Genomic DNA, 560,249 nt, shown 5'->3' on the forward strand with positions numbered 1-560,249 from the left:
TCAGCCAGGTGTGGTGGCACATGCCTATGATTTCAGCAATCAGGAAGCCTAGTAGAAAGATCATTAGTTCAAGGCAAGTCTGGGATGTGTAGTGAGACCTTGTCTCAAAAAAACTAGGACTTCTAGAGTTTTTTTGGTTTTTGTTTTGTTTTGTTTGGCAGTACTGGGGTTTGAACGCAGGGCCTCACTCTTGCTAAGCAGGCACTCTACCACTTAAGCTATTCTGCCAGCTCCAAAACTAGGATTTCTAGAGGATTTCTGGCTCAAGTGTTAAATGCTTGCCTAGAAAGCATGAAGCCCTGAGTTCAAATCCCAGTACAGCCAAAAAAAAAAAAAAAAAACAAAGGCCAGCCAGTGCAAGAGCACTTGCCTACATATGCAAGGTCCTGAGTTTGATCCCCAGCATCACACACACACACACACACACAAAATCCTTTTTTAATGTCAAAATAATTTGAATATCCCTTTAAGATAACACTTTTTGTGTGTGTGTGTGTGTGGTACTGGGGTTTGAACTCCAGGCCTCATGCTTACTAGGCAGGCTGTCTTCTGCTTGAGCATCACCTCCAGGCATTTTTTTGTTTGTTGGGGATTTTGAGATAGGGTCTCATGAATTATTTGCCCAGGCTGGCTTCGAACCTTGATCCTCTCAATCTCTGCCTCCTAAGTAGCTAGGATTACAAGTGTGAGTCACCAGCACGATCACATTTTTAGAATCCGCAGACTGAAACTATGATAGATCCAGCAGCAATGTATTATTAATTATAATGACCTCTACATGAATTAGTCATACCATATAAATATAAATATACATATATACTTTTTGATGGAACTGGGGTTTGAACTCAGGGCTTCATACTTGCAAACCAAGTGCTCCACCACTTGAACCATACCTCTAGTCCATTTTGCTCTGGTTATTTTGGAGATGAGGTGTTGAACACTATTTGCCTGGGCTGGCCTCAAACCACGACCTCCTGATCTCAGCTTCCAAGTAGCTAGGATTACAGGCGTGAGCCACTGGCACCTTGCCCCATATTTTTGGTGCTAGATGTCATCATAATGACAGTACTTGAATCTGAATTCACAGGTCCCTGGGATGACCTGAAGTTAATATGCTGTAGGAATCAGACAGCTAGCTAAGGGTCTTCAGGCAGCACAAGCCTGGTCAGATTTGCACTAGGATGCAGCTACCTACCTGCATCTAGGATGGACACCAGGATTCTCTTCCAACATCTCTGGAATGTTAGAGCCAGCCAGGCACAGCTGCACCACAGTCACAGAGGATCCATTGAAGATCCTTGTTGACATTCAACCAAAACCTTACCCAGGTTATGTTTCCAAAGACTTGCTTTAGACAGCAACACTGAAGAGTTCAGGATCCAAATTTGGTTTCATGATAGAAAAGGTGGCACCTACTTCAGAGATGACCAGAACATATACAGGCCTTAGAACCAAACCAAGGCCATAGACAAAATCACCCTGAGAAGATTCAGGTAGAGGAATCAGATGTTATCATACTGTTATCAATGAGCTGCCTGGGGTTCTTTTGCTCTGCTCAGATGGAAACTATGAGTAGGCAACGGGTGACTTTTCTAGTGTTGGTAACCCTGGGCTTCAGTGCCAGAGGCTGGGCTGGAAGACTCAGAGGTCATCGCTCCAAACCCTGAATCTACAGACTTCGGATTCAAGGCCTTAGAAGACAAAGCCTAACAGTTCTGGTGTTCAGCTTAGAGGCTTACTGCTCTGAGTTCCAATTGCCTGCACGCTGCAGCTAGGGAAATGTTCAGCTCTAAGCAGCAGCCAGTGAAAGTTCCCTAAGCCTCAGGTGTGGGGACCCTTGGCCTTTACAGCGGCTTGTGTTGCAGCTCTCAGAAACAACCAGCACTGGGCGTCTGCAGTCTCTCACCCACCACCTCTTGTAGTCTTCAGTCTTGACTTTCCATCTTCTCTATAGAAATGCATCCTTTGTCATCTCCTCTGCCACTCTCTGGAACTCTCACCACCCTCTCACTGCTAACTGCCACTGCTGCTCTGCTGCCACTGCTCCCTCCTCTGCTGCCATTCACAGAAGCCCTTTATGGCTCTAAGGTTGCTACACCAGGGACAGGACAGGAGTGTCTCCAGGCTGGCTCCAACAGTAAGCTGAACAACATTGTATGCACATATGAATAAAAGAATAAATAAATGAATAAAAACAGTAAGCTGAACAGCCTGGTTTTATGGCCAGGGAGAGATGTGGGTGTGGCCTGCAAATAAAGGATTATATTTGCACCAATCACAGCACAGCTTCTAGTTCCACAAACCACTGGCTTCTTGCTGGGTTTCTCAGGAGGTGTTCCCCTTCCCTTCTTGAGTGAGAATACCTGGAAAGTCACCTAAAATTCACTCAGGCTTGTCTTGCTGGGGTGCTGCCTTCCAAGGCCAGCACAGGTTGGTCTGGAGCAGTTGTGACTTGAGCAAGACTTCCTGGAACAGGAGTTGTGGCATCAGTTGCAGTCCTTGCAGCTGGAGTGCTCTCAGAATGATCATAAAGTGTTCAAAAGAACCAGGATGCCAGAAGGGAAGTTCACCTGGTTACCAGAGAAGGGGCTGCTCAGCCGCCAGTGCCTGGCTCCAGGCTGCCAGGCATAAGGGAATGATCAGCCTACTGTCTCTCAAAGGACTGAAATGGCCCACTCCTGGTGCTTTCACTCATTCACAGAAAATAAATAATATATATACATACATATATGTACACACAGATATTGATAACAACACAGGCATAAAGAAAGCTCAACACAAAGCTAATTCTTCAGCAGTATTTATCAGTGCTTAACCCCACCCCACTTCCCTCTGATCTGCCTCAATAGAGGCCCTGCCTTCCCCCAATTACATAGTTTCATCAAGAGCTTTAGAACAACCCTGGTTCCAGGATTGATTCCAGAGGATGACTTGCTCAAGAAAGTGGGCTTCCAGGGCCTAAGGCACAAATTTGTTTGCACAATTAAAGATCTGAATTCCTGGCTGTGAGGGTTAATCCTTGTCAACTTGACTGGATTGAGAGACCTAGAAAATTGATAGCTCACTTCTTGGTGTGTCTCTGAGGATGTCCCAGAGTTGGCTGGCCTGTGGCTTGGTGAACCCACCCTGAACATGGATGGCACTGTCCAGTGGACTGAGGGCATCCTGACTAGAACAAAAAGTGGAAGAAGGGGGTCGTGTGTACAAGGGTGTAAACTCAGTTGTTCTAGAGTGGATTCTTTTTTTGTTTTGTTTGGTTTGGGTGTTTTTGCTGCTGTCATTGCCTGATGACATCAGATTCCAGAATCTTCAGTCTTTCAACACTGACTCACACCAGCAACTTTCCAAGGAGCTTCTAGGCCTTCAGCCTCAGCCTGGAGCTCCACCATTGGTCCCCCGTGTTTTGAGACTTCCAGTTTCTTGGACTGAGCATCTACCGGTTTTCCCAACTGGGACTATCCAGCCTCTGATTATATAAGCCAATCTCATGCTGACACATGCTACAACACAGATACACCTTGAGAACATCATGCTAAGCAAAAGATCTAGATGTAAAGGGTCATATATTGTGACTCCATTTATATGAAATATCCAAAATAGGTAAATCTCTACAGATAGAAAATAGATTGATAGTTGCCAGGGGTTGGGGGTAGGGAGAATGAGAAGTGATTTTGTAATGGGCACAGAGTTTCCTTTTGGGGAGGTGAAACTGTTTTGGAATTTGATAGTAGTAGTGGTGTAAATTTCACTTCAATTTTTTTTTTAAAGAAACTGGCATGGTAATACACAACTACAATCCCAGCTACTCAGGAGGTAGAGATAGAAAGATCAAGATTCGAGGCTGGCCCAGGCAAAAGCATGAGACCCTTTTCAAAAAACAACTACAGCATAAAGAGCTGTTAGGGGTGTGGCTCAAGTGGTAGAGTGCCTGACTAGCAAGCTCGAGGCCCTGAGTTCAAACCCCAGTACCATCAAAGCAAAAAAAGAGAGAGGAAGAAAAGTCGAGCTGGGGTTAGACTAAACTTGTGGTGAGTTCACCCCCAGGAAGAGATGGTCACCTCAGTTTCCTGAGTGGTTATGGTTGCACTTGAATATGAACTTGCGAAAATTCATCAAGCTATGTACTGGTAATGTGTGAGGTGTCATCTGTGTATTTTATACTCCAATAAAAGGACCTGGGGCTTGCTAGGCAGGGGCTCTACAACTTGAGCCATGTCCCTAACCCTTTTTGCTCTGGTTATTTTTGAGATAGGGTCTTGCTTTTGCCTGAGCTGGCCTGGACTTCAATCTTCCTGTTTATGCTTCCCACAGTGTCTGGGAGGACAGATGTGCACCACCATGCCCAGGAATTGGTTAAGATGGAGTCTTGGAAACTTTTTTGCCCAGGCTGGCCTTGAACTTCAATCCTCCCGATCTCTTCCTCCTGTGTAGCTAGGATTACAGGTGTGAGCCACTACACCTGGCTTGGTTTTGTCTTTCAAAAACAAATGTCTTAACAAAGTGTGGTGGTACATGCCTGTAATCTCAGCTGAGGCAGAAGGATTGAGAGTTCAAGGCCAGGCTGGACTACATAATGGGACCAAAAATGGGATCAAAAATAAAAAGTACTTGCTGTATTTCAGATAGTGACAATAGCTTTCATCCAGTGGCAGCCTGTGGTGCAGATGTAAGGGAGGTGAGTTGCATAAGAGCTCCTATCTTTATTTTAAATATTATATTTTTCTCTGACTTTTTTGCATTCAACTTTATTTTTTAAATATTTCCACTAAAATATTACTTAGCTCTGTTACTGAGGTTTGGGGTACCCCCTTTGCTATGCTCTGAATGTATGCGTCCCCTCAAAAATCCAATACAAAATCCATACAGAAACCTAACCGCCAAGGTGATGGGCAGCTGGGCCTTTGGGAGGTGATTAGGTCACAAGGGCTCCAACCTCATGAATGGGATGCGTGCTCTTATACAAGGGGCCTGGGAGAGCTGGCTCTCCCCTTTCTCCATGTGAGGACACAGCATGAAATCACTGTCTTCGAGGAATGAGCCCTTTCCAGACTCGGAATCTGAGCCAGACTCCAGTGGCTCACACCTGCAATCCTAGTTACTTTGGAGTCTGAGATCAAGAGGATCAAAATTCGATGCCAGCCTGGGAAAATAGTTCTCAAGACCCCATCTCCAAAATAACCAGAGCAAAATGGACAGGAGGTGTGGCTCAAGTGGTAGAGTGCCTGCTTTGCAAGGGTGAAGCCCTGAGTTAAAACCCCCAGTTCCACAAAAAAAAAAAGCTACTCTGAATCTGCTGGTGCCTTGATCTTGAACTAAGGTAGTTCAAGTGCAGCTAAGGTATTTTGTTATAGCAGCCCAAACAGACTAAGACAATGTATTTTTCTGGGTTTTTCTGGCCCACAGTTCTTCAGTTACCAGGGCAAGTGGTCACATCTTAGGCTGACCTTCCTGCTGGCAGTCCCAAGGCAGTGGGGAGCACATGTGTGTGTCTGGCCTCTCTCCCTCTTCCTATAAAGCCACCAGCATGCAATCCTGGGGCTCCATCCTAATCACTTCCTAAAGGCCCATCTCTAATTGCAGTGGACAGATTAGATCTTCACCCTCTAATACCTCACAATGGGATTAAATTTTAACATAGCAAGTGCCTTTCACTGTTGCCCTCAGACCAGTGCCTCACTCTTTCTCCTAATCCTGGCCTACATTTCCCTTGAGAAAAGCCAGGAAGTGCAGTCTTCTTAGCAATGGGAGGGGAGTGGGGTGTGCTGCCCTCATCTTCCTCTCCAACCCCAGAGAAGACTCAAATGTGAACATCAGGACGAGGGGTTTCCTGAAATGCCTACCCAACCCTTCTCCCTGATACACCACTCAGCATCCAAAACCCTGTGGCCTCCCTGCCCGAGTGGAGCTGTGTCACTCAGTGGCCAGGGGCTCAGGGTCCCACATTGCCCCCAATGACGTCAGAAAGGGGGGGTCTCAAGAGGATTCAGATGAACGGCACACTCCACTCCCATAATCTTTAGCAATGTTCATTTCCAGGCAGATCTTGTCCCCTTTCGTTTTCTGAGTGGGCAAAGATTAAGTGCAGGCTCTCGGAGCTTGCATTTGAGGACAGGGCGAAATGCAGGATGTAGAATCACTTCTGCTCTTTTGGTCCTCCAGAGGACTTGGAAAATCTTTGAGACTGTGTCACTTTCTTTTGGCTGAAATAAGAACTGTTTCGATTTTATGAAGCAGTGTATGTGTGTGTGTGTTGGTGGGAATGGAACCTGGGGCCTTGCACCTGCTAGGCAGTCTCTCTACCTCTGAGCTACATCCCCTCCCTAAGCAGTGTATTTTTTTAAGTAATGCAGGAATTTCTCCAAAGGCTGTGGTCATTGTTAATATTTAATAATTTGTCATTTCCTATTCAGTTAATAAAAGCGCATTCTGTTAAAAGAAAAACAAATTTTTTAAATCTATAGTATTACAACAGATAGAAATCCATAATTATTTATCGACACCTATATCAATCTGTATGTATAGTATGTATATACTTTATTTTTTTAATGAGACCATATTAGAGAACAATGCAGCCCCCCAATAGAAAATTCTGCAATGATGGAAATGTCTTCGAGTTTCACTGTGCAGTGTGGAAGCCAGTGGCCACAACTGCCCCACTGAGCACTTGAAATGTAGCTGGTGCATCTGAAGAACTGCATTGCTAATGTTATTTTTTGTTTATTTGAGTTAGGGTCTCACTATGTAGCCCAAGCTGGCCTCAAATTCACAATCCCCCTGCCTACACCCTCCTGAGTACTGGGATTATAAGAATGCACCACCATGCCCGACTTTTATTTCATTTTAATTGGTTGACATTTACATTTATTAAGTAACCACATGTGGTTAATGGCTACTGTATTAGACAGGGCAGATCTAAGTAGCATTATACAAACAATTAATTCACTCACCATTAATTGCCAATGTCTTCCTAGTTCAGTAATGTGCTTCTCAAACACTGGTAATTATTTCCATGATAACACTGATAGGTTGCTAGGAGCTGGTGGCTCACGCCTGTAATCCTAGCTACTTAGGAGGCAGAAGGCTGAGATGGGGAGGATCAAGGTTCAAGGCTAGCCTGGGCAATTAATTTACAAGAGCTTATCTCCAAAATAACCAGAGCAAAATGGACTGGAGGTGTGGTTCAAGCGGTATAGCACCTGCTCTGCAGGCAGGAAGCCTTGGTTCATACCCCAGTCCCACAAAAAAAAAAAAAAAAAGTAGACCCCAATCACAATAGAATCAGAAATATATTATTATAGTTGGTGCACACCTATAATCCCAGCACTTGGGAGACTTGGAAGACTGAGAAAGGAAGATCAAAACTTTGAGGCCAGCCTGCTACATAGCAAGACCCTGTCTCAAAAAAAAAAAAAACTAAATATATATACACATATATATTCATATGCATATATGTATTTATTTGTCTATATATATTTGTTTGGGTTTTATCTGTATATATTTGTTTATACATATAGCTATAAAATTATCCATACATATATATAAATATATGTACAATTTTTTTGGTGAGACTGGGATTTGAACTCAGGGCTTCACACTTGCAAAGCAGGTGCTCTGCCACTTGAGCCATGGCTCCAGCTCATTTTGCTCTGGTTATTTTGGAGATGCAGTCTGGAGAATGATTTACCTTGGCTGGCCTCAAACCATGACCCTCATGATCTCAGCCTCCCAAATAGCTAGAATTACAGTCGTGAGCCACCAGCACCCAGCCTGACTATAGATAAATTTTTAAAGACTATTAAATAAAGAAACTTAGATGCAAGGCATGACAGCTCACATCTGTAATCCTAGTACTCAACAGGCAGAGTTAGGGAGGATGGAGGTTAGAGGTCAGTCCAAGCAAAAAGTTTGAGAGCCTCCATCTCAACTAGTAAAAGCTGGGCTTGGTGGTATGAGCCTATCATCCTAGCTACTCAGGAAGCATAAACAGGAGGGTCGCACTCTAGGCCAGCCCAGGCATAAATGCGAGCGAGACTTTGTCTCAGAAATAATCAAAGCATGGGCCAGGAGTGGCTCGAGTGGTAGAGCCCCTGCCTGGCAAGTGTGAGGCCCTGAGTTCAAACCCAGTACTGCCAAGAAAAGAAAAGAAACCTAAAATATGTCACCAAGATTTTTTTGGGGGGGTGGGAGGTTGTTGGTTGGTTTTGCAGGGTTGGGAATCAAACCCAGGACCTTGTACATCCTGGGCAAGTGCTCTAACACTGAGCTACATCCCTGATTAGTTTTTTGTTTTTAATAAAGATTAGAAATGTGGCCTAAGCATTGAAGTCAGAAAACTAGAAAAAAAGAGCAAAATAACACAAAGAATGAGACTGGCAAAGTGGCTCAAGCAGTAAGAGCCCCTGCCTAGCAAGCATGAGATCCTGAGTTCAAACCCCAGTACCACAAAAAAACAGTAGGAATAATTAGAAAAACGACGCAGATATCAGATTGTTCTTGAGGCCGACTCTCCTTTAAATAATAGTTCGGGAGACATGTTTGATGAGGTTTTCCACAAACCTTGCAGTATGAAAATGAATGAGTCATACAAAGATTTAGAAAAGGAGGTTTCTAGACTAGCGTTTATCAACTACTGATCGATGTTTGAGGCCAGATAATTCTTCACTCTGAGCTGTGTTGGGCCTTGTAGGGTGTTCAGCAGTGTCTGTGACTTCTACCCAGTGATCCCATAGAACCCTCCACACCACCCCAGTCCTGACAACCAACAGTGTCTCTGGACAGACTCAAATGAGGGAGGAGAGAGGAAAAGAGAGCGAGAATACCCTGGTAAAGAACTACTGTTCTACACAGTACATTCAAGGGCCCTGAGGTGGGAAAGGCCCAAAACATCAAAGACTAAAAGAGAGACCATCAAGTGTGATGCTGGTGAGGAGACAGAGGCAAGGCAGAGAGGGACACAGTGCCTTGTGGCACTCTTGAGGGTCATTCTAAGAGAAATGACAAACCACGGAGCCAAGGAAGGGTTTCAAGAGAGGCAGGACAAGATGCACTTGGTGGTGAATGGCCCAAATCACCAGTGGCCCTGGGCTCTTCAACGCTATTTCTTGTTCCTTGAACCTCCTAGATGAACCCCTTGCTTCTTCTTGTCCCCGTGCAGGCTGTTCCTACATTACCCCAAAAAGAACAAGCTTTACTAATACTATTTTACAAATGGAATATTTCTGGAAGGACACACAATTGCTAACGTGTAGCTCTGGTTAAAGGACAGGTGTCAACATTTTTACCTTTTAATCTGTGTTCTTTCACACTATTATATTTGGAACCACATGCATGTACCACCATTTATTTTTGAGGTAGGGTCTCTCCCTATGCACACCAGGCTATCTTCAAACTTGTGACCTTCCCGCCTTACGTCTTGAGTACTGGGTTTACAGACACACATCACCATGTTTTATAAAAAATTTTTTGGTGGCACTGGGGTTTGAACTCAGGGCCTTGTGCCTGCTAGGCAGGTTCTCTACCACTTGAGCCACTCTGCTAGCACAATTTTTTAAATCCAGAAGTTCTGCATCTGTGGACTCAACTATCTTCAGAACGAAAATATACAAGTTATAATAATTTTTTTGAGATGGGGGTTTAGTGTGTTGCCAAGGCTGGTCTCAAACTCCTGGGATCAAGCAGTCGTCTTGCCTTAGCCTCCTGAGTAGCTGAACTATAGGCACATGCAATTGTGCCCAACTGCAATTTTAAAATGTATGTGATTTGGAAGAAAAAGCTACTTCGGTAGCAATGTTCAGGACAAAAGGAGAGACAAAGATACCAGCTAGCAGGCTACTGCAATAGTCCAAGCAAAAAAGATGAGAGACTGGAGTATAGCTCAGTGGTAAAGTGCTTGCCTAGCAAGGGTGAGACCCTGGGCTCCATCCCTAGCACTGCCAAAAAATGTACAATAAAAACGATGAGGAGGATGGAGAGCTGGAGCTGTACCAGTGAGGATGGAGAGACTCCAAAGACAGTTTGTGGATAGAATCCAAACGTGGATGCGTAACTGGATAGTCACATGATGAGAAGAAGGGATGACTCCCAGAATTTGGGCTGAGAATGATTTCATGCTCAGAAACACTGACAGTGGCTCCAGGTCTTCCCCGTCTTCCTATACCTCCTGGGAGGCTCAAAAGACAGATATCAGACTGGACGTGTGGCTCGAGTGGTAGAGTGCCTGCTTTGCAAGTGCAAAGCCCTGAGTTCAACTTCCCCCCAAAAAAAGACAGAGATCTTTATGCGTGAGCTTAAAGGGTGGGGTTGGAGGTACAGCTTAGTGGCAGAACACTTGCCTAGCAAGCACAACGCCCTGAACGTGATCCCCAGCACACACAAAAAAAGGCTCAGGGTGTACCTAGGTGAGCAGAGAGCTCTAACCACACACACACACACACACACACTCACTCACTCACTCACTATCTCACCATTACATGGACGTTCAGGCTGCCCCCCAAGTGGAAACTCCTATGCTGTCCTACACAGTGCACTTTCAAGAAAAAAAGAACACCCAACAACATTATCCTTTTCTTCCTGCCAAGGAGCAGCAGAAATGCTCCAACATAAAGAAAATGTTTCCAATTTTTCTCCTCTTCCCTGAGAGTCTGCAATCCCCTCTTTGGCACTGCCAGCCCAAAGTAGCTGCAGGATACTGTATTTGCATGCTGCAAGGCTACTGGCTGACAAGCTGCAAGGGCTGCTGGGTAACTGTCAGCCTCTTCCCAAGGAGTCAGGGGTATCATGAGCTCGTAAATCAAGAGGCAGCCACCTGCTTACAAAGCAGTTTTGCCACAGATGGGTCCTGTCGGTGGAAAGTTGAGGTGAAGGTGGCCTCTGACAGCTGTGGGAATTCTGCCTTATTTTTCCCCCAAGTCAAATTAAAAAAAAAAAAAAACGTAACTGTGCTTGCATTCCTGGAGGATGAGTCTAGTTTATTCCTAAGCACAGCTGATGCTGCCAAAAAAAACCTGCTAATTCATTTTCCCTGTTCTGGAGAAACTGAATCAGGCCTCGGAAAGCTATTCCCACCCTTCACAAAGCCCCCTCTGGCCCTCCCCGGCTTGGTGCAGACTGAGAACAGCTGAGCTCAGCAACAACAAAACCCTGAAGTTGAGGCCAATGGTCCAGGCAGCCCCACTGGCTTTGTCCCTGAGGATCACTGCCAGGAGCCACCACCCAGCTACAGTCCCTGACGAAGCTCTTACCAGAAAGCAGGCCCTGGCCTTCCCAGCAGACCCAACCCATCGCTCAGCACCTGTACGTGGTAGCCAGCAATCCACCTCCCCACTCCTCACTCCAACCACCCTTAAGAGGAGAAAGGGCCCCATGGACCTCTGCCAGCAGCCCCCTCCCTTTTTTTGGTGATAGTGGGGTTTGAACTCAGGATCATGCACTTGCTCGGCTGGTGCTCTACCACTGCAGCCTCTCTCCCAGCCCTCCTCTTTGTTTTACATCCTCAGTCTTGGCTTCCCAGGCACTCCCTGACCCATGGCTATATTAATCATGTCTCTTACCTCTGTGGTGACAGTCCCTTCCAGGGTTAGCCTCTTCCTACAGATAGACACAATTCCCCCCATGCAATCAATCCAGAGCCCACACCCCAACTGTCTCATGTGTTGGGATCTCACACTCTGGGTGACAGTCACCAGCCCTAATCACCCCAGAGCCCACCACCGGACACCTAGGCAAGGCTCTTATTCCCCAGAACAGAACCTGCTGCTGAAGTTGTTCAAACCAGCAATCTCAACCTGCTCACCCTGCCTGTCTCACTCCTGCCCTCAGAAGTCACAATAAAGGATCCTGCCCACAGTTTCCTCCGCCACCTGTGTCTCCTAACAGACCTGGGGACACCCAGTGTGGGCCCCATGGCATGGTGCCCCACTTCCTCTTGAGATCTGTGGGCTTAACAAGCTGTCTTTCAATGGCAGCCATCTCTGAGCTGTTGCCTTTGCCACACCTAAATCATTACATTATAATAAGAAGAACAATGATTTATTATTTATTAGATGCTATATTATTTATAATAATGTATACTAAATAATAAATGGTATAATTACAATTGTAACAAATAATTTTGAAACAATGATCTCAGGCTTCTCTTCCCACCCTCTTCTGGAACCTTCCTTAAATCACCTAATTGTCCAATCTAATGGATACCCTTGGGTCCTAACTTCACACCACCTGACACTTCCATCACTGGACAGCTCTCTGCAGTGTCACTCTCCAGGTTCCACCCCTCGGGCCACTCCTTTGCAGACTCCTGCGCTGAGGCTGTCCCATCAGTGCTTTTACTGGGGTTGTGTCCTGAGTTGTGGTTTCTTCTGGGTCCAAGCATACGCCCTGGGTGCCGACAGCCACTCAGCTCCACCTTGTTCCTCTGCTCCACTCACATGTCCCATAGGCACCTCAAGCCCAACACAGCCCGCGCTGCTTTTTTTTTTTTTTTTTTTTGAGTTTGAACTCAGGGCTTCCTTCCTGCTTGCAAAGCTGGCGCTCTCGCACTTGAATCGCACCTCCAGTCCATTTTGCTCTGCTTATTTTGGAGGTGGGGCTCTCATGAACTATTTGTCCAGGTTGGCTTTAATCCATGATCTTCCAAACCTCAGCCTCCCAAGCAGCTAGGATTACAGGCTAAGCCACTGGCACCTGGCCTGAACTCAAGAGCTTTTCCTCCAAAACTCCTCTTTTCCTCCTTCAGAGAAGCACACCAGAAACCTAAGAGCCCAGTGGTACTTACCAGCACCTCCAGGGAAGGCCCAGATGACATGTGTGCTCAGCCCATCTCCTCCACCTCCCCTGCTGACCAGAGTAGGACCCTCAACCCCTCAACTGGACTCCAGCCCTGTGTTCTGGTTGCTGGCCGTGCATCCTTCTGACTCTACCCCATTACCTCAGTTCCCATTAATCCCTGCTAAATGCTTTGTCATACTTCTCCCTGTTGTAGGGCCTTTGTGGCTCCCACTGCTTGCTAGAAAGTCTAAAACCTAGCCTGATACATCCTGTCTTGTGATCTGGCTGTTCCTTCCTCCCCAAACACTTCTCAGGCCCAGGCACACTTCATGCCTCCCTCCCTTGCTTCTGAGGCTCCCTCAATCAGGAAAACCTTGGAAATACCTTTCTTGTCCAGTCCGGAACACAATAGCTGCTCTCTCCCAAACCTTCTTTGTGCTACCTCCTTTTTGCCACAATACTTGGTTATTAGTCTTCCTTTCTGTGTTTATTCAAAATCATCCCTTGAAGCCAGGCCTGGGTGGCTCACAGCCTGTAATCCTAGCTGCTTGGGAGCTGAGATTAGAAGGATCACGGTTTCAGGGCAATAGTTCAAGAGACCCCCACACACACACACCCATCTCCAAAATAACCAGAGCAAAATGGACTGGAGACATGGTTCATGCAGTAGAAAGCCTGCTTTACAAACATGAAGCCCTGAGTTCAAACCCCAGTCCCACCCCACCCCCAAAAAAATTACTTCTTGACACTCGAGGTGTGGCTCAAGTGATAGAATACCTTCCTAGCAAGCACAAGGCACTAAGTACAAACCCCAGTACTGCCAGAAAAAAATACTTCTTAAAAGCCAGGAGTGGTGGCATCTACCTGTAATTCCAGGACTCAGGAGATGGGGGATCATGAGTTCTAGGCTACATAGTGAATTCAAGGACAGCTTGGGATGCCTATCAAGACCCTGTCTCAAAAAACAAACAAAAAAAGGACGGAGTATGGTGACACATGCCTAGAATTCTAGCTAGTTGGGAGATAGAGATCAGGAGGATCAAGGTTCAAGGCTAGCCTAGGCCAAAAGTTTGAGAGACCCTCCCATTTCCCCCAACCTCCCATGGTGCTACATGGGAGGAATAGTAAGAGGATCAAGGTCTGAGGCTGGCCTGAGCAAAAAGTGCAAAATCCTACCTGAAAAATAGCTGAAGGAAAAAGGGCTGGGGCATGGCTCAGGTGGTGGAATGCCTGCCTAGCAAACTCATGGCCCTGAGTTCAAACTGCAGTACTTCCCCTCCTCCCCAAAAATAGGTCCAGGAACAATGGGTCCATGCCTGTAGTCCTACTTGGGAGGCACAGACAGGAGGATTGCAGTTGGAGAACCTGGGCAAAACTTAGCAAGACCCTATCTGAAAAATAAGCCAGGTGTGGTGGCCCATCCCTGCTACTTGGGAGGTAGGAGGATCCCCTTTCAAGGCCAGCTGGGGCAAAAGCATGAAACACTATCTGAAAAACAAACTAAAAGAAAAAGGACTGGATGGTGTGACAATTGCCATGCCCTGCATTCAAAAAATATGGAGATAGACAGACAGATAGACAGATAGATAGGTATTTCTTGAGAATCTACCTTGTGCCGGGACCTGGAGCCCCCAAAGATAGAGTAGCAAACAACACAGACTAGGACCTTGGCCTCAAAGAACCATCCATCACACCATCCTCCTTGCCAGAAACCACCTTTTGCCTCCCTGCCTCCATTCCAAAGATTATGAGGTCAAAGAAGTTCCATGTGGCCCTTCTGTCACCCCTACCTTCCCCCTGCACTGTCTCCAGGGTGATCTTGGTAAAGAATTCACCTATCTGGCCATTTCACACTGCTCTGTAAACTTTCCATGACTCTCTGTTCAAATGCAAATAGGCAAGGTTTCTTCCCCACTTCTCCTGTGTCCCTCTCAACAGGCACTGCTACCAGCAGCTCCACTTTGCTTTGCTTTGCCTAGCCCTTTGCTCACACTGTGACCTCTGTCTTAAATCCCCTCTCCTCATCTGGTGTCCCCACAGCTGAGTGACAAACTGTGCCATCAGCAGAATGGTTAGGGATCAGTTGGCATGGTTCCTCTGTGCTCCAAGGTGGGTTTGTATTTGTGGTCAGCTGCCAGGTGGCTGACCCTGGAGGGGCTCGCTCAGTGTCTGGTAAGCAGATGGGGCTGTCAGCCAGAGCACTTCAGTCCAGGCTCCCATGTGGCCAGCTCAGGCTTCCTCACATAGCAGCAAGGCTCAAGAAGCAAATCCTACTGGGTAGACACTTATGAAGCCTCTGCTTGAATCGTGTTTGCTCTCATGGCCAAAACACATCCTAGGACCAAGTTCACAGTCAAAGTGGAGGAAGGGAGCCGTCAGTGTAGCCACCAACCACAGTCAGCCCTTCTCCAAAAACCCATAGGATGGTTCATTCATACAATCAGGCTCCAAGTCTGTGGACTCATAATGTACGGCTGGTTTGGAGGGGACTGAGTCTCTGTGGGTATATCACCAGGTGTGGCTCCCCACCTTGATTCAGAGATCATGAACTAAAAAAAAAAACAAGTTATCTGCCCTCACATGTCCTGTGTACAGTGATGAAGCAGGGGTGGGATGCACTCAGTAGAAGTGCCCGATAAAACGCAGAGAAATGGGAGGTGCACAGCAATCACCAGCTGAAAGCACTTCTGGAGTCCAGCCAGGCACCTGCAGTCAGGACCTCTACTCTACAGGCAGAGAGTATGACTACCAAGAGGCTCCCATGCTGCTTGACCCTCAGCCAGCCCCTCCAGTGTTCAGGTCATGCCCTCTGAGCAGCCCTTCTTTTCCCTGAGAAAACTCACACGTGTGCATGGACCAGTGTCCTGCCCAGCAAAAGTTGGAAGCCAAGAGGCTCCTTTTCATTTTGAACTGTTTCAGCCCCTTTAAGTCCAAACTGCTGGCGCTTCAACTTTAGGGGTCTTCTGTGAATATGATTGGGGTCCACTTTGTGCACCAAATGCTACATTCATCGTCAATTTCAAGATTTCACTTCAGCTGTGGTGCGATGTCCATAACATTCTTACAAGCCATTCTGCTTGTGTAGGTAGGTCTATCAGATACCTGGAGTCTTAAAGCCTCTCCAGCCATACCCTTGATTTAATCATTCTTTTTAGGTGAGTTCTCACTTTGACAATCCACAGCCTGTCTGCTGGATAGACTGGAAAAGGGGACTCATTTTCTTTTCCAACTCAACCAAGTAGACAGGTCCTACTCAGCTCATCCCTCTCTTACATTTCTTAATCACTCCAGTTAGAAGCATCCAAAGGACACTTTCAGCATTCCATCTGTAGATCCCTTTAGCCAAATTCACAAATTCGTCAGGCACGTTCTTCATCTATTTTGAGTTGTTATAACAAAATACCTGGAGCTAGGTAACTTGTAAAGAAAAGGGGTTTATTTAGCTCACAGTTTTGGAAGTCGAAGGTCCAAGATCGGTGGTCTTATCTCGTCAGCATCTGGTGAGGACCTCTGGCTGCACCACAGTTTGGTAGAGGGTGTCTCCTGGCAGAAGAAATCACATAATGACAGAGGAAGTAAGAGAGAGTGAACTGAAACTAACCCAGTCCCAGGACACCTGACCCACTCCCTAGAGACAGACAGTATAAATCTATTAATAAGGATGGAGCTCCCATGACCTAATTATCTTCCACAAGACCCCACCCCTTAAAGGTCCCACCACTTTTTATACTGTTACACTGGAAATCAAGCTTCCAGCCCCTGAACTCTTGGGGAACTGATTCAAACCATAGCAGGCACATTTTCTATCATCCAAGTTACCACGGTCCATGTTTTTGCCAATTGTTCCACCACTACCTACCACAGGTCACCCTCATTCCAGCTGAAATAGCTTAGAACCAGGCATGGCAGCTGCAGAATAGTCAGACTTCCCAAGAGCTGCAGTGAACAAGGCAGAAGCTATATGACTTCTACATGCAGACATGCCTTAGCCTCACTTCTGCATGTTCTGTTGATTAACAGTCCCACGCCCATGGAGATTTAAGATGAGGGAACACAGACTTCACCTCTTGACGAAGCAACCTATAAGAATTTGTGGACTGGAGAAGTGGCTCAAGTGGTAGAGTACCTGCTATCAAGCATGAGGCCCTGAGTTCAAGGCCCAGGATTGCCAGAAAAAAAAAAGAAGAAGAAGAAGAAAAGAATTTGTGTCTGGGTTTTAGAACCAACACAAGCTTATCTGGGGAGGTTCACTTCTGGCATCAGTTGTGATCTTACATAGCTTTTTGTTTTTTTTTTTTATATGTGCATACAATGTTTGGGTCATTTCTCCCCCCTTCCCCTGCCCCACCCCCTCCCCTCCCCCCCTGCCCTCTCCCTCTCCCCTCACTTATCTCTAATTTTGTTGTAGAGAGAGTATAAGCAATAATAGGAAGGAACAAGGGTTTTTGCTAGTTGAGATAAGGATAGCTATACAGGGAGTTGACTCGCATTGATTTCCTGTGCATGTGTGTTACCTTCTAAGTTAATTCTTCTCAAACTAACCTTTTCTCTAGCTCCTGGTCCCCTTCTTCTATTGGCCTCTGTCACTTTAAAGTAGATCTCACATAGTTTTGTGGTCATGTAGCAAGTTAACTGGGAGTGGGCTGATCCCAAATAGTGACAAATGTAAACCGAGACGGCCCCCGTTGTCCACGTGGTTAGCTCAGACTTCCTCAAACTGCCACTGAATCCCAAAGGAAAGATTCAACCTGGAAACACTTCCCAAACTTCTGCTTGCATGGCATTTGTTGATGGCCCATTGGCCAAAGCAAGAAACATAGCCACACCCAGAATCAGTGAGGAAAAGAATCATACAAAGGCATGGATACCAGGATACTAGCAAGCCACTAAGATAACCATCTACCACACACAGTCAACCCCATTCATATCTGAAGACTCTGCTCATGCTTCACCTCCTCCAAGAAGCCCTCTCTGACCAACTGGGCCTTCAGTTGTCCCTCCCTGGGACTCAGGCAGTACCTGCACACATCTCTACCTCTGCACTTATCCAGTTGATTTGTAATGATCTTTTGCCATTTCTGTCTCCCCCACTGGAACAAGCCTTTGAGGACACAGATTGTGTTCTATTCATCTTTGTATTTCTAGGGTCTACCCCTGTGCCTGGTGCATCACTTATGGCCAATGATATCTTTTAGTTGTTTGATTAAGTCAACATCCATGAATAAAATCATTCACTAAAATAGATAACTGCTTGCTGGTGGAATGGCCTAAGTGGTAGAATGCCTGCCTAGCAAGCATGAGTTCAAACCTCAGCACCACCAAGAAATAAGTAACTGCAGAAGATTAAGTTACTTTCCATTGGTACTTTCTCCACTGCTCAGCATCCTAACAAATAATCTTTTTTTTTTTTCTATACTAGGGTTTGAACTCAGGGCTTCACACTTGCTAGGCAGGCTCTCATCATTTAAGCCACACCCTCCGCCCTTTCTTCCTTTAGGTATTTTTATATAAAATCTCCTGCTTTTTGCTAGGGCAGGCCTCAGATCACGATCCTTTTCTCTACACTTCCCTTATAACTAGGATCACAGGCATGTACCATTATGCCCACCATGTTTGTTGAGACAGTCTCCCTAACTTTTTGACCAAACTGGCCTCAAACTGCAATCCTCCTGTCCTCTGCCTCCCAGGTAGCTTTTGTTTTTTATTTGTGATATTCGCTAAGCAAACATGCAGTTTTTCAAGGAATTGATCTCTTCTAGAATTAGCAGAGTATAGAACAGTGGTCCAAGTTGTTTTTGGGTTTTCTTGTTTGTTTGTTTATCATTACTTTTTTCTTTTTTAGAAAGGGTATTGCTATGTAGCCCAAGCTGGCCTCAAACTTTCTTATCCTGCCTCAACCTCCTGAGTGCTAGAATTATAGGTTTGCACCACCCTCCCAGCTAGATTTTTTAATTTCTCAGACTAATCCAAAGACGTCTGAGGATCAACAGGAAACAGACTTTTTTTTTTTTTAGCCAAATAAGGACATAAAAAACACACACATACCACCTACCACCACCACTGCATAAAACTGGGGAGGTATAACGTAAGAGTGAAAGTAGATGAAGGTCAGGTGTGTTTTCTCAATTAGCCGAAAGTTGGGGCTCAGTATTCTGTGCTTCCCTTGACACCTGATCAAATCAGAGGGGAACTGATCTCCTCCCTCTCTGCTGATCAGGTCCCCAGCCAAACACCTTCCTGATCATTGAGGACCACAGGCTCTCGCTTATCTCCAAGTTCTCTGCCAGCCTATAGAATTCTTTAAACTGCCAGGTACACCCTCCTGCGACATGGGGCATTACCTCCTGCAGGTCCTGGCCATTCACACTGTTTCTAAGTGCAAGTCCTGTATGGCAATTCATGGTGTACAGTGTCCTTCTCTGGATTCTGAGTATTTGTGACCAATAAACAACTGCTGATCTCATCTGTCCAGTGTTGAGTGTTATCTGTTTATCCTGATCCCTGATCCCTGGCACAGGAACTTTTCCCTCATCAACAGGTGGTCCAAATAAGATGGGAGCCTGGCAGCTATGCACAAGTTCTGCACACTGTCCTTGGCTTTCTTCTTCCACATGGGACCAGTGAGATCAGTCTAGCAGAAGACTGACGATCTGCCCTGGAAACTGTGGAGAACACTGTGCATGGAGTCAGGAGACCTAAGAGGCACAGGCTAGCTGGGCTCCAAAGCATTGTCTGACTTCTGACAAATCATTTCCCTCCTTGGGCCTCACGGTCCAGCTATAAAATGATGGGGCCAATCTGCCAACCTCTGTGATTCTACAAGGACATTCTGATGAAACCAGTGAATTAAGAAGAGCAGATGGCTGGCAAGCACCTTGGTTGTCCTAAAACGAAACATGCATTTTTAGAGGAGTTTGTATCCCCATGTGTCGCTAGCTGGGGCAACAGGAGATAGTGGGAGAAGAGAGGTCTAAGGGACCAAGAGGGAAGCCAGTCTGGCAGGAAATCTTGCCTTTGCTGGATTCCTTCCTGCTTTCAGCACTTGGACTGTCCATTAGTAAGTGGAAGTTTAAACCTCCTACCCTTCTCCATCCACTGTCTCCTCCCAGACTCTGAATTGTTGATTTTGAGCCTTTAATTCCATCCACAGGAGATCTTGCTCTAGCAGACACACAAATGCACACACTTGATAGACCATGCTTCCCTCTCCTTCCTGAAGGCAAAGTGCCTGGGGACCCAGAAAGTAGGCCAGGTCCTCTAAAGTAGCACAGCTAGGCCTTCCGCCCAGCAACACTCACAGACAGGGCTGCAGAGTGGGAGATAGAGCATCCAGGACCTGGGCCAACCAGAATCTTGATGACACCTTCTGCAGCTAAGGGGCCTCTCGGTGTCCCAGCTCCAGCCTCTAGCTCTATGTGTGAGAGAGAGGGGGAGGGGGTTGAGGGTAAGTTGGGTCCTAAGCTAAAGCAATTATGTTCTGATAAGAAAGATTCCTGGACTGAGAGCAGGAAAGAACACAGTGCAGTGGAGAGACAGAGAAGAAACCAGTGGATCTAACACGCAGCAAGATGAATGGGAAAGACAAGTGGACAGTGGAAGTCAGAAGCCCAGGGCCTTAAAATTGCTCTAGGAACAATGGGAAGCCAGGTGGGCTCATTGGTGAAGACGATGGTCTTTAGACCACCTGTGTTCCTCAGTCCCCAGATCCTGGAGGGGAGAGTGTGGAGTACATTCAGTGCTAGAGTAGGGAGGTGCTAGGCAGCCAGGGGCAGCTTCCTTTCCATAAAACACCCCAGAAGCTTTCATGGTTTATAGGAGTGAGTTCCATCTTTGGACTGGACCATCCACAAGACTCATTCCAGACAGAATTTTCCATCTCTCTGAGTGCTGGGAGACCACCTAGCCCTTCAAGGGAGAGAGAGAAGTAAAACTCCACTTGCCAGCCAGGGGATGACATCCAGCAGGGCCTTTACAATATTGGAAATTGCAGAGACAGTGTCAGGGCTGACTTCTGCAAAGAAATGGGAGAATGGGCAGGCGAATGGCTGGGAAGCAGGGTCAGCCCACAGGAGGTTCCAATCAGAATTCACGGAGACCAATCAAATAATCAAATAAACCTTTGTTAAAAAAAAAATCACTGCATCTGACAGACAAACCATCAGCACCAACTGGTATTAAAAAAAAAAAAAAAAGACTCGTGGTGACCTCAGACTGGAAGGGTAGAAGGGGAACCCTAGGGAAAGGGACAGTGAGTCTCACCCAGCTTGTTCCCTTCCGTTGGTCATCTCTGCCCCTTTCCTGGTTCCTCTCTTTCCTCTCCCACTGGTCTGCAAGCCATTCAAGCACTGAGGGCTTGGGTTCCAAGGCCAGCTCTCCACTTGCCAGCATGAAGTGGGATGGGAGTGGGATGGGATGAGGGGAATATGGAGTAATGTAACCCTGGATGTAATGTGCTCAACCCAATGCTTGATAGAAAGCTGGCATGTTCCTTCCCTTGTCTGAAGACCAAACAGTACTCTTGAAAATGAGAAGAACCTTCTAGCTGGCTGCGTCAAGAGGTGCCAGAAGACCCCCACCGGCAGGAAACATCTGGGAGTTTCCCTGCCAGGGCTAGGTGCTCTGGAATACATGGGAGGGGGGCAGCTGAGGACCAGGAAAAGACCAGGTGTGTGCAACCCCTGCCTTGATTCCAGAGGGCTGCTCCAATATGGAAAATACCCACCCGGCTTCCTTTTGAGAAAGAGCGGGATGTTCCGACGCCAAAGCCTCTCATGGAGGTTCTGGGGGAGGAGGGCTCCAGCCCAGAAAGAAGCGCGGAAGCGTGGAGGGCGGGCATCCCTCCTGCACTCTGACTCTGCTTTTCCACAGACTTCTGAAGACTTGGTGAGAAGAAAGGGGTACAGCCCTAAAAAGACAGCGGTTATTGCGGGGTCTGGAGAGGAGACAGCTTTTCTTTAGGCTGCCCCATCCTGATCTTGGGGGTCCCAAAGCCTCCAGTCCCTGGCCAGACCAACCAGGCCCTGGACTGAAGTCCCCCTTCAGTGGCAGCCTCCTCCCTGCGGTTCCCCGCGCCACCCCCTTCATCCCGTCCCCTCAGCCTCTGATTGGCTGAGCCCCAGGGCCCTCCCCGCTCCCGCTCTCCCCCACCCCTGGTGAAAACTGCGGGCTCCGCGCTGGGTGCAGCAACTGGAGGCGGCTGCACGTCGGGCTGAGCCGCAGCAGCCGAGGACCCGCGCCCAGGTGAGAGCAGGGTCCCTGCGGGACCCGGGACGCAGCGATCGCGGTACAAGGCTTCACAACCCGCGGCTCCTCGAAACCGTCCGGGGCACCCGGGGACCAAGGCGCGCAGCTGGGGGAGGGACCTGCTTCCCGCCTCCAACCCCGAGGCGGGGGTGAGACTGCAGCTCAGGGGCCGCGCCACACCCCGCCTGCCACGGAAGGCTCGCGGGCCCTCGCCCCCCGGAGGACGGTTGTCTGGGGCTGGGACGCTGGAGGAGAACGAGGAGGGAGGACGCTAAGGACGGCCTTTGGTTCTGCTCTCCACCCAGAGGGTCGGGAGGGGGCGAAAATAGGGGGAAATGAGGGAGATGCCAAACTGGAGGGGATCTCCGCCCGGTGACCTCGCGCGGACTGGGTGCAGGGCACCCGCACCCAAGTAGGGAAACCGCAGTGCCACGGGAGGGCACTGGGTGGAAGGCGGGCAGACGGGGGAGGGGATAACTGAAAAGGATGAGAGCGGGGGCAGGGGAACCTCAATTGGGAAAGGAGAGGATTGAAATACGAAAATGGAATAAGGGTGGGGCTGGCCGAGCGCGGGCTAGCGAGGGAGGCCGCTCAGAGCTTCAGCTCTGGACTGCGGGAGCTCGGGGCAGAGGAAATAAATAGCCTGGCGTCCTCCAGCGCGCACTACCTCTCCATCTCGCTCTACCTGCTTCGGCAGGCCCCACCCAACCCCTCCCTTTCGCGCTCTGGCTGCCGATCCCCCTTCCTCTCCTTGGATCCCTAGCCTGCACCCCTCCTCCATAACACAGCGTCCTCGAATCAAAGCCGGATGCCAACCCCCTTTCTCCGCCTCAACGTCTCGGGTTCCGGCTTAGAGCAGCAGCTCCATCCTCGATCCAGAGGACATTCACTGTAGTTGCACAGCCGTGAGACCCTAGCCTCCCCATCTGAAGGCTGGACACCGGGAATCGCGCACCCTGGAGCATTCCACCAAGGCCCGGCCCGCGCGCTCTCGAAATCGCGCGCCTCTCCTGCAGAGCACTGCCGAGGATGGGTTAAACTACCTCCTTGGTGGCACCAAGATGTTGGTCCAGTCTAGGCCTGGGGTGGAGGGGGAGGGCAGACAGCAGAGAGCCTAAGCAGGGCGTTATGGAAGCTAGACAGGAAAACTGCAGCTCTAGAATCCCAGAGAACTGGACATTTAGAACCATCTATGGCTTTTGTGTACTTTGAGTGCTGCCACCTTCCCTCACACACATCGGTGTCTAGTACAGGCCTAGCTGGGACCACCTTAGCCTACACCCCTGACATCATCCCTAGCCATTAACCTTTGCATCAGTCACTGTGGAGGAGTCATGGTACCAGATGGTTGTCATTTTTCTTTTTTTGTGTGTGTGTACAATGTGACATTTACAAAAGTTCTTACAATATATCATAGTTGAATTCACTCCCTCCATCATTCTCCTTTACCCCCCCCACCCCGATGTCATTTCTCTTAATCCCACCACAATCCCATTGATATCTAAGGTTCAAAAAGCCTCATTCATTCACTTATTCACTTAATAAATATCTTTTTTGTTTTTTACTAGCACTCTGGAGGCTGATGCAGGAGGATCTTGAGTTTGAGGTCATCCTGGGCTACACAGAGAGATCCTGTCTCAAACATATATTTTTTGAGACATATATATATATATATATACGTATATATATATATATATATATATATATATTCCCCTAGGCTTTGGGGATATTCTTCTGAACAATAGGAAGTTCCTGAGTGAGGAGTTTTTCTTTAATTGGTATAAAGTTTCCATTTTGAAAGATAAACCAAGTGTGGTGGCTCACACCTGTAATCCCAGCACTTGGGAGCCTGAGGCAAGAGGATCCCAAGTTTGAGAACAACCGGGGTTACATAGGGAGTTCTAGGCCAGCCAAGCTCCAGACTGAAAACAAACAGATAAAAAGAGCTCTGCAGATTGGCCATAGGACATTGGAAATGTACGTTAACACTACTGAGCTGCACACTTATAAATGATTGAGACGGTGTTAGGTGTATTTTATCTACTTAGCGATCCTGGCCCTCATAAGTCTTAAATTCCTGAGAAGGGGATAGCGTTACTTAAGTCACCAAGCTGGGAAGAACTGCATGGCCACACACACACACACCATTCCAAGTGTGTTCTCTCCTCCCTTGTTTTCCCTGAGTGGCAGAGTCACTTCAAAGAGAAGTGGGAAGGGGAGGGAAGATGGAGGGAGGGACTTAGATGTCTGTAATGTTCCCCAAGCCCTGGTGGTAAGTGTGGGTACACCTGTCCCATCTCTTGACTGGTTCCCGCCTGTTCCCACCCCAGATCCAGGACGGAGCTCTTGACACCATGAACCCAGCCATCGGCATTGCTCTCCTGCTGGCAGGTATGGGCAGGGGCAGGGCTGGCATTCTGGACACTTGGCTCCCTTCCCTTCAGGGAAACAGCCTCTTTCTCACAGCCTCAGAAGTGCAGGTGACCAAGGTCAGCTACTCAGCCTGGCTGATCTTCAGCTTTAGTCCCTGAGCCCCACCCCATGCTAATGACTTAGAAGTCCCTAATGGGAGCCAAAAACCCTCTCCATCTCCTGCCCTTAAAACCCACTCCTGGAACACAGGGCTCCAGCAGACTAGGGAGGGAGGCTGGGATCCGCAGGCAGGGAGGGACCATCCCTCTGGGACCCCTAGGCAGGAGGAGGCACTCAGAGAGCAGACCCCATTCCAGGCCCAAGTCTACTCTTCCCATGGGTGGGAGGCCCCTGCCCCGAAGGCTCTTTCCCAATTTGGAGGAGGCACTGCTGGTGCCAGTCTTGCAGGTATCCCAGGGGCAGAAGGTGACCAGCCTGACAGCCTGCCTGGTGGACCAGAGCCTTCGTCTGGACTGCCACCATGATAATACCACGAGCACACCCGTCCAGTACGAGTTCAGCCTGACCCGTGAGAAAAAGAAGCATGTACTTTATGGCACTGTCGGGGTGCCCGAGCACTCCTACCGCTCCCGGACCAACTTCACCAACAAGTACAACATCAAGGTCCTCTACTTAGCTAACTTCACCAACAAGGACGAGGGAACCTATACCTGTGAACTCCGCCTCTCTGGCCAGCCTCCCATGGTCTCCAATCAGAATGTCTCTGTGCTCAGAGGTGAGGCCAAATCCCCAACAAGGCCAAAGGGGCTGCGAGAGCTAGAGTGGGGAAGAACAGTCTGCAAGGACATCAAGCAGTTCTTAGTGGGCCAGAGAGGACGGGGAGGCCCCATACCCTCCCCCAACTGCTGCCTGGTCCCCTGGGATACTAGTGCTGTCTGTGTGAGTGGGGGAAGGGCTGCGGGCCAGACAGGCAGAGCCATGTGGTAGGCTTCCCCAATCCTTTTCCCCAGCCGGAAAACAGGGATGGCACCACCTCGAACACCCGAAATGTTTTTATGGTAATGTGTAGTAAGCTGTTCAGCAATCTGCAAATGAGAAAGATGGTCAATTCTGTCAGACCAGGTTGGTCCAGCCAGCACAGTATCGCACCAATTCCCTGAAAGGAATACACCCTTTCTTTGGGCCTAGCCCTGCCAGAGTCCTAATTCCTCCCCTTGCCTTTTTCTCTTCCCACAGACAAGCTGGTCAAGTGTGAGGGCGTAAACCTGCTGGCTCAGAATACTTCGTGGCTGCTGCTGCTCCTGCTTTCACTCTCCCTCCTTCAAGCCACGGATTTCATTTCCCTGTGACTGGCTGGGCCCATGGAGGATACAGGAAGCCTCAAGGCCCAGTGCAGAGATACTGCTCTGAGTCAGCTGACCCTCTCCCTCCAGTCCCTCACACACCTCGGGGGACAGACAGGGACCCCACCCCTTATAAGGAATCCCAGTGCTGCATGCCTTCGTCTACCCCGCTAAACCGCCACCTCGCCTTCCCGCACACCGCTGGCTGTCTTTTTGTACTCTTTCTTCCAGAGCTGCTCTGTCTGGTTTATTTACGGTTTACCCTTCCTTTCCTTTGGGAGTTTGTGACAAGTGAAGCCAGGGTTGGGGACCTGATGAAGAATGAGGAGGCATGTGACAGGTAGAGCGAGGGATACCAGTCCCTGAGGACGAATCATCCTTGCCCGCCAGACCAGAGAGAGCCCTGAAAGAGGAGGCTTGGATGAGGAGGATTGGGGTGTGTCTGGGCCTGGCACAGCACACTTGCTGTAACCATGCCCCACCAAAAAAGGAAGGCACCTCAAGACCCCAGGTGTGAGGGCACTGCCAAGCATTTGTGGCCTGTCACGTGAGGGGGAGAACTGAGTGTCCCCAAGAGAATTCTTAGCAGAATTCACAGCAGAAAAAAAAAAAAAAGTCCCTTCTTGCTACTGCAGAAGTCCCCTGGGGACCTTGAGCCAGGGCACGACTCGGTGAAGATACAGAGTGAGCCCGAGGAGAACAGTGACTGGTGGGCAGTTGGAGAAGGGAGTAGAGGTGAGAGTCCATCATCCCTCCCTTCCTCAGGAAGCTAAAAATAAGAGTCTCTCTATACTGCCACCTCCCGCAGCTAAAAAGGTGGCAGGGGAGGACAAGCCCCTTCCAGACTCTCCCAGGAGCTTCCAGAACTCTGACCACAGGCTCTACGTGGAGGGAGTCCCTGGAGCCACACGTCTGGGCCCAGGGATCTAAGAAGACTCTTGCTTCGCTTGATGGTCAATGCAGGGCCTGAGCCCCAGACAGCCCCTCCCCCACAGCCTGCCTCAGGGACCTCAGGGGGCTGACAGCAGGCCATGGAGTGAAATCCCAGGGCCTCACAGTCCTCAGGAGATGGCTTTTCCCAACACCCACCTCCCCACCCAGCGGCTCTGCCTGTCCTGTGACCACGTGTATTACCGCAGCTTACAGCATCTCATTGAGGAAAAAGAAAACCTCACAATAAAACCACACCTCTCGAGTCTGTCCGTGTGTCCATCTCTGCTTCACTCCTCCGCAGTTCCCAGGCTGCCTCCTAGGCTGGCTGGACATCTCTAAAGAGACCCTTGGGACACCAACCCTTTGTCTCCCCTTGCCTTCTCCTCTCCCACCATCTGCCACCCCTCCTCCCAGGGGCAGACCGCTGCATGCCCGGCTTTGGTACATTTGTCTAAATAAATGTCACCTCTTTGCTGACTCACCTGGCTGCTGTAACCGGCTCACCTGCCAACCTGTGAGCCGAGCCACACCGCCCTGGCTCTGGAACACTGAGCAGCTCAGGGAGCAAGCGCTGAGGTGTGTGGCTGCCTTTGTTTCTCAGCCCCGGTTGTTCTCCCAAAATCCCCATCTGCAATTGAGAGGGCAAGCCCTGGAGCACTGGCGGGGGAATCTGTGGTCACTGTCCATGTCATCAAGGTGAGAGGGCAGCCGTCCATCCTTCAACCCAGAAAGGACTGGGGACGAAGACTGTCCCACATGGGCGCCCATCCCTGCCTCCCTTCCCTGGAAGTAATGAATAAAATTAAACAAGCAGCAAGGGCCGCCCTGGGTTTGGGGCTAGATGGAGACCACAAGGTATAATGGGTTCCAACTGCTGAGAGCTGGTAAGCAGCCCCAGCCAGCCCGCCCTGCTTTGCCAAGGATGACGGGGAGGCGGCTGACTCATTTGCTATTTAGTACTGGGTAGAATGGTTTTCTCCGAGCATTTTTCTTAAAAGCTCAGATCTAAATTAATGCCACTTGCTCCCACTCTTCCTGTCACCTCTTGCCGACATCTTTGCCTTGTGTTGGCCTCTCTAGTGACCAAGCCCAAAGAAGCAGGAGAAGTCCACCACCAGGACGACAGCTCCCCATCACAAACCATGAGGCGACAGGCCAGTTGTGGCCAGTCTGGAGAACCCAGACCTGTGAGACCCAGGCTCCTTGCACTATGCTTCCTTGGAGCAGCAAGTGCCATGCCAAGGAAAGAAGTGCTGGTGAGAAGAGGCTTGGGGGGCTCCAACACCAGGGAGGGCTGAGAACCCCACCCTTAGGGCAGTAAGAGGTCAAGCTCCAAGGTCTTTCTAGAAGGACTTGGGAGGCCATGTGGGAAGCTGCAACTGAGGCCAATAGGAGACATGGCACCTGTGTGATGCCTCCTGTGTGGCCTTTGTCACACCTCGCATCGTTTCCCTGATAAGCCTAACAGCCACACTCTGAGACCCATGCCCAGGAGCTGGGGTGCCTGTGCAATCATCAGGGGAGCAGACTTTGAGGCAGGGATTGGAAGGGTCAGAAGCCACAGAGGCCAGCAGAGGACCACAGACTACAGGAAAGCAGGAAAGGAGATTGGTAACAGCCACCAGGCCTCACGACCTAAATCACCCCAGAAAGGCCATGCTTGGGCAACAGGGCTTTCAGCAGCAGGCCACAAAAGCCATGGGTCCCCCTCTGGTCCAGTTAGCAGGTCTTGTGGAGGCTGTGGGACATCTGTGGTGACTTGGGTATTTTTGTAGGGGGGTGGCAGTATTGGAGTTTGAACTCAGGGGCTCCCAGTTGCTAAGCCACACCCCAGCCCTTTTTGCTTTAGTTTATTTTTCAGGTAGGAGCTCACACTTTTGCCCAGGACCAGCCTTGGACCTCCATGCTCCTACTTCTGCCTCCTGAGTAGCTGGGATTATAGACAGGAGCCACCACACCTGACTTTTTTTTTTTTTTTGGCTGTACTAGGATTTGAACTCGGGGCTTTGTGCTTGCTAGGCAAGTGCTCTACCACTTAAACCATATCTTCAAGTCCTTTTTTCTCTGGTTATTTTGGAGGTAGGATCTCACTTTTTGCTCAGGCCAGCCTGGATCACAATCTTCCTATTTTAAGCTTCCTGCCACTGCTGGAATGACAGGTACATGCCACCATGTGCAGCTTTTTCCATTGAGGTGGGATCTCATAAACTTTTTTATCTGGACTGCTCTGGAACCTAATCCTCCTGATCTCAGCCTCTCATAGCTTAGGATGACGGACATGCACCACTGTGCTCAGCTGTTGGTTGAGATGGAGCATGTGAATTCCCTGTCTGGACTGACCTGGAACCACCATCCTTGTGATCTCAACCTTCCAAGTAGCTAGGATTACAGGCATGAGGCACTGGCACCCAGCCAGGCTTGTTCTTTGAAACGGGGGTCTAACTTTTTTTTTCTTTTTTTTGGCCTGGGCTGGCCTGAAATCACTTTATACCCATCTCCACCTCCTGAATAGCTGGAGTTACAGGCATGTGCCACCATGACTTGGGTATTTACAAAGGGCTGGGCTCAGCCCTGACTCTCATCCACACGCCCAAGACCCTCCCCTCCATCTCCCCCTCTCACGGCCCTTTACCTCTCTCCCATCTCACCCTCTACCTTAAGGCCTAGAATTCTTGCTCGAGTGCATCAGAGGGCCCTCTGTGCACCCCTGCTTCTGGGCTGGGTTATCCACTGAGACAGATGACAGCTGCACAGGACCCCGTGGTAAGGGTCTCTGACATGCAGGAACCCCGGAGCTATGGCGACCCTCATTGACCAACAGAGAAATCTTCATAGCATCAGGGACCTGGTGCATCTTCCTGCCTCCCTCCTCAGCACGACGTCCAGCCCTGCATGAACTTGCAGCTTTTGTGCAGGAAGGGCATACCTGTCTATGTGTAAAAGAGGCAAAGCAGAGCCTGGCAGTGGGCGTGGCCTTGTGGGCGTAGCCAGGAGGAGACCATGGCCAATCAGGGCTGCAGTAAAGCAATTTCCTGAATTCCGTGGGAACTTGGACTAAAAGACCCTGGTTACACTCTTCAGAGCTTCCTTTCAATGGTTCCTAAAATAAGATGGCTGGGCTGGCATCGTTTAATTGTACGACTAACGTTAAGCACGAAATCTGCCCAGTTCAGTGTTAGATAAAAAGACAGAGATCCTGGCTGAAGGAGTCCCCAGTGTGAGGAATTGATTTCAGTTCTGTGAGGCCAGAAAGCTAAGGTAAACACCACTGGATGGGTGGGGGGGGAGGTCCCCAACATGCCTTCTCCCCTTCTTTCTCAGCAGTGGGACCCACACATTAGAAGTAGAATATGTGGCCCAGAATGAAGACCAAATCCTTATAGCAGGATGTGCCTATGTGGCTAAGTTCTGTCCAATGGAACGTAAGCATACACATACACACACAAATGTGTCATTTCTATGAAATGCTCTAAAATGGAGACAATGTGCTTTTCTCCACCCCTCATGCCAGCTGGAACGTTCAGTTAATGGCTGGAACTGGAGCAACCACCTTGGACTTAAGAGATAGCAAGTTGGGTGTCACAAATACCAAAGCACAACAGGAACCTGGGTTCCTGGTGATGATGGAGTTGCCATAAAAGCTGTGGACAACTTTGCTGAAGCTAAACCTAAAGTTACCTTAAAAAGAAGCCATTACAGAACACCACCGAACTGTATATTTAAAAACTGGTATGATTGTAGATTTTAATTAAAAAAAAAAAAGCTCAAAGTCAAATTCCTAGAGACAACAAGTAGAATGATGGTTGTCAGGGGCTGGGGGAGGATGGGATGGGGAGTCATTTTTCAGCTAGAGTTTTAGTTTTGTAAGATGAAAAGAGTTCTGTGGATGAACTGTGGTGATGGTAACACAAAAATGTGAAGGTATTTAATGCCACTAAACTATACTCTTAAGAGTGTTAAGGAAGAGTATTTTATGTTAAGTGTTAAGTGTATTTTAACCACAATTAAAGAGAAGCAAAAGCCAGGTGCCGGTGGCTCACGCTTGTAAGGTACTTGGGAGGCTGATTGGGAGGATCACAGTTTGAGGCCAGCCTGGGCAAATAGTTCATGAGATCTCATCTCCAAAATAACAGGGCAAAATGGACAGAGATGTGGCTTTGCAAGCATTAAGCTCTGAGTTCAAATCCCAGTCCCAGTGAATTTCATTGAATGTAAATCATACCTTGCCCACTGCTATGAGCAAGGCTCCTTGCTCAGGCCAAAAGGCTCCCCTGGGAGGAGCCATGAGTCAGCAGGCTCTACAATTTTGCAAGTTGATTACAAAGAATGAAATTTTATTTTATTTCTTCTATGTCCTGCAAAATTTAGTCATAAGAATAGATTAGCGAATGGTACAGACAATTCCTGCCTCTATGCTGTGGTTTGGATCAGTGTCCCCCAAAGGCCCAGGTGCTGAAGGCTTGGTCCCCAGGTCCTGGTGCTATAGGAGGTGATGGAACCTTTAGGGGTGGGGCCTACTGGGAGGAAGTGCCCTTGGAGGGAACATAGGGACCCTGCCCCCTTCCTATCTCTCTCCTTGCCTCCCTGTTGCCACATGCTCCCAACATGATGCTGTCTTGCCACAGGCCCAAAGCAACAGACCCAAATGACCTTCAACCTAAATCTCTAGCACCAAGAGTCTGAATAAACCTTTCCCCCTTACAAGTCATTTATCTCAGGTAATTATTTTGTCACAGTGACAAAACGCTAACACTCCCTATAAAACTTAAATTCTAAAGCAAGTACACCAATAAACCCAGTCATTACAACTTGGGATCATTTACACATAGAAAGCAACAAAGATGAATGGGTGACGCTCTAGTTAGGACAGAGGTCACTGTAAAGTGTCAATGGTGTTCTTTCTGTGAGCAGCAGGGGAGTGCTAAAGGATTTCCTCTAACCCTGTATTTACAGGACTCCTCTGACTAGAGGAGCATTGCAGTGCTCCCAAAAGAGATGGTAGCAGCATGAATGGAAGTTGCAGTAGGAAAAATAAAAAGAAGTGGTGACTTAGAGAGACATTTGGAGCTACAACAGAGAAGACTGGCAAAATCTGAATAAAGTCTGTGAGTTTTCCCAGCTTTGCTATTGTACAACAGTTACACAGACATTTTCATTGGGGAAACTAGATGCAGGGGACATGAGGCCCCTAATCCCGTGCCTCAAGGATACAGGCAGCACCTCTTGTGCTGTTTTTGTAATTTCTTATAAATTTTTGTACACAGGTGAGGCAAGCTAAAATTAAGGAAAGTTTGGGACTCATAGAAACTTAATATTACCTTTCAGATTGACCACACTCAGGTTACCTGGTCCAGGAACCACCCGTGCCCCTTCCCACTCATTGATTATGGGATAGGATGGGAATCACCTGGCTCTGACCTTGCCATGGGTTAGCATAGGTTTTTGTTTTGTTTTGTTTTGTTTTGTTTTTTATTATTCATATGTGCATACAAGGCTTGGGTCATTTCTCCCCCCTGCCCCCACCCCCTCCCTTACAACCCACTCCGCCCCCTCCCTCTCCCCCCCACCCCCTCAATACCCAGCAGAAACTATTTTGCCCTTATCTCTAATTTTGTTGTAGAGAGAGTATAAGCAATAATAGAAAGGAACAAGGGTTTTTACTGGTTGAGATAAGGATAGCTATACAGGGCATTCACTCACATTAATTTCCTGTGCCTGTGTGTTACCTTCTAGGTTAATTCTTTTTGATCTCACCTTTTCTCTAGTTCCTGCTCCCCTTTTTCTATTGGCCTCAGTTGCTTTTAAGGTATCTGCTTTAGTTTCTCTGAGTTAAGGGCAACAAATGCTAGCTAATTTTTTAGGTGTCTTACCTATCCTCACCCCTCCCTTGTGTGCTAAAGCTTTTATCTTGTGCTCAAAGTCCAATCTCCTTGTTGTGTTTGCCCTTGATCTAATGTCCACATATGAGGGAGAACATACGATTTTTGGTCTTTTGGGCCAGGCTAACCTCACTCAGAATGATGTTCTCCAATTCCATCCATTTACCAGCGAATGATAACATTTCGTTCTTCTTCATGGCTGCATAAAATTCCATTGTGTATAAATACCACATTTTCTTAATCCATTCGTCAGTGGTGAGGCATCTTGGCTGTTTCCATAACTTGGCTATTGTGAATAGTGCCGTAATAAACATGGGTGTGCAGGTCCCTCTGGAGTAACCTGTGTCACAGTCTTTTGGGTATATCCCCAAGAGTGGTATTGCTGGATCAAATGGTAGATCAATGTCTAGCTTTTTAAGTAGCCTCCAAATTTTTTTCCAGAGTGGTTGTACTAGTTTACATTCCCACCAACAGTGTAAGAGGGTTTAGCATAGGTTTTAAAAGCACCTAGAAAACAGAAGGATGCTCTCAGCCTCCGGATTCCACCCGGACCCACCAAGCATCCCTTTGTATTTCCCTTTCCTGACTTTTAATAAACTCCATTTTCACTCATGTGTCCTGCGATGGATTCTTCCCACGGAACACAAAGAATTTAGAAGTCTTCTGATCACAGACTGCACTAGCGCCGTTAACATTTGTGGCAAGCCAGCCAGGAGAAATGGTGAGCACCCAGACTCTACACTTTAGAGGGTCGTTTTACTCTTTTTTCCTTTCTTCCTTCTGCACAACCAGGGCAGGCTAAGCTCTACCCTCAAGAAATGTAGCTGGGAGACACAGGGTCCAAGGACCCATGTTCCCCACCGCATGTGGGGACCGCCTGTGAGTGGCACAGCAAGTTGCACCCCAGCAGGCAAGAATGCAACTGGGAGACACTGGACCCAGCAGTGTTTGTCCACCCACGGCTGGAGAGCACTCATGTGGAGGTTCCTCCATCCCACAGTTTCCCTCTGGAGCAGGCTGCCTTAAAACTGCTGTGCCCTTTTCGCTTTTCTTCCTCTTTCCCATTGTCCCTTCTCTCTCCTCCCTCTCTGACCTCCAGGCCCCAGCAGCCATGTGGCCCAGGAGGCATGCTAGCCCAGGCAGGCCTCAGCCATGGTGGCAGTCTCCCCACTCAGGCTGGTTCCTCCCCACCCCACCCCCATAACCTGCCCCATGCTATGGGCTGCCAGGGAGTCCTGGAGGGCAAGTGAGGGGCACGCCCCACCCAACCAGCCCCAGGCCTTAAACTGCCTTCAGAGGTGCTACCGAAAAACGGCCTTGACGGTTCTTACCTCTGGCAGGAGGATCAGTGAAAGTGACTGTAAAATTTGTTGGGAGAATAGCTTTCAACAGACTGAAAGTGTTGTCTTGAATAATGGGATGAGGTTTTAAGGTGGGGGCAGGGGGGAGAAATGGCCCAAGCCTTGTATGCCCGTATGAATAATAAAATTAAATAAAAAAAAAAAAAGAAATATTTACTAAGAATTTCTTAACTTTGGATCTTTTTGGCCCCTGGGGTGATTTCCTGAGTTTGGACATTGAGTAATCTACTAGTTCCTGCTCTAATTGATAGAGAATTTCTTTTTGAAATTCCTAACCTTTGCTCTGTCTAGCTCCTTGATTTGGGTCTTTATTTTGTTAAGTTCACTTGTGAAAACCTCCCTGCTCCAGACATAGTTGTTTAGGATGTGGGTAGCTCTTGGATAGAGAGTGAGTTAAACTTTAGGGTACAGGCTAACTTTATAAGCCCTCTAAAATCGAGTTTTAAAAAGACACTCTACCAAGCTGGTATCTTAACTTCTTTTACAAGGTAGTGCATATGTTCCCAATAGTAAAAAGAGAGGTTTAGTAGTACAATACTATTATATTAATTGCTAAACTATTAACTATGGTTACTTTAAGTTTTGTCATTACAGTTCTAATCCTTCAGGAGCATTTACAGGCTAACCCATAAAAAATGACTCTGACAAGTGCTTATCTGTCAACCAAGACAGACATTCATAAGTATCAGGGTTGTTTTGTATTTTCCTGGTAAAACTTTATAACTGTTGCCTGTGGACACTTTACAACAATTTAAAGGTGTCAGTACATCCTCTATGGGACAGACAATTATCTCTAAACCCAGTCTAAGAGCCATTTTTTAGTAAATCTCTTTGTTGCTTAATTTGGCTAAAAAGTCCACATTGGCACTGACTTCTCCAAAATCTGACTTTCCCAGAGAAGCTACTCCTGCTCTGGGGGACAAAACTGTCAGAGAAACAGTTTGAGAAGATGAGACCCCCAAGTGGTTGGTGTCCCCCAACTTCTTAGAGGAACAAGTGGTGCTCAGCCATGCAAGACAGCTCAAAGGGACTGCACAAATGAGGGGACTTCTTTAAATCCAGATGGAGTCAATTATGCCAGGCCTCTAAAAGTAACTAAAACTGAGAGATTTTAAAAAGGTGCTCTTATGCATGTGCTCTAATATTTAAGCCTTCTAGGCTTCTGGCAAAAGACAAACTCATGTCTTTGGCCAAGGCCTTCTATTTAAGCAAAGGCAATGGTATCTAATTTCTGCTTAGGGACACTGAGAATCTTTTCTGTACAGAACTGACTCATTGATATTTACCCTCTAATTGGACTGTCACATGCCCCCTGGTACACCTGGCCTCTAACATATATATGCCCCACTCATTGATTAGTGGATGGGAATCACCTGGTTCTGTCCTTACCCCTGCATAGGGTAGGTTTTAAAAGCACCTAGAAAAGAGAAGCATACTCCTCTTGGCCTCCATATTCCACCAGGGCCCCACTATGCTCCCTTTGTATTTCCCTTCCCTAACTTTTAATAAATTCCATTTACACCCATGTGTCCTGTGATGGATTCTTCTCATTGGACACAAAGAATTTGGAAGTCTTCTGATCAGACTCCTCCAGCGCCATTAACACAAGGTCTCTCACCGTAGCCAGGCTGGCCTGGACCTAAGATCCTCCTGCCTCGGCAGGAGGCCTGTGCCACCACACTGACATATAATTATTTTTAAATTTAAAACATTTAATTCTCAGGGCTATTAAACTCAGTAATAGAGCCCTTGCCTACCATGCATGAGTTCCTGGGTGCAATCCCCAGCATGGTAAAAATAATAATAATTATTATTATTATTATTCTCAACACAACTCCCCAAAGTGAGAACTATTAACTCCAGAGGGAGAAAAAAAGAATTTACCAGTGCCTTGATTTGAACTTCCCAGTGTCCAGAACTGTGAGAAATAAATTTGTTTATAAGCCACCCTGTCTTCAGTATTGTGTTATAGCAGCCTGACAGACTAAGAAAATATGAAAAAGTGGCATAATCAAAAATGGTAACAAAGCTATATGAGAAGATGGGAAAGAATAAGCAGGTGTATTTGGTTGGGAGAGAAAACTCCATCGAGGGCTTGCTTATGGGTGTGGTTGGGCTGGGGGTGCTGAGAAGAAGAGGAGGAGTCTAGGGTGGCCCTGGCCACTCACGTAAACAGTGAGAAAATGATGCCCATGGTGGAGATAGAAAGAGCCAGGGGCCAGGTGGGGACCCGGATATATGACAACTGCCATGCCATTAGTATCAGGAAGCCAACTGAGCCCAGTCGTGATCCCAGGTGAGAGGTCAAGGTTAGAGATAAAAGTTTGGTAGAAGTAAGCATTTGAGGGTTTTGACGTTATGGGGTTTGAAATGAGGACTTTGTACGTGCTAGGCAAGCCATACCTCCAGTCCTTTTATCTCTTAATTTATTTTTTTTCAGGGTTTTGCATTTTTGTTGGGGGCCAGTCTTAGACCTCAATCCTCCTACCTACACCTCCTGTGGAGCTGGGATTACAGATAGGTACTACCACATCCAGCTTTTTGTTGAGATGGGGGTCTCACTAACTTTTTGCCCAGGCTGGCCTCCAATCTCGAGTCACCTACTCAAGATTACAGATGTGTGTCACCACACCCAACCCAGAAGTTAGCATTTGGATAGTAGACATTGGCCATGTGACAAGTAACATCATGCAGGGAGACACTACAGAGAAACAGTGAAATAATTCTAGGCTCAAGACTAGAGTCTGAAATAGTCCGATGTCTAGGGGCTTGTCAAGGAGGAAGATTAAAGTGGAAAGCCAGGGTCTTTTAAAGTGGAAAGTCAGAGGAGGGGGAGATTTGAAAAGAGAGTGATCAAATAGGTCAGCTGCGCCCAAGAAATCAAGATGAAGACCGAGTTGTTGGTGGCTATGTAGCAAATCTCCAAAGATAGCCCCTAAATCAACTCTGTGCCTGCGAATTTCCCTGCGCTTGAACCTGACATGGCCTGTATCTTGCATTTCTTTCTTTTTTCTTTTTCTTTTTCTTTTTTTTTTGACAGTACTAGGATTTGAATTCAGGGCCTCATGCTTGCTAGGCAGGCACTCCCTACCACGTGAGCCACTCCACCAGCCCCAAAGTTTTTTTATTTTTTTATTAGCATACATTAATAATATGAAAGGATTTCATTGTAATAATCCCATGCAGTATACCTTGAACAAGTCCATCCCCTCCATTTTATTTCCATTCCCTGCCTTCTCTCTCATTTTTCTTTTTTTGGTGGTACTGGGGTTTGAACTCAGGGCCTTGTGCTTGCTAGGCAGGCGCTCTACCATCGGTGTCTCGGTGTCTCGCCTTTGGCACTCCAGTCTTGCTAATGCCCAACCATCTGGAGTAGAAGTCGTGCTGCTTGCCTTCCAACAGTAGCTCGCAAGCCTGGCCGCCTCCACTGCCCCTCCTGGGATGCTCACTCCTGGCTCCCTCTGACCACTCAGCAGTGCCGTTGTGCACTCAGTGGACATCTGATGACCGCAGTGTCAGGTGCCTACTGCGGCCTCATAAGAGTGACTCTGAATGATGCGTCCCAGGGCAGCTCTGCCAACCACAGAGGGCAGAGACAAGAGGCAGGTGCTGTTCGCGACCACTAAATGCACGCAGCAGATCAGCAGATGACTTAGACCAGAGCAAGCCAGTGGAGTGCGTGCGTGAGCGCGGATGAGAGGTGCAGGCTCATTCTCGGGACACTGGCTAGGACTGGTGTGGGCAGTGGAGTCCACGAGGCCTTGCTTCTGTTTAAGATGGCACACCAGAGAACGGTGGTATGTTGATGATTCTTGGAGACAGGAGAAGCCTGAAGATGAAGGAGGAGAAGATGGTGAGGAACTGGAGTCTTTGGAGACAAAGAAGCTTGGTGTGGAGCTGGGAGGACTGTAAACTCAGAGGTCCAGGGTGTGCTATGGTTTCAAGGAGTCCTCTGAAAGTTCATGTGTTGGAAACTTAATCGCCCAATTCATAGAATAATGGTATCATGAGTTAATTTAAATTAGATGACGTCGGGAGGGCAGGGCATACATGATGGCATGTATGGCTTTATCGGAAGAGAAGAGCGTCTTACTGGGGTGTGGCTCAATGGTAGAACTCCTGGCCAGCAGTATGCACACGCTGACAGCCTCAATTGCCAGGACCAGAAAAAGGAAAAAAAAAAAAAGCCAGCAGAAGAAAATCCCTCCTGCCTATCACCACTGGGTACACTAAGTGGCTTTGAACTGTGAGCCAGCCTGTTACGATGAAGGCCTTCACCAGACACTGACGCCAGGAGCTCAGCCAGAGCAAGCTGAGAACCTTGAGCTAAAGAGCTAAATAAATTTTCTTTGTAAATTACCCAGTCTCAGGAATTCAGTTGCTGAGAGCAACTAAGACAGGACTTTTCATACAAGAGGCCTCTATTTTCTCAAGGAAGTAGAAAGCTGAGTTATCAACTGAAAAAAGTGTGGGGAAATGAAAGGGAGGGGAGGGAGGGAGGTTTGAAAAATGGAAGTAGTATTATAAACAGAAGCATGACAGAAAACTTAAACTCTTATTCCCAGGAGTCAGAGAAACCTAGCTCCAAATCCTGGCCTGGCCAAATTATCTAAACCTCTTGAGGCTCAATGTGGGGTTTTTTGTTTGTTTGTATTTTGTATTTTTTAAAGAGGCCAGGTGTGGCGGTACATGTCTGTAATCCCAGCTACACAGAAGGCATAAATAGAAGGATCTTCATCTCTCCATACAGACTAGCCCCAGGCAAAAACATGAGACCTGGGCTGGCAGACAGGCTCGAGTGGTAGAGTGCCTGCTTAGCATACATGAGGCCCTGAGTTCAAGCCCCAGTCCCACCAAATATATAAATATATATATAAATAAATAAATATATAAATAAATAATAAGAAATATTATATTTTTAAAAAATGAGACCCTATCTGAAAAATAACTAAAGCAAAAAGAGCTGGAGGCATGGATCAAGTGGTAGAGCACCTGCCTAGCAAGCACAAGGCCCTGAGTCTAAACTCCAGTGCCACCAAAAAATAAATAATTTTTAAAAGGAAACCCAGTACCGAAAAAAAAAGAAAGGAAATAATCAAAAGTGACTATGACCATATCAGGAAATGAAAGTGGTAGCAGAGAAGTAGCCTCCCAAAAATCACACACTCCTCCCCCCTACCTCTGGAATCTGAATGAGATAAGATCTCACTCCCATGCCTGGGTTGTGTTACATGGCAATATTGACCTTCAAAGAGGAAGATTATCGAGGTAAGCCTAGATGAGCCCTTAAAAGCAGAGACCTTTCTCTAGACAGTGGTCATAGAGGAAGCCAGAGAGCTCAAAGCACGAAGAGAGATCCATGTGCCACAGCTGGCCGCAGGGAGCTGGGGATGGGCATCCTCCAGAAGGAGAGGGCAGAGCCAGCTGGCAGCCAGCAAGAGAACAGAGCGTGATTCTGCCAATAACCTGGACGAGGACAGGAGTGGACTCTTGCCATGAGCCTCAAGTCAGAAGCCCAGCTCAGCCTAGCCCAGGCCACCTGAGTCTTGGCCTTGTGAGAGTCCAGCCTAGCCCACCAGAATTTCTGACTACAGACTGTGAGACAATGAATGGTACTGTTTTAAGCCACCATGTTTCTGGGCACATGTTATGGAGCAAAAGAAAACGAATTTGATGGGAAAACACAATAGAGATGTGGATGGTGCTGAGTGTGTCCATCTGAGGTCTGTGGCCTTGGACGTGGCGTGGACATGACCTTCACCTGTACCATTCGCCTGTGTGGTGCAGACATGGGGAGGTGGACAGTCTCAGTGGGGGTGAGTGTTTCTAGGCAGCACCAGCAGAGGGAAGGAGGGCAAAGGAGTTGAGGAAGTTGGTGAAGGAGAGAGTGTAGCAAGACGTCACAGTCTAAACTGGGCTGTGGGATGTGAAGGAGACTGTGGGAGGGCAAATGATGTACAGTGAGAAAGTGGGGGTCGAGAACCCTACAGGCCACAAAGGAGACTGAAATCAGCAAGAATGGCAGAGGAGGGTGCAGTGGAAGACCAGAGCTAGCTGTGCACAAGTGGTACCGAGTACCCTGGAGCCAGCAGCTTACAGCCACAGGAAGGATGTCCACAGCATGTCCAGATGCTAGGAGCTTCGGAGAGCAGGAGGGTTATAGAAGGGAGAGCAGCAAGGACTGACCCACCTATGGTGGGTCAAATTGTGTCCCCAACAAGATGTATTCAAGTTCCAGTCCCCACTACCAGTCAATGTCCTTACTTGGAAACAGGCTCTTTGCAATGTCATCAAGTTAGATGAGATCACTCTGGATTAAGGTGGGCCCTGGTCCAAAGACTAGTGTCCTTATAAAGCCAGGAAATGGTAACATAAGGAAATGGGGGACAACAGAGCAAAATCAGCCATGGGAAGACAGACACAGAGACTAGAGTGATATGGGCACCAGCCAAGGAGAACCAGGGACCACCAGAGCCGAAAGGGACAAAGTAAGGCCCCCCTCAAGAATTTTGGAGGGATCATGGCCCTGCTTGCACCCTGATTAGGACTGCTGGACTCCAGAGCCGTGAGAACATACACTTCTGCTGTTTTAAACCCCCAGTCATGGTCACATGCATGTCAGCCCCAGCAAAACCCCACCTCCCATGAAGACAAGAGGAATAGCCAGCTCTACAGAAGAGAGCTTCAGGGGAAATGGTGCCCTTAGGGACATGTAAGACAGGGAGAGCACGAGAGGCTTTGGAGAAAGGGTTGGGGACAAAGTGTAGCATGCTCTGCCCACAGCACTGGGCCATGAGAGGGCTTAGAGGTGCGGTTCAGATGAGAAGAAGTGTACCCATAGAAGTCACCTGACTGTTGGGATTTGCAACAGATGGACAGGAAGGACAGGCACAAAAGAGTCAACTGAGAGAAGTGAATCAGTTTATAGGGCAGGCCTGATACTGATCCCACTATCTGGGGAGCACTGTGCCCAGCCATGATGTGATCAGCTGCAGAAAGCTGCTCACCCTTGGGCAGCAGCGCCCTCAAGGTCAGGAAACTGTGACCTCCTGCTGTGAGGCCTTCTGGGGCAGCTCCATGGTTGACCCAGTTGTGACTCACCCTCTCAGAGCCACTGTGTCCTCATTGATGACAGCCATGCTAAGCTCTGGCTCAGCTCTGGGGCTTTGCCCCTTGGTTGTGTCCTGCTATGAGCTGTGCGATGTGGGGACCATTAACCACAGGCAGCTATCTAATGAAGTTTTTTTTGTTGTTGGGTGTTTTTTGGTTTTGGTTTTATTTTGTGGCGGTTCTGAATTTGAACTTAGGGCCTCACACTTGCTAGGCAGATGCTCTACCACTTGAGTTAGTCCTCCAGCCCTCATTTAATGATGTTTACAGAAATTAAGGCATGTAGCCGTCCACCATTTGTTTATTCTCTTAATGGCATCCTAATAAATGTTTTCTCTTAAAAAAAAAAAAAGGTAGAAAGAAAAGAAAAAAGAAAGAAAATTTTTAGTCATATTTCCAGAGCCCAATAACTACCGTGACCAGTATCTGACATACTGGGGACAGCATAAGTGACTACCATCCTCACAGAAAGTTCCATGGCACAGAACTGGACTAGACCAAAGATATGGATTGTCTGAACCATGGCCCTTATAAGCAATGGCTGAACTCAGGAAGGGAAAGCAGAACAAGGTGGACCTTCCAGAAACCTCTCAGCTCAGCTGCCTGAGGAGTGGGCAATGCTGTGAGCCCAGGATACTGTGCCCGAGGCCCAGTTGGGGAGAGGCTTTTCCTTACAGCCAGTCCAAGGCCCACCACCTCCATTCTTTGTTTCCTGCCCAGCACAACTGACAGCAGACTAAACTTCCTGCAGAGAAATAGACACACCACCCAAGGCTGGGTGACACCTCTAACCCTAACCAGTCCCCTGAGAATGCCCAGAACAACACAGATCAGCCCATCCAAAGACAGCTATCTGCTGCCGAAACAGGCTGGAGGAGGTGTGCCATCTACCCACTGTCCCTCACTTTCTGTCCTTGGATGAGACAAAGCTCTCCCCTGCTGTCCTGCCTAGGCTTTTTGTCTCCTCCTCGTCTTCCTTGGCTCCTGTGAACATCAACACACTGAGCCACAACTCCTTCCTACAGGGCGCAGAGAGCACTGGGAACTCAGAGCAAACGAATGCCTTTCTCCCCATCACCTTCTGTAAGAGGGGCTCAAACTGCTCTAGCTGAAAAGCACTGACTCCCTTTTAGGCCCACGAATTTACTAATAGCAGGAGAAAAGCATGTGCCCTCCATTTTGTATCTGTCTTTGCTCTAAACCATTCTCTCTGCAGTCACCTTGCCATCACTTTGGATTCCAAGAAAGATGATAACAAAGGGACAAAATTACCCCCAACAGTAGACCTTCCTCAGGATGGACCACATGCCAATTAACAATAAATCCAGGCGATAACTCCAGAACCTCTCCCAGAATAAGGTCTGAGATAATGGTCAACCAGAACACACCTGTGACTGGGACTGTTTATACATACCTTTGTCCCCTGCCCCCAGTTCTTTTGTCTACTTAAACCTATAACTCATGTCTGTACCCTGAAGATGGCTAAAAATAAGCTGTGTGCTTACTCTGCCTCTTCCACGGCATGCCCCAAGACATGTAATAAACCTCCTTTCTCTGCCTTCACCAGGCCTCTTTATTTGGCATTTAGGGGTGGGTGGCCAGACTTGGCACATGGAATCTCAGGAGTTTGGGCCTTGGGTCCAAAACTCCGGTTTTACTTCTACAAAACAAGAAGCCACAAAACGATTCCCACTGGAGCTCAGTGAACATTCCTCTCGAATCAGAGGTGGGTACTTGCTTTACACTTAGGAAATAAAAAACCCTTAGTGATCTTCCAAAGCATAGAATCAGCACCCCGGATAAACAAGAGTCTCCTGAGACACTGAAAGCAACCTGCGAGTTCTAAGTGGTAGTTTTTCCTGCTTCTCCTTAACAAGATCCACAAGATCTAATCTGAAGCCAAGTTCTCCAGAGGTGGTTTAGAGGTCATGATGGGGAATCAAGTGGAAATCCTGAAATCAGGAAGGCATCAGATGTCTAGACAAGGACCAACAGGTTATCTAGCCATCATCTGAATCAAAACAACCTGGATTTGCTTTGCTCCTGTTGACAATGAATGAAATCCTAAAAACATTGTTACAAAGTGGCAGATACAAATAACACCAGACACACTGCTATTGTTAGCTCCTTGGTTTTTTTTTATTTTCTTTCTCACTGAAGACATTTGCTTATTTAGCGTGCTCTTTATTTTTATTTTTTGGTTGGACTGAGGTTTGAACTCAGGGCCTTGCACTTGCAAAGCAGGGCTCTACCACTTGAGCCACACTTCCAGTCCGTTTTGCTTTGGTTATTTTAAAGATGGGGATCTCTTAAACTATTTGCTTGGGCTAGCCTCAAACCATGATCCTCCCTATCTCAGACTGCCACACAGCTAGGATTACAGGCATGAGGCACTGGCACCTGGCCCTATTTGGGGGGAGGGGGACAGTACTGGGCTTTGCACTCAGGGCCTTGCACTTGGTAGGTAGGCGCTCTACCACTTGAGCTACACCCCATCCCTTTTTTGCTTTAGTTATTTTCAGGTAGGGTCTCCTGTTTTAGCCCAGAGCCAGTCTCAGAACAAAATCCTCCTACACATAGGTATGCCTCCTGCATAGCTTGAATTAGAGATGCACACCACTACACCCAGTTTATTGATTGAGATGGGGTTTTTGTTGGCCTCAAACTTCAATCTTCCCAATCTCTGCCTCCCAAACAGCTAGATTACAGGTGTGAAAAAGGGGCTGCCTCAAAATGGAAGTGTAATTGGATTACAGAATCTTAATATGCGACTTTAGTGAAAATAAAATATTTATCAGTCATCTCATAAGTTTCCTAATCTTACTGTTTATCAAGAGTCTTCACCTAGCCAGGCGCTGATAGCTCACACCTATAATCCTAGCTATTCGGGAGGCAGAGATCAGGAGGGTAGGGTTTCGAAGCCAGCCCTGAGCAAATAGTTTGCAAGACCCATCACAAAATAGGGCTGCCTCAAGTGGTAAAGCACCTACCTAACAAGTGTAAGACCCTGAATTCAAATTCCAGTACCACCCCAAAAAAAAAAAAAAAAAAAAGAGAGAGAGAATCTTCACCTAAAAAACTTCCAACTGTTTTGGCAACCTGACCTTCATGGTTGGGAAGGGAATATTGCCAAATCAGGAGACACATAAGCCTAAAACCCCAAACCAAGGCAGAAGCAATGGAGACAGGGGAAGATGTGATTTTAGGGCAGCTAAACAGAATCAAAAGAACACAGTCCCCTGAATGTAGAGTATATGGCACAATGATGTTTCTATCATGATCTGTGGCCCCACTGTGAACAGTTAAGCCCTTGTGCTTTAGACCTCAATGAAAGGAGGTGACAGCCAAAACAAGGGGGAAATAGGAAGCCACTTATGGCTTTCTTTTTTTCCTCAACTCAGGGCTTCATGCGTGCTAAGCAGGTGCTCTACCACTTTAACCACTCCACCAGCCCCATTTTTGTTTTGGGTATTTTCGAGATAGGGTCTCTCAAACTATTTGCCCAGGCTGGCCTCGAACTGCATTCCTCCTGATTTCTGCCTAGGATTACAGGCGTGAGCCACTGGTGCCCATTCACTTGCAGCTTTTGAATTTCAATAACCTGGCCCCTTCAGAACATGAAGGATTCTACCTGAATGAAAGATGTGGGGAAAATATATTTAGCAAGTCAAGGCCTCAAGCTGGCTTTACCATCACACCTCCCGCAGGCAGGAGCCAGCAGGAAAGCCAGGACAGCGAAGGGCTCTGTGGTTAGGCACCTGAGCATGGAGAGACAGCAGACCCCCAAATAGATCTGGAGGAATCCAAGAGAATAGGGTCCTGGCCCTGCCTCCCAGGTCGGGTCTCAGGAAGAAGGGTAAGACCCCAGAAAGAGGAATAGCTGAGGGTAGCCAATTTTGGTGGCAACTTGAGCCACAGACAATGAGGAACATGCTACTCCAAGGCAAAATAGCAGCAGAATGACTCCCGTGTGTCCAAGAATGACTGAGAAGTGGCAGAGAGACATGAGACCCAAAGAGACCATGTAAGCAGGAGCCAGGCAGTGGCCACCTCAGTGAGTCCTGGGTACCCATTTAGTCACAAATACCGCCTACTCCTGTGTTTTGGCAAAAGAAACCCATCCTCCCCAAGTTTAGGAAACCCTGGAAAGAGGAGGACAGACTTAGCATCCACTCCTCCAGGAGAAAAGGGGCTGGCTCAAAACAGAAATGTAGTTGTATTACAGAAAACTAGTGATATGTTTCCTGCATAGCTGAGTTACTCTAAGATCTCTAAGAATTAGGGGAGTGTGGCTAGACATGGTGGCTCATACCTGGCGTCCCAGCCACTTGGAAGTGGAGACTGGAGAGACCATGGTTTGAGGCCAAATGAGGGAAAAGTCAATAAGACATCATCTCAACAAATAAGTCAGGCATGGTTGTGTTGTATGCCTATATTCCCAGCTACCTGGGAGCACAGGTAGGCAGATCTCGGTACGAGCCAAGCCCTGGGCAAAAAGCCTGAGATTCTATCCAAGAAATAACAGCAAAAAAGGGCTGGGAGCATGGCTCAAGTATTACAGTAGAGCACCTGCCTAGCAAGTATGGAGTCCCAAGTTCAAACCCCAATACCTCCAGAAAAAAAGGCGGAGGCAGAGGGGGAGGAAGAGGAAGAGGAGGAGGAGGAGAAAGATGAAAAAAGAAGAAAAAGACTATCATTATTGACAGTGGTGCCATTCATAGATGTTGGAGACAAAGGAAGAGGGGAAACAGGATAGAAAAGGAGAAGAGGTCACCCCTCAGTCATTCCTGCACACACGGGAGTCATTCTGCTGCTACTTTGCCCTGGAGTAGCATGAGGACATTGTCTGTAGTTCAAAATTGGCTCCCCCCACTTGTTCCTCTTCCTGGGACCTCGTCTCCTTAAGGTTTGAGTGTGTTGAGGCTAGGATGCTGAGGGGACCCAATCTCAACAGAAAAAGCTAGGTATGTCAGGAGGCAGCAGTTTAATCATGCCAGGCACTGAGGAGTGAAGGTCTACTGAGGTACAGAGCTGGCATCACCAGTCCACACAAGTACAAGCTGATGGATGGGTAGAGCTAGGTGGTGAACTAACATACTCCCTACGTGCCTGGCATTGCTGTAAGCTTCTTAAGCACATTATTTACTGACTCCTCAAATCAACCCTAGAAGGTAGGTAAAAATGATAATATACTAACCCCATTTCTTAACACAGAAAGCAACAGATATAAACGTTGCACAGGTAGGAACCAGAGAAATTAGAAGTTATCCCAGTACATCTACAACCTGTATATCTAACAGCCCTGGTGCTGTAAGTTGCCCTAGACAGGGGCTGGAAATTGTTGGAGGTATGAACTTTGCAGGTGGTCAAGACATTGATTATAACTAAAATGTGCCCGTTGGGTTTAGGATCTAGGAGAACAGCCAGGCTGTGTAAGAGAGGTCTGAGTGACACAGACACATTGTTGGGAGGAAGGAAAACACAGTGTGCACAACTCTGCCAGGTTCTCCTGTAAAGAGGAGAGACCTGGACCTATCTTAAAGATTGTCATGCCAGGCATGGTGCTGCATGTCTGTAGTCTAAAGCAAGAGGTTTGAGAATTCGAAGCCAGCCTGGACTACATAGCAAGACCCTGTCTCAAAAAAGAAGTGTTTTTTTGTGTGTGTGTGTGGTACTGGAGTTTGAACTCAGGGCCCACACCTTGAGCCACTCCACCAGCCCTTTTTTTGTGTGAGATGGGGTCTTACAAACTATTTTCCCAGGCTGGATTCAAACCATGAACCTCCTGAGTAGCTAGGATTGCAGGCATAGGCCACCAGCACCTGGCTAAGATTATCTTTTTTTAAGGGGAAGAATGTGGAACATAGCCAGGTGCAGTGGCTCACACTTGTAATCCTAGCTATTCAGGAGGCTGAGATCCAGAGACTTGTGGTTCCAGGCCAGCTCAGGGAAAGAGTTAGCAAGACCCCATCTCAACAGAAAAAGCTGGGAGTGACAGCATGTGCCTGTCATCTCAGCTATAAGAAGCATAAATAGGAAGATCGCTGTCCAGGCCGGCCCAGGCAAAAAGCAAGGTCCTATCTCAAAAATAACCAGAGCAAAAAGGGCTGGGGGTGTGGCTCAAGTGGTAAGGGTACCTGCCTAGCAAACACTAGGCTGTGAATTCAAACCTCAGTACTGCTACACACAAAAAATAAAGGAGACAGAGAGAAGATGGAACCTATTATGTGTCCAAGGACCATAATAGAAGTACAGTGAGACCAAAGAAAGAGTGGCAGACTGATGGAGGATTGTGTAGTGTACGATTTACTGGAGAATTCACTGACAGAAGTATGGGTCTGCGCAGCAGCATGAGCAGATGGATCACTGCGATTTGCATCAGAAAGAGGGGAATGTGTATGGATTAGAACAAGAGTGAGTTCATCCTGGCTGGAATGTTCCTAGTTTATCTTAAGATAGTATCGAAGAATGAGTTGCCTCCCTGGAGCCAGTCTGATTGTAAAGCCACATACATGACACTAATGGCTTTATCTACTCATGATTTGCTGGAAAAATTAGCTAGGGTTACTCATGCCAGTTTCAACTCAAGATGGCTGCAGTCATGTCAAGCTGTATCCATAACCACTTCTGCCACACCAACCTTGTTCTTCCTCCAAAGTAGCATATAGCTCCCACATCAGGACCTTTGCGACTACCTTCCATTCTGCCTAGAATATTCTAGATATGTACAGCTTGCTCCTCACCTGCTTCTTTGGGCATCTCTGGCCATACTCCACACACTCCAAATTCTTCTCCCTGTTTGATTGGTCTCTGTAGATCTTAGAGCCATCTAACACGACATATTTCTACTTTTTCTTTATTGTCCATCTGCTTCTACTAGAAGGTAAGCTTCTTGAGGGCAGGGATTGGGCCTGCTTTGTGCAACTACTGAATCCCCAGTTCCCAGAAGCGTGCCTGGCACATTCAGTGATGGAGAAATGGAGTGACTGAGTGGTGGCCCCATGGAAACATAAGGGGTTGAGATCCAGAAGGCTCTGGTCCTGAACAAGAAGAGAGACACCTCTGTCACTGCTGCTTGGATAGAAGTAAGTATGATCCTGAGGTGTTCATAGGTAGAAATTTAAGTATTTCCTTCTCGGTTGCCTCTAATTTCCTTGGGAAACACAAGAGGAGGGACTTGAAAGTGGTGACCCATGGAGATGTCTGTGTGGAGAATGGGAAGGGAAGCTAAGGGCACACGGAAGGATTGATGGTCCAGGTGAAGCTGAAAACCTGGATTTGCCTTGGCACCACCCTACATGGTCGGGTGGCGGTTCCACCAACATGGAAGGAGGGCGGGTGAAAGGTCTAACCTAACAAGCAGAGCGGCAAAAATTTTTGCCTCTGCTTTTTCTTCAAAGTCCAACGAGCATTCCTCCCTCTGACTCAGTGCCTCTGTTTGCCCAGTCAGGTCGTCATCACTAACCACTAGTCCCATGGAAGTAAAATGAGCAGTGTCTTTAAAGAGTAGAGAGAAAGAGAAGAGGCTGAGGAACAGGACCTTCCCCAGTCAGGTGGGAACTGGGCTGGGAACATGAAGCCTCCCCTAGAATCTGAAAGTCCATAGGCCACGGGGCTCAAGTTCTGGGCCTTCCTTCTCCCATGCGCCCTCCTCTTTCCCAATACCTTGCAGTGCCCTGTCGTCGTGTCACATTCCAGTCGACTTCCATCTGCGCTCCACTCCCCTCCACACAGGCGTGCTTTTCCTCCACGTGGTTTTCTGTATATATCGGTTGCCTGGGAGACCTTCGCCGGGCGGGGCTCTGATGACGCCACAATCGGAACAAGCCAATAGCCGTGACGTATGCTAGTGACGCCAACGCGGGGTGTGGCTTTGCGGGTCCCGGCGCAATGAGGCCGCTGCCCGCTGGGTGGCGCCGATTTCCCGGGGAGGTCCTTTCTGGGCCCCCGGCGAAGGTGGGGGAGAGGCGGGCAGGAGCCGAGCGAGGCCGGGGAGCCCTCGGCGTCAGCTGCTGCTCGCTGCGCCGCGCCAGTACCAGCCAAGACTCACCCGAGGCTCCATGCTTGTGCCCGGTTCGTCTCGTCCATCCTCCGAGAAGAGGCAGGTACGTACCACCTGTCGGTGACCGGGGACCGGGGCGGGGGAAGGCAAGGAGGTCAGGGCCGGCTGGAAGCTCCGAAACTTAAGTGGCAACGACAGCCCGGGCAGAATGGGCACTAGAAATGTAGGACGAAGGCCAGCTGCGCGGGGGAGCTCCAGCTGTGGGTACCAGTGTGTGAGGGGGTCTGCCAGCTGCCAGCCCTGGGTGCCAGGAAGAGCCATCTGTGTGCGATCAGCGTGTTCTAAGGAAAAGCTGCTCCTTCGGCGGGTCCGGGTTGCTGTGCTCTATGTGGTATGTAGCCTGAGAATGTCAGGGTTCAGGCATGAACCCTGACAACCCCCTCTCCACGAATGCGTGCAGCTCACTTTCTCGCTGTTCTTAAAGCTCGGGGGGCTGTCTCTGGTCAGTTTGCCAAGAGGGAGGGAGCTTAGAGGAAAGACAGCAGTTGAGAGGAGAGATTTTCCACCAATCCCAAATCAGAAAGAGGCAACTTTGAAATTCTCACCAATCCCAAAGCAAAAGCAGGCATGTGGTGCTCCAAAGCAAGCAAATTGCCAAGGGAAGCCCTGGCCAACCCGTTCTAGCTCTTCTCTGAGGAGTGAGCATTCAGCTCCTGACCTAGGTGCTTTTACCATGGAGCTGAATTGAAGATGGGATAGGGGCAGCTCCTCCATAAGCATGCATTAGAACACTATCATCCCCCAAAAAAATTGCCCATAAAGCAGAGGAAAGGAGAGCTTACTGGGTGGGCTCGGGTTGGGGCGTCCTCCACTCTTTTGGAGATGTAGATGTATGCCAGACTGGAATGAGGACTGGAATGAGGGCGTCCTCTGAAGTGCATCACCAGGACCCAGGTTGAGTCAGTAGCCTGTGCTGAGACAGGGTGGAGACACCAGCCTGGGTCCTCCCAGTCCTCAGGGAGAGCCATCAAGAAACAGAAGGATTATCTTGGGAGCAGACAGGTGCACCAAGGCCAGAGAGGCCAAGAACCCTGCTCCTTCCTTTAGCGACCCTGCCCAGCCCAGCTCTGCAGGCCCTGGAATCCTGAGCCTTCCAACAGGTAGAGTGGAACCACCCTAGAGGGACCAGGCATTCTCCTGGCAGTCTGGGGAAACTGCACTTGTGCCATGTTTTTCTAGGCAAAGGGGGAAGGAGCCCAAATGGGCTTGGCCTCTCTTGCCTTGGTAGATGGGATATCTAGGAAGATGACAAGTAACATCTGCCCTTCTCACTTTGGGGACATGAAACCAGTTCAGAAAACAACAGAGCTGTTCCATGGCACCAGAACAGAGCACTCCCAGAGGGGTAGCCTGAGGCCCTTTCCTTCTAGGAAGGGTTGTCTGTCTGCTTCTAGTACTACTGCCAATTAGAACAAGAAGTGGAAGTGTTCAGTGGATCATTTATTGAACTCTTTCTATGTGCCAGGAGACCTACAAATATCATTTTATTTTGTTTTTTATTTTCATTTATTTCAGGTTTTTGGGGTTTTTTTTTAATTCACGTTTTACAGGTTAAATAACTAAGGTTCAGTTGACTTGTTCATTCTTTCCCAGTAGGGGAAAGAACTAGAATTCAGGCTTAGACCTAGAAGTCCATTATAAAAAGAAGTGGGCTGAAACTCGAGTGCTAGCCATCAGCCTGTCTCTCCCTGTGCGCTCTGGAGCTACGTCTACTCCATCTCAAAACTCCAGGGGCTGCACCAGTGGGTAGGCTGCCTCATGTTCTCTAAGTCTGACTGGCAGCTCCAGAAAATCCACCTTCTCCATATTCTGGTCTCAGGTTCCACCCCAGCCCTCTGTTTCCCCTTGAATTCCACGCTGTTCCACTTCAAAATGCTCCCTCTCAAAAGTCCTAGTAGATCTCCTTGGCTGGCACCTCCCCAGCCAGGCAGCCCATGGAGGGTGGGCATGCTACTGCCCCTTTAATTCTCGCGGGACTTGGAATGCAAGTGAGTGGCCATGTCTGTGAGGTCAGATAAGATACTATATATATCGAAGCAGTAACCTGAGCTCCGGATTAACCAGACCGAGTCAGACTCCAGCTTCTAGGCTCTCCACTGCTGTCCCTGTCCCTCTGGGGAAGAAGCCCCCAGGTCCCCTCCGGTGCCCCCGGATACAGGTCAGTAGCTGCCTCTTTGGTATTTGAAGTTCACAGGGCGGTTGTCTGGTGGACAGACATGAGTGAGTTTAGGGGCTTAGGCTAGAGGCCACCCACTGGGCCTAGGGGGTGCTGTGGGCAAACCCCGACTCTCAACTCCTCCGGAGGACAGCTGAAGCCCTAGAGGAGAAGGGAGACAGGACTCCCCCTTGAAGGTGCCTGGGCAGAGGTGGTTGGAAGACAATTGAAGGACACCAATACCGCCTGGAGGCCTATTTCTAAGTCCTTTTCTTGGACTTGTAGAGATTCCCACCCTCTCCCAACCCTAAATCAAGAAACACCCTATGGAGGAGCTGCTCTGGGCCCACCCACTTCTTTTCCACCAGTCAGGATGGTTGCCTTATCTCCAACCTCTTTATCTTACCTTCTCACCCCAACACACACACACCTGTGTACTTTAGGGGCCTACTAGGAGCAAGGAAGACAGAGATGGGCATAAATTCCCTTGGATGACCCCCTACCAAAGCAGGCAAGCCAATTCTGTACTAAGCTGGCAGGTTACTGGATGCTAGTTCCTGAGAGAGCTGGTAGTAACAGGTTACAGGGGAAGGAGGCTTAAAGGAGCAGACCATGTTGCCCCACCCCACCTTTAACCAGTATCCTCACACCTGCCAAGGTTGGGTGCTTGTGCCCAGACAGTGTAGAAGGGGACCAGAGCAGCTAGGAGAAGGGGTCAGAGAGTGTAGGTGGAGAGAGACAGGGTGGCACATTCTGATGCAGTTAGCAAGCAGCTTTGGGAAGCTCTGAGGTCACCACTGTGGAGGTTCCCAAGCACCTGGTGAGACTGACTGGGACTCCCCACTCACCTGTGCTGAGCACCTGAGTAGGAGGAAAGGGACTTCACCCTATTTGGCTGTGGCTCTGAAGCTCAGCTCTGGGGACCTCTGTCCAGGTAATGGCAAGGCCACAGAAGCCATGTGCCTTCACTGCAGAAAGCTGAGTAGATCTGGGCAGAGAGAGACTGGAAGGTTGCTGAGATGCGGGGCATCACCTGGCCTAGGCCCTCAGGGCCAGGAGTGCCTGGGATTCTTGTGGAGCAAGTCCCTCCCCTGGCTTGGCAGGTTAGGGAGCCCTCACGTGAGCTACAGGATATGACAGTGACTGATGACAGTGGCTGATGCAAGGGGGTTGGCTGCCCCAAGGGGACAGGGTTCATTTTAATCCCTGACTCACTTAGTCTGGGTACCTTGGGGAGTGGGCTGAGCTGCATCCAGGGGAGAAGGCTGTTCACAACCAGGCTGGGGCAGAAGGCTCTGAGTAGGGGTAGATGCCAATGCCAGGGAACATGCAGTAGGTTGGCACAGTGGGTGAAACAGAGGCCTCCTGGACATCTGACAGCCGATCAGTATTATTCTGGGGCTCAGGTTGCACCTGGCTTCACTTTCATTCTCCTGCAGTGGAAAATCCAGAGGGCTGCTCCTGTGGGAGCCTGTACTCCCCACACTTGCTGGACAGTGGACACCTGGCTTCTCTAGGAGTCCTCCCCACACTCACCCCACAGCCCCCAACCCTGGGAGGGTCCAGGAAAGTGTGGAGTGTGGGGGCTTGGCTTCAGGGTGACTGTAGTGGACAGAGCACAGCTGTGTCACTACTCCCACGGTGACTTTGGGAGATCCCATCCTTTCCGAGAACCCTTGTTTCCTTATCTGCTAGTTGTCATCACAATCCACGTACTGCCTAGAGTTGCTGGGAGACGTAAGTGAATTAATACATGTGTCACCAGTCTTTGTGCAGTTTTAAGCTTTAATTCCCTCAGAAATATAAACACTAAAAACTTCATTTGGAAGTTTTGTTATTAGCTGGGAATTGGTTATGCATGCCTGTAATTCCAGTCCTCAGAGGCTGAGGCAGAAAGATCACAAAATTTGAGGCCAGCCTGGGCTATGTAGTAAGACTCTGTCTCAAACCCAAAACAGAAAGAAAGAAATCCACCATTTAAATTTCTTGTATATTTATTTTTTGAATTGTGAATACAGTTTTTAAAATTTAATGTAAACAATTTAACCCTTCCAATGATGATCTTAACTTTGAGGCAATTTTTTTTCAGTACTGGGCTTGAACTCAGGGCCTACACCTCGAGCCACACCATCAGCCCTTTTTTTTTTTTTTTTTTCCCCCGTGAAGCTCTTTTTTGAGATAGGGTCTCGAGAACTATTTGCCTGGGCTTACTTCAAACCACTACCCTCCTGATCTCTGTCTCCTGAGTAGCTAGGATTACAAGTGTGTGCTACCAATGCCTGGCTCGAGGCACTTATTATCAGAAAAACTTCCAGCTCACACCTGCCCTGACTTCCAGGACACTGTGTGGCATATGAACGTGCTGGGCACATGGTGAAGGCGTGTGGCTCCCAAAAAAATGAAATCAGAAACTGCACCAAAGTCTAAAGCACATTTAAGGTCTAGTCCATATGTGTGGGGTGACTGCTGGGCAGGTGATGGCTGCTTGGCTCAGGTGTCCTGACAGGAAGCTGAGTGTCTCTGTGCAGAGGAATGCTGGCAGGCCTCCCAAGAAGGGGAAACTGAGCAAGCTGATGGGGACTCTAGAAAGATGGCATGAAGGAGGAGTGTGGGCAGGGACTGCCCCCCATGGTCCAAGGTGGCAGGCACCTGGTGAGGCACGGCCTGGAACCACATGCCTGAACTTGCCAGCTCTGGTAAACAGTGAAAGGAGCTGGGCAGCAAGGGCCCCACACTGGGCAGGGAGGGGGACGGGGGATCCCAGCCAATCGGCTGGCCTCCCACTGCCCCATGAAAGAGCCATTCAGTCCAGGCTGTTCCTGTGGCAACAGGGAGACTCGCAGCCATGTGAGTGCCTATCCTGTCCCTGTCTTGCGCAGCAAGGCCACAGCCAGAGCCCCAGCCGGAGCTCCTGCCTGTGGTGCATTCTGCAGCCTCCAGGGACAGCAGTACCAGGTAACACCAAGGGGCACCAACTCAAGATGTCTTCTCACCTGGGAGGTGCTGGGAGAGTGAGACTAGGGTTTGGTAGAAGGGAGAGGTACGTGCAAGGCCTCAGCCCCAACAGGGACCCTCTCCCTAAACTCGGGAACTGTAAGACAGGTGTCAGAGCTGAACTGTAGCTTCCAGGGTGTTAAGTGATGGAGGAACTTCCAGGTCTGCTGGGAGGAGGGAGGAGGCCTGGCAATTGCCTGCCAGATTGGAACAGAAAGGAGAGTCCGGATTAGGGAACCCTCCTGGGATTCTGTGAGCCAGAAGATGGGGCTCCACCTCCAGCTCCAGCCCTCCCAGGTCTGTCTGTCCTTGTCTGCTGTACCTTGTTTGGCGCTGGCCCTCCTGCGTCATCTGCAGGGCCAGGAGAGGTCACGGGCTTGGATTGCTGCATACAGAATACCAATTCCCTGGGAGTCTCAGTGTGGGGGAAGGAAGGGAGAGCCATGGGGAGGAGCCATGAGCTCATACCCTAGGGGTGGGGGTGTATCTGATTGGCTGTCAGTTGTCCCAGAGCCCAGCTCCGGAGACCTGAAGTCTCTTGGACTTTGCATTATTGATGGGAGTTCTCCAAAGTGAAATAGAGCAGGACTAGTCCCCTGCCCCCACCCCTGAGCCTCTGTCATTCCCCAGGTATCTTTTCCTAGAGCAGAGTGAAAGTTGTGCTGGAGGTGGGAACACAGTTGACAAGGGAAGGTAGAAGAAGCGTAGGGGGTCCTCTGGGCCAGGCAAGAAAAGGGCAGACCGTAAGATGGACAAGTCTTTCTGGCACCAGCCTGGACTGAACACTGCCAGCAATCTCTGGCAGTCAAGATGTGCTGCTCTGGAACCCACGTGGAAGTTGACACCTGCTCATGTCCCACCCCTGCACCTATCCCAAGCCTTCTGTGGCTTGGGTTTCTATGGTTTTCTGCCAAGCTCTCAGCACTGGGGCGTGGCACCAGCTCCTCTCTGCCCTAATGGGCTGGGTGGCTAGCCTAGGACAGGCTGTGGGCTGCCTGAGCCAATGTCTACTGAATGGCTAGATGTCTGCCCACTGCCCTCTTCTCTCACTGGGGGGACCAGGGAGAGTAGCCTGGCGCCCGGGCTGAGGTCAGGGACCAGCCAGGCCAGGAGGTGGCCAACCCTGACATTATTATAGACTACAAAGGGAGGAGCCAGGCTGCCTGGCAGGGACTGGGGAGGAGATAATAACCAGTCATTGTTAAGTGCTTTCACGTGTTATTATCTCATTTATTCCCCACAAAGCCCTTCGAGATAGAAATCATGATGATAATTATTAGACTATTTACAGGTAAAAAAAAATTGATTAAATGACTAGTGCAGTGCAGGGGGAGTCAAAAACAGCTCTGTACACACTACTCCAAGAGTCCTGAGTGGGTCTGTCTCCCACACACGTACCAAAGGGAGCCCCCCAAGAGCCCTCAAGGGCCCCTGACTTGCTCCTCTCTCCGAACCACTTCTACAAGATGCTCCATTGCGGATAAAGCCTGCATGTTGGGGTGATGGTGGGGTTTTGGAGGTCCCCAGCTAAGCCTCACTTTGAGGCCTATCAATGTTAGTGGAAAGAGAACTGGATCAGATTCTAAAACACCTGAAGTCCAGTCCTGACTCTGCTAGCATGTGACCTTGGGCAAACCAGCATCACTTTTCTTATCTGTACAACAAAGAAGTTTAAATGCACAATCCTTTAGGGCACTCTAGCTCCACACTCAGGGATTTCTGTGTTCCTCCCCCACCAGGCCCACCTTCCACCCATCCCCTTCCAACTGGGACTAGCTGAAGTGGAGGGCAGAGCGTGCCAACTGCAGTTCAGGATTTTGGCCTCTAGGGGCTCCCCTTTGCATGAATCAAGTATTATGGGACATAGTGTTGGGAAGGGACACCCTGGGAAGCCACAGGGCCCTAACTCCACTTAGATAGAAGGCTAAGCTCAGTGAAGAAGGTGAGTTCTACCATACCAGTAACCCTCTACAGTGGGACCAAGCATCAGATGCCTGTGTCCAGAGACAAGCTCAGGAAAGGAGCCTGGAGACAGGTCCAGTCCCTCTGCCAGACACTCCCTCATCACCTCCCAGGCTCACTGATCCCCATCACTTCCTCTCATAGCCTCCTTTACCTTAGGAGGGATCTGACTCCATGATCTTCAGGACATTCCAGGGAACAGTCTATGATACCACAAGGACTCCTGCTGATCACATAATTCAGAAAAAGGAAAGCCTCATAACTCCTGAAATGCCCAGTGCTCTCAGGCGGGGAGGTAGGGGAGGGGTTGAAGGTAGTGGGACCCCAGCTCAGGAGTTTCCACAGACGCTCAGGAGAGGAACCAAACACTTGGACTGGAAGAGTGTGTGTGGCTTAGAGGGCTGTGGAAATGGGACAACCCCTGCTTGCATGTCTGGATCTTTGAGAGGAAGACCCAAAGTGGCCAGGACATGCTGGTGATTTCTCCCGTGGACAAATGGGTGCGTGGAAGGCTGTGTGCATACCTGCAGCTGGCCAGCTTCTTGTGGACATGGACTGGGCAGCCCCCATTGAGCCCTAAGTTTCTGCCCCATCTGGGATGGAAAGCAGGCACAGTGGGGCCTGTCACCAGGAAGGACACTTTGACAACTGCTTTCCTTGTCTTTCAGCCCATGAGGCTCCCAGTCCCCACTGAGTGCAGCCCTGAAGGATGTCCCAGCTCTCCTCCACCCTGAAGCGCTACACAGAATCGACCCGCTACACAGATGCCCCTTTCGCCAAATCAGGCTATGGTACCTACTCCCCCTCCTCCTATGGGGCCAACCTGGCCACCTCCTTCCTGGAGAAGGAGAAGCTTGGTTTCAAGCCTGGCCCCTCCACGAGCTTTCTCCCCCGGCCCCGCACCTATGGCCCTTCCGCCATCCTGGACTATGACCGGAGTCGCCCTCCGCTGAGACCCGACATCACCGGGGGTAGTAAGCGAGCTGAGAGCCAGACCCGGGGCACTGAGAGGCCTTCAGGCAGTGGACTCAGCGGGGGCAGTGGATTCCCTTATGGAGTGACCAGCAACTCCCTCAGCTACCTACCAATGAATGCCCACGACCAGGGAATGACCCTGAGCCAGAAGAAATCGAACAGCCAATCAGACCTGGCCCGAGATTTCTCCAGTCTCCGGACCTCAGATAGCTACTGGACCTCAGACAGCTACCGGATAGACCCTGCAAACCTGGGCCGCAGTCCCATGCTGGCTCGCACCCGCAAGGAGCTCTGTGCCCTGCAGGGGCTCTACCAGGCAGCCAGCCGCTCTGAGTACCTGGTGGACTACCTGGAGAACTACAGTCGCAAGGGCAGCGCACCTCAGGTGCTCATACAGGCCCCTCCCTCAAGAGTCCCTGAAGTTCTCAGCCCCACCTATCGTCCCAGTGGCCGCTACACACTGTGGGAGAAGGGCAAGGGCCAGGCGCCTGGGCCCAGCCGCTCCAGCTCCCCAGGGCGAGACACCATGGTGAGTTTACCCTTGGAAACCCAGTGATGGGCTGGGGAGACGGTCACCTGTGTAGAAGAGCCAGGTTAGGGGCAGGACTCCCAACCCGACTGATGATGGATGGCAGCCCTGGTGAAGACAAGTGAGGAAGGTCATCCATGCATGTCTGGTACCCTCATGGCTCTGTGCCAAAAGGAAAGGGTTCCCTCACTCCCAAGGACCTGTACACTTGGGGGGTGGTCCAGCAGTGCCCCAGGAATGCTTGGCTAGCCCAAACATAATATCACTGTTATTCTCACCCTGTCCTTTTCTATCCCATATACCAGGGTCCTCTAAGGGCCCTGCCCCATCCTGGGCTGGCTGCTAGGGCCCACAGATCACCACTGCTCCCTATGGAAAGAGAGGCCTCCCTCCTCTGGCTTCACCTCCTCCTGTTCAGGTTTCCCACCTGAGCGTAAGGTATCAGGGGAAGAGGAAGAGGGACTCTCCTCTGATGGACACTGGCAGGCTCAGATCTTACGTGAATGTCAGGTCTTAAGTGTCTTGGGAGAAAATAGTGGAGAACTTTTTGTCTAGGGCTTGAATCAATCTAACACCTCTATATTCCAGCCCTGCCTGGGCTGGAATGAGGGAAGAGGCTCTGCTGGAGACTGACCAAGGGCTGGTATGATCTTCCTGGTATCTAATCCCTGCACATGTCCCTCCTGGGGCACCGACTACATTCTGCCTTTTCTGTAGTTATCAGTGTGTCCATTAGGTGGCAAGCTCTCCGAGGGTGGCAAGCTCTACGAGGGGGAGGGGAGCTGTTGAAAAAGATCCTATCTCCAAATCCCTCACCATGTGCCTCTGGCAGCGTGGAGCTCAGCTGACCTGCTGATTGCATGGATGGGTGGACAGGCTGATGGTTGGTTGCATGAATGGATGGATAGATGGGTGGATGAGTTGATGGAAAGGTGAATGGACGGATGGACATGTGGACAGGGGTTTGAGAGCTGTGTGTTCTCCAGTCCCTTATGTGCCCCACCTCATAGTACATATGCCCTCTGTAAACAAGAGTGATGCCAGCAAGAAACACTGCTCTAGAGGACTTGCCCAGACAAGTGGAGAAAGGGTTCAGGACTAGAGGCAGGGCACTGGGTCATAGACTGTAAAGTGTGTCATAACCAAAGGTCTTGAGAGGACAACTTTGATAAAATTACTTCAAGAGTCTTGGCTTTGCTGGGCCATATGGGAAGTGCTATGGGAGATACAAAAGCTATGTCTACTAGGACCCTGACAAGTTCGCACAGAAGGGAGTGAGAGAATGTGTCACTGGCCTAGGAAAGAAACACTGCTGTTGAGAACTATGTTCTGTGGGGATGGAGCAGGATTCACTTGGCCATGTCAGGTGTTATTCATGGGAAGGGGCAATCAAAAAGTGGCTTGCAGAGGAGGGGCTTGTGTCCTAGAGGTTTCTGAGGAGCTCCCTTCCTTTGCTCAGAAGAGAAAGGGTTCTTTGTGGTAAACAGTGCTTCTCCAAGTGGGGTGTGTGGAGTGTCTACATCAGGATCACCTGAAGGATTAACAGTTCACCCAGACCCGCTGAATCAAACTGGCTCAGGTGGTGCCTCAAAAATCTGCCTTTGTCACATGCTCTTCAGGTGACCTCTAAGTACACTGAGGTTGGAAACCTCCCCACCATAGCCTGAACTACAGACCTCCTTCATCCCCTATCATGAGGGAGCAGAGGCTCTCTTGACTGGCAGATTCCTGGGGGAATCTGACTCCTTCCTCACAGCTATACCCCTTCGAACCCTCCACCTCTTCCGAAGGGGACATCTGTCCAATCCCCACCCAAGGCCAAGGAGAGGGGAGTTGAGAGGGAGGACCTCAGAGGAATGACACAAAGCCACCCTAACACCCCTCCTTCCCACCTAGAGGCAAGCCACAATACTGTTAAGTGGCCAGGAATGCCTTATAGCAGAGCCAGCGTTTTACCTGAGCTCCCACTCCGTAAGATACTGTCAGCCAGGGCAATGACCTAAAGATCTTCACTTAACCTCACCCATCTTGTGCTTACTTCCGGGAGCTGCCTATATCCTGTGGAGGTGAGAGTAACGTACTCAAGAACTTGAAGCACTTCTTTCTAAAAGCAAGGCCAGTTTCTTTTCGGGTCCACTTGGGGTCTTATCTCCTCATTCAGTCATTTATAATGCTCAACTCACTAGCCCTGAGAACTCAGCACCTAGCTTTCTTGAGTTGTCCTTTAACTTCTGAACCCATTCCCGCTTATGTAAAATGAACATACTCATAGTTCCCTACATAGATTATTATAAAAGAGTATAGCACATAGTAGGTACTCGGTAAATGTTAGTCCTTCTTGTACCGTTCCACATGCTAGGGAGATGTGTGAGCCATGGTCACCGCCCTTGGTGCATTCACAACTCACTTGGGGAAATAATGTTCTTAGCTAATTACAATAGGAGGTGTTTATAGTGTCATCAGTGGTAGGAAAGGAAGAGGTCATCTGAGGCTATGGCAGGCTGCCCGAGACCTCTGGAAGGTACAGTTTGCTTCTTTAACCTTGGACACCTGTCAGCTGACTGGATTTCCTCATCTATAAAAGGGAATGCCACACCTGCCCTGCCCACCTCACGGGATGTCATTAGACTCAAAGCAACTAATGAATGTGAAAGAATCCAAGACCAGTAAAACACCACAGAAGAGTTTAAACTTCTAACTCAATGATAGAGTATACACCCAGTATGTGTGAGGCCCTGGGTTCAACACCCAGCACTGCAAAAACAAAATTAAAAGGAGAGAGAGGATATGATAAGAAGGGGCACTCCCATGGGAGGGACAGGAGGACGTTCATCGTGTGGCCTCCTTGAACTTGCAGATAGCTTACATAAAGAAAGAGGTCAGATGTGAGCATCCACTAGGAATAGGACACTCCAACCAGACTCCCCCTCATTAAATAGTAACAGCTAACATGAACTTGGAATAGCTCAGACTTTGCTGAGCATGAGTAAAGAATTGGTGGGCGGGGGAGGACATGAATTCTGAATAACCCCCTTCCCATGTTTGTGTAGGCACTAACAAAATGCTAGTCCATGGGGGTACAGCTCAGCACCACAGTATGGAGGGTCTTCCCTGGGGCTCCACTTTCCACTGAAAATGCAAACAGATGAGCAAGGAGGAGCAGAGATGTTGGGGGGGAAGCTTTTAGTACCCCCAGTGGGCATTCCAAGTCAGCCCAGGTGGCTTGGCTCTTTAGAGAGCCAGGAGCCAGAGTACCAAGTCTGTCGTCTCCCCTTCCGCCCCACCTCTCCTGTTCCCAGAGCCTATGGAAGGACAAGCTGTTCCCACTGAGCCCTGCCAGGGTTGTGCCTTAACCCCTACAATCCTTCCTAATCCTCCTCCGCTCCACCCCTCCAGCTGCTCCCTGGCCAGCCCTGGCATTCTGCCCACTGGCCAGCCCTACACTAACCCCGCCCAGGCCTCCCCCTCCTCTCCCCAAGAAGAGCCAGGGCAAGCTTGGCTCAGGGCCCTCCTGAGCAGTCAGCAGGCTGGGCACCTGCTCCTCCACACACAGCCAGGGACTGAGCCTCGGAGTCTGGCTCAGCCTATTCTCCTGCAAGCCGCCTCTCTCACACCCTTGCCCTCTGCTCAGGGACCTGTTTCTAGGAGCAATGGAACCTGAGTACCTGGGTCCTGTTTGCCACTGGAGCTGCTGACTCATCTTTCAAAGCCTTGGTTCCAGCTGTTCAGTGACAGGGAGATTATATAAGCTAAGGTCATGTGATTTTTGCTCTCGGTTGGGACTTTGGACTTGAATGCTGCCCTGAAGTGAGCAGAGGTTCTTCGGAAAGAGCAAGTGGGGGATGGCAGGGGCTGCCTGAGAGCTCTTGGGTGGCAAGATGACCTTCCTGTCCCATCCCTTGCCTTTTCACTTCTGACTCAGCTGCACCAGACTGCATCCCTGCCTGCTGTCTTGTCAATCCAGATTGGCAGCTTGAGACCCTGGGGCCCATCCTCCCTCACTCCCACTCCAGGTCAAACTTCCTGAGGGCTTTAATCTGTGCTGCCAGCCTGAGAAGGTCATTTAGAGGAGATATCAAGGGAGAAAGTTCCCATGGCTAGGACCAATACTAGCCACTGAGAAAGGAAGGGCAGCTGGTTTGTGGTTTGTGATTAGAATCAGCAAGATGCTGATGTCTGTATCCCGTGAAGGCACGCTGTGGGCTGTGACCTGGCTGGTGGCCTTGGCACTGCCTTACCCAGCTTCCCTTGCTCAGTTGGTGCCCAGCATCATCCATCTTGCCTTCCCCTCCTCCACCCCCGCTCCAGGATGTTTCCATGACTTAATGTAGTGCTAGGGTGGAGCTCAGCAACGCAGAAGTTAATCTAAGCCTGGCAAAATGTTCCCCGCCCCTGGGGGAACTGCTCCATTGACCACCAGCTTCAGAAACGAACATGGTGTTCAGAGCCCAGAACTGCACACGTGGGCCCCCAGTCTCCTCTTACCTCATTGAATATGTAAAACTGGCACCCTGACAGAGAAATAAGCAAGAGGAAGAAGTGTGTGGGCTTCTGGAATCTGACTGGTCCTGGCCAGATTGCCTCGGGCATGGAGGAGTACAGAATATTTGGCCTCTGGGAGTCCAAGTCATATAGGGAAGCAGAGATTCCTACAGCAGGTGGGAAGGATAAACTGACCCTCCTCCCCACAGTACACTGTGGAGGAGCCCCAACCCTTTCACCTGCCAATCAAGCCACCAGTCTGTTCATCTGCCATGAGGATGGCAGGCACATACTGGGAGCCAGGCCACTGGCCTTAAGACATCTGCCTGAGCCCAAGTGGTGACACCAAACCCTCCATGAAGCTGTCCACTCAGATCTGAGAGAAGCAGGATTCTCAGTCCTGTCCTCACTGAGCTAACCCTGACTTTAATTAACATATATTCCTTGTCATGCCCGAAAGGATTTGAGGTGAAGAAAATGACATCCTACAGAGTTAGGCTGAGAAATGACTGTTGGGCTGTAGGAATGAGCCCAGCTCAGATTAGCTCTGCGTAGTTGAGGCACAGAAAGTCATGGAGCCTGAGGCAGATTCAGATCCCAAATGCGACTACCTCCTTTGTACCCAGCCTACTTAAAGGATGACTCTGGGGAGCCAGGCTCTCGTGGCTCATGTCTGTAATCCTAGCTACTTGGGAGGCCAAGATCAGGAAAATTGAGGTCCAAGGTCAGCCCAGGAAAATATTTGAGAGACCCCCATCTCCAAAATAATCACAGCAAAAGACTGGAGGTGTGGCTCAAGTGGTAGAGTGCCTGCTTTGCAAGCATTCATGCCCTGAATTCCCACCAAAAGAAAAAAAAAAAAAGCAGTAACTCTGGGGAGAAAGGGTCTCACAGGGACCTGGCTAGCCATAGTTCTTTGTTGACTGTGTCCTGCAGCAAACAGACCTGCTGGACAAGACTGGACCCTGAGTGAATTTCTTCCCCTCACCAGACTTCTCAAAGGGCTCACATGCTAGAGCTTTCTCAATCCAACCCTCCCCATTCCCAGAACATTCCCCCACCAACCTCCTACATCTCAGGAAAGAGAGAGAGTGCGCTGGTAGAATGCCAAGATGTCCTCGGGTGGGAGTGCTTATGTTCACTGGCTCTAAGTCATGGGGACATAGGGCAAATGCCACAGTGAGCATCCCTTGGACACTGCCCCCACCCACAGTGAACTTGCTCAGCATTCAAAACCAGACTCACAGCCTACCCTTTGAGGATCAGTAAGACTTGGGACTTTCAGAATTCCAGGCAGAGCTTGGCCTGACCGTCTTCACTTAAGTAAAAGAACCCGAAACCCTACCCTGGAGGGGCCTTCAGTGATTGCCACAATCAAGACAAGTCACATACCATCTAAGGCCATTTACAAAAGTTTTCACACACTTAGAGAACAAAGATAACCACACATAAACTGAATACTAGTAATGTATGGATATGCTGTAACAGGGTATTTAAAACTGGGAAGAGGTCACAAGGGAAGCTTTGTAGAGGACCTGAGGTTGGTTGATTGGTTGATTGGGCTATTGTGGTGCTGGGGATCAAATTCAGGGCCTCATATATACTAGGCAAGTGTTCTGATACTGAGCTACACCACCAGCCGAAGATCCAAGTTTTGAGTAGAATTTACAAGTAGAATAGTCCAAAGCTCCATGTTATCATTTATTAGCTTTGTGGCTCTGGCAGATCAGTTGGCCTCTCTGGGCATAAGATCCTTCATCTATAAAACAGAGGTAATAGTTACTACTTCATGATGTAATTATGGAAATTAACTGGGATAATATATATATAACCTTTAGACCCGTGCCTAACTAATAAGGACTTATTAAGTGGCAGTTTTGTTTTATTTGAAACAAGGTTTCAATATGTAGCCCAAGCTGGCCTTGAACCATGTGTCCTCCTGCCAGCTGCAAGGTTTTTGTTGTTGTTTTTGTACTCTGTTTTTGTTTGGTTTGGTTTGGTGAAACTGAGGATTGAACTCAGGGCTTTGCCCTTGCAAAGCAGGTGCTCTACCACTTAAGCCACACCTCCTGCAGTTTTGTTTTTAAGTAGAAGATAACAGTAGGTTGGGGTGGATGGATCACACCTATAATACCAGCTACTCAGGAGGCAGAGATCAGGAGGATTGAGGTTTGAAGCCAGCCCTGGGCAAATAGTTAGACCCTATGTCAAAATAAAAACCATCACAAAAAGGACTGGCAGAGTGATTCAAGTGGTAGAGCACTTGCCTAACAAACCTGAGTTCAAACCCCAAAAAAAGCAGGGGGTTGGGGGGTGGGGTTGTCAGAGAAATGTGAGGGTGAGACAGTAGAAGGAGGCTATGGACAGCCTTCCAGACAGACTACCTGAGGCTCCCAGACTAGATGCAAGATGATGAAGTTGTTTCAGATCCAGAGTGATGTGGTCAGTGGGGTGTAGTGGAGCACATCTGTAATTCCTGCACTTGGAAAATTGAGGCAGGCTGAGTTCAAGGCCAAGGCCAGCCTGACCTACATAGTGAGACCTGTCAAAAAAAAAAAAAAAAAAGCTGGGCATCGGTGACTCATACCTGTAATTCTAGCTACTGAGGAAGTCAAGATAAGGAGGATTGAGGTTCAAAGCCAGCCTGGGCAAATAGTTTGCCAGACTCTATCTCAAAAAAAAGAAAACCATCACAAAAAAAGAAGGGGGCACTCAATGTGCAGGCCCTGAATTCAAACACCAGTACTAAAAAAAAAGTGACGCCATCAAATGCAAGCATTGCCACAGACCGTACAAGACCCACTGGAAAGGGTGTGGCTGCTTAGAGAAAAAGAAGGAAGCTGTTGCAGTGTGTAACAGGATCCAGGTTGGATCAGAGTCTGAAGATCATGCTTCCTAACATACCTGCTCTCAGTGATCACCCACCTGAATGCCCTGTGGCTCCTGCTTCCTCCCACCACCACTGCTGGCAAGACTGCCCCACTCCCCTCCCATTAGCACAAAACTGTTTCATGGGTGGTGGCCTAGAGTACAGCACACACATGTGTTCGGGACACAATCTCCATGTGGCTGTGGTCGTGTGTGCAGTGCTCGTGTACATGTGGGGATGAGCATGCCAGGAGGAACAGAAGGAGCCCACACTGCTGCCTGCCTCTCTGAGTATTTTTAAATGCTAAAAATACTGGCTAAAAATAGCCCGCAAGCTCCAAACAAGATACTTTCTCTAGGCAGATTCGTGTGCTTTCCTGTTAGGTGAGCAGGCAGAGCATCAGAAATAAGACCTCTAGTCTTCAAGCAGTGCTGCGCTTGGGGTCTCCTTAGACGCTCACCCCACCAGGAGCTGAGCGCCTTCCTCCCTACGTCCCTCCCACAAACAAGTCAAATTTGAGATTCTGGGAGAGATGGAGTTGGGTATTTGGATAGAAGGATCTCAGTAAATGTTCTTTCCTGGGGCCAAGAGGGCCGATGACCTATTGTACCTTCTAAAATGAGCCCTCCCTTGCTTGATAATGGGCCAAACTAGGCCTGGAGGAGGAAGGGAGCTCAGTCGTCTGGACCGTGGAAATTCATCTTAATCTGAGTTCCTCGGCCCCCGTAGACTGTGAAAATACCGGGCGTCATAGGGTCTGGGTCCCCTTGAATGTTGAACAAAAGTTTGTGCATCTGTGCATTTTGCCCTGAAAACGACCTGCACCCCCCCCCAAAAAAAAAAGTTCGGAATTCCATGCTGCCTAGGCAGATGCTCTCCGGGCTGACATTGGGTCCTCTGCGGACCCCAAAGATAATTTATTCTGAGTTCAGCCTTGAGGCCGTCCCGGGACTGAGCGCCCCGGCTTTGCCCCTTCAGGGCACCTGCAGCTCAACGCGGCGCGCCGGGCCAGGTGTGAGAAGGCTGCGCGGGCGCGGGCCGCCGGGTAGGACGCGATGGGCGGGCCCTGCGGCCTTGCTCGAATCCGCGTGCTGGCCCCCGGGGGCGGGGCAGAGGCGGGAAGGGGCGGGGCTCCGCCCCTCGTTGACGTTGCGCGGCTGGAGGCGCCAGCGGGGTCGCTAGTCGGCGGGAGCGCGAGAGTCGGGCCCCAGCGGTTGGCAGCGCGCGGTGGGGAGGTTGAGACGGAGGAAGCTACGATCGCCCTGCAGTGACGGTTACCACTGGGCGCCGCGGACGGTGTCCTGTGGCCGCCTCGTCGGCCTTGGTGTCCGGGCTGTGGCACCTCGCGGGGACTCCCCGCGCCCGGTTGGCCAACGTTAGGCGTGGGGTCGAGCCCGCCGCCAGCCCCCCAGCATGCGCACCTCGTACACCGTGACCCTGCCCGAGGAGCCCCCCGCCGCCCCATTTCCCACCCTCGCCAAGGAGCTCCGGCCGCGCTCCCCTCTCTCCCCGTCCCTGCTGCTCTCCACCTTCGTGGGGCTTCTGCTCAACAAAGCCAAGGTACGCAAGCCCTTTACCTGGACCCACACACACAAGCCCGCCGAGGGGTTTGGGATCCCGCCTCCTCCCCGGGACTCCCCCACATCGCCACACGCCCCTCGGTGGGGAGACTGGTTCCTCCATCCCTCACCCCAGGGTCTCCGGGCAAGGAATGCCCCCTCCCCAGGTGATCACTCCTGGCTTACTCCCAGCCCCCCCTTACTCCTCTCTCCCTGACCCGGGCACCAGGTGACTCCTGGCCTCTTAATTCCAGGCACCTATCAGGACAGGTGCAGGAAATCATAACCTTGACTAGGGCTGATGTTTGAGGGAACTGGCCGCATGCTGGACTGGGGACTCTGCAGGGTGACTCCTCCGAGGCTGAACCCCAGCAAGGAAGGCTTGACCAAGGGGTGCCTTTCGCTCTTGGTTCCCAAGGGGCCCTCTCCCAGGGTTTGATGCCAGGGTCCTTTGACCCTGTGAAGGACAGAGGAGTTGTAGACAGGTGAAAGAGGGCAGCCTCCCTTCTCTTCCCCGGCCTCTCCAGCTGTGCTAAGCGGGCAGTGGGTCTCTCCTGAAGCAGCTCTCACCATAATGCTGGGGCTGGGTGCTGTCCCCTTGAAAAAGAGAGAAGGGGCCTAAGCTTGACAGGTCTTACGTAACAGGCAACAGCTCCCGTGTTGGCAGTGTGTCCTGCCCCACTCCAGGGCCACACCGGGTTCCTTTGATTGCAGCCAGGATGCATGGCTAACCCTCATGGTGCAGGTGAAGCAAACATGAAAGCCCTCAACTGGGGTCTCCAGTGTGAAGTCACATCCTCTGTTGACCTTTCTTAGGGCCTTGTTCCCAGATGCCACCTTCTCATTTACTCAGGGAGGGCTCATTGAGCTCCTGTCCTGTAAGAAGAGTACTGTTTACTGACTATAGAGGTGGCATCCGCTCTCTCTAGCAGGTGCTTGCTACTGAGTCAAAATTAGGTTTCCTGATGGCTGAGTATAAGGAAGTGCTAGGGCCAAACTTTCTCAACTCTTTGCACCTGAGTCCTAGAAGAACAGCTGGGGTCATTTCCTTCTGCTTTCCCATGAGAGACTAGCTGTGCAGGGTCTCTGTCCCACCTCTTCCAGTTCTAGCCTCTCCTTCCCTGCCAGCCCTGAGGTAGGATTGTTTGCCCTGTAAGAAAGGTCACTCCTGGGACGTTTTGTTCCTCTCTGGAATGGAAAGTGCTGACTTTCCCTCGAGCTCCTGATTTCCTATGCATGGCAGAAGACTATCTGGCTGGGCCTAGAGCAGTCCTGCTTTTCCCTCCACTCCCACCCCTGGCTCCTGAAATCCCCCCACCTTCTACACTGAGTGCTCAGAAATTGACATGTGGTTTTGAACTCAGGAAATTTTACACAAAAGCATGACTCCACCCTAAAAAATATTAACATTAAGAGGGTCCTAATCATTAGGACCTGTAGGGAAGACTCTCCCTTCTCCCCATCCCCATGTCAATAGGAGGTTTAGAGCCTCAGGAATAATAACCAGGGGGGGATGAGTTGGTCTCCTTGACCCTCACTCTGCTGGGTAAGGGGTGCCTCTGTAGTTAGATGAGTCCAGTCTCCCATTTCCCCATCCCCACTAGTGCTGAGAGGTACTGCCTCAACTGAGGGCCCGCTTTGGTGGACAGGGTCACCAGTGGTAGAATGCTTTGTGTCTACAGTCTATTCAGACAGATGTCTTCTGAGGCACAGGGGGTGAGAATAAAGCACTGCCGAAAATAGGTGCAAGTGGGCATTTTGTGTGGGCACACTCTGATGGTTGGTTCCAAGTGGGCAGCAGGGAGATTTCTGCAGCATTTTTCGATGGCGAAGGCTTTCTGTTCACCAAAAAGACTGATAAGATCTTTGCCCCTGGGAATGACCCCCTTTCTAGAACATCAGGGTTTACATTGTCAGTAGGTAAGATTCAAATTTTGTTTGAGGCCACATAGTGCTAGCTGGCTTGTGAAGGATGCGCACACCTAACCTGCTACCAGTAGGCTTTCCAGCGGCAGGTTTAAACCAGGTCTCGTATATTTTCTTTCCCTACCTGTTAGTGTTGGCCCTGACATCTGGCCAGGGCAGGAATCCTCTTACTTGTGGGACGGGCAAGGCAGTTGCTGAGAAAAGCCCTCCATCAGCCTGCTCCTCCCCATCCCCCTCAAGCTGACAATCTCATGGGCCTTGAGCTGCTGACAGCCTCATAGGCTGTCAGCACACGGCATGAGTAATTTTAGCTGAGTTATTTCAGGCTCCTGTTCTGATCAGGGTTGAGCTGGCCCCACACATGCCCCAGCCAGTGTTGCTCCAGAGTTGCCTGCTCCCAGGTCCCCTCCCTGAAAAGAGGGGGTGGCAAACTCATCCACAAAATGTTTCCTTAACCCTTTGGACCTGAAGGTTTTCTGACTCCTAGGAGGTATGCCCAGGATTAGCTAAGAGACCTTGACAAACAATGCCGGAGATTTAGCACCTGCTCTCTCTCCAACCCCCTCACCAGCCTCCACAATAGACAAGAGCAAGAGTAGCACCTTCAGCCAGGTGCTTCTCTCACTTGCTGCAATCTGCCCTCATAAGGATTCCAGCCAGTGGCCAGTTAGTATGTTGAAACCTGAGCCAGGCAAGGAGGTTCTCCCAGCCTTTAATCAGCCCTTAGGAGCTGAGTTCAGCTGGAAGGAATTCCACCTGTCTCTGGCAATTTAGAATAGCAGGCCAGCTTGAATTTTTCTCAGCAGAAGATCGAAACTCAGGGTGCTTTGTCATTTAACTTTTCATAACTTCCTTAAAGTGCCCATTGTGATAGTTGGTTTATATGTTCAGTGTCTAGTACAAATATAGGTAATTTGACATAGTGCCTGGATTTGGGACTTGAAATTTCTTGTAGCTTGGAACCAAATATGTACCCAGATAATGATTCCTAGTTTCTAGTTCTAATCTTCAGTCTCCACTGTAGTGGAGAAGGAAGAATTACATTTATTTTGGGGGGGGTGGTGAGGAGGAGGTGGCACAAACAACATATATACATGTAAGTAAATGTAAAAACAATAAAATAAAAGGAAAAAAAATTACATAAAGACGGGACAGGGAAATACATGGTCACTATGAGAAAGCAAAACCCTGAAGAATATTTTTGGTTGTGTGTATTTTCAACACACAACCAAAAATATTCTTTCTCCAAGGTACATAAACATAGACAGGGTTGAAGAGAGAATAATATGCTGGTCTGCTGGAGCCATGGCTCCAACTGGCAGAAAGTTGCGTGTGAGAGTATATAGCACAGGTTCACCCTCTTTTCCTCATCCTCTTATGCCATGTGTTCTTTGCTTACAGAATTCTAAGAGTGCCCAGGGTCTGGCTGGTCTTCGAAACCTTGGGAACACGGTGAGTTCTTCCCAGCCCACTTCTTTCCTGCCCCCGCCCCCAGACATTGGGATGACCTAACCAAAGTCCCCCTCCTGGCTCCAGCTGACTTCCTACCCACTGGAAGGGATACCTGCCCTTCCTGGCTGATGTTCCACAGAATTGCTGTGCTCTGCCTCACCCGCCCACAGCAGGAAGCACTGCTGAAAGGAAGTTGCCCAGCTTACTACTTTCCTGGATCCTTCTCCTCAAAGACTCCCATCACTTCCTACCCACTTCTGTCCAGCATGTCCACACCCTTTTGCACACCTCCATAGTAAATAACCAGTTACACCACCTGTACTGAAGTGGGGATTTGCCTCACGTGACCCCTTTCACTTAGGAAAAGAGGAGTTTGAGGCTCTGAGAGGGTTCTTTTCTGTTTAGATGAACCAGACAGCCTTTGGTACTATAGAGATGCCAGGTGGGAGGTCTCATCTCGCCCACTGTGTTGCCAGCTTTCTGTCCCTATTGCAAATAGGGATAAATGAACAGTCCGTTTATTTTGGCTTGGTTTTGGAGGTTCCAGGCCATGACTGGTTGACCTGTTGCTTTTGGGCTGTGGTGAGGCAGCACATTGTGGCAGAAGTGCGTGTTGTGGGTTGAGAAAGAGGAACAGACTGGGTCCCACAGTCCCCTTCAAGGGCGTGACCCCATACCTGAAGACCTCCCATTGGGCCCCACCTCAAAATTGATACCACATTCCAATATCACTGTGGCCTGGGACCAAGCCTCCAACATACAAGCCTATAGGAGACATTTAAGATCAAAACTGTGGTACCCACTGATTGTCCGGATCATCTCTTGCAGTGTTTCATGAACTCAATTCTGCAGTGCCTGAGCAACACACGGGAGTTGAGAGATTATTGCCTCCAGAGGCTCTACATGCGGGACCTCAGCCACACCAGCAACGCACACACCGCCCTCATGGAAGGTGAGGGCCTGCGTGGACATGGCCCTGCTTCCTCTCCTAATGCTTTTCTGGTCCACTGGGCTCTGCTAATAGTTGTGGGGTTTGAGAGGGGAGTTTTTGTTGTCATTTTGCAGTACTGGGGATCAAATCCAGGGCCTTGTGTGCCAGGTTCTCGCCTATACTGAGTTATATAACCCAGCCCTTGGTTGTGTTCTACATGTACCTCTCCTCTATTTTTCTTTCCCTTCCTACTTTTTGTTGGGATTCTAATTTGAGTGTTTTGTTTTGTTTGTTTGTTTGAGACAGGATCTGGCTTTGCAGCCCCAGCTGGCCTCAAACTCAAAATCCTCCTGCCTCAGCCTCCTGAGCACTAAGATTTCAGTTGTATGCCACCACACCCGGCTCTAGTTTTTGAGGGTTTTTTGTTTGTTTTTGGTGGCACTGGGGTTTGAACTCAGGGCCTCACACTTGCTAGGCAAGTGCCCTACCACTTGAGCCACTCCACCAGCCCTTCTTTGTATTGGGTACTCTCAAGATAGGGTCTGGCGAACTATTTGCCCAAGTTGGCTTTGAACCACAGTCTTCCTGGTTTCTGCCTCCTAAATAGAATTACAGGTGTGAGCCACCAGCACCGAGCTTGCTAGAATTTGTTATAGAAAATGTCAGCTGTCTTCCACACCCTCTTTCTGATCTCCTTTCAACAGAGTTTGCGAAACTAATCCAGACCATATGGACTTCATCGCCCAATGATGTGGTGAGCCCGTCTGAGTTCAAAACCCAGATCCAGAGATACGCACCACGCTTTGTCGGCTATAAGTAAGGGTCTTGCACGTGTTGTCCACCCGAGGGTGGGAGGCAGCAAGAACCAGGTCTTAGTGCAGCGGATTTGCTCACTCTTTTCTTTGGGTTCAGCCAACAGGATGCTCAAGAGTTCCTTCGCTTTCTTCTGGATGGTCTCCACAATGAGGTGAATCGAGTAACAGTGAGGCCTAAGTCCAACCCTGAGAACCTCGATCATCTCCCGTAAGTAAGAGCAGCATGTTGTGTTGAAGGGAAACTTTTTGTGAACTTGAGTTTTTACCACTTTATCAAGAGTAATCATTTAGGGAGAGTCAGATTTGCTTTTGAAGATTAAAGATCTAGATCAATAGACTCTTGATTTCATCTCTTAACCCAATTGGCTTCCTAGCTCTGATTTATTCCCATATGTTTCAGTGATGATGAAAAAGGGCGACAGATGTGGAGAAAATATCTAGAGCGGGAAGACAGTCGGATTGGAGGTAAGTGCATGGACAGAAAGAATGCCTGCTTTCACTGTTCCCTGATTTTGCTTGAGCAGAGCATGAAAAGCCCTGAGAATCATTCTCCCAGGGAACCTTGTTTCTGCTTATGTCCCACAAACTGAGGCAGGAGCAGTGAGAAGGAAGACCAAGTGCCCACGTCCTATGTCAGCATCTCCTGGCCTTCTCTTCCTCAGATCTCTTTGTTGGGCAGCTAAAGAGCTCCCTGACGTGCACAGACTGTGGCTACTGTTCTACGGTCTTTGATCCCTTCTGGGACCTCTCACTGCCCATTGCTAAGGTATGCACCGCTGCTGTTGTCCCACCTTTGGAGTTTCCTCTCCTGTGCTTACATGCCATGGACCTCAGACCCTTTTTCTCTGCAGCGAGGTTATCCTGAGGTGACGTTAATGGACTGCATGAGGCTCTTCACCAAAGAGGATGTGCTTGATGGCGATGAAAAGCCGGTAAGTCACCCTTTAGTGAAAGGAATAACAGATTTCCATAGGACCTGTTTGGGGAAGGTCCAGCTGAGGAGTTACTGGCTTGGTCCATTGACTTCCTCCACAAGTTCTTTCTAGCTCCACTTGTTTTGTCTTTCAGACATGTTGTCGCTGCCGAGCCAGAAAGCGATGTATAAAGAAGTTCTCCATCCAGAGGTTCCCAAAAATCTTGGTGCTCCGTATCCTTAAGGTCCATCAAGGCAGAGACCTGACTTTTTTTTGTTTATTCATTGTTGTTTATTTATTTTTTTTTACTAGAGCTTGAACTCGGGGCCTGCACCTTGCGCCACTCCACCAGCCTTTTTTTGTGATGGTTTTTTTTCAAGATAGGGTCTCACAAACTGTTTGCCCAGGCTGGCCTCGAACTGCAGTCCTCCTGATCTCTGCCTCCTGAGTAGCTAGAATTACAGGTGTGACCTACCCGCTCCCTGCGAGTCCTGACTTTTGAGAGTGACTGATATCCAGGGACCAAAAGATAAAAGGAGCACAGTAGGGAAAAATGAAATTGTAGACTTCCTTGTCTTTTATGCTTTTCTGCTTCTGAGAAATGTGCAGTTGCCCACATAACATGGTCTCCTCTAGTTTGCCTCTGTTCTTGCTGCATTGTGTGTCCTTGACTCAGCAATCCCAGACCTGAAGCGATTCTCAGAATCCAGGATACGAACCAGCAAGCTTACAACATTTGTAAATTTCCCACTAAGAGACCTGGACTTGAGAGAATTTGCCTCAGAAAACACCAGTGAGTATCTTTCAGCAGGAAGGGAAGAATCAAAGCAAAGTTTCTCAGATGTAGGTAGATAGCAAACAGATGGCAGGAAGCAAGCCCGAGTTAGGCTAAGACTGGGAATAAGAGACAGGAGGGAAGGGACAAGGAATTCCTTCTGGGCTTGACACCTGTGTTTCCTCCTCAGACCATGCTGTTTACAACCTATATGCTGTGTCCAATCACTCCGGAACCACCATGGGTGGCCATTATACAGCCTACTGCCGAAGTCCAGTGACGGGCGAATGGCACACTTTCAATGACTCCAGGTGAGTAAGGTCTTGGATGGGCTTCTGGCCATCAAACCACCCTGTACCTCACTTATCAGCTTAGCTTCTATCTTGAATGGGCAGAAAAAGTCAGCACCAGGACGCTGATAATACGCTCAAGTCTGCTGCCCACCAAAGGCACTTGACAGAGGCTGGCTTTGGGTGTACAGCAGAGAAGTTAGGGGTGGGCCTCACACTTCTCAGACATTCAGTTCTGTGTCCTTGATGGCCTTCCTCACCAGGGTCTGACTATCCCCTGATCTCTCCACAGTGTCACACCTATGTCCTCCAGCCAAGTGCGCACCAGCGACGCCTATTTGCTCTTCTATGAACTGGCCAGTCCACCCTCCCGTATGTAGCAGTGAGGGCTACATCCCTTTCCCCTCCCTGTGGTGGCCCCACACCCTAGGTTTTTTAAAAAGACAAAAAAAAAAAAAAAACACACACACAAAACAACAACAACAACAAAAAAAAAAACAACCTGACAAATAAGAGAAAATAAACTAAAATAAAGCTGTCGAGCAGGAGTTGATGCAACCTGGTCAGGATCTGGAGGAAAGGAGCCAGGTGCCCCTGACCCACGGCCTGGTGGGGAAGATGGACTGGACACAGAGACCGGAGTCAGCACAGTGCTCCCTCGGCTTCTCTTGTTTGCATTTTTAAGCTTGTGGGTTTTTTTCCTGTGTGTAATAAACAACAGCCGTCTGTGGGGAGAAGATCCTCAGTCCACCTGCTGCCCTCTCCAGCCCCCGCGCCTTCTGGGAAGACAGCGCCCTCTGGAGCCTTCTGGGAGCATCACTACCAGGAACACCAAGGTGGAGGAAACGGGCACCCAGTCTCCACGTGGACCTGCTTACCTGTCCAGAGCAGGAAACACTAATGAGCCAAGAGCCCTCTTTACGCTGCTAAGTCCAGGGGCATCTACGAGGGGACATCTTTGGAAAAAACTGGTTTGGGTTTTTAGAAGCCCAACTTTTTTAAATTGCTGAACGAAAGTGTTCAGACTGGAGATGGCTCTCCTCCACACCTCTTCACAGCTGGGACTGGTCTTTTTTTTTTTTTTTTAAATCAAGTAGGACTTTCCTAATGCTAGCCCCCTATGGTGGCTAGTTGGGTGTCGGCCAGGCCCAAGTACAGCCACAGAAGACTTAGGATCTAAACAAGTTTTTGTTTGGAGGTGGTTGGGGATTTTTTGTTGTTCTTTTGGTTATTTTTGTTTTTTTAATGTTTTGGATGGAATCTTGTTGCCTCCAAGAATTGTGCCTTATAGCATTTGGGGACCAGGGGGTAACTGCCCCTCCCTGAGATATCCCTCAACCTCTTCCCTTTCCCCAGTGCCATGCTCAAACCACTGGGGAAGTGGGGTCCTGCCCTTATCCTCTGGCATGTTATGCATCACAACGAGGTAAAGAGGGAAGTAGATATAAGGAGATTTAAGACAGTCTTATCAAGTTCTTCCCACCTAACTCTTCACCCACCCCTGGTTACTTCCCAGCTGTTTGAAGGATAGCACAAGCCCCTCATCCCTAAAGCTTTTCACCTTTAATTTATTCTCTTGACATTGCTTTCCCCCAGACTTCCTGCCACCTGTCCCTTCTCAGAGCCTCCTAGACACAGGCCCTCTGGACCGAGTTTCTCAGGGATGTCCATGCCACCCCTCAGCTCCTCAGTGTTGGTCTTTAGTCCTTGCCTGGGAGCTGAAGCCTGAGTGTCTGGGGACATTTTGCCTCCGTATGACTCCCCCCCCCCATGGGCTTGATTTTGCCCTAAGGCATTAGACAAAACTCTGTGCTATCCCAGAGCTCAAAGCTCTCTAAGGTACGCTAAGGTACGGAACACTGCACTCTGCACACCCCCACAGCCGAGTCTGGCCTGTGCCCTCAGAGCCTGGAATGTGCATGTGTTCAAGGGATGAGGCATCACAGAAAGATACCTGAGTTTACCTAGCCTGACACCTCCTCCAGGGAAGACCTGTGAACCTGAGCCCAAGGGCTGGTGTACACTTGTTTACTGTGTAAGCAAGAGTCAAGATTGTCTAATGTACAGTAGAACCTTGTACAGAATAAATAGTAGCTTTGAGAAAGAAGCTGGCAACTGACAGAATCTTGATTTGGGTTTCAACCCAGGAAGGGCTCTGAGCATAGTGAGGGCCAGCTATTACTCCACCCAGTCTGTAAATGCTGAGTTTTGGAAAAAGTTACCCATTATTTTGAAGTTTTCAATTCTATAAAAATAGTATACATGTTGGACACTGTATTCTTACTGATTCACACATTGTTGACTTCCACATTCATTTATATGTGCTTTATTTTGGCCAAACCATTTAGGGATGAGGTGTCATATACTTGTAAAGACCTCAGCATAAGTCTTCCGAGAATGAGGACGTTCTCCCACATGACACTTCTTGCACCTGAGAAAACTGGCCTATCTGATCACACATTTCTCTTTGTTTTGCTTTTTGGAGGGTGGTTTTTGTGTGTGGGATATGCATTTCTTTAACTGAACTGCTCGTCTGGGTATTCTTTGTTCTTTTCTGTGACACCTGGGTCCCTGTGCAGACCTATGATGAGCTAAAGTTGCCCTCAGCAGGTGCTGAAGGTGCCGCTTGCTCTTCAAATAGAGTGGCTTGGTCCAGATAAGCATGATCAGGCCTGGTCCTGATAAAGGTCTTAGCTTACCCACTAAGACTTAGACACATCTACGAAGTTTTTGTGGGGTTGGTTTGGTTTTTGTTGGGGAGGAGGTTGTGTTGCTAGAGATCAAACCCTGAACCTATACATTCTAGGCAAGTGGTCAAACACTAAAGACACCTCCCCCCCCCCAAAGAACTTTCTTCAGGACTTCAGATTTAGCCATTTGAGGAGATAAGCTCATTGGGGCACTCAGAGACATTGTCTCGATTTTTTACTCTTATTTTTCTTGATTCTTACAACTGTTCAGCTTTTCCATTTCTCCTTCTGGTCTTAGAACTAGGGAATCTGAAGTCTCCAACTAAGCTTCAAGTATTGCATTGGGATTCTTCTTAGCTGCCTTCACTTGAAAAATCCAGGTCTGTCTGTCCTGTCCTTGCTGAGCCAGAAGTACCAGCTGACATTTGAGGCCTACCTCTACTCTCTTGGCACCCATGGAAAAGGACAGTAGTGGGGGCATTTTTCTGGGAATTTCCCAAGAGTATAAAAGGATTAAAGCAGTAACACAAATCCTGTGACTTCTTCCTGTGAGGGACTCAGACTTCCCTGCCCACCCTGGGAGGAACCTGACCCTGGATAAGATTTGAAAAGCTGATGACTTCCCCCCATGCCAGAGTTGAACAAGATCTCTTCAAAATGGAAATAGGCTTATAGTCAAGTGGATGGTAAGCCCAAATAAATGTTAAGTTTTTAATGCCTCTTCTTTGAGTAGGTCTTCCCAAAGGTAGAAACCACCCTGTACGTTTTTATTGTCTTTCATGAGGAATAGATGGGAATGAGGTAGAGACTCTCAGGCCCTCTACCCTTGCTCCCAGCTCTCCCTTCAGTGCTTTCTCATCCCAAGGCAGCAGGCCCTAGTGTTCCTCAGACCACAAACAGATCTGTCCCCACGTTTCTTTGTCATCAAGGTCTGCCTCCTAGCAACTTGGATTTCTTCCCACCTTCTTTGCTGGCATTCCTGCAAGCCTCAGCCAGGGACAGGTGCTCCCCCTGCAGTTTTTCTTATGTAGCCTTGAGCCACAGCCTTCCCCTTTCTGGGCCTTAGTGCTTTATCTGTGAGTTAAGACTGGGTTAGTGAGGGGTTTTGTGTGTGTGTGTTTTGCTGTACTGGCGCTTGAACTCAGGGCCTTCACCTTGAGCCACTCCACCATCCCTTTTTTTTTTTTTTTTTTTTTGAAGGGTTTTTCAAGATAGGGTCTGCAAAGTATTTGCCCTGACTTGCTTGGATCCACAATCCTCCTGATCTCTGAGTAGCTAGGATTACAGGCGTGAGCCAACTGGACTAGTGAGTTTTGAAGGTCTTGGCTCTGGTGTTCTCGTTCTATGTCCCTTTTCCTCCAAATACGTGTTCAAGTTAGAACTTACATAACTATGGTTCCCTAGTTCCAGTTAACAGAACTTTTAAGTGACCAGTGCTCAGAAAAATTCCTGTTTCTGTCTATGAAGCTTTAGAGCTGGGATCGTAGGTGGTGCAGTGAGGGTGCCAAGCACTAGAGGCCTGCTCAAGGCTACATCACCTGGCAGTGGCAGTGAAGAGGCAGAATGGAGCCCACTCAGTTCTCTTTCCACCTGAATATTCGGCCATTTGAATTATCAACAGCATATTATGGGACTTCCTGCAGATTTTTTTCATTCCACACCTATTTAGGAACTGAGCCAAACAGCAATGTAACATTCACATACTCAGCAACAAACACAGCACAATGTCCCTGAGCCCTAGGTCTATCTGAACTGGACACCTCTGATGGACAGGGGGCCCAAACAAGCACCTGTGCAGAATGCAAGAGCAGATAGGGACCAGCAATTATAGCCCAAGAAGATTACTTCTCTGAGCCTCAATTTCCTCATCTTAACCTGAGCATAACAATACCAATGTAGTTAAATCCAGTTAAAGACAGTATGGAACAAGCCGGGCACCGGTAGCTCATGCCTATAATCCTAGCTACTCAGGAGGCAGAGATCAGGAGGATCACAGTTCAGAGCTAGCCTGAGCAAATAGTTCGTGAGACCCTAACTCAAAAAAACCCATCACAAAAGAGGGCTGGAGGAGTGGCCCAAGGTGTAGGCCCTGGGTTCAAACCCCAATACCACATGGAAAAAAAAAAAAACAATATAGAACAAATGTCTGTTCCTCCCTGCCATTGAGTTGTTTTTTTGTTGTCATTTTGTGCTGGGGATAGAAGCTAGGGCCTCCTGCATGCTAAGCATGCAGTCTACCACTGAGCTATACCCCAGCCCCATGGCTCTTCTCCTAGTGGATGATTCTTAGGAATGTTTAGGTCCTCTAGCTTCTCTGAATGCTTCTGCCACCCCTATGCAAAACCATCTACTAGATAAAGGCTTAGGAGTACCGAATAAGATAGCATTGCCCAAATGAGACAGAACTAGTAAGGTAGAAACCACTGACTGGGCCTTCCACAGCCAAGGCGTGAGCTTTCCTGAGCTGATCTTTGGGGTGATCTGTGTTTGGCAATGGTGGTGATCTGGCTGTGGTTGCACTGCTGTCTTCCAGGCTCCTGGAGACTGGAGAAGATCCAGGAACCAGGGAGTGGAGGCGAAGTCCAGAGCAGCAGTGAGCAAGGAGAGGAAAAGGGAGTACATTTGAGATATGGTGGGAAGGTGAGGAGCTTAATGCTGGACTTGGGAACAAGGAGAAGGAAAGGCATTCCCTGGAGAGAGAGGCAGAACACAGCACGTTCCAAAGACAGTGAAGAGGCCAGTCTGACTAAAGTGGAAGCGGTGGGCTGGAGATCGGCCAGAGGAAGCACTAGAGAGCTGGAGTCCCAGATAGAACAGTGTCTGTCATGGCCTCAAGCTGGCCTGGCCCTCCATGGTGGCAAGAGGGACACTTAGAGTTGAGAACAAATGGTGGGTTGGGTGAGAATGAGAGCTACAGGGATTCATGCTGTCAGGATAGCTCTCAGGAGAAAAGTACAAGCCCATCAAGCTTGTGAGGAGTCTCAAGCAGGAACTAAGCATGGGACTTCCCTTGGCTTTAATTGTCTCCATAAAGTGATGGGGCAGACAAGCCCCAGCAGCCAGGGAAAGAAGGGCTGGTGGGAGGAGACCCCATGAGAAGGAAGAAAAGGAAGCCCAAAAAAGCAATAAAGGCAGAAGAAAGAAACCTGTGGCTCAACTGTCACAGATGTAGGCCCTCCTGCCCCCAGGCCTTACAGGCCCATTCTCACACTGGGACTCCAGTAAAGCCTCTGACTTATGCAGCAAGGGTCACTATGAGCAACAGCACAGCTGGAGAGAAGTTTCCTGGCCTCCCGGCCTCCCCTTTGGCTCCCTCTGATGTCTCCCCTAAAACAGGAACTATTATAAGGACCAGTTCTGACCAAGCCATGCCCAGCTTAACACAATCCAGGCTCCTTAGGCCTCGGTGCTAAGCCTTAAATTCCTGGTATTCCATACCCAACCCCCCAAGTTCAGCCTATTAAAATTCTTTCCAACCTTCAAACTTCAGTCTTAAAGCCACCTCTTCCAGGAAGTTCCCCTGCATGTCCCATCAGAAGTGACCATTGCTTCTTCAACTTATACCACATTTCTTTTCTTTTTCAGAACTGGGGTTTGAATCCAGGGCCTTATTCTTCCTAGGCAGGTGCTTTATCACTTGAGCCAATGCCAGCAAGGTAGCAGGACATGTTCACGTAATTATCAAAGGACTGGGGATGGGGCTCAATGGTAGAGTGCTGGCCTAGCATGTGCAAGACAGTGGGTTCAATCCCCAGCACCACAGGCGCTCGAGCACATACACACACATACAATCACACACACACACACACACACACACACACACACACACACACAGAGTCATGGTGGGCACCTACAATCCCAGCTACTTGGGAGGATGGCTCAAACCCAAGAGTTCAAGGCCAGCCTTTACAACACACCAAGACCCCATCTCAAAAAAAAACAAAAACAAATCCAAAACCTCAAAGAACTTTTGTTAATGTGAATTATATCTATCATTTTATCAAGTTAAAGAAATGTAAACATTTTTATTTTCAATTAACACTAAATTTAAAAATAATAAACTCTTCATATACTAACAATGATTTTTAAACTATTTTACAAAACAAAAATAGTAAGGACAGCATCATTTTATATTTTGTCAGTCCTCTTACACCTAGCTTAACAGAAGACAGCTGACTCTCGACCTTTTGCATGCAATGTGTCATCATGTCACACCCCACAGAGCATCTAGCAAACTGCACTGGACGGACCCTCATGAATGAGTGTGAGACAAATAATCTCTTCATGCCAATATGAGAATAATTCTGACCTCTGACCCTCTCTCAAGAAGTCCTAGGGGGTTGGGGACACAGCTCAAGTGGCAGAGCGCTTGTCTAGCAGGTACAAGGCCCTGGGTTCAATTCCCCTGTCGGGAGGAAGGGGGTCCCAGGAGCTGGGTATGGTGGCATACTTAGGAAGCTAAGAACAATCAAGCGTTCCAAGGCTAGCCTGAGCAACACAGTAGTGAGACCCTGTCTCAAGGATGCCCAGATAAGGGCTGGCTCAGTGGCTCAGAGGCTCAGTGGCTCAGTGGCTCAGTGGCTCAGTGGTAGAGTGTCTGCATAGCAAACAAGAAGCTGACTTTAAACCCCAGCACCACCAAAAAAAAAAAAAAAGGACAAATTCAGATGATGCTGAGATGAAGGTGACTTTGGCCCAGCCAGACCTGGCACTGGCAGCCTCTCCATGAATGACAGCGAACAGACCCCAGGGGCGTGGCCTTTCACCTGTCCTCCTCAAAGCTCAGGGGCCACTCTGCTGGCTCTGACCCAGGCTTTTTCTGGGGCAAGGGATCCTGATCTGTCAGGTCCAACCAGAATGAGAGTGCCTTGTACCAGGGACTACCTTACCCTCTTTCAAGGGCACTTGTCCCTGATGCTACCAAACTGAGTGTTCCATAAAGACCAAACACTGCTGGACTTTACAATCAAGGTCCAGGAAAAGCAGTCCCTGCCCTTAAGAGGAGGAGAGGGGGCTGGAGGCGGGTGGAATCGCTCCTGTACAAGGAGAGCTGCCTTAGATCAGAAATCCACCTCCTCTGGTTCTTCTGTCCCTCCTGGGGACAAAAAGGGATTCCTTCCTTTGCTCCTCTCTAGCACCCTGCTCAACATGCCTCGGTCTCCTTGTGTGGTGAAAGTGGTATGCCATAGAAAATATGCATTTAGGATTTACTATCGCCTCTGTCTTTTCTCAGCTGTGTGACCTTGGGGAAGTTACCTAACCTCTCAGAGACTTAGTACCACCTTTTGTAAAATAGTTATAGAGTTATGAAAGGACAGAAACTGTATGAAAGACCTCTTGCTTAGGGCCTCAAACATCATAGATGTTTACAAATGATAGCCAGGGATACTGCACTGCCTCTGCACTGCCTCCACACTCTCGCCCTACCCAACTCTCAGCCTGAGCACAACTAACACAGAACAGATTAGCAATCCCTGAGGACAGCTGGGCCAGGATGGGATTTTCCCAGAGAACCTCACTCAGGGAGAAAAGGGCATGAAGTGATCTTTGCTGTGGAGGTTTCCTACCCTGTGACAACAGGCAGCCCCAACAGCCAGACTCCATACCCACCCTTTCACGCCCACACTGCTACCACCTCAGGCACTGTCTCCCTCTCTGCTGCAGGCTGAGGGCGCAGGGATAAGCAGAAACCCTTTCAGCTTGCCCTCCCTGTTGTGGCTTCTCTCCACGTGTCCTAGCCACACGGGTGATAAAACGGGTCTTCCAAAGACCTGGGCGTGGTTAATGCCCTCATCACCGAGATGGGGAGGACTGGTGGACAGCTGTCCTTAGGATGCATAGGCCTTGAAGCTGCCAGCCCCTTTCCCCAGCTTCTCTCTCAGAAGGCCTGTGCCTGCAAAGTGGCCACACTCTCCTCCATCCCTGCACCCCAGGCACTAAGTCAATACCTTGGGTGAGGAGGGGTGGTCTCGCGTCCCCACTGAGCACTTACTTGACTTCCTCTGCTGGTGTCCACAGCCACCGCCTGTGCCTTTAAGAGTTGCCACCCTGTGTAGGGGCTTGACCTCAGCATCCTCAGCTGAGTTGGATTAAGGGACCATTTCATGCCTTTCTGAATTCTTCTCACTTCTGTCCCCTCCCCCACATGGAAACAGAGTAGCCCAAACCAGTCTGCCAAGGGCAGCCAGAGAACTGGTCTAGCCTGGCAGCCCTCTGCCTCTGGGAGTAGAGGCTGCCCCTTTGATAGGGAACTTGGAGCCAGGGAGTGGACCCTCAAGGATCCCAGGGAGAGGGGCTGTCACAGGAACTCCAGAAGGCCATGCAAAGCCTTGGGCCATGAAGGACTCAGATGTCATCCTCTGTGAGGAAGCAACAGAACTGAGCAAGGTAAGGGCCACATGGAACCACTCTCCCAAGACCCTATGTCCCCAGTGGGCACACCTGCCCTCAGCCCTCAAGCCTCTGCCTTCCAGACCGAGTTCTGCAATCCTGCTTTCGAACCTGAAGCAGGGCCATCTTGCCCTCCACCAGCCTTCCAGCAGGATGCCAGCCGCAGAGTCCAAGCTCCCTGGCATGGTAACTGTCTCAGGGGTGGCCTGGGGGTAGGACAGAGCCCAGGAGTTGGGGACAACATGAGGGATGCAGAAGAGAAGTAGCTCCCAAAATCCTGCCTGCCCACAGGCCGGCATCCCCGAGGGCTGCAGCCAGACTGCCACTTCTCCTGGCTTTGTATCCTCCTGCTTGCCAGTCTGCTGCTCCTACTGCTCGGGCTGCTGGTGGCTATCATTCTGGCCCGTAAGTACCCGGGCCTACTTGGAGAAAGAATTTGCGAGCCACTCTGTTGGCCCCCAGGGATTCAGCAATGCCATCTCTGCTCCAGAGTTTCAGGTTGCAGCCCTATCCAGGGCCACTGAGAGCCCACTGCCCACTCAAGGCCACTCCACCACCACCACTACCCCTACTACCATCACCACCACTACATCCCTGGCAACTACAGGGCAGCAGGAATCAGGCTTGAGCCCTACACACCAGGCCAGTAAGTACTGAGGGCAGTTCTGGAAAAGGCCCAAAATGGCAGTGGGGAGGAGAAGCCAGAAAGAGGCACCTTGGAGGACAAAAGGACTTCTCTCCTTTTAATCTCTGAACTCTAACCTCCATCCTGCAGCCTGCGGAGGCCTCCTTTCTGGCCTAAGCGGCTTCTTCAGCACTCCCAACTACCCAGACCCTTACCCACCCAACATCCACTGCGTGTGGCATATCCAGGTGGCCACAGACCACACAATACAGCTCAAGATCGAAGCCCTCAGCATGGAGGGGGTGGCCTCCTGTCTTTTTGATCGCTTGGAAATCTCCCCAGAACCTGAAGGCCCCCTCCTCAGGTGGGTCATCTTCCCCCAGGGGTCCCACCCTGTCTGAAGGATAGAAGCAGGAAGCTACAACAGAAAGTCTAGATGAGGAAGGAATTGAAAGGCTTGACCATTGGAACCCAACTCTGCCACCACCCTGCTGTGAGGCCTTAGGAAAGGTCACTACCCTCTCTGACCCAGTTTCCTAATCTGTATAATGGAGCCTTAATGTGTAGGGATGAATGTGCAGGGGCCAAGAAGATCCGAGCTCCCTGGGAAATTAAAAGAGTTTTCTTGACCACATCACCACCAGTCCAGGGGTTGAGGAAACAGGGCCGCAGGGCCCAGGCAAGCTCTACGCTGGCCATCCCTGAGTTCAGAGCATCCATCGCCCCCAACCTGGCTTCTTTCAGGGTATGTGGAAGGGTGCCTCCCCCCACACTCAACACCAACACCAGCCACCTCCGTGTGGCCTTCGTCTCTGACAGCAGTGTGGAAGGCTCTGGTTTCCAGGCCTGGTACCAGGCTGTGACCCCTGGGCAAGGTGAGTGACTTCCCAGCTGCCTGTGTACTTCCCTCCCCTCCAGCCACTCCCAGCACAGCCAAAAGGAGAAGAGACTCTGGGGGTTTCTGACTCCAGGTGGCCGTCCCCAGGGGGCTGTGCCCACAATGAGTTCCGCTGTGACCAGCTCCTCTGCCTGCTACCTGACTCAGTGTGCGATGGCTTTGCCAACTGTGCTGACGGCAGTGATGAGAGCAACTGCAGTGCCAAGCTCTCAGGTATGGGACCCAGCGTGCGCTGTCTTAGGTGCTGACCCTGGTTCAGGCGGGGCTCCCTAGCTGTGAGCCAGCCCAAACCTCAGTGTTCCCAGTTGCATTCCCCTCCTGGTCATTCTTCTAGTTGGGACTTGTTTGCCCATGGGCGTGCCCAAAATCTTTCCTCTGCAGTCACTTCTCCCTGTTGGGGGAAGAGCAGATTCTTGCCCCTCATCAGCCCTTCTGCCTCTCCACAGGGTGTGGGGGGAATCTGACTGGGCTCCAGGGCACTTTCTCTACTCCCAACTATCCACAGCAGTACCCTCACCAACAGGTAAGTGCAGTGCCTGGTGGGAAGTGATCTAGCACACACGGAGACATCAGAGCCACCAGGGTTAGTGTGACTGGGAACAGCACGGTACACAGTCTTGTAGTTGGAAATGTGACAGATCAAGCAGCCTGGACGGGAACATTATTAAGCACCTATGGCATACCCACATATATCCATGCTGGGTAAACTCATCCATCTCTGAAACCAAGCAAGTTAAAAAGCCCTTCCTATCTTAAGAGCTGCTGGTACCCAGGCGCCAGTGGCTCAAGCCTACAATTCTAGCTATTTAGGAGGCAGAGATCAGGAGGATCATGGTTCAAAGTCAGCTCAGGCAAATAGTTCGTGAGACCCTACCTTGAAAAAAAACCCATCACAACAAAAGGGCTGGTAGAGTGGCTTAAGGTGAAGGCCCACCTTGAGTTCAAACCCCAGTAACCACACACACACACACACAAAAGCTGCTGGTGATGAAAGTGAGGCTGGCAAGCAGCTGCCACTCCCTTCCCAGCCTGCCCCAGGGGAAAGGAGCCTCTTCTGGAGCTCAGCCTCAGTGCCCAGATGGGGGTGAGAGAAGGCCCCTGTGAATTTCTCCATCTGTGCCCTTCTCCAGCTTTGCACCTGGCATATCTCAGTGCCCATGGGACACGGCATAGAACTGCAGTTCCACAACTTCAGCCTGGAAGGGCAGGACGAGTGCAAATTTGACTATGTGGAGGTGTATGAGGCCCACAGCTCAGGAGCCCCCAGCCTCCTGGGCAGGTACAGAGTGGGGGAGGATTCCTGGCCAGCCTGTCCTCCAATCTGACACACCAGGCTCCCTGTACACGGCCCCAACTGACTTCCCAGCGTCACTGTCTTGTGTTACTCCAAGCCCGAGGTCTCTTCAAGTTCAACCCAAAATGGCCTGTGCTTTCTCACCTCAAAGCCTTCACTCCTGTAGAATCCCCTTCCCAGGAGGCCCTTTGACAAACCTCTCCCCACCCCCATCCTTCCCACCCTGAGGGGCCCCTCCCATGAACCCTCCCTGACTCTTCCCATTCAAGTGGCTCAAGCTTGAGCCCTTTAATATTCCGTCTACTGAATATGTGTCCTCCTCACCAGACCCTAAGTTCTGCGGGTCAGCCACTGCCTCCCTTCAGCCCCAGCCTGGCCCAAAGTCCTGCTCAGAGCCCATGTCCAGGACTGCTCTCTACTCTATGAGCAGGTTCTGTGGAGCAGAGCCACCGCCCCACCTGGTCTCCTTGCACCACCAACTGGCTGTGCTCTTTAGGACAGACCATGGCATCAGCAGCCGGGGCTTCTCAGCCACCTACCAGGCCTTCAATACTACACAGAGTAGGTGCCCTGGACGAGCGGCTGTGGGCACTTGAGGGGACGCCAGAGAACTGAGACTAGCTCTGCACCTGGTCAGGGCTCCTGGAGCACAGTGGGTATAGATGTGTCCTGGGATACTGCCACACCCCTGTGTCTACAGACCCCTGTGGACACAGAGAATTCTGTGAGGATGGAGGCTGTAGAGATCTGCAGTGGGTGTGTGACTTATGGAGAGACTGCTCACGTGACGGTGATGACAATTGCAACACCCCTTTGTTCCCACATCCAGGTGAGGAGCCTGCCCCTGGCACCCTAAGCAGGGTGCACTTCCCAACACACGTTCTGACTGGAGGGTGTAGATGGGCTGGGTCTGACTCAGGCCACTTCACAAAGTCTGTCCTGGGGGACACTCCACTGGTGGGGGCTTGGTACTTAATGCCACCCCAAAGGGACATGGGGCTTCAATTAGCCACCTTGTCACACACACAGTCCCTCTCCACAGCCTACCTCAAAATGAAGGTGAGATTTTTGCACAGAGCAGGGGGTTTCTCCCAGATGCCCAAGTGGCCCCTGCCATGCAGCTGCCCCACATTCCCTGGGAGCAAAGCGGTACCTACCTGATGCCCAGAGCTGGCAAGTTCTTGGAGCAGGCTCTGAGGGGGAGCAGGGCTCCTGGGTGTGTAAAGCACTCTCACACCTCACGACAAGCCCATCTGACCTACATAGACAGGACCCAGAGTGATGACATGACTTGTCTCCTGCAGAGCTGGCCTGTGAACCTGTCCAGGTGGAGATGTGCCTTGGGCTGAGCTACAACACTACTGCCTTCCCTAACATCTGGGTGGCCATGTCCACCCAGGAGGAGGTCATTGATGTCCTTAGAGGTTACAAGGTGCTGATACGGGCAAGGAGGGAGCCCACAGAAGGAGAGGGACCTGGGAACAGATACCTGAGACTGAATCTCTTCTTCCCACAGAGTCTGACAAGTCTTCCTTGCTACCAGAATTTCCGGAGACTCCTTTGTGGGCTGCTTGTGCCCCGCTGTACCCCACTAGGCAGCATCCTTCCACTCTGCCGCTCTGTCTGCCGGGAGGCTGAGCGCCAGTGCCAGTCTGACTTGGCACTACTGGGCACCCCCTGGCCCTTCAACTGCAACAGGCTGCCTGAGGCAGCTGGCCTGGAAGCTTGTGCCCAGCCCTGACCCTGAAGACCCCACTCCCCGACCCTCCACCCATTCTCCTTTGCCTACATGGCTGCGCAGGCAGAAAACAGAGGAAGAGGGGACTTTGGCATAGGACCCCGCCCATCCTCTGTGGGGCCTCCCAGGACTCAATCCAGAGCTAGTGGGACCCCACCACCACCACGACCATCACACCCACACACCCACACACCCACACAGCATCTTCCCTGATCCCTCCTGGCCCTGTATTTGATTTCAGGCAGCTGCCCTGGCTGCATGCTGTGCCACTGGACAATTTAGACTGCTTGCCATCCAAGTCTCTGACCCGGATTTCCTGTCTTCTGCCTTCCCCTTCCCATCTGCCTTTTTGAAATTCTCTCTCACCTGCCCTTCGGGTCACTTAGTCAACAAAACTATACTGAGTGCCTTCTGATGTGGCAGGCCCTGCTCCGCCTGGGCTCCAGCTGGCACTCTGCCTCTGAAACACTTCCCTCTGGGTCTCTGCAGGTCCAGGCTCTCTAAGTCTTGTCCTTGGTCTCTGTCATGCACCATCTCTCCCTCCCTCTCCCGGGAGCAGGAGGAGCCCTGATCCTGATCGCCTGTCTACACTGTTTGGCCTAAGTCTCTCCCCCTCCCTTCTCCCCCAAACTTTGGCCTGCGGCCGGCGACACCACGAGTCATTTCCCCGGCCCCGGAGCTTTTGGCCCTGAACAACTGGTTTCCTCTCGGAGTCTGGGAGCAGCAGAGCGGAGCTGGAGGGGAGAGAACCAGGATCTGGGGGATGGCAGCGAGGACAGGGGGCGCCTGGCCGGGGAGAAACTCAGGGATGCGAACGGGGCCAGATGAAGGGTTCGGAGTAGCAGGCCCCCCCAAAGGAGGCCACCAAGAGAGCGAGCAGCGGGAGGGAGCCGGGAGGGCGTGAGTCTGGCAGAAGAGGGGGATGGGATGGGGAGGGGACTGTGGGAAAGCTTGGGCGCCCGCTGGGGAGAGAAGACGGGAGGGCCTGCCTCTCCTTTCCCTCGGGATTTGGAAATTTCCCTTTCTTCATCCGTTCGCTTGGCCGCTCAACCTCAGGGGCATGGCAGCGGGGTGGGGACCGGCTGGGCTGCGCTGGGGTGGGGAACAAAGTGAGTCCTGGGATTCGGGGTCCCGACTCCAGTCCTGCCCGGCCCACAGACTACGAGAGGACTCCAGCATTCGGGCTCCCGGTGCCAGCACCATGAAGTCGCTCCTCGCCCTGCTGCTCTTGGGCTTGGCGTCCGGCTCGCCCCCGCTGGATGACAACAAGATCCCCAGCCTGTGTCCGGGACACCCGGGCCTTCCAGGCACGCCGGGCCACCATGGCAGCCAGGGCCTTCCTGGCCGCGATGGCCGCGATGGCCGAGATGGCGCGCCCGGGGCTCCGGGCGAGAAAGGCGAGGGCGGGAGGCCGGGTAAGAAGGCACCTCCGTTGCCGTCCATGGGGACATCCTAAGGGGTCGGGTCACTGCTGCGGCTCTCCGGTGGCCTCCGGTTCTGCAGGATGCTGGGCTCCCGCCAGGGGGCACTGCTCCCCGCCCTTCCAGTCCGTGCTGGCCGGGTGGGGTGGAGGGTGGAGAGGGTGATTCAGCCGGTGGCAGCCAGAACTCCCGGGACCCTCTTTGCCCACCCCTTCAGATCTGCCCCAAGCCCCAAAGAAAACGGAAAGGAGAAACCGGCGGAGGGAGGCACTAGCCGAAAAAGTGACAGCAGGGGAAGCTTAGAGAGGACGGGAGCAGAGGTCCTTGTTTGCAGTCACCCTTCTGTACCCCAGTGTGGGCTGACCCGGCCTGTACATTCACCCTAACCTCTCCCCTTCCCCTGCAGGACTGCCAGGGCCGCGTGGGGAGCCCGGGCCGCGAGGAGAGGCAGGACCTGTGGGGGCGACCGGGCCTGCTGGGGAGTGCTCGGTGCCCCCGCGCTCCGCCTTCAGCGCCAAGCGCTCGGAGAGCCGAGTGCCTCCGCCGGCTGATGCGCCCCTACCGTTTGACCGAGTGCTGTTGAACGAGCAGGGACATTACGACGCCACCACCGGCAAGTTCACCTGCCAGGTGCCAGGAGTCTACTACTTTGCCGTCCATGCCACCGTCTACCGAGCCAGCCTGCAGTTCGATCTGGTCAAAAATGGCGAGTCCATCGCCTCTTTCTTTCAGTTTTTTGGGGGGTGGCCCAAGCCAGCCTCGCTATCAGGAGGCGCCATGGTGAGACTGGAGCCCGAGGACCAGGTGTGGGTGCAGGTGGGTGTGGGTGATTACATCGGCATCTATGCCAGCATCAAGACAGACAGCACCTTCTCCGGATTCCTAGTCTATTCCGACTGGCACAGTTCCCCAGTTTTCGCTTAGTGCTCACTGGAAAGTGAATTCCAGCTCACTCCTAGAGGGTGTGACACTGACAGCCACACATCCAGGAGGGCGGGCCCCCCTGGAATATTGTGGATGACTAGGGAAGTGGAGTGGATTCCCACGCCCTGCTGCCAGCAAAGAATGGAGACAGAGGCTGTCCAGAGATCAGGGCAGGCAGCATGAAGCAGTAACTGGATTTCTGCCCAGGACCAAAAGAGTGTGCTGTGCTGGCAAATGTAGGTCTCCAGGGTGCTCTGGCCCAGAACTCCAAAATGGGGTGCTCTCTTCCTGGCCCCTCTGCCTCTGGGTCCTCCTCCATCCCTCCTGCTCCCAGAGTTAGCCCTTTTCCCTTTTCTCAGAGGTCACTCAATAAACCTAAAAACAAAATAAGAAAAGAAAAACCTCCTCCTCCTGGCTTCAGCTTTTCTTTAGTGGTGGGGTTGCTTCTGAGGATCACAGCAGGGAGAAACAGGCAGAAGGGGGGTTCTTGGGTGGGATGGAGCCATGGGGCAGGAGATACAGGAAGCAGGCCCACCCATGGGAATGCAACACTGCTCCACAGACCTGCCACCTAGTTGTATAGGTTATGAACAACAGTGTCTGATTTGGGGGTGGGGGCTTCCTGCTGTAAGGGTACCAGAGAAAGGGGTGCCTTTTTCTAAAAAAGATCCAAACCACACATACCACTGTCCTGATCCAACAAAAAAGAACCTGGGATTTTCATTATGGCTTGTCTGGCTGCTTGCCTGGTCCCTAGATGACAGGAAAGCTAGTGCTCTATCACCTGTGCCTGGTAAATGAAGGGTCCCTGGTTGGCCTAAGTAGTTTCTGAGATGAACACAAGGGGGCGCACGAGCTCCAGAATGCAGCTGTAATTTACATAGTTGAAGCATTTATCTTCTGGGGTGATCAGGGGGAGGAACCCTATTACAGTCTGCCAAAAGCATTCCAGATAGGGGTGGATGAAAAGGGGGTCCTTTGCTCCCAGCTCAGAAAGTTTATCTTCCTTCATAAAATGTTTATCCTCACATTAAACAGAGACTGGAAGGAGCCAAGCCTCCTTTGCCTCAGCTGCTTCTCCAGGGCAGGGGGAAGGGAAGAGAAAGAGCCCAGCCCTGCCTCAGGCCTCCCAACTCTGAGGTGGAGGTGGGGAAACTTCTCCACTGTGCTAGGCACACCCTGGGTGGGCCAAACTGCTAAGTCTCAGGCGGGCCACAAAGCCCCTCGGGGGCTCACCCCCTGTGACCTTCAGACTCCAACCCAGGCTCCATGCCCCAACCTAAAGATTACCATACGAGGGCTTGCCAGTCCCAGTCTGCTCTGCCTCTCAACCAAGAATCTAGGGGCCTCTCTTTGGTTTCTTCCGGGCCCTCCCATATCCTCCCCTTTCCAGAACAGCAGGCATTAAGTTCCTAGATGTAACATACAATTATGGGGGAGTGCCTCCCCTCTCCTGCTGGTCATGTGAAGGCAGTTATGATCAATGGGGACTGGTGCCATGTGCACTAGAGACAGGCCTTGCGGGCTCCAACTCCCTGCTCTCCGCAGCCACACTCCAGCCAATCACAGTGCCAGGCTCTATGCCAAGAGACACAAAGACAAGCACCAACTCCTTCAGGAGTCAAAGACAGACTCCAGGCAGCAGGCCCCCAAGTCCACTCCTGAGAAGAATGACACCAGAAGTAAAGCTAGGAAGGCTGACTCAAGGGGTAAGAAGTTCACATCGGCTCCAAGAGGACTTAATTCTGGCAATGAGACACAGGGGAGGCTTTTCCAAAGCCATGTGTGTGACAGCACAAATCAGAAAGGGTGAGCAATAAGCCAGAATGGGTTTTCCCTTTGGCACAACCCTGCCACCCTATAGCCTCTCTTCCCAACCCCCAGTTCAAAGCCCAGTCCCCCAGAGACCACACTTCTGACTCCAGCAGGTCTGAAAGACCCTGCTACAGTATCTGTCACCTTTACCAACTGTTTACCTTTGCAGGGATGCACACAGGTACTGTCAGAGCTGTCAACAGAACTTTTATTCATCGGTAACCAGGCAGATAGACCTCTCAGAGAGCTGCAGGCCCCAGGCCGTGACCCCTTCTGTTTGGACCCTAGTGAAATGTGCAGTCTGCCCTCCCCAATGCCAGGGACAAAGAGGAACACCATTTTTTATGTCATGTGGGGAGTGAGAGGGAACGAGTAGAAATCTGGTTACCCTCCTAAGGCTCCTCGTGGAGCTGGGATGCCTGAGGGTATATGGTCCCAAAGCCAGGTATACACCACACACACACACACACACACACACACACACACACACACACACACACACACACCCATAGTATAGGAGTACACTCCTGATCCCAGCTTTTGGATGGGGTTGGAAGGGAGTCTCATAAGATCATGACAGGCAGAAGTGGCTCTAAGAGCACCTGAGAGATTCTACTCCCAAACCTACCAGGGCACAGTGGCTCTGGCTGAACACAAAGGTTCAGTACCATCCCAAGGCCCTCGAGTTGTCAAAACACCCGAATGACAATGATGTGTTGTGGCTGCAGAAGCTAGGGAGAAAGTGAGAAGGAGGCAGGAAAAGGGCCTACAAAACCCCAACAAACTGGAAGCAGACAGGGAGAGCCCCAGCGGCTGGCATATGGGTGGGCCCTGGGCAGGCTGGAAGACAGCACTGCGAACAGTCTTAGGGCCCTTGCATAGTGACATACTCACCACCCTCAGCATCAAAGGACCCACCAGATTCAGAGAAGCTATGTTACCCTGCCCCAACCAGATTGAAGTCTTGCAGGGTATCCCATCTCTGTGGACGTATGGCTTGACACTTTGGCAGGGCAGCCAAGGGGGCAGAGGGAATTGAGGCCAGAACCCAGAGGTTAGCTGTTAATGCCATCCTAGCGCAGTCTGCGTGGAGCGTGGAGGGTGGGCAGGCAGGCAGGGAGTCTTTAGAGGTAGACATTGAGGGTTTGCAGGATACCGCGGCGGCAGAGTGGACAGTTGCGGTGGTAGACAGGGTGGCGCATGAGGATTTCAGTGCAGGCCTGGCACAGGCACAGGTGCCGACAGGGCAGGAGCAGCACGGTCTTGCTCTGGTCTTGGCAGATGACGCACTTCTTCCGCTCCTCTTGCTCCTTCAGCAACTTCCATGGGTCTTGCCCAGCCGTCGGGTCCTCCTCATTGAGTCTCTCCCGGCCCCGGGCAGGTGTTGTTCTGATGGTCCCGATCTCCTCTTCTTCTGCCCCTGCTCTGGGCACTGTTTCCAGAAGTGTGTCCTGCCCCTGGGTCCTGACTGAAAACACTCTTCTAGGAATGCCCTGGGGGGCCCCAGGTGCCCCTCCCCGGTTCGGCCAGGTTGCCAACTGTAGGCTACGGCTCCAGATTCGGTGCCAGGCCTCCAAACCCAGTGCTAAGCGAGAGAGCCGCACAACATCCTCTCGGAGTCGATGGTAGGATGGCCGGGCATGAAGCTGACTGAAGGCTTGAGTGGCCAGCCTCAAGATGAGGTCCGGATGCAACACAGTCACAGTCACTGCCAGCACACAAGCTAATAACACCAAGCCAGTGAGATTGACAAGCATAAAGCTAGTCAGGAGCCGAACAGCTGAAGCCAGCAATTCCAGTGCTAGTTGGCAGGGGGTCCAAAGGAGGATGGTCATAGCCACAGCACTGCTGGAAATGTGGGCTAGGAAAGCGGCCACCACATCTGTCATCCTCCACAGAGGCCCCATCACTGCATCCCACAAGGCCAGCACCAGGGAGAAGAGGTTCTGTGTGCCAATGAGGCAGATGTTGACTAGGCTGTTGATCACATAGGCCACCAGGCTCATGGCAATGGCACAGATGTCACAGGCCTGGCGCAGCAAAGCATGGCTATTGGAGACCACATTGAGGACACCTCGGTGCAGTAGCTCCCGACTCCGCAGCGCCCCATGAGAGGCCAGGTGCCCCAGGAGCTTTAGGCTCTCCAGGCCAGAACAGCAGCTATAGAGCAGGGTACACAAGGCCTGCAAGCCTCCATAGGTGAACCGGACCAAGGCTTCAATCACGGCCAGCAGTGAAAGCAGGACGACTCGGCCCAAGTGCAAAAGACTAGTCAGTACCGTGTGTGGCAGGTTGTAGATGAAGGCCAGGAGCCAGGCCAGGGAAGCCAGGAGGGAGGACACCAGCAGGAAGTTGAGATCCAACACCAAGGTCAGCACGTCCAGCACCAGGCCCACCCCATTCACTACCAGGTACACAGCCTCCATGATAGGGCTATGGAGCTCAGTCCGAAAGCAAGGCTGTCTCTTCAGAGAGGGTGCTGTCAAGGATGTGAGAGTTTGGGGGATTAATTTGGAAGGGAAGTGTGCAATCTTGGTTCTCCAAAAGAAGAAGCTACGGGCTAGAGGAAAGGGAAATCTTAGAGGGAGAGAGGGCGAGGTGCCACTCCAAGAGTCCCGGTTTTGAAGGCGGGCTGCTTGAGAGAGAAGATGCCAAACATCTCTAAAGTGAAGGCGATCCCGGGCTGGAGGAGAGACCTCAGCTTTGGAAGTCTGGTGCGGCGTACCACGGCCGGGCAATGGGTCGGACCAGGAGGAAACCGGGAACAGAGAGGATAGGATCAGGCCGGGCCGGGGCCGGGGCCGGGGCCGGGGCCGGGGCCGGGGCCGGGTGGGGGCGGCGCACGCTGGGCGCGGGGTCGCGGTCCAGCTACGCAGGTGCCCCTGTCCCCGCCCGGCCCCCGTCCTCCCGTTCGCGGCGCTTGGCGCCCAAAAGGTAACTGGGAGAGGGAGTTAGCCTCAGCAAACCCTAAGCGCGGGCCTCTACTCCGCTGGGCGCCGCCATCTTGTGCGCGAAGGGGTGGGGCAACAGGAGACGAAGTGAGAGGGACCATAACGTCCAGCCAATCGGTAAGAGCCAACCGCTGGAACGTCGAGCGCTCATTGGCTCCTTTGAAAGGCGCCCAACTAGATTACTTTCCAAAGAAAGGGGTGGGCACTACGGAAATTCCCGCCCCTTTGAGGTGGTGATTGGTCCGTGGGCATACAGTGCCAGACTACGCCCTCCTAGTCCCGCCCCCTAAAAGTGTTGGACGTCGATATGGCTAAAATTTGCTCTAAGCAGTTCCCAAGGGGAACTTTGCTACGTGTCTTTCTCAAACTGCTATTCCAGACTTTCCTCAGCAGATTTTTCCGGCATCCTGGGGAGATCACCTCTTCGTCATTGAGAAAAGGAGCCTCAGACTTTTCAGCTCAGCTTCCTACCTTGGTTATTTGCTTGAACTCTGCATTTGAGTATCTGTCCTGGTGGGCAGCTCCAGGTTTTTCGAGAAGTGGCCCTTTTCTTTAATGCTCAAATACATGCTCTTTGCAGCACTGAGGTTTCACTCTTGCTAGGCAGGCACTCTTATTTGAGCCACTCCGCCAGCCCTTTTTTGTGTTGGGTATTTTTGACATGGGAATCTCGTGAACTATTTGCCCCCGCTGGCTTCAAGATTCTCCTGATCTCTGCCTCCTGAGTAGCTAGGATTACAGGCGTGAGCCACCAGCGCCCGGCTCATATTCAAGATATATTTGAGACCCTACCTCAATATATTGAGAGTCCTGGTATTTTCTACTAACTCCAAGGTGACTTATCCTTCTCCTGGCCACCTTTGCTTTAATTTCCTATTTGTATTGAACTCACCATCTCCACTCTGGCCTGCACTCCTGAAACAGTCTGTCCTCCCTCACCCCATCCTGAACACTGCCTGAGTCCTTCATTCCCCAAAAGCATGACTGACGCCAAGCTAAGATACCGGCCTGGGGGCGTGGCTCAAGTGGTAGAGTGGTAGAGCACTTTTCAAGTGTGAAGCCCTGAGTTCAAACCCAGAACTGAGACAGGATAGGTTAGGATAGTCTGAGACTGCTCCCCTTCTTGGCTCAAGGGATCCTCCTCTAGCCTACAGGTGAGAGGAGCCAGGTGTCTCCCCACCTTCAAGTTCAAGGTGGTATAATAAGGACCTACCCAGAGACCCCAGCCCTTCTTCCCTTCCCTCAAGAAAGCTATTCTATCTCACCCATCCATGTGTTCTGCTTGGATTCTTCCATTTGGAGCACAAGGACCAAGATCTTCTGAGAACGATTGCCCATAACAAAACCACCAAAAAAAAAAAAAAAAAGCTGAGGTATGCAGTAAATCTTTACTGAAACATTGGGGACAATAGGGGTCACACTTCAGTACAGAGTAAGGACTGCAGTCTCTAAAACCCCACTGGCTTCTCTCCACCCTCCTTCTCACTGCTACTAGGCACCAATTCTGGCCCTTTCTCTTGAGATGTCCCCTTTCTTTCTCTAGCCATCAGTCTCCAAGGTCCCAGTTTTTGATACTTGATTTTACAAAAGAGTGGGGTTTTTTGGTGGGATTGGAGTTTGAACTCTGGGTTTTACACTTGCAAAGCAGGCACTCTACCACTTGAGCCACACCTCCAGCCCATCTCGTTCTGGTTATTTTGGAGATGAGGATTTAGAGAACTATTGGCCCAGCTGGCCTTGAACCTTGATCCTCTAAATCTCAGCTCCCAAATAGCTAGGATTACAGGTGTGAGCCAACAATGCCCAGCTAAAATAGTGTATTTCTACTCCCCAGTCAATACAAGCTCTCAGCACAAAATGTTACTCTCTCTAAAAAAGGAGAATAATGCAGATCCGTTTGACTCCCTGCACCACTGTGGTTTCTGTTGCTCATGTAGCTTTTGTTGATGCACTGTGCATTGCTCTCCAATGTCAGATCTTGGGGAGCATGCCTACCCAGCACCTCTACCCTCTCTTCTTGAGGGATCTTACTTGCCCAGGGAACATGCTCTTTTTTTTTTTTTTTTTTTTTTGGTTTTTACTAAGGTTTGAACTCAGGGCCTCATGCTTGCTAAGACAGGTGCTCTTACCATTTGAGCCACTCCACAAGCCAGGAAACATGTTCTTCATCAACCTACCTGCAGGGTTCCCCGGCCACCTGGCAGCAAACCTTGGTTCTGCACAGGATGGTTTCTGGCTCTGTATCTTCAGCTTGGATCTCTTTTGCAACATTCAGGATCTAGCTGCTTCCTGGACACCCAGCTCCTAGATATCTCACCGTGAGGTGGGATAGGTAGATGAGGGACAGGGAAATTATATTATTTTAATCAATATTTAAAGGGGCAGACTCTGACATTGGAACAAGAAAGTAAAGCCTGGAGAGCCAGAGCAGCTGGCCACCTCCTTTTAGACGCTAAGTTACAGAAACTGGGAGACAAAGAGGAGCTACCTGCTTCTGCTTGATGTTAACAAGCTATAAGGATCCTTGGATGGGTAGAGAATAATGAAAGGGAAGTTCTACCTATTGTCTCTTTGATTTGGGTGGGCCATCTCAGCTACCCAGACCCATTATCTTTGACCATGTGTGTTCCCTCAGCTCTCCAGTATAAGAGCAGGAGATGAGATGGGGGCTGCCATTTTGAGTCTTTGTTCCCATCTCCTGCATGAGGACAGGAAATATTTCTCTCTCCACCTCCCTCCCTTGTCTATACTTTATCCTGTTATACTAAAATAAATCCTTACTAAAACTTTCTCCTTGTGAGACTCCTTGTCAGGAGACACCTTGAAATGCTTTTCAATGTTTGTGAATCTCAAGGACCTGTGATTTTGCATGGAAACTGGGAAGTTGTGTGAGCCCCCTCATCCGTCCTTGGGTGACAACTGGTGTTTCACACTTCATGTGTCCAAAATCAAACTGAGGAAACGAGTCTTGCCAGCTCTGTGTGCAATTAAGCAGCCAGTTTCCACACCAGGAGGCATGTAAAGGCCACCTTGGACTTGGCAGGAATTTCCATTACCTTGGGGAAAGGACTTATGCTTTGAGTGCTTTGAGACTTACCCAACAGTACCTGTAATGAGCTCAGCCTTTGATCCAGGAAGCCAGCTGTGGGCAATGACCAATGATTCTGAGGAGGAAGGTCACGCTCACCAGTGGGAGACCCAGGGATTGATAACTGATTTCTGAGAAAACTGGATGTCTAGTGGTGCCATCCTTGCAAATCATGTACACAGTCCCCAAGTCAAAACTACATAAAAAGGCACATGGGCTGGTGGAGTATCTCAAGTGGTAGAACACCAGTCTGTAGCAAGCATGAGGCCCTGGGTTCAAACCCCAGTACCGCCAAAAAAAAAGGCACATTCACCAAAGGTTTGCTTTCATCTTTGTCACTTCCACCCTCATCCCTTCCAGTAGTTCTCAACAAATCACAAGCATACCAAAAAATTCTTCCTCTATAAATCAGAACCCAGTGCTAGGCACTAGTTTGGTACAGCCTGTGACTCTAAATGTCAGCTGTGGAAATAACACGATTAGGCTCAGAGAAGCACTCTGACCTCTCAAAATCCATGTCCTAGAAACATGAGGTCATTGTGTCCAAATGCCACAGGGTCTATGGGTTGTATAGGGGGTATTTGAGGGGAGTAGAGATGCACTTAGATAAGAAAAGCGAGAAATTGGATTGGGGCATGGCTCAAGTGGTAAAGCACCTCCCTAACAAGTTCAAACCCCAGTACCAGAAGAAGAAGAGATAAATTAATAAACTGGCCAAATCCTTGCTGTTCCAATGGTGGGTCCAGGAGTAGCTGGAAATTAATACAGTTTTGCAATAGTAGCTAAGGAACACCTTGTAATAATAATTCATACTTCTGTCAAAATTTGTGTATATGGCCAAGCCTGGTGGCACATACCCTGCAATCCCAGCACTTGGGAGGCTGAGGTAGGAGGATCACAAATTCTAAACCAACCTGGACTACATAGCAAGAGGAGATGAAGGAAACGGGTAGGGGAGAAAGGGAAACTAGAACGGGAAAAGTTAAGCCAAAGGATAGTACAAATCATGGTCTCAAATGGGAAAAGAATTTTTTTTTTTTTGGCAGTACTGGGGTTTAAATTTAAGCTCAGAGCTTCGTACTTGCTGGGCAGGGGCTCTACCATTTATGTCACTCCACCAGACCCCACAAAATACTCTTAAATGTGCACCACCTACCAATATTCAAGGTGGTTGTTGCTTATTGTTAAGAATATTAACAAAAGTGTAACAAACTGGGGTAGTATGTGCCTACAGTCCAGCTACTCCAGAGGCTGAGATGGGAGGAGTGCTTGAACTCAGAACTTCAAGATCAGCCTGGGAAAAAAGCATAGACCTGTCTCCCAAAAAAAAAAAAAAAAAAAGTGTAAAAGCAGCAAACTAACTTTGTTTCGTTTTTTACTTCTTTTTTTTTTTTTTTGGCAGCACAGGAATTTGAACTCAGGGCCTCATGCTTGCTAGACAGATGCTCTTACCACTTGAGCCACTCCACCAGCCCTTTTTTATGATGGGTTTTTTTCAAGATAGGGTCTCTGGAACTATTCTCCTGGGGTTGGCTTCCAACCTCAATCTTCCTGATCTCTGCCTCTTGTGTATGTATATAGGTGTGACCTACTAGCACCCAGCTCATTTTTTAACTTTTTTTGCGGGGGAGGAGAGGGCAAGCTATGAGTCAATGTTGATACAAACTGACATCGTAATTTACATTTCCATAATTTGTACATCTCTTGGTGTTGTACACTTCATAGGTTTTGATGATTTCAGAATGACATGTGCCACTGTTACAGTATCATATCCTAAAAATCCTCCATGCTTTGGAGGATCCCACCCTTCTCCCAATCTCCTGGCCACCATGGATCTATCTTTTTGTTCCCACACTTTTGCATTCTCTGGAATGCTACATAATTGGAGTCATACAGGACACAGCCTTTTCAGATTGGCTTGCTTTTTTCACTTGGCAATTTGAATTATAGTTTCCTCCACATCTATTTGTGGTTTAATAGCTCTTTTTTTTCTGCTGGATAATATTTCACTGTATGAATGTACTGATTTATTTTGAAACAATAATGAAAGTCATCTTGGTTGCTTCCAAATTTGAGCAATTAGGAATGAAGCCATTATGCATGTTTTTAACTCATAAAAGCATGATTGCTGGATTATAAGTGTGGTCTGTGTTGCATTTTGTAAGAAATCACAAACTGTCCTCCAAAGTGGCTCTATGGCCAGCCTTCAGAGTTCTTGGTTCCCCATTTCCTCCCCAGCATTTAGTTTTGTCAGTGTTCTGAATTCTGGACATTCTGATAGGTGCACAGTGTATTATTGTTTCAGTTTGTATTTCCCCATGGCCTGTGTGAGGCAGAACATCTTTCTTTTCTTCCTTTTCCTTTCTGTCTCCCTTTTTTCCTTCTCTCCCTCTGTCCCTTCCTTTCCTTTTTTTTTTGTGTCTCCTTATGTTGCTCCAGGCTGGCCTTGAACCCTGGATTTAAGAGCTCCTCCGCTGATTGTAGTTCAAAGCCAGCCCTGGCAAATTGTTGGTGAGATCCTATCTCAAAAAAACCCTCACAAAAATTGGCTTCAAGGTGTAGGCTCTGAGTTCAAGCCCAGTACTGCAAAAAAACAAACAAACAAACAAACAAACAAGCAAACAAAAAGAGCCCCTCCTCTTCAGCAGGTACTACAGGTGGAAACACTGTATCTGGATGGAGTGTCTTTTCTTTCTTTTTTGGGGGCCGGTACTGGGGCTTGAACTCAGGGCCTACACCTTGAACCACAACACCAGCCCTTTTTTTGTGATGGGTTTTTTTGAGATAGGGTCTTAAAAACTATTTGCCCTGACTGGCTTCGAATCTTGATCCTCCTGATCTCTGCCTCCTGAGTAGCTAGGATAACAGGCATGAGCCCTGGGTGCACAGCCTGGAGTATCTTTTCATATGCTTATTTATCATCTTTATATCCTATGTATCTTCTTTGGTAAAATGTCTGATAAAGTCTTTGACCTGGTTTTACTTTTTTTTTTTTTCCTTAAGAGACGGGGTCAAGGCTGGGGGTACAGCTCAATGGTAGCACACTTACCTTATGCTCCAAGCCCTGGGTTCTGACTTCAGCATCACCGCCACCACCCTCCAACCCCCGAAAAAAGATATCAATAAATAAAATGAAGGATGAGGGCTCTTATTTACAGCTGGATCAGAACTTGACTAGCTAGAGGAATTTTCTTGAGAGTTCATCAATTACTTCTCAGGTAAAAGGCTCTTCATTATAATTGACCCTACCTGATATATATGAAGTTACTTCTGGAGGCGAAACTCACTCTTTACAGTCATGTTATTCAGCTTTGTGTTACTGTGATAAAATGCCAGAGGCAACTAACATGTTTTGTTTGGCAGTTTTAGGGTTTGAACTCAGGGCCTCACACTTGCTAGGCAGGTGCTCTTACTGCTTGAGCCACTACTCCAGCCCTTTTTTGTGATGGGTATTTTTTTTGAGATAGGGTCTGGAGAACTATTTGCCCAGGCTGGCTTCGAACTTCTGCCTCCTGAGTAGCAGGGGGATTACAGACATGAGCAACCAGTGCCTGGTGGTAATCAACTTTTAATAAAAATTCAGGGCTGGTGGTGTGGCTCAAGTAGTGCAAAGCCCTGACTTCAAACCCCCCAGTTACACACACACACAAAAGATCTAAGAAAGGTTAATTAATTTGGCATTACTAGTAAAAGAATATGTATTATGAGATCTTTTCTTTTATGAAACAGTTTCTCACTATGTAGCCTTAGCTGGTCTCAAACTTGTGAATTGCCAGTCCTCCTGTCTCAGCTTCTGGAGTGCTGGGATTACAGATGTATACTACTATATCTCACTGGAGAAATTTTTTATTATAGCAACATAATTAGGGATTTTGTTGGCCAAGCACCAGTGGCTCACGCCTGTAATCCTACCTACTCAGGAGGCAGAGATCAGAAGACTGAGGTTCAAAGCCAGCCTAGACAAATAGTTCACAAGACCCTATGTCGAAAAAAAAAATCACCAAAAAGGGCTGGTGGAGTGGCTCAAGGTGTAGGCCCTGAGTTTAAGCCCCAGTACTGCCAAAAGAAAAAAAAGATTTTGTTGAAGTGAAGGCAAGAAAAATTAATTTGAATATAGAATACATATATATATATATTTGTTGATGAATTGTGTTCTAGTTTTTTACACATTCAAACATTGCTGGCACATCATGAGAACACTCAGGCAATAATACATGTAATAACAACTAAGTTAATTCATTGTGGCTATTTTGCTGACTTTGAGTCACATAAAAACCAATAGCTTTATATATTTTTTGGTTTTTGGTAGGACTAGGATTTGAACCCAGTGCGTCATGATCTCCAAACAAGTCTTCTACCACCTGAGCCACACCTCCAGTCCCATATTTTTTTTATTTTGTCATTAGAGCTTTCAAATATTTCTAATATTTCGATATATAATATGTGAATTTTCATTTATACCCTGGCCCCAAAACTGAGGGTTAGGTCTGTTCCTTTCATCCACTTTTTTTTTTTTTTTTGGCAGCACTGGGGTTTGAATTCAGGGCATCATGGCCTCACTGTTGCTAGGCAGGTGCTCTTACTGCTTGTGCTACCCTGCCCATCCTGCTTCCATCCTTCTTTAGGTAGATACTTTTATTTGGTTTTGATCCTTTCACTGTTTATATTTGAAATATAATGATAGATACATAATATATAAGACACCCGTCTTATCTTACACAAAAGGTACATAATGGCTTCCGTAATTGAAAAATACATCTTGACTGTCAGTCTAGTATACACAAACTGTCCTTAGTCTTTTAACAGCTGCTTTGTACTCCCCTCTTCCAAGCTGCTGAAAGCATCATGTTTAGGAGCCTTATGAAGGTTTGTGTCCACCTGGAGTTAGATGTGGGAAGAAAGAGACTGCCAAGGGGAGCTCGGCACGTGCGGTAGACATAAGGTAAAATATGGCCATGCCCTATGTGTAGACGGCAGCCTCCCCAGGAAGAGGTGGACATGTCCAATCGCCATCATCCAAGAGACAGAAAGGACCTAGAAGGGAAATGGAAACTTGGAAAGTAGGGCCTTTGGTTCTGTCCCTCTGGGGCCAGAAAGCTAATGAATTGAAAGTGGCTTGCGATTTCTCCCTCACTTAAAACCTTTCACGCACACCCTGTTGCTATTAATAATTCATCATGGTTTACAAATCGTCTGTAATCTGGTCTCATTTCTCGCTAACCTTCTTCCCTTGCAGGATACTCACCACCAGCTAATATTCCCCGCACATAGCATGCTCCTCTAAGCTGCACCATTTACTTGTTACCTAGCATTTGTCCCTTAAAATGAGGTTGGGTGTCACTCTTCCAGGAAGTCTTCTCCGGGTAGTATGGCAGGGTTGTAACTGTTTCATGTGCATCTTTGCATCCTGGTACTTGGCACATTCTATTAGAACTGTTCACAGCACTTGCCTGTCCCCACAACCAGCGTATGTTCCTCAACCACGGGCACCTTGTCTTCATTATCATCCAATCTCCAGCCCCTGCTTAGTTACTCTGTGACTTCTGTGCAGTATTCAAAAGCACAGTGCCCATATGTACAGGTATAGGTTAGAAAGGAGCTACTGTCATGCCCTTGACCTTCTCTTCCAACCTTCTCTGCAATCACCTCATTTTGCTGTAGTGCTGAATCACTCAGGATGAAGTGTGGTAAGACCCAAGAGTCTGGGTTTCTGTAACTACTCAACCCAGCTTTTCCACTGCTGATCCTCCCATCCACTCAAGGTGAGGGAACAATTCAAACTATGGGCACCAGGGGGCACTCCCAGGCCAAGAAGAAATTGAGAAACCACTGTAACCCCAAATTCCAGTTTCATCACGTTATTTTCCCATTGCTTGAGAACCTGCAGTAGCTCTCCATTGCATAACCTATAACCTAGCTTCAGTTCCAAGCTCTTTCCCCATAACTAACCCCATCTCATCTGCACCCTCTGCCCTGGTCAATTTCTTGTTAGCCAGGTCACATTTTTCTACTAACTTTGCATGGAGGGTCTCACGGTGTGGTGGTGGAGCCCAACTCTCCCTAGGCCTCCAAGTAAACTTACAATGGAAGAGAAAGTGGAGGGCTTCCCGTGCAAATATAATGTCAAGACAACGCACCTCGCCTCCCCCGCAACCCCGCCTCCCAGCCAGATGGCAGACACTCTTCCGCTGTAGAGCTTTTTCATTCTCACTGTGGTCCTCTCTGTTCCTTCCCCTCTGTCTTTGCGTGTGCCGTTTCCCCTCCCTGGAATGGCCATTCCTCACGCCTCCTTGTCTAAACCTGACTTTTACTGAAGTCTGCACAATTCCAGAAACTTTCCTGGCTAGTGGAAGCCTGAAGTGGAGGTCGACGACATTGACACCCCCTGTTTGAACCCCTGTTGCACTTCCTGTTTATGCCACAAGACTCAGCTCTTACATCAGTTATAATAATTACAGCTACCGTGAGTTAGCTACATCTTCCTTCAAGTTTTAGTTTCTTGGGATGATTTAAAAAGTTCAAGAACTGGAGAGTGGAGATGGTTGCACAACAGTAGGATGTACTTTATATTACTGAGTTGTTCACTTTAAGTTGGTAAGAATAATGCATTTTACATTATGTGCTTTTTTTTTTTTTTTTGAGTCAGCTCAGGCTGGCCTCAAATTGGTGATCTCCTGCCCCAGTCTCCTGATGGGATTACAGATGTGTACCACCATGCCAGGCTCATTGTGTGCATTTTAACACTTTTTTTTTTTTTTTGCAATGCTGCAGTTTAACACAATTAAAAAAAAAAAAATGTAGTTCCTAGCTGGGCACCGGTGGTTCACATCTGTAATGCTGGCTACTCAGGAGGCAGAGATCAGGAGGATTTTGGTTCAAAGCCACCCCAGGCAAAATAGTTGTTGAGACCCTATCTTGAAAATACTCAAGGTGGAGGCCTTGAGTTCAAGCCCCAGTACTGAAAGAAAGAAAGAAAAAAAAAAAAAAACCTGTCGTTCCAATACTGGGAAGGGAGCTGCAGCCCAGCCCAGTCACCTTTAAGGAACTTAAGAACAAGATTTTGGTCAAGGTAACCATGCAGAGATGTGGTTCTAGATTCTCCCAGGCCTCTGTCTTATGGGGATGTGTGCAGTCATCCCGGGAGTGTTCACTGCCTATATCCACAAGTTCACCAATGGGGCAAAGCAAAAATTGTCCATATCGGTGGAGTTTACTAGGAAGAGACAGGTGCATTTCTGGAGTCATCTGTTAACTGTGTCCAAGGGCTTGGACACCATTGATTAAGGAAGCAGTTTTTTCTTTTATTTTTACTAAGCATTACATAACTCATGCATGCTGTATGATATATTGCATAACCTCCTAACAGGGGTAGATGATGATAAGTTATTATTTCATCAAAGAAAAAATGTAATTCCAAATAAATAAATGAAAATAAAAAATGATCACTCACAAGCTATGTAACTTCAGGTCATGTAACACGGCTGCTGTTTTGAGAGAGAGGATTGCTATGTTGCTCAGACTGAATTCAGATTTCTGGGCTCAAGGGATCTATTTGCCTCAGCCTCCCAAGCCACCCTGCCTAGCTTGGTGCCACAAGACTCAGCTCTTAATTCAGTTATAATAATTATAGCTACAGTGCTATAAAAAGTGAATTTCCTCATTTTTTTTGAGTGGGGGTGCAGTATTGGAGTTTGAACTCAGGACCTCTGCTTCAGTGACAGGCACTCTACTGCTTGAGCCACCCTATCAGTCATTCTTTCTTTTGGGTATTTTTGAGATAGGGTCTTAAAATTTTGTTTGTTCTGGGCTGACTTTGAACCAAGATCTTGCTCTCTGCCTCCTAAGTAGCTTGGATTACAAGGTGTGATGCCCAGGTAAATTTCCTCATTCCTTGTTGTAAAACTTACGATAAACATTGGTCATGGACATGACCCTTAAGTGAAAGGTCAAATATGAGCTATGCACAGTTCTTCCCTTGGTCCAAGCACTGCCATGTTCTCTCTGAGCAGTCAATCAGGTCACTTGCCTGAGATCAGCTCATTATGTAGCAAGACTGTCTCAAGGCCACCAGTTTCTTCACAGTTTTGATATCAAAGATGGAGGGCAGTTGCCACTGGGACAGGCATAGGAAGGGAAGGTGGCACCTTCTGTCCTGCTTTGGATCCAAAGCCTGTGTCCAATTCACCTTTCAAGTTCTCTTGATGCCCCAGCCACAAGGTATAGGGAGACCACAGGCCCCAGTCTTGCCTTTCCTCTTCTTCCTCTCTCCTCTTCCAGTTCCATGATCAACTTCCTGCCCCCACACCCTCCCCCACTCTACACACACACAACTGCAGTGGGATCCCAGGCCCCTTCCTCCTGGGCTCCTCCTGGCTGGCTCAAAGCTAAGGGCAAAAGAAATGTATATTACCATAGTTATGTAACAAAAGCCCTCACTGAGTCCCAACAGACTAGGCTCAGCCACCTGACCACCTGTCACCTGTCTGGTCTCTAATTAGAGACCAGAAGGGAGAAGGCCATGTTGGGAAGAATAATGAAGGGGAACTTTGAGAGTTTATAGAAAAAGGAAACAAGCTGAGGGTCAGTGGCTCATACCTGTAATCCTAGCTACTCAGGAGGCAGAGATCAGAAGGATTACAGTTCAAAGCCAGCCTGGGCAAATAGTTCCTGGAGACCCTATCTCAAAAAAACCCATCACAAAACAGGGCTGGTGGGAGTCTTTGCTCCCATTTCCTGCATGAGGACAGGAAATGTTTCTCTTTTTCTCTCCCCCTCCCCTTGTCTATACTTTATCCTGTTATACTAAAATCAATCCTGGCTAAAACTTTCTAAAAAAGGACTGGTGGAGTAGCTCAAGGTGTGGGCCCTGAGTTTAAACCCCAGAACTGCAAAAAAGAAAAAAAAAAAAAAAAGGAAAAGGAAACAAAGGCGGGGCTGGGATATGGGAGCTGACAGAGCAGGTGACCTTGATCAGGCCAGTGGTCTATGTACCATTAGCTTAGTTCTGGTTCTTGCAGGTGTTTTAGAGAAATTGTTATTGCTGTCATCACTTCAGGGGAGCAATCTCGCACTCTGGGGTGAAGCTTCGCCATCATAGGTAATCACCCTAGGAAACCACCCTCGTTTGGGGGGTGATCTGTCCTGCCAGGCTGGCTATTGTTTGGGGGTAGTTTTGGCCCCTTGTCATAAAGTATTTTGTTCATTTTTTGCAGTACTGGGGCTTGAATTCAGGGCCTATATCTTGAACCACTCCACCAGCCCTTTTTTTGTGAAGGATTTTTTCAAGATAGGGGCTCAAGAACTGTTTGCCCAGGCTGGCTTTGAACTGTGATTCCCCCTGATCTCTGCCTCCTGAGTAGCTAGGATTACAGGTGTGAGCCACTGGCGCCCAGCTAAAGATGCTTATTGATCAGTCCTGTTGTTCCTGAAATCCAGAGAGCTGCAAGAGAGAGTGACTCAGGAGGAAAAAAGTTAGTGAAGCAGAAATAGAACCAGAACGGGACCAAATAGAGCTAGTTAGGCCAGTGACTAGTGCCCTCCATGCACAAGTGTCCTTCAGGGACAAAAGGCTCAGGAGACCCAGAATGTGGCAGTCCAAGGTTTCCCACAAGCTCCCCAATTGCAGATCAGCTGGCTTTCCCCCAGGGACAACACCAAGTCAAACAAGCAACTCTCTAGGGACATTCCTTTCTCTGGGTGGTGGTATTTTGGGGAGCGGATGTGAAGTTTCCTGAGGGGGAGAGGTGTAAACTCCCAACATCCTGTCCTACCCCCACCATCCTTCATTCCTGGAGGTTACACTGGGGGCAGAGAAGTAGGAAGGAATTTAGGGACCAGAAACCAAAGAGCTGAGTGCGTTCAGCAGAGCTTGAGGAGGCAGGGGAAACTGAGGCCTTGACTCCTGTGCCCAGGCTGACATCCTGCCTGGAGGGTCTAGCCTTCACTGACCAGAGGTCACAGCTGCAAGGTCCGCCCCGCAGGCAGCCTCGGTTCTCATCCCCAGCCCTGTCTCCCGCCCTCTACAGAGTGGGTGACTGAATACAGAATCACAGCCTCTGGCCGTTATGGAAAAGGCTTGGAGACCGGATTCGGATTTGGGGCTTCCGGTGAGCCCCAGGGTCCCCCGCCCAAGCCGGCCCAGCCCGCAGCAACAGCCTGAGCATTTATGGTAATGTTTGGGTTGGTGCTCTCAGCCGGATGCCCCGCCTCCCCCGGGCCTCCGCGGGCAAGACCTGGGGGACCTGGGCAGCTGGGGCGCCTGGAGGGGTTAGTGCTGGAGCCTTCGCGCCTCGGATAGATAGATCCCCGGGAGCAGACTCTGGGTGCAGGGGGTTTGAGGTAGGGCAGGTGATCTGCCCCACGAGGAGAAGCCACTAGGCTCGGAGGGGACAAGAGGACTTGGGTGGAAGGGTCACGGTCTCCCTCAACATACCCCTCACCAGACACACTGCAGCTCCTTCCTTTGGTTTAAGGGTCCCGAGTCCCCAGCCACAGTCCTGGTTCATCCACCTCCTCTTCCTCCTCTCCCGCCCCCACCCCAGTCCTCTGCAGGGAAGGGGCCAGCAGCTCCCAAGGGAGTCCCCGGAATGCTGGGAGCCTGGGAACAGATCCTGCAGTCCCTGGGAAAGCCAGGCAGTGGGAATTCCACCATCAGACCCCTCCCCAGGATGAGCCACCGGATGCCAGAGACCCCAGCTCCCCAGTGGGGGTGGGAGGGGCTTTGTGAGGGTGGAAGTTCCCGGCCTTAGCCCCAGCCTGGCCCAACCTCAGAGTTCAGTAGGCCAGCTGTGACGACGATGCCCCTCCCCACTACGTCCCCCACGACACTTGGGCCAATATAATCCTCCCCTTTGTATCACTCACCCCCTCCCCTGCTCCTCCTCTCTGGACCCCTGCACAATGGGGCCTTTGCCGCCTTGCCTCCAGGGTGGAGATGAACTCACTATTTTTCCAACAGTAAAAATAGCCCCTCCCATTCCCCCAGAAAGCCACCATCCCCCTCTCCCATGTGTGACTGGACGGCACCTCAATGCATCCTACACCTCCTTCTTCCTTCCCTGGGTCAGGTGCGTGCGAAGGACATGGGTGAGACTGTGTGAAGGACATGGGTGAGACTGTGTCCGGCTGGGAGGGAGCGGGGCTGCTTCCCCCTATTCAATCTCTTCCCCCACATCTTCCACCCAGCCCCCCAGTATCCGGTTTCCTGGACGATGATGTCCTCAGCAGCAGCAATTGCCCCCCCTCCCCGTTTTCCACTCCTTAGCACAATCTTCTCCGATCAACTCCCCCCCCCCAAACTCTGGAAAGAGTTTCCTGCCTCTTCTCCAAAGACCCAGGCTGGGTCATGTTTTCTGGCCCAGCCAGGGGGTTCCCCAGCCTCCACAGATGCCAAGATTGCTGCCCCCCCATCTCCATCTCCTCATCACAGCTGCAAACATGTCTTTATCAGCTTCCTTCCTCTGCCCAGCCTGCCCTTCCCAGTGGAGGAGGCCAGCCTTGTCTTTCTACCTCCAACTCCACTCTTCCCACATCTCCTTACAAGAAATGGAAAGCCCCACCTACCAGGGAACCACCCTGCCCAACCTCAGTTTCTCTGCCTGCAGTCAGACCTATATCAGAGATCTATGCAGCGCAGTGGGCGCTGGGCAAAGGAGGGTGTTCTCATTTCTGACGCAACTGGGTCAACCAAGGGGCTTTATCTCTCATTACCCTCCAGGGAAGTGAGGCAGAATTAGGACTGTGCCCCCAGGGGCATTTTCTTCTGGCCTTGGCTGCTTCCAGCCCAAGCCAGGCTCGAGTCTCCGCTAAGTGGAAGGCCCTTCTCTGCCCATCATCTCCTCCACCTCCCTGTCTGTGGGTCTCACTCCTGGCTTGTTGGAAGTCTTGCTGTTGCTGGTGCTCTATCCTCTCGTGTCTCAGAGAAGCAGAGGGCACCTTCTGCCCTACTCTCCTGCCTCCTCTGCTGTCCTTCCTGTTCCTTTTCCCTCTGAATCCTCTCCAAGGTCCTGACCCTTCTTTGGTTTGGAATCCCAAAGCCGCCTTTATGAAACCATCCCTAAGCTGTGTGACCCCTGACATCTCCCACCCACTCCCTGGTTTCTAGGCAGCCTGAGGCTACTGGCTTCTTTAAAGGACAATCTATGTGTTGGAGCCTTGCAGGGGAGGGACTGTCATCTGGGTTGTAATCTTATTTCCCTTTCACTGCAGATTCTTCCAACCCCCACCTGGCTTCACTCTCCTAAGGGCGGAAGAAGAATTCAGAACTGACTGTCCTTGGTGGTTAGCTGGCTTTGTTTTCAGGGCAAGGAAGAAGGGAATGATTAGTTAATGGTGTTAAGTGAAGGGGAGGGGGGGCAGGGAAGCTACTCCATGCCCAGCTCCTGGCCTGCCAGGGCACACGCTCTGCATCCTTCAGCCATCTCCACTCCTGCCCTGCCGACGATCAGGCTCATCATTCCATTCTGCTCTGGGCCTGGGGCCAGAGTCCATCCTTTCACTCTGGCGGGGTTGGGAACCTGGGTCTTCCTTTTGCTCTCTTACCCTCAGGCCCCAGACCCCTAGCCTGCTTGTCATAGCCTCTGGCAGGAGACAAATGGACAGGGAGGAGGGCTCAGCAAGGCTCTGAAAGATGAGGCTGATGTGGTTTGCCAGTCATTTCTGCGTCATCAAAACTCTACTCAGAGCAGTCTTTCAAGTCACCTAGCCATCTCTATTTGCTGCCTCACTCTGCTCCTCCCTCAGCCAGTTGAAAGGCTGCCCACAGGAGGACAGACCTCCACTCCAAGCCAGACCCCTGCTGTGAAGGCGTTCCAGCAGATGTGAGGTGTTTGCAGAGGGCCAGGGTACTGAGGTCTTTGTGAAACAAGAGGCACCCTCCTCCCTGGAGACGAGTTCAAGAGACCAGAAGACCTGAGGAGAAGCTGGGGTTTAGGGAGGAAGGTAGCAGTAGGATTTCTTATATCTGTGCTGTGTGGCAGACCTGGCTTAGGCAGGGCTGCCAGGAACCAGATCTGACTCCTCTTCTGTTTGCCCCTTCTCCAGCTGCTGAACTATGATCTATGGGGTTGGGGGAGTCAGTGGGAGGGGCTTTCATCCATCCAGAAGAGCGACTGGTTTCTATGGCTCAAGCTGGGGACCCTACACCCATCAACTCAACTCCTGCCTCTCTTTTCTTCAATCAGGTGAGGGGAAACTGAGTCCCAGGCCAGGTTCAATGAGTGCAGAGGGCAGGAACAGAGTTCCCTAGGCCTGGGCGTGGACAAAGCTTGAACACCTTGGACCTGTGAATTCAGCCCCCTCCCTTTCTTGTCCAGTCAAAGAGGAACTTGCAGGAGCTTGGATGTGAGGAGACAACCCAGACGGCACTATTTCCACCCCCACACCGCAGGCAGGCACCTCTGGGTCTGTGAGACCTGGCACACAGTTCTTCCCCTAAGGCTGCCAAGATAGCGAGACACCGGACAGTGCCAGGCCGGCAGCAGCCGCAGCGGATCAATCGTTCTAGGAGGCGACCAAGGCCAGTCCAATTTCTCTATAGCAGGGAAGAGGAGCCTGAATGGGAGGCCCCCATGGGGGACTCCACGGACCTGATCTGCTGCTGCTGCTCTGCTAGGAGGTCCCCCAGGGCCACACTGGAGCTGAGCGGGGGGGGGGGGGGTGTTGAGCGCTGCTGTTGCGCCCTGGAGCGGCTCTGGGCATCGCGGCCCGCTTCTCGCAGCCGCCTTGGCCAGTCAGTCCGGCCCCAAGACACCTGTCACTGGCCTCTCAACCTTCCCATGCCGGGGGTCTGGAAGGTAGGCGCCGGCCTACGTCTGTCCGGCTCCGGAGCGCAGCAACCCGGCCAGCGCGCCGGGGCCCGCCCCCTAAGGCTGCAGCGCGCGGGGCGGGGGTGAGGGGGGCTGCGCGGGGCGGGGCGGGGCGGCAGGCGCTCGGGGCCCCCTCCCCCGCCCCCCTGACGTCAGCCCCCGGCAGCCGCTAGCTCCTCACTTGGCTCTCTCCCTCCGGCCGGGAAGCATGGGGCTGCCCAGGCTCGTCGGTGCCTTCTTGCTGGCCGCCTGCTGCTGCTGTCGCTGCGCCTTGGGTGAGTGAGTTCTCTGGGGGACCCGCGCCCCGCAAGGCCGGGGGCGCTCGGGGAAAGTGTCGGGGAGCAGAGCTGGCAGCGGGGCGGGGCCGGGGATCTGTGCTCCAAACGCGCGCTCGTGGTCCGGGTCCTCGGCTCCCAGGAGCTCTGCGCGCGTGCAACTCTTCTTCGCCGCTAGTTTGCAGCCTGGATCTGAGAGTATCCCGGGAGCAGGACTAGGGAAGCGGGGAGGAGACTGCTGGAAGGGTGGGACCGAGCCTTTGGGGGCGCTGATGTTGGGGGTCTTCCCGCAGGTGCTCTCTCTGGGGATCCATGGCTGGAGGCGCAGCTAGAGCGCATCCCCAGTCCCTGAATTCCGCTCCCGCCTGTTGCTGGAAAAGGCAGTTTCCCTAGCTGGAGGGGGTGCGCCGACCCCTCCCCCTCCCGCCTGGGCCTCGTGCCAGGCTGGAGGTGAGCGAGAGGAGGAGGGACAGCGGCTCCCGCCCAGGCTGGGCGTTGGCAGGGGCTGAGGACCGAGTGGGTCGCCTCGCGCCTCCCCAGCCGAAGGGATCACAGGTGGCAAAGACTTTCCAGAGTGGAAGGTGCCTGTCAAATTATGTTAGGGGTCACATTAAGGTGGAACAAGCGCCTTGGCACCTCGGAGCTTTTTTTCTGGAACCGTCTAGTAGCTGGGTGCTCCAGGGTCCATGTTGCCCTTGCATGGCCCACATCAGCGTTGCGTGTTACTTTTGGCTCCTGATCCCGGTCCCAGCTACTGTCCAACTGGGCAAGGGGAGGGCTGGGCATGACCCACTTTGCTGGCCTCGTGCCCAGTGCCAACCACGTCCCTGGGGTGCTCCAGTCTACTGCCGCCAGGGCTGACCTTATTTCTGGGGAAAGGGCTAAGCCTGGCTACACAGCTGCAAGTCTAGCCCCACCCTGCCCTGCTCTTCTAGCTCTGGAGAAACAGAAATCCAAGGCTTCTGCTCAGGTTGAAAGACCACTCCACTTGCCCACCCTGCCTGGGAGCCAACCAAAGGCAAAAGCCCAGGCATCCCATGGTCCAGCCAGATGGTGTGGAGTGACATCACCTCCTCACAGGCTGGCAGCATGCTGGCACCACTGACATCACTACTGCCCACTGCCTGGCCCTTGCCCTGACCCCTGGGGAGACCTGACCTCTGAATATTATCCAGACTCCCAGGATGGGGTCTTCTGATTGTGCGTGGAATGGTCAGTTGACATGCTGCTATAGGAGCTCCTGACCAGAGTTGGCCCACTGTGTCTTCCGGGGGGATTTAGGGAGAGGATTTGGGGAGATAGAGAGTAGAATAGTGACGTCTTCCCCTGGGGGTGGACACAAAGGGGCCTGTGTGCCCCAGCCTGGCACATGCCTGGCATTCCCACACTCTGAGCTCACTCAGGGAGGGGAGGGGGCCTTCCTCTTGGCCCTGAGCCCATATTGCCCCTCTCTCTGCCCCTTGCCAGCCTTGCCTGGGAGGTGCCCAGTGTTCATTTTCTGCCCTGAGGACCAGGGATCCCCCTGCACTAGGAGAGGCTGGCCTCAGGGTGGGGGGGGCAGCAGGATGAAGTTGAGGGTTAGGAGAGGACAGGGCTTTTCCAGAACCTCTGAGTGACAGAAGAACAGCTGCAGCGAGCCATGTGAGGGAGGGGACAGAGGGCAGCTGGAACTGACACAGCTGCTGGGGTAAAATGCTCCCTTTCCCCAGGTGTGCCAGGAGCGGCAGAGCAGCCCGCGCCAGAGCCGGAGCTGGTAGAAGCAGAGGTGGGCAGCACGGTCCTTCTGAGGTGTGGCCCTGTACACTCCCCCGGCAACCTCAGCCACGTGGACTGGTTTTCTGTGAGTGCTCAGACTTGGGAGGGCAGAGGTGGGTGGGAAGTTCTGCCCCCAGGCAGCCCAGGGCCCTCTTCTCTCTGTCCCTTCCCCTCAGGTCCACAAGGAGAAGGAGACACTCATCTTCCGCTTGCACCAGGGCCAGGGCCAGAACGAACCTGGGGAGTACCAGCACCGCCTTAGCCTCCAGGGTCCAGGGGCTACTCTGGCCCTGAGTCAGGTGGCTCCTCATGACGAGCGCATCTTCCTGTGTCGGAGCAAGCGCCCTCGGCTCCAGGACCACCGTATCCAGCTCCATGTCTACAGTGAGTGTCCCGTTTCCGCCTTCAGGGAATTGTGTGTCATGGCAGGAGGTGCTCCCGTTCATTTCCCTTCCTTTGTAGAAGCTCCAGAGGAGCCAACCATCCATGCCAATGTCGTGGGCATCCCTGTGGACAGCAAGGAGCTTGGGGAGGTGAGATATACCAGAGTGGCCAGATGGTAGACAGGGGCTAAGGCAGGGCTTGGGGGGGTGTCAGAGGCAGGGAGACTCACACCCTGTCCTCCTTAGGTTGCTACCTGTGTAGGGAGAAATGGGTACCCCATTCCTCAAGTCATCTGGTACAAGAACGGTCGGCCCCTGCAGGAGGAGAAGAACCGTGAGTAGTCCTTGGCTGTGTACCACATAGGAACCACCTAACGTGCTCTTTTAACTTTTACTGAAGAAAAAAAAAAGAAAAAAGTTGTCTGAGTGATGTTTGGAAATACTTTCCTAAGAATTTAAACAGTACAGAAAAGCTAGTAATTCCTTTCCTTTTTGGACCAGATTCTCTCAGAAGTAACCTCTGCTGTTGGTCAGTATCTTCTTTCAGGCCTATTTCTGTGTATTTCCTCATTCATGCAACTATCTCTAGAAGCCTATAGGCTCATGTTTATTATTTAAATTATTGTTATTATTTTTATTTTTGCGGTACTGAGGTTTGAACTCAGAGCCTACACTTTGAGCCACTCCACCAGTCCTTTTTTGTGATAGGTTTTTTTCAAGATAGGGTCTTGTGAACTATTTACCTGGGCTGGCTTTGAACTGCGATCTTCCTAATCTCTGCCTCCTGAGTAGCTAGGATTACAGGAGTAAGCCGCCTGTGCCTGACTCTAAATCAGTTCTTAACCAGGGGTGATTCTGTACACATTCCCTCGCCCTCTCCCCTCCCCTCGGGATATTTGACAGTGTCTGGAGGTGTTATCGATTGTCACAAGTACGGGGACCTCTGGCATCTAATAGAGGTCAGGGATATTGTTAAACATCCTACAGTGCACAGGAGGGCCCCGCCACAAAGAATTAATTCTGGTCCAAACATCAGTAGTGCTGAGGGTGAGAAACCCTGATCTAAGTGGTAATGTGCAGCATACATGCTTACACGACTTCTTTTGTGCAGTCCTTCCAGGTCAATCTATTTAGATGTACCTGCTTGTTTTGCCTACCATCAAATTTTCCAAACTGTGAATATGATGTAGTTTAAATTAGGCATTCCTACTAGTCTGACATCTCAATTTTTAACATTTTTTAAATTTTTTGGTGCTAGGGATTGAACCCAGAGCCTTGCACATGCTATGCCACTGAGCTACACCTCTAATCCTTTCATTTTTCCTCACAACTAAAGCATTATGGGCACATATTCTTGTATGTGTTCTCCTGTGTAGTTTTTCTAAGTGTTGGGTTGCATTTGACCCTGACCCTGTACAGGGGCAGAGGTCTTTAATGCCCCATCCCCCAATCAGCCCCCTTGGAGACCCCAGAGTGGGCTTAGAGGTGAGGCTGAACCTTGCTCCCCTGCTCCTTGTCCAGGTGTCCACATTCAGTCATCACAGATTGTGGAGTCAAGCGGCTTATATACCTTGCAGAGTGTTCTGAAGGCACAATTGGTTAAGGAAGACAAAGATGCCCACTTTTACTGTGAGCTCAGTTACCGGCTCCCCAGCGGGAATCACATGAAGGAATCTAAGGAAGTCACCGTCCCTGTTTTCTGTGAGTGCTGACCTGTTCTTCTGCTCTTTGGGGTGGGCTGGTGAAAACTCCTGCTGGCCCCTTCCCATCCAGCCCAGGGCCACCTCTTGGGCTGACAACCACACCCTTTACCCACACAGACCCTGCAGAAAAAGTATGGTTGGAAGTAGAGCCCATGGGTATGCTGAAGGAAGGGGACCATGTGGAAATCAGGTGTTTGGCTGATGGCAACCCCCCGCCCCACTTCAGCATCAACAAGCAGGTATGGGTGCACCCATGCTGCGTGCAGACAGGGTACAGGCAGAGATGCAGGCGGAGTGGCAGGAGGGGTTCTCTGCTCACCCTTTCATGCTCTCCTAGAACCCCAGCACCAGGGAGATGGAGGAAGAGAGAACCTCAGACAATGGCATCCTGGTCTTGGAGCCTGCCCAGAAGCAACACAGCGGGCTCTATGAGTGTCAGGGCCTGGACTTAGAAGCTATGATACCACTGTTGAGTGACCCCCAGGAGCTGCTGGTGAACTGTGAGGAGCTGCGGGCCCAGGACCAGGGGGCCAGGCTGGGAAAAGAGGGAATGGGCTCTGCTCTGCCCAAGCTGACACCATTTTTGTGCCCCTAGATGTGTCTGATGTCCAAGTAAGTCCTGCAGCACCTGAGGGCCAGGAAGGCAGCAGCCTTGTGCTAACCTGTAAGGCAGAGAGTAACCAGGACCTCGAGTTCCAGTGGCTGAGAGAAAAGGTATGCAGGTGGATCTGGGGCTATGGGTGACATCAGCTTGTTCCTTCTCAGACCTCTGATCCTCCTGTCATCCCAGACAGGCCAGGTGCTGGAAAAGGGTTCTGTGCTCCAGTTACACAACCTTAAACGGGAGGCAGGGGGAGGCTACCTGTGCATGGCATCTGTCCCCATTGTTCCTGGCCTGAACCGCACACAGCTGGTCAACGTGGCAGTTTTTGGTGAGGTCCTCTGGGCAGGTCACCCTGAGTCAAGTGGTTTTGAACTCTTTGAAGCAAAGCTGCTTTGCTGTGGAAACTCTGGTGGGGAGGCAGGGGCAGGCTGGCCAAGTTTTCTCACTCTTCCTTGCCCCCTAAGGGCCCCCGTGGATGGCCTTAAAGGAAAGGAAGGTACGGGTGAAAGAGAATGCAGCGCTGAATCTGTCTTGTGAGGCCTCAGGACATCCTCGGCCCACCATCTCCTGGAATGTCAATGGCACAGTGAGTGGGCCTGGCCTACTTTCCCATGCTTTTAGTAATCCCTGCTCAGGCTTTGCAGCCATAACCGGAGATTCTCCCCGCCCCGTCTTCTTCCTCGTAGGCAAGTGAACAAAACCAAGATCCCCAGACGGTTCTGAGCACCCTGAGTGTCCTTGTGACCCCAGAGCTGTTGGCAACAGGCGCAGAATGCACAGCCTCCAACTCCCTGGGCAAAAACACCACTGTCATCGTCTTAGAGCTCGGTGAGGGCCATCTCCCTGCAGAGGATGGCAGGGGCTTGCGCAGGCTCGGGCATTAACTTGTGCTTCTCCTAACCCTTCCCTCTGCTGCTAGTCAGTTTAACGACCCTCACACCTGACTTCAACAAAACCACTGGCCTCAGCACCTCCACGATCAGTCCTCATGCCAGAGCCAACAGTACTTCCACAGGTAAGCCAGGCCTGGCAAGACAGCAGGGCTGTGCCAGGGCTCCCTTTCTGCCCTGTTCCCACAGGGAGTCCTGGTGAGAAAGGTGAGTAGTGGCCCATCTCTGTCAGCCCTGGGCTGGGCGGGGCAGTGTGGCAGCCTGGGGGAGGAAGTGACTAGAAGTGTCTTTGTGCAACAGAGAAAAAGCTGCCAGAGCTGGAGAGCAAGGGCGTGGTCATCGTAGCTGTGATTGTGTGCATCCTAGTCCTGGCCGTGCTGGGCGCTGTCCTTTACTACTTCTACAAGAAGGGCAAGCTGCCCTGCGGGCGGTCGGGCAAACAGGAGATGTAAGCCTGGCGCCGAGGCCCTCATCCCCTCCCCATCTCTTGCTGTGCAGCTCACTGCCTCTTCAGGCACTTTCCCCTGCCTGCCGGGTGCCCACTTGCCCATTAGGAGCAGGAATGGGACGCTGGGTTGGGGCGATCCCTGCTTTACTGCCCACTACCCAGCGTCCATCAACCACACCTTCTTTCCTTACCTGCCTCCCTTGCTGAGCTGTCCCCAGAGAACCAAAGAGCTCATCACCCATACAGCATCAGTCCCAATGGGCCTTCCCCCTCCTTTACCCAGAGTTGCCAACCTCTTACCTCCCTCCTCCCAGCACGCTGCCCGAGTCTCGTAAGAGCGAATTTGTAGTTGAAGTTAAGTCAGATAAGCTCCCAGAAGAGATGGGCCTCCTACAGGGCAGCAGCGGTGACAAGAGGGCTCCAGGAGACCAGGTAGGAGGCAGTTCCTGTGGCCAGTGCCTGACACATCTTCAGGGACTGGGGGCAATGGGCTAATGGTGCTCACTTCGAACACTAACTCTTTCTGTCCTTCGTCCTTGGCTGGAGACGGGGAGCAGGCCCATTTGCCTTCTTAACAGTACTCACAGATGGCGGGGTGAGGCAAGTGGCGGAGGGACCCCTGAGAAAGACTGGGAGCAAAGTCTCTACCCTATCACATCACTTTCTCCTGAACAAAGCCTGTGGCTCTGGATGGCCTCCATTTCCCTAATGCAGAGGCAGAGTTGGGGACCGTGTCCTTCCCTGGCCTCCCATACCCATTCCTGCTTCTCCCCTCGGGGCTGCTGCACCCAGTTCATCAGCTTCTGCTTCAACCTCTCCTTCCTTTTTGTGCTCACACCTCCATCCTTGCTTGCCGTCCATGTTCACCCCCGATTATTCTCTCTATCCATTTTTAGGGAGAGAAATACATCGATCTGAGGCATTAGTCACTGAATCACACAGCTCCCTCCCCGCCTGGACTGTTTCTGGCTTCCTGCTCACTTTTTTCCCAGCCAAAGCCTTCAAAGGGACAACAAAGAAGACCCAGCTCACCAATCCAGAGGGTCAGGACCACAGCTGTCCTGAGAAGGACCACACTTGGCCCGGCAGGCCCCCTTTCAGGGACCAGTCCATTTCCATGTCCATTTAGTTGATGCACATCCTAACAATGGGCCTTGGCCTCCCAGGAAGGGGAGGAGTTTCTTGCAGGACATGTTTCCTCCTTACACGTACTATGGCTATAAATCCGTCTTCTACCAGCAGTTTACTGGGGTGTCTTACCCCAGGCTACTTCAGTAACTCAGCTGTACCACTGATGTGAGGATACACAGGGGCAGGGCACCTGTTCCTGGTACAGTGTGCTGTTCACCCGACTCTGGAGAGGACCCCACAATATCCCGAGGCAGCTGCAGAATTCCTGCTGTGCCTCCCTGCTTTCCCCCACCACACCACCACCCTTCAGTCTCTTGTGACATTTTTCTTTGGGCAGAAGCCAGGAACTGATGTCATTTCTTCACGTACATCCCTACAGTGGGGAAGCTGGGCACTACTTTCAAGGGAAGGTGGTTGAGCTTGAGCTCCCCTGTATTCTTGGTGCCCTCAGAATCATGAAACCGAGAGGGGGCAGACTAGAAGACAAAGATGAAGTCAACTGTCCTTGATGGGGATTAAGACTACAGTTATGTTGGCACCAAATTTCCACAAAGTGAGCTAATGGGAGATGGTACTTAAGAGATGAAATATGGGCCTGGCTAGAGCTTCAGGGGTATCGCTCTCTTCGCGCTGTGTGTGTTTGTGTGCGTATGTATATGATTTTGTTAGGTTGTAAATTTACAAATTGTTTCCTTTTTATATAAATGTGTGTGTGTGTGTGTGTGTGTGAATAAGAAAAATAAAGCTTAATTGTCCCAGAAGCCTAATGTTGCTGTCTTAATTGTGGGCATCATGGACGTGGGGGCTTCTGGAACTTAACTGCATCCAAAGAAACTGCTGTCCCTTTGCAGTGGACAGTAGGGATGGGCTTCCTGTTTCTGAGCAAATGGCTTCAGCTCTACTCTAGAGAAGACAGTTCTACCTCTCAGCACACCAAAGGACAGGTCCCCTGCCTCAGCAGAGCAGCTTACAGGGCCAGGCAGGCTGTTGGCCAGGGGCTGTGCCCCATTCCTATGCAATCCTGTCACTTGGCACTGCCCTGGAGGCCTCAGTACCCACCAAGGCCTTCCACTCTAGCTGCTCTGTGTATTACCCTCCAGCCCCATATGAACCACAATTCAAGTCGGCTACAACAAAAGAAACTTTATTTAAAAATATTTTTTTTACAGACATTGGTGCTTGAAAAAAGCTCTTTAGTTAACTGTATGGGAATGAAAAAATTAATAAATAACATTAGTATAACAGACCTCTAAATATTAATACATTGGCAAAACAAAATGGACTTAAAATGAAAATGAATCTTAAAGCTCTGCTACTCTCTGTAAGAATATTTACCTTCTGTTTCTTATTCTTTACAGGTGAGAATGATTAAATACTGCTAATATAAACTTTTTTATATTAACGACATTTTTAAAATAGTTCCCAAAAAATCTCATCTAAGTGTCTGTTTTGTTTTCTTAACACTGTTATACAAATTGGGACTCTTCATTGTGGAGAAAACATCAAGTATCAAGTTCTCTCCAGCCCCGCCCAAGCCAAGAATTCCAAAATCTTCAATAAGGAGGATCTTGAAAAGAATTGTATCTACCTACCAATCTTCATTAGTTAAAAAAGGCAGGGAAAAAACTAAGGAAAGAGTAAGGGATAAGTACAATGACACCCTATGGAAAACGTTTTTTGTGTCCCTTACTGCCCATCCTTTGGGGGGAAAACCGGACCCTGTACAGGGCAGGTACTATTTAATGCTTTATGAAGTCTGAAGCCTTTAAATGAAAGGAACCCAAGTCTGAGGAAAGGCAGGAAGTTGAGGCTGGCTCGGGGTCCAGCAAAAAAGAAAAGATAAATGAACTACCTCTCCTCCCAGGAGTCCACCCCACATTTCTCCACATGGCAGGGCTGTTAATAGGTGGCTGGGGCACTTGGAATGATCTCTAGTGTACCTGGACATTTTGGAACATTCTTTCTCTTGCAGGAGACAAGCATCCAGTTTGATAACTAAGCCGCTGATAGGAACCAACCTATCCCAGGATGCAATGCTGTTCTTTTCCAATGAAGACTAATGACGGAAAGGAGACCATAGACATGCTGCACCTGTGTGCCACTGCTGCAGCCACAGAGACTCTTTACTGTCTCTATAATTCTAGGGCTAAGGATACTCAAGGTAGAGGAGCTCAGACTCTGGTATTTCCATATTAAGTCCTAAAATGCAGCCTGGGATACAGTGCTGCCTTAGAAAGGCACAAAACATTTGGCTTTTTTTTTTTTTCTTCACTGTGCTAAAAATTGTTTTGTTTTGAATAAAAGGAAAAAAGGAAAAAGATATATAAGGTTAAAAGTCTCCACAGCCAGAAAACAGATGTAGGAGGTACCTCACAGCTGCCCTGCCCTGCCACACTCAGCATTCAGTCAGCTTTAAACAAGGCCAAGACACCAAGAGTGCTGAGGGAGGTCAGGAGACAGCTCCTGTCGCAGGCTCACTGGCCCAGTCAGGAAAGAGCATGGAGTTGGTACTCCTCAGTAGTTCTCTACCTCTCCAGTTTCAAGACAGCCACTGCAGAGCCACCCTCACCACCACGGGGCCAGAGGTAAGGAAGTGACACACAGGAACCCAACACACCCCACCCAACTCCAGGGCCTGCACAGGGAGGTGCTGCCAGGCCTGAGGAGCTGCACAGCATGTACTGAGCAACCCTCTTCTCTGGCTTCTCATCAGGTTCAAGAAAGTAAACTGTGAGAAGACAATATGGAAGCTTGCCTCAAGTTCAGCTGTGGGGATGAATCAGGAATACAGGGCTGGATGATCAGAACTTTGTTAATTTGTTTGACTGCCAGATCAGTAGGGGATCTGAGGCTTTCAGCCATGGCTCTGTACAAACACAGGGAGTGGTCAGCCACATTTTTCTTAAGCACTGTACTAAGGCAGAGGCTGTAACATCTCCAAACAGCTGCTGGTCAGCAGCTGGCCTTCCACACAGTACTCTCCATCTGGTGCTGAATGAATGTGCAGGGCTCGCTCTGGCTGTCCCTATTTCCCCATCTCTTAGTCTTGTGCTACTTTCTGGAACCAAGAAATACTGATACTTCCTCTTGGAACCAACTGAGATTTGCTGGGACACTGTGAAGGCACATAGCACAACTGTCCTTCTGCTCCTTCACTGAGGAGCCTAGATTAGACTATCAAATACCAGGTCTGCCGGCCACCCTTCCTATGTGGCTTGATGTAGATCTTTGGATTATAAGGTTACTCCTGTGTACACCAAATGCCTCTATCAGTTTAAAAGAGCTGTAAGTAATCCCTTACAACTCAGACAGGTTCTAGATGGGATAAGTAAGATCCAAAGATCCAGACAAGCAGAAGCATAGTTTAAAAAACCATAAACACTTTAACATAGGATTAAAAAAGAAAGCAACCAGACAGGGAAGATACAGGTATTCTGTCTGAAGTTTTTACAGTAAAAGCTATTCTACACTGCAATCTCTAACTTATATCCTGGTAAGTGTCTCCTGATCTATTCTCACCTTGCTCCAGCAAAGCAGTTTCTAAGTGGTGCCTAGGAAAGCATGCCTATGAACATCACTGCAGAGCTCCCTCCCACAGGAGGACAAAGGAGAAGGGGGGTAGAGGGGGCGGGGGTTTGCAGGAGACAGATCAGGAGCCCACAGGATGGACATGTATTCTGTACTAAAACCTGAACACAACCCAGAAGCCCAGGGGTGGCCACAGTGGAAGCTGTGATCTGCTCTCTAAATAATACAAAAAAGGCTAAAGACCTGAGGTTGAATGGAGGCTGAGAAACGCTACCCAGGAACAGGCTAAGCCTCAAGAGGGAGGAAAGTCTTGGACGCCAAGACTCCTAAAGAGAAGGAAAATTAAAAATAAAGAGGGGACAACGATGACAGTGTCCAGAATTATGTTAAATCTAAGAATTTTCTTAATGACCATTCTCACACCTGTCTTTCCACTCTCAAAAAGTCAGGAAAATAGCAGCTTTGCTACTAGTATTGAGGCCTTTCAACGTTATCTACTGAATCTACATCCTCTTCTCTGAGAAGCCCCAGCTCTCACCAAGGACTCTGCCACACCTCTCACTTTTCCCTGAAAGGCTGACTGGTGGTGGATGGACACCTGATATGAAACAAGAGAAACTGGGAATCTGTTCACATGCCTATTTGGGGGCCATATATACAAACAGGCTGTGAAGTAGGAGTAAGGACTGAGTGTGAAGGTTTCCAGTCTAGCACCATTTAAGAACCAACTAAACTTCCTATCTGGGTTCTGTGAAATCAAAGACCATGCACCTCTTGTAATAACTTCCTCTTTTCTTTAGCTTACATTATTTATTTTATCCAAAGGATCTCTAACCAAGAGAGCTTCTGCAATCCCTGTCCTCTTATGTATTAAGAAAGAAAGCTCATGTGCAGACTGAGATCAAAGCTTTATGCAGAGTTAGAATACTTTAGGTTGAATTTTGAAGTTTTAAGGTCTAGGAGAATGGTGATGTGTTTACACTGAGCTCTGGAATCTCTAAGCTCCCCACTCTGAAAGGGAGGAAGACTGACAGAGAGAGCACTCATAGAATCCAGTCTGATCCCTGACTGGCTCTTAGAAGACCAACCCTCTTCAGCCATTCAGTCTTTCTAACACAAAATGAGTTACAAAGGTTGAAGGACAGAAAAACAAACTCCAAATAGTAAATGGGAGATAGTGGCAGGCCCCAAAACGGTAAAAAGGAAACCTTCCCAAAGAGAGGGATTAGGGACACAAGGAATTTGGTAAAAAGATCAAGGAAGGCACTAGATTGAAAGGGGGACTGTAGGTAAATGCTTTCTTAAATATTTAATGCCCTGTCGTGCAATTTTGAGCCAACATACCTTTCAACCCAGCAAACAAATTCCACTGAAGTATGTTAACAAAAGTGAGTATTCATGAGACATGTACCACAGAATCTCCAGGCGTTATGAAAGCTGTAAAAGAAAACAGGGCAATGGGAAAGTCTTACACTCATTTTAACCAGGACAGCTCTGTAAGTAAAGGTATAGAGCTGTGAATAAAAAATGTACGATTGTATTGGGAAGACCTACTTTTTTGGGGAAGGGGGAAAATAGTATGGGGGCTTGAACTCAGGACCTTACACTTGCTACTACCTGAGCCACTCTACCAGCCCAGGGAAGAGCTATTTTAGCATCAAATATATAAGTGCTAGACAGCCCAAGCACAATCTCCCAACACCAATGAACTATCACATGGTGGCAGGGAAGAACATATAGCTGACATTTCTGGCACACAGTAAGCACTCAACACATCTGCTAATGAACAACCAAACTTGCTATAGCCAGGCCAATGGTCAGAATGCTGTTATTCAGTGGACAGTGGTCATTCCAGAAGTCAAGAAGGCAAATAGCAAGAAGGAAATTTTGGGAAGGCCAGTAACTTTTGATTTTCATGATGTGAGGTAGGAGAGCATTCCACATTAATTCCACTGCCGATCATCAAAAAAGACTAGAAGGTATTAATGGTACCTTAAAGGGAATATACACCTGGCCCCTAGTTTGTAAGCAAGTTGTTACAAAATTAATTTCTAAGTTTACTGCTTGGACTATAAAACAAATTTTACTTTCCTATAGAGGAAACATATTTTAAGTTTGAAGAACAGCAATCTCACCCCTCATTTAAAAAAACAATCTACAAAACAGCTGAATGATACTAACAGTACTATTACACTGTGGGCCCTGTGTTAAGAGGAGAAAGGGATTGGAACAATGGCAGAATATGCAGGATGGGTTGGGGACATAGGGATAGTGGAGGAGAATGGCCAGTCACAGGTAGAGATCACCGTTTAAATAAATACTAAAAGATAAAGGCTGAGATGACAAGCTGCCTAGTCTATTATTTAACTAAAAAAGGAGGTAGATTATAGAGCCCACAGGTTTTTTTTTTTACCACGTTAAGAACCTTTCATTTTAGGAGAGTGGGAAGGACAGCTGGGAAAGTCCAGTCCTGGAAACTGCAAGACTGTCAATGAGGCAGGCAATATAAAGCTCTCCAAAAAGACACAAGAAAAGTAGAAAACTGAGTTGAATAAACCAATCTAATGAATTTGAGAAAAAGGAAACCATTAAAGTGGTTTTTATATCAACCATTTGTATTTAGGAGGGGGAAAAGGCATTGGTTTAGCAAAAAGAAAAATAAAGTGAGGGGGGGGAACCTCAAAATAAAGCCTGCTTATAAAAGGGCAATTTAGTTAAATTTAGAAGAAGAACCAAAGAACTAAAAATTGTCATGAAAATGGAGGATGAAGACTTGGTGATTGGTGCCTCAGTCAAAGGAAAATGCTAACAAATTCAAATTTTGAGCTTATCCTCAAAATAAGAACTGCATGAAATCTTCCTAAGGCTTCCTGGCAATCTCTGGCATGGGTGTAGGCACACCCTCAGTGCATCCTCAAGCAATGGTCCCAAACCTTAAATGCCCTCAGACACCAGACAAGTTAACACCCAAGTCAATCAATGATTTACAATCAACACAGGGACTCAGACCCCCAGGTTCAGGGCTGACTCAAAGAGTCACGCAGGTGCTCAGGAAAGGAAAAGATGAAACTGCCTTTAGCTTAGATACAATGGGCAATAATAATCTCGATGGAAGATTTGGATACAGTGAAAAATCAAATGATATATAGCCAGTGCTTTGTTTTCTAATAGATGGGTAGTATCTTCCAAGAAAGAAAAATTACAACACAGATAGGCCTGGAAACTGCCATTTTTTCCTAGTTCTTTGTCTAGGTCTTCAATATTTAAACAACATGCAAAACTGAGTGTTACCAGTTTTGAAGTAGATGGTAGGATACTGTTTCTATACACTAACACTCTCCCCTGCCTTCCTATACCCCAAACACAGGACCTTTTGCACCTGCTGTGGGCTATGCTGTTTCCTGCCATGCAGAGGAGACACTGGGTAACCATGGTACATCAACACAAGTTTCTCTACTGTCTGCTTTGGAAATATAAATAGCTCTAAGGCAAGAGGATAAACCCCAAAGATCTTGGAGTAGCTAGATGCCAAGAGAAGAGTAAGAGAAGGTTTTAATTCCAAAGATGCCAAGACTGGACAGAAAGCTGATTTAAGGAGGATCATTTCTATCTGGACCTAAAGACAAAAGCATGACTTAGATCCTGAGAAAGGCAGATTTATGGGTGAGCCAGCTTGCTTCTGAAAAGGAGAAAGGTACATGCTGCTAGTGAAGTCAGCAGGAGACTCTAGCCAGATAACTGACTGAACCCAAGGGATAACTTAGCAAAAGCTATAGAAACTGACAAGCAGGTATCCAAACTGGACACTGAATCTTCTTTATGAACTTCCAATTATACAAATTGCTGGCCTTTTCCCATACTGTTTTTTACTAGAGTAATCCATTTCAATAATTACTGTGCAGAGCACAGTAATCATATATGGGACCTAAGAAAAGGGAAGGAAGGGAGGAAAGAGATATTCCATTTGCAAAGCTTGAGGCACAAAAGAAAATGAAGTCACTGAGTGGCACCAACGTAGGAAAGGTGTTAATTATCAGCAAAATATTTTACTACCATGGTGGCATTCCCATTTCCTTAAAGGACAAAGAAAAACCACTTCTGAAAAATCTAACCTGGCTCACTTCCAAAAAGGGATACCATATAAACTAAAATTAATTCACAAGAAGAAAAACCAACAGATCTTTACTGTCTATTTTGTGAATTTAGATAGAATATCAATGAAGTGTCCTAAAAACTTCATGGTATTGAAGCCAGAAAGTCATCCTGGAAACTATGTTCTTCCCTTCCTGTTAAGTAGAAAGACTCATGACCTAAACCAGAACACACACCTGGTATCAAGGCAACAGACTTCCACAGGCTATTTCCTGTGGAGGACACGGAATGTATTTGAAGGCCTCTATCTTAAATCAATCATTATGTAATTAGGACAGTTCAAATATCTTAAATGTAATGTTCTTATAGAAATAGCGCTTTGGAGTGACCAGTGTTAGCTGCTAGTATCAAACATGACTGTAGCGATAGAGCAACAGTACTTTCCCTCTCACTTATCTCTACCAACAAACCAACGCCATCACACATTATAAAGAACATCCTATAGGCTGCTGGGTTTCAGTAAGGCTGGTCACAACAAGCCCACCGCCAATGACAGATACCAAGGAAGAAGGAGTTGATGGGGAAAGGACAGAGGGAGAGTTTCTAAAAATAAGATTTTTGCTATGCACATTATAATCTAAGCCAAAGGGGAGTGTAGAAGTTGTAATGTACACAAGGGTTAGGTGCAATACCACAGTAGATGGAAGTCTTTAAATATTCCTTCCTGATCTTCTTGTGCTAATTCCCTGCCTGGGATTAACACACACAGCAGGATAATCTTATAATCATAGGACACACACAACCACAAACAGAGACAGACAGACAGACACACATACACATGGATCACATCCCTAACCCAGGAAAGTCTCCAGTCCTCAATGAGGGTTTACAGCACAATACTGGTTTTGCTGCTTGTGGGACTGCTCCCCAGGTAGGCTGCTATGTAATAAAAGCCCACTCTCTCCAAGTGGGGACTGGAGGACACTGCAAATGCACTCTCAAGATCATACAATAATAAAATACTAGCTGCTCCATTCTCATTCCACTGCTTTGAAATCTTGGAACCATGGGTCTGATACCCATAGGGACAGCAGGACCTCACTGTGAAGTCCCCTAAGAAGCCTCTGCTCTCCAAGTGCTCCTTGAGTAAGAGCCTAGCTCATGGGTCCTCTGAAGCCATAGCAGGGAGAGATGTGCTAGGTGGCTACGTGGGCAGGAGAAGAAATAGAAACAAATTCCCGGAGAATGTTTTTGGCCATTTCAATGTTGTTGTGGGCAATGACCAAAGCTTTCTGAATGTCCTGGTAGGAGTAGCCCTGACTCATGAGGCTCTCAATCTCACTGGAGAGCTGTGGCGAGGGGGCAGTGGCAGGGGTAGCAGTGGCACCACCACCTTGCTGACAGCTACTCGCTTTTCGTTCAGAGTTGATTCTCCGAGGGAATGGTTTGGGGGGCCGCTCAGGAACCTGGGAACCCTCAGTGAAGTCTAGAAAAAAGTAGGAAAGAATATATTTGCAAATCTGGGGAAATTCTCATTTAATGACAATAACAACAGTACTAATAACAATGTGTTAAAATCAAGATATTATTGAATTCCTGCCAATTGGGGGCATGTGCTCTTCTATCACATGGCTGGCTTTTCTTTTTTTAATCTTTTTTTTTTTTTTCCTTGATGGTACTGGGCGAACTCAGGGCCTATGTTGCTAGGCAGGTGCTCTACTACTTGAGCCACTCCCCCAGCCTACAAAGCTGGATTCTTTTCTTTTCCTTTCCTTTCCCCTTTCTTTTCCTTCCCTTCCCTTCTCTCCTTTCTCCTTCCTTCTCCCTTTCCCTGCCTTCCCTTCTCTTTCCCCTTTCCTCTCCTTTCTTCTTTCTCCCCCTGCCCCACCCCCTCTCACCCCCGCCAGTGCTGAAATTGAACCCAGGACTCCATATATGTCAGGAAAGCACATCACTAGCCAGAAATCTGGGTTTCAGAGGTTTAAGGGTTTAGGGGTCTAGCCTCCTCCTCCTCCTCCTCACAAGAGGATCCACTTTCTAAATATACCGTGCACCTATTCTATTAACAGTAATTGTTGCTATGATAAGCATGTAACATCTGTATCAAGGGTTACATTTAGCAAAAGTTTTCACAAAATCATCTGGATTTTTGTTTGTTTTGTTTAAAAATCTGAGGGGACCAGAATTTAAACTCCTCCTTCTACAAATAAGAAGACAAAAATAAGCCTAAATTGAACGAAGAAGCATTAACCCAGGTCGGGTGGTGAGCACTGCCCATTTGGGCAACTGGATGCTGTAGATTTTTTTCTACCAGCTGTCCCGAAGGTTGTCTTCAATCTCCAAAGCAATAGCAACTCTGGTTGCTGCTCTTCAAGGTGGCTAGATACAAGAAGAGCAGCCCTCAATAGTCAAGGCCCCATGTAAGCTGGCCTTAGGCCCAGCCCGTGTTTGTTTCAGGGCAGCACATCTCCTTTTCAGGGAGCCAAGGCCCAGTTTGAACATAAGCTTAATTCCCAGTCATAAGGCATACATACTCAAAAGAGCTAGAAACCCTACCTTATTACCCCCAACACGGGAGGATCCATGGTTTAAGGACTACTTTATTTTACTAAGACTGGGGGGAAAAACCTCAAGAGTTTGACAATAGTTTGTTTCATCATTTGGGACTTAGGACCAGCTTTCCTCCCATTTAGATATATCATATAGTCCGCTACTGACTGACTGTCGCAAGAGGTCATGTGTTTCAGTATAAATTAGAAGCCAGGCATAATATAGGAAAAACCCAAAGCATCATGGAGACTCACTTGTGGGATCACCATCCAGAGATAACCAGCCAAAGGAGGAGCTGGCATTAGAGATGTCTGACAGAGTTCGGCGGGCCAGCACAGCTGGCACAGGTGGCTTAGGAACATCATACCCATCATCCTCGTTTTCTGATTCCTCAGGGCCAGTGTTGGTGTGGGCTGCAGCCAAATTCCCTTCACCTGAAGAAAAGCTGGGAAAGTCATCTTTGCCTGTGACATACCTCATCTTGTAACACATTTCATCGTAGGGGCACCCACCCATTCATGAATGCATACAATCATTCATTTTACTCAACAGTTATTCAATGTCTACTGTGGGCCAAACACCATGTGAGGCCCTGTGGATGGAGACAAAACAAATAGAAAATAAAATCTGTACCAATCCTGCAGCTCTATTGTTGAACATGTCAAAAGTTACTCTGGTCAAAGTTAATAGCCACTGATTCAGTTTCAGGATTTCTAACTACATTGCACTTCAGAAAATCAGCCAAAAGGCCCTGTGCATGCAGGCTTCTTGAACTTTCAACTTGATGAGCTAGTTAACATGGGAAGTTGAATATTTACCACCCACACAAAAAAGAATTTCATCAACGCAATGGGAATAAAAGAGCAACCAGCACTGCAGGTCCAGGCCATATAACACAAATGACTCTAGGCTCCGGGAGAATGAAAAAGCACAAAAGAACTAGCTGTGTGAAGAGGAAATGAAAGAGACGAGGAAACTGTCTTGTCTATGAATCAAAGATATTTTGCCAAAGAGTACTGAAAATAATTTTGTACTTAGGTCAAGCCATCTAAGCCAAATATAGGCTCATTCCTATGGCACATCAATGATTTTCTCTCCATTTATTTATTTACTTACTTATTTAAAAAAAGGGATAGGGGTCTCACTGTATTGCTCAAGCTGGAGTATAGTGGCTATTCACACGTTTGATTCTACACTGATCAGCATGAGAGTTTTGAACTGCTCAGTTTCTAACCTGGGCAGGTTCCCCCCTCCATCCTCAACCTGGTGGACTCCTGCTCCCCAGGAGGTCACTACTATATTGATGCAGAACTTAGTGCAGACACCCATATGGCATAGAGCACTACAGCCCAGAACTCCTGGACTCAAACAATCCTCCTGCCTTAGCCTCCCAAGTAGCTAGGACTAGCAGGCTCGTGCTAATGTGCCAGACAATTTTCTCTCTTTCTAAACAGAGTCTTACTATGTTGCCCAGACTGGCCTCAAACTCACTATACTACTGCCTCAGCTTCCCTTGTACTGGGATTATAAGCATACACTATCATCACTGACACATCAATTGTTAAGAAGCAGTGAAGCTACTCACCAAAGGTGCTGTTCTCGGTCGCAGGTGGTGCCTGGGACTGAATATTATACATTGCTTCATATGTACAGCTATCAATCTGCTGGTCACAATCACATGCTCTGAACCAGAAGGAAAGAGGTACAATGATTTTTGGAACAGAACTGTTGTCTGCAAACTTAAGAAGACTTACCTGTTCACAACTACCTTAGACCCTGATTCTCTCAATACAACATATTCTCTTTGTGCTAGTATCACTAATAAATATTATAAGATTGACAAAATTTTTTTGTTTTGTTTTTGCAGTACTGGGGTTTGAACTCAGGGCTTCAACCTTGCTAGGCAGGTGCTCTACAATTTGAGCCCCTCTGCCAGCCCTCCTGTGGCAAGTTAAATGTGTGTGTTCTGAAGGTCACTATCACACTGAGAAAGCATAAGTGCAACTGCTTGCAGCTACATTAGGGAATAGATTTATCTTTGTTTTAAATCTGATTGGCTAACAGTACATCCAAGCAGATGAGGGATGTCAATTGAATCATCCATACAAAGACACTTGGTCCCAAACAGGATTCTTGTGAACTCACCGTGAACTCTGTGTTATCTCCAAAGGCCGTTTCAACTCTGACTGAAGCCCTACAGGTCTAGAGGAGGGAGTCATATACTCTGTATCCTCTTCGCTCTCACCTTGCTCCCCTGGTAGCGGTTTTGGCACAGGAAGAGGTCTGGAAAATGAAGAATAAATGACAGAAGAATTAACAAGCTAGAAAACTTGTATGAAATAGTCAGCTGTAAGAAAGACATAATTCAAATATGACAAAGTAAAACACATGCCATCTAGGGATTTCTACGGACCATGGCAAGTAATTAGGAAGCAGCACACCAACTACAAATTCCACTTTCAGTTGACCAAAGGTGTGGCTACTATACAGGGATGGGTACCTGGTTCTAATTAATCCCAACTTCCAAATAAGTTCATTATAGCATCCCAGTTGAGAGCTAGTACTCTTTTTTTTCCCACCAGGTATGAAACAAGAAACAGCAGGTAGCTTTCTGACAGTATGTTAGAAATGCACAGCAAATTCCAATTCTGAAACTTATGATGTCAAATAATACATAGTTTGTCAAAAGATTTCTCAGAGCCGGGTGCCAGTGGCTCACGGCTGTAATTCCAGCTACTCAGGTGGCAGAGATCAGGAGAACTGAGATTTGAGGCCAGCCCAGGCAAATGGTTCAAGAGACCCTATCTCAGAATAACCCTTCACAAAAGAGCTGGTGGAGTGGGTCAAGGTGAAGGCCCTCAGTTCAAACCCCAAGTACTTCAAAAACAAACAAACAAACAAAAAACAGCTTTCTCAGATATTACCTTTGGGTATAGACACTTTTTCTTTCTGGGCATGACTGGGATTTGAACTCAGGGATTCATGCTTGCAAAGCAGATACTCTCTCATTTGAGCTACACCTCCAGTCCTTTTTGCTCTGGTTATTTTAGAGATACGGTCTCTAACTATTCGCCTAGGCTGGCCTCGAACCTAAATCCTCCCGATCTCAACCTCCCAAGAAGTTAAGGTTTATAGCTTGAGCCACCAGTGCCTGGGTATAAACGTTTTTTCTCAGTATTTTCCACAAGAAAAAGCTAAAATAACAAGATAAAAAGTAACTAGGTAGTACTATCAATTCTGTCCCACTGTTTTGACTCTGACTTTGAGGATTTTTGTATGGGGGAGGGTAATGTTGGGGGTCAAACACAGGATCTCATACATGCTAGGCAAGTTGTCTTTTACTGAGCTACCCCTCTTCCCCACTGGCTCCTGCTTCAGGGATCTTGCCATCATACTTATATATGTAACTCTCACCCAGAAGCTTTAGAAACAAAATACCCGCTACACCACCTTATAAGAGTAGACAAAAACAAAATAACCAGCCCTATAAGAAACACAGACATCCAAAACTGCTACATGGAGTATGAACTTATGGATGTTTCTCCTCCCATCCTCTTTACACTATATGTGTGTGTATTTCTTTTTCTTTTTTTTTTTTTTTTTTGCGGTACTGGAGTCTGAGCTCAGGGCTTACACCTTGAGCAACTCTGTCAGACCTTTTTGGTGATGTGTTTTTCTGACAGGGTCTCCAGAACTGTTTGCCCAGGCTGGCTTTGAATTATGATCCTCCTGATCTCTGCTTCCTAAGTAGCCAGATTTACAGGCATGAGCCACCAATGCCCAGCTACTTTTGTATATTCTGAATGTTCTACAAGTAGTATTGGCATTTATCTGTCTCTATGTATTTAATGATTAGTTTTTCTGCTCATAAAAGCAATGCATGTTTATTATAAAACAAGTGTGACAGAAACTGAACGAAGAACATGACAGTCCCCTATAATATCACTTGAGATTTTTTTCCTTATGTTTACATATTACTTTTTTGTCTTTTGTTTTCTTAAGACAGGGTTTTACTATATAGCTCAGGCTGGCCTCAAATTCTAGATCCTCCTGCCTTAGTCTTCAGAGTGCTGGGATTACGGGTATACTACCATGCCCAGCTCTACATATTACTTTTATTATTGAAAAATCACAGCTGGGAGCTGGTGCCTCACACCATAATCCTATCTACCTGGGAGGCTAAAATCGGGAGGATCACAGGGCAAGGCCAGCCTGGGCAAACTGTTTCAGACCTCAATCTCCAAAATAACTAGAGTAAAACTGGAGGTGTGGTTCATGTGATACAGTGCCTGCTGGAAATTTTTTCTCCAAAAAATTTTAAGGCTGGAAATATAGTTCAGTGGTAGAGCACTTGCCTAGCATGCTTGAGGCTTTGGGTTTGATCTCAAAAGGGCAAAGGAGGCACAAACTTGTGATACTGGAGAGGCTGAGGTAGGAAGGTACCAAGTTTGAGGCTGGCAAGGATTACAAAAAAAAAGACCTTAAAAACACTCAATTATAAGCCAGGCACTGGTGGCTCATGCCTGTAACCCTAGCTACTCAGGAGACAGAGACCAGGAGGATCATGGTTCGAAGTCAGCCCGGGGAAATAGTCCATGAGACCTTACCTCGAAAAAACCCATCACAAAGAAAGGGTTGGTGGAGTTGCTCAAGGTGTAGACCCAGAGTTCAAACCCTAGTACTGAAAACACACACACACACATCTCTTAATCACAAAGCATTTTGGCAATATATGCTATTTAAGGAAGGAAGGCACTAGAAAGCAACCAGACACCCAGGACTTAAAGAGGCCAGTATCCAAGAAACAATGTAGGTAAGTCTCATCTTAGGGGTTTTGAAAACTCTTTAGAAGACTGAAAATCAGGCAACACATAAATAACTCACAAGTCAACGCAATTACACATGGAAACACCAAGTATTTTAAACTGAATGATAATATAAATATGATATATTAAAATCTGTGGCATACAGTTAAATATCTGGAGTCTTTTTTAGTGGTACTGAGGGTTTAACTCAGGGCCTTACACTTACAAGGCAGGTACTCTACCACTTGAGACACTCTGCCAGCCCCACCTAAACATTTGCTACCAACTGAATGCTTGTGCCCCCTGACCCCAAATCCATGCTGAAGCCTTCACCCCCAATTTGATTACAGTAGAGATGGAACCACTAAGGAGATATTAAGTTAAGGTTGGATGAGGTCATAAGGATGGGACCCTGATCTGATAGGATTAGTATCCTTATAAAAAGAGACTCTGCACTGAGGAAGGACAGAGAAGGCAGCCATCCACACACAAGGGAGGGCCCTCGCCAGAAACTAACATTGCTGGTACCCGGATCCCAGACTTCCAGCCAATAGAACTGTGAGAAACTAAATTTCCACTGTTTAAACCACCTAGTCTGTGTGCAGATCAACATAACATCTGTCTCATGATGCTATAAAAACACCAAATTAAGCCTAAAGAAAACTGGAAGAAAAAGAGCAGGAAGCAATGAAATGGAAAGCAGATACCAAGGTGTGGCTCACTCTTCTAAATCTAGCTACTTAGGAGGCAGAGGACCATGGTTCAAAGCCAGCCCTGGTAGAGTTAGTGAGACCACCATCTCAACAAAGAAGCCTGTTGTGACAGTGCAAGCCTGTGGTCCCGCTAAGGGACCTAAGGGACTATGGGAGGGTCAGAAGAGGCCAGCCCAGGCAAAAACTGAAGAGCCTATCTAAAAACTAAAGCAAAAAAAGGCTGGGAGCATGGCTCAAGAGGTACAGCACCTGACAAACTAGTCCAAATGTCCGAGTTCAACTCCCCATACTGTTGGACATGGCATCTCAAATCTGTAATCCTTGCTACTCAGGAGGGAGATTAGGAGGATCAAGGTTCGAGGCTGTCCCAGGCAAAAAATTTTTGAGACTCCATCTCAACGAATACCAGAACATAGTGGTGCTTGTGTATCATCCCAGCTACAAGGGAAGCATAAATAGGGGGATAGCCAGCCTGGATATAGACAAGACCCAGGCCCTGAGTATAAACTCCAGCACCACAAAAACAAAACAAAAATAGGACTGCCATATTTGTTTAAATCAACAAGTCAAAATTGCTTCTTTAAAAAGATTAATAAAACTGACAAGCCTCAGTAAGACTGATTTATATAGATACACACAGAAAAAGAATGGAAGGAAATATTCCAAGACATGAAATAATTATTTCTACATGGTACAAATATAGATTTTTGTTTTCTTCGTTTCTTTTTTTTTTTTTTTGGTGATACTAGGGTTCAAACTCAGGGCTTCGTATCTGCTAAGCAGGTGAGCTACCACTTAAGCTGCCAACCCTATTTTTGTGTTGGGTTTTTCTGATAGGGTCTTGTGAACTATTTGCCTGGGCTGCCTTCAAACCATGATCCTCCTGATTTCTGCCTCCTAAATAATTAGGATTACAGGTGTAAGCCGCTAGCACCATTTTTTTGTTTTCTTCTTTATTCTTTTCTCTGTTTTCCAAATTTTCTATAAATCAACTGTTTTATACAAACCAATTGGATGTGATGACTATATGCTGTTATCCCAGACTCAGGAAAGGCTGAAGCAGGAGGATCATGAGTTTGAAGCCAGCCCAGTCTACGTAATAAATAAGACTTGTCTTAGCAAAAAAGGGCCAACTCCACGGAATGAAATATAACTTTAGTATACTTACCTGGCAGCCAGAGAATAAATGGCATTGGCAGATGAGGAAGGTTTGATTTTGGAGTGCTCACATTCTGGACCTGTTAATGGACTGCTATTCATGTTCTGGAAAGTAAAGTGTTGAAAAGAACTTTCGTCTTACAGAACTCATCCAAAATCACAATACTAACATAGACACAGACCTCACTGTCATTACCATCATATTCCTCAACTGTACCCTTCCTGTTCCATCTCCTCATTAAAGTTCTACTCATCAATTCTTCCATCAAAGGCTCATCTCAAATTCAACATGTCCCTAGTTAGCCAAGTTTACAACCCCAATTTTCGTGTGTGCATTTAAGAGATGTTTCCTCACCCACTGAGAGCTTCCGAGCCTTTACAATTCTGTTTCATGCTCTCTAAAGGCTTCACCTAACCTGGCTGCCTCGTTCTGCTCAGAGACAGTGACTCTCCCACTTGCTCACTTGACAACAGCTACTCCACATCCCTTTGTTATTTGTCAAACAGACCCTCTCTCCCAAATTTCTTTTCCCTTTATCCTGGAATGCTCTTCCCCTAGGATCCACACAACTCACTGAACCTACTGTTTCAGAGTCTTGGTTGACTTATACTCCATCCCTTTTAGTAATGCTCACTCCAACTCCAGCTCTCCCCATACCCTTCCTTGATTTTTTTTTTTGAGGGGGGACTGGGGGGAGAAAAGAGACTGGGATTTGACTTCTGGGGTTTAAACTCAGGGCTCTGAGCTTGCAAAGCAGACACTCTACTGCTTGAGCTACTTCTCCAGTCCATTTTGCTATGGTAATTTTAGAGATGGGGGTCTCACACTATTTGCCCAGGCTGGCCTTGAACCTTGATTTCCACCCTCCCCCTCCAATTTCAGCCTCCCAAGTAGCTAGGTGTGAGCCACTGACACCTGGCTCCCATACACTTCTTTGAGTTGTTTTTCTCCACTGTACTACCAATGTGAACATTCTATTTATTTTCTATCTTCCTCCATTAGAATATAAACTTTATAAAGACAAGCTTATTTGTTGAGTGCACAAATAAGCCTGCAAAAAAATAAATATTCTTCCCCCACCACCTAGTTCTGAACCCCTCATTACATGCTTTGACAAAGGACCATAACTTTTTTTTAATCTATACTCTTCCAAATCTATCCTGCATTATTACTACTAGATTAATCTCTATAAGCCATTATTCTGGTCATATTACTTTACTAGTTTTTAAAATGTTGCTCCTCATTTCTTATCAAATTAATGCAAATTCTTTTGGTGGGGGGATTTACGGTTCTGTAATCTAATGTCAATGTTCCTTTCTCTTGCTCTGTTACACAAAATTTCTGCTCTGCCCATCATCCCATAATATACCTTAAGCATTCTGTCATTGTGGCTCTAATCTATCTTAAAACTGCACCAGACTCTAACACTCCTGTGTCTTAGGTATGTAACAAATCTTGTGTATTCTTATAACATCTTATGTATTTATCTGTAAAACAAAATGAACCAAAAAAACCTCACTCTTATCTACTTTCCAAAGAACACTTCAGATTCAGATATGCCTTTTTCCACAAAGCCCTTATGATTGCTCTACCTAGAAAGGGCCTCTCCTTTCTCAAAAACTTGAGAGTTTTCTAGTCATATTGCACATGGCGTCTGTAAAGGACGTTCAGTGTTATAGCTATAAACTGCCTTATTTACCCTCATAAACAAATGTACTTCTTGAGGGTTAAGGCATTATATTATTTATGAATTCTGTAGAAAACCTATCAAAACTTTGACCCATAGCTAGGCACAGTGGCACACACTTGTAATTCTAGCTATTCAGGAGGCTGTGGAGGAAGATAGGGGGTTTGAGGCAAGCCTGGGCTATAGAAGACCCTGTCTCAAGACCAAAACAAACCTTTAATCCATAAAATGCCACCCACAAACATTAGTTAATAGGCTAAATAATTTCGAAATTAGGACTCACCATGGAAGTATCCAGACTAAATGTGCTTCCAAGCCTAGACACATCTGCTCTAGGTTCTACTTGTGAGGGCAATGAAAATGGAAGTGAGTGCCGGTTGGTTAATTCTCTTCCAGTCCAGGGGTCACTAGGACTTGGAGTAGCTACTGGTACTTTGGGGATTGGTCGGGACAGCCATGAGTCCCCAAGACGGCTAGAGGGGACAGGGGGCAGTTTGTCCCTGGATGGACAATCTCCTGGTGTACAAGGCAGGGGGCGTCTCTGAGGCCGGGTTTCTGCTCCAACAGAATATGGACGGTCTGGAGGGGGCGGTGGTGGGAGATCGCGAAGTGTAGGAGGTATTGGCAATGGTTTGTCCTTATGAAGGGAGCCAGAAGCAGCCTGAAGAAGCAAGATGAAAGCAAATCAATCAAAACTCACTAATGCCAACAACAACAAAAAAATGCAGAAATGGATAATGCTTTACCTTGGAAGCAGTTCCCAGACCAGAAGCACTTGAAGGAACAGATACTCGTTGTTGTAGAAGGTCAAGTCGTGGTGGCACTGGAGGAAGGGAAGCTTGTGGGGCCATGGAGAATGGAGAAGGAGGCCTTTCCACCTATGATCAATGAAGTTTAACAGGTTACTGTTGTTTACAGAACAGTTATTTTTCAACTCCTCCTAAAGCTGTAGATAGCAAATAATTTGAATATAACTGACACGTCAAACTTAGGTTCAGGGTCATGCAAACCTCTTTTGAAATCTCAGAAACTTCCAGAGTCCTGAACTACTTCTGTGTTACCATAGTGTTACCATAAGAGGGCACTCTCAATCACATATGGGTAAGCTTTTGGCAAAGCATCTAGAAAGGCAGTGCTATAAAAAACATCCTGGCTTACTACTCTAAAAATTATAACTTTGATTAAGTACAGGAAACCATATAAAACAAAAGGAGCAGACATAAACCTTCCAACAACTTACCTAGTGAATAACATTTAAGGGGCACCATAAGGAAAGATATCTAAGAAGATAAATTCTCTTTGGATTATTGAGCATGATCAACAATATCACTAAAAAGCATATTGAGTCCTTCCAAAGGGTAAGTTATCTTTCTTATTTTGTCAATTTGTATTATAAGTAAATGGGGCAGCAGGATGCTGGTGGCTCACTCCTTTAATCTTAACTATTTAAGAGACTGAGATCAGGAGGATGGCAGTTTGAGGTCAGCCCAGGCAAAATTTGCATGATCTTATCTCCAAAACAACCAAAGCAAAATGAGCTGGAGGTGAGGCTCAAGCAGTTAAGTGCCTGCTTTGCAAGTGTGAAGGCCTGAATTCAAACCCTAGTTCCACCCAAAAAAGCAGGAGGGGGGAACAAATACGTGTATAACCTTTTCTATTTGCCAGTCTATAGCAGGTGAGGAGTAGGTGAGATAAGGTTGTTGAAGTAAGCTGTCAAGAGATACACAGTAATTCTTACAAAATGCTACTTTGCATTGGCATCTCAACAGGAAGCAACACTGACTGAATACAGACAAATATATATTGTAAGCATCTATGCAAAACGACAGCACTGTCATTGCTGCTTAGTGGTGAATGAGGAAAAACAAAGCCCTCATGGTTAACTACTTGCTTTTACTCCTAATTAAGAAAACAAGCTCCACTTCAGCTGAAAATGCAGCTCAACATCAAGGACTAAGACAGTCAAAATTTATTTATTAAGCTTTCACTTCATCAGTATCTAGTTAGAATTATGTCCTACAGATTTTTACCCTAAAAGAACCTCAGATCCGTTAACTGCCTTTTCATTCTACTCACCAACATGAGACTTGATTTATTAAACAAGCTTCTAGCAACCTCCCTGATTTGTGTTTATCTCACTAAATTATTTTGCTTATGACCACTGGGCTCACAAACTTAAAAGACATCAGTAGTAACTCCCAATTTCCCATGTCATATAACATCCTTTTCCTGCCTGGTTTTCCCAGTTCGCTCAAGCCTGATCTTCCCCCAACAACATCATCTCCCACTACTCCCTAGCAAGTGTCACTGCTGCTTTAAAAGCATTGCTTTCTCAGTGCTTCCTACAACTTTGGGTTGTTTCCTGGATTTAGAAGGTCCTCTCTGCCCATCGTCCACTTGACCCTCCCTCATTTCTAAGTGCAGAGGGTTGAACTAACTGTACTCTTCAATTCATGGCTCAACATGGTAAATCATCCCTGCAATGTTCTTTTATCCCAACACATACTAACGTTCCAGAAAAGGAAAAAAAATAAAATGTAAAAGCTAATAGTAAGAGAACAATATGAGGACATTTTCAAGACCCGAGGGACAGAAATATCTATAAAGAAAGGTTTCATTGCATACTCAGTTCAAAGAAGGAAAAGAAACACATAAGGAAATAACCAACCATGGGGCTGTTGACATCGTTAGTGGCAGTGTGCATACTCAGCATGTGCTAGGCTAAGTTCAACCCTCAACACTCACCCTCCCCGCAAAACCAAAAAATAACCAACCAAAAACACCCTTAAAATCTTCTCTGGGAAGACAGGGTAAGGAGAAAGGGGACACCAAAGAGCAAAAAATACACTAGAAACTACAAGTCAGTGAAGCCTTAACAATTCAGAGTATTTTTCAACCTAGAATTCTACAGCAAGTGAATTAAAGTTTAAGGGTTGAAAAAGGCACTTTAAGATATTAAAGACCTTTTCACAGAAGACTATTTTAAGGACATACTCTATTCCTACAAGGAAGCAACACGAGAAAGAGAAAAACATGAAAGCCAATAAATAGGTCCTTGCAACAGAGGAGAAGCAATGAAATACTGTGAGGATGAAAGGGGAGGCCACAGGGTGACTGGAAATGCAACATATATAGAGAACAACCTGTCTAGACTGGAGAAGAAACATGGATGATGCCTATATATCACTTTACTATATTGTACCATCCACTATCTACTGCATTAAGTGTTTACTTCATAGACAAGCCTACTGAGAGGATGCTTGAGAACATGGTATTACTTCATAGTGACAGGTACAAACTAAAAACTAGGGAAATAAAAGTATTCCAGGAAAAGTAGGTTGTATTAAGAAAGCAAAAGTAATTACAGTATAGCATATTACTTGGCACAGTAGGGAGCAAAATTATTTAAACACCAAATACTGATTCAGCAAAGCAAAACAAAAAAACAAAAAAACATTCAAATAACTACAGTGGGAGGCTATGGAGTAGAAAGGAGATAAGAGACATAAGTCTACTCTTCTATAGTATCTGAGGTGAGCTAGTAAACAATCAAGAGAAAGCAGTATAGGCATACAGTTTAGAAACATGGAAGCAGGAAGTCATTTTAAGAATTAAAAAATCTCAGCTGGGCACATGGTTTGAAGCCAGCCCGGGGAAATAGTTTGAGAGACCGATCTCAAAAATACCCACCAAAAAAAAGGCAGGTGGAGTGGCTCAATGTGGAGGTTCTGAGTACAAACCTCAGTACCACAAAAAAATAAAATAAAAAATCTGAATGGAGGTATAAAGGGAAGTTGGAGAGGGTGAAGGCAGGAAACCAGTTTTTGTAAGCCTTCCAGCAATTCCTCTAAACTTAAAAAAAAAATTCATGTGCATTTATCCTTTGGCTTTTTTTAAAAAGTAGATTTAAGGTTAACTATATAAAACTATATTAAAAACAAATCAGAGGCCAGGCACAGTGATTCATGCCTGTATAATCCCAACTACTTGCATGGATCTCAGTTGAAGGCCAGCCAAGGCAGTTAGCTAGAGAGACCCCATATCTAAAGTAACCAGAGCAAAATGGACTAAAGGCATGGCTCAAGTAGTAGAGTGCCTGCTTTACAAGCAGGAAGCCCTGAGTTCAAGCCCAGCTCCCACCGAAAACAAAACAAAACAAAACAAAAAAACCAAACTGGGCATTGGGGTGGCAAGCCGTAATCCCAGCTACACAGGAGGTATAGGTAGGAGGATCTTAGTCTGAGGTAGGCCCTCGCTAAAAACACAAGCATCTATACAAAAAATGAAACAAAAATGGGCTGGAGGTGTGGCTCATGTGGAAGAGTGCCTGCCTAGCAAGCTTGAGGCCTTAGATTCAAATCCCAGAATTACAAACAGTACAATAAACAAAAAGCATTAAAATAACAAGTAATAGTTACAAGGATGTGGTAAAACAGGAACTCTTATATTTTCACACACCTTCAGGGGTGATTTTAGGACATAAAAAGTAACAAAGTTTTACTATTTACCCAAAGTTAATTTTTACTCAAATTTTATTCACACAGAGAATACAGTGAAGTATAAATTACAAAGAGTAACATAAAAACACCTCATATATACCATTCAGATAGGAAATGACCACTAAGGTCTTTATGAAATAAATTCCCATGTGCTACTCTCCTAATTATACCTCTCTCCTCTATCAAGAGTTTTGTTTTTGGTTTTTTTCTGATTTTTGTTTGTTTGTTTGAGACAGGATCTTTTTATATAGTCCAGGCTGGCCTCAAACTCATGATCTTCCTGCCTAAGCCTCCACAGTGCTGGGTTTTTAGATGGGTGCACTGTGCCCAGATATCATAGTCTAAACACACACATTCTTTTATCCAGTAGTTCTACTACTAGAAATTCACCCTATAGACTGACATGCAAAATAAGCCAATATGGCAGAGCGCAATGGTTCACATCTATAATCCCAGCTACTCAGGAGGTAGAGATCAAGAAGACTGTTGGATCAATGAGAGCCCAGGCAAAAAGTTAGCAAGACCCCCTGTCAATGAATAAAAGCTTGGCATGGTAGCATGTGCCTATTACCCCAGCTAGAAGGGAAGTGTAAACATGAGGTTCACAGTTCAGGCCAGCCCAGACATAAATGCTAGAGCCAATTTGAAAAATACCTAAAGCAACGGGGGCTGGGATATGGCTCAAGTGCTACACAGTGCCTGCCAAGGAAGCACAAGGCCCTGAGTTAAAACCCCACACTGAAAAAAACAAAACAAAACAAAAAAAGGCAGCCTGGAAATCAAGACTGAATAAATTATTGTAACACATAAAGGAAATTGTCATTTATCTTTGAATTTCTACATATCTAAGGGGACAGTGTTCATTTCCTTCTTTCTTCTAAATGCCTATACCAATTAAAAGAGTATATACCCAACAATTTCACTGCTTCCCTATGCTGAATAATGCTTCACCTCCATCTATATTCTCTTCTCATTAAGAGCTCTTTCATAGCCTTGTCTGTGAATTCTGGTCCTTTATAACACTCCACATTGAGCAGCTTACTCAGGCAAGAAACACCTAGCAAACATAACATATTTTAATTATAGAAAAATCATACAGCGTATTGCATAGATTTAAAATCCTCTAAACCTCTATTCTTGAGCATAATAGTAAGTAACTGGGTGTGTGCTCATACAAGTTTTTTCCCTATGGATATTTTAGCTTTATTTCATTGGTATTTTTTTGTGGTGCTGAGAATCAAACTTAGGGTATCACACATGCTAAGTAGGCATTCTATCACCCAGCTATGTCACAACCCCTAAAAAAAACTGCAGTCTTACCTTGGCACCTGCTAATTCCTTCATCATGAAGAGAGAATCATCAGCTCGTTCATCTTCATCATCATCATAATTTGGGGAGGGAGCTCCTTCTGCTCCTTGCCTCAATAGGCTGCCACTTCCTCTAGGATCAAATGGGTCTACCACGATGGGTTCAGTACCTTTGATTTCACATCGGCAGAAAGGACAGCCTTGACCTTCTGATTCCTGCAGAGGAAGTAGATGATAGTAATGGATGTAAATAAAAGTACTTAAAATATTAATTTACTAGTAAATATATTTCTTAGAGATAAAAATGAAATTACAGTGCATGCTTAGCATACTGAAGCCCTGGGTTCCAGCCTTAGTGAAAGAAAAAAAAGAGGAGAGGAAATAGGAGAGGAGTGAAGGAATGAAGAGGAGAGAAAGGGAGAAAAAAAAGAAATCAAAAATTTAAACTTACTCCACAAGCCAGGCCACTCTTTATAAAGGATATATAATACCCAATTCTTCGCAGTAATTATGTAGAAAAGAAAATGTAAGGTTTGGATCCATACCTGCCAGGATGTAAGACAGGATGTGCACATGAGGTGTCCACAGGGCTCAATCTTTACATCTTTATCATTTTCAGCACATATTTTACACAGTTGGAATGTTGAGCCCATCTCACAGTATAATTCATATTGTTCCTTTGATTAAAAAAAATTAATAGGTTATTTGTTGAATGAATGACAGTAACTATAAACACTAACAAGAAAATTGAAGTCAACTTTCTATACAAATTTTACTCAAATAAAAATGTCAAAACAGTGATCATGTTCCCTCATTAAACCAGAAAGCAGCTAGTCTTGACCCTATTTTAAGTTGCATGGTTTTAAGAGAAATCACATACACACAAATTCACTAATCTAGCCAAGTGTTTAAAATTCAAGTGTACCAATCACTAAGTTATAGAGTCAGTTCTATAAAATACATACAAAAACTTGGCTCCCATGATAAGGTTTATGTAAAACAAAACTTACCTGGGTCACTTTGATGTGATCTTGGGGAGTTGGTTCACATAATCCTGTCAGGTCAGGATTCTGATTTCGTCCATCAGGAAATAAATAGCTGGAAAAAGGAGTAAAACCAATCTTGGGGTTTTATTGAAGCCAATTTATCATGCTTGTTAATTATAGACAAATGATATCTAACATACTTAAAAAGAAGTAACTACCTTGGCTTAAAGGCTACACTAAAACAGACAGCCCATGTACCATAGTTTGCCAATGTCTATTTTAATTAACAGATGACCACAAGCTATAAATTCTTAAACTGCATTTGTTTTTTGTTTTTTCTTTAAAAAAGACTGAGTCTTCCTATACAGCCCAGACTGTTGCTGAACTTGAGATTCTCCAGCCTCAGCCTCCAGAATTCTGGGATTGCAGGTGTGCCTTATACTGAATTTAACCAAAGACCTAAAATACTTTTGCTTACACAGGTTTAACAAACTCAAGAGATAGCACTTTAAAAGTCAAGAAGCAAACTAAACCACTGAAATCATTTACAAGGGAACTTTTAGCATCAAACTGCTCTGACATTTGAGGCAACATCTCTTTCAGCTCCAATGCTACTGAAGATGATTCATAATGGAAAATTGATTTTCCTAATTCCTTTATAACACAAGCTAGTTTTCTGAACCTGGACAACAGTACTTTCAGTGCTTAGTGACTGATAATTTGAATTCCCAAAAGAATAGCAATTCTGGAATAGATAAGAACTTAGTCAAACATTAGCATACCTTACAAAAGCCAAAGGCCTGAAGAAAAGCTGCTGAACCAAAATGAAATTAGGATGAAGGTAGAGGAAGACCACTGAGACCTGCTGTCTTTAACACTTAATTGCCCTCATACTGACAAGTTAAATAACTGGTAAAATGTCCTGACAATTGTACATTTTCAAATCTGACACAGACTTGAAAATAAGTTAATATCTGGAAAAGGAGAAAGATGAGATTTACTCTTGGCAATAACTGAAGCAATAGAGAAAACAACTTGACTTATGGAATCCCTACTAAACAAAAACAATAGTACTACAAAACTTGAAGTCCAAGTCAATATAACCTGTTAATGTTTCCTGAATCTTAATCTACATAGAAGAAACACAGAATAAAGTCATTAACGATGAAGTGTTACAGTCCCTAAATGCCTAGACTCAAGCAGAAAATGTAAGTAGTGGTACTCACAAGCCTTCCCTGAAGCCATCAATCAGCGCTTGGAAGAGAGGTTTATTGTGAGGAATTGTCTGGAGAATGTTCCCATCAGCAGTAACATACCCAATAGCCCACTGACCCAGACGAGTACAGCTCAGCCGGAAGATGTAACTGAAAACAGAGATTAACACAAGTTTTAGTATATATGCTGGTCTTAGGATAAAAATTAAAGATAGATGCAAAAGGGCTGATTCAAGGGGTAAGAGCACCTGCCTAGCAAGCGTGAGGTCGTGAGTTTAAAATCCAGTGCTGCAAAAAAAAAAAAAAAAAAAAAGACAAAAATCAAAGGAATCAGTGTGTACTGAACATGCCCATGGTCCTGGGTTCAACCCCGAAATTCCCTTTTCTTGACAAAAAAAAAAAAAAAAAGATTACCTTCTCCAATGACTTCAGAACAGAAACAAAGGACATCTAAACATCAATCTTAGGGTTAGAGGGCCTCAGTGGGGGAGTGCCTGCTTTGCAAGCATGAAGACCAGAGTTCAAACCCCAGTATCACCAAAAAGGAAAAAATTTTTAAAAAGCCTAATGTGATTGTCCTCTCATTGTTGCTACTGTCACCTTCGCCACTCCTGCCATTCAATCTTGTCTACTAACTACTTTAAAAGAAAAAAAAAAAATCAATCTTTTTTGAAGTCAGGTTGTCACTAGTTGCCTGACTAGTCTCAAAAGATCCTGGCAGTTGGTGGCTCACCTCCTGTAATCCTAGCTATTCAGGAGGATTGAGGTTCAAAGCCAGTCTGGGCGAATACTTCACGAGACCCTATCTTGAAAAAAACACATCACAAAAAAGGGCTGGTGGAGTGGCTCAAGGTGTAGGCTCTGAGTACAAATCCCAGTGCCAAAAACAAACAAACAACCCTCCTGCCTCAACCTCTAACTACTGTGACTACAGGCGTGTGACAAGGCACCCAGCATTAATCCCATTCTTAAGTGACCTGAAAACATTTGTCAAATCACAGGTTTAAAAAAAAAAAAAAAAAAAAAAATCACACGTTTTGAATGAGTCACAATTCCTCTGATAAACAGACATGAGCCCTACTGTAAAATTGTGACCACTGAGGAACTGATAAAAAGATGTTTCTTCTACTCTAGCAGGAGTCACAACAGAATAAAATTCAGGAGAATAAACCTCTTTGCTTCATGGCACTGACCTGCCAGGTTTGTGAATGAATTTCTGGAGCCGAGCTTTCACTTCATCATAAGTCAGGAAAGCCATGTAACCAGGGTGAGTTACAGCGAGGCTGTTCCAATTTCTGAGCAAAGAGGACCATGGCTAAAGAAACAAGAGAGTAAGCACAGACCATTTTGCTCAAGATCGATAACCAACCTCAGAGCAATGAAGAACAAAAAACTAATTCTCAATTATAAATTCTCAATTGTAATATGGTTAAAGAGATAAAACTTCGAACATCTAAGAAGAAAAGAACATATGCTTTTAGGGAGAAAATTTATACAAACTGAAATGTAAGAAACTGTACAGTAGCCCTCACCAACAGTACTGAGGTTTAAACAAGATAAACAAAAATCAGAAAACCAGAATAGAGTCTACATAGGCAATTAATAAGTTTCAAATAAATGTTTATACAAGTTAGTATACACATACTGGCAGGACATTATTTTTAGAGGAGAAAAGAAATGAGTACTTTCTGAAGTCTCAATACGTCTCAGCATTAACAATCAAGAATTTCAATACAATAGGAAAAAAAGTTGGAAACATATATCAATGTCTAATAACAGACAATAAATTAAAAAATTATATCCATTTTATGGTAGTTCTATAACCATTAAAATGATGCAAAAGAATATTAAGGGTATTCAAAATCAAAGAAAGGTATGAGAAGAAAGATTAGGTACATATATAGAGAACTTTTAACATTTTTTTGATTATAATTTCTAAAATGAATTAAAATACTTTTACCATAGACAAACCCCTATATGTTTTTTATTTTTAAAAGAGTTCTCTTCAGAAAACTAGCAGTAGACAGATTAGTCCACACTTTTAGTAACATACCTGAAAGAGTCGTGTAAAGATATCAAATTCAAAAACTGAAATATAATCATTGCAGGTCAGATCAATAGTGGATTTCAGAGCCATGGCCTCCAGCCCAGAACTGATGGGATGCACTTCATGCAGGGCTTGTCGAAAGCTTTTCCAAGGGACTATTGTCCTGGGGTGGGGTGAAAGAGAAGGCACAAAATGAGAGAGCAGATAATTTCAGGCACTGCTATAATCAAGGAAAAGAAAGCAAGTCTTACACTCATTATCAATTTCAATTCTCTTACAGAAAGTGAGCATCTGGATTGAAAATAGAAAGAAGGCAGGAAAGGATGTATTTCTTAACTGTCTAATGAGTAAGTTAATAACAGAAGTAATTTTCCACTATTTGGCAGAATGCAATAAATTAATCTTGCTTTCTCATCTTGCTTCATACATTTGTTCTATTAGAGAAGCATAGAAAGAAAGATGAAGTTATCTTTTTTGCATAATAAATGTATCTGTGTGGGGGTGAGGGTAGGGGAGGTGGCCCAAACAATGTATACATATGTGAACAAATGTAAAAATGATTAAATAAATAAACAGAAAAAAGTTTGGTACTCACATTAAAAAAAAGAGTGGGGGGGAAATGTATCTGGGGCCAGGCCTTTACTACCTAAAAGCTTGTACTTTTTTAAAAACGTTTTTATTAGTACTTAATAGTTGTACAGGGGGTTTCATTGTGACATTTCTATATAGATGTACAATGTATCTGGGTTTGCTTCAACCCCTCCATTATTCTCCCTCTTCCCTCTCCCCCTAAAAAGCTTGTATTTAAAGTAACATTTTAAAAGCATGTAAAACATTCTGTATTCTTTGAGGAACCCACACTAGAGCAAGATAGGCAGGAGGAAATAGGCTCACCATCCTGAAAGAACAGGATTCTCATAGAGATGAGGAAGAAACTATTCAACCAAAGTGATTAAACCCTAGATAAGGCCAGTTAAGCATCATTAGGAATTCATGTTTCTCACTATCTTTAAAACAAATACAATCTCACTGCCTTTGGAAGGTTTATGTATTTACCTGCTGGAAAATAAGAGATCATGAGAAAAAATACATTTACAATGTAGAAATCAGGTGCATAATTTTATTTATTTTTTTTTTTTGGTGGTACTGGTGGTTTGAACTCAGGGCCTACACCTTGAGACACCCCCACCAGTCTTTTGTGGTGTTTTGTTTTGTTTTTGAGATAGTGTCTCAAGAACTATTTGCCCAGGCTGGCTTCAAACCTCCATCTTTCTGATCTCTGCCTCCTGAGTAGCTAGGATTACAGTTGCTAGCCGCTGGTGCCCGGTTTTCTTGATGTCTGTTCTAATGTAGTTATTGAGGTAAAGGAATAAAGCTGAACCTATCTTCTTCAACTAGGCTTTTTTGTTAGGGGGGAGGGATGGTGCTGAAGCTTGAAGCCAGAGCACAGAACGCAGGGAGCTATACCCTCAACTCCCTCAGCTAAGCTGTTCAAATTGCAAATAAGTCTATATTTTATTTATAAAACACAATTTTTAATTTTACTTTCTGTGGTACTGGTAACTGAACCTAGGACCTTGTAAATGTCAGGCAAGTACTATATCACCGAGTTACCAATCCTCATATTTCCAATCTAAACATTAGTTTATTTTTATTTTCTGCAGTGCTGGGCCCATGCTAGCAAAGCAGCATACTGCTGAGCTACACCTCTAGCCCTGGAACTCTTACATATTACTTATGGGAATATACACTTCTATAACCTGGTTGGAAAGCAAATAAGCAACAGTTAGCAAAGCAAAAGATGTGAAACTTCACAACCCAGTAATACCACTCTTAGGTATATAATGAAGGAGAAATTCATGCTTATGGAAAAAACTAAGTGTTCAACACAGCACTGTTTGCAATAGCAAATAATCTGAAATGGAAATGTCTGCTAACGGCAAAATGGATGGGAGAGAAGAGTATTTAATCAAAGAGCATGAGCGTCATTCAACTGAATCTGCAAAGCTTTATTTCTTTAAAAAATAATTAGGGCAAAAAAATGTAAATATTTACCAAAGGTGGGAAGTACCCATACACTTATTTTTCTCAAGTATTTTTCATATTTTAAGTATCTCATACATTAAAAACTCTTCAAACGATAGCATGCCTGTCCGGCAAGCGCAAGGCTCTGAGTTCAAACCCAGTAGTGGGGTAGGGAGGGGGACTCGTAACATAAGCTTTAGTTTTTTATAGTTCAAATCATCATTTACAGACATACTTTTCCCCAAAAGCCTTTCTCCAAAATTCTGCAGCATCTGCTTTAGTAATCCGAAATGTGTCTCCTTGAAAGAGTCCACTTGGAAAGATGCCTTTCAGTTCTGCCAGCATGTGACTGAAGATCAGGGACAGTTTGGTTAGGTTTCGCCTACAAATGAAGAGAAGTATAATAATTAAGTAAACAGTTTTATTTTATATTTACTACACAAAATATCAAATTAATATTGTTAATATTAACAATAAATTTGGTAAGAACCTCTTCAAATACACTTTCTGGCCAATATTGTACAAGGATATACAGAATTATAGAAAAAGAAAGGATGGAATGTGCTATTCAGATAAGGTCTTTGGAAATTGTTTTGCTCTAACATCAGATGAAAGATATAGCTGGGGTGTGGCTCAAGTAGTAGAGTGCTTGCAAGTGTGATGCCCTGAGTTCAAATCCCGTATCGAAAAAACAAACAAACAAAAAGGACTAGCCAGGGCAGGTAGATCACTTCTGTAATCCTAGCTACTGAGGAGGCAGAGATCAGGAAGATCAAAGTTCGAAGCCAGCCTGGGCAAATAGTTCTCAGATCCTATCTCAAAAATACCCAACACAAAAGAGCTGGCCCTGAGTTTACCCAGTACCACACACACAAAAAAAGGACTATCACATTCAATAGACTCCCTTCTGTCCCCTCCCTCAAACAGATGTTATATAGAAAGTTAGAAAAAAAACAAACAAAAAAAAACCCCTCACAGTCACATATTAATGAGGTCTAATAACTGAACACAAAGTAATATTAACAAATTTATTTTAGTATCACAGATGAAAGAACTTAACAAATAAGCTGAAGAACATGTGCACTGCTATAACCATTCAACTGCAGAAAAGGGTTGGGGATGAAGCTGGGCTTGGTGGATCATATTTATAATCCCAACACTCCAGTAGGAAGATTCCATGTTCCAGGTCAGCCTGAACTACATAGTGAGACCTTGTCTCAAAGAACAGCAGCAGCAACAACAAAAACAGTACCATCACCACCCCAAAAAAAGCAAAACACCCTCCCCAGCAAAAGGAAAACATTATTTCTTGCTATGCATAAGTTATTTTGGAAGGGAGGAGAAATGACCCAAACGTTGTATGCACATATGAATAAAAGAAATACAAAAATATTCTTAAACAAGAACTATTTAACTATCCAGATCTAATAAAAATTTTCATTAATCAGACCTCAAAAACGATACTAAAATTTCCCAAATTCTACTAAAATACCTCTCCCTTTATCAAATGAAATGCTAACATTCAAACCACGTAACACTATCTGTGCAAGTGCTAATTGTGCCATTGCTCTTAACAATTAGTTAACTTTGTCCTAATAACCCCTATGTAATGGACATGATTTAAAGATGCTGCACAGTACCAATTTTATAAGATGATGTCTCTACTTTTAAGTATGCACTTTGATCAGATTATCATTGCTATCTTGAACGTTATTGTCACATAACAGGATACAAATGCTTTAGAAACTATTGTACACCAAACCAGCTACTAACTATGATAGGTTTTGTTTTGTTTTGAGGCTATCATGAATGCAGTAATTTTCTTGATTTCCTTCTCAGCCTGTTCATTAAGTATAACAACTATTTACATTGCATTAACACTGTATGGGGTACTATAAGTAATCTAGAAATGATCTTTATAAAGTATACAGGGAAGATACATAAATACTTTGCAATTTTCAATAAGGGACTTGGGGATCTGTGTTATTGTTATCAGCTGGGGTCTAGAACCAAATCCTTCACAATATCAACCAAAGGACAAATACATGTAACAAAACAGGTTTGTGAATTTTACTTCTTCCTGAAAAATCTTAATTGGTTTTCCCTAGGATGTCCTCTGTTAGTTTGTTTTCTTTTTTCTTTGGCTTGTCTTTCCAGTCTCTTCAAAGATACTTCCCAAGAACTTGCTCTGTGCCATATTCCATTCTTTCTCTATATACACTCTTCTCTTTGCAATCTTATGACTTCAAAAACTACTTTGCAAATAATTCCCAAATCTTGGGCTTTGGTAGCTTTACAACTTTTCTACTTCTCTACACAATGCCAGCAACTCAAAACATGTTCAGAATTAAACTAATCTTCGTTCTCAAATATGTTCTTTCTTCATGTCACCTGTGAGTTTTTTTTTTTTTTTTTCTGCAGTACTGGGGCCTGAATTCAGAGCCCACACCTTGAGCCACTCCACTGGCCCTATTTTTGTAAAGGGTCTTTCAAGGTAGGGTCTCATGAGCTATTTGCCTGGGCTGGCTTTGAACCGTAATCCTGATCTCTGCCTCCTGAGAAGCTAGGATTACAGATGTGAGACAACAGTATGTCTTAATTACCACAAACTCAAAACCTTAAGAGTCATCATGGCTTCTTCATTTCCCTTGTTCTGCATATCTGACTTATTAGTCAAGTTCACTGATAACTATCAATCCTGCTTTGAATTATATTCTTTTTTGGGGGGACTGGGATTTGAACTTAGGGGTTTGTGCTTGCAAAACAGGTACTCTACTGCTTGTTTACTGGCATAAGCCACCAACTATCTAATATAATATTAGAATATGTTATTATTCTAATACAAATTCCCTGCTACCTTCAACTGCCTACTTGAAATTTTAAATTTCAGTTTTTGGTCTCTTCCTATGCATATCCAATCTTACCATATTTAACTGCATCTAAGGAAGGGAAAAACAATTTCCACAGCACCAATTTCCTTAGCATGGGTTTTAAGACTTTCCACTAACCTAGTCCAAACCTACCCTGCTAACTAATTTCTTAATTCTTCAATAGTATGTTCCAGTCAACTGAATACTTCACCTTTTCTTATACCTACCACCCTTCTTTGCTCTTCAAATAATTTTCCACTGAAAATCTACCAAGTATCTAGTACTATGCTGGATCACAGACAAAATATAATAACAAAATAAAAATGGACAGGATGCTTTTATAAATCTGTGAAGTAAGCCACAAAAGGAGGATAGTTATTGACCACAAGGATATAATGGCACCAGGAACCTAAGAGCAGTTCAAAGTGCTGACTGAAATAGTACTGAAGATCAATTTAAGACATTTTCCTACTCAAGGATGCATCTCCTCCAAAAGCCAGCATGTATTTCTTAAAACCTCCAGAGATGTGTGCTATAAGCATCATACTTAAGAGGAAATAATGAGTCTATAAAAGTCCATGGGTGAGAGCATTTCCAACAGATATAGTTGAAATTCCATTTGATGACTCTTTTTTTTCATTGAGGTATCAGGCTTTGAACTCAGAGCCTCATGCTTGCGAGGCAGGCACATTATCACTTTAGCCACTCTGCTAGCCCCCATTCAGTAACATTTTAAAATCCAAGGCTTATGGCTCAGTCTCCGAAATGCATAGGGCAAAATTTAATTAGCAGAACCTGTCTTAACACGTAAGTAATCAATACTTTTCAAAATTCTGTCAGCAGTTACTTCAATTCATACAATGTATTCTAACAGTTCTTCAAAGGTCCACAAAAGAACACAACTGTTCCAAGTTTTTGTAAAGGCCCTGAAGACAGGACTTTTCATTCCTAAATCCCAATAGTAGCAAGTCACACAGGTTTTTCTTGAACACAGTGTTTGAAGAAGGAGATCATTTTGGATTTCTTTAACTCTAACCATGCACATCTAAGTAACTGCAAATTTGTTGTTTCCACCTTCCTCTTCTCCTCTTAAACTTCCCCATAATCAACTACTGATTCTATACGTATTATCAATTTTTGTAGTCAAGACTGGTTGACAGTCATTGTCACCATACTTCAAGTCCTTCTCTCAAGTCAATACCTTCACACCTCAGGCCTCCTAAAGTAATGTTACACATTTGTCTGTGTGTAATTCCATCTAATAAGGAACTAATAAGATTTGTATGTTGCCAATACACAAGTATATTAAATAGACAATTGTAGCTCCTGTTTTAGCTTCAAAAATAAAAATATAAACACATCTTGACAGGAATCACGATCACCATTTCAAGCAAGACAGAGTTGGGGGGGTGGTATGGGGACAGGAGGGGGAAAGGAGTAGGAGGATGCATATGGTGCAAATAATTAATGTATACGCATGTATGTAAACACAAAAATGTTACCTATTAAAACTGTTCCAGGAAGGGGGGGTGAGAGAGAGCATTGGAGGGGGTGAATTCAAGTATGATATATTCGATACATTATTAAGAACCTTTGTAAATACTCCAATGTACTCCCACCAAGCACAACAATAATAAAGAAATAAAGACAGAAGTTGCAAAGTAGCCTTCATATGAGTGAGATAAATACAAAATGCCTCAAATGATCCTGGTTAGTATACTTACTACTTTATAAAAACTGAAAAAGTTGTAATTCTTGGCCACAAAGTGCTTTGCACAGAAAGAGGAAATGGAAAAAAGAACATAGCATGAGGCGATACATAACCCCTTCTACTAAAAAATGCACTTCTTTATGCATTATTAATGTTTAAGACTAAGAGCACTCTCACTCTTTTTGTTCATTCCCTACCAGAACTGGATGTTTCAAGAAGAAAAAGATGACTGAGAAACGAGTATTTAAGAGATTGAAAAGAAGTATGATGACTTTTAAAGCAATGAATACAATATATTCATAGAGATTTTCTCTTTCAGGGCTACAAGTGTTTGAAACTCATTTTGCTAGTGATAAAATTTGCAATCGGCAAGCATGGTCTGTTTACTCTTTCTACAAGAGTGCCTAAACATAGTCATGATAACAGTCAAGAAGACTAGATTGCTGCTGGGGATGTGGCTGAGTGGGCACAGTGCTTGCCTAGCATGCTTGACTCCCTGGGCTCAATTTCTAGCACCACCAAGGTCGATTAGATTTCTAAAATATATTCTGTATTTATTACCTAATTGAGACCCTGGGAAATTACTTAACATCTCTGGGCCTCAACTATATCAGATGTAATATGAGGAAGCTGAAGCCAATTACTCTCCAAGATTTTATCCTATCTATGAAAATGTATGGAGTATGTATATGCACACCCCCCCACACTGATTTGAAACGGGGAAAGAAACCTGAATTTCAGCAGTTCAATTTCACAAGCAGATAAAAGAGGAGAGACATAGAGAAAGGAAGTTAATGCTTATCCTTACATAACTGACGACTAGAAGCTATGTCCAGAAATTATAATTTTAAAAAGTGTATCTTTTTCCTGTTAAGAATTTAAATGTGCTTATATGTTATCTGAACATATCATTGTCTGAACCCATCTGAGGCTGGAAAAATGAATTTAATCTGTTAAACTAAAATTTTGTTATCTATACCAGGGATGTGCTAAATCTTAGAATGTGTGAAGTAGTTTACTCAAAATAACTTTACAATTTCTGAATAAGACAGAAACATCAAAAAGGTGATCTCAGTCATTTTAGATGAGACTCATAAAACTGGTTCAAAGATTCAAAGAGGTTTCTTTGATTTTTACAAAGAGAAGAAAAAAATAACTTTCTTTTTAAAAGCAGTAATTTAGTATTTAGTTAACTGTAGCTTGGTATACAGTGGTTATAAAATTGTTTCAAGATCTGTATAACTGGCTGGCTGTGGCAGTGCATGTTTATAATCACAGTACTTAGGAGGCAGAGGCAGGAGTATCATGAGTTTGAGGACAGCTTGGGCTACATAGCAAAAACCAACTAGGTGTAGTTCAAGCACTTACTTTGCAAGGGTGAAGCTCTGAGTTCTGGCCCCAAATCCACCAAAAATAGGAAAAATAAAGACCAAAAAAAAGAATCTGTGTAACTGAACATTTTCATAATAAAACATTAGAGAAAACCCCAATAATCTATACTGTTACAGTATTTGTAGACCTGTGATTCTATCTTTCTGATGAGAAAATTTTAAAATGATTTTAACAGTTTTAACACAATGGCCAACAAACAAGCCACAAAAAAAATATTATACCACTTTAGGGTTATACTCCATGCTTTGCCACTCAGCCAAAGTGTGGGCTGAAAACTCACTTAAGTGGTGGTACTTAAAAGGTGAAGTGACCAAGGCCTTTAAGTATTTCATTTCCTGGTACGATTTCAGTGGTAACTGCTGCTCTTCCTATCTGCTAATCTCGAAAACCTTTACATACAAACTCTAGTGTCATCCAAAGAATGCTGAGTGAGAACATACTGAGAAGACATTTATAACTCCGTTGCAGTATCCTCTGCTCATAGTAACCAGCTTTAAAAATAGATACAAGAGAACTACTTTCAAGAATGCTTCACAGGAAGTCATTGAAGTATGGTTTATTCTTATCTACTGAAGCTGTTTAAAAAAGAGAGAGAAAAAAAAAAAAGAAAAGAGCAGGCGGGTGTGGTGTTACACACCTGCAATCCCAGCACTGAAAGCTGAGGTAGGAGGATCTCCAGTTCAAGAGCAGCCTGAACTACACAGAAAGTTTGAGGCTAGCCTGGGTGGCACAGCAAGCCCCTGTGAAAGAAAGAAAATAGAAAAGAGAAAAAGAGACGAGAGAAAAGGGAAGGAAAGGAATTAAAGGAAGAAAAGCATTAGCTACTCAGAATTAAAATACAAAAAATATCAATGACCTTATACTAAGTACATGTTAGTACTCATGGTCTTGCTTTTGAGCCCCTACTCCTACCCAAAGCACATGGTAACAGTTACCATTACTCAGAAGTCTATAGTTTAAGGGGACACTAATCTAATTCACCAAGGAAATGGGAAGGCAGCAGCTCATGTTGAGTCTCTAATCGAACTTTCTTTTTTTTTGTTGATGGGCACTACTGGAGCTTGAACTTAGGGCCTTAAGCTAGCAAAGCAGGCACTCTCTCTACCACTTGAGCCCCAGCCCAGCCCAGCACAGCTCAGCCCGTATCAATCTTTTTTTTTTTTTTTTTTTGCAGTACTGGGCTTGAACTCAGGGCCTACACCTTGAGCCACTCCACCAGCCATTTTTTGTGATGGGTTTTTTGAGATAGGGTCTTATAATACAGATTCAATCTCCTTAATTCCTCCTTCATCTGCCAACCAACAAAAAAAGTTCAAGTTGTTCATCTCATACATCAAAGCACTTATAACATGAACCTAGTTCCTTTTCTAAACAATAATAGTAAATGTTCCCCCCAAACATTCTATGCTTCCTAGACTGATGACTTTGGTGATGGTACTACATCAACAGTATATCCATCTCTCCATCTCTCATAGCTAACTTCAAGAGCTTACTATGTATCAATCAGAACTTTACTAAGCTAAATTCTCATAATGCTTTGAAAAAGGAATCACTAATCCAATCTTACTAAATAAGATACAAAGACTTAAGTGGCATTAAATAATTTGCCCACAGTCACAGAGCTAGTAAGGGGCAGAGCTAGTCTGTATGATTCAAGGGTCAGGGCTCTTTGGTTGACATATATTTCCTTTCCAGTGACTATAAGTTACTAAACTCTGTCCATTCTTCAAAGGTCTTCTCAATGCTATCTTCTTGGAGAGGAGTGGAGACAACTCACTCGTCTACATCTAATGTCTACTCTCAGCTTTTAACCCCAGAGCATCTTGCTCACACTTCCACAGGCTCTAGATTGTTCTGTTTTGTATTAGCTGTCTTACTCTACTCAATTGTCTTGCACAATTTATTCCTTGTAGCTGTGAGCCCACTTCCTTGCACATAACAGACATTCAACAAATTTGTGGGACTGAAATTGGAAAATATTACTTTTTTAAAAATAAGTATAAAATTTTGAAATAATTTTAGATCTTCAAAAAAGCTATCAAGATAGCAGTTTTCATATACCCCTCCATCTGGTTTGTTTCCTCTAACACTGCTGTCTTATATGACTGTGGTACATTTGCCAAAACTAAGAAATGGGGGTTAGGTGTGAAGCTCAGTAGTACGTAACATGCTTAGCATGTGCAAAGATCTGAGGTCAATCCCCAGCATTAACACTCCCCTAAAACAAAACAAAGAAAACAACATTACTATTAATGAAATTCCATACTTTATATTTAGGTTTCACTTTCCCTAAATGTCCTTATCTGTTCCAGGATTCAATCCTGGACACCTTACACTTTATTTTATTTTTATTCATTCATTCATTTATTTATTGGTACTGGGGCTTGAACTCAGGGCCTCAAGCTTGCTAGGCAGATGCTCTACCACTTGAGCCACTCCACCAGCCTTTTTTTATGCTGGGTTTTTTCCGAGATAGGGTCTTGCAAACTATTTGCCCTGGCTGGCTTTGAACCTCAATTCTCCTCATCTCAGCCTCTTGAGTATAGAATTACAGGCATGAGCACCAATGACTGGCCCCACATTACATTTATCTTAGGTCCACAGTATCTTTCCTTGTTTTTCATGGCATTAATAGTTCTATAGAGCATTGGTCAGGTGTTTTGTGGGAATGTTCCTCCATGTGTCTGCCTATGTTTTTCTCATGTTTTCACTGGGGTTACAAGTTTATGGAAAAAAAGATAAAAAAGTGTCATCATATATCGTGAAGACATTAACCTTGATCACTTGATTAAAGTAGTATTTTTCCACTGTGAAGTTATTACTGGAAAAGATTTACTTTTTCACTAATATATTCTTTCCTAACTCATTTAAAACACAGCATTTGGGCTGAGTGTGGTGGCTCATGCCTCCAGCTTCTCAGGAGGCTGGAATCAAGAAGACCAAGATTAGAGGCCAGCAGGGCAAAAAAGTTAGTGAGACCCCCATCTCAGCCAACAAGCTAGGTATGGTGATGCATGCCTGTGATTCCAGCTATGCAGGCCATAAATAGTATTTCAGTCTGAGGCCCAGGCAAAAATGAGAATCCCTACCTGAAAAGTAACTAAAGCAAACCACCACAAAACAAACAAACAAACAAAAGCACAGCACTTACACTTAAATTTTTAAAAGCTTAATGTGACACATTCTGATTAAAACACATGCTTTAAGCCAGGCAAGGTGGTAAACCTCTGTAATCCCAGCACTCTGGAGGCCGAGGCAGGGGGATTGAGAATTCAAAGCCAGTCTGGGCTACATAGTAAAAGCCTATCTCACTGTTGAGGCATATTATAAGTAGGTGTTTTTGGTTTATTAGTGCAGCTGGTAAAAAAAAAAGTCTTAAGCATTTATCAACTGCTAATTAGCGACATTAACCCATGCTACTACTGTTACTTCCATAACAGTTCAAGAATATAATCAAGCTTCTCTATATTTCAATTGAATTAACCTAAATTCTGAACAACAACTATAATAAGCAATGTCACACACACTGGAGGATTTGTCCACAACTAAAAGTATACCAACCCAGAGTACTGCTTACTACTTCTCTATACCAGTTCCTTACAGACATACATATATAAGTGTATCAGCAACGTATACACAGAAACCTTCAAAAATCTTATACCCTTCCCCTGAACAAATGACAAACACCACTAAGCACCTTTTTAAAGGCTACTGATAAGAACTTTATAGAGTGGAAAGGAGGGAGGAGAGAAAGAGAAAACAAATTATACTGACCAGCAGACAGCTCTAACAGAATTTAATTAAATATGTAGACAGTCTATCTATACATGTCAGACATCAATTTCCATTTAAATATACAGTTTCCCTGAACAATTACTAAGTACAACTGAGCTATCCTCAAAGCTTGAAGAGAATAAGAAATTTTTTGTATCTGTCTGACCTGTTTGGAGGGAGGGATAAAAACCAGAGAAATCGTCATCACTACCATTTCTTTACACCGGTAAAGAAATAATACACCAATGGAACACATACAATTTATAATTAGGAGGTTTCTTGGACTTGAAAGAATAGATGGGATGTCAAATGGATGGGAAAGGGATTCTAGGCAAAGCAAATGCTCAGCTGTAGAAGTCCAGGGATCAACAAACTGACTGGTTTGGGCAGTGTAATAATAAGATTAAAACAATCCTATGCAACTATTTTTAATTTTTTTTTCAGGTGGTACTGGGTTTGAACTAGGGCCTCATGGTAGGTAGGGAGACACTCTACCACTTGGGCCACTCCGCCAGCTCTTTTCTGTGTTGAGTATTTTCAAGATAGGGTCCCATGAACTATATATGCCCAGGCTGGCCTCAAACCCAGTAGTAGCTAGGATTACAGGCATGAGCCACTGGCACCCAACTTAAATTTTATTTTTAATTGACAATAACTGTACATATTTATGAGGTACCATGAGGAACGATATGATTTTTACATGCTTATGTTGCTGGATGATTAAACTGAAAAGACTTTAAAATGAGAAATCTGGCTGGATGTCTGTGGCTCGCTCTTAATCCTAACTACTCAGAAGGCAAAGATCAGGAGGATCTCGGTTTGAAGCCAGCCCTGGGTAAATATTCTGACACTATCACAAAAACACACAACACGGGGCAGAGTGGCTCAAGTAATAAGAGCACCTGCCTAACAAGCGTGAGACCCTGAGTTCAAACCCCAGTGCTGCCCAAAACTAAAAAATAAATAAATAAGAATCTGAACCAAGTGCAGGTGGCTTACTTTTGTAATCCTAGCTACTCAGGAAGCAGAGATCAGTAGTGTCCCAGTTCAAAGCCAGCCCAGGCAAATAATTCATGAGATCCTATCTCAAAAATACTCAACACAAAAAAAGGGCTGGTGGAGGGGCTCAAGTGGCACAGCACCTGCCGAGCAAGCATGAGGCCCCGAGTTCAAACTCTAGTACCAACAAAATAAATAAATAAGTAAATGAGAAATCTGAGTTTTAAAAAAAGTGCCTTGTTTAAGGTCATATAGATAGTACATAGAAGAGACAAATTGAAGCAATTTAGCCCTTGACCTTATTCTACACTGGTTTTCACCTCACTATGAAGCAGGACCTTAATCAGTTAGGGTCTACAAGGAAAACAATCTGTTAAAACTTTGATCTAGTGATTAAAAAATAAAATAAACACTAGAGTCTCTACTCTCATTTTCTGCATGAGGAGCAGGAAATATTCTCCCCCTCCTTTTTTTTTTTCATTTTTCCCCATTCATATTATGATATACTAACTCCTGTCCTAATAAACTTTACTATTACTTTTACTAAAAAAAAAAAAATAGATAATAGTCATATTTAAGCTAAAGTTCATATCAAGAGAAATTAGGCCACTATTAACACAAAAAAATAGAAGGTTTTCTTTCCTAAGTAACTGTTTAATCACGCTCACTGAAGGTAGAGTTGGAGAACAGAACAAAAGGAATCACTATTATCTGGTCCAACTTTTCAAAGAAAATATTTAATTATTTAAATGTAAATAATCAGAAAAAAGTACCATTAAATAAAAGTGACAGAAGAAACTTTAAATAAATCCAAATACTTAACTTGAACTTCAACCACGTAAATATATTTTATTAGACACTAAGCTGAATGAGTGTTTTGCATGTAAAAGGAGTAGGGGAGGGTCAAGGAAAAGAGGAAAGAAGAATGTTAATGAAAGCTCTTTACTCCATTTCTTTAACAAATTTAATACACTGAACTTAAGCTTTCTGAAGAAATTTCAAGTTAATACACAGCAAATTAAAGTAAAAAAGTAAGTTACCAGAATTGGAGTTCACAGTGCTGCTAACATTTTCATACCACTATGCATTTCTAGTAGGCATTTGCTGGACTGTATAGTACAGGCTGGCAAGAAAAACATTCTTGTAGCCCGCTTTTGAGCTTGTTCTTTAAGATGTTCTCATTTAAATGCAGTTGTAGACCTCACAAGCATTGTGGTTTTAGACAACTCTCGGTTGGCACTGTTAGAGCAAAGAGATTAGAAAAAGCTTTTGCGTATTGTACTGACATGCACTGCCTACTTCTCTACAGTGCTCGTGTTTTATAAAAGCTATTTCAGGGGCTGGTGTAGGACAGTGTCTTCATATATTCTTTCTACCTGCATAATCAAACCTGTGTCCTAACTTAGAAATATTTTGAGTAGAATTCTTATGCGGATATCATCTTGTTACGTGGTAAATCATATTGCTTGAATACTTTAATGTTCAAAAGACACATCTATTAAAACAGGTTTTTAACTTCATCAGTTTATGTAGTTTGACATTTGATATTAAATATTTGATATCATGCTTTAAGTGTGGCCTCCAAAGGTTCATTTCTGTAAAAGGGCATGATTATATAGTCATCATTCCTTGACAAACAAACCAAGAAAACAGAATTGGTAATAAATATTTTGGAGACAAGGTTTTGTTTTCTTTAAAAAAAAAAAAAAAAGGCTCCGGCACTTACTAGCTATATAGATATGGGTAACTTACTGTAACTCTCAGTATCAGCAGCCGTATCTATAAAGTGAAAAATACTGTCCTATATAAAAAAGCACAGGCCACATTATTTTGCTCAATAGTGAATACAAAATAAAGAAACCATTCCAGTTAGGTAGAGAGTAAAGACTAAATTTGAGTTTTGAACATATGTACACAGCAAACACAAGCTGCACATTAATCAGATCTGAATTTGGAAATGCCCTCAATTTTAAGTTTTGAACTGAACTGCTTTCACTCAACATGGAACTGCAGGAACTGGGTTTATCCTCCCACCTGACCTGAAAGAATTAAAACATTGGGACAAAATATAAAACAATGTTTTTAGACATTGGAAAGCAGGCAGCAGAGGAAATGACTGAAAGTTGGCCAACAAGTGAGCCCTAGATTTCCCTAACTTACTAGTCAGAGCACTCCCAGGTCTCAGCCCTGGGAGGGGAGAAACGCTCTCTGGATAAAGGAGATTGAACTGCAAGTCTGGAAATCCAATGCAGGTAGCATTCACAGTGCAGAATACCAGAGGAAAGAGCTGTATAGAAAAAAAACAACAATGGAGGGCTACACAAGGCACCTTCTAAGTTTTCAGCTCGGCACTGATCAGCACATTAAAATACCAGAGGCTAGGAAAGGAACCAACTGAAAAGAATATAGTAATTCTCAGTTCTCACACAGGGACAGGAGAGGAGTAAATCTTGTAATTCAGTGGACACTGGGGAAAGGCTAACTTAGATTAAAGGCTATACTAGTCTTACTTAATAAGGTTTAAAGGATTAAAGTGTTCTAAGTAACACAGCTCTGTCCCAGAACACAACTGATGAATATTTGTAAGAATACAAAAGTAGGGCCAGTCTCCAGTGGCTTATGACTGTAATCCTAGCTACTTGGGAAGCTGAGATCGAAAAGATAAGAGGTTTGAGGCCAGCCCAGGCAAACAGTCTGTGAGAGCCCACCTCTAAAACCAGAGCAAAATGGACTGCAGGCATCGTTCAAGCAATAAAGCACCTGCTTTGCAAGTGCAAGTCCTGACTTCAAACCCCAATCTCCCCTACTAAAAAACAAAGAAAAAAAATTAGGGCTGGAAGCATGGTATACCTGAGCGTCTGCCTAACAAGTGCAGAGTTCTGAGTTCAAACACCAGTACCACCAAAAAAAAAAAAAAAACCAGAACACACAAAGGTAAAATTAACATTGCCTGGCATCCAATCAAAACTTACCAAGCACACAATGAAGGAAGAAAATATGGCTCTTTCTAGAATAAAAATAACAAATAGATTGTCTACCATGTACAAGACCCTGAGTTCAATCCCAGCACTACACACACACACACACACACACACACACACACACACACACACACACACAAATTGATAAATTAAAAGCAAGCATTCTTGCCAGGACCCAGAATAGCCAAAACAATCTTGAAAAAGAACAAAGGTGAAGGACTTACACCTCTTAGTTTTTAAGGCTTTACTACAAAGCTGCAGTAAATCAAGATGATGTGGTACTGGCATCAGGATAGTATGTAGATTAATGAAATAGACTTGAGAGTCCAGAAATAAACCCTTACTTTATGGTCAATTTACTTTTGATAAGGGCAGCAAGTCCATTCAATAAAAAAAGAACAGTCTTTTTAACAAATAGTGCTGAGACAAAGGAATATGCACATGTAAAAGAATGAAGTTGGACGAAAAGGAAAAAAAAAAAAAAAGGAATGAAACTGGACCTCTACCTAATATTGTACACAAAAATTAACTCAAAATGAAGCAAAAACCTAAATGCAAGAGCTAAAACCTAGAGAAAAAAGCAAGAATAATTTTGGGGACTTTGAAATAGGCAATGGCTTCTTAAAAGTATGAAAAGCCAAAGAAAAAAATGTTAGACCATCAAAATTAAAATCTTTTGTGCCTCAAAGAGTAATATTGATAAAGTGAAAAGATGACCCACAGAATGGGAGTAAAGTCTTATAAATCACGTATCTGTTACATATGATATGATACTTACTTTAGTATCCAGAATATGAAAAAAATGCTTAAAATTCAACAATAAAAAGACAACAATTTAAAAATGGGCAAAAATTTTGAACAGACATTTCTCCAAAAGAAGATAAACATGCGTCCAACAGGCACATGAAAAGATGCTCACATCATTATTTAATAGGGAAATGCATTTCAAAACCTCCAGATACCACTTCTCATGGTGAAGCATTGTTATAATCAAAAAGACGGTAACAGCCAGTGTGGTAGTACATGCCTGTAATTCAAGCATGGGAGGTGGAGGCACAAGCATTTCAAGTTTGAAGCATTTCAAGTTGTCTCAAAAAAAAAAAAAAAAAAAAAAAAAAGATAGTAACAAGTGTTGGCAAGAAATTAGAACCTTCATACATTGCTAGAAGAGTATAAACTACTGCAGCCACTGTGGAAACAGTTTGGGGGGAGGGGGATCCTCAAAAAGTTAAACATAGAATTGCCATGTGACTCAGCAATACATTCTTGGATATAACCAAAGGGAAGTGAAAACATATTGCCATGCAAAAATATGTGTACAAATGATCACAGCAAGATTTTCATAATAACCAAAAAGTGGAAATAGCTCAAATGTCCATAAACAAAATGTAGTATAGCCATAGACTGAAAAATTATTTAACTATAAAAAGGAATAAAGTAATGACACATACTATCAATATGGATGAACTTTGAAGCAGGCTACATTAAAGAAGCCACACATAAAAGACCATGTTATATAGTTCTACTTGTATGAAATGTTCAGAACATGTAAATCCAGAGATGAAGTATATTAGTCACTGAGCTGAAGGAGAGCTAAAAAGGGAGTAAAAGTGACTTTTTAAGGTGATGAAAATGTTCTGGAATGAAACTGTGGTGATGGTTGTAAATCTTTGTGAATAAAATAAAAATAACTGGATTATATATGTTAAAGGGGTAAATTTTACAGTATGTGAGTTATATGTGGATCAAAAGAAATTTGAAAAAAGCCTGTAAGCAACCAAAATATAAATCATGAAGATCATATATTAAAGCTTGAATATTTTCCCTTATCAAAAAAATCCCAACTCTCATGTGAAACCTGTTTATTTATTCTCACTTTACATGTAAAGAGCCTGGTTGTACGGATTCAAAGTACTCAGAGGATCAAGTCTGATATTAGGGAAAGTGATATTAATAGAAACAGGAATACTGACAGTGAATTTAAAACAGAGGCAAAAGAACTTGTAAACATAGTCTAAAGTCATCTTAGTAAGGACAAATTATAGCCTTCGCATGTTCCTTATATTTACATTTAGTATATTGTATAGTACATACTTACATTTCACAAATGCAAATGTATATAAAGACATCTATTAAAACTGTATTTCATTATGTCCTAGCAATATCACTGAAATACATGACTCCATGTTTGCAGTAATAAAAAGTAAACCAGTTATCACTTTCATTGTGTCAATCACTGTTCCATATACTCTTCAATATTTAAGAACTCCCAACAATCCTACAATGAAAGCACTATTATTTTATTCCCTAGATGAAAGAACAGGAATCACATAGCTGAGAAAGTAGCCGAGTTAAGATTCAAACTTGGCAGCTGGCTTCAGAGTCCATCTACTAACCAGAACACTATACTGCCTCTTGATGAACTCTCATTTAAAATATACATATATACATATAAAACAATGTTTGGCATGCTCTAAGAAGCAGGAAAACCTACAATTTTATTTCACTAAAAATGTTCTTAGCCGGGCACACTGGGCAAGAGAATTATTGACACCAGGAGTTTGAGGCTAGTCTGGGCAACATAGTGAGATCCCCTTCTCAAAAAATAAATACTTTTTTTTGCAGTACTGAGGTATGAACACAGGGCCTCATGCTTGCTAGAAAGCACCCCCTCCTTGCCACTTGAGCCACTCCGCCAGCCCCAAATACACTTATTAAAATAATTTTTGTTTTGGTGTTTTTGATGGTACTGGGGTTTGAACTCAAGTCTCACACTTGGTAGATAATCACTCTACCACTCCACCAACCAGCTCTTTTCTGTGTTCGGTATTTTCAAGAAAGGGTTTTATGTACTATTTGCCCAGGCTTGCCTCGAACCTCAATCCTCCTGATTTATGCCTTCTGAGTAGCTAGGATTATAGGTGTGAGGCACCAACACCTGGCTGCCCTTTATTTATTTATTTATTTGTTTATTTTGGCAGAACTCGGGTTTGAACTCAGGGCCTCAAGCTTGCTAAGCAGACAGTCTACTACTTACGCCTTAAAATGCTCTTTAAAAAAAAACCCAAAAACTGAGCACTAAGAGAAAAAAAAAGTTCCAAAAAAAAAAAAAAAATCCCAGGAGGATTAAAACAGACATTTCCTGGGGGGAGTCCAAAGGTCACTGTTCCCATCCCAAGTCTTAAACACCAATAAAAACACACACACACACACACACACACACACACACACACACACACTCTCTCTCTCTCTCTCTCTCTCTCTCTCTCTCTCTCTCTCTCTCTCTCACAAAAACTGTCCTATCATCTATAGAATAGTCTGGAGGTCAAAGACCGTTCCTTTTTTTTTTTTTTTTTTAATTGTTGTGCTGGGGGTACACTGAGGCATTTACAAAAGTTCTTACAATATATCAAATATATCATACTTGAATTCACCCTCCAACATTATCCTTTACCCTCCTCTCTCCAAGACCAGCTCTTTATAATCTGACAATCACTTGTACTTCCACTTACTGTCTCATAATTGCAGCCAAACCAGATTTCTCAGGTACCTTAAACATAGTCTACACTTTCATGACATTATGTTAAAGGCCTTTTCCTGACTTCTTTGCCTAAAAAAATTCCTAGTTATCCTTCAAAATCTAGTTCAAGGAACACATCCTCTGTGCCACCTCTGATGCCGCTACGCAAAAATGTGTTATCATAGCATTCTGTACATGTTTCTATTGCATGAATTGTCACGTTACATCTCATTTGATGCTTACCTCTTCTTTCAATTCCTAGAATTAAACAGAACCTAGTTCACAGGAGTTGGTAAATTAGTACCTAATGAATTAAAATTAATTTTAAAAAACTCCAATACTTCAATCCCCAGCACTAGAAAAAACAAAATAAAAGAACCATAACTTCTACAATACAAAATGACTAGTTAGCCATGAAGCACTTATCATCAAGATTTCTTTCTTTACTCTCTCCCTCTTTTTGTGTATGTATATATGAATGTGTGTGAGTATGTTACTAAGGATTAAACCCAGGGTCTTGTGCATGCAAGCATTCTACCACCTAAGATTTCTTTTAACAAATGACATAAAATTTAAGTAGGTAACAGGAATAAAATTCATCTGCAGGCAAACCAGAGGTTTCAAAGATTCCTAAAGATTGACTTTAGTCTCTGAAAAATCTTTTCAAGAAGAAAAGACTGATATTTTGGAGTAAATATGAGTAGTTTGTTACAGTAAAGGTTAACACAAGGGGCTAGGGATGTAGCTCAGTGGCTGAGTGTTTGCCCACCATGCATGAGGCCATGGATTCTATCTCCAGTACCAGGAAAAAAAAAAAAAAAGGTAACATAAGATATGGAGAAAATTTTAAATGAGACTAGGGTTGACAAAATCTAAGCCAACAGAGCCAAAGGACTAGTTAACTACAAGGATACCATTTACGTTACTACTGGAGCCATGCACAGAAACCTAAGGCCTTCAAAAATTACTGTCCTCTATAGCCAGGTACCAGTGGCTCATGCTTGTAATCCTAGTTACTCAGGAGGCAGAGATCTGGAGGATAGCATTTTGAAGCCAGCCCAGGCAAACAGTTCATAAGACCCTATCTCAAAAAACCCTATCACAAAAAACTGGGCTGGTGGAGTGGCTCAAGGTGAAGGCTCTGAGTTCAAGCCCCAGTACCACAAAAAAAAAAAAAAATTGCTGTCCTCTTAATTCAAGTCACTCCTCAAGAATACCCACTGAAAAATCCTAGTAGATGGTCAGCTACCAAAAAAGTCCATCAACAAATATGTGAAGAGTCTGGCTTGGAAAGTGGGGAAAAGCAAGAACAGTCAGAGACAGAAGAAGGGCCCCCAAGGAGCAGTGATGCCCGATGTGAGCATCAGTTCCCCTCAGAGGAAGCCGCTGGCCGCTTATCAAACCCACCCGCAGAAGAGAAACCCCCAGAGAGTGCTATTCACTCTGTGGCTCTGCTAGGCACCCCAGCACACTGACTGCTACCCTGGGGACACATAACTACTTCCCTAACCCTGGGATGAGGACACCCTAGAGCCCCCGGACTTAGCAGTCAGCCAGGTCCAGTGAAATTCAGCTTGCTGCCTAGGGCACCAGAGGGGAACCTAGTATTGAATCAGATGGGGCTGACGATGCTTAGCTGACTCCCCTGGAGAGCCAGACCATCACCTACAAACCCCATCCCTCACCCCAGGAAATGAAGTAAAGTTAACTCCAGCAGGTTATGCAGCAACGTATCTGGGGAGCAGCTTCTGGCCAAGAAAGCAAAGGCCTTTCCAGCCTGGGCAGCCCTAGTCCAACCCACACCAGCCCTGCAGCCCATCTACATCCAGCAGCTAGTCACAGATTCTGCCACCTCCATCACAAGTGTTCAGCATGCCAACCTACAGTATCACCCTAACCTCATCCCCAGCCACTTGCATGATCTGACCCCTATTTCCTTGTCCCCCCCCCTCACTCATTCAATCATCCTTAGCCACCATGCCACATTTCTCAATAGGAATCCCATCCACTTAATTTCTACTTCAGCCATCCATTCTGGGCCTTCTGCCTTGTCTCACATGCTGCCCTTTTACCCTATACTACTTGCCCCATGGCCTGCTGCAGCAGCTACCACTGCCCTCCACCTTCACCCCATCTTCTCAGGTCAAGACTTGCAGCACCTCCCTAGCCAAGGCACACGAGTTGGGGGATGGTAGCCTAAGTAGGGCCAGAGAAGGTGACCCTTAATTCTTCCCTTGGAGGTGATGAGCCATTAATACCAGCAACTAATAGCTAGGATGGGCAATGTCTGACAGCCAAATAATCAAGTTTTTACTTACAGAAATGGGTTGATCTGAGGTTTGATTTGTGTTTACTATCAGGAATTTTCCCCCTCCTTTTATTCCTCTGTTTGTCCCTCTACCTTCTGGGTTTAAATTAGGGAATACCAGTAAATGCTCCCCACATCTCTGTAGCAACATCTCCAAACTGTCAAGTTTAGATATTCCTCTCCTCCCTCTACTCTTTAGCCTCAGCTCTTCTATGAAGAGCCTCCTGAGTAGCTAGGATTACAAGCACAAGCCACAGCACCAGGTAACTTACAGGATTTTTAAATGTAAAAACACCACTCTATAAGTGTAAATGTTACTTTTTATAGCTGATATTAAAAAGGTTTCATATTTGTTCTGGTGGTTTTATGTAAATATGTTTTCCCTAGTTGAATCAAGAAATTTTATAGAGGGCTGGCAGAGTGGCTCAAGCAGTAAGAGCACCTGCCTACCAAGTGTGAGGTCCTGTGTTCAAACCCTAGAGCTGTTAAAAAAAACACAAAAAATTTTATAGGTTATAAAATGAAGAAAAAACCCAAGTATTTATTTTCTGCTAGATGCAAATAAACAAAAGTTGAATTTATATTTTATTATTTATTCTAGATGAGTTAATATTTATTTCCAACTGGATAAAACCAAATACAATTACATCCATGCACACAGTTAACTTCTTTCCCAATATGTAATTTATAACAACATGTAGGACAGCCAAGGTTTTAGAATTTAATTAGTACAAAAGAATGCACAGCAATCCCTCAAATGGTTATTAGGTAAACTGCATTTGGGTTGGTAGTATTGCTCAGTGGTAGAGCACCTGCCTAGTACGTGCCATGGGTTCCATCCCTGGGGGTGGGGGGGAGGTGCTGTTATGAATTAATTGCATTTGCCTCTACTTACTCTAGTTTAAAAATTACTCTTACCTGCCAGGCACTGGTGGCTCATGCCTGTAAGCTAGTCTGGAGGAAGATATCAGGAGGACTGAGGTTCAAAGCCAGCCTGGGCAAATAGTTTGAGAAACCCGATTTTGAAAATACCCAACACAAAAAAGGGTTGGTTGGTAGAGTGGCTCAAATGGTAAGAGCGCCTGCCTAGCAAGCATGAGGTATTGAGTTCAAACCCCAGTACTGCCAAAAAAAAAAAAAATTACTCTTACCCATAAAGGAAATGTCACTTCACTTTGCTTTATTCAAAAAACAAAAAAGTTATCTGAACTATTAGCTTATTTTATCTCTATAATCACACACTTACAATTTACCTAATATGCTACAGTTGCTGGTAAGAGCTCCCAAACTCAGCTTAATCTCAACTTTCTTTCTTTCAAACTCTCATCTACATACAAACTTTCATGGTCTTGAGAGTCTCAAAAGGATTTACTGCTTGAAACCTTTTCATGAGTATAAATCACTGGTTTTTACTTAATACATTGTTAAGAACTCGTGTAAATGCCACAATGTACACCCACCCAGCACAACAATAAAGGGGAAAAATGAAAAATGAAATACATTTTTAAAACTCACTGTTTTTTCAGAGGTAAACAATCCAGCAGGTAGCTCATGCCTACAATCCTAGCTACTCACGAGGCAGAGATCAGGAGGATCTCAGATCTGAAGCCAGCCCTGGCAATAGTTCTTGAGATCCTACCTCAAAAAAAACTCATTACAATGTAGGCCCTGAGTTCAAGCCCTAGTACCGAAAAAAGCAAAACAAAACAACAAAAAAAGCCAATCTACCAGACCTAAGGATGGTCCAAAGTCCTCCAAGACAACCTTTTATATTAAAAACACCTTTACATCAAATGTCAACTTTTCACTCCTATTAACATAAAATTCAAACCAATTCAACTACTTTTAGCATTACCCATCCAGGCAGTCACAGACCTTAATTCATATTTGTGTAGTATCCATTACCTAGGTTGAGAATTTTCCTCATACATTCTTTCTTTCCCCTCCTTGAAAAGGCTTATGGTCTGCTTAGTTTTCTTCATCAAATTCTCCATGAATACCCTAAAATATTCATTTTCTCCAAGTGTCTCCATCTTCCCCTCATATCTTGACAAGACAGTACGGAGATGCTGGTAGGTATCTGGCAGCAGGTCTAAGATATAAGGTGGACTATTCTTTAGTGCCAGTTTTGGGTTCTGACACAACCGCACCACCTGAAACAAATGAAAAAGAAAGGCTATTACTTGAAGGATTTTAAGGCCAATTTCCCTTTTTAAGTTAAAAGAAATTATAAAATATGCTCTTTTGCAGAAATAAAAAAAAAAAAAAACATGAGACTATAAAAAATGATCCACAACGGGCCAGTGGTTCATGACGGTAATCCTAGCTACTTGGGAGAGTGAGATGGGGAGGGATCATGGTTCAAGACCCATTCAGGAATATAAGCTCATAAGACTCCATCTCCAAAATAACCACAGCAAAATGGACTGGAGGTGTGGGTCAAGTGGTAGAACACCTGCTTTCCAAGAGCAAAGCACTGAGTTCAAACCCCAATCTCACACACAAAAAAAAAAAATCCATAACCCACTGCCCATAGGCAATCATTGTACATTTCTAGTAGTCCCTCTACAATGGGGGGTTCGGTTTTATTTTTATTGATTGATTGATTTTTTTAGTAAAAAGGATAGCAAAGTTTATTAGGAAAGGCATACACTTTCAATAGACCAAAAGTGGGTGGTTCTACAGTGAGAACAGGAAAAATGTAAGCAGGTTATTACAACTACGAACAAGGGCTGGGGTTGTAGCTCAGTGGTAGAGCACATGTCTACTATACAGAAGGCCCTGGGTTCAATCCCCAATACCCAAGGGTGGAGGGAAATCTATGAAACACTAACAGTGTAGATGATACATAGCAGTAAAAACTTGGGAAAAAAAAAATCCCCCAAAATGCCTAAAACGTGATAAGGAAATAAACTATAGCAAATTACTTTTAAATACATGGGTATCCCCATAATAAAGAAAATTCTCAGGGGCAGACATATTAGACATGGCAGCACAGAGACATAAATCTGTATTCTAGAGACCTGAGTTTTAAAAATACATAGGGGATAGAAACAGGGAGGCCCTGAACCCAGCAAAGCACAGAGTTGAACAGAAATGCAGAAACCCCACTTGCAGAACTCTCAGAATATGCTCGGTAGTTTGTTTTGCAGTACTGGGGTTTAGTGTCAGGGCGTCATGCTTGCTAGAGTGCTCTCATTTGCTAGGCAGGCGCATGGCTTGAGCAACTCCACCAGCCCTTTTTTGTGTTACATATTTTCAGGATAAGGTCTCGCTTTTTTTTTTTTTTTTTTTTTTTTTGCTCAGGTTAAACCTTGATCTTGTTTTTGCTCAGGTTAAACCTTGATCTTGTTTCCACCTCTTGAGTAGACTGCATTGATGTTTATAAAATGAATGAAAAATAAAAGATTAGTTTTTGTCAAGCTAATTTGTTTATGTTTGTGGTTTTGTGTATGTGGCTTATTTTTTGGCAGTATTAGGGTTTGAACTCAGGGCTTTGTGCTTGCTAACTAGGCCCTCTACCACCTGAGCCATACCATCTCTTTTTTGATTTACTTTTTTGGGTACGGTACTGATTTTGTTTTTGTTTTTTTTGGCTCGAGTTGGTCTCAAGCCAAAATTCTCCTCATCAACACTTTGTGAGTAGCTGGGATTACAGGTGAGTCACCATAAGCAGCAGCTTTTTATGTTTAAAAACAATTCATAGCTAGGTGCTAGTGGCTCACGCCTGTAATCCTAGCTACTTGAGAGACTGGGATTGCAGTTGGAGGTCAGCCTGGGCAAAAAAAAGTTTGTGAGATTTTATCTTAACCAATAACTGTCATCCCACACTATGGGGGAGGCTAGGATCAAGAGGGTTCCTTTTCCAAGCCAGCCTGGGTAGAAAACTTTCTAAGACCCTATCTCAGTGGAAGAAGGCTGGGTGTGAGTGTGTGCTTGTCATACAGCTATGGCAGGAAGCTTAAAAAAAAAAAAATCAGAAGATCTCAGTCTTGCCTGGACAAAAAGCAAGACTCTAGCTCTAAAATAACCAGAGCAAAACAGGTTGGAGATGTGGCTCAAGAAGTGGCCTGCCTAGAAAATGCAAGGTCCTGAGTTCAAATCCCAGTAAGTCCTCCTTCCCCCCCACCGCCCCGCAAAAATAAATAAATAAGTAAAACTGGGCATGCACCTGTAATCCTAGATACTAGGGAGGCAAAGGTAGGAAGATCCAGGTTCCCAGGCCAGTCCAGGAAAAACTTAAGACCCTATCCAAAAAAACACTAAAAGCAAAAGGATTGGAGGTGTAGTTTCAAGTGGTAGAGCACTTGGCAGGAGGCCATGATAATAAATGCAATCAATAGTATTTTATGCACTTGAACACCCTTTGTTCTTTTTTTTTTTTTGTGGGACTGGGGTTTGAATTCAAGGCTATCCACTCACAAAGCAATTCTGTACACGTGAGCCACAGCTCAAGTCCATTTTGCTCTGGTTATTTTAGAGATGGAGGTCTCATGTACTATTTGCCTGGGCTGGCTTCAAACCTGGATCCTCATGATCTCAGTCTCCCAAGTAAGTGGGATTACAGCTATGAGTAACCAGAATCCAGCTTTTATTCCCCTTCTTGATAAACTGAATCCTTCATCAACGAAATACTTCTCTTTATCTCCAGTTAACACTTCCCTTAAAAAGTCCATTTGATCTTATATAGCTACAAAAACTGTCTCAGGTTGGTGTTTTCATGATAGTATCTTTTTTTCATTTTCTACTTTCAACTTTTCTGTATTCTTAACAACTTTCCTGTATTCTTATATTTAATGTGGGAGACATTAAACATAGAATATAGTTATGTACCTTTTAAATCATTTTGACAATCTTTGGTTCTAATTTCATCTGTTTACACTTAATGTATTATGAAATTACTGTATTTTGTAGGTTAAATATTGACAGTTTCACGGTTCACTTAGTAAGCACTGACCCTCAGGATAAATAATAAAATAACTTACTATTTGTTTTCCTTGTGTCTTACCTGTTCCATGTTTCTGTAGCCCCCCTTTCTTGCCCTCTTTTGGCTTCAACATTTTTTATTTTCCCCCTCCATTAGCTTGTCCATAATACATACTTTTACTATTCTTTTAGTGGCTACCTTAATAGTAACACGTATCTCTGAATCTTACATCAATTAGTACTTTTTCCACTTCCCAAACAATGCGAGGACCGTGGAACACTAACTCCATTTATTTTCTTTTCAAATTAAAGTGTCATTGCTACCATATACTTTCTTTTTAAGATCTACAAGTCATTGTCATTACTGTTATTATTTACACAAAAATTGCTCATATTTACTGGTGTAATTGCCCTTCCCAGCACTCATGCATCTACACTCATTCTCCTTGAGGCTAAAGAACAATCTTTCTTTAAGGACAGTCTGCTGGTTGCACAGCATTATCTCAGTCTTTATTTTGTATCAACTTTCAGGAGATATTTTCACTGGTAGTTATTTTCTATGTTTTCCAGATGTTATGGTATTGGGATCTGAACTCAGGGCCTTGTGCTTGCTAGGCAGGTGCTCACCACTTGAGCCATTCTGCCAGTCCTTATACTGTCAGTATTATTGTTGCTTCTTTGAAACTAAAATATCATATTCTCTTGTTGCTTTTTTTTTTTTTTTTTTTTTGGCAGTACTGGGGTTTGAACTTAGGGTCTCCTACACCTTGAGCCACTCTATCAGTCCTTTTTTGTGATGGGTTTTTTTCAAGATAAGAATCTCTTGAACTATTTGCAGAACCACGATCCCCCTGACCTCTGCCTCCTGAATAGCTATGATTACAAGGGTGAGCCAGCACCTGGCATCTCCTGTTGCTTTTAAGATTTCTCTTAAACAATAAAAAAAAAAAAAAAAAAAAAAAAAAAAGGAAAAAGATTTCTCTTAGCTGGCCAGGTGCAGTAGCTTATGCCTGCAATCCTAGCTATTTGGGAGCCAGAGGGACAATCAAGGTTCTAGGCCAGTCTTGGCAAACAGTTCAAGAGACCCCCATCTCCAAAATAACCAAAGCAAAATGGACTAGAGGTGAGGCTCAAGCAGCAGAGTGCCTGCTCTGTAAGCATGAAGCCCTGAGTTCAAACTCTGGTCCCACCAAAAAATAAATTAAAAAATATATATATATATATTTAGTTTTATATATATGTATATATATGTATATGTATATATATATATATATATATATATATATAATTTAGTTTGGCACCATCGCACAAGTCTGTAAGTGTGGCACTGTGCAAGCTGAAGGAAGAGTATCTGCAGTTCCTGGCCACCTAGCTGAAAAGTAAGTTTGAGGCTAGGCTGGGCTACATAATGAGACCTGGTCTCAACAACAGAAAGATTTCTCTTTGACCTAAGTTTTCAATAGTGATGTGCCTAGATGTGGTTTTCTTTGAATTTTTCCTGCTTCTTTAATTTGTACTTTGATGATGTTCATCAGTTTTGAAAAATTATTATTTCTGCCCCATTCTCTTTCTTCTCTTCTGGAAACTTAACTACATATACTTAAGACTTTTTAACCATTTTCTATGTCTCTTATACTCTATAAATATTTTCCATCCTTTTGTCTCTAAAAGTCTCAGTATGGATTTTTTTTCCTGACTTATCTTCTACTTCACTAATTCTCTTTAGCTGAATTTCAGTTCTAGAATGTCTACTTTATTCTTTTTCACCATTTCAAGTCTGTCAAAATCATCAATGTGAGTTTTCAATTCTAACACATTAATCAGATATATTTTAAGTACACGACTGCTAAATAAGTACTTGTATTCTGTGTGTTTCTCTTGTAATTTTTCCTCATGGTTTTCAGCTGTGTTTTATCATATGCCTACAGTTATTTTTTATTGGACATTGCACATAAAAATTATAGCTAACCTGAAGACTACGGATGTTATTATTAAGAATGGATTTATTTTTGCTTCTAACAGCCAGCTAGATTAGGAATTCCAAATCATTTTAATCTAATCCAATATTAGAGATTAAAGACTGGGCTTCCTTCCCTTTATCAACTAATCTACTTCTGTTTCTTCCTTCCTCTAGATTTCAGACCCTCTAGAAGTCAATTCAAAATCCTACCATGTTTTCCAGGACCATCCATCTTTTTTGTCTCCCCTCCCCCAACACACACACACCTTTAGCCTTGAGATTGCTAGGCAAAGCGTCAACCACTTGGTGCCACACCCCCCAGTCCTGTTTTATCCTTGGCATGAGTATTCTGAAAAGTCTACTGAACCTCTCAGATGTGACTTCCAGAATCACTAATAACCTAAAAGGACAAGACAGCCTCAAACATCAGACTCAACTCTCATAGCTTTATTCACCTTCCAGAATCTGCCCTCAAAAATTTTCAATACCTTCGGCTGGTGAAGTGGCTCAAGTGGTAAAGCACCTGCCTACCAACCATGAGGCCCTAAATTCAAACCCCAGTACCTCCAAAAAATAAATAAGTCAGATATAATTCAGAACATACTTTACAATAAAAATAATTAAATGGTAGGGCCCTCGTTTAGTTCATGGTAGAAAAAGGGGAGACTAACACTGAAACTGAGATTAGCACCTACATAACCCCCACAGTTATGCTATTTTTTATGTGTGAATAGGAAAAAGACTCAGCAAAGACTAAAAAGGGTACATAATTTTTATTTTCAAAGAAAACTGAACATGTTTTATATTAACAACAAACCAGAAGAGAAAAAGAGACAAACAGCAAACCGAGGTTCTGGTAAGAAAATGGGAAATCAGACCTAGAACACAGGAGTGACCACACTAAACACCAGTCTGAGTTCAAACCCCAGTACCAAAAAAAAAGGGGGGGAAGCCTCCTAAAACAGGAAAAAAGGAAGGAAAAGTTTAAAAAGAAACAGATTTATAATAGATATGGAGGCAGTTAGGCTAAGAGTTGTACCTGATGGTTTTGATTTTTCTCAAGTATCCATTCAACAAGTTATGTCATGAAATCCACAAGAAAAACACTAGGTTCACTGCAGAGAATTAGGTAGGGTACTCATAACAAGAAAGTACTGGGTTACTGGATGACTATTGTAAAATAGTAGATAGGGAAAATATCTCTGGGGTGACATTTAGGTTCAGTCAAAATTACAGGAAATAGCCAGCTGTATGGGATTAGGAGAAAAGTAACTCCAAAAGAAGAAACAACTACTTCAACGGTCCTAAAGTGGGACAGGTATGGATTTGTCTGAGGAATAGGTTAGTGAAGCCAAAGTGTAGTGAGCAAGGTGGAGGGTGATTAACAGATTTGTGCCACAGGCAGGGAATTACTAAGGAGATGTTATGAAGCCCAAATTTAAGTTTTTAATTAAAACTTAAATGGACTAAATCATGTTTTACTATTTTGACAAGACTGCATCAAACAGCCATATCAAAAATGTCCTGTTTCAGGGCTGGCAGTTCAAGTGGTAGAGCACCTGCCTAGCAAGTGAGAGGCCAAATTCAAATCCCAGTGCCACCAAATAAATGTCCTATTTCAATCATCCGCATTGTGTAAAGGTCTCAACCTCTGGCCTCAGTTCTTTGTTCTATTAAAAAAAAAAAAAGATAATACCTACCTAATAAAATGTCTATGAAAGGCTTGCGCAGTTTCCAATAAAGGAGGCATCCAATACATGTTAGGTCCCTCCCCATTTCCATACAACTTGACCAGGCTTATCTGCAGGGCAGGCAGGAAAACAGAATGGTGATCAGGAGCAGTGGTGTGTATCTGTAGTTTCTGCTACTCAGAAGACTGAGGCAGGAGGATCCTTTGAACCCAGGAGTTCTGGGGCTGTAGTGTGCTATGTAGATGGTGTGTTCAGCATCACTATGGCAACCTCCCAGGAGCAGGAGACCAATGTGTTGCCTGAGCGTGGGAGAACTAGTCCAGGTTGGAAGCACAACAAGTCAAAACTCCTGTGCTCAGCTGGGGTGTGATGGTGCATGCCTGTAATCCCAGCACTCAGGAGGCTGAGGCAGGAGGATCACTAGTTCAAGGCCAGCCTGGACTGAATTCAAACCCTAGGACCAGCAGATAAGGGGGAAAGGGGAGAGACAGGGACACAACACTCCTGTGCTAATCAATAATGAGACTATGGCCTGTGAATAACCACTGCATTCTAATCTGAGTAATGAAACAACACCTAGTCTCTTTTGCCCCAACTTGATATAGGGTATCTTGCCAGCGAGTAACACTTCCAAAGTTACCCAAAGTTTGTCTTCTGGGATTATATGTATTCAGGAGTTTACTAACTGTGCATTAAAAAAGATAAAAGAAGAGTGTAAGGAAGAAATGCTAGACCTGCCAGGTGCTGGTGGTTCACATCTATAATCCTAGCTACTTGGGAGGCAGAGATCAAGAGGATCAAGTTTAAGGCCAGTGTGGGTAAACACTTCAAGAGACCCAAAGCAAGAGTCCAAACCCAAAAAAAAAAAGTTAAATAAAAATGCCCAAAACAAGAAAGGGCTGGCAGAGTGGCTCAAGTGGTAGAGCACCTGTCTAGCAAGGGTAAAACCCTGAGTTCAAATCCTACCCCAGTACCACACAAAAAGATCTCACATCCCGTTGACTCCCAAAAACCAGTAACATTATTCCCAACATCCTGAACCATGCTGCAACTACCTTCCCAGTCCTACGTGGTCTCCAATAACCAAGTAATAGGCAAGAAGCAGCCACCAACACAAGAATAGGGTGATCAACAATTTGCAAAAGCTAAAGTATCCATCTCTTCAAAGATCCAAATCAAGTATAGTTCCTAATAAAAATATTTACATTATATCCAGGGCTACACATCTGAACCCGTATGTTCACCCTACTTTAAGGTAAGCGCATTAACATCACAGGGTTGACGTTAAAATTCAGTAGGTGCCTGATGGCAAAACAATGTATTTCCCTTCAATAACAAAAAACCTAAAATCGCTCTGGCATTACATACAATGCCTAGACTACAATATGTAATTAGTAAGTATTTAATGACAATGAACTGAAAATATGTATCACACCTTATGATATACCACAAAATGTCTCCAAAACACTTAATTTGCATTTTCAAACTAAGACCATGCACCTTCCACAAATATTATTTGTGCTTCCTTAGAATATGACCTTGTAAAAATCTCTGAAGATTAAGTATCTGCTTTTCTCAAGATCTTTTTGAGATGTATCAGTGTCTCACCAGGGAAATCAGCACTCCACTAACAGCTCCAAGTCTTCAACTATTTAACACAAACCAGACCATAAAGAAAACACACTAGCAGACCTACTCTTCTGATATTGATAAAATGCCCCAAATATTTATAACCTCTAGCCAGCAGCAGTGATTCACAACTTTAATCCTAGCTACTATGGAGGCAGGGATCAGGAGGATGGTGATTCCAGGCCAAAAAAAAGTTATCAAGACCCTATCTCAACCAATAAAAACTGGGCGTGATAGTATGTGTACCACTCCTGTCATCCCAACTATGCAGGAAACATAAACAGGAGAATCCAGGTCTTGACCAACCCAGGGAATAAACACAAGACCATATTTGAAAAATACCATAATCAGTAAGATCTGGAAGCCTGGCTCAAGTGATAAGAGTACCTACCTACCAAGAGGCCTTATATATACAAATGTATTATATATATATTTAAAAATACACAAATGTGTGTATATATATAGCATAACCCCTAAAAAAAATTCCAAACAGTCCCTGTGTGAATAATTCAAGTATATAAGACATTTAAAACCAAAACAACCTGCCTTTATGACTTAATGAATTTTAAACTGACAACAGTTAATCTCCAAAGCACAAATGTGTAGTTTAAGCTTAAAATACATTCACCAAAAAATTTCTAAAGGATAAAATAATTTCCTACTTAGCCCATCCTCCATTTGGCCAATTTTATTTTGCTTTCCAAGTCCCACAGTTGCGAAAAATGCCTGCCTTTTGTTTACTTCTGCCTGTACATTTACAGCATCTCTTAGAACAATGTCAAAAAGAAACCTGCTTAGCTCTGGGAAACCAACAGTACCCTTGTACAGCTGCCATACACTCCATTCATAACAGCTTCTCACTGGCCTCACTCCTCCCTTTGCTTCTGCCAAGGCTCAAAGGTCGACAGAAAATTTTGGAAAGTGTTATGATCACAATAAAGAGCAGTAAAACGATGCTTGAAAATTGATGTATTTTTAAAAAGTGAAGAACTACAGAGAACATGCCTAAGTCTAATTCTGTTCTGAATACAGAATCTTTTCTAACACTAAGGAATTTGCATTTCTAATTAGCCATAAAACTGTTAAGTATATACAACTCTCAGTTTGTTCATTTTTCAAGAAGGGCAGGAACTTTTATCTGTTGCCTTAATAACTACAGCTCCAGCTCCTACAACAGTGAGGCACATAGTGGGCACTCAAGAAATATTCTGAGACTAGGATAGAGACGTAACTCAGTGGTAGAGTGCTTGCCTAGTATATTTGAGGCCCTGGATTCAATCTCCAGCACAGAAAAAAAAATTTTTAATTAAATATTTTGAGAACAAGTATTCACTTAGAATTCTTGAATAGGTTTTTGTTTTGGTTTGGTTTGTGGAACTGGGATTTGCACTCAGGACGTAACACTTACAGAGCAAGTGCTCTATCACTTGAGCCACACCTCCAGCCTATTTTGCTCTGGTTATTGTGGAGATGAGGGTCTCGGGAACTATTTGCCCAGGTTGGTCTCAAATTATGATCTTCTAATCTCAGCTTCCCACCAGTGCCCAGCTGGCAAGGTATTATTTTTTAATGTTTTTTTGTCTCTGTAGACCCTGACTTATCCATGGAAGTTTCACATCAAAGCTTTCCACTGTTTAAAAATGAATAAAATGCTTATGCTACAAAAACAAGTATGTGGAGCTATTAAAAAAAAAAAAAAGCAAAATTTTATTACCGCCAGCCAGGCTCACGCCTATAATCCTAGCTATTCAGAAGGCAGAGCTCAGGAGGATTGAAGTTTGAAGCCAGCCAGGCAAATAGTTCATGAGATTGTATTTTAAAAATACCCAACACAAGAAAGGGCTGGCAGAGTGGGTCAAGTGGAAGAGGTCCTGCCTACCAATTGTGAGGCCCTGAGTTCAAGCCCCAGTACCATAAAAAAAAAAAAAAAAACCTAATTAGTATTTTAAAGGAATCTCTCTTGTTTAAGAGCCCTGGAGGCACAGTGGAAAGGACAACAGAAGTCCAGAGATCTGAGATCTAGTCTGGTAACTGACATTGCCTGACTGTATGACCTCAGGACAGTTACCTGCTTTCTTGAAGCCTCAGTATTTATTTGCCTCTGTAAATGAAGAGGTAGCTCAATTTATTTCTAAGTCTCTCAAATCTTCAAACTTTAGAAACACTATCACATCAGGGACTTGAAGAAGTTTACCAGTTTTACAAGTACATAAATGTACAATGAAGCTTTTTTTTTTTTTTTTTTTTTTTTTTGGCTGTACTGAGGTTTGAACACCTTGAGTCACAAAACCAGCCCTTTTTCATGATGGGTACTTTTCGAGATAGGGTCTCACAAACTATTTGCCCTGGGCTGGCTTCAAACCTCCATCCTCCTTATCTCTGCCTCCTGAGTAGCCAGGATTGTAGATGTGAGCCACCACACCCAGCTTTTTATTTTTATTTTTTTAAAGACAGATTCTTACAATGTAGCTCAAGCTGGCTTGAGTATGTGATCCTCCTGCCTCAGCCTCCTGAGCACTAGAATTCCAGGCATTTACCAAACACACCCACCCTACAGTGAAGCTTTTAAATGAAAAGAACTGACTGATTTTCAAAGACAAGTCAGAAACCTATACTTTCTTACAAAGACATATTACCACAGGTCCCAAGAAAAAAGCCTGTCTAATTACTATTCTCTATTAATGATTTATCAAAACTCCACTCAGGCTCCTGAACTGTAATTACTATATAACACTTCTTAAATATCACCCATCGGCATTTATTAAAACACCATGCTACATACACTCATTATCACTCTCATTACTTTCATTTATCACATCAATTGGACAATACATTCAATACAATATGAAATTAAATGACGTGTTCTGACAACTTAACAATTAGGTTTTTATACATGGGCTCTATTTTTAAAAGGAAAAAAATAATCTATCCAGAATTATCAGTTCAACTTAAAACCAACTACTTAGCATGAATTAAAGACTAAATGACTTTAGTATCAGAAGTATCTTTTTAGCCTAAAGATGTCCCCCATTCCCGATTCCCTTTCTTGTCTTCTCAGAAATTCAGTAATGGTTTGGTTCATGATCCGCATGGAAGGTCCACGGAGCCCTTTACATACTTCAGTTGCATCAGTGTGTCATCTTTATGTAGTTTATATTCAATATGGCACTGGGAAAAGGTTTCAATATTAATTTTCACCTCAAGTAACTAAGAATTAACTATTATATTTAAATCAACAATTATATTTAGATAACAGTTATTGGTGAAAGCAGATTTTTTTTGGAGGGCAATGTGGCAATATTTTTTTTTATATTTATTATACCTTTTTCCCAGCAATTTCATTTCTAGGAGTTTTCCTAAAGAAATACTTAGAAACTGTATGCTAGGTGGTGTATTACAGCATTGTTTCTAATATTAAAACTCAGGTAACCTATAGTAACCTAGAAGATTATTAATATGAATTTATTAAACAAATATATCTTTACCATAAAATTTTAGACACTTCTTTTAAAAAATTCAAAGAAACCAATATACACTATTAATATGGTATATTATAATGTATAATATAGATTTTTTTTTTTAAGAAAAAAATTCCAGAACCAGTTTTATTAAAAAGTCCCACTCTGGGCTGGGCATTGGTGGCTCACACCTGTAATCCTAGTTGCTTGGGATGCTAAGATTAGAAGGATCAAGGTTTGAGGCCAACTTGGGCAAATAATTTATAACACCCCTTCTCCCAAATAACCAGAGCAAAAATAGACTGGAGATATGGCTCAATTGGTAAAATCCCTACATTGCAAGCATGAAGCCCTGAGTTCAAACCCCAGTCCCACCAAAAAAAAAAAAAATACATATATGTATTTTATTATTATACATATTATACATATATAATGTATATATATGTGCTAGGAACATGGTTCAAATGGTACAGCACTTGCTTAGGGAAGCATGAAGCATTGGGTTCAATCCCTAGTTCAGAAATAAAAAAAAAAAATCCCACCTCTGCTTTTAAAAATATCAATAGTATAATAGATGAAAACTTAATATATAAATAAGATACCCTACCATCACTTCCTTAAAAAAAAAATCTGGGATGGTGGAGTGGCTCAAAGTGGTAGAGCGCCTACCTATCAAGCATGAAGCCCTCAGTTCAAGCCCCAGTACCACCAAAAAAGAAAAAGAAAAATCTGACATGCTCTTTTTTTCCTTTTTTTTTTTTTGGTAGTACTGAGGTTTGAACTGTGCGCTTCCACGCTTGCTAGGCAGACATTCTACCACTTGAGCCACTCTACCAGACCCCAAGCTTTCTGAAGTAAAAGCAACTATGGTATGGAGCCTTTCTACGTAAATGTGATTCCCAGACCAGCTGCAATGATGTCTCCTGGGAGCTGGTAAGGAATGCAGAGTCTCAGGCCCCACCCCAGTCTGACTCAGATTCTTCTCTTTAATATGATCCTAAATGATGTGAACTCATGTTAAAATCTGAGAATCACTAGTTTAGAAGAAATCACTTGACAAAGTCTGAACACCAGTTTGAGATCTACATTTTTTAAAAAGTTATGAGTGGGTGACTTGGAAAGGTTGCCTAAGCTATACAAATCTCATAAAACACATTATTTTGAGATTTTTAATGTATCAGCAGATATGAAACTGTAAACTGCTCTACAATATAAGGAATTATTAGTACTTGATTGTCAGACTTAGGGAATAAATGTTAAAAAAAAAAAAAAAAACTACTTGCTGAAGTCAGTAAATCACTTTCAAGGGTGATGCTGACCATCCAATTTTCTCAGAACTACTTAGGAAAAGGGATAAGGACTTGAGGAATGGACCCTAAATTACAGATAGTGGATATCTCTAGAGAGAGTAGTCAATTGGGGACTTTTACATTTTGTTCTATATATTTTGTGATTCATAAATTGTGTTTTTGTTTTTGTCAAAAAGTGCTATAGCTATGTATTGCTGTTCAAAATAGGTCTAAAAAAGGAAGAAGTCAGGAATTAGAATGCCAGCCCACTCAATGAAGCAACAATGAATTGGCCTCATTTTAAGCCTTCCTTCATGGCAGGTCCAAACCAGCAAGCAGTCAGTAGTGATTGTGAAAAGGTACTCAGCAGCAGCCTCACTGCCATTCCAAAAGCTGCAGAAAGGAGATGCAGAGTCACTGCTGATTTCTGATGGCTCTGTCATAGTAGCAGCACCCTACTGTCCCGGAATCTGCATCCCCAGTGGGTATGTACCACCAATGTCACCATAAGCACCCCCTTCCTCTCCTTTTGGAATCTGCTGCAGGAAGGAACATTGTGGGGACAAGTGAGGGTGGCTTCCAGTGCTCCTGGTTGACTACTCCCACCTATTTCCTTCCAGCACAAAATGTACTAATCGTGAAAACATTTCACAATGACTTGCTTGTTACAATCCCCTTCTTCTAACAAACCTAATGTAGATCAAAATTAACAACTTCATTGGAAAATGTGATTGAAACTCAGACTTGGTTTGCAAACTAATACTTAGTCCATTTTCTTTTAATCATTTTTGGAAATGGTTTTCCACAGTATGTTGAAGTATGTTTGAACAGAACACAAACTGCTGAAGGGGAAGACTCAGGAACCAATGTGATCATGATTTATCAACTCTTTATATGTATACTGCTGACTAACAACATATTAAAACCATGTTTTCCTACAGTAAGAGCCCCCAAAAACTTCAACCAAAGTCACTAATAAACAGAGCATGTTATCTTCTTTCCTTGCTTAACCTTACTTTTTATTCTATGGAACTTTCAAAATTTGTCACTAGTGACATCAATTGCCTCATGCTTCTCACATAAGGAATTATGAAGAATTTTGTATTCTTTGGGAAGCTAACAGGTATAAAAACAATATACTCATGATTTTTTATTTTGGGGTTTGTACTGGAATTTGCACTCAGGGCTTTGTGCTTGCTGACACTCATGTTTTACAATGACTGCATAGTACTTTCAATAAAATAAAACCAGCAGCGGGGTGCTGGTGGCTCACACCTGTAATCCTTACACTACTTGGGAAAGTAATAGCAGGAGGATTCCCATCCCAGCCCAGGCCAATAGTTTTCAAGACTCAATCTCCAAAATAACCAGAGCAAAATGGGCTGGAGAAGTGACTCAAGATGTAGAGTGCCTGCTTTGCAAGCACGAGGCTCTGAGTTCAAACCCCAATCTCAAAAAAAAAAAAAAAAAAAAAAAAGAAAGAAAATGAGAGATTATGTTAAGATAACGCCTTGGTTCTAATGTACTCTAGTGGGAGACAGACATGTTGATAAACTGAAATCAAAAACTGGTAAATGCTACCACAGACAGTATGAAGCAATATGAAGTTATTATAATGGGAAATGATGTGCACACACTTTTTTTTGGCAGTCCTGGGATTTTAACTCAGGGCCTCACACCTGCTAGGCAGGCACTCTACCACTTGAGGCACTCCACCAGAACTGTTTTATGTTGGGTTTTTTTCAAGATAGGGTCTGTAGAACTGTTTCCCAGGGGCTGGCTTCAAATCTCGATCCTCCTGATCTCTGCCTCCTAAGTAGATAGAATTACAGGCATGAGCCACTGGTGCCCATCTAAACATTATCTTAGTGTCATTGAAGACAATATATATTTCCCTAGAATGAATGGAGGTGGGCTGAAGACCACTGTTGTAGATCTGCATACACACAATCATGCATTTCTTAATGGTATAGCTTCTAAAAAATGCTTCTTTATCTTCCTAAGAACATCAGAGTGTATTTACGCAGACCTAGATGTTGTGGTAAACGGTCCTTGAACCTCAATCCTCCCTATCTCAGCGCCCGAAGTAGCTAGGATTACAGGCATGAGTCACTGGTGCTAGTTCTGGTTTATTCTTTAGAATGGGGTCTCACTTTTTAATCTGGTCTAGCCTCAAACCACAGTCCTCTTATCTCCACCTCCCAAGTGGCTGGGATTACAGGCATGAACCACCACACCAGACGTGAGTACTCACTCTTGACTGACTCAAGAGTTACTATAGATCATCTAATACACCCCCCATAAAATTCAAAGTAGAGAGAAAGATGCTGTAAGGGTTGGAAGATGCTGACTCAGTGGTAGAGTGTGGGCATAGCATGTTCAAGGCTCTGGGTTTAATCCCCAGCACCAAAAATAAAAACAAGCCAGATGCTGGTGGTTCGAAGCCAGCCAAGGCAAACAGCTCTTAAAATTCTATCCCCAAAATAACCAGAGCAAAATGGACTGGAGGTGTGGCTCAAGAGGTAGAGTGCCTGCTTTGCAAGCACGAGACCCTGAGCTCAAATCCCAGTCCTATCAAAAATAAAATAAAAATAAAGAGATGTGATAAACACCAGATTGTAAGACTACTGCTGGTATAACATGGCAGACCGTTTTACAGTTAACTTCTTTTAAAGGAACACAGTCAGCTAGGTGTCAGTGGCTCATGCCTGTAATCCTAGCTACTCAGGAGGCAGAGATCAGGAGTATCTCGGTTCGAAGCCAGCCTGGGCAAATAGTTCAACAGACCCTATCTCGAAAAAACCCTTCACAAAAATAGGGCTGGTGGAATGGCTCAAGGTGTGGGGCCTGAGTTCAAGTCCCAGTACCCACCCCCAAAAAGGAACACACTCTAATAATAAAAGTATACTCTACTAAATACATAAGCCAGTAACACAATAGTACAGTGTATAACACTGTACATAATTGTGTGCTATACTTTATATGACCAGTAATGCAGTATGTTTGACATATATGTTGTATGACTACCTGTATCTCCACAAACATGGGGGTAATGTATTGCCCTATGATGGCACTAGGTGACAGGAATTTTTTAGCTCCATTTATAATATTATGGGGCCAGGATCATATATACAGTTCATGGTTAACTAGAATATCCGTTATGTAGCACATGACTGTAAATGGCTTTTGCGACTAAGACTGTTGCTGAGAAGGAAGTGTACAGAAGAACTTACTACACCTTAGGAGGTAGTAATCCTGGATTCCAAATGAGATTCCACTATTAAATTACTTAATCTCTCTGAGCCTAAGTATCTTTATCTATAAAACATGGATGATACCAATAAAGGGCTACTGTAACAAATAAATTTTATGTGATTAAATAAATTCTCACCACTGTATCTTTTCCAATCAGTTAAATTGGGACACACAAAGTAATTTAACAAATACTTATAAAGTACCTACTGTTGTATAAGAACCTATAGGAGATAAGGAGGTTACAGTTGCTGGCTTCAAGGATTTTACAAGCTTCAGAGGTTAAGATAAACCCAAAATAAACAAATCTAGTGTTTAAGCTTAAGAGATCACATACCACTTCGGACATACTTCTCCTATACTCATTTATCCTTTCTATATCACTTATTATGCAATCCCCTGGAATGTAAGAATTTACCCATAGTACCTTGCTTGGGACTCAGTGAACATGCAAAAGTAGGGAGGAAGATATGTAAGAAAGAAGGGAAGTAGAGAGGGAAAAAAGAACAAGTCTCTATGAAATACACTGATTTATAAATTCAACTAGCTGGTGGAGTAGCTCAACCAGTACAGCACCTGCCTAGCAACCATGAAGTCCTGAGTTCAAACTCCAGTGTCGCAAAAAAAAAATAAAATAAAAATTCAAATAAATATACCTTACTTCCAAAATATAGGCATTTATCCAAGGTTCTTTTGAGGGCAGGGTACAGACAGAACAAGCAGAAGAGGAAGCAGGACAAGGAAATAATCTTTTTTTGTTTTTGCTCTACCGAGGTATGAACTCAGGGCCTCAGTCTTGCTCTATCAGTTGAGCCATGCCCCTAGTTCATTTTGCTTTACTTTTTAGGTAGGGTCTTCCTTTTGCCCAAGCTGGCCTTGGACTTCCATCCTCCTACCTCTGCCTCACAAGGAGCTGGGATCACAGACTTGTGCCACCATATCTGACTTGAGACAGGGTCATGCTAACATTTTTCTGGGGCTGGCCTTGACCCACAACCCTCCTATCTCCCCATCTCCAAGGTAGCTGGGACTACAGGCATGAGCCACTTTGCCCAGCCCAATGATCTTTCAAAAATAATTTTTTAAACTCAAAAAATGAAAATGCTTTTTAAAGCTCATGCTTTAAAAGGAAGAATATAGCCAGGCGCTGGTAGCTTACACCTGTAATCCTAGCTACTTGGGAGGCAGAGATCAGGAGGATCACAGTTTGAAGCCAATCCAGGCAAATAGTTCCAAAGACCCTATCTTGAAAATACCCAACACAAAACAGAGCTGGCGGAGACCTCAAGTGGTACAGCACATGCCTAGTAAGTGTGAGGCCTGAGTTCAAACACCAGTACCACCAAAAAAATTAAAATAAGAATAAAGTGACATCTGGGTGTGGTGGTGCACACCTATAATTTCAGCATTTGGGATGCAGAGCATTGAGAAGCTCACCAGTACTACATAACAAGACCCTGTCACCAAAAAAAGGAAAAAAAAAAAAAGATTTAATGATGCAAGCTAATTTATATTTTAAACATAGGGCTGAGAGTCTAGGCTTGCCTAGCATGTTTGAGCCCTGGATTCGACCTCCAGTATTGCAAAAAAAAAAAAAAAAAAAAAAAAAAGGGCTGATGGTGTGGCTCAAGTGGTGGAGGCCTTGAGTTCAAATCCCAGTACTGTCAAAAAAAATTTACAGATCTAAAATACAAACAACATTAACACTACACTCCACTTTAAGGGTGGGCAAATTATGACTTGCAATCTTTTTTCCCCAGTACATCTGTTAAGGATGGCTTTTATGCTTTTTTTTGGTGGTACTGGGGTTTGAACTCAGGGCCTAGACCTTGAGTCACTCCACCAGCCCTTTTTTGTAATGGGTTTTTTTTTCAAGATAGGGTCTGAAGCCCAGGCTGGCTTCAGGCTAGCTTTGGACTTCAATCTTCCTGATCTCTGCCTCCTGAGTAGCTAGGATTACAAGCATGAGCCAATGGTGCCTGGCTTGATTGTTATTTTTGAGTACATTCTTTCTCCTTGGGCAAAACAGTTTACTGTAATGTACTGTGTTTGTTATATGAGTACTTGCATAGAAAGCACTAGGCCCTGAGTCAAACGCCAGTACGATCCCCCCAGAAAAAATTATATATGATACTAAACATGTAGCCACCAAGCCTAAAATATTTATTATTCTTCACTTTACAGAAAAAACCTTCCAATTTCATAATGGAATTTTACATCTCTCACTAAACTTAAGCATAGTAACATTTTTAAATTTACATTTAAGGCAATTATATGATTTTCCTTTCCACCCTTCACTCCTCTCTTCCCTGCCTAGTTTGTCTCTTAACTTACTAGCTATTTTTTTTTCCATAGAAGTATTTTTGTAAATATTTATTGCAATATCCTGCGGGGAGGGACTAAAAAACTTAGAGACTGACAAAGCCGAACTTCAACTTAATGACAAGAATTCTGTCATAAGCATTTTCCAACAATGAGCTAAGTTCCATAATGAATTAGTAAATTAGTAAACTGGGACTATGTTGACCAGAACCCATGACTTATACCAACTTCTCCATCTGCAGACATCTGATATTGAGGGAAGGGAGAAAGCTAACACTTCCCAGTGCTAACTAACTAAACTGATTAAAAGCAGCTGGAATACTACACACCTAGCTTCAAGAAGAACAAAACAGGTATGAAAGAGTGACTTAGGACTAAATTTAATAAATGTCTGAGACATCTGTGGATATAACAAAGTTCTTCACTACTTAAATAATGCCAAATGCCATCAAGAAGGTGTAAGTGACCCCCAGGAAACACTGTCAACAATAAAGTGAGGAAAAAAAAAAAAAAAAGAACCCCATGTTCAAAACATCAGGGTAAAAGAGACCAGACAATCTAGCAACATTACAGAAGTATTTTTTCAAAAACTCTGGTAATTTTTTTGTTTTTTGGCAGTACAGGGATTTGAACTCAGGGTCTCATGTGTGCCAGGCAGGGGCTCTACCACTTGAGCCACTCCACCAGCCCTTAAAAACAACCTGGAAAGCAGTATTAACCTACAGGACTAACACCAGAAAGCACTAAATGTTCATTTCAGCACAATTAGTAACATGATATGGGACACTATACTAAAGTCATCTTCCAAGACAAGCAATACAAGAATAAAGGCATCCCTCTTCCTAGACTAGAATGGAAAAGCTAGAAGCCTTCTGTCCTTGAAACCACCAAAACCTACAAGAATCGTGACTCAAAACTTTGAGTCCTCTTGACTCCTTCCAATAATTACATTTTACAGAAGAACTCAAAATTCAATTTCATTCTTTAAAGAGATGAAAAAACATAAAGAGAATGTATTTGGACTACCATGCAAACGAGGACTATCCATAACGTAGCCTTCATTTACAGCAACACAAAATCCTAGTGACTTGGGAGCCAGAGATCAGGAGGATCGGGTTTTGAAGAGGTGGGGCAGGGAAATTCATCTCGAAAAAACCCATCACAAAAAAGGGCTGGTGGAATGGCTCAAAATTCAAATCCCAGTACTACAAAAAAAAAAAAGTTTCATGTTCATTATTTATGAAGACAGCTTCATTACTTGTGAGGCTGGGGATGTGGCTCAAGAGGTAGGGCACCTGCTTTGCAAGCATGAAGCCCTGAGTTCAAAACCCCAGTCCCACCAAAAACATAAGAAACCAATTAGGGCGGGGTAACAGTGGCTCTCGACTGTAATCCTAGCTACTCAAGAGGATGGAAGTTCAAAAGCCAGCCTCAGGCAAATAGTTCCAGAGACCCTATCATGGGGGGGAGGGGGGGAAGAAGGGCTGGCAGACAGTGCCTACCTAGCAAACCTGAGGCTGAGTTCAAACTCCAGTCCCACAAAAGGAAAAAAAAAAAAGACACTAATCACTCTAATTTTGATACACTACACCCTTATGTTCTACCTAAGAATCCAAATAAGGCCAGGTGCCGGTGGCTCACTTCTGTAAATCCCAGCTACAGAGAAGGCAGATATCAAGAGGATGGAGGTTCAAAGCCAGCCCCAGATGAACAGTTCCAGAGACCCTATGGGGGGGGGGGGAAGGGCTGGCGGAGTGGTGCCTGCCTAGCAAGACTGAGGCCCTGGGTCCAAACCCCAGGGCCACCAAAAAAAAAAAAAAAAAAGAAAGAAAGAAACCAATCAGGAATGCATACAATTTTGTATGCCAGAAAATCTTTTTAATCCTTAACAATAAACTCCTAAAATGCAAGCCTACAAAACTTCAGATTTTGAACACATACAATATTTTTAAGCGGTCAACACATTTAAAGTTTCCTTTACACACTGTCTACAATGATTTATGATTTATAACTTACAATAAAGTAGTACTACACCACCAATAGAATTGATATAACCGTGTCATTAATAACTACCAAAATTGTGTGTGTGTGTGTGTGTGTGTGTGTGTGTGATGCTAGTTACTACCTGAAAAAGTGGCCCTAAAACCACTGGCATATATAACAGTGTTAACTCTCACATAAGACTTATTAAGCATTTAAAAAACACATTTACATTTGCCAAGGGCCTCATAATCATATTAGTTGTTTCTAATCCAAAACAACCCATGAAGGACTTTAGAGAAGAGGAACCTAAGCCCAAGGAGGAACCAAAGGAAACCAATTTCACCCTGGAGGAAATAACACACACCGTTTTCTTATATGCAGATCCTCTTAATCACTTCTCATCTACAGTATGAATTTTGCCAAAATTCCGTTACTAATTAATATGATAAACATCAGGGAAATAAGTGTATTGAATTCTAACAGAACATTAAGCACACTTTTAAGTACTTGGGACTATTTTATGCTACAGACAGAACTAGAAGGCAGTAAAATTTTCCCAAATGACAAACTTAAAAGTGCTAAATATAAACCGGTTGTTTCCGTACCTGATTCTAAAAAGGTACTCTAAGAGGCTCATGAAACAAGCTTAAAGTCAGGTCCTGAAATAATAGGCAGCTAGGCCCGTGATCAAAAAAACCCAAACAGAGTCCAGCTAAAAGCAGTGAGTGTAGGGAGGAAGTTATGAAGTCAAAATCTGCTGTTTGGCATGCTGTCAATCCACCTTTCAAAAAGATAATGATTCGAACCAGAACTTGTGGTTTAATCAGCACCAGCAATGGATCCCATCCAATGTTTCGCAGGATAACCAAAAAAAAAAAAAAAAAAAAACCAAAACCAAAACAAAAACACTCGAGCCAACGCTGGATGTGGAGGGTGAAGGAAAGTGCCCATTTAAACCTACCTCTTCCTTTTTTATCTCGACGTTACATCTTAATGAGGAAAAAAACCTACACGCTCACCCAGACCACAGTTAGCCTGCGGACTTGTCCCCCACCCCCACGTCGCTCAACCCAAGTCCAGAATCCTAATTTCCAAGTCATTTCGCGGCTCCTCACCCAGGCAGGAGCCCTGGCAGGTTAATCAAGCACTTCCTCACCCCCCCCCCCCCCGCCAATCTGCCGCAGCTCAATTCCGTGACCCACATCCCCCGCCGGCAGAGCCCCTAACTCCGCACCCCCATCGCACTTCCGCCCCGGTGGCTTCCCAGTCTACCCTCGCCCCAGCCCCCACCCAGCTTTGTCTCTCCCCACACCTCGACGTTCCCGACGCCCAGCGGCAGCCCTTCCCCCCAGCCCCCGACCCCTACGGTCCCCAGCCCCCTCGGACGGGTCACCCAGCTCCCAAGGCCCGGCGGCTAACCCCTCCCCCAGCTTCCTCCGCGCGTCGCTCCCCTGGCCGCGGCCCTCCGCCCACGCCCACCCGGCTCCCGCCGGTCTCCGGCAGGCCCTTCACCTTGTCCATAAGCTTCCAGCACTTCTCCACCATCTTCTTGTCCACGGTGCCCGGCGGGTGCGGGCTGAGGTGGTGGTGGTGGTGGTGGTGCGGCTGGAAGGCGTCCTTCATAAGCCCGATCAGGCCGCCCGCGCCCGAACCCCCGGAGCCGCCGCCGCCGCCCCCGGCGCCAGAGCTCTTTTTCACGTTGCCGGCCATGGCCCGGGTAAGGTCGGGGGCACAGCGGGTTGGCCGGCTCCGCTCGACTGCGAGCGAGGGAAAGAAGCAGGGCGTGAAGGAGGGGCCTCTCCCGGCAGCCGCCGCCGCCGCCGCCGCCGGCACTCCGGGCGGAGGGAGGAGCGGCGGCAGGGAGAGGAGTGGGCGGTGCCGGGAGAGCGGGGCGCACCCCTTCAGCGAGCGCGAGCCCGGCGGGCGGAGCGCGGGGGTGTGCGCCGGGGACGGGCTGCTAGCGGGCGAGCTTGGGAAAGAGGGCTGCCGTGTCCCGACGAGGCAGCGACCACCCCCCACACACACTCCCGCACCGTCCTCGCGAGCTCACGTGTGCCCACAGCTCCCGGAAAGCTGCTGCCAAGTTTCCGCGCCCGCCTCCATTCCCCCTCCCCATCCTAGGGGGCGGGCGAAGGCGGGTAGGGGCGGGGCCAGAGAACTTGGTGCCTGCACCCTCTGGTGGAGAAGAGGGGAAGTGAAGTGGGCGGGGCCCAGCATGGAGTCTGCGCACTAGACACAGAAGCCGAGCCCTCCATGTTCCTTGTGGGCTGGAGCTCGGTGTTCCAGGAGTGGGGTCGTTACAATGTTTGGACGAAGACAGGTAGGGTTGGAGAGAATCTTAGTCATGTCTTTCCCCCACGCCTGACAAATATAGAAATTGAGCTTAGAGTTATTTGCTTCATGTCGTGGGAAAGTTTTTTCTCCACCTTCTACAATTTTAAACTCTTTATTAACAAGTAACCAAAGAAAGGAATCGTAAATGCTGCGGATTGTTCAAGCTTGATGATGCCCCAGAAAGGCTTGGAAGTTTGGAACACTCAGGCCACGAGCTCTTCTTCCAGGCCTTTAACTTCTTGAAAAGAAACCACTTTTTTTTCCTCTCTCTCTCTGTCTCTTCTGAAGAATGGTTCCTTTTCTGGGCATTGGCTATGTACTTAAGATTCTCTGCTCAGCGCGATGCACCACAGGTCTGTCTGCACCGCCAGCACGACGCCCCGCCCACGCTGCACGCTCGGGCCAGAGCGGTTCTCCACTCGGGGGTCAGCGATGCAGTTCCCAGTCGCTTCCACTTCTCTAATCTAAAAGTTCAGTTGGAAGACTTTCAAAAATAGGAACTTCTTTTCCAAAGAAGGAAGCGCCCTGCTTTAGTTTGCTAATTCTGAGCCTCAGTTTTGTATGTAAGTTTGCAGGCCCAGATGTGTCAACAAGCACTCAGTTCCGCCCTAGATCTCCCTCCTGGCTCTTCCACCAAGCCCTTGACTGATAAGGCAGTTGAATTTATCAAGTGCTTCTGCAAGAGGGGAAAGTATCTCTGAACTCAAGGACCACGCTGCCACACATCTTGGGTTTGCAAATCAATTTCTTCATCTAAGGCTGACTTTGGAGTCTACATTATCATTTTCTATCAGTAGAATGTCCTCTTATCACTTCCTATCTAGAAAAAGAAGAATCTACCACAGAAAAATCTAGGCAAACCTCTTAATCCTCAAAACTTTCCAGGCCTAGTCCCACCCCCCCCACCCCCCATTTGCAGGCTCTCCTTTTTCTCCCCCCTGAATTTTTGTTTTGTTTTGTTTTCTTGAAGTAAGTTCTCCCGATGTAACCCAGTCTGTCCTGGAACTCACTATACAGCCCTGGCTGGCCTCAAACTCACAATTCTCCTTCCTCAGCCTCCTAATTACTAGAATTATACGTGTACACCACCACACCCAGCTCCCCTGGAATACTGAAACCTCTTCCTCACTGATTTCCCTGCCATCTTCAATCTATCCTGTCATCATATTCTTCCTAAAGTGTAATTCTGACAGCAACACACACACACCCCTTTAAATACTCCCCCAATGCCTCTGGAATAAAATGATCATATTCTCACTCCAAACTAAACTACGTTGAAGTTATTCTACTCCTGGATACATAAAGCTTACACTGGACGACTCACTAAATCACAAAATAATATTCCTTTTTGTTTTTTCAATCACTATTACTTAGAACAGTCCCTCTGCCTAAAGTGTGCTTTAAAAATTCAATTCAATTCTGGAAGCTACCAGGCAGGCACTGTGCCACCAGACAGGAAGTTGGGCTCTGCAGGCTCTCTGATTTCTTATTTACAACACTCATCACAGAACCTTAGGAACTACAGGGTACCATGTTAGGGTTTGGATCTTAAATGTTCCCAAAATCTCATGTGTTCAAGCTTTGTTCCCTAGCTGATGGTGCTATTGAAGGGTGGTAAAAACTTTTTTTTTAGTACTGGGGTTTGAACTCAAGGCCTATACCTTGAGCCTCTCCACCAGCCCTTCTTTGTGAAGTGTTTTTTACAAGATAGGGTCTTGCCTGGGCTGGCTTGAACCTCGATCCGCTTGATCTCTGCCTCCCAAGTAACTAGGATTACAAGTGTGAACTAAGACTGAGGTGATAATAAGAGGCCTAGATTCCACATTTGAGCAAAAACATTCATTATTCTGAACTTGGCACTTATCTCACTCAACTCTGACCTCCACCATTCATTTTCCTGCAAACGACATAATTTCATTTTGTGTGTGTGTGTGATACTGAGGTTTGAACTGAGGGTCTCATGCTTGCTAGGCAGGCCCTCTGTCACTTAAGCCACTCTACCAACCCCAATTTCATTCTTCCTTATAGCTAAACGACACTCCTATGTGCGTATATATCACATTTTCTTTATTCATTTGTTGGTTGTTTGGCATATAGGTTGGTTCCATAGCCAAGCATAAATTTCTTTGGAGATTTTTTTCCAGAATATCACACATAAAATGCATAAAGCTTCATGTATATTCCAACAATTTTTTACACATGTAAAAAAATTGGGGCTGTAAAAAAACAAATTGAGGCTGGTGGTGAGGCTCAAGTGGTAGAGCTCCTGTTTTGCAAGCTCAAAACCCTGAGCTCAAACCACAGTCCCACAAAAAAAAAAAACTTCAATTCAGTCTTCAAACTCAGCTCAGCCGCTCACTGGTGACTCACACCTATAATCCTAGCTACTCAAGAGGCAGAAATCAGGAGGATCAAGGTTCGAAGTCATCCTAGGCAAGAGACCCTATCTCAAAATGTCCCATCACAAAAAAGGGCTGGTGGAGTGGCTCAAGGTGTACGCCCTGAGTTCAAACCAAGTACCAAAAAAAAAAAAAATTTAAAAAAACCCTCAGCTCAGCTGGGCATGGTGGCAACACACCTGTAATTCTAACACTCAAGAGACTTAGGAGGATTGTGAGTTCAAGGCTAGTCTGAACTACCTATCAAGGCTCTATATCAAAAACAAAAGGGATTGAGAGCATGACTTAAGTGGTAGAGCTAGAGCCCTGGGTTCAGTCTCCTGTACTACCAAAAAAAAAAAAAAAAAAAGACTGGGGACTTGACTCAAGTGATAGAGTGCCTAGCAAGCACAAGACCCTGTACCGAAAATAATAATAATAATAATCAGTTCAAATATTGGCCTCTAGATAGTAATCCTTCCCTATTCTAAATTTCTATAACTCTTCTTTCCTCACAAGGACTCTACCACTTGAGCCACATCCCCAGTCTCCATTTATTTCTTAATTCACGCATCAAGTTTGGGTCTTCCACAAAACCTAGATCAATGTAGGTGCAGGAGAGTATTTTTCGAAGTCAAATCCTAGATTTAATGGAGTACGAGTAAGACATTAACCTGTGGATTTGTATATGTGCTTGTGCAGATATACAGTACATATCTCTAGCTTGCTTTAAGGTTTCCAATTTGTATTATTTTCAGTAAGATCTGTGTAACATGGAATCAGATAATGCCCCCTTGGTTTTTGCAACAGCAGGCCATATTTCTTTTAATATACAAATGACTTATCTCTCACATTTGAATATTGAGGAGTGCATCAAAACTCCTGGATGGATCTTTCCTATGGTCACTTTATTTATTTATTTATTTATTTATTTATTTATTTATTGGCAGTACTGGAGTTTGAATTTGGGCCTCAAGGTTACTAGGCAAGCACTCTATCAATTGAGCAATGTCTCTAGCCCCTCGGAGGATTGTCATTTCTAAACTGAAGTAAATGAAAAGAGAAAGACAGATTGACCTTTTCCTCACAGTTTTTATTTGACTTTTAAAGATGTACAAGAGAGAGGATTGGATAGTTAATCACAATATCATTCCCATTCTGAGTTATGCTAGAGCATCTTGTATCACAACACATGACATGTGGCATTCTTCTTACTCCACTTCACCTTCACCCCAAACCACATCCTCATTCTGCACCTGAAAGTCGGTTGACTGAACATATTTGTAAAGCAAATGCCCTTCTGGGGGAAGGGGGTAAGAAAGAGTAATAGAAGGGGTGATTTTGATCAAAGTGCATTATATGCATGCATAGAAATATCACAATAAAACCCCTTTGTACAATTAATATAGTGCTAATTTAAAAACAGGAAGAAAATAAAGTAAGTGCTCTTTTGAAGCATGATGCATTGCTGTGTTCTGTAATCTCAGTCCTCAGTATGTCATTCCACACAACAGCGTAACAGGCACTAATCCTTCTGTAGAAAAGTCCCCAAACATGCTCCTAGATGAGAAGGATAGGGACAGGAGCCCCCACTATATTCCAAGACAGGGGGAGAGGATGCTAGAGGGAGAATAAATGAAAACATACTGCAAAATTAGAAGAAAAGTATCCTGAAGATCTGGGAGCTGTGCCCAAGTTTAGCCAACCATGAGTTACAGGAGCTGTAAGAATTGGGAAGACAATCCTCGTTCTTCCCTTTACTCTATAAAATGTCCAAAGTATCACAGAGGTACCCTGCAGCTGCCATGGAGTCAAGTAAACATGCACTGACCTATGCCTGAGTCTATCTTCTCCTCCCCAGAGGCATGACTTTTCATTCCCAGATCTTGTGTCTTTCTGCAGATCTGTTTCTAACAAGCAATTGACCAAAAATATTGAAGGGGACAGAGATGGAGAGAAGAACCTAAAGAGAGAGTCTGCAGGTCCCTTAATCCCAAGGAAAAAAGCCCTGGTGTTCCTGTTGTTTTCATTCTTGATAGTATGATGTCCAGAGATTCAGGTGGCAGGCAGATGGCAAGGCCCCAGGATAGGCCCTGGCTGGAGGAAGGGTGGGGGCTATCTGCCAAAAGCAGGCTATCCAGCATACTTAATGCCCCCAGTTTATTTTTCCAACCACGTCTGACCCTAGCAAGATGGTGGGAAGCATCCCCAAAAGGAGGTTGCCCCAACATTGCTTAATACCTCATTGAGAAGTAAAATTTAGGAGACTGTGGAGGTTAAGCTTTGTCCACTAGAGGGAGCCCCAACCTACTCTATGCTGCAAGGAGGCCTCAACCACATAGCTTCTTGACACCTGTCTGCATCTCAACCACATAAGGGAGTAGGGGGAGTGAGGCAATAAATTGAGTCACTGTGGGAGAAAAATCATTCTGTAAATACCCAGATAAAACCTTTGACGAAAGAGTGACAAATCAAAGACCTATACAACAAGAAACCAAGACGGAGCAAAGTTGAAACTTTTACCCATGTTTACATAGTCCCTTCCAGAGAAGGTACTAGAATTCACAGCTCTTTCTCTAACTCGTCAACATTTGCATCCCACTGAGTCAACGTGTTCACCTTTCCTCTGTTCTCACTTCTCTGAAGTGGAAAACTTCCACTACCTGTTCCTGTGTTATAGAATGCCTTTCTGAAGAGGGTCTTGGGTTTTGAGCCTAATGTCATTTTGCCTATGAGACCTCAGGATGTAGACTGCCCACAGTGACTACTGTCATTCCTTTTCTTCTGCATCAGCACAGTGCTGTCAGCTCAGATGTGTACCTCAGAAATTTCTAAATCTTCAAATTGCAGACAGTGCCTATCTGGAAGTGAACCATAGCTCATAGGCTTCATATCCTTTCTCTTCAAACTATACTTAGGATTTGAGGACAAGAGGAGAATCCAGGACTTTCCGGTTTGAAGCTTGTGAGCTGATTGAGCCCATTCTATCTTTCTCTGAGCTCCATGTTTTCCAGTTGCCTGGACAACATGCAGCCTCCAGAAATCCAACACTCCAGTCTCAGTCCTGCCCTCCTCCCTGGGTGGGGAAAAGTGGGGGAGTGCCACCCTGGATTGGCTGCCAGGACCCAGGCTCCTCCTTATCTTTTATCTCTCTGCCCTTCCCCATAGGTGGGTTACTCCACAGGGAGACCCAACACAGGCAAGAAAAGATCTTACAGGTAGGAAGAGGTGAGGTGAGGATGATGGGAAGAGGGAAGGGACCAGGTACAGAGATTTATTTTCTCTAAATGAGGGTTGGGAGAGTTGACTTCTGAACACAGCTGATCTTCTCTACTGATCCAAGCCCTGCCTAAGATTCTCAAGGAGACCAAGAACTGGGCTGGCGGAGTGGCTCAAGTGGTGGAAAGTGTCTGCCTAGCAAGTGTGAGGCCTTGAGTTCAAACCCCAATACCACAAAAAAAAAAAAAAATCAAGGAGACCAAGATCTTAGGTTTCTGGAGCGTGTCAGACAGACTTGAAGACTTTAATTTTGACTCTCCTGAGATTCCTGCATCAGTCTAGGGGTCGGAAAACATTCTTATATCCAGACCTACTCACAAGGTTCTCCCTCTCCTAGGACAGCAAGGACATGCCACCTAAGACCAAAGACAAAGGGAGGAAAGCTGGAGCACAGAAGAAGAAAAAGAACCCGGGTGCTGGTGAGTTATGGTGAAGGAGGGAGGTGCCCTGCTTCCCTATGTTCTGGCATGGAAACCAAGCAAACAACCTCAGGCATAATTCAGCCCTCCACAGCACAAAATGGAGCTTTTTGTCCTCCTCTTCCTAGCCTAGAACCTAGATTCCTGGAGCTGAGCCCTGTCTAGTTCTGTGCCTTCCTAATATGCTTGCCATATTTTGAGTACCTACTGTATGCAAGGCAATGAGGACATAGTGGTGAATTTGGCAGATTCAGCCACCAGGGATCCCTCATTTAGTGGTCCTCTGATCTGACACAGGAGGAAATTCAGGGGGTGGGGTAGTTCTCTGTTATCAGCACAATGCTATTAGCTCGTATGTGTACCTCGGAAATATCTGAGTCTCCAAATTGTAGACAGTGCCTGTCTGGAAGTGAACCATAGCTAATAGGCTTCATATTCTTTCTCTTCAAACTATATTTAAGATTTGAGGATCAAGGGTAGAATTGACCCTCTAGGACCTTTGTATTTGAAGCTTTGTGAGCTGATTGAGCCCATTTCATCTTCCTCTGAGCTCCATGTTTCCCAGTTGCCAGGAAACATGCACCCTCCAGAAATCCAACATACCAGTCTGAGTCCCGTCACCAGAGGAAACAAGACCACTAGAGGGAGCGCAAACCAACTCTATGCTGCAGGGAGCTGAGATCATGATAAACTAAGGCTCTGTCAACTTGCCAGGACAGATGTGGAGGCTGAAGGCAAGCACAGGCTGGTGCTGCTGGAGAAGGAGCTGCTCCGAGACCAGTTGGGTGAGAAGGATGAAGGCTCTGGGGTAACAGAGGCTGCGCCTGGGGTATTACTGTGTCATTGGAGGACTGAAAGGTTAGCACTACAGTGCGAGGCTAAGCCAAACTCTGACCATCCCTGAGTGGAAAAAGACTGTGAGGTAGTGAAAAAAGACTGATGGCAGTGAAAATAAAAAAAGCTATTTTTCCTCCCCAGTGCTGAGGATCAAACCCAGGACCTCATAATGGTGGGAAAATACTCTAAATCAGGCACCTGTGGCTCACCTGGTGGGCAGCTCATGCCTATAATCTTAGCTACCTGGGAGTCTGAGATCGGAAGGACTGTGGTTTGAGGTCAGCCCAAGCAAAGAGTTCACCAGACCCCATCTCCAAAATAATCAGAGCAAAATGGACTGGAGGTATAGCTCAAGCAGTAAAGTACCTGCTTTGCAAACACGAAACCCTGAGTTCAAATCCCAGTCCCACCAAAACACTCTACCACTGAGCTACACCTGCAGCCCAGGGAAGTTATTTTATTTTATTTCTTTAATAACCAGAACATGAATGGGTATTTACATACTAGGAATGAAGAGTCTGAGGAATTCTACCGGGAAAAATAAACAACAGAGTAAGAGGAGGTTGGACAACCTGCCGCCAGGTTTCCAGAGGTGGGCAGAGTTCATCACTGACTGTGGAATCCCCAGCCAGTCCTGAGCGTGACTCTGCGACTGTTCACAGCTCTACGGAGAGATGAGGCCCGCCGAGCCAAGGCTTCCGAAGACCTGCTGAAGCAGAGATTGCAAGGGTTGGAGGCTGAACTGGGAAGAGCTCGAAGCGAAGGGAAGGCTATATATGCAGGTATGTGGTTGATTGAACAGGTAGGCAGAAATAGAGGCCTGGAAGAGGACAACCAAGAGTACCAGAGGATATGGGGAAGGTAAAAGAGGGGTACTTCCAGCTGCCTGGAGTAGTCTCAGCCTTCTCTGCACAGATCTCTGGCATCCCAGGCAGGGTCCTTTCAGATTGCTTTGTGGAGTAAAAAATGCAGTCAGAGCCCTTTTCTCACGCATCCCATAGAGTGAGTGTGGAGAAGGGCCAGAATGCCCATCCTAAGCTGGTATAGGAAAGGGGGTCTGGTTTCCTGTCCCTCCTCCAGATTTTCAGGGTCACTCAGCTTCTTAGCATCACCACAAGAAGACACTTACAGCTGGGGTATGGCTCAAGTGGTAGAACACCTCTAGCACAAAGGCCGTGAGTTCAAACCCCAATACCAAAAGAAAAAGTCCTTATGCTCCTGTCTCTCTAAACTAAGCAGTCTTCCTCACATGTAACTTCATTTCCCTTCCCTGTGCCTCCCCACCTGGATTCCTGACGGCCTACCATCTCCACCTCAGAGATGAGCCGCCAACAATGGGCCCTGCAGGAGAAGATGGAGACTCAAAGCAAGCAGCTGGAGGAAGAAACGAAGATCCTCCGGGAGCAGCTAGGTAGCCACTTCCCCTTTCCCTTTCTCTCCAAGAGTCACTGACAGGGTCCAGCATGAAGGGGAGGACTTAGAAGGACCTTCTCTAGAAGGCTAAAATCTGTTAGTTGAATTCGAATTTGAATCACCTTCCCCCATGATTCTCCTCTGAGCAGAGGGTTCAAGATGACAAGAACTTCTAAGATACAGGTAAAGAAAAGGTAGGTCTCTCACTCCGTTTCTTTCTTCGCTTGGTCTCTCCAACACTTACTCCCCTCCACTGCCTTATCTCTTCTGAGCAAAATGTATTCCCTCTTAGTTTTGTTGATTTTTACAATAAAACTAAGGGAAAAATGTTAGACTTATTTATTTCTCTATCTTCAAAGCCTAGCACCTAGTAGGTCCTAAACAAGTACATGCTAACTAATTGAATAAAAAACTCTCTCAAAACACAAAAAATTAAAAAAAAAAAAAAAAAGTGGGCTGGCAGAGTAGCTTAAGTGGTAGAGCACCTGCCTAACAAATATGAGGTCCTGAGTTCAAAAAAGGAGGAAGCCCTTGCTTGACTCTCTTGCTTACAGGAAAAAGTTGAAATATCTTAGCATTGCACACAATATGTTTCACAGTTGGCCTCAATTTTTTTTTCCAGTGCTGGGAACCAAACTCAGGGCCTTGTACTTGCCAGACAAACACTTCCACTGAGCTAAATCCCCAACCCCTCAAAATTTCTTATTCTAAAATATCTTCAGTTTAGCTGTTACCTATTTAAGAGCTGTTTATCTGGCATGCAGACCCTAGGCTCCTTCCCTAATCTTTGCCTAATTTCAAATTCAAATTCAACTAACATTTTTTGAGCCCCACCTGTATAACAGGTGCTTTGCCATCCATTTTCACATTTAAGGGTCACACAGCAAGTAATTGGGTTATAATTGTTCTCCCTTTAAAGATGAAGAACTGAAACTCAGAGACACATCCCAATTACTTGAGTAGTAACAGACAACCAGACTTTGGATCCATCTTCTGTCCTCTCCTGTTTCTGTTGTACCTCAGTGGGTCTCCATGTCTTTACAGGAACTATGGAAAGTTGATGACCATGGTGAATCTGTAATGGTCCCACTCAAGATGCCCTTTTTTAGGTACCTTTGGAGACTGTTCAGGATATAGTGTCACCATCCTGACCTCTTTTATCCTTCTGTCTTGTTCCCCAGAAACATGCCAGAAGGAGGCTGAGGCTGCAAGGGAAGAGGCAGAGCAAGCACTTAAAGAACAGGACCAGGTCCTAGCTCAGCTTCGGGCCCATGTGGAAGACATGGAGGCCAAGTATGAAGAAATCATACATGTAAGCACCACCCCAAGAAGCCAACTGCCCAGAACCCAGCACTCATCCGTCCCCACACCCTCAGCTAGTATGATGATTGACAACCCAAGGGAAAGGAAAAGTATTGCCACAGGAGCCCTGCTCTTTCCTGAGGACAACTAGAGAGGATACAATTGTACTTTAAGAAACTACTGGCAGAACTTGACATGATGATGCATGCCTGTAATCCCAGCACTCAGCAAACACAGACAGGAGGATCAAGAGTTCGATGCTAGCCTGAGATACATAGCAAGTACAAGTCTAGCCTAAATTATACAGTGAGACTCTGTCTCCAAAAAAACCAAGAGCTGAGGATGCTAGTCAGCGCTTAGCATGTGCAAGACCCTGGGTTTGATCCCCAGCACGGCAAAAAGAAGGGAGTGGGATGGGAGAGAGAGGGAGAGAGAGAGAGAGAGAGAGAGAGAGAGAGAGAGAGAGAGAGAGAAAGAGAAAGAGAACTCTGTCAAGAAAAGCCAACTAACCAACCTGGGGCAGTCTTAACCCCTGTCCTCTCCCTCTTCCTGGGACCTAAAAGCTTACTGTCTGCAGGGAAACCTGGACCAGCTCTTGGCCAAGCTGAGAGCTGTCAAGCCTCAGTGGGATGAGACTGTGCTCAGACTCCACGCCAAGCACAAGGAGCAGCTGCGCCAATTTGGTCTCAACCCTCTGGATCTTTGAGGCTGCCAGCCTCTAGTCTCTGAGTCGTAGCAATAAAGCATCTTGATGTAGAATTCAATGGAGCTGTGGGCTAGGACCTTTGGCAGAGAGGAGTGGTCCTTATGGAGCCATATTAGTTCTGGGTTGCCCCATTATGCCAAAGACAGAGAGATAGGAAAGAAATCTGACGTGGTCTCAACCTCTCTCCTGTAGAAAGTGGGTCACACTCCTTGTGGTCTCCTCAAAACACCTCCACTAATCCCCACCAACAAAAGCAGACAGCCAAATTTATAGGGAAACTCTACTTCTTTTCTTTTTTTTTTTTTGCTCATTTTTTTGTTTGTTTTATAGTGCTGGGGATGGAACCCAGGGCCTTGCTCATGCTTGGCAATCCCTCTACCAGGGAACTACATCTTCAGTCCCAGGACAGGTTATTTCTCTAACAAAACACAACAGCGACCAGGCACCAACTCCCACAATCTAAGGTGTCCACAGAGGAAGGGTAAAGTTGGCCTCCAAATTCTTGTTCTATATTACACTGGGCAAGTTCCCAATGATTTCAATCCTAGCCAGCCCCACAGCGTCCCCTTCTCAGGTATAACTTCATCCTCGGGTGTGCAGTTCTCCAAAACTCCCATCAGATAGCCTCTGGAGACTCAGGCCCCTCATGGGCCGGGCGCCTGAGGTCTCTGACCACACCCTCTGCTGGGAGGTAGACTCAAGGAAAGTGAGGGAGCCCCCAGGCAGTCCTGTGATTGGTGGTGTCCCAGTGAGTTCTCCAGCTCCTGCATTGGGCTTAGAGAGACCACCTCTGCTCCCATCACCTTAGGCTGCTAAACAAAGACAGGAAAGCTACTCCATAGCTGTGTACCAAGCAGGGGTGTTCTATAGTAGCTCTGAGGTTGGAATCCAGTCCTACATAGAGAGAGGAGGGAGAAGGTCATTCCAGAACCAGAAGGTTTCTTTTCTCAGCCCTCATCTGCCCTATAATGTCCACAACTGGACATTGTTCCATGTTCCTTCTGTCTTCATCTCTCATGACCTGAAGTCCCCACCTGCATACTGTTTTAGCCTGCAGCCCTCCCACTCCATTCTCTCCACCCTTCTCTGGCTGCTCACAGTCCCATCTGTCTCTTCTTCCTCACCTCTCCGGACCCTGGGGAAATCCAGGCTTCCACACCCTGCTGAGACCTGGCTGCCAACTTCAGGCAGAGGGGTGGTTCAGCCTCTGGCAGCTGCTGAAGCCTTTCCAGGTCATTGTCTCCATTCACAGGATACCCGTTTACTTCCAGAATCACATCTCCCATTTGCAGCCCTGCTCTGGCAGCTGAGCCTCCTGGGGTCACCTGATGTTGTTGGGGGGATGCATACAGAACATAGAATATCAGAGAAACATTTTCTGGGTGTTCTAAGACTCTGAAAGAGAGGCAGAGTAAGGCTGATTAGGTGGTAAATTATGGAAAGATTCCAGAGGTTCATGGGGCATTGGTACCTGGGAGATAAAGAGACAAAGCCCACTGGCTACACAGCTGAGTCGGAAGCCATAGCCACCACCAGGCCCGGGATATAAGAAACACTGGCGGGAACCAACAGGGCCAGGACACAAGGCCGTGTCTTCAACTGGTAGGACCTCAGTCTCAACCAGAGAGGCCGCGCAAGTGTCCTGGGGGGTTGCAGGAGTCTCTATGCTCTCCAGGAAGAGCAGTGGGGACAGGCGGACCTGAAGGGGCAGATGAAGCAAGCCTGTGACACCTGAGCCCTGCTCCGCTCCTACCCCCTCCCCAACCCTGTCCCCATACACACCATGCTGAAGAAGCGGTCAGCTTCAGGGTCGATAACAATAAGGGAAACACAAGTTCCCTGTGCCCGGATCCTAGACACTGTTTCCTCATGACGAAGTCCCTCCACACTCTCCCCAGCCACAGCCACCAGGCGGTCCCCATCCTTCATTCCAGCCTTCTCAGCGGGCAGTCCTGGGTCGACCTCCCACAAGAACTGCCCTAGGACAGACGTACTCATTGCTCCTCCCCAATTTACTCCCAGTGCTCCTCCTCCCAGATTCCCATGTGTACACCAGGAAAGTAGCCCCAGTGTACATAGGAGGAGGAGACCCGGGACTGGGGCATAGACAGGGGCACTGAGAGGTGTGCACTTGCACTTGACTGCCCATCATAAGGCCACTCTCCCTATCTGCCCCCATGGCTGCTACTTACCGAGGCGACCATCAGGGCCCTTCTCCTCCCGCAGCAGGAACCCGAAGCCCCGGGGCCCTTTCTCTAGGTGCAGACAGCGGGGCTTGGCAGGCAGTGCCCAGCCCTCTGCCAGGGGTGCAGCTAGGGGCATTCCCAGCCGGCGACACTGTTCCTCCACCTCTGGCCCTGCCACCAGCAGGGTCACCTTCTCTCCACTCTGCCAAAGCTGTGAGGACCCAGCAGGGGTGTGAGCATCAACCATCTGGGTATGGAGGAAGAGGTGGGCACTCCTCATAGCCCCGCTTCCCAGCCGCAGGAATGAGGCAACCAAGGGGAGGGCCTAGCACAAATGGCAGAGGGAAGGACAGTGACAAATGTAGGCCATCAGGTCGGGATGGGTGTGGGAGGAGTTGGCTTCCTGTGGTGAGTGCAGAACAGAGAGGTGGTGGGTGGGAAAGGGGACTGGACAGCCATACCTTCCTGCTGAGCTGGCTATGTGTGAACTTCTCCACACTGACCCCATTCACTTCTAGCAACCGGGCCCCAGGGGGCACCCCTGCCCGCTCTGCTGCTCCTCCTGCACTTAGCACAAGCCAGAAAGGACCCTTAGCTCCTTGAAGAAAAAAAAAAAAAGAAAACCACAAAAACCAAAAGCAAGTTCCAGTCTGCTGCCTGCCCAAGCAGGAGATCCCCTCCTGAGTGCCCCATCCCAGCCTCTAAGCTCACCATGTGTAATACTGAAGCCAAAGCCACCCTCATCTTTCACTACATGGCACAACCGGGGCCGGACCCCTGAGCCTAGGGTAGGACAGAGATGGGTATCGTTGTCCTGCTGAGCTCGGACCACATCATGCACTTGCTGCGCCAAGACTGTCAGCAACACCCGGGGACCGCTGGCCCGGATGTGATGTATTACCTACAAAGAGGGCATGTGGGACTGAGGGAGGCTGGCCCCACTTGTTAACTCCCAGGACTCCCCTAGAATCTGCATGTTTCACCATGGGAACCACCTTTCCAACCTGGGCACCCCTAATTCCTGGGGTATGAGGGACAGTGAGTTGGGCTGTTCACCACAGCATGGGGGGGGTGGCAGATGGATAGGGTCCCCTCCCTAAGGGCTAGGAATGCTCTCACCTACCACAAGGAGTGCCAGCCCAGCCTTACCACCATGTAGTCCTCACGTTCCACGACATTGTTGTTCACTGCCAGGATCCAGTCTCCTTCTCGGAGACCCTGGCGCTGGGCAGAGGTGCCTGGCTCCACCCTGCACACCACATGCCCAGCCCTGCCCAGCTGCTGCTGCAGGTGAAAACCAAAACTCTTGCCCTCCTCTTTGCTCAGCAGACAGAAGCGAGGCCTCTTCAGGTTCCAGGGATCTGGAGGAGGAGGTGGGCAGGAGAAAATGGGGAGGGGAGAAGTATGGCCCATGAACAGGTCCATCTTGTGACTGGCAGCTCCCGCCGCCAGCCAGGGCACTAGGCAGGCTTTTACCCAGTGAGAGGTTGGGCATTGCAGCTAAATACTGCATAGGCAGTGACTGGGACAGAGGGAGGGCTGGGCCTCTCTGGCCTCCACATAGATACTGGTATTGGAGGGAGGCAGTGAGTGGTTACCAAGGAGATGGGAGGCTGTGTGGAGCTGTGGTGTCCAGGGAAAGGCAAGGGTTGCCAGGGGGTGAGGAGGTTACCAGAGCTGTCTTGGTCTTCAGCCAGGGAGAGGACAGGATTGTCAATGCCCAGCTTTGGGTTAAACTTAAACTTCCTGCAAGGAGGCAGGAGAAGCTGATAGGACAAGTTGGCAGCTGGACTTGGGTCCCGAGTTCTACTAAGGTGCTGAACAGGCACCTTTGCAGCTTCCTTAAGCAGGCACTTCACCTAAGCAGGCATTTAGGCAGCTAGGAGCTTCCCCACCTTCCATTCCTTCCTTCTCTTGCCCCAACCCTCAAGCCACTTACAGAGATAACGAGGTCGAGTCCCGGAGATCTACTGGACAAAGAAGTTTGTGAGAGGAGAGGCACATTCCTCCCCCAGATGCCTCATCCATGGTCATCCACTGAAAGGATTTAAGGGAGCTCCAAAACTCAGGCCTCCTCCGTTCCAAAAAGATCCTCCTTTTTTACTACCTTCATACACAGAGGAATGTTACCTGTTTCCCTCCTTTTCCCTCCCCCCAGGTCTGTGACACATAAATCTCAGCATATCAGTAGAGGGTGTGGACCAGGAAGACAGACATATCAGCTCACCTCATCCCTCCTAACTTCTATTTGCCTCAGTCCCAACCTCAAGTATGCTCTAGTCCCAAAGCCTCCGAACCTGTCCCACTCCCCTGACTGTCCCAAGGTTTTCTCTGGAGCCATCTCCCGGCCTCCTACCTGCAGCTGCCTCCATAGTTGGCCCAGCCACCCAGTGCTCAGAGTAGGGACAAGGTCCATTGTAACCAGCTGACCCTCCTCCCCTCCCCCCTCCCAAGTCCCGCCTCCTTGAAGACGCTGAGAGGAAACAATGGGTAATGGTTAACAGTGATGAGTCTTATCCTCTAGGAAGTGTGTGTGTTCTTCCTGTCCCCATTCCTGCCCCTCAACTTTCTCCAGAGTTCTTGGAGCTAACCAATTGCCCCTCTGCACAGAGAAAGGCAGATCACTGTATTTCCAAGTCTGGAGGGGGTTTAAGTGTGAGAAGGGTGGGAGGAAGGCTGTGGCCCAGCAGAACCAATTCCATCCCAATATCACAAGCATGGGCCTCTGAGTCCAGTGCCCAGGAACCACTTCCATAGTTCAACCAGAACAACCCTTTCTCAGAAGCACCAGGCAAGGACGATGAGGCCACAGTAGGTGGAAGAGACATAGCTTTTTAATAGCAGCAGGTTGGGTGTACCTGCTCCTAGGAACATCAGTACCAGTACAGACAGGGAAAATGAGGGCAAGGGAAAGCACCAAGTGAGGGCATCCTCAGTGTCCATGGGTGCGTTTAAGGCAGAAGGGGAAGCCCTCCAGGGACCTCCAGGGATGGTGACATCCCTGGCATCGCAAATGTGAGAAGTGTGCCCCTTGGTAGCACAATTGGAGGTTCTAAGCAGAGGGAGGCAAGGTTGGTGGTGCTACAAGACAATTTGGCCATTCAAGTGCTATATCCTTAGTCCTAGTAATAAAGGGAGAGGAATCACAATCTGTTTTGGGTTGTTGTGGGTTTGCTTTTTCTGTTTTTTTTTTTTTGGAGACAGGGTCTCACTATATAGCCCAGGCTGGCCTTGAACTCACAATTCTCCTGCCTCAGCCTCCCAAGTGCTGAGGTTACAGGTGTGCACCACCAGGCCTGGCAATTCACCAGGCATGACCCTGGAAATTCCAGGCTTAGGAGTCCTGGTTGGACTTGCCACAGGGGGATAACTGACACAGTCGTGCCCACTTCTTTGCCTCCAGCCCTGAAGGGATCTTTCTGAGAGAAGTAGTGTAAGCTAGGAGGGCACAAAGAGAACGGGTTTGGGGCCAATGGTCCCACAATGATGTTTCAGCTGCCACTGTCTCAGCTTCCAGAGCCTCCCAGATGCTCTAGGAGGGCCTTGACCTCACTCTCTACTCGTAGCAGCTGGGCTTTGCGCCAAGGGTTAAGGGTGGCACAGCGGCTATCTTCCAGATCCCGCAGCAGCAGCTCGAGGTGGCGCCGGACCCGAGCCCAATCCCAGCTGTTGAGGTTCCGCTGGACTTCATTGAGGATCATCGACCAGTACTCGGACACCGCAGCCCCCTCTGTCAGCGACGCCACAACCCTCACACCACCTTCAGCAGTGCCTGCCAAGTCCCGCAGTACCTGGCGGCCCTCTGAGCTCAGCTCATTGAAGTAGAGGCTAGCAGGAAGAAGGGAGGACAGCACTCCTTAGGTCCCTGAGAGGGAGGGCCTCCAGGTGGATGGACAGAGTCAGGTGGCCTCATCTCTGGCTGCTTAGTGTCATGGGGTAAATATGCAATAAGCCAGACATGGGAAGTGGCCAAGGGGGAGAGGCAGGGATTGACAGAAGCACTGAGTGTGACCAGTGACAGTAGAACCCTGGGAGAAATGGTGGTAGGGAATTAGGGCAGGGTAAGGGCCAGTCACAGAGGAGGTGGTTGGTTCAGTAGTCAGTTGACAACCATCAGTAAGAATCTAGGAAAAGAGGACAAACACCAGGCCTACACCCAGAACACAGTGGAGAGAGGGAAGGAAGGCTGAGGGCCTGGGGGAATGGGGGATGGCACGGGGCAGACTCACTGCAGCAGCTCCAGGGAAGGGTGTTCCCAGGCAGCCTTAGCCAAGGCCAGGGCTGCTGTGTCCCCAGCACCATTGTAGGCCACGTTCAACTCCTTCAGCTGCTTGTTTCGGTCCAGCTGGGCAGCCAGCAGCTCCAGCCCCTTGTCCCCAAGGCCCGTGTGTAGCAGGGACAGGTGTGTCAGCGAGGTGTTTCCTGCTAGCCCCTCCACCAGCAGGGCAACCCCCTCCTCTGTCAATGGGTTGTTGGATAGCCTAAGACCACAGGCAAGTCCAGGTTAAGAGGGCCCATTGCAGATGTCCTGTGTTGGGCATTAGGACTTGGGTCAAAGAGGGCATAGCCTGAGCAGAAGAGAACCTGGACAGAGAAATACAGGTCCAAAAATGGACAGGGAGATGGGGTGTGGCCCTTTCAGAGGCAGGAGAGTAGGGGAAATTTGGCTTCTCTTCTTTTCTCCTTCCTTTCCATCTCCTTTGCTCCCTGACTCCCTCTTTCCCTCTCCCTGTTACTATTTCCCTTCTTCCTTCTTCTACTTCTTTACCCCCTCCCCAGCCTTGCTCCTCCTTCCCTTCTGGCTCCCCCATCCTTCTGCTGGTCTTTCTCCATCCTCATTCACCTCCCCCTGATCTCCTCCCCATGCATATGGGCTCCTGCCAACATCTTGGAAGCATCTAGTGAGTGTCCTGCATTGGGGTTGTCCTTGTGAGGCTGCAGGAAAAATCCTAGGAGGGGATTATGAGGCTAGAGGAGTGGCTCAGGTGGTGGAGCACCTGCCTAGGAAGGTTACCAGGCAACCAGCCCAGGTATTACTGCAGTATCCCTACCCCCCAGGTTGACATTCACCAAGAGAGAGGCTTTCATTTTTTGGTGATACTGGGGTTTGAACTCAGGGCCTCTTACTTGCTAGACAGGCGCTCTACCACTTGAGCCACTCTGCCAGCCCAAGGGAGGCTTTCTTAACACCTATTCTGATGGCATCCTTGCCCCCGCCCTTCCTTTCTTCCTTCCTTCCTTCCATCCTTCCTTCCTTTCTCTCTCTTTTTCTTTTTCCTTCCTTCCCTCCCTCCTTCTCTCCCTCCCTCCCTCCTTCCTTCCTTCTTTCCTCAGTACTGGGGCTTGAACTCAGGGCCTACACCTCAAGCCACTCCACCAGCCCTTTTCTGTGAGGTTTTTTGAGATAGGGTCTCTTGGACTATTTGCCCAGGCTGACTTCGAACCACAATCCTCCTGATGTCTGCCTCCTGAGTAGCTAGGATTACAGGTGTGAGCCACCAGCGCCTGGCTTGCCCTGCTGCTTCTAATGGACATGGGTGAACACCAGGCTGGGACCCAGACTCCCACCCCTTTACTGCAGCCTGGGCAGGCCTGTATCAGGGACAGACCCTGGGCAGGTTCTGAGCTAGCCCCTGAACAGCCATGGCCTCCCCCAAGCCTCTCCCGGGTACTCACCGCAGGGTGGTGATTTGGCACTGATCATGCAGCAGTAGGTCTCGGAGGTTCCCACAGGCCTCAGGGCCCAGGTTGTTGAGTTGCAAGCTGGAGCAGAGGTAGCCAGAGGGGAGAAAGAGAGCAAGGAAGCAGTTCAGTATGGGGCCTTCCACCTGTCATGTTCGTTCCTCACCAGCCTGCCTCTTGCCATCCACACCTGTCCTCCATATTCTGCTGCTTCTGTCATCTCCACCCACACTAGACTTCTCCATTCCATCCTGCTATGAGTCTGCACATGTTCCCCAAGAACGTGAGTTAGAGGCTTGGTCCCAGAGTGGTGATATGGGAGAGTAGAACCTTCAAGAGATGGGGCCTGCCAGGCACTGGTGGCTCACACCTGTAATTCTAGCTACTCAGGAGACAGAGATCAGGAGGATTGTGGTTCAAAGTCAGCCCAGGCAAATAGTTTGGGAGATCCTACAATCCATCACAAAAAAAGGGCTGGTGGCATGGCTTAAGGTGTAGGCCCTGAGTTCAAACCCCAGTACCATAAAGAAAAAAAAAAGAGATGGGGCCTGGTGCAAGGTGATTAGGTTATTGGAGCTCTGCCCTTGGAGAGATTAATGCTGTGCTCACTATGTCAGTTAGTTCTCATGAGAATGGGTTGTTATAAAGCAAGCCCAGTCCATGTTCTTGGCCTCCTCTGAATGCAACTATTTCCATTTCTGCTTTTTGCCATGTTGCAATGCATCGAAGGAGACCCTCACCAGAGGCTGAATCGCACCATGCAGCTGCCCACTCTGGACTTCAGCCTCCAAAACTGTGAGCTACATAAGCCTCTGCTCTTCATAAAATATCGTAAAGGTATTTTGTTATGGCAACAGAAAGTACACTAATACACGCCCCTGGTCCTTCCTCATTTCTTTGGTTTCCCCAGCACCTTCTTTTCCCTTCTTCACCTCCAACTCTCTCCTCTCTTCATGCCTTTGCACCAAGACAGGTCCTCACCCCAGTTTCCGGGCACGCAGCAACACAGGCTTAAGTGTGCACAGCCCAGCAGGATCCAGCTGGCAGGAAGCCAAGTTCACCTCATCCAGGGCATGCCTACCACTGTCCAGTACAGATGCGACCACTGTGCACTTGAGGGGTGTCATGCGCACGCCGGCCAAGTTGAGCTGGCGCAGAGAGCTGAGCACCTCAGCAGAGAAGCGCTGGTTCTGGAACTCGTAGTGGAAGAAGAGGTGGTCAAACAGCTCTGAGGGGGGCAGCACCCGCCGGCCCAGCTTGCCCAGCTTCTTCTTAATGGCCTGGGCATTCTCCAAGGCATCCAGGTTCTTAATGGGGCAACCGAGCTGAGCCAGCACAGCCCGGTTGTGGGCAGAAAGAAGTCCCCCCATGAACATAGGAAAGAGTTCGAAGACTTCATCGTCGGGGGGTTCATCTGGGTGGCGCCGGGGGCCCTCCACACCCAGGATGCTGGCACCCATTTGGTCCAGAACATCATCATTGTAGTAGTCCTCCTCTCGGAACATCTCCAGCACCATAGCCTGGGCGACTGCTTTCCGGCTCTTACCCACCATGCGCCCAAACACTTGTGGGACCACCTGGGAAAGAAGCACGGAGGGTTGTTGTGGCCTCTCATAGACCTGTTCAGACTTCACAGCTCAGCTTCAGGTGCAGCTGCCTGCCTGCTCCAGCCTTGTGAGCTCCTCTTGAACTCACAGCACGATTTGTCTGCTCCCATTGTTCCCCTGCATCAACAACTTCCATGGCTCTCCCATGCTCCCCCCACACCTCCACCACCCCCAGCACCTCACGTAACTTTTTTTCAAAACAAAAAAAAAAAGTCTTTTTAGTGGTGCTGGGGATTGAACCCAAGGCCTCATGCATGCTAAATGCATGCTTTACCAGGTGCTGGTGGCTCACACCTGTCATCCTAGCTACTCAGGAGCAGAGATCAAGAGGATAACAGTTTGAAACCAGCCCTGGCAAACAGTTCAAGAGACTCGATCTCAAAAACACCCAACAAAAAACAGGGTTGATGGAGTGACTCAAGTGGTAGAGCACCTGCCTAGCAAGTGTGAGGCCCTGAGTTCAAACTCTAGTACCACCTATATGCTCTATCATTGAACTATACCCCCCAGTCCCATATTTTCTTTTTAGAACTTTTTTTTTTTTTTGGTGGGATTGTGGTTTTAGATATGCAAATTGCCTGCATGCATAGTGGACACAGAGGGCTGACCATATTATACACTTAGTTTGAGACTGGGGTGGGTGTTACAAACATATCATTATCTTCTACATCCTGGTCACTGCAGCAACTCTGACTGACGTCACTCCTACTACTTAGAGGCCCTGTGTAATGTGGCCCTACCATCCACAGTGCCCCCATCATAAGCGTTCACCCCACTCACTGTGCTCCTGTCCTTTCAGCTTTTCTCATCTTCCTAACAGTGCCAAGGTTTCCCCTCCTTCAGAGCCTCCAGAATGCTGCCCCCTTCTGGAATGTTCCCCCCAATTCATGGCTAATCCTACAGGGATCAGTTTAAATCCCCTTCCATGGAGAAGCTTTCCTGACTGCCCCCCTCCCCAACCAGATTCCCACATCACACTTTCACAGTACCTGGGACTTTATAGGCATTTATCATCATTTTTTCATTATATAGTTATGTTGACTATTTTTATGTTCAGAGTGTAAGATCAGAAAGGACAGAAGCTTTCCGTTTGATTAACTGGTTTTTTTCTTAGAATCCAACACATTGCCTGGCATACAGCAGGCACTCAAACATTCAACAAAGACATGAACGTCTGGGGAGGCTAGCAATATCATCTCCCACCTCCCACCCTGCGATAAGCCATGAGAAAATTTTGCAACACCTCCTCTAATGCCTGGGGTTTTTCACTTTTTTTTTGTACTGAAGGTGATAGTACTCCTCCTTTAACACTTAATCTGGGGGCAAAACCAGAAAGTGTCACCCTGTTAAGCTAACTCAATAGGATTGTGAAGAGAGATGAAGATGTAGGTCAGTGGTATAGCACTTGCCTAGCAAGTATGAGGGCCTGGGTTCAATCCCCAGCAACACACACACACACACACACCCCACGAAAGCTCAGCATGGTAGCACACACCTGTAATCCCGGCATTTGGGAGGCTGAGCTAGGATGATTGAAATTTGAGGGCAGCCAGGTGCCGTGGCTCGTGCCTGTAATCCTAGGTACTTGGGAGGCAGAGATCAGGAGGATAGCAGTTCGAAGCCAGCCCAAGCAAATAGCTTGAGAGACCCTATGTCTAAAATATCCAACATAAGGGTTGATAGAGTGGCTCAAGTGGTAGAGTTCCTGCCTAGCAAGAAAATTGGAGGCCAGCTTGGATTACATAAGAGAATTCCAGTCCATCCCAAGTTATATAGTGAGACCCTGTCTCAAAAACAAACATAAAAATATAGGATCATGAAGAAACAGATAGGATCATCTTCTTCTAGACAAATCCTCCCTCTGAGAAGGCCTGGGGCATGGTGGGCTTTCATGTCATGATAATGGCGCAGTTCTCAAACCCATAGGAAGCCATGGTCCCTTGCTGCAATCCAGATGCAGCAAGCACATCTCCAAAGTATGGGCAGCCTCAGCAGTAGCTGTGACCCCTGTCTGAGGTGATGCTGTGAGAAGAGGTAGGCTGCATGAGCCAGTTTTTAGGTTTAACAAACAAATAACAGTGTACCCCAGGCCCTGAGGACTAATTCACTTGGTCCTCATAGTAGGCCAATGATATAAATTCTATAATTATTCCTACTTAACAGATAAAGAGTCCGAGGCACAGAGAGGTTAAATAGCTTATGCCAGGTCACAGAGCTAGCAAGTGGCCTAGCCAGGCTAGCAAATAGCCTGGGCTTTTAGCCCACATCTTTTTGTTACTGGATCCCTGTTTTTAACCTTCATGCTTTATTTACTAAAAAAAAAAAAAAAAAAGTAAAACTTGGAAACCCAAGTACAATGGTTCATGCCTATAATCCCAGGAGGTGGAGATTAGGAGGATCAAGGTTCAAGGCCAAGTACAGTGATGCATGCCTGTCATCCCATTTATGTGGGAGGTAAAAATAGGAGGATTGAGGTCCAGGCTGGTGTGGGCAAAAATGCAAGACCCTATTACAAAAATAACTAAAGCAAAAATGCTAGGGGTATAGTTTGAGTAGCAGAGTATCTGCCTAGCAAACTTCAATAGCACTAATCTAGTTAGTTAGTTAGTTAGTTTTGGTTTGGACTGGGGTTTTACTCAGGGCTTCACATTTGCAAAGCAAATGCTCTACCATTGAGCCACCTCTCTAGTCCATCTTGCTCTGATTTTTTTGGAGATAGGTATTGCAAATTAATTGCCCTGGCTGGCCTTGATCCACAATCCTCCCAAGCTCAGCCTCCCTAGTATCTAGGATTACAGGTATGCACCACCATAGCCCAGCAGTAGCACCAATTAAAAAAAAAGTTGCCAGGTACAGTAGCTCAAATCTGTAATCCTAGCTACTCAGAGGTGAAGATCAGGAGACTCACTGTTCAAGCTCAGGACAGGGGAAAATTTCATGAGACTCCATTTCAATCAATTGCTGGGAGCAGTGTCACCTGTCATCCCAGCTACTCGGGAAGCACAAATAGGAAGATCTTGGTTCAGGTCAGCTTAGGCATAAAGAGAGACCCTATCTCAAAAATAACCAACATAGTAGGGAGCGGGGAGAAATGACCCAAACATTGTATGCACATATGAATAAAAATAAAAAATAAAAAATAAAAAAAAATAACCAACATAAAAAGGGCTAGAGGAGGGCTGAGGGCATGGCTTAAGTGTAAAGCACCTGCCTAGCAAGTGCAAAGCCCTGAGTTCAAACCTCAGTACTGCCAAAAAAAAATTTTTTTTTAAAGTAAGGCAAAAAGGGCTGGCAGATGGCTCAAGTGATAGCATGCCTGCCTAGCAGCATGAGGCCCTACATTCAACCCCAACACTGCCACCAAAAAAAAAAAAAATAGTAAAACATGGAAATTCTGCCAGCACTAACCAGGGCCGCCTTCTCAAGATCGGTTGCAGACACGCTCCTAGAGAAAAGCAGGGTGGCCTAGCAAGGCACCACAGCTTGACAGAAATACCCTCACGCAACAGGACAGCTGGCAAGAAGAGTGCAGGCCTCAGAATCACAAAACCCTGGGTTTATATCCCACCTATTCTACTTACTATGGAAGCGACCTTGGGCAAGTTATTTTGCCTCAGCTTCCTCACTTAGAAAAGGCATCGTAACAGTAGTTCCTCTCCAGGGTTGATGTGGAAAACAGAAGGAAGAACCATGATGAAGAGCCTGGCAGACATCAACAGAGAGTGCCTCCCTCCGTCCCTCAAAAACTTCACACATCCGCCCTGCTAACAGTGTAGCCCTCAGGCCTGTCGTGGTTTCTGGAGCAGACCTGTGCCAGGATGGACTGTACTAAGCCAATTACCGATGCCATTCATCCTCCCAACGTAAATGAATAAAACAGCATCTGCTTTATAAACCTGTCTCTGGTGATTGAGTTAGAATGAGTCATTGCTCCCAGAGCCTAATCACCTCTGGGGGAACAGATACAGTTGAATTTCTGGGCCTGTAAAGCTGCGGATGGATGATGGACTGAGTGGCCCCTGCCTCCCAGCAACAAAGATTAGGAGGAGAGATGCAAAAAGGAAACCATTGTTAGGAATCCATGTGGGATCATTATTAAACTTTCTGTGCCTTCAAATTCCCCCCCAGTTTCCTAGTATGTCTCCCCATTCCTTAGGCCCCAATCCCACGGAAAGCCAAACTGCGAGAGCTGGAAACAGAGCCCAGAAGAAAAGTCCTATGTAAAAGGCGGCACCTTCCTACTGGCAGAGGGACAGGGGGCATAAGGGGTCCTGGGGAGGAAGGAGCAGGGTAAGGTAAGGGGTGGTCACCTTGAGCAAGTTGAAGAGCAGAGGCAGAATCCGCAGAGGCAACAGCTTGGCCACAATGCCCAGTACTAGGGTGACATCCTCTCCTACGCGGCCTACGAGCTCAGCCACTTCCTTCCCCACCCGCTGCAGGGTGGTCTTGCGCAAGCCCAGCACAATGTAGAGGGCAGCCAGGTACTCTTGCATGGCAGGCACAGTAAACACAAAGGTACCCAGGTGTCCTGGCTCCACACATGGAGCCAGGAAAAACCTCAGGGCATCCCGGCGGAAGATGTGCAGCAGCTGAAACTCCTCCTCTGTCTTAATGCCAGCCTCTAGGCAGCCACGGACATCCTCTTCAGAGAAGTAGGTCTTGCGGGAGGACACCCCATCATAGGCCAACTTGCCCATGGTTCGGGCTGCATATGCCATCAGGGATAAATTGGAGGGGTCGGTGCTGTCCAGGGTTTCCCCACTGAAGTTGAGGCGCAGGAAGCTGGTATAGATGCTTGTGAGGGTCTGGCCAGCAGGCGTGGGGGCAAGCAGGAAGTGCAAAGTGGCACAGACCAGCCAGCAATAGGAGGGCAGGAAGCAGGCGGCAGCAATCTGGTGGTGTCCCTCTAGGTTTCGGGAGAGCATCTGCACCAGGTTGTCCTGATGAGCTGGTGTGGCTGAGACACCGGCACCCCCTGCGCTGTACCCACAGTCGGGCTGGTTGAGACGGATCTGGAAGTAGAGCTTCTGCAGGTTGGTATCAGAGAAGCCACAGATCTCACCATAGCGACCCACATACTTGCTGGGGATGCGGCTGATGGCAGAGGGCCGGGTGGTCACCAGAATGCTGGCCTGGGAAGGTAGAAGGTTAAGAAAGACCTTAGTGCCCTATTGCCTCAAGCCCCTGAAGATGGAGTGTCCAAGGATGAAAAAAAGGATGATGACTACAATAATTGTAACTCACAATTAATGAGCCTCAATTATGGTCCACAGCATTGAGCTAAGCACTTTATAGGCATTATCTCATTTAATCAGTGCAACGCAAGGATAGGACACAGAAGCTTGGGGAAGTTACTGACTTGCTCAAGGTCATACAACTGGGAAGAAGAGAGGCCACAATTTCAACTAACCCAGGGCCTATGCTACCCAACAAGCATGTGGGTTCAGGACACAAAACTCCTTCTGGGACAAGCCAAGGGGCAGAGGTTAGCAGAGTGTGATAAAGGGTCACCTACCTCAGGCAGCATGTATTTGCGCAGCAGGTTGACAATGATGGCAGCTGGTGCCCCCGGCTCATTAGGGTCACTACAAAGCCCTGTACCTGACAGCCGGAAGTCAAGGTTGAGACGCTCCAAGCCATGGAGCACAAAGAGCAGGCGGGACCCGGTAATGGCCATCAAGGGCAGAACCTCCTTCAGGGGTGTGTAGCGCTGGACCACAAGTTGGGACAAGGAGGCTGGGGCAGGGCCCAGGGATGACAAGTCCTCGCAGGAGAAGGGGATGAGCAGCTCAAAGGCAGGCAGCCGTCCATAACACCAGTCCAGGACCATCTTGCGCACCAACGTGCTCTTGCCTGTGCCAACTGTCCCATATAGCACCACAGTCTGCACCCGGCGCCCACAGGCATCTGGGTCAAAGAGCTGAGACAGAGCCAGTGGGGGAAGCCTGGCCCGGGGCCGTTCATGCTCCAGGGCCAGCTCTGCAGATGGGCGAAGCAGCTCATCAAGGGTGCTCTCGCGAATCACGGGGTCAACGTGGACCGTGTCTAGAGCAAATGTTGGGCCAAACTGGCGCTCCTCTCTGGGCAGCCGAGTGAACCACTCAGCTAGGTTCCGGCGGTGCTGCTGGATAGCTTCTAGATGAGAAAGCAAGGGACGTGGGTCAAGCAAAGAGATGGAGATGCTGGGGCTTAGGACCAACCAGGGTGGTGGTAAGTCAGGCTAGGAAGTCAAGACACAGCATCCAGAGTTGCATGGAGGCCCAGAAAATACAGATTGTTCAGAAAAATTAGAAGCACTGTGGCAGAAAGTGCTTCCAATGCTGAGTCTAGACAGACTAGCCTCATGGCTACCTGTGGATAGTCTTAATCTAGCTGCTGGCCCCCAAGATTGGCTGGAAGTAGAGAAAGTATGTCTCTCTAAGTGCTTTGTATATATTAAATGTGACCTGCATGAATATTGCAGGAAAGGATACACAGATGGATGGGAATGAGGGAAGGCTAGAGGGACCACTGATGGATTACAGCATTCTATCCTCCATGCTTCCGTCATCTTGCCTCTCCTTCCACACCATTCTCCCCTGTACATCCCTCCCTTCCCCAACAACATCCCAGCCAGTCCTTTACCAGCTGCAGAGATGCTCCCGAACAGCTGTCCATGCTTTCCTGGTGGGGGAGCACAGTCCATTGAGCTTCCATGTTGGCGTATTAGGGCCCTGGGAGCAAGCACAGGGGGATGAGCTGGGGCTTGAATCCTGGGCTCAGCCCCTGCACTGGCTGAGTCCAGGCAGCTCTGCTCTTCTGCTTCTTGCAATCCAGGCCTGACATAGGATATCCAACTCAAACCTTTGTCTAACTCTCATGTCCTTCCCAGGGACTGAGGCTTGGCCCTGGCCCTTCAGCCCCAACTGCTATCTGCCTGTCTGGAACTCAGACTAGCCACTTCCAGATCCACTCATTTCCCACAGGTCCTGCTCCCTTGTCACTATGACTGGTACCAACACGCCAACTTTGTCCAGAACCTGGGAGCTGCCCTGGTACCCTCCCTGTCCCCAGAAGTACCATGTTCTGACTCTTCCCAGTCTCCTGGCCTGGGCCCACATGTATTCTAAGGCATGACACTAAGGCCTTACCTAGAGGGCCCAAGGGGATTCTGCCCTTTAAGGAACCAACTCCAGTGGACCAGGAAGGGGATCCGCTTAGCTACAGAGAGAAGGAAGAAACAGTATCTACACATCTATCTACATTTTCCAACACACAAACCACACATGTATACATCAAATCCCCCTTATTTGCTGTCACAGCAGCAAACATCCCTTGTAGCAGTTATTATGTAATCATATCTCATTACATGTTCATTTGATTAACATTCATTCTACTCCTCCATGAGAACAGGGATCATATCTGGGTTTGTTCACTATTGTACACCTAGACCTTAACTCAGGGCCTGGCAAATGGTTAGTACTCAGTAAATACAGGTTGAATGATTATTTTTTATTTATTTTGGCAGCACTTGGATTTGAACTCAGGGGGCCTCATACTTGCTAGGCAGGCACTCTACTGCTTGAGCCACTCTGCCAGCCCAATACCAGTTGAATGAAAAATGAAATCTGGGGAAGGGGTTAAGGGGAAGAGACGATGGGGCCAATGTAAATAATGTGCAAGACTGATTGGACCTGTCACTGTGAATTCCCCCTTCCCATAATGAATATAGCCTAATAAAAAATTTATGATAAAAAAAGAAAAATGAATTCAAACTTATGTAACTAGAAGGGGCCCTGGAACATCATCTAGTTCAGCTCCTTAATTTTAGGGTGGGATGAAGGAGGCTGAGGGACATGGTGACTAGTCCAAGGTCAACAGCTAAAGAGCCAAAGAACTGAGACTAGTGTACCTGGGGTCTGAATCCCTACTTTCTTGGAGGCACCTTCTGGACCCTGAGGACAAAGGGAGAGGTAGAAACAGAAACTGCAGCTTTCTGCTCACCTGGTATCTGCAGTGTTCTTCCCAGAGCAGAGCTCCAAGAGGCCCTGGGCAAATGGTGGCCCCACTTCATCCTGAAGAAGGTCAGAGCCTGGGGACTTAGCACCACTTCTCTCCTGTCCTACAAGAAGAATGGTATGGGACTGGTGATGTAGCTCCGGGTCGAGTGTTTGCCTAGCATGCATGAGGTGCTGGATTGGATTCCCACTACCAAAAAAAGAAGAAGAATGATGTAAAGGAGAGGCCTCCTCCCAGGAGAGCAGGTAAAGTTCAGCCCTTCCTCAGATTTGTTGAAGCTCTGGCCTGGCTCCCAGCTCTCCTCCAACAAGGATAATCCCAACCTAAATGATCCCATATTATTTTCTACCACCTCTTGCAAGACTTCACAAAAGCCTTTGTCCTGAGTTCCAGCCCAATAATCTGCTTTTAGGTAGTTTGTTTTTTTTTTTTTTTTCTTTTGGCTTGGCTGTCAGCAAGCTCAGATAGGAGTCCTGTGTTCATTCCCAGTGGCTTTTCTGAGCCTAGATTTTCCAGTAATAATTATCCTCTCCCTGCTGCCTTTGTTCTCCAGCCATCAGGTCCTCTTAGCTGAGTTTTAATGGTTTTATCACTTTATCTTCTCTGTGACTTTTATGTAAGCTGCCTTTGAGACTGGCATAAATAATAAATGAATGAGTGAATGAACTCCCTACTTGACATCTCCATAAGGATATGCTGCCACTGCTTCAAACTTCACCCATGCCAAGCTGCTCTCATCACACCCCCTTCCCCTTTTAGTAGTGAGTGACTTTGCTTCAGAGCTTCCCGAACACTGGATCTACACTGGTAACCTAGCCTTTTGTTCAAGTCCTTCCCCCCTTGGCCCTTTAGGCAGGGGTCAGTCTCACCAACCTCCCCCTCTCCCACGGCTTTGCCTACCAGCCCCCTATTGCATTATCCTGTGCTAACTCAGACCCTCCCAGGACTTACATGACCCCCCACCCCCGCCAATCTCCTCATGGCCTCTCTGCCTCAGTCTCATTCCAATCCCTCATCTCCCTCACTGCAGGCACTAATTACCTCCCTAAAGGCCTAGGTACTTACAGCTATAAATGCCTGGCCCACACAGTTATCTTTCTGTGTTTGCTCCAGTGCACGTCTTTCTCTGGGCTCCCAGATTCTTGCTCTCACTTTTCTAACTTTGTTCACACACTTTCCTCAGCTTGGAATTAATTCTCTTTCTTCTCTATCAGAATCCTACCTGTTTTGTTTTTTTGTTTTTTTTTTTTATTTACTGGGGTTTAAACTCAGTGCCTCACTAGGCAGGCTCCATACCACTATAGCCACACCCGCAACCCTTTCTGCTTTAGTTATTTTTCAGGTAGCGTCTCAAAGCTTTTGACCTGGCAGGCCTGGAACAGGATCCCCTCCTATTTAGCTTTTTGTTGGGATGGGTCTCATTAAATTTTCACCTGGGATGACCTGTAACTGTGATTCTCACCATCTTCCTCTCCTGAGTGGGTGGGATTAGAGAAATGAGGCTGCACCCAATCTTTAAGATCCTACTCAGTTGGTGGCGTGGCTCAAGTGGTAGAGTGACTGCCTACCAAGCGTGAATCCCTTGAGTTCAAGCCCTAGTACTGTAAAAAAATAAAAGAAAATTTAAAAATTGAGCTAAGGATCCTGGGCAAAGTCCTTGCTCCTGGGAAGTCTTTCCTGAGCCCTTTACCCTGTTGTGAGCTCACGTTTGGGCCTGGCCTCCTTCGCTGAGAACAGGAATTAAGAGAAGGGCACATTTGGGGTGAAGTGGCTGCGTGACCCAATCGGCTTAGCAGAGCCAGCCAGAGCAGGACAGCAGTAAGCAAAGGAAGGGAACACAGCAGGAAAAGTTCAGGGACGGTGTTCCCACGGGTCCAAGGCTCCCCCACCGGACTGGATCCCACCACACAGCTCTCCTACTTCCAGATGGCTTCGGGGACCAGAGTGGAGGGGAGGCGTGCTCCCATCCGGCGCGCCAGCTCTCTCCTCGTTCCGGACGCGAACTCCCAGCCGCACTTGCCCAGCCCCCAACCCCACCCTCGCCCAGGCCCAGCGCAGCCGGGGCCCGAGGGCGATCGAGCCAGCGAGGCCTTTACCCTGGCTGCCCAGGCCCGGCGGGGCGGCGGAACGGAAGCCGGCGTCTCCCGCGGGCTCCCAGCGTCCCCGGCTCGCTCTGCGCGGCGCTTCCTGCCCGCCTCCGCCCGCCTGCGCCCAGCCCGGCCGACCTGGCACGTGGCCCTGGCACGGGCACCGGAGCCGAGCTGAGGTGCGCGGGTCGCCGGGTCCTGGCACAGGGGGTCAAGCGAGAGCAGGCGCCGGGTAGGGACGCCTGCCCCACCCCGTGTCCTTGGTGGTGCCCTGTCACCGGCACTGCCCCCTGCAGGTTCCCAAGCGCCACCCCACCGAATGACCTTGCTAATCACTTCCCTGGCTGGGCTCGTTGATATGCCCATTTTACAGGTGAAGACACCGAGGCTAAGACGGATGAAATGACTCCCGCGGGTTGAACCAGTTAAGAAGTGGACGAGCGAATTAGCCGAGGTCGCCCACAGCGGTGGCTGTGGCTCCGAGGATGGGGGGACGGTGGGGGTGAGGGACTCGCGCCCCTCCCCAACCCCGTCGTGAGCCAGCGGGCGGCAGGACCCGCCCCCCGCGGGAATCCTGGGGACGTAGGTGACGGTCACCCCATCAGCCTCTCCAGGCTCTCCAAGGCCCATGTGGTTCCCTGAACCGGAGGCCAGGAGCGCGGACCCCTAGGGTGCGGAGGGCCACACGCCCTAGGGGCCACGGTGGCCGCGGGCTCGGCCACCCAGTGGGGGAGGAAAAGCAGGGTTCGCAGCCACGATGGGTGCTTGGGGACACAGCCGGGTGGGGAGCGCTTGCGGGGCGTGGGAGCCCTGGTGCGGTTGGGGGGAGGAAAGGAAAGTCCTGTGCGGGACGCAGTCACTGCCGGGGCTCCCTTTGGGCTCTGGGAATGTGTGCAAGACTTGGGTGGGCTGGCACCAACTCTGCTTTGGGGGACCGAACTTGAAGGATTAGAATATTGGGGAGGGGGGTGTGGAGCGAGCGAGCGAGCCAGAAAGAGCGAGTAAGACCGAGTGAGATTGAGAGATTCCAGGAAAGAAGGCTGAGAGCACAGCCTGTGCAAAGGTGCGGGGCAGCAAGACGTTTAAACCTGGCTGCAGGGTGATGATGTGGTAGAGAATTTACCTGGGTTCCATCCCCAGTACCACAAAAATAAACATAATAAAATATAAATAAATAAATATTGGGGCTGGGATAGGGCTCAAGTGGGAGAGGACCTATCTGGCAAGATCTAGGCCCCAAGTTTAAACCCCAGTCTGGCAAAAAAAAAAAAAAAGAAAGAAAAATAAATTAATTTAAAAAAAAAGAAGTGGACGAGCAAACTTGGGCCCCAGGGCACCTGTACCTCTCTCCCTGGCCACCTCCTCAGCCTTCCTCCATGCACAAAATTGAGCCCTTCTTGGGTTTCTTTCTTCCTCTTCTTCTTCTCCTTCTCCTCCTCCTCCTCCTCCTCCCTCTTCCCTCCTTCCTCCTTCCTTCTTCTTCTTCCTCTTCTTTTCTTCTTTTGTTTCTTTTTTCTTTCTTCTTTGCAGTACTGGAGCTTGAACTCTGGGCCTTTACATTGAGCCACTCTACCAGCCCTAATTTTGTGAAGGGTTTTTCAAGATAGGATCTTGTGGGCAGGGAACTATTTGCCTGGGCTGGCTTCAAACTATGATCCTCCTGATCTCTGCCTCCTGAGTACCTAGGATTACAGGAGTGAGCCACCGGTGCCCGGAGGGTCCTTCCTTCTGTATCCAGCCCTCTTCAGACTCCAGATCTCTATGTCCTTTGGTCACTTTAGTCAGGAAGGATGAAGAAGGGGACCTGATAGACAGTTCCCACCCCATCCTGCTCTTCCTGTCTGACATCCAGTCAGGGTTTTTAGCTCTAGCACTTCCGGGTCCTCAAAGATCTCACCCTTATCCCTGAGCTGCCAGGCAAGGAACACTCAGTGCTCTCCTAGCTCAAATGGCGGAGCCACCCATTAGTGCCAGACAGGGCACACCTCCACATGCAAACATAGGCAAGCAATGTGTCAGGAACAGAGGTGTTGCAGAGGAACTCAGAGATGCTCCCCAGGGCAGGGCAGGAAGAGGGCTTTGTGGTCTACCCTCCTTCCAAACAGAAGACAATGTGGATATTTCACTTAGAGGACTGTCCTTTCAATGAATGTGTGATATTGAGCTAATACTGAGAACCCTATCCCTGTGCCCGGGTACCCTGTACCCGGCCCTGGGCTGCCAACCACAGCAAGGCATGCAGGAACCCACCACCACGTTTACAACTGATGTACTTAAGAGGCAGAGGCAAAGGTTTAGGAAAGACTGGAAGAGGAGGCTACTACCTGCTCCTGGAAGAGGTGACATTAAACTGGATGTTAAAAATAAGTCAAAGCCAGGCATGGTGGCACACCTGTAATCACAACACTTGGGAGGCTCAGGAGTGACATTTTGGGCCTGAGGGACTCTGGTTTCACTGCACTTATCTACCATGCAAAGCAGTCACCTGGCTGCAGTTACTGATCATAGCTCAGATCAACCCAGTCCCCTCCCCCATGGGTATGACAGCATGTGGTTTTATTAATAACATATAATTTGACTGGTCTCTTGTAGACAGAAATCCTGTGAGTCATGCTGTGGGCATGTCCTCTGTTGTCTGAGCTCAGGATGGAGCACCAGGTGCTCTAAAAGCCATACCATGGAGAACTATCTTGTTCAACTGTGCCCTCCAGCACTTGCACAGCCTTGGTGCAGAGACGGTGATTGTGTTAAAGTACATGGCCTGAGTTCCAGCAGCTGGGACTCAGGGCGAGAGGACCCATTTCCAGACATGCCTAAATGGGCAGAGTGCATTTATGCCCAGGCAGAGTGGGTTACTGGGACTAATGGGAGGCAAAGCAGTGGGTTACAGTAGCAAGAACACAGTGCCTTGAGAGTTTGCTTAAGTCATCTTTCCTAGTTTTGGTTTCTCTTTTCTGTAAAAGGAGATGTGCTCATCCTAGCCCCCTCATGTAGTTGTTGCAAAGTGCCCTTTGCAAACTTGTGAACCACTTTCCAAATGTTCTCTGTGCCTGAATGACCCTTGCTGGATTCAGAATGGATATTTGCTTATCTCCCTGTGGCACTTATAAATGTGTGAATTTATAAACACTTAACTCTTCAGAAGTATTTGCATTAAAAAAAAAAATGCAGTGGCTCAAGTGGTAGAGCACCTGTCTTGCAAGCATGAGGCCCTGAGTTCAAACTCCAGTACCACAAAAAAAAAATTTGAGAAAAAAAAAGAGGGCGGGGATGTAGCTCAGTGTTAAGTGTTTACCTAGCATACACAGGGCCTTGTGTATCCCCAGTATGGAAAGAAAAAAAAAAAGATGAAGAATCTTAAGAAAGAACCTGATGGTGAAGGTTCATGCCCTTTGACTTATATGGCGTGATCTACTGGTACCACTCCAGACAGAAGGGGATTCCAGAATGCCTCCCATAGCAACTAGGATTTAGACTTCTTCCCATGTCCTACTCTTATCCAAACCCTCTGAGAAGCAAAGTTAGCCCATCTCCACTCAGAGATTGGCTCCTAGGCCAGCCCAAGGTACTTACTCTACAGGTAACACTACTAGGCATCTGGCAGGGCTGGTGTCAGTCTCTTGCTTCAATCCCCAAACTTCAGACCCATGGTGGAAGAGGGTAAGACAACATCTCACAGTGGGTCCTCTTGCCAGAAGCCCTCAATACCCTTGCAACCCTTACCTACTCCAAATCTCTGGCCTATAGTCCTGGTTCAGCCCTGGTAAGTGTGGCCCAATGAGAAAGGAGAGGGGGAAAAAGGAGAAATCTGGAGTAAGCCAGTGGTGTCTGCCACTCCCACTCTAGGGCGGAGGATCTAGGGGATCTCTTGCTTCTCACTCCTCTTCATGACTCCTGATAACACTCACTCCTGTCAGCACAACCAGGGCAAGAACTCACCCATGCAATACACATGGGAACCCACATGCAGCATGCACACCCAACCACAAACAAGGGTCACACCAATGCCAAGAACCAGGAGTCTGGCCAGGTGCCAGTCATTCACACCTGTAATCCTAGCTACTTGGGAGGCTGAGATCAGGAGGAGCCTGGTTCAAGGTCAGCCCAGGCAAATAAGTCTGTAAGACCCCAATCTCCAAAATAACCAGAACAAAATAGACTGGAGGAGTAGTTCAAGCAGTAGAGTGCTTGCTTTGCAAGTGTGAAGCTGTGTTCAAACCGAAGTCGTCGTCCCCCAAACCCCCTGCCAAAAAAAACCAAAAAACAAAACACAAGTTTGGAGGCAGACCTGGTCTCTAGCCTGAGTCTGCCCCCACTGCCTGACGGTCCTTGGCAATTTACTAACCCAATACTCTATACAATGATTGTCACAAGGAACAGTGTAGAGTTGGCCTAGGTCTTCCTTGAGATAATGAATGTGAAGCATTGATAAGATGGAAAGCACGATACAAATATTTCATATGATACACACTCAGTAATCTGACATGTAGCCCCACTAATGTGACTTAGCACCCCTGCCACCCACACCCTAAAACTGACAGACATCCTGCCAAATGCTTTGAAGCCCCCCTCATAGTTCAGTAGACCCCCATACATTTGTGCATGGCATACTGTATAAATATAGGTTTTATTAATAACAGGTGAAATCCCACAAATTCAACTGGCATCTCTGTGTCATGAGAACCTGTGTGGCAGGGTGAGGGAAGGTAGAGAGGTATGAGTACAGAAAGAAGGTGCTGGGCACAGGCCCTGGGGAAGGGGAAATGAAAGAAGAATGAGTTTGAGTAAGTCTGAGCCCATCAGGAAAGCCAGACATGCTCTAGGTGTGTCTGCCACCTTGGTGCCCAGGACATGCTGTCTGACGCTGATGGGAAGGGGGTGGACAGATGTGGACAGAAGTTTGAATGAGCAGCAAGCAGCTAGGGAAAGGGGCACGAGAGTGAGAATATCAGCTTAGAACACAAAAGGAGAGCCATGGGGCGGAGGTGGCCAAGGCCAAGCTTCTGCCTGTGTTTGTGCTTGTTGGGTCCTAATCTCCAGTGCCACCCCTGGCTTGGGAGGGAAGGAAGACTAGGGGTAGACACCTGCAGATCCTGGAGTCACCCTGGGCAGCACCACCCTCCTCCCTAGAGTCTCCAAAGTGATATTCCTGGGAGGAGGTTGGCAGTGCCTTTCCAAAGCACCCTCCACAACCATCTCCGTGCCACCATCACTCTTCCTCTGAACCCTGTGCCAAGTGGATGGCGCATGTGTAGAGCTGAGATTGCCTGCTTGCATGTATGTGCCTGGAATTCTGGAGAGCGGAAAGAGCACGTGGAACCACGTCAGGAGCAGCAAGAAAGGAGGGTTGGGTCTTACCCCTGCTCACCCCCCCAGAATAAAGTGCATTCTCCAGTTCCAGTGGCAGGGGGGAGAGAAACAGACATTATTGCAGAGGTGCCACCTGGCCCTACCCTGATCAAAGGTATAGGGAGGGGGTACAGGACATCCCAAAGCCTCTCCAATCCCCAGGACTGGGAGTGGTGACCCAGACAGAAAACCCAGCTTCTGTCCTAGCAGATTGTCCAAATCAGCCAGGGTCTTTAGGGAGGGAGGAAGGACGAGAGAAGATGGAAGAGACTTCCAGAGTCCCTCCCTGCTTCATTCCAATGTCCGTGATGGGGCTCCCAGGGGGCCCCCCAGGGCCCAGCCCTGGAACTCTAACCTTCAGCAGCCTGGTTTACAAACACTGGTGTGGTGGGGACCCCCAGAGGGGGCCACTTTGATCACTGGGGGCCCAGAGAACTGGGGGCTCCCAGGCAGACAACAGAGGAGGATGCCGAGGGTGGGAAGGAGCTGGCAGCCTCCCAGTGGTCTTTGCATGCAGGTGTTGGAGAGAGTAGGGAGGAAGCTACAAACAGCATCAACTTGGGAAGACTCCTGGGCATGGTGGGGAGGACGGGAGCCCCAACCCCAGGGCCAAGGCTGGGAGTGCAGTCCCACAGCCAGTCGATGGAGCAGCCAAGGGAGAGAAGGGTGGCTGCACCAGCAACCAGGTCTACAAGGTTAAAACAGTCCCAAAGGGCTGGGGCTTGGGGCTTCCTGCTGTGGGGGCCGGGCACAGGCCAAGGGCAAGGCTCTATCTCTCAGACTTGACCCGGTACCGGAGCACAAGGTAAGCCAGCAACCGCAGGGCCAGGAAGAAGATGCCCAAGACCAGGAAGTCCACGTAGAGCTTGGCATCCTCAACGTCAAGGGCTCGCAGGATGCTCTGCGGCTCCCGGAATGGGCAGCGCTCCTCCAAGCATGTCAGGTCTCCTCGCTCCATGCCATAGATGGTCAGGATTGTACCCTCAAAGCCATACCTAGACAAGCAAGCAGGACACAGAGTGCAGAACCCCTGCTCCTTCAGCAGACTGCCAGAGCCCAGTTATAATACTCTCATCCCCCAGGGCCAGGCCAGGGTGCCCCTGCCCAAAGGGTGGTGGGGCAGGTGCTAGACTTGGCATAGCCCAGGAAGAGCTGGGAGGGCCTCCTGCAGGTCGGGGCAAGGGCAAGTGGAGAGGGAAGAGGCACCAACCTGACATAGGAGAGGTAGGAGCTCCACTGCAGGTAAGTGGGGATGGTCTTGAAAGTGACAAAGAAGCCAGAGAATAAGAGGACAGGGATGGCAGTAACTGGACCCACAAAGGTGGCAACCTGGAGGGAAAGAAAGGAAAGAGAAGGGGAGGGAGGAGGGCAAGGCTGTCACAGTGATGACCAGGACTAGGGTACCCCCAAAGTTTCTCTCAAGTCCATCCCAGCCCTTATTCCAGTCCTCGATCTCTCCATGAGAGCCCATCCTTGCTTGGGAATCCTCACCTGTAAGGAGTTGGAGGCAGCTCCAATCAACAGTCCCAAAGATTGGGCCACTAAGGCGGTGGCTGTGGCCAAGGCTGAGAAGAGCAGGAAGCGGCTAGTCTCCGCTGGCTGGCCTGTCATCCAGTACACAATGCTGCAGTATACCAACGGGCACATCACCTGGGGAGCAGGCACACAGCTGGGCAGGGACTTAAAGCCAGGGACATGTGGCCTAGACCCTCCACTCCACCCAGAAATGAGCTCCCTACTCTTGTTCATGCTGCTCCCTGAACTGACACACATCTCCTTCCCTGTCATATGAACCTTGTTCATCTTCCACTAGGCCTGTTCTAATCTGTTTGGGCACCCACTGTGACTTCTCCCTTCTCTAAGCGTCTGATGTCCTTTCCATCTTCTTTATGCTGTTAATGGAATTAGCTCTCCCTGGGAGAGTATTTGGTTCCCCCTCGAGGCTATCAACTTTGTGGATACAAAGAGGCAGATATGTAGGTTCAGCAGTCTAGAGAGCTAAGGTGCAACATAGAGACTACAGTTAATAAAATTACATTGTATCAAGAAGTTTTGCTAAATAAATATACTTAGTTGCTCTTATCACAAAAAGTAACTATATGAGATAATGGATGTGTTAATTTCCTTCACTTTACTCTGTGTACCTATCCCATAACATCATCTTGTAAACCTCAAATAGAAATGATAATTTTTTTTCTTGGCAGTACTGGGAATGGAATTCAGGACCTCATGTACTCTACCACTGAGCAACACCTCCAAATCAAAATTTATCTTATTTTTTTTTGGTGGTACTGGGATTTGAACTCAAGGCCTCATACTTATAGGCAAGTGCTGTACTACTTTGAGCCATGCCTCTAGCCTTTTCCATTCATCTGTTGATGGGCACTTAGGCTGATTCCATATCTTAGCCTCCTTTTGCCTGGGGCCAGCCTTGGAGGGACAGTCTCCCCAATGTTTGCTTCTCAAGTAGCTGGGACTACAGGCATGAGCCACCGTGCCTGGTCTTTATTTATTTGTGTTTACAGAGAGAGTATGGCTTATAAATCATTTAGGGCTAGAAGGGTGGCCCAAGCAGTAGAGTGCCTGCCTAGCAAGCATGAGGCCCTGAGTTCAAACCCCAGTACTGCCAATAAATAAATATATAATAGAGAGTATGAACTTCTTGGGCTGGTAGAGTGGCTAAAGTTGTACAGAGCCTGCCTTGTAAGTGCAACCCCAGTACTGAAAAAAAAAAATTTAAGAGTAAGAACTCCAGGGAGAGAGGAACTAAACCCACAATTATGCAAGTTGTTCCCTGTGCAAAGGTGCCTGAAGAGAGGCAACCAGAGGCCCAGATCCAGACTGGGCTCCTCTCCCTGAGCCCTGTGTACTAGACAGTGCAGCAACCACCCTGAGGAAAGGGCACCTTTTTGTAATTTGTACAAAGGTACCTTATAGAATATTGGTGGCCCTGATACCTAGAACAAGGTGGTAATGGCAATAACAAAAACTAGATACCATTTCTTAGAATGTGCCAAGCACTATTTTAAGAACTTTATAGCTGGGCATGGTAGTACACACTTGTAATCCCAGCACTCAGGAGTGGAGGCAAGAGGATCTCAGTTCTAGGCTAACCTGGGCTATACATATAGTAAGTTGCATAGTGAGACTTTGTCTTAAAAAAAAAAAAGAAAAGAAAAAAGAACTTTGCACATATTAATTCATTTAGTTCTCACATACAACCTCGAGATAGATACTGTAGTTATTCCATTTTATAGACGGGAACATATAAGCAAAGAGGTATTAGGTGACTTGCCCAATGTCATAGCTTACAAGTGGCAGTAAGGCTCCAGAACCTACGCTACTTTCTAGTGCCTCTAATAATGATAAGAGCCTCTCTAGTCATTTAAGGGCTGGGGATGTAGATCGGTGGTAGAAAGCTTGCATAGCATGCTCAGAGCCCTGGGTTCAATCCCTAGCACTGCAAAAAAGAAGAAAAAAAAGTCCTTTAGACCAAGAGTGTGGCCCAAGTGGCATAGCACAAGCAAGAGGCCCTGAGTTCAGTTCCCTGTACCACATGTGGAGGAGATGCTTCTTCTTCTCTTTCCTATTTCTCCCTCTTTTTTCCTGTTTTACTAAAATTAATCCTTGCTAAACTTCTAAAAAAAAAAGGGTTAATCATTTATATAGGGTTGTTATGTTTATTGTTTTGGTTTGTTGTCAGTGCTCCCTCTAAACCATAGGTTCCACAAGGTCAAATCTATCTCATTCTAGTCCACTGCTGTATTTCTGGTGCCTGGAGTAGAGCCTGGTACAGAGCAGGTACTCACCACTTTTTGCTGAGTGAGTAGGTGGAAAGGATGAAAGACCGCAAGGCTGAAGGAGGCCAGCAAGCAAGGACGGAAGGGGTGAGCCAGCAGGGGTAGTGCATGGGTGGGAGGAAGAGGCTCACCTGAAAGGGCACATCAGCCATGGTCTTGGCCAGGTAATACGCTTTGAGGCTGTACCAGTAGTTGAGGTGCTCCCTCATGAAGACTGCCATCTCTAGGGGGACTGAGGACACAAGTGGATCAAGCTTCCCTGGCTGACCCTTGGCTCCTAACTTGTGCCCCAGCACCCAGGCCCCACCCCTCAGGCAGCTCAGCTCACAGGTGAGCACTGTTGGCATGAGCGCAGCAAACATAAGGAACAGCATGGAGAAGAAGAGGCAGCCAGTGTTGTTGAAGACCTTGCTGGCATCGTCACCAATGTGCAGGTAGAGCAGACCAATGAGCACGCCGATCACCACATGGGATATGAACCGCAAGTGAGTCAGGACCTGTGGAAGGGGTCATCCCAGAGAAGGATGTGTCCTGTGGCCTGCCCAGACCACACTGGGATAGGACCCACAGGTGCGTTGGATGGTGTGGGACAGCCATCCCAGCTGCTAGAATCCTACAGCCCAAAAGGCCAGGCCTGTGCCTCTGTCCCCCAACATGATGCCTCACCGTGTCCCTGAGGATGGACAAGAAGCTCCTTCTGAAGAGGATGCAGAACTGGGTGAGGGTGCTGGTGGCAAAGGTGTGGCTCTCAATGGGATCCACATCCTGAGGGGAGGAAATGAGACCAGGGGAGTCTACCCCACCCACCCACTGCCCACCAGTTTAGTGAATGGCACCTGCCTCCCCCCAGCCCTTCTGTAGAGGTCTACAGAAGAAGCCTCCACCCCTGAGTTGTGCTCCTGGAAGCTGGGTTTACGGATGTGAATCCCAGGGAGACTGAGAGACACAAGGAGAGGGTAAAAACATGGGATGGAGGAGATGGGAAGGAGTCAAGGACCCCTAAGTGACACCCAAGTGAATTAAAGTCACTTCTTTTATTTATTCACATTAATCATAAGGGCATAATTCCGTTAGGCCACCAGTTTCACAATAATATTATTAAATAATGAAAACAATGATGATAACAATAACCAAGCCTCTGGTTTTTAAGGGTGACAGTATCTCATCTAGGGAAGAGAGCTGGCATGGGACAGATGCCTGTTGCCCCAGTGGGTGCCAAAAACTCCCCATGTGATTATCTAATTAGCTCCTCCCAGCAATCCTGGGAGGTGTCATGACCTCTGGGTTAGAGATGACAGAAGGCCACACTGGCCACGAAGCCAGCAACTACGTGGGCCATGCTTACCAGATAGGCCATGTGGGGGCACTGACGGCAGTGGCCTTTAGATGCTCACAGAGCTTGCTGGATGAGTGAGTGGATGAGGAAACCAAAATTCAACCAGTTAATGCGCTGAGGTCTCACAGCTGTTAATAAGTAGGTCTGTTCCACGACCTGGTCTTCTGAGTACCCAATGCTGGCAATGTCTCAGGGTAATAGCCTCTTGGGCAGGACCACTGTCCACGGCCCCTCTCCCCTCCACCACTCTGCTCTCTCTGCCCTCTCCACCCCACTCACCGATGGGCAAGTGGGGCAGTGGGCAGGGACCTCGTTCTTCTCAGAGCTGCTCTTCTTCTCGGCCATGGCACAAAGCCCATTCTGCACAGCCCTGAACAGCATAGGGTTTAGGTCTCCATACTCGCCAGATGCCACCTCAATGACTAGGGGACACAGCAGAGTGCTCAGCTAGGCTTTACCCTTGCCTCCCCAGGGCAACTCAGCCCCTCCTCGGGTGTGCAGGGAAGACAGTTGACAGTGAGATTCCTACCCACACTGAGGGTGTGAGATCCCTGAACACATGACCCAAGCCCCCAGGTCTGTCCCACCAATGTGTCCCCCCACACACACACACACAAAGACCGTTACTCACTGAAGTCAGCTGGGTTGTGATAGGTGGGGCAGTGCAAGCCAAGCCCCTTCAGATAGGGGATCAGGTTGGTAACCACGCCCTTGAAGATGCACTGACCCTGGCTCAGGATGTAAAGCTGAGACAGAAAGCAAGAGCAAGGAAAACACAACCAGTGGGCCAAGGACCCCGCTGCTACCTCTCCTGACCCTCCATCCCTCCATCTTAGGCCCACCTTCTTTGACACCCAGAGATACTCACCTTGTCAAACATCTCAAAGAGCTTGGCACTGGGTTGGTGGATGGTGCAGATGATGGTGCGGCCTCCCTGGGCTAGGGACTTCATAAGGGACACCACTTGGAAACAAGAAGCACTGTCCAGACCGCTGTCCAAAGAAAGGCCACCGGGGGGCGGGGGCAGATGAGGTGGGCAGTGCCAAGAGGGCAGCAGAGAATGGGGCGGGGCAGCTGCTGTAAAGAGGATGGAACTGGCAGGAAGGGGACTCTCTAGCCACCTCTATATCCTGTGCACCCATTTGGAGTTACTCCAGAAACCAAGAGCACTGTTCGGTTTAACAAGCATATTTTTTGTTGTTGTTGGCTTTTCTCTCTCTCTCTCTCTCTCTCTCTCTCTCTCTCTCTCTCTCTCTCTCTCTCTCTCTTGCAGCACTGGGGCTTGAACTCAGGGCCTACACCTTGAGCCACTCCACCAGCCCTTTTTTGTGGTGGGTTTTTTCGAGATAGGGTCTCTCGAACTATTTGCCTGGGCTGGCTTCAAACTGCAATCCTCCTGATCTCTTGCTTCTGGGGAGCTAGAATTACAGGCGTGAGCCATGGGTGCCCAGCAAAAAGCACATATTGAGCACTTGTTCTATGCCAGGTACTGGAATTACAATGATGCATAAATAAGACTCTGGTCTGGAGGGAGAGATAGAAGAACTCACAGTTGATTTTAGGGAATGAGGAAAGTGCTATAGCAACAGAGGGTGATAGAGAGGCGGGGAATCAGCCATGCTGTAGCTGGATGTTGGAAGGCAGCCAGAGAAGATTCCTGAATGAGTCTAAAGAAATAAGCGCTAAGCTGGTGAAGGAAGAAGGGGAGGTCAGGCGACGAAGGGCATTCCAGGCAGAAGACACAGCACAGGCAAAGCTTAAAGGCATGAAACACATGGTTTAACCAGCAAATTACAAGCAACTCAGTGTTATTAAAGCGTAAGATACAAGACACGAGGTTGGAGAAACAGGCTCAGACCAGGACCTTGTAAGCCATCTGACTTTATTCTGAGGGCAAATGGGACTAACTGCATGATCTGAAGCAGGGGAGGGGGTCTTGTCTTTTAGAAAGTCCACTCTGGTTGCAGGTTGGAAGGATTAGGTGGGAGACACTGGAGATGGAGATGAGAGTCTGTTGACGAAGTCCTGAACGCAAGCATTGGCACTAGGGATGGGGCAGGGCCAATCTGAGAGCTACCCAAAGGAGGTAGAATCAACAGGACTTGGTGACTAATAGCTGTGGGGGAAGGAGAAGGAGGCATCAATCAAGGGAGGGGGTAGAGGGTGCTGGCTGCAACAGGACTGGCAAGGATGGAGATCAGGAGTCAGCCCTTATCTTGGCCCCAGGAGGCTGCAAACAGGGGCTAGGTCTCAGGCCATGGAGAAGAAGCAGCCGCCTCCAGCCCTGGCACAGGGCTGAGGGAGGAGACTCCTGCAAGGGGTTGGAGAACTACCTGGTGGGCTCATCAAAAAACATGACAGGTGGGTTGTTGACCAGCTCCAGGGCGATGGCCAGGCGCTTTCTCTGCCCACCAGAGAGCAGAGCTGTCCTCGTGTGAGAGCAGGACATCAGGCCCAGTGCTGTCAGGATCTCCGTCACCTGGAGCCACCCCCACGCAGCCCAGATCAGCTTCAGAATGACCACTTCCCACAGGTACCACCCCAATTTCCCAAAGCATTTCCCTTAAGCCCTGTCTCCACCTGGCTGGCACTCTCCTACCTCCACCCCCACTCACTTATTAGCCCCACAGAGGGCACTGTCCCCTCGCCTGCCCTTCCCCACTCACCAGTTCCTTCTTCACCTCTTGCTTCTCACTCAGCTTCAGGTTGGCAGAGACCTGGGGCCCAGAGAGCAGGCAAGAAAGGTATGTGTGGGAGGGCACTGCTTGGAGCCCTCAGGCGATGAGGATAATTGGGGACAACGGACAGTAGGGGGGCTTGGAGGAGGGAATGACCACAACTGCGCTCACCATCATGGCTTCCAGCACCGTGAGGTGTGGCAGCAGCATGTCGTCCTGCATGATGTAGCAGGACATCTTGCGGAAGGTCCTCAGCTCTCTCGGCCTCCCATTGACCAAGATCTGCCCTTTCATTCCAGACTCCCTGTGGAGACATTGGTTGGGGACAAAGGTCAAAGCCACTTCAGAACATCTTCCATGCTCCCCAAGGGATCCTGACTCCTGAGTCCTGCCTCCACTCTTCTCCCTCCATGTCCTCACCTGTACCCTGCCAAGATGTTCATGAATGTGGACTTGCCAGCCCCTGAGGGGCCCATGATGCCAATTAGTTCCCGGCGGCAGAATTTACCAGATAGGCACTTGAGGAGGGTCTTATAACCTGTCGTGGGGAAGGGAAGAGTTTGTGGTCAGGGCTGCAGTGAACAGAGGCACCCCCAAAACTCCTAAGAGCGATTGTGGCTATCGGTGATAAATGCAGGTCTTGGTCAGTGTGATTGGGCCAGGATAGAGAAGCAGCCCAAATGACTTATAACTTCTCAGCCACTAATGTCAAAATACCAGAGATGCCAGGCTCCGCACTGGTGGCTCACGCCTTTAATCCTAGCTACTGGAGTCAGAGATCAGGAGGACAGTGGTTCAAAGCCAGCCCAAGCAAATAGTTTGTGAGACCCTATCTTGAAAATACTCAACACAAAACTGGGCTGCTAGAGAGGCTCAACTGGTAGAGTGCCTGCCTAGCAAGTGTGAGGCCCTGAGTTCAAACTCCAGGACTGCCAAAAACAAACAGAGGTGACAATCTTCTGAAGGCTGTGGGAAAGTCTATACCTCTTGTAGGTGGCTGTGGGAAAAAGGTCAAGGTCCTGGAAGACCCTGGTTCTCTTTCAGAATCACAGTGGTCAGGGTCTCCCACCCTCCAGGGAGACGTCCCCACTGAACCAGCCCAAGCTGGTTGACTATTTCCTGTGTTCTCATAGCACTTCTCATTGCCAGCATATTTGTCACTTGATGTGCCTGTCACTCACTCCCCTCCCCCAACCTCTTAGTCAGTGAGCTCCTTGGGAGCAGGGTGTGTGTCTTGAATTCCCTTCCCACCTTGGGATGTGTGTCTTGCTTATCTCTGTAACCTTGGCATCTCTTTAGCATGTAATAAATAGATGCTCAGTAAGTGTGTGTTCTCAGAGCTTTTGCTTCCTTCTGACAAAAGAAAACCTACCTTTTTTTCTGTGCTCTATCCTCCAAGCTTAGCTTTCCAGCCCCTAATATGGCCCTCATAAAACCTCACCTTTCATTGTCTCATTAGGAGGCAGCATATGCAAAAGAGCACCAGGTCTGAAATCAAGTGGATCTGCATTCAAATTCTAGCTCCACACTTACCAGCTGTGTGACCTCAAGCAAGTTGCTTAACCTTTCTGAGCTCCAGGTCCCTCATCTGTAAAATGAGGATGATAGCACCCATCTGATGGGGTTGTTGGAAATATTCAATGGCATAGTATATCTAAAGCATATAATACAGGGATTGGCAAATGAATGCATTAAAAAAGTGACATTGTGTTCTTATTAATTCTTATAGATATCTATAAGAATATATCAAGCTCTATTCCAGACACTGGACAAAATATTTTTAAAAAGGACAGTTTCTGCATTCAAGAAGGTCACAATCTAGATAAGACAGATGGACTGAAAACATCAATGCTCTGAAGACAAGTAAAATAAAGACTGTAACAGAAATACGAATAATGTACCCTAAGAAGCAGAAAATGGAACTGATGAGGGTGGAGGGGTTTGTGAGGACTCGAGTGGCTCAAAGGGTTGGCATTTGAGCTAAGGAAAAACAGCAGAGACTCATCAGACTTTAGGAGGAAAAGTTCTGCTACATAAAATAATCCAGGGAACAGAGGGCAGCGACTACATGGAGTCACTTGGTGAGATGGGGTGGAGAGGAAGGGTGAAGCCAACAAAGATGGCCTTGCCTACCAGACTTGCAGACCTGTCTCGATGAAGGAGATACCCTTATCCCTCACCTAGCACTTTCCTCATACCCCCCTCCACCAACCCCACAGAACCCACCCCACCTCCTTAGCAGACAGTGACAGGATACCTTGTTTAACCCACAACCCACTCCACTTAGGTATGTGCACTGGGCCTAGATGTCCCTCTGGGCACGTCCCATTAGAAGGGGATCAACCCTGTCAACTGCCTGGATGGTGCTCATTACTTCACTCACTCCTCTGACAACATGGATGAGCCAAACTGGGGCTTGGATCAGCCATTGACTCACCCAAGGTCACACAGCAAGTTCTTTACTGAGAAAAGGAAGTCATGGGTTCCAACCCTCCACCTCAGTCATCCTCACCTTCGATCGGAAAGACATTGGGTGGTATTCTCCAACCTGTGCTTTTTAGAGCCACTTCTGGGAAGTGATTTCTTGTGCAGGGGAGGAAATTGTAGTATTCAACCTTCCCCTCATTTAATCACAGCCAGGCGCTGGTGGAACACTGAGGCCTAGCACAAATCTCATCTGACACTAAACCTGCCTTTCACAGAACACTTTCACAGACACACTCAGCTGAGCCCCCCAGAAAGCCATGCAGTGGGTATTGTTGTATCTCTGTTTACGGATGGAAAGTGAGGCCAAGGAAGGGTAAGCAGCCTGTCCAAGGTCACATAGCATCCGAGGGGACTAAGAACCCATGTCTCTAAACTCCCACTGTACCATAATTTCTCAGCACGTGAGGGGCCTTCCAGACCTCTGAGCTGGAGAGGCATCAATGTTCTAGTCCTGTTTTGATCAATAACTTTCTGCAAGTTTGTCAAGTCACTAAATTTTTTTTGAGGTGGAGGGGCCTTGAACTCACAATCCTCCTGCCTCAGACTCCTGAGTGCCACCACACCTGATCTTTAGGTCCTCTGATTTCTCATTTATAAAAGAAGGATCGTGGTTATCTCCTTCCAAGGACTTAATAGGGTTATTATGAATATTAAGTGAGATCATTAATAATAATTAATAGGAAAGTGTTTTGAAAAATAAGAAATGCCATATGCAGTTAGGGGAGACTGATGACAAATCCTAACCTGGGAGGGGCAGAAATCCTTTCTCCACATCCCCTGTACTCTTCCTCTCTACTATCCTTCAATTGCTTTCTGTCCTCTCAAGAAGAGGAGAGGAGTCAAGGGAAAAGAGAAGTCAGAGAGAGGAGAGAAAAGGGAGCAAGGGATGAAGAGATGGAGCAGAGTGAGAATGGCAAAGTCAAAGGAGGGAAGACCCTGGCTAGCAGCAACCAGTGAATAGAGCAACCAGAAAGCAGGCCACATTTCTTTTCTATCTTCATTTCTCCACAAAGTTGTGAGGAAGTAAGAAGGTTAAGCAAGTAACAAGAAACTCATCATTTTGCCAGTAGCAGGTCTCAGGACCTAAAGAGGCTGCTTAGGGATAGGGCACTGGGCAGAGAGAGAGCCCAGGTGCCTCAGTTTCCATTGGCTCATGCCCTGTGGCCTTTTGGTCACCAATGGGAGTGGAGCATGCAGAGGCAGCACATACTTGGTCCTGCTCTGAAGCACCCCAAAACTATTTCTTAAGTCTCAGACAACAGTGGTTCCACTCCACCCCTGGCCCACACCCAACTCTGGAAACAAACCTAGCCTCTTCATCCCAGCTTAAGCTACCCAGGGTAGGAGTGTAGGGAGAGGTCAGGGTTCAGGGAACCTGTTCTGATGGGAAGGAAAGAGGAGGAGATGGAGCTACCGTACTGGACTTCTGGTAAGGCTCTGTCACTTCCTAGCAATGGGATATTGGTCAAGTCACTCAACTTCCCTGAGCCTCAGTTTCCTTATTAGTAACATGAGGATGACATCTATCCTGCCAAACCTCCACCCTTCCTGCTTTGAAGGATTGGCAAGAATGGAGTAAGATGAGAGGAATGAGAACATCTCTTAAAAATAGGTACAAGGGAATTGTTAGACATTGAGGGGAGTCCCTATAGACACAGCTTGCTCCCTTTCCCAAATAGCTCACAGGCATGGATCCTGGAAAGAGGGAGGGAGGGAGGGAGGGAGGAAGGAAGGAAGGAAGGAAGGAAGGAAACTCACTGAAGGACCAGAGATCATAGGGTCTATTTAGAACAGAAAGCTTCAATAGTCAGTTAGACCTAGGGTCCCACAGATAGGGTGAGCAAGTATCCTTGCACCTCAACCTTGTGCACAGGGTGTGAGGGGCTGCTCAAGTTTCAGTGTTCCTACAGGGCAGGATGGGGGACATCCAGGCCTCATGCTCCCAGATAGGCAACTTGGTGAGAGCCCACAGCTCCCTACCAGGCTGCTCCCTACCCCGTTTGCGCCAGCAGGGCCCCTCCCGCACGGAATAGGACAGCTCCACGAACTCAATGTCCACGGCTGAGCGCTTGGGTAGGTGGGAGAAACGCTGGGCTTCTGTGATGTGGTTCTCCACCTTCTTCAAGTGCGTGGTCAGCACAGGGGGCTCCGCCCCATCCTCCAGCGCCACGGCCATGGCCACGGCCCCCGGCCCTAGTCCACAGCCCGCGGCTTCCATCGCCTTCTCCGCCATCATGCAGCCGGCCTGCAGGAAAAGGGCCTGCTCAGTTCAGGGCAGACCACCCCAGCTCCTGCTCAAAGCTCTCTTGCTTTCTAACGCTGCCCCACCCCCATATCTCCCCCGCCCCTTCCTTCTCAGGCCAGATCCCCAGCTGTTAGCACCCCACTCCCCTCCGGGTCCCCCAGCTCTATACTCCCAGCTCAGCGATGCCCAGTCCCAACCTCTCCAGCCCTTACCCGCCCCTCCCTCCCCGCCGTGGCTCTAATCTCCTTACCCCGCAGGCCAGCAGCCCCTGGAGACTGGGTGGGGGGCGGGGGAGGGGCAGCCGGGGGAGGCCGCCCAGTAGGAGGTCAGGGCAGCAGGGTGAGCGCAGGGTGGGCGCAGGGTGGGCGGGGGGAGGGTGAGGGTGGAGGGCGCACAAGAGATGGCTCTGGTCTCCCGGCGCGTCCCCTCTCCATGCCTGGGCGCTACTCCCCGGCGGGCCCCTCCCTCCGGCGCCCATGGCCCGGCGCATCCCCGGATCTCCCCAAAGACGAACGCACCACCCGGCCTCCAAACCCCCACAGCCAGCTCTGCGCCCGGGTGGCGGGCGCGACTCCCGCATCTCCCGCACGCCTAGTCACCTTGACGCGCCTCGGGGCCGGTGCGCGGCCGAGATGCTCAGCGCCGCCGCGGGCCGGAGATGGAGACTCCCGGGCTCTCCTTACCTTGCCTTCGGCTGCGGTACCGGCGCCCCGGCTCCCGGTCCCGGTGGCCCGGGCCGGGGCGGGGCCGGGGTGGGGCGGGCAGTCGGGGAGGGCAGGGCCCCAGGAGAGGTGATGACAAGGTTGGGGAGCGGCGGCTGGGGTCGCGCTCCCAGTCCGCTTGGCTGCGCACACCCGGTTCCCCGAGCCGGGTTTCCAGCGCTTACGTCCTCCCGAGCCCGCGGGGCGACTGCGTTCTCCTCCGAGCTACTGCTCGCCGGTCCCGCTGCTCTTAAAGGGCCCGTGACGCCCCACGACCGGCGGGGGGCGAGGATGGCGAAGACAAGAGCAGCGCCCCTGGAGCGAGGATTGACGGGGTGCGTTTGTGGACTCAGGACTGAGGGTTGGCAGCGATGGGTCAACTGGGGCGACAACATGAGGAGTCACCCAGTGGGGAAAGGTCCCTGAAAGATTGACTAGTGCAATGTCCATCTCTTAGGAAATTATCTGACACACAACATTCTATCCGCATCACTCTCCTCGGTTCTAGCCCTTCAGCCGAGGTTACTCTCCCCGCCCCAAACTAAGTACCTCAAAAAGTAGGAATCTAGGGACACTGGCACATACTCCATGCACCCCCATTCACTTTCTCTAAGGACTAGAACACTAGTTAAGAAGGGGCACAGGGTAGGAAGCTATGAGAGAGCTTGCAGGCAGCTCCAAGGTTAAACTTGTACCCAGAGTCCACCTGCTCCCACCGCAGAAATCTTTACTCTGAGAGCCAGATTCAGGCCTCCAAGATAGGCACATGGCTTGACCTGAGGGTACCCTTGTGCCTGGACATGCACAGGGCTCATAGACACTGCCTCGCACATCTCATACACAAGTGTATTCTTTCCCTCACCTCACAAGCTTGTATCCATCAGTCCCCAATGTGTTTAGGGTCTCCCCAGTCCTGGCCCAGTTTAGCCCCTTTCTCAGGCAATTCCTTGCTTGCCCTGACCTCTTTGTCTTCAAGGGATAAGTAGGTTAGCCAGTCAAGACAGTGACCTGAGCTTTTAAGTTCCCACCTGTCACACAGCAGAGAGGGCTGGGAGGGAGGCTGGTGAGACTGCTGGCACTGGTGGCACCACTGAGGCTTCTCCTGACTGTAGCAGTGGAGAGGTTACTAGCAGCCTCTCAGAAGTCCTGGAGGTTGGCAGCCCCTTCAGGGCATCTCAGATCTCAGGCTCCACCCTGAACTGTGAGGTTTCTATGGGTTTGGGATCCAGGCTTTCTTATCTTCCCTCCATCCCTGCCCCCCATCACCACTCCTCAGGACCAACCTTCCTGTTCTCCAGATGGATTCTGCATTCTCCAGATTAACCTCCAACGTTCCACCACTATAGACTCCCCATCCCCCAATGCTCAATAAGCGCATCCTCTAAGTAGCAGGCATTTTTCTCATTTAATCCTCATAAAATCTCGATGAGGCAGGTGTTTCAACCCTCCTTTAGAGATAAAGAAACTGAGGCATAGGAAGGTTAAGCAATATCTCCAAGGAGACTTGTCTAGTCAGTAGCAGATCTGGACTTGAATTGGTTCTCTTAGAACATTATAACCAAATGGATGGCCTTCTTTCACTTCCCAGACTGACTCTTCATCCTCCCCATCCATTAATTCTACCCTTCTCCATTCCCTGTCACACAACTTTCTAATTCCCAGGAAAGTTTCCTCCCCTTTCTGAGGAACACACCATCTCCCATTCCCTATCTTTGGAAACTGACATTTTCAAGTTTTCTATCAGCTTTCCTGTGGTGGGATTCATACCCCGTGCCCAGAGCAATAAATAGTCCTCAGCCTTGGTTGAGAGTTGGTATCTCTTGGCAGGGCTTTCGAAACTTGCCCTGATACCACTCCAGACCAAGTCATTCTCACTCTAGGAGTGAGACACAGGCATTAGTACTTTTAGAAGATCCCTGGTGATCCCACTGGGCAGGCCAAGCTGAGAGCCACTGTCTTAGATGAACCTTCCATTCCTTGGGTTAGAGCCCCTGGATATACCCAAGCCCCATCAAAGGCCACTTTCTTCCCTGGAATAGGCTTCCCCATTTTCTAGGACACCTCTCTTCATTCAGGAGCAGACCATCCATGTCCTGAGCTGGGGGTCAGAAGATCTGAAATCTTACCTTGGCACTATCTCTTATTAGTTCTACATTCTTTCTTCTTCATGTTCAAACATGAAAAAAAGAATTTTTTTGGCAGTACTGGAGTTTGAACTTCGGTCCTCATGCTTTTTAGGCATGAGCTTTACCTATTCAGCCACACCCCCAGTCCCATCCTTTAAAAAAAAAACCTGATGTCATATTTATGGGTTCCGGGTGATATTCCAATACATGTATATAATGTATAGTGATCTTATCAGGGTAACTTCACCTCACACATTTATCATTTGTGTTGGAACATTCAAAATTCTACTAACAGTTGTGAAATATACAATTAGTTGTTGTCAACCACAGTTACTCTACTGTGCTGTAGAATACTAGAATTTATTCCTCCTGGGCTGGGGATGTAGCTCAGTGGTAGAGTGTTTGCCTAGCATGCATGAGACCCTGGGCTCAATCTGTAACACATACCCACCCCCTGCAAAAGTTATTCTTCCTATCCAGTTGCACCCTGTACTGATTAACCATCCTCTCTAGCCTCTTGGCCCTCTGGTTTTGCAAAGTTTTCATGTTTAAAAATTTTTTTAATTTTTTGGGAGTACTGGAGTTTGAACTTGGGGCCTCATGCTTGTTAGGCAGGAACTTTATTACTTCAGCCACACCCCCAGCCCCAACCTTAAAAACAATTGATGTCATATTTACGGCATCAATTTCTTCACCTCTCCAGTCTCATCAGAGTAATGAGGATGATAAAATTACTATGTATCTGGCTAGGTGTGGTAGTACATGCCTGTAATCCTGACACTCTGAGGCGGAGGCAGGAGGATCTCAAGTTAGAGCACAGCCTGGGCACAGTTAGTGAGATCCTATTTAAGAAATAAAAGGGCTGGGACCATGGCTCCAGTGGTAAGATGTAGTATGGTTAGGGCCCAGATTCAATCCCCAGTACTATAAAAAAAAAAAAAAGACTCTCCAGGTCACACTTACCATGATTCAGGATCACTTCCTTTCCGCAGAAGAAATATCCCACTTCCTTGACGAAAAAGGGGGAAACTCCATTTATTGCATACCCTTTCCGTACTAGACACCCAGCACTGGGACATGATCATTGAGAAGGGACAGGTCTTTTGCCCCTGTATCCTAGAATTTGTATGCGGAAAATGCATTCATATGCACCCATTGTCTGAAGGTATACCCACTAAAACTTTTTGAGGTATTATTTTCCATGTTTTAGATGAGGAAACCGAGACTCAGAAAAGTTAATTAAAATGTGAGGTCACACATCTAGTGTGATGGGTGCCAGGTTTAAAACCCATCTTAGTGGTTTGAAACCATGGCCTTATCTACTATGTCAAACTTCCTTATTCCCTAATTAATACAATCTTTCCATTTTATTTTTTGATGGGACTGGGGTTCAAACTCAGGACTTCCTACTTGCAAAGCAGGTGCTCACAGAGCAGGTGCTCTACTGCTTGAGCCACACCTCCAGTCCATTTGCTCTGGCTATTTGGAAGATGGGGTCTTGCTATTTGCCTGGGCTGGCCTTAAGATCCTCCTGGTCTCAGCCTCCCAAGTAGCTAGGATTACAGGCATGAGCCCATTTTCTTTTTCTTTTCCCCCTTTGGCTGCACTGGGTTTGAACTCAGGGTCTCCCACTTGCTAGGCAAGCACTCTGCCAGTTGAGCCACTCCACCAGCCCCTTATTTATGTGTGCGGTACTGGGGTTTGAACTCAGGGCCTCACACTTGCTAGGCAAGTGTTGTTACCACTTGAGCCACTGCCAGCACCCTCTTTTATTTTTTTAAAAGGCCTTTTCTCTATACTGGAATAAAAACCAGAGTCTGGTGCATGTTAAGCAAGTGCTTTATCATTGAGCTACACCCTTGAACCCTCCTATTTTAAATAATGTAGATCTGTCTCCATTCCTCTGAATAGACCTCATTCATTCTAGAATACAGAACCTTTCCAACATGTCAGAGGTCCTCTACAACAGACTGTCTCTGTTTGGGAGCTCCTCCCTGCTCCCATAATATATCCTCTTTAATTCCTGAGAACACACACTTTTAAGTCCTGGGATAGACCTTGTAACTTATGAGCAGTAGTGTCAGACATTAGTGCACTGTAGAATCTTCTGGAGGGTTTGCTAAAACTCAGTGCTGGGCTCTACTGCCAGGATTAGTTCAGGATCTGGGATACAGCCAGAGACTCTACACCTTTAAGAGTTCCCAGGTGCTGCTGATGCTGCTAGTCTAGTGACATTTTGAGAAACATTGCCCAGTTAATCCTCAGAATATACCCTCTTTCCCAGATTTCCCCTAATGCCCAGATGGATCCTCCCCCATTTCCCCAAAAGACCCTCTACCATTCTCTAAGATTGATCCTCCTACCTCAGCACCCCCTCGCCCCATCACCAGGCAGAGCCTCCTTCCAAGGTAGGTTTTTAGACCCAGACACACAAGGGTTGGTGATAACTGGCTTAAGAGGAAAATTTTTATCTCAGCTTAGTGCTCAGAGCTAGTCTAACAGAGGGAGGCAGGGGTGTTGTGGGAGAAGTAGTTGGTAAGGAGCTGGAAAGTACTTCAACCAGACACTTTGGAACTGACTGTTCTGCTTCCACCACCTCTGCTCCTTCATCCACTGTGCCTGCCTCCCTTGCCTATAGTGACATCTCTACACAAGAATTGTAGTGTTTGTCAACAGAAGGACCCTCTGCTGGTCACTTGGGGAGGTGCAGCTCAGGATGAATGGATAAGAGCCCTCTCACCTTCCACCAGCCTGCAGATCTAGGTCAGTGTATAGAAGGATCACCAGCCTGGGGAACATAGTGAGATCCCTTTTCAAAAAAAAAAAAAAGAACTTTTAAAAAATATAACATGTTATAGTTTGAATATGGTGTTCTCCAAAAAGGCTCATGTTGAAGGCTTGGTCACCAGCTGGTGGTGGTACTGAGGCAATTCATCCATTGATCAGTTGGTACTGAGTGAGCTATTAGGAGGTGGGGGTCTTTTTCCTGGCCACCAGGTGAGCAGTTTTCATCCATCACACCCTTTCATTATGCTGCACTGCCTCTCCACAGGTCCAGACACAATGAAGTCAGCAGGCATGGACTGAAATCTCAGAAACCCTTCATTCCTTGTTTATCTCAGCAACAAAGACTAATATACATCATAAAGCAATTATCGTGTACTTAAAAGCTAATTCCTCTATTTTTCCCGTTATGTAGTTTCATGTCTTTTAGTGAGATGAAAAGGACTCTACAGAGCCCCAAGTTCTCTGCCAAGTCTCTTTCTTTTACATCTCCTTTTAGAACTTGAACTTGTCACACATTTGCTGTATATATGTATTTGTGAACCAGCTCAGAATAGATGTCTCCCCAGCTTTACTCTGAGGTCTGTTCCCCTTCCCTTAACATAGGGCAAATGGGGTACAGATACCACTAGCAGGTGTTCAAAATGACTCATTTCTCTTCTACTCCAAAGAACTCTTACTCAGCACCCTACTTCCCTGTGGACATACTCTGGACCCTGAATAGCTCCAATAAAAAATGTCCCATTTCTAGCCACGTTTAGAAGAGTACACCTATAATCCCAGCACTTGGGAAGCTGAGACAAGAAGATTACAAGTTCAAAGGCCAGTATGGCCTACAAAATAAGAACTAGTTTCAAAAAACCCTGAGAACATGTCCTTAACCTCTCCAGACTGACAGAGAAATAGGGTGCTGAGAAGTGGCTGAATAGGTCTAAAGAATGGTTCTCATTTTGAGGAATTACCACCTCTTTGAGAATCTAATGGAAAACAGATCCTTTCTCCAGGAAAATGTACATTCAGACACTATTGTCTTTCTTTTTTGCGGTCCTGGAGTTTGAACTCAGGGCCTACACCTTAAGCCACTCTGCCAGCCCTTTTTTGTGAAGGGTTTTATTGAGATAGGGTCTCTCAAACTATTTGCCTGGGCTGCTTTGAACCATGACCTTCCTGATCTCTTGCCTCCTGAGTAGCTAAGATTACAGGTGTGAGCCACTGGTTCCCAGCCAGACACAAGTTTTTAACTTGGCTCCTGGATCCCTCGAGTGCCTGGCATTCCCTGGGAGACCTCCAGTCTACCGTCCACCCTCATTTTCCTTTCCAGTCCCACAGCTCCACTCATAAAGAACGTTACCCTAGAGGCCAGGGTTCTAATCAGGACTGAGGTCAGCTGCTCTGCCTTCCTGGATGAGCCCCATTCTCCATTCATGGCTAAATGCCTGGGGCCTCCAGGCAGCTGGCAGATCTTCTAGAAGAAATGGACAAGTTCCACTAACAGAGAACACCATGACCGGCATTAAAAGGGTAAGAAGTCTTAGATTATTCAGCTCCTCCTCTGGGCAGCTTTATCTCCTTGTTTTCTAAGTAACTGCCACCATACATAAACAGGAAGAAATGAGTGATACCCCGTTTCTTTATTACCAAACACAATTCACACACACACACACACGCACACGCAGTGCCTCCAACCCTGTCCCTGAGGATAACCACAATTGTTCATAGGGTGTAAGAAAAACCCTTAAGAGAGAAATAGTCACTTAATTCTCAATGCCTTAGCTGGTGTGTGGAAAGGGCCCTTGTAGAGACCAGTCACTCATCATCCCTGGACCTACAGACCCCTGAAGGATGGGAATGAATGTGAGTTGACTAGGGATTTAATCACTGTCTAGCACGTCAAGAGGGTTATGTTTAAGCTTGGTAACAGCACCCTGTAACAAAAATACACATTCAGGATCCCCATAAAATCCAATGTGGCAAAAAGGGAAGCTCTCAGAGTGTGTAGAATGATGCAAGCTTGGGTTAGAGGGGACCACACTGCTCTCAGCACCACTCCTGAAGGCATCAAATGGCAAGGGCTGCCTGCCCACTAGGGGCACTGCCACCTGCCTGGCTCAAGCCCCGAGGCCTGGGGTAGGAACGGTCAGGTTCTGCAGCCTTCACACAGTCTGAACCTCCGGCTCCTCAGTGGCTGGGGGAGGCTCTCCTGGGGCTTCAGACAACACATAGTAGACAATCTCTCGCTGGCCTTGGGCATTGGTCTGATTCACCATGTGGATGACAGGGCTGGGGTTCTCCTGAGAGGCTGAGAGGGCTGGTCCCTCAGCACCCTCATCCTCCTCTTCTGCCTCTTCCTCAGGTCCTTGTTCCCCCAGCACTGTTTCTAGAATGATGCCCTGCAGGCTGCTCTCATTCAGTGTCACTCCCAGCTCTGATCCCTCCTGTGGCTGCCGCAGCAGCTGCTGTGTCAGCTCCACACTCTCATAGCGAACCAGTTGCAGTCGCATGTAGCCATCTTCATGCTCCTTGTACCTGGTGGAAGAGAAATATAAGGGGAACAAACAGTGGTAGGAGGATACTGAAATGCCTGGGGATGAGTGGGTGAAGAGACAAATATGAGGGATGAAAGAAATCCTGGGATTCGAAGTGAGGGGACTGAAGACTAAAAGGTCTTTATTGAAATATATCGAAGAAAGGCAAAAGGGAAGGGTTATTACTCAAAATGGTAAAGTTATCTGGGCACCGGTGGCTCACGCTTGTAATCCTAGCTACTCAGGAGGCAGAGAGCAGGAGGATCTTGATTTGAGATCAGACAAAGGCAAACAGTTCGTGAGACCCTATCTTGAAAAAAAACAACACAAAATAGGGCTAGGAGTGGCTCAGATAGAACCCCTGCCTAGCAAGTGTGAGGCCCTGAGTTCAAGATCCAGTGCTGTCAAAACAAAAAAAAATGTAAAAATTTATATAGAAACTCAACCCCAAAGAGGGACTGTCTGTGAAAGGGTGGGGGTGTTAAAGGTTTCTGGGGAGGCCAAGGAACTGAGGGTCAGGATCCTCAGGCTCTAATTCTAGTTCTGGTTGCAGGATATTGGCACCACTTACTGGGTCTGGTACTGTTAGCCTGGATTTAAAAAAAAAAAAAAAATCACAAAAGCATAATCTCTGTCTAAACACTAAGCACTATTCTCAGGGTTGAGCCTCAGTGGACATGGTGAACATCAATGTATCATAAAATTCAAGGTTTTTACATCTGTTGAAAAGGTATGGGAAAAATGTGTGGATCTGGGAAGGAAGAGTTGAGACATACCGAAAACGGGGGTGTCCTGAGGGCCACTTGAACTGGTGCTTCTTGCGAAGGTGCACAGTGAGGTTGTTGCCACGTGTGAAGCATTTGTCACACACATGACATTTGTACCTTGGCTCTGAGTCTCCCTGATGGGAAGGAGAGGGAGAAATAAGGCCGACTCTTCACCTTGGGCTCCCCAACTCTCCTGCTAGTCCTTCCCTACCACCAGTCCCAACTCACTTCATGCACTTTGCGGTAATGGGACTTGATGGAGCTCATCGACCGAGCACTGAAGCTGCAGTTTTCAAAATCACACCTGTAGGCTGACTCCTTGCTGTGGGTGTCCAGGTGCTTCCGGAGGTCAATCAGATTCTTGCAGCTGTCAGGAGAGGTCAGGAAGGGTTGGAGGGAATGGGGGACCGTGCAACACAAACTCTGTTTTCAAGCCCTTGCATCCCCTTACCTGTAGTCACAACAGTCACATTTAAAGGGCCGGTCCTCGCTGTGGCGAAAACGCATGTGGTTGCGTAGGGAGGAAGGCAGCGGGCAAGTCATGTCACACAGAGGGCATTTATAGTGATTCACTAGGGGCAGAGAGGAGGCTGTAACCAGAGGACTCATGGAACACTGTGGAGCAGGCAGGGAGGCTGGGGACGGCCACTCACCATGATTGCGCATGTGGTCTCGCAGTAGCCGCTCCGTGGCAAATCTCTTGGAACAGTGAGAACACTGGAAACGCTGCTCTGAGGTGGAGTGGGCAGAAGAAAGGGGGAGTATGGCGGACAGTGGAAAGGCACAGAGAGGAAAGGGGACCATCCCAGGCAGAAGGGAACCACCCAAGGAGCAAAGGGGAGCTTAGGGAGCTATGGATGGGATGTGGAGTCAAGAACCTGAGTTAGAAGCCCGGCTTTACCACTTACTAGCTGTGTGATCTCAGGTAAGTGATTTAACCTCTCTGAGCCTCAGTTTCCTCATCTGCAAAAAGGGGGATAAGAAGCCTACCTCATGGGGTTGTTGTGAGGATTCCCTGAGTAACTGATAGGGCACCTAGCAGGTACTGAATAACAATAGACTGGTAAGTGCCTGAGCCCACAAGGGGAGAGGGAGCCAAGTTGCAGATCTTCAGCGGCCACCTTCCCTGGGAACATGCCCCAACCTCACTCTAAGCAGACAGCCCGTACCCACCCCCTTTTCTCTGACTGCTTACGATCCAATGAGGTCTGGCGCCGGATGTGATCAAAGAACTTGGTGTTGTTGGCAAACATGCCCCCGCAGGTGGGACAGGCCACCACCTTCTCCTGGGTGTGGCTGCGGAGGTGCTCTCGAAGCTTGTAGCGGTCCTTGAAGGTGCAGGTACAGCCTGGGAAGAAACGCCTGGTCAGACCTCACCTCAACCCCCCGAGTAGGCTCTGGGACCAGAGTCTCCCCAGCTAGCAGCCAACCTTTTCTTGCAGCCCATCCCTGGCTCCCTAGCCCTTTATTGCCCCTTGACTTTCAACCAGAGGCCAGAGTGAAGGAGTGGCCCTACCTTTCCAGTCACACAGCACCACATGGTTGTCCTTGCCGACCGTTTGGTATTCACAGCACAGACTGTGTGCTTCCACGTGCCGATAGAACCACTCGGGATTGTCGAAGGAGCTCTGTGCCAGGGCAACTTGGGGTAAGGACTGAGAGTGGGTGAAAGGACTCTTACCCCTAATATGTCCAAGGGTGGGGGGCTTCTTGGCTCTCTCCCAAATGAACTTGGCAGGGATGGGAAAGTTTGAGGAAAGAAGTTACCCAGAAATAGAGAGATTCTAGCAGGAGTCTCAGAAATATAAAGCACCCCAGAAAGGTTCAAGGTATCTTAAGATCCCCAGCTTCCTTCCACCCCTATTTCTGGCACTGTGTGCTGACCTCACAGTGTTCCCACAGACACAGGAAGTGGTCAGGGATGTCAGGGATGACATTCCGGCTCTGGAAGTCCAGGATGCAGGGGCTTAGGTCAGCTTGACTTTGCAAGGCCTGTAGTCCCCACTGCTTCAGCTTGGTGTGGTAGCAGTGGAAGTAGACATGGCGGATGAGGTCAGCAGAGCTGTCCAGAGAGCAAAAGCCACATTCTTGCCATGAGCAGGAGAATTCTTCCTCTGCAGAAAGGGTTTAGAAGGAAGAGTCTGATGTTTTCCAGGGCTCAGCTTACCTTCCACCTGAGGCATTTAGCAGGACCCTGACCAAGTTACCAGGAATTCATTCATCAAATTCATTAAATACCAATATTTAATGACCATCAATTGTGTGTCAGGCACTGGGAACGTAAGAATGAGAACCCTAGTCCTTGCCTTCACATCACTTTCAGTAGGGGGTAAAAAAAAAATCACATCTATAAATATGGAGGTGGTGGGTATGTGGTACTGTGAAAGTATTAAACACAAGTAGTTTGATGTAGACAGAGGTGTCTTGGGAAGTACCCCCATGTTGAGAGCTGAAGGATGAGTACCTATAAACAGCCTCAGCAGACGTGTGAGGTACAAGTATGTGCAAAGCCTGTGTTAGAGACTCAGAGACAGCAGGTGTTACTGGCATGCACAATCCCTGCTCAATTTCTGCTGGTCCCTGAGAAAGATGTAGCCTCCCAGCTCCAGAAAACCCGAGTCTTACTTTCCCTCCTGTTCTGCTGGAGATCTGCTTTCTCAAGGAAGGACCCATCAACTATTCCAATCCACTTCCTAAGTGTTTTCAATATTTAATAGGAAATTGCTTGTTTTGAAAAGTAGATACTTATGAAAATATAATCATCCCCTAATTTCATTTTTGGTCGTACTGGGGTTTGAACTCAGGGCCTCATGCTTGCTAGGCAGGTACTCTCAATTTTGTATAAATACTGACTTTCAAACTATCAGAGTTCATAGTCTAACCCTAACCCTAACCCTCCCTTAACCCTAAAAATTTGGGGTGGGGAAAGACAGCTGCTTCCATACTTTCTGTAAAACAGTTTCTCAAACTGTTGTGACCCATTCATTAGTGGGTGGTAAAGTTAATATGGTAGACTACAAATTATATTTTTTTTAATAAAGAGAATAAGAACATTACAGAGAGCACCTAATAAATGTAATTTGTTTACTTTTTTTTTTTTTTTTGGGTGGGACTGGGGTTTGAACTCAGGGCTATGCATGTACAAAGCAGGCCACATCTCCAGTCCATTTTGCTCTGGTTATTTTGGAGATGGGATCTCTTGAACTATATGTACACGGTGGCCTTGAACTGGGATCCTCTTGATCTCAGCCTCCCAAGAAAGTAGGATTACAGGTGTGAACCACTGGTAGCCGGCTCTTTAACCTTGGTCTATAGGGTTATGATATAAAAAGCACTCTTATTTTTAAAAAATGTGGGGAGGGGCTGGTCATGGTGGTACATGCCCATAATCCCAGCACTTGGAAGGCCAAGGCAGGAAGACATAAAGTTTGGCTGGGCATCACTGGCTCATGTCTGTAATTCTAGCTACTCAGGAGGCAGCGATCAGGAGGATCACAGTCAGAAGCCAGCCTGGGCAAATAGTTCAAGAGACCCTATCTTGAAAAATCCATTCACAAAAAAAGGCTCTGTTGGATTGACTCAAAATGTAGGCCCTGAGTTCAAACCCCAGTACTGAAAAAAAAAGAAAAAGAAAAAAACACTACACACAAATGCACACGGATTGCTAATAGCAGTTGTTTTTTTTTTTTTAAATCTAACCACAATTATCTATATTTAATATACATACACAGGCACAGGCACAGGGAAGCCAAAAAGAATGTTTCCTAGGGTACCGTCAGTAATTGCCTTTTGGGATTGGATACTTGTCTACATTTGTGAGGAACTGGGTTCAATCCCTAGCACCGCAAAAAAAAAAAAAAAAAAGTAATTGCCTCTTGATGGCAGAATGGCAGTTGTTCTTATATCCTTGCTGATTGAATTCTCTACAAATGAATCTACAACATTTTTATGAACAAGCACAATTAGGAAAATAAACTACTCTCCCAGACTGCCTTTTCTCTTTGGGGAAAAGAAAGTCAGATTTGTTACCTGCCCTTGAATTCTTTCCCCTTTCTGTGTCCTGCTCCCTTACCAAGTGGGTCATCGTCCTCCTCCTTTTCCTCCTCCTCCCTAGGCCCACGCATATGCTGTAGGTGCTGAGTGACGTGCTCACAGAACTCTTCCATGGCTGAGCACACAAAGGAACAGGACCCCCACTCACACTGGAGCCCCAGGTTTTCCTTCCGGGGTCCTTTCCCAGGAGGTGACATGGCCTTCACCCTAGAAGAACGGGAAGAAATCCACAGATGCAAGGGTTCCACCCCAGGACCACTGGGTACAATAGTGGGCAGGCAGCCTGCAGAGGATTAGCTGGTTTTTTTGTCAGTGACCCTGTTTTTTTTCAGTAAGGATGGAGCAGCTGTTCCTCACAGCCCTGGAAGCTGTCTGGTGTTCTGGGAAGAGAAAACAAAAACAAAAACTAACACTACTGAGCATGTGCCAGGCGCTGAGCAGATCACTTTAACAGACGTTTTCTCATCAAGCTTCAGCATGGTCTGCCAAGTAATTACTCCTATGGGAGGCAGAACAACGGTCAGGTTCAAAGAGATGACTTTGGAGGGGCCAGAGTTAAAAGCCAGACCGCACTATCTACTACCTACCTAGCTCCGTGACTGTGACCAAAAGGGGGATAACAAAACTTTTTCTTCTGAACTTTACACTTACTATATGTCAGATGCCATATTAAGCATTTTATTTATGTTGTGTCATTTAATTTGCAACACTACCCTATGAGATAGGCACCATTTTTAACCTCTTTTATAGATAAAAGACATGAGGCTGAAAAAGGTATGGTCAGATCAGGTTGACTCCAAAGTTTGTATTCATAGTCTTTCTACCTGATATAGCCTACATATGGCTGGGACCCAGAAGCTCCGTATTTCTTACTGGATTATGTCATCAAGTTCCCTGCTGTGCAATCTATATTTGCCTAGCCTATCCCATAGTGGACTCCATCACTCCCTTAACATGTTTGGTTAAAATGTACATTCCACTTGAACATAAGAAGCCCATATGTCTCATTTATACCACACCTTGCATGTCTCTGCAGTGCTAGGTATATTTAAGCAGGTAATAAATACTTATGAAGAAAAACGAAAACAAAAGTAAAGTTTTTCTTGTTTTTTGTGGTACTGGGGCTTGAACTCAGGGCCTTCACCTTGAGCCACTTCACATGCCCTATTTTTGTGATGGGTTTTTCGAGATAGGGTCTCTTCAACTATTTGCCCGGGCTGGCTTCAAACCGTGATCCTGCTGATCTCTGCCTCCTGAGTAGCTAGGATTTACAGACATGAGCCACCAGTACCCGGTTTAAAAGTAAAGATTTTTTTAAATGTTCTTGCAAGGTGCTGGAGTTGTGACTCAATTGTTATAGCACCTGTCTAGCAAGTGTGAAATCCTAAATTCAAACTCCAGTACCAAAAAAAAGTATAAAAGTTCTTGGAAGGACAGAGGAGGCTAAAAGGCCTTCCTGACTCTGACTCCTGGAATTCACCTTCTCATTGGGGATTCTCACTGATTCTTGGTAACCTCACCATGGTGGACCAGGGTATTGCTCCATCTGGTCTGCCCAAGATAGGTGGGAACTCCTGACAAAGACTTTCACTAAATATTCAGAGGGGGAAAAAAAAACAGAGAAAATACAAAACCCATAAAATCACAGCTTCAAATGAGTACATGCTTCTGAACCTACTAAACTTACATAGCCTCTTCTCTGAGAAAAATCTGGTCACTCTTTTTTTTTTCTTTTTTCTTTTTTGGTGGCACTGGAGTTTGAACTCAGGGGCTCACACTTGCTAAGCAGGTGCTCTTTATCGCTTGAGTCACCCTGCCAGTCCTTTTTTGTGATGGCTATTCTTCGAGATAGGGTCTCCCAACTACTTCCCCTGGGTTGGCTTCGAACCTTGATCTTCCTGATTTCTGCCTCCTTTGTAGCTAGGATTACAGGTGAGCCACCAGTGCCCAACAAAGAATCTGGTCACTCTTGACACTCATGGGTGAACATGGGTTTGCTGGACTGTTCTGAGACTCCTCTCAAACTGGCCTCCACTTACCTATTCCGGGCCTGGGTAAGGAAACTAATAAACACTGAGGGCTCCAAATTGTGTTGGCCCTGTGGTAAACCCTCTCCAAGCTTCACTTTATTTGGTATAAAGACCGTGCTATATTCCCCCATACCCTGCTACTACTTCTCTGGCTTCCTCACCCATATGTTCATTCTCTTTTCTTCACCGATTCAATCTTTTATTTATTTGTTTATTTTTGGTGGTACTGGGGTTTGAACAACCTCACACTTGGGAGGTAGGCACTCTACCACTTGATCAGCACGGGAGTTTTGACCTGCTCCATTTCCGACCTGGGCCAGTTCACCCCTCCTTAGGCAACCTGGTGGTCCCCCGCTCCCGGGAGGTCACCATATTGATGCCGAACTTAGTGCGGACACCCAATCGGCATAGCACACTGCAGCCCAGAACTCCTGGACTCAAGCGATCCTCCTGCCTCAGCCTCCCGAGTAGCTAGGACTACAGGCGCGCGCCACCGCACCCGGCACTACCACTTGAAACATTCTGTCAAGTCCTGTTTTGTGCTGGGTATCTTCAAGATAGAGTCTCAAGAACTATTTGCCTGGGGCTGGCTTTGAACCACTATCTTCCTGGTCTCTGCCTCCCAAGTAGCTAGGATTACAGGCATGAGCCACCAGTGCCCATCTTTATCTCTGGATGCACTACATTCTCCTAAAACTCTCTGCCTAAGCAACTTCTACTCAACCCTTAAACCCAAATGCCCCTTCCTTAGTGACACTTTTCCCAACTCATCCAGGAACAGGTGAAATAGCCCATCCCCTGGTCACCGCAGTCCGTATCCACCTTTGTTATAACACTTGTTCTAATGCAATAGAATGCTGGTCTCCCCTAGATTAACAGTTTCTCAGGATGGCAACCATCCAGCGTGAGTTCTGAGCTTTGAACCCCCAATATGCTCAATAAATACAGGAATATAATCACATTTCAGGAAGCCTTCCTCAGTGACCTCTTGCCTCTTGGTAATAAAGCTGGCACAGTTGACACCATAAAACCTCAACCCTGTATTTATGCTGCCTATGTCACTCTTGGTCCTTTTAAGTGTCTACTTTTGTTTAGCTAACTGGGCTATCAGTTGCTTCTGAGCAGAAACCATACAATGACTGTTTATGTCTGTAAATTATGCTGCACATAGTGCCCAGCAAATATTCTGGTATACACTGGTAGGTAAGATCCAGAAGGCAGGCTAACCAGCAATCCTGAGTGATCTGAAACTCAAGTGAAACTCTTCAACTCCATAATTCACTGTCCCCAGCCTTATTTAATTTTTCTCGGTGTCCCATTTCTACCGTGGGAGATATGTGACAGAGTAACTACATAGTCATTACTCCACTCTCTGAAGGAAAATACAAATGAAGTAACTAGTATACTGGAGAGGACACTGGAGCAGCTGTCAGAGACATGGCAGTGCACACTTGTAAGCCCAACTACTAGGCACTTGGAGGCAGGAGGATCACAAGTTTGATGACAGTCCAGGCAATGTTATTGAGACCCTATCTCAAAAACACAATACATACAAAAGGGAGCTTGGCTAGGACTTGCCTAGCAAGTGTGAAGCCCTGGGTTCAATTTCTAGTACCTCAAAAAAAACAACAAAAAAGTTTCTTGTGTCAATGAATTTGCTCTGCCTAGTAAGAATCTATTACAGTAAGCACTCTTTGTTAGCTGATTTATTACACATGGTTTTGACCAAAGATGGGTCAATACATAAATAAAACAAAAATCAAAAGAAATTTTAAGCCTGGTGCTGGTGGCTCACACCTGTAATCCTAGCTATGGAGGAGGCAAAAAGAAGGAAGATTGAAGTTTGAAGCCAGTACAGGCAAATAGTTTGAGAGATTCTGTCTTGAAAAAAACCCATCACACACACAAAAAAGACTGGTGGAGTGGCTCAAGGTGTAGTCCCTGAATTCAAACCCCAATAATGCAAAAAAAAAAAAAAAGAAAGAAAGAAAGAAAATTTAAAAACAAAAACTTTTAAATTCCCATGAGCATTACGCAGTTCAGTTGATGTGGAGAAGCTCTCAGTGAGTCCTCCATTATCATCAGTTGTGTTTAAATTGTGTGATCTGCTATTTCCCTGCCTTTAATTTTGTGAAAATCTGCCTCCCAAAAAGCAAATGGTAACCAAAAGCAAGGTAAAAATGAATATGTTTAAGTGACAAAGTGAAAATTTGAGATTGGTAGAAAGGTGGCATGTCTGTAGCAGAAGTTGGGTAGTGGTGTGGGAAAAATTAATCAACATCCACAGTACAGTACAGAGCATGCGTGGTTCTTCCTCCATGGCGGTCTCCTTGTTACCATCTACCCAAGGATACCAAAGGTCTACTGTATATGCCAAGCACTGTTCTAGGTACTTTATAAGTTTAAGAGCTCATTATACAATCCTATTTGAGGTAGATACTATTATCATAGAATTTTACAGGTGAGGAAATGAGCCCAGATACATTAAGTAATTTACAGGTCACAAAAGCTAGAATGTGATGAAGACACAAAGCCAGGGAGATTGGCTCCATTTTCCTCTTACACCTGTCTGTCTTACCCCTCCTGTCTTGACTCCCTCTCCACACAGACATCATATCTATACACACAATACCTGTTACACATTTTATTAAGCAGTTATTTTGTCAGTTTTCCCCAATTAAGCTTAGGCTCTAGAATGTCTGGCCTGTGCCCTATTCAGTTTTATCTGCAAGGCTATCATACACCTACTAGAAGTAGTATTTGTAGTTTTTGCTTTTAATTTTTTTTAATTTCTTTTTTATTTTTGATGGTACTGGGGTTTAAATTCATGGCCCTGCACTTGCCAGGCAAGGGCTCTGCCACTTGAGTCACACCTCCACCTGTTTTGAGACTTGAGTCACACCTCCACCTGTTTGGAGACAGGGTCTTGCTACGTAGCTCAGGCTGAACTTTAACTTGCAATTCTCCTGTCTCAGCCTCCCAGGTGCTGGGACTACAGGAGCACACTACCATGCCCAGATCTCTTGCAATGTTCTGTTGGCTTGATTTTTCAGTGCTGGGAACCAAACCCAGAGCTTCGCACAGGCTAAGAAAGTGCTACATGTGGGGAAGAGCTACATCCCCAGTCCTCTCACCATGTTTAAGGAAGCTTGTAAATCACTTCTTTACTTTGGACACATCATAGCTAGTCCTGAAAATGCTTTCGTTAAATATAAAATGGGGACAGGCGCTGGTGGCTCACGCCTGTAATCCTAGCTCTCAGGAGGCAAAGATTAGGGGGATCGAAGTTGGAAGCCAGCCTGGGCAAATAGTTCGTGAGATCCTATCTCGAAAAATAACATCAGAAAAACAAGGCTGGTAGAGTGACTCAAGGTGTAGGCCCTGAGTTCAAACCCCAGCACTGAAAAAGAAAAATGGAAAATGGGACACTAGTATTAGCCCCCACAGATGCTGTCAGACTCAATGGATCTAGTTTTACAAAGCTCCAACATTTATTAATACATGATCTTAGGTAAGTTACTTGAGCCTCAGTTTCCTATGCAGCTCAGGAATACTTACACACATTTCATTAAGAACTAGACAATGCTTAGCTTAATACAACAGTAGAACTCAACACGTGTTAACTCTAAGCATCATTACTGCTGGAGGGCGAGATGATCTACAAAAAGGCCAACAAAAAGACAACCTGCGGGATCCTAACATTTCTTTTCATCGGGAGTCATAGTAAGAGCCAACAAACTCTTAAAATAGTATACATTGTATCTCAAGGCACTGAGTGAACCCTGAATGCTATACAAGAAAAGAAGGCGCTGAAGTCCTAAACTTCTAAGGACTCACAGTTTGACCAAACAGGTGAAGACTCTGATGCCTGAAAATCACGACCAAAACAAAGCCCCAGACGAGATCAGGACAAACAAAAATCCTGGTGGGCAGCGAAAGAGGGAAGGCTCGCTCGGCGGTAAGGCCTAGGTCAAGCCTCGATGGACCGGGAGATTTCGGAGAGACACAAGGCGACCGTCCCAGCAGGCAAAACCTCCCCGGCAACCCTGCGGGGCTTCCCGGAATCCTTTCCCTTAAGGCGTGGCTATGAACGAGCCTCGGAGCAGATGAGAAAGCAGGGAGGTACCAGTCGGTGAGAGGGCACCAGTGTGGCCGAGCTGCAAGACGAAGAGCCTGGCCTTCTGCATCCCCGGCAGAAAGCACCCCCTCGCAGCACAGACCCCTAACTTACCAAGCTTCAGCTCCGGGGCTCTCCAGCTCTCCACCCACCTCAGACCTTCTACCCGGAGGGCGCTTGAGTGACGGCCAGCAGCAGCCAATCGTCGCTCTCCGATCAATCGACTGGCGGCCAATGGCCGCTGCGTCTGACGGAATCCGTGCGTACCAAAACACGGAAGGGGCGGGAACGGTGGTTGGGGCTCGGCGTCCACGGCGGGAGTGAGGGGCGCCGGGATGAGTGGGAAGGTAGCTCCAGCCGGCGCCACGGAGCTTCTCTCTGTACGGGGGCGGGAAACCTAGAGGCCTCCACTGCGCAGACTCGGCGCGCGGGACCCAGTGGGCATGCGCAGGGGTAGGGTGGGCGTCCCGTAGGGGTCTCCTAGTTGACCGGCTGCAGTGTCTGGCCACGTGAGCAGCGCCTAAGAGAGTGCGTGGGAGGCTCGCTGACCAGCTTTGTCACCTGCCCCACGCAAACTGAGGGACCCTGCCGCCATGTTTCCTTTTCTGCCTTGGCCTTCTCTCTTAAATACTGTTATTCCCGTGTCTGCTGCTCTTCCCTTCCCCCACTCTGCAATCTCAGCCTCGCCTGATTTGAAGCTTAATGAAGGACCAGCCATCCGTTAAGGAGGGAGAGGGGTGGGGGTTCCACAGCTTCCCAGTTTCCACGCAAAAATCCCAGGTCCTTGAGAAAGGACCACGTCAAAGCATTTCAAGGTGTCTCTCAAGGAGGAGTTTAATAAGGTGTTAAGTTTTAGGGAGGACTTACTTTAGTATAGCAGGATAAAATATTGGGGGGGGGAAATAGTTCCTGCTCCCCACTCAGGAAATGGGAGTAAAAGAGTCAAAATAGTGTTCAGTATCTGAGGTCTTGGACTTTGTTGGGATGGGGAAATACACATCATCAAAGTTTTAACAACCCTAACCATTAGATCATGGCTGTGAGTGCCCGAAATGAGTGCTGTTTATTATTGTAAAATATCCAGGCCAACCCCAAACATGGGAAAATGGGAGTAAAAGAGTCAAAATAGTGGTTCAGTATCTGAGGTCTTGGACTTTGTTGGGATGGGGAAATACACATCATCAAAGTTTTAACAACCCTAACCATTAGATCATGGCTGTGAGTGCCCAAAATGAGTGCTGTTTATTATTGTAAAATATCCAGGCCAACCCCAAACATGGGAACTATAGATGGGTTTTAGGACTTCCCTTTGCCAAAGGAGCCTTTCCATCTACCCATTTAAGAGATCTTGCAGCTTGTTAACATCTCAAAGATGAAGGCAGATGCTGGTAGTGTCTCCCTGCTTTTTTGTTTGTGGGTGTTTTGTTTTTGTGGTACTGGGGTTTGAACTCAGGCCCTCACAGTTGCTAGGCAGACACTTACCACTTGAGCCACTCTGCAAGTCCTACTTTGTCTTGGGTATTTTGGAGATAGGGTCTCGTGGACTACTTGCCAGGTCCTGTGTTTGGACCTCATCCTTCTGATGGCTGTCTCCTGAGTAGCTCGGATTACTACAGGCATGCTCCCTGTTCTTCTAGTTTAACATCTAAGAGGAGATGGGAGGGGCCTAGCTGCTCTGGCTTTTTCGTTTTTGCTTCCTTGTTTCAATGCCTGAATCTGGCCCTTTTAATGTTTATTAAAATAATATAATTCCTCTGTCTCCTCATCTACCTATCATGCCTCACATCCACTCTTTCATGTCACAAGCCTAGCAGTCACCCCTGATTTCCTTCTTCATGTGTCACATCCAATCCATTGCCAAAGTCTGTGGATTCCCTGTTTCATCTTTGCCATCCCCATGCTAGTCCATAAACAACCCTCCCGTCCATAGTTCTACAACTTGATCTAACTGGTCTCACTTCCTTCGCTCTTGCTTCCCTCCAAAGCATCATCCACAAGGCATGCAAAATGATCTTTAAGAAAAACAGATCTGTTGGTTGTCAGAAGCTCACACCTGTAATCCTAGCTACTTGGAAGGATGAAACAAGGAGGATCGAGGTTCGAGGCCAGCCCAGGCAAATAGTTCTCAAGACTCCATCTTCAAAATAACCAGAGCAAAATGGACTGGAGGTGTGGCTCAAGCAGTAGAATGCCTGTTTTGCAAGTGTGAAGCCTGAGTTCAAACCCCAGTCCCACCCCCACCCACCCCTAAAAAAAAAAAAAGAAAAGAAAAACAGATCTAGCTGGGTATAAGGCAGATCAATACAGGTGAGGCAGGAGGATTAAGTTCAAGGTTAGACTGCGCTACATGGCAAGACTCTGTCTCAAAAAAAGAAAAAAAAGTAGACAAAGAAAAATGGATTTGATCAAGTCACCACCCTGCTTTAAACAACTCAAAAGTAGCCCAGCGCCTATCGCTCACAGCTGTAGTGCCAGCTACACAGGAGCTCAGTTTGAAGCCAGCAAATATTTGTCGAGACCCTATCTTGAAAAAACCCTTCACAAAAAAGGACTAGTGGAGTAGCCCAAGGTGTAGACTCTGAATTCAAACCCCAGTACTGCAAAACAAAACAGACAAACAAAAAAACAACTCAATGGCATTCTGTTGCCTATCCGGAAAAACCCCAAATCAAACCTAATTTCTCCAGATGCTTCAGCATCTAAGTCCTGCCTACTTCAAATTGGTAGAGCACCTGCTTTGCAAACACAGAGCCCTGAATTCAAACCAAAGTACTGTCCCCCAAAAATAAGTAAAGCAAAAATAGTAAATTTATATTTGTGCATGAATATTGTTAACAGTAAATTATAGATGGCTCTCTATTTTAAAATGGTATTTAAAAACTGTAATTCAAGCCTGGCATGGTGGCACATAGCCTGTAATCTCAGCACTGAGTCTAAGCAGGAAGATCTCAAGTTCAAGGCCAGCCTGAACTACATAAGGAGACCCTGTTTCAAAAAAAAAAAAAACAAAAAAACTTATATACAGAACCAAAAAAAATAAGAAATTTATACATATAGAATTCAAATGTAAAAAATACATTTAAATTCAGATTTACACCAGTGAAAAGGGCTCTTAGTTTTATTTGAGCAATTTCATGAAGAGTTCAGTCACAGAGCTATGTGAACTCCAGCATAGGTTTCAGAGCAAAAATGTCAGTATTGCTGTGAGATCCATCTATGTTTCTAAAATTTAAGGCAGTGTCTTGGTGTCTAGCTGAGTTTACTTACATCTCAATCTGTTTCTATTGAAAACAAACTACAATTTTGGCTGGGTAATCCAGACATATTCTGAGATTTGTTCTTTAAAAACTGTCACACACAGACACAAAGCGTAATTCATTCTCATTAAAAGCTGTGCTCTCCCTGTCTTTTGGAGGATAAAAAAGCTGTGGTTCTCTTCTGAAAGTATGAAATGGATGAAGTTGATGAAATTGTTTTGTATCCCTTGGCCTCTGTGTGTGTGTTTGTGTGTGTGGCATTGGGGTCAAATCCAGGACCTCTAGCCAGGCATGGGTGGTGCATGCCTGTAATCCTACCAGTTTGGGAGATGGACAAATTGTTCATAAGACCCTATCTCGAAAACACCCAACACAAAACAGGGCTGATGGAGTGGCTCAAGCAGTAGAGCGTCTGCCTAGCAAGCGTGAATTCCTGAGTTCAACCCCAGTACCACCAAAAAAAAAAAAAAGAAAAGAAAAAAAAATTTAGTCTCTTGCCTGTAGGAAACCTTTCTACCATTTAACTCACACACACCCCCCTTCCTTTTTTTTTTTTGCTTTATTTTTCAGATAAGATCCCATGTTCTTGACTGGGGACAGCATGGGACCACAGCCTCCAGCATAGCTGGGATTATGGAAGTATACAATCACACTCAGCTTATTTGTTAAGATGGGGGTGTTGCTAATGTTTTTGCCTGGGCTGGCTCCAAACAGATCCTCCTAATCTCTGCTTCCTGAGTAGCTGGGATTAAAGCCATGAGCCACTGTGCCCAGTTCCTGGATTTATTTTGGAAATCCCTAATTTTAAAATGTGATCATGCTCATCTTCACTACAATGATATGTAATTCCATTGACTTCTGGACAGTTCAATACCAGAGGCTGTGTACAACTTCCAGTTATCATCTTCTCAATCCCAAAATCTAGTAGCAAATTTTGAGACAGGGTCTTGTAGGGTGGGGGACATGGCTCAAGTGTACAGCACCTGCCTAGCAAGTTCAAGACCCTGAGTTCAAACTCAAGTACTGCAAAAAAAAAAAAAATTGCAAGTTCATGTTTGCCTGTCTTGTCATTCTGGTTTAAAAACAAAAACAAAGAAAACAAAAACAAAAACAAAAAACCCTGCTATTAAGAATCACATCAGGTGCCAGTAGCTCACACCTGTAATCTCAGCTACTCAGAAGAGAGATAGGAGGACTGGAGTTCAAGGCCAGTCTGGGAAAATAATTCAGATCCTATCTCAAAAATATCCAATGCAAAAAGGGCTGGTGGAGTGGCTCAAGTGGTAGAGCACCTGCCTAGCAAGCACAAGGCTCTGAGTTCCAACACCAGTACCACACACACACACACACACACAAAGTCACATTCCTTAAACTAGGGAAAATACTTTAAAAATCTGAGTTTTCCAGATCTAAAGTTGAGCATTTCAACATATAAAACTTGTCCCATACTGGTGAAGTGGTTCAAGTAGTAGAGTGCCTACCTAACAAGCAATGAGACCCTGAGTTCAAGCCCCAGTACCATAAAAAAAAAAATTTGACCCATTATCCCATTTTGTGACTGATGTTGCTAGCAGCTCAGGGAATACTAGCAATTCCATGCACTCTACCCAAGGAACAGGTCCTGGACCCCCTACAATGCAGGCAGTCATAGGACACCAAGACTGGAAGTGACCTGAATGATTATTTGGGCCACTCTTATTTTAGAGATGAGGAAGCTGAGGTCCAGAAGGAGAAGTGGCTTGCCTCAGGTCACAAGGGGTGTTTGTGGTCCACTTGGTTTTGCTGCCTGTTGGTACTGTACTGTCCAACAACCCAAGCAGCTTACCTGGCTCAAGTCCTGTGTGAGATCTCAGGACAGAATCCAGGGACATAAAGTTTGCTAGTATCTATAGCTCCTAAAACATGTCCCTATTTAGGAATAAAGGATTTTTTATTGTGATGAAACACTTATAACACCTCCCCCTTCCTATCCGTCTCTTCTGAGGCAATAGTAACACAGACTGACTACATGCAGCAGAGTTCTAATCACTTTACACGTTCACTTCTCACCCACAAAAGAATGATAGCTGTTATTATCACAGCCCGCCCCCCTCCTTTTTTTTCTTTTGCACTGCTAGGGATAGATCCCAGGGCCTTGTGCATGCTAGGCAAGTGCTCTAGCACTGAGCTTTGCCCCTAGTCCCTGATTTACAGATGAGAAAACGGAGCACCCAGAGCTTATGTAACTTGCCTAGGGCCACACAGGTAATTAATGACCTGGGACTCGAACCTAGGCAGTCTATTTCCAGAGTCCATGCTCTGAACTGTTATGTCCTGGAAGGAGCAGCTTGTTTGAAAAAGCGGGCTGGTGGTGGTAGTAAAGATGCCTGGACTAGCTGATTAGCTTTTTTGCTGCAACTTCACCTTTCAGAGATGCTTGTTCCTTACATCATTTCTCTACATGTCCCTTCTTCCTGCAAGAACATCTGTCCCCACATCACTCCCTAGGTCCCTTTCATCCTCCCACTCTTAACAGCACAGCCTTGCTGCCTATCTGCCTTTCAAAGGATAACCAGTTGTCCAGTTTATAAATTCCAATTTAACTTTAATTTAATAAATTAAATTCCAAGCCATCACACAGCAATGGACATCATTATCCCCCAATGTACAGAGGTGCAGCCTTGCTCTTGCTCCATCATCATCCAGTTTTTAAATAAAGTCCCCAAAGCCATCTCTTTGGGGAAGACTTCCCACAATGCCCCTGGTTCCCCCCTACCAACTGAGCCACTGCTCATGGAGAAGGCATCAAGTACAAAACAGTAAGAAAGGGGGAGAGGAGGGAGGGATGAGGAGCATAGGGGAGGCAGGAGGTGGGGAGAGCCTGCCCCCCATCCCGGGCATTGGCCCAGTTTCCTATGAGTCACCAAGGTCCTCAGAGGCAGACATTGGTGCTGGTCTGAGTGGGGACCTGAGGGAGGTATGGAAACCCCTCCTGGGACAGAAAATAAGGGTCACCTGGGAGAGATGCCCTCTGCCATCTGTTCACTGAGGGTCCTAGACCACACATATAAATAGAAAAAGAGAATAAATAAGGGAGGAAAGATCTGCTGAGGAGCCAAGCACCCTGGGACTCCTCAGAGGGCTGGTGTCAGCAGAGGGCAAATGCTTCTGAGGAATGTCCACATGTGCCAAGACAGAGCCCACCTCTCACCCCAGCCACCAACTCTCTTCTATGTCCACAGCAACAGGTGCCCACCTCTCAGTGCTTCCCACTGCAGATACCCTTCCAGCTGGCCCCACACCCCAGGGTGGATGGGGCTTCCTAGAACCCAAGGGCTTTCCTAGCCCTAGCATTGGGAATCCAGGGAGAGGTACAGAAAGGGATGTGGGGAATGGGCTGAGAGAACTCTTGCCCTCTCCTAGCTCAGGAGGTGAGGAGAACCCTCAAAGCTGGGGGCTGGGGCTGCCATTGGCCTTGGGTTTGGATTTGAAGGAAAAACGTTTGATAAGGCGGCGAGAAAAGCTGCCAGCCTTTTTGCGGACACTGGGTGTGGCTGTCGTGTTGGAGAGGTCATCGTGTGATTGGCTCAGACCAGCTTCCTTCTGGCGAGGCCTCCGGCGGAAGATCAGCTTAGTGCCACTGCGCAGGAAACTCACTGTGAAGAAGAGGGGAAGCTGAGGCAGAGAGGGGCACAGGAGTAGGGTGAGGTGGGGCACAGGAAAAGGACCAAGGACAGAAGATGAAGAACAAAACCAGTCCCTGGGCCCAAAGATAGGCTTTCTCAGGAAAGAAAACAGAGCCAATGTGGGCTTCATGGACCCGGAGGAGGAAACAGCTCCTCTGTGGGGTCTGTGTGCACCAATGACTGCTCCAAGGAAGAATGTCATGGTCAGGACCTGTTGCTCTGTGAGGACATACCAGGACTGGGCCTCTTTCCTTCAGAAAGACAAAGTCTACACAGGGTGTTTCCCAAAGTCTATAAATCATGAAAGAAAAGGTGGGTTGACACAATTCTATTTACTACATTCCAGGGTGTGAGCAGGAAGTGGTGAGTCTGGAAACTTCAAAGAGGTAAATTTGGGGCCACAAGAATGGGAAGGTGCTCACATAGCAGGCTTGGGATGTAGGAATCTCATCATCCCAAGAAGTGATGAAGGGACTGGAGGTGTGGCTCAAGTGGTAGAGTGCCTGCTTTGCCAAGTGCCAAGCCCTGAGTTCAAACCCCAGTCTCACCCCCCCACACAAAATAAATAAAAGAAGTGAAGCAGACTTGTGCTTGACAGGCTCATTGGACAATGAAGATGTATTGGTGCCAGCTCTTTGTCTTTTGAAGTTAGAAGAACTACCCCAACTGGTCACTGCCAGAGAGACAATCCTGAGGTTGGCCTATGGTTGTGTTATTTTTTCTTTTTGTGCTATTGGGGTTTGAACTCATAGTCTCCCCCTTGCTAGGCAGGTGCTCTATCACTTGAGTCACTCCACCAGCCCTTTTTTGTGTTACCTTTTTTTGAGGTAGGGTCTTGGTAAACTATTTGCCCAGACTGGCTAGGATTACAGATGTGAGCAACCAGTGTCTGGCTTAAGCTAGTATTTTTATATGCATGGGAGTGGAGGTAAAAAGTGAAAGGGAACAAATTAAAAAAAAAAAAAAGAAGAAGGAAGTCTGAGGGCATTAGGTTCAGAAAGAAAGAAAATGGCCGGGCACCAGTGGCTCATGCTTGCCATCCTAGCTACTCAGGAGGCAGAGAACAGGAGGATCATGGTTTGAAACCAGCCCTGGGCAAATAGTTCACTGAGACCCCTATCTCAAAAGACCCTTCACAAAAACAGGACCGGTGGAGTGGCTCAAGGTGAAGGCCCTGAGTTCAACCTCCAGTACCACACCAAAAAAAAAAAAAAAAAAAAAAAGAAAGAAAAAAAAATGGAGGCAAAGGCAACTAACATGGTATCCCTTCCTGTCACCCAAGCCTGTCACATCCAGACAAGGAAGTAAGGCACCAAGTTCCCCTCTCTACACTACCTTGGCTGATCTTTAGGGGAGGAAGGCAAAGGCAAATGGACTGTTTAGCAGAACCCGGGTCACAATATGGGGTCTAAAAAAAGCAGAGGAGTTCCTGCCAGTATCTCCCCACCTTTGTGATCCTTGAGGCTGCGAGTCTCCAGGGCTCCAGTAGACCCTGTTTCTGACTCGACATCATCCACAGACGGCCTTTCAGAAATGTCTGAACGTGTTGTCTCATCTGCCTCCTGGACACTCGGACTGGAGAGGGCATCTAGGGGTCCTGGGGACGTGGCTGAAGGGTCTGAGGGGGGTGAAGATGGACCTCCGCTGGTCCCCGCATCATCCTGCATTGAGGCTCCCAAGGATGCTGCATAGCCCAGGGACAGGGCCATCTCGTCCTGAGCAATGGGCACCTGGCGGGGGATGAGTGTTAATGGGCAGGAGTGACCCGTTGGGGCTTTCTCCCCATCCCAGCTCCTCTCTCGAGCCCTGTTACCTTGGAAACACCAGAGATGATGAGGGTGCTGCGCTTGCTGGGTGTCTTTTTCGCTGCCCGCCCACTGGGCTCAGTCAGCTGGCGAATCGCTGTCTCTGCTACTGGGTCCAAGCCGTTCGAAAGGTGGCTCTCCCCTGCTGGGGGTACACAGGATGCCAATCTGACTTCTCTCTGGTTTCTAACCCACCAAAGTGGATTTTGACTGTAGGGCGCCAGTGTCCACCAACACCCACACATCCCCATTCCCTACTCACGGCTGCTGCTGTGGGAGGCATTGCTGGGGCCGCTACTCTCACTCAGCACAGTTGTCATCTTCTCAGTCACCTCCACCTTGGACGGGGAGCGGGAGGGGGAGTCTGGTGGGTGGGGGAGGGTCAGTGAGCTGGGAGATGCTTTAGAGTAGCCCCCACCTCTATTATCTTTGTTGAAATGCAGATTTTGGTTGACTCAGAGGGCAACCAAATGATTAAAGGGGGATTAATCACAAGAGTGATTAAGAAGATGCTGTTGGGGATAAAAAGACACCCACAGGGCCAATGGGAGTGTGGCAAAATGCCACAGGGCCCATTTGAGGGTTTGGGGAGATGCCATAAAAAATATAGAGTGTGCAGAGGGGGCACAGGGCCCCCTGGAGGTAGAGGGACTGCCATAAGACTTCTGGAGAGAGGAGATGTGTGATGGAAGGTCACTGGAGAAAGGCCACAGAGGCTGCTGGATTTGTGGAAGACCCCACAGGGTACTAGAGGGTTGAGGGTAGAGAAAGGGCCAATTAGCCAGTTGGGACTGGATACAAGGAAGGAAACAGTCACGCGAAAAGATAGATAGGAGCTTGAGCAAGTGTCCTGCACGAAGGGCTGACAGATTAAAAAAAACTAAAGGGCGAGAGGTACAGCATGAAATGGAGGGATGTAAGGGAAAGTTTGGAGAGACAAAGTTCACAATGAAGAAGTGACAGGGTCAGAGTAGAACATCAGGAAACAGAAAGCATTGGAATTAGGGTTTTCCTTCCCCTTTCCCTGTTCTGCCACAGGTCTGCAGCCTAAGGTCCCTAGCTAGAGCTGGGCACCCAGGCTCCTCCTCTTTACCTAATTTGCCATCTACACGGGGCCGGGACTGGACGGTGGTGACAGTGGTGACAATGGTGCCATCAGGCATGATGGTCCGATCCAACTCAATCTTCTTGGTAGGTGTGATGCTGGGGCGTGGGGTGGAGGGAGTGGGTGTGCCCAGGTTCCGGGGGGAGCCCTCCTCGTACTGCAGCTGCCAAGGGGTGGGAAGGTAAGGGATCAGGGCATCAGAGACTGCCTATCCTGTGTCCACCCATCTCCCCCCAAGGGATCAGCTTCTCACCTCTACTGCTATGGTGGCTGCTGGACCCAGGGCTTTCCCTGGCCCTGGAGTGAGTGGGCACACCTGTCTTCGAGACAGTGGTCTGGAGGGGGAACCCACGGGCAGTATGGCTTGGCCAAGGAGCTCAGCTGGGGACAGGGATGGCACTGTGAGCTAGGCTCATGATCAGATCCAGCACAGCACCCACCCAGAGATGCCCTTCTACCCAACACTCACTGTCTCCACAGCTGCTGCTCCTGAGCACTTTGATGGCCAGCTCTCGGCTCTGGGGTCCCAGATCCCTGTTGGACAAGAAAAGATAGATGGGACAAGAAAGGGGAAGTACAGCAAACTGAACCCGCCCTTGGGTCAAACATAGGCCAGAGGCAGAAAGATGTATGTAAATAAGATGGCATCAATGCTCCAATCACATTATCCTGCTCTCCAGATCCTCCCTCTTTTTGAGAGAATGGGGCAGGGCTTGAGTGGAAACCACTTTCCTTGGCCAGGTATTCAAGGCCCTACTCCACTCTGTCTAATGAGTCCCCTTTGCAGACACAAGCTCATTTGCTAAAGAAAATCTCAGCTATTTTCTCTGATGAGAATACTTTCACACTCTGGTGAAATCCCACTCTTGAGTTAAGTGTCATCTCTTCCATAAAGCCTACTCAGATCCTTATTCTGCTATGGGAATTAATTCCCTCTACCTAAGCATTCCTATGGCATTTTATATAAGTCTCGATGGGCACACTTGTACCACCTTCTCTATGTATATCTGTCTCTGCTTCAAGCCTAGAATCAGCCCAGAGGTAGGGATGGTATCTTGGTCTTGTCTGTATCCCCAGGCCCTACACCAGGGACTGCCATACAATAGAGGCTCACAAGAAAGTCTACCGAAAGCATGACAGATGATTCATGCCAGGACTAGGCTGGGAGAATTTCTCTATCCTATTTGCCCTTGGGAACAGGGGGTGGGTCAGAGTCACGCCTTACAGTGCCAGATCCTCTGTCCATTCCACCTCAGAACCAGCCCTCATGGGCTTGGTCCACTTCTGTTGCATGGGGTTGTCAAGCTCAGCTACACAGCACAGTTCCTCAGTGCCTGTAAGGAACCAGAAGGTAGAAGATGCTCAAAGACAGGAAGCCACTGAGAAATAGAGGGGGCTGTACCTTTGGCAGAGGGGCAGGAAGTGCCTGTAGCTACAGTGTTGGAAGTCCCTCAGCTGTGTCTAGCTCTCACCTCTCAGCTCATTTCCTAGGTGAGATGCTCGTAGCTGCCGGAGGAATAACCGAGTAGGTCTAGGGATGGCTGGCTGGGCCTGGGGCATCATGGGTGGTTTCTCACTGGATACCTAAGAACAGAAAGAGGTAAAAAGAACAATAATTCTGATATAGTATTCTGAGGTCGGGGTGCATGCAAACCTTTTGCTTTGAATGCCTACTCACCACGCCTCCTGGGGCAGAGCAGGCCCTGAGGTTGACCATCATGGCTGGCTGAGTGCTGACTATGGCATCCTTGATCAGTTCCTCAATTGTCGAGAGCTCTACTTGTTCCTCGCTTCTCTGCAGAGAGGAGAAAAGTTGGAACCCTACTCTGCCCCCCTCTGTTTGGCCTCTTTTCTGCCAGCCCCACTTCCTTACCTCCCTGGCCTGCAACTTGGGAAGCACCGTTAGGCTGAGATCTGGGCGATCAGTGAAGGCCCAGGACACTAGCAGCCCCTCGTCGGGGATTTCCTCCAGGCTGACTTCCAACTAGGGACAGAGACAAAAACATTGGATTGTTGCCTCCTTCCTCCAATGACTACCAACTCCTTTCCATCTCAGAGAGAAACCAAACAAAAAATGCTGGGCCAACTGAACTGCCCCCCTGCCCAACTCAGTTTCCCACGTTGCCTTCCACCTGTGTTGGTGGCAGTGTCAGAGTGACGTGGTAGGTCTCCATGGAGACTGCAGCGGGAGACTGCTGGGTCACAGAGACTGGGAAATGCATCTCCTCAGCAGAGAGCTGGCAGTGCAGCACCTAAGAAGGCAAAGCAGGATCAGGCGTGGAGGAAGGTGCTCACCAGCTTTGTCCTGCCTTAGGATGGTTTCACAAACCCCTCCCCACCTCTGATTCCCACAAAACTTCACCATTTTAGGATCAGAAGCCTCTCAAAAATTAGATAAAACCCAAAGACTACTGCTCTCCTCATAAAAATGCGACACACACACACACACACACACACATCATTTTGCTTATAACTTCAATAGAATCCTCAGACCTCCTGAAGCCCTCATTCTTAGGTCCCTAAGGCACCCACAGACTCCAAATTAAGAACCCTCATACTAAACAGCATCTTTGAGGTCAGCATCCCAACCCCAGGCTCCAAAGAGGGCAGTACCCGTTAGACCCTTACCATGGTGCACTCTGATTGGTCTATGCAGGTCACATGACTAATGCTGGCTCTGGGTGGGAGTTGGGGCACCTCCTCAAAGGCAATCTGGATGGAGCTCTGAGGGAGTAATGTGGGCACAGGATCAGGTCTCTGGAGCTGCCCCCCACAGGGCTGGCCTGTGCAGTTGTTGGCTGAGACCTGGCACTGCGGAACCCTCAGCTGCAAGCTGGCTTCTTCCCCTCTTTGGCTGAGGGCTTTAGGACAGAAAGTACTTCCTTTAAGTCCCACCTCTCCAGGGGCCTGCAGCTGTTGGGACCAGTGAGAACTGGGGGAGCTAGACCACCTCAGCCTGGAACTGAAGACCCTGGATCCCTCCCAGAACACCAGGAACTTTCCTCTTCTCCCCGCCTTCCTTTTCAGTCCCCTGTTCTACCCCGTACCCTAATCTCAAAGAAAGATGTACATTAACAAAAAAAATTTAAACTGTTGGTTGCCATCTATATATAGTAGCTGGGCACAGAGGGACAGGGCCCAGGTAAAGGTGAAAACAGTAGGATAGCTTATTGTGAGATAAGAGCAGGAGAAATGAGGTTAAGCCTTCTTCCAGATAAATAGGATGTGAAGGGTCAAAAGTACGACTCCATTTAAATTCTTGGAAATGAAGATAACCTGGCATGGTCTTGGGGAACTTCACTATTGGTACTGAGAAAGAGATGCAAGCTCGAGGGCTCAGGGGTCCAGGGCCTGGCTAATTCCTCAAGGCAGACAGCAGGCTGGTATTAGGGAGCAGAAAGCTGCTTAGCTTAGGTCTCAAAAGAGCTGCTCCCTAATTCTTCCACAGCAGTGCAGAGCAGGATGGGAAGAATTGAGGAGTGGGTACAGACTGGGCTGGCAGCTCTTCCTCAAGTCTTGAGACCGAGGAGACAAATCCACAGGGCTCCCTCATTTGTCTGGCCAACTTCTCTGCTCTGGTAGCTATCTTCTTCAAAGGCCAGGCCAAGGGAGACAGAGAGATGGATGCTTAGAACCTCAATTTCCCCACCCCTGCAAAGGAGGCCAATATCCAGCTGAGTCAGCTGTCCCAGGAAGTTGCTTCTGACCCAGGGACAAGGTGCAGGTGAAAGGGTGGGTCAAAGGTATAAAGTGACAGATGTCATCTGGCTATCAGATGGCCAGCCAGGAAGAGGAAATAGCAACTTCTTGTAGCCACTTGTGTTTCCAGAACTAGTAGGATAAAGCCAGCAGCTCACAGTAGCTAGAAATGGAGAAGCCTCTGAGCAAGGAGCTGCTAGACTGTGAAGGCAAGGAGTGATCGCTGGGCCAATATGGGAGGGGGCCTAAAAGAGGGAGACCTCTGCTTTCCACCCAACCTCAGTCTCGTGAGCATGCTTCCTGCCCCACTTCCTGGGAGGCCAGTTGCCCATAGTGCAATGGGAGGAAGTAGGTTGAGCTGGTTGGTGACTGACCCTCAAGGGTCAGCTCCAAGTTCATTTGCTGGAAAGGACAGGGATTGTCAACATGCACTTTAACTGAACCCCCGCCCCCTCAACAAATACACTGCAGGCCAGCATGAAGGAGAAAGATGCCTTTGCCAGTAGCAGTGAAATTACAGATGGGTAGACGAGCAATTCAGGTGCCCTAGGGATCTGCCTGGCCACACCAAGGATCTGGATGAAGCATGAAATGTTAACTGGGTGTGGTGGCACGAGGACCAGGCAAATTCCTTCTGCAGGTGCACCAGTCTCCCCTGGCCCAACCAGCACCCAGACTAGGCGGAAGTGCCCTGAGGCACAGGGATTAGCGTTGCTATGAGAACAGTAACTTGTGCACCGGTTGGAGCTAGAGAGTACCTAGTCCACAAAAATAGATTTGGGACATAACTACAACCCCCAGCCTCACCTGCACCTTTTTCTCTGATCCAGGAAAGGAAGAAAAGCCATGGGGGGCTGGGGGGTTCGACAATTGATTCCTCCCCCCTACCCCACCCCCGCTCTCCCTCCTCCATCTCGCTCTCCTAGCTCGAGCCGTCCCTCCCCTGGAAGGAAAAGCTGAAGGGATCACCTAGGAGCTCCGTACAACTCACCCCGTCCCTGCAGGCCTGCTCGTTCAGGGCTCGAACCCAAGCCCGTTGCCAGTTCTCCCGGAACGACTTGAAGGCAAAGAGCGACGCCAGGAGGCCCCGGACGCCTGGCTCCTCGGGGACGCCAGCCCGACTCGCCCGCAGCCGCAGCAGCGAGCGCCACACGCCCAGCTCCCGGAGGGAACCCCCGGACTCCGCGGCTAAGGCGGGTCCCGGGCCCCGGCCTCCGCGGGCCCGCGCCAGCCACAAACCCCGGGCATACTGCAGCAGCCAGCCCAATACCGTGAGCAGCGAGGCGGCGAAGAGGACCAGCAGGGCCGCCCAGCCCACGTCCCGCTGCCCCCAGCCGGGATCCATGCTCCGTGCGGGCTCCGGTCCCGGTCGGAGCTCGGGCTCAGCCGCTGCCCCGGGGGAGCATGGCCCGGGCGGGCCGCGGGGCGGGGGCGGGCTCCCCCGGGGCTAGGAGCGCGGGCTCGGGGGTTCTCCGGGGCCGACTGCCTGCGACTAGTAGGTGCCACCGATCTAGAAGAGGTCCTCCGGGGTCGCGTCGCTGGGGCTCTGTCTCGGTAGCCGGGGGTCCTGGTCGCTAGGTTCAGCAGTCCGACCTCAGCTAGTCGCCAGCCAGCGGTCGACTCCTCCCACGGCGCCGCACGGGCCCCGCCGGACCCGGGCGGGGACTGATCTGCAGAGACGCCGGGGCTCGCGGGCCGGTACCGGCTCCGGGAGGGAGAGCTGCGTGCGCAAAGCTGACACTGACAACACTGCTGGCGCCCCGCCCCCACCCTCCCTTAAAGGAGCCGCACCCGCGCCGGGCGGGGCCAGGCCAGCCTGGCGTTCGGAGCTAGAGTTGGGCGGGAGGACCAGCGGCAAGCCAAGAGGGTTCCACCGTTGAAAATAGGCGGGATTTTTGATCGCCCCGCCCCATCTTGCAGTCGGGGTGCACTCCACCCCCACAACCACCGAGCTCCAGGCTAGAGTAACTTCACTTATCTGAGATGCCGCCTCGGTTTTCCCCTATGCTTGCTAGAGTTTTACAGGTTGACCCCTGTGGAACTCAGCAGCTCCTTCTCCCAACACCCCCAGTCTCAGCAGTTTCTAGGTTCCCATTCCTTGCTGAAGCTAGGCCCTGGGTATGGAGATGCAAGGCATGTCGTCCAGATCCGAGGATCTGGCAAAAGTCCAGCTGATATTAACAGAAAGCAGAACCCTGAACCAGGTAGAGGTTGAGAACAGAAAATGACACTGAACTTCCTTCGCCACCATCATTCCCCTAACCCCTTGGAACCCCCATTAACCTCCTTGCCCATGTGGATTTAATCTTGAAATATTTCCCAAGCCCAGGGCTGCATCTGTTTTTAAAAATAATACATTTCCATAGTAACAGCTCCTGCATGTGGAGCACGTGTAGAGAGGGCGGTAATGAGGGAAGCTGGCAATGCAGCACTGGACTATCAATAGATTGGGCCAGGCTGGGGGTGTGGCTCAAGTGGTAGAGACAAGCATAAGGCTCTGAGTTCAAATCCCAGTACCACTACCACTAACACCACCAACCCCCCCCCCAACACACACAAAATTTGGCCAGAAGGCCCTGCCATCCCAACCAGGTATGGTAGCACCTGACTATAGTCATAGCTACTCAGGAAGCTGAGGCAGGAGAACACTTGAGCACAGGAGTTCCAGACTAACCTGGGCAACATTGTAGGGCCTCATCTCAAACAAACAACCCTCCCTAAACAACCCCAAATACATAATATCCCAGCAAGCTCTCAAGAAATGGTGTTTTTGCCAAGCACCAGTGGCTCACGCCTGTAATCCTAGCTACTCAGGAGGCAGAGATCAGGAGAATCCCAGTTAGAAGCTAGCCTTGGGAAAATAGTTCTCGGGAACCTTTCTTGAAAAAACATATCACAAAAAAAGGGCTGGCAGAGTGGCCCAAGTGGTAGAGTGCCTGGCTAGCAAGCATGAGGCCCTGAGTTCAAACCTCAGTGCCACAAACAAAAAAATGGTGTCCTAGACGGGAGGTGTGGCTCAAGTGGTAGAGCACCTGCCTTGAAAGTGCAAAGCCTTGAATTCAAACTCCAGTACCATTTAAAAAAAAAAAAAAAAACGTGAAGAAAAGGTGTCCTATGTGTACTGCGCAACCTCTGGCCTGAGGATGTATCCTTTTTTTCTAGATTCAGGAAGTGGACTCAAACCTTAGAAGACTGGGGCTCTTCTTTGCTTCTTTTATAGGAATAACCTATAAAAGCATTCAAAAAGATCCCCATTCTCCAAGATTCCATTCTTCATATAAATGGAAGGTCTTTGGCACAGAGAAATAGAAATGGGAAGGCAATAAATATCTTCCAAATCCATTTGGTTTTCTAAGGAATGAGCCCATGAGAGTAACCACTGCCTTCTAAGGCGTGGGTTTGCAGGGCTCAGCAGAAACTGGGAGGATAGCTACAGTTTTGTCTGTGCCAGTGGAAGTGGTGGCATAGTTTGAGGTACTCTTGGATTTAACTGTCAGGAATGATGAGGTAGGTTGAGGCTGTGGCTTTCCCCATACATTGTCACTGGACTCCAAAACCAATGGAGATTTCCAGAATCTCAGTTTCTAATCTCAAGGGTGAGCAAAAGACATGAAACCAAGGGAGGAGAAAACTGAGGGCCAGAACCCAGGTATGAAAAAGGAAGCAGGCACTAAAGAGAGCAGTTAGGGCCAGGGAAGCAGTTTAGGCAGGAAGTTGTCTAGGTAGAAGACCCCCTTCCACCAAGAACCCTCCCTCAGGAACCCCCAAGAATTCAGTTCTCTTGAGTTCTTAGATTTGTTCCCTCAACTCCTCCACTGGGCACTTGGTCCTATGCTGGCAGATACTGCTTCACAATTCAATCTTACATGAATATCCTAAGTTAGTCCTTCTAATCTTCAACTTGTTAGACCTCCAGCACCTATTTCATGCTGTCTTATAATATAGCTGGTTGTTTATATGGCTGCTTTTCCCACTCATCAGGAAATTGCCTAAGGGTGGGGACCATGTCTTAGTCATCTCTCTTCCCATATTCACCCAAGTTACTTAAAATATGCTGAAGTACTCCTTAGGAGAAGCAACATTTTTTTTCACTTTGTGTTTCCCACAGACTTCAGGATTTCCTGAGCACATCACAAGGATTTGCAATTCCTTGTCATTTTAAGAAGTCTAACAAAATATTCCAATATACATGTAAACACTAATAATTTCTGCATTATTTTTCCATCTTTCAAAAACTATGTCAGTGCCTGGTGCTGGTAGCTCACATCTGTAAATCCTAGTTACTCAAGAGGCAGAGATCAGGAGGATCCAGGTTCAAAGCCAGCCTGGGCAAATAGCTCCTTGAGACCCTATCTCGAAAAACCCTTCACAAAAATAGGGCTGGTGAAGTGGCTCAAGGTGAAAGCCTTGAGTTCAAACCCCAGTACTGCAAAAAAAAAAAAAAAACCAAAACCAAAACAAAACAAATAGAATGGAAGATGTTAGGGTATACTTTCTGCTAATGACTTTTTTTTTTTAATGGCAGTACTGGGCTTTGAACTCAGGGCCTGACACTTGCTAGGCAGATGCTCTACCACATGGACAACTCCACCAGCCCAAATCATGGCAGAGTGACTCAAATGGTCTTGCTTACTGAGACACACTCAGGGTTGCCTAGTAGATGTACTACATCTCAGATATTGTCTGCTTAGCACAGGGATAGTCACAACTCAGCTGATCCATGAGACCCGTGACTGCTCTTCAGCATTCAGGCAAATGCTTTGAACTTTTACCAGGCTAGGCACAAAATTTCAAGTGAGCCATGTGTTTGGTTCTCTTTCTGATTAGTCTGATAGTCAACTGAGAATTTACCATCATGAAAGCAAATTTATTTAGATTATATGACAAGTATCCAAGTAACTATTTTCTGATGGTAACATGTATATGTGGATGATGAGTCCTTAGTGTCTTGTCTTTGAACAAATCCTCCCACCTTCCTGGGTGGAGATGAGTGGGATAATGATCTCTGGAGAAGAAAGAGACAGAGATCTTAGGGCTTAAAACAGATTGAGAAGGAAGGTTTATTAGGCTTGGCCACCTAATAAAAAAAAGAAAAGAACAAATACAGACTGTCCCTCAGGCCTCCAGGGAGTCTCAGCCTGATCAACAAGATAACTGAATGAGATCCCTTTGGGTATCGCACTAGCTTCTCCTTCCCACCTGCTCCTTGCATTTCACTCTCCGGATCTGAAAGGCCCTTAACTCTATTTCTGAAAGCTTTGGAGATAATACTCTTCCTTAAGGCCCTCTCACTTCCTTAGCGACAACTTCCTCCATGTGTACCTGTTGCCCTCTGTACCTCTTCCAGGTTCAAACTCAATACACATGATCCTTGTACACAGATATCTTTGTGTCCTTAGCCCCATGGGAACACCCTGTGGAAAGAAAAACAATTGAATCCAGGGAGTTTGCATGTGTGTATGCATGTACAGGGGGCACACATGCAAAAGAAAAAAAAATTAGTGGAATACTATCAAGTTTCTGGGATTATGTGTGAATGTCTCTATGTAGTTTATACATATATAGGAGTTTTGTTGTTCATTAGAGCCACTTTCATGTAGAAGGCACTTAGCATACCTGATTTTTAAGAAAAAGAGACTACCTTTGACCTCAAAAGAGTCAACCCCACCCCACTTGCTGAAGCATGCCATATTTGAAAAGACAGACAAAGTGTCAGGCTAGTGGGTCATCTTTTTCCCTAACTCCCTGGTGGTGATTTTCTCTGAGGAATGAAACATTTGCCACCTTAAGAGCCCAGGGGAATGAAGAGTCGGGTGAGCTGTTACTTGCAGGGAACAGGTGTCAAGCAAAAAGCACAGAGACTTGGAGGAAGAAATCTGACCGAGAGACCTGTCTGACTCTTCTGTCTTCCGAGCTCTTTACAGCACCTCAGACGTCTTGGCACAACACAGTGATCCAAGACCAAATTTAAGTCCTGGGTAAAATTCAAGACCTGATGGCTCTTCCAGTTCTTCAGTGGCGAAGTACCGCTCGGAGTTGCCTGGCAACTAACTGCTACAGTAGGGGCAGAAGGTGGGTGGCATGTTGAGGGAAAAGTACCTGAATCGAAAAGAGAACAGAGTGGGAGGGGCTTTTCAACTGTCTATGCTTTAGAATTTACATCATCCTTCCAAATTGTAGCTGCCTTTCTGGGAACAGAATTGTGTTTACCTTGGCTTCCGACTACGTTGGCAACAGGTTTCCTACAAAGGGCAGGTGCGGCTTCACACCCCAGTCCCTCCTGCCTACCCCTGGCTTCCAGTAATCATACTCGCGGCTCCAGGGCATCCCAGATTTAGCGCGGGGTACTGGCCCTTTAAATCTGACCTGCGGGGGCCGACGGAGCTAAAACTGACGTGGAACCCGAGTGAGCAGTGTCAGACACGTGGTACAAGCAGGCGTTCATCTTGGAACTGGGCAAAGGGGTATTTCTGCTCTAGGCTCTACATCTTTCATATGTTAGGAGAATATCTGCACATGCTCGTCATTCTTTAATTGCTTTTTCAAAACTGTAGTGATGACTCTAATATCTAATAAAAATGTAGCTTAAAATAACACTACCGTTCCGGCTGTAGTGCCCGTTTCAAAAATGGCGCCTCCGCCTTCCACCGCGACTGTACCTGTACAATCAAGATCCGGGCGGAAACAGTGGATAGGAAGGTGCAGCAGGGCAGAGGCTGGGTTGCTTTATAGAGCCTCTTGGGGGTCAGGAGGGTGGGTCAAGTCAGAGTTACTGGGTTTTGCGCTGCGTGGTGTGGGAATATTCTACTTGTATTTAGCGGCCACTCCACACTGTTGAAGGCCTCAGGGCTGCTGCCCAGCTTGCTAACTGGCAAGTCGGTGGCGGAGCCCGGCCCCTGGCCGATCACCATGTGGGCCTTCCCGGAGTTGCCGCCGCTGCTGGTGAATTTGATCGGCTCGCTGCTGGGATTTGTAGCCACAGTCACCCTCATCCCTGCCTTCCGCGGGCACTTTATCGATGCAAACCTCTGTGGCAGGGACCTCAACAAACCCAGCACGCAGAAGATGTGAGTAGAGGCACCCGGGTTCCTGGATCAAGAGTCAGAGTGGGCAGGGCAGGGGCGAGGACTGAGGTGCTCGACCCTGCGCGGGACCCAGCGCTAACCCAGGCAGCCCGGAATTCTGGGAGGTGATAGGCAGAACTGGTTAGCTTTGGAGGAGGATAGATGCGGACCCTTGGGTGTATCAGGAACTCTGGCAGTGGTGCCCTCCTCCCTCTGCCCCCAGCCCTCTCGTTAAAAAAAAAAAAAAAAGGAAAAAACCATTTTGGATTACTTGTAACCCTGGCAGTAGTGAGTGACCACGCCTCTTTCCTCTTCCTCCTCCACCCACTTGCTGCTGGGCCACAGCCCAGAGTCCCAGGGAGTGATCAGCGGTGCTGTTTTCCTTATCATCCTCTTCTGCTTCATCCCTTTCCCCTTCCTGAACTGCTTTGCGGAGGAGCAGTGTAAGAAGGCATTCCCCCACCATGAAGTAAGTGAGTTAGTGGGGGCTCTTGGCCGGGGCTTGGGAGTTGGGGTTATTTTGGATTTGGGAGGAAGGCTGACGGCTATATTGAAAAGACAGGAATTCTTGGAAGGTAGACTGGGTAGGCTTGAGTGGTGACCTGCCTGAGCCTCCCCCAGTTTGTGGCCCTTATAGGTGCTCTCCTTGCCATCTGCTGCATGATTTTCCTGGGCTTTGCTGATGATGTACTGAACCTGCGCTGGCGCCATAAGCTGCTGCTGCCCACAGCTGCCTCATTACCTCTCCTCATGGTCTATTTCACCAACTTTGGCAACACTACCATTGTGGTGCCCAAGCCTTTGCGACTGGTTCTTGGCCTGCATCTGGACTTGGGTGAGTAGCCCTACCACTACTGGCCCTGGGACACCTACTTCATGGCTATCCAACAGAACACCCTTCCTGATGCTCCACATTCTCCAAGTTTCTGTCTTGTCCCTATGTCTGCTCAGGTCCCTTCTGGTGGGCCTTCATCCTGTGCTTGGTCTCAGAATAGTCTTAAGTTCTCCTTCATTAGGTACTTTTCACACCATGTCTCCTCCCAGGGATCCTATACTATGTCTACATGGGACTGCTTGCAGTGTTCTGTACCAATGCCATCAATATCCTAGCAGGAATTAATGGCCTAGAAGCTGGCCAGTCACTAGTCATCTCTGCTTCTATCATTGTCTTCAACCTGGTGGAGCTAGAAGGTAGGTGGGATTGGGGAGAGGGAGAGAGAGAAGTCTGAGTGTTAAGCAAGATGCCTGATATATATGACTTTGGGGAAATTCAGGGGGAAAGAAACAATATGAGTAAGTGTAGGAGGTAAGGGAAACTATTTACTTTGCAAATGACAGTGACAATTTACTAACCATGAGAGAAAGACAGCAGCCCCATCACTTACAGCTGAATTAGCATTAATAGCTAGATTATGATCTTCTCCTTTCCGACATAAAGTTCCTGGAACTTCAGCATGTATTAGGACAAGGCAAAAACCCAGGCCCTTCCTAATCACGTTTGAACACAGACAAACCACAAGAACACTTGAGCAGCCCACAAAAATGGCCAAGATTCCCTCTCTGCTAACTTTTAGAATGCAACTTCTGCTTAGTAACAACTCAGTTCCTCCTCCTTCTTAGAGAAAAATGAATATGCTCAGACATAGAATTACTCCTTCGTTCAGAAAACCCCCAGCCCATAGCACAAGTCTACTTTCTTGCACCCTCCCTGAAATAAACTCAACAAGCCCTTCCTAACACACCTTGACTGAAGCATTCTGTGGTCTCCCATGGTATATGATTTCCAAAGTCTCCCGTATACCTTGTATGTCAGAAAACCCAATTTGGACTGTTAGTGTGTTTTTGGTGATCTTTGGTTGATGGACATCAACAAGTACTTATTAAAACTAAGCTTTTTTTCTTTTTCTTTTAAATTTTGGTACTGGGGATTGAACTCAAGGACTCTTTCTTGCTAGGCAAGTGCTCTACTACTCAAGCCTTGCCCCCAGTCCTAAACTAAGCACTTTTAAAACACTCATTTGTTTTCTAAAGGGCTCTGTGTAACAAGTGTTATCATCAGCCCTATTTTACAGGAAATAGGTTAAATATGTCATAGTCAAGGTCACACAGCTAGGAAGAAAAGCTAGTATTTAGATGTATGTCACAATGTTTACACCAAATATAAGACATTCATTAATTAGTTTTTGAAGGTTCCATGAAAGTGGTAAAATATTCAGAAATGCCTAAGTGAAATAAAAGGGCTAGTGGGTTATTATTATTTTTTTAAATTTTTTTTGTGGCACTGGTGTTTAAACTCAGGGCCTCATGCTTTCCAGGCAGGTGCTCTGTGCCGGGTGAGCCACTCCACAAGCTGGAGATAGTTGGTTCTTGAGAGTGACTTGGAGAACTGGAGGTGTGGCTCAAAAAAAAAAAAGAAAGTGATTTGGGTTGAAGTGGATGATACAACTGGGAATAAAACTTAGAGATGAACAAAAATAGAACCATGGTATGTGGAGATATGGGTGTTAACTTTTCCTTCTTCTTCCTCCGTTTCCAAAGGTGATTACCGGGATGATCATATCTTTTCCCTCTACTTCATGATACCTTTTTTTTTCACTACTTTGGGATTGCTCTACCATAACTGGTGAGTAGGCCTAGAATAAGGAATACAACTACCTGAACAGGTGGCAAAGATGGTCTTCTTTTTTTTTTTTTTTTTTTGCATTACTTGGGTTTGAACTCAGGGCCTAGCGTTTGCTACACAGTTGCTCTATTACTTGAACCATGCCTCCAGTCCTTTTTGATTGCTATTTTGAATATGGTCTCGAGTTAATGCCCAGGCCAGCCCGGATGGGGAATCTTCCTATTTACGCTGACAGACGTGCATCACCATGCCCAGCTTTTATTGGTTGAGATGGAGTTTTGCTAATTTTTTTGACCTGGCTAGCCTTGAACTGCAATCATCCCTATCTCCTCCTCCCAAGTAACTGGGATTTCAGGCTTGAATCATCCTGCCCAGCCAAAAAATGGTTTGATCCTAACCCAGTTTCTGATGGAGAGGCTAAACCTGTGCATACTATTCTGTCATTCTTCCCCCCACCCCCACCAAGGTGCTTGGGGTCAAACGCATGGCCTCATACATGTAACCACATGCTTTACCACTGAGCTACAATCCCAGCTTTGTAGTATTTTGAAATTGCTCTCTATCTAGCAGTAGTTGGGGACGTATGCTCTGGAACCCCCCAGGGATAGATGAATCTGAGGCTTTGGGTCTTGCAGAGTTACTAGGACAGCTGGTGCCTCTGTTCAGTTGGAACTACGGTCAGGGCTAGACCAGTGCCCAGAGTGTGTAGTGTGAAAGAGAAAGGATTAGTAATGCCTCTTGCCACAGGCTCAGATCCTCTCTCCCACACAGGTACCCATCACGGGTGTTTGTGGGAGATACCTTCTGTTACTTTGCTGGCATGACCTTTGCCGTGGTAGGCATCTTGGGACACTTCAGCAAGACCATGCTACTCTTCTTCATGCCACAGGTGTTCAACTTCCTCTATTCACTGCCTCAGCTCCTACACATCATTCCTTGCCCTCGACACCGTGTACCCAGGTAGCCACTTTGGGGCTTGTGAGGGACATCATATCTTTTCACTTGGGATATTTAAAGCCAGTCTATTCATTTCCTATGCAAGGGAAGTGAGCCCAAAGAAGGACTAACTTTCCATGTGGGTCGACCTTTATAATTTACAAGGCACACTTATTTACATAGTCTCCTTTAATGCTCACAGCAGCTTTGATCACACAGGAGTAAGCAGCAGAGACAGAAATAATTCTCAGGTTGTTTTACTTCCTCTTCATTGTTCTTCCTAGTAAATAACCAGAGGGAGGAGAGTTCTTTGAGTAGTGGTTTAGTCATATGAAGCTGTCTTTCCTCCACAGACTCAATACCAAGACAGGCAAGCTGGAGATGAGCTATTCCAAGTTCAAGACCAAGAACCTATCTTTCTTGGGCACCTTTATATTAAAGGTAACAAGGTAACAAGGAGGTAAGGCCCCAGGCCACCATCCTGAACTCGGGGAATGGGGAACCTAGGACTGTATCTGGTCCAAGGGGAGCTTGGAAGCATCAAGCAGCTCTCCATTCCTGAAACATGGATATTAGCACAAGTTCTCTCCATTTCTGGTCCCTCCAGGTAGCAGAGAACCTCCGGTTAGTGACAGTGCACCATGGTGAGAATGAGGATGGTGCCTTCACTGAATGTAACAACATGACTCTCATCAACTTGCTAATTAAAATCTTTGGGCCCATACATGAGAAAAACCTCACATTGCTCCTGTTGCTGCTTCAGGTGAAGTTGAGGGTGGGGTTTATGTTTCCTTGTGTCCCTTCTTGTTTTTTTTTTGAGGTTTGAACTCAGGGCCTTGTGCTTGTCAGGCAGGCATTTTACTTTCTTGAGCCACACTTCCAGTCCTTTTTTTTTTTTTTTTTTTTAAAGGAGTGACTTTTTTTTTTTCTTGTGGTACTGGAGTTTGAGCTCAGGGCTTTACACTTGCTTGATAGGTACTCACCAGCCCTCCCTTTTGATTCCTTTTTTTTTGGTGGTGGTGGTGGTGGGTCTAGGGTTTTAACTCAGGGTTTTACACTTGCAAAGCAGGTGCTCTACTGCTTGAGCCATACCCCCAGTCCATTTTTCTCTGGTTATTTTGGTGATGGGGTCTCTGGAACTATTTGCCTGGGCTGGCTTTGAACCATGATCCTTCTAATTTCAGTGAGCATGGCTCTTTTTGATTCTTATTCCAATCCATTTTTCTTTGCAGATCCTGGGCAGTGCTGTCACATTCTCCATTCGGTACCAGCTTGTCCGACTCTTCTATGATGTCTGAGTTCCTGAAGACTGCCCTTTACCTTACAAGTTTCCAAGGGTCCTGACCAGGGCCAACCTCTGTCTGGTCCAAGACTGCCTTCTGGCCCAGTCCTCTCCCACTCTTCACTCTCCTCCTGATTTTGTTGTGAGCGTTTCCCCTGAGCTGTGCTTAGTGACATCTGGGCTCTTCAGTACTATCGATTTGGATTTTGCCTATGGCTTTCTTCAACTTGCCACTCCCTCTTTCTATCCCATCTTTGCACCATCCTATGATGGGATGGCCACAGCTTTTACGCAGATATCCACAACTCAACCTTCAGAGTCCTGACTCCAGGAAGATGCTGGGGTTCCGGATGGAACTCGTTAGGGCTGGCTAGGGCCACAGACTTGAAGGTGACTTCTCATTTGACTATAAATGAAGTATTCTAATTAGTAAGAGCAGGCATGGGGCCAAGTGCTCCCAATAGTGACAATAAAGTATTGCTTTTTTCTTGTTGTTCCTGTAGGTATATTTCCTTTTTTTTTTCTTGTGCTGGGGAATGAACCCAGGGCCGTCACATGCTGGGCAAGTGCTCTGCCACTGAGCTGTATCCCCAGTGTATTTCCTTTAGGGGCACTTTAGAATAGATTGGGAGGATTGGTGGGGGTACTTCTTCCAAGAAGATGCTTATCTTTCCACGCCATCAGATCCTTTCTAGGAAGAAGTGACAGAACTGAGACTAGGCAGACCATGTTGAATGGGTATTAATATGCTAGTGCTTCATGTCACGTGGAAGGCCATACTGTCTGTCTTCTGGCATAAGATTATTCTCGTAGGAGGTCTGATTTCTTCTTTACACTCCTTTTGCCCGGATAAAAGGAGTGATCACACCTGGAAAGGGAAGCAGAGGTAGCTGTAATGCTCACCGCTTTCCTTTAAAAGTCCTACACCACAGATTTCCCAGAGGCTGTCTAGGTAACTTCAGACTCCACCCTTTTTGGCTTTTGGTTCTAGTCGCCAGCTGAGGCGTTTAAATCTCGCGCGCTTTGCCCGGATTGGCCATGTCAGGAGGTGGTTAGCAGTCTGCGTGCTGCAACTCCTCCTCGCCTTTTCCCCGGGCAGGAGGTTTTCAAATTGGACCAATCCTCGGGCGCGTTCCCTCAGCCATGGCACGTTACGGAAGGGTTAACCGCAACCAACCAGAGGCGGGTATTACAGAGACCAGCCAATCAGAAGGCCTCGGGGGGTGTGCCCTGGGAGCTTATAAAGGCGGCCTCGTGACGCGCTCGGCGACAGTTGGACTGCGGCGGGTGGTAGTTGTGAGGTGTATTTGAGGCGGTTTTTTTTTTTTTTTTGGTGGGGGTTTCTTTCTTTTTTTTCTTTTTTTAAACTGCCCTACCTCGCGCACTATGTCCGGCCGCGGCAAGACCGGCGGCAAGGCCCGTGCTAAGGCCAAGTCGCGCTCTTCGCGTGCCGGCCTGCAGTTCCCGGTGGGCCGCGTACACCGGCTGCTGCGGAAGGGCCATTACGCCGAGCGGGTGGGCGCCGGCGCGCCGGTGTACCTGGCGGCCGTGCTCGAGTACCTGACCGCCGAGATCCTGGAGCTGGCGGGCAACGCGGCCCGCGACAACAAGAAGACGCGGATCATCCCCCGCCACCTCCAGCTGGCCATCCGCAACGACGAGGAGCTCAATAAGCTGCTGGGCGGCGTGACGATCGCCCAGGGAGGGGTTCTGCCCAACATCCAGGCCGTGCTGCTGCCCAAGAAGACCAGCGCCACCGTGGGGCCGAAGGCTCCGGCGGGCAAGAAGGCTGCCCAGGCCTCCCAGGAGTACTGAGCGAGCCCGCGCGCCGGCCCGCCCCATGCCATCACAAAGGCCCTTTTAAGGGCCACCTTCGTCCTCACGAAAGGAGCTGAGCCGCCTCGGGCCCCGGGACGGGCGGACGCAGCGCCCGCCTCCCCGGCCCCGCTCCCCACGCGCGTCCCCGCCGCCGTCGGCCGCCCCTCCCCCCGCGCCCGCGTGGCCTGCGGCGGCGCCGGAGGACCGCGTTCCCGAGCCCGCCTGCCTGGGGGTGGGGGTGGGGGGACAGGCTGGGGCCGCGGCCCCTGCCCGCAGCCGCGTGCGTGACTCAGCCACCCCGTCCTCCGCCCCCTGAAGGTGAATCCGCCCCTCCCGCGGCCGCCGGGACGTCCCAGCTGGGTGCTCGGCGGGAAGACAACCCGGGCTGTCACCTCTAAGCGTAGGCACGCCTGGCTAGGACCAAACTGTCGCAGGAACGGCGTTCCCGGGCCCGCAGACAGCCGGAGTCGAGCTGCCGGGAGAGAGCGGGGACGGCCCGGGGGACCCGCGATCCAAGCACCGAAAGCAGCACCTGGCGGGCGGCACCGGCCCGCCGGGCTTCTGGACTGGCATTTGCAGCTCACCCCCCAACACTGAAAAGAACCCTGGGGTTAGAGGGCTTTCGAATGGGCTGATTTTGTTTATTAAAGGATTTTGTTTATTAAAGGATTGTTTTGTTTTTTAAGTGAGACGTCTGTTTTCATTTTGCCGCAGCTGTAGGATGGGGCTGGGGGCGTGGCTCAAGGGGTCCAGAGGCTCTGGAAAGTGCCCTAAGCTCAAACAAGCTGCGGGACTGACGGCTTTGTGTACTTTCAGGTGGTGGTGGGGGCAGAGAGGCTAACACGGCAGGCTCGCCAAGTACTCCAGCCTGTTGGGAGTACTTCGTGTCCAAGTGCTGGGATTACAGACATGAACTGTCAAGCCATAGGGTATGAAGGCCATTTTTCTCTTGCTTTCTTGGTGTTCCTTGGGAGACAACAGTTTGAAATGAAAATTACTGAGGTAGACACAGAAGGGATGTTTTGGAACTTTGGACAAAGGTCCCAGACTCAGCTGTGCACTGGTGGTTCATGCCTGTAATCCTATCATTTGGCAGGCTGTGCTAGAGAGGCAAATAGATACCATCTCCAAAACCAACCAGAGCAAAATGGACTGGAGGTGTGGCTCAACAGGTAGAGTTCAATTCCCAGTCGGGCCTGATGGCTCATGCCTGTAATCTTAACTATTCAGGAGGCAGAGATGAGGAGGATGGCAGTTCCAAGCCAGTCCCAGACAAGTGGTTGTTTGAGATCCTATCTACACAAAAAATAGCTGCTGGAGTGGCTCAAGTGGCAGAGCAACAGCCTAGCAAGTGCGAGGCTCTGAGTTCGAACTGCAGTACCGCCCCTGCTGCCCCCCCCTCCCGCAAAAAAGGTCCAAGACTCAGAAGTAAGGATTAAAAGGGTTTTGGGTTTATTCCTATCTTCCCAACCCCACCAAAAGAACAACCACCTTCAGAGCTGGTTTATTAGTAGGGTCAGTTACATTCGAAGACTGTGGCTTGAACTTTTTCTCTAAAGAGATGAAGCCCCCACCTACTGAGGAGGCAAGGCAGTCAGTCATCAAGGCCCCAAGGTGAAGCAGGTCGCTGGAAGCCTCAGCCCCTGCAGTTCAATCTACTGAAGTAATCACTCTCCCAGTTAGTGAACACAGGGCACTGAAGGCCAGATGAGGCACTGGAAAGTGGCAACCCAGGCATCTGTGTTCCTCACACCAGTTACTGGACATCATTAAGCTGCCGAGCAACATCCAGGATGTTCTTGGCTCCTTTGTTCAGCAACAAGGTGGCCAGGCTGGTGCCCAGACTCTCGGCAGCCAGCTGGGCTCCTCGTGGAACGTTCCGGGCAGTGATGCCTACCAGCTGTGGATCATCTTCTGGGCCATCTTCATGCTGGATGAGGGAAGGAGGTGAGATTTGGTGAGGATGAAAGGGAAGATTATATGCAGTCTTGTTCACTACTACTCCCCACACACCCTCCAGCCCTTGTTACCTGGGCAGGGACATGGATGGTAGTCTGCATGGTCTCTTGCATGCTATCTGAGCCATCTAGACTCCAGACTCCCCCAGTCAGGTACAGCTGGGAAAGAAAATGGATGCCTCAGCATATTTTGAGAGGGAACTGTTTAGAAACCTGGGATGCTCAGGGAGGAATGTCACAGTCCCTCCTTCCCTGTCCTCCCACCCATTTTGCCCTGCTTACTTGCCCGTCCTTCATTACTGTATGCACTGCTACTGGTACACTGCAGCCTCCTTCCTGCAATGAGAAGTTCCCGTGAGCTCCAACAACCCTTACTCTGCCCTGTGACCACAGCACTCAGAGAGGACAATGGAAAAGTCTGCTTGGTCCAGACATGGGTGATGTCCATATACAACATTCAACAAGAATGAGTTACTACTGAATAAACAGCACTCACTGAAGAAATCTCCCCACTGCCCTTCCTGACTCCCCAAGTCCCCACTCCTCCACAGGGCGAGCCAGGGCCCTACCAGGTGCCTCAGGAAGGCCCTTTCAGCAATGCAGCGCAGCAGAGTCTCAGGGTCATGCAACACACACACTAGATCCAAGATGTCCTGGTCCTTGGCTCGGACTTCCACGCCCAGGGCCCCCTGATGAAAAACACAGCTTAACACATCAGGCCTGATCTTTCTTTCCCCATTCAATAGAGCTAAAGCTGGGAACCACCCCTCTTCCACCTGCTCCAGGGCCTTTTGCAGCCCCTCCCTATGAATTTCATTCTAGGGGAAGGAGATGCCAAAGACAAGACCAGCTTCTTTGTTTAAGAACAAAGAGAAGAGTACATAAACAGTGGGTTCCCCAGACAAGCTTACCTGGCCCACAGCATACATGCATTCCTCTGGGTGTAAAATCTGTGGAGGCAGAATAGTCAGAAAGGTGGGATGAGGGTGCCCCAAAACTCCCAGCAGTGAGATGGGGCCTGTCTATCATCTAGAGGAAGCACAAATGTGGAGTCTGCCCTCTGATCCCAACCTCCCTAGCCTGGGTGGTCAAGAAGAAAGTACAGACAGGAGGGAGATGCAGATTTAACTGAGGTGGGGAAAGGGGCAGCCCCTACCTGCCCCACCCGATTCTGCCAGCCCATGCGCTGCAGGCCTGCTACAGCCAGGATGATGGCACTGAACTTCTGCTGCTCGTCCAGCTTCTGAAGCCGGGTGTTGAGATTTCCCCGCTGTGGACAGATGCTAAGGACAAGCAGGAGCGACATGGTGTGCCCTCTTTGACTGACTTCTGCTCAGCTTCCAGTTCTCAGCTTCATTGACAATAGCTACTACTTAAGTCACGCTGTTCTAAAGTGCTTTCCTTGTGTCACAACAGCCCTATGGCGTAGGTCTTATGACTATCCCTTCTATATAGATGAGGGCAATGATACAGAGGTTAAATAACTTGCCCAACGTTACAAAACCTGAGAATCCTTCTCTCTATCCCCCGCAACTCTGTGCATAGATGTTCTATCTAGATGCTTCCAAAAAATTCCTTATTCTACCCTTTGGAGCACTTGGCACTTTTTTTTTTTTTTGCTGTATTGAGATTTGAACTCAGGGCTTTCCACTTGCTAGGTAGGTGCTATACTGCTTAAGCAACACCTTGCCCCCCTCCCATCCTCTTTTTTTCTCTTCATTAATGGGGTTTGGACTCAGGGCCTTGTGCTTGCTAAGTAGACACTCTACCGCTTGAACACTCCAACCACCAACCCTAAAATTAGTTTTCTGGTTTTTTTTGATGGTACTGGGGTTTGAACTCAGGCAGTCTACCACATGAGTCAATCCACCAGCTCTGTTTTGTGCTGGATTTTTTTCAAGATAGGGTCTCAGGGCAATAGCTACTTGGGAGGCAGAGATAAGGAGGATGGCAATTTGAAACCAGCCTGGACAAATAGCTTGAAAATACCCTTCACAAAAATAGGGTTGGTGGAGTGGCTCAAGGTGAAGGCCCTGAGTTCAAGCCCCAGTACCGAAAATTCACTGTAAAAATCAAAACAAAACAGTGGCATGTGAAATAAAAATGGAAGCACCCTATTTCCTCACTGCCCCCAACTAATCACTGCTCAGTTTCGCTGTACTGTCAACACCTGTCTGTCTCCCTACCTAACATGTAAACTCTATATAAGCAGGGACAATGTTTATCTTACTTGTCTGGGGCTAAGAAAATATTACAAGACTGTGGATGGATGGATGGATGGATGGATGGATGGGAGGACAGAATGACAACCCAATTCCACACCCCTCCCCCACAGGCCACTTTATCTGGAAACTCCTTCCATTCTCAAGGCTCCGAGGGTCCTCCAGACTTTCTCTTGGTCCTTGGCTGCTGCCCACTTCCCTCTTCTATAAGGATACAATACTCTTGAACTCCAGATGTGGGAACTTTCTCTGCAGCTGGGCTGCTCTCCGCAGGGAGCTGGTTCCTACTACACTGTTCAGAGAGGGTTTAAAATGAAATTTAATACTAGGCAGCCACTGTTTCTCTCCTCCTCCTCCCATCCCTCCATCTTCTGTGCATATCCCAACAAGGTGCCTATCCAGGCCCCACTCACCTCCTCTCTGGCAAGGTTTCTAGGGTCTTCCCAACAAATTTTGGGTGAAAGACAACAGCATCACAGGGGTTCTCCCGCCTGGGGAAGGAGGGAAATTCATGGAATGACTTCAGGTCATCTCCCATTCTCTCAGTAGCCAACCAGGTGGCCATTTCCTGAGTTTTCTGCCATGCTTAAGGACAGACAGCTTTTTAGGAAAAGGGCCAAGTCCCACAGGGGAAAGCCAAGGTCTGCTTCCTGCCTGGATCTCGTACTTGGTGAGACTCTTACTTGCAGATGGCTCCAATTGTGAAGTCAGGAGGTAGCATGGTAGGCAGGTCCTTCAGGGAATGAACAACCAGGTCCACTCTAGAGAGAAGGGGGCAAGGAGAAGGGGTTTTGAGACCCTTTCTCCACATAGGCCTGCCACTACTTCAGTACTGGAAATTCAGGAAGTGGGCCTTCCTAAGACTTTGAGACCTGCTGTCCTCCCACCTACCTTTCTACCTATTCCCCCAGCCAATCTTATATTCCAGAAACTCTCCTCTCTGAAGCAGGACACTCTCCTTTCTGAAAGTCTGAACCCCACCTATGAGCGTCCAAGTCAGCTGCCTTGCTGATATCTAGAACTGTAGCACACTGGAGTCCCAGCAAGACATTTTTTTTGGGGGGGTGGGGGGGCGGGTGTTGTACTCGCCTGTGTTCACTTACTCATTTTTTCCCAGGGCATATTCCAGCTCCTTGGTAAACAGGCTCTTCTCTCCAATCTGCCAGGTAAGAAACAACATCAGAGTGGATCTCTTAGGGGAAGAAAGGGGGACAGGGACTGGAGAAAAGATGTTGTTACCTTGGAGAGTGCAGTATCAAGAATTTTGTCCCCTGTTGTGGACATGGCAACTGAGGAGAGAATCAATCATTTAGGTCTTTTTAATCAGCATTTATAGAGACCCTACTGTGCTTAGTACTATGCTAATACTCAAGGTGGGGACAAAGACACAATAAGCCCTAGCCCCTGCCTTCTGGGAACATATGATCTAGCAGGAAAAGCAGACACACTGTTAAATGTCTGGTTAGCCCTGGCATCAGATCTAAAGTGTTCAGAGAAGGAGAGCCCTCCAAGTGGGAGCAGCCAAGAGGGATTCTTGGAGTAATGGGCCCAGGCTTTGATCACAGCCAAACCTAGAGACACTGTTCTTCCTCCCAGAATCACTTAACTTCCCATTAACTTCCATTCCTTTCCAGAAAACTTACTGATTTCAAACTGCACGCCTGGATAGAAGGCTTTCAGCATTGCCACCACACTGTCTGTTTGTATACGAGCCAGCTGGGGACAGAGATTCAAATTAGTCCTGCCCTTCCCTGGCTATTGCCCCAAGCTCATATCCTCACAGGGCCAGGGAGACCATGAAGGGACAGGAATTCTCACATGGGGGTTAGAGGGGCCTGGCCTGGGAATCCTCTGTACCCCAACAACTTCCCTAGCCCACAGACTATCTTTCCACAGGAAGCAATCTCATTACCCCGACGTGTAACCTCCAACCACTCCATTTCCTTTCTGCTGGGCACTAAACCTTCTGAGCCCCTCAACTCGTGACCATCGGAGTACAACTCTTCTGACAAACTCCATGCACCCCACCCCTGCACTCACCTGGCTCTTACGGGTGCCCACTCGAATCACTCTCATCTTTGAGTTGTTTTCTTCCTGTAGAAAAAGTCCCCAGGTCACAGTGCCCTCTGTTCTCAACACCTTGTCCAAGAACCAAAACCACTGGCTTAAAAGAAAGGAAACTTTCCCCTGGTTTGTGTGTGGCCAGCTGAGCCTCAGAGTCAGGAACACTCCAGTACAGGTCCCTTACCCGTCCTCAGTACCTACTGCCCTCCTCTGGGATCCAGAGAAGCAGAGACCAGAGGAAATCCACACTGCTGCTTCTGTGGCAGTAACCAAGACACTGAGCCCCAAGGCCCACCCTGGCCTCAGTGGGAGGGCTGCACATAGCCAGGTGGGTAAAGAGATAAGGCCCGTCAGCCTGGCCACAGGGAGGGTGGGGCCTGCAGCAGGCTGAGGCAGGATAGCTGGAGCCACACACCACTGGAGAACAGGTTCACCATCCACAACAGAGCAGTCACTAGAGAAAGCTTCAATGCCATGAAGATGCTGAGAACTACCCCACAGCTGCCACACTAAGTCCCTTAATCTGGCTGGAATGCACACCTGTAAGTCAGGGGTCAACTGATCTGATGTGTAGTCCTCTCAGCCTCTTGGCTGGGAGACTTTGAGCACATCACCCCATCAGGGTCTGTTTGATCATCTATGAAATGAAGAGCTTTCTTCTACCTCCGACGTCCTGTAAGACTGTGAGGCTGAACTGCCTGACATTCTTTATTCGCCTAGAGCGCTGCCTCTAGTTTCACCAACATACAGATATACCCCAGGTATATTTGGGGTATCAGAGCCCAAGCCAAGAAGTCAAAGGGACACACCTGTTCCTCTTGCCAGGGCACCTTGGACAAAGGCATTCAGTCTTTAGTCTAAGGGTTCTTTAGTCTAAGACAGAGGTCTTAATTCTTTCTCCATCAGACAGGAACCAACTGCCAACTTTCCTGCTCTGAGATCTTCATCCCATGGACTCTTTTGCAGTCAAACATCTGGGGCTTCTGTTGCTGGAAGTGAGTGCTTGCTGCTCTTAGACTCCAGTCTATTCTATTGTGATTATTCCTCCAATAAATCTGGGAGACCCTTTGCAAATTTAGCTAGGCCTGTTAATGCTAAACACTGCCACTAAATTTCTAGGTCACAGAGAACCCTACAGAAAGTAATCTAAATCCCAATATTTTTAGGTTCAAACAATCCTTTAAATTAATTGAATTTGCACATATTCAAGTCAAATTGTTCCATTAAAAATAAAAATATTTGAGCTGGGTACTGGTGGTTCATGCCTGTAATCCCACCTATTCAGATCAGGAGGATCACAATTTGAAGCCAACCTGAAGGCAAAAAGTTTGAGAGACCTTATTTTGAAAAAAACCCATCACAGAAAGGGCTGGCAGAGTGGCTCAAGCAGTAAGAGCACCTGCCAAGGAAGTGTGAGGCTGAGTTCAAACTGTAGTACCACCAAAAAAAAAGTATTTGCCAGCCACAGTAGCATGCTTGTGTAATCCCAGCACTCAGGAAGCTAGAGTGGGAGGATCCACCTGAGTTCAGGATTTTGACACCAGCCTGGGAACATAGGGAGACTTAGTCAGGCACGGGTGGCTATCACACCTGTAATTCTAGCTACTCGGGAGGCAGACATTGGGAGGCTTGAGATTAAGGCCAGCACAGGCAAAATGTTGGCAAGACCCCATCTCAACCATAAAAGCGGATGTGGTGGTGTGCATCTGTCATTCCAGCTACAAGGAAAAAATAATAGAAGGAACATGGTCCAAGCCCAACCCAGGTATAAATGGGAGACCCTGTTTGAAAAATAACTAACAGCTGTCAAGCATTAGTGGCTCACACCTGTAATTCTAACTACTCAGGAGGCGGAGATCAGGAGGATGGCGGTTCGAAGCCAGCCCAGGCAAAAAGTTTGTGAGACTCTATCTAGAAAATACCCAATATAAAAAAGGGTTAGTGGAGAGTTTCAAGTGGTAGAGCACCTGCCTAGCAAGCATGAGGCCCTGAGTTCAAACCCCAGTGCCACCACAAAATAACCAAACAAAAAACCCCCCAAAAAAGGAAAAGCAAAAAGGACTGGGGGTGTGGTTCAAGTGGAAGAGCACCTGCCTAGCAAACTCCCTTACAGTCAAGAAAAAAAAAAATTATCATTTATATGCTAGCACTATTACTTTGGCAATATTATCTTCACAACAAACAATACTATCAGGCAGACAGGGCGGGCGCCTCTCCCACAACGTGAAATGATTTGCTCAGCGCCACGCAGTTAATAGTGAGCAGACAGCTAGTGCTGGGACCCAAACCTTCTTGCTCCGAGCTCAGTGCTCTGGGATGTCTACACTAGCAAAGAAATCCCGCTGCTCACGGGCGGGCTGGGCAGGAGTCGATAAGCAGGTGCCCGCATGTCTGTCTTATCGCAGTCAGGCAGTGACCTCCACACGCAGGGTGCGGGTGCCGAAGCCCAGAGCTCGAGGGCTAAGGAATGGGAAAGCCTGGGGTGGTCCCTGTCCACGGCAGTAAGTCATTCAGAGGCGTGTCAGCTGGGGACTTTGGAAGTAGGCTGGAGCCGGGCGACTGCCATAACGGAGAAAGGGAGAAAGCACACTTCCAAAAGGTTTGTGTACAGTCGGAGCTTGGGGTGCGCTCTCCTGTGAATCACGAGTGGCATGTCTTGCAAGGCGTTCGCATCCATCCGGGACCATGCTGTGTGAATGGATCCTGTCAGTGCAGCGCAGACGAACTTCACAGGCTGGGTCAAAACCCTAGAGCCCTCACCCCAGGCATGGGCGGGAAAAGTCTGCAGGGATGAAAGTTTCACAGGAAACCATCTTTCCTCTCTTTGCCCTGCCCCCACTGGTCACTGCCCTCCCCTTTCCTTCCTAAGGGCAACCTAGCTACTGGCCCTTTAAAAACTATACGGAGAAGGCAAACATGACGGATAGCCACTCCAGCCAATAGACGACGGAGGATGGTAACCTGGGGCCAATCGTTGTGCGGCTCGATCGGAAGCCCCGTGTGCGGGTCGCGGGCTCGGGACTCACCGTCGTTGCAGCCGGGTCTCGGCTACCGGACATGGCTGGGCTCAGGAAGTGGGCCCGCGGTGCTGCGAAGGTGCCCTGGGGTCGGTGGAAGCAGCGGGCTCAGACTGACGGAACCTGAGGGCACATGGAGCCTGAGCCCGTCGTGCAGCCTGACTGCGGGACCTGCGAGGGGCCCCGCGTCACGTCCGGCGCTGTCTCTGGAAGGGGCGGGGCGGCGCCTTCCTGTGGGCGGAGCTGAGGACAATTGCCACCGAGCCGTCCTGACTCACCTGCAGGGTCAGTGTTCAGAACAGGCTTGAGGCCTGGTTCTGAACCAGGAACGCCTGTGGTCAGTGGCTGAAGATGTCTCCCAATTTTACCGGTAAACTCTTTGCCAGCCCTCTCCTACGGCCACCCTAAGGATAGCTAATTAAGCAGAAATTAGCCCTGCCCAAGAGAGAAGGAGGCTCTATTAACCCTGAAAGGTAGCTGAGTAAGTCAGCATGCCCGCTGGGCTGCATTCATTATCGACTTAAAAGGGCCACCCCAGAAGGCGCCTCCAGAACCCTGTAGTGCCAAGCAGTGGCACCAGCAATTAGGGCAATTTGTGTGACACTTCTTTTGTTCTGTTCAAATTGAACCCTGAACTAGGCATTGGGGCTTGGGTGTGGCTCAAGTGGTACGGTCCTGAGTTCAAACCCCAGTACTACACAAAAAAAACGAAGTAAAATAAAAATTTAAAAATAAAAATGAAGCTGGTTCTGAGAGATTAAAGGTTATGCCTAAGACTTAACTGAAGTGGATGTGCCAGCACTGTGTGTGCGTTCTGAGGATGGACTCAGTGCCTCGCACGTGCTAGGCAAGGACATCCCCTGCCCTTCACACATTAATGCTGGTGGGAAAGGGGCAGGTGGGGCTCAAGTGGTAGTCTGCTTTGCAAGCAACAAGCCCTGTGTCCAAACCTCAATCACACACACACATACATACACAATAGTTGCCTTATCTCAGGTCATCTAATTCAAAATCTGTCACAGCTGTGCTACAATATGCCTCTTCCAAAGACTACTTAAATCACAATGTCCATGTTACTTCCTTTAACAACCCCATAGGAGCAATTTTCTGATAGGAAATGTTAATCCAAATTACATAGGGACACTCAGTAACACCAACTAGCTGACAACTTCAAAGGGAAAATATTTCACTACGTTGTCTTTTATCTTAACATCTGATACTGAGTAAAGCAAGAAACTGACCTATCTGTTAAGGCAGGCTAGGAGCTGGGAATGTGGCTCAAGTGGTAGAGTGCTTTCTGGCAAGGCCAAAGCCCTGAGTCAAACCCTAGTGCCACCAAAGGAAGGGGGAAAAAAAAAAGGGCAGGCTAGGCCCAAGGCTCCCTCCCAGAATCTGCCTCCAGCTTGAATAGTTCTCCTGAACACAAGCTATGGATTCCAGAAAGAATAAAGAGCAGGGGCTGTTTTGGGTGCCTCAGACCAGGTTGCTCTTGGGTTCAGTCACTAGGTCTTTTGAAGAGGGTCTTCAACAAGCTGAATTTCACCTTACTAGATGCCACAGGCCCTACCCAGTACTAAGATGAGTCAACATGATCAAGAAAGGGAACTAGCACTCTAGAATAAAAGGAAATATGTTATACATAGTTAAAAATCCCCAGAAAAATATTCCTCAACCCTCAAGTCATTATATTCTTTTATTTATAGACACTGAGAGCAAGGACCCAAGCACAGCCTGGTGCCCTTGAATTGAGAATAAAGCAGCTATTGTCCATACAGAGCTTGCTGAGGTGCCCTCCCCTGCTGGTCTGGAGTAATCTATACTACTAGTCAATAGGAGGGACAGCAGGCTGGCAAAAGAAGGGGGCAGGAAAAGCAAGTCCCCTTGTAACCTGAAAGCAGTGGCATCCCATTAGAGCTGTGGGCATGTCTGCTTGTTTTCTGTGTGACAACAGCTCGCCTCAGGTCCCCGTCTAGCCCCAGGGTCACACACTTTCCCAAAGGCTGCTTAAGTGCCCCTTCTGGAGTGCATGAGCAGGTCCCGCTGCAGCCCAGCCTCCAGGCTGGGGGTGAGTCTGGCTGTGGGAGGGTCAGTCAGCAGAGTCAACTTGTTGAAAACCCCTCGGCCAAAGTAGTCAGCAATCACGGAGAAGCTATCGTTGGAGCACTTGAGCTATAGGATAAGAGAGGGAAGAAGAATCACAACTATAGGGCTCATTTTCTAACTGAGCAAATAAAACAAGCCCTCTAGTGTGCCACAGAGGCTTTGACACAGGTGGGCATCCCCTCCCCCATCTAGCCCACTCATCCCCACCTGGTGCTGGAACTGATCATGGAGATCTCGTTTCTGTTCCTGGGCCCGGATCATATCCATGACCTTCCGGTTTTCAGGGAGGCAGGTGGGGCAGTCAGCATCACTCTCTGAGTAACTCTCAAAGCAGTGCTGGTGGAAGGAGTGGCCACATAGGAAGTGGACAGAGGGCAATTCCAAGGCACTGTTACAGATGCTGCACTTGGTCTTCTGGAAGATCTTTGGACTACAGGCAAATGACACCAGAAGGGAGTAGCAAAGAGTAAAGACAGGAACAAGAGCAAAGTAGAGAGTGAAGACAGTGGATAGGGAAAGGTCCCCGTGAAAGAACAAGAGACTGCCTATACTGCATATCACCTAAAGGCAGTCAAATGAGGGTACCAGTCCTGGATCTGGAGTGAGTCTTACCAAGTACAAGTAAACCAGGGAAACAGTTTCCCTCTTTCAACTTTCATAATTGCCCCTAAATCCACTGTCAGGTGTGTATTCAGAGTGACACTCAGTGAGGTCTTCCTGTGTACCTTACTTAAAATTGTGACATATGTTCTTAAAAAAAGGAGTTGGGGGAAATGGAGGCACAGTTCAGTGGTGAGCACTTGCTTGGCAAGGATAAGGCCCTGGATTCCATCCCCAGCACTGTAAAACCAAAAACTAAATCCTTGCCCTTCTGCCTTTCTCAGCTAATTGTGTCCTAAGAGTGGACCACCAAGTAACAGAGTACAATAGTTTACCTATTTAAGACGTTTACTGTCTCTCCCTCTGATGTGAACGCGATGAAGGCATGGCTTCTTATCTGCGTTGTTCACAACAGGGTTTGGGACGTAATAGGGGTTGAGTATTTATAGAATGAAAAAAACGTTGTCTAGCAACTATTTCACAACGTTAAAGGCAGATAAGACTTAAGACCTGAGGAATAATTTCTACTAAAAGTAATTCTAAATTATTCACTCTGCATTTTCTAAAGTCAAGTTTTTACTTCCAAAAGGCTTCAAATCACAACTTAAGACTTCTGCTTGGAAAAGGTAAATAATGGCACACACAGATAGAAAAGCACAAGATTTTATCCTCCAAAGCCCAACAACTGATGCTTTACATAATTAACCATTCTTTGGAATTCCTCCTTTAAAACATCTTCAAGGGGCTTAGAATGTAGCTTAGTGCTTAGTGATGAACTGTGTGCCTAGTATGTGTGTGGTCCTAGGTTCAATCCCAGCACCACAAAAAAAAAAAGAAAAAAAGAAGAAAACGCTCATATTCAATACAATCCTCTGAGAAAAGTATGTAATAAAATCCTGGGAAGATAAAGGTTATCCCCCGCACCCCTCCACGTATCCAGGTGCCAGCTACCTCGCCTTGAGCTCTTGGATCTCCTGGCGGATGCGGGTGGTCTCCTCTCGGTACCGCCGCACCCTAAGCTCATCTTGGGCAATCTGCTGGCTCTGTTTCTGCAGTTTCTGGACTAGGTAGTCTCTGATAACTGATAAGGTGGCTGTAGAGTTGTGGGCCAGGGTCTGTACAACTGAGATTGGGGTACAAAAGGAAACAAGACAATGAACCAAGCAGGATCCTCAGAGCAGAGTTACAGAGCTTGACTGTCCCAGCCTGTCACCCACCCATCCTGTTCTCTAAAGTACCTAGAAGGGGTGGCATGAGGTTCTTGTTCTCAATATGTTTGAGCACAGCTGCCATATACTCCTTACAGTCCTCCTCCTTTCGGGCGAAGTAGCTGAGGGCCTGTTCCCACAGGGAGGGGTCCTGCTCCCCATGGCGCTCACACACTGCAATCACCTGCCGGTACTGCTCGTGCTGCATGTGGTAATGCATAATCTGCTGGAACCTGGAACCAGGACAAAAGCATACCTCGGTGGCTATCCCTGGAAAAGTCCCTGGGTCTTCCCTTTCCCCTGAAAGGCCCCAAACTCTTACAGCTTCCCCTGCTCATAGAGGTAAAGGACCCCATCCTGGAAGTCATGCATCTGGCACAGGACCAGTGCCTTGTCAAAGACGTCACAGAAGCGGCCACTCTTCAGGAGGGAGATGGCCTCTGCATGAAGCTTCTCTTTGACCTAGGGAAAAGGGAAGGTAGGGCTGCTAAACATAGGGTGAAAATCACAAGGTGTCTTGGGACAAGGCCTGTCAACCATCTCTGTCAGTTTAGTTTCCTTGTCACTGAAGACCATTTTGCCCTAGAGATAAGATGTTACTGGTCTAAGAAAAGCAGCAAATGGCAGCTGCAAAGCTGGAAGAATGGAGACAGCAAGAACTATCTTTTTTTCTTTTTTCTTTTTGCTGTACTGGGGATGGAATCCAGAGCCTCACACATGCTAAGCAAGTACTCTACCAATGAGCTATCCCCCTAGTCCAAGAACTGTCTTCTCTGCAGCACCTCCTGCAGCTCTAGTCAGGTGCTGGCTTACCTGTGGATCTTTCTCATGGGCCCAGTTCTGCAGCCGCAGCTCAAGGAGTGTGTCATAAATGCCCTGGGGTGAGTCTGGCTGCACTTCACTCATGTGCTCCAGGAAGGCTTTCAGCTCTCGGGGGTTGTTTGCAAAGATGGGGATAAACTCCTCAGAGTTGGCCTAGGATGAAAAGAGGAGCAAGAAAGCTGAGTGAGTCGGTTTGGTACCCAGAGGCCCCCAAAGTGATCCTGTTGCCCAAAACTATTTTCCATAGGCCTCACCCGGTAGCCTGGAGTCTCCTTATCCCCTCGGCCATCCAAGCTGGGCCGATAATCAGTACAAAGTCCTTTTAGCAACTGAGTCGTCTGCTCTGGTATGTGGTGCATGAGGGTCTTGCCATAGCGCTTCATGTTGCTCTCTGCCTGCTCAAAAGGCAACTTGCCAATGTACCGAAGGGCTTCCTGATAATTCTGTGGAGAGGTAAAGGGCAGACTTGTACCTGCTATGGGAAGCACTTCTGTCACTGCGGGGATGGTCTCAAAAAGAACAGAGCTGTGCCTACCAGAAGAATCTTACCCACCTTAATATCCTCCAGCTGGATCTTTAAGTACCACTCATGATGTGCATGGTTCTCAGCCAGATAGAGGGCATGGGAGTAGTAGCCAGCCTGCCGGAGGACCTTGATGGCTGTCTCCACATCAAAGTGGACTTCACTCTCACTCTTTGTCTGCCAGGGAGACATTAGACAAAATCACTTGTATAGATGTGGCTGGAGAAAGGAAGGGAAATAGGCATCTGATGTTAAGACTCATTACTAACATGATAATAATGTTCATGCCTTGAAAACATGCTAACCTGCTTCTCAGATTTTCTGATTAAAAGCCCAATGCCTTCCTCAGCCCTTACCATTAAAGGGACACTACTGGGGACACAGGGCTTCCCTAATGCCACTTCCCTAGGTATAAATATCATGGACGCTTCTGGCATCATAAAACAAGAGAGGAGTTGAGAGAGAATTAGCATAAACAGCTACTCTTCTCCATTTACGGAGGGCACAAGTTCCCAAATAAAGTCAGCTCCTCCCTGTGTACTGTTGAAGAAGGGCAAGCCCTGGTACAGCCACTTTACTCTCAAGAAGAGCAAGCCCTAGCTGGGTGCCGCTGGTTCTCACCTGTAATCCTAGCTACTCAGGAGACAGAGATCAGGAGGATCACAGTTCAAAGCTAGCCCAGGGAAATATTTTGCAAGATCCTATCTCAAATAAACCCATCACCAAAAAACCCAGTACCACCCAAAAAAAAGGGCAAGCCCTAGTAGAGCCACTTTTATACTCAGTGGGGCCCTCCAGGAATCATCTCCCAGAAATACCACGCTGCACCTTGATGAACTCCTCCAACTTTGAGCTGTCCTTGAGCTTCGTATAGCAGTTCAGGAGCAGGGTGGTATGGTCTGCATTAGCCAAGGATTGTCGGTGCAGGGTCTGCAGGTAGGCAGTCAGGTTGTGGATGCGCTGGGCATCCAGAAACTTGCGGATCACATAGGATGGCTCCAACTTTCCAATGGTTCTAGGGAGACATGTGCATCAATATCATCTGGATCAGGTACTTCCCAAATTCATCTGCATAGGAATCAGTTGTAGATCTTGTAAAAATGCAAATTCTGTTTCAGTAAGTCAATGGGTGGGTCCTAAGACTGCATGTCTAACAAAGTCCTAGATTACATCAGTGCTACTAGGCTGTGGACTATGCTGTGTGCAAGACTCCAGAGCACTGGTTCTTCAACTTAGCTAAAAAACAGGAATTCTAGAGAGATTGAGAAAGAGGTTAGAGGGGAGAAATTCCAAGAACTACTATCAAAGGAAGCAAGAGATATCTTTTTCTCTTTAAATAACTAGGTTGTTTAAAGTGCCAGTGCCAGAGGCTTGCTATTTGTGAGGATCACAGTCAAGGCCAGCCCAGGCAAATAATTCAAGAGATCCCATCTCCAAAATAACCAGAGCAAAATGTACTGGAGATGTAGCTCAAGTGGTAGAACATCTGTCTTCCAAATTCAAATCCCAGTCCCACCAAAAAAATAAATAAAAACAATAAAAAAATAAAAAAACTAGTTAGACTGGAGTAGGGCTTTACAAGCACAAAGCCCTGAGTTCAAACCTCAGTCCCACCAAAAAAACCTAAGTCAAAATGAATATAAACACAGGCCAACCTAAGGTAGTCTATTTTATAATAGCTCCATTTTATAACAGTCATGTAATATTTAACCCTATACATTCTCTAACAAGATGTCCCATCTTCTTATTTGAGGTGTCACAGGAAAACCAGCTACCAGTAAAGTTAAAGCCCCTCCCCTGAGCATGGGTTTCAGCTATCTGGCTGCCTGTCTCTGCATTCAAAGCTATATACACAGCACCTCCAGACTGACCGGATATACTGCTGGACAGCCCCATCATGGTTTCCCTTGCTGTAGAGATGGTCTCCATACTGCATGAAGATCTGGGCCAGCCCATCACTGTCCAGATGTTGGCTCTTAGCCAGGTTAATTGCCATCTCAAATAGGTTCTTCTTAAACAGCATCTAGAGGAGAAGATAGATTAGGAAATAGGTAGAAGTGGTCCTGAGAAGACACCCTCTCAAAATATTCCTATAACACACTAGCTGAATAGTCCTAGAGTTCCAATTTGCCTAGATCCTAGACAAAAGACCCTGAGATAACCCCAAGACCAACATCACCAACCTCAAAAGGGCCTCTACAAATAAAGTAAACCCTGAGACTAGGTTCAGGTTCCCAGCCATTACTTCCATCCAAAGCTGAATACCAGGCCATTTACTTCATAATCTCAACCCTAAGGAAACCTAGTAAGGTCGTGAGTCTAAAGAAAGAAGGACCCTGGGCCCCAATGATTAGGTAACCCATTCCTGCAGCTGCTTCTAGGAGCCTGTGCCAGTTCTGGCTTTACCTCCAGTTTGGTCTGTGTGTCCTTCTCCTGCAGTGCATGGACACGTCCATCGCGTGTCAGCACATACAGGGAGCCCCACTCAGCAAGCACATCCACTACATCCTCAAAGACAGCACTATAGGCTATGAACTTGTTGCACAGGTCATAGATGTTGAGGATCTGCTTGTCGGAGCTCTGTGAGTCCCTGCTGGTAAACTCTGACCTGTTTAGGAAAGAAAAAGCACCAGCTATTTGCACCACCTCCGGTCTCAGCTCCCCTTTTGTTTCCTTCCTATGACAACCTTGGTGTTGCCACTCCACCTGGAACAAATCACCTGTTAGGTGCCTCTAGCAACTCATCTCATAACATGCAGCATTTTGGTTGACTGTAGAAAGAGAACATGCAATCCTAATCTTATCTTCTAATATTCTATAATGAATACAGACCAAGAGAGTAAAAACTTAATTATATTCAGACATCTATTTGATTAACAAATAATCACCTGATGCCTAGTCTATGTTAGACATTGTGCTTGGTACTGAATGAAAACAAACCAACATCTGACAGGGAGTACTTCTACTATGCAGAAGACCCTCCTCCCCCTGTTAGTAGCTCTGGAAAACAACAACAACAAACCCTTTGTTCTCCATTTCCCAGCGCTTTCCAATTTCTCTACCACTCAATCTCTTGTTCCTCTGTCCAACTTACTTTGACCAAAGAGTAAAAATTCCAACTACATCCAAATTCCCTGGAACGTTCTAGTATACAAAGGCTAAGAAGCAAATGTATGCAGCAAAAACAAGTTTTTCAGTATAAATGTATAACTGAGTCTAGGTGGAAGTGCAAATCACATAAAACTCAAGAAAGAGATGGGCAGGAACCAGGCATTAGCATTTTAAAACCAGATGACTTCTGGGGAACTCCCTTTCCCTTCTCCCTGGTGTCCTTACTTGGGAGAAACCTTCCGGTCACGGGAGACAATGACAAGGTAGCCTCTAAACCAGTGGGCAATGAGCTTATGGCCCTCGAAGGCAAAGCAGGGTCCACGTTCATCAGGCTGGTAAAGGTAGACACACTCATCCCCAGCCACAATGAACTGCAGGTCCTGAGAAGGATCACTCAGAGCTGAGCAGCGCAGACCACAACCATGGGTGTCCAACTCCACACGAGGGTAGTCTTTTCCAGAAACTATATAGGACTGATAAAAGTAAGAAAAAGTTAGCAAGCTCCCTTTGAAGAGGCAGCATATAAACCTTCATAAAGGTATTCCCATTTCTACACTGGCTTTGTCTCCCTACTCAGCATTCTCAGAATTTCCCTTGACTGCTTACCTTTTCCATTAACCACCACCTATCTGTTAAAGAAACATATATATACATGTATATGCTTTCTTCTTATATATTTATCATTACCTAGTATAAAAATACTACAAGAGAAATGCAGTAATCTTTTACCATTTTAGCAAAAGACTATTCTCAAGCTGAAGTTATATAGCTCAGTAGTAGAGTACATAAATATCAGGGGGGCCCTAGGTTCAAACCCCAGTACCACCAAAACAAAAACCTATTGCTGAGAGTAGGCTATGATAAATTAGGAATACAAGGAACAAGAGAGGTAAAGCAACTTGTCTAATGTCATTTGGGGAAAAAAACATTTTTTTTTTCTTTAAGCCCAGAGTCCTTTCTGAAGTCTAGCTCTTCCCAGTCTCCTAAGTGGGGGAATAATATATTAACTTGAGCAAATAATTCAAGGCTACATGATGAAAATTTTAAGATTCTCACCTCTCCTTTGTCAGTACCTTACACTAATCCCCTGAGCAATTAAGAGATACTAGTTGTCTGACCAAAAGAGTAGTGGTCTTGGTCATACCTGGACATTTTCAGTTGTCACAACAAATAAGTGAGTGGTCTTTCCTGCTTGGCGAAAGGCCAGTCCAGTAACAGGATAGTTGCCCTTGTGTAAAATCTGGGTCTTGCTATGCCGGTCCCTGGTGATGTCTCCTTTGTTCAATGTAACGCTGCCATCTGTGAAACCTATAGGAGAGCAGGAAACAGCACTTCTGTGAGGCTGAGAACATCGGTAAGGGAAATGACAAAAAAGAGGCACTCATTAGAAATGACAAGCTTTCTTCTCATACCCAACTTCCCTAATCGTTACCTGCATATTGGTACTCACTGACTTTTTTTTTTCCGTTTCTTGTCCTGGGTGGCTGACTCTGGCTATTGAAAACTATTTGAGTCATACAGAGAAACACTGAGGGAAAAAGCAGACAGTGAGGGAAAACAGGACAGAAAAGAATGGGGGGCTGTCTGGGGAGAATTTCACTTTGCCAATAAGCCTCACTGCTGTTATCACATCTTTCTTCCACCATCTCCTCAAGGCAATTATAAAACACTAAGCAAGCTGGAAATAGCAATAAATAAACAACCAAACAAATAACATCCCTGAGGAAAGATTATGGACTCCTAACTGGGGTGGAGGCAAAGTAGAAGAGTCTCCTATCAGAATGTGTGAGCTGATACTTTGTAGATATTCTCTGCTAGAGTCACAAGGAAGTTTACAGGTTATTAATTTGTCCCTTGTGTTTGCTGCTATAAATAAAGGCTATTATTTTTTAAGTTCGCCCCTCCCTTTCAGAACAAGCTGGGAGCTTAAAACACAAGCAACTTAATTGTCCATCAATCTCAGGGTCCTGCATCCTGAAGTAGTTTCATTTCTGAATCGACTCTTTTATTAAGTTCCTCAGATTTCAGGAAGTGACAGCTTCCAAGGGAACTAACAGCATCCTTGACTATCTTCATGAAAAGTACAGGTTAGAGTCCTCTGGGTACAGGGTTGTTAATCCTGGATGGGCAACTGAGTCTCAATGATTCATTTTCAAAGAACAAAATTAAACGCCTTCCCATTCCAAAGTTAAATAACTCAAAGGTCTCAGTACAGTACGAAGTGATCTCATAAGAATAATAAAGATAAGCAACAGAAACAACTAAAGAAAATCTGAGAGTGTTCGTTTTTGCCTTATTTATGTTTACCTATGGCCATAAAGTTGAGATTTTCATGGACAGTCAAACAAGACACAACAGTTGGCTCTGTTCCTGGGATGGCAGGGAAGATTCGAGTGCAGAGTGGATTGCCACCATCTCTCTTCTCCAGGTTCCAGATCTTTACCTGTGGACAGAACTCAAGACATATAAATGCCAGTCCTCTCCAACAGATAAACATCCCAGGCATCTGGATCTTTCTTTTCTGGGACTCACCAAGGGGTTAATACCCTCTTCATCTTCACCAACGGATGCTAGAATATTGTGCTGCTTCAGTTGGTACAGGTGTGTCACTCGTAGTTTGTAGGCCTGGAAGCCTGTAAGCTGTAGGGAACGTGGCAAGAACCAGATTTGGCCTTCCATATGTGCAGGGTAGTCAAGGAGCTTCCTTTACAAGGAGAAATACAGCACTTCCCCCTTTTCTGTAGCTTTACTTTCTTTGCTTCCAGTTACCCACGGAGAGCCACAGGCCAAAAATACTACAGTACAATGAGGAATTAAAAATTGAAGCTGGGCACCAGTAGCTCATGCCTGTAATCCTAGCTACTCAGGAGAAGGCAGAGATCAGGAGCATTGAGGAAGCCTGGCAAATAGTTCTCAAGACCCTATCTTGAAAAAGCCCTTTACAAAAAGGGCTGGTGGACTGGCTCAAGGTATAGACCCTAAGGTCAAACCCCAGTAACACACACACACACACAAAAAATGTTGGGAGACAGACTACATTCACAGAACTTTAATTACAGTATACTGTCATTAATTTTTTATTATCATTACTAACCTTACTATACTTAGTTTACAAATTAAACTTTATTGTAAGTACCTCATGTGCAAACATTCCCCAGCAACAACTTTTCATTTACAACAGTGCAAAAGTGATATGCATTCAGTAGAAGTACTACTTTGAATCTTGAGCCTTTCCTGGCTAGTGAGATGGGTAAGATACTTGCTTGTGATACTGGACAGGTGCAGCAAGCTGAAGCTCCCAGTCAGCCAAGAGCTCACAAAGGTAAACGAAAATACTACAGTGTACTGCGTTCACAAGCTGTGAGCAGTAGTAGTTTAGGTGTGTTAAGTGCATTTTCGATTTAGAAAACGTTTAACTTTGAGTTTATCCCAACATAACCCCATCACAAGTTGAGGAACATCTCTCTAGGAAAAAATATAGCACCAGTGGGGTTCAGTACTATCTTTGCTTCAGGCGTCCACTGGGAAGTCTTATATTTAGACCAAAACCCAGACAACAACTAACATGCACACAGCCCTTTAAAATTGTAAGGACTTCCCAGCGTAGCCCAAAAACAAAGAAACAAATTCCTGGTCTCATTTAGCTCCTCGTCTACAATATTTGGCAGCGCTTCCATATTCATCTTTTAAAGATAATTTTCATCCACTCTGGGGGACTGACGTTAAATAACTTTGTCAAATTGGCATTTAAACCCCTTTACATTTACATAAGGTAATCAAAGTCCAGAGAGGTGAAATGACTTGCCCAGGACTGCTCACTTGACAAGTTAAGAGATTGAACTTCCTTCTTTTTTCCCTCAGACCCCAGAATAGGTCTGGGTTCCCAGCTAAAGAAAAGTGGCCGAAGCACGAACCAACACTGACGGACAAACTGCATCCCAACTGGATCTCTTTGGGTATGGGGGAGGGAAGGGACAGCTCCAGAGGAAGGATATCGCCAAAGACCAGGCTCCCCCGGCCTGAGTCGCAGACAGTGATGCCAGGAGGGAGGCAAAAGAACTTGGAGGCAGTGGATCCGGAGGCAGGCGCGGCCCCGGGAGCAGCCCCATCACTGCCCAGTGGCTCCTTCACTAGCTCCTTGTCGAAGAAAACGAAGCGCCGCCACTGCAGGTAGGCCGCCATCTTGGCCGACGGCCCCCGCCTCCGGAAACGACGTCACGTGAGCGGAGCCTGATGATCATGTGACGCACAGCTTCCGGGAGCATGCGCACAGGTGCTTCCCGCTGCCGGCACAGTGGGCGGAGCCCCCGGCGCCACTCCCCTCGCTGGTCGTTTGCTGTGTAGATTGCGACCTTCTTGCTGTGGCCGCGTGGGCTAAAACGCTTAAGAGCTGGACACTTAACCTCTAAGCTTCAGTTTCCTCCTCTACAAAGTGCGCGGGTGGAGCCAGGCTTGGTTGCTCAATCTGTAGTCCTAGTATTCAGGAAGGTGAGGAAGGAGGATTGTGCGTTTTAGAACAGTTTGGGCTACATAGCGAGAACCTGTCTCTCCAGAGTAAAATAAAATTGCACTTAGGGCTCACGATGCGTTTTGTGACTTGTAACCCGTTGTGTCTAAGTGAATTATAGTTTGTCCTCACAGGATTATTTTTAGGGTACAAATAAAGCAATGTATATGAAACCGGCTTTTCAGCTGTTGGAAAGGAAAAACAAGTCTGCGTCTGCCACCAGACATATTGCAAACTATACTCTTATATTCGTTTTTGTGTATCCGTTAGGGTGTGTGGCACCTTAGGCACGCAACACATGTTTCTTAAGGAGGCTGGGAAACACTGATGGGACAGAATTCCCAATACCCTGTGCTTTCTCTCCCTTTCCATAGAGGCACAGTATGGGAAAGAAAAGGAACAGGGCAAAAGACTGGAAGTGGTAGTGAGGAAAGTTGAGTGATGTAACACGTTGCAAGTATTCAGGATACTCCATGGCTACTCTCCACTCCCAAATCTGGCTAGCCTTGCTCTGTATGGATATGGGCCTATCTTCATGGACATCTGTAGGTTCATTGTTTGTGTGCCCCAAGAACTATGCACAGGAGTACTAAGGGCATTTTAAGACCGTATGAACATGAAAAAGTGGCCACGTGCTAAGTATTTGTGACGTTTATTTGTGCACCCCTTCCCCACACAACTTTTTATTTCAGAATATTTTACTTGAGCACCCAGAGACCAGGGGCTGTGTCTTGTTTACCATGAATTAGGCCTAACAGCCTGGTAGATGATCCATGTTTGGATGAAAGAATGAACACAGATGACTCTCTTAGGCCTTCCTTTCCTTATCTGGTTGAAGAGCAGATAACATCCATTTGTCTGAAGAGAGAAATGACAGAAATCGACTAGCCTCTAACAAACACAAAGATTTCCTAACATTGAGCTTAGTTTTCTTTTCTCCTTGCCACACAGGTACTGACTGGATCATGGGCAGAACCACAACTGGAGAACAAATTGAACCCACTTAACCTACTGAACTGATTTCATACTACTTTAGAACATTTTTTAGACAGTATGTGAACATGTCAGTTAAGACTGAAGAATGTGTTAAAACAAGTATCATGGACTTGGATGTAGCTCAAGTGGTAGAGCACTTGCCTAGCAAGCAGGAGGCCCTGTGGTCCCATCATTTAAAAAAAAAAAGTATTCACAGAAGCAAAGAGATGTGTGGTGACATCTTTATTGTTGACTTGTGTGCTCCCCCTGCTGTCCTGTGGCAGAGGTCTTCTGATGTCAGAATGTGGCTCCACCTGTGCCTGTTGAGTCTCATTTATTTTTGGTGGTACTGGAATTTGAACTCAAGGCATCACACTTGCTAAGCAGGCACTCTACCACTTGAACCACAAAACCAGCCCTTTTTTGTGTTGGGTCTCTAGAACTATTTGCCTGGTTGACTTGGAATGTGATCTTCCTGACCTCTACCTCCAGAGTAGCTAGGATTACAGTGGGTGACACTTAGTATCAAAATCCTATGGGTCTCATTGATGAGCAATACCTCCTTTCCTCCTTTTGGTAAACATGTTTTGAACACTCCCTATGCCTGGAATTGTATCAAATGTCCAAAAGATAAATGAACATGTCTTTGACCACTATCCTAGGGGACACACATAAAAACAAACAAACAAAAACCTGATTGTGTTGGGTGCTGGTGGTTCATGGCTGTAATCCTAGCTACCCGGGAGGCAGAGATCAGGAAGATTGAGGTTTGAAGCCAGCCTGGGCAAATAGTTCGAAAGTTCCTATATTGAAAATACCCATCACAAAAAGGATTGGTACTGAGTGGCTTGAAGTGAAGGCCCTGAGTTCATGCCTCAGTACTGGAAAAAAAAAAAAAACAACCAACCTGATTATAACCAGCTCCTAATTTCATGTAGCAAATTATACCTAACAAAGTGCTTTTGCTTTTCATGGAATATCTATCTACAGAAAAGGTATCATTATCCCTGATGACAGACAGTCTCAAGAAGCTTAAAGTGACTCTCTCTGACCAAAAACATCAAAGTTCTTTGGAAATAAAATGAGAGTTTTTCCATCCCCTAACCTCTAATTAGATAGTTTTCTGGGGTGTGAAGCTAGGTTACACTTGTCAGAACATACACTAGGGTTTGTCTTTTTAGATATACCTGTTTGAATTCGGGAACTTCAGTATAGTCAGTAAAATAAATGGAAAATGACTATGTACACAAATTCACTTACAGCTCTGCACACTGAGAACTTCAGTTCTGAAGGGATTAAAGACAAGCAATACAACAGACCTTTAGTTTGAAATTAAAGTGGCCATCGGGCGCCGGTGGCACATGTCTGTAATCCTAACTACTCAGGAAGCAGAGATCAGGAGGATCACCGTTCAAAGTCAAGCCAGACAAAAAGTTCGTGAGATCCTATCTTGAAAAAACCCTTCACACATACAAAAAAGAATCTGGTGGAGTGGCTCAAGGTGTAAGCCCTGAGTTCAAGTCCAGTACTGCAAAAAAAAGAATAAAGGGCGGGGGGGACAGCACAACTTAGCATCAAACACCAAAGGTGCCTGTGGTAAAACACCATTCAGGGCCTCCAACTTGATAAGCTAATGCTCTACCACTTGAGGCACACTCCCCAGCCCAGGTGTCTACTGATGTCTTTACCAATAGTCTTTGTGCAGACTTACTCCTTATCATCTACCAAGGAGAAATTCCTATAGACAGAAATATTAATGTAAATTTTTATTCTTATGCCTTTGATTCTTTTTTTTAAGAGAGGAAAGGTTTATTTTTGGCTTACAGTTTTTTCTTTTTTTGGGGGGGGGGAGTTGGGAAGGGGGAAAAACAGGGTCTGGCTATATAGCCCAGGCTGGCCTTGAACACACAATCTGGCTTTTTTTTTTTTTTTTTTTGTAGTACTGGGGTTTGAACTCAGGACCTCACACCTGCTAGGAAGGCTCTCTACCACTTGAGCCACTTTGCCAGTCCTTTTTTATGTTGGGTATTTTCAAGATACAGTCTCATAAACTATTTGTCCAGGTCCACCACCATACCCATCTTCTTTGCTGAGATGGGGATCTAACTTTTCACTTGAGCTGACCCCAAATCACCATCCTCCCAATCTCCTCTGCCTGAGTAGTTGGTTTTTAAAAAAATTTTTTAAACAAGTTCCCACTATCTAGTCCACACTGGCCTCAAACTCTTGAGCCTCCTGCCTCAGCCTCCCAAGTGCTAGGATTACAGGCATGCACCACCATGCCCAGCTCATTTTAATCTTCTGTCAGTTTAGCCCATGTCCTGCAAGGCAGCAACTTCTTTTCCTGGGATTCTGCATAGTGTTGGAGAAGTGATGCATTCACAAGTTATTATGGATAAGAACAGTGAATTTCTCAGCCAACATCAATATTAATCAGGTGTTTCACATGAAAAATTTCTCATTGTTCCTCAACTCATTCTTGTGAAATACTATTCTCCTCTCTGGTGAGAGAACAAAACAGGTGACTCCCCAGAGGAGTTGCACCTGCTGCACCTCCCGGGGGAATGATATCCAGCATGAACTGTAACAGCAGCAAAACTCCCGTCAAAGGCATTGTAGGGGTGGGAACTCTACTAGGAGAGGAGAGACTGATTTAGTATCCTAATCTGCATTCATCCAATAGGGTTTGTTTTTATTTTTCTGTGGGACTGGGGTTTGAACTCAGGGCCTTGCTGGACAGGTGCTCTACTACTTGACCCACTCCATTAATCCCTGTCTCTGGACAGGGTCTCTCCAACAATTTGCCCCAGTTGGCCTCGAACTTCAATCCTCCCAATCTCACCCTCCCAACTGGCTAGGATTACAGATACGAGTCACTAGTGCCCGGCTCTCCAACAGGAAATGATCAGCATATTTGTTTCCCAAGATTGTGACTTCTCTGAAGACAATGACAAGCTCATACCCATCGCTGGATTCCCAGCACTTTGCTCAGTGGTTGCATTTTACAAAGACCTAGTAAGTGTTAAACTTTAACTGTGTTTGAAATGGACAGAAAGAATCTACTGAAGGTTGGCCAAAAATAGAGTCAACTATTGAGACAGAAAATCTCTTTGTAAAACTGAACTGACAACTTTTATGTCCATCATTATAGCTAAACAACCATGTTATGGAATGTTCTGCCACAAAAACAGTAAGGTGAATCATCCTGACATGGAAAATACTCCATAACTTACTAATTAAAAAAAAAAAAACTGCAAACAACACAATGGTGTAACATTTTTATTTCAAAAAGATAAACTGAGCACTGATGGTCCACCCCAGTAATCCTACCTGGGAGGCTGAGATTGGGAGGACTGCAGTTCAAGGCCAGCCCAGGCAAATAGTTCACAAGACCCCATCTCCAAAACAACCAGAAAAAAATGGGTTGGAAGTGTGGCTCAAATGGTAAAGTGCCTGCATTGCAAATGCCAAGCTGTTAGTTCAAACCCTAGTTCCCCCCCCAAAAAAAAAAAAACTATGTGTGTGTGTATATGTGTGTAAATTCAGAAGAAAGGGCCTGGAAGATTACACACCATCTTGTCAACATCAGGTACCTCCAGAGGTGAGAATGGGAAGTTGTGGTTAGTGTCGGGATTTAGCTTTAGAATTTTTTCCGAGACTACATTTGTGTGTTGTTTATATTATACTTTTTTTTTTTTGGTGGTACTGGGCTTGGAACTCAGGGCCTCACGTTTGCTAGACAGGCGCTCTACTACTTGAACCACGCTCCCAGCCACCAGTTCCTTTTTTGGTAGGCAAGCTTCTCTTCTATAGAGCCACACCCCCAGCCCTGAGCTGTTCCAGAAAGGAAGCACAGTAGACCTCTCCGTGGTCCTGCCGGTAGGTTTCACTTCCACTACTCTATTAAATTAAGAGTTATTAAAAAAAGAAAAAGTGTAGCGAAAGGAACAGATGACAGTTCCTACAAGCTCAGGCTTGACAAAGTCCTGACCTTGACGGCAGGGCCTTCTAGAGCTCCTTCTGTGAGTGGATGTCAGGTGTAGATTTCGGGGGAGAGAAACAGGCCACTGATTTCCATCGTCACGTAGAAGTGCGCTCTCCAGGGGCAGGAGTGAGGAGTGACCAACAGGCAGAGAGGGGGGAGGTGTCTTAATTCTACCATGGAAGCACTTCATGAGAAAGGAAAGGGTGCAAGATCTAATGGAACAGAAATACACAGAAGGGGTCTGACACCCGCTCAACCAATGAAAGCCTCGTGTCTTTGGTGTGTGGCTCTTTCCAGTTTGGAATAGTCTTTTCTCATGCAGATGGGGTTCAGTGTCCAGGCCAATTTCTGCCAAATAACACATTGCTTATCTCCGATCCATCAGCAAACATCACTTTTGTGGCTTAAAATGAGCCAGAGGCATGTTGGGTTGACTAAGCCCCAAAGAGCAGCCAATTCTCTGATGTCTAGCCAAAGCCTAGGGCAGTTCGGTACCAACCGGCCCGCAAGAGCTTCTTCCGCGTGCCTGCGGAGGGGATACCGGCCATTCCCATTCCTCGGCTGGGGGGTGTCCCAGGTGACCGGATGAAGGGGCCTGAGTGGTGGACTGACCGTGCGCCCGTCTTGTCCCAGGTGTGGGTCTCTCCAGGCCCTCCGCTGCGATGCGTCCAGCGCTGAGCCTGGAAGAAGTCCCGCGGATGCGCCGCGGGAGGAGGGAGCAGAATGCACCGGCCGGTGACGTGGCCCAATACCCGGCCCGCGCCAGCGGTTTTGCCCCAGCTGGTGGACTGGTCCTGCGGACTCCTTGGGGGCAGGACCGGGGTCGGGGCGGGCCTAGGACGTGGCCCAATGGGAGCGCGCGCCGGACGGCGGGGGCGGAGCCGGGCGCTCGGCGCAGGGCCGGGCGGTGGAGGCGCCAATGAGCGCGCGCCGCGTCCGGGGCCGGCTGGTGCGCGAGACGCCGCAGAGAGGTTGGTGGCTAATGTAACAGTTTGCAAACGGAGGGGAGTTGTGAAGGGCGCGGGCCGGGGAGCGCTGACGGCGGCGTGGGTACGTCCGCTCCGCGTTTGTCCCAAAACGGAGGCCACAGCAGCAGAGGCCAGAGGTGGCGGGGGTAGGGACGGAGAGACCACCGGGTCGCGGGTCCTAGGGGAAGCAGCGTGTTCGCTCTGGGGGCGGGTCGGTAGCGGGAGTGAGGGCCGCACGGACGCCGGTGCGTTGGGCCCCGCAGCGCCGACCCTGGGCCTCCCGTACGCGCTAGGGATTGGCCGGCATCCGTTTCCGGGAGCGGGAGCTGCAGCCTGGGTCAGGTGAGACTTAGGTGAATACCAGGTATTTGATACCCGCCCGGCGAGTAACGTTACTGCTTCCGGCACAGCGTCTGCGTGGGCAGTGGGGCCCGAGAGTGGGATGAAGAAGGGGAGTGGAAGGGACAACCTGCAGGGATGCGGAGGAGACGGGCTCTTCTTCCATCCCAGCTCTCCGAACGTCATCACCTCGCAGGTCCTGTCCAGGCCCATCCTGGCTTTCCTGGTCACCAGGGGAACTCCAGGTGTGAGGAAGTAGTTGAGGCTGTTTCGAGGGTTCCTGGTCCTCTTCCAGGTGCCTGACAGTGATACAGTACTGCGGTGTGTCAGATACGAGCCTGTGCAGTGGGTGGAAGGCTCTGGTCTCCTTCCTTTTGTCCTGTTACTTTCTGTTTAGAGATGCGGTGGGGCTAATGAGCCACGCTCTTTTGTTTGGGCCTTCTGTGGACACTTAAGGGGATGTTTAGGGTGGTTGGAACTCATCAGGAGGGAGTGGACAGGCCAGGATGGGATGTAGGCTGCTCTGGACTGAGCAAGAACGCAGTGGATATGAATCTTACAGTTTTCTCAGTTTTGGGATGTGGTTCTGTGTCCGTCACTCTAGGCATCCAGTTACAAGTGTATTTTCCTTTTCCTCCAGGGGCACAATGGCAGCTACAGGGAGAAGGCAGAGGCCAAGGAGACTACCGTGTTGGGCCTTGGTGGCAGTCCTCTTGGCAGATCTGCTGGCACTGAGTGGTATGTACCCGGCGGAAGGATCAAAAGAAAAATAAATGAGTGGTGGGTAGGACACAAGAGGTTCCTGGGCAGAAGTCTGTAGGGTTGTTGGACCTACGTTTCTTTCTTTGTTTTTTGACATCTTTCTCCACGTTAAAAAAAAAAAATATATATATATATATATATATATGTATGTGTATATATATATATATGTGTGTATATATATATATATATATATATATATATACACATACATTTATATAAGCATGTATATATTACGCTTTAATTAGAAGCCTGCAAGAAGTTAGGAAAAGGGGGGGGTCTAATTAACAAAGCTATTTTCCTTGTAGACACACTGGCTGTGATGTCTGTGGACCTGGGCAGTGAATCTATGAAGGTGGCCATCGTCAAACCTGGAGTGCCCATGGAGATTGTCTTGAACAAGTGAGGGTGGTCCTTGCATCACGGGTTGGCAGCAAGGGAGTGTGTACTTGGTAGTGCCCACAGTAGACTTTGGCATCTGAATGATTGTGGAGTATCAAAGCTCTTCGGTTTACACCCTGCTGCAGGCACCTGAGTAAATTTCTCTTGTCCTCAGGGAATCTCGGAGGAAAACCCCAGTGACTGTGACCCTGAAAGAAAATGAAAGGTTCTTTGGAGACAGTGCAGCAGGCATGGTGAGTTAGCAGCCCTCTTTGCCAGACCCAGAGTCTGCTCCCTTATCCATCTCTGGGCTTGGGCCTAACACCTTGCTTGTTCTTCACTTTCCTTAGGCCATCAAGAGCCCAAAGGCTACAATGCGTTACTTCCAGTACCTCCTAGGAAAGCAGGCAGATAACCCTCATGTGGCCCTTTACCGGGCCCGTTTCCCAGAGCATGAGCTAAATGTTGACCCACAGAGGCAGACTGTGCGCTTCCATATAAGCCCGTGAGTGTTGTGTTGGGGAAGGCAGGCTCAGCTTCCTTGGGCTCCTCGTTGGCATGTGTTCATGCCTTTCCTGCCTTAATGCTTGGCTTTCCTTATGTCAACTTCTCCCCCTCCCCTCAGGCAGCTGCAGTTCTCACCTGAGGAGGTGCTGGGTATGGTTCTCAACTACTCCCGTTCCCTGGCTGAAGATTTTGCAGGTGACTGTCAAGGTGGAGTGAGTGGTACACAGGCTCCCTGGGATCTAAAGCAGTGATTCTCATATGGGGGAAGTTTTGCCTCTCAGGCAATGTTTGAAGACATATTTGGTTGCACATCTGGGGATATGCTTCTGGCATCTCCTACTGTACCCAGGACAGCTCCCAGCAACAATTTTCTGGGTCAGAGTGTCAGTGTTCAGGGTAGAAATGCTGATCGAAGGCTTGGAGCTGAAGGCACCCTGTTCTGTCATCCTCTGTTAGAGCAACCCATCAAAGATGCAGTGATCACTGTACCAGCCTTCTTCAACCAGGCTGAGCGCCGAGCTGTGCTGCAGGCTGCTCGAATGGCTGGCCTCAAAGTGCTGCAGCTCATCAATGACAACACTGCCACTGCTCTCAGCTATGGTGTCTTCCGCCGGAAAGATATCAACAGCACTGCACAGGTGAGTCAGGAAAGCCTTCTGACTGGATCTGCATTCTGAGTCTGAGGATGGAGGCCACCTGGTCCATTTTGCATCTTGTTTGCATGGCTGACCCTTGGCAAAGTTGGGCAGCAACCTTCTTGTGGCCCCTGTTGAAGCTACTCGGCTTCATGTTGAGAGTCGTTGGCCCCTTGAATGCAGGCAGGTAGACAAGCAGACACCCTAGGATTTGGTAAGGCTCCTATGACAATGCTCTTGGTGTCTCCACAGAATGTCATGTTCTATGACATGGGCTCAGGCAGCACAGTGTGCACCATCGTGACCTACCAGACGGTGAAGACTAAGGAGGCCGGGATGCAACCACAGCTGCAGATCCGGGGGGTGGGGTAAGTGGGGGCCAGGAGGAGGGCTTCTTATTAAGACCTTCAGGTTAGGGGCTTCTTCCCTGGAGGGGCAGCTACCTCTTCCCTGCTCTCATCAAGAATGGTCTCCTGGGTAAAGCATCAGTCACCATGGGGGTCACTTCCAAAGAGGAAGAGGAAGCAGGAGAGAAAGGGAGGAAAGTTTGGGGAGACTTAAAGGCAGGGAACTTCCTGAACATATTCTTAGGAAACCCTTGAAACTACAGGCCAGATAGAATATCAAATTCAAGTACCTTTTTTTTTTTTTGTGGTACTGGGGTTTGAACTCAGGGCTTACACCTTGAGCCACTCCACCAGTCCTTTTTTTGTGAGGGGTTTTTTGGAAATAGGGTCTCACAAACTGTTTGCCCATGGCTGGCTTTCAACCACAGTCCTCCTGATCCCTGTCTCCTGATTACAGGAATGAGCCACAGCACACAGCTCAAGTATTTTTTTTTTTTTTTTTTTTTTTTTTGAAGCACTGGGGCTTGAACTGAGGGCCTTCACCTTGAGTGACTCCACCAGCCCTATTTTTGTGAAGGGTTTTTCAAGATAGGGTCTCGCAGACTGTTTGCCCAGGCTGGCTTCTGGGCAATCCTCCTGATCTCTGTTTCCTGAGTAGCTAGGATTATAGGCAGGAGCCACCAGCACCTGGCTCAGGCACTTTCTTGCTTTCCTGTCACATCCAGCTTATTTATCATTGTCCTTACTTTTTTAACCTTTTGGTGGGACTTGAGTTTGAACTCGGCTTCATGCTTGCAAAGCAGGCACTTTACCACTTGAGCCACACCTCCAGCCCATTTAGCCCTGGTTATTTAGAAGTAGAAGATAGAGGTCTCATGAGCTGTTTGGACTGGCCTCAAACTGCGATCCAGTCTCAACCTCCCAAGTAGCTAGGATAATAGTCTTGAGCCACCTTTTTGTTGTTGTTGGAACTGGGGTTTGAGTTTAGGAATTCACACTTACAAAGCAGGAGTTCTGCCTGCTTGCGCCACACCTCTAGTCCGTTTTGCTTTGGTTATTTTGGAGAACGGTCTTGTGAACTATTTGCCCGGATTGGTCTCAAACCTTAATCCTCCCGATCTCAGCCTCCCAAGTAGCTGGCTTTCCTGAATCTATCTTTTTCTGTTTATCTTTACTACTACCACCCTAGACCAAACTACCGTGTCTTAATCTGCTTTTCTCCAGTGATTTCCTTTTCCGTTCTTTCTCCATATTGCAGCCAAGGGGGGAGGTTCTCTTAAAATGTCAATCTAACCAGGTGCTGGTGGCTCACACCTGTAATCCTTGTTTTTTGAGGTTTTTTTTTTTTTTTTTTTTTTTTTTGTGGCATTGGAATTTAAAATCGGGATACATTCTAGGCAGGTGCTTTTACCACTTAAGCCATTCCATCAGCCTTCCTAGCTACTTGGTATGCTTAGATCGGGAGGATCTCAGTTTGAGGCCAGCCCAGGCAAACAGTTTGCAAGATCCCATCTCCAAAATAACCAGAGAAAAATGGACTGGAGGTGTGGCTCAAGTGGTAGAGCATTTGCTTTGCAAATACAAAGCCCTGAGTTCAATCCCCAGTGTCACCAAATAAAATAAAATGGTCATGTAGGGGCTGGAGCTGGAGCTGGGTAGTAGAACACTTGCCTAGAGTACTTGAGGTCCTGGGTTCCATCCCTGGAACTGCATAAATAAATGAATGAATGAATGAATAAAATACTAGTCTAGTCTGACTATACCTCATTTGTAGGGAGGCGCTCTACCACTTAAGCCACACTTCAGCCCTGTAATCTGTTTCCTTAAAACTTTCCCTGTGTTTGTCAGAGTGACACCTTCTATAGTTATCTCTGAGACGTCTTGCTCTTTGAGCCCTAGCATACTTACCATCCATTGGAGCTTGCCATGCTCTCCTACCTTTACAGATACTGTTCTCTCTGTCTAGAATGTTCTTTTTTTCTCTTTACCTAGTCAACTCCAGGTCTTCCTTGAGGTTTCAATTCTAGAGTCACTCTTCAGGGACACTTTTCCAGACATCCCTGAGTAGCACAGCCCTCCCAGTTTGTGTCTCACTAACCTTGTCTGGGGTGGTTATGATTTCACATTTACGAGGTTATTCATCTGGTTTATGAAATCCTGACAACAGGGATGCTGTCTCTCCCCCAAATACTCCTGCCAACTGCCTCTGCATTCTCAAGAGACAGTTGGTGCTTAGTAAATACTGAATGGGTGGGTAAGTGAACTGCCACTGAGGTGTCAGGTGTGCTGTGGAGAGTTGGGGCACTGGAGGTGAATAGGGCCCCTGAAACAAGGGCAGGGTGCCATGTGGGGATGAGAGTCAGCCTTCTTTGTCCTCACACTTTGCCCATTCCAATTCCTGACAGGTTTGATCGCACCCTCGGGGGCCTAGAGATGGAGCTTCGGCTTCGGGAGCATCTGGCCAGACTCTTCAATGAGCAACGAAAGGGCCAGAAAGCCAAAGATGTACGGGAAAACCCTCGTGCCATGGCCAAGCTGCTACGGGAGGCCAACCGACTCAAAACCGTCTTGAGTGCCAATGCTGACCACATGGCCCAGGTGACCACATGGGTCTGGTGGAGAGCAAGCTTGCCCTCCCCAGAGGGTTGGAGGGCCCTGCCCTCCTGTTCCCTTGGATTCTGTCCTGTCCACCCAGATAGCATGACCTGGGCAAGAACCCTCTGACCATCCTCCTCCTCTCCCAGATTGAGGGCCTGATGGATGATGTGGACTTTAAGGCAAAAGTGACTCGGGTGGAGTTTGAGGAGCTGTGTGCAGATTTGTTTGAGCGGGTGCCTGGGCCTGTCCAGCAGGCCCTCCAGAGTGCTGAGATGAGTTTGGTAAGTGAATTGGGGAGGCATGGGTGCTGGGAGGGAATGGGGCAGGACACTAGTTGCAGAGAGAAGGGGAAAAGGTCATTGTTGAGGAAAGCCATGAACTGCTTGAACCTCCCCTCACCTTTTTCTCCTCCTGCAGGATGAGATTGAGCAGGTGATCCTGGTGGGTGGAGCTACTCGGGTCCCCAAAGTTCAGGAGGTACTGCTGAAAGCTGTGAACAAGTGAGTGTGGGGAATGGCCTTGACACCTAGTCTGTCTTGGGTAGTGGGCAACTGGGGGGCTGAGAGGAAGGAGTCTAGGCTGGATGCTCCCAGGTGGATGGTTCTGAAGCTTGGGACTCTCATAGGGAGGAGCTAGGGAAGAACATCAATGCAGATGAAGCAGCCGCCATGGGGGCTGTGTACCAGGCAGCTGCACTCAGCAAAGCCTTCAAGGTGAAACCATTTGTCGTCCGAGATGCGGTGGTCTACCCCATCCTGGTGAGTAAGCTTCTCTGACCATACAACAGACTCTTTACTTCTCCAAGGGGGAGAAGTTTCTGCCCTGTCCCTTTGTCTTGTGCCATCCCTACATCAGAACCATGCTGGCAAAGTGGCTCACATGGTAGCGCCTGCCTAGCAAGTGTGGGATCCTGAGTTCAAACCCCAGTGCCACCAAAAAAAAAAAAAAAAAAGCCAAAAACAGAAATAACAAAATCCACACTTACACCAGAATCTGCTGCAGTTTTCCAGTGTGCCTTTTCTCTGCCTACTGTGTAGGTGGAGTTCACAAGGGAGGTGGAGGAGGAGCCTGGGATACGCAGCCTGAAGCACAATAAACGTGTGCTCTTCTCCCGCATGGGGCCTTATCCTCAACGCAAAGTTATCACCTTTAACCGCTACAGCCATGATTTCAACTTCCACATCAACTACGGTGACCTGGGCTTCCTGGGGCCTGAGGATCTTCGGTGAGGGGCGGGGGGACAAGATGGGAGCTCCAGGGAGGGGGAGGTGTGGTTACCAGATGACCTGATGATTTGGGGGAGGAGATGTGGGAAGTAGACCATAGGGTTAGCTTTAGGTTGTAATTAGCCTATTTGGGGAATTCTTTATCTTCTGAGTGTGTCCTTAGGTAGGACCCAGCCCCTGACATCTCATACTGGGAGGCTGTGTGTGTAATTTGGAGTTGTAGGTGGGCTGGGTGTCTCCTCAACCTCCTCTTTTTCTCCTATCCAGGGTATTTGGCACCCAGAATCTGACCACAGTGAAGCTAAAAGGTGTGGGTGAGAGCTTTAAGAAGTATCCTGACTACGAGTCCAAGGGCATCAAGGCACACTTCAACCTGGATGAGAGTGGCGTGCTCAGTCTAGATAGGGTGAGAGTAAAAGGAGACCCTGTGTACAGGGCAGGGGTTTGGGCCCTGTCACTCTTTCCCAAAGCAGGTTCCACAGGATAAGCTCAAAGGGTTTTAGAATAGGATCAGTCTAGGCTCTAAACAGAGTTAACCAGGGATCTGGTGTGGGTGGTCTTATGGCATTGTAACTTCTTAGAGGGAGCTATAGCATAGTAGAATGGTTGACCTTACTCCTCCTCCCTTTTTTTTTGAGGCAGTCTTTCTGTGAAGTCAGGTTGGCCTCATACTTTATTGTGAGTGCTGGACATGCATCACCATGTTCAGCTGAGGAAACCCCCTCCCCTTTCTTTTTTTCCTGTGGAACTGGGGTTTGGAACTCAGGACTTCATGCTTGTAAAGCAGGAACTCTACTGCTTAAGCCACAGCTCCAGTCCATTTTGCTCTGGTTATTTTGGAAATAGGGTCTTGTGAGCTATTTGCCTGGGCTGGCCTCGAACCTTAATCCTCCTGTTCTCAGCCTCCCAAGTAGATAGGGTTACAGGTGTGAGCCATTGATGCTTGGCCGAAAAACCCGTTTTTAAAGAATAGTTCTGGGTTAATGTCTTGCACACATTTGGGAAATGGTGAACCATTATATTACTGAATGGAGACATGGAAGAATCTGAGAGGAGAAGAGAATATGATTCTGTTCTCAGAGGGTTGGCTCCTAGTCAAAGAGGGTAGGTGACCAACCAAGCAGTCCTTAGAAAAGGCAGGCGAGAGAGTAGGCCAGCACAGCTGCAGGTCATGTAACGTGCATGAGCAAGGTATTTGTAGAAATTGTGGTTTAGTGTATGTAGTTTTTAATTTTGAACCTATTTTCAGGTCGAGTCTGTATTTGAGACCCTGGTGGAGGATAGCCCAGAGGAGGAATCTACTCTGACCAGTAAGATGAACATGTGCACCTGTGTGTGTGCATGTGTGTGTGATGGGAGAGAATATACATGTGCAGAATTTGAGGAGGCAGAAAGGGCATTCATTGCCCTTGGGTCAGGAGGTGGAGTCACTGCTTGGTCCCTCTTTGAGTGTCTGGGCTTTCTTCCCCTTAGAACTTGGCAACACCATTTCCAGCCTGTTTGGAGGTGGTACCACACCAGATGCCAAAGAGAATGGTACTGATGTCATCCAGGTACGCTTGGGAGCATGGAGGGAAGGTAGCTGCAGCTACCCAGACTGCCTGGGATTCGATAGCCCCATGCTCCCTTTCAGCCCTCACCAGGTTAACCACTCCTTCCTCATGCTCCTCTGTACCAGAGCCCTCAGCCCATTTCCCTTTTCTCCAGATGCTCTCGTCTGTCCACCTAGACCTACCCTGACCATTTCCCTACAACTGTCATCTGTGTGCCCCATGAATGGTGATCCCCTCTAATTATAGCAGCTGGTGTGACCAGGCCAACCTGGTTGATACACATTTTTGGTGGCATTGTCTGGAAGTGCCTGAAATTGTCTTCTAGGAGGAAGAGGAGAGCCCTGCTGAGGGAAGCAAGGATGAACCTGGGGAGCAGGCAGAGCTTAAGGAGGAAGCTGAGTCCCCAGTGGAAGATACCTCTCAGCCTCCACCCTTTGAGCCTAAGGGGGATACAGCCCCTGAGGGAGAAAAGCCCACTGAAAAAGAAAGTAGGGACAAGCCCGAGGACCAGGTGAGCTGTGGGCAGAGCATGGACACTGAAGGCAGGGGCTAAGAGAGTGGAGGGAGCCTGCTTTGTTCTTGCCCTATGGAGAAAGAGAAAGCAAAGGCTTTTCCCGACATCCTCAACTCTTCACACCCAGAAGCCTAATGAGAAGGGGGAAGCAGGGCTTGAGGGTGCTCCTCCAACCCCCGAAGAAGAAAAGAAGCAGAAGCCTGCCCGGAAGCAGAGAATGGTAGAGGAGATCGGGGTAGAACTAGTTGTTCTGGACCTACCTGACTTGCCAGAGGATGAGCTGGCTCGTTCAGTGCAGAAGTAAGTAGTTATGTGTACTGTGAAAAACAGGCAGGGTGTGGAGTAGTGCGCCTGGGAGGGTCTAAGTTCCAACCCACCCTCTGTCTCATCCCTGCTTTTCCTTACTACAGACTTGAGGACTTAACTTTCCGAGACCTAGAGAAGCAGGAACGGGAGAAAGCTGCTAACAGCTTAGAAGCTTTCATCTTTGAGACCCAGGTTGTCAGCTGGGGGCAGTACTCCCTGTCCTCTGGACTTGATTTATGGCTGTCTTGCTCTGAGCCTTGCCTTTGGGCTTACTGCATGTATGCATTTGTGTCCCTTCCTAGGACAAACTGTACCAGCTTGAGTACCAGGAAGTGTCCACTGAGGAACAACGTGAGGAGATCTCTCAGAAACTCAGCACTGTGGCCACCTGGCTGGAGGATGAGGGTTTTGAGGCCACCACTGTGGTAAGAGACCTCCCAGGATATAATGGGGTGATAGGATCTTTTACCTTCCTCTCCCAGGATCAAAGAAGAGCTAGGGTGTGAGACCATAAGGAGGGATGCTGGAGGGCTGGGTGTAGCTAATGTGGTAGAGCGCCTGCCTAGCAAGCACACTGCTCTGAGTTCAAACCCCAGTACCACTAAAAAAAAGGATGCTGAAGCTGGACTGACTCCAAACTCCAGGGCTCTCTTGTCATCCCTTCAACCCCTCTGCCCACCCCCATGTCCATCAGATGTTGAAGGAGAAGTTGGCTGAGCTGAGGAAGCTGTGCCAAGGGCTGTTTTTTCGGGTGGAAGAACGCAAGAAATGGCCTGAACGGCTGTCTGCCCTAGACAATCTCCTCAACCACTCAAGCATATTCCTTAAGTGAGTGGCCTCTGTGCCTTTTCTCTATCCAGGCCTGCCAAGGTCACGACTCTCATGCTTGTTAACTTCCCATTCCCTACAATCAGGGCCCCTGTGTCACTGGGCTGATTGTCTCTTTCTCTTCCAGGGGTGCCCGGCTCATCCCAGAGATGGACCAGATCTTCACTGAGGTGGAGATGACAACGTTAGAGAAAGTTATCAATGAGACCTGGGTAATACTGTGTGAATGTAACTGGGCATGTTACTGTCTAAATGAAGGCAGTGCCAAGGGTGGCAGGATGGTTTGCAATCCGTAGGAGTAGCCTGAGGCTGATTAGGGGTGCGGTTTCCCCTTAGGCAGACATTTCTTCTCTATATGGTTGTCTCTGAGCCTGACCCGGTGTCACCCACAGGCCTGGAAGAATGCAACTGTGGCTGAGCAGGCCAAGCTTCCTGCCACAGAGAAGCCTGTGTTGCTCTCAAAAGACATTGAGGCCAAGATGATGTCCCTGGACCGGGAGGTGCAGTATCTGCTCAATAAGGCCAAGTTTGCCAAACCCCGGGCCCGTCCCAAGGATAAGAATGGCACCCGGACAGAGCCTCCCCTCAATGCCAGTGCCACTGACCAGGGGGAGAAGATCATCCCACCAGCAGGTGAGGGTAGGTGCTGGGCTTCAGATTCCAAGGAACAGGGAGAAGGCCTCCATTTCCTCCTGAGGCTGCATCTATCTTCTGCTTTCCCTCCAGGCCAGACTGAAGAGGCACAGCCCATTTCAGAACCTGAGAAAGTAGAGACTGGTGAGTTAGGGAAACCATGGTTGGGAACAGGACATTTCATTAGCCTGGGGTAGGCAAATTGGCAGGCGTAGGCATGTTTCTGAATGGCTCATGAACGGTGGATGGCCTTTACTTGTTTGTTTTGTGTGTGTGGGGGGGTATATTTAATTCAGGACATTGCATATGTTAGCCAAGCATTCTACCATTGAGCTACTTCCCCAGCCCTTTATTTTATTTTTTTTAAGGGGGGTAGGAAGGGAGGGGAAGGTTTGGCAGTAGTGGGGTTTGAACTTAGGACCTTGTGCTTGCTTAGACAGGCACTCTGCTACTTAAACTACTAGCCCTTTTGCTGTAGTTATTTTTTATATAGGGTCTCACTTTTATGCCTTGCTGGCCTGAACCACAATCTTCCTATTTAAGTCTCCTGTGTAGCTGGGATGACAGACGTATACCAACATGCCCAGATGTTAGTTGGTTGAGATAGGGTCCTTTTTTTGGGGGGTGGGAGGTGGGTTTACTGGGGTGTGAACTCAGGGCCTACACCATGAGCTACTCACTCTTACCAGCCCTTTTTGGTGACGGGTTTGTTTCGAGATAGGATCTTGAGAATATATGCCCGCGCTGGCTTTGAACTGTGATCCTCCTGATCTCTGCCTCCTGAGTAGCTAGGATTACAGGCGTGAGCCACTGACTCCCTGCCTATCCTTTACTTTCTTAAAGTGTCATTTAAAAAAAAAAAGCAAAGAGACCAAATGTGGCCCACACATCCTAAAATATTTACTAGCTAGCTCTTTATAGAAATAGTTTGCAAGTCCTCTATTAGCTTTTCCTTCCTTTCTTCAGAGACTAACTTACTTATTCCTTCTAAAACACAGGCTCTGAGCCAATAGACACTGAACCTCTGGAGTTAGGAGGTCCTGAAGCAGGTGAGGGTGGATCCAGGTGTGCTGGTAGGATTGAGGGAAAATATCTGAAAAGAATTGGGGCTGCTTACTTCTGTTTCACCACTGTCCTCACTTTGCTTTCCCCTCCTCCCAACAGAATCGGAACAGAAGGAACAGCCAGCAGGACAGAAGCAGCCTTTGAAGAATGATGAGCTATAACCCTCACCTCCCATCTCCCTACTCGTCCCCACTCACCTCCAGCCCCTTCTCCTACCACCTCTATTTATTACACATCGGGGTGGGGGCAGGGGTTGGTCCTGCCTGCAGGGTCTCAAATTCCTTCTCTCACCTGGAGCAGGAGGGGGGCTGTTCACCAGTTCTTTCTGGAGTAGTACTGTGGTTAAAACCTGAACTTGTTCTGTTCCCCAGCCCCACCTCTTGCTCCCTGCCCATCTAACCCTGCATTTGGGAAAAATCACTATTCTGTCTTAATCCTTTTCTGTGGGTAGGTGAGAGAATGACTGCCAGTGGTTGAGGGAGACTGGTACTGGGGAAGGATGTCCCTGGGACACTGGAGAGTGTCCCATCTTCTCTGGGCATCCTCCTTTCCTCTTCTACCACAAAATCAATATCCCATTCTGGCCAGTGTCTACAGAGCCTCGGTCACCAGCTTTGGTCTCTGAGTGCCTCTCTCTGCTCTCTTTTCCTTCCAAGGCCTTCTGTTTCCTAACACCTGCCTCTTCTTTTCACTGGGTTCTTTGGCTTCCTGGTGCTGGTGGGCAATTCTCTGCCTCATACCCAAAGCTTTCTATCTGCATTGGCTCTAGTAAATCTAGTGTTCCCACTGGCCCATGCGACCCCTAGTGGCCAGAACAAACAGGGAGAAAATAAGAAGGGAATTCACATTGCCCTCTGCAGAGTGAGGTGTGTAAAAGTCCTGGAGCACCCACATGTGGGCTGTTGGGGCCAGGAAAGCCATGTAATGCAGTTAGTAAGGATGCCAGTATCCTGCAGGCACTCAAAACCCTTATCTTCCCAGTAGCTGGGTACCCCAGGTTCCTGAGACTATCTGCTCCCTGACCTGCTGTTCTTCCCTTCCCAAATAAAGCCTTTCCCTTATCCCCTCCCCGCCCTGGACTGACCAAAATGTGCTTTCTACTGTGAGCCCCTATCCCAAGACCCTGGGGGATGAGAGACCATGGTGTGAATGTAAAAATGCCGCCACCTCTGAGGCAGGCTTTGTGAGTAAGGGAAGAGGGTCAGGGATGGCCTTCCTTGTGTACATTGCTCTGCTAGGATAGGGAGCCCCTCACTGACTCTGCTGATGCCTAGGGACCTGTCCTCCAGTATTGTGTCTGTGGCAGGAGCTAGGGCTGCTGTCCCCTCTCCAGGACAAAGGAAAACCTGGTTGTGTCAGTCATTTTGTCTTTTTTTTCTTTCTCATTTCCCCCTCCTTTTTGTTTTGCCACATTGGCAGAGAGGGACCTAAAGGTCCCAGCCCCTTCTGTATGTTTGAGTTCTTTCATCAGCAGCTGAGGCTGGTTGGACAGGTTTGAATCAAATTATACTTTGCTCCATGTTAATTGAGAAACTGTTTCAATAAAATATTCTTTTCTACAGTTTTGTGCTTCAGTTTTTTTAAAAATGTATTTCTTGGGGCTTAAGTGATACATGTTTAGTATTTGAAAGAAATTTATAGAATAAAATTGCCTTTAATACTACCACCAAAAGATTAACATTTTGAACTTAGTTGAAATTTGTAGATGTAATTTTTTTATGGACACAAAATAATTGGTTTTATTTGTACTTTTTTTTTTTTTTTTTTTTTTTGAGGTGGGGTCTGTATTGCCCAGTCTGGTTTCCAACTCCTGGGCTCAAAGCAGCCTTCTACCTCAGCCTTCTGAGTAGCTGGGACTGGGACTACAGGCCACCTCCAGTTTTAAAGGTAACACCAGTTTACAAAAAAGAAATTAACAGTTCATAGAGGTTCAGTAATTGGTCCAAGGAATCTGTTGAATACTTCAGCTTGGATCTGAAATTCATTCTGACCCCTTATCCTTGCTTTTCTCCTCTAGGGGGAGAGAGGCACTATTTTAGCACAGTTGATTTGGGTTATTCATCAATTGAAGTTGAGCTGTATTTTACCAAAGGAGGGTACCTCTTGCCACTAAGCATTCACATGTCTAAACAGCTGAATATATTCTTAATGACCATAAAGATTTGTTTTCTCTCTGAAGACTGGACAAATGACACAAGTTTTGAAAGTGGAAGTTTTTTGGGTTTTTTTTCTTCTTTCCACCCCCCCCCCATGCCCGCCCAGAACTGGGGTTGAACTCAGGGTTTTGTGCTTGCTAGGTGGCTGCTCTACCACTTGGGCCTCAGGCTCTTTTTGTTCTGGTTATTTTTGAATTGGGATCTCACTTTTTGCCCAGCTGGCCTGCACCATGATCTTCCCATTTATGTTTCCTATAATGGAAGGATATGCCATTGTGCCCAGCTTTTATTTTTTATTTTTATCATTTTTACATTTACTCACATGTATACATTGTTTGGGCCACCCTCCACTTTGCTCCCAGCTTTTATTGATTTAAGTGGCGTCTTACGAACTTTTCGACCAAGCCAGCCTAGAACCCACAATCCTGATCTTAGCTTCCCACGTAGTTTAGGATTATAGGTATAAACCACTAGCACCTGGCCTTTTTGTCTTTGGTACTGGAGTTTGAACTCAGGGCCTATACCTTTAGGCCACTTCAGCCCTTTTTGGGTTTTTTTCTGAGACAGGGTCTCCTGAACTGCCTGGGTCAGCTTCAAACTGTGACTCTCCTGATCTATGCCTCCTGAGTAGCTAGGATTACAGGTGTGACCCACCAGTGCCAGGCAAGAATTGTGGAGATCTTTGTACTTTTTTTTTTTTTTTCCCATTTTTGGTACTAGGATTTGAACTTGGCCTCATGATTGCTAGGCAGGCGCTCTTATCACTTGAGCCACTTCACTAGTCCTTTTCTGTGTTGGGTATTTTCGAGATAGAATCCATTGGCTGGCTCCTAACTGAGATCCTCCTGGTCTCTAATCAATTTTGCTGTGAACCTAAAAATGCAATTTTTTTTTTTTTTTTTTTTGCTGGACACAGTGGTGCACACACCTGTAGATCAATAGACCCAAGCTTCTGGGGAGGCTGAGGCAGGAGGATTGATTGAACCCAGGAGTATATAGACATGTATATAATTTATAAGTATCAATATAAATTACTTAAAATTATATATATTTTTAATCATACACACATGCGCTCCATGACAAAACTTACAGAATTCAGTGAAAACTGTCCAGAGGAAAACAGCAAATACTTCTTTTTTAAATGTAAGCATCTTGCTGGCAGAGCGGCTCAAGTGGTAGAGTGCGTGCCTAGCAAGCATGAGGCCCTGAGTTCAAGCCCCAGTGCTGCCAAAAAAAAAAAAAAAGTATCTCAATGACATAAATCCACACCTTAAAGAACTAGGAAAAAAAAAAAAAAACTAGTAAAAGCAAAGTACAAATTAATAGGAGGGAAATTAAGATTACAGATAAATGAAACCAAAAAAAAGTTCCTTGAAAAGATAATTAAAATTGGCTTGATTTAAAGAGAGCAAAAGAGGATGCAGAATGCCAGGTGCCAGTGGTTCATGCCTGTAATCCTAGCTACTCAGGAGGCAGAGATCAGGAGGATTTTGGTTTGAAGCCAGCCTGGGCAAATAGTTCCTGAGACCCTATCTCCAAAAACCCTCACAAGAAGGGGCTGGTGGAGTGGCTCAGGGCATGGGCCCTGAGTTGAAACACCAGCACTGCAAAAAAAAAAAAAAAAAGGTGTGACTGATTGCTTTATAGTTTATAGGGTGTTCTGTACCACACCACTGGGTAGAGTGGAAAAGAGACAGTCTTTTCTTGGTGGGGAGGCTGACAAGTTTTACATGGACAATTTCAACCTAATTGGAAAAGTTTCTATGTATATTTTAACATAGACACATTTATCTGTCTACATGTACACACACAAATGTATACAGAAAAAAGTAAAAACACAATATTAAAAAGCAATCTCCACTTGTTATTTAAAACTTCTCAGTCTTTGTTTTTTGTTTTTTTTTTTTTTTTTTTTTTTTGGTGGGACTGGAGTTTGAACTCAGGGCCTCCTCACACTTGCAAAGCAGGCACTCTTCTGCTTGGACCACACCTCCAGTCTATTTTGCTCTGGTGGTTTTTTGCAGATGGAGTCTTGAGAACTATTTGCCCCGACTGGCCTCCAACTGATCTCTGCCTCTCAAGTAGCTAGGATTACAGGTGTGAGCCACCACCTGCACCTGGTCCGTTCCAAATGTAATGGTAGTGTAGAACTTTAACAATGAAAAACGCTAGAGAGGTCAACATAACTGGCACTCCTAGTGGGCAAACATGGGACAGTTTGAGCACTAACAGATAATGATAGGCGCAATACATTTAAGTAAAACTCCAGGAACCCACAGATACTAACCTTTTTCAAAAGAGAAGGGAAGAAGGACAAGCTCTTTTTTTGTTTGTTTTGTTGTTGTTACTAGAGGGACAAGCTCTTTGCAGAAGAATACCAATTAATACAGGTGCTCTACTGCTTGAGCCACACCTCCAGTCCATTTTGCTCTGAAAGATGGGGAACTTTTTGCCTGGGCTGTCCCTGAACCACAATTCTCCCGATCTCTACCTCCCGAGTAGCCAAGATTACAGGTTTGAGCTAGTGGTGCCTGGCTACACTGATGGTTTTAACATCTATCATTTCTTCTCAAGTGGTAGAGCATCTTCCTAGCAATTGTGAGGAACCCTAGTACCTAAGTTCAAACCCTGGTACTGCCAAAAAAAAAAAATCATTGAAAGAGCATTGGAACAGGATACTTATGCAATATCATAGCCCCAGCCAGGTGCCAGTGCCTCACACCTATAATCCTACCTGCTCAGGAGGCAGAGATCAGGAGGATCGAGGTTCCAAGCCAGCCTGGGCAAACAGTTCCATGAGACCTTATCTCAAAAAACCCTTCACAAAAATAGGGCTGGTGGAGTGGCTCAAGGTGAAGGTCCTGAGTTCAAGCCCCAGTACTATCAAAAAGTATAGTCCCATAGGTTTCTTATTAATTACAAAGAGGAAAAAGTAGCTTTACAATGTAGAAATCAGGTGCATATCATTTTAACCAAAGGGACCAAACTTGCCACATGCCTCCTAGTTCACTAAAAATATCATCATCTGTACAGTATTTCTGCCAAATTGTCTGTCCTGATCCTAGTTGGAAAAAAAAAAATCAGACAAATACGGACTGGAGGTGTGGCTCACGTGGTAGAGCACCTGCTTTGCAAGCATGAAGCTCTGAGTTCGAACCCCAGTCCACCAAAAAAAAAATCAGACAAATCTATATTGAGGGACATTCTGCAAAACAACTGACTTGGAGTCTTGGAAAATACTAAAGTCACTTATGCATGGTGGTGCATGTATATAATCCCAGCACTTGGGAGGCTCAGGCAGGAGGACTGCAAAGTTTGAGGCTAGCCTTGGTTACACAGGGTCACATTGTCTCAACAAACAAGGAGGAGGGAAGCAGAGAGGGAGAGAGAGGAGAGAAAGCCAGGCACCAGTGGCTTGTGCCTGTTACAATAGTTACTCAGGAGGCAGAGATCAGTAGGATCCAATTCAAAGCCAGCCAGGGCAAATAGTTCTCGAGACCCTATCTCCAAAATACCCAACATGAAAGAGGTCTAGCAGAGTGGCTCAAGTGGTAGAGTACCTGCTTAGCAAGGGTGAGGCCCTGAGTTCAAACTCCAGTACTATCAAAAAAAGGGGGGTTATTCAAGGACAGACTGCACTTCTCCCCAGGAACCGCCCATCTGCATCTGAAAGGCATCTCCGCCCTCAGGCAATACACACAAAAAAAGGCTATAAAGCCCAATCCCCACCATGCAGTCTTTCTCTTCTCTTCTCTACAAATAAAATCTTTTGGAGTGGAGTCTGCCTGAGCTTTCATTCTCAGAGCGGGCTCAAGAACCCTGAACACCTGAAACTCCTTTGCGTGTCATCTGTGCATCTGTATGGGGGGAGAGAAAATTAGTCATGAAAGGGGGTAGGAGGAAGGATAGGGAAAAAGAGTAATGGGCGAATTTGAACAAGGTACATTACATACAGCAAGTGTAAGGCACTGAGTTCAGACCCCAGTGCCACAAAAAACAAAACAAAACCAAATAGTTTAAAAGAAAAAAGGAAAACAAAACAAAACCCTTTGTACATTTAATTTATGCTAATAAAAAATAAAGTCACAAAAGACTGTAAAGCTGGATTATAAAAAAGAAAAGGTAACAGGTAATGGTTTCCCACATTTCTTAGGTAAAGTGGGAATTCTTTGCTACAGTTTACTTACTCCCTTCTCCCCCATGCTGGGGAATCTAGTTTGCTTTTGGAGAAACTGTTCTGGTCCTCCCATCTACCTAGCTGAGAGCACAATGCGAGCTACATACTAGGCCTCTGCTCCTAGGCACCAGTTGAATTAGTGTTCAGCCACCCTCTGGTCCCTTTTTAGCTCATCTCCCCTTCCTGCCTTCCCAAGTTCCAATTTTGGAACACTTGTAATTCTTTAGCCATTCTTCTGTGGGATTGATGTGATAAAATTTCTGAGATGTCCTAAATTTAACTACAAAGGCAGGAGGATGGAGGAGAGGAGAGATAAAAGAAGTTAATCAGCTGAAACAACAACAAATAGCTCCACATTCTTGAAAAGAAGTTGAAACCTTGACTCAAAACTTCCAGACAGAGCAGGGGATGCAGCTCAGTGGTAGAGTTTGCCTACCATATGTGAGGCCCTGGGTTCCATCCCTAGCAGGGCACAATCTGATGTCTGCTACAACCAATCTAGAAGGTAAACTAGTACTTCTTTGTAGATCGTCCTATTTCAAAATTTTGAGTTCTCATATATATATATATATATATATATATATATATTTTTTTTTTTTTTTTCAGTACTGGGGCTTGAACTCAGGGCTTACACCTTGAGCCACTCCACCAGCCCTGTTTTGTGATGTTTTTTTTTTCCAAGATAGGGTCTCAGGAACTATTTGCCCAGGCTGGCTTTTAAAGGCTGATCTCTGCCTCCTAAGTAGCAAGGATTACAGGCATGAGCCTCTTATCTGTAGTTTTTTTTCTGCAAACGATTTTCTTTACTCCAACTTTTCACTATAAAATATTCTGACTTTTTGAGCTGGCAGAATGGCTCAAAGTGGTAGAGCACCTGCCTAGCAAGTGTATAGGCCCTGAGTTCAAACCCCAGTACCACACACACAAAAAAAGTTCTGGCCAGCACGTGTAATGAACGCTCTTATATCAGGGATCTCTTTTTCTCCAGGGCTTTTTTTTTTTTTCAGTACTGGGGCTTGAACTCAGGGCCTTCACCTTGAGCCACTCCCACCAGCCCTTTTTTGTGATGGGTTTTTTCGAGATAGGGGCTCGAGAACTATTTGTCAGGGCTGGCTTCAAACCTCCATCCTCCCGATCTCTGCCCCCTGAGTAGCTCAGATGACAGGCGTGAGCCACCCGCGCCCTACTCTCCAGGGTTTCACTGAGGTTGGTAAAAAACTGCGGATTGCCCATAATTATAAAGTAAGACCTAGAGAGGAGAGGGGGAGGGGAGGCGAGGGGACGGGGGGGGGGGAGGCCCTGTCCTTTAAATACTGTTATTAGTTTTTTTAAATCTGTGCTTCTGAAAGTCTGACTACAAGTTGAAATTTCAAGTTGTGCTAAAAATTACATTAATTTCTTACAGAAAAACATTGTTCTCCTACACGACCCCGATTGTAACTCCGGTAACAATCATTTTTGCCTTCCCTATTCAGCGTGTTAGGTAGTGGGAGGCGCTCATTAGAAACTGGCTCGTCTAATTCAGTCGGTTAGGTACGTACGGTACCCGGCCCCTAAAGGACGCTGTCCTCCAAAGAGCAGCGCGACCTTCAAGATTAAGCCTACGACCCTGGGAGCCCGCTCCGCGCGCGCACACGCGAAGGTACAGACGGAGGCCCCGCCCACCTCGGCGCATGCGCAGCACCCGCCGACCTGGCCCCTCCCGGTCCTAGTCCGGCTCACGCCTCCGTCCAGGTAGGGAGGTCTGTGGGGGAGGGGCATCACCTGAGGGCGGGGCTGTCGCAGGTCTCGCGGCTCCATTTTTGGCAGACTAACTTGCGAGAGAATCCCTGCAGCTGCTCTTCCGGGTTGAGGGGCAATACCTGGGTCTGGGGGTCGTGGAAGCGCCAGCGCCCTCCCTTTATATGGCCAGGCTGTGTTCCCTGCACCTCTCTCCTGCACCCGGGCCCCGTGGTTCCCGGGCCTAGAGTCAGGTGTCTTGGGTAGCTTGAGGACACCGGGGCTGGGCGGGTGCCGAGCGCGCCATCTCTGCCCTCTCCGCCCGGCTGCGGCTGCCTTGCCAGGCCGAGCCCCGGCTGGTGGAGCGAAGGGCCGGAAGACTACGTGCGATCGCCGGCTCGGCTCGCTCGCGCCCACGCCTTCTGCTCCAGTTGCTGCCCAGCTGGGCGGAAAAGCCGCATATCTGGGCCCTGGGAAGCAGGGCGCCTCGACACTCCCGCCCCGAACGCGCTGTGCACCTTCCCGCCCACAGGCGACCCTGACCCCGTGCAAACCCCAGCCCGACGGAAGCCCGCACTGACGTCACAGGGTAATGGGGACCCAGAGGCAGTTCTGAGGGGCCCCCATCAAGCCCTTAGTGGGGCTTTTTGCGTGACACAGTGGGGAGAACTGGGAGATTCTCCCGGCTGAAATTCTGCAACTACTGGAGTCCCCTCCTGTCCATGGTTTGCTTTCTGTATTTGTTACCATGGCCAAGAGATAAGCACAGTGGGAAAATATTAAACGGAAAAATTACAGAAATAATTCATAGGTTCGAAATAGCTTTATTTTTTTCCTTTTTGACAGCACTGGTGTTTGAACTCAGGGTCTCACGCTTGCTAGGCAGCCTCTCTTAATGCTTGAGCCACTCCACCAGTCCTTGAAATAACTTTTACTATAGAGTATTGTTATAATTGTTTTATTGTCAGTCTCTTACTGTGCCTAACTTAAAAGGTAGACTTTTTCATAGGTATGTATAGGGGTCTTGAAATATATCCCCCACCAGGATAAAAGGGGGGGGGTCTACTGTATCAGGAAGGTTACACTCCATTGTGTGCTAAGCACTGAAAGGCTTTTGACATAGGGTTGTTGGGGTTTGTGTTTGGTTGAAAGGAAGAGACTGAGTGAAGAAACGAATCTAGCTTATTGCAGTCTTGCCTTTTGCAGCCTATTGTGTCAGGCAACGAGTAAGCCTTCCACAAACCTTCCCCAAGTGAATGAAAGGTTCCTGGACGAAAGAGCAAGGCTAGATAAAGGGCAGCTCTGCTCTTCCTACCCCTGCCTCCCCTGGGCTCATGCAGACAAAAGTAATTAGGTTGAGCCTTTAATCACAGCTCATTTCACAGGCAGAAGGACATGGAAAAAAAGGGGAAGGCAGAAATCCTGGGGACACATGGTGCTGGCCTGGCTCACAGACATACCTCCCTCTGGGCCCCCCAGCTCCCCCACAGTTTAGCTCTCAGTAATCTGTTTTCTTGTCTCCCTCAGGACACTGGGTTCCCTAGGAGCTGCCTGGGGCTTAATGATTGTCCAGAAGGCGGCTATAAAGGGAGCCTGGGTGGAGGAGGGAGCAGAAAAAACTCAACTCAGCAAATCTGGGCACTGACAGCGCTACAAACAGGAGCAGAGTCGTTGTGGTCAGAGCTCTGTGTCTTGGCTGGCAGGGCTGGCTCTGTTCTACCATGGCGGCCCAAGGCTATGGCTATTATCGCACTGTGATCTTCACAGCCATGTTTGGGGGCTACAGCCTGTACTACTACAACCGCAAGACTTTCTCCTTTGTCATGCCATCATTGGTGGAAGAGATCCCTCTGGACAAGGATGATCTGGGTGAGCCCTGGAAGGGCAGGGTGGTGGCTGGGGATACAGAGCTAGCAGAACAGATTGAGTGTTTGTAGCAGGGTGGTGTGTACAGGAGTGTAGCATGCATGGAGGGTCTGCACAGCAGGATTGTGGCTAGTCAGCAGGTGTCAAATGACAAGGCTTTGCAGTCCATGTGCATGGGTGTGGGTGAAGGACTGAGGAGGGCTGCCTATCTGGTTTGTGGTGTGTTTATGCCTGTGACCCAGATGACTTCGGAGACACTGTTTATACTCAAGTGTGTTTGTTGGGTTATGAGCAAGGTTTTCACACCTGGGTGGGTGCAGGTGAGTGCTGACTCATGACATTGAGCACTGGGAAGTTGGCACAATGATTTCATGTGACCTGGCATGCTCTTTCCAAGAGCAACAAAGTCTCTGCCCAATCCTGAGCCCTTCATCCCATCCAGTGATGGGACAACAACTGCTAGAGGACTTGGGTTGGCATCCAGGGAGAGGTGGGAAACCAGACATATGCAAACCCCAGGGAGAGGAGCTGCTCCCTTCTTGTTCCGAGGGCTGAACTCTTCAAGAGGCTAAAAAGTCACAGATCAGCCTGGAGCTAGTACAGATGATGGGTAGGCAGGAGAGGTAGGGGGCAGCAGGTCCCATGGGTATAAAGACTATAGCACAGGTCCTCCTGTCTCACTCAACCTGCCAGGCACCTCTACACACCTGACCCCTTGCCTTCCTTCACCCATCCTGTGCCTCTGCCCTGCCCTAACCCCTCAGGTGTCCTGCTCCCTGCTCCTCTCTGCTGCAGGGCTCATCACCAGCAGCCAGTCAGCAGCCTATGCCATCAGCAAGTTTGTGAGTGGGGTGCTGTCCGACCAAATGAGTGCTCGCTGGCTCTTCTCTTCTGGGCTGCTCCTGGTTGGCCTGGTCAATGTAATCTTTTCCTGGAGCTCCACTGTATCGGTCTTTGCCGCTCTCTGGTTCCTTAATGGTCTGGCACAGGGGCTGGGCTGGCCCCCCTGTGGGAAGATCCTGCGGAAGGTGAGTGCGTCCAACAACCTTGTTGTGGATTGGCATAGAGGGTACCTGACAAGCATGTAGGAATACCCCTTGTCCACCCCATCTACCCTGACCCACAGCAAATTCCTCAGGAGTTCCCAGCCAGCTCCTGTTGCTTGTCAAGATATTTTAGGAGCCTGAGAGTGGTGGGGTCAGGTGGCAGATGAGGGAATTGGTCCTGCCAAGTAGAAGCACCCTCTGCCTCACCTGAGCCCCTCCCTATAGGGCTATAGGCCAGGCACCTACTCTGTCCCCCTCTGCCTCACAGTGGTTTGAGCCATCCCAGTTTGGCACTTGGTGGGCCATCCTGTCAACCAGCATGAACCTGGCTGGAGGGCTGGGCCCTATCCTGGCAACCATCCTCGCCCAGAACTATAGCTGGCGCAGCACACTGGCCATATCTGGAGCAATCTGTGTGGTTGTCTCCTTCCTCTGTCTGCTGCTTATTCACAACGAACCTGGTGATGTTGGACTCCGAAACCTGGACCCTGTCCCCTCCAAGGGCAAGAAGGGTAAGCCTTCACCCAAGCCAACCACTGGAGCACCTTCACTTGGCAGAATTTTGCTGAGTACTATTAGCCTTAGGCTTTGTCTTGTGCTACTCAGTGGATGTAGGGGAAGGGGTGGGTGGTAATGCAGGTCAGCTGGGGAATAAGTAAAATTGCATCCTGAGAGTTAGAGCCAACAGGTGCTGCAGATGCTGTGACTCATGTTATATCCTGGTCCTTCTCACGGCAGCACAGACTTACCCATGTTGGATAGCATCTTAAGTTTAAGTGGTTTGGGCTTGGTTCCTCCATCTGCCCTTAAACTGCCTCAGTTTCTCTTTCATTGATTGAGGCTTGCTGCAGAGCAGGGGAGAGGAGAACAGGGGCTTAAGGGGACACCCTTCACACAGGCCCTGGGCTGTGCCATGGACTTTGTCCCTGGCAGTGGTTAATGAATGGTGGGGGTGCAGTGGGAGTAGGGCAGCAAGAGCAAAGCCTGGAGACAGGTGTGTTGGTACACTTCAGTCCCAGTACGTGGGTGGCAGAGGCAGGAGGATGGCAAGTTTAAGGCCAGCCTGGGCTACACAGCAAGACCCTGTGTCAAAAAAAAAAAAAAAAACAAAATTTAAAAAAACCCAAGAAGCCTGAGGCCCACTTGGCCTCTTCCCACCTCCAGGCTCCTCAAAAGAGGAGAGTACCCTACAGGAGCTGCTGCTATCTCCCTACCTGTGGGTCCTCTCCACCGGCTACCTTGTGGTTTTTGGAGTAAAGACCTGCTGTACAGACTGGGGCCAGTTCTTCCTTATCCAGGAGAAAGGACAGTCTGCCCTCGTGGGTAAGATGAGTGTTGGGATAGGGGTGGGCATAAGGAGCAGAATCCAATACAGGGAGTGGGAAATCCAGGCTCTGTAGTCTTTCCCTGAAGCTGGGTACTCTTGGGATTGCCTTTCCATAGTTCTGGATTTAAGGTATCATGAGACAACTCCAACATGTAACGCCCTTTCATCCTTCTCCTCCCTTCTTTCCACCACAACTCCCCACTGCAGGTAGCTCCTACATGAGTGCCCTGGAGATTGGGGGCCTTGTAGGTAGCATTGCAGCTGGCTACCTGTCAGACCGAGCCATGGCCAAGGTGAGTGGGCAGAATGGACCTGAAAGAAGGCACTTTGAGTCTTCCCTGAATAGCTGGGATAAGCACTGGAGAGATGGGAGTCCTGGCCCACAGGCTGGTTGGGATAGCTGGTTTAGGTTGATGAGGTGGGAGTGGTTCCAAGTTCTTTTTACCTTCCATGAGGATGCAGAGATAAGTCTATTAGGGAAAGGGTTTAACTGATGTCAGGGAGAACCACAATCTCTCTGAGCCAATGTCACAGGAAAACTGGGGGTGGGGATGGACTGGGTACAGCCTCCCAGCACGTGTTCCACGCCTGCCCCATGGTGGAGGAAGGGATGTTGTGGAATTTGGCCTCAGACATGAGCATGTCCCAGGGCCTCCCAGAACCACCTGGGGCCAAGAACTGTAATGGGATTGCCAAAGACCTGTCAACAGTGGCCCTACTGTGTCAGAGTCCAGGGGTGGGGGTGCTCTGAGAGCTTGATGTTGCTGGGACTGTGTCCATAGGTGGGGCTGTCTGTCTACGGGAACCCTCGCCATGGCCTGTTGCTGTTCATGATGGCTGGCATGACGGCATCCATGTATCTCTTCCGGGTAACAGTGAACAGTGACTCCCCAAAGGTAAATATGGAGAGCCTGGCCAAGGGCAGGGCGGAAGGAGACAAAACAAGGGCCATTGTGACTGTTTCCCTCTTCCAGCCTGGGCTGGCCCTCCTCTGCCTTTCAGGTTTCTGTTTTCAGTTTTGTTTGCTTCTTACTTCCTCTCCTCTGTACTTTGGTTTCCCCCATCCACTCTGGGCCTGTTTTCTTCTGTTCCTTCTGCTCCTCTAGGATGTTGCTTTCTGGACTCCGGCTCTTCATCCTCTCGCTGAACTCACAGGCTTTACAGAACATGAGGTGCCTTAAAGTTATCTCTGGTTTTTCTTCTGGTCTCTCCTCTTTGTCCTATCCCTCTGCCTTGCCCCAGCCAACCTAGCTTGCACAAATTGTGAAAGAGCTAATATCCAACACAGATGATTTCTGTACCTCCTTTTCTTGCCCACCTAGGCCCTTGGATTGTGGCATCTGCTACTTTGGCTCTGTATTGTCAGTTGTACTGGGGAGTGGAGTGAGGAGGGTCACTTACTGTCCCTTTATTACTGTTTGTTTCTGGGCCTAGCACCTTCTCTCCTCTGGCAGTGGTGGGTAGCTAGGTAGCTGACTCTGAATGCCACCCTGTACTCTGCCCTTGCAGATCTGGATCCTGGTGTTGGGAGCTGTGTTTGGTTTCTCCTCGTATGGTCCCATTGCCTTGTTTGGAGTCATAGCCAATGAGAGTGCCCCTCCCAACTTGTGCGGCACCTCTCATGCCATTGTGGGACTCATGGCCAATGGTAAGTACTACCACCTAGAATAGCTGTCTTGCCCCTACTGTGTCTTGTACAAAGGCCTGCTAGAGGCAGGAGTGAGCCCACCAGCTTTACCCTCACAAATGGCTCAGGCTTTTCTTTTCCTCCCTGACAGTGGGCGGCTTTCTGGCCGGGCTGCCCTTCAGCACCATTGCCAAGCACTACAGTTGGAGCACAGCATTCTGGGTGGCTGAGGTGATCTGTGCAGCCAGCACAGCTGCCTTCTTCCTGCTCCGAAACATCCGAACTAAGATGGGTCGAGTACCCAAGAAAGCTGAATGAAGAGTATCAGCCAGCTCTGGAGCACTCCTACCTGTGGCCTTTACCTGCAGATGGTGCAGTGCAGAAAGGTTGGAGGCTGCTCCTGCTAGCACAGAACCTTCAACTGGAACCTTGGCCTTTCTGTATCTGCACTGTTCCTTCACCCAGGTGATATCATAACTAAGATGAGGTTCTAGCCACTGGTAACTTCATCATAACTAGGATGAGGTTCCAGCTCCTTACCCTACATTCTATTTAAACAATCGCTTTTGTTCTTGGACTCCATTAGCTCCTATTTCCTGCCTTCAAATGAACAGAAACTCCTGCAGTCAGGTGGCCTCCTGTACCCTTCTTTTTCTCTTGTCCCCATCCTACCGACTCCCACCTGAGATAATGCTGTTCCTGCTGCTGTGGGGCACTAATGGCCTGTAACTTCTGCTCTGCCTTAAGGCCTCTTCACAGTGAGCAAAGCTAATACAAATACCTCAGTCTCTTAGGGGAGAGGAGGCCACCACTCTCACCAATACTCTGGACAGTAGGGAACTGGAGGGATGGCTAAGATGAGTTGTTATAGAAGATTAAAACTAGATTTGATACTAAACATTCAGTGACTCATTCTTTCAAAAGGGTAACATAAGCTAGAGACAGCTTTCCTTAGGAAATTACTCTTGTCAATACCTAATACTTCCACCTCAACCAGAAAAGACTTCATTTCCTTGGAGTGGGAAAGGTGAAGTGTAGATGGAGCATTTAAGTGTATGCCTCCTTTGCCTTCAGTTGAACACTATACTTCAGTGGTAATTTTAGAGACAAAGCTCCTGGATTGTAAGTAGGTTAAATAACTCAATGGAGGAGACAGTATGACAATGGCTCAATGATAAATACATGATCAGAAAGCATGGGTCCAAACTCAGGCTGTCAGTAACCAGCTTGAACACGAGGCACAAAGATTTTTGTAAATATTTTGTAAATATTGTAATAGAATGTACCCCTAGGTTAGGGAGCAGATTAAGTGAGCTAAGTAATAAAGCCTGGCTCTAAGTGCCTGGTAAATGTTCCATCACCATCACTACCACAATCTCAGGCCCCCAGCAAGTCAAATAGCAATTCGGGCACTAGATCCAAGGCTCATGGTTCAAAACAGAATGCCATTTATTTAATGAACGCATACTTAAATTCTACCAGAATGTAGTCTCTCATCTTGCCATTGCTTTTCTTTTCTTTTTTTTAGTTAATTTTTTTTGGACAGGGTCTTGCCTTGCATTTTTGCTTGGGGCTAGTAGCTTTGAACTATGATCCATTACTGATGCCTCCCAAGTAGTTGTGATTACAGTATGTCCCACCACACCTGGCTCCCTTACCATTTCTATCTCCCCTTCCATGCCTTTTGCCCCAAACCATTGGTTAGGACAGCAAACACTGGAACAAAGGAATGTTTAATTACAGCATTCACAGGCCTACCTCCTTCATAAATAAATCTGTACAGAGTGGGAAGCAGCACCATGATATATACTGAGGGGAAGAGAGCATAGCATTCCAGCTTAGGGATCACTATTGTCATCAGGCTCAGTGTTCTGTCATTTTCAAGTGCATGTCAAGGCTGCTGCAACAGATCCCTCCTGGAGTGGAAACAGCAGAACCCCTGCTACAGGAGCTCTCATTTGGGAGTCCATGGCAGGTTCAGTTTATGACCCAGGTCCAAAAGTTCCAGCCTTTTCTGCCACCTCCAGAGCTAACTTCAGGTTTTGATCAAACAGCTCACATCTAGGCCAGGAGACAAAAATGTGTGAGGCTCTCTTCCTACTTTGGGTGTAAAGCCACAGTGAGTGCAAACACTACTTGAAGGATGTGAATCCCAAGGAAAGTCTTTGGATTCTCAAAATGAAGGGCCAGTCACTTGTCTTCCTTAAAAGTAACACTCTGTTACACTTCAAATGACTTTGGGGAGAGCCCAAGGCTTTGACCAGGATCTGGGAAATGAACCACCTACCTGATAGGCATTTCCAAGGAATAGAATGGATTCTTGAGGGCAAAGTCCGAGTAAATCTCATAAATTTTTCGGAGAAGAGAATCTATTCCAGCTTGCCTAGGATCTGCCAGCACCACAAACTTGATCCCTGGAGAGAAGCCAGGAATGGTTACCAAGGGTAGAGAACACAAGTAATGTCACTTTGTATTTTTACAGCTCTTTCAATTTTGTAGAGTACGATCATAAGCCCAGTTTTTATTTTATCCTTACTGCTGCATAAAGCAAAATCTATAGAAAGGGGCCAAAGAAATGGAAGTGACTATTATGTCACCCAGGCTGAGACAAGGCTTTCAGTTCTAGCTCTGCCACTTACTTCAAGACTTGGAATCCCTCAGCAGAAACAGTGCCAAGCAGAGGACAAACTCAGGCAGTTTTCAATTATCTGCATTAAGGGAGTGAAGTATTGACACAATCCAAAGGCCATTTTCATTTGGCTTTCAAATTTCATTTTGGAACAACACTTATACCTTCCAAATATGAGTAACAAAACATGTAGGTGAATGTTAGGGCTGGTAGAATGGCTCAACCAGTACAGCACCTGCCCAGCCTGCCCAGCAAGCATGAAACCATGAGTTCAAACCCCAGTACAACCCCCCCCCCCAAAAAAAAAATGACTTATCCAACCCAGGATAACCAGGGCTGAGCATGAACAAAATCAGCTTCAGATTAAATATTGGCTTTGGATTCACAAAATAAATAGAGGTATCTGTTTAATTGTCCCAGGATAACCTGGCACCCCTCCCCTCCTTCCTTATCAAAGCTGTCTTTGGTCCAGCATGCCCCATCTATCCCTTTGGCCTATCTGGAAACATACCTGTCAGTGTCTGGAAGCAGTGCAGTTTGAATGTGTCTGTCTCCAGCATTTCAATGCCTGAGCTTCCTTGTTCAGGAGACAGCTGGGAGCCAATGGCAAAGAGCCTGCATGCAAAGGAGGAAAGTTGGGAATGCACTCCAGTGGTCACCCAGGTGACTCTACCTGCTTTTCAGCCTGAGGCAGTTAAGAGAGGTAGTATGAACTGCTGGGCAGCAATGTCACAATTTCTTTTAAGGTCATTTGGCTTCAGCATATATTTTACCACACAATGTACTTTACTTCCTATTTTGCTACAAAACATGTCACTATGAAAACTTCTGAGTAATATGTACACTTTGGGGAATATGTGCATGCTTACGTAGTTCATGGTAGGCCTTTACCAGCACCTCTCATATCACAGTTGAGGGCAAGAAAGGATTTTTAAAGGTAATTTTAGTTCAAGTGTCTTAAAGATGAAAAAACTAAGGCTCAGAAGAAGAGAAGCTGCTCAGGGAAAATCACACCACTTTTGGTATTACCTAAAACTTAAGACATACTGGCTCAGTTGTTTTTCTATTCATAATACAAGAACCGGTCACTTTATAGAAAGATTAGCACTGCTCCCAGGAAAGTGCCCACAGAACCGCCAACCCACCCATCCTAGAGCAGGTGCAGGCCAACTGCACTAAGAAGCACTGGGGGTACTTACGAGTGGAACATGGAGGCCAGCATGAGTTTCTCATTGGAGGTGAGACGGGGACGGCCGAATCTAATAGACACCGGGTAATTAGCAGGGTTACCCAGATACTCCAGCACCTCTTTCCCGTCGGCCGTGTACTTGCCGTTCACGTCTATGCCGTTGATGGCCAGCACTGCGTGGCCCACTGCAGAGGCGAGGCCAAGAGTCAGCTCAGCTCCAGTGCCTAGATCCCGCCCAGGAGATGAGGGACCCTACTCACACCCAACTCCCCCCACCCCACACCTTCACACCAGCCCACTTCCCCGCCCCTGGCCCGCGCCCAGCCCACCCCGGATGCCGTCGCGCTGGCCGAAGGCGACCAGCACACGCTCGTCGTGCAGCTTGAGCAGCAGGTCCAGAGGGTAACTGAAAGTTTTCTCAGCCTCAGCTCGTGGCGCGTAGCTATCAAACTGGTAAATCAGGCCGCCAGCTTTGTTCACCACGTACACACTAAAAATCGCCATTGCTACCGTGGTGACACTTAGGTCCGTGCACTTTCCGACGTCCCGCCCCGGAACCGCCTTCACGGGCCCCGGCCCTGCCCACTACTCCAGCTTTCTCCTCCCAGTCCCCCGCCTGCCCCCTACGGCGCTTGCGCACTCGGAGATGCACTTTTGGCACTCGGTAATGCCGGGAGGCTAGTTGCCGGGACCTGGAAAGTTATTTTCCGTTTCTAAGTGCCAGAAAAGAGCACTGTACGGCTATTTCACACTTAGCAGTCGGCTTGGGAGCTGGAAACCATTTTCCTCGCCCCGCCACTAGAGGGACGGCGACTGCCTCACCCCCCCCACTTCCTCTGCGTGGCTCCGCCCCTTGCCCCGGAAGTACTCTCGGCGGGCGGGGGTTTCTGGGCTTCTTGGGGAACTACGCTTCCTTTTTGTCCGACATCTTAGCGAGGCTGCAGTGGTCGCCGCTACTCTCCCAGCTTCGCGATGGTGAGCTTCGGGATTTGAAGCGGCGGGGTTCTGAGAGCCGGGCGATGCTAGCGGAGGTCACACCGGACGGGAGAATCCTCGGACTGCAGGGCTGGGTCTCGGCGGGCGCGGGGATCGCTCCTCCATGTGCTCGGGTGGTGGCGTTCGGGCGCCGTCAACGGGTGAGGTGCGGTCACTGGGGAGCTTGGGGCGGCTTTAGGACCTGTCTTGTGCTTTCCTCGTACAGCCGCCCAAGGACGACAAGAAGAAGAAAGACGCCGGAAAGTCAGCCAAGAAGGACAAAGACCCAGTAAACAAATCTGGGGGCAAGGCCAAAAAGAAGGTAGGAGTGTGCCTGTCTTTAAAGAGGGGGAGACTGGGGGCGCTGTATTGATAAGTGACCTGTGTTGGTGGTGGCTTGTCAGATTGCGGATTTTAGACTTTGTGCTTCTTTCGCCACTCATCTGTGACTTAATTTACTTGACGGACAGGCGGTACATACTAAAGTCAGGGAAGTAAGTCCATATAAAGCGTTTGCTCCAATGGTTCACACGTTGCTTTGGGACTTGATCCATTTTCAAAGCGCTCTCTCGCTTTGCAGTCTAATTTCGGGTAACATCAGAAGAGAGTTGTCAGACACATGTTGATTTAGAGGGAAAGTGCTTCTGCCAGGATTACTCACTAGTTTTTCTTTTTTCTTTGTGAGCAGAAGTGGTCCAAAGGCAAAGTTCGGGACAAGCTCAACAACCTAGTTCTGTTTGACAAAGCCACTTATGACAAACTGTGTAAAGAAGTTCCCAACTATAAGCTTATAACTCCAGCTGTGGTCTCTGAGAGGCTGAAGATTCGGGGTTCTCTGGCCAGGGCAGCCCTTCAGGAGCTCCTTAGTAAAGGTGAGGAGCATGTTAGATGCTTTTTAGGGGTTACGTTGTCTTGACTGTGGTAGAGCTGTGCTTTTACTGGGAAAGCAGAGTTTTAAAAGAGAAAAGCCAGGCTCATGGCTTAAGTGGAAGAGCTGGCCGGGAAGAGCGTGTTTTGCAGTGTGAAGCCCTGAAGAAACCTTGGATGAGCCATTAGGTTCCGTCCCTAGTACAGAGAAGATACCACTTACCTCAGACAGATGTGAAAGCAGGATTTTTAGCTGCTTTTGTACCATAAAACTGAGGCAGTTCAGTGAAACCCAACGATCCTTTGTTTCAAGTAAAACACATTAAGAATTAGAGGAGGCATGATAGTGGTTCCCATCCTCCCCCATGGTGTTGGTTGAGCTCAGGGTTCTGTGCTTGGTTGGCAAATCAACCACTTGAGCCAGCGATTTTTTTTTCTTTTTTTTGCAGTACTGGAATTTGAACTCGGGGCCTATACCTTGAGCCTCTCCATCAGTCTTCTTTTGTGATGGGTTTTTTGAGATAGGGTCTGACAAACTATTTTGCCCAGTTGGCTTCAAATGTTGATTGTGGACCTCTGCTTCGAGTGGTGGGTCTGAGGGCCATAATTTTAGTTTAGTCATGAGTATGAATTAAGCTAGCCACATTGATTGGAATAATGTGGAAAATAATTAAGTTTACAGTAAGTCCCAAGAGCAGATAATGGCCCCTGAACATAAAGGATCATTCATAGATGATTTAAGAGCTGTAGATATGCCTGCTTTTGTTAGGTGTGCCTGGGGTATGGTAGGTATAAGTGTCTCAGTTAAGCAGTTCAGTTTCAGGAAGAAGTAGAAAATTTCTATTAAATAGCACTACTATGTTAAAAGTCTTATTCTTTCTCCTTAGGACTTATCAAATTGGTTTCAAAGCACAGAGCTCAAGTAATTTACACAAGAAATACTAAGGGTGGAGATGCTCCAGCTGCTGGTGAAGATGCATGAACAGGTAAGTGAGCAAGAACTCAGGAACTGAGGCTATAGAAAGTAAAGTAAAATACATCCCCTTTACAAAGGCTCTTTTTTTTTTTTTTTACAGGTCCAGCCAACTGTACATTTGGAGAAATAAAACTTTATTAAATCAAATGAATGGGTATGTCTGTTTTCTAAGGAAAACAATTGGAAAGGATTTGGTGGAAGGAATAAATGGTTGACTTTTTTGAGCCTTATGGTGATTAGAAGATTGGGAACAATTAGCTTTTTGCTTTATGTGACTGCTGTTTGTTCCTTGCTGCAGTTTCAGTTTTGAATTGATGTCTGAAAGGAAATGATGGATTAGCAGGGTGAAGGTTGAGATCTTCAAGAGTAGTAGGGCTGGAGTTCTAAAACTGGGAGCATACCTGGACTGCCAGCGGCGTCCATTATTCCACACTCTGCCAAAAGAGGGTAGCCAGCCTGCACTGGTGCTGGAGCTGTGATCGAAGTTGGCCCCAACTCGGTCTGGGGGAAGTTTCTTGAGTTTCTGTCTTTCCTCTGCAATAATAAAGAAACATGCTGGTTTGTTTCTGAATGGGGTCTTGCTACATTGCCAGGGTTTGCCCCAAGCTCCTTGGCTCAAGCATTTCTGCTGCTGGTATAGCTGGGATTACAGGCATGTTCCCCTATAAGCAGATAGTCTGTCTCTCGAGCCTTGCAACTACTCCACCGTGCTCTGGTTATATCGGAGATGGGGTTCTCACAAAATAATTTGCTTGGTCTGTCCTCAAATGGTGATCCTCTCAAGTATCTGGAGCTGCAGGCATAGTCACCAGCACCTGGCTAGGAAACCGCTTTGAATGTGAAGAAACGTCTATCCTCAGGCTGGTGGTGGAGTGGCTCAAGTGGTAGAGCGCCTACCTAGCAAGCATGAAGCCCTGAGTTCAAACCCCAGTACTGCCAAGAAAGGAAAAAAAAGAAACTTCTATCCTCAAGTTAACTTACTTTCCTTAAGAAATTCTTCATAAGAAGGTCCTATTTGTTGGTTTCCATAGCTGTATTCCTCATCTTGGATCATCCAGGGAGGGGTGGCACCTGGAGGAAAACCCATTCAACAGAAATTAAAGCATTTTTTTTTTCCTAAACCTCCAAGTTACTGTGGAACATGCTCCAGCCATTACCTCAACCAACTGAGAAATGTTTGGAACTAAAACCCAGGATTCCTGGTGATTGGGAAGTTGAAGGCCTTACGCTATTAAAGCAATACACCTTCTGGGTGATGCACTTTTGGGGGGTGGGCAGGGTTTGAACTTAGGGCCTTATACTTACTAGGCAAGTACTTGAGCCACTCCACTAGCCCCCTTTTGCTTGTGTGTGTGTTTTTTTTTTTTTTTTTTTTTTCTGTTTTTCAAGCTTGATGTTTGGGTATTTAAGATAGGATCTTGCTTTTTTTTGCCCAGGCTTGCTTTGAACCATGATTTCTCCTCTGATCTCTGCCCCCTGAGTAGCTAGGATATAAAGGAGTGAGCCATCAGTGCCTGGCTGTGATGCACTGTTTAAAAAGGCTTGGAGGGTTGTGTCAGTGGCTCAGGCCTATAATCCTAACTGCTCAGGAGGCAGAGGTGAGGAGGATCAAGGTTTGAAGCCTGCCGGGGCAAATAGTTTGTAAGGGCCTGTCTAGAAAAAACATACACATCCAAAAGGCTGGTGGAGTGGTTGAAGGTATAGACTCTATAGAGTTCAAACCCCATCACCACAAAAAACAAAAACAAAAAACAAACTTGGAGGCATACTAACTAGGTTTGAGACATAAAAGCAACACACTTAAATTAGTGCCTTTTAGGTTAAAGCATCATAGTTAGACCTTGCATATCACCCCAAACTATCCTGGTAATCCATTAAAATCCTTTCTGTATAGGGTAACCACTGATGTAGGATGTTTATGTTTTTGTAGGGTTTTTCTGTTACCAGAACAGTATGTACTTTGGGGAGGAGGTCTGGTCTGTGTCATAATTAGGCTGAGATTCATATTTCTGACATATCACTTGTTTGTTGAATACGACAGCCCATTAATCTGTTGGTGAATATTGGGATTCCAATTTGGGGGTGCTATGAAGATTTATGTACAAGTCTGTAAACAGGCCCTTTTGAGTAAATTGAGGGATGGAAAGGCTGGTCACACAGGTGTATGGCAACCTTTTTCCCCAAAGTGATTGTATGTTCCTATCCTTTTATGTTCCTTTCAGGTGTATGGGAAGGGGTCTAGGTTCTCCACTTAATTGCCAAACAGTACAGTCAGTCTTTAATTTTAGATATTCTAATGTGTATGTTATGTTGTGATTTCTTTATTTGCATTTGACTAATGAGGATCTTCATATGCTTTTATGGATTTCTTGCTGAGTTTCTCATTCTGGATACAAAACCTTCAGTAGCCGTAATACATACTTATCTTAGTAAACTCAGGTTCCTTACCTGAGTGGATGTTACCAACTCCAGGCATATCCTGTAGTAGAAATGGGGAGAAAAAAGATCCTAGGTAAGAAAGCCAAGAGAATGCACCACTAGAGATAAAGCATCCTTAACAGGAAATAAATGAAACTGCTGTCCCCAATACTACTAATTCTGTTCTTGGCTGAGGCTAGAGAGCACAGAAAGCAACTGAAGTAGTCCTGGCCTCAAGAGGCTCATGGTCTTGATAGTGGATATATCTGAACGTACCTGTCATGAGGCAAGTGAATAAGCCCTGCCCTCAGCATATACAGAAATGGGGGAGAACTGTGTACAAAATAGATTGAGGATTTGCATGGGTGATGGAACTGTTTATAATAGAAACGACTGTTCTAATGAGCTTAAGGTGAAAAAGTGACCCATGAGCTAGGTGCTGAAGGAAGACGCCTTAGTGACATGTAGAAGGGAGAAAAGGCAATGGCACGAGTGTGGAAGCTGCTGCAGTGTAGTCAGAATGCTGGGGCACAAGAGGTAAGAGATGGCAGGGGGAGTAAAAACAGGCAGAGAGGAGGTAAAATTGTTGGACAAACTTGCTGGGTTGGGAGGAGAGGAGGGGATAAGAATGCACATCTAGCACAACAGGAGAGGTAGGGGTTTTAGATGCCTGTGGCACACTGAAGTATAGATGTTCTGTATTGAGCTGGACCAGGTTTAGGGGTTAGAATTCTGGGTGGCAATGGTGACAAGTGTGGAAGATGAGAAAAGAGGTCTAAGAACATAATACCAATAATGAAAAGCCTGCAGAAGAGATGGAAATGGCCAAGAGTATAGGGTAGGAAAGCCAGAAGGGAGAGCTATCCTAAGACATTGGTCCTCTTCTAACTTGCTAGTCCATTGTACCTGATGACCAATGAACGTTAGAGGTTGTCCCATCTCCATCCAGTCAAGCTCTGGAGCTGGTTGCGTGTCCAACTGTGAGAGCTGCTGTGAGCTGGAAGCTACTTGGCTGAAAGACAAATAGGAGTGAGGCTGGCAGATGAGGTCCTTGTGCCATAAGCATGGCAAAGATGAGATCTGTTCTCATTCCCCAGCCAAAAGTTTACAGGTTGTTCTGAGAGGTTCCTTGATAATCCTACCTGTTCATTCCTTTCCAGCTTCCAGGTACTGAAGAACCCTCTTCTGGGTCTGGCTCTGCCTGAGGCTGAGTTTGATTCAGGAAAAATAAATGTGTCTAAGGTGCTTAAGAGCCTACCTAGGCCATGTCCCCACACTCCAGATCCCAGTATCATGGAGGGTACTGCCCATCTTGCAAACTGCCAGCCCTGCCCTCATCTCCACTTGACTAGGCCTAAGGTGCCCCAGGTGGACAGGTAAGGGAACTCAAGTCAAGCAGATGAGGATGATGTCCAGGACTTCTCTGAGAGGAGCTGGTTGTTGAAATGCCAGACCTGGGGAAGCCAGGGATCAGTGGATTTGGATACTGCTCTGGATCCTCCGAGGGAAACCAACCTCTAAGACAGATCGGACCACCTCTTGCCGGGTCTGCTCTACCTCCCGGATCTGAGCTGCCATCTGTGGAAAAAAGAATGCTTAGATGGATTCAGGATCATGGGAAAGGGTCCTTCAGAGGCCTTCTTTACTTACCTCTTTGATCACCTCATCCTCTTTTTCTTCAAAGGAATCCAAGCCTTTCACCATGGATTTCTTAAATCTAAGAATAGACCAAAAAAGAAAAAATTGAAAATGGGTAAATCAGCCCAGAACACCAGCCAGTTATGAAAAGCTCCTCAGTAGATAAATTATTTAATTTTGAGAATGTTCCAATTCACAATCAACTAGATGTAATAGCATTTTGCTATACTGGCCACATCTCGCTTACACATGCACATACACACCCTTGTTTGCTAAAACAAAAATAGGTTTATATACACCATAAGTCGTGTTGTGTGTGCTTTTTTGTGTGTGAACAGTCTTCAAAAGAGAGGGTCTTGTGAACTATTTGACTATTCTCCTGGGCTGGCTTCCAACCACAATCCTCCTGATCTCTGCCTCCTGAGTAGCTAAGATTACTGCATGAGCCACTGGTACCTGGCTGGTTTTTTATTTTTTTGAGGCAAGTCCTCACTTTGTAGCTATGACTGGCCTTGAACTTGAGATCCTTCTGCCTCAACCTCCCAAGTGCTAGGACTACAGGCATATGCCCCAGGACAGCTAGGGTTTAGATACTATGAGTCTTAACCCAAAGTATTTTGCCATGCATCTTCCAAGAACATTCTATGTGACCATGACATCATTACCACACAGAGGAAAATCAATCACTCTGATGTTCAGTATTTGGCTAATGAGTACAGAAAGACAGTCTATATTCAAGTTTTCCCCATTGACGCCTTCTCTAACCCCAGAATCCCAATGTCCAATGAAAGGTCACACATGGAATTTGGCTGCTAGGTCTCTAGTCTTCCTTCTCTCTGGCTTTAACTTCAAATCCTTTAATGAATTCAGGTCAGATCTTGTGCACCATCCCAAATCCTGAATTTCTCAGTTTCCTTTTAATGAAATTCAAGTTAAATAATTTGTGGCAGGGATATCACACAGAAGATGACTGCCATTGCTTCACATCAGGAGCATATAACTGTATTTGGCTAGACTTGCCCTGTTACCGATGCCACACATAACCACCTAAGCTTTACGCTTCAAAAATTCATATATGAGCCGAGCACAGGTGGCTCATGCCTATAATCCTAGCTGCTTAGGAGGCAGAGATCAGGAGGATCAAGGTTCAAAGCCAGCCTGGGCAACTAGTTTTCAAGACCCTATCTCAAAAAAGTCCATCACAAAAAAGGGGCTGGTGGAGTGGCTCAAAGTGTAGGTCCTGAGTTCAAACTCTAGTAATGCAAAAAAAAAAAAAAAATCACACGTGAAGGGGTGAATCTAACAAAAATACATTGTAAGCACATAAATTTTACAACAGACCCTCCTGTATAACTAATACATGCTAGTAAAAAAAATTCATTAATATTTTCCTACTCAAATCCCTCCATTCCTTACTCGTATCTTCCTTTTGCCATAGGTAGAAGCTTGGTTATTAACATAAATGTATCTGCAGTTTTATTCTACAATACTCAAAAAAGCTTTCAAAATATGGATACTACTATTAACAGTGCCCTCACAACCTTGCACTTATGTAGGAATCACTTGAACTGAAGCTTATCAGTCTTGACTCAGTACCTTGTGTGACTCTCCCAACACATGAGAAGATGGGAAGCCTGTAAGAAACTTCTACAAGGCCATCTCCCCAATGACTTCCCTGTCTCTCCTGGGAGGCTGGCAAGAGACAGTTTCTCATCAACTCCTGGGCTCTGAGACATGGAGCCTTTTTTTTGTTTTGGTGGTGGCACTGGGGTTTGAACTCAGGACTTCACGCTTGCTAGGCGGGCACACTATCACTTGAGCCACTCTGCCAGTCCGAGATAGGGTCTCTTGGACTATCTGCTGGCTTCTAATTGTGATCCTCCTGATCTCTGTCTCCTGAGTAGGTAGTATTACAGGCATGAGCTACTGGCATTTGGTGACATGGGGCCTTTCTGAAGCATTCTTTTCAGAGCTGAATATAAAACCACTTAGTTTTGGTAGAACAAATGCTTAGCACGCAGAAGGCCCTGGGTTCAATCCCCAGGACTAATAAATGCATCCATTTAGCTTTTTAAAAAATTGTTATCTGCCATATGATCCAGCAATACCACTCTTGGAGATATACCCAAAGGAATGCAACACAGGTTACTCCAAAGGCACTTGCACACCCATGTTTATTGCAGCACTATTCACAATAGCCAAGTTATGGAAACAGCCAAAATGCCCCACTATTGATGAATGGATTAAGAAAATTTATTTATATACAATGGAATACTACTCAGCCATGAAAAAGAATGAAATCTTATCATTTGCAGGTAAATGGATGGAACTGGAGAACATCATCCTGAGCAAGGTTAGCCAGACCCAGAAGACCAAAAATCATATGTTCTCCCTCATATGTATACATTAGATCAAGGGCAAACACAACAAGGAGATTGGACTTTGATCATATGGTGAGGTGAGAGCACACAAGGGAGGTATGAGGATAGGCAAGAAACCCCAAAAAAACAAGATAGCATTTGATGTCCTCAATGCAAAGGAACTAATGCAGAAACTTTAAGGTGACAGAGGCCAATAGGAGAAGGGGAACAGGAACTAGAGAAAAGGTTAGTTTGAGAAGAAGTAATTTAGAATGTAACACATATGTACAGGAAAGCAATGCGAGTAAACTCCCTGTATAGCTATCCTTATCTTAACTAGCAAAAACACTTGTTCCTTCCTATTATTGCTTATACTCTCTCTTCAACAGAATTAGAGATAAGGGCAAAATAGTTTCTGCCTGGTAACGAGGAGATGGGGGAAAGAGGGTAGGGGCGGGGGGAAAAGGGGGAGAAATGATCCAAACATTGTATGCACATATGAATAAAATAAATAAAAATTGTCAATGAAAAATGAACTTTTAGCCAGGCATGGTGGTGAGCTCCTGTAATCCTAGCACCCCAGAAGCTAAGGCAGGGGAATCAAGAGTTTGAGGTCAGTTGGGCACCACATAGCCTGTAATCCTAGCTACCTGGGAGGCACAGATCAGGAGAATAGTGGTTCCAGGCCAGCCTGGGCAAACAGTTCATGAGGCCTCATCTCCAAAATAAAGCAAAATGGACTGGAGGTGTGGTTCAAGTGGTAGTGTGCCTGCTTTGCAAGTGTAAAAGCCCTGAGTTCAAACACCAGTCCAACCAAAAATAAATAGGTAACAATAAACTTTTAAAACAGAGCAGGTCACCAGTGGCTCACACCTGTAATCCTAGTTACTCAGGAGGCAGACATCAGGAGGATCAAGGTTCGAAGTCAGCTAGGGCAAATAGTTCATGAGACCCTATCTTGAAAAAACCCTTCACAAAAAAAGGGCTGGTGGAGTGGTTCAAGGTGTAGACCCTGAGTTCAAACACAAAAAAAAAGAAAAAAGAAAACCCACTTGCCTGACTTCTAGATTAGGTTCCCCAGTATATCTCACAACTGACATTGCACATGTCCAACCCTTTTTGTCCCAATGTGGTCCTTTTTTAGTGTGGGGAACAAGGACCTAGAAGCTGACACTTCTAGCTTACTCTTGTTTTCACTCTGTGTATACAATAAATTGCCTAAATCTTTTTTTGGTGTACTGTGGTGTAAACTCAGGGCTTCACACTTGGGAGGCAGGTGCTTTACTGCTTGAGCCACACCTGCAGTCTACTTCCTAAATCTTAAAGTGGCTCCTTGTATCTTTACCAGTGAGATTAGCCAAGTCTTCATCTTGCCTTGTGTGTTCAAGCTTGATAATTTACAAAGGTCCCAAGTCAGAACTGTAGTATACTCAGAAATCATGTTCTATTCCTGTCACCTCTACATTGTATCCTGACCCAGTAGTAGTAATCAGTTTCATTAGTGTTTTTGTTATCCTATACATGTTTTTGAAAAACTAAATATGTATGCAGTCAGACATCACTTAATGTGAGAGATATGTCCTGAGAACTGTGCCATGAAGTCATTGTACAGGTATCAGAGGGTCTGCTTACACAAAGATCTACAAAATCACTAAGCAATATAAAATTATGGGACCACCTTTGTATGTGCACAGCATCCTTGATGGAAGAAGTGTCAGTATATGGTACATGACTAGTGTTCCTTTTTTGTGAGACTGAGTTTTGAACTCAGAGCTTCATACTTGCATAGCAGGCGCTCTACTACTTAAGTGAACTATTTGTCAGGGCTGGCCTCAACCTACAGTCCTACCAATCTCACCCTCCCAAGTAGCTAGGATTATAGGCATGAGCCACAGGCTCCCAGTTACTACATATATTTTTATTTTCTTTCTTATACAAGGAGTATAATACATACGATCTTTTTTTTTTTTTCCCCTGTACCAGGGGGGAGTTGAACTCAATGCCTCATACTTACTAGGTAGGTGCTCTACCACTTGAGCTACTCTGCCATGCTTGTATGTTCTTTTATACCTTCACTTAACATATACTGAAATCACTCCACAGAAGTTTAAAGAATAGGCTAAGCACTGGTGGCTTAGGTCTGTAATCCTAGCTACTTGGGAGGCTAAAATCAGGAGGATCATGGTTTTAGGCCAGCCCAGGCACAGAGTTCATGAGACGCCCCCCCTGCCATCTCCAAAATAACCAGAGCAAAATGGGCTGTAAATGTTGGCACAATTGCTAGAGAGCCTGCTTTGCAAGTGAAAAACCATGTGTTTAAACACCAGTGCCACAAAAAAAAAAAAAAAAAGTGTAAAGAGTGGGGATGAGGATATAACTCAATGGTAGAATGCTTTCCTAACACGCACAGGCCCTAGGTTCAATCTCCAGCACTGAAAAAAAAGTTTAGTTCATCCTCATAATTCCGGATCATAACCTGTTTGTGTGCTACTGGGGTTTGAACTCAAGACTAGGCAGGCACTTTAACATTTGAGCTATACTTGAGCTATGCCCCCAGCCTTTTTTTTTTTTTTTTTGAGCCAGGGTCATCTGACTGTAGCAGAGGCTGGTCTGGAACTCAAGATCCTCTTGCCTCTGTCTCCTGAACAGTTGACTTTACAGATGTGCACCACCATGCCTGTTTTTTTTTAAGAGACAGGGTCTTTCGGGGTGTGGTGGCTTACTCCTGTAATCTCAGCACTCAGGAGGATGAGGCTAGCTTGGGCTACACAGTGAGACCCTGTCTCAGAGAGAGAGAATGAGCAAGTTTGAGTGTGTGTCTGGCTATGTTGGCCAAGCTGACATCAAACTCTTGGGATCAAGTGATCCTTCTGCCTCGGCCTTCCAAATAGCTGGAATTACAGCACAAGTCACTGTGCCCAGCTGTCACATTTTTCGTGTGTTCAATATAGTCCTTTGAGCTTGCTATAGCACTTGATTAGCAAGCTTGAGGCCCTGAGTTCAACACCCACTACCACAAAAAAAAAAAATGGATGTATATATACATATATGTATAAGTGCTATCAAAATAATAGAAGTAATAACTAGAACTAATGAAGTCCCTGCTGAACTTGCCTATTTATTTACTTATTTGCTGTTTTTTGTTTTATTTTTTTGGTGATACTGGGGTTTGAACTCAGGGCCTACATCTTGAGCCACTCCACCAGTCCTTTTTTGTGAAGGGTTTTTCAAAATAGGATTTTGTGAACTATTTGCCCAGGGTATCTTCGAACCTCGATTCTCCTAATCTCTGCCTCCTGAGTAGCTAGGATTATAGGCGTGAGCCACTAGTGCCTGGATTATTTGGTGTTTTGAGACAGAGTCTCACCATTTAGCACAGACTGGTCTCAAATTTACTAAGTAGCTCAGGACAGCCTCAAACTCACCATCCTCCTTAGTGCTGGGGTTACAGGCCTGCACTACCTCACTGGGTTTTTAACTTTCCAATTTAAAGAAGTTAGCCTGGCATGGTGGCTCATTCCTATAATCCCAGCTATTGGAGAGGTAGAGGCAGGAGGATAAGAGTTTGAGGCCAGCCCAGGCAAAATTAGGGAGACCTTCTCTCAAAACAAAATAAAGACTGGAGGTGTGACTAAAGTGGTAGAGTGCCTGCACTGCAAGCACAAAACCCTGAATTCAAACCCCAGTCCCACCGAAAATCAACCAAACAAAAAAATAAATGAAAGCAAAATACTGGGAGTATAGCTTAATAGGAAAAGTGCTTCAGCACAAGGTGCTGGGTTTAATCCCCACTACCTGGAAAAATAAACAAAAAACAAAAAAACCCAAACTCTCAAGACTGATAATGATCTCAAGAATTCAGGCTGCCAGTTTGTCTTTCCTAACTAGTGACTTACCGGGCATAATCCTGGGGGGAGATCAGAAATTTTTCTTTCATCTGGACCTCAGCCTTGTTTTCCCACCAGAATTTGTTGGTTGCTTTCTTGTGCTCTGGGCTGAGAATGAAGAGGAAGATATTCTCAGCTATAGATTATAAAGCAGTGCTTGGGATCTGAGTAAGCCTTCAGGCAAGGCAGAGAGAGAATACTATTGCCAATCTCTTCAAGATCTCCAGTCTCCCTTCTTCCAATAAAGTTGTCAGGTGGCGGGCGGAAAGCAAGCTAGCTTTCCTAACTACTCCACCCACACCACTGGGTTCTTGGCAGGCATAGACCCCCCTACTTCCGGGATTGACAATGCTTATAAGGTGACGCAATCCATCTACCCCGATCGAATCACAAGACCGTCCTTCCTCCCCACCATCCCGCTGTCACCTGGCCAAGTGCTCCAACAGCCCCCCGTGCAGCACCGTCAGGTTTCCGTGGCTCAGGTGTTTCCGCACCTCGCAGCCGCAGCACAGGCACCAACAGCATCGCTCGTGCTCTGGCACGTAACGCTCCACCTGCGCGGCGCGGATGGCCTTGCGGGCGGCCTCCACCTAGGAGGAAGAAGCCAGGTAGGATCCGGAGAGGGACCGTCAACTCACAGCTCCCCCCACCCCGCCCCGAGCCCTCGCCGCACTATCCGGTATCACCAGCCCCCCTCCAGCCCTGCGTCCGCACCTGGGGCAGGAGTCGCTCCAGAGCCGCCTTCAGCTGCCGCTGGTGCTTGCGGCTGTAGACGTGTCCGCGACCACAGAAGAAGGTCTGGCGACACAGAGGACAGCGCTGCGGCGGCGCCATAGGCGCACGATCCCGGATTCCCGCCTCTAGCTTCCAGTTCTTAGCTATCTACTGACCCCTGACCCCTCGGGGCGGGGCTTACCCAGGAGCTCCAGCGGCCCCTAGCGGCCGGCGGGCGCCTCTGCAAGCCGTTCTGCAGCTGCGCGGACTGTGCAGTTTTCCACCACCCCCCCCCGCCCCCACTCACCTTCCCATGCTCTTCAGAAAAATCCAGCGGAGTCATCAGCATCCTCAGATGCGTGGGATACTGAGAGCTCAGCAATACTGTGCAGGTGCACGAGACGGCGCGCAGTTAGCACCACGGACCCCACACATCTCTGCACCTGTATCAGGCAACATAGCAAATCGCAACTGATATTTACACGGTGTGCACTACGTGGTCGAAGCTTTGCATTAATGATTCACTGAATCCTTGCACTAACTCTGTGTTGTAGCAGTATCATCGGCATTTTACAAGCGGGAAAGCTGAGGTTTGCAGAAGTTAGGGGCTCTGTACAAGGCTGCAGAGGTGTCAAAGTGGCCGAATTAGCACCTCCAGCTTCTGTGCTCTTACCAGTACCAGTAGGGGAACACCTACTGCAGGTGACCATAATCTAATACCTAATCACAGTCACTCCACAGGAGTGTGTTCTGAGTGCTACTCCTGTAAAAGGAAGCTATAACGTGTGCTGGATCATTGGAATTTTATTCTTTGCCATTCCCTCCAGAATCTACAGGTGCCCAACTAACACATGCCTTTTCATGACATCTCTGATTCATCTCTCCAATGAATGAAACTGTTACAGGAATCTCAAGTTGAGATGGGGGACACTGAGACAGTTTAGCAGGAAGCAATGTTTTATTGTGCTGGCACAGACTCAGTGGACTCATGTCCAAAGGCTGAGCCCCGAGAACAAAGGGGTCCCACCTTCTATACCCTTGCAAGTAGATTACAGAAACAAAAAGCAAAGCTCATCCCACATATGGCTGCATGTGACTTCATTGGCTATTTCATTCCCCCAGTGCACTGTGACCTTCTTCATGTTTCAATTATTTAAGTTTTCTTTCTCCACTTTGCCATCCCTTTCCCCTGCCTCATTATCAGAACACAGCCTGTTTTTCTTCTGATCCTCCTCCCTGCTACAGTATTCCCCCCTTGGATGCTCAGACCCACGTGGGGTCAAAGAGCATCATCTTGATCTAGGGGTTTGTATTTTCATAGCATCTTTACATATATGGCTATTTTTTAATTTTTATTTTTCCTATAATGACCTCCGTAATAGTCCTGATAGACCACAATACCAGGGGAACCAGGCAGGAGAGTGTTAAGCATGCTCCCAGGACAAGGCCCATTGCCCCATCAGGGTTTTGAATCCACCCAAGGCAGAGAACCATCCTCCAAACAGGTCATTGGGATCCCATCCTCTCCAGGTCTGGATGGGGACATGGGCAAGCTTTCTTATTTTGTCTGTGATTTCTTCTATTACCTTCCCTTTATCATCAATCTGTAAGCAGCAGTTGCTTAGGTTAAATTTTTCACTGGGGGATTGAAATAGCCAAGTGTCTAGTTGATCCAGCTCCCTTTACCCGCCACACTGTGGTCCTTAGAAGATCTCTGAAATGACTTTCCTGATTAGTTTAATACCTTTAAATTTCCTTCAGGGCAAACCTAAGCTTCTTCAGCTTGGCATTCCAAGCTTTTTACCAGAGGATTTCCAACTTGTGGGGCTCTCCTCCTTCCCCTCCGCAGACCAGGCAATATTCCAATATCCCTATCATTCCCGTGCATTGTAGCGTCTCCAGCCTCAATTCCCTCTGCCTGAAACTGACTTCCTTCAAGTTCTGTGATACATTCTGTCTGTTCTATAAGGTTCTGAAATACAAACTGGAATGTAATTTCCATGAAACTAATGGCTTTCTCTGACACGTGTATGCTCTCAATATTTACTGGAAGAGTGAAATGCTACTTTTGTCAAGCCTTCTGGAGTTGTCCTGTGGAATTATGTTTATGTATTTTTTTGTGATGTTGGAGATGAAGCCCAGGGCCTCCCACATTCTATGTAAGTGCTCTATCACTGAGCTCCATCCCCAGCCCTAGAATTCAAATTATTTTTTTTTCTTTTTGCCATACCAGGGTTTGAACTCAGGGCCTACACCTTGAGCCACTCCACCAGCCCTTTTTATGAAAGTTTTTTTTGAGATAGGGTCTCACAAACTATTTGCACTGGCTGGTTTTGAATGCCAGTCCTCTGCCCTCTGCCTCCTGAGTAGCTAGGATTACAGGTGTGAGCCACCAATACCCAGCAATACTGTCTTAAATAAAGGAAACCAAAGCTGGGCACAGGTGGCTCACACTTGTAATTCTAGCTACTTGGGAGGCTGAGATCTGGAGGATCAAGGTTTGAGAACAGCCTGGGCAAATAGTTCATGGGACTCCATCTCCAGAACAAAATGGGCTGGAAGTGTGGCTCAAGTAGTAAAAGCCCCTGCTTTGAAAGTGCAAAGCCCTGAGTTCAAACTCCAGTCCCACCAAAACAAAAACCAACAACAAAAAAAGTAAACCAAACCAAAGCAACAACAAAAAATAAAACTCTCAACCAATACAGTAGTCCCCTGTTATTATTGGGGGAGAGGTTCCAAGACCCCCAGTGGATTCCTGAGACTGTGGATAGTACTGAACTATGGATAAATTTGTTTTTCCTATGTGTACATCTCTGTGATAAAGTGTAATTTACAATCACGTTCATTGTTTTTAGCAATAAATTATTAACAATAATAACATGAACGATGATAATATACTCTATTAAAAGTTGTTGGAATGTGACTTTTTTTTTTTTTTTTTGGTGTGACTGGGGTTTGAGCTCAGGCATTCACACTTTCGAAGCAGGCACTCTACCTCTTGAGCCATGTCTCCAGTTCATTTTGCTCTGGTTATTTTGGAGATGAAGTCTTGAGGATTATTTTGCTGGGGCTGGCCTCAAACCTGTGATCCTCCCAATCTTAGCCTCCCAAGTAGCTCAGATCACAGGCATGAGCAACCAGCGCCCAGCTTGTGGCTCTTTTTGTTTTTGCTTTCCACTTTTTCTTGTGTGTGGACTGGGGTTTTAACTCAGGACCTACACCTTAAGCCACTCCACCAGCCCTATTTTTGTGATGGGTTTTTTCAAGATAGGAGCTCAAGAACTACTTTCACAGGCTGGCTTTGAACCTCGATCTTTCTGATCTCTGCCTCCTGAGTAGCTAGGATTACAGGCTTGAGCCACCAGCACCCGGATGTTTTCCACACTTTTTATTAGCACGTGAAAATTGTACAACATGGGGAGTTTCACTGTGATATTTCCATACAGGCAAACAATATACTTTGATCCTGTTCATCCCCTATACTACATCCCTTCTCCCCAAAGTGAGATAGGGTCTCACTTTGGCTGGCCGAGTGGCTCAGGTGTTAAGAGTGCCTACTTAGCAAGCATGAGGCCCTGAGTTCAAACCCCAGTGCCACACACACAAAAAAAAAAGGAGATAGGGTCTCACTGTGTAACCCAGTCTGGCCTTGAACTCATGATCCTCCTGCCTCAGCCACTCAAGTGCTGTAATTACATATGTGTACCACCACACCCAGCTTCTTTCTCTCCATGAGCCACCGTTACCAAACTGGCCCCAGATCACAGGGAAACAACTGATACTCTACAGTGTACTGTGTTGCTAAGCTAAGGCGCTCCCTAGTTTGTGTGTATTCGATGAATTTTTGATTTGTATCCATTCAGTTTACAATAGGTTTACTGGGATACAACCCCATGACAAGTTGACGAGTATCTGTAGTTTCCTTTCTTCCCATCCTCCCTAGCCTTGACCACTGCATCCTTGGAGCATCAGCAGACCTCCATATAGCTGGGCTGGCTTATGGCACTTCTGGAGACAAACTAGCTGTCTTGCAAACCTGGAAAACACTCTGTGCCATGTCTCCTCCTGTGAGAAGTCTTCCCCAGATCCTTCAGCCAGAGCTAATTGCTCTTTTCTCTGGGTTTCCAGGGAATGCAGAATCTGTCTATTACAGAAGTGACTACGTCTAGTCAACAGTGCAGCCTTATTACATAACAGGCTCCATGCTAGGCCCTGGCAGTTTGGACACAAGCATCACTTATTCCTTAATGTTGTCCTCCCTGGCTGCTGCTAGCACTGAAAGGGAACCCTGTGGGGTGGGAGTTGTATTTTATATGATGCTTGGCTCAGTGGCTCTCTAGCCCATCAGCCTTACCCCAAGAACATAGCACTTTACTTCCCTGAAATGACTCTTCCTGAGAAAATAACCTTCCTTGAACGTAACTTTTATTTTTGGTGGTGGTGCTAGGAGTGAAACCCAAGGCCTTGTGTATGCTAGGCAAGCGCTCTGCCACTAAGCTCCACCCTGAGTCCCACACATGCAACTTTTAAAAGCTCACTATAATACTCTAACTGCATTAATTCGGAAAAATAAAGGAGAAAAATCTATGCTCAATTACGCTGCAACATATAAACAGTACTCCACAGATGACAGACGGAAATTTGTACATACCCACAGTAAGCCTAATGCAGATACTGAAGTGAACCTGAAACTACTTTTCTTATATTAGCTACCTTGGAATAAATACGTTTGTTCATATACACAGGGTCCCTCTGAGCACAACAGATGCACAAACAGACTGACACAGGCCTGTGGTACTGGTATGGTACTGGTTGGTAGTGATTTTCCAAAATGACAAACAACTCTTGATAAACTTTCAAACCCTGTGATAAGAACTGTCCCTTCTGCAGCCTAAGCTGCAGCTGGTTTCACTCCTTGCAGAACAAAGCCCCCTGTTCCTTATCTCCCACTACCTTCCTTTGCCCACCTCTAGACCTCGCTTCAGCAGCTGGTCTCATCCCTTGCAGAACAAGACCTCACTGTCCCTTATCTCCTGCCACCTCTCTTTGTCCGTCCCTAGCGCCCTTGCTTTCTCCCAAATGCTACTTAAGTCCAGACCCACCGAGAAAAGCTGCTGAGCCTTTTTCTCTCGGCCAGCCAGCCTGCTTATTAAAGTTTTGGACATGAGATAACTCTCGTGAGCCTCTTTTGTGTGAGGTATGCAGCATTTTCCTAACACCCTGCCCCCCAAAAAAAAGACAATCTTCATTTTATGTAATAGTTGCATTCCTGAAAAATCTAGTATATTCATCACTACAGGCCAGGTGTGATAGACCATACGTGGAACTCAAGCACCTGGGAGGTTGAGGTAGGATTGTGAGTGTGAGGCCAGCCTGAGCTATTTAGCAAACTGTCTCAAAAAAAAGGGGGGGTGAAGGACAATAGTACTTTCTCTAGCTAGCTATGGTAGCTCATGCCTGTAATCCCAGCCACTTGGGAAGCAGAGACGGGAGGATCTCCATTGGAAGCCAGCCAGAGCAAAAAAGTAGTGAGACCCTATTTCAAAGAACGAGAGGGAGGACTTGGGGATGTGGCTCCTGGCTAACAAGTATGAGGCCCTGAGTTCAAACACAAGTACTGAAGGAAAAAAGAAGAAAAATCCAGGTATGGTGGCTGATGCCTATAGTCCCAGCTATGCAGGAGACATGGGTGGATAGTTGTCTGAGAGCAGCCCTGGAGGCAAAGAAAAAAGAGAGCCTATCTGAAAAATAACTAAAACAAAAAGGGTTGGGGGTATGACCCAAGTGGTATAGCACTTGCTTAGCAAGCACAAGGCCTTGAGTTCAAACCAGTGCCTCCCTCCCCCACAAAAAAAGCCTATTCTGTGAATCCCTATCTTCATACATATGCACATACCTGTGCCCCCCCATCCCCCACAAAACCAAACAAACAAGAGTTTTCCAAAGCTAAAAGTAGATCCAGGCCATTATTAGCCCCCAACTTCCTGGAACAGGGAGGAGCCTCTGAGGTAGGCATTCACAATGAACAGAATTGTAGCATTTGTTTAGCTCCTTCTGTGGAGCCAGGGTCAAAGTCAGGAATCTACTTCATCCCATCCCTTTCCCACTTTGCTACCAAGAGGTCTTACTAGCTCATTTTCCTGCTCAGAACACTGAGGCTCAAAGAGAACATGCCTTGCCTGAGGTAGATTCTTCTGGAATGTCACAGTGGATAACTGTAGAGAACCTAAAGCCTCACTTAACAAACTGCAAAGTTTGTCTGTGCTTTGGGTGTACTGCAGTTTAGAATCAGTGAGCTACCAGACCTCTGGACTATAGAGAAACAGCTGTCACCAACACCAGGACACCATCTATATGGACAGGACTGATAAGGCATGTAGTCCAATATGACATCCAATATGTCTACACTCATGCTAAGATGTGATGACGTTTAGAGCAGCCTGCCAAGGACCCCCACCTTTGGGTGTAACCAATCAGCAGAGGAGTAAACGACTAAGAGGGGAACACCCTGGAGGAGAAAAACATAACAAGGGCATCTGCTGAGACCCAGCATCAAGGGACTCTCTCCTGCATGCACCTCTCCTTTCCAGACCTCTCCCTCCCTCCCTCTCTCACTGTTTCTCTCTCTCCCTCCCTCTCTTCCTCCCCCTTTCTCTCTTTTCCTCTCTCTCAAGAGAGGTCCTGTTGTGTATTAGCTCTCCCTCCCAAGCTGTTCAAGACAACAACCAAAAAAAAAAATAAAATAAAAGGGCAGATGAGCTGGGCACACCTGTAATCCTAGCTACTTGGGAGGCTGAGATCAGGAGAATCAAGGTTTGAGGCCAGCTGGAGCAAATAGTTTGAGAGACCCCCATCTCCAAAATAACCAGAGCAAAAATGGACTGGAGGAGTGGCTCAAGTGGTAGAGTGCCTGCTTTGTAAGTGTTAAGCCTCAAGTTCAAAACCTAGTCCCACCAAAAAAAGGGCAGAGGAAAGATTTAAAAAATCCTGGGCCAGCTGCATGGTTCCAGGAGCCCTCTGGACATAGAAGACATCCTCAAGAAGCAAGTGTACCCACTCTGGAGAGCAGTGATGCTCACTGCCCAGGCTGTGGGCATCTGAGGATGTAGACTTGTATCTGGGCAGATCTGAGGGGTGGGAAAGGGCAGGAGAGGGAGCGAGAACAGTCACCCCAGTCAAGGGGGAGATGAGCACTGAGTGTCTGGGATTCTGAAAAGACTTGAACCCCCTCATTCCTTTCTTACTTGTCCCTAGGAGTCTCCCTATTCCCCTCAGACCTGAGGTGGCCAGCTGTCCCTGCACTGGAGGCCACCATGAGCAACCAGAAGGCCACAGTCTCTACTGAGTCTTGGGGTATCCAGGACTCTTATTCCACAAGTGTTCTGGCTTCTGCTGAGGGGCCACAGATGCCACAAGGAAGAATTAGGAGCCTCCCCCTCCCCCAATGGCTCATCGCCTTTCTTCATCTATTAATGCTGACAAGAATTGAACAAAATTCAACTTGGCGCTACCTACTCAGAGGTAGGACCAAATATCCACAATAGGTAGGACTCCAGCCTGACTCAACAGATTCTTTCCTCACCTCTCTTGCTGCTCTTTCTTAACCTTTAAGGAACTTTCCTTCAACTGCCCAGTCAGTACCAGGCTTCTCTTCTCTTCACCTCAAGAGCAGCTCCATCTACCACTCACCCCAAATCTACCCCGCTAGTCTGGATCCCTTCCCTGTACTTTGGACTCCCCTCCAACTGCTTATTGTGCCAACTGCCTCCAAGATGGTGTACAGGATCCTCAAATTCAACATGCCCCAAAGTGACACTGTACTGTAGCTCTTCCTTTTCCATCTCTTACTACCAAGCCACAATCAGCTTCATGCCTCGCTCCCTTCTAGTAAGTTCTACTTACAACTTTCCAATCCCTTTGTCCTCTCATCACTCAATTCAGTAGCTCCCCAACCATATCTAATTGGTCTCCTGTCCAGCCTCACCTCTCTCCTGTAAATCATTCACACATTTTTCTGAAGGACTGGAGTTTGAACTCAGAGCCTGACACTTGCTAGGCAGGTGAGGCGCTCTACCACTTGAACCACTCTGCCAGCCCTCTCAGGTGCTCTTTAACCTTAGACACAAACACCACAGAGATGCTCACCTGTCTAGGAGCTCTGGGTCCCCATCCTCATGACTGCTAGGAGGTATAGCCCTGCTCTCTTGACCAGCCTGCTCCTGCCCTTGCCACCTCCCATCTGTAGGTACCCTACTCCCCCCCACCTTTTTGTGGAACTGGGGTTTGAACTCAGTTTCGTGCTTGCAAAGCAGCACTACTACTGCTTGAGTCACATCTCCAATCCATTTTGCTCTGGTTATTTTGGAGATGAGGTCTCAAGAACTATTTGCCCAGGCTGGCCTGGAACCAATGATTCTCCACATCTCAGCCTTCCAAGTAGCTAGGATTACAGGCGTGAGCCACTGTTGCCCAGTGGTACTCTATTTCCTATTCATTTACTTCCTTCCTATCCATCCCTTAACACTCAACTCAAGCTGGACCCGGAATTCCAGCACTCATGAGTTTGAGGCAGGAGGATGGGGAGTTCTAGGCCAGCCTGGACTACGTAGTAAGATCCTGTCTCAAAACAAACTCAAGGCCTAGTAGGCTGGAGCCGGGCCTGAGTGGTGAAGCTGTGCACTGGCCTTCTGCTCTCACCTTCCAGGTCAGGTAATTACCTGAGTGTCCCTTCCACCTATCTGTGGGTGTGCTCACCTCCTCCTGGACAGCAAACACAGGGTACTGGGGTGTGGAGGGTTTGCAGCCTTGCTGCTCCCTTCCCTGGTGTCTCAGGGCGCTGGGGAATTCAGAGCAGTCCTTGGGTCACTTAAGAATGCTGGAGCTCCCAGAAATGCCAGTTGGGAGAGGCCCTGCTTAAAAGCCTGAAGGCTGTCCCTAAGGGCAAAGTACAGGCCTCCACTAGAGTCATGGTTCTCAAACCCTAGCGTATGTTGGAATCACCTGGAGGACTTGATAAAACAAAGCCTTCATCCCCATCCCTGGAGTTCCTGCTTTAGTAGGTCATGGGTAGGACCTGGCAATTTGAATTATCAGCAAGTCCTGGGTGATACTGATGCTGCTGGTCTGGGATCACACTGAGGGAACCACCAAACCTTGGCGTATGCCGAGAATTGTCTCTGCCAAGACCTAGCAGCCACCCCTCCCTCCATCAGTCGCATCTTGGCCTGTGCTTCCCCAGCACTGGACAGTTAAGCATTGTCGTGATTCCCCTGCAATCCTGCCTTCCTCGATGTTCTCCTTATCCTCTCAAGACACCAATTAATGCTCAAGAAATGTTAGGAAAGATCAGAGAGCCAGGCACCTGTGTCTCATGCCATCCTAGCTACTCAGGAGGATCTCAGTTCAAAGCTAGCCCAAGCAAACAGTTCGGAGACCCTATCTCAAAAAAATATCCATCACAAAAAAGGGCTGGTACAGTGGCCCCGAGTTCAAACCCCAGTGCTGAAAAAAAAAAAAAAAAGAGTAGGCAAAGTCCAACTTTCCGCTGATGACTCTGACCTTAACGTTTTCCCAGAGTCTACGACAGACACAAGGACTTAACACGTGCAGGACCTTGGGGAGAGGTGAAACAGTGCCCACCAAAGCAAGGTAAATACAGAAAGCAAAACCAGACCTCCTAAACAAGCTTGGGCTACCACTGGGTATAAAATAGATTTTTTTTTTTGAGACATGGTCTTGCTATGTAGCCCAGGCTGGCCTCAGCCCCCCTGAGTGCAATATAGAAAGTTTAAAGTGAAGATTTTAAGAATCACTGCAGAACTGGGCACTGGTGCCTCACGCTTGTAATCCTAGCTACTTGGGAGGCTGAGATGTTGGTTCCAGGCCAGCCTGGGCAAATAGTTCTTGAGACCTCATCTCCAAAAATAACCAGAGCAAAATGAACTGGAGATGATGTGACTCAAGAGGTGCAATACCTGCAAAGCCCTGAGTTCACACTACAATTCTACTAAGAAAAAAAAAGAAAAAATCAACCCTCACCACTAGGGAGTTAACTGCTTGTATTTAAAACTACTAAAGGGAGAGCCAGGTGTGGTGGTGCACATCTGTAATATCAACTACTCAGGAGGCTGAGGAGGGGGGATCTGGAATTTGGGGATAGCCTGGGCTACATAGCCAGATTCCACTTCAAAAAAGGGTCACATCTCCCATCTCTCTATTTCTTTAAACCCTTTCCTTCCTTCCTCTGTTCCCTGAGCACATCCTCTTACCACCATTACAACTAAAGCAGGGTCTGTCTTCTGTCCTGAGCTTGGAACACAGCTGCTACTTAACAAGTGTCAGTTGAATGAGTGGGTGGCACTTCCAGGACTAGCTGCTACAAATTAGCACCTCCCAAGATAATATTCATACCCCAGAAAATGGAAACTACTCAAGATCTTGAAGACGGTTTGCTAGTTTCCTCCTTTGAGGAAGAAAGGCATAAACTTCACTCCCTTTGTAGCACCCAACAACTGCCCCAGTGCCAGCTCCTGCGGGCACCCCATTGTCATCCTTGGAGCTGAACTCCGCTCTCCCCTTGACCCCAGCTTCAGAGAACACACACACAGGTTGCTGAGGGAAACTTTAATAAGGCTCGTGTCTTCTTACAGGTCAAAGAGGAAGGGCATCACATCTGGAAGAGAAAGGAAAGAGTTCAAAGGAAACTGCACTTTGTACAACTGCTGTTCCCCAAGTCTGGAATGCTCTGAGAATACCTACTTCTCTTTGCTCAAGGTTTAAATGGCACCTCTTCTGAGGCTTTCCTGAGCCGCTCCAGGAAAAAGAGTCCCCTCTATCAGCCTATCACTGTGTGGACATCATTTCCCCAGGATGCTGGGCTGAGAGGGGGACCAGATGAACCTCAGTTGCTACCCCACTAGTTCCTTGTACACGGAGTCCCACTCTCATGGGGAAGGTCTCACCTCAGGTTGGCACCACCAGAGGGTGTCAGACCACTCACTGCCATTCTCCCTGTTTCCTACAGAAGATGCCCCGAGGGTGGGATTCAGGCTGGCACACTCAGCCTTGGCTCAGGGTCCTCAGGTCCCCCCGCTCGGGCCCACGCATGACAAGCCTTCACACCTGGCTGGCTCATGCACTGCTGGATACTTTCCAGCCGAGTGGAAGCCAATGCGCGGGCCTCCTCCGCAAAGCGGCGGTGTCCCTCCTCGGTCAACTTCCAGAGGCAGGATCGAGGCCGTGTGCTGGCCTCACCCTGCATGCTGACCGGCACTTTTTCAAAGCTGTCTCGGAAACAGAGATTGTGACGGACAGTATTCTTCCAGCCTTCTGGAGCCGTCCGGAAAAAGGGGAAGTGTTGTCTGTGGACAGGAAATGCATGGTTTCTCTGGGGGTGGGGAGGGGGGCTACTCTTGAGCCTGTTATCCCCAGGGGCCAGCAGCCTCAAACCTTCTTCTCAGGGTGAATGGCAAACTGGCCTGGGACTGACCGAGCAGGTGACAAAACCTCCACTTGATGCTTTGCTTATCAGAACCTTCTTCTGGGGTTCACCATCCCCAACCCAAGGCTCCTTTTTCTCCCCAACCCTGAGAACCCAGGACTTTGGCCACAGCAGGGACAAAGCAGAGTCAGGCCCCTGGCCAAGGATGATTAATATTCTGAGACATTAGGTTCTTTTCCTAAACGGGGCCAGAGCTGAGAAATTCCCTCGAACTCGTGTACGTGACTAGCAAAGGTAAATGCAGGGCTTGGGGTGGAGCTCAACCTGTGCCCATCCTGTTTGAGGCCCTGAGTTCCATTCCAGAAGGTGCACACACATTCAAATTAAATTCAAATCCCTTCTCAGCCGGGCTCCGTGGGCCACTGGGGTACAGGGAGCTGTGCCAGGCTGGAGAAGCAGGTGGAACACTGTTGGGGTAACCAGATTTTATACTGACTAATCCCGAGAAAATGTTACCTGACCCAGGTGAATTTGTGTTTTAAAGGGCAGCCAAGACATAGAAGGCTGGCATGTTTTAGACGTGAAAGGCGGTACAAATGATTATGTTTCTTGTACATGGGTTGGCACGCATCCAACTAGTAAAAGAGACTAGGGAAGGCGCATGTCCTCAGACCCAGAGAGGGAAACTGAGTCAGCAGTCCAGGGCCTTGACCCTCCCCTTCCCCCTTGTCATAGGGCCCCCGGCACATACCGAGTGAAACTGTAGATCTGCTGCACGTTGAGGCCACAGGGGGGACTGTTTCTTAGTGCCAGGGCAATTAGGTGGAAGTAATTGAGAGGGGGCCGGGACCAGAGCCTCCCCTCTGGGCTGATGGCTTGCCGAAGCCTCCGATTCTGGAGGGGGGCCCTTGTGTGAGGGGATGGGAGAGCCACAGAGGAGCTGTCATCCTGGTCCTCAGCCTCCTCCTCTTCTGTGAGCTAGAGGGACACAGAGTAGGAACTGGTCCTGACTCCAGGGTGCAGTGCAGGAAGGGGGTAGCTGTCAGGGATCACCACCTGGGTTTCTCCCCAACACAAGGTACAGGTCACGCTGAACCCATTCACCTGCTGTCCCTAAGATACCCAATGCTGACACTTTAGCCCTGTGCCCACCCTGCCTGCTGCCCAAGGCTGGCTCACAGCCTAGCAATCCATACCTCCCAGGTGCAGGGGGAAGCAGCAAATCGCTTCCGTTTCCGCTTCTGAGTGGGTGACTGCTCGCAGGAGGAAGACAGCAGCAACTGCTCCCCTGTGGCCTCTGGGAAGCTGGTTTCTTCCTCCTTTAGGGGTGGCTGAGGGGAGGGGAGCATGCTTGGCAGATCCTCCTCCTTCTTGAGTTCTCCAATCTCCAGCTTGCCAGGGGGATACACGATGTTGGGGTTCACCCACATCCATAGGTTGGGTTCAGTATCAGGGTCTGTGCAGAGCGAGAGAAAACTGTGGCATAACTCAGTGGCTTTGGGAGTGCCTGGGATCCAGCCCAGGACACAAGCTGTGACAGGGCGCTCACTCACTACTCACCGTCTTCATCAGTAGTGCATTTTTTTTCCAAAGGCAATTCCGGCGGCTCAACTATTCTGAGTCTGTATTTGGCAACTGGCAAAAAGACAGAAGGGAGGGAGTCACGACATTCTAGCATTACCACTGCGACCAAGGATCCTGGGCCTTGAAGTTCTCCTGAGAACAGGTGCAGGTCTGATCTGGGGAGTGAGACTCTGACTTTCCCTTCACCTCTGCATGGTGCAGTGCTGGGGGCTTGATCCCAGGGCCTCTTGTATCCTAGGCAAGTGCTCTACCACTGAGCCACAACCCCGCTCCTGCATTTTTTTTCTTCTCATTCCAAACTATCTCATGCACGCACGCCTGTGACTTTAGTAAAGTAATCATCTATAAATCCAGGGCATGATCTTCACCTCTAGACCAGACTTCCCTGCTAGTCCTTAAGTAGAACTGCCTATGAGATGTTGTTACGTGGGTGCTCTTTGGATACTTCAAACTTAACATTTTTGTGTTTGAGATATAGTCTCACTATATAGCCTAGACTGGCCTGGAACTTGCAATTCTCCTGCTTCAGCCTCCCAAGTGTTGGGATTACAGGTTTCCAGCACTGTGCCTGGCTTCAAATTCAACATGCCTAAAGCTGAATTCCATTTTCTTGCTCTTCCTCCTATAGTCCTGGTCTCAGAAAAATCGCACCACCATCCAACCAGTTGTTTAGGACAGAAAGTATTTTTGCTCCCCTCCCCATCACTGTGCCTATGAGTGTTGTCATATTACAGATGAATCTAGGCTTTTGTTTGAGAAATAATGATAGTTATTAGAGAGCTCAGTAATTAAGAGTTTTTCAGAGGTACTGGGGTTTGAACTTGGAGCCTCACACTTGCTAGGCAAGGGTTGTACTTCTTGAGCCACTCACCAGCCCCTAGAGCTCAGTAATTGAAAAAGCTGTCCATTACACTGATGTTCAACACAATGCTATTAGAAAGTGGAAAAAATAGGAATAAATACCAATTGGCAAGGAAAATGCAAAACTATCATTATTTGCAGAAAACCATATGGTACCAACATACTGTAACCACCTAAGGCCACTAAGAAAGCTGAGTGTGATGGTGTATACCTATAATCCCAGAACTCACAAGGCTGAGGAAGGAGGATCATCCTGGGTTACACAGAGTAACTCTGTCACAAATGAACAAATGCCCTTCCCCCTCCAAAAAGAATCACTAAATGTATATACCAACTTTGGGCCTGGTATGGTGGCACAAGCTTATAATCCCAGCACTAGAGAGGCTGAGGCAGGAGGATCTCGAGTTTGGGGCCAATCTGGGCTACAAAGAAAGACCTGGTCTCAAAAACAAAACAAAACAACAAAATTATATAGAAATTTTGCTGGACATAAGGACATACTGCCAGGCACTGGTGGCTCAAACCTGTAATCCTAGCTATTCAGGAGCAGAGATCAGGAGGATTGCGGTTCAAAGCCAGCCTGGGCAAATAGTTTGCAAGACCCTATCTTGAAAATCCCAGTACAAAAAAAAGCTGGTACAGTGACTCAAGGTGGAGGCCCTGAGTTTAAACCCCAGCACTACAAAAACAAACAAACAAAAAGCATAGTAATTGGGGGAACGGGGGCATGAGGGAGAAAGACAGAGGGGGTGAAAATAATTAAGACATATTGTAAGCACATATGTAAATGTCATAAATGCGAACCCCCTGTACAACTATTATATGCTAATAAAAAAACAGACAAAAAGAGCACACAAACATGAATGCTGGTGTTTCCTGTACACCAGCATTAAGACTGGAAAATATAATCTCAAAAAGGGTTCTGTTGGGCTGGCAGAGTGGCTCAAGTGGTAGAGCGCCCGCCTAGCAACATGAGGTCCTGAGTTCAAATCTTAGTACCATTAAAAAAAAAAATCCTTCTCCTGTCTTTCCTGTGCCATTCACTGTTCTGTCTCTACTGGATCATTCTCTCCCTGATTAAAAAAAAAAAAAAAGGGTTCTGTTTATAACAACAACTAAAATGATAAAACATCTACGAGTTAACTTATGGACTAGATCAAGAATTGACTAGACCTTATGGAGAAAAAAATTTAGGACAAAAAACACTAGAATAGGGCTGGGGGTGTAGCTCAGGAGTAGAGCACTTGCCTAGCATGCTCCTGATCCCCAGCCCAGGCCTAGAGTTTACTGCACTGTACAGCCTGCTGCTGAACTCAAGGTTCTTGTTATCACCATCTGCTAAACTCCATTACTTCCTCCTATTCTCTTATTCTCTCTTGCTCCAGCACTACTTCTGTCTTAAAATCTTGGCTATCTACTGGGTCTGGCTTGACAGTTCTTCTCAGTCATAACTGCTGGGGGCATGGTTCAAGTGGCAGAATGCCCACTTAGCAAGCTTGAGGCTATGAGTTCAACTCCAGTACTGCCAAAAAGAAAAAAGCAAAAAAAAAAAAAAAAAAAAAAAAGACCGTATCAGTCATAACTGTACCGAAACTGCAATCTCTTCCCAGCCTCATTCAGGCACTATGTAAAAATGGCTTCAGAGCATCTGGTTGGCAGAGCTGTATTTAATCAGGTTGTGGTTTGGCCGAGCATGTGCTCCAAAACCGTAGAGGGGCCAGGGACTTGACAGTGTAGACAAGGTGGCCAGCAACACCTTTGAGCAAGGATTTCAAGTCAGCTGAAGAAAGAAGACATCAGGTGGGTGGGAGCAGTGAAAAGATGACAAGATCAATGAATTAGTCTCAGCTGCACCTTTGTATGTCTGTCTCTGGCACAGAGTCCGAGCACCTTCTTAAGACAATGTTCCAAAAATCCCTTCCTCTCAGCCAGGTGCTGCTGGCTCACACCTGTAATCCTAGCTACTCGGGAAATGGAGATCAGAAGGATCAAAGTTCCAAGCCAGCCTGGGGAAATATTTTGCAAGACCCTATCTTGAAAAACCCATTGCAGAAAAGGGCTGGTAGAGTGGCTTAAGGTGTAGGCCCTGAGTTCAAACCCCAGTACCGCAAAAAAAAAAAAAAGGAAAGAAAGAAAAAAAAACCTCCTCTCTTTCCTGTGCCATTCACTTTTCTGTCTACTGGATAATTCTCTCCCTGATTTTTTTTTGGGAGGGGCAGGACTGGGATTTGAACTCAGGACCTTCCACCTGGTATGCAGGCATTTTACCACTGAGCTGTGACCCTAGCCCTCTACAGGTCATGGTCATCAACACCCCATCTTATGAAAGACAAGAACTTATCTGCCTGCTTTCTGTGTCAGGCCACTACTCCATATTTTTGGTGCCCTTTGAGACAAAACTTCTGGAAAGAATTGCCTATAATTTCAGTGACGACCACTTTTTTTTCCCTCTTTTTAAGTGGGATCTCACTATGTGACCCAGGCTGACCTGAAACTTCTATGCTCAAGCAATCGTCCTGTCTCAGCCTCCCCAGCATGCATACAACTGTGCCCAGCTTTCCTTTTTTTTTTAATTGTTTTAAAAAATTTTTGAGATAGGGTCTCAATATGTAACCCACACTGGTCCCAAATTCTTGATACTCCTGTCTTAGTCTCCTCAGTGCTGGGATTACAGACACCCACCACCATTCCTGGCCTTCCTTTCATTCTTCCTTTTTTGAATTTTTATTAGCATACATTAATTGTACAAATTAGTGGGCTTCATTATAACATCTTATACACTTATAATGCTTTTTTTTTTTGTGGGACTGAGGTTTGAACTCAGGGTTTCAAGCTTGCAAAGCAGGCGCTCTAACACTTGAGCCACACCTCCAGTCCACTTTGTTCTGATTATTTTGGAGATGGGGTCTCATGAACTATTTGCCCTGGCTGGCTTCAAATCTCGAGCCTTCTAATCTCAACTTCCCAAGTATCTATGATTACAAGTATGAGCCACCAGTACCCAGCTACTTTTCTTTCTTTCTTTCTTTCTTTTTTCCAGTACTGGGGTTTGAATCTGGGCTTTGTGCTTGCAAGGTAGGTGTTCTACTGCTTGAGCCACTCCTCCAGTCTCTAAAATGCTCTTTGATTATTTTCACCCCTTCATTAACCTCACTTGCACCCCCATTCCATTCTCTTTTTTGATAGGACTCAAGTTTGAACTCAGGGCTTTGTGCTTGTGAAACAGGAACTCTACAGCTTGAGCCAAACCTCCAGTCCATTTTGTTCAGGTTATTTTGCAAATGGGTCTTGTGAACTATTTGCTCCAGCTGGCCTCCAACTGTGAGCCTCCCAATCTCAGCCTCCTAAGTATCTAGGATTACAGACATAAGCTACCGGAGCCTCCCCATTCCATTCTTAAATCTCTCCAGTCAGCTCTCCAATTCCACCACTCCACCCAAGCCACTGTCATCAATGACACCAATGACATCCACTTTGCTAAATCCAATAGTCACATTCTCCATCTCTCCCTCCTTGAAACACCTCCTTCACTGGGTTTACAGACACCGTATTTCCATGGATTGGAGTCTCAATGGTCTTTTTGGAATAGTTATCTCTTTTATTTGCAATGGAGTACCTCTAGGGCTCATCCTTATTCCCTTATTCTCACTCCTTTGATTCCACCCATATACTAAAGATTCTCCAAATTTACATCTGCAATCCACACCTTTCCAAAACTCCAGGATCACATATCCAAACTGCCTACTCATCACTGCTACTTGGATGGCGAATAAATCAACAAGTCAGAGCCAAATTCCTGATCTTCCCTAAACCTGTCCTCAAGGAAGCCTTCCTTATCTCAGCACAAGACAACTCTGTCCTTCCAATCAGCTAACACCTTCACACCAATCAGGTGTCAATTTCTTTCTTTTTTCTTCTTCCCTTCCCAGAGATGCTGGACTGGCCTCGGAATTCTGGGCTCAATCAATCCTCCTCCAGAGTATTTCTGACCCCCAACTCTTAAAAGTTGTGGGTTTATTTATTTAATGAACCAGATTGCATTTAGCAACAAAAACAGAAACAGACAATGAATGGATTAGGGTTTGTACCAGGAAGCAGAGGAGCTGATGAACTTTCGTGGAGCTATAAGGGTGGAAGTTAGTGGTGTTCACCCAAGGACCTTGTTGGATGATGGCAAAAATGTTCCACAAATGCAGTGACCTCAAGTCACTGTACTTGAGGTCTACAGGGGGGAAAAAGTTGTTTATAAAGAGCACGATGGTCAACCACCCATTCAGCAAGTCTTGAGCACATTCAGGTGTCATGAAGAGGTGAGGACAGCGCCATGAACAAAACTGAGGATTAAGAAGGTTTGGGTTTGTTTGGGTTTTTTTAAGACTAAAAGACAAAATAAAGAATACAGCAGACAAATGGCGCCGAACGAGCGCCAAGGCGAATGGCTCAGAAGAGGCCTAGAACATTCCGAGTGGGAGCTGGCGGCCAGGTAGGGCAGAAAGCCACTGTCGTCCAGGAACCTGGGCTGCCCTCGGGGGACGTCCAGTCCAGGTGGGCGCCATCCCCAGTCCCGCGTGGGGCCCGCCAAGTGGGCGGTGGAGGAGGGACCCGGGGGTCTCGGGACCCCGAAAATGTGTGCCTGGCCCTGGGGACCCCCCGGAGCGAGGCTGGGTGGGGACTGGGGAGCAGCCTGCCACGGCCCCCCCCTTCCCGGGGACCCCACGCCCATCCCCCACCGCGCCCACTCGAGCTCACGTTTCTGCTCGGCTGGGGGCAGGTGCGCCGTGGTGAAGTCCAGAAAAACGTCGTTCCCCATGTCCCAGTCCAGCAACCCCGGGACCTGGCCATGGAGGCTGTCCCAGAAGTCGTGGTCTTGGAGTTGGAGGTCCACTTTGGGGCAGGAGCGGGGCAGAGCGGGACAGAGCGGTGCGGCGTGGGCGCGGTGGGGAGCGCGGCGCTCGCTCGGCCGCGTCCTCAAATACGCGCTCTGCGAGGGAACTGGGCGCAAGCGGCCCAGGTGCGCGCAGCCCGCCCGCCGCCCACCCGCCGCGCCCTGGCACTTGGGGGCGCAGAGCCGCGACCCCAGAACGTCGATCTCCCTCTTGCGCAGCGGCACAGAGCTCCTACTTAATTCAAAAGGCGCAGTGATCCCCCCCCTAGGACGAAGGGCTACTTTCTGGAAGTTCTGATGAGCTTTTGTAATAAGGCGTATCTAAGATCAACATCTGCAGAAGGTGGTGGAGATAAGATTAGATTGAATAGTAGATTGGATAATGATTTGCTTTTTTTTGGGGGGGGGCATCTTTTCTTTTCTGGTGCTTTTTTTTTTTTTGATGAACCCAGGGCCTCGCGCATGCTAGGCAAGCACTCTATCACTAAGCCACATCCCAGTCCTGTTTTTTTTTTTTTTTTAATTTTTGGTGGTGCTGGGGTCAACTCAGAGCCTTGGTCATGCTGAGCAGGGGCTCTACCACTGAGCTATATGCCTGGCCCCAAATTTTGCTTTTAATCATTTCAAAGTTACAGAAAAATCTCAAGAAGGGTGCTATAAAAATTCTTGCATCTTTTCATCCAGATTTATCAATTATTAACATTTTGTCTAAGTTTTCTCTCCATATATTAGATATACATGTATCTGTCTGTCTATCTAACATCTATCTATCTTTCTAATGCTGAGGTCGGAACCCAAGACCTCATGCATGCTAGGCAAGTGCTCTGCAACTGAGCTACATCCATATAGGTATATAATTTTTTATGATTATTTGAGAGTAATTTGCAATCATTCCACCCCTTCACCCAGACACTTCAGGGTATATTTCCTAAAAACAGGGATATTAGCTTTCATAACTAGAAAACCGGAAAATTATCAAAATCAGAAGATTTAACTGTAACTCAATACTATATTTAATGAAAAGATCTTGCTCAATGAGCTGGGGATGTGACTCGTGACAGAGAGCTTGCCTGGCAAGCACAAGGTCCTGAGTTCAATCCCCAGTAAGGAAAAAAAAATCTTACAAAATTTCAACAACGTTTTGTTTTAAGATCCCTTTTGGGATCAAATGCTGCGTTTAAATATCCATGTCTCCCCAGCACTACAAAAAGAAAAGAGAGGACTGGCAAAGTGGCTCAAGCAGTAGAGTGCCTGCCCTAACAAGCATGCTCGCGCGGGCGCGCGCACACACACACACACACACACACACACACACACACACACACACACAGAGCAAATTAAAAATAAATAAATAATTAAAAGTTATAAATTAAAAAAAAAGAAAAAGAAGGACTCAGGAGGCAGAGATCAGGAGGATCGCAGTTCAAAGTAAGCCCAGGCAAATAGTTCAAGAGCCCCTATCTTGAAAGAGAGAGAGAGAGAGAGGAAGAAAATATCCATACCTATGTCTCTCTTGTTTCATTTTCTTCTTTTTGTCCTTTTCTATAGTCACCTTTAATCTGGAGCTGTTTCTCTGCCTTTGTAATCTTTCATGACATTGACTTTCTGGTGTTTTAGTTTTTCAAGTAAAGCAAGAGAGTTTATTGAGATAGAAAAGTGTAAAGTGGGAGAGTAGAGCTCCCTGAGTTTGGGGGGTGGGCAAGAGAGGGTGCCCCACTTTTTTTTTTTTTTTTGACTGCTGGGGCTTGATCCAGTGCCTCAGACATGCTAAGAACACATTCTAGGACTGGCAGAGGGGCTCAATCAGTAAGAGTGCCTGCCTAGCAGGCATGAGATCCTAACGTGGGTTCAAGCCCCAGTGCCACCAAAACAACAACAAAAAAACCCCACATCTACCACTGAGCTACACCTCCAGCCCAAATTGACATTTTTGCAGGTTTTGTGTGTGTGTGTGTGTGTGACAGATATATATAGAGAAAGACCTACTTTATTTCCCAGGTTGGTCTGTATAACTGGGCCCAAGTAACATTGACAATATGTTTTTGGTGGCACTGGGGTTTGAACTTGAACTCAGGACCTTATGCTTGCTAGGCAGGTGCTCTTACCACTTGAATCACTTTGCCAGACCTTTTTTGTGTGGATATTTTTGAGACTGGGTTCTGTGAACTATTTGAGATAGGGCTTGGCGCCACAGTCCTGATCTCTGCCTCCTAAGTAGCGAGGATTACAGGCATGAATGACCAGGGCACAGCAACATTGGCATTTTTGAAGTCTGTTATTTTATAGAATGACCCCCAGTTTGGGTTTTGTTGGTTTTCATCATAACTAGAGTTAGATTATTCAGTTTTGACAAGAATAACATAGAAGTAATACTTCTTTCTTAATATATTGCTTCAAAAGACACATGCCATCAGTTTTCTCATTAGTGATATTAACTTCAATCTCTTGGTTTAGTAGAATTCACCAGGTTTCTTTACTGTAAAGTTACCTCCCCCTAATTTTTGTAATTAGTAAGTAGTTTGTAGGGAGATACTTTGAAATTACCTAAAATCAGGCGTGGGGACGTGGCTCACGTGGTAGAGTGCCTGCCTAACAAGCATGAAGCCCTGAGTTCTAAACCCTAATATCACAAAAAAAAGGTTAAAAAATTACATAATTTTTTTTTCAAGGGCTGGGGGTATGGCTCAAGTCGTAGAGCACCTGCCTAGTAAACACAAGGCCCTGAGTTCTAACTCCAGAATCACTGAAAAAATAAAACCCAGACCAAAAAAACCCTAAAATCCTGTTCATCAAACTTGAGCCAATTAGCATGAATTTATGATTTTTTTGCCCTTTTTTTTTTCCTTTCGGCAATACTGGGGCTTGAACTCAGGGCCTCACACTTGCTAGGTAGGCACTCGACAACTTGAGCCACTCCACCAACCTTTTCTTTGTGTTGGGTATTTTTGAGATAGGGTCTCATGAACTATTTGCCTGGGGCTTATCTCTGCCTCCTTGAGTAACTAGGATTACAGGTGTGAGCCACTGGCACCCGCCATCATTTATGGTTCTTGATTGAGTCAATCATTACTATGATGGTTGTAAAATGATGCTTTTTCGGGGGGGTGGGGTAATGGGGCTTAGACTTGGCTTTGTGCTAGGTAGGTACTCTACTACTTGAGTCATATCCCCCAGCCCCTGCTTTTTCTAGGCAGTTGCTCTTACCACTTGAGCCACTCCTCCAGCCCCCCTGTTCAATGCCGATTTTTCTTAATCTATCATTCCCTCTGTTTATTTAGTTGGCATTCTATTGGGTTAGTTAAAATATTGTTAAGAGACCATTGGCTAGGCTCCTGCACTGGACCCAACAGCTCAAACTAATGGAGTTTAATCATAGTAGCTGAACTTTAGCTAATTGGAGGAGGCTATGCAACCCTGCAAACAATTAAGTTGTTGCCTCACTTCTTTCTATAAATGCTGTCAGATTGTAGTTCTCTGAACATGTTTTGGTGTGGGAGCTGCCACATTCTCAAATCATTTTTTGCTTTTTCTTTGTTCAAGTAAATCTATTATTTACTTGTTTATTTATTTATTTGGGTGGGACTGGATTTGAACTCAGGGCTTTGCACTTGCAAAGCAGGTGCTCTACTACTTTAGCCACACCTCCAGTCCATATTGCTGTGGTTTGTGAGATGGGGGGAGTCTCACGAACTATTTTCCTGGGCTGGCCTCAAACCAAAAGTCCTCCTGATTGAAGTCTCCTAAGTACCTAGGATTATAGGCATGAACACCAGAGCACAGCTCAAATCTACTATATTTAATTGGTTTAAGGAATTTTCCTTCTAACAAGTATAAGGAAGAGCTTTCCTTTCTTTCATTTTTGCTTGTTTATGATCAATATGGGTTTAATAGATTTTTTGAGGGTAGTACTGGGGATTGAATTCAGGGTCTCACATTTGCTAGGCAGGAGCACTAGCAAATTATTTTTTGGATAGGGTCTCCTTTTTTTTTTTTGGTGGTGGTGGTTACTGAGGTTTGAACTCAGGGCCTCACATGTGCTGGGCAGGAGCTCTGGCACTTGAGCCTCTCTTCCAGCTCTTCTTTATGATAGGTTTTTTCAAGATAGGGTCTTTTGAACTATTCACCCAATCTGGCTTTGAGCCAAAATCCTCCTGCTCTCTACCCCTGAAGTAGTAGGATTACAGGCGTGAGCCACCAGTGCCCAGCCAGGGTCTTGAATTTTTGACTGGGTAGGCCAGGACTGAGATCCTCCTATTTATGCTTTCCCTGTAGCCACAATGACAGGTGTGTGCCACTGTGCCTAGTTATTGGTTGAGATGGGATCCCCCTTTTTGCTGGGTTGGCCTCAAACCATGATCCTCCTTGTCTTTGCCTCCTTATGTAGCTGTGATCACAGATGTGAGCCACTGTGCCTGGCCTCTAGAGTCTTATTTTTTATTTTTTCTTTTATTTATTTTTTTCTTTTATTATTCATATGTGCATACAAGGCTTGGTTCATTTCTCCCCCCTAGAGTCTTATTTTTTAGAGTGAATTATAATTCATTGCTGTCTTGTGTGTGTGTGTGTGTGTGTGTGTGTGTGTGTGTGTGTGGTGTGTGTGCAGTACTGAGGACTGAACCCTGGGCCTTGCACACGCCTGGCAAAATGCTTTCCACTGAGCTATATCCCTAGTTCTTTTAAAAATTTTTATTGATGGATTGATGGATTGCAGTACTGAGGTTTGAACTCAGGGCCTTGAGTCACCCCACCAGCCCTTTTTCGTGAAGGGTTTTTTTGAGATAGGGTCTTGAACTATTTGGCCAGGCTGGTTTTGAACCTTGATCCTTCTGAGCTCTACTTCCTGAGTAGCTAGGATTACAGATGTGACTATCAGTGCCCATCACAAAAATGGGCTGGTGGAGTGGCTCAAAGTGGAGGCCCTGAGTTCAAACCCCAATACTGCAAAAAAAAAAATTATTTTGAGAGAGTCTTGCTAAATTTTTTAAGCTGGCCTCAAACTCATGACCCTCTGCTTCAGCCTCTCATGTAGCTGGGATTACAGGTGTGTACTACTGTACTTGGCCCATATTTGTTTTTTTTTAATTTTTAATTTCTATTTTATTGATATGTGCATACAAGGTTTGGGTCATTTCTCCCCCCTTCCTCCTGCCCCCTCCCTTACCCCTGATATTTGCTTAAATCCTGAAATTGTCCCACATTTGGTCAGTAGTTGAGGAAGCACCTCTGCTTCCTTGCTGTGGAATCCTGGGTTCTCCTAGCAGAGCTCTTCCAGTCTATATCGTGTTACCTGTTGATTCTATTAGATCAGAACCATTTTTGTTAAATATTTGATCTGAATATGGTGATACATGCATACAGTCTTGACTACTCAGGAAGTTGATTTGGGAGGATCTCTTGCACCCAAGGTGTTCAAGACCAAGTTGAGTGTGGTGGCACACACCTGTCATCCTAGCGCTTAGGAGGCTTAGAAGGAGGATAGTGAGATCGAGGCCAGCATAGGGCTACTTAGGGAATTCAAGGCCAATTGGGGCTACAAAATGAAACCAAACAAATGACAAAAACAAAACAAAAGGCAAAGGACTTGAATAGATATTTCTCCAAAGAAGATATACAAACAGCCAAGAAGCTGTTTGTATGATGGCCTCAGCAATCATTGGAGAAATGCAAATAAAGCCCAGCTTCAGTGGCTCATGCCTATAATCCTAGCTACTCTAGAGGCAGAGATCAGGAGGATCGAGGTTCAAAGCCAACCTAGAGCAAATAGTTTCTGAGATCTTATCTTGAAAATACCTAGCACAAAAGAGGGCTGACAGAGTAGCTCAATTGTAGAGTGCCTGCCTAGCAAGTGTAAAGCCCTGAGTTCAAACCCCAGTACTACAAAAAAAAAAAAGAGAGAGAGAGAGAGAGAGAGAGAAATGGAAATTAAAAGCCACAATGAGATACACTTCATACTCACTGACATGTCCATTATAAAGCAGGCAAACAAACAAGTGTCAGTGAGGATGTGGTGAAACTGGAGCCCTTGGTGGGCATGGAAGATGGCTCAACAGCTTGGAAAACAGCAGGGCTCTTCAAAAATGAAACTGGATTGTCATATGATCAAGCAATTCCAATTCTTTGGTTATATAACTAAAAGAATTGAAGCAGAGACTTACACAGATATTTGTATGTCACTGCAACATTATTCACTGTGGCCACAAGGTGGAAACAGCCCCAGGGATGAATATGGTAAATACAGATGATGGTATATTATTCACCCTTGAAAAAGAATAGAATTCTGACATGTGCTACAACATGAAGACAACCATGCCAGACACAGGCTGGGGGCGTGACTCAAATGGTAGAGTCCAACCCAGTACTGCAAAAAGCCAGACTCACAAGGTTACAATTATATGAGGTACCTAGAATAACCAAATCACAGAGACAGAGTAGAGTGGTGGTTGCCAGGGACTGGGGAAGGAGGAGGTGACAGAGAGCTATTATTTAATGGGTTCAGAGTTTCCATTCAGGGTGATGAAAGACTCTGAGGATGGATAGCTGTCACGTTTGCACACAACGTAAATTACTTAATACCACGAAGAGGGTGTGGTTCAGTGGTAGATTTGACATCTGGGTTCATCCCCAGCATCACTAAGAACAAAGCACACAGAAAAAGTGCTTAGTACCGCTAAATGCACACGCAAAGGTGATTAAAATAGGCCAGGTGTGATGCGCGCCCTTGTCATCCCGGCACTTGCAATGCTGAGGGGAGTTTAAGGACAGCCTGGGCTACTCAGACCCTTTCTCAAAACTAAATAAATAACGTTACAATAGTAAATATACACACACACACACATATATGTATATATATATAAAACAGTAATGCCCAAACTTTGCTGCACAGTGGAGTCTCCTGGTGGAGGGGGGAGGTCTTCAAAAAATACTAATGCCTGGCTTTCATTCCTAGTCATTCAGATTCTGGTATGGGGTGTGACATGGTCATCAGGACTGTTTTTTTTTTTTTTTTTGGTGAGTCTGGAGTTTGAACTCAGGGCTTTGTGCTTGCAAAAGTCTACTGCTTGAGCCACACCTCCAGTTATTTTGCTCTGGTTATTTTGGAGATGGAGTCTCCAAACTATGTGCCTGGGCTGGCCTTGAACCCTGATCTTCTTTTTGTTTTTTTTTTTTTTTTTTTTTAGTGGTACTGGGGTTTGAACTCAGGGCCTCACTCTTGCTTGGCAGGTGCTCTACCACTGGAGCCACTCTGCTCCTCATCAGGATTTTTTTTTTTTTTTGGTATTGGAGTTTGAACTCAGGGCCTCACAGGATTTTTTTTTTTATTCATATGTGCATACAATGCTTGGGTCATTTCTCCCCCCTGCCCCCACCCCCTCCCTTACCACCTACTCCGCCCCCTCCCTCTCTCCCCCACCCCCTCAATACCCAGCAGAAACTATTTTGCCCTTATCTCTAATTTTGTTGTAGAGAGAGTATAAGCAATAATAGGAAGGAACAAGGGTTTTTGCTGGTTGAGATAAGGATAGCTATACAGGGAGTTGACTCACATTAATTTCCCTCACAGGATTTTTAAAAGCTGCTTAGATGACGCTTATATGCACCACAGTTTGGTTCCCACTGTAATGCTCCTCCTACAGCACAAGCATGCTGGGCTCCCAGACACACCTGTAATCTCACCTACTCAGGAGGCAGATATTAGAAGGATAGAGGTTCGAGGCCAGCCCAGGCAAAAAGTTTAGTAAGACCCCATCACCCCAATAAACAGGACATGGTGCTGTGTCCCTGTGGTCCCAGGTGCATGGGAAGCATAGGTAGGAGAATCTCCATCTGAAATTGGAAAAATAAGTAAAAACAAAAAAGGGCTGGGGGTGTTGCTCAAGTGGTAAAGCACCTGCCAGGCAAATTCGAGGCCCTATCAGCCAAAAAGAGAGCAGGACTCTCAGTTCTGCCTGGACCAACACAGTGAGGGTGGGGAAGCAAGCCCACCTTTCCTCTCTGCATGGCCAATGGACCCGGATCCTCTGGACCTCAGGCCCCAGCTCAGTTAGGCCCACCCAAACTAAGGACTCCAGGGTCCACTCCTTTCTTGTTCTCAGCCCTTTCCATAGTGTATATTTAATTGCTTGCCTTTGGGGGCTCTGTCTCTTTCACGTGAATCCCACGGGACCATGTCTTTCCATAGATTATGCCTAGCTCCTTCGGTAGCACCAAGTGCACAACAGACACTCAGCCAGTATTTGTGGAGCAAAAGATGTTGGATTGTTCTTCTGTTCGTTGCCTCCCTCTCCAGGTCTCTGGGTTACTCTAGAAGGGGGTTGTGAAGATAACTAATTTCTGGACTGGGGCTGGAGCTCAAGTGGTAGAGCACCTGCCTAGCAGGCATGAGGCCCTGAGTTCAAACCCCAGTACCACCAAAAAAATAAAAAGAAGACTATGGTGCCAGCATCTTCCAACCCCCATGTGAATCCTTTCTGATGGCCTTCTCAGAGCTTTTGGCACTCTCCTAGCACCTTCCTCCTCTTTAGGGTCTTGTTCATTCATTAATTCCCTTGCTCATTCACTTATTCAGCAAGTAGTTAGGTATCTGCTGTGTTCCAGGAGCTGGGGAACGAAGGTACTGCAGGTCCCTAGGAGCAAAACAGTGGCTCTTAGGAAACTCACAGTCTGATGGGGGAGATAGTCAAATAATCACAAGATACACAGTTATAAACCATGGTAACACTGACTCAGGATAGGGGAAGCCTGCCCAGTGGCAGGGGTGGGGGGAGATAGAGGTCAGAGGCTTTTCTGGAGATGGGACAGTGAACTAACTATGCAAACAGGAGTAGAGATGAGGTTGAGAGCAGTCACCGGAGCAGTTCGGGCATTTGACGTCCGTGCAAAAGCCCTGAGGCAAGAGGGAACACTGGATACTGAAGGCATGGTGGTAAGAGCTGAGGGGACGTTATGGCATACATCAGACCTGGCCTTAAAGGTCACCTTGAACATTTTGGTCTTTACCCTGAGAGCAACATAAAGATGACTGATCCTTGTAAGGAACACAGTGAACTGAAGAGACAAAAGTGAATGAGGATGACGCTCCTATCCTTTTCCCTCACTTCTTGCACTGTGCCACTCTTGGGCCTCCAGCTAGGGTCCTTTCAGATCTGCTGTCACCTTCTGGAGCCCCTTTGCCCTGTCCTTGGGCCTCAACCTGGCTGGCCCCTTTTCTCAGACAAAGCCTTTCTCAGTACTTCTTCTTTTTTTTTTTTTTTGAAGAGACTGGGGTATGAACTCAAGACTTCACACTTGAGCTACACCAGTGAATTTTGCTCTGGTTAATTTGGAAATGGAGTCTTGCAACTATTTGCCTGGGCTGGCCTCAAACTGAGATCCTCCTGATCTCAGCCTCCCAAGTAGCTAGGATTGCAGGTGCGAACCACCACACCTGGCTCCCCAGTACTTCCCTCTTCTCTGTAGCGTCCACTCCAGGCACTCAGGCCTCTAGGCTCTCACCTGGTGCCTTAGCCTCAGCTTCCACCCCCAGCCCTGCCCCTGTCCCCGTTGGGTGATCTACTTAGTACTATGCAGGATGCAAAACCTACAGCCCAGGTGTGGGACTGAGAGCTCTGCCCCTGCCTGCCTCCCTTGTGGAAGGAGCCACTCTGAGGTTTGGGGCGGGGGGTGGGGTGGGGTGGACATGAATTCTATAGTTTCACACCCATGGGAGCCCATTAAAGGGATATACACACTCAGAAGTGGATCAGCCTTTATTGTCGAGACTGAGCTCATGGAAGGAGGAGGTGGGTATTATGGGTGTTAGAGTGAGACAGGAGGAAAATCAGCTCTGACAGGAGTGGGGTGAGGGGAATAATAGGGGGTGCTAGAAGGTGAGACATGAGGAGGTGCAGAGAGAGGAACAGAGGGAGGAAAGGGCTCTGGGAGGGGAGGCAGAGAGAGGGAGGTAAACGCACTGAAGGAGCTGAAGGCAAGTGACTGAGGCCTGGGAGGAGGCAGGCTGGGGACAGGGACAGTGCCTGGTCTTCCTGGAGGACCCACTGTACAAGGCCCCTCCTCACTTGCGGACGCCCAGTGCCAGGGTGATGATGAGGCCTACAATCAGCAGAAACATGGCAACAGACAGCAGCACTGTGATGACCACCATGCCCCCAGTCCGGGCCATTCCCAACTCAATAGACTCCATGCTCCTTCCTGTCAGCAGAGAGAATGGGGAGGCCTTTGTAAGTAGGAGGAGTCCCTAGTGTCCCCAAGGCTCACAGCTTAGCCACTCATCCAGCCATCCAATCAGCCACCAACCAATGCCCCCGGCCCCCAATACACACACCAACATTTAGAAAGCCTCTCCCACGTGAGTTACTGGGATTCAGAAGTTAAAGGATACCATCCTACCCACAAAGAGCCTTTAGTTCAGTAACCCACACTGTCCTGTCCACAGGAGGTTGGCAGGCCCAGCATTCAGCAGTAGGGGAAGTAAGTAAAGGTGCTGAGGAGGACGGGGTGCGGCTCACCAGGACTTGGGGGTGGGGGGAGGCTCGGGGAGGCCGGTGGGCCCTGAAGGGTGAGGAAGGCAGAGTGGTACTTACGAGGAAGGGTGGACATTGGGGTCTCTCTACTGGACTCAGTGGATGTCCCCTTCTGTACTCGGTAGGAAAGGCTTTGGGGGTGGGATTTGGGAGAGAGAGAGAGAGCAAAGAACTCTCAATGTGTATCTGTTTTGGTTTTTGGTGGGACTAGGGTTTGAACTCAGGGCTCTGCTGCTTGAGCTACAACTCCAGTTCATTTTGCTTTGGTCGCTTTGGGGATAGGGTCTCTCAAACTATTTGCCCAGACTGGCTTCAAACCTTGATCCTCCTGATCCTCAGTCTCCCAAGTAACTAGGATTATAAGCGTGAGTCACTGGTGCCTGGCCTCAGTGTGTGTGTCTCTGGACTTGGGGGAAGGGCTCCAGCCTGGTCCCCCCACCTTCATAGCCATGTCTTCCCATGTACTCTGCAGAAGGAGAGACCTACTTCTCATGCCCTCGGGCTGTGCCCTCTGTTTCTCCAGCTGACCAGATCCCCATCCCAGCTTTCCTTCCTGCACACCCATCCTGCAGGTGCCCCAGGCCTGGCTAAGTTACCTACTAGTATTTGGTTCCTGGGACGAGGTTTGTCACCTGGTATGCACTGAGCCGAGTGACAGTGAAGCCAGACCCGCTGTCCACCACACTCACCAGCTCCCTGCGCCCCCGGCATGGAGGCACCACAAAGCTGGACTTCACCACTGGGCAGGAAATTGGGAGTGAAAGTCAGGGTCAAGTTTCTGGAGGTTCCAAGAGAATGGGCAGCTTTTAGAGTGTGGGTACCCTGGGAGATGGGTTGATAGGGAAGTGTGAATGAGGGAGGGGATGCTGGGGTTGTCCTGGGGAGGGGGTGACAGACCTGTGCTGTCATTGGCTCTTCGGACCATCAGTGTAGCATTGCCTCCTGTGAGGTGACAGGGAGGCAAAGCAACTAGCAGGCTTTCTGTTAGTGCTGGGGACAGCAGATCAGACAGGCTTGAGATGTTGAAGTCTGCTGGGAGGCCAGAAGAGGGCTCAGATGGGGATCAACCCTCTTCCCCAGCCATCAGATCTAGCTGCACCCCCCCCCCCCCGGGGCCATTGCTAAGGGTTCAGTCCATTTTCCCTTCTCCTCTGCACTCCTGGTAGAACAGCCTTGTCTCTGTGAATATGACCACCAGGTGGCAGACTTGGGCTACAGAAGCTGGGTGCTTCTCTGAGTTGCCTGGGAGCCAGACCCTAAGGTGCCAGGAGCCAGGCAGCGCCCAAACTCACCCCCACCCGAAGCCTTCCCTATGCTTCTCAACTCCTGAGACTGGAACAGACCCTGTATCTGATGCCTGATCACTGCCATCACCAGCCCCCACCCCCAACCAGCCAGATCACCCTCCCTTTGAGAGCCCAGAAGGCACTGTGCCTTCTTCTAGACCTCTGAACTACTCCCCACTCCCAGAGATGGAGAGACCTGCAGCCCCTGGAGCGAGGATAGCCAGCAGAATCAGGATGGAAGACAAGGTCTGGACAGGCAGGGGGGATGCCATGCTGGGCTGGGAGCAGGAACCTGGAACAGGTGCTGGCAGGCTGGGGCTTCCTGAAGCCAGTGAGGCCCAGCCCCTGGGGTGGCTGATTTTGTTTTGGGGTGGGAGGGGCGGAGGGGAATCCAGTCCAACTTGCCCCTTGGGCCTTATAGTCTTGGGGAGGGCCCCCAGACAGGTTTTTCAGGATGGGGAGCTGGCCCTCATGGCAGAAGTGCAGGGTTGCTTAGCCAGGTGCAGAGGCTCACTGCTGGAACTCCTATGCCTAAGGCAGTGTACCTGTGGTGTGTGGGGGAGCGTGTGTATGTAGCCTGGCCTGTAGGGGCTGCTACATCCAGGTTGTGGTGGTCTTCCCAGGAGAGCCATGAGTTCTGCAGTTGTCCTGGTGTGTAGAAAGAGAGTGACCTGAGGGCTCCTGAAAGGGCCTGGCTGGGTGAGAATGAGACTGGTAGTAGGGAGGGGGCCAGTAAGGACAAGGGTTCCAATTCTTGGTGTTGTCAGAGACTCCTGTTATGGCTGTTCAGGAAAGGTTGGGGACTGATAATATAGGCCTTCAGATTCCTCTGGAGGGAGGGGACAAGGGAGGTGAGGGAGATACTAGAGAGGTAGACACTGGCCCTGTCCAGCAAGGACATGGAGTAGGCACAGTCACTTTGGGCAGTAAAGGTTTGTTGAACTTATTGAGAATAAACAAGAGAAGGCTGAAAGGCAGGGGCAGGAGGACTGAGAGTTGGAGGCCAGCTTGGGCTACAGAATGAGATCCTGTCACAATACAAAACAAAACAAAAAAATCCAACAAGAGATAGAGGTGGGGGGTGGGGCGGAGGCTAGGGGAGTAGCTCAGTGGTACTAGCATATGTAAGGCCCTGGGCTCCATGCCCAGCCCACAAAATAAAAGGGAAAGAGACCTGCTAAAAGAAAATGAAAAAGATAGCTTCTCTGGCCATCCCCGCCCTCTGGCCTCCATTAGGGAGAAGCAAAGGAGGAGAATGAGGAGAGTTAGACACCCCTACCCTGGGCACTGGACAGGGACTCTGCATTTTCCCACGTACTTGACCTACAGCCCTCCTGGATGGTGGATGTCCCTGACTGCCTTTGTAGGTGTGGAAACAGACTCAGCTGGGCCATCACTTGTGGAGAGTGGCGTGCTTTGCACAGGTGGTAGAGTTTCTACAGAGGCCTAAGATGGTCTCCTGGCTTCTTGAACCGTCGTACCTTCCCCCGAGGCCCAGAAAAGGATCCTAGTAGGAACATGAGGGCTAAGAGTTGGTGCAATTGTGTCCTTGCTAGAATGGTGGGAAGGACATGTTCAAAGCCTGGGGTATGTGTATGGGGTGACAGTAAAGAGAAAACTCAGGGGCCCCAGGCAGAGGGTAGGAGGGCCTTAGAGCTTCTCCAAATTGAAAGTGCATATGAATCACAGGGATCTGATTAAAATGAAGTTTCTAATTCAGTGGGTCTGAGTGAAGCCTGAAACTCGGCATTTCTAAGGCTCTTCCAGGTAACATGGTAGCGCTCCTCTGAGAGGCCCATAGGTGGACCTGGGTGCTCAATATTGCTACCTCTTCTGTGCTCTTCTATGTTTCCTCTCTTTCTCTCTCTCTCTCTCTCTCTTACACACACACACACACACACACACACACACTCTTACATACACTCTGACCCACACCATACACACACACACACATACACACACACGAACACAAACAGTCTTCTCTGATGGAGATCAGGCAAGGTCTGCCAGGACATGCTGCCTTTGGGTGGAGAATCAAATTCTGTTTTTCCTGTTCCCTTGGCCTTTGTCCCCTTTAGATCAGATCTTCCCCCCACTCTACAAACTGAAAGATGATCCTTCGCACATGAAGGAGAACTTAGGGGAGAGAGAGAGCAGACTTAACGGTGGAATGTCAGGCTGGGGAATCTTCCTGGCACTTCTCAAGCCCCATCACCCACTCGGCAGGATGTTTACATTTGAGCTTGGGAGGTATCTCTTCCCATTCGGTCATAATCAGGAAGCAGAGAGGAGAGCTTGGGTTTATTGCAGGGTAGGTTGTATTGGGTCCACTCTTAAGCTCCTGCCCCCATCTGAAATTAGGATGAGACAGAGTGGGGTAGAGAGGGCAGATCTTGGACCAGATTTTAAAGAAATATGAGGGCCCTGTGCCTTTAAGCCCTCCCCTCTCCCTCCAATCCCCCCACCTTACCCACCCCAGCCCTCCCCAGGTTTCTGGAGGAGCAGAGAGTTGCGTCTTCTCCCTGCCCTGCCGAGCTGCTCACTGGCTGCTCTGGAGGCTGTGCTTTGCGGTCTCCATGGAAACCATTAGTTGCTAGGCAACTGGAGCATCATCTGTGCTGAGCTCTCGCATCTAATTATCCCATCACCATCACAGCGGCCGAGAAGGGTTTGGGGAGCTGAGAGGAGGGGGAGGCCAAGTGCAGGAGCAGAGGATAACTCTTTTAGCAGAGCAGATTCATTGACAATGCTGAAGTCATTTAAAGCCACAGGTCCTGTTCCTCTGGAGGGTTCCCCAAGGGCTTGGAGAAGGGACCAAGGGCCACATGTTAGGAGTCTCTCCCCTGGACTCTCTCTTTCTAGACTGTCTCCTGATTCTTGATTCTCACCTCTCTCAAGCGCCTTCCCTCCTTTCTTCCAAATCTATTCAAATCAAAAGGCATTTATTGAGTACAATGCATGTCCTTGGAACTGTCTAGGTGCCAGGATGCAAAGGTAGGATAAGTTTCTGCCCTGAAGATGCTCCTAATTTCTCTATTCTGTCCAGACTAGAAGACTATCTCCTAAAACAGACCTTCTTTTTCTGGACTATGCTAATTTTTTCTCCCTCTTGAGCTACAGTAGTTCTGTGACTAGAAGGGTTCAGAACCCAGGTCTATCTGGCATGTCTGTGGTTTGTCCACAGGGCTACTCCTTTGCCTCCCAGTCAATTAGCAGAATATGTCCACTTGGCTACATGGGCAGGCCAGCCTCTGATGGCAGCTATTGTGATAGTATATGACTTTAGGTGAGTCGCTCAATTTTTCTTTTATCTTGAAAATGGGAAGACTGGGGCTGTGGGCATGGATTAAGTGGTAGAGCAGAGTGCTTCCCTAGTGAACTCAAGGCCCTGAGTTCAATCCCTAGTACCATAAAAAAAAAAGTGTGGGGGGGGGACGGGAAGACTCATCCCTTCCTTATTCAGATCTAGCAAGATAAGATGATGTAAAAATGCTTTAAAATAGAGATGCAGAATGAATGCTAGAGATCATTGTCACAGGTGGTAGGAGTACACAGGGGACCCTGAGGGCTTGGAGCTGGAGGTCACATACAGTGCGCACCAAATGTGGGTCACTGAGAAGGGCTTGAACCTTTACCCTTGATACCTAAGGCTGGAGAAGGCTGTGACAATAAGGTAATCCTCATTGTGCAGGGTTGGAAGAGACCTGTGTGTTTCATTTTTTCCTAATGTGGCCTATGATAGAGCCACTTACCCAAAATCTTCCAAAACCACTTACCCAAAAGTTCCCTGCCTAGTTGCTCTGTGCTGCAGTATTCTCGTCTGTAGAAAGGGTATAAAATCTGTCTCCTGGAGATATTTACTGTCACTCAAGCTAATTCATTTCACAGTGCTTAGCACAGTATCTAGTTCAATAGATATAATTTAAGTAATTCATCTTATCCTCCCGTTTTTTATTAACCCCTATTGCACACGAAGGCTGGAGGTGCAGTGGCAATAAATGACATTCCCAAAGTCACAGAGCAAATAAGGAATGAGGTGGGACAGAATTTGGAATTTGCTTTATCAGTTGCGTTATTGATGTGAAGGGAGATGTCTGTGTGAGAAGAGCTAGTCCAAGGGGGAATGGCTGAGACACGGTCCAGCCAAGCATGCCAGAGACTACCCAGTGTCCAGGAACTGCTTGTCTAATCTATTCATTCATTAAACTTTGTAATCCTAGCTACTCAGGAGGCAGAGATCAGGAGGATCATGGTTCAAAGCCAGCCCGGGCAAATAGTTCGAGAAAACTTATCTCAAAAAAGCCCATCACAAACAAAGGCTAGTGGGGTGGCTCAAGGTGTAGGCCCTGAGTTCAAGCCCCAGTACCACAAAAACAAAACAAAACAAAACAAACATTTGTTTTTGAGCCAGGCACCAGTCTCTCATGCCTGTAATCCTAGCTACTTGGGAGGCTGAGATCAGGAGGACTGAGGTTCAAGTCCAGCCTGGGCAAATAGTGCACGAGACCCCTATCTCCAAAATAACCAGAGCAAAATGGACTGGAGGGGTGGCTCAGCCTGTAGAGTACATGCTTTCAAGCATGAAGCCCTGAGTTCAAACCCCAGTGCCACCAAAACAACAACATCAACCACAAAACTATTGTGCCCACTCACACTGTGCCATGAACATTTCTTGAATGGCTCCTCCACGGTGGGCACCATGCAAGGTGGTGAGACTTGAGATGATAAGACTCAATTACTGCTCTCTACTTGCTGAGTTTTGAAAAATGAACCAGAGTTAGTCTGACTGAAGTGGAAGAAGATATTCCAAAAAGAAAGAGTAGCATAAGAAAAGGCTCAAGCCTGGGCGATATGAATTAGCTTCACACCTTCTGGGAACTGCAAATGATACAAATTGGCTAGAAAGAAGTATTCAAAGATGGATCTGGTGAGAACTACAGCCACAGCCGGGTCATCAGTGGCTTTGTATCCTACACCAGGGAGCTTGGTTTTTACCCTAAGGAAAACAGAAAGCCTTTAAAAGATTTTAATTGTGAAAGGATTATTCTGGCAACACTGTGGAAGATGGATTGGCAGCAGGTAAGATGTGAGGCAGGGAGACTGGGTGAGAAGCAAAATGATCCAAATGATAAAAGGAAAAAAATGTGGCCAGGCAAAAAGCATGGGAATAGAAAGAAGCAGAGTGCAAAGACATGAAAGAGAGGTTGACTGAAATTAGTGAGACTGTGGAATATGTTGAAAAAGGAAGAATCAAGAATGATTTCAGCTGGTTTGCCGGTGGCTCGCGCCTGTAATCCTAGCTACACAGGAGGCAGAGATCCGGAGGATCGTGGTTCAAAGCCAGCCTAGGCAAATAGTTTGAGAGACCCTATCTCAAAAAAAAAAAAAAATCACAAAAATAGGGCTAGTGGAGTAGCTCAAGTGAAGGCCCTGAGCTCAAACCCCAGTACTACTAAAACGAAAAAAAAAAATGACTTCCAGATTTATGACTTGGAAGATATTTGAATAGAGGGTGGCTCTAATGATTCCTGCTTTCTCATATATATACACATATATATTTAGTGGTACTGGGGTTTGAACTCAGGGCTTCACTTGCTAGGCAGGTACCCTACCACTTGAGCCACGTCTCCAGCCCTTTTCACTTTGGTTATTTTGGAGATGGGGTCTTGTTGTGTTTATAGCTAGGTTAGCCTGGACCATGGTCCTCGTATTTATGCTTCCCAAGTAGCTGGGATGAAGGCACACGACCATGACCATGACTCACTTTTATTGGTTCAGATAGGGTCTCGTGAACTTTTTGCCCGGGGTGGTCTTGAATCTTGATCCTTCTGATCGCTGCCTCTCAAGTAGCTAGGATTACAGGTTTGAGCCGCCGCACCTAGCCAGCGTGTATTCCAGACTGGTCTTGAACTCATGATCTTCCTGCCTCATCCTCTTCACCTTGTTGATTTCTGGCGTGCACCAGCACGACCAGCTCATATTTGTGCCAAAGTTGTTCTGTCTTGCCAATAGAAACAGCAGAAGTAGCTGGCACAGTGGCACAGGCCTGTAGTCCTAGCTACTTGGGAGGCTGAGGCAGGGTTACTTGAGCCCAGCTTGAGCAGCATACTGAAATGCCATTTAAAAGAAGAGAGAGAGAGAGAGAGAGAGAGAGAGAGAGAGAGAGGAGAAGTACATGAGAATTTTGAAAAGAAGGTGGCAGTGGTATGAAGACCTGGATTGAAGAGAGGATGAACAGAAGTGGTGAAGAAACTTTACTTGTGAGGCCAGGCAAGGCACTTTCCTCCTTACTCACTCTGGAGGACATGAAGCAACTCCATGGTGAGGGGAGGGCCAGCAGCAAGGGACCGAGGCCCCAGGCAGTCACATGTGGCTGGGCAGCTTGGAAGCTGGCCTAGCCCCAGGGGAAGCCTGCAGATGAGTGGGCCCCAGCTGACATCTTCACTACAGCGTCTCAAGACGTTCTGAGCTGAACCACCCAGCTGGGCCTCTCCGGATGCCTGATTCTGACTCAGAATAAGCATTTACTTCTCTAAGTCACTATGTCTGGGGGTAGTACACATGGATAACTAGTACAGACACCTTGGGAAGTGTCCAGGAGGACAAGTCCATGGTGCAGAGGAGTGGATGAGGTATAGTAGGGAGTGGGCTACCATGCCAATCAGGACTGTGGAGGAAATATATATATATATATATTTTTTTTTTTTGGTTTGGGCTTTCACAATTCTCTTTCCTTCACCACCACCCCCAGCTGAGATTACAGGTATGTACCAGCACACTTGTTTTTGACATAGAGTCTTGCTAGCTTTTGCCTGAACTGGCCTCCAACTACTGAAATCATCCCATCTCTGCCTTAAAAGTAGCTGGAATTACAGGTGTGCATTATCATGTCTGGCTGGAAAAGAGTCCTTGAAAAGAGTAGTAGGTAGAGCCCGTGCCTAGAGTTCAAGCCCCAGTGCCACTGAAAAAGAAAAAAAATATAAAAAATAAATAATTAAGCTGGAATGGGTGGGTCACATCTGTAATCCTTTCTACTTGGGAGGCTGAGATCAGGAGGATCAAGGTTCAAGGCCAACCTGGGCAAGTTCAGGAAACCCCATCTCCAAAAATAACCAGATCAAAATGGACTGGAGGCGTGGCGAAAGCAGTAGAGCGCCTGTTTTGCAAGTGCAAAGCTTTGACTTCAAACCTCAGTCCCATCAAAAAGAAAGAGTAGTAGCAAGAAGTCTGGGTGTGGTGTTTTACATCTGTAGTCCCAGCACTCTGGAGGTGAAAACAGGAAGACTCAACACAATGAGACCCTGTTCTCACCGCCCCCCCAAACACACACAAACAAACAAGAGTAGTAGGAGAGAAGGAGAAGGCAGCCAAGGACAGACTTCTGGAGGGCGGGGATTAAAGGATAGAGCAGAGGGACTGGTGAAAAGCAATGAATAGTAGGAAATCCAGGTGAGAGTTTCAGAAAGAGGTGGCAGTGGTATGAAGACGGAGGTTGAAGGGAGTCATGAACAGTGTCCACTGGGTCTGGCGTCTGGTTGACTCTGCGTCACCTCGGAGGAGAGCAGCTTCTTACAGCATGGAAGGCAGAAGCGATACTGTAAGCCCGGAGCTAACTGGCTAACAGAAGCTTGGCTAGGAAAGGAAGGAGACAGATAATGGGGGGTCCAGAAAGTTCGTGTCTGCTTTTTGTGTTGTGTTTGGATTATTTTTGGTGGTATTTTTTTGTTTTGGTGGTGGTGGGATTGGGATTTGAACTCATGTTCTCACCCTTGCTAGGCAGGTGCTCTATCACTTGAGCCACTCCACCAGTCCTGTTTTGTGTTGGATGTTTTGAGATAGGGTCTCAAGAACTATTTGCCTGGGCTGGCTTCAAAACTCGATCCTCCTGATGGCTGCCTCCCTAGTAACTAGGATTACAGGCCACTGGGTCCCTGCTTAGTACAGGGGTTTGAACTCAAGGCTATGAGCTTGCTGGGCAAACAATCTACCACTTGATCCACACCCCCAGCCCTTTTCTCTTTAGTTATTTTTTGGACAGGTTCTTAGGTTTTTGCTTGGGCAGGGCTGGACTGAGATCCTCCTTCCTACCTTTGCCTCCGGAATAGCTGCAATTGCAGGCATTGTGCGATCATGCCCAGGTTTTTATTGGTTGAGATGGGGTCTCGATAACTTTTTTTGCCTGGGCTGGCCTTGAACCATGATCTTCCTGATCCCTTCCTCCAGGGATTCCAGGTGTGAGCCACCACAATTGGCAGTCTGAATTGTTTTTAAAGTTTAAGATGCAGGAAAGAGATGGGTAAAACCTCTAGAGGAGGAAGAAAGTGAGGTGGTAATCAGGGTACTGGCCTTTGGCCTAGGAATGACATTTCTCTACTGCAGAGAGAACTGAAGCAATACTGCTGAGAAGTGCTACACTTTGGGAGTCTGGGGGGAAAGTCAGGATGGAAGGCCTCCTGAAGACCTCTGGGTTTTCTGCAAAGTGAGAAACTCAGTGTGGAGAAGAGTTTGGGGTCCAAAGAGGGGTGAAAGTTAGAAATAGCTCCAAAACGCCTTCAGGAAGGCTACGTTTGCGGGTGACAGCCCAGCAGAGCTGGGGACCACTGGTTTTTAGGGACACCAACTGTTAGTTGTTTCTCCAGAGAAACTGAACCAACAGGATGTGCCGGATATATAGAGAGATTTATTTTAGGGAATTGGCTCACACGATTGTGAGCCTTGGCAAATCCAAAATCTGATGGGGGAGGCTGGCAGGCTAGAGACTTGGGAAGGAGCTTCAGTTCAAGGCCAAAGGCCGTGTACTGGTAGAATTCCTTCTTTCTTGGGGAGGTCAGTCTTCATTCTATTAGGAACTTCAACTGATTGGATAAGGCCCACCCACATTATGGAAGGTAATCTTTACTCACAGTCCATCTATTGAAATGTTAATCTCATCCAAAGGACATGCTCATAGAAACATGCAGAATGATGTTTGACTCCCTGTCAAGGCACCAGGGCAGAGCTAGGTTGCCACATAAAGTTAACCATCACATCAAAACCTTGACATTTTGAGAGGTTTTCAAAATACTCAATATCTTGAGTGAGATATATATAATTTGAATTTTTGGAAACTTTAGCTGTGCTGTCAACTTTGGAAAAAAGTATCCCAGTTTACTGTGTTGAGTTTGCATTGTACAGAAACAATAGCCATATTGGTCTAGAAACATTACACTTATTTTTTTGTACAGGGTAACGCACTGTATTAAATATGCAATAGTTAATACATATTTAAATATTTGATTATAGAAACTAATAAAATATTCTCTAAATAATGAACAAAAAGTCGTTTGAAAGAGTGATAAACTGGAAGGTGGCAAAAAAAAAACAACTGGAAGGTGGTATTGACTTAGGGGCTTTTGTTTGGTTGTAAAAACATGTTTATTAGTATATGATCGTTATACAGGGTTTTTTGGTGACATTTCCATTTGCACATGTATTATACCCTGGTTTGGTTCATTCCCTCCATTATTCTCCCACATTGTCCCATTCCCTTTCCTGAAATAACTTCAATAGTTGTTTTGTTTCGTTTTGATTTTGAAACAGGGTCTTCTGAACTCTGGATCTTCATGCTTAAGTCTTCTACCTTCCAAATGCTGGGATTACAAGCATGAGCTAAGAATTTTTTTTTTTATCTTTTGGTACTGGGGTTTGAACTCAGGGCCTACATCTTGAGCCACTCCACCAACCCTTTTCTGTGTTGGGTATTTTTGAGATAGGGTCTCTCAAACTATTTGCCTGGACTGGCTTCAAACTGTGATTCTCCTGCTCTCTGCCTCCTGAGTAGCTAGGACTACAGGTGTGAGCCACCGGTGACTGGCAAGTTGGGGTTTTCAAAGCAAGGAGAGTGGGAGCATTGGTGATGGAAGGGATGGAGAATGGTGGCAGGGGAGTGATGGATAGGAGAGGTAGATGCAGGGGAAGGAGCACCGAGCCATGGGGTTTGCAGTGAGGGCAGCCTAGCAAAGGCTGACAGAGGAGTGGAAGAGCAGGACAGTGTAGACTGGGACAGGACAAAGGGTGGGGATCAACTAGTAGCTGCTGAGGAGAGGAAGCCCAGGTCCTCACTACATTTGGCTGTACCAAAGTGAATCCAAAAACACAAAATGTGGGGGGGTGGGGGTAGGGGCTGCAGACACAGCCGCCTCCAGGGGCCAGGCACATCACAGAAACAGAAGAAAGGGGCCAACTGGAGTGAGCGGGGCCACAGGAGCTTTGTCTACAGTAGCTGCCCCTGGCACAGGGGAACAATAGCCTTGTAGCCAAGGAGGGATGAGTGTGGCCATCCCTTCTTTCTTCAAGATGTTCCCGAAATCAGGTTGTGGGAATGGCTCAACTGGTAGAGGGCCTGAACCCAATAACACACACACACACAAAAAAAAACCAAGCCAGGCAGCGGTAGCTCATGCCTATAACCTTGCTACTCAGGAGGCAGAGATCAGGAGGCTCGAGGTTCAAAGCCAGCCCCAGGCAAATAGTTTGAGAGACCCTATCTTGAAAAAAACCATCACAAAAACAGGGCTGGTGGAGTGGCTCAAGAGGTAGAGCACCTGCCTAGCAAGCATGAGGCCCTGAGTTCAAACCCCAGTAAGTTTCAAAGAAAAAGAAGTTTATTTAGCTCACAGCACCTGGATCAGGAAATTCCAAGGTCATGACCCTGGCACCTGCCTCTGTGAGGGCTGAATGCTACATGGCCTAGGAGAGAAGGGGGAAAGAAAGAAGTGGAAGAGGTGGCAGCAGCAGTGTGCCAAGGGGCCAAGCCACCTCCCTTTAAAACAGCCCACCCTAGCCAGGTGCTGGTGGCTCACACTCAGGAGGCAGAGATCAGGAGGGATCTCAGTTCAAAGCCAGTTGGGGCAAATAGTTTGAGACACCCGATCTCAAAACCCATCACAAACTAGGGTCACAAACTAGGGCTGGTGAAATGGCTCAAGTGATAGAGGGCCTGCCTAGCAAGTGTGAGGCCCTGAGTCCCTCCCTGGGTTTGATCACTAGCGCTAAAAAAAAAAAAAAAAAAAAAAGCCTGGTGTGGTAGTGTCCACTGTGATTCAGCTATTCAGGAGGTAGAGATCTGGAGGATTGTGGTTTGAGGCCAGCCCAGGAAAAAAATTAATCAGTGAGAACCCATCTCAATCAGTAAGCAAGGTGTGGTGGTTCACTCCTGTGATCCTGGGAATGTGGGAGTGTAAATAGGTGGACTTCAGTCTGAGACCAGCCCTAGACAAAAACTCAAATCCCTATGGGAAAAATAACTAAAAGCAAAAAGCACTGTGAGCGTGGCTCAAGCGGTAGAGTGTCTGCTCCGAGTTTAAACCAAAGTATCACCAAAAAATAAAAATTAAAAACTAATAGTTCCAATTAACATGAATTTTAACAATGACTTTAACGATTTTGTGTCACTGAAAGTAAGGTCTGCCAGGCATTGGTGGCTCACGCCTGTAATCCTAGCTACTCAGGAGGCAGAAAGCAGGAGAATCATGGTTCAAAGCCAGCCTGGGCAAGTAGTTCAAGAGCCTCTGATCTTGAAAACACCCATCACAGAAAAAAAAAAAAGAAAAAACCCGTCACAAAAAAGGACTGATGGAGTGGCTCAAGCAGTAAGAGTGCCTACCTAGCAACCATGAGGCCCTGAGTTCCAGTGCTGCCAAAAAAAAAAGAAAGAAAGGAAGGAAGGAAGGAAGGAAAGAAAGACAGAAAGTGACGCCTGGTGGGACATGTAGTACCCAGAAGTCTCAGGATCTTAGAAGCGATTTATTGAGTGCTTGCCATGGGCAGGGTACTGTGCTAAGCCCCTTACATGGATTCTCTTGCTTAATCTTCAGACAACCACTATGAGGTAGGAGTTATTCTCATTTTATTAACAAGGAAACTAAGGCATGGAGAAGTTAAATAACTCACGAAAGAGGCTCCTTACCAAAGGGGCAACTTATATGGGCTTGGGGGCTGTAGTCTGGAAGGGCTTCCTGGAGGAAGTGGTAAGAGGAGAGATAAAAGCTGAGTAGGAGTTAGCAGGGAGAGAGTGGATGGAGGGGCAAAGAGGGGAGGTTGTTCTAGGCTGAAAGAGTTGGCAAGGTTCAACGTCAAAGAATGGGCCTATTGGAGGTTTGATGTGGAATCAGAGAACTCTCTGGAGAAGTAGGTGGGACCAGATGAAGATCTTTTACAGTGCTGGGAATTGAACTCAGGGCCTCACGCATGTTGGGCATGAGCCACGTGCTCAGCCCCAGGGATTGAAATTTTTATCGTTCCTCAAGGGTTTTAAAATGGATAGGGTGGTGATCAGATCTGTATTTTATAAAGACGACTCTTGCTGTCGTGCAGCGATTGCTGGATGAACAGCTGGGAGACATTTTAGAGGCTGTTGAGATCAGATTCCAGGCGAGAAGATGACAGAAGAAGAGATGAGGGGGGTGTGGATTGGCCGAGCCTGGAGATGGTTAGGCTGAGGGGACTATGGCGTGGTGGAGAGGGCAGTGTTAAGGATGCCTCCTGGTCCAAGACTCCGGATCCTGGCTGGGGCAGCCAGGTGCAGGATAGCACCGTCACTAGCTGGGGGCTGGGGTGGATTTGTCTGTTTTGAGCTTGCTGGTCCAGGTACCTGAAGGACACTGAGGTCGAGGTAGGTGGAAGGTGGTTGCATGCATGATCTGGTGCAGGAGACACGGTCAGCCAGCTGAAGCCTAGGCGAGGAGTGCGTGCCAGTGAGAAGACAAGGTCAAGGACAGAGCCTGAGGAACCCCAGCATTTTCGTGCAGAGGAGGCTAAGAAACTTCCCTAAGGGAAAAGAGCAAGAGGGAGCGGTCTTCCAGGTGTCCCAAAGAAGAAAACTTGCAGGAGTCACGTGCAGCATGGATGTCGGGGAAGTGAGAAGTGACCTATGCTCTTGAGTCTGATGTACTCTTTGGATCTGGCAGCAGGGCAAGTGAATGAGAGGGACTGCGCTGGGCAAGGGGACATTGAAGGGCCGAATGGGCTGCGTAGAGTTGGGTCCAGGACTCTGTGACAGGCTGAGGCCAGAAAGCCTGGGGAGGGCAGGAGGACAAGGAAGGGTCTTCCTTCCCAACATCCTCAGGCAGTCCCTTAGACACTTTTAGCTCCTGCAGGACCCCTTACAAATTGTCTGTAAGCACCTCTGATGGGCACAGGAAGGGAGGGAGGGCCAGGGGCTTCCTGGGATGTGGGTGGAATATGGAGCAGCCGCGAATGCCACCACAGAAGTGAGTGCACCCTGGAGTTTGTTCCCAGAAGGGGTGTGGGACAGACGCCTGAGATCTCCAGCTGAGTGGCTAAGGGACCCGAGCAGAACAGCAACCTTTTTTTTTTTTTCCAGGCTGGTATATATGTATGTATATACGTATTTATCTATCTATATCTATTTATTTGGCAGTACTGGCGTTTGAACTCAGGGCCTCATGCTTGCCAGCAGGTGCTGTACCACTTGAGTCACACCACCAGTCCTGTTTTATTTTGGGTTTTTTCGAGATAGGGTCTTCAAACCCTGATCCTCCTGCTCTCTGCCTCCCAAGTAGCTAGGGTTACAGGAGTGAGCCACCAGCAGTGCACAGAACTGTGACTCGACTCCTCTTGGGGTTGAGCCATTTTTGATCCCCTACCACCAACAGGGACTTTTGGGTGAGGGTGTGTTCTATTCCAATCCTGGAATAGAACAGGAGAGAGAACACACAGAGATGTTTCATGGTAGCCACCAGGAAGAAGAGCAAGGTAGGACGGGAAGGGTCCAGGAATGCTTTTGAATCCCAACCCAACCCGTCCTCCTCAGGGGATGGATGGTTTGGGCACAGGTGCCCAGGCCACAGCCCTGGAACTTGGCCTTCTCCACCTCCCCAGGCCCTGTTTGATATGCACATCAGATACCAGTGCCCTTTGCAAAACTGTTATTTGTACAGAAGCCCAAGGGAGAGGGGTGGGGGAAGGCCCTCCCTCTTTCTTCCTCCCTCACCATTTCCACTTGCAGGGACCTGCAGTCAAATACCAACCCCTAGTCACTCTCACTGCTAGTTGGACTGGCCAACGTGAGTGCCGAGCCTCCCCAGGTCCCTACACGGCCCAAGTTCAGTTTCTCTTCAGCCTTGCCTCTGAGCTTCCCACTATCCCCTACAGGGCCTCTCAACCCCAGGCCTTCCTCTGCCTCCCATGAGCCTGGAGTCTTGCTGGCTGTTAGGTGTTTGGCTCTAGTCTCCCCAGTTCTCTTTAGCTCCAAGAATGGAGGCAGAAGCTCCAAGGAGCTCATTCTTTAAACAGCTGCCAGGATGCTGTTGTGCCCCAGGGTGCAGGGAAGCTGGGGAACGGGTAGCAAGTTCCCCAGGTAGGCAGAAGGCTGAAAGGAAAACAAATGCGCTTTGCAGTAGCTGGGCCAGGGCTGTAGACCACTGACCTTGATCTTAGGGGTGGTGAGGCAGATGAAAGGTGGCATGAAGACACCAACCCAATTTCTGGCACATAGTAGGTGCTTAAAATAAATTTCTCCCCTTTCTCCTTTTTTTGGGCTCTAAAGAAGTGGGATAAGAGAAGCCAGGATCCATGGAGAGAGCTCTCCAAGAGGCCAGGGGTAAGGGTACAGGTTGCAGTCTATTCTTTTTTTCTGGGGGGAGCATGTCAAAACCCTGGGCACCCCCTGTGCTGCTCACTGTGTTCCTTGCCTGGCTTTAACACCTGGCAAAGCTATTCCTCATGAGCGGAAGGAGGTCTGGTGGGGAGGGCCTGGTGTGGTGGTACTGCTTCCGGGCCTTCATCTCCTCCCTCTTCCACCCTACACAGCACACACAGACTCCCCAGTCTCCCCCAACTCATAATCCGATTTATATTCCTACTCCCTCCTCTGGACCCATCACCATGGCAACAGTTTTCTCAGTTGCACTTCATCAGCTTCTCAGCAAGTCTTTTTTTCTGCTCCCTCCTTCAATCTCTCGTTTCTGTTCATCTATTGGTCTGCTTTTCTATAGACACAGGGAGCTCACCTGTCTCTTCATCTCTTGGCTTGTCCAATTCTCTCTTGTTCTCCACTAAGGCCTTCCTGCCTCCTCTGTCCAAATTTCCTTCTCCAGACTCCCTCCTCTCTTTCCTTTCTCAAGTCCATGGTTGTAGCAACCAGCTGGGGTCTACAATTAGATAAGAACTTGTGTCCTTTCTAGTATCAGGACAGAAAAGGGACAGTCCTAGAAGGTCATGATTTGAGTCCCAGTGGACTCTGGACAGAGGTCTATGTGCAGTGATGTGGTGGATGGGTGGGTGTCAGCCCAGGTTGATCTGTTCACCTGTGGCCAGGGAGCAAGGAATGGTGGGGAAGGACACCATGCTGCGCAGTCTCTTTTCCAGTCCTAGGTCAGAATCAGTGTGGTTCTGAGGATGTTCTGCAGGGCACTACTTCCCAACTCACTCTTGGAGACTTCAGCCAGTGCCCACAGCTTCCCCCAAACCTAAATTTGGTTCTGACCTCTCTCTCCAAAGTTCTAATCAAACCTCTCCACCTCCTCCTTGGTCATATCTACGGCAGTGTTGTGCCATCATGTCCTAACACAATGACCTGAACTTGAAGTATCATCCCCAGACCATCATATCATCCCTCTGTACCTCCCACTGTAAAGACCATCACCCGCCGCATGTCGGTGGCTCATGCCTGTAATTCTAGCTACTCAGGAGGCAGACATCAGGAGGATCTCAGTTTGAAGCCAGCCCCAACATACAGTTCTGCGAGACCCTTCACAAAAATAGGCCTGGCAGAGTGGCTCAAGGTGAAGGCCATAAGTTCAAGCCCCAGTACCGCAGGAAAAAAAAAAAAAAAGACTGTCATCCTCCGTATCAATTCTCCTTGTGAAATGTCACTCATATCTTCTTGTTTTGCCATTCCATGTACATCACTCTAGGTCAAGCGTCCAGTGTCATTCCAGGCCCTCACTACAGCCCTGGGGGCGGACTTCTCACTTGGAGTCCCTCTATTCAGGAACCAGACCTGTCTTAAACATAATTTCCTTCCCCATCTCCTCTCCTTTCTCTCTCTCTCTCTCTCTCTCTCTCTCTCTCTGTCTCTTTCCTCTCACAGTACTGGGGTTTGAACTCAGGGCCTACACCTTGAGCCACTCGAACAGCCCTTTTTTGTGATTTTTTTTTTTTTTCAAGATAGGGTCTCGGGAACTTTTTGCCAGGCTGGCTTCAAACCTTGATCCTCCTGATCTCTGTCTCCTGAGTAGCTAGGATTACAGGTGTGAGCCACCGGTGCCCAGCCTGGTACCTGTCTTAATCTTCACAATGTAATAAAGTAGATATTTATCTTAGAACCCTTCCTATTTCCCTATTCTTCCATTAGACTTTTTTTTTCTTTGGTGGTACTGGGGTTTGAACTCGGGGCCTTGATATTTGCTAGGCAGGCAGTCTACCACTTGAACCACTTCACCAGCCCTTCATTAGACTTTTCGAGGGTTATTCTGATCTGACTCCATCCCACCCACAAACATGTCTCCTACTTGCATGTACCTTGCTACTACTCCTCATTGTGAAATGAATTGACATCAGCCAGAAGAACATTTGTGTGCTTTAGGGCTTGGTGTTTATCTCTGTCCCACTAAATATTTTTATGAACAGCTTATATGAAGAAATAGTATCACAAAAAATTTTTTAAAAAATTAAAAAAAAAAGTTACAGTATCACATTTTACAGATACAGGTCTGGAGGAATAGTGAACATTGAAAGACAGGATAAGGATCCAAAAATCACCTCCAGGTATAGAATGGTAGGTAAAAACCTAACAAAAGATCCTGGGACCCTAGCAGCACACAACAGCCCAAGCATAGCGTAGAAGCAGTTCTGGTGAAATAGAGTGAGGGGCATTTTAGTAAGTTTGACCTGAGTCATCAGCCTAATGGTGTTGCCAAAAGCAAACTCCATTTTAAGTTGGTATTACCACAGACGTGTGATTTTGGAATAAAGGAAAGAGGAGATGCTCCTGCTTTGCTCTACACTGGCCAGATGTCATGGGAGTGGCTACATAGTGAGCTGGAAATGTTCAGGCGAAAGAAGAGTCAGCCATCACTACAGCTCAAACATGTGAGGGCTATCACAGGAAGATTAGATTTACATTGTGTGACTTGTGAGGTAGCACATAGACCGAGGGAGAGAGTTCAGTCAAAGCAAAGTTCAGTTCAGTGGAGACCACTGGCAGATAGAGCTCAGCTCAGAAGGAAGCACAGAGATGTTCATAAGTGGAGTGAGCCAAGCCGAGCATGGCAGTTCACACCTGTAATTCCAGCGCTTGGGAGGCTGACCTAGAAGGAGTGAGAGTTCAAGGCTAGCTTGCACTACATAGCAAGACACCGTTTCAAAAAAACAAAACAAAAGCAAACAAACAAAAAGGAGTGGGCTGCTTTGGGAGTCAGTAAGCTTGCCATTAATGGAGGTATTGGAGGATACTGCTTGCCAGAGATGCTGGCAGGGGATTCAGCATCAGAAAGAATTCAAACTAGGTAGTTGGTCTTTGAGGTCCACTCCCACCAAGATCTGTGACTGTCTGCTGAGGACTGCTCCTGCCTTTGCTCTTCCTATGTCCCTCACCCAATCCTCTGTACTCCACCCCCATACCTAATTAGCTGTTATTTTGTTGTTCTTTGGTGGTACTTGGGGGTTGAACCCAGGGGCCTCATGCTTGCTAGGCAGGCACGATACACTTTAACTACTCCACCATCCCTGGATAAAAGTTGACTAATCAGCCAGGTGTGGTGGTGCATAGCTGTAATTCCGGCACTTGACAGGCTGACGCAGGACGGCTATGAGATGAAGGCCAGCAAGGGCTGCATAGCAAGTTTGAGGCAGCCTAGGTTACAAAGTGACACTGTCTCAAAAACAAAAATAAATAAACAAAAAACCCCAAAACAATAACAACAAAAAACTTAGTAGGTTTGGGAGTGTAGCTCAAGAGGTAGAGTGCCTTCCCAGCAAGCACAAGGGCCTGAGTTCAAACCCCAGTACTGCAAAACAAAAACACCCAATAACTTAATAATCATTGACAGCTCCCAGCCTGTTTCTGCCCCCTCCCCCCAAGATAATTTTATCCCTCACCTGTTGTCGGAACCTCTTGTCTTGGTCTGCTCCTTCCAGGACTTTGGTAATACAGAACTGGAAGGAAGCACTGTGGAGGCAGGAAAAGGTAACTTTCTCAAGGGCTACAGAGAATGTCCATAGTTGGGGAAGAGCAGAGGGAAATAATGAAACCTGAGCAAAAAATAAAGGAAAGAAACAAAAATTAAAAAATCTAAGCAGCTATACCAATCCGCACAGGAAGGAGATGGCAGTGGACAAAGGGCGACAGGAAAAGCTTTGCTGTCTGTAGAAGACAGGGGCTGACTTGGGGTGTGTAGTGTAACTATGACTGCTGGGAGGTGGAGCAGCAGAGAAGAGGGAGCTGTAGGCTGTCAAGCGGACCCCCTTCCAGAGATGCAGGTAAAAATTGGCATTTCTTTTTGAAGTTATTATTGGTATTTGCGTTGTAGGGTCCAGAATATATTCAGCTTACGTGTCCTGTGACTTTCATAGGAGTAAGCACGGTACCACGCTGTGGGTGCCCCAGTAAGCAGCACCCCAGTCCCTTCGGATAGCGCGCCCATGGCCCATGTAGCTGGGTTCCTGCAGAAAGAGGTTAGGCCTAATCCCGAATCCCTTGCTTCAGGGCTATAGCTCTTTTTTTTTTTTGTGGTACTGGGGTTGAACTCAGGGCCTCACAATTGCTAGGCAGGTGCTCTACTACTTGAGTCACTCCACCTGCCCTTTTTTGTGTTGGATATTTTTCAAGATAGGGTCTCCTGAACTGTTTCCACAGGCTGGCTTCAAATTGAGATCTTCCTGATCTCTGCCTCCCCGGTAGCTAGGAGTACAGGTGTGAGCCACCAGCACCTAGCTTGGCAGTACTGGGATTTGAACTAAGGGCTTCTCACTTGCTAGGCAGGTGCTCTACTGCTTGAGTACATCCCTAGCCCTTTTTGCTTTATTTATTTTTTTGGCTAGGGTCTCATATTTTCATCCAGACTGGCCTGGAACATAACTCTCCTATTTTTCCATGCAGCTGGGATGCCAGGCTCCTGCCACCATACCCAGGTTTTTGTTGGTTGAGATGGGGTCTCACTTTTTGCCAAGACTGGCCTGGAAACTTGATCCTTCTGAGCTCTACCCCTGGAGTAGTTGAGATTACAGGGGTGAGCCACCCTGCCTGGACTTTTTTTTTTCCTTTTAAAGATAGGGTTATATAGTTTAGACTGGCCTGTAACTCACTGTGTAACCCAGACTAGTCTCAAATTTGTAGTCCCCTTGCCTCCACCTCCTAAACTGGAATTACACCACACCTAGTAGTAGTTATTCCTTTTAAAAAATACTTCCTAACCTGGGATTTCAAGTTACAAATGCCCTAGGAGTTAGAATGGGTCTGACATGAAGATCCTGGGGTGTGAGAGGAGGATTGATCAGTTTGCTCGAAGTCACAGAGCAGGTTTGAGGTCTGGGCCTTTGCCTCTGCCTGGCCCAAGGCTTTGTCCACAATCCAAGGATGTCTTAGAATGAGCCAGAGAACTGCCTACATATAAATAGGGCCATGATGAGAGAGAAAGGGAGGGGGGCAGGGAGACTGAACACCCCTCCAGGCCCTGGGGGATATCCAGATAAGGAGGCCAAGCCTGCTTTCCCAGATCTGATGGCCTCACAGGGAAACAAGCCAGACACAGGAAGAAGTCCAATGGAAAGTTGGAAGCAAGTGCTGCCGTGGTATCGTGGAAAGAGTCTGGGCCGGGAACTAGAAGGCCTGGGTCCCCTTCCAGCTAGCACTTGCCAGCCACGTGATTTTAGGCTAGTCCTTTCCCTACCCTGTGAATCTTCCTTTCTCTTAAAAATAAAATTCCAGGTAGGTGCTGGTGGCTCATGCCTGTAATCCTAACTACTCAGGAGGCAGAGATCAGGAGGATTGTGGTTTGAAGCCAGCCAGGGCAAATAGTTCGAAAGACCCTATCTCAAAAAAGCCCTTCATAAAAATAGGGCTGGTGGAGTGGCTCAAGGTGAAGGCCCTGAGTTCAAACCCTAGTAATGGAAAAAAAAAATGTTCATAGTGCTATACACGAGAACAAATGAATGCAGTAACTAAATATATTCTGAGAATTGTTCCCCACTGCTCCCTGCTCCCAGCACAAACTCAGAATGGCTCCTGAGTTCAATATAAGGTTAAATGGCAAGAATTTTGTGTTTCCAGGACTGAGAATGGCCAGACCAACTGGGCAGCATACACGGAGCAGGAAGAGACTGTAGCTTTTTCTGGGACCCTGCTTCTGATAGCTTCTCCTAGGTTTATTTTATTTACTTATATTTTTCTTCTTTTATTTTATTGTTTTTACATTTACTTACATGTGTATACATTGTTTGTGCCTCCTCTCCCCCAACCCCCTTCTCCTAGGTTTATGTTTACTTATTTATTTAGAGGTGTTGGGGATTGAACCCAGGGTCCCCCACATGGTAGGCAGACACTGAGCTACACTGCCAACCCTTCCCCTGAGTTTAAGAACTCTGACCTCACTGGGTAGAGTGGCATGCACCTGAGGTCCCAGCTCAGTGGGAGGCTGAGGCAGGAGGATCAATGGACTCTAGGAGTTAGAGACCAGCCTGGGCAATATAGTGAGACCCCATCTCAAAACAGAACTTTGTGCTCTCTATGCTGACGACAGCCTGTTGGTAGGGCACGCTATAATCCTAGTATTCTGGAGGCTGAGGTAGGGGGATCACCAGTTTGGGGCCACCTGAGCTATATAGCAAAACTCTGTTTCAAAACAAGCAGAGCTCCCTCTCTTGGGAGCCCCCCTCCCAGCTCTGGGAGCTGTACTCTGCTTACTTTTCTATCTCAATAAACTCTCCCGCTTTACTCAAAAACAAAACCAAACAAAAAAACCTAGCAAACAAAAAACCTCCCAAACCTATTATTTAATTGACATTTTCAGGATAAAGAAGAACTTGGAGCTAAACTCACTCAATCCTTTCTTTTTCTGGGGATGGGGGTGGGGATTGGAGTTTGAACTCAGGGCTTTGCTCTTGCAAAGCAGGTATTCTATCACTTGAGCCACACCTCCAGTCCATTTCGCTCTTATTATTTTGAAGATGGGGGATGCTTTTCAATTATTTGCCCTGGCTGGCCTCTACCCTCTATCCTCCAAGTCTCAGCTTCCCAAGTAGCTAGAATTACAGGTGTGAGCCACCAAACCAATTCTTCTTTTTAACATGTGAAAAAACTAAGACCCAGAAAGTGAGAGTAATTAAGCCAAGGTCACTGGACGGCGAGGCCAGTCTTCTTTCTTTGGGGGTTTAGAAAATTTATTAGAAAGGGTTTGTTTGAGAATGCAGAGTCCGAGATCTCTTACAACATCTGGTGGTGATCTTTTGCTGGGATCTGTTCTATCTTTAGACCACCAGTGAGATGTGTACTATGTGCCTGGACAGCACCACACCTGAGGCTCACAGACATCTCAGTTCAAGTGTTGCTCCCATTCCATACCCGAAGGTCAAGTGTAGGGTCTCCCCTAAGTGCATGTGCCCTCATCACACTGAATTAAAATCCTCTGCTTACTTATTGACTGTCCCTAACTAGGTTGTTGGTTATGTGAGGGCAAGAACCAGTATCTCTCTTTGTCACCAACATATACTCAGTGTCTAGTTCGGTGCTGGCACATACTAGGTCTTCAACAAATATTCATTTGAATAGAATGAGTAGGTAGGCAGAGTTGATCAGAGAAAGATACCTGAAGGAAAAGGCAAAGGTTGAGTCAAGTATTGCAAGGCACAAGGAGGACAGACTTGTCCCCCACTTGGTGAACTGCTCACACAAAAAGACTTGGAAGGTAATGGGAAATGAAGAGAGGAAGGGAAATAAGGCAATTTACCTTTTTTTTTGGAGGGGGAGGGCAGAACTGGTATTTGAACTCAGGGCCTTGTACTTGCTTAGCAGGTGCTCTACCATTTGAGCCACTCCATCAGCTTCATAAGACAATTTAAAGGGTGGAAAGGGAGCCCTTCTAAACCATTGGCTTTGCCAACTGAGAGGACCTCTGAGTAGACGGGAGAAAAGGTCTCAGTCATACTGGGGATGAAGAAGTGTTGTGAACTAGAAACTTTCACATGGGGTCTTTTTTTTGGTTTTGGTGGTACTGGGGTTTTGAACTCAGGCCTTCACACTTGCAAGACAGGTGCTCTACTGCTTGAGCCACACCTCCAGTCTAAGTGGGGTCTTTTTTATAAGGGAAAACCCAGAAGACAGACAGCTTGGCTAGAAGGGAGGACAGCAGAGGGACATAGTTGTTAGTAAAAGCTTTGAACCTGGCTACAGGTTTGTATTTGATCCTGGAGTTTGGAGAGGGATTGAGAGCTCTGAGGACTGGGGTTCAAAAGAAAAGAAGATGAGGGCAAGTTTCCCTCTTCTGGTCCTTCCATTACATGGACACCCCAGGAGGAGGGGCCCTATGTCTTCTTATATTCTGCCCTCCTTTGGGCGGCTGGGTACTTGGGACCCACAAGTAGAGCCCTAGGGCGAGGATCTGGAAGCGACTTAGGCAGCCTGCTGGGCGTCCCCCAGAGGGACCTTTCTCCCTCGGGATAGGAGTACTCTAGTTGTTCCCAAAGTCCTTCTTCCGTGAACCCCCACGCGAGCATGCTTTTGCCAGCGGTTGCTAAGCCAGATCTAGCCACCAGGGGGCAAAAAAAAAAAAAAAAAGCAGCCCTTAAGGTCAGCGTCCCTCTTCCCCACCTACTACACCTGAGGCCAAGATGGGCGGTGCCTCACCTGGCTTTCATGTAGCCCTGGCAGCTCCGTTAACCCCTTGTTTCCTTGTCTGAAACTCCTCCCTCAGGCAGAGTCATTCATAGCGGAACTTGGGGGGCAAATCTGACAGGAAGGGGGTGTCGCCTAGAGGAGGGGCTAGGGTAGAGGCGAAGTCTGGGTTTCCAGGAACTCAGGCCCTTGTCAAAACTGGAGCTGGAGGAGGCTAGTATTCCTTGCCTCAGTTGGGGAGCTAGCCCCTCAGATGGGTGAAAGCCCCTCTGGCACTAGAGAGGCCAGGACTGTCTGTAGTCATCTGTCCTAGGATCTCAGAGGCGGGATTTAGAGGAAAATGTTCAGGCAGCTCAGAACCCAGACTTCCCGGCTTCTCGCAGCCTTCTGTCAGCAGGGGTAGCCAAAGAGTGGAGGGGAGGCAGTTAAGCTTAGGCAAGACAGCGCGCAGGACTCGCGGCTCCCAGGTGCCCACTCCGTGGGTTGCCTCTCCAGTTCCAGACAGCCTTTCAGGGATCCGATCTACTCAAGTTCCGAGATTGCAATCCCGGCCATAAGGTGTTAAACTGGCAGTGGGGTCCGGAGTCCCTCCCTTCTTCGCTCGCCGTGTCGCCACCTCCGGTCCACCAGGCTGGCACACAAGGAGTTAAGTCTGCCCGCAATCAGCAAGACTGGAGCCGGAGAGGGGGAGGAGGGGGAGTGGAGGAGGGGGGAGCGTAGGAGAAGGGGGAAGCAGACTGCGGGGAGACAGCGCCAGGAACCCCCTCCCCAGGGACCTGGCCCCTGGGCCCCCAGCCCCAAAAGAGGCCCTGCCCTCCCCGGGGTCGTGCTCTCTTCCCCGCCCTGCCTCTCCCCCCCCCCCCCGCCCTCCAGCTTTGTGTCCCCTGGAGGGTGGGCTGCAGGATTTCCAGCCAAGCCTTGGCTGCCTGCTCAGTTTTTCCAAACCCTCCAGTCGGGGAAGGAGGGAGCCCTGTCAGGATAAGAGTCCCTCCCCCCTGCCCCGGCCGGCCCCCTCTCCCAGCCTCCCGCTTCCTGCCCCCGCACCTTTTCCAAACTCCTTTGCCTTTCCGACCCTGGCCCCAGCGCCCCCTAGCCCCACCGCCCCCTAGCCCCACCTCTATTGGCTCCCAAGTTCCAAGTTCAGGTTGAAGGGGGCCAGGTAGATTCCATACGTTTAGAGGGCGCTGGAAAAACCACACTCCGCAGGTCAACCCTGAGACCTGCAGGGCGCCAGCGCGACTCCCAGCCTGGGGCCCACCCCATCTCAGGACACGGCGTCAGTCCACCAAGGAAGGTGGCTCTGCGGTCCCCCGCCCCGGAATGGAGGCGGTGCTGGGGGCGTCGGCAGAGCTGGACAGCAGGCTCCGTGATGCAGGTGCCAGGCCTTAGGGCGCGCTTCGAGGAGGGGGCAAAGTGTTCCCGAGCGCTGGCAAGGTTCTGTCCAGCAAGTCTATTATATAATAATCACCATCTATCAGGAAGCCAGGCAGCTGGAGTAAGTGGGGAAGCCAGGATGCCCAGGTCTGTTCCTTCTCCAGGGCCCAGGAAGATGTCTCCACCAAGATGGGGTGTGGTCGCAGCCCAGAAGTGAAATGATGTGGGGGGTCGAGGGGCAAGAGAGGGGCGCTGGGCAATCCAACTGCGGCCTCGCAAACCCCGCCCTCAGAACTCTGACTGACAGTGCCCTGAGCCAATGATTGAAGTCACCGTGGGGCTCAAGGTTAACCCTTTCTTGGGTCCCTAGTTGTTTCGGGAGGGGACTGAGTCACTTCTTGGGAACTGTTCTCCTGACCGGAACCGCTCCCATCTTCTCTGGATAGTACACGAGCGGGAGAGAAGTACCAGCTGGTAGATCTGTTCCTTCTAGTCACCTCAGGAACAGGAGGATGCGTAATCTCAGATAATTAGCAGCCCTGGGGCCACTCCAATACTCCCCCCCTCAAAGTAAATTGTATTACAAGATGCGGTTGTGAGTACACCGTTTCTAAAAGCAGCCCCGCGTGGCGCTGGCACGCAGACAATGCGTCACGAACAGGCACCCTCATGCACCCACACCCAATGAGCGCTTCCACCGACAAACGCCAACACTCGCTGACACACCTGTGACATCCCTCGTGACACGGTGACACACAGATACACGGAAACACACAGTGGCTCCCAGAGTTCGCCAGTAGAGGGAGCCGCTCTATTCCAGCAATGGGCCTCCCTCCTCTCCTTTTCCTACTCTTTCCCTCCAGTGTTCCACCCAGAGCTGCCCAGAGCTGCGCTCCGCATCCCGACCTGGAACCTACGCTGGGGGAATGAGTCACAGCCCCACCCAGGGGAGCGCTCCACATGGCTGTTCCACAGGACATACCGAACACTCTTGAATATTACTGTGTAACACATTTGAGACCCCTGGCAAACCAGCCATCACTCACCCCTACAAACATTGTATTCTGGATGTGCTGTGAACAGGGCTTGTGCCAAAGGGATCCTAACAAGCCCATGTGGTCTGTCATACATGTGATGGGGAAATGATCCACAGAAATAGGGGGCCTTTCTAACAAGAATCCTGTTCCAGAGCTGGCCCTCTGCCTGGTAGCCCATAGGGATGGTGGAGCGAGAAGAAATTAAAACCTATGTTTACTAGTCAGATACTATCCCAACAGATCTCAGCCTCTCTGGGCTTCAGTTTCTTTTCCTACAAATGAGGATAAGACCTACTTCACAGCCAGCTGGGCGCCCTGGCTCACTTCTGTAATCTTAGCTACTCAGGAGGCAGAGATCAGGAGGGATCATGGTTCTAAGCCCGCCTCAGGAAAATAGTTTGAGAGACCCTATCTCAAAAACACCCAATACTTGGGTGCTGGTAGAGTGGCTCAAGTAGAAGAGCATCTGTCTAGCAATTGTGAGGCCATGAGTTCAAACCCCAGTACTACCAAAAAAGAAAGAAAGAAAATACACAACACAAAAAAGGGCTGGTGGACTGGCTTAAGTGGTAGAGCACCTGCCTAGCAAACATGAGGCCCTGGGTTAAAAATAAATAAAAAGACCTACTTCGCAGAACTCTGATAATTCAATCCCTTACTCAGCACAGTGCAGGACACAACAGTTGGTAGGCACTTGGGCAAATTTCCCTTCATTAATTGAATTAAAGCATGGTCATGTATGAAATGACTTTGGGAACTGTGACACATTTTGCACACACAGGTTATGGTGTTATCTTCTTTCAGGGTTTACCCCCCTGCCCTCCATCTGTACCATCTGACCAGTGCCCAGCTTCTGCTACCACAACCCATCAAGTCAATATCCACTGAAGTTCTACTCCGAACCCAGCCAGCACTTGAGTCAACCTTGTGGGGGACAGGAGGCTGGGAGCCATAGTCTGGGCTACCCAGACATCCATATAGAAGAAACAAGACCAAACATGTCAGTAAATATACTGGTGAGTGGTGTAGATGGGACAGGTGGTCAGAAGAGTAGTCACTGAGGCCAGAGCTGTCTGGAGATCATCTGTGAGGAGAAACCAGAGGAAACCACCTAATATCCTTTTCTGAAGCAGTAGATGCTTGTCACTTGTTATTAATTCTAGGCAGTGGGGAGAGTGGGATGGAGGGAAAGTGCCCTGGGATAAGGAGACTCCAACTCCAGTCCTGGGCTCACCACTTTCTAGTTGTGTTACCCTGAGTAAGTCCTTAGGTACTGCAAGCCTCAGCTTCCCACCCTGTGTAATGGGGCCACAACATCTTTCTCGCAGGGGAACATTGAAATAACATGTGAGATGCTTTTTTTCTTTTTAATTCATTTTTTTTTGTGGTACTGGGGTTTGAACTCAGGGCCTCATGCTTCCTAGGCAAGTGCTTTACCACTTGAGTCACTCTCCCCAGACTGTAAAATGCTTTTAAAAAGTGCTTTACAATTTCTTTTTCAATGCATCTACTATTTCACAGGATGGTGTGTATGTGAGTGTGTGAGTATGAAGCTTTTTGAGGTTAGGAGAGAGTTCTTTGGAGAAGACAAAGGTTTCACTTCTATGTTTTCTTTGCATCTGCTTTGTTACTGGTAAGGACTGAGATGAGAAAATTCGTGTATGTCCTTCAGGACCTTATGGTCTACTAGGATAGACCATAATGGATATGGTGGATACAATGAAGAGGGGACGCAGTGCTGTGTGTGTGTACGTGTGCGTGTGTGTGCAGGCAATTCCCACTCTTTCCAATCCGTGCGGATAGGAAGATAGGCTTGTCAGACCTCTCTCTAGCCTGAAATGCTGTTAGCGCGTCTCTCCCCAGTGCTCAGAAACCCGGAGAGAGAAGCAGAGAGAAGCCCCTCTCCCCGCCCCCGGGCCAACCTGCCTCCCGCTAGCCGGCCGGGCGCCTTACCAAGTCAGACCACTGGGAGGCTGGGGGAGCCGGGTTGGGCGAGGAGTCGAGCGAGATGGGGGAGCTCTTATTTTGACAGGGGCCTCTCCGGGCTCTGGTATGAAGGCAGAAGGAGGCAGCCAGAGAGCCCCGATGCTTATTCAGGCTGGGGAGAGGAGCCGAGTGGAGGGGCGCGCGAGGCTCCGGCTGCGCAGGGGAGCCCGGAGAGGCGGCGGCGCGCGGCGGAGCCAGTGGCCGGACATGCCCCGGACCCGGGGCCACTGCACCACCGCCGCCGCCCGGAGCCAGCCGGCCGGACGCCCGCACGCCTGGGTCCCCTGGCGCCGCGTTGCCCAGGGGTTGCGACCTGGACCCTCAGCGTCCGATCAACAATAAGCGCCCAGACAGCCCCCTCCCGCCCCGCGCCCGCCGTCCCCGCGGGCCTCGGGGAAAGTGAAAGGAGGAGGCGAAGGAAGGAAGGAAGGAAGGAAGGGAGGAGGAGGAGCAGGAGCTGGAGCCCGAGCCGTGAGGTTCGGAGCCGAGACCCCAGCCCCGAGCCCCGGCCCGGGCTGCTGTAATAGCTCTCCCGCCGCTGCCCGGCGCCCACGACCATGCTCCGCGGTTGGGAGGCAGGAACCCAGGCGCCCAGAGATTGCCGGATACCCTCTCCCGGGCCGGGCTGGTATTGAGATCAAGGCGTCCAGGATCAAAAGATCACCGCTTGCCCGCCCGCCCTCTCCGCACCTCCAACTGTCCAGCAGGAGGACCCCAATCCACCCACCGACCCTGACCTGGTCATGGCGTCCAGCTCCGGCCTGGCGTGAGGACCCCCGGCCCGCGCGAGGTGAGGGGTGGGTTGGGGGAGAGGGCGAAAGTCATGCCAGGCCAGCAGGAGCGCGAGGAGGAAGATCCAGTTTGAATTGGGGAAGGGAAATACAGTCTGTCTCTTGCCCACTGGCAAGAGACCCCCAGGCTGTTTAGGGGGCGGTAGACGCCCCCAGGGTCAGTGGAGGCTACTCTTCGGCCCCCAATCAGGTTGGCAGCCCCAGAGCACAGGGAAAAGGACTTAGGGGCAGACGGGGGACCCTGCCACCCTAGCACAGAGAACAAGGCCGGCCTTGGGCCAGCTGGAGCAGCGAACCCTGCCCTGGGGGCTTCTGGGAGATGTAGTCCCCCTTCCAAGCTCATCAACCCCGTGGGTCCCAGCACCCCAGCACTCCTACTCTGACTGTTGGGAGCCTCCAGAAGGAGGTGGGTCGGGACTGGAGAGAGCTGGGGTCACCCTCTGCCCCTAGGCACTGCCTTTGAGCAGCAAGAGCCTTCCCTGCCAAGACTGGAGGAGCCTCCCCTGCCAAGGATTCTGAGTGGTGTGGGCTTGACTGGGGGTGGGGCAGTCACACAGTTCCTTGGTGGTGTCCCTGCACTGCCAAGGGGAGATGGCCCCTCCTTGGTCCAAAGGAGCCCTTAGGGGAAGAATGTGAGGAAGAGAAGTGAGTCTTAGGCCTTTTGCCTGGCTGGGGTATGTTCTACCCTAGGGCCTTGGGAATTTGGATTCAGGAGAGACAGAGGTCCAGGCTCCTCTTCTCCCTCTTGGGGGTGAGAAGGAGAGTAGCCCTCCAAGTCTGGGAGCCAGGATGGTGTCTCTCTGGAGCAATGAGGCCAGGATCAGCTTCTGTCTGTCTGTCCAGCTTCCTTCCTTCCGGGTTTTTCTAACACCCCCTCTCTCCCTCCTCCTTCTGTCTGTCTGCTGCTTGGGGTGTGTGTCTGTGTCCCTGTCTAGGGAGCCTCTGCTGCAGGAGGAAAAGTATTCTGAGCAAGGGGAGCTGGGTGTATGTCTGAGCCCTGGAAAGGGGTTTTGCAGCCCCGTTGGTCTTTTGCCCTCCCTGTTTCACCAGGAAGGCTGTCTGCATTGTATCTGCTATAACCCCATCAATACCCAATGAGACTTTTGGCGGGGGCTCCCACTCCCCATTTTCTCTCCCTCTCCTCAGTTTCTCTAGGAGCAGCCACTTCCTTTGGGGCAGTGGTTCCCCTGCTGCTCCCCAGCATGGACTTGGCTGCCTTCTCTGGGTTAAGACCATGATTTCATGCCCCCAGGGGAAGAGCATGCTCAGGCCCTGTCCTCCTGGTGTTGGCTCTGAGGCCCCACTGATGAATCCTCAGGACAGAGTGAGAGTGGAGGAGAAGCTGAGGAGCAGGGATGGAGGCAGGAGTCTGGCTGGGAAGGAAGGCGCTGCCTCCTTCAGGTGATCTGTTTCCTTGGCCTTGGAAGACCAGGCCTGGAAGGCCATCTTCTGGCTACCCTACCTCTGTAGGGTTCTGTGCTAACCCATGTTGTTCTTGCCTGGGGTGGGGTGGGGATTGATGTTGGGAGAGGTGCTGGTAAGGGGTAGAACACCTATAATCTTGGGTCAAGAGTGACACTTGTGTCCTTGGATAGCAGGGGCCCTGTGGCTGCAGATGGGCTCTGGAGGCCCACATGGAGGCTCAGAATGAGTCTCTGATTACTAGCATGGAGAGTCCAGGAAAGGGACAGATATTATAAGGACCTAGAGAAAGGTTGGTGATCCATAGAGATCTGGGGCTAGTGTATCAGAGCTAAGTTGGGATCTAGTGATCTTGAGAGTGCAGTGGGCACCCATGACTCTGCTTTGCTAACTCCTGCCTCCTGGTACTTGGGTTAAGCAGGAGCCCTAGGCTGTGGGCTCAACTTCTACAGCAAGGCAAGGCGGTAGTCTTCTGGGCAGAGGCCTAGCGGGTGGCAGTGTCGACTCAGCAAGGGCTGGAATGCCTGGCACCTGCTTTAGATTAAAGGAGATGCTGTGCAAAGGGAGGGGTGGGGGCTGCCTGCCTTTGGGGGAAGTGGCTGGAATGGAGCTCCAGGGAGCCCACCAGAGGGGTGGAGAAAAGCACCAGCATTGCAGGTGGTAGCAGCTCTGGCACAAGTGGAAGGAGCCAACAGTCACCCAGTGGAGGAGACCAGGGAGTCTAAGAGGAGAAGCTAGGGGCACCCTCACCCTGCCTCTGGCGCCACCGCAGGGGGAGGTTGTGTCCCAGTGCCCTGAGGCAGATCCTGGGAGCCAGGGTGTCTGTGTCCAGTCTTCCTGGGATCAAAAGAGGCCCGCAAGGAGGTGGGGGGAGCACCCTGGGGCTCCTGTTGCCTTGATGCCATGTTTACTCTTCCCGAGCTTCTTGGTTGCTGATAGTGAGGTTCCTCAAGAGCCCGGGCACCCAAGTATGATAGAGAACTGGCATCCCTTGCTTCCTTGTACCAGAGCCCTGGGCATTGCTCAGCTGCTGACCTGGGGGGGAAAGGTTGGAGGGGGGATGGCACCGTGGGAAAGTGGGCAGCCGTGGGAGCGAAGCGGTACAGGTTGGGTGCCGCGGGCAGGGAGCCTCTGCCAGGCCCGCTCTCCCTGGGGTGGGGCTGGCTGCTCCAGGGACTGGCTCAACCTGTTGAGCACCTGGCTGCTGTAGCTTGGCTTCTGTGCCCCTGCCTGCCAGCCCCAACAGCTGCCCACCCATAGCAGCACTGGGTACTGCCCCCAGGATCTGAGGGAAAAAGGTTCAGATTGCCTACAGGACCAGGTGGGGCTTCTGCCAGGGCTGAGGATCTTTCTGTGGATTTCTGAGTTTCTCCAAGTCTGCTGCTCTAAGTCCCAGGTCTGGAGCTGGAGGGCTGGGTGGTCCAGGCCAGGAGTTGAGGGGCTAGGTGAAGAAGGCCACGGCCCTGGAGCTCATTTGGATGGGCGGCCCTGAAGGCAGCTTGGAGTTACAGCCTGGAATTTCCTCTGTTGGGTGCCAGGGCCAGGCCTCTAGAGCCCCACCCCCAGTCTAGCCTGACCTCCCTCCCTCCCTGGTGAGCTCTGCCGACTTTCCCTGGAGGTAGGGGGAGGGGCAGTAAGGGCCTCTTGGCTGCCATGGGAGGGGTGACTTCCTGGGTGTGGGGTGTCTTGCCTCAGTCTTCCATAGGACCCTCTCCCCAAGGAGGGAGGGAAGCCCTGTGTCCCCAGGGGCTTGTTGCCCCTGAGTGTGGGGAGTCTTGGAAGACTCCTAGATCTTCTAGCCTTTGCTATCTTCCACCTTCTCTGACCCCTTAGCTATTTGCCCACCATGAGGCTCTGCCAGCTGGTGGGGAATTAGAGCCAGGGTGCCATCTTCCCTGGAGTAAGAAAGGGGTACAGGGTTTGCCTTACTCTCAGTCCTGAGAGTAAATCCTTCTCTTCCTGTCAGTGTCAAAAGCCAGCTGAGGCCTTTCCTTCTTTCCCTCCTGTCCAGTAGCTCAGGGCTTCCTTGCTTGGCCTTGGGCTGGCTGCCCCTCCTACCTTGATGTCTCTGGGCCCCTTTCCCCAGGGGCTGGAACTCCCTCTGTCCAACTCTCCTCCTCTCCAGGGCTGGTAGCCCTGAGCTGGCCTGTATTCCCCTCCTCCCTCTCCCCCACCCCAGCCTCAACTAGGAATGGCCCTGAATCCAGCATTTCCAGCATTTCGAAACCAGGATTGTTTTGAAATCCCAGAGTACTTCTCCATCCCCCTCTGACACCCCTCCCCACTAGCAGCAGGGAACATTGTCCTCTAATCTGACTTCACACTGTGCATGGAGGTGGTTTGTTTGAGTTTGTAGGCTAGCACATGGCCACGTACTACTTTGTGTGCTGTGTGCGGGTGGCTATGTGTCTGTCCCAGAGTGGTTGTATCTCTGTGGGCAGTTCTGTGTGACTGGCTGATGTCTGGATGTTTCCTGAGTTCTCAGGCTGTCTCAGAATATGCAAGTCTCTCTGGGTCTTGAAAGCTTGAATGTAAGTCTGTTTGCCTTTGGGTTGCACGTGTCTGGGGGTATCTCTTTGGAATGTGTGCTGGATGTGTGTGTCTTTGATATGTGCACACATGCGTGTGCTTTGCATCTCTTCCCACCTCCTCCTCCTCCCTGGGAACATGTCTGGGGTATGTAGTCACAGGTCTCCAGCAGTTCCCTGGGACATGGAGTCCTCTGCCCTTTGATAGGGAGGTTTCCTGGAGTGGGGCCAAGGCTTCTGGCAGCTCTGGTCCTTGGAGAGAGAGTTGGCGAACTGGGGAGACTTTGGGATAAACTGTCACCAGAGGACTGGGCTCGCTCCCTCCGCCCCTCATGAATACTCAGCACTGTGAGGGGTCCCACATAGCCAGCTCACCCTCAACTGAGAGGATACAGTAGTGGCTGTTAAAGGAGAGCTAGTGCTCTAAAGGAAAGTGATTTCTCCCTCCCGCCTTCTCTCCCCACCCCGGGGTCACTTGCTTCACTGGGGACAAGTAACAACCAATCACATTGGATCTAGGAACTTGGTGACAATTTCAGGTTGAGAAAAGTGGACTTCTATAGTTAGGGGTGAATAACAAAACAAGGGCATATTTTCAGCCTGAGCAGAAGACAGAGGGGCCTGGAATCCAGGCATTTGGGGTAGGGCTAGCTGCAGTGTAGCCTTGGTCCAGGGAAGTCCTTCTTGATGTTTACTCTCCTTCCCCTCCTACTGCAGTTAGACTGTGTTCTGCAGGAGGGGAGGTTCCCAGGGTTTTGCTTTTTGTTTCTATTTTACTAGTACTAGAGCTTGAACTCAGGGCCTACACCTTGGGCCACTCCACCAGCCTTTTTTTTTTTTGGAAGGGTTTTTTTTTGAGAGAAGGTCTCTCAAACTATTTGCCTATTTTCCCAGGCTGGCTTCAAACCATGATCCTCCTGATCTCTGCCTCCTGAATAGCTAGGATTACAGGAATGAACCACTGGCGCCCAGATTGGTTTTTTTGGTCAAAGCATGGGTGGTAAGAGTGGACTTAGGTTGGTGTGGGACACAGGCACCAGAGGCTCTGGATCAAGTCTTACTGGATTCAGTTTCCCATCCTAGGATCTCAGGCCATAATTGAATGCTGTCCTCTAGAAGTGCATGTGGAGGTCAGAGAGGAAGAAGGCTGGGCAGCAGCTGTGAGTCAAGGGCCTGTGGAGACAGCAGCAGGAGATGGGCATAAGGATAGGCTGTCCCTTTATACCCTTCCCCCAGGCCTCTGGTCCTGGGCACAGTGGGAGGAAGGGAGGGGTAGAGGCACAGGTTGGTACAGTGCTCAGTGACCCAGCAGGGGGAGGGGCTTGGCAAGGAATTTTCGATTTGTTTCTCAGTCTCTGTCTCTGAGACACGCACACACACGTCACTGCAGACACCTTCAGGAGATGAGTCCAGAAAAGTCACCGAGGTGGTGGCAGGGTAGGGTCACCAGATGGGACCATGTGGAGGCAGCCTCATTCTGGTGGGCACCTTGCCCTGCTTGGCCCCTATCACTGGAAGCTGAGCCCAGACCTAGGTCCCTTCTCAATAACCCTGTCCTGAGCCTTGGGATCAACACAGGCTGCAGAGGGTTAAGTCTAGTTGGCAGAGCCACCCCCCACCCCAGTGCAGTGAGAGAGAGGGAGGGGTGGTTAGCAGCTTGCTCTAGTTGGCGTCTCTCCCAGAATTCTTCGGAAAAGAACTCCCCTTTGACCCCCAGTACAAACTGAGCCCAGCCACCAGCCTCCCTCCCGCCTGCTGTGCAGCTTCACCCAGTCCCTGCTACTGAACTGCTAAACCTTCCTCACCCCAGGCCCTCCCACCCAGACCAAGTCCCCAGGACTTTGTGTCTTCAAGGGACCAGGGCTGTAGTCAAGGAGACCACACAGGGACATAGGAACCACAGCCATTCTTTTCCCTGACATAAGATAACCTGGGAGTGGCTGGCGGTGGAGGCTGGGGTCCTTAGGCCTCCCATCCACCCCTTCCCCTCCAGATCCTCAGGCCAGGGCATGGGGGTCTTTCACCTTTCTTCTCTTTCTGTGGGGCCAAGCTTTCAGGGAGCTTCGAGGTCTTCCAGTACCTTCTCCTTTCCTGCTTTCAGGACAGAGAGGGGGAGTGGCATGGTAGGTCAGGTCTGGCTTCCTGCCAGTCCACAGAAGTCCTGGGGTGGGGGGGGGTGCCTGAGCAGCTTGGAAACTTCCTGGAGCTTCAGATTTGTGTGTGTGTGACCACTGGGTATGGGGGGTGGTGTGCTGGGGCTGGGATTCTGGGAGGATCAGGGGCATAGATTACTGGCGAGGGGCTTCTAGCTGTGACCCTCTCTCCACAGGGAGCCCCCATCTCAGACCACACCCTTGAGCTTGATCCTGAGCCTGACACACATTACTCCGGAGGTGAGCGGTCTGTGTGCTTGTGTGTGTCCTCTTGGCCTCCCTGATCTCTGTCCGCAGCGGCCGCATCATCCTGGCTTAGCCTCCTGCTCTGCTTTTTGTCTTTTGGCCTCCCTCCTTCTGGCTTTCTGCCCCCACTTCGCCTTGCATTCCCCTCCCCCCAGAGGAGGGAGGCCTCCTCTGGCTCCTGGTGAGCAAATAGCCTTCCGCTTCCAACCCGGGAGTGGGGGAGGGGCTGGGACGGGAAGGGTTAAAGCTTGGCTTTAGTGAAAGTTCAAGCCCTATTCTAAGATGCATCTTTTCCCTGGTAGGAGGTGGGGAGACTCTGTCCAGTTGCCCTGGAGGGCAAGGTAGATTTCCTGCTCATCCTAACTACTTCTTTCCCCTCAAGATGGCTTTGACCTCTATCTACTGGCTTAGTTAAAGCCAGGGTGGCTACAAGCCACTCTGGTTTCTGCTGCCCTAGCTCCATAGGCACAGCTCAGTCTCTCTCTCTTTTCTCTGCCTCCCTCCCCTCCTTCCTTACTTAGCAACAACTGTGTGAATTCACAACAAACACTCCTGTGGGCTCCTATCTGACCAGGGAAAGTTGGAGGAAGTTGGGGCAGGGAGGAGGGGCTTCTCCTGAACTGTCCTCAGGAGGGGGCCTTCTAGTCCCTACAACACCCCCACCCTTCTCCATGGAGGCTGATACCCCTCAGGAACAGGGAAGAGGTGGTCCTGCTTCCAACTCAGGCAGTGAAAAAAGCTGGGAGAAGTGAGCAGGTGTGGCTGAGCAGGTGGGAGGGAAGTAGGGCTTGGACTCCAGCCCTCCCAGGCGAGTTCCACTTGACCTTTGACCCCCAGCTGGGGCGTGAGAGCGACTGCCGACTTCTTTCTAACCTAGAGCATCTCTCAGCAGGGGCCCAGTGCTGTTGTTCTGGACCCTTGCCTTGTGACCTTGCTGACTGTTAGGGACCTGGATGGGTGAGGAGGTAACAGATTGGGGGTAGGTGAGAGTAGGGGAGGCCCAAGAACTTTGTCCTCTGGGAGCTCTGGCCAGGCAGGGCACTTGTGTAGAGGGGGCAGGGAGTGGAGCTCTCTTTGATCTCCCTTTGCAGGAACTGTGGACTCTATTACAGGACCTGGTACCTGTCAGGCTTGGAGGGAGGGTGTGTGGGATGAGGGCAAGGCCCAGACACTCACAGCAGTACTGAAATCATGCTACATCTGTATGTGCCATGGCTAAGAATCCATTCATTGGAGTGCTTGGCTTCCAATCTTCCCTCTTCTGATTGTGAACTGGGTGTCTTGGGCAAGCTACTTAATTTCCCTGTGCCTCCCTTTTCTTGCTTGTAAAAGTACTTTCAAGAGCTTGACCTGGCGGTGCGCTGTAGTTATAACTACTCCAGAGAGTGAGGTAGGAGGGACTACCTGACTCTAAGGGTTCAAGGTCAGCCTGGGTAACACAGCCAGCAGACCTCATCTCAAAGATAATAATAAAGAGTACTTTTTAGTAGAGATGTTTTGAGAATTAAATTAGATAATGTTCAATAAATGTTAGAAATTCTTTTCCTTGTTGTCAGTCAGAGCTCCTCACTGGAACTTCACCGCCCCAGTGACTTTAGGAGAGAAAGGGTTGATAGATGAGAGGGAGTGAGAGGGAGTGTGGGCATGGGGAAGAGACAGCCCTTCCAGCACATTGGACTCCTAGAACTCTTGTACCCTTCAATACCCACCTTCTTTGTGCCTCAGTTTCCCTACTGTTGGTCCCAGCTGACACCTTGATTGCAAGTTTCCTAGGTGGCCATGGGCCTGTGGAAGGACCTGGGGAGCTGAGGACTTTCCCCCTCCCAATCTCCCTGAACTTGCTCTTCTCAGGGCCAACCCCCCTCTGGTAGGCTGTTTGCTTGGTTCAGCTTCAGCGCCCCTCCCCATCGCCCATCCCCTGCTGCTCTGTTCTTTCACCAGTCTGAACAAGATATTCCACCCTTAAATGGCTTCAATGGTCACCTTCTCTCTTTCCTGGCCTAAAGGTCAGGGATCTTCCTTCAGGAGAAAAGGGCAGTGTGGAGCTGTGCCGTGGATGGCAGCTGTTAGGCCTGCTTCAGGTCTCAGGATCCCCAGGATTCCCTGCCCTGGGCATTTTCCCTGACTGTGGAAGGGCAGTGCCCAGGCCTATGATGTGTAGGCATGCTTGGCACCTGCTGGCCACAGATGGAAGGCATTCTCAAGCCCAGAAGGGGAGCAGGGTCATTTCAGCATCCCTGGTGTCTAGAGGATACTCCTCCCCAGAGTCCTTCCTAGGCTGCATGGGTGAGTGTGAGCAGTCTGCTTAGCCCTGTGTATCCTGGGGCAGAGACGAATGCTGAGTGCCTGGGTACCCAGGACTCCCAAAGGCCTCTGGGATGGGAGTGGGATACAGAGGGGCTGAGGCTTAGGAACTTCTGAGTGCGGGCCTCTGGAGTAGATGGGAGGACCACGGTGCCCCCAGAAGACAGAAGTTATGCAGACAGGTGGTTGGGATGTTCTGGGAATTAAGATGTGGCAGAAGTGCCTGGGATACCAGGCACTGGTCTGAGGCCTGGGCTTTGCTAGCAGGTGACTTTTTGACTTGGTACTAGGAGAGATGGCCAGAACACCTGACCTTCCTCCCTAACTCTTTCTGGGACAGAGGGGACCTCCCTCATTGTGGGGTGAAGGCTCATTTGTCTGGGCCATGCCTCACTGTTGAGCTGGCCATGCCTCCTGTGCCTAGCCTCTGGGCCTGTTCCTTGGGCAGGCTGGGGCTATTTTTGGGACCAGGCTGGGGCTCTGGGGCTGGTTTCAGATGTTCCAATGTGAACAGGAGAAAATGAGAACAGATGGCTGGAGGGTTCTGATCAGTGGGTCCTGCTGGGAGCAGGTTATTTTTAGGGCCTGGTTAACCCTTTAGGGGTTCATGGGCCACCCTAAGAGGCCTAGCCCTCTTGAGAAGAGAACATGTCTTCTCCCTGGGCCTCCTTTTCAAAAGTGTTTGGTCAATGGCCCTCCTCCACACTTAACTTCCTAACACTGTTAGTGTTTCCACCTAACACTGTAGGGTAGCTGCCAGAAGGGTCAGGCAGGAAGAAGGGCACTTGGTGGAGGGAATGCAGGCCCCTGTGGAAGGAAAATCCCCTTTCACTTGCCTCCTGGGGTTTTGAGACACAGACCTGAGGCTAAGAGAATGCACAGGTGCTCTCTGGGTTCATGCTGTGGGTTGGTGAGGCCAGGGATGCCCCAGAAGCATGGCAGTAGAGGGAGCTGGCTTCTTCAAGGAGGGCAGAGGAAAAGCCAAGTCTCTGTACTTGGTAATACTGATATGATGCCCATCCCCACTTATTTGAGTACTCAAAGGGCAAATAGCTGGATGACGTCTGCCTTCACCAAATGCACCTTCATGACATGTGCACATATTTGGGTGCCATGGCAGGAGATCAAGAAGGGGACATCAGGGCCAGAAGGAGTTTGTTGCCAGCTAGTAAGTGTTGGCATTCTGTTAGATAGCTTGCTGCAATTAGTTTACTTTGTAAAATTATTCTCATTTTGCAGGTGAACAAACTGAGGCTTAGAGGGACAAAGGCATGGGCAAGATCTCTTAGCTCAGAGGACATAGGTGTGATTGACACCCTGTCTGCCCAACTTCAAAGTTCTCACTCTGCTGCATCATGATACCTGCAGGGGTCCCATCCCCAGTCTTAAGGCTGTGGTGGGCACCAGACCTTTTCAGAAAGCAGGTTTATGGAATGGGTGTGGGGAAGGAGGCATGGGGGCAGGGACCCTGCCTGTCACTGCTCTCACAATCCCCTAAGCCCTTCTTGCCTGAGGGTGCCAGGACTGACACTAGAAACCCCATTTGGCCTTCCTGTCTCCCCTGCAGGAGGATCACAGGCACACATCCTGTCTCATCACCCCCACCCCACCCCCACCCGGGCCTGGTCCACATGGCACTGCTTCCTGGAGGGTCGTGGCAGACTGGATGTCAATGTGGGTTGTGCCCGATGGCCCTCTAGGTATTGCTGGTGCCAAGAGTTTGGGCCAGGCAGCCAAGGCGAGGGGGCTTGGAGGGGTGTGTCTGCCTCTGGCAGTACCTGAGGGAGAGAGCAGAGTGCAGCAGGCAGGCTTTGGGTGAGGTCCCGCCCCACGGGCGGCGCACTGGCTGTGCCAGCAGCCTGCCCGCACGCCACTCCTCCCACAATGGCCCCATTGTTCCCAGCAGCCAGGCAGTTTGGAGGAGGTTCCTAGGCCACCCCTACCCCCCTAAATAGGGGCCAGATTAACCCCTTGGAGGGCTGAGGCCAGGTGATGGCCTACCAGGAGCTGTACTGCTCATCTCTTCCTGTTCTTGGGAAGTCACTTGCTACCCACATGCACCCAGCAACGGGCCACCTCCTGAGATTGGGGTCTCCCACCAGGTAGAAGTATCACCTAGACCCTCTCACACCCCCTCTCCGGTACAGGTGCCAGGGGGCAGGAAGTGCCAGTGGAGTGGCTGGAGGAGACCAGATATATTTGGGCTGGTGGGGCTAATTCCAGCCACCACCGCCTGCCCTACTGGCTCCTGAGCTCCTTTCCTTCCTGTGAAACCAGAGCTGGGTTGGGCCTAGCTCAGGATTTCGGTGGATTTAAAGAGGCAGCACCATCCCTGCCAGTACTGCTTCCTCTCCCCCTCCCCAGGTAGGGTCCAGGGCAGGGAGACGGCTAGGGAGCTTTGAGCTCCTCCCTTGGCCTGGGCTAACCCCTGGCCCTGGCCTCTGTTGGGGTACCAGGCTTTTGGCACTCCTCTCTCCCAGAGCCTTGGGCGGGTGGGGTGGGCGGGGGTGGGCTGTGGTTTCCTGTGTTGGCTGTTTGTGCCTGGCCCAGAGTGCCCGCCGCCTGCCTGGGCTTCCTGCCCTGTCTTGTTTCCTTGTGCCCCCCGCCCCTCCCCACTCCTGGGGGAGAGAACAGCCAGGGATTGGGCAGCAGTCTTTGGGGGCACCCCACTGGTTACTTCCTAAGCCTGGCCACCTGGTAATGGCTGAAGGAGCCAAGAGTAGTGAGGTGACCTCAGGTCTGTCCAGGCAGTGCCACTTGAACCTGAAGCTCCAGAAGAGGTAGTGGTCTAGAATGGGCAGAACTGTCCTCCCCCAGGCACTCTATTCAAAGATCCCAAAGAGTCTTATGATCAGAAGACTTCATGGTCCAGCAGGGTTGGGGTTGCCTGACCTTACCCTGGGGATACAGGTGGGGTGGGGCTGGAAACTCCCAGGCAAAACCTCCCAAGCAAAAATCGCTGATTTGCATGGACTCCTTCAGCAGGGGGCGGAGAGAGGGGGATGTGGGGAGAGTTGCTAGGAACCAGGGCCAGGGGAAGGTCCCCCGAGACTGGAAGTTCCCATGTAGAGGGTCCCAGAGTAGCACCTTGGTCCTAGAGCAGATTTCCTGTGAGGCTGTGAATCCTTGACCTCCCCACCCGGCTGAGTCACCACCTCAGGAAGAGGAAGTGACCTGAGTGGTGGAGGAGAGCTTCTAAGGACCAGAGAGAGTCCTGACACCAAGGAGAAAGGGCCCTTGGGACCTGATTATCTTGGGGCTGAATCTCCCTGAGCCAGAGGTCGATATCACCCCTCTGCCTCCAGCAGGGACCTGTCTTTCTACCCATCACAGGGTTTCCTAGTGCTCATTTTCCTTTCTAGAGGTGCCTGACCACTGCATCTGGGAACATGGGTCCCCCCAAAGGATTTACTCACTGCCTGTTTTTTCTTTTACTTTGGCAGTGTTGGGATTGAACCCAGGACCTCACACATGCTGGGGAGGTGCTCTGTCATAGAGATACATCCTCACTCTGGGGTGTTTTTTGTTTTTTGGGTTTTTTTTGTGGTGTAGTGTTTGAACTCAGGGCTTGCTAGCAGGCACTCTACAACTTCAGTTACTTCACCAGCCCTTTTTGTTGTTGTTGTTGGGTATTTTAGAATTAGGGTCCAGAGAACTATTTCCCCCGCTGGCTTCAAACCGAAAGCCCCCTGATCTCTGCCTCCCAAGTAGTCTAGAATTACAAGCATGGGCCACCAATGCCCGGTGGGACTGGGGTTTGAACTCAGGGCTTCTTGCTTGCAAAGCAGGCACTCTACTGCTTGACCCACACCTCCAGTCCATTCTGCTTTTGTTACTTCAGGAGATGGAGTCTCCCAAAGTATGTTCCCAGGTTGATTCTGAACTTCAGTCCTTCTGATCTCAGCCTCCCAAGTAACTAGGATTACAGGAATGATGAGCCACCTGGGCCCAGCATCCCTGGGGTGCTTTTGAGCCCAGCAATGAGACTGGTGGGCTATGCTGGTCAACTAAGCATAGGCTTCCACTGTGGGAACAGGCAGGTTGCGGCTGGGTGTTTGAATGCCTACCCTACCTGGGGCAGCTGTGTTGAGCAGAGCTGATATGTAACTCCTGTAGGCTCTGGGCACAGAACCTTTCCTGTTTGTCTCTTCCAGCTGGGTCAGGCTTACTTTAACCTTTATGCTGCTATAAGCTGCTGGCTCCTCACCCCTATGTAATTAATGTAGTGGGTGCCAATGATTTTAGGAACTTTCTTTTCTCTCTCTCTCTCTCTCTTTTTGTGGTTCTGGGGCTTGAACTTAGGGCCTATGCCTTGAGCCACTCTACCAGCAGTTGTTTTGTGAAGGGTTTTTTCAGGATAGGGTCTCGTGGAACTGTTTGCCTGGGCTGGCTTCAAACCACAACCCTCCTGACTTCTGCCTCCTGAGTAGCTAGGATTACAGGCATGAGCCACTGGCGCCCTGCCTCTCTCTTTTTGAGACCTGTCTCACTATGTAGCCCAGGCTGGCCTCGAATTCTCTCAATCCCCCTTCCTTATCTCCCAGTGCTGGGGCCACCATACCCCAGCTTCAGGTTCTTTGTTTCAGCCACCTTGCCCCAGGCACATTCTCTTGGGTATGCTCACGGCATTTCACTCAGGTGACTCGCACCTGCTCCCTGTTTGTGAGCACATGTCACGTCTCCCCACCCTACCCTGTGAGCGCCATGTTCCCAGAGTTCCATCTCTTTCCTTTCATACATCTCAGGAGCTCCTGGCCTGGTGCTAGGAAGTTTTCTTCACTCTGTGCTTAAAACTGCCCGGCCAGGAGTTAGCCCGCCTGCCTCCCATGGCCTGGCCTTCCAGGTGTCTTCTGTGGCTGAGTGTGTAGAGGAGGAGGGGTCTTTGGGAGCTGGGGCCCACTCCTGAGGGACAGAAGGGAGAGGTGTGAGATGGGAAAGTCCTGACTCATCCATGCTTGACTCAGCTTGCCCTGCGGCTGGGTGGGAGCAGGGGGTGGAGTCCTGGTGGGGGGGGCAGCGGCTCTAAGATTCTTTTGGGGAGGAGCCTTGGCCTCACTGGGGCCACTGCAGAGCACTACTTTCCAAACAGCCCCTTCCCAAATTATTATGGGGGGGGAGTGGGAAGGGGACACAGGGGCTGGGCAGCAGCTGGAATGTGAGAAGCCCACATATCTGCGGTGGGAACACATGAGCAGCCATGGCTCCAAGGTGACACTGCAGTACCTGGAATGAGGGTCTTGGCCCCGCACATGCTGTCAGGTGACCCAAGGGCACACAGCTTCCTTTTCCCAGACCTGTTTCCTCATTGTGAAATAGGTTAGCTAGCTTGAAAATCAGCCAGGGATGAAGGTGAGAGCCTTAGATGCATGATAGCCATGGGCTCCGCCCCTCTGTCCAGGTGTCCCAAGTGACTCCTGCCTCTGCTCCTGATCCTGGTTGTGATGCAGGAGATGGAGGTGGCAGGCCAGGCCCCACTGGACTTTGGAACCTTTTCTTGAGAAGCCTTCCTCCCTAGAGACCGATCTGGAGTGGGGAAGGTCAATGTGTCCTGGGGTTAAGTTAGGGTTAGACTTCCACAGGATGTCACCTCGGGCTCTGTCACCCTGTGGTCTCTGCCCAGCAGCTCTTCAGGGAGCAGCGGGATTGTGCACGGGTGTGTCTGGCTTGGACCTGTCATGGGGAGGAAGCTCCTGGGCCCAAGTCTCCTCCCCTTCCCTCCCCCACCCTTTACCGGGATCTGCAGCTGGGTGGGAGGGGACAGAGCAGGGGGCAGCTGGGTGAGGCGTCTGTTTGTGTAAGTCTGTCTGTTGGTGTATCTATGGCCTCGTGTACGTGTTTCTTTGTGACTGTCGAGCTCAACTTTCTATGGCTCTCTTGTGGCCGGGACTCAGTCTTCTCATCTGCTCAATGAGTCGGCCAGCTCCTGCTCAGCCTGCTGGCCACCCGGCGTCTGCGCGCCCCAGGCTGGTCGGCAGCGCTTGCTGGGGCCCGCGCTGCCCTGGAGGTCCCGCACACTACCACGCGCCTCTAGTTTCCTGGGCTCCGTGCGTGTCTTTGTCTCCCTGTCCACGTGTGAGCTGTGAGTGTGTGAGTCAGAGTTCGGGTGCTTGTGAGTCTCCGAGCCCCAGTCCGCCAGGCCCTGCCGCTGTGCCTCTGCCCGGCCGGCGTGCGCCCACCCTCTCGCGGGACTCGTCCGTGTGTCTGTCTGCGTGCGCGGGATCGAAGAACCACGCTACAGCCCTGTCCCGCCTCCCGCTCGCTCACTCGCTCGTTCGCTGCCTCGCTGGCTCTGTCGCTCGCTCACTCGCTCTGCCTCTTCGCTCGGGCTCTGCCGAAGGGGGCGGGGTGGGGGTGCAGGGCGGGGGGAGGGGAGGCTCCTGCATTCTTGCGGTCGGGGAGGAATCTGAGCCAGCGTTACTGGTCTCCAGAAGAGCCCAGCTGCAGCCCCGGGGCCCCGCCAGGCCTCTTGCTGCCCGCCCGGGCCTGCCGGGATGGGCACGGGCTAGGCCTGGAGCTGGGGGCGGGGCGGGGCATTGCTCCTACCCCGGCCTCTAGGTGGCTGCAGCGCCCCGGGGCAGGGCACAGCGCTGGGGTGGGGCCTGAGGGATTCCCAAACCCTGGGTAAGGGGCGTGTCAGACAGTGGGGAGTCCCCAAGGGGGCCAGAGCAGACCTCGCTGCTACCCCTCCCCACCGAGCACCTTTGCAACCTAACCTATTACTGGATTCTACATCTGAAGCCCTCCATGGGTAGAGGGCTTGCTAGAGACTGCAAGCTCTCTAAGGACACGATGCGGGAGGGATGGGGACAGGACTGGCTTTTAGGATCGAGACCCCATCTCACAGGCTTCCCTTTCTTATCCTACCCTACCCTATTAGTCCTAGGGCTGTTGGGTCCTCCCCTTTCCCTTGCCCCTTAAGCCCCCCTCCCCAAGTCACAAGTTTTCTCTTTGGGGCTTGTTGCTGCAGTCCGTGCTCCAGTACCGAGTACCTGGCTGGGCCCTGGGCACGCACAGGGGCCGTAGCCCCACTGTGTGTGGGAGCCATGAGGATCCTGGCTAACAAGACAAGGTGTGTGGGTGTCCTGGAGGGTGGGATGTGTGTGTGGAGATGGGGTAGGGAAGGGCCCATGGTGACAGGATCCTGCTGTGCTGCTTGGAGAAAGAACAGTGCCCCTGGACACCTGGCTCCCAGGCCATCCGGGGCTAAAAGGCGGGTAGAGTGGGAAGTCTTGGTCCAGGCAGGAACAGCTGCCAGCCTTAGCACCTGGGCCCAGGGGGCAGAGGGGACTGGTAGTTAGTTATGCCATCTGTTTCTGGTCCCTTCTAGCTCTTCCCTCCTAAAACCGTTAGAAAAGACCCCCACCATCCTAAAGTGGGGTCTCATGACGCCCTCTGGCCTCGGTGCCAGTGTTGGGGTGGGAGCTGCTTTCCTCCTCCCCCAGGAGAAGCGGGCAGACAGGGCCAGGCGGCAGCAGCAGGACAGCAGAGCTGAAATAAATCTGAGCTGGTGTGGAATGAGGGGGGATAAATATCCTCTCCCGTGATGTGATCTTTCCAGCGGCTATTAATAGGTCCCCGGGGAGGGGGAGGCGGTGGGGGGAGCGGGCTGGAGCTTAAAGGGCCCGCAGCCTAGGTTGCAGAAATCCTTGGCTTCAAGCTGCTTGATGTACCGCTCCCCTCCCCCCTGCTCCTGCCTGTCTGCAGGGCCTGGTGGTCCACCCTCTTCAGGCCTTTCCCTCAGGGTCTGGGGAGCCGTCTGGACTAGAGGGTACCACTCTTGAGTGTGCTTACCCGCCCCCCCCTTCCCCTGGGAAATAGGGCTGCATGAGCAGTGACTCACAGGTCCTGTGGCCCATCTCTGCTGGTGTTGGGACATATGGGAGTTGAGGTTTAGGACCATGGAAGAAGTCTGAAGAAGCACACCCCTAAGTGAGGGTGCTAAGTCCTAGTCAGGTGCTAGAGGGGAGGGGTTACCAGGGAATCTTGCAGTTTTATGGATATTAGGGCTGGGGTGGGCAGATCTGTCAATGCAAGACCCTGGTTTCTGTTTGAATTGGAGGGTTTAGGGAATGGGGGGGGAGTTGCCCCATCTCTACTCCCAAATATGGACTGAAGCATCAGCACCTGTCTGAGAAGACATGCAGTGAGGTAGAGGATAGCAGGTAGTTTCTGCAGATGCTATTCAGTCACCCTCCCCTCCACCATTAGGTGAGGCAGGATGGGGCAGTTAAAGTCCCGGCAGGTTTATCCTCTAGCAATGTTAACCCTTCATGTCTTTCCTACCTTCTCCCAGGTTACCCCACCCCAGGAGGAGAGAAGCTCCAGGGAGCCCGCCGCTGTCCCCCCGCGGCCACTGCCCCCCTGCCCCAGCCAAGCCAATGCACCCCGAAAATAAATTGACCAATCATGGCAAGACAGGGAATGGCGGGGCCCAATCCCAGCACCAGAATGTGAACCAAGGACCCACCTGCAACCTGGGCTCCAAGGGCGTGGGGGCGGGGAGCCATGGGGCCAAGGCCAACCAGATCTCACCTAGCAACTCAAGTCTGAAGAACCCCCAGGCAGGGGTGCCCCCTTTCAGCTCGCTCAAGGGCAAGGTGAAGCGAGAGCGGAGTGTGTCGGTGGACTCTGGAGAGCAGCGTGAGGCTGGGACCCCATCCTTGGACTCAGAGGCCAAAGGTACCCCATTTCCTTATCCCCCCAAGACTTTAGCATCAGCCACAGCCCAAGATCCAAATTTGCCTGGAGACCGTTTTTTCTGTCTGCCTTGCTCAATCCTTATCCCCTGGTCCTCTCCTGCATTTATGCATGGACACCTCCCTCTTATCCCCATCCCATTGGCAGTCAGGTCACAGGATTGGGCTTGGCTAGGGTGCCACCCATGGAAGGACCACACAGAGTGATGGGTCTTCTGCTCTTATTGCCCCCTCCCTTCCCACGGGAGAGAGGGAGGTACCCTGGGGTGAGGAGTGGACTCACACACCTCCCCTGAGCCTCTTGGTATCCTGGCTGGTGGGAGCCTTTTGGGAACAGGCACTGGAGCCTGGAAGAGTCACAGCAGCTTCCCCCTCCCCCCCCCCAGCCCTAATTAGAACCAGTTGTGGTTGGGGATTATGCTATGCTTGGTATTGGGGTGGGGGGGAGGGGAGACAGGCAGCCTGGGCTGGAGAGAGAAATCAGAAACAAATGGTGGTGTGGTGGGGGCCAAGGATTGGCTAAGTGCCTACCATGGCCTGGGCAGTGCCCTCTGGGGTGGGGCATCTTGGAGAATGGGCCTGGGAGGGACTCTGGGTATGTGAGGACAGGGCCTGTGGGCACTCATTCCTGCCTGCCTGCGTCCTGCCTGGGCAGAGGTGGCACCTCGAAGTAAGAGGCGGTGTGTGCTGGAGCGGAAGCAGCCATATAGCGGGGACGAGTGGTGCTCTGGACCTGACAGCGAGGAGGACGACAAGCCCATTGCGGCCACCCACAGTGAGTGCCCATTGATGCCAGGGTGCTGTGGCCCATGGTGCCTGCTGGGGATGGCTGCCCTGAGGGAGCTCCCTCACCTAGGGCCTGAAGGGGACCAAGAGTACAAGAAGTAACAAAGACCAGGAGCTCAGGCTCTTTATCTCCTGTCCCATCTCTCAGACTCTGTCCTTCCTTGTATGGTGACAGGCTAGCCCTTATCTTCTGGGTGTTCAGTGACCCCTTTTCTCTAAGGACCAGGGTGAGATGGGGTTCTCTCAGGTGGCCTCTTGCCTAGCCACACCACCTACACCTCTTCCACGAATGCCTGGCCTATGCTGCCACCTACTGGTCATCAGAGGAAGGGTGGGAAAGTCCAGCCTCCCTTGGAGACGAACAGTTGGCTCCACTGCTCAAAGCTATGCTAAGTCTGGGTGTGAACTGACACTTGGTTGCCACTCTGGTGCCCTTCTCTGACCTCCAGTTGACTCTTGGCAAGTGCCCAGTGTGTCTCACAGGGATAATGCGCACTCTTACTTAATTGATCAGTGGACCCTCTGTGAGTGATAGGGCAGAACCCCCTCCCCTTGGGAAGCCTGTGCACATTTCTTTAGGGTTTCCCTTCAGAGCTTCCATCTGTGACAACTTAATGCGTAAGAAACTGGCTAGAGGATGTTTGTTTGTGAAGTTCTTGAAGTCCACATAGAACTTCCATAGAAGGAAGAAAGAAAAAAAGTATTTACTCCTTACTCTGTTTAATCCTTTCACTAGCCCTGTAAGGTGGGTGTTATGATGCCTTTTGCAGAGGAGGAAGCAGTCAGTGGAATGAGTGGACTATGCTGGGGAGGGTCCCATATGGAAACCTCTATAGCTGACGGGGGCGTCAAAGGCCATCCAGTTCTAGGTCCCCTCCCTGCCTCCATAGGACTGAGTGGTGGCCCACAGTCTTTGGCTGAGTGCTTCAGAGATAGAACCCATCACTACTTCCTGGACAGGAGCCCCTACTATCCCTAATTTACTTCTGAAACATTAGTGTACACCATTGTAGAAACTTTGGAAGATGCAGGGAGATAAAAGAAGAAATTGCTAAGATCCTATGACCAACCACTTTGACTATGTTAGATGTATTGCCGTTCAGTTCTTGCATTTGCTAGGCAGGCAGGTGCTCTGCCACGTGTAACACACTTGCTTAGTGTCAGCTTTTATTGTTATCATTGTATTGGAAAGATCCTTTTTAAAATAAATCTTGCTTCCCTCCCCATGACTTGTATTCAACAGCGTGTTGCATGCTTTTAGTTTGTACCTTTTCCAGGGCAGTCCTCACACACTGAGGCCAGCTCTCAAGTCGCTCCAAACTTCTGGCTTTGCTCTTCTATGTAAAATTCAGGAGACAGAGTCCAGAGCAGGGCTATTTTGGGGGTGAATCAGTCAGAGGTTTATCCAAAGAGGGGAGCCTGACGTTGCACCTGGGAAAGCAACTGCCCTTGTGTTTCCTGAGAATGCTGTCACTTACTGTCTGCAGGCAGGTGCTGTGATTTGTGTTTCTTGGCATTGGGAATGGCTCCACCCCCTCACCTAGACCCACTGATGACCAGTTGGGGATCTTTCTAGGCTAGAACTTAGAGACAAGTTTGTGACCATGGAGCAAAATGTTTGGTGCTTCTATGGCTGGTATTTTCTGGGAGTGTTCCCAGTATGTCAATCAGCCTCCGATACTGTGAAATAGATATTTTGGTCTTGCTCTGTTTCCTGGCACACAACTCCTAAAATCCTGGGCATCTCTGAAGTGATGTGTCCTCTTGTATGGTACAAGCTGGCAGCTTCTGGATGGGGACTGGTCACTGGAAAGACCTAAGCAGGATCCACCCCCACTGGGGAGGGGAGAGGGGCTAAAGGTTGGGTTGAGTGATTTAAGCAGGCATGCCTAATGAAGGTTCCATATAAATCTGGACTTTGTTTTTTTTTTTTTTTTTTTTTGGGTAAAAATATATTTCCCCTGCTTTATGTCTTGGCACTAGTGATATATGCATAGATTACCTGTTCACCACTCTCTACCATAACAGACACCAAATTACCCAGCAGGCTGCTGAGTGAGTACTTCCATACTTGAAGAAATGATATGCTTCACATCAATACAATTATCTTAGTTCATAAAAAAGACAACTGTCTAACATGCAGTTTACATTTATGACAATTCTGCATTAACACTGAAAGTAGATTACACAACAGTTTTAGAAAACACATCGGTTATTTTCAAACAGCAAAATGACAAGGTTCTACAACTACAGTTTAAGGCATATCAGCATATTTTAAAATCAAGAAATAGACAAAGTTCTAATGCTGTTCACAGCTTAAATTTCAGTTTATTTTTTAAAAATTCCCTTCATACCTACATACAAACTAAACTTTGTAGGTCATAATTCCCACTAAGAAGTCATCACATATGTGTCCTGCCAATAAATCTGGACTTTGGGGAGTTCCAGATAGCCGAACATGTAGAGGTCCCCAGGGGGTGGCATGCCAGCAGAGGGCCCAGATGCTCCCCAACTCTTCCCTTGTGCCTTGTCCTGTGCATGTCCTTATCCTTATCCTTTGTTGTATCCTCTGTCGTAGACTAGTAAATGACAGTGGAGTGTTTCCCAGGGTTCTGTGGGCTGTTCTAGCATATTAGTACAATCTGAGGAGTGGGTCCTGGGAACCCTGATGCATAGGCCATTTATACCTAGAACAACCTGGGGCCTGAAAGTGGGGGTGACAGGAGTATTGTGGGCTTGAGTCCTCAACCGGTGGTATCCCACGCTGTCTCCAGGCAGATAAAGTCAGAGTTGAATTGAATTAGAGGACACCAGGTGGAATTGATTGATTGATTGTTGGTGGGGGGAAGTCCTCATATGCTTCCTGCACAGAAGTCTGTTGATTGTTGTGTGAGAGGAGAGCAAAAATTGTTTGTTTGTTTTTTTTTCTACATAGCCTTTCAAAAGCTGTTATTCAAATTAATTTTTTTTTTTCCTTTGGTGGTACTAGGGTTTGAACTCATAGCCTCGTGCTTGCTAGGCAGGCACTCTACCATTTGAGCCAATCTGCCAGCACTTTTTTTGGGTTGGGTATTTTTGAGCTAGGGTCTTGCCAACTATTTGTCCATGCTGGCTTCAAACAGCAATCCTCCTTCTGAGTAGGATTACAGGTCTGTTTTTCCTTTGTGACATAGTAAATGTATTTCTTTGACCTGCCCCCTGTGGGGTTGGGCAGGAGGGTAGCAGCTCTGTTTGGTAGATGAACAAATTGAAGCTTAGACAGATGAAGTGTCTTATTAATAAAAATCACCAGGTCAGTTAGTGGTGGGGTTGAAAGTGGTGGGGGTGAAAAGCCGTTCATGGCTTGAATCATCAATTGTGCAGCCTCTGCCTTCTCCCTGCTGGGGTCACTAGTCAATAGATGCATATACAGACCACAGCAAGGGGTCAGCGCAGAGCTAAGCTGGGATTTGGGTTCCAATCCCGGCTTTGCATTAGCTGCATGTGTAGCCTTACGTGAGTTACTGCATCCCTGCCAGGTTTATTTCCTCCTCTGTAAACTATAGTATGATGCCTTCCTCCCAGGGATGTGCTTATGACATGAAAACCACCTTTACCAGTCTCCGGTGGAACTCCAGGCATGTGGGAGTCTGTTGGCCAGGGCCACATTTCCCCTCCCTCCTCTCCTCATGGTCACCACTTTTGCCATCCTGGGCAAAGACTGGTCCAGAGCAGGTCAGGGTGGGAGCCAGACTGGTGAAGACACCAGATTGCAGTATAAAATGACCCTGCTGGCACGGGCTGTGAGGCAGTGCGCATCCCTGGGCTGAGGAGGGGTGGCACCAGCTGGTTCTCCTTCCAGCATCTGGGCTACTTACGCACTTTCACTGTCCTCTCTTTTACAGATTGTAATGTAGCAGACCCAGCCATGACGGCCCCACAGCTGGGTCCCAGCCAAACTGCCCAACTGCCTCTCAGTGAGAGCAGTGCACCAGGCCCCCCACATGGCCCCCCACCAGGCCTTCGACCAGATGCCCCTGGGGGTGGGGGCGGGGGCGTCTCTGGAAAGTCTTCCTCACAGTTTGTGTATGTCTTCACCACCCACCTGGCGAACACGTAAGTGCCTTGGAGTACTGTCTGCCTGCACCCTCGCTGGGGGGCCCAGTAGTGTGTGCAGGGGTAAGGGAATGGGTGATGATGGGCTCCCTCCTTCCTGCCTCTGAGCTGCCTGTAACTAACCCCTTGTTCAGGGCTGCCGAGGCAGTGCTGCAGGGCCGGGCAGACTCCATCCTTGCCTACCACCAGCAGAACGTACCCCGGGCCAAGCTGGACCAGGTGAGTGTGGTACCCTTGCCTGGCTCCGAGTGGGTTGGGATATCCCCTTGTCTGTCCCACATTCTGCCTTTGTCCTTCTGCAGGCCCCCAAAGTGCCACCCACCCCAGAAGATGGGTTGGGATATCCCCTTCCCTGTCTCTTACTTTCACTCTGCCTTTGTCTTCCTGCAGGCCCCCAAAGTGCCACCCACCCCAGAACCACTACCCTTAAGCACGCCGTCAGCAGGCACCCCACAGTCTCAGCCACCTCCACTGCCACCACCGCCACCCCCAGCACCTGGCAGTGCACCCCCTGCTCTGCCACTGGAGGGACCTCCTGAGGATACCAGTCAGGACCTGGCTCCCAGTTCGGTGGGAGCTGCCAGCACAGGTGGTGGAGCTGGGAGCACCCACCCTAACACCCCAACGGCTGCCACCACTAACAACCCTGTGCCTCCTGGAGGAGACCCCAGCAGTGCCCCAGGCCCTGCCCTGCTCGGGGAGGCCACCCCTACAGGAAATGGGCAGCGCAGTCTGGTGGGCTCCGAGGGGCTGTCCAAAGAGCAGCTGGAGCATCGGGAGCGCTCCCTCCAGACCCTGCGAGACATTGAGCGGCTTCTGCTCCGCAGTGGGGAAACCGAGCCCTTCCTCAAGGGACCTCCAGGAGGAGCCGGCGAGGGGGGCCCACCAGCACAAGCACCTCCTGCCCCCCAGCAGCCACCCTCGGGCCCTCCCACCGGCCTGAAGAAGTATGAGGAACCTTTGCAGTCCATGATTTCACAGACACAGAGCTTAGGGGGTCCCCCACTGGAGCATGAAGTGCCTGGGCATCCCCCAGGCGGGGACATGGGGCAACAGATGAACATGATGATGCAGAGGCTGGGCCAGGACAGCCTGACACCCGAGCAGGTGGCCTGGCGCAAGCTGCAGGAGGAGTACTATGAGGAGAAGCGGCGGAAGGAGGAGCAGATTGGACTGCACGGGGGCCGGCCTCTGCAGGACATGATGGGCATAGGAGGCATGATGGTGAGGGGGCCCCCGCCTCCCTACCACAGCAAGCCTGGGGATCAGTGGCCACCTGGAATGGGCGCACAGCTGCGGGGCCCCATGGATGTCCAAGATCCCATGCAGCTCCGAGGCGGACCTCCTTTCCCAGGCCCCCGATTCCCAGGCAACCAGATGCAACGGGTGCCTGGGTTTGGGGGCATGCAGAGCATGCCCATGGAGGTGCCCATGAATGCCATGCAGAGGCCTGTGAGGCCAGGCATGGGCTGGACTGAAGACTTGCCTCCGATGGGGGGACCCAGCAATTTTTCCCAGAGTGCTGTGCCCTACCCAGGTGGGCAGGGTGAGGCAGAAAGATTCATGACTCCTCGGGTCCGGGAGGAGCTGCTGCGGCACCAGTTGCTGGAGAAGCGGTCGATGGGCATGCAGCGTCCCTTGGGCATGGCGGGCAGTGGCATGGGGCAGAGCCTAGAGATGGAGCGGATGATGCAGGCCCACCGGCAGATGGATCCCGCCATGTTCCCAGGACAGATGGCTGGTGGCGAGGGCCTGGCGGGCACTCCCATGGGCATGGAGTTTGGTGGAGGCCGGAGTCTCCTGAGTCCGCCCATGGGCCAGTCTGGCCTGAGGGAGGTGGACCCGCCCATGGGGCCAGGCAACCTCAACATGAACATGAATGTGAACATGAATATGAACATGAACCTGAACGTGCAGATGACCCCGCAGCAGCAGATGCTGATGTCGCAGAAGATACGCAGCCCTGGAGACATCCTGGGACCGCAGGGTCTCAGTCCTGAGGAGATGGCCCGGGTTCGGGCCCAGAACAGCAGTGGCATGATAGGGGGTCCACAGAAGATACTCATGCCCTCACAGTTTCCCAGCCAGGGCCAGCAGGGATTCTCTGGGGGTCAGGGACCCTACCAAGCCATGCCCCAGGACGTGGGTAACACTCAAGACCTGTTCAGCCCTGACCAGAGCTCAATCCCCATGGGCACTGTGGGCACCACCCGGCTCAGCCACATGCCTCTTCCCCCTGCATCCAATCCTCCTCCTGGCTCTGTGCATGCAGCCCCCAACCGGGGACTGGGCAGACGGCCTTCAGACCTCACCATCAGTATTAATCAGATGGGCTCGCCAGGCATGGGGCACCTGAAGTCACCCACCCTTAGTCAGGTGCACTCACCCCTGGTCACCTCGCCCTCTGCCAACCTCAAGTCACCCCAGACACCCTCGCAGATGGTACCCTTGCCTTCTGCCAACCCGCCAGGACCTCTCAAGTCACCCCAGGTCCTCAGCTCCTCCCTCAGTGTCCGTTCGCCTACTGGCTCACCCAGCAGGCTCAAGTCTCCTTCCATGGCAGTGCCTTCTCCGGGCTGGGTTGCCTCGCCCAAGACGGCCATGCCCAGCCCTGGAGTCACCCAGAATAAGCAGCCGCCTCTGAACATGAACTCTTCCTCCACCCTGGGCAACATGGAACAGGGTAAGTCAACTGGGCAGGCCAGTGGCCAGTGGGTCCTGCACTTGTGTTGTTGGCCCTGTGGTGGGTTGGCACATGCTGGAGCCAGTGGTGGTAGCTGTGTTGGGCTTTCTCAGGGGCCACGATGTGCACTGCCCAGGCCTTTTGAGGGGTCACACTGGGAACTTGGGATCTCCCCCAGGGCAGGAATTATTTGGATATGGTGGGCCGTGGGGGTCATGGGGAGCCTCTGTTTAGTGGGACGTGGGTGTGCCTAAGTTGTCAAGTGGAGATTTTTGGAGCTGTCCTCTTCCTAAATTCCCCAATATGAGCAGCCCAATTCATCTTCCCCCCTCCCCAGTCACCCCCACTCTCTTTCTGTCTCCCTGCTTCTGTAGGTGCCCTCCCACCCAGTGGCCCCCGGAGCAGCTCCTCAGCGCCTCCTGCCAACCCTCCTAGCGGCCTCATGAACCCCAGCCTTCCATTCACTTCCTCCCCAGACCCCACGCCTTCCCAGAACCCCCTGTCACTGATGATGTCCCAGATGTCCAAGTACGCCATGCCCAGCTCCACCCCGCTCTACCACAATGCCATCAAGACCATCGCCACCTCAGACGACGAGCTGCTGCCTGACCGGCCCCTGCTCCCCCCACCACCACCACCACCACCACAGGGATCCGGGCCAGGTGCGAGGATAGGCAGGGGGCCATGGGAACTGGAAGAGTGGCTTGTACCAGGAACTACCCTTGTGGTCATGCCGGCTTTTCTGAGCTTCCACGGGGCTCTGGACATGGGGGTGTGAGGTCTGGGGCCCTGATTCCACTCTCTGCTGTCATTTAATGAAACCCAGCCCAGGCTTGACTGGTCTTTTCAGCACCCTGTGACATGTCTGTTGCACACAGAGCCAGAACTTGAGCTTTCGGTTTCTCTGCAAGGTCCCTTCCCTTGCAGCTGGGGGCACCAATGGTGAAAACTCGTGCCCTGGCACCACTTAGCTGGGGAGTAGGCCAGGATCTGCCCCAGCTGGGGCCATGAAGTTCCTGACACACTTGTCTTGTCCTCCTTCCCCACAGGCATCAGCAACAACCAGCCCAACCAGATGCACCTGAACTCCGCTGCTGCCCAGAGCCCCATGGGCACGAACCTGCCAGGCCAGCAGTCCCTGTCCCATGAGCCCCCACCTACTATGTTGCCTTCCCCCACTCCTCTTAGCTCCAACATTCCACTGCACCCCAATGCACAGGGGACAGGTGGGCCCCCCCAAAACTCAATGATGTTGGCCCCAGGAGGCCCAGACTCCCTGAATGCCCCCTGTGGCCCTGTGCCCAGCTCTTCCCAGATGATGCCCTTCCCCCCTCGGCTGCAGCAGCCCCATGGTGCCATGGCCCCCGCTGGGGGTGGGAGTGGGGGGCCTGGCCTGCAGCAGCCCTACCCTTCAGGCATGCCCCTGCCCCCAGAGGACCTTCCCAACCAGCCACCAGGCCCCATTCCCTCCCAGCAGCACCTGATGGGCAAAGGCATGGCTGGGCGCATGGGCGACACATACCCACCGGGGGTGCTCCCCGGGGTGGCATCAGTGCTGAACGACCCTGAGCTGAGCGAGGTGATCCGGCCCACCCCGACGGGGATCCCTGAGTTCGACTTATCGAGGATCATCCCCTCTGAGAAGCCAAGCAGCACCCTCCAGTACTTCCCCAAGAGCGAGAACCAGCCCCCCAAGGCCCAGCCCCCCAATCTGCATCTCATGAACCTGCAGAACATGATGGCGGAGCAGACCCCCTCTCGGCCCCCCAACCTTCCGGGCCAGCAGGGAGTACAGCGGGGGCTCAACATGTCCATGTGCCACCCTGGACAAATGTCCTTGCTGGGCAGGACAGGTGTGCCCCCACAGCAGGGCATGGTGCCCCACGGCCTGCACCAAGGGGTCATGTCCCCACCACAAGGCCTCATGACCCAGCAGAATTTCATGCTAATGAAGCAACGAGGTGTGGGGGGTGAGGTCTACAGCCAGCCCCCCCACATGCTTTCCCCACAGGGCTCCCTCATGGGCCCCCCACCCCAGCAGAACCTCATGGTGTCCCACCCCCTGCGGCAGCGCAGTGTCTCTCTGGACAGCCAGATGGGCTACCTCCCGGCGCCAGGCAGCATGGCCAACCTGCCCTTCTAGCAGTCTCTATGGGAACTGGAGCCGGGCAATACTGCAAAGATGCTAACCTTCCAAGTTTCTTCCCTCTGGTGTGGGGATGGCCTGGGTCCAGGGGTGGGGTGAGGGGTGGGAGGGGGCTTGTGTGGGGAGTGGCATTTGTGGAAACCAGATGTGCTGGCAGCTTAGGGGAAGTGGCAGAGTGGGGGGTGGGGGGTTTGGGATTGGGGTTTGTCCCCTTTTGGCCATCAGGACTGCTCCTCCCCCACCCTCCCAATTCCTACAGAGCCTCTTTTTTCCCTCTTTCTCTGCGCCCTCCTGCCTTTCAGCTATGCTTTGGGTCCTTGGGGGAGAATAGGAGGAGAGGAAGGGCCTCCTTCTCTGTCCCTCAGCTGTCTCGTTGCTCGAGCTCCACTTCTCTTGGTTCCTCTGCTCTTACCCGTTTTTTCCTTCTGTCTTTTCCTGACTCATCTCCTCTCCCCCACCTCCCTGCAGGCGGCTGGCCAGGTGGGCAGGTGCCAGCCGGAGCTGTAAATAGAGCGCTGCGCTTTTGTGCCGGTTTGTGCGTGTGCTGTATTTCTGTGTTTTGATAGAAGTCACACAAAGGATAAACAAAACCCTTCCCCCTTCTTCAAATAATTGCCCCTCCATTTCCTTGGATCCAGGGACTTGTGGTCCTACACACCCACCCACTCAAAGGATCCCATTTCTGTCCTCTCTAAATGGTAAGATGACATAGATGCCCCACACCTAAACTGAGGTCAGACACCAAGGCTTCCACCTGGTGAGCCCCAGCGGGGCTGAGACCCCCCCCCCAGGGCGGCAGCCTGTCTGCTGCTGAGAGATTTCTGGGAGAACGCATGCACCATGCATTCGTGTTTGCCCACACCCGTGACATGGGGCCCCGACCTCCTGCTGTGGATGTCTGGGTGCCCCTGCTGCTACACCTTAGTCAGAACTTGAAGCCCTTTGTCCTCAGTCTGGGATGAAGGACAGGAAGAAGAGGCGGTGTCAGCATGGCTCCCTTGAATGGAGCCGTGGGAGCCCCATGACAGCATGACACTGCCAGAGCCTGTGGCTACAGTAGCCCTGGGCCAGGTCACCCCTGGGGCCCTGACTCTTCCAGAGGCCACCACTTACTTCTCACCAAAGAAGGAAGGAACAGGGTTTGGCTGAGTCAGTCTGCCTTCCCTCCAGCCTCGCTCCAGCTTCCCCTGAGGATTGAATGGGGGGAAATGTTGGGGGGGCTGGAGAGTATTTTGCTGCCTCTTCCCTGCCCATTCTTGGCAAGGTCCTTCTGCCCAGGGCCCATCCAGGCACAGCCACTGCCTCCCCTTCAGTCCCCTGCTCCTTCCCAGAAGAGCTCCCTACCCGCCACTGGTAAGAGCTGAAGCCATACACGACTAGGTGTTTTACCCCCCTTTGGCCCCAGAAGTAAAAAAAAACCTCCTTTTCTCACTTCCTTTCCTGCCTTGTGAGGTGGCGGGGCAGTTCCCTGGCAGAGGCCTTTCCTGCCAAGGGCCAAGGGCCATTCTAGACAGGGTGTCTTCTACCAGGGCCCCCCTGTCCCCAGCCTTCCTGACCACCTGCAGGGCCTGGTCTTGCGTTGGCAGCTGTAATACAAAGGGAATTCGTGCCCACTTCTCCCAGTTGGTGCTGTCCTCTTGGTCCACCGTCAGCCAGGTCAAGCGCCACTTCCTCCACCGGCTGGCTGCAGGCTCCTGACTCCCCGGCACTTCCTAGGACCCATAGCTGGGCCCTGTGTTGGGGGCGGGGGAATATTTGTCCTCCATCCTGCCAGGTGCTCTGCCTGCCTTGCCTCCACCTGGGCCCCCACCCTTGTCCTCAAACTGTCCAAACTCTACTCTGTTTCCTGCCCTAAGGAGAGGGCTCAGACTGCAAAGAGCCCAATGCCCTCCAGTCCCCTCTTGTCCCACCTCCGCCACTAGCTTCCCAAGGTGAACTCCACAGGCCAGCCTTCTTCCCTCCATCCATGGCCATACCCCCAGCCATTTTGTACCATTATATAAATATATATATATAAATATAAATATATAAATACAATATGTGAAGACATCTTGGTTTTTATTTTGAAACAATTTTTAGGCTTGTTCCGGGGGTCTCTGTGCTGCCTGTACTGTATTGACCTGTTTTATAGGTGCCTTTTTATTAAAAAGAGAAAATTCAAAATCCAAACTCTTTGCCTTTCTGTTTCTGTATCTGGCTTCTTCAACTGCCCAGCTTGCTATTGGATGCTGGGAGAAAAAGCGGGACCCTAGGGCTTCCCTGTCATTCTGCAATGAGGGCACAGCCCCCTGGGCCACAGTGCTAATTTCCCCAGTGGAGGCCTTGCAGGGAGCTTGGCTGATTGACTTGAGTGGGGCCAGGCAGTTCAGATGGGCCCTTAGTAAGTGCAGGGGTCCCTGCCACCCCCACCCCAAGAACAGAGGCTGGGAGGAGCAAGGAGAGCCCAGAAGTGCCTGACAGGCCCCAGAGCGCGGAGCAGCTTCCTCTGGTTTCATCTGAGCAGTATCCTCTTAGGAGGATACTGGGGCCTGGGGACTTCCCTACCCAGGTCTTCTCACGCTGCCCTGCCTAAGGTGAACCCCTGGGTGAGAAGCTGGATGACAGACTTCCAAAGCATTGTATTGAAACTAGAGTTTTGGACTCAAGGCCCAAACTCCTGAGATTCCATATGTCAGGTCTGGCCACCACCCCTAAATGCCAAAAAAAGAGACGTGGTGAAGGCAGAGAAAGGAAATTTATCACATGGCTTGGGACAGGCGGTGGGAAGAGACAGAGTAAGCACTCAGTTCATCTTCAGCCATCTTTGGGATGCAGACATGAGCTATAGGTTTAAGTAGACAAAAGAACTGGAGGTAGGGAGAAAAGTATGCATAGTTAAACAGTCCCAGTCAAAGGCGTGTTCTGGTTGACCCGTTATCTCAGTCCAAGGGTTCTGGGAGAGGTTCCCGAGTTGTTATCTGGAGCCAGGCAGGTGGTCCATCCAAGGGAGAATCTACTGTTGCAGGTAGTTTTGGTTCCTTCTCAAAAAGTTGTTACTGATCATTCCTTTCCTTCCTTGATTCCGAGGAGGTTGCAAGGTGACTGCAGAGAATGGCTTAGAGCAAAGACAGATATAAAATGGATGACATGCCATGCTTTTCTCCTGCTTTTAGTTAATTCTTGGGCCCAAGAAGGAGTCAGTGCTTTTCAGCTAAAGCAGTTTGAGCTCTTCTTACAATTGCCCCCTTATGTTTGAACATTCCTCAATCTTGAGGGAATTTGGGTTTCTTGGCCAGTGATAAATTAGTACAGGAGAAGGGGACAAGTAGCTGACAGTAAAGTCAAAAGTACTTGTTGCTTAAATCTAATAAAACTAGAAACATTATTATGAAGCAGTCATTTTTGTCTCTACTTAAACAGAAGGCCTTGGCCAAAAATATGAGTTTACCTTCTGTCGGAGGTGCCTGTAAGGGCTCGAATGTCTGGTAGCCATGTATAAGATCACTTTTTCAAAACCTCTTAGATTTAGTAAATTTTTGAAGGTCTGCCACAGGTGATTCCATCTGGATTGTGAACTCTTTCCCTTCTTGTCTGAAGAGTTTTTTTTTTTGAAGATTCTGCTAATTAACCATTCTGGTTAATGGAAGTCCCTTATTGCCAGGACTAACTCTTTTCCAGATGATCTGATCCCATGTTGAAGGGGAAGCAACAGGAAGTTTAGGGGGGAGTCAGTGTCAGTAAGACCTTTTTGGCCAAATTATAAGCAACCGAGAGGTTTTAGAAGAAGTGACCCTTAGGCTGGCACCCATTTTTAATTTTTTTCTGTCCTATACATGATGTCTTGACATCTTAAAAATGCCAACAGACAGCTAGGTACCAGTGGCTACAGCTAGTGTAATCCTAGCTACTCAGGTGGCAGAGATCAGGAGGTTTGTGGTTCAAAGCCAGCCTGAGACAATTAGTTCTTGAGACCCTACTCGGAAAAAAAAAAAAGCCAAGAGACTGTAGTTAAAAGTTTCACAAGAAAAATACAAAAAAGCTAACAAAAGCAAATATTTAAAAGACTGACAGACAAGTACTTGTTACTTGTTTGAGTTCCATGGGTTTGATTGCAAATGCTCCAGAGAAGGACCCAGACCGCTAATGACAAGACATAGAATAGGCATGGTTAAAATACTGAAAAGCAATTTAGCAGTTGTCAGAACATCTAGTTATTTCCATTGAAGACAGCATTTTAGGAAAATAATTATGACTGACAGCATTACCACAGCAACACTAAGTGCTCCTTGTTACAATTAGGAACACGCGGACACAAGCCTGCAAAATCTAGCATCACTAAAAATTTTAATTTGGAGAACATCTACATGGCAAAGTTTCTTCCTAAGCTTTGCATTTCTGGAGGCTTATATATTCGGGGAGTATAAATATATTACAACAATTAGCATCACTACACAGATGTCAGATATTTATGTTAATTTAGCTTTTTTTTTTTTCCTTTAGAGTAAAATTTAGGATTTTTGGCTAGGTAAGTTAACATGTGTACAGCCCTGACAAAAAGTCAAAAATTTAGATCTTTTACAAGTTAGGGAGACTGTACTAGAGATCTCAAATAGCCTTATTTTTTAATGTACAAATGTGTCTCGTATACACAATAATACTTACTTGGTTAAGATAGATAATTGTAGGCCAGATTTTAAATAGCAGAATTGCCCAAATGGCAGGTTTTTCCTGAATATTACTAATTACAAACAGCAGTAATGCTAACAGTTTCATTGACCATTCTTGTATGCCAGAGGTTTAGATGCAATGCATTTGGATAAAAAGAGAGTCTGAGTTGGTTATTTTACATGTACTTAAACTCACACTTTTTTAACTCTGCATGTTTGCACAATATTTTGAATCTAGCACAGCTCTACATACTTTTAGTCACAGATCTATGGTGCACTAATTGTGTTAGAATTACTTAAAATAAGTTGTTTTATCACATAGATATAAGGTGGTCATTTAAGAGATTTTACAAGATTTAAGATTTTACTTAAGTGAACCCTGATGTAGTTAAGGTTAATTTCCTAAGCAGTCAAAAATCTGACAAGAGCAGCAGAAGACACTAGCAATTATTTTTAGGAAAATGTTCTCTTTAAGACAGTCTTTTATAAACGTTACTAAGAGTACAACAATATTAAGATAGCCATGTTATTTTAGACATAAAGACAATTAGGTTCTAGTTTTACTCAGTACATTAAACTTTGACCTTAGAAAAGTTTTTAGGCAACTTTTAAATTATAGCTGACTTAATTACATACATAAACATAAGACTCTTCTAATTTTGCACTTTGAAATAACTTTTACAAAATTTTAAATTTAGACAAAGGTGTTTCTTTTCCCAATATAATAAAATAAAATGCTCTCTTAGACTTATATTTTAATATAGACCTAGGAAGAAACGCAATCTTAAACTGTTTCTCTATACAATAAGCAATTTACTAAAACACATTTGTTAATAGATCCAATTAAAAAAGAAAGTTGAATATAAACTACCCTTAGGACAAAATGAAATAGACTAAGATTACTGTCCACACAGTCCTTTTCTTCATTCCTAAGTCAGAAGATAAATTCTCGAATGCCTGTGTTTTAGTTAGACTTGATTGAAAAAAGAATTTGAAGAAAAAAAAAAACAAAACTGTTTTTCTTAAAATGGCAGTGAAAGGTGGGGGAGAGAGGAGAACAGAAGTTCCTTTACATTAAGTCCACAATAAGAATCATCCTAATGATGGTCACATACACATACATGAATATGCAAAAATGTTCTAAATTAGGCATGCCACAAATGTCAATTTAAGTGCGCATAGTTTTAAGAGCTCAGGAAGATGCAAAAATTAATCTGGTGGCCACAAATGTGTTGGCCAGTTATTTCCTGAGATTCCAGCAGCAGATTGAGATGTGCCCCATGCTGTTCTTTTAGGAACAAACCTCATTTTTAGGAGGCTTAATAGCTGAAGGAAGAGTAAACACCAGACACGAGTCAGCCTCAGTTTCTAATAAAACGGTTGCCACAACTGTCAGAATTTTAGCCTCTAATAAACCAATCATCCTAGACATGCAATAATAGACACACACACAAAATACACACACACACACACATACACACACACAAAATTTTGCGTCAAAATACACAATGATGCAAAAAACAATTGCATTAATTCAGACTGCACTCTTAGAAATTGTCTTTTTTTCCTTAGTAGAATAGTCAGAATTCTCCCTGGAGGGCAAGATGGACTTAGTGCTTTTCATTCTTAAGCTGGTATAGACTTAGTATTTCCCATGGTTACACAAATTGCAAAAGAGATCTCCCACACACCCTGGTCCTCATTCCTTGTGTTGCTCCTTTACTACTTGGTTCTGCAAAATGTTTGTAAACAGTTTCTCTGTCTACAAACACAAGTGACCTAAGCCTCGAATAGCCAAAAAGAGCTCAAATGACAGAGGAACAAGACAAAGACCACAAAATTACCAATTTCTTGTCAAAATACAAGGCCTGTACAAATGAAAAGAAACTATTGGAGAGGCTGTCAAAGGTCCCACGAAAAAGGCCTGAAACTCAAGGTCCACTCGTTTCTCTGCTTCACTGAGCAGTGGTGAAAAAGCAGTCGATGCTGGCTGAAGTGGAAGGTTGAGAAAAGGTCCTTGAAATAAAAGTAATTCCAGCAGATGCGAAACCGACTCCATCTTTCCTCTCAAGGTCGACTAACTGCGGGTGGCTAGCACCTAGAAGAGGAATTTTCTCCTGGCACGGCTCACCAAAGCCGAAACCAGAGTTTTGGACCCAAGGCCCAAACACCTGAGATTTCATATGCCAGGTCTGGCTACCATCCTTACATGCCAAATAAAGAGGCCCGGTGAAAGAGAGGGCTCAGGACATGCCGTGGGAAGAGGCAGAGTAAGCACTCAGCCCAAAAACGGAGGAGAGAGTAAAAGAAGGAGATTATGAAGGTGAATACAGTTGATGTACTCTTCCTACAAGAATGAATATAGAATGTTAAAACCTGTTGAAATCATCCTAAGAAGGGGACTAAAGTAAAAAGAAGAAGAAGAAGAAAAAAAAGACGAACCAATTCAGGTTATAATACATTATATATGGAAATGTCACAGGGAAACTCCCTGTGTAGTTATCTTAAACAAACAAAACATTATTTTTTCCTTTTACAAAATCAGAGAACAGGAAGGCTGAGCAGGTCCTGTCTGGGTGATTGGTACCAGTGGGAGGGGGGGAGGAGGTAGGGAAAGAGTGTGGGAAGGTGAATATGGTGCAAATACTATGTGCATACGTATGCAAATGGAAAAATGATGCCTGTTGAAACTGTTCCAGGAGTGGGGGAGGAGGGATAAAGCAGAATGGTGGAGAGGGTGAATTCAGGTATGATATATTTGATATATTGTAAGAACTTTTGTAAATGTCACAATGTATACCCACCACCCACCCAGCACAGTAATAATTTTTCTAAAAATCCATTATGTGAAAAAAAAAAATCCATTGTGACATGGGGTTTTTATTTTATTTTTGAATTTGCAGACATTAATAATACGAGGGGAAAAAATGGAGGAGAGATGCCATGCTTTTCCTCTCCTATGACTTAATTTCTGTGCCCAAGAAGGAGTCAGTGTTTTTTCAACTAATGCAGTTTGAGTGCCTCTTACACTTCCAGACAGTCTTTTCTCCCAGTGGTCTCCTCTCCATCCAGACTCAACTTAGTGCTCCCTCTACTGCTGCAGTTTCCACAGGCTCTGAGGCTGGTGAGGAAGTGGGGTAGGGAGAGACAAGTCTGCCTCCTTCCCCATCAGTGCCCAGAACCCACATGGCCCCGGATCCTGCCTCTCCTCGCCCACCTTGGGAACTTCCTACCCACTTCCGTCTGGTTCCTGGGCAGAGAAGACAGCTTGGGCGATGGGGAGCCTTCCATTCCTTTAACAGGTTCCTCTCCAGCTGGTTTGCCCCTAGCTCTTCCTCCAAGGGCACCTGGAATCTGTCCTCAGTGTACAGTCCAGGACCTGGTAACATGCAACTGACCCAGCAGCTGCCCGGAACCGATTCCATCTCTCCCCTCCATCCAGGGTCGACTAGCTGGACCCTGTCCATGGGGCTGACCCTGGTTTGGATGGAGCCAGGGGCAGTTACCTAAAATGAATTGGTCCTGGTTAGTCAAGGCAGCTGCAAGGTTGGGGGGGCCTGGCAGAATGTCTGTGTTTAAGGAACTGAGGCCACATTGTCAAGGTCACACTCTGCTTCCAGCTGGCCACCTCTCAGCCTTAACCGCCACTCATCTCCTGGTGCCTGGCTTCTCCTGGCTTCACTTGACAAGTGTGTAGAAGGAGAGGTGGGGAGCTGTGGCTTTAAGATGATGGAGTGTATTCTGGGAGGTCACTGACTTTCCCCATGGCCAGAGCTTTGGCTGGGTAGGGTGAGAGAAGGTGTGTGGAGGAGTCCTTTTAGCCCAAAAGTGACGCAGGTGGGTACAGATATCCTTTGCTTTGTCTTTGGGCTACTTTCCCCTCCGTGAGCTCCAGCCTTGCCCAAGGACTGGCAGAAGAGCAGCAAGACATCCTAGAGAGAGGACTGGTTCACCTGGCTGTCCCACACAAGGGTGCTGGGCAAAGAACTGTTAAACTCCTGCTTGGAAAGGCTTCCAGCATCACTGAATGCTTCAAGGAAAGCGGAAAGAAAATGGGGACACTGGGACTTAAAAGGTGGTGAGGGAGGTGGCATTCTCTGACTCAGAGAGACTGCTCTTGCGCCAGCTAGGGAAGAGCTGGCACAGGGAGGCGGGACCGGCACAGCCCAGCTTGGTCAGAAGCCGAGACAGGTCACTCCGGAACTTTACACCAGCGAAGGTGTAGAGCATGGGGTTGAGGCAGCAGTGGGCCAGGCCCACAAACTCACACATGGTGATGACCACGGGGAGATACCCATTCAGCTCACAGCTGTTGGCCACAGCCTTCAGCCTTGCCAGGGTGTCCAGGAAGATGACGATGTGGTAGGGTGACCAGCAAAGAAAGAAGACGCTCGTCACCAGGATGGCCACTCTGACTGCCTTCTGCCGCTGAGGGCGCCGCTGGGCCTGGCACAGCCTATGCACGACCCCTACATAGCACCAGCCCATTACCAGCATTGGCAGCAGGAAGCCTCCAACATGGTAGAGGAAGCGTGAGGTAAACCAGGCTCTGGTTTCGGCTTGATTCTCTTGGGAGAAGGTGCAGCGTGGCAGGGAGTCGTTGCTGTGGGGTTGGCTGACCTTGGCAAAGAGAACCTCTGGGAGGGCAAAGAGGAAGCCCGCCACCCAGATGGTCGAGCAGGTGATGTGGATGGAGAGGAGGCGGCGATGGCGGTAGGCATGGACAGCGTGGACAATGGCCAGATAGCGGTCCACAGCGATGCAGGCCAGCAGCAGGCTGCTGCAGTAGAAGTTGATCTTGTGCAAAGCAATCACAATTTTGCAGAGTGAGGTCCCCAGGACCCAGCCCACAGAGCCCTCGGCCACAGCAAAGGGCAGGATGAAGACTAGTAGGAGATCGGCCACTGCCAGGTGGAACAGGAAGGTCTCGGTGGAGCTTCGTGTCTGCCGGTGCCTCACCAGGATCACCAGCACTAGGACATTGCCCATTAATCCCAGGAGGAAGATGAGGCTGTAGGCCACAGGCATGAACACAGCCTTGAAGGAGGTCAGTAGCGGCCCCTCCACTGTGGAGCAGAAGTGACTTTCCAGTAGGGAGTTCTCAGTATTGTCACTGTAGTTGGCCAAGTCTCTGTACTGCTAGGACAAGAAGACAGGAGGATGAAGAAATGAGGACCCCCTCTCTGAGAGGAAACCTAACCCCCTGTAGGTTTTTCCTATCCCTCCAGTGTAACTGCTTTTGTCCTTGAACTCCTGTATGGAGACACTGACCAAACTCCCATTTCTTTTGGTGTGTCCTTGAACAAATCACTCTGTCTTTTCCAACTCCACCTCCCCCCCTCCACCACCCCATTTGAGGGATGGATCCAGAGCCCTTGCACATTAGGCAAGTGCTCTACCACTGAGCCACCTCCCCAGCCCACAACTTCAGTTTTTTGTCCATAAATGGAGCCAGTGGCTCATAGGGTAGTGATGAGGATAAAAGGAACTGTATGGTGTGGACGTGCTTTGTGAGCTCTGAAGGGCTGTGAACATGTGAGTGACTTTGCATCTCTGTGTCCTGAGGTATGGAAAGCTGCAAGCTTGGGAACTAGAGTCAGGATTGCCTTTGGGGAACTGGATCTGGCTAGGCAGGGAGCCATCTGCTCTCATTCTGAACAGAATAGCAGGTACTAAAACCAAGGATCCCACTTTGGAGAGGGAACAGGAGGCTGCTGATATAGCCTGCTGACTTTTTTTGATTCGTCCCCAACTATCTTCACTGTCATTGAAGCTGTGGAAAGCTCAGTGCATGTAATATTACTTTTATTTTACAATGCGTATTGCTAAGGCCAGGCTCCTTTAAACCCACATTTACCTGCCTCAGGGCCAAGGGTCCCCCCCACTGAGCAGCACTGCCTGGGCTTCCCCCTAAAGGCTGGAGGGAGAGGGACAGGTACAGTGCTCCCTACTACTTCTCATCCCTAGCAAACTCCCTAGGCAAGGGGAGCCCAGTAGTACAAAGCCCAGAAGCCAAAAAGAAGCAGAAGGAAATGAGGTACATACAGGAGAGCAGGCACAGGGGAGGGAGGGAGCCTGATCAGAGTGAAGGGGGTGTGCCTGCTGTGTCTCTGGAAGTTCCCTCCTCCTCATCCCCCTCTACTCTCCATCACCCTCCCCCTCACCACCCCAGGGCTCAGGTTGTTTACCCAGCTAACCGCAGAGGAAGACATGGTGCCTGTTTTCATACCTTTCACTCACAGCTGCCCTGCACCTGCTCCTCCTCACCTCTCTGCTCTGTACTTCCCTTCCTCCCTTGAGCAACCCCCTCCCCGTGCAATGCAAAACTGATTATACCCGACTTTCATGGGCTCAAAGGGGAACTCTAGAAATGATGAACCTCAGGAAGGCAGAGGACAGAAGAGGGTACTGTGTCCTGGGGCTCTGGGTGGTTTCATGCTGCCCTCCTTTCAGGACAGAGAGGGTCTCTTGCAAGCAGTGGGTGTGTTCACTGGCTATCACAGAGCTTTCTTGCCACCAAGGGACCCCAGTTGTGAGTCACACACTCACTCCCAGTGGTAGGCAAACCCATTTTCTACCTGGTCTCTCCTTTGGTCCCTTCAATGAGCAGGGATCTGGGGGATGCACTGATGCAATGGCAAAGCTATCTATCAGCCCCTCCAGTAACCAACCCCTCTTCCATCACCTCTGTCCAGCCCTTCTTCACCCTATACTCAGGACTCCTGTCTCTCCATGGGTCCCTTTCCTACCAACTTTTGCACTCCTGTCTACTTCCTGCATGGAGGACAGGGTAAGCTTTCTCATATCCAAATCCCAGCTGGGTTCTGTGGCACATGCCAGTAGTCCAGCTGACAGACAGCTTGAGTCCAAAAGTTTGAGACCAACTAGCAACACAGGGAGACTCCATCTAAAACAACAACAAAAACAGTGACGCAACACACCCCATTACATCACTGCCCTGCTTACAGACCTTTACTGGTTCCCCATCACCTGTAAGAAGTAGTTTTCTTTTCTCTTTGTCTCCTCCCCAACCAAATTCACACTTAATAGCAAAGTCCTTATAAGAAAAAAAAAATCATTTTCAGGATAAAGTTCATGAGTAGAATAGAGTAAACCAAACTCTGCTTCACACAGTAGGATATAGTGGGTGCTTAGAAGAAAATGAGGTTTATGGCATGTCCTATTAGGGAAGACTTTAACATACATTGCTCAATTTTAGAACCAATTGCAGGGCATCACATGCAGCATGAGTGCCCAGGATTGTGTGTGTGTCACAGGGTTCCTTGGGGGTGGGGCTCCAGACTCTCCTTCAATCTTTTAAACCAGAGCTCTTCACTGTTGACTGTGTGGTCAAAAACACATAGGTCTTTGCTTAAGAAGATGGTTCTATTTTCATTTGAAAGCTATGGCCTGTGTGGTGGTGGTGTCTACATTCCTGAGAGGGCCTTTAAATTTCTCCAATATGCATCCTCCTTTGACCTGCCAAGCCTTATCTTCTACTTCACTGATTTAGGCACCCTGTGCCCCAGGAATACCATTCTACCAGCTGCCCACCCCCAACACCCCACATCTTCGTGTCGCCAAACCTTTGCTCAAACTCTTCCTTTGGCTTGGCAGGCCTATCTTCTCAGGTTTGCCTATCTAATTCTTGTCATTTCGTCAAGGTCCAAGTCAATCTCACCTTTCTACATCATTCTTAGCTCCTTCCACTTGAAATTAGACTTGAACCTGCCTGGAGCTCAGCAGAGGGACTCACCTTCTTCATATCTTCTGTAATTCCCACTCTTGCCCCTTACCTTGGGTTCTCTCCCTATGGGGGGCTATTTCCAATAGAGTATTGAATACCATTGACTCTTGTGGCAATTCAGCAGGTGGCCAAGAGGAAACAGTGGGGTGAGCAGTCCCCAGGTCCAGCCCAGGCTTTAGGCAGAGGGAGGAGCAAATGCAGTATCTGGGGCTGGTTTGTGGGGCTGGACTCCACCCACCTTGGCAGCAGCTGGAGTCTGGCTGCTCCATTGCCCAGAGGAGCCAGCTTGTCTGGCTCAAAGGCCCTTCATGAGACCTGCTCAAATTCTCACCCTCCAAAGCATCTAGCTGATCGGCCTGTTGCCCATTTAAAGTCAACCCTGCAGGCCATCTCCCTGGGGACTCTATTTCTTAGAACTCAGGTTTAAAGGGAGGGGAGTCTCTTCCTCCTTGCCAATTGGTTTAGCAAAGTGCTGAGAGAGGGGGGAAGATGAGAAGAAGCTGGTTTGGAACACATCAGCAGGAGGTGTCAAACAGATGTTTTGGAGGCTCAGGAGTGGCATGTGTTAAAGCCACTTCCCACACACAGGAGTTTGGGCACCCCCACCCCCCCAGCACACACGTAAAACCATGGAGAGGGTCAATTAAGCAAGGTTGGCCCTGGCCGGGAGGGAAGGTGAGAACTCAGAAATCCTGAGTGCTGTGGAACAGGAGGTGCTGATGGCTGCCTGTCTAGGCTCCTGTCAGAGGGAGCACAGTACCAGTGGCTGGATGAGCAGCTCACTTGTTCTTGCCATAGAAAGCAGCAGAAACCCGAGGTCCTCATGTGCACCCTGTATAGACGCAGACGTGCGCCCAGATGGGAATACACCAGCACATGGTATAGGCAGGCACCCAGCAGAGCACAGAAGGCAGGGACTCAGGCCCCAAAGCAGGTGAGAAAACGTGACGTCAATCTAGTTAGAAAATTGCAGTGAGCACTCGGGCAGGAGTAAGGCTCGCACAGCAGCTTGCTGTTAGGGGTGGGGAGAAGAGGATGCCACGAAAGGATGCAATGTGCTCTGCCCATGGTGGGATCCACAGATGTTCTTCTTCTCTTTCCTTCCATGTAAGACCAGGGCCCTTCCCCGGATAACTGAGTCACAGACCCCACGTGACTTCTCCAAACAATCAGGCTTCCTGACTGCACTGCATCGGCCAGCATGAATTTCTATTTGCTTTGCTTATGGTATGTATGTGTGTGTGGGGGGGGGGTCAGGGTATTCCTTAGGGATCTACTCTGACTTCTGTCCTCTTTATTATTTATTTATTTATTTATTTATTTTTTATTATTCATATGTGCATACAATGCTTGGGTCATTTCTCCCCCTTTCTGTCCTCTTTAGCACTCTCAGTCCTGCCTTAGATAGGAACACAGCTGTGGGGCACTTTAGACAACAGAGTTCCCATGAGCTGGAACCATGGACCCCAAATCACCAGATGGAATTGGGGTTGAGGGGAGGAATAGAGATCTGGACTGAGGTTTAAGACGTTAACAGACTGGGTGTGGTGGTGCACGTCTGTAGCCCCAGTTACTCAGGAGATGGAAGCAAGAGGATCAATTTGAGCCCATAAATTTGAGACCAGCCTGGGCAACACACCAAGACTCTATCTCAAAAACAAGTACATATGCAGGGTGCTGGTGGCTCATGCCTGTAATCCTTGCTACTTGGGAGGCTGAGATGGAGAGGATCAATGTTTCAGGCTAGTCAGGTCAAAGAAAGTTTTCAAGACCCCCATCTCAAAGAAAAAAAGCTGATGTGTGCCTGTCATCCCAGTTACAGCAGGAAGCATAAAATAGGAGGATCATCGTCTAGGCTGGCCTGGCAAACAGGAAGAACCTATCTCCAAAATAAGCAGAGCAAAAAGGGCTGGAGGCATGACTCAAGTAATCTTGCAAGCATGAAGCCCTGAGTTCAAACCCTAAGGTAGCCCAAAATACAACACAAAATAAAATAAAATAAACCAAATATAATCACATACAAATATCAACTGTCTGGGCTGGGGACAAGTCAGGGATGACAGTAGGTTGTGAGAAAAAAGACTGGGGAGTTTGTTGACTGAAAGCTTACAAGAAGTCACCAGAAAGAAGTGTGCCTTTAGTTAACCTTCCTCTGGGTGAACAGAGGCTTGCAGTGGGCAGTTAGAAACCAGCCCAGTTTGGTTAGTCTAGGCAAGGGTAGCCACTCTGCCCTGGAAGGAATTTCCTGGTCTAGGGAGTGAGTCTAAGCAAGAGAAGACTGGGGTCTGTGAGTGCTGTCTTCACACATTGGAGAAAGCCACTAGGGCAAGAGGACAGAAATGGACCCTGACTGAGTCTCCACAGGAAAGACCAGGAGGAAAGGAAGAAGTGAAGGGGGTGGAATTGCAGCCAACAGAGGGACAACTTTCTAACAGGAACAACTATCCAACAATGGGCATAGGCCATTGGGAGGGGGAGGAATGTTTGAGCCCAAGTGTGTGGAAGAGATTCTCACTCTGGGGAGGAGGCTGGACCCTGCCTTTAAATGCCTTCTGCTCAGGAGTCCCACTGCTCTGACTCTCTGTCAGCCCTGCGGAGGCTGAGCTGCCTCTCAGCAGGATCTTTGTCTAGCCCGGCATCCAGGAGCCTTTGCTTCTCTAGCTTGTCCTGCAGCCAGTGACGCCCCAGTCTGACTTTGCTTCCTAGCCCCAAGGAGGGGGAAGGGCTGTCTGCTCAGTGCATGATGGCTCACCCAGGCCCAACCCCAGGACTCCCAGGCCTGAGTCATGCTGGCTTCGAAAGCACCTACCCATAGAAGCCGATCTTCGCCCAGGCCACAGGGACCACACAGGCTCCATCTCCTTTTATGTCCCTGTGTGGATATTCCCAGGCACGAGTCAGGAGCCGAGAATCCAGGCCGGTTAGTACATCTCTCATTGTAGCCTTCAGAGGCTTGAGCAGCGCGGGGTCTGTACCAATGGGATTGGGCTATGGGTGTGGGTGAAGGTGTGTACCTCTCACCTCACTCTTACTTCTGAAGGCCTACACTTCTGAAAAACCATCTGAGACTCTAGTTTGTCCAATCTCCTCCCTCTCCTCCCCTTCTTTCAGGATCAAGTCTGCCAACCCCTCTTTCATCTCTTCCAAAAGGTTTAGGCCATCAAGAGCATTGCATCACTACAGATGTGGTTCTGAGGAGACTTTAAACTATTTCTGCCTCTGCCCTAAATCTTTAGGTTTAAAGGGATCCCACCTTCCATGCCAACATCTATTTGCACTTTGGAGATAGAGTCACACATGCAGCTGTGTCTCCTAGCAACTTTATTCTTTTCTTTTTCTTTTTTCTTTTGGTGGTGGTACTTAGTTTGAACCCAGGACTTTGTCTCCTGCCTTTTTTGCTCTGGTTATTTTGGAGATAGGGTTTTGCTGGGTTTTTTGTTTGTTTGTTTGTTTGTTGTTTTGTTTTTGCTGAGGCCATCCTGGACCATGATTCTCTTATTTTATGCTTCCTGCTGGAGTTGGGATGACAGGCAGGTGCTACCATGCCTAGTTTTTTTTCTATTGAGATGGGAACTCATGAACTTTGAACTTTTTCTTTTTGCCTGGGGTCGGCCTTGAACTGCAATCCTTCCCATCTCAGCCTTCTGCATAGCTTGGGATGATGATGACAGACGCACATCACTGCACCCAGCTATTGGTTGAGATGGAGCCCCTTCCTTCTCTGGCTCTGAACTGTAGTCCTCCCAATCTCAGTCCCTTGAGTAGCTACGATTACAGGGATGAGCTACCAGCACTCCCCACTTAGCAACTTCTTAAAACCATCTCCTGTGATAGTATTGATTTGAAATATTTTGCCCTATCATTTCTGAAAGAATACTCATTCTTAATTCTGATTCTGCATTCCAAATACATGGTCACTCTTGTATGCTAATTCTGCCATAGGAGTGGAATCAGACAGTCTGTGTCCCCAGGGAAAGCAAGAGTTCCTAATGGAGTCTGCGGTTTACGTGCCAGAACCTAGATTCTTCCCAGTGCTGACCCATGCCCAGGCTAGTCTCAGGACTCCCCTCATTCCTGACCTTCCAGCCATGCCCCAATTGGGGCCTCCTTTACTGGGGCTCCTCTGGGACTTTTGACCTGGTTGAAGTGAGGGATTCTTCTCTCCCCCTAGGTAAAGCACAGAAGCAGCCTTAGCTGGTTTTGGTTCCTCTTCTTCACATTTACTTGGTGAAATGAGACAGTCCATGTGACCAGGCCTTGTAGCCTATGATGTTCTGGTCACACTGAGGTCATGGTGGTGGTGATCATCAGTGGGGAGGGGTTGGAGAAGCCCAACTCTGCTCTGCTCTGTGGTAGCTTTCTTTCCTGACTGGTGAGCAGGGTAGGGATGGGGGTGGAGTTCATGACCAGCCTGTGTATCTCCCCCAGCCCAAGCCCAGATTCTGTCCACAGGAAGTTTTCTCTCTGGTCAAGGTTCTTCTCTAGGTCTGCCTAGACCTGCCTTCCCAGCAGGGTGACTCCCTAGCATGTCAACCCTGGGGATCTGACTCTTTCTTCTTCCTGGTTCTTAGGCACCTAAACTTTTTCTGTTTAGATCCTACACTCAAGAGAACTAGCTCTCTTAGGAGAGCAGGTGTTTTAAGTGGCCAACATTGATCTTAGAGTTCACGAGAATGAAGGGAACACAAGATGGCCAACACTTGTCTTATGACCAAAAAAACCCATTTCTGTTCACTGAAGTGTAGAACCTAGTGATCTGGGAAAGTGGACCAGTACTCAGTGTGGAGAAGGGCAGGGAGGAAAATAGGAAGCGGAAGGAATAGAAGAAGCTGGGCAGACTCCAGTGAGAAACGACCTCAGCCACACCAAAGTTAGGAAATACTCACTGGGGGCCTGGGAATGGAGCAGTGGTAGAGCGCTTGCCTACACATGCATGGCCTTGAGTTTCAACCCCGTTATTGCACGTCAAGCTACTTCTTGAGAAGCCCCTATACGCAGGACTCTCTTACAAGCTCTGCCGTCCCAGGGTCTCTGTGTTATAACACCATGGGGTGGTTTGCCAGTGCCCCTCATGGACCTGAAGGGAGAGGTTGAGGTGCAAGGAGACAGACTCCAGGCAATAGTTCTGAAGACAGAGAGTGTGTGGGAGGTAGGTGAAGGCAGGACCTGGAGAAGGTCTCCAGAATCCTAACTGATGACCACTGGTTTGAAGTGTGATAAAAAGCAAGTTGCTAGGTCTTTTTCATAGCATGTAGGCTTTCTTCATGACATGGAACATGTCCTGCTGTCCCTCTGCCCCCTGCTACCACCTGTCTCTAGTAGGTCACACAGTGACATGAGGTGTGCAGTTAGGGGAAACGCTTGAGGTTTCTCAGAAACCAGGGACGGCCAGGTCTGCAGGTGGTTACTAAGGCATCCAACTGGGTCAGGGCTCGTGGTCATCTTGAAGCTGCAGGGAGAAGATACCCACTAACCTAATCAGGTGTAGCCAGTGATGGAGACAAGGGACCAGGGTGGGAGCATGTTGCTTTGTAGGGCACTGAGGTTTTAGTCTGATTTGGGGTCCAGCTCAGATACTGCAATTAGACTCAGGACTGGTGCCATGAGGGTGCAACCTGGGCAGTCACGTGGCCTGCACTTAGAAGGACCTTACCTTGGTTTCATGCTCTGCTGTTGCCATTTTTAAATTCTTTTTGCAATTGTTGTTGTTTAAGATAGGGTCTCAGGGTGTAGCCCAGGCTGGCCTGGAACTTTTGATCCTCCTGCCGCAGTTTCTTGAGTATTGGGATTACAGGTATGCACCACTTCACCCAGCTTTGAAATTCTTTTTTTTTTTTTAATGGGACTGGGGTTTGAACTCAGGGCTTGGCACTTGCAAAACAGGTACTCTACGGGTTGAGTTCATGTTTGCTCTGGTTATTTTGGAGATGGAGCCTCATGAACTATTTGCCAGGGATGGCCTTAAATTGTGATCCTCTTGATCTCAGCCTCCCAAGTAGGTAGGGATACAGGTATGAGCCACTGGCACCCAGCTGAGATTCTTAATACTGTTTTAGCAAAGGGTCCTGCATTTTCATTTTGTTTTGTATCCTCAAGCCATGCAGCAGGCCCTGGTTAGATGGATGGATTACATAGATGGTTTGACTTTAACTGGGATGGGATCAGAGAAGTCAGACTTTGTATAGTAAAACCTCACTCACTTCTACTCATATCCCACTGACACTCCCCTGTCTGGGACTGGGCATAAGAAAGGCAGCTTCTCCCAGAAAGTCTGAAACACAGTGGGTAGAGCTATAAAATAGATTCCTGCCACTAGGGTGCTGAGGGAGCTGGGCAATACCTCAGAGTGAATTTGGGTCAGTAGAGCTGTAGAGGCAGTGCCTGGATCTTTCATGTCCTATTCCAGAATGCAGCTCAGAGAGAAGTCCTTTCCCCAGAGAAGGACCACAAGGAAGTTTCCAACAAACCTTAACTAGTCCTCTGCTGCCTGCATCCTGGAGCCCTGGGTCCTCCGGCTGAGCTGTTCCCCACCCCCACAGATCCTTTGGGAGTCCAGTGATAACCAAATTAACCGAACCACTATGCTTCACTTGTGGGTGGCAGGGAGTGGTATTAAGAACCATTTTTTTAGCCCACCCAAGAAACCTTTTAAGAGTATATCATTTCTAGAGACTCCAGTCCTTGGCGGGAGGCTATGACAAGCTCTATGACATACTCATGACTGACACAAGGCTCCCTCACCAATTTAGCATCCCCTGCTCCCTGACTCTGGCCTACCTGGATCATCTTCCTTGAGATCATCTGGCCTCAGGCTTCCTCTGTCTAGCACATAGTCATAATACATTCCAGTGAGTGATTAGTTTCTTCTTGGCTGAACCATAAGCTATTTGAGGGCAAAGAGCAGGTTTTCAACTTCTCTATCCAACACAGAATGCCATGCCCTGACTATATAAGCACACGGCAAGAGATGAACACCTAGGTTGATTGATTGGCAAGTGATTCCAGCCTCCTGACGTTAAGAAAATCTCCAAAGTACTGTTCTGTCTAGTCCTTTATTTCAACACTAAGAGATACAGAAAGGCTCCCATGCTGAAGAACAGAGTGGCAAAGTACTGTGTTCTCAGTCACACACATACATCAAGTCATGGGAGGATGCAGAGTTTGAACCCATGTCTTCTATCTCCCTCTGACAGATGTCTTTTAAGGGCAACAGCTTTACTTATCGGCTAGGATGGGAAATAAAACCCTAAAAGGCAGCGGCCAGTGTGCCTGTCTAGATTCTACCCATCCACAGCAGGAGGGGACTTCCAAGCTGTCCTTTCTCCCTTGATGTAGAATATTTAGAAGTCCAAGCAGGGCCTGGGCAAAGGGGAGCCACCTGTTCCTACTCACCAGGTCCTCCAGGTTTATGAGCTGCTCCATGTCCAAGGTGAGGGGGTAGTTCATGGCTGTAGCTGTAAGTCACCAGACTGGTCACCATCTGATGCTGAGAGGTTCTGCGTCTGCTGCCTATAGAGAGGTGGCAAGCGTCAGCTGCGAATTTAAACAAATGAGCAGCGCACTGTCTCCTGGGTCTGCGTAGGACCTGCTGCCTGCCTTACAACTCATCATTTTTTTTCCACTGGGTCTTTTCTGTTTTTTTTTTTTGAAGAAAAAGGGAAAATCCCCCACAGCATCAGTGCTAGTCAAGCATTTCAGTGTCTTTCCTGGCAACTGTTGTCTCATCTAGGGCTTGGAGTGATATGAAGACAGCCCCTCACTTCTGCCCCCTGACCTCCATAAGGGATGCCGGTCTTATAAGGAAAACGGGTGAGGGAAATTTCCCATAGAAAGCAGACAGAGGAGCAGTCTTCCAGCCCCAGCTCCTCCGCTACCTCTAGATCTTCACCTTCCTCACTACTAGGGTGACCAACCATCTCAGTTTGACCAGAACTGAAAAAAAAAAAAAAAGTCCATTGTCCTGAAATACCCCTCAGTTCTGGGCAAACTAGGGCACTCGGTCAACCTATTACCACTCTCCTTTGGCCCAGGCAGGGCAAAACCCTTCCCTTTTTAGTTCAAGTTTGGAAGACATAGGTTAGAATTTTTTCAAAGGGAACAACCCTAAGATAGTATTGGAAGACAAAAGTGAAATTACCAAAGGAAAGCAGAACATAAACAGAGTCATGGAGTCATTTTCTGACTCAAAAATACAATGTTCCACTTACAAATGAACTTGGTTGGTACATAAATTGTCAACCAATCATAGACTATCCGGTGGCCAGAGAGGACGTGTTAGACAATACAGGCCAATTCCCAAATTTTACACAGGAGGACCCTGTAGCCCAGAGACGGAAGATAACTTACCCAGGATCCCACAGCTGATCGGTGGCAGCTAACTTGCATCCAGGTGTCCTAATTGCACTCAGTGGTATTTCCCCTCGGCTCTGCCCTATCTGAGGACCACTTTTTTCATAATGCCCCCTTTTTGGTCTTTCTCTTCCAAGTCTTATCTTTGTGGTTTTTCTCCCATGAAGCACATTTCTTGTCTCCGTCCACAGTGATGTGACAATAATGACTACATTCACAAAGGCATCTACATATGGCATACTATTTCTTTGCCCAAAATTTGTTATCCTCCCTTTCCAATCAAGTCGCCATTCTCTGGGATCCTATCCTGTACTGTCCTACTCGACTCCTCCATATCCCTCTTTCCTCTTTCACGCCTGCACATCTTGCTTATAGTCCCTGCCTCGCCTCCAACACATGCGTTTTTCCCAGGATTCAAAGTGTGAGGGGTTTTCTACCTCTGTCTATGCTATAGCAGCCTTTCCTCCGCCCTTCTACATTCACGACCTTCAGAAACTGCTCTCAGGGAGGAAGGGCCGTGGGTTTGGGGTTCCACTCCAACACTTCCATTCTTGACTCCTTCTAGGACACTGCCTCAATGCTCCCTGTGTCCCAAACTTGCTGAGCACTGCTCATCCTTCCACCCCCCCACCCCAACATGCCTTGCCTCTCCAACCCATCAGACATTCAACTTGGCTTTTGCTATTCTGAGCACACTGATCAGGAAGGATCAAGTATAGAGAATCTCCTAGAACTTGAAAGGGACTTTGGAGAACAAATCATCCACCCTTCACCCCTAGCAAATACATGAGTCTTGTCACTGCAACTTCATCAAATGATCACTCAGTACCGGACAGTTATCACGGGGGTGAGAAATTTGTTCCCTTCGAGAGATCATGCTTCAGTGTGGGATGATTTAGTGATTAGAAACTTACTCTTCATGCTGAGTCAAAATACGTCTTCCTGTAGCTCATCCCCTGCTGGTCTTCAGTCCAGACCACGTAGCACCTCTTCTCATCTGATAGCACGTGCCTGTGAGTCTCCTCTACCCAAGCCACATCCTCAGAGTCTTCAACCATTCTGCAAAGACCTGGTTTCTGGATCCCTTCCCTTATCAGCCTGTTCTTTGACCTCTGTGTGATTTCTGGTTAATGGCCCCGATACTCTCTGACTAGGAAGATAGAGGTTTCCTTGTTTAAGACTCCATACTTACACAGCTGCATTTCAGGAGATCGCTCCTATGGGCTCCCACTCCCCAAACAAATGCCTAATGGCTCTCATGTCGGTGCTTTTAGCCCATTGTTTCAGGCTAGACAGGGAAACTTTTGTGCTCCTGATTCAATCATTTGGTGATATGAGAGTATAAGTCCTGATAGAATATATTGACAGAACAAAGCCCTGCATGCCATTAAAGACCTACTTGTCTCAAAGGTCAGGAGAGACTTCATGGGAGCAGTAGGATATAAGATGGACATTGAAGGGTAGGAGACAGCAAAGGCAGGACAGTCCTGGAGGGGTGGCATTTTGGTGGGGGTTTGGGAGATGGGCGTGTGGGGGATAGTGAGGACTGCATGAAAACAACACAACACATGGCAAGAACTGTGCTGTGTGTGGGTGTGGATGTGGTGATGATGACAAAGAATGATGATGCGAGGGGGCAGGAGGAGATTGGAGTGTGCTCTGGACAAGGTAGGATTGGGACCTTCTCCTTTCCTATTCTTCTCACCACTGTCCATTTGCCCTGACAGGTTGCAGGCCCAGAAGGGCTGCGGGGAAGCTCTGCACTATCTCTTGGTAGCAGCAGCAGCAGCAGGCCCCAGGCCAGTATTTTCAGCTATGGTAGAGTGGGCAGCAGCAAGGCTGTCAGTCTTGCCTTCTCTGCGGCTGAACCAAGCCTTATGGAGCCGATGTCTGTGTCTGTCACCACACCTCCTCTCCAGTCCCTCAACTTTCTGGTGCTTCTTACACTCTGGACCCACTCAGATATCTTTTCCTGTCTGTTTAGATGCAAACTACAGGCTCCCAGGGCCCACTTATCCCAGCTACTGGCCTTTCATGGTCAACTCAGTTTGCCCTCAATGGTTATATACCTCTTGACCCTACATTCTGATGTTGCATTAGAAGGCTCAGAGAGTATCTGGTAGAAAAGATGACCTGTTGTAGTTTGGATCTTAAATGCCTCCCACAGGCCCACGTGTTAAAAGGCTTGGTCCCCAGTCCATGGTACTAACAAGAGGTGGTGAAACCTTTAAGAGGTGAGGTCTAGACTGGGATGTGATGGTACATGCCCGTAATCCCAGCACTCAGGAGATGGAGGCAGGAGGATCAGGGCGTTTGAGGCTAGCCCGGACTACATAGCCAGTTCAAGACCAGTCTGAGCTACAGAATGAGACCTTGACTCATCAAACCAAGGGGCGAGATGTAACTCATTGGTAGAATGCTTTCCTAGCAGATACAAATCCCTGAGTGCAATCCTCAGTACTCCCTCATAAGAGAGGTGGGGCTTCATGGGAGGTTTTAGGTCATTGGAGGCACACCCTTGAAGGGGATAGTGGAGCACCCTCCCCCTTGTCCACCCGTGCTATGAGGTGAACAGGTCTCCTTGTCAATATGGTCCTGCTGTGAACTATGCTGCCTCAGGCCCAAAGCAGTGGAGTCAACTGTTGTGGTGACACCTCCAAACTGTGAGCCAAAATAAACCTTTCCTTTTTGTTTTTGGTGGGACTAGGGTTTGAACTCAGGGCTTCATGCTTGCAAATCAGGTGCCCTACTGCTTGAGTCAGACCTCCAGTCCATTTTGCTGTGGTTATTTTGGAGATGGGGGTCTCTCAAACTATTTGCCCGGGCTGGTCTCGGATCTTGATTCTCCTGATCTCAGCCTCCCAAGTAGCTAAGATTATAGGCATGAGCCACTGGTGCTTGGCGAACCTTTTCTCTTTATAAACTGATGCTCTTAGGTATTTGATATAGTAATGGAAAGCTGACTTTAAAATATCACATGCGCTCACTTATTATGGAGAGATGTATTTGATTCCATGCTAGGTCATGTGGTTCTTTGATTTTCTCTTACACTTCCCTCCCAACTGCTAATTTATGCCCATGTCATTACTTATTTGCAATCTATACATTTATTATAGACTTAGTACAAACCTGAAGCTATTTCACCCAATTCTAAGGCTGTCTAAGGCTCTAGAAGAAAAAAACTCTGTGAACTAGCTTCCTCAGGACAGACAGAACAATGCCCAAACTGATCCTTTGACTTTAAAGTTGTGATGACAGGGGTTCTACCTGTGTGTGACAATCGGATGGAGTGGGACTTTTCCAGGAAAGGCAGCCCAGATTTTATTTCAGTTTGCATCTTATATTCCATTTGTGTAGCATCCCAATCTTTGCCCTGTGGGCATCCTTATGGGGGCTGAATTGTGTCCCAGGCTACAATTGGAAATGGCCACAGGTGGCTTAGGCGAGACTGGGTTTATGTCTGGGTAAGGTGTGAGTGGTGCCTCACCATCAGCTTGGGTTGATTTTGCGAAGTAATTATACCTGGCTGCTAATGGATTATATCAAATTTCTATTTGTTCCAGATATTTGATATAATTACTCATGTCCACAGGAAAATTAAATTGTTCCACAGAGGCTTGGCGCACTGCTCAGGGAATAGATTGGGTGCCCCCTTCCCACTCTTATAGACCTGGGACACTTCCTTCTCTGACCTGAATGAACACCTTGTTCTCTTTTCTGGGTCTCTTTCAACAGTGCACAGTAGAGTTCAGTGGTTCTCCACTCATCAGCCTCAGGAAGAGTGGGGTGTCCCTGTAGCACCCAAAGAGAATCACAGTAACATTCACACAACATTTACCAAACTACCCAGCCTTATAATTTGTAAACTTGGCTTCACTTAATCTTTACATTCAACTATATGTAATTCTCAAAACACGGTGGCCAGGAGGTAGTGGCATCATTTGCCATATTTGGGGGGGGGGTCAGTGAGAAACAGTCGCACTTGTTTGCTTATGAATACAATGAGAGTGGTTTGAAGAGTTGGGGTCTGAAGCCAGCTCTGCAGACACCAACCCTGCCGACACACAAGGCCATACACCCCTCTGGGAGATTCTGCTTTACCTGACTATCTAAAGGGAAAAGTACTCCGAAACCCTTTGTGGGCTGTTTATCAGTACTTACTATGTTCCATGAACTGAGCTAAGTTCTTCACACCATCATTTCCTTCATCCTCTGAGCAGCCTTTAAGTGTAATGTTTTTATGACCACATTACAGATGTGGAAACAGCTTCAGACAGTAGTGGAGTACTATGCATGTTAACAGCTCACTCAGGCACCAGATCCAACAGTGTCTAACAAGTCAACACAGGAAGTGGGTGGTAAAGGTTGTCATTGCTGGGAGCCTGCGCCCACGCTCCTCTGTACTAGGTAACAGGTAGGAGTCCTGCTGGGAGGAAATGGGCCCACAGGTGCTGGGAGGTACATCACAGTTACCGCAAGGTTACAGGGGCCATAAGTACGTTCGGGCACCTGCGCCTGGGATAAACCTTGTGGCTGGGGTTAGAGTGTGAGTCAGGTGCTTGGATCAGGGGACTACTGAGTACTGAGCTGGGCACCAGCTAGAGGGGTGACCAACTGGGAGCACTGAGCAGGCAGAACAATGTGCAAAGTTGCACACTCATTTCCACATACACGCCTGAGGGCATTTTCAAAGCACCGTTTGAAACTGTGCTGTGTCCGTGAAAGCAGCACAGGCTGAGTCAAGCAGGGCTGAAGGTACTGGAGCAAAGGTTACACTTAGCCTCCGTCCATAGACAGCTGTGTGTGAATGTGCCCGCTAAACTCTGAGGCAGAGTGAGTGATAGAAAGGATGTGGACAGACATGTTAGCAAAAAGCTCAGGATGGGGGTCCAGCATCTCCACTTCCCAGCAAGGCTGTGTTTAGACCAAGCCTGGCCTGACAGTCTAAGACACCCTAAACATAGAATGCCAAACAAACACCTCCAATATAGTGACTCTCACACATTATGTCTCAGAATGGATCATGTGAAGGAATGATGAGCACAGACGGCTGGGGCCCACCCTCAACGTCTCACTTCTAACAAGTGTCCGAGTAATGCTGATCTGCTGGCCCCAGAACCATGTCCTGAGAACCACTATTCTAGGCCACATGGGATTCATTTGCGCAGATGTACCAGTTGGTACCCTTGCACTGACACCACTGGTATGCCAAACTAGAGCTCCTGACACATCCTCATGGGGCTCTCAGTCCCTCCACACAAAAAGGGTAAGAGCTGAGCCTCCTTCAGAATCTGTCACGACCAGCACAACACACAGCCGTTTTCCACAGAACACCAGTTCCCTGGGGCCCACTCTGGCACAGGTGAGATTTATATTGTGCCTCCCAGACTCCTGCTGTCTCCAACCTCTGGTCCATCTCAACCTCTAATTGGGGGAGAGTAAGCTCGGCTAGGTAACCTTCAGCGTGTCATATAATCCTGTCACTTTGATTACAGCCCATAGTAAGAAGTGTATTTTATGTCATAACCTAGTTAGCATGCATTTGCACACACAAACACACATGTAATAAATATTATGAACAATACTTAGTATGTGTAATATGCTCACATTTCCTATCTGCCTCCCTCCTGCCCTTCCTTCCTTCTTTCTTCCTCTCACTTTATTTTTTTATTTTTTTTATTTTTAAATTTTTATTACTATAATATTGCTGACATGTTTTTTCCCAACAGAAAAATCCATATCTTTGACTTTCTATGACACAGTACTACAAATCAGGTGTTATTTGCATATTGGAAAACTGAACTCTGTATCAATTAAAAATGAGTGCCCCATTCCCCTCCACCCAGCTCCTGGTAACCACCATTCTATATCTATAAATTTTACTAATCTTGTGTACCTTCTGTGACTGGAATCATACAGTGTTTGTTATGGCTTATTTCACTTCGTGTAACATCTTCAGAGTTCATTCTTGTATCTTGTCTCACTTTATTTTTTTAAATGGACGTCACTTAACCAAATTGTTTTCATGGACCCACATGTAAGGCACAGTCCCTGGCTGAAAAGTACAAGTGTAACTTACATAACTACACAATACTATCGCTTCTCAGCCTTTCGACTAAGATCAAGTGCAGTATCTTCTTATCAGCAACGCCAGCATTCGAGGAAAGTTATTCATCCCACTTCCAAAAACGATTTCTGAATTGCCTACTATATGCCAGGCTTGAGCAATGAGCAAGACAGAGGGGCCTAATAAAAGTTTCTAGTGAGAATGGTGGTGGGTCTTCAAATAACTTAGCAGTTCATTAGCCCCTGGGCCTCCATGACATTCCAGGCACTGAACCAGGTGCAGGGAGAGTAACGAGGAATAAAACCAAACATGGCTCCGGCTCCACTGCAGCTCTGCCTGCTGAGGATAAGGGATTAGGCACACGACTACATGCTCACGGAAAGCGGTGACTTACAATATAGTTGTAAAAATCCGTAAGTGCTGTGAGGATACAGTAGGTTGCTAAGAGAGCCAGTAACAAGGTGAACTCAATCTTCGTAAACTAATAACTAGACCATAATACTCCCAGATTAATTTACAGTTTAGGGAGCCCTCTCACATTCTTTGTCTCGTGAGGCCTCTCTCAGCCTGTGGAGAAAGCCAGCCAGGAGTTCTTAGCCTGTTTTATTCATGAGGAAACTAAGACTCCACACGCAGGTGTCCTGAGTCTGTCCATGTAGAAGGGAATCCCAGCTGGTTCTGATGCCATCTCAGTGTTAGGCTCTCCAAGCCGAAGAGATGAATTTACCAGCTCCCTTACTGCTTCTATTCCTCCCCTCCCTTTCGTTCTTTCCTTCCTTCCTTCTTTCCTTCCTCCCCTCCCTTTCCTTCTTTCCTCCCTCCCCCTTCTTTCCTTCCTTCCTTCCTTTCTCCCTCCCCCTTCTTTCCTTCCTTTCTTCCTTCCTCCCTCCCCCCTCTTTCCTTCCTTCTTCCCTTCCTCCCTCCTTCCCTCCTTCTTTCCTTCCTTCCTTCCTTCTTCCCTCCCTCCCTTTTGATGGAGTCTTGATATGTAACGCAGGCTGGCCTTGAACTCCTGATCCTTCTGCCTCAGCCTCCCAGATACTAGGATTATAGGCATGCACCACCCCTGTCTTTTGCTGTTTCTAGAGAAACTCAAGAAGTCAAACGGTACAAAGTTGTTTTCCCCATTTTCAGTCCTCACAGCCCTCAAGTGAGGAGCTGTGGTCAGCCACCCGGTGGTTAGAGGCTTGGCCTTAGGTAGCCCAGAGTAGGGCAGGTAGGAGAGGGCAACCTGGAAGCAAAGGCAGGAAACGGCTCAAGCAGGATGGTGATGTGGTGTCCTCAGAGGCAACCACACGGTCGCCTGCAGTGAAAGTGAACCAGGCCCCAGGCAGTGGTGATAGGCCAACGAAACTCCCTACCGCATTCACCTCTGAGATTGGTGACCTGGTGAGGCGACCCACCTGCCTTATCAGCACCTTGATCACCCAGTTCATCAGAGAATGGTTTCCAAATGACTTGGCCCTGCTGCCCCAGGAAGGAAGCTCTCTGGGCTTGCAAGTGGGGACTGCGGGGTGTGGGCCAGGCACTTGACAGCAAGTAAGTGATGACACAGCAGTGGGGGACAGGGCTGCTGACATTATAAGACCAGCTGTGGAGAGGGCAGAAATGGAGCAGCCACCTGGCCTTCCGTAACAAGGACGACAATGAGAAATCACTCCAACAGCTCCCGCTAATTCTTAGTTTTGTAGTGTGCCATTTTAGGTCATCGGTTATGTGCCCTAAGTTACTGTTTTCATTTTTCGGGTAATAGATCTTTTATTTTACTTTTTTGGGCCATACTGGGGTTTGAACACAGAGCCTCATGATGCCACTTGAGCCACTCTACCAGCCCTTTTTGTGACGGATTTTTTCGAGATAGGGTCTTGTGACCTATTTACTTTGGGCTGGCTTCGAACCACTATCCTCCTGATCTCTGTCTCCTGAGTAGCTAGGATTACAAGCTTGAGCCACCAGGGCCTGATCAGATAATAGATCTTTACAAAATGTCTACTGTGTGTTTTCAAACATTCATCCTGTCACTCCTCTCCAAGGACACGGACTCTGAGAGCCTCCACTGCATCTGTGTCTGCCCCTGTCTCTCTCCTTCCCACATTTGCTTAAGGACTTTCCTGTGGAATCTGGGCAGTCCTTCTCCTACATCCCTGTACAACCAAACTTAAATATCCTAAAGGCCATTTCTGTGGCATTTTCAGTCCTTAGAGCCCTCTCTGGCCCTTCTTCCACAGAGTCTTTGAAATCAAAGTAACACCTGCCCCAACTGAAGCCCACACCTTTACCTATAGTTTTAATTAATTTATTTATTTCCCTTGATTGTGGTTATTGATGGGCCATAAGCTTTTACTAGGCTATGAGAGCCTTTGGTGACAGAGCCAGTTACGATTCATCCTCTCCTTCCTTTTTCCAGAGCTCTGAATCTCGTAGATTGTCTCTGAATGACTGGATGGATGAAGAGGGCTTGAGGGTGGGACCCATGGAGAAAGGGCAGGAGGTCTGGGGAAGGACCAGAGTTTGGCTCTCCCTGAGGTTTTCTGTGGTCTGGGCCTGCAAGGCACATGCTGGTGCTCCCAGCAAAGTCAGGACAAAGCACATGAGCTTTGGATCTCAGCTTTGGTACTCAGTAGCCTCATGATACCTGGTGATTGTCATTCTTCCTCCTGTGGTGTAACCCCTATCTGCAAAGGTTACCATGGGATCAATGTATGAAAACACACGGTATCTAGCAGGTGCTCAGCAAAGTGTGTTGATGAGTTATCCAACCAAGTGGGTGGGGTTGGCATTGATTTTATTCTTCTTTGTCGTGCAGTCATCTGTGTACAACTTGATTACCCATTCGTTCCTACTAGATTATAATCTCACACATCGCCAGGCACATAGGAAAGACTCAACATGAAGTCTGAGTGAATGGGTGAATGAACACATGCATGCTAACTGAATGAACAGTCCTGGGCTTTTTTTCCTGGAACTGAGGGTCCAGCTCAGTGGTAGAACCTACTGTGCTTGAAGCTCTGGGTCTGATCCCCAGCACCACCCAAAAAAACGAAACTAAACAAAAAAACACTCATCTAAAATCCTATTTGAAGTTAAGCAAAGTGCTCAGGAAACTAGAGGAACACAAGCTATTATTCTCCTGCTGTCTGCTTCAGGACAAGAATTCTTCAGACAGTGGTCCAGTCCGTGACCCTCCAGGGTCCCCAGCCAGTGCAGAGGGATGTGGTCAGTACAGTAGCTCCCACGAGGGAAGCTCAGATTGCTGCTACCAGGAACCACCCAGTGTTTTCTGACTTCCCAGGTGTGGGATGGGAAGGAAAAAAGCCAGCCGAGTGCCTGGAAATGAACATGGTGGGGCTTTATGGCGTGGAACTCATCCCAGAGATGGGCCCCTAGCCAGCTGCAGAGCGGACTACTTGGGCTCGACAGTGGGGAAAGAGAGTGGCTGGGGAGGTAACTGGGGATGGGAAAGAAGGGGCCCCACTCTGGCCTCACCGGCTTTCTATACGCCAGGTTTCTCCTCTAAGGTAGGCAGAATTGGGAAGACTTCACAGAGAGGGACTCAGAAATGCACAGCAGCACAAAAAGCCAATGAAGTGCTGTTCTCTGGTGCACAGTGATGGTGACGTGGCATGTGTGGACGTGCTCTTCAGAGAAACAGGCTTTGCTACTGACCAGTGTCGGTCACTGAGCTGGAAGAATTAGGCATCAGATGACCATGGGGAGGCCAGTCTCTCTCCAGTCATTTTTTTCTCCAGGCAAACTAAGGCTATAATTAACTCACTTCCTGAGGGTCACGTCCGTTATTTATTCCCTCCCTGAGCTGGGGGACTCTGATGGCAGTTGCTGACAGTCCTGCTGGAAGCAGGGAGGAGGGGAGAGGTGTTCTCATCCTATCCACGCCCAGGACAGGATGTTGGGGTGTGACACTTGGGGTGATATCTTCAAAGGGCAGGGGGAGTGCCCCCAGCCTCTCTCTAACCCCACATTTGTGTTTAAGTGAAGACAAATTGAGCCTGGGCAGGAAAAGAAGGAATTTTGTTGCTTTGGGAGTCTTTAGCTATAGAACATACTTAGTTTTGTTTAGGATTTTCTAGCGTTGCTATTAAAGTGAAATCTAATTACACAATATGAGAACACATTGTTTTTTAAGTAATTTAACTATTATAGCCCTTCGATCAGTACCCACAGTCATGCTGCCCAGTCTTCCCAGATATAACTGCCAGCCGGTTTCCTGTATTACCTCCCCAGTAGACAACCTGTTCTCTGTAGCACAGAAAAGATAAGGTATAGTTTATTTCATTTTTAGGGTTTCTTTCTGTTTTGGCAGTACTGGGGTTTGAATTCAGGGCCTCACATTTACTAGGCAGGCGCTCCTACTGATTGAGCCACTTCACCAGCCCTTCCTTCATTTTTATATCAAGGATATCATGTTGCCGTATTTCAGTAAGTTAAAATTTGTTTTATTCTAGAATCAACACTCCATACCATTGGAAAACAGCAGGAGCACTCCATCATAATGTCACCATGCGAACAAATAGAACTTCTGTGAACCACTTTTTTCTTACATACATTTCTTGCAAATGTGTAATCATAGTGTATCTGTAATTTGGTAGCATGCCTTTTCATTTAGCATGCTCTCGTAAACACTGGAGGTTTTCAGTGTTTTATTCAGCATAAAATGTCAATGCTAAAAGTCGTTCTTTTTCTACCTCTTACTGTTTCCAAAATGTTAAAATCATTACTAGCGTTAACATGTATTCATTAAATTTAATCAATACTTATTAAGAACCTTTTATATTCTGGGTTTTTTTGTGGTGAAAGTGATAGTAAAGTTTATTAGGAAAAAAATACACTTTCAATAGACTGAAAGTGGGTCATCGCTAGAGAGACGAGAATGACCTTATATTCTGGTTTTGGTTGAGGCTCTGCGGATATAGAAGTGAACAAAACAAAGATTCTGTCTTCATGGGGCTTCCTTTCTCACGGGGAAAGGCAGACAGTAAATAAAATAAGTAAGTTAGATAGGTAAGGCAGGAGAGGAGAATAAGGAGGCCTGAAGCAGTGAGAAAACCCTAGCATTTGGGGTGGGGTCTTTTTTTGGTGTGACTGGGATTTGAACGCAGGGCTTTGTGTTTGCAAAGTAGGTGTTCTAATTGCTTGAACCACACCTCCAGTTCATTTTCACTCTGGTTATTTTGGAGATGGGGTCTCGCAAACTATTTGCTGGGCTGGCCTCAAATCATAATCGCCCCCCCCATCTCAGCCTCCCAAGTAGCTAAGACTACAGGTGTGGGCCACCAGCACCCATCTTGCAGGGGGCCTTTTGAGCAAGGAAGATATCTGCAGGCAAAAGTGATCCAGGCCAAGCAACAAGCAAGTACAACAAGTCTGAGGTGTGGGAACTTGCCAGGAAGCATGTATAAAGAAGATGACTAAAAGAGAAGATGGGTGGGTTCGTGGAGGGTTTCACAGGCCCTAGTAGTGACTTGGCTTTTAGTCTAAACTAAGAACTAGCAGAGCATTTGGAGCAGAAGAACAGGACATAACTTTTGTTTAGATAGCTCTGTGATGGTTTGGTTATGAAACGTCCCACAAAACTCATGTGTTGAAGCCTTGGTCCCCAATGCAATGTTGGGAGGTGGGGCTTTTGGGAAGTGATTGATCATGAGGGCTCTGATCTAATCAGTGGATTAATTCTTCAATTGATTCATAATTCCATGATGTAACTGAGAGGTGGTGGAGACTGGGAGGTGGGGCTAGTTAGAAGAAGTAGGTCACTGGGGGTGTCTTCGAAGGGTGCATTTGTCCCTGACTCTTTCCTGTCTGCCTTTCTCTGACATGATACTCTGCCTCACTGTGCACAGGCCTCAGGCAGCAATGGAGCCATGTGACCATGAACTGTGAGCCAAAATAAACCTTTCTTCCCTTAAGTTGTTTTCTTAGGTATTTTGTCATAATGACAAAAAGCTGTCTGACAGACTCATTCTGCATTCACACTGTATGTAGACAGCAGGGGAGTACAATGACAGCTAGGAAAGCAGGTAAGAGGTGATGGTGACTTGGACCAGTGTGGTTATGGGGGAAGTGGTGAGAAATGATTAGATCCCAGGTATTTTTGGGAGGCAGAGCCAAAGACTTTGAATGAATGGGTGACTCCAAGGACTTTGGCCTAGTAGCTAGAAGGATGGAGTTGCCCTTAACTGAGATTCATTGGGGGAAGATGTCAATTCTTATGAACATTGAAGGGTCAAAGTGATTTAGAAAGTTCGCCCGAAAGAATAAGGAAATGTGATATAGGAGAGGTCCTGGACAGAGATTGCATGTACAGTTTTGGGTGTTTCAGGCTTAAGATACTAAATGTCCAACAGAGTAGTTTATCAGGCAGTTGCATACCTAAATGAAGAGCTCAGAGGACAAGAATGGGTTCAAGACAGAAATTTGGCATTGGCAGAACAAAGGTGGTATTTAAAGCCAAGGACATGAGTGGAGGCTGAGAAGAGACTAAGGATTGTGGTCTAAGGAAAACCAGGGATCAGAAGTTCGGGAGTAATGTTAAGTCATTTAGCCTCACGACTGCCCTCTGAGGAAGTTGCTACTCTTGTCATGATTCTTGTACGAGTGATGAAGTAGAGGAGTAAAGAGGTTAACTCGCTTACTAAAAGCTGCTCAGCAGTCCTAGGATTAGAATAGCCAGTCTGGCTCCAAATACCATACTCTTAACCCCAACACTATATGGTGTGCTCTGTTAAATGGCATGGTTTACAGGTAGAGAAACTGAGTCTTAGTACCCTAAGACTGCTATCTGTTAATTTTGGTGGCAAAGCTGGGATGTAAATCCCCTTACTAACTCTCTGTTTTGATCTTTTCTTTTTGTCTGTACTGGGATTTGAACTCAGGGCCTCATACTTGTCAGTCAGGTGCTTTACCACTCGGGCCACTCCACAAGTCTAACTCTCTGCTTTGGAAGAGATCTCTTCTCCTGGCTGGACATGGCCTGTAATCCCAGCTACGCAGGAGACAGAGACTAGGAGGATTATGGTTCAAAGCCAGACTGGGCAAAAAGTGAGTAAGACCCCGTTCTAACCAACCAACTGGATGTGGTGAGGTGTGTCATGGTCCCCACTGCTTCGGGGGGATATAGATGGTAGGATCATGGTCTGAGGCCAGCCTTAGGCAAAAGCATGAGACCCTATCTGAAAAATAACTACAGTAATAAAGGGCTGGGGGTGTGGCTCAAGTGGTAGACCGACATATGGCCTTGAGTTCGAACCCCAGTACCACCAAAAAAAAAAAGAGTTTTCTTTGTTTTTTGATGCTTGATATTGAACCCAGGACCTTGCAAGTGCTAAGCACCTGCTCTATCACTGAACTACATCCCAGCCCTGAGAGACTGGCTTTTTAAATCACTCTGCTGTATGACCAGCACATTTAAAACACAGTAAAAGCTTTCTGTTTCTTTCAATTCACAGTTCTTACACAATTGCCTTTCCCACTCATGAGACTTTTCTGGCTGGTCACTGTATTTACATAAACAGGATGCCAGGTCATCGTGCCAGGTCAGTCTCAATGCCTGTGCACCTTCCACTTCCTACTCTCCTGGACAGGAAGTCCATGGTTGGACGTGGCTCCTGACTTTCAGAAGTTCAGGCCTTAAGTTAGCTCCTTTTTTTTTCAGTGCTGGGGATTGAACCCTGGGCCCTGCACATGCTAGCCATGCAATCTACCATTTGAACCGCACTCCCAGTCCTTTGGCTTTTTAAGTTTATTTTCAGATAGGTCTTGAGATAACTTTCTCCAGTCTGGCCTCAAATCATAATCCTCCTTGAGTATCTGGGATTATAGGTGTGAGTCATCAGGCCTGGCTTAAGATAGGTCTATGGAATGGTTGGTTATCAGCAAGTTGCTTCTTTTCCCAGTATAGTTTCCTCTTCAGCAAAATAAGGGAATTCCCTTATTTGGGATTGGGTCAGGATTGTGGTTCCCAAACCTGGTCATGTACCTGAGTCACCCACCTGGGGACTGTATGTAATCTGCAGTGCCCACCACAGACCTGCAGAATCAGACTCTTCAGAGGTGAAGCCAGGCACATACAGCATGGTTCCAAACCCCCTTGGTTAAGAAGCCTGGATAAGATGATCTTGAAGGTGTCTGAAGTCTAGTGGGCTGTGGTTTTGCTGCCTTGTCTTGGACTGCACTTTTCTGCTGTTTCTCCCAGGGCTCAGCAGAAAGGTGAGACCCTGAGCAGAAAGTAGAAAACCCGAGTTCTCATTGGAGCCACACCAATAATGCAACTCCGATTTACTTCCTCTCTCTGGGCCTCAGTTTCTCGTCTGTAAGAAGAGTTGAAGGTGCTTCTAATTAAGCCTAGCAGGTGTTTATCAAGTAGCTACTCTGCCAAGCACTAGGACTCAGTAGGTCTGAGTAACACCAAGGGGCACGGGTGGGAGAAGGCAATGGTGCCAGTTACATAGACTTTTGCGCATGGGTGCTGTTTAAGAACCCACATGGTAATTAATGCCCTCTCCCCAAACTCCCCCGGCTACCATAGCTGGTCTCACAGCAATGTGCACGCTCCCTGGGTTCAGAAAGGGAGCTGCATGCATAACTGGCCAAATGAAAATCATGGTGCCTGTGGCTCACACCTGTAATCCTAGTTACTCAGGAGGCAGAGATCAGGGGGATCACAGTTCAAGGCCAGCCAGTGCAAATAGTTCGGGAGACCCTATCTTGAAAAAAAACATTACAAAAAAAAGTGCTGGTGGAGTGGCTCCAGTACTGAAAAAAAAGAGCTGTTTTAGATAATAACATCAACCAGTTTTAAACTATGAGACTAGATATCCCATCCAAAATAGGCCCCTCATCACCTTGTTGCTCACAGATAGGATGGTGAACCAGAGGCTCCATCACAGCTCGCCATGGCTACTGATTCAGTCTGCTTTTAAAGATCCCCAGGTGCTTGTGTGCTTGTGTGCACTTGACAGTTTGGAAAGCATAGAACTGACAAAAAGGAGCACAGAAGGCACTTGGCAAGAAATGTGTGTGAGAGCAAATGAAAAAAGGTACACAATACACAACTTCCCTGACAGCCAGCTCAGGCATGTTCCCACAGTGGGGGCCACTGGGTGCTGAAGATGTCAGTCTTCCTCAACATGGAGTGAGTCACAGCGATTTATGAGGTTCACCTGAAAGAAGGAGGGGAGGGGATTAAAAAAACAGTAACATAGATGGAGTGACTGTGATCGAAGTACATTATGTGTGTGTTGTAACCATCACAATGAAACCCTTTTGTATAATTAATTTATGCTAATAAAAATTTAAAAATAAATTATAAAACATATATTCTGTTGTCTGGATATACTGTGGTTTATTTCTCCATTTACCTACTGAAGAACATCTTGGTTGCATCCATGCTTTGGCAATTAGGAATATGTTTGCTGTATCAGGCTGGTGGAGTGGCTCAAGTGGTAGATGCCCATCTAGCAAGGACAAGGTCCTGAGTTCAACCCCCAATACCACAAAAAAAAAAAACCAAAAACAACAACAACTGCTATAAATATCTAAAAAATAATAAATGGGCTGGGCACTGGAGGCTCACGCTTGTAATCCTAGAGGCAGAGATCAGGAGGATCGCAGTTCAAAGCCAGCCCCGGTGAATAGTTTGAGAGACCCTGTCTCAAAAAAAACCCATCACAAAAATAGGGCTGGTGGAATGGTTCAAAGTGTAGGCCTTGAGTTCAAGCCCCAGTAACGCCAAAAAAAATTAATAATAATAAATGGACAAGCTTAGCTCTTTTTTCCTTTAGAATATAAAAATAACCTGGGATTTGCCCTGTCAGAAATATTGCTAAATGCTTGGGGCATAGTAGGTAGAGTGCTTTATAGCATGCAAGAGGCCCTGGATTTGATCCCCAGCACAGGGAGGGGTGGGAATGGAGGGGTAAGGACATGCGCTGGTGTGGTGGCAGGGGGATGCTAAATAAGACTTCAGGTTCTAATCATTCTGAGTGAGGTTAGCCTGGCTCAAAAGACCAAAAATCGGATGTTCTCCCTCATATGTGGACATTAGATCAAGGGCAAACACAACAAGGGGATTGGACTTTGAGCACATGATAAAAGCGAGAGCACACAAGGGAGGGGTGAGGATAGGTAAGACACCTAAAAAACTAGCTAGCATTTGTTGCCCTTAACTCAGAGAAAGTAAAGCAGATACCTTAAAGCAACTGAGGCCAATAGGAAAAGGGGACCAGGAACTAGAGAAAAGGTTAGATCAAAAAGAATTAACCTAGAAGGTAACACCCACACACAGGAAATCAATGTGAGTCAATGCCCTGTATAGCTATCCTTATCTCAACCAGCAAAACCCCTTGTTCCTTCCTATTATTGCTTATACTCTCTCTACAACAAAATTAGAGATAAGGGCAAAATAGTTTCTGCTGGGTATTGAGGGGGGGAGCGGGAGGGGGTGGAGTGGGTGGTAAGGGAGGGGGTGGAGTGGGTGGTAAGGGAGGGGGTGGAGTGGGTGGTAAGGGAGGGGGTGGGGGCAGGGGGGAGAAATAAACCAAGCCTTGTATGCACATATGAATAATAAAAGAAAAATGAAAAAAAAAAAAAAAAAAAAGACTTCAGGTTCTAGAGGAGGAGGAGGAGGAGGAGGAGGAGGAGGAAGAGGGGTTTGTATCTGGCTCTGTATTTCCTGGACATGTCATTGCTATGGACTGAATTGTGTCCCCCCTAAAATTCACACATTAAAGCCCTAACTCTCTTCCCAATTCAGAGCACAAAAGAAAGGTCATGTGCGGTCACAGTGAGAAGGAGGCCATCTACAAGTCAAGGAACCAGCCCTCAACAGACAACAGAACCTGCTGGCACCTGGAACTTGGACTTTCCAGCCTCTAGAACTGTGAGAAGATAATTTCTAAGGTTTAAGACATGCAGTCCATAGTATTTTGTTGTGGTGACTGAGAGTCACCTGGGAAAGCTTCCAACACCTCACAACCAGTCTACTCCTCCAGTAGAATGGGAGTGAGAGCATCCTGGATAGCATTGGGGTGCATTCAATGAAATACCTTATAAAAAGCCCATGGCACAATACCTGTCCTTCACAGCTGTTCAATAAAGGACAATTACTATGAGAACAACCGGGCAAGATGCATAGAAAGACCAATGGAAGGACTGCCGCCATACCACCCGGATCGCCTAATCTTGGAAGGGTCAGGGTTGAGCCTGTTTAGTACTTGGATGGGAGAAAGACCAATGGGACAGAGCAGATAACCCGGGAACACCTCAGCAATCTTAGAAGCTCCTGGAATGAGGAAAGGGTATATGTTTTTATTCACCATTGTGTCATCCCCTCCCCAAGCCTAACACAAGAGTGGTACACAGGAGGTGCTTAAAAATACTTATGACACAAAGAAAAAAAGAAAAATACTTATTGATTGTCTGAATTAGAATTTAATACATGCCAAGGAAGGACTCATACAGCAGCAGTGTAAGAAATGACTATTTTTTTGGCGGTACTGGGGTTCGAACTCGTGGCTTTGAGTTTGTCTAGGCAGGCACTCTACCACTTAAACTACACCTGCAGCCCTTTTCTGCTCTGATTATTATTGTTATTATTTTGTGGCACTGGCACTTGTACTCAAGGCCTACACCTTGAGCCACTCCACCAGCCTTTTTTTGTGATGGGTTTTTTCAAGATAGGGTCTCTCCAACTATTTGCCTGGGCTGGCTTTGAACCACTATCATCCCCTTCTCTACCTCCTGAGAAGCTGGAATTACAGACATGAGCCACTGATGCCTGGCATACTCTGATTATTTTTGAAGATAGGGTCTCACTTTTGCCCAGGCCAGCCTGGACTGCAATCCTCCTATTCTAAGCTTTCCACTATGGCTGGGGTGACAGCTTTGCCCCACCATGCCCAGTTATTAGTCGAGATGGGATCTCACAAGTTTTTTGCCCAGGCTGGCCTTAAATGGTGATCCTCAGGATCTTAGCCTCCTAACTAGCTAGGATTACAGGCATGAGCCACCGGCACCAAGATAGGAATATTCTTTGATGCTGAGAAAATTGCTTAAATTTTTGGCTTAAAAAATCAGATTTTATTATTTTGTCCTATAAAGAGGTTTGCAAACTCTTTTGACCATGACCCCACAGTAAGAAATATGCCCAGAAACTAGTCATAAATATAAATTTATACTTAAAGCAGAGTTTCATAAATGAATATTTATTGTATTATGTCAGATGGGCTATTCTATTCTATTTGTCCTATTCATCGGATCCTATTTTATTACAAAGAAAATTCTAGTCTCTACCTAGTAAATCGTTCTTATAACTCACTGATGTGTAGTCGCCAGCAGTTTGAAGAGTACTACTTTATACCAAAAATAATTTCTCATTTTAAAAAAGAAAAATATATATAAGTAAGCAATATTGAGGTCCTAAGGAAGAAGGTCTTAAGATTTTCTTAAAAATGGAAAAGGGTCAGACACAAAGGTCAATAAGTTTGACCACATGAAGGTCCCTGGTACAGGGACCACACATGGAATAGCGGGGATTGCTACTGGGCTGAGAAATCTAAAAAAACACTAGTCCAGAAGATCCCAAGTTCTTGTGTCACCTGACAGAGACACAATTTGCAACACAGTAGTAAAACTTTATTGAAAGAAAAGGGAAGAGAGAGTTAAAAGGAAGCACCCAAGAGAAAAAGCAGTGGGCTCCTGCCAAGTGGTATGGAAGCATTGATCTCTTTGTGTAAAGATCAACTTGTAAATTGTAAGGCTGGAAAAATCTGGGCAGTGTTTAGGAAGGATCTAGGGTGGCTGACATGTTTAATTAGCACAGTCACCACACACACACAACAAGGGGTATTCTGTGCATGTGCTTATGCTAATTTCCAAGCCTTTAATTGTATGTGTGAGATGTGAGCAATATTCACAAGGTCTTCAGTAGAAGACTTTGCTTGAGAAGTCAGATTGGGGCAGACCTCCCTTTTACTAGGCAATTAGGCAAATCTGGCTTACAGTCATCCTTTGGACACTTAACTTGCAAAGATATTTACTGTCAGGGGATGTACAACTTGAGAGGATGACTGAACTCAGGACTGAACTTAGATGTGGACATGGCTGGAGGTTACAAGGCCAGTTATTCTCACACCTCTTTGTTCCTCATGCTACCCACATGGAGCAAGTCCTGTGGAAGCCACCTCCATTGGTGCCCTCTGTTCCCTTCCAGAGCCAGATCTTAATCCAGACCATCCTGTTTCACTGCTCCTACAGCTGCAAGAGCAATCTTTTTGAAGCAAGAAACACTTGTTCACAAGTGGAAGAAACACTTGTTCACACTCTCTTTAACATAAAATCCAAACTCTTCACCATGGCCTCAAGGCCTGCCCAGCCTGGATCCTGCCACCTCCAGTCTCATCACCTACTCGTCCTCTGGGCTTTCCTGCGTGGACCACAGTGTCCGTGAAGGTCCATGCCCCACTTCATCTCAGCTTCAGAGTCACCTGCACCCAAGCAGAGTTGTCACTTCTTGGTGTTTTATCAAAACGTCTAAATGTTTACTATTTGTTTGCTTACTTCCTGCTCATCCCCTCCTCCCCAGACTATGAACTCCTTGAGGGCAGGGACCAGTCTTCCTAACTGTAGCACCTTCAATGCCTAGCACAGTGTCCAGCACCTCAGAAGTGTTCAGTAAATGCCTTCTGAAGACAAGAGCAAGAGGGGCTCCTACTTGGGCCTGGCTTTACAAGGCCCTGCTCTGGCTTTCCCCTTTCTTAGGGAGGATAGAAAATATGCCACCAAGAAATCCCTCCCTCCATCTCTCTCTCTCTCTCTCTCTCACACACACACACACACACACACACACACACACACACATCTTGGATTGGATTGGGGAATTCTTTTCCCAGTCGCCCTCAGTTCACTTCCAGAGCCATTATGGGTTTCTTCCCCAGGATCCTTACCGCAGTGGTAGATATAAGTCACCTCTGCGTGTATCCCTAGGCCTGTCAGATGGCCAAAGGTGGCCATTGGTAGACTGAGGGTAGAGCTTGGATGTGCTAGTCCACACACACTCACAAAGCCCTTTTGAGGAAGGGAATGGAGGAGTGGGATTAGAAGAGGACAGACAGGCCTCCCAAACCTTGACATGTTAGACAGAAACTCTGGGGGGTCCAAGAATTCTAGATCTCAGTTGGGGCTTCCTGGTTGTCTTGAAGGTGTATTTGCCAAGGTTGGCATAGGCCATATTTGATTTAGTAGTCTCTTCATAACTCTTAACTACTTGGTCCATAGGCCTCCAGCTGTGCTCTTGTCTTGGCTTTTGGCAGGGATAAGGCTGAGTGGGTGGACAGTGAGGTGCTTCCCTCCAGGTTGGTCAGGGATCTCCCTCCTAAGGATGGGGGCAGGCCTTGGACTCACAGACCATGGGAGCTTGAACCTGAATTGAAACTTGACCCTAAAGTCTTTGAAGCTTTGCTGGAAATGTGGAGGAAATGAAAAACTGTTATTTCAAAGCTGTGTGAATCCATTTTCATTCTAGGAAAACTGCTGGTGGGGACTTTTATTTATGTAAATGTAAATATAGAGCAGAGCTCTGGAGGTGACTGTGTGTGGCCATGGGGCTCCCTGGAGTGGCACTTCCCTGTTAGATCTTGATAGAGGCCTGTGTGTGGGCAGGTCATGCTTCCCTTCAACATGCTTACATTTAAATACAATTTATACAATTACCATTCAGTGAACCATTTCCATGTGCCAGATACTATAAGCCCTTTTCATGGATTGTCACATTTAGTCTTCCTAATGCTTGATATTAATTTTTTTTAATGGGCAAACTAAGGTGCATAGAGTTTAAGTAACTTGTGCAGAGTTCATGCAATTAGTAGATGGCAGAGCTGGGATCTGCTTGTCTATTTGCTCCAGGACCTGCTGCACTCATCTCTATGATCCTCTGTCCTCCTCTCCAAGTTTTCCAGCTCACTAAAGGTCCTGAAACATGGAGTGCACAGACTAGAGTGCTGTTCTCAGCACTGACTCAGCCCTGGGTGGAATGGAGCAATTAGCCCCTTCCGGACAGTGGGTGTCACTCTGGGTCGTCCTTGCTGACTTTGGGAGGACTTTGTCTTGACCCAAGATGGAAGAGGTGGTGCTGCTTCACAAGATGCTTTGTGGGCAGGAAGATTCTTTCTCCCTCTAGGCTGGGCCAGGAAGACTTGAGCCCCGGGCTTATTTGTCCATTTGTCCTCACATGGCGGGAGGAGCCTCATGTAAAATGGCATTAATTCTGCTCGTGAGGGTAAGCCTTCATGATATCATCACCTACCAAAGGCCACGCCACCTCTTAATACCATCACCTTAGGGGTTAGATTTCAACATTGGAATTTGACAGTACCCCAACATTCAGACTGTAGCAAAAGTCTATTTATGTTAACTTACAATGAATTTATTATTGCTGCTTAAAATTAACTAATAGCACATAGGGAGGGGTAATAATGGAGGGGAGGAACAAAAGCAGTGTACAATATATGTATATCTGGAAATGTCCCAATCACACCCCCTGTAACTAACATGTACTAATAAAAATGTTTCAAAAAATTAATAAATCACTTAAGGTTGGAGAAATGACCCAAACAATGAATGCACATGTGAATAAATGAAAAAAAATAATTAATTAAAAAAAACAAAAACAAAAACAAAAACACTTAAGGTTTTCACTTAACTTTAACTTTGAATGCAATCACTATTAATAGGTATAATCCATATGAACAAAAGTCCTGAGGACCCTCTACAATTTTTAGGGCACAAAGGGATCCTGAGACTACAAAGTTCAAGAACCCGGATTGTAGAGCCACTCTTCCAAGTCCCTTCCTCCACAGGTTATCAAAAATTATGTGGAAATCCTTCCACTCTAAGGAGCTGAAAGCACTTTCACAAATGTCTTTGGGGAGAGGAAGGAAGGGGCAGGAATTTGTTTTCATTTTTCTGAAAGGGAAGTTAAGTTCCCAAAGATGTTAGGAGAAAGAACTGCTCAAGGATGTGTTCTGAGTCAGTACGAAAGCTCCTGCTCAGGCCAAGGACCTTGTCTTCTGGTCTAAGACTTGGTTCACTCAAGGAGAATGTTAACAATAACAGTATCTGTGTGTACACAGCTTTTAAAACGTTCTTATTTGGGAACAAACCCAAATTTGGAAAAGTTTGAAATGGACAAAGCAAAGAACTTCCATAATTTCCATACAGTGAGAGCCAGTCTCCAAGATGGCCACCAATAATCCTTGCCTGCTGACATTCCTGGCCTTGGAGAGTCCCACACACATTCTATAGCACTGATCTTATAAGCAATAGGATATTGTTGACATGACCATATGCAATTTTGAGGCTATGTCATAAGAGACATTTTCAGCTCCCACCTTGCTCTTTCCTAGGCTGCTCTAGGGAAAACCAGCCTAGATGAAGCGATTCAAGCACCCTTGTGCAGAGTCACATGTCAACACAGAGCACCAACCTGGATTCCCATGGAATAAAAGATGATTGAAAGTCCTTGTAGATTTGATTACGACAGAGGCTGGAGTGTCAACAGAGGCCTCAGGCAGCACAGGGAAAGTACAGTGCAGCCCTGCCAACTAGAAGAAAACTGCACTGGTGGTCTTTCATGAAAGGTGTAGATCTATAGCAAACCAAATCCCATGTGATGTACGGATTTGCTTTGGCAAAGAACTCAGACCTGGAACAGAAGCTGCAATTGCAGTCGCAAAATTTTGGATTGCCATTCTCTGAGATCCGCCAGTCTGCTGACAGGCACACAAGTGAGTTGAATAGGGACCTTGTTGGTGGCACTAATCTCTTTAATCCTGCCAGAAATGTGATAATGTTTTTATTTACTATTTTAATATGTAGACAGAGTTCTAGTAGCTTCCACTTGGCCTTTTCCTTCTCCTCCTCCTTTTTCTTCTTCTTCTTCTTCGTACTGAAAGTGATAGTAAAGTTTACTGGGAAATAAATACACTTTCAATAGACTGAAAGTTCTAGAATGAGAATGACCTTCTTTGGTTTTTTTTTGACATGGGTTTCACTATATAGCCAAGACTGGGCTGAAACTCACTACGTAGCCCAGGTTGGTCTTAAACTCCTGATCCTCCTGCCTCAGCCTCCTGAGTGCTGGGATCACAGGCATGTACAACAATGCCCAGCAACTACATGGCCTTTTCTATCACGAAAGCCTTCGTCCCATGGATCAGGGAATCAACATAGGGAGTCTCCAGCTGCTGAGTATATCTACTCAGATGCCTACTGTGTCAGTCTGATTTTTGTGATGGTAATACCTGAGGCAGGCTACTTTGTAAAGAAAAAGGTTTATTTTGGTTCATGGTTCTGAAGGTGCATGGGGGGGCCTCATCTGGTGATGGCCTCATTCCTGACAGAGCCTCACATGGCAAGAGACAAGGTATCCAATATAGGTGGGTCCCTCCTGGTTTTTCTCCCTTCTTCTAAAGCCAGCAGGATTTACTCATGGGGCGCCACCCTAATGGCTTTAATCCTAATTGCCTCTCAAACCATCTCTGAACATAATAGTTGGATTAAGTTTTTGCCCTCTTAAAAGCTCATGAAGAGGGGCTGGTGGCCTTGCTCAAGGGTAAAGTGTAAAGCACTCGCTTAGTGAGTACCACTGGAAAAAAAAAAGAATGCTGGTATTCTGCTGGGTGTGGTAACGCACACCTGTAATCCCAGTACTCAGGGAGATGAGGCAGGAGTATCACAAGTTTGAGGCCAACCTGTGATATTGTTGTCACCAATGCATTTCTCAAAACCTTGGTGGACCCTGCCAGAACATAGCTGTTTTCACAGTGCAAATCCACTCTAGCATTCTAGATGCTTTACTCCACAGCTGGGAGTTCTAGCATCTTGGCTTCGTTCAAGACAAGTCACTTTGGGTTCACAGCAGGCCCTGACAGCTCTTCCAAGTCATGTGAGCAAGTATGAAATCCAGAATCTGTGCCTAGTGCACCTGTTTTGTGTCTTTGATGAGATGGTCAGTGAGGCACAGTCACAAGAGGGGACAGGAAAGCAAAGTTTATCCTACTCATAAATCCAAGAGGCAGGCGGTGTAACGGGCTGAGAAGCTGCTTTTGTTGGGGAGCAATGACTCCTTACTTGGGCCCACGAATTAACTAAAGGCCAGAAACAGATGATTGTAACGCCTCTTTTCCACAGAAATGGAAGGAACAAATCGACAATGGGGAAAATGTAACCGGGACTACAAAAGGGAAAAATTTGTGGTTGTAGCCAGTTTGCCTGCTGGCCAGTTTATTCTGCTTTTTAATTAAACTGACATTTTTCCCTCTTTGTCTACATGCTGGAGAGTTCAAGGTCACCTCCCTTTACTCTTCATTTAGACCGGCAGTCCTCTACCTCATCTCTCTGACCACTAGAAAAGTAAACCTGTCAGCCCAGACACACAGCTTGGAAGAGGTGGACACCTGGAGAACCAAGGCCAGCCGCCACTCTGGACATGCACTGTGTCTCCTAGTCAAGCTGGCCCCTAAACACCCCTTTTTAAGAGAGACACTTTCTCTCAGAAGTGGGACAGAGCTCTGAGAGGCTGACACTCCCTGTCCTCCTCTTTGTCTGATGAATAATACACCTTATTTCCTTTTCCTCAAAACCCTGCTCTTGTTATCTGTGAATTGTGAATTGGCATTGAGGCCTGGGGACCAGCTTTCCAGTAACAGAGGCCAGGCATTTCTGCAGGGCCGTGTGAGAAAGACACCAGGTGGTCAGGTGGCTTGAAGACAGGCCTTTAAAGGGGTTTCTGCAGGCCAGGCAAGGACAGGGTAAACAGTTCAGGCCTGGCTATTTTCAGTAGTCAGTAGCTTTGGACTAGGGTGATCCCTAGTTGTCTGGAACCTGGCCAGGGATAAGACAGAGGCATTTGGGGTATAGGGACCAATAAAGGAGGTCTGGCTCTGGGTTTGTTAGTTTGCATATCAAAGACAAGGTCTGGCTGGGCCCTTTGCTAACTCCAAGAATTGGCTAGCTTGGGTAGTAGTCTCCCCACAGTCAGGAAGGCTTTTTAAAATGGTAAAACAGGGCTGGGAATGTAGCTCAGTGTGGAATGCTTGCCTAGCTTGTGTGAAACCAAGAAGCATAACATACACAAAATAATCATAGCATAGAAAAATATTTAAGATATTTATAATATAGCATCCACTTTAGTAAACTCAGCCAACTCTGAAATTATATTTCTTCAACCCTAATCTTGGGCTGGTGGGGGCGTGGCTCAAGTGGTAGAGAGTCTGAGTTCAAACCCCAGTACTAACAAAAACCATCAATAAAAACCCTAATATAGCCAGGCATTGGTGGCTCATGCCTGTAATCCTAGCTACTCAGGAGGCAGAGATCAGGAGGATGGCGGTTCAAAGACAACCCCAGGCAAATAGTTCGAGAGACCCTATCTCAAAAAAACCTTTCACAGAAAAGGGCTGGTGGAGTGACTCAAGGTCACTGAGATCAAGTCCCAGTACTGAAAAAAAAAAAGAAAAGAAAAGAAACCTTAATCTAATGTCTTTAGGATCCATACAGGAATCCTAATCTAATCTAACGCCTGTAGGATCCATCTTCATACAAGGTTCCCTTGGGTTCCTTCAATGGAAATGGGCATTTTGAGGCTTTTGATGAAAGGTATAGAGAACTGTTTGTATTATTTGCCTAAGTTTGGTAAGTATGAAGTTATATGAAAACAGAAAGTGAAACACCGGACAAATTGACAAACTTTCAATATTCTTTCGGCATGAATAGTGTTTCTTCATGGGTTGCACTGGGCCTGCTGTGACTTGAATCTGAAAGTGCTGGCAGTGCTAGTTTCCTAGAAGATCACAGTCCCCTGGTCCCCTGCAAGGCACTTGCTTCAGGGGTCTGTCTATACAGGTTCTGCAGCTAAGGGAAGATTAACCACAGATCCAGAGGAAGGGTCACTTTTTTTTTTTTTTTTTTTTTGGAAGGAGAATCAGAATTTAAAGTTTAAGGGTATCAGCTTCATTGGAATGTATCTTTATGTCCCTGTCCTAAGATTTTTGGGTCTCACTCTTTCCTGATCAGTGTCTTACTTTTTAACATAAGGGACCTGATATATTATGGACTCAATTTGTGTTGAAATCCAGTCCCAATTGAGACTCAGGGTTTGGTTAGCAGAAATCTTTACCCTGAGGAGACAGGGGTAAGAGTTCCTTTTAGGGCGGTAATTTTATTTTGGTTCCTTCCCCAAAACTTGAGATGGGAATTTAAAGCCTAAGTTTATTGTTTTATTTCTCCAAACTTTCATACCTCATACTTTTTAAAATTTTTTTGGTACTGGGGTTTGAACTCAGGGCCTGGCACTTGCTAGGCCGGAGTTCTTTCACTTAAGCCACTCCACCAGCCCTTTTCCCCATGTTTATAATCAACTAGATTCCTCATTTGTCATTCCCTTCCCTTTCCTTCCCTTCCCTTTCCCCCCTCCTCTCTCTTCCCTTTCTCCATTCATTTTTGTTTTCTGTGCTGGGGCTCAAACCCAAGGCCCGTGAATGTTCTGACACAGCTCTACCCTAAGCTTACATTCCTATTTCTATCCCAGTGTTCTCTAGCAACAAGTACTTGGTTACCCAACACCTCACCTTTCATGAGCCTTTGTTACATGGGAGAATTTAGGTAACTAAATTGGTAATGATCCTAAATGCAACTAAATTTAGTCAGATCAAGAGAACAAGATCTGTTCCTGAAATCACAGCCAGTGCTTGTAAATCCATCATCAGGGAAGAACCACTCAGAATGATGAGATAAGAAATTTATCACAGGATAATTAATCCCTGACATAATTGTGGAAGGAGCTGAGGAAGTGAAGGACCAGGAGAGCAGACAGAGGATCCAAAAAAGAAACCACCAAGGCAAGCTTCTGACAAGGGACTGTGATGGGAAGACTCTGGAGGGGCTGTGTGTAGCCAAGCATCTCGTGGTCTGGGCTTCCGGTGGGCAACAGTCAGCAGTTGGGAAGAGTCTGTAGATGATGACCAGAGCAAGGCCAAGATAAGCTCACAAACACCCCTGTCACCATACCTAACCATGATGACCTTCAGGGAATGATACTTACTGCTTCATCTCTGCCTCCCATATCTTATGCAAATTCTTCTTTTGCCCAACTTTGACCTGAAACCATGAAGGGGAAGAGGGGATGCTGGGAAACAGCTCTAACTTAGCCAGGTTCATATACTACAGACTACAGTAAAGAACCTGGCCTGGAACCCTGGACTGAGAGAAAACCTATGAAAGAGGCAAGGGATCCTCTGTGGTTGTGTTTTCATACTGTTGCATGGGAGATGTCTCCCTCAAACCTTGTTACAGTCAGAATCTTACCTGTCTGATGTGTGTGTAGGGGGGGTACATTTCATTGAAATTTCAATGGATTTTATATTGTTTAGCTATGAGATGATTAAAAGGGATCAATGTTCATTTTTATGTTTGGCAGTAGTACTGTGGTTATATAAGAGAATGTCATTCTTAGAATTTACATGTATTAACCTTCAGGACTGAACTTTCCAATGGGTTAACATTTATTTATTTCCATTACCTATGGTGACTATGGCAAATGTTAACAATCTTTGAATCTAGGTGAGGGATCTGAAGACGTTCCAACTTTTTTGTATGTTTGCAATGTCTTTATAATAAATAAAGAAAATAAAGCCTATCCTCAATTACTGCCTCCCTCTGTGGCCTTTCCTATCCAGTTCTGTTATCTCTAGAAAGATAGCTCTGCAATCGCTCCATCTTTCTCCTAGAAAGCTGGTACTCTCCAATCCCCCATGGTACTAATTTCTTGCTCTCTGTTCTCTTCCCTCTCTAAACTTTGAAGCCCTTAAAAGACAGAGATGATAGTGAATAATACTGAAATACATCGAATCCGTGCACGGAGATAGTTTAACGCATGGAGATGAAGGAGAATGATGGAGGGGGTGAATCTAATTAAAATACATTGTAAGCACATGTGTAAATGTTGCAATTAACCCCCTTTGTACCACTAATATATACTAATAAAATGTAAAAAAGATAAAAAAAAAAGACAGGTAAGGTCTTTTAGAGCTAACTCCTCAGCACTTATTCCTGTGTCGGGCACAGTGCGGTGACCCATTCATCCTCTTTAGTCAAGAACAGAAGACAGCCAGGCGCTGGTGGCTCATGCCTATAATCTTAGCTACTCAGGAGACAGAGATTAGGAGGATCGAGGTTCGAAGCCAACTAGGGGAAATAGTTCGAGAGACCCTATCTCAAAAAAACCCATCACAAAAAAGGGCTGTTGGAGTGGCTCAAGGTGTAGGCCCTGAGTTCAAATTCCAGTACTGCAAAAAAGAAAAGAAAAAAAAAGACAAGAAAGTTGAATTTAGGAATTTCTTCTGGGTTATCACCAAATACAGGTTCAAATGAATCTAAGGGAAGACTTTTGAGTTTTAAATTTTTGTTTCAAATTTTAAAAGTAATATATAAATTAAAATAACTTAGAATTAAAGTAAGAAAATGAAATTACTAGTTCATTCCTGCCATGTACACACTGTAACTGAAGAAAACAGCTTCGCATGTGTCCTTTCAGAACTATTTTGTGCACATTCACACTTGTACTACTGCAAATGTGGTTTGGTAACTTTCTTTTTTTGGGTGGTGGTAATGGACTTTTGAATTCAGGACCGTGAGGTTGCTAGGTAGGTGACTTGAACCACACCTCCAGTCCTTTTTTACTTTAGGTTGTTTTTCAGATAGAATCTTGCTTTTTGCCCAGGGCAGTCTCAGGATGCCATCATCCTACCTACAGCCTCCCGAATAGTTGGAATTATAGGTATGTACCACCATGCTGGCTTGTTTGTTCAGATGGGATCTTGCTAACTTTTTTCTCAGACTGCCTCAAAACATGATCCTCCCAATGTCTGCCTCCTGAGTAGCTAGGATTGCAGTGTGAGTCATAGGGCCAAGTCCATGACTTTTTTTTTTTGGAGGCACTGCTTGCTAGGCAGGCGCTCTTACTGCTTGAGCTACTCTGCCAGCCCCTTGCTTTTCTTTTTGTGCTTCATATCAAACCCAGAGCCTCACTCACCCATGCTAACTACATGTTTTGCCACTGAGCTACCCCCAAGTCACACCCTCCCTTGTATTTATTTATTTACTTATTTGTTGTTTGTTTGTTTATTTAGCAGTACTGGAGATTGAACCCAGGGTCTTGAGCTTGATAAGTAAGCACTCCACCACTTAAGCCACAGCTCTCCAATCCCCCTCTTTTTTTCTGGGGAGGGGTGGGACTGGCATTTGAACTCAGTGCTTCACACTTGCAAAGTAGGCACTCTACCATCTGAGCCACCCCTCCAGTCCATTTTGCTCTGGTTATTTTGGAGATGGGGGGGAGTCTCATGAACTATTTTCCCACACTGGCCCCAAACCTCAAACCTCTCCCTCCCAAGTAGCGAGGATTACAGGCGTGAGCCATTGATGCCCGGCTGCAATCTCCCTCTTTTAAGACTTAATGATAGATCACAGAATTTACCCGGTCAGTGTATTAATAACTGTCTATTAACATCACTCTCTGCACAGGCAACCTAGTAATCATTGTATAATCTGCATTAATTTATTTAATCACCACATGTGGATGATTGTGGAGATAGAGGAGAAGCTTCTACACCAAATCAGTAGCCAGACAAAAAGGGATCTGGCAACTGCAGGGTCAAAGGAGCAAGAATAATAACTCAACCTTGGACTGTGGGTGCGGAGTCAGAATAAATTGGCCAGGAGGGGACTTTACCAACCGCAGCAGCATACAGAAAGACTTGGCCTGTTCAAGGACCAAAACAGAGAGCATAGATGAGAGAGATCCAAGCACGAAATTAGATCAAACTCACTGACAAACGTGAGTGCCTGTGAGCACCTTACCTGTGTGCCCAAGTTTCTCCCCGCTGTGTTCTCATAGCCCGTCCATGGAGCAGCCAGGTGTGGATGGCACACAGACAGCCACAGCCTCCAGGAGCTGTGAGAGTTGTGAGAGCATGAGTCTGCAGGAGAAAGTCCCCCTGGTTTCCCAATGACAACAGGCAGGTGCTCATGAAATCCCACCAATGTTTCTAGGTCAGGCCTGTGTCATCACTGGCGTGCCACCACCACTTTCGCTCTTCCTCCGCTTGCTTATGCATGAAAGCAAACCTTGGAGTCTCCCTCCTCCGCCCCACATTTCCAGTCTCATTTCCCTCTTCATTTCTTTCTTTGGTGGTACCAGGGTTTGAACTCAAGGCCTCACACTTACTAGGCAGGCGCTCTACCACTTGAGCCACTCCACCAGCCCTGTTTTGGGATGGGTATTTTCAAAATAGGGTCTTATGAATTATTTGCCCAGGCTGGCTTTGAAACCCCATCCTCCTGATCTCTGCCTCCTGCATAGTTAGGATTACAGGAGTGAGCCTGTGTCTTGCTCAGACCACTGGGTCAGTGAAAAGACAATGGATGACATGAGGAGGCTCACGTCACATGACGATGGGCTGTACCCGGGTGGATGTACCCTCACTGGCCGCTGCAAGTTACCTTGCAAGTTAATAGGAGTAGTTTATATGCGCAGTTTACTGATGAGGGGTGATCCAATAGCCATGTTTTGGAGCAGAGGGAGTACTTAAGTTGCCAGCTCCACTGTGGTATCCTGTGTCCTTCCAGGAAATCCAAATGTTACATTATCTGAATACTACTCAGGGTTCACTGGCTTTTTTTTTAGTGTTTGAGCGTTTGCCGTGGGTTACAGTCATTTGTAAATACTTAAACAGCACATATGCAAAGAGAAGAGACAAGAACGCTGTTTAAAATACACTGACATGAATCTGATCCAGAATCTGAAGTTGCAAAAGTCTCATTAGTCTTCACGGTAAAGCCAGAATCAGGGCAAGCTTTCTAAAGCAAGAGAGGTTGTAGGAAGCAACACACACTCTCATGCCCAACTTGAAGATTCTTTGGATGTATTTTTAGCAACTCAACTGATATCAATGCAAATGAAGAGACTTCTTTTCTGTCTGGACTATCTGACATGAAACAGATTAGGACTCTACACAGGGAACCGGTGCTTTAGATGTCTAAGTTTTTGTTTTGTTTTTATTTTAAGAACAAAACTTTAAAAACTTTTTTGTCTATTTGTTTGTTTGTTTGCTCTAGACAGGATCTCACTTTGTAGACCAGGCTGGCCTGGAACTCACAATCCTCTTGCCTCAGCCTCCCTGGTGCTGGGATTATAGATGTAAACCACCATACCCAGTTCCTACACAGGTGTAGTGGAGTATGCCTGTCATCCCAGAATTCAGGAGGCAGAGGCAGGAAGATCGCAAATTAGAGGTCAACCTGGGCTATATAGCAAGACCCTGCCTCAAAAACCAAGCCGAAACAAAACAAAAGCTAATTTTTTAGGAGCTGAAGACATAGCCCCGTTGGCAGAGCATGTGCTTAGCATGTGCAAGGGCTTGGGTTCAATTTCCAGCACCAAAGAAAGAAAGAAAGAGGGAGAGAGAAAGAGAGGGAGAGAAAGAGAGAGAGAGAGAGAGAGAGAGAGACAGAGAGACAGAGAGAGAGAAGAAAGAAAAAGAAAGAAAGAAAAAAAGAAAAAGAAAGAAGGGAGGGAGGGAGGGAGGAAGGAAGGAAGGAAGACAGGAAGAAAGGAAGAAAGAAAGAGGAAGGAAGGAAGGAAAAGAATGCTAACTTTTGAATACTAAATATCTGTAGCATTCCTTTCAATATTTTAAATGGCTTTTTCTTTGTGTTAATGCTTTAAATTAATGCCTTCAAGTTTTTTGTTTTTGTTTTCTGATACTGGGATTGAACCCAAGGTCTTGTGGATGGCAAGCAAGCTCTCTACCACAGAGCTACAGCCCCAGCCCCTATGTCTTCGTGTTTTCTATTACTATGTCTGTATTAGGTACAGACCAAGTTTCCATGTCATCAAAATATTATACATAATCTTGCATTTATTATTAGATTACTTTTTTATAGCAAACCTCTACAACTTTTATTATAACTGTATCATAGACAACTGGTATGCTGTTTGTTATTATGATCACTAATTATTATTTAAAACGTACAAACTGGGTTAGGCTAGTGGAGTGGCTCAAGTGGTTGTGCGCCTGCCTAGCAAGCACAAGACCCTGAGTTCAAACCCCATACCACCAAAAAACTGACAAAAACAAAAACCAAGTGAACAACAATGAAAAAACATACAAAGTACTATGAAAATACAGAATAGCTTATAATACCAAGAATTTCTGAGAAATCATGGGAATGTCTATTTTTTTATTCCCAAGTCCTGAAAATTGGCTTAAAAATGATAGTTTTGAACATAATAGTATTTTGACTATTGTCACATTTGTCTGAATTTTTCCATAGTAACTTCTGTTCCTTCCCCCAGTTCTCCAGTTTCTCACAGATTAGGGTAGATAATGAGTACCCTACCAATTCTTCAAGGTTTAGGAGGTAATTTACACCCTGGGCCCTGGCATTTTATACTCCTTGGACATCCAGAGGCTTATATTCCTGACCAAACTCCTTCATTGACTTTCTAGACCCCTTAGAATAAAAACCCTCTTGGAGAGCTAGTAAAGTGACTCAGAGCTTCAAGTGAAGCTCTGTGTTCAAATCCCAGTACTACAAAAACAAAAAAATTACAACAACAAGAGCCAGCCTCTTGGGCTTGGGGATGCAGCTCAGTGGTAGATGACTTGCCTAACATGTGCAAGTCCTGGGTTCCATTCCCAGCACAGCGAAACAAACAAACGAAAAAAAACAAGCTCAGGCTAGAGACATGGTTCAAGCCGTAGAATGCCTGCTTAGCAAGTGTGAGGCCCTGAGTTCAAACCCCAATACTTCCAAAACACCAAACAAAAGTCAACCTCTTTGCCACACCCCTTAAAGTTTACATAATTGTGATCCTGTCATTTTCCAGCCCCAGCTAGCTTTGCTCTCCTACTCCCTTCCAGAGACACCAGCCTTCTTTCAGCTCCTCAGTCACCAAACACTTGACAAAAGGTTTTAGCTGGTGCCTTTTACTCAGCTCCAAATCCCACTGCCATTCCACTGGTTAGTTTCCTTAGACCAAGAGCTGGAGGTGCCCCAAGTGGTAGATTGTTTGCCTGGTAAGTGAAGGCCCTGAGTTCAAACTCTAGGACTGTTGAAAAAAAAATTTCCTTAGACCAACCTCTCTGCTACCACTTCATCTAAATTAGGTTTCCCTGTGTAAATCTCCCTCCAATCTGTTCAATTCCTTCATAGCCCTTGTCACTGTTTGTCATTGTAGGCTGTGGTTTGGTGACTCTCTCCCTTGCTACACAGGAAGGATAGAAAGTGAGTCTGTTTTTCTCATTACTATTTTGTCTACAGCCGTAGGCCAAGGCTTAGTACAAAGTAGACACTCGCTAAATCCTAGCGACAGCTACCCTGACAGCTAGGAAACAACGTTCAACACAATTGTTCTCAGAGAACAATCCACAGTTCTCAGGATCACCACTTTTTGGGGCACTGGGGTTTGAACTTGGGGCCTCACACTTGCTAGGCAGGCATTCTACTGCTTGAGCCACTCCACCAGCCCTTCACGAGGCTTTTTGTATTGCTCACAAACCAATTCAAGAATTCTGCCCATGGTCAACACTGAACTTGCTATTTGTCATTTCTGGAGTCTATCTTTCTTCTTCAGAGCCCTGATCACGATCAACCTGAAACTGATCCTCCAAGGCTGGCGATGGTGGAAGAAGCACACGTAGGAGGCTAAAAGTCCCAGCAACTCAGGGCCATGTGTGGACTTTCTCCCAAGGCTTAGTTTTTGATCCAAATAAAAGACAAGGCTTCAATATCATTCCTACAGACACTAAAAAGCAATAGAGCATAATGAAAAACTTTATATCAATTCAATAATTTGGATGAAATGGACAAACTCTTTGAAAAACGAATGATGAGCTGGTGGAGTAGCTCAAGTGGTAACACTTGTCTAACAAGTGCAGGCCCTGAGTTCAAACTTGAGTGCCACCAAAAAAGAAAAAAAGTGTAAAAAAAGAATGCCTTAACACTTGAAAATCAACTAATGTAACTTACCACATTAATAGAATCAAGGGAAAACTCATGTGTTCATCTCAAAAGATGCATAAAAAGCATTTAACCAAAATCAAATCCCAAACCCAAACTCTCATCAACACTTTTTGTCATCATTGGCTTTGTAGCCTTCTCACCGGCTTTCTACCCTGAGCTAGGGTCCAAAATGGTGACTATGCCTAAAACTTTTTTCTCTGCTCTGAGAGGTATTTTTTTCTGGGCGGTGGATTCTGAGACTCCTAGAAAGTACTCAGAGGCTCACTTAGCTCACATCTTGGACTTCAGTTCAAATTTAATTCTGTTCTCTTCAGGGGAGAGAACGGAAATAGATAGGAGGGAGAAGCCTAGTTTTCTCTCTGGTATTTCTAAGTCTGGTTCCCTTTGTCCAAGCACTCCCTATGTCTTGTTCTAAATGCCTATTTAAAAGACCCATCTTCAGGCTGGGGGCATGGCTCAAGTGGTACAGCACCTGTCTAGTGACCATAAGGCCCTGAACTCAAATTTCAGTGTTGATAAAACAAAACAAATGTAAAAGTGTGCAAAACCCCAGCTTCAATGCAATATAATTTCCATATCACTTAAAGTGCATACCTCTTTAAAGTGTGCACTTCAGTGCTAGTATATCTACAGGATTATTCAATCAGTCGGATTTGGGAACAGTTTTGAAGAAATCCTGTGCCATTAGTAGTCAAGCCTAAACATTTGTACTTTTATTTATTACTAGTAGTAGTATTATTTTTTGAAGTATGGGGGATTGACCTCAGGGTCTCACACAGGCTAGGCAAGCACTCTACCAGTTGAGCCACACCTCCAGTCTTTTTGTTTTTGAGATAGGGTCTCTATAATTCCACCTCCCAACTGCCCTGGAAGCCACAGTCTTCCTGCCTCCACTTCCAGTGTAGCTGGGATTGCACGCTTGCCCTACCATGCCCACTTTTAATGTATCTCTATTTCTGCCCTAACTGGTTTTCTTACGTTTCAGTCTAGGAAGGGCTACATTGAATGTAGCCTTCCCTAGAATGCGCCTAAGACTGGTGCGCACATGCTCTGAGATTCGTCTTTGAGCGTTCCCTTCTGTTCGATTCTCTGAGCTCCTTGGACCTTGATGGATGGACCACTCTCCCCCAGTTATGCACAGCTGGAGCTACAGCTCCTGGGGAGGGGAGGTTCTGATTGTTCTCCCCTGTACTCTTGACTTCTTCTGTACTTTTCAATTAAATGGACCACTAAATCTTCTTTGCTCTTTAAGCCAGTGAGAGTCGGATTTTTTTGTTAAACTGATAAAGCACCCAGTTTAGGATTCATTTGTCTGTTTTGTTTTTTCTTTCTTTTCCTTTTTGTGGTGCTGGGCATCGAACCCAGAGCCTTTTGCATGCTAGGCAAGTGTTGTACCGCTACCACTGAGCTACATCCTCAGTCCATTTCTTATTTATGTATTTGTTTATTTTTGAGACAGGCTCTTGGGGTGTAGCCCAGGATGGCCTTGAACTCCAGATCCTCCTGCCTCAGCCTCCCAAGTGCTGGAATTATCAGACTTCATTACCACACCTGGTGGCACCTGTCATTTTAAAATAGCTTTATTGAATTACATCTTTTATACGAAGTAACCTATCCATTTAAAGTGTGCTACACAAAGTAGCTTTTCACTTCTTCTTAGTTGTGCAGTCATCACAACGATCAATTTTAGACCATTTTCATGATCCCAGACGAAAGGCTGTTCTCATTTGTAATCACTGTCCACTTCTGCCCACATTGGACCTCCAGCTTCCAGAACTGTAAGGTGATAAATTGTTGCATTTTAAATTCGTGGCAATTGTTGTGTCGGGAGGAGGAAATAAGCAATTGCTTATTAGACACTTGCATATGATCTTTGGAAAAATGTCTATTCAAATCTTAGTGCATTTTTCAGTTAGAATAGTCACGTGTTTATTGTTATTAGAGCTCTTCATATGTCCTGGATACAAGACCCTGGTCAGATATGTGAATAGCAAATGTTTCCCACATTCTGTCCTTTGAAGTATAAAAGTATTGATGAAGTTGATAAAATTCAATTCATCTGTTTTTCTTTTGTTGTTTATGCTTTTGGTTTGTGTTTAAGAAAGTTTCCTCCTTAAGGTTATAAAGACTTACTCCTATCTCTCTTTCTCTCTCTCTCTCTCTCCAGGGTCTTGCTATGTATCCCAGGCTGGCCTGCAACTCCCCATCTTGGTACCAGTGTTCTCTTTTAAAAATTTTAGAGTTTTAGCTTTTACATTTAGGCCTATAATCAAGTTTAGTTGATTTTTGTGTATGTTGTAAGGAAGGGGTCCAACTTCATTCTTTTGCTGGGTATATCCATTTGTCCCAGAATGATTTACTGAAAAGACTATTCTTTCTGTGTTGAATTGTCTTAGAACCCTTGTTGAAAATCAATTGACTGTAAAGGTAACAGTTTTATTTCTGAGCTCTCTAATCTGTTCCATTGATCTATACCTTGATCCTTCTGCCAGTACCACACAGTCTTGGCTACTGTAACCACTTACTATTTTTAAATAAAAATTTTATTTTAAAAACAATATAAGGGCAGGTATGCCTGTAATCTAAGCACTCAGGAAGCTGAGATGGGAGAATTGTGAATTCGAAGCCAGCCTGGGCTACATAGGGAGAGCCTGTCTTTAAAAATAAACTGGGTGCTGGTGACTCATGTCTGTAATCCCAGCTACTCAGGAGGCAGAGATCAGGTGGATTGTGGTTTGAAGCCAGCCCGGGCAAATAGTTCTATGAGACCTTATCACAAAAACCCTTCACAAAAAGGGCCGGCAGAGTGACTCAAGGTGAAGGCCCTGAGTTTAAGCCCCGGTATGGCAATAAATAAATAAATAATAATAACAAAAGGTCTGGCAAAGGTGCTCAAGTGGTAGAGCACCTGCCTAGTAAGCATGAGGTCCTGAGTTCAAACCCCAGTGCTGCTAAAAAGAAAAAAAAGAGAACATACATTATAAAAAAAAAAGGAGGAAAAGAGAAAAAAAAAATCCCAGTTATTCCCATACCCCAAGACAACCATTAACCATTAATAATTAGTATACAGTATACTTCCTTCTTTCTGCTTTTGGGTATTTTTTTTTAGCATATTTGAGATGATATATATATATATATATATATATATATATACACACACAGTTTTGCATTTTGCTCTTTTTACTTCACATTGAAATAAAAGCATTTTCCCATGGTATTATAAACTTTAAAAAACATTTTTTTTAATACTTGCATCCTACATTATACTGTGGGAATATGTTGTACTTATTTAACCAGGAGTGTTAAGATAGCACTCTTATTACTCAATATTTAAGTAAGAGTATTTTTTCATATCTAGGTTGTTTCCATTTTTTTCAGTTTTAAAAATGACATTGCATCGTTCCAAGTCAATCTTGATGCAGATTTTGGACAATTTTCTTTGGAAAATTTGACAGTAATATAATTGATATAGATCTCCAAATTGCTTCCCTAAAAGTTGTATCTATTTCTCATAGCTCGCAAGATATAAGGATAGCCACTGCACTACACACGTGCTCTCATTTTTTCCCCTTTTTTTAACTTCTGCAAGTTTCATAGATGAAAATGGTACCTGTTTTTTAAATTTGCATTTCTTTTGTTCTTAGTGCACTTGGACATTTTCCCACGTGTCTTTTAGCTCAATATATTTCCTCTTTTATGAACTGTTCAAGTTCATTTATTTTTTAGTGAGGCTCTGGTTAATGATTCTGGATCCTGACTTTCTTCTCACTTCCCAACTCTTCAAAGCATGTGGGTCTTTCACTCTGAACATATGGAAAGAGGCTGTCCGAATGAAGTGGACAGTACAGAATTTATAGATGATTGGAAAAGGGCTCTTCTTCACAAAGTGGAGGGTTGAATCTATGGGGTGAAAGGAAAACCATCCATTGCTGACATGATGTTAGCCATCTCTGACCAGTTCCAATGGCTAGATCGGGAGGATCGAGGTTCAAGTCCAGCTTGGGCCAATAGTTCTCAAGACCCTATCTTGAAAAAGCCATCACAAGGGCTGGTAGAATGACTCAAGGTGTAGGCTAAGTTCAAATCCCAGTACCGAAAAAAAAAAAAAAAGAATCTCCAAGTTCAAGTTCCCAAAATCTTACATATAACTTTGAACCTAGGCTCCTCAAAATGGTGATAAAAATCTAAGTGGTTTTGTATTTGGAAAAGACTTCAAGAAAAGAGAAAAGGATGATGAGAAGCTATGATCTATTTATAGCCATGACAGGAAAAGAAAGATTAAATTTAAAATAATGTCTAGCTGGCTAGACATTAACAAGGACTAGCCAGCTTTCAAAAGTTTGGCTCTTTGGAAAGACAGTTGTGAAATCTGAACAGGCCTCTTCAGTTTCTCTGCAGGAAGAAATGGATAATTCCTTGATACCCCTTGTCTTTTACAGGCAAGTCCTAAATGAGAATGGAAAACGCTAACTAACTTGGGTTCCAACCAGTAAAGTGAAAAACTGTGATCTCACAACACAGTGACATCATCACACTGTCCAGCTATTTCTGAGTCAGACAAGCCTCTTAGCAGGCAGATACTCTGGGCATGGTTGGGAATCCCACAACAGTCAAGCTACAACAGTCAAGGTGAGGGGGGAATACCAGACCGGAAGCTGACATTTCACACTACTTCCCTACCAGATCCTTTTCAAAGAAACAAGAACTGAAATGTGGCCTGAACTGGCATGCAAAGTAGGCCGCTATTTCAGTCTGAATCATGAGCAGGAGCCACAATGGGCCAGCTGAAACTGAGGGGGAAAGAAAACTGAACCGTGAGTGATATCTGATAAAGAACTGGTACTGTCCAGGCAACCGGACAGTTCCAGGCACTTAGGGATACTGGTTACTGGACCAGGAAGCAGAATTTTAGAGCATTTTCTTCCTGGCTTCGAGCCATGGAGAAGTGATACATTCTCATCCTCCCACCCCCCATCCCTGTCTCTTTCCTTCCCCTGCCCCACCTTCTCCAGGATTCCTGCAGTCCCCTTGCCTGCCACAGGACTGCAGGATAGCAGTCTCCGCATTACCCCAGTGATGCCACGTCACCTGGTAACCAGTACCCCACCCCCCCAGACTAGGGTCACAACAGCCAGCCTGTATAGCCAAGGAACTGGCATTGCTCAACCCAAAGAGCAGGACTGTGCCTGAGGTGGCCAGCCATGTCATCTGTCACCAAGAGTGTTTAGGCATGGGCAGCCCAGCCATGCCAGCATTGGTCAATGCATCTCAAGTTCATTCTGCTTTCTCTGACTTTCAAGAAACTGGAAAAGCTGGACACCAGTGGCTCATGAATGTAATCCTAGCTACTTCAGAGACTGAGATCAGGAGGATTGAGATTAGAGGCCAGCCCAAGCAAATAGTTAGAGAGACCCCCATCTCCAAAATAACCAGAGCAAAATGGACTAGAAGTGCGGTTCACGCGGTAAAGTGCCTGCTTTGCAATCATGAAGGCTTGAGTTCAAACAAAAATCTCTGATGGAAAGAATTTTCAGGCTTCCCTCTAAAAGGACCTTCCTGGCTTTGACCTCACACCCGGCCCCCCCGCTCCGCTTCCCTTCTGGAAATCCCACCTCAACTCTGTCTAAGACCTACTCACACAGATTCCTGTTCATCTCTCCTATTGTCAGCAGAAAAATGTTTTCATTCAAGTTCAACTGAAGGAATGTTTAGAAGAACTAAAATTAATTTTCGTATTAGCTTAAGTGACACAAATGTCTTCAGCACATAGTAGGTACTTAATTGAAATCATATGTAAAAACATGATGCGTACATGAAAGTCAAGGAAAAATTAATTTTAAAATTATTTATGCATGCGTAATATTTAAAATCTCAGGCTCTTGATTTAGACAGACCTAAGCTTAGATGTAGGCTTTAGCAATTACTGGTTGTGACCTTGAACAACTCATTTCACTTCTCTGAATTGCTTTATCTGCAGAACGAAGATCATAATAGCATGTCCCATTGGGCTTTTGAGAGGATTAAATATGATACTCCATGTAAATGAGCCACTTGTTCACAAGGAACCAGAAAGCATTAGCTACATTTTTTTTTTTTTTTTTGGTGTGACTGGGGTTTGAACTCAAGGCTTGTCACTTGCACTTGTTAAGCAGGCATTCTACCACTTGAGCCACCCCTCCAGTCAATTTTGCTTGTTATTTTGGAGATAGGGATTATTGAACTATTTGCCTGGGCTGGCCTTGAACCATGATCCTCCTGATCTCAGCCTCCCAAGTAGCTAGGATTACAGAAGTGAGTCGCCAGTGCTTGACTTGCCTCATTCTTTTGTATGTTCTCTCTGTGTTCCTCTGTCTTCTGATCATGATTTTTAAGAGGGTGGGGTCAGAATGAACATCTGAGCGAATAGAGTTGTCCAGATGACTCATTCCACGTGCATTATCCCAAAAGAGCCCAGATATAGTCTCGTGATAATTGGGGTAGAATAAGAAGAAGGGCCTGAGTTATTGAATGTGTGCAATAATGAAGCACCATGCTACCTCAGGCCATGATACATAGTTGCTAAATTTAGGAAACATTCATTTATTTATGCATTCATTTGCCCAGACATTTCTGAATACCTCTTATGTCTGAAGTTACAGTCTTGAAAAACATACAGGTCCCTTTGCACCTAACCTGTTTATTTGACCCAAACAAATGATGAGGCAATTTAATTCCTATTCATGGAAAACTATTTCATTCAAGATGTAAGGAGCCTGATACCAGTGGCTCGTGCCTATAACCCTAGCTGAGGATGGAGGCTCAGGTTGGGAGGATCGAGGTTTGAGGCCAACCCTGGCAAATAGTTCAAGAGACCCCATCTCCAAAATAACTGGAATAAAATGGACTAGAAGTGTGGCTCAAGTGGTAGAGCTCCTGCTTTGCAAGCATGAAGCTCTGAGTGGAAACCCCAGTCCCACTGAAAAAACAATATAAGGTAATATTGCGCTTTATTAAAATAAAACTAGGTGCTATGCTCCTTTGTGTAGCTGCCTGAAATTTGTTTCTTCTCTTACTAGTGTCCTAATATGTGTTTTCCTTTTAAAAAAATAAATAAGTAAAGTAAAACTAGAACCTCCAGTGTTTAGCTCTTGAAGGAGGAAGACTGACTGGTCAGACATGTGAAATGTTAACATTTCCCTCTCTGGGGTCCCTGTGTCTGCTACTCCTCACTAACCCTCTGGCGCCAGCAGATTTTAAAACTTTTTTTTTTGGCATCACCAAAAACATAAAGTACTCTACCACTGAACTACATTCCATGCCTTTTTAAAACACTTTTGGTTGTACACAAAATCGGTTGGAATCCTCCAGAAAATATTTTACGAAAGATAAGGCTAGAACAAGAGCCAGGTGCTGGTGACTCACGTCTGTAATCCTATCCACGAGGACCGCAGCAATCAGGAGGATCAAGGTTTAAGGCCAGTCCAGCCAAATAGTTTGCGAAACCCCGTCTTGAAAATACCCAATACCAAAATGGACAGGCGGAGTGGATCAAATGGTAGAGCACCTGCGTAGGAAGTGTGAGGCCCTGAGTTCAAACCCTAGTACTACCAAAAGAAAAAAGTTTCTTAGAAAATCGTGTAAAATAATCTGATTTCCTGATTGTCCTATAACTAACTCACTCATGAGCTTGGTTTGAATGATCTACAGATCATTTCAGAGACTACACAAATGCCCGGGCACTTTGCATATGTTCCTATTTTCTTAGTCCTTTGAATACCTGTTGGGTGCAGGTGTGGTCTTATTTCCTACCACGCAAGAGCTGATGTCTAGACAGCTCTGTTCCCTTGGTAGAATACTTCACTGGGTCTTCCCCTACTGGGGGATTTTCCAGTTCCCAAAATATCTGGAGAACTATGGTACATATTTGTATCCAGAGACTAGGCATGTCTTCTGGATAAAATCCCAGCCCTTATATCTAAGGGTGACTATGGTCTTGATAAAAATCCAATAATAAAACAATACATCAACAAAACAATAATTTTTGCATTCATTTCATAAGATCTCCACCCCTCCTTATAAGCTGTGCTCCACGAGAGTGGGAATCTTGTTTTATTCACTGCTGTATTTTATTTTGCTCTTGTCTCCCATAGCCCTAGTACATGATAGGTGCTCAATAAAAATTTCTTGAATGAAAGAATTACACTGCTTTGGTTCAAATACCAGCTCTGCCACTTATTAATATGAGACATTTAACAAGTGATTTACTTTACCCGTGCCTCAGTTTCCTCATCTGTAAGAAGAAGATACTATTGATCTAGTCCTCCTATAGTTACTGTGAAGTTTAAAGAATACTTGTTATGTATGGAGTTGTTTCGTGACCACCGTACCAAAAGTGGGCTTGCTCTACCTCTTAGAAACACAGTAAATTTAAATTCTCCTGACTATCTGTGTGGCATATAACAGAACAAATGATAAAAAGAAATGCTAATAAAAACCCAAAGAAATGAAGACTTTAAAAATTATCAAAATTCAGGTGGGCACAGTGGTGCACACCTGCAATTCCATCACTCGGGAGGCTGAGGGGGGAGGATTAAGAGTTCAAAGCCAGCCTGGGCTACATAGCAAGAGTCTGTATCAAAAAAAAAAAAAAAGTTATTAGAGTCAGGTTTGGTGGTACATAACTGTAATCCTAGCTACATGGAAGGCATAGGTAGGCCAAGACTCTATCCAAAAATAACTAAAGCAAAAAAGGGGTGGAGATGCAGCTCAGGGGTACAGTACTTGCCTAGCACATTGGAGACCCCGAGTTAAAAAAAAAATGAAAAGAGTTTGTTAGGGGATAAGGACAGTGTGTGTGTGTGTGTGTGTGTGTGTGTGTGTTTGCTCACATATACAAAGGAGTAACACAAAGGAATTCTGTTTTGGTTATAACACAGATTGTGTTGATTGTGTGGCCGTTTCATGAATCTATAAATAGCTTAAAGTGAAGGAGTACAAAATGCAAAAACTGAATAGGGTCGGTAGTCTAGCTGAGGTATCAATGCATATCAATTTCCTGGTTTTCATACTGTACTTCAGTTATGTAAGATGTCATTAGGGGAAACCACGTGAAGGGCAAGTAGGATTGTTTCAGCTTGTTGGTTGTGTGCCTATAATTATGTAAATTTTTTAAAAATTTAAAAAATGGATAGTTTCCCACTGCACATGACATATAATAAGTGCTCCATGTACATTCACCATTATTATCTCTTTTTGTCATTGTCACTGTGTTTTTTTGAGGCCGGGTCTCACTATGCAATGGCCCAGGCTGGCCTCAAATTCTAGATCCCTCTGCCTCAGCCTCCCTAGTGTTAGGAGTACAGATTTGGGCAACCATGTCCAGCCATTTTTCTTTTTAAAATTATTGTCAGGCTGGGTGCCTGTGGCTCACACCTGTAATCCTAGCCACATGGTAGGCTAAGATCAGGAGGATCACAGTTCCAGGCCAGCTCAGAAAAATAGTTTGCAAGACTCCCATCTCCAAAATAACCCAAGCAAAAATGGACTGGAGGTGTGGCTCAAGCTATAAAACACTTGCTTTGCAAGTGTAAAGCCCTGAGTTCAAACCCCAGTCCTACCAAAAAAAACCCCCAAAAACCAGTTATTGTAAGTATTATTATAACAGAATTACTCAGTCACACTTGCCTGGTATAAAGTAAGCTGTCAATAAATATTTGTTGACTGAAGAAATGAATCAGTAAATAAAAAATGGGTTCAAGGAAAAGATGGAAGAGTGGTAGATTGCAAAATCTATCACATCTTTAAAAATCTATCATGAGACCTCGTAGATGTGGTGGCTTCAAACTGAGGCTTTGGGGATAAACAGATGGAGAAGGATGTAGAATATGATAGAATATGAGAATGTAAAGATAGATTGAGCAGGGTCCTGAATACAGAGGCACACACCCACGAAATTGAAAAAGAAGGAGTGCTACCAAACCCATTCTGTGAAGCCAGATGACAAAACTGGATAAGGATACGACAAAAAAAGAAACTATAGACCAATATCTCTGATGTATATAAATGCCAAACTCAACAAATGACTTGCAAATCTAACTTGGCTTCTCCAGAGTCTAAGAAAGAAAGAGAACTTGGGCCCATGAGTTTGAGACCAGCGTGGACAACATAGAGAGGCCCAATCCCAAATAAAACAAAACCAATGAATTGTGTGGTTCCCTATTTTCTAGGCAATGGAGTGCCATGAAAGAGTTAGTGCCCCATGACTCCAGCGGCAGCATAAAAGATGGAGGACCCCTGAAAGGGTTTAGCCCAAGTGGAAGTACGCAGTCCCCTATTAAGAGACAGCAGTTTGATTCTGAGTTGATAAAGGTATATTGATGTTATCATGTTCACAGGGCTCTATCCCAATAAGAAGGAAATAACGAAGATGAAGAAGAGCGAATTCTCCATTTTGACTCACGTCTGTTTTCTAGACTTTGGAAACTGTGTGGAAATGAAGTCATTGTCCGGGTCCCTTTCTTCAGAGAGAGTTAACTCCTCAGACAAGTAGGTATCTGCCTAAAGAAAAAAATACTTACAGTTAAATATAAAAACCAGTGCCTTCTAGGCCTGGTGCAGCGACTCAAGTGGTAGAGTGCCTGCCAAGCAAGCATGAGGCTCTGAATTCAAACTCCAGTGCTGCCAAAAATAAATAAACAAAACCCAGTGACTTCTATAAAGATTAATTCAAAGAAAATCTGCCTCCCGCTTTCTCAAGGTCCAGTTAAGGGCATTGTAATTTGGAGATCTGTACTTTTCAAGGTCCAGTTAAGGGCGTTGTAATTTGGAGATCTGTACTTCTCTTTATTTCTCCACCTGGCCTATTTCCTGTTTGGAAGGTACTTTGGTTGTCATGGAAACATAAACAAATGCAACTAATTTCCTCTAGCTGGCCTGCTGGATTCCACCCTTGCTCTACCCTCTGTCTCATGGCCTCTGCCCATGAGCACAGCTGAGTTACCTTTTGCATCTCTCCACTAACCTATTCAGTCCCCCCGAATCTTGCTTTCCCAGTCTCCCTCTCCTGGAATGGTTGCACTCTTGAAAGTGTGCATAGCTACGAGTATTGCCCTCGCAACACGCACGCTCTGTGTGCAAACTTACCTACCGCCGTTGAGATTGACTCTTGTCAATCGAGGTTTTTCTTGTGGACCTATGTTGATTGGGCAGGATACTTTGGATCTTGCCCTTCTGTTTCTTATGAAATAGCTAAATAAGGGAATAGTAAATTTGTTTGCCAGGTGCCAATAGCCACACCTGTAATCCCAGCAACTCATGAGGCAGAGATCAGGAGGATCCGAGGTTTGAAGCCAGCTCTGGGCAAATAGTTTGCAAGACCCTATCTCAAAAATACGCAAAACAGAAAGGGGCTTGTGGAATGGCTCAAGTGGTAAAGCGCCTGCCTAGCAAGTGTGAGGCCCTGAGTTCAAACCCCACGTACCACAAAAAGAATAGTAAATTTTATGCATAAGAATATAAACAAACAACAGAGCATCCAGAAAGTAGTTGGGGGGTTTATGATCCAAAACAATGAGTGCTAAGTAAAATTAATAGTTACGTTATCTTGAAGCCTAAACACAAATGGATGGCGGGTAACAATTGAAATCTGGAAAGTTCATAGATGAAGTATGTACTATTTTCTGTCTTTTCTTCTCCCTCTCTTTCCTTCTTCCTATTGTGGTTGTAACTTGGGCATTTGATCACATCACACATACTATGAATATTATGGTGGCATTCATCCCCAGCCCTCCCCCCGCCAAGGTAAGGAACTCACACTTGCTAGACAAGCACTTTACCACTTGAGCTGTGTTCCCAGCCCTTTTTGCTTTAGTTCTTTTTGGAATAGGGTAGCCAGGTTTTAGTTCTTTTTGGAATAGGGTGACCAGAGCATATGCTGACATATACTCTGTATCACCATGCCCATATTTCTTGTTTGTTGAGATGGGGTCTCAGTAACTTTTTGCCTGGGTTGGTCTGGAACCCAGATCCTCATGATCGCTGCCTCTGAATAGCTGGGGTTATGGTGACATTCTTTATGGGACTAAGGAGGAGATTTGACTCTGAAAAGAAGCTCCCTCCTGGAATGTCCTGAAGTGACAGATTGGATCTGATGTCTAATGTCAGAGCTGATAGGGGGAAAGGTGAAACATTCCTGGCAGGGACAAACACCTACAGCAGGTGACATCAGTGTGTTAAGTACATGCTTGTCATTTATGCTGCCTGGAGCCAACTCTATCAACCATGCCCTCCTAATGGGGAAACTGTAACAGAGAAGTGAAGAGGTTAAGCACAGATCTCCAATGAGGGGGGGGTGTATTTACATCCTGTAAATGAGCAGGGTGAGTATATTTTTAGGGTAACAAGTTCTGGCCAAGCAAGCTTAACACGAAAACATGAGTATTGCCCATTTCAGCAGACTCACCCAACTCAATATTATCTTTAAGAGTGGAACTGAAATGTAATTATATGAAGAGCTTAATGTGTGTGTGACTTGTTCTCATTATACACTGTCTTGCAATAAACTGTGCCATCTTCCCTAGTAAGTAAATTCTAATGGGACAGGGTCCCTGGTAAGTCACCAAGACAGCTACCTGGGAACTCTTGGAAAGTCATTCTGCATGAACTAGTTACATACAGGCAAGGATTTCTTCTTTTTGTTGTTGTCAAGACAGGGTCTTGCTCTGTAGCTCAGGGTCGACTCAAACTCTCAATCTTCCTGCCTTCCCCTACTGAGTGCTGAGGCTACAGGCATGTACCACCACACACAGTCAACTCACTACATTTTTTAATGTATATAAAAACTCTGTAAATAGATAACAATAATAGCAATGGTATATAATAAAGTTTGTAGAATCATTTGTCTACATACCAAATGTCCCAGAATGCTTCACTTCTAATGTTTTTATGTAGGGTTTTATAGTTTTTCCTGTCACTTTCTCAGCTGGCCACTCCCACCTTTCTTTGGTAGGCTTACTTACTACAAGACCCTCTGCCATACTCATACAGATTCTAATCTGCCGGGGCAAATGGTAATCGTTACATTTGTACCACACTTCCCCAATCATAAACTGCCCATCTGACCTTTGCAACATATTGGTCATAGCTGTAGGACTGGGAACTTGACCTTGGTTTGGCAAATTAGAATATTCCATCTCCATTACTAATGATTGGTTCAGAAATGGACTCATGACCCAAGCTGGGTCTGTTGGAATCTGCCCTGGGATTTTTGTCAGAGTGATGAGGAAAACAGTTCTCTTGAACTTGTCTTAATGCTATAAAAACTAGGCAAACCTGAGCTGCAATCCATCTTACTGTCATGTGAAGAGTATAAGACAGCTGGGTACAGTGGCTCATGCCTGATCCTAGCTACTTGGGAGGCTGAGGTTGGAAGGATCAAAGTTCAAAGCCAGTTTAAACAAAAAGTTAAGACTCCAACTCTAAGATAAGCAGAGCAAAATGGACCAGAGGTGAGGCTCAGGAGGTAGAGCACCTGTTTGCAAGCATGAAGTCCTGAGTTCAAACCCCAGTCTCACACACACAAAAAAAGTGTAAGACAAAGGAAAACAACTGAGATACAGACCTGACAATATCACTTGAATACCCAGTGGATTTTGCAATTTACGTGAGCTTTCCCACCCCCACCCTACACGGCAACTTGGTGTTCTTATGTTTTTATTTTGTTTAAATTAGTTTAAGTTAGGTTCCTGTCCGTTGTAATCAAAAGGTTTCTGACAAACACAAACTTCACACCAACACTTTAAGTTTGTAACTTGAGTGTTCCCCCAGAGGGAACGTGTAAGTTTGGTCCCTAGTTTGGTCCTTAGTTTGGTGCTATTCAGAAGTGGTGAAAACTATGCCAGGTTTCTAGGGCTCACGCCTGTAACACTAGCTACTCAGGAGGCAGAGATCAGGAGGATTGCAGTTCGAAGCCAGCCCAGGAAATACTTCGTGAAACCCTATCTTGAAAATAACCAGCACAGGGCCAGTGGAGTGGCTCAAGATGGAGAGCCTGCGTTCAAACCCCAGTAGCACAAAAAAAAAAAAAAAAAAAGAAGTGATGAAAACTTTAAGATGTGGGGCCTAGTAGGTAGGAGGTCTACAGGTCACTGGAGACATGTCCTAGAAGGGGATTGTAGGATCACAGTCGCCGCTTCCTCTTCTTCTTCCTTTTTTTTTTTGAGACAGAGTCTTGCTATGCAGCCCAGGCTGGTCTGGAACTCTCACTTTGTTTGTTTGTTTGTTTGTTTGTTTGTTTTCTAGGCCATGAAGTGAGCCCTTCTGCTCCACTCTGTGCTGCTACCATGATGAGCTGACTGTCCACACACCCAAAGCAATGGGCCAGTCAATCATGGGTTGGAATCTCTAAAACTGTGAGACAACATAACCTTTTTCTCCTTAAGAGTTGATTTAGCTCATGTTATGTTATAGTAATGGAAAACTGACTAGTACAGAAACTTCACATCAACAACTTGAGGTAATAGGGATATTATTGATTTTATAGGTTGAGGAACTAATGATTTATCTCATAAATAAATATAGTTCATTGTGAATAAAAAGCTTTAACCCATGTGTTGCATTTATCTAGGTTTAGTTTTTTGGTTTTGGGGTTTTTTTTTTTTTTTTGCCATAACACATTGCTTTTCAAATAACCAAATTTTCCCAACTATTTGGAAGAGAGGATCTCAATTCAAGGACAGACTGAGGAAAAGGTTATCAAGAGCCCCATCTCAACCAATAGCTGGGCATGGTGGTGGCTGCCTGTCATCTCAGAGATGAGGAAGTGAAAATAGGAAGGCTAGGGATGTGACTAAGTGGTGAGCTTCTGACTAACAAGCTCTAGGTCCTGAGTTCAAACCCCAGTACTGCCAACAAAAATTGTTTAAGTTGCATATGAAACTAGAGACAATATACACCAAGAAAGGGCCCACAGGTAAGACATCATGGAGCCTAAGTATACAATGTTCATGAACTCTTAGTGAGCAGGCTTTCTGAGGCCAGTCCACATTCTTACCCATAGATGCCAGAACCTCCAATGTTCAATGAACAATTTCAGCCAGGAGGGGACCCAGGACTGCCTGAGGGACAGGTTTTCTAAAACAGAAACAATTTCAATTTGAATGTCTTTTTCCAATGGGTAAAACTTTTTCTTTCTTTCTTTTTTTTTTTTTTTTGTAGTACTGGGGCTTGAACTCAGGGCCTACTACACCTTGAGTCACTCCATCAGCCTTTTTTTGATGTGTGTGTGTGTGTGATGGATTTTTTCAAGCTAGAGTCTCTCAAACTATTTACCCCAGTGCTGGCTTCGAACCATGATCCTCCTGATCTCTGCCTCCTCAGTAGCTAGTTATAGGTGTGAGTCACAGGTACCCAGCTAGGTTTTTCTTTCTGTAAAAATATTTTTTCCTGTATTTCAAGAGTCTATAAAACATTAAAACAAAACCAAAAATACTATAATACTATTCCTTTGCTCCTTCCACCCTACTTTCCTGCTTCCCCAGAGACATCACTTTCAACTCTTTTAATGGAATTCTTTGTTTTTCTGCAAATTTAATACTCTTTTTTGGGTGGAGCAGGTTTGAAGTCTCACTTGCTCAGGCTGGTCTCTTAACTCCTGGGCTCACTTGATACTCCCGTCTCAGTCTCCTGAGTAGCTGCCACTGCACACACCTTCCAGTATATTTTAAATAGCATGCTACTACTGATTTTTCATTGCTGAGGAATGAACTTAGAGCCTTGCTCAAACTAGACAAGTTCTCTACCACTGAGCTACATCCCAAGCCCTGATTTTTCTGTTTTAGACATTAACTATTGGATCTTCTGTTACGGAAGAGCAGGATTTATCTCACTTTTAAACTCTCTCTCTCTCTCTCTCTCTCTCTCTCTCTCTCTCTCACACACACACACACACACACACACACACACACACACGTGTCTCATCCCCTATTCCCCAATGTAATTACATCATAATTTTGAATATTAAATTGTTAAAGAAAAACTTGAGATGAGTTAAATTTAACAAAGTTTATTTGAGCAAGAAAACAGTTATAGAAAGCAATTTCCAAATGCCCTGCCCTTCCTCCACAGGTGTAGATTATATATATAGCCAGAGAAAAGGAAGTGATATACAAAAAAACAACCTGATTGGCTGAGAGAGTTGCTCAAGTGGTAGAGCGCTCACCTAGCAAGTGTGAGGCCCTGAGTTCAAACTCCAGTGCCACCAAAAACAAAACAAAACAAAAAACCCCAACCTGATTGACTAAAACTAGCATTTGCATTATATAGGCATGTTGTGAGGAGGCAAAGTCCTTATATGGACATGGGCGGATCAGTTGGCAGCCTGTGATTGGTTGGAGCTCAACTGATTTAATTGGCTCAGAGTCAACTGTTACAGGAATATACCCTTCAGTTAGTTTGCACTTTGTTTACATACTAAGCTTGGGTTTGAATATGAACACATGATGGATCATGTGTTGAAGGCTTGGTCCCCAGCTGGTGGCACTATTGAGAGATGGTTGGATCAGGAGGACACTAACTTCATCAATGCCTTAATCCATTGATGAGTTCATGCTGAACGGGCTACTAGTGAGTGGGGTCTAGTTAAGAAAGTGGGTTACCTTGGGCCTGCCTTTGGGGGGTGTATCTTGTTCTTGGTCCCTTTCTAGCTCTCTCTCTCTGCTTCCCAGCTGCCATGAGGTGAGCATCCCTGCTCCACTATATTCTCTCTGCCATGATGCTCTGCCTCACCACAGGCCCACTGCAATGGGGTGAAGCAACCACAGTCTGAAATCTGAATCAAAATAAATCTTTCCTCCTGTAGTTTGTTTTTATCAGGTATTCTGTCAGTGAGGAAAGGATGCTTAACACAGTTTCACAGGTTGCAGGTGGCTACATTGATCCAAAATTTATCATCCAGCTATGGAAACAGGCCAAATCTATCAGTTTAATAAAGTCTTACTAAAATTATTAAGTCACTAAGACTGTATATCAAGTGAGTCATATAGTATACTATCATAGGATTATTTTTTCCTTTCTTGAAAAACTTTTTGTTTCTTGGAAGTTAATAATACAAAATTTTCCATGTGCCTGAGTTTTAAATGCAATCCGTCTTATGAGGTCAGGTGTAGAATTTTCCACTTATGGTGTCATGTCCTGTGCTCAAAAAGTTTCAAATATTGCAGGATTTGGGACTTTGGATTTTCAGAGTAGGGATGTTCAACCTGATATAAATAATCAATATTAAAAATTGTCAAAATAGCTTTTTGCCTGCCACTACCAGTCAGGCAGAGTTAGAGACCTGCATACCCTTAAAATTTGGCTTCAAGCTGAGTGCTGGTGGCTCACGCCTATAATCCTACCTAGTTGGGAGGCTAAGATTAGGAGGATTGAGGTTTGAGGTCAGCCCAGGGAAATAGTTCTTATGACCTCATTTCCAAAATAACCAGAGCAAAATGAACTAGAGGCGTGGTTCAAGCAATACAGTGCCTACTTTGCAAACTTGAAACCCTGAGTTCAAATTACAGTCCACCAAAAAAAAAAAATTGGCTGACAGAGTGGCTCAAGTGGTAAAGCACCTGCCTATAAAGTATGAGGCCCTGAGTTCAAGCCCCAGTACCGCCAAAAACTGGCTTCCCCCATAACCCCTACCATGACCAAGGAAGGCATTGCTCCTGGAGTTGTAATGGACATTACACTGCTTTACAGGACATGCTGAATACTGTTTGCATCCACAATGGCCTAGCAAGTGAATTCATGGAGCTGCCAAAGCTTTAGACAAGCACTGAGCCCATCTTTGTGTGCTTGCATCCAGCTGTAATGAGCCTATGGAGGTCAAGTTGCCTGTGTACTGAGCACCAGATCAGCCTCATTAAGGATTATAGAAGAAGCTAGGGGAATGGTTCAACCTCTGCAGACTTGATACAGAGAGAAAACCTGGTCAAGTGGTTGATTGCAGTTCTGTGGTAGTTAAGGTCTATGGCAAAGAATCTCAGGCCAAGAATGTTATCCAAGAGTACTTTGAATGCTAGAAATGAGCAAATAAAATTTTTGGATCATTAAAAAAAAAAAAACTAAAGCAAAATACCAAGGTAGTTTTAAAATAAACAAATGAGTAGAGAGTGCTTTTCTTTATGGTAGAATGACTGCCCATAAGTTTAGAAGGAATAAAGAAAGGATAATAAAAGGACTCAACCCAGGATCATTTGTGGCATTTATTGTCATGGCTCTTTATTTTATTTATTTATTTATTGGGACTGGGGTTTGAATTCAGGACTTCACACTTTCAAACAGGCACTCTACCACTTGAGCCTCCAGTCCATTTTGCTTTGATTATTTTGGAGAATAGGATCTCTTGAACTATTTGCCTGGGCTGAACTCAGACTGTAATCCTCCCTATCTCAGCCTCCCAAGTAGCTAGGATTTCAGGCATGAGCCACCAGTGCCCAGCTGTCTTGGCTCTTTAGTTTCTTTTAATTTGGACAATTCTTTGGAGTTTCCTTGACTTTAATTACCCTGATGATTTTTTTTTCAGACCAATAATTTTGTCGTATATCCCTCAGTTTGAATTTCCTCTTGACTTTTTTGTCAGGAATAGTACAGAAGTGATACTGTGTTCTTTTTACTGCCTCCTTTCAGGTAGTACCTGATTTTAATTCATCCCTTTACTGAGACTGTTAATTTTGACACTTGATTAAGGTGCTTGTCTGAGAGGTTTTTCCACTGCTAGGTTTTGCCCTTTGTAATTAATAAGTATTTTGTGGAGAGGTACTTTGAGGCTATTTATCCTTTTGCTCATCAAGCCTTTTCTCACTGCTTTTAGTTTTTTTTTTAGCTGAATGATTATTATGCCTAATGATGATCTTCCAATTTCATAATTCCTTCTAAATTTATTAGTTGTCATTCTACTATGAACTATGTTGGTATGGCAGCAATGGGGTTTGAACTCAGGACCTCATGCTTCCTGCTCAGGTGCTTTTACCACTCGAGTTACTCTGCCAGTCCCTATGCTCAGATTTTTTTTTAAGGGAGTCCCCCTTCAAGCCGCTCTACATCTTTGTGACATGTCTCTGTCATTCTTTAAGCAATTCTTCACTTTTTTTTGGCAGCACTGGGATTTGAACTCAGGGCTTCACACTTGCTAGGCAGGTGCTTTTACCATTTGAGCCATGCTCCCAGCCCCCATCTCTTCACATTTTGCCACCGTAAGATGGTTAAGTTCATCTTATTCTTTCCTTATTTCAGTCCTAGAAATAATCTTGTCCCTGAGGAACTCTGGTTTCTTTTAGTGGGGAAAGGTATTTAGAGACCAAAATTAGGGCACTAGAGGTGTTCATTGCTCTTGGAGTGTGCTATTTCCAGGCTTACTTGGTGGACAAAGCTAGGGAATATGTGTACATAGATACATTGGTACATATGTACACCATGCGTTTGCATTTACTTCTCTATCTACCCAATAAGCCATTATTTTTCCTTTACATATCTATAAATTTCTTTTTGTTCTTCTTGCCTTCAGTACATATGGTCATTTGATTACCCGTCATGTTTTTGCTGCTTTGCCCTGGCTCGACACTGAGGACTGCCTCACCATTTGGCTGTAAGCCCCCTTGCAGACACTTGCTCCTTCCTCCCCAGACTCCACACCTTCCTCAGGTTCTGATCTCCTAAGCTGTGTGGCTGCCAATACTCCCTGGACAGATACCCTCCTTGCCCTGCTCAGGCTCTGACACCTAGCTTAGGGCTACAGTACACATGTACACATACACATTTGGAAGCTCTCTTCAAGTCCTGTGGGCTGTAATACCTGCAAGGCTCTGGCTGCTGTCCCTACTCCCTCCTGCCCTCTTCATCCGGGCTCAACACCCATGTGGATTTCTCCTGCCTCCCCTGGGCTCCAGTATGCACTCCTGGCTGGCTGCCACCAGAAGCCCTTCTCATCCTTGTCAGGCTCCAATAAACCCCACATAGATGTCTACCTTGCATTAGGCTCTTAGACTAAATTAGTCAAGAGGAGGGGAAGAGAGGAAGGAAGACAGGAAGTAGGACTTTGCCTAATCTGTTTTAAGTGCTTTTGTTTTCTGTTTGTTTTGGAGTCTCTGAATAAGAAGTCTTCTCTTGCTACCTGGATTCTCAGCTGTCTCTCTCTGCTTGTGTGCAGAGGGGAGTGGCTGATTGTCATTTGGGAACTGCATTGACTTGGCTGGGCTGTTGCATTAAGGTGTTCAAAAGCAACATCTCTAGGTCTTGCTCCAGGAACTAGACCTCCATCTTTCTGCTGGGATGAAGGATGAGGGAGGAATTATTTGGAGTCACTGAAGTGATCTGGAGGTCTAACTGCATAATGAGTCAATTTCCAACCAATCTTGTCCATTTTTGCTTTTCATCCCAACTTCTGAGGATACCTGTGCCATCAGTTCCTGAGCCTTTTGGAAATTCTCCAGTGAAAATCAGGTTGCTTCCGGCTTTCTCTGTCAGCTCAGTATGTAGGTGTGTCCTTACCATTCATCCCCTTTCCTGTCTCCGTTGTCCTTAAGAGCTTGTGAAAAGTACCTTTTCTGCCACTTTGGTGGGTTTTGGAAGGGAGTAGAATTAAGCTCATGTTTACCTGCTGTGTCTTACTGGAATTCTGGTGTGAATTTGCCTCCATGCCTCTGTCCCCAGCATTCCCAGCATTCAAGGTCAAAGATCCAGATGTAATTCTTTTTGATTTACATGCTCTTTTAATCCCTCATCCTTTTATTCCCTTGTATTTTCTTTCACTTTGTTCTTTTTTGTCATCTCTTTCACTGTGTCCTGTTGAATTGCCATTGTAATGTGAATAATAATCTTGACTTCTCCCTTAGCCTCAAATCAAATTTATCCCCAGATCTGTTGATTCTTCCTCTTAAATATCTCTCCATCCTGCCAACTCTCTTGTGCCTGATCCTATTACAACTTTCCTTTCTCACTTGGATCATCTTTTGTTTTTCCTGCCTCTGGTTTAGCTCTCTTCCTATGCATTTGTGGTGAGTAATCTTGATTGTCCACTTAGACTGAGAAGTGCCTCATTGATTAGTAGTCACACCTCTGGGTGTCTCTGAAGACATTTCCAGATCATGAATATTCTGACCTAATGAATCCATCTGTAGATGGATTCACAATTTGAATGGACTATTGTGTGTGTGGGGGGGGAGATGGAATTGTGGAAGGTGGGGTCTGGTTGGAGGAAGTAGGTCACTGGGGGGCATGTCCTTAGGGTCTTGGGGTCTATACCTTGCCTTGGTCCCTTCCTGTTACTGTTCCACCTGCTTTTTGTCTGCCTTGATGTAACTATTCTTCCATGCCCTCCCTGCTGTCATGGACGAAACCTCTGAAACTGAGCAAAATAAATCTTTCCTCCCTTAAATCATTTCTGTCAGGTATTTTGTCACAGTGACACAAAGTATGACTACTACCGCAGAATTTCATTTTCTATTATACAAACATGGTCATGGCACTCCAGCACTCAAAACCTTTTCTCAGGGTCGTGGTTTTGAATTTTTGAATTTGAAGGCTTTCAGGTGATCATGTGCTCTTGAAGTCTTTGCAGTTCCCACTACTCCTTGAATTACATTCCTTGTTGTCATCTGCCTTGCTCTGAAGGCATCTGAGTTTTTATCACCTGCTTTAATGAATTTCCATTGCTACTGAGTAAAGAACAACCTCTTTAGCTGACCTACAAGTCCATTTATTGATCTGTTCTGCTTCCCTCCCTCCAGCTCCATCTTTCCCCTTAACCATTCTTAAGCCAAATTCCATCTTGCCTGGGGCTTTTTATATGCTATTCTCATTCTCCCCTTCTCCCATTCCTCTGGCTAATTTAGACTCAGCTTTCAGGTTTCAATGTAGATATAATTTCCTTTAAGTCATGCCAGTTCTGTGCTGCTCTGATAGGCCCTTCCAAAGGTCCTCTACATCCTCTGTAATAGCACTTACACACCAAATTATGAATACCTGCTTAATGGTTCATCTTTATATCCCCAGAATTCGCCTCAGTATTTGACACATAGGAAACTCCCAATAGACATTGTAAATTAATAAATGTATTTATTAAGCTTATGATGATGGGTCAGGAGCAGGTATAAGCTTTTTATATGGACATTATCTCCCTTTCTCTTCACAATAGCCCAGGCACAGATACAATTATCATGTTATCCTCTTTTGGTGAGGAACTTGTCTCAGAAATATAAGGCAACTTGCCCAAAACATATAGCTATTAAATGACAGATTCAGGATTTAATATAAGCCTGTAAAACCCCGAGTCCTGTGCTCTCAACTATTTGGGTGATCACTGCGTCCTTCACCCCTTTAATCTCGTTCAGGAAACCACCATTCCCTCCTCCTGGCCTGCAGCCTGGACCTGGCAATCTCTAGAAACTTGTTCTTTCATGGTTCCCTTGCAAGTAGACCTCATTCTCCCATGCTCTGTAGTGCGCAAGGCTCGAAAGCTGGATGGCATTCTTGTTGCATCCCACAGCTTCCTTCAGGTGGAGTTCTGAGATTTAGCAAATAAAAATATGGGGAAGAGCCAGGCATGGTGGTACATGCCTGTAACCCCAGCACTCAGGAGACAAAGGCAGGAGGATATGGAGTTCAGGGTCAGCCTGTGGTATGAAGTGAGACTCTGTCTCAAGAAACCAAGGCCTTACCAAGTGCCAGTGGTTCACTCCTGTAATCCTGGCTACTTGGGACATGTTTGCAATATGGGATGTATCGTCATATTACACAAGTTCGTGTGCTCCAACCATTGCAGAAACCCTGACCTCAGCTTGTATTTGCTCCCTAGAGGCAAGTATCATTACTGGCATGTCCAGCTAGTGTTTATCAAACTGAATCGAAATTCTGTACAGGTGAGACATGAAGGAGGGAGAGGAAAGTAGTCACTGAGAAGCGGGAGAGGTAGGAACTAGGTCTGAGAGAAGGCATCTTAGATGTCAATCTGTGAAGTGGAAAATTGAAAGCAGCAGCATCTTCAAGTTGGGGAGAGATATGGATACATTTGTTTTAAGGAGTCAGCTCGAAGCCAGGTGTGATGCCCACACCTGCAATCTCAGCAAGGTCATGAGTTCGAGGCTAGCCTGGATTATATAGTGAGACCTTGTGTTAAAAAAAAAAAAAACCAGTTCTGATAGCAATGTAAAAAGTAGATTGGACATCAGTAGGCTCATGCCTGCTTTGCAAACATGAAGCCCTGAGTTCAAACCCCAGTTCCATCAAATAAAAAAAAGAAAGACTGGTATGTGAAAGAATATTCTGAGGGCTATCACAGGCAACATATAACATATGTTGACAATATGTTACACAATGTATATATTGGCAAGATGCAATTCAGGCAAAAGATAACAAATGTGTACCAAGATAAGAGCAGCAACTGTACCCCATAAATATGCGCAATTAAAAGATAATGACAGTGGACACAGAGAGGCTAAGTTGTAATATCACAATATTTCTAAAGTAAAGCTGATCAATTTAATTCAGAAGGATACATTAATTAAAGATAAGATATATTAATTAAAGATAAGACTGCCCTCCCCCTCCTCTGCCCATCCCCCCCCTACCCCCCATCAGGTTTCTGATTTGAGTGACTGATAGCCATTAGTAGCCAGGACACATAATAGAAGAAGACCAAGAGGGCTGGACATGGTGAGAATGAAGGGCTAGTGAGATAGTCAGAATAGTTATACAAGTCAAAAGACCAAATTACAAATTTAGAGATCTTCACCCTTTTTTTTTTTAAACCCTCTAGTGCTAGGGACTGAACCCAAAGCCGTAGGGCTGATGGAGTGGCTCAAGTGGTGAACCCACAGCCTTCTGCTTGCCAGGCAAGCTCTCTACCACTGAGCTAAATTCCTAATCCCTCATTTAAAGATCTTAATTGGCTTTATTTGTGATTCTAGAATCAGGCAGTAGTTCATTATATAAAATAGAATGTGTTCCAATGAGCTGAGCAGAAGTTGGTTTATTGTCAGAGAAGGGGTGAAGAAAGCAAAAACAAAGAAGAAAGAGTGGATTGTTCATTTTTCACCCCCAGGTCTCCCCACTCACAACACAGACCAGGGACAGGCCTGGGCTGAGGTTTACATGGGGTAGGTTTACTTCGCCTCCTTTTTCTGTACAGCCAGTGTAAGAGAACAGTCCTATGGTAAGCACCAGGAAGCCTGGATTGGTTTTTTTTTTTTTAAAGCTGTTTTCTTTGCAAGGGTAAACTGGAGACCCAGGATAAGAGAAAAATAACTGATTGGGTAACAACAGGTTGCTTTTCTGTAAGGATTAAAACAGGAAATTTCATTATCATGTTGATGGAAACTGGCCTGTGTGGGAAATTTGGCTGCTACTTCTCTCTTGATTTCTCAGAAGGTCAGATAACAACTTAGTTTCAGTTTTGACAAGCAACTTTTGTATAAGGACTCCATTTTGATTCTTAGCTTGGTCCACTGAGGACTAATGCAGGAGCTTGGTCCAAAACAGTGACTTTCTGTAATTTTTGTTTAACATACAGAAAATCATAAAATGGGAACACAAGCCTAGGAACTATGTTATTTGGTGGTTGTCAACATACTAATGCCTGGTGACTTTGTCTTGGTTAGGGGGTGAGCTAACCCTCAAAGGAGGAAGATACCAGAAAAGGCAGAGTCCTGGGAGGCAAGGGAGAAAAATACAGAGAAATAGTGAGTACTCAGCAATGCCAGGGGCTGGAGAGAAAAGTGTCTTCTGAAATCTCTCAAGATGCTTAGTGGGATTTTGCTGGGGGTGTGGGAGAGCAAAGACCTAAGGGCAATTGAATTTGGGAAATCTTGTGCTAAACATATTTGAACACATCTTCTAACGTAGGAATTTACATTTAATATCTTACTTCACATTGCGAATTCCCCAAAAGGAAGCACATTCATTCATTCATTCAATTAAACAAATTAATACAGTTACAAAACAGACAGGGTTCTTGGCCTCAAGAACTATCAGGTGACTGCACACCAGTGGCTCATGTCTGTAATCCTAGCTACTCAGGAGGCAGAGATCAGGAGGATCATGGTTTGAAATCAGCCCCAGCAAATAGCTCACGAGACCCTGACTTGAAAAAAACCCTTCACAAAAAAGGACTGGTGGAGTGACTCAAGTGGTAGAGCATCTGCCTAGCAAGTGTTGGGCCCTGAGTTCAAACCCTCCAGTACCAAAAAAAGTATCAGGTAAGTTAGCTATAAGCTAATTGGACAAATTAATGAATTGCCGTTGTCCTAAATGACTGGAGTGAAAGCACTGGGCACTACACAAGTGTGTACTAGGAGGAACATGAGCACACTTTTTCACCAGAGCAACTCAGTGGACTTGTGTCACATAGAATAAAATGTAGAAACTGTGACTGGAAAGGCCAGGTGTACTGAGAACTGGAGCATCTGTCATTGGGGTAACAATGAAGGTCACTGATGATACCAGTGAGAGCTGTTTTGAAAAGAGAGTAGATGAAGGCTACACAGAATCTACTCCCTTTGCCGGTTACAGGGGAATAGGGCAGGGGCTTGGGGGTTGAAGAGAGAAACAAGGTCTAGAAGGGGAAGGATTCTTCAGTGTGGGAAGTCAAACTATTTGCAAGTTAAAATGAAGAAATCAGAAATGTAGACAATTTGCAGTTAAAGAGAGCAAAGGCACCCATTCATAAATTCATTCACTTGTAAATGTCTGTGCAGCAAGCTCTACTGTAGGGTCTACACCAGACATAGTGGGGAACACAGTATGCGTGGTCTCTGCTCTCCTGAAGCTTTTATTCTAACAGGAGAGACAATAAATAAAGTTTAGAGTTTGTGATTTAAAACAACAGAGCCTGTGATAGAGAGCAGGGTGAGGTGGTGTGGGTGACTTTGAGGATGACATTTACTGAAGAATAATAAGAAGTGGGGAAAGCACTCCAGGTAAAGAAAACAGCCAGTTCAAAGGTCCTGAGGTGGGAAAGCGGTCAGCTGAACTCCCAAGGGAGTGACTGGGACAGAATCTGTGACTAGGGGAGAGGCGTTAGCTGAAGTGGGGGCATAGGATTCAAATCATGTGGATCCTTGTGGACCAGGTTAGGGGATTCAGAGCAAGCGCGGTCTCAGCTCACTGGAAAGCTATTGGAGAAGTGAGATCATGATGCTGTCATTTACATTTAAAAATAACCAGGGGCTGCGTGCAGAATAGATTGGAGGGAAGGGAAGAGCGTGAACAAGGAGCCCAAGCTAGCAGTACAGCAGTAAAGAGACCAGTGAAAGACAATTCTGTCTGGATGAGGGTAAAGTCAACCAGTTGATAGTGTGTAGATTGAGAAAATATTTTAGACATTGGACCCATAGGCCTTGGTGATGGATTGGAAGTGAAAGATGAGGGAAGGATATAAGATGAGGAAGTGGGTGAGTTCATAAGTATCTACGTCTTCGGGAAGGGTTATTTCTTGAAGAGGAAAGGGAAGGCATAGTTGATTTAAGAGACCCTTCAGGGGTGATGGTGGTGGCTCACACCTGTAATCCTAGCTACTTGGGAGGCTGAGATTGGGAGGATCAAGGTTCGAGGCCAGCCTGGGCAAATAACCAGAGCAAAATGGACTGGAGGGGTGGTTCAAACAGTAAAGTGCCTGCTTCGAAAGCATAAAGCCCTGAGTTCAAACCCAGTCCCACCAAAAAAAAAAAAAAAAAAAAAAAAAAGAGCCCCTTCAGTAGTCAGGGGCTCACATGCCAGCTGTTATATACACAAAGAAGAACAAGACAGATAGATCTGATCCTTGTGGGAGGCAAACTTAGAACCAAACTAAACTTGATTCCAAGCAGTTTGCACAGTAATAGGAATTTGCTCAATGGTGCCATTGGTTGGGGATTCTCAGGACAATGAGTCTAGAAGTGGAGAAGGGAAATTGAGGAACATGCAATTCTTGATTTCTCCCTTTATGTATGGGACACTTCTCTGCTGTGAGGAGGTAAAGGATTGCAAGGCTTAACTGAATGCTGTGTCTTTTTGGCTGTGTTCCAGATGGGTGATAGGGCTGGATCTGTACCTTCAGTATCTAGCACGATAAGCTGGTCCTGCTCGTAGGGCAATTTATCCCTGTGCGGACATATCATTGAGGGCAGAGCCCCAAAGTCTTATTTCCCTCAAGTTACTTATTATTTATTATTTAATGGCTCAAGTTTGTAATCATAGCTACTCAAGAGATGGAGATTGGGAGGATTGTGGTTTGAAACTAAACTGGGCAAATAGTTTTCAAGACCCCCCCATCTCCAAAATAACCAGAGAAAAATGGACTAGAGGTGTGGCTCAAGCAGTAGAGTGCCTGCTTTGTAAACATGAAGCCCTGAGTTCAAACCCCAGTCTCACCAAAAAAGAAAAAAGAAAAAAGTCTGGATGTGGTGGCACTTCGTACTTATATCTTAGCTACACAGGAAGTGGAAATAGGAGCTTCATGGTCCAGACTGAGCGTAAAGTGAGACCCTATACAAAATACCTCAAGGAAAGAGAGCTGGCGGCTTGCCTCAGGTGATAAAACTCCTTTCTGGCAAGTGCAAGGTCCTGAGTTCAAATCCCATACCGCCAAAGAAGAAGTAGAAAAAGAAGAAGAGAGCATTTAATAAGCATTTGTTGTGTACCTGGCATAGAATAAATGAGTGACTAGTGAGGAATGAACAAAAGATGAATGGTTGAGTAGATGAACAAGTAAATAATTATAGCTTGTCATTGACACTAGAAACAGATTTAACTAAAAATTTGAGAACTTAATTGTATTAGATAGCTTCACATTTAGCATCCAAGCAAGCTTCAAAGCCACCTAGATTGGCCACTATAAAAACAGCTATTGTTTATTGAGGCTTGTAATGAGTCAGGCCCTATGCTAAGCATTTTATGTAGATTTCTCATTTTCTCTTCTTAGAACCTCCCCAGATGAGCAAACAGGTGTGGGAAGGTTAATAACTTAGGAATTCAACCCAGGTCCTTCTATTCTATGGTCATTCTTCCACTCTTCAGAAAGACACTGCTCTTACATAAACATTACTTGATTGCACCTGTATCCTTGTAGGTACTGAAAATGCAAGCAGTGGAGCTATTTGAAGCTCCCTTCTCTTGCTGGCTGGAAGAACACAGAGAAGCATTTCCAAATAGAGAAGGTGATCTTTAATACCCATGCCGCTGACTGTGACACCTAACCTCATACCATTGTTGTCCTTTCACGCTTTCCTGCAAATTAACCAGCCAAAGGATGTTAAACATCTGTATATCAACCAACTCACAAGTAAGAACTGGTTCTGCTGTGTGGCATGGAGGACAGTAAGATGTGATGCCTGTCTTAAAAAGCTTCCAATCTATTACAAGAAACAGAATAAACTCAAAAAACCCGATAAAGGCAAACAAGCCAGTATATACTTGGGTACTACAGTCAGACAAAGACCTTGGGACACATGACATTTGGAGTCATCTGAGGGAAGGGAAAGTGGCATTTATTGAACTTCAAAAAAAGAGTAACATATTTGCCATGTGTTAGATATTGTGCTAATCTCTTCACATGCATCATTGTATTTCAATCTATTACCCAATCCATTCAGCAGACTCTTCCTGAGCTTTTACTACAGGCATACAAAATACTTTACTAGGTTTTATTGGTAAAAGAAACCTGAACATGACTTTGATCCTATCCCCTGTGAGTTTGGGATTAAGACATGTTTACAAATGGCTATGATACAAGAATATAAATACAGTCTGTTATGTAATTCATTGTCCATATTGAGAACCATTTGAGACTAAACAGGAGCACTATTAATAATTACTTCTCCTGGAAAAATTCCCAGCATTCTGAGCAAACCCAGGGGTCGCACTTGAGCAATGACAAAGATCCTAGTGGCAGAAGCACCCAGGACTTGTGTTTGCTAGGCAGGCACTCTACCACTTGAGCCACTCCACCAGCCCGGAAGCACCCAGGATCATTGAGAAAAACTCAGTGGGAGAGGTGGACTTTTTTTTTTTTTTCTGGTGGGACTGAGGTTTGAACTCAGGGCTTCACACTTGCAAAGCAGGCACTCTATCAATTAAGCCACACTTCCAGTGAATATGTGGATTTGAGCTGAGCATGATGCTCCAGAAGGCACAGGCAAAAAACCATGCAAACCAAACACTTCAGATCACTGAATGAGGTACGGAGGGTGGAGAGGGGCATCTAGGAAATGCTAAAAGGAATGATAAGAAAGGTCAAGAAATGCAAAGACAAATATATATATATATATGTATATATAGTCTTATCTCAGCAGTGACCCATCCAAAGGTCAGTAGGTTCAACCTCCAGACTCACAGAGTTGAGTGGGGAGGAGGTTCCAAGGGCCTCCCTCTTATTCTGTAGGAAAGGGAGAATCATCAAGGGTGCTTGAGCCGGATAGCGATGTGACTGGGAAAATCTCTCTGGCTTTAGTACATTCTGCCAATAGTCTAATGAGAGGGAAGAGGGTGAAGGACAAAATCCAGGAAGAGACTGAAGTAGTTAGGCAGCAGAAAAACTCCTGGATTGTGACAGGTCAGTAACAACAGGGAGACAGAGATGGAAGTGATACAGAGTGGAGTGGACAGGATTTTGCAACAGGTTGCCACCTGGCATAACTTTTGCTCCTAGGAGCCCAACAGTGACTGCTAGTTCCTTCCTCTCTCAACAGGCAATGAGTAAGGAACTGTTGCTTTAGTGTGCTTATTTACGATGGAGAAAAACTTGAGTATGAATCCAAGTTGAGATGAAGAACCAACACAGAACTAAAAACTAAACGGGAAAGAAGGTAAGTGATGGAATGGTTTATTTAGAAAAGGCATAAGTGTTGGGTGCTGGTGGCTCACACCTGTAATCCTAGCTACTCAGGAGGCAGAAATCAGGAGGATCACAATTCGAACCCAGACAGGGCAAATAATTCATGAGAGCCTATCTCAAAAAATACCCATCACAAAAAAAAGGCTGGTGGAGTGGCTTAAGGTATAGGCTCCAGTACTGCAAAAAAAAGAAAAAAAAAAGCCATGGTTTAAGGGGAAGTTAGTAGCCTTAGGTGGAAGCTGACAACAGAACTCTGTGGGAGGGAGGTGGCTTTGATTTGAAGGTGGGCAATGGATAGAAGAAAAGATTTAGAGTGCTGCTGTGGAAAACAATTATCTTCTTTTTTGGGGGGGTGCAGTACTAGTGTTTGAACTCAGGGCCTTGCACTTAGCAGGCAGGTGCTCTACCACTTGAACCATGTCCCCAGCCCCTTTTTTTGCTTTAATTATTTTTCAGATAGGGTCTCAAGAGCTTTTGCCTGTGGCTGCCTCAGACCATGATCTTCTTACCTCTGTCTCCTATGTAACTGAGATTACAGATATGATCCACCACATCTAGCTTGTTGGTTGAGAAGGGGTCTTGCTAACTTTTTCCCTAGGCTGGCCTTGAACTGCAATCCTCCTGATCTCTGCCTCCCAAGTAGCTGGGATTATAGACCTACACTACCACTCCTGGCCCCAAATAATTATCCTTTAAGAGCAGTGATTGCCATTCTTGACTGCAAACTAGGGTCATCTGCAGAGGCTTAACATAAAAAAATGATACTGGACCCCCAAGCCTAAGGATTCTGATTTGATTCCTCCAGGAGGAGGCCCAGCCACACACTAGTGTTGACTCTAATGAGCACCAGTGACCGGGGAGAAAGGACTCAGCTAAGGTGTGGGAGCAGGAATTTATTGCTGAGCCATCAGCCTGGTTAGGAGGCTCTCTCAAATGACCTCAAGCCAGGAGAAGAAGCTCCGAGAGGATGGAATCTGGCAGTTGTTTACTAAGGTAAATGGGGTGCAAAACTGAAGAAATGAGAGATGACAGAGGCTGAGAAAACAGAATTGAATTGACCAGTCACAGGTTGAAATCTGATGCAATAAAAAGATGCTCAGGCAAAAATTTATAAAGTAATGATAGCAACATTAAGTACTTTTTCTGAGTACATGTGCCAACCCTAAAATAAAGGAATCATACAAGTTCCTTCACAACAACTCTAGGTCCTGTTAGCCCCATTGTATAAATGGGGAAATTGAGGCTCAGAAGTTAAGGAACTTTTCCAGGTTGATGGAATTAATAAGTGGTCAGATCTGTCAGGACAGGTGCAAGAGTGGGAGAGTGGGAGGATAGGAATAGGGTTAATATATCTGCTGGGCTTTCAATGGCATTTCTATCTAAGGAAAGAATGGAAGGCAAGGGTGTGTTCCCTACCAGGAGACCAGAGCAGCAAATATTTTCAGGGTAGAAGAACAGGAAATCAAGTTGGGTTTGCAGGTATATTGGCAGTCCTAATCTGTAAATGGAGTGTAGATTGATGTGGTTAAAAAAAAGAAGCTGGAAAAGACTATTTATGGAATGGATGACATGATAAAAAGTAGTCTTTAAAATTCATCAGGCAAAATAAAAACAATTTCATCAGGCAAATGAAGAGCTAGGAAGGTCATTTAGGAGCTCTCTGCACCAAAACACTTTTCCTTCATTCCTTGTCTTGTTCTGGTAACCACAGATACTAATTCACCCAACAGAGGCTGTCAGGACAGAGGAGACTGCCCACTCTTTGGCTATCAGCTACCTTCCCAGACCTCATTCTTAAGACCAATTTTCAAGGACAAATAAAAGGCTCTGCAGACGGATGGGAAGCCAGGGCTCAGAACTCTTCAGTGATTGTTCAATGTTACCCCCGCAGAGAGGCGAATTCAGAAACAGAAGCTTGTCACAGGGTCTGGGGCACAAAGCGGGCAGGGAACACATAGCAGTGCCACAGTAATTCAACAAGATCTCAGTGCTACTGGTCAGTAACTGCCCCTGAACATACACCGTGCTGAAACACGAGGAGGCTGAAAGACACCTGGTGAGCTGAGCTAGCTCGCTGGTCATTGTGAGAGGATGGTATCTGTCACAGGGAATAAAAAGGCAAACCACATCTGGCCATTTGGGAAGCGTGTTTAATCTACATCACTGTTCTCCTCCATTGTACTATTGCTTTCCTACTTTTAAATTTGAGTTTATTCTGGTGGTAGAACAAATGTTCTGCAAAGAGTGCCTGATGACTTGCTTGGTGTGCATTAACGTCAGTGTGGCGAGTGTGCCTCTCTAGGGATACACACTCATATTAGCAGCACTGGGGTTTGAACTCAGAGCCTCACACTTACTAGATAGGTGCTCTACTACTTGAGCCCCTCCACCAGCTCTTTTTTATGATAGTTTTTTTTTTTTTTTTGAGATAGGGTCTTGAGAACTATTTGCCCAGGCTGGCTTCAAACTGCGATCCTGGCAAAACTTTTTTTTTTTTTGTGGTAGGATTGGGATTTGAACTCGGGCCTTCATACTTGCAAAGCAGGTGCACTATTACTTGAGCCACACCTCAAATCCATCTCTGAGGATATCTTTACTGACCCCCTAGTGGCTGATGGTGTTTCATCTTTTTCAGGTAAATCAACTGAAAAAGCAAGTTTACTTACAATGTTTTCTTTTTTTCAGAAGAAAACAGGACTTGGCTCCTTGGTCTCATTAGCCTTCCAGTGTTGGTTAGTGACCATTACATGTTGCTCAGGCATATTTGGAAAAGAATTTTCTATGTTGAACTTTCTTTTGGAAAATCAGAATAATATACTGCAAATCCCTTGAAGAGGGAAAATGCCATGCTACAAAGCTTAGTCAGGTGTGATGTAATCAATATATTGAGGATATGGTATGGATAAGGCATTTTTCTTCTGGGTAACGAACACATTTCCTTGTAATTTAACTTAAACTATTATGATACCTTTGAAAAAGAACTTAGTTAAAAGTGTGAAATACGTTTTAACATGTTAAGAACATTTGGATGTTTAGATGGTATCACAGATCTACAGATTCCAGGTTGTAAATATTTTATTTTTTTATTATTTTATTTATTTTTTTCGATACTAGGGTTTGGCCTCATGCTTGCCAAGCAGACGCTCTACCACTTGAGTCATGTCCCCAACCCTGACTCTAAATTTTTTTTTTTTTTTTTTGTGGTACTGGGGCTTGAACTCAGGGCCTCCACCTTGAGACGCTCCACCAGTCATTTTTTGTGTTGTGTTTTTTCAAGATAGGGTCTCCAGAACTATTTGCCCGGGTTGGCTTCCAACTGAGATTGTTGATCTCTGCCTCCTGAGTAGCTAGGATTGCAGGCATGAGCCACGGGGCGGGCGCCAGGCTGATCCTAAATATTTTAAATTGAAGTCAAAATGTAATTAAGTGTAAATTAACCTGTCATTCCTTTCCCCCTACCCCCCACACCCTTGTTATTTTTAGGTAATGAATGAGGTCAGGTTGTGAGAATGGCAAATAATGTTTGTAGCAAGGACCCATTATTTTGATTGGATTTCTGGTCCTATTTTATTTTTTTTGAGGAGGGGAGAATCCTGTCATATTTTAATATCAGAGATATGAAAAACCTCCAATCTACTTGTGCATCTTTTTCCTTTTAAAAATGTCCCTCCTGCAGACAGATTCTAGAGAATCTGTCAACAATATGCCAACAATAAAGGCGTAAAACTTTATAACTCAAAATCCAAAAAGTGAGATGGGATTGGATGGGCTAGGGGTTAGGAAGAGTGAGACCAACTAAAGGCAATATAAAAATAGCCAAAACATCTTGGAAAACTCTTTACTACAATTAATAGGTGACATTGCATGCTCTAGAAACCATACAGCTCACCTAAAACTATGTAACTCAATATTAACTAAGTGGCCGGAGGATTGGATTTCCATAACATTTTACTGGAAAAGCATGACGTTTATAAATATAAGGATACTGTGTGCGTTAGCAAATAATTCATCTGTTTTTTTTTTTTTTTTTTGATGGGACTAGGGTTCAAACTCAGGGCTTCACACTTGCAAAGTGGGGCTCTACTGCTTGAGCCATAGCTCCAATCTATTTTACCATGATTATTTTGGAGATGGAGTCTCAAAAACGATTTGTCCTCGCTGGCCTCAAACCACCACCCTTCCCAACCTCCGCCTCCCAAGTAGCTCTGATTATAGGTGTGAGCCACCGGCTCCCAGCTCATCTGTATTTCTAAAGTGTCATAATTTGTATGATTCTTGCTAATCTAAACTAGGGAGAAAAAAACGTATTGAGATAATTGGACCTATCAACTACTAAAGTTGAGCCCAAGAGAGAAGAACCAAGGGTTCAGAGCTTAATTCTAAACCATCTAGGCTTCTTACCAAAAAACTGAAAAGGGCTGAAATAGCAAAGGAGTGAGGCTATTTGACTATCTTAAAAGATCATTATGCAAGTAGGGCATGGTGACTCACATGAAATCTAAGCTACTCAGGAGGCAGAGATCAGGAGGATGGAGGTTCAAAGCCAGCCCAAATGGTTCAGAGAACTCTATCTCAATCAATAAGCCCAGTGTGGTGGCATTTGCCTGGGATCCCAGCTATGAAGGAGGTATAGGTAAGAAGAGCATTGTCACGGTCTGAGTCTGGTCATAGGCAAAAACAGGAGACACTACCTGAAAAATAGCTAAAGCAAAAAAAGGACTAGGGTTGTTGACATGGCTCAAGTAGTAAAGCACCTGCCTAATAAGCCAGGGGCTCTGATCTCCAAACCCAATTACAGTAAACAAAACATGACATAGAATCTTTAAGAGACATAGCATTCCTAGGTAAGAAGGGGCAGCTATTTCATAATTCCATTTTCGGTTGCCTCCTTCCATTTATTTTTGTCATGACTTTTGTCTGGTTCCTTTTGAAAGTTAACCCGTTTCCTTTGCCTATCTAGGGAAAGGTACCCACCTCGCTTTTAGATCTTGCTACCTTGGAAGATAGGGCAAAATAAGGCCTCACATATTATCATATTATTAAGAAACCACAATCATCTTTTAAGATAGGTACAAGGTACAGGAATATTTCCTTGCATGAACAGGTATGTAAAAATCTGGGCAGGAAATGGCATACACTAAACTAAGAATAAAAAATAAAGTTAAGGGGGAGCTGGTGGAGTGGCTCAAATAGTAAGAGTGCTGGCCTAGCAAGCGTGAGGTCCTGAGTTCAAACCCCAGTGCTGCCAAAACAAAACAAAAATTAAAGGTACCCTTTTCAACCTCAAGAATAGTCTTTTCACCATTCTCCACCACCTTTCCATTGGCTGTGTCGAAGTAATGAGCACCACCAAATGAAAATAGGCTATTTATTCAGGGCTTGACATAGCAAGGGGATGGTGCACTGACACTGGGTTTGGTAGAGAGTCACAGGCAGGCAAGGAGTGGTAAAGCCTTATAGTTTAAAAAAAAAGAAGTAAAGAAAGAAAGAGAAAGAAAGAAGAGAAAGAAAGAAAGAAGGAAAAAAAAAAAAAGGCGAAGGCTTCAGGTCTATTCTGATTGGACGTGGTTGGCACCGAAAAGCTGAAGGATGGCTAACTGGAGGTGGGCCATCTTCTGTGATTGGCTTGGAGAGTATATTTGGCTTTCTCTGATTGGCCCCGAGTTGGAAACTGCCCGCCCCCCCAAAAAAAGGAAGCTGCCAGTCAATGACTGGGTGCAGACCATTAGGGCGATTGCTGCGGAGGTGGTTGGTCGGAGTCCTATTGTCACTCATGCTTTGGCCATTGTCCGCTAGTATTTTCAGTCTGTCAGCTGGGTGAGAATGCCGGGTTTTTAACTTTCCCTTGACCTTGCTAACTTTTATGTGCAAATTCTTGCTTTACGTATAACAAGACATTTTTTCCCCGTTGCGCATAAACAGACATTAGGATCTAAAAAGTAATTACGGGAACAAATACATAACCATCTCTATAATGAGGGTTAGGCAGGAGAATTCACTCCTCTCCCGGCTCCGGGATCCCCATTTCCTTACGGAACTGTTGTAGGTGACTCCCCAGAAGCATCCCTCCCTGTGCGGGAAGTCTACCCCTCATTCTTTTTTTTTTTTAATTTTTTTTTTCAGTACTGGGGCTTGAACTCAGGGCCTTACATTTGAACCACTCCACCGGCCCTATCTTTGTAAAGGGTTTTTCGAAATAGGGTCTCGCGAACGGGGCTGGCTTCAAACCGCGATCCTTCTGAGCTCTGCCTCCTGAGTAGTTAGGATTACAGGGGTGAGCCACCGGCGCCCGGCCTGCCCCTCGTTCTTGAAGGGTGTCCCCGCGGCAGGGCGGGCCCTGCCCATCTCCCCCGAGAGCGCCCTCGGGGCCGAGTCCCCAGCGCGCGCTCCCCGGAGCTTCCCCACGGCGCCCTCCGGCCGGGCCGCCCCCCTTCCGGCCCCCGGTAGCGCGCCGGCGCCTCCGGGCTACTAGTTCCGCGCGTTCTGCATGGAGGCGCCCGGAGGGGCTCGGACGCGACCCTTGCCCAGCCGCAGCCACCCGGGCCTGCGGGAGACGTCAGGTCAGCTTCCCGTGCCCCCCCACCCCACCCCGAGCTCCGCCGGGGTCTGTGGTCAGGAAGAAGCAGCTGCTTCTCGGGCCCCAACCCCCGATGTCCACTTTGGAGGGGCGAAGGCAGGGCGACCCTTCGCAGCCATTTCGCCTCAGCTGCGGAAAGGAGTTCGAGTCCCTTCCCCAGGCGTCAGTCATCCATGTCAGAACTCGGCCCTCCGTCCGGGGCCGTTTCCTTCCCGCTACCAAGCCGGGGAGGCCCGGACGCCGCGGCGAGTGCAGCAGCGGCAGCCGCCGGCCTTTCGCCATCTTGCGTGGAGGAGGAGCCGCGGCCGCCGCCATGCGGAGCGGCTGGGAAGGAGGAGGGAGGGAAGCGACGGCGGCGGGGAGGGAGGGGGCAGAGGAGCAGAGTTGGTTCAGCCCGGCCGCGACTTCGGCGGCGCCGTGAGAGCGGGCAGCGGCGGAGGTAGGGCCGGGAGCCTGGGGCGCGGGCTGCGGGCGGCGCGGCCCCGGAGCGGGCGAGCGGGCGGGCGGGGGCGGGGCGGAGGCGGGCGGAGGCCGCGACAAGGGGCCGGGTGGGGGCGGGCGGAGGTTTCCGAGGAGGAAGGAGCCGCCGCCATTTTGGGAGCTTCGAGTCAACAATAAAGGACCGAGGGTGCCGAGCGGGAGTGGCCTCGGTGGTAGGACTCGGGCCCGAGCCGCGGGGCGTGGGGTGAGGCGGTGGGGTCGAGGTCGGCGGTGCTTTGGGGACTGTGGGAACCCCTTGGGTCGGCTTGGGGGACGCCTGGGCGGAGGCCTGAGGCCCGGCCGGGCCTGGAAGGAGGACGGCTGCTTGTGTGGGGCGGGGGCGCCTGAGCCGAGTCCGAATATAGGTGCGGGGTGCGCGGCGGGGTCGGGATGCGGCGCGGGCAGGAGCTCGGCGAAGGTGGGGTAGGGGGCTTGGGCTCGGGGGGCGATGGTGGTTATAGGGTGCGAGGCGGCCCTACAGAGGGCGGCAGGGCTCTGCCGTATTGAAGGACTCGGTTCGGCAGCTGCTTGATTGCAGTAGGTCTTGTAGGATGGTAAGGAGGGCTTAGGGAGCCTCCGAGTCTTGAGGGGCAGGAGAGGTTTGGTGGGTGGGTGGGTGGGGGTCTCTTTGGGACTTTAGGAGGGTAGTCCTTATTGTTTCATCCCCGCGGAGCTGGTTCCGGCTCTTGTTGCGCAGATAGCGTTGCAGGGCCCCAACCCTTTTGTGTTTATGGTCGCACTTGAAGAGTGGGGTTGGGGGAGGGGGCCGGGGATGATTGCCCTGATGTTGCGAGTCTCCAGTCGTTGGCTCGTCTCTGTCCCTTTTCCCTCCTGTTCCACCTCCGCCGTCCCTTTTTCCCTTCAGAATAAAATCCCAGCCACAGCAGCTAGCTGCCAGAGCTTGGGGGGAAAACTGCGCCGCATTTGCAAACAAAAGGTCTTGTTGGGGATGACGGTAGTGTTTTGGGTGTGAAACTGTCAAGTGCTAACTACGATCTGGGAAGTGCTGTAATTAACTCCGCCGGGGGCTCCTCCCTGCCGGCCTAACGTGCCTTCGGGTTTGGAAATGTGGAAACGTAACTTGCAAACCTATATTGGGAAGGGGTAGGAGGAGTGTTTCCTTCTCGGAGACGTCAAGCTGCAGTGCAGGTATCAGTGGAAGAAGGGAGCAGTTAAGGCATAGTCTCATTTGGGATCTGAGGGGATGGGGCCCACCGCGCAGGACGGGTAGTGCTGATCAGTGTCGTTAGTCTTCAGAGGTCGCCCTCCGCATCCTCTTGGTGCTCTGCAAACAAGGAAGTCTGCTTATGGGGAGTGCACGACCTTGTTGATCACAATATAAAGCTACCAATATGGGAAGGTAGCTGAAAACCTTGTCTGCAAGCAACCTGGTCACATGTTTTTAAAGGAAGACGTGATCAAGAGGTTTTTGAGATACCTTTTGATTTAGAAATTTTGAGTTTGAGATGCCGTGACAAAAATAATTTGCACTAGTTAAGCTAGTGTATTTTGGGGAAGAAAGGTAAGGGAGCTAAAAAAAGCCATTAGAGTTGGGCTTTCTCTTGTCTTTGTAAATTTACTAATATCTAAGTAATTCGATTCGGGGATCAATTTAAAAATGAAGGAGCTTGACCAGTTCTTTTTAAAGACAACGATGAATAATATTTATTATTCTGGGTAGCTTAGAAAGTTTATTAAAGTCACTTTGTTTAGCTTTTGAATTTTTTTTTTACGAAAGCAATTTCCTTTAATTTTTAAAATCTATTTAAAATTAGGATGTACTTTTTGAAAAGTGAAATTGATAAAAGCTTTTTAGTATTTGTGTTTTTAGGTAGCTATAGAATTTTATGTTTTCCAAGCAAAAGATTTGGACATGTAGGTACATCTACATGACTGCTTAATTTATTGTTTTAAAGGACAAAAACAAGGGAGAAAAAAATATTTTTCTTCGTAAAGTTTACCGTCTGTTGTTGAAATTGATAAGGAAAGGGTCCCCCCCAAAAGTACAGTGTTTTCAAGTCAAAAGCTTATTAACTCTTGAAGGACTTTTGGTTACTGTCAGAAAGAGAAAATATTAATGAATTGGTTTGCTTTGTTCAAATCTAGAGTTACATTAAGTAAATTGATATTTCACTGAGTTGTAATACCATTAAGTATAATGAATCATTGATTTGTAGAGACTTTAGAATTCATCAGGAAGAAACTGAAGGGAGCAGATTGTCATATTATCTGAATGTAGTGATATCTACCTAATTTTCTCTAGGTTGCTTTCATCTCACAATGTTAAAATTTTGAAATTGGTTTCATTGTGTAGATTTTATGTTTAAGGCAGTTCAACATTGCATTTTTGGAAGTATTCTTAGTTCTTCAAGATGAGATTTTGTTCTAAAGGAGTTCTTAATAAAAGGAAAACAAATACTTTAACTTTCCAGTGTTTGCTAATTAAATTTTTTCTTTGTTTCAGATTGAACTGAGTGAATTCAGATATAACTCAAGCTTGTTGTTTGAGGGCTTAAAAAAAAAAGTTGATTCGGTGCATGAGAGCAAGTTACTGCTGCTTACTGTTCAGAGACTTACAGGTGCTTGCCTGCATTGCAATAAAGGACTCATATATTGAGCAAGACTTATATTTATCTCTTCATTTTGGAGAGCCTAATAAACTGTTATTACAGTTTCTCTACTGACTTTCAAAAGTTTTGAAGTTCGAAAGAGACACCTTTGCAATTAACACAGCATGAGCACGGCCAGAACAGAGAACCCTGTTATAATGGGTCTGTCCAGTCAGAATGGTCAGCTGAGGGGCCCTGTGAAGCCCAGTGGTGGCCCTGGAGGAGGGGGCACACAGACACAGCAACAGATGAACCAGTTGAAAAACACCAACACAATCAATAATGGCACTCAACAGCAAGCACAGAGTTTGACCACCACTATTAAGTAAGTGTCAGAAAATAATAAACACGCCTGGGGTACCCATATGGTTTAATTTTTGTTGTTGTCTACTTTATACATTAACCATTTTGATTGCAGATAGAGGACAGATGACTTGTTATATGGTCAGTAGGTATTTGTAGTAGAATAATGTATTGTTGCTATAATTAATGCAGCAAAGTAATGAACTTTAGGCACAGGTGGTATGTATTAATTTTGAATAGATTCTAGAATCTGTTCTGGCTTTCATAGCTCAGTGTAGAAGTTACTAGCTGGATTTGTTAATAAGTGAATAAAATGATCAGATTATCTTGCTTATGTGAGTAGTCTTTTTAGTGTTACCACTGCATCTCATCTTAATTAAAACGGAAGTTAAGAACAATTTGAAAATTTTTTAAAAAGCAGATTTAAAGATTCTATCTTTAAAATGTGATCAGTCTTCTGAAATCTTGTGTACTCACTCAAAAAATTTATCCATAACTTTATTTTTAGTTCATTTTGAAACACGATTTTCTACCTTTTTTTTTTTTTAAAAGGTTTTTCTTCCTTTTACAAATACACAAAATAAATCATAGGGAACCTGCAATTTTTGATCTCTTGGAAACATTCTTGAATGGTCCTAAACCCTTTGGTTGCCTCTAAACTTTAAGAGTCTTGTCTTACTACAGGGCTTTTGGTTTTTTTTGTTTTTTTAAAGCAAGTTCTCTCTGTAACCCAAGCTGGCCTATAACATACCATCCACCTGCCTCGGTCTCCCAAGTGCTGGGATTACGTGTAGCTCACTACAGAATATTTCTTAAAAGCTGAGAGTTTGTAGGCTATTTGTCATCTTAAAATGCTTCCTTTATATTTACTTTGAATAGTGGCACAAAAGATTGATTTATAGGGAATTAACATTTAAGACTCTTGATCACTTCAAAGTTTGTCTTTTGTTAAAAATCTAGGCATATGTAAAATGATTTGACCTCTAAAATCAGTGATACTTTTAGTTTGCTAAACTGAAGTATACCTTTTATTAAACCTTGATCTTTACTTTCTAAGGAAAAACAGCTCTTGCAAGCTACCATTTATGTGGTTCATTAGTGACCTTTAACAATTAATGCTTTGCAGAACTGGTTTGATCATTGTAAGAATTAACGTTAGTGCGTTTTATTTTTAAGGTGAATGGTTTAATTGGCATAGAAATGCTCTCTAAATCGTAGTTTGTCTTGACAAAATATTAATCGGCTAGCAGAATTTAGGTTCTGTAGGACAGAAACATAAACCTTTGCTACTTCATTATGAGACCCCAGAGGGTTTTGCTTTTTCTTTATTGCTTTCTTAGGATTACTGGGTGTTTCCAGTTTTCTCCAACTCTCACTTTCTGTGCCACCTCTTTCATGATGTCAGAGCGCCTTCAGAGCTGTCTAACATTTATCTTGGTCACTTATTTTCTCATTAAAAAAATTTTTTTTAAGATTACAAATACCTTGTGGGCAGGTTTTACATTGTATTACACATTATTATTTACTGTTTAATGTGATAATGTAGCAAGTTGGCCCTCTAGCATTTTTGAATGCTAGAATGGCATTCATTCTAGCCAAATGTTGAACTGGCATTTTTCTTTTTTTGTGTGTGTGGTACTGGAGTTTGAACTCAGGACCTGTATTTTGACCACTCCACCAGCCCTTTTTTTGGTGGGTTTTTTTGTGATAGGATCGCAAGAACTATTTGCCCAGGCTGGCTTCAAACCGACATCTTGCTGATCTCTGCCTCCTGAGTAGTTAATATTACAGTTCTGAGCCACCAGCGCCCAGCTTTGAACTGGTATTTTCTCAGAAAGTTTGATGATGTAGCCTGAGATAAAAGCTTTAGTAGCCTGGAATTGGTAGCAGTCACCTGTGTTAGTGGGGTGTGGTCATGTATGCCTGTAATCCCAGCACATGGTGGCTGAGGTAGCAGGATTTCCAATTCAGGGCCATCTTGAGCTAATATAATAAGAACACTATCAAAAAAAAAAAAAGAAAAGCAAGAGAGTTACCTGTGTTGGAGCATTTTGCTTTATGTAGGCTCTAATTTTAAAATAAATCAAGCCTTTTAGATGTTTGACTCTGGTTATAGTAAAAACTTAAAGATGTGACAAAATTGAAAAAATTGGAAATGTCTCCTGACAGTTTTTTTAGTAAGGTGTTTTAAGTCTTGTTATTTGAGGTTTTTACCTGACAGAAGAAATTTATTTTTTATTACGTTTTTCTTTTTTTCCCCCCCCTTTTCATAGTTTCAAGCCTCTCCAGGAAAAGGGATTAAGAGAAAATGTTCATTAACAGCTGATGCTGAGAGGTTTTTTTTTTTTTTTTTGGTAGTACTCAGGGCCTTGTGCTTACCAAGCAGGCAGGCGCTCTACCATTTGAACCACACTCCTAGCTCTTTTTTTTTGTTTTAGTTATTTTTCAAGGTTTTGCTCTGGTTGCCCTGGTCCGAGATCTCCTATCTATGCCACCATTCCTGGCTTACTTGTTGAGATGGAGTCTTGCTAACTTTTTTCTCTGACTGGCACAAACTTCGATTCTCCCAATTTCTGCCTTGAACTCCTGGGCTCAAGTGATCCTCCTGCCTAAGCCTCTAAATAAATCCCAAGTAGTTGGGACTACAGGCATCCTTGGTTTTAACTACTCACCAGAAGTTACAAACTAAAATGCCTAGAGGATACTGTGCCAAATTAGGAACTCCTTTCTGTGTAAATGGGCAGCTGCTTGGTTTCAAACTCTAGTAACTTGGCTGGGAGTATAGCTCAGTGGTAGAGTGGTTTCCTAATATGTGCAAGGCCCTATGTTCAATCCCTAGCACCAGGAAAAAAGGCAAAAAAACCCATTAAACTTTAGTTACTAAGCTTTACCAACTGTTACCATACAAGAATCTGGAACATTGTTGCTAAAGCTTCCACATTTTCTTTTTTCTGTGTGTATTTTTTTTTTTTGTTATTGGGGGTGGGGAGAGTAGTTCTGGTTGAACCTAGAACTGCTTCTAGTCCTTTTTTTCCCAAGAAAATTCAGAATCTGTGAAATTTCACATGAAATCTAATTTTTAATTGGCAGCTAATTTAAATTAAAACACCGTGTAGGTCAAACAGCACATGCTTTGACAAGTTATACTACACTATTGCTCTTAAAGAGGATGGAGACCCTGAGCCCTTCTGCTCTAAATTTTTTTCTTAGACTACTTTTCCTAGAATACCTTCTTTAAAGTCATTTAAAGAAGTTAACAAGTTGCTACTCGTTAACTATATTCCTAAGTAGATGGCAACATACTAAATTTATTGTGCTTTTTAGAACTTAATTATATTTGAGATGAATCATCATTGTATTAAGTAGCATGTTGAATTTTGATATTTACTATATTCTTTCTAGACCTGGTGATGACTGGAAAAAGACTTTAAAACTCCCTCCAAAGGATCTAAGAATCAAAACTTCGGTAAGTTGGCTGTAGAATTCAACTAAAAAAAAAAAAATGGGGAAGCCAGAAGTGAAGTAGTTACTTCTAGTAACTGTAAACACTGTTTTCAGTTTGTGTGTGTGTGTTTGCTTGCTTGCTTTTTGAGACAGGGTCTCTCTATGTAACTCAGGCTGGCCTAGAACTTGCTATCCTCCTGCTTCAGGTTCCTGAGTCCTGGGATTACATGTGTTCCACCATACCTGACAAAGGGAATTTTTTTTTTTTCTTTTTTGAGACAGAGTCTCCCTATGTAGCTCAGGCTACATTGTTTAATCTTAAGTGAATTGAAAAGGCTGAAATCATATAGACCATATGTGTTGGGTTGTCAAATTTTTCTGCCATTTCTTGGAGGAAATATGTATTAATAAAGTGTTGTATATTAAATGTGTTTATATGAGTACACATCTTACCTAATTTTCTTTTGCTCCCAGTAACCCAGTGAGATACTCAGGTTAGATTTTGTATTATGCTCACTTTCTAGATAAGAAAATGAAAGTTTAGAGAAGTTAGTTCTTTTAACCTAGTGTTCTCAACCAGGGGTGATTTTGTCTCTCAGGGTTCATTTAACAGTAGCTAGAGACATTTTTGTTGATTGCCTTGGGATTGATACTACAGGATAGCCTCTTAAAACAGAATTTTCTGGCCCTTAATGTCAATAGTATGTTGTGCTTGAGAAATCCAGACTTACACAAAGATACTGGTAGATAATGAGTGGTAAAGTTGAGTTTTGGTTTTATGTCTTATAGTTAGCAATTCATAGCATGATACTTGTATAAAAATAGTAGTCCTTAGAGGACTTTGACCACAGGGTAGCCTTTCCGTAAAACATAGGAATTTTTCTTGTTGTTGTTTTTATTTATGTTTGTGGTACTGGGGTTTGAATACCGGGCTTCAAGCTTGCTAGACTGATGCTCTGCCACTTGAGCCACGGCCCCAGCCCCCCATAAGAGTTCTTAAGTGGCTTGTATATATTAAAGGGAGGTAATTAATCTCCAGGAAAAGCTGAAATATTGTTTAAAAGAGTAGTGATCGGAATATATTTAAGATTTAATAGGTAATGAATTAAAGTCTATCAGATACATTTTCTTAAGCATGCTAACTACCAAAAAATATGGTTGTATTTTATTTTATTGGTTTGTTTGTTTTATTAGGATGTGACCTCCACAAAAGGAAATGAGTTTGAAGATTACTGTTTGAAACGGGAGTTACTGATGGGAATTTTTGAAATGGGCTGGGAAAAGCCATCTCCTATTCAGGTGTGTTCACCTTTTTTTTTTTTTTTTTTTTTTTAACACTTATATAAGGTTATGTATCAAATATTACAAACTTTTTGATCAGTGGAAGTGTTATAATGTGTCATATATACATACATATATACACACACACACACAAACTTTTTCGGCAATACTGTTGTTCGAACTCAAGGCCCTCCTCCATTATCAGACAGAACTACTACCACTTGAGTTGTACACCCTTTTTTTCCCTGAACTTTTTAAGGTTAAGTTACAGAATCGTGTCCCTCCTAAGACTCTTAGTGTATTTTTGCTAATAATAGGTATTTTCTCTTATGTAACAGTACAGATATCCATTTAACACTGATACAGTACTCATCTCGCAGTTACATTCTAATCATAAATTGATCAAGTACTTCGTGTAGTTACTATATCTTCAACTTATTTTAATCATGACTATTTCCCTAGTTTTTTTCTTTTATGGTTTTGACATTAAAAATACAGCCCATCCCTTTTTAAATTTTTATTTATTTATTGTGGTAGAATATTTCTCATTGTAGGGTGTCTGGTATTTCCATGTAATTAGGTTCAAGTTAGGCTTTCTTGGGTAGAATACTGCAGAAGTCATGGCCTTCTCACCATGTCACCTTTGAAGGTATATGTAATGCCCATCCATTCCTGATTGGTGATATTAATTCTGATTACTTGGTCAAGGTGTTTTCTGAATTTTTTTTCCTATCATATAATTAATACCTTTTCTCCCTTCCATGAAACTGACTAGCAGCCTGGGGAGCATTTGAAGATCTTGCAAATATCCTGTTCTTCCTCAAAGTTTCCTCCTTATTTAAGCATCCTTTGAAGAGTCTTCATTAGTCTCATCTCTGGTAGTTTATGATTAGTTTCCAACTCTAGCACTCCTGCCATATTTGGCCCTTATGAAGAGGAGCCTTCCCATACTCACCCTTACTTATGTGTTATTAGTATGGGATCAAGAATTCCTTTTTTTTTGCTTTTTGGTAAAAAATGGTGTTTTGTGCTTAAATTATCTCAGATTTGGCCAGTGTAAGCTCCTTCAAACTGGTTCCTGTATTTTTGCGTTATGCTCCCTTCATTTCTCTTGAGTACTTCCTTATTTTTTAGTATAATATAATGCCAGTATTCTCTTACATTTATTGTGCCCCAACCTTGGAGTCCAAGGACCCCTGATTCTTTTAGTGGGGAATAGTATTAGGGACCAAGATCTAGGTACACATAGTAGACACTTTGCTGCTTGACCTTTTCAGTGGGAAGAACAAGGAAATGTATATACATATAAACATGCATTATGTTTTACATATAATATATATGTAGCAATTTGAAAAATGAAGACCACAGACACATGTTTAAGTTAATGAAACAAACAAGGTACTAGTGGCTCACCCCTATAATCCTGGCTACTCAGGAAACAGAGCAGGAGGATCAAGATTTGAGGCCACCATGGGAAAGTAGTTTTCAAGACCATATCTTGAAAATACCCAATACACAAAAGGGTTGGTAGAGTGGCTCAAGTAGTAAGAGTACCTGCCTAGCAAGCATGAGACCCTGAGTTCAAACTCCAGTACTGCCATAAGTTAATGAAACTGTTGAATCGAGGCTGTGGTAATAACAGATGCTGTGACATCACTGAGTACATTTTCATTGAACAGTTATGTATTGCATGATATAGAAAGTTACATATTGGAGATTCTGTGATGAACAAGATAGAGAAGGTTCCTATCCTACCGCCTGGTGGAAAGGACAGCTAATTGTACAAGTAGTTTCAGTGTAATATGATAGGCACCTTTCTACTTGGAATTGAATATGTATGTAGGCATTAGAGGAAGATGGGACAACCTGGAAGAAGTGATCTGTTCCAAGTAGAGAACTCGGGTAGGGATCGTGTAGAAGGAGTGAGAATGAGCTTTTGTCTGGAGAAAGAATCCAGATGAGGCTGTGCACCATCAGTGGGCAATTTCAGTGACTATTAGAAATGCCTAGGAATTTCAGTGATATGATTCATGTGAATCTATTTTATTTATTTAGCAATGAAAAGTTTTATGGGAGCCGTATGAACTGTGTCAGTAACTTTGGTCTTCATAATTAGCACAGTGTCGGTGCTCATTAGCATGCTTTTATGAAGTTAAGCTTGTACAAGACGTGGTCTGAGCAACTGCCCAGGTTGAATCCTGAGTTACTTGGAATGACTCTCTGAGCCTTGGTTTCCTGACCTATAAAATTGAGGTAATACATATTATGCCACAGGGGGGTTGTTGAAAAGAAGATTGAGATAATTCATTTGCTTAGTACAGGGTCTAATACATAATAAATGCTCATTACATTCTATGGGTTTATTTTATAGAGTAGTTTTATCAAAAAGGAAATTAGTTATTTCAGCATACCTAATTTTTTTTGTGGTACTGAGATTTGAATTCAAGGCTTGGAGATTGCAAAACAGGGTCTCGACTGTTTGAGCCAATCTCTAGCCCTTTTTGCTCTCTTTTTGTTTTGTTTGGTTGGGCTGGGGTTTGAACTCAGATACACGTGTGCCACATCTCCAATCCTTTTTGCTCTGGTTATTTTGGAGATTGGAGTCTTTCAACCTATTTGCATGGGCTGGTCTTGAACTCAGATCCTCCCAATCTCAGCCTCCCAAATGCAGGATTATAGGTATGAGCCCAAATGCTGAAATTAATGGTATTTGCCACTATGCCTCCTTCTTTCCATTCTTACCTACCTTCAATCCTTATTTGTTTTCTTGTGTTTCCAATTTCTGAAACATACATAATTGTTTTATTTAGTACTTAGCAAGTCTCTATCACTGAACTACATACTAGCCCTTCCTTTAGTACTTAAGGTTATAGTTTTATCCAGACATTTCTTTTTCAAATATTAAAACCTTTACTATTTGAAACTCTTTTTAAGAGGTGAAATTTCATTATGGTTTGGCTATAAAATTATTAGAGAATGAGGCACTTAAAGTTGTATGCTCTCCAAAGAGGTTTATACTGACAGGCTGGAATTAGGTACACCACAGATGGCTCCAACACATCTTTCTTGAGTGTAGTCATCTGTGACTTTAGTTCTAGATTTGAATCCTGAGCCCAGTAGACAACGTGGTTCTAAAGGTATGGCATTATTAGAACAAACTTTGGGGGAACTGAAGAATCCTGTTTTTTCTCTTAGGCATTATGAAACTTTATACTGACTTTGAGATTGTGATTGAGAGGTAACAACTCTTCTACTTCCATATCCTAGACACCTACAATTTCTTTTTTTTATAGTACTGAAGGTCAGAACCAAGGCCTTGTTTATGCTAGTAGGTATATATATCTGTAGCCAAGACTTCATTGGGGTTGGGCAGTGCTGAGGATTAGGCTCAGGGTCTCATATATGCTAGGTAAATGTTCTACTGTGGAACTACACCTGAGCCCCAAGACATTTTAGATAATCTCAGAAGGTAAAGAAATGAGAGGTAGTCCATTATTGAGGGAAACATAGAAGCTCTATACTGTAGGCAACAAAATTTCTTACCAGCTCTAGTCTCATTATTTTATCAACTAGCTCTAATAAGAATTAATACTTTATACTTTGTAGTATCATCCCTCCAGCTAACAACGAGTTAATTATGTCTAAAAGAATTTTTTGAAGGTTTTTGTGTGTGTGTGTTTTTAAGCCTTCAAATGCAATATTTCCCTACTGCGTTATAAAATTTGGGTGTTACACTAGTGAAGATTAACAGCTGGGTCAAAGCTAAGGTTTTTCTTGTTCTACTCTTTCACAACAATAATAATTAGCAGACCATTTAATACAGGTTGTAAGACGTAACTAACAGCATTGTCACTGGACCATTTTCACAGTTCTGGCTGCTCTCTTATTCTGACCATCTGGAACCTGTCTTCTGTGACTGGGGTTCTAGGTAGAAAGGATATCATGTGGGAGATGGAAGGTCATGCTACTTACGGTTTAGTTATTTCTATAATGGTAGTTTTAAAGCGCAAGAGATGTTTCTTTTGGCAGTTAGCTCGGCATAGAAAAATAAAAATATTAGGTATAATTACTAAGTTTCACTGTATTTGGCCTTTTATTAAATAATATGTTGAATTCCATTTGAAATGGAATTTGAAAAATGAGGCTCTAAAACCAGTAAGCTAGGTTCCAAATTCTTTGACTTCTTTTTTTGTCTTTTAAAAGAGTCAGTAGTAAAATGAACTTTGGTGCAAAATGTTTAACTAATGGTTTCCTAACATCACACACTGATAGTTCTAGACCAGAATTTATATGCTATAAACAAAACTAAATCTGGTTATTTTTTGGTGGGGAGTGGAAATGCCTCTCTAGCAGCAGAAACATCCTTACCTCTTTCATTTCATAGTTCTGGTTAACCTTGTCCTTATCCTGTGAGGATCAGAAATTAAACAGTGTACAAACAGCTTTCTAAAATATTTTCAGCTAAATGTCAATATTGTCAGTTTTCTCAGGCTTTCAGTTCTTGAGATGAGAATGAGAAGACCTTAAAAAAAATTCCCCCAAGTCTGTAAAGGGTAGTTTCTAGGCCTAAATGGTTTGATACAGTAGTAAAGTTAATAGCAGTTGCTGCTTGTACTGTTGACATTGTCTTTTTTTTTTTTTGGTGGTACTGGGGCTTGAACTCCAGGCCTTTGCCTTGAGCCACTCCACCATCCCTATTTTTGTGAAGGGTTTTTTGAGATAGGGTCCTGTGAACTATTTGTCCAGTCTGGTTTCAAACCACAATCCTCCTGATCTCTGCCTCCTGAGTAGCTGAGCCACTGGTGCCCAGCTTTTTTCTAGTATTTTAGTACTAAGGCATGAGCTTTCAAAATGACTAGCTTGGGTTCTAATCCAGTATTTTACCATAACACCCAAGAAATCTATTTAATTGTTAATAAAAGTCTGAAGTTGAATTTGGTCTTTTTTGGGTGGTACTAGGGCTTGAACTCAGGGCCTCAAGCTTGCTAGGTAGGTGCTTTACCAGAACCACTTTCTCAACTCTGTTTTGCTTTGTTTTTCATACAGAATCTCAGTATTGCCTATGTTGGCTTCAGACCTTGATCTTCCTACTTACACAATCTCCCTTATAGTTGGAATCATAGGCATGTGTGCCATGTATTACTGAGATGAGGGGTCTCACTGACTTTTTGCCTCCTGAGTAGCTGGGATTACAGGCATGAGCCATAGTGCCTGGTCTGAATTTTTGTCTTATTACCACTTTTTATTTGGAGCCATTTATAAAACCCAAATCACCTAGAGTTCAGTAGTGATTCTGTTTGGCTTGATGTGTAATGACATTGAGTCATTATATTAAGTTTTAGAATTAGAAGTAAGAAGGCAAATTTTGTCTAGTTATGTGCCCTGTAGGGTCAAAAAAAATTGTTCAGAATTTTTTTTTTTTTTTTGGCAGTACTGTGGTTTGAATTCAGGGCCTACTTTGAGCCATTACATCAGCCCATTTTTGTGATGGGGTTTTTCGAGAGAGGGTTTTGCAAACTGTTTGCCCAAGCTGGCTTCAAACCTTGATCCTCCTGATCTCTGTCCTGAGTAGCTAGGATTACACACATGAGCCACCAGCATCTGGCTGGTTCAGAGTTTTAAATCTTAATTCTTTTTAGATGACATACCCTTCCAACATATGTCACCTAATGCCCTTGTCAGGCAGAAGTCTATTAATGAATGATTGGCGTATCCTAAGGACCAAGTTGTGCTGTTACTTGTCTATAGAAGTGTTCTTTTTTTTTAGCTGAACATTTCATGTTGTACCTTCTCACTTGCACCTATTCTCCCCTTTTGGGGGAAGGGGCAGTACTGGAGTTTGAGCTCAGGGCTTTGCACTTGCTGGCAGGCAACTACTGTTTGATCCGTGCCTCCAGCCCCCAATTTGCCCTGTCATTTCTCATGTGTATTTAATTCTTAGTACTTTGAGAATCCCTTACTGTGTCCCAAAATAACAGGGAGTATTGTTGTTTTCTCCAAAATGTACATGACAAAGTAAACCAAAAAAATAAGATTACTTTCAGTGATGTGACTGTGGAATGAGATAACTGAAATGATTGAGTCCCCTAATTGAGCGCGTTTTAGGACAGAAAACTTTGCTATAAGGCACAGACATAGGAAGTTTATGTAATGTATAAATAAATGCTAAGTAGGTCCTGTGGTTAAATATTCCCACACTTTCTGTTTTGTGCAGTGATGAACTGTACAAACTACGGAGTGTTTTGTTTTGTTTTGTTTTGTTTTTGGTTGTTATTTTTGTGGGGAGAGTTTGGCGCTGGGGATTGAACTGAAGGCCTCACATGCTGAGCATGCAGTCTACCACTGAGCTACACTCCCAGCCTAATCTACATGGCTTATTATACTGTATAGCCTTTCCTTGTAATTTTTTGTGCTGTATTTTCCTATTTTTAATGTAAATGTTCTTTGCTTTTTTATCTATATATTTAAGTCCTAGTGATGCGCCATTTTCCCACTGTTTTCTTCCTACACACACACACTTTTCTGATATTGGGACAGAACTTAAAATGTATTTGAGCAATTCTGGTAAGCAGGTACTAAACATGGTGGTGTTCACTGATCTTGCTAATGTACTTGAGCCTGCTATTCATGTAAAATGCAAATGTAGGCCACTACCAAAAGAGGTAGTGTATTTTAGAGAAGACTCTCTTGGTGTATGGCTTTTATTCACAATTTTTCATTGTCTTGTCTCATAGGAGGAGAGCATTCCCATTGCTTTATCTGGTAGGGATATCTTAGCTAGAGCAAAAAATGGAACAGGCAAGAGCGGTGCCTACCTCATTCCCTTACTTGAACGGCTAGACCTGAAGAAGGACAATATTCAAGGTTAGTTGGGGGAAAGTTTGTGCGGGTTTGTTTTAAAGTAAAAGTGGCAGTTTAATCCTTGAAACTGTGTAGAAGATACCTCTCCCCCCCCCACACACACACTTTTGGCCATAATTTGCATAATCTGGAGAATTTACAGAATCTGTTATATTCTTTTTTTTTCCCCCTTGCAAACTTTGGCCTAATCATCTTGTTAAAATAATGCCTATCTTTTTAAAGAGACTTTACATACCTTTATATAGTAACAGTTATAACAGTATTCTAGTGAGACAGGCAAAATAAGTCTTACTTATCCTGTAGATAGGAAAGCTGTAATCATGAAAGATTAAATTAGTTGACATTGCTTCTTACATAAACTGGAACTGAATTGTTTCTGTGGTAGCTGTGTGTCTGCAGATTTCTCTGTAGAAACATGAACAACTTCTGTTTAAAGGCTTATGGTTTGGGGATTTTAAGAGCTTTGGCAGTGGAGAAGAAATACTTTTCTGTAGGCAAAGTAGTAGAATTAAGATATCACAATTAAAACTTTTCTTAAAATTTCAACTTCGTTGATCTGTAATTATCACTTGTCCTCCATTTAATGTGATGTATGTAGAACCTAGGCAGCAAGAATTTCCTCCTTTGGTGTTTAGTGAATCTATTACTGTCAGACTCTTAGAAATATTAAAGCTAATGTGTCTATTAGAAATACGATGAATAGACTTCTCTACACATCTCATCTATTTTACAAGAAGCAATCTTTTTATAGTTTTTTTTAAACTTGTAAAATAAGACTTTGTTTTTCCTCTCCCCTCCATTTTCCAGCAATGGTGATTGTTCCCACTAGAGAACTTGCTCTACAGGTCAGTCAAATTTGCATCCAGGTCAGCAAACACATGGGAGGGGCCAAAGTGATGGCAACCACAGGAGGAACCAATTTACGGGATGACATAATGAGGCTTGATGATACAGGTAGGAAATGATTAATAGACGGTAGCATTGCTCCCTGGCTATAATTTTAGTCACAGTTTCTTTGTTTCAGTAAATTAGTAAAAGTTGTTTTTAACAATTAAGGAACATAGCCAGGTATCAGTGGCTCATGCTTGTAATGCTGGCTACTTGGGAGGCACAGATTGGAAGGGTTAAAGTTGGAGGCCAGCCCAGGTAAATAGTTTGAGAAACTCCCATCTCAAAAATAACCAGAGCAAAATGAACTGGGGATGTGTCTCAAGTGGAAGAGCACTTGTTTTGCAAGTTCAGAGCCCTGAGTTCAATTTCGAGTCCCACCAAAAGAAGGAACAGTCAGGTACTGTGTCTTATGCCTGTAATTACTGCTATTTGGGAGACAGATCAGGAGGATCAGAGTTTGAGGCCAGCACAGGAAGAAAGTTTGTAAGACATCAGGCACCAGTGACTCATGCCCATAATCTTAGCTACTCAGGAGGCAGAGATCAGGAGGATCATGATTCAATGCCATTCTGAGCAAATAGCTCGCGAGACCCTGTCTCGAAAAAAAATTTTCATCAAAAAGGGCTGATGGAGTGGCTCAGGGCATAGGCCCTGAGCTCAAACTCCAGTACCACAAAAAAAAGAGTATGAGGCCCTCCCCCTGCAATCTCAGTTAGTAAAAAATCTGAGTGTGGGGCACAGTGCCTATTATCCCAGCTATGCATATGCAGGAATCCTGAGGATTGTGGTCTAGGCTGCCCCGGGCATAAAGAGATCTTAATGTGACAACCAAAGTAAAAAGGGCTGAGGGTATGGCTTAAGAGGTAGCACACCTACTTATCAAGCATTAGGCTCTGAGTTCAAGTCATAATTCCCCCCATTAAATAAAAAGAAAAAAATCCAGGCATGGTGGTATATACCTATAATCCCAAACTACATTTGAGGTAGAAGGATCTCTGTCTAACACCAGCTCCTGACAAAAACAAGACCCTATCTGCAGAATAACTAAAAACCAAAAGGAATGAGACGTGGCTCAAGTGGTAGAGTGCTGTCCTAGGTAGTGCAAGGTCCTGAATTCAAACCTTGATAGTGCCCACTCTAAAAAACATAACTAAGGAACAGGACATTGCAGTAGAAAAATTAATAATGGAAATTCCAATTCATTCAGGAAAAATGAATTGTTTATTCAGTCTTACTAATATTTTTTAATGTAACTGAAAATGCCAAATTTATATCAATTATTTTGTCCAATTTGCAATCAAATATTAGTTATCAATATGACTTTGTGGAAAATAGGCTTTCTTACAACATAGTATAAGCTGATCTGTGTTGTGGGCAATTTGGCAGTATATTTTCAGGAATTTTTCCTGCAGAAGTAATTGGTAAATATAAGGCTTATATACAGGATCATTTACTGGCTGTGGTTTGTAGTACTGAAAAAATGGAATCAATTTAAACATCTCAGGAGATGCTATACGTTCAGGTATTGTATGAATGGACTTGAACAGAGACATAAAAGAATGAAGCTGATTTGTATTTATTTTATGAAGAGCTCTCCATGGTGCAGTACTGAGTGAACCATAAGAATGAGATCACATGTAAAATTACATAAGTTTTAGAATTTCATAAATGTCATTTGGTTACTTTAATTGATACAGTGTTTGTACTGCACATTTTTTAAAGTGATTATTTTATTTTGTCCCTACGACAATCTCTTGAACAACACTGCTCTAAACTGAAGGCATGTCTACTGTGCCAGAAGCCTGGTGTACCTTCTGTTATTTATTACATTAGGACAAGAATGTATGCTTCTTACTTGGAGTAGCCCACCCAATGTAGAGGTGAAAAAAAAAAAAAATAGTATTCTCTGGCTATCTAGCGGTAAAATGGAAATATGTAGCCTAAAACTGTCTTCGTGCCTTTTATATCATTCTTATCTCTACAGTGATATCTGAATAAAAACAAATGTTATAAATATTTACAAATCTTTTTTATCCAAGCTAACAGTAATGTTTTCTGAATCTTGTGTAGTACATGTGGTCATCGCTACCCCTGGCAGAATCCTGGATCTTATCAAGAAAGGAGTAGCAAAGGTTGATCATGTCCAGATGATAGTATTGGATGAGGTAATGTTTCTTCATTGACAAAGATGCTGTTTTGACTATTCTGTGCTTTTATACTTTACAGTGAATAATTAAAAGCTGTTTGTGTTTATGATTATATAATAAACACTGGACAATTTAAGAAAATTTGTTTCTAAAAACATGTTTATCTTTCAAGGATAACAGATGATAGGTATTCACAGGAGTTCAGCCTCTTATGGATACCAGATATTTAGATTTTATTTTTATTTATTTTATTGTTTTTACATTTACTCACGTGTATACATTGTTTGGGCCACTGCGTGCTGCCCCCCCCCACCCTGCCATTTTTAGTTTTTAAAAGAGAAGTTACTGAATAACCTCAAAGCCAAGGCAGTTCTAAGTCTTTGTATATTCAGTGATACATTTTAAAAAACATGTATGTTTTTTAACCCTTTATTTTGTGTATACTACTTTGTATCACTTGTTTATTGGTATCTGTTATATGTATATCTCATCAGGTTATAAGTGCCTTTTAAGAACTTTACCTCTGGGGTCTAGCAGTGTTTTATATATGTAGCATGTCAGTGGTGTTAATGTTTTGGCTAACAGTTACTTTCCCATATGGCTTATGTTTAGATAACTAGTCATTGATTGATCATATTTACTGAGTAATGAAAGGGTAGCATTTTAAAAACACCATGTCACTAAGTTCTTTACATGTGTTTTCATTTAATTTTTACAACAATTCAGTAAGGTACAAATATGCTATAAAAGTTATTACAATATGTAGATAACCAGTTGTGGAAATTGAGGTACAGAGTGGTTAAGAAGTGTCCCAACACAACAAACAAATAAAAGACAACATTTTAACCCACAAAGTTTGACTCCAAAGCCTGTATTTTAACTATTACACCTTACTACCTTTATGGAAATCATTTAAATTCTGTTAATGGGCACAAGACTCATCAGTCTATGAATTTTTTTTTTTTTTCTTAGCCCTTTCCCTTTCGAATCACTGGCAAGTTCTCTTGGCGCCATTGAACTCTATGCATTGTTGGAGAGTTACTGTTTATAACCAGGAACATTTCATGGATATTTTTGTCTGATTATGCTTTATCCTTTGTGCATTTGCCAAAGACTTTAGATGTTGTTTCATTATTGTAAAAATTGTATTTTCTTTACTGCAGGCAGATAAATTGCTGTCACAGGATTTTGTGCAGATAATGGAAGATATTATTCTCACGCTACCTAAAAACAGGCAGATTTTACTGTATTCCGCTACTTTCCCTCTCAGTGTGCAGAAGTTCATGGTGAGTGTAAACCTGTGCTTGCAGTGTGTGTTTGTCCACAGCTTCATCTCATTATCAGAGGGCGTGAGTGTGCCTTATGTTGATTCAAAACTCTCATCTTTCCAGTTGATCAATTAAGATTTGTGCATGCATACAGATTTTTTTAAAACTATAATAATCATTTGATTAAAGTCTTCATTTTTACTTACCTCTTGGTGTCAGGCTGACATTTACCATTGCTGCTAGGTAAATTGGTTACAACATTATCCCATACAAAACACAAAATAATAACTTAGCTACATGTCTGAATCTTGGGTAATTTTTTCTTTACCATGTAGTTGTTTTAAAGAGAGATGCAAAAGTGTATATATTTTGAATTTAAGAGGAACAACTGTGATTTAACTTTTTTTTCCTTCAGAATTCCCATTTGCAGAAACCCTATGAGATTAACCTGATGGAGGAACTAACTCTGAAGGGAGTAACCCAGTACTACGCATATGTAACTGAGCGCCAAAAAGTACACTGCCTCAATACACTTTTCTCTAGGGTAAGTAGTGTAGTGGGTTTCTGCTACTGACTATTACCCATCACCTGTTCCCAGGAAAGCAAATAATTGCATCCATTTTCCCATCATCTTCACTGTGAAAGTCCTGGTATTTCCTGAAAGGCAGTTTCAGTTGATCTGAAGTTAAAACTATGGTTGACACAGGCACTTTAATTATATTCTAAATAATTAGACCCTAATTACAATTGATTCTTAGTCTTTACAGATAAGAATTTCCTACTTGATAAAATTTACTTGAACTCCAAAATCAATATTCAATGCAGTCTGACCTCATGGTCATTTTGTACAGTCAGTACAATCTACAAAAAAATTTGGCTTGCCAGGCGTGTACTTTCCCAGCTGAGGTCAAAGTTATTAACACCCTGCCTTCTTGTTTGAGCTCTCATGTTGCAAACAAATGTCCTTTTCACGTTTCTTTTAGCAATAATCGCGCCTCGGATAAACTTCATTGGCTACGATACTGCTAGCGCGCAAAGCTATTCACACTTCTTGTTCACACTTTTAGTGCTACATTTTTCTTTTTGCTTTTGTTGATATTTCTCTGTTCAAAACAGCCCTTCCACTAGTGCTAAAGTGTTGCTCTGTCCTCAGAAACACACAAAGGTTAATGTTCCTTGCAGAGAAATTGTTGGATAAGCTTTTTGCAAGCATGACTTACAACAGTTTTGGCTCTGAATGTACTGAATAAGATATTCTTAAATAGAAACGCATAAAACGAGGTTATAGATTGATCTTTTGATAAAGACGGTGTGACCAAAGTCTCGCAGGAACCTAATTCTGTATTTACCCTAGAAGCAATGGTTCTGTATTTGCTAATTCAATGTTTGCATTGCAGGGACTTTGTAGAACATAATTAACCATAAATAATGAGACATCAACTATATTTTATTCTTCTTGGCAGTTATGTGGCCATTATGAAATACTTTCTACAATAAAACATAAATTACTATCTACAACTATTAGTAAACCAAAAATAATGTACAATTTTTCAACTTTACATTTTCTACCATGAGGTTCTGAATTTTAGGCCATGTTTTTAACTTACTGTTTGCCAGCTGTTAACTTCAAGATTTGGCAAAACAAATGAAGGTTTTTGTTTTTCTTTCTTATGCCTATTTTTTTCTGTGTTCAGCTTCAGATAAACCAGTCGATCATTTTCTGTAACTCTTCTCAGCGAGTTGAATTGTTAGCCAAGAAGATTTCTCAGCTGGGTTACTCTTGCTTCTATATCCATGCTAAAATGAGGCAGGTGAGTGTAAAATGAGAACTCAGATACAGCAAAAAAAAAAAAAAAAGAAAAAAAAGAAAAATTTGTATTTGTCAAGTTTTGTTTTGTTTTAATGCTCCTCTGAAACTTCCTGCTTAAAAATAAACTACTCTTGGCTCTGTGGTGTAGCAAGGCTCTGGGTTCAATCCCCAGCATCAGGAATGGGCTGGGTGGGGAGATACAGTGTTCTTTAGTAGACAAAGGACCCTTCATTTTAAATTCCTGAGGCTTAACTTTTTAAAAATAAAATAAGGGTAATATTGCATTGTTAGGAATGTTGTACGAGGTGGTTCAGAATACAGTGTAGTACAGAGTTATTGGGAATATTGAGAATAATGTATGAATGAGTATTTGTAAGCTGTCAAGCATGATGCAAAAGGAAAATTTTATTCTTTCTTTCACAGGTAATTGCTAGATATATACTGTTTAATACAAAATCCACTAGCCATATGTGGCAATTTAAATTACTTAAAATGAAATTTTAAAATTTAGCTCCTCAGTCATATTAGCCACATTTCAAGTCTTCCATTTGCTGCTTGTGACTAGTGACTTCTGTAATGGAGAATACAGCTGCAGAACATTCCCTTGATTACAGGAAGCACTACTCTAGATCATCTAAGGGGAATATATCCCAAGATCCCCAGTGAATGCCTGAAATTTGCAGCTAGTACCAAATGCTGTGTATACGCTTTTTCTTATATACTTCCTGTGATAAAAGTTCATTTATAAAGTAGACACAATAAGAGATCTAATAACAGTAATAAAATAGAGTAATTATAACATTAACAATAAACAGCTTATATGAATATGATCTCTCTCAAAATACCTTGTACTATATTTACCTTGTGATTACGGATGTTGATACAAGGCCATGTGATGAAGTGAAGTGAGATGAATCACGTAGACATTGAGTGGTGTAGCTTTTAGCTACTACATAAGGGTTACTTGAACACAAGCACTGCAGTACCATGACAATTCATCTTATAAAACTAAGGCAGCTCTGGTGTGTAGTGTGTATGCAGTGTAGATACACTGGACAGAGGATGATTCACATCCCAGATAGAATGGTGTAAGATTTCATCACACTTCTTAGAAGGATGCAGAACTTAAAACTTACACGAGTTTATTTCTGGAGTTTTCTATTTAATGTTTCACACCAAGGTGTTCTATGAGTAATTGAAACTCTGGAAATCCAAACCAAGGATAGGCTGAATTACTACTTAAGGCCCCTGAACTAACAGATCTTTTTCTTCAGTATCTGCCTTAAAGAGTGCAATCCCTAAGTTTCACAATTTGATTTAATAGAAAATAATTCAAAGCTACAACACGACTGGATTTTTTGGTGATAACTACAACATTGTGAAATTTCATAATAAAAGTACAGTTTCTGAGTTGAGTGTGGTAGTATATATCTGTAATCCCAGTATTTAGGAGCCTGAGAGAAGAGGACAGTAAATTCTAGGTCATCCTGGCCTACTAAGTTAGGACATGTGCAGTGTGGCAAAAATTTGACTCAGCTAATAAGTATTATACCCCTTCGTACAGAGGTCAAAGAAGATGACTGCCTAAAAACACTTTCAGTGAACATTAAGCACTTAAAATTTGGTTTTGAAAGAAGCTTAATGTCATAGATGATTTGTAGAAACTGATTTTGGGTATAAAGAAATGACTGAATAGGAGAAACAATAATGAAAATTTTTGACTGTATCAATTTTTTGGGGGGTTGGGTCTCCCCTTTGTGTATCAGTTTTAACCAAATGGAGCATATTGAATTATTTTCCCTAGGAACATCGAAATCGTGTGTTTCATGATTTCCGAAATGGCTTATGCCGCAATCTTGTTTGCACTGGTAAGTAGTTTTGTATTTCTTTCACCCACTGTCTTCCTCTTAGTTCTGGATTGCTTTTTCTTATCTCACACAGTGTAGCCTAGACATTGTCCAGCACACCCTACTACTCTTTCAGAATTTCTGAAGTTGAGAATGAATTCTAGTCTGTATTTTGGGTTATTTGCTGCATATAGAGAAACAAACTAGGGGACAGGTGGATGATCACATCAGACAAAGCAAATAAATTCAGTAACCTGTCATCTCTGTACTTGGAATCTAATCTTAATATTATATGAGGTTAATAATCTAAGCTGATGGGTAAATAGAAGAACTTAGAGTATTAAGTGAGATATATGTATATAGATATGCTAATCTCAAGTATGTTATTTGATGAATTTTTGCATAGGTATGCATCCATATAACCAGTACCCAGACCAAGATGTGGAATTTTCAAGGTCTGGGTTTTTATAAAGACACTGTTCTAGAAATAAACTCCAACATTTTCCTATTAAAATATTAAATTTGGTAATTTATAACAATCAAGAAAATGGCTATAAAATATCTTGCATTCTTCTAGATTAGCTTGTTTCTCTGTCTTACATCTGAAAGGACAATTGAGCTATAAATTAATACGTTTATGCTTATTTTATCAGCATATTTCTTTTAAGTACCTAAAGTATAGAATATCTGATCTAGTGGAAACGATATTAAACTCTTAAGATTCAATTCCAGCCATGTACTGGTGGCTCACGCCTATAATCCTAGCTACTCAAGAGGCAGAGATCAGGAGGATCACAGTTTGAAGCCAGCCTGGGCAAATAAAATAGTTCATGAAACCCTATCTCAAAAGTACCAAAAACAAAGCAGGGCTGGTGGACTACCTTAAGTGGTAGAGCACCTGCCTAGTAAGCATGAGACTCTAGAGTTCAAACCTGGTACCACAAGCAAAAAAAAAAGACTCAAGTGCTGACTTTTTTTTCCCCCTTCATTTGTGAATTAGAGCAGTTGTATTTTCTCTTTCTTTTTCTTTTTTTAGTCTGTAAAATGGCAATGACTTTAAATTCTTTTTGGTTTGTTTTTGAACGAAAGAGCAGGGGTTTATTAAGCAGAGAAGACAAAGAAGCTCTTTCATTCAACTGATATTTATTGAGTCAATAGTTATTTACTCTTTGCTAGGTACTTAGCCAGCTGCAAAAAATACCTATACACACATATATATATATTTATACACATGCACATACATGTACTTTTTTTTCTGTGGTACTGGATATCAAACTCAGAATTTTGCAGTGCAATGCTGGGCAAGTGCTCTACTGCTGAGCTGCATCCCCAGTCCTTTTT

General features: G+C 46.9%; 27 protein-coding genes, 2 non-coding genes and 4 pseudogenes across 95 annotated transcripts in view; 15 read left to right on the plus strand and 18 right to left on the minus strand.

The window, feature by feature from the left end:
* Window positions 1-21,858: 21,858 nt before the first annotated feature.
* Window positions 21,859-26,924, plus strand: Thy1 (Thy-1 cell surface antigen). Its single transcript, XM_020186289.2, has 4 exons — window positions 21,859-22,005; window positions 24,339-24,399; window positions 24,821-25,156; window positions 25,618-26,924. The coding sequence occupies exons 2-4, from the start codon at window positions 24,363-24,365 to the stop codon at window positions 25,728-25,730; spliced, it is 486 nt and encodes a 161-aa protein (XP_020041878.1). The 5' UTR covers window positions 21,859-22,005; window positions 24,339-24,362; the 3' UTR covers window positions 25,731-26,924.
* Window positions 26,925-51,095: 24,171 nt separating this feature from the next.
* Usp2 (ubiquitin specific peptidase 2) lies at window positions 51,096-74,197 on the plus strand. 2 transcript variants are annotated; one of them, XM_074066540.1, is made up of 13 exons: window positions 51,096-51,227; window positions 56,849-57,684; window positions 69,922-69,972; window positions 70,801-70,924; window positions 71,608-71,719; window positions 71,816-71,926; window positions 72,119-72,183; window positions 72,381-72,484; window positions 72,570-72,650; window positions 72,787-72,865; window positions 73,318-73,425; window positions 73,598-73,718; window positions 73,990-74,197. In XM_074066540.1, the coding sequence occupies exons 2-13, from the start codon at window positions 56,890-56,892 to the stop codon at window positions 74,075-74,077; spliced, it is 1,839 nt and encodes a 612-aa protein (XP_073922641.1). In that variant the 5' UTR covers window positions 51,096-51,227; window positions 56,849-56,889; the 3' UTR covers window positions 74,078-74,197. The 2 variants fall into 2 exon arrangements, with proteins under 2 accessions (XP_073922641.1, XP_020039210.2); XM_020183621.2 differs by lacking the exons at window positions 51,096-51,227; window positions 56,849-57,684 and adding an exon at window positions 66,198-66,595 and having other exon boundaries at window positions 73,990-74,192.
* A 9-nt stretch (window positions 74,198-74,206) lies between these two features.
* Window positions 74,207-87,771, plus strand: Mfrp (membrane frizzled-related protein). Its single transcript, XM_074066543.1, has 13 exons — window positions 74,207-82,774; window positions 82,861-82,978; window positions 83,084-83,182; window positions 83,268-83,423; window positions 83,553-83,766; window positions 84,147-84,277; window positions 84,388-84,513; window positions 84,747-84,823; window positions 85,431-85,579; window positions 86,025-86,182; window positions 86,295-86,423; window positions 86,899-87,026; window positions 87,111-87,771. Exons 1-13 carry the CDS (start codon window positions 82,724-82,726, stop codon window positions 87,333-87,335), a joined length of 1,761 nt encoding a protein of 586 aa, XP_073922644.1. The 5' UTR covers window positions 74,207-82,723; the 3' UTR covers window positions 87,336-87,771.
* Window positions 87,772-87,961: 190 nt separating this feature from the next.
* Window positions 87,962-90,090, plus strand: C1qtnf5 (C1q and TNF related 5). Of its 2 annotated transcripts, XM_020183945.2 has the most exons (3): window positions 87,962-88,232; window positions 88,491-88,747; window positions 89,160-90,090. In XM_020183945.2, exons 1-3 carry the CDS (start codon window positions 88,096-88,098, stop codon window positions 89,675-89,677), a joined length of 912 nt encoding a protein of 303 aa, XP_020039534.1. In that variant the 5' UTR covers window positions 87,962-88,095; the 3' UTR covers window positions 89,678-90,090. The 2 variants fall into 2 exon arrangements, with proteins under 2 accessions (XP_020039534.1, XP_073922642.1); XM_074066541.1 differs by lacking the exon at window positions 87,962-88,232 and having other exon boundaries at window positions 88,254-88,747.
* Window positions 90,091-91,674: 1,584 nt separating this feature from the next.
* Window positions 91,675-94,493, minus strand: Rnf26 (ring finger protein 26). The gene has a single exon (XM_020183941.2). The coding sequence runs from the start codon at window positions 93,916-93,918 to the stop codon at window positions 92,617-92,619; it is 1,302 nt and encodes a 433-aa protein (XP_020039530.1). The 5' UTR covers window positions 93,919-94,493; the 3' UTR covers window positions 91,675-92,616.
* Window positions 94,494-100,689: 6,196 nt separating this feature from the next.
* Window positions 100,690-100,764, minus strand: LOC141421085 (small nucleolar RNA SNORD20). The gene has a single exon (XR_012445770.1). It is a non-coding gene; the product is annotated as a small nucleolar RNA SNORD20 (small nucleolar RNA).
* Window positions 100,765-104,614: 3,850 nt separating this feature from the next.
* LOC109696226 (NADH dehydrogenase [ubiquinone] 1 alpha subcomplex subunit 1 pseudogene) lies at window positions 104,615-104,815 on the plus strand (annotated as a pseudogene).
* A 6,646-nt stretch (window positions 104,816-111,461) lies between these two features.
* On the plus strand, window positions 111,462-119,269 carry Mcam (melanoma cell adhesion molecule). The gene is made up of 16 exons (XM_020183939.2): window positions 111,462-111,611; window positions 113,321-113,451; window positions 113,543-113,750; window positions 113,829-113,899; window positions 113,996-114,083; window positions 115,271-115,450; window positions 115,570-115,691; window positions 115,790-115,952; window positions 116,048-116,166; window positions 116,243-116,384; window positions 116,521-116,642; window positions 116,743-116,884; window positions 116,976-117,071; window positions 117,247-117,394; window positions 117,709-117,826; window positions 118,291-119,269. Exons 1-16 carry the CDS (start codon window positions 111,545-111,547, stop codon window positions 118,318-118,320), a joined length of 1,947 nt encoding a protein of 648 aa, XP_020039528.1. The 5' UTR covers window positions 111,462-111,544; the 3' UTR covers window positions 118,321-119,269.
* Cbl (Cbl proto-oncogene) lies at window positions 116,520-193,061 on the minus strand. 3 transcript variants are annotated; one of them, XM_020179197.2, is made up of 16 exons: window positions 192,716-193,061; window positions 170,599-170,846; window positions 149,374-149,520; window positions 147,120-147,276; window positions 146,260-146,381; window positions 145,079-145,216; window positions 143,877-143,964; window positions 143,412-143,543; window positions 142,879-143,082; window positions 137,806-137,937; window positions 137,343-137,720; window positions 135,382-135,476; window positions 130,841-130,978; window positions 130,281-130,378; window positions 128,950-129,129; window positions 116,520-127,631 (listed from the first exon to the last, which is right to left on the minus strand). In XM_020179197.2, the coding sequence occupies exons 1-16, from the start codon at window positions 192,911-192,913 to the stop codon at window positions 127,342-127,344; spliced, it is 2,745 nt and encodes a 914-aa protein (XP_020034786.2). In that variant the 5' UTR covers window positions 192,914-193,061; the 3' UTR covers window positions 116,520-127,341. The 3 variants fall into 3 exon arrangements, with proteins under 3 accessions (XP_020034786.2, XP_073922654.1, XP_020034787.1); XM_074066553.1 differs by lacking the exon at window positions 170,599-170,846 and having other exon boundaries at window positions 192,716-192,856; XM_020179198.2 differs by lacking the exon at window positions 192,716-193,061 and having other exon boundaries at window positions 170,569-170,704.
* On the plus strand, window positions 192,814-203,924 carry Drc12 (dynein regulatory complex subunit 12 homolog). 6 transcript variants are annotated; one of them, XM_074066572.1, is made up of 8 exons: window positions 199,084-199,133; window positions 199,532-199,613; window positions 200,333-200,398; window positions 200,958-201,002; window positions 201,113-201,232; window positions 201,769-201,861; window positions 203,045-203,175; window positions 203,743-203,924. In XM_074066572.1, exons 2-8 carry the CDS (start codon window positions 199,544-199,546, stop codon window positions 203,869-203,871), a joined length of 654 nt encoding a protein of 217 aa, XP_073922673.1. In that variant the 5' UTR covers window positions 199,084-199,133; window positions 199,532-199,543; the 3' UTR covers window positions 203,872-203,924. The 6 variants fall into 6 exon arrangements, with proteins under 6 accessions (XP_073922672.1, XP_073922673.1, XP_073922671.1 ...); XM_074066571.1 differs by lacking the exon at window positions 199,084-199,133 and adding an exon at window positions 192,814-192,920 and having other exon boundaries at window positions 199,537-199,613; window positions 203,045-203,924; XM_074066570.1 differs by having other exon boundaries at window positions 203,045-203,924.
* Window positions 200,899-208,492, minus strand: Nherf4 (NHERF family PDZ scaffold protein 4). Of its 16 annotated transcripts, none has more exons than XR_012445601.1 (13): window positions 208,414-208,488; window positions 207,997-208,094; window positions 207,730-207,803; window positions 207,207-207,418; window positions 206,769-206,958; window positions 206,519-206,655; window positions 206,064-206,382; window positions 205,654-205,850; window positions 205,343-205,570; window positions 204,996-205,196; window positions 204,722-204,765; window positions 202,977-203,068; window positions 200,899-201,156 (listed from the first exon to the last, which is right to left on the minus strand). XR_012445601.1 is itself a non-coding variant. In XM_074066557.1 (12 exons), exons 1-11 carry the CDS (start codon window positions 208,471-208,473, stop codon window positions 204,736-204,738), a joined length of 1,746 nt encoding a protein of 581 aa, XP_073922658.1. In that variant the 5' UTR covers window positions 208,474-208,488; the 3' UTR covers window positions 200,899-201,156; window positions 204,722-204,735. The 16 variants fall into 16 exon arrangements, 14 of the variants coding, with proteins under 14 accessions (XP_073922658.1, XP_073922659.1, XP_073922657.1 ...); XR_012445602.1 differs by having other exon boundaries at window positions 200,899-201,159; XM_074066557.1 differs by lacking the exon at window positions 202,977-203,068.
* Window positions 208,493-208,868: 376 nt separating this feature from the next.
* Window positions 208,869-223,717, minus strand: Nlrx1 (NLR family member X1). Of its 12 annotated transcripts, none has more exons than XM_074066546.1 (11): window positions 223,570-223,704; window positions 222,807-222,945; window positions 221,330-221,447; window positions 220,477-220,546; window positions 219,971-220,059; window positions 218,862-219,481; window positions 217,657-218,478; window positions 212,721-213,316; window positions 211,734-211,820; window positions 210,287-210,538; window positions 208,869-209,885 (listed from the first exon to the last, which is right to left on the minus strand). In XM_074066546.1, exons 2-11 carry the CDS (start codon window positions 222,807-222,809, stop codon window positions 209,564-209,566), a joined length of 2,979 nt encoding a protein of 992 aa, XP_073922647.1. In that variant the 5' UTR covers window positions 222,810-222,945; window positions 223,570-223,704; the 3' UTR covers window positions 208,869-209,563. The 12 variants fall into 12 exon arrangements, with proteins under 12 accessions (XP_073922647.1, XP_073922646.1, XP_073922645.1 ...); XM_074066545.1 differs by lacking the exon at window positions 223,570-223,704 and adding an exon at window positions 223,441-223,506; XM_074066544.1 differs by lacking the exon at window positions 223,570-223,704 and adding an exon at window positions 223,265-223,431.
* A 4,322-nt stretch (window positions 223,718-228,039) lies between these two features.
* On the minus strand, window positions 228,040-229,470 carry LOC141418565 (uncharacterized; annotated as a pseudogene).
* Window positions 228,355-242,363, minus strand: Abcg4 (ATP binding cassette subfamily G member 4). Of its 2 annotated transcripts, none has more exons than XM_074066575.1 (15): window positions 242,010-242,363; window positions 241,077-241,326; window positions 237,015-237,132; window positions 236,766-236,898; window positions 236,583-236,633; window positions 236,250-236,395; window positions 234,785-234,908; window positions 234,548-234,662; window positions 234,196-234,338; window positions 233,247-233,345; window positions 232,909-233,077; window positions 232,712-232,812; window positions 230,272-230,430; window positions 229,991-230,109; window positions 228,355-229,775 (listed from the first exon to the last, which is right to left on the minus strand). In XM_074066575.1, exons 2-15 carry the CDS (start codon window positions 241,315-241,317, stop codon window positions 229,550-229,552), a joined length of 1,944 nt encoding a protein of 647 aa, XP_073922676.1. In that variant the 5' UTR covers window positions 241,318-241,326; window positions 242,010-242,363; the 3' UTR covers window positions 228,355-229,549. The 2 variants fall into 2 exon arrangements, with proteins under 2 accessions (XP_073922676.1, XP_020034774.1); XM_020179185.2 differs by having other exon boundaries at window positions 228,356-229,775; window positions 241,926-242,362.
* Window positions 242,364-248,792: 6,429 nt separating this feature from the next.
* Window positions 248,793-260,648, minus strand: Hinfp (histone H4 transcription factor). Of its 2 annotated transcripts, none has more exons than XM_074066576.1 (10): window positions 260,544-260,648; window positions 254,302-254,662; window positions 252,114-252,343; window positions 251,746-251,857; window positions 251,425-251,577; window positions 250,883-250,960; window positions 250,681-250,801; window positions 250,458-250,596; window positions 250,239-250,363; window positions 248,793-249,463 (listed from the first exon to the last, which is right to left on the minus strand). In XM_074066576.1, the coding sequence occupies exons 2-10, from the start codon at window positions 254,477-254,479 to the stop codon at window positions 249,091-249,093; spliced, it is 1,509 nt and encodes a 502-aa protein (XP_073922677.1). In that variant the 5' UTR covers window positions 254,480-254,662; window positions 260,544-260,648; the 3' UTR covers window positions 248,793-249,090. The 2 variants fall into 2 exon arrangements, with proteins under 2 accessions (XP_073922677.1, XP_020034780.2); XM_020179191.2 differs by having other exon boundaries at window positions 254,302-254,489; window positions 260,544-260,633.
* Window positions 260,649-266,247: 5,599 nt separating this feature from the next.
* On the minus strand, window positions 266,248-275,714 carry C2cd2l (C2CD2 like). Of its 2 annotated transcripts, none has more exons than XM_020186523.2 (14): window positions 274,952-275,714; window positions 272,890-272,985; window positions 272,394-272,513; window positions 272,135-272,245; window positions 271,940-272,056; window positions 271,734-271,845; window positions 271,487-271,595; window positions 270,731-270,795; window positions 270,515-270,642; window positions 270,250-270,424; window positions 269,419-269,520; window positions 269,165-269,301; window positions 268,799-269,081; window positions 266,248-267,321 (listed from the first exon to the last, which is right to left on the minus strand). In XM_020186523.2, exons 1-14 carry the CDS (start codon window positions 275,303-275,305, stop codon window positions 267,110-267,112), a joined length of 2,121 nt encoding a protein of 706 aa, XP_020042112.1. In that variant the 5' UTR covers window positions 275,306-275,714; the 3' UTR covers window positions 266,248-267,109. The 2 variants fall into 2 exon arrangements, with proteins under 2 accessions (XP_020042112.1, XP_020042113.1); XM_020186524.2 differs by having other exon boundaries at window positions 269,165-269,298; window positions 274,952-275,713.
* A 4,581-nt stretch (window positions 275,715-280,295) lies between these two features.
* Window positions 280,296-286,361, plus strand: Dpagt1 (dolichyl-phosphate N-acetylglucosaminephosphotransferase 1). Of its 3 annotated transcripts, XM_020174587.2 has the most exons (9): window positions 280,320-281,027; window positions 281,370-281,493; window positions 281,646-281,859; window positions 282,069-282,215; window positions 283,563-283,647; window positions 284,419-284,607; window positions 284,937-285,024; window positions 285,191-285,346; window positions 285,816-286,361. In XM_020174587.2, exons 1-9 carry the CDS (start codon window positions 280,870-280,872, stop codon window positions 285,879-285,881), a joined length of 1,227 nt encoding a protein of 408 aa, XP_020030176.1. In that variant the 5' UTR covers window positions 280,320-280,869; the 3' UTR covers window positions 285,882-286,361. The 3 variants fall into 3 exon arrangements, with proteins under 3 accessions (XP_020030178.1, XP_020030176.1, XP_073922679.1); XM_020174589.2 differs by lacking the exon at window positions 285,816-286,361 and having other exon boundaries at window positions 280,296-281,027; window positions 284,937-285,043; window positions 285,191-285,329; XM_074066578.1 differs by lacking the exon at window positions 280,320-281,027 and having other exon boundaries at window positions 281,662-281,859.
* Window positions 286,362-287,136: 775 nt separating this feature from the next.
* H2ax (H2A.X variant histone) lies at window positions 287,137-287,848 on the plus strand. Its single transcript, XM_020174607.2, has one exon. It carries the CDS (start codon window positions 287,252-287,254, stop codon window positions 287,678-287,680), a length of 429 nt encoding a protein of 142 aa, XP_020030196.1. The 5' UTR covers window positions 287,137-287,251; the 3' UTR covers window positions 287,681-287,848.
* Window positions 287,849-289,112: 1,264 nt separating this feature from the next.
* On the minus strand, window positions 289,113-297,093 carry Hmbs (hydroxymethylbilane synthase). 4 transcript variants are annotated; one of them, XM_074066579.1, is made up of 15 exons: window positions 296,954-297,093; window positions 296,216-296,709; window positions 293,904-293,957; window positions 293,507-293,579; window positions 293,103-293,152; window positions 292,967-293,022; window positions 292,547-292,624; window positions 292,277-292,354; window positions 292,080-292,155; window positions 290,798-290,911; window positions 290,553-290,591; window positions 290,211-290,330; window positions 289,924-289,977; window positions 289,714-289,800; window positions 289,113-289,613 (listed from the first exon to the last, which is right to left on the minus strand). In XM_074066579.1, exons 3-15 carry the CDS (start codon window positions 293,937-293,939, stop codon window positions 289,440-289,442), a joined length of 1,035 nt encoding a protein of 344 aa, XP_073922680.1. In that variant the 5' UTR covers window positions 293,940-293,957; window positions 296,216-296,709; window positions 296,954-297,093; the 3' UTR covers window positions 289,113-289,439. The 4 variants fall into 4 exon arrangements, with proteins under 4 accessions (XP_073922680.1, XP_020030195.1, XP_020030194.1 ...); XM_020174606.2 differs by lacking the exon at window positions 296,216-296,709; XM_020174605.2 differs by lacking the exons at window positions 296,216-296,709; window positions 296,954-297,093 and adding an exon at window positions 294,737-296,197.
* Vps11 (VPS11 core subunit of CORVET and HOPS complexes) lies at window positions 296,953-309,534 on the minus strand. The gene is made up of 16 exons (XM_074066577.1): window positions 309,303-309,534; window positions 307,844-307,988; window positions 307,619-307,754; window positions 306,456-306,619; window positions 305,537-305,784; window positions 304,607-304,808; window positions 304,072-304,223; window positions 303,029-303,215; window positions 302,231-302,377; window positions 301,932-302,120; window positions 301,669-301,830; window positions 301,178-301,317; window positions 300,886-301,088; window positions 300,599-300,770; window positions 299,255-299,477; window positions 296,953-299,113 (listed from the first exon to the last, which is right to left on the minus strand). Exons 1-16 carry the CDS (start codon window positions 309,491-309,493, stop codon window positions 298,949-298,951), a joined length of 2,826 nt encoding a protein of 941 aa, XP_073922678.1. The 5' UTR covers window positions 309,494-309,534; the 3' UTR covers window positions 296,953-298,948.
* Window positions 309,535-315,635: 6,101 nt separating this feature from the next.
* Window positions 315,636-328,998, plus strand: Hyou1 (hypoxia up-regulated 1). 7 transcript variants are annotated; one of them, XM_074066581.1, is made up of 26 exons: window positions 315,636-315,749; window positions 316,726-316,823; window positions 317,153-317,246; window positions 317,401-317,479; window positions 317,576-317,730; window positions 317,851-317,927; window positions 318,189-318,370; window positions 318,620-318,735; window positions 321,120-321,312; window positions 321,459-321,593; window positions 321,730-321,812; window positions 321,938-322,070; window positions 322,350-322,537; window positions 322,806-322,944; window positions 323,788-323,848; window positions 324,012-324,091; window positions 324,417-324,602; window positions 324,733-324,905; window positions 325,016-325,103; window positions 325,214-325,336; window positions 325,606-325,739; window positions 325,867-325,951; window positions 326,132-326,378; window positions 326,466-326,516; window positions 327,371-327,421; window positions 327,537-328,998. In XM_074066581.1, the coding sequence occupies exons 2-26, from the start codon at window positions 316,733-316,735 to the stop codon at window positions 327,596-327,598; spliced, it is 3,006 nt and encodes a 1,001-aa protein (XP_073922682.1). In that variant the 5' UTR covers window positions 315,636-315,749; window positions 316,726-316,732; the 3' UTR covers window positions 327,599-328,998. The 7 variants fall into 7 exon arrangements, with proteins under 7 accessions (XP_073922682.1, XP_020030190.1, XP_020030189.1 ...); XM_020174601.2 differs by having other exon boundaries at window positions 326,132-326,372; XM_020174600.2 differs by having other exon boundaries at window positions 315,718-315,828.
* Window positions 328,999-335,397: 6,399 nt separating this feature from the next.
* Window positions 335,398-342,253, plus strand: Slc37a4 (solute carrier family 37 member 4). 6 transcript variants are annotated; one of them, XM_020174595.2, is made up of 10 exons: window positions 335,398-335,504; window positions 337,017-337,358; window positions 338,151-338,383; window positions 338,670-338,913; window positions 339,566-339,724; window positions 339,936-340,021; window positions 340,511-340,624; window positions 340,835-340,900; window positions 341,238-341,376; window positions 341,507-342,253. In XM_020174595.2, exons 2-10 carry the CDS (start codon window positions 337,211-337,213, stop codon window positions 341,671-341,673), a joined length of 1,356 nt encoding a protein of 451 aa, XP_020030184.1. In that variant the 5' UTR covers window positions 335,398-335,504; window positions 337,017-337,210; the 3' UTR covers window positions 341,674-342,253. The 6 variants fall into 6 exon arrangements, with proteins under 6 accessions (XP_020030184.1, XP_073922687.1, XP_073922689.1 ...); XM_074066586.1 differs by lacking the exon at window positions 335,398-335,504 and adding an exon at window positions 335,572-336,078; XM_074066587.1 differs by lacking the exon at window positions 335,398-335,504 and adding an exon at window positions 336,717-336,773.
* A 527-nt stretch (window positions 342,254-342,780) lies between these two features.
* On the minus strand, window positions 342,781-345,911 carry Trappc4 (trafficking protein particle complex subunit 4). The gene is made up of 5 exons (XM_020174590.2): window positions 345,503-345,911; window positions 345,184-345,358; window positions 344,496-344,599; window positions 343,643-343,769; window positions 342,781-343,416 (listed from the first exon to the last, which is right to left on the minus strand). Exons 1-5 carry the CDS (start codon window positions 345,675-345,677, stop codon window positions 343,338-343,340), a joined length of 660 nt encoding a protein of 219 aa, XP_020030179.1. The 5' UTR covers window positions 345,678-345,911; the 3' UTR covers window positions 342,781-343,337.
* An 86-nt stretch (window positions 345,912-345,997) lies between these two features.
* Window positions 345,998-348,138, plus strand: Rps25 (ribosomal protein S25). The gene is made up of 5 exons (XM_020174594.2): window positions 345,998-346,148; window positions 346,375-346,470; window positions 346,837-347,020; window positions 347,903-348,001; window positions 348,092-348,138. Exons 1-4 carry the CDS (start codon window positions 346,146-346,148, stop codon window positions 347,995-347,997), a joined length of 378 nt encoding a protein of 125 aa, XP_020030183.1. The 5' UTR covers window positions 345,998-346,145; the 3' UTR covers window positions 347,998-348,001; window positions 348,092-348,138.
* Window positions 348,109-359,197, minus strand: Cenatac (centrosomal AT-AC splicing factor). 3 transcript variants are annotated; one of them, XM_020174593.2, is made up of 11 exons: window positions 359,009-359,195; window positions 358,721-358,884; window positions 358,304-358,402; window positions 352,060-352,126; window positions 351,925-351,987; window positions 351,552-351,616; window positions 351,316-351,421; window positions 350,440-350,470; window positions 348,973-349,062; window positions 348,393-348,525; window positions 348,109-348,309 (listed from the first exon to the last, which is right to left on the minus strand). In XM_020174593.2, the coding sequence occupies exons 1-11, from the start codon at window positions 359,126-359,128 to the stop codon at window positions 348,246-348,248; spliced, it is 1,002 nt and encodes a 333-aa protein (XP_020030182.1). In that variant the 5' UTR covers window positions 359,129-359,195; the 3' UTR covers window positions 348,109-348,245. The 3 variants fall into 3 exon arrangements, with proteins under 3 accessions (XP_020030182.1, XP_073922693.1, XP_020030181.2); XM_074066592.1 differs by having other exon boundaries at window positions 348,109-348,525; window positions 350,440-350,453; window positions 351,384-351,421; window positions 351,897-351,987; window positions 359,009-359,197; XM_020174592.2 differs by having other exon boundaries at window positions 348,109-348,525; window positions 359,009-359,196.
* Window positions 359,198-369,618: 10,421 nt separating this feature from the next.
* Foxr1 (forkhead box R1) lies at window positions 369,619-371,906 on the minus strand. Its single transcript, XM_020153007.2, has 4 exons — window positions 371,645-371,906; window positions 371,200-371,426; window positions 370,130-370,368; window positions 369,619-369,680 (listed from the first exon to the last, which is right to left on the minus strand). Exons 1-4 carry the CDS (start codon window positions 371,876-371,878, stop codon window positions 369,652-369,654), a joined length of 729 nt encoding a protein of 242 aa, XP_020008596.2. The 5' UTR covers window positions 371,879-371,906; the 3' UTR covers window positions 369,619-369,651.
* Window positions 371,907-387,547: 15,641 nt separating this feature from the next.
* Upk2 (uroplakin 2) lies at window positions 387,548-389,902 on the minus strand. The gene is made up of 5 exons (XM_020165066.2): window positions 389,781-389,902; window positions 389,196-389,327; window positions 388,899-389,037; window positions 388,359-388,429; window positions 387,548-387,966 (listed from the first exon to the last, which is right to left on the minus strand). Exons 1-5 carry the CDS (start codon window positions 389,854-389,856, stop codon window positions 387,830-387,832), a joined length of 555 nt encoding a protein of 184 aa, XP_020020655.1. The 5' UTR covers window positions 389,857-389,902; the 3' UTR covers window positions 387,548-387,829.
* Window positions 389,903-416,788: 26,886 nt separating this feature from the next.
* On the plus strand, window positions 416,789-446,499 carry Bcl9l (BCL9 like). 7 transcript variants are annotated; one of them, XM_020165070.2, is made up of 10 exons: window positions 416,790-417,602; window positions 423,883-423,946; window positions 433,224-433,325; window positions 434,550-434,935; window positions 435,608-435,727; window positions 439,623-439,833; window positions 439,968-440,052; window positions 440,224-442,516; window positions 442,891-443,178; window positions 443,566-446,499. In XM_020165070.2, the coding sequence occupies exons 3-10, from the start codon at window positions 433,300-433,302 to the stop codon at window positions 444,657-444,659; spliced, it is 4,503 nt and encodes a 1,500-aa protein (XP_020020659.1). In that variant the 5' UTR covers window positions 416,790-417,602; window positions 423,883-423,946; window positions 433,224-433,299; the 3' UTR covers window positions 444,660-446,499. The 7 variants fall into 7 exon arrangements, with proteins under 7 accessions (XP_073922696.1, XP_020020660.1, XP_020020659.1 ...); XM_074066593.1 differs by lacking the exon at window positions 416,790-417,602 and adding an exon at window positions 417,620-423,676; XM_074066595.1 differs by lacking the exon at window positions 433,224-433,325 and having other exon boundaries at window positions 416,789-417,602.
* A 223-nt stretch (window positions 446,500-446,722) lies between these two features.
* Window positions 446,723-464,619, minus strand: Cxcr5 (C-X-C motif chemokine receptor 5). Of its 2 annotated transcripts, none has more exons than XM_074066598.1 (2): window positions 464,448-464,619; window positions 446,723-454,444 (listed from the first exon to the last, which is right to left on the minus strand). In XM_074066598.1, exons 1-2 carry the CDS (start codon window positions 464,499-464,501, stop codon window positions 453,377-453,379), a joined length of 1,122 nt encoding a protein of 373 aa, XP_073922699.1. In that variant the 5' UTR covers window positions 464,502-464,619; the 3' UTR covers window positions 446,723-453,376. The 2 variants fall into 2 exon arrangements, with proteins under 2 accessions (XP_073922699.1, XP_073922697.1); XM_074066596.1 differs by having other exon boundaries at window positions 446,723-454,447.
* Window positions 464,620-517,228: 52,609 nt separating this feature from the next.
* On the plus strand, window positions 517,229-517,607 carry LOC109681320 (small ribosomal subunit protein eS12-like; annotated as a pseudogene).
* A 6,013-nt stretch (window positions 517,608-523,620) lies between these two features.
* Window positions 523,621-523,752, minus strand: LOC141421134 (small nucleolar RNA SNORA51). Its single transcript, XR_012445808.1, has one exon. It is a non-coding gene; the product is annotated as a small nucleolar RNA SNORA51 (small nucleolar RNA).
* Window positions 523,753-535,812: 12,060 nt separating this feature from the next.
* LOC109681321 (probable ATP-dependent RNA helicase DDX6) overlaps window positions 535,813-560,249 on the plus strand; it is a 30,076-nt gene continuing 5,639 nt past the window's right edge. Inside the window, exons 1-11 of one of the 4 annotated variants that reach the window (XM_074066602.1) lie at window positions 535,813-535,950; window positions 538,912-539,381; window positions 542,762-542,825; window positions 543,998-544,102; window positions 550,819-550,948; window positions 551,753-551,899; window positions 553,907-554,001; window positions 555,147-555,269; window positions 555,667-555,795; window positions 556,946-557,062; window positions 558,866-558,929. In XM_074066602.1, the coding sequence (XP_073922703.1) occupies window positions 539,182-539,381; window positions 542,762-542,825; window positions 543,998-544,102; window positions 550,819-550,948; window positions 551,753-551,899; window positions 553,907-554,001; window positions 555,147-555,269; window positions 555,667-555,795; window positions 556,946-557,062; window positions 558,866-558,929 (1,174 nt within the window). In that variant the 5' untranslated portion in view covers window positions 535,813-535,950; window positions 538,912-539,181. Of the gene's footprint in view, window positions 535,951-536,323; window positions 536,407-536,518; window positions 536,653-538,911; window positions 539,382-542,761; window positions 542,826-543,997; window positions 544,103-550,818; window positions 550,949-551,752; window positions 551,900-553,906; window positions 554,002-555,146; window positions 555,270-555,666; window positions 555,796-556,945; window positions 557,063-558,865; window positions 558,930-560,249 lie in introns of those variants that run through there. The other 3 variants (XM_074066600.1, XM_074066599.1, XM_074066601.1) reach the window with 3 other exon arrangements.
* LOC141420959 (U4 spliceosomal RNA) lies at window positions 556,224-556,291 on the minus strand (annotated as a pseudogene).

Source organism: Castor canadensis, chromosome 2 (genome assembly GCF_047511655.1).
Source record: "Castor canadensis chromosome 2, mCasCan1.hap1v2, whole genome shotgun sequence".
In the NCBI taxonomy this organism is placed as follows: Eukaryota; Metazoa; Chordata; class Mammalia; order Rodentia; family Castoridae; genus Castor; species Castor canadensis.

Coding starts and splice junctions, on each gene's coding strand:
- Thy1 (XM_020186289.2), top strand. CDS start 24,363: ATGAACCCAGCCATCGGCATTGCTCTCCTGCTGGCAG. Junction 24,400..24,820: donor CATTGCTCTCCTGCTGGCAG/GTATGGGCAGGG, acceptor TGCTGGTGCCAG/TCTTGCAGGTATCCCAGGGG. Junction 25,157..25,617: donor GAATGTCTCTGTGCTCAGAG/GTGAGGCCAAAT, acceptor CTCTTCCCACAG/ACAAGCTGGTCAAGTGTGAG.
- Usp2 (XM_074066540.1), top strand. CDS start 56,890: ATGTCCCAGCTCTCCTCCACCCTGAAGCGCTACACAGAATCGACCCGC. Junction 70,925..71,607: donor ACACACCGCCCTCATGGAAG/GTGAGGGCCTGC, acceptor TCCTTTCAACAG/AGTTTGCGAAACTAATCCAG. Junction 71,720..71,815: donor CCACGCTTTGTCGGCTATAA/GTAAGGGTCTTG, acceptor CTTTGGGTTCAG/CCAACAGGATGCTCAAGAGT.
- Mfrp (XM_074066543.1), top strand. CDS start 82,724: ATGAAGGACTCAGATGTCATCCTCTGTGAGGAAGCAACAGAACTGAGC. Junction 84,824..85,430: donor AGCAGTACCCTCACCAACAG/GTAAGTGCAGTG, acceptor GCCCTTCTCCAG/CTTTGCACCTGGCATATCTC. Junction 87,027..87,110: donor ATGTCCTTAGAGGTTACAAG/GTGCTGATACGG, acceptor TTCTTCCCACAG/AGTCTGACAAGTCTTCCTTG.
- C1qtnf5 (XM_074066541.1), top strand. CDS start 88,255: ATGGGATGGGGAGGGGACTGTGGGAAAGCTTGGGCGCCCGCTGGGGAG. Junction 88,748..89,159: donor AGGCGAGGGCGGGAGGCCGG/GTAAGAAGGCAC, acceptor CTTCCCCTGCAG/GACTGCCAGGGCCGCGTGGG.
- Rnf26 (XM_020183941.2), bottom strand. CDS start 93,918: ATGGAGGCTGTGTACCTGGTAGTGAATGGGGTGGGCCTGGTGCTGGAC.
- Mcam (XM_020183939.2), top strand. CDS start 111,545: ATGGGGCTGCCCAGGCTCGTCGGTGCCTTCTTGCTGGCCGCCTGCTGC. Junction 113,452..113,542: donor GCCACGTGGACTGGTTTTCT/GTGAGTGCTCAG, acceptor CCTTCCCCTCAG/GTCCACAAGGAGAAGGAGAC. Junction 113,900..113,995: donor ACAGCAAGGAGCTTGGGGAG/GTGAGATATACC, acceptor TGTCCTCCTTAG/GTTGCTACCTGTGTAGGGAG.
- Cbl (XM_020179197.2), bottom strand. CDS start 192,913: ATGGCCGGCAACGTGAAAAAGAGCTCTGGCGCCGGGGGCGGCGGCGGC. Junction 147,277..149,373: donor AGAAAGGCTTTTGGGGAAAA/GTATGTCTGTAA, acceptor ACCCCACCCCAG/GACAATAGTCCCTTGGAAAA. Junction 145,217..146,259: donor TTCATTCACAAACCTGGCAG/GTCAGTGCCATG, acceptor CTCTGTTTTCAG/TTACATCTTCCGGCTGAGCT.
- Drc12 (XM_074066571.1), top strand. CDS start 199,544: ATGCCACCTAAGACCAAAGACAAAGGGAGGAAAGCTGGAGCACAGAAG. Junction 199,614..200,332: donor GAAAAAGAACCCGGGTGCTG/GTGAGTTATGGT, acceptor TTGCCAGGACAG/ATGTGGAGGCTGAAGGCAAG. Junction 200,399..200,957: donor GCTGCTCCGAGACCAGTTGG/GTGAGAAGGATG, acceptor TTTACATACTAG/GAATGAAGAGTCTGAGGAAT.
- Nherf4 (XM_074066557.1), bottom strand. CDS start 208,473: ATGGACCTTGTCCCTACTCTGAGCACTGGGTGGCTGGGCCAACTATGG. Junction 206,959..207,206: donor AACGTGAGGACTACATGGTG/GTAAGGCTGGGC, acceptor CCCTCTTTGTAG/GTAATACATCACATCCGGGC. Junction 205,851..206,063: donor GGGCCCTGATGGTCGCCTCG/GTAAGTAGCAGC, acceptor CGTCTGTCCTAG/GGCAGTTCTTGTGGGAGGTC.
- Nlrx1 (XM_074066546.1), bottom strand. Junction 220,060..220,476: donor AATCCCCTTGGGCCCTCTAG/GTAAGGCCTTAG, acceptor GCTTGCTCCCAG/GGCCCTAATACGCCAACATG. Junction 218,479..218,861: donor GCAAATACATGCTGCCTGAG/GTAGGTGACCCT, acceptor CTACCTTCCCAG/GCCAGCATTCTGGTGACCAC.
- Abcg4 (XM_074066575.1), bottom strand. CDS start 241,317: ATGATGGCGGAGAAGGCGATGGAAGCCGCGGGCTGTGGACTAGGGCCG. Junction 237,133..241,076: donor GCCCTGCTGGCGCAAACGGG/GTAGGGAGCAGC, acceptor TCCCCACGACAG/GTTATAAGACCCTCCTCAAG. Junction 233,346..234,195: donor ACTGCCCCACTTGCCCATCG/GTGAGTGGGGTG, acceptor TCCTCCCCTCAG/GATGTGGATCCCATTGAGAG.
- Hinfp (XM_074066576.1), bottom strand. CDS start 254,479: ATGTCACCTCCTGGGAAAGGACCCCGGAAGGAAAACCTGGGGCTCCAG. Junction 251,858..252,113: donor GTCTGTGGGAACACTGTGAG/GTCAGCACACAG, acceptor GCCCTGGCACAG/AGCTCCTTCGACAATCCCGA. Junction 251,578..251,745: donor GGTGCTGTGTGACTGGAAAG/GTAGGGCCACTC, acceptor GTTTCTTCCCAG/GCTGTACCTGCACCTTCAAG.
- C2cd2l (XM_020186523.2), bottom strand. CDS start 275,305: ATGGATCCCGGCTGGGGGCAGCGGGACGTGGGCTGGGCGGCCCTGCTG. Junction 272,514..272,889: donor ACCAATCAGAGTGCACCATG/GTAAGGGTCTAA, acceptor TTGCCTTCTTAG/GTGCTGCACTGCCAGCTCTC. Junction 269,082..269,164: donor TCATCTCTGGTGTTTCCAAG/GTAACAGGGCTC, acceptor ATCCCCCGCCAG/GTGCCCATTGCTCAGGACGA.
- Dpagt1 (XM_020174587.2), top strand. CDS start 280,870: ATGTGGGCCTTCCCGGAGTTGCCGCCGCTGCTGGTGAATTTGATCGGC. Junction 281,028..281,369: donor AAACCCAGCACGCAGAAGAT/GTGAGTAGAGGC, acceptor GCTGGGCCACAG/CCCAGAGTCCCAGGGAGTGA. Junction 284,608..284,936: donor CCTCGACACCGTGTACCCAG/GTAGCCACTTTG, acceptor TTTCCTCCACAG/ACTCAATACCAAGACAGGCA.
- H2ax (XM_020174607.2), top strand. CDS start 287,252: ATGTCCGGCCGCGGCAAGACCGGCGGCAAGGCCCGTGCTAAGGCCAAG.
- Hmbs (XM_020174605.2), bottom strand. CDS start 294,772: ATGCCTTTGTCCAAGGTGCCCTGGCAAGAGGAACAG. Junction 292,355..292,546: donor ACAATTGGAGCCATCTGCAA/GTAAGAGTCTCA, acceptor CTCCTTCCCCAG/GCGGGAGAACCCCTGTGATG. Junction 289,978..290,210: donor GGGCCTTCCTGAGGCACCTG/GTAGGGCCCTGG, acceptor TTCTCATTGCAG/GAAGGAGGCTGCAGTGTACC.
- Vps11 (XM_074066577.1), bottom strand. CDS start 309,493: ATGGCGGCCTACCTGCAGTGGCGGCGCTTCGTTTTCTTCGACAAGGAG. Junction 302,121..302,230: donor TCCAGCTGGAGGATATTAAG/GTGGGTAAGATT, acceptor ACCTCTCCACAG/AATTATCAGGAAGCCCTTCG. Junction 299,114..299,254: donor ATGATCAGTTCCAGCACCAG/GTGGGGATGAGT, acceptor CTTATCCTATAG/CTCAAGTGCTCCAACGATAG.
- Hyou1 (XM_074066582.1), top strand. CDS start 316,224: ATGCGGAGGAGACGGGCTCTTCTTCCATCCCAGCTCTCCGAACGTCAT. Junction 317,928..318,188: donor CCTGGCTGAAGATTTTGCAG/GTGACTGTCAAG, acceptor ATCCTCTGTTAG/AGCAACCCATCAAAGATGCA. Junction 322,071..322,349: donor CGGTGGTCTACCCCATCCTG/GTGAGTAAGCTT, acceptor CCTACTGTGTAG/GTGGAGTTCACAAGGGAGGT.
- Slc37a4 (XM_020174595.2), top strand. CDS start 337,211: ATGGCGGCCCAAGGCTATGGCTATTATCGCACTGTGATCTTCACAGCC. Junction 338,914..339,565: donor CCCCTCCAAGGGCAAGAAGG/GTAAGCCTTCAC, acceptor TCCCACCTCCAG/GCTCCTCAAAAGAGGAGAGT. Junction 340,625..340,834: donor TGAACAGTGACTCCCCAAAG/GTAAATATGGAG, acceptor CTGCTCCTCTAG/GATGTTGCTTTCTGGACTCC.
- Trappc4 (XM_020174590.2), bottom strand. CDS start 345,677: ATGGCGATTTTTAGTGTGTACGTGGTGAACAAAGCTGGCGGCCTGATT. Junction 345,359..345,502: donor CCAGCGCGACGGCATCCGGG/GTGGGCTGGGCG, acceptor TCGCCTCTGCAG/TGGGCCACGCAGTGCTGGCC. Junction 343,770..344,495: donor CTGCTTCCAGACACTGACAG/GTATGTTTCCAG, acceptor GCTTCTCTCCAG/GGATCAAGTTTGTGGTGCTG.
- Rps25 (XM_020174594.2), top strand. Junction 346,471..346,836: donor GGGGCAAGGCCAAAAAGAAG/GTAGGAGTGTGC, acceptor CTTTGTGAGCAG/AAGTGGTCCAAAGGCAAAGT. Junction 347,021..347,902: donor TCAGGAGCTCCTTAGTAAAG/GTGAGGAGCATG, acceptor CTTTCTCCTTAG/GACTTATCAAATTGGTTTCA.
- Cenatac (XM_020174592.2), bottom strand. CDS start 359,128: ATGGCGCCGCCGCAGCGCTGTCCTCTGTGTCGCCAGACCTTCTTCTGT. Junction 358,403..358,720: donor CTGTTGGAGCACTTGGCCAG/GTGACAGCGGGA, acceptor CTTCATTCTCAG/CCCAGAGCACAAGAAAGCAA. Junction 352,127..358,303: donor TCCCCCCAGGATTATGCCCG/GTAAGTCACTAG, acceptor GTCTATTCTTAG/ATTTAAGAAATCCATGGTGA.
- Foxr1 (XM_020153007.2), bottom strand. CDS start 371,878: ATGTGGGTGAACCCCAACATCGTGTATCCCCCTGGCAAGCTGGAGATT. Junction 371,427..371,644: donor CTTCCCCCTGCACCTGGGAG/GTATGGATTGCT, acceptor GTGTCCCTCTAG/CTCACAGAAGAGGAGGAGGC. Junction 369,681..370,129: donor GCAGTGCATGAGCCAGCCAG/GTGTGAAGGCTT, acceptor TTTCTCTTCCAG/ATGTGATGCCCTTCCTCTTT.
- Upk2 (XM_020165066.2), bottom strand. CDS start 389,856: ATGGCATCCCCCCTGCCTGTCCAGACCTTGTCTTCCATCCTGATTCTG. Junction 388,430..388,898: donor GTCCCAGGAACCAAATACTA/GTAGGTAACTTA, acceptor CCACCCCCAAAG/CCTTTCCTACCGAGTACAGA. Junction 387,967..388,358: donor CCCAATGTCCACCCTTCCTC/GTAAGTACCACT, acceptor CTCTGCTGACAG/GAAGGAGCATGGAGTCTATT.
- Bcl9l (XM_020165068.2), top strand. CDS start 431,932: ATGGGGAGGAAGCTCCTGGGCCCAAGTCTCCTCCCCTTCCCTCCCCCA. Junction 432,051..433,223: donor TGGGTGAGGCGTCTGTTTGT/GTAAGTCTGTCT, acceptor TTGTTGCTGCAG/TCCGTGCTCCAGTACCGAGT. Junction 440,053..440,223: donor CCCGGGCCAAGCTGGACCAG/GTGAGTGTGGTA, acceptor GTCTTCCTGCAG/GCCCCCAAAGTGCCACCCAC.
- Cxcr5 (XM_074066596.1), bottom strand. CDS start 464,501: ATGAACTACCCCCTCACCTTGGACATGGAGCAGCTCATAAACCTGGAG. Junction 454,448..464,447: donor TCATAAACCTGGAGGACCTG/GTGAGTAGGAAC, acceptor TTCTTGTCCTAG/CAGTACAGAGACTTGGCCAA.